At 40.8% G+C, this 576,716-nt stretch overlaps 1 protein-coding gene across 1 annotated transcript; it reads right to left on the reverse strand.

Annotated features, from left to right (window-relative positions):
• Window positions 1-13,513: 13,513 nt before the first annotated feature.
• Window positions 13,514-357,723, reverse strand: LOC124556242 (trithorax group protein osa-like). The gene is made up of 22 exons (XM_047130230.1): window positions 356,608-357,723; window positions 321,027-321,137; window positions 305,980-306,094; window positions 305,843-305,883; window positions 283,966-284,028; window positions 131,482-131,611; window positions 103,835-104,035; window positions 94,330-94,496; window positions 92,442-92,621; window positions 88,278-88,689; window positions 73,013-73,162; window positions 71,998-72,194; window positions 68,825-69,022; window positions 63,072-63,288; window positions 52,621-52,779; window positions 51,863-51,985; window positions 51,066-51,240; window positions 37,059-37,251; window positions 32,325-32,508; window positions 23,640-23,830; window positions 23,266-23,406; window positions 13,514-17,363 (listed from the first exon to the last, which is right to left on the reverse strand). The coding sequence occupies exons 1-22, from the start codon at window positions 357,526-357,528 to the stop codon at window positions 14,643-14,645; spliced, it is 6,990 nt and encodes a 2,329-aa protein (XP_046986186.1). The 5' UTR covers window positions 357,529-357,723; the 3' UTR covers window positions 13,514-14,642.
• Between the last annotated feature and the right edge of the window lie 218,993 nt (window positions 357,724-576,716).

A 576,716-nucleotide genomic window follows, 5' to 3' on the forward strand; every position in this document is an offset into this window, starting at 1 on the left:
ATGAAATCAATCTCCAAACATGTAATGAAAGCCAAATTGTCTTTTATGGTGCCTAAGACAAGAGTAGTGCATTATGTAATAAGACCTAAAACCAGGACACAATGCCTTTTCAGAATACTTACTTACTTCAGAAATAGATGTTGAGGTGCGGAAACCTGGGGAGAGAAGTGTTTCAATAATATTTGAAGCACCTCAACTTCCATCAGTGATCACATGGGAGCAGTAATAAAGCTTTTGATGTGAAGAAATTGATGTCTTATTTTGATAATTACCAATAGGAGAGTAAAGAGTTCTCTTCAAAAGTTGTATAAGGGAATGCTAATGATACTGAAGAAAAAATTCTGTATAATGAAGAATCTTTACATTAAAGACGACCGTGTTGCAGCATTCTTTTTTTAATTTGGAAACAAAGTAAATCTAGCTATTATATTAAAATATGTACTCTTTCTTTAGAAATCATTTGAACATATGACTATAAGTTTAGGATGTGAGAAACAGATTTCGTTACTGTGGAAACTTCTGTTCATGTGTTAACTTACCCCAAAAAAACACAAATTTACAAATCTATTGTTAACTTCTTATTCTGATATTGTCTACAAAATACAATGTACATAAGAGCTCACTGATTTTAAATGCCTAGAATGTATAGCTATGGTAGAGTTTTGAATTTTTTGGAATCAGTGACGTTAAGTAAAACAAAAAAATACCTCTCCTGTAAAATTTTGTAAATGGCACTTGTTGAATTTCATCAAAATAGTCCTCAAATATGGAAAGTCTGGCACAACTTACATACTTTAGGAGTAAGGGAGACCACCCACAAAATAGCAGAATTGTTGAGTCATTGACAGAAACATACAAAAGAGAAAGTAAACTTCCTAGCATTCGGTATAAATCCTTTGCCAACATACAGTACATAGACGCATGCACACACATCTGTGCCAGTTACTAGAAACACAGTTGCAGGATTGCTTTTCAGAAGGCAGGCTAGAGTTAGTGAGGGTTGTGTTGTGTGTGGTGGATAAGGGAGAGGCAGGAAGAGGGTTTTGGGTGGGTATCTAGTAGTATCAAGGGAGGTAACAGGATTGTTGACTAGGAATTTGGGATGGAGGAAAAGGGTGGCATGTGCATGGGCTAGGCATGTGATACATGGGTACCAGAATCAATGGAGTGTGGCACATGGTGATGGTTATGCTGAGACATGGATTGGGAAGGGAGAGCTGTCAGGTAGAGGGTATGGGGACAGTGGGCTAATGGAGATTGAGGCTGGTATGTTTACAGGAGGAAACCTGCCTAGCTCATGCATAAAAAGAATTTATACCATAAGCTAGCAAGGCCTGTTTCCCTTCTGTGTGTGCCTGTTGATGACTCCATGCTTCTGCTTTTCAGTGAGTGGTCTACCTTACTCCTTTAGTATTTAAATAAGTTAAAGTATGTATCTGTTGTACGAAATTTCTTGTAAAATGTAGCACTGAGTTGCCAATATGCACAAACAAAAGACAGCTGTTATCCTTTCCACACCAAAAAAATCCCTTCCACACAGCCTAGCCATCTAGGGGCAATGTATCTTCAGTGAAAGAACCCCAAAGCCCAGTATACTGAAGGCATGATGAAGGTTTTCACAGTCAATACACTCCAAACCTAGTCCACACACAGATTTCCCATGACATCCTTACACACACCCCCAAATCTCCCACCACCCCAAGAAACAGCTATAAAGGAGGGCCCTTCCTCTTCACGCAATATCACCCTGGACTGAAACAGCTGAACCATATCCTTCGCTAATGCTCTGACTACCTCTCATCCTGCCTTTAAATGAAGTGCATCGTACCCAAGATTCTTCCCATCCCCACTAAAGTGGTGTTCCATCCCCCACCCAACATCTCATCTGTCCTTCTGCCACTCTCAACCCCGACCAATGTGCAAGACCTGCCCATCCACCCACCCAGCACCTCCTACTCCAGTCTGTCACAGGCTTAAGCAACATAACAGAGGTCAGGTCACCTGTGAAATCAGTAATGTCATATACCAACTCTGATGCAAACACTGCACAGCTTTTTATGCTGCAGTGACAAAAAGTCATGGATTAGCGGTATGCACATATACAGATGGCAGTACTATCACGCTCACATAGTATAAAAGGGAGTGCATTGGTGGTGGTGGTTGTTGTGGTCTTCAGTCCAGAGACTGGTTTGATGCAGCTCTTCATGCAACTCTATCCTGTGCAGGCTTCTTCATCTCCCAATACCTACTGCAACCTACATCCTTCTGAATCTGTTTAGTGTATTCATCTCTTGGTCTCCCTCTACGATTTTTACACTCCACACTGCCCTCCAATGCTCCAATGCTAAATTGAAGATCCCTTGATGCCTCAGAATATGCCCTACCAACCGATCCCTTCTTCTAATCAAGTTGAGCCACAAATTTCTCTTCTCTCCAATTCTATTCAATACCTCCTCATTAGTTATGTGCACTGGTTGGGTTGTCATTTGTACCCAGATGATTTATGTGAAACAGTTACGGTATGATTATGGTCGCAGGATGGGAATTAACAGCCTCTGAACACAGAATGGTAATTGGAGCTAGACACATGGGATATCCCATTTTGGAAATCATTAGGGAATTTAATATTCCAAGATCCATGGCTGTCTGAAGAACTGACTATGGTATTATCCTTGGCTGGTGGCATCATTCTTGTTTAAAAATGATGTTGATTACTCTCGTCACAACGTTTGCATCCATATTTTGTGTAGCTCCCTCCTCTTTTCTCGTAATGTTATCATGGTGTTCATAAATTTAAATCACCTCTCTATTAAAACATACATCATAATGTGTTATCTTAGCTAAAATGTTGCTATCATTAAATTTTACTTCATGGCCTGCAATCTAAAAAGCATTCCCACTCCAATTGATTTAACACTTTGTCCAAAACGATAGTTTAGCTGAGTAGTAGTACTTCTTTGTGTACTTGGCCACAACTACACAGAATTTTATACACACCAGCATTCATTAGTGACAGACATCTTGGACTACTATTAAGCATTCTTTTATTTTTCCTGTTGGACTTGCAAATCATTTGAAGCCAGTTCTTGGCCAAATATTTACTTATTTGATTGAAAACTTCGTTAATAACAGACAGGAAAACTTTTCCAGTGGGCAGCCATTGTTCCTGATACATACTGGAATTAATTTTTATACTTTTTGGGTGTAGTGCTTGTATCACGTCCTTATTGGAATAACATTTTTTTTTTTTTTTTCAAAAAAAGTAACTGGACAGTTATTCTTGTAAATAAACCTGCTCACATATTTTACCAGCTCCATCCATCAATTTTTGTCTTGGATGAGGGTTACATTGCTTATGGAAGTATCAATCTGTGTTTTTACTTCCCTGTACAATTTATGGCCCTAAGTTACCATCTACCTATTTGATTCTTAATGCATCTAGACAATTAAGTTCCCATTGCTCACTTTCTCTACTGTAAATTGCATTTTTGGGTTGATGCTAATGAGATGTACCAGAAGACATCCAACTCCTCTTGCTTTGGGTGCACCCTATGAAGTTATCATTCATATAGTAGTACCACTTAGTTGATCTGTTCTGTATGATGTACATGGTAAAATATCTCCAAAAAGAAGTTGGCAACAAATGGACGAAGATGGGTGCCAATGGCAAACCCATCAATTTTATTATAAAGTTCAATGTTGTACTGCACGTAATTGTTGTAACACAATGTCTAAATAAAACTTATATATCCACCTGATAAATTCTTTGACCATGGCCCCTTAAACTAGAAGTTTTAACTGAGGCCATATCCTTTCAATTCTTTAATAATTTTCCAATACTATATTGTTTTCAACTTTTGACGCAACCTTCACATGAGTTACCTTCAAGGAATGTACATCCATATTTGAATTCAGTCACTCAATTCTTACCCATCAAAAATGAAGGATCATACACCAAATTTTGATGAATTTCAATTAGGAATATGTTCTCAAACAAAAATCTTTATGAAGACATCATATTTCACTTTACCCATATATGGACAAATTACATTAAACCTGAATTTTAAAATAAATAATAATAATAGTGTAGCAACATAATACAAATGAAATTTTATAGATTTCACTGTCTTCTATATGCCAAACCCATCATTACCAAATATTAACATCCTCTTATCTTCCTCCTTGTAGTTTCTTGTCAGTTTAAAGCATAGATATATTACAAGTGGGACAGGTAAAGCATTTGTCAATTGATTAGCCACAGCAGATGCATTCGCTTATGAAGACCTTACACAGTGGTTGCGCTCATAACTGTATTAACTGAAAGTTCCAGAAATTTCTTCAAAACATCTCATATGCATGGTGAAAACAGGTTCTAACTTTGCATCGTGAGGCATGGAGATAAAAGTGATGATGTGTTCGGAAAGTGAGCACACACAACATCAGTTTTAACATTTTTGCAACATCTTAACAGGAGGAGCAGTACCAAGTTGAATAAGGTTATTGGACTTGTTGAAGGAAACTGAATGACTGAGCAGGAATTTCAATGTACCTTCTCCTGCACAATCAGACTGTGTAGTCATCAGCATGTTGTCAATCAGTTGCACATCTACTCAATTCATAAGGACCACTCCTTCAAATCTGTAGATTATGGTAAGTACTGGCTGAGCAACAGCACTTCTGTAATGTGTAATTTTTTGTGAGACGCCATTCAATGATTATTTAAGAGATAGCTGTATCTTTAGGACTCTCCTTGAATGGCAGCGTTTTATCAGTTATTATACCTAAGTACTTAGCATATTTGCTGTAAACAGAACTCCTACTGTAGCACATCCCATTTACTATCTCACTGTTACTCAGCTAAACATCAGAAACCTCATTTTAATTATAGCAGCTGGGGGCTTTGGCTTTCACTGGCAATTTTAGCACTATCTGTCCACTTTTCAATTATATGACTTTTATAACAAATCTGCCACTCACATGTCCACACTCATTCATTATAATTTCTCATTTTGTCTGTCTTTTACAAGATTCAGTAATCTTGCACACAACACAATAATATATAGTTACCACTTGCTCAATGTGTTGTATTGTTCATGGACTTCTCAGCTTACACAACAGATTATGTGAACTCCCTCTGAAATCTTAGCTCTAAACAATTTGCTTGTTAGGTGTTTGCAAACTATGGGGAGACAGTCTGTTTACGGGCTGTTAACAATTTTTGCAGCACAGACCACTGTGAGATGTTCCGGAAGAGAGTCGAAGAGGTCCTGGAAGGTAATGACAGGGATGTTGAGCCATGCTGACTCCAGTGCCATGGCCAGCTGCACTAGGTTTCTAGGCTGAGGCTCCATGACACATACAGCCCAATTGACATGGTCCCACAGATTCTAGATTGGGTTTAGCCTCTCATGAGTTTGGTGGGCAGGGGAGTACAGTAAACCCATCCTGGTGTTCTCTGAACCACACACATACACTGTGAGCTGTCTGACATGTAGCATTATCCTGCTGGTAGATGACATCGTGCTGAGGAAGCAAACAATGTGCAGGGGTGGACATGGTCTCCATGGATAGATGCACACTTGCGTTGATCCACTTTGCCTTCCAGAATGACAAGATCACCAAGGAATGCCACAAAAACATTCCCCAGACCACAACGATCTGTCCTCTGGCCTGGACCCTTTGCTTTCAGGCATTTCACACTGTCCCTACCAACAGCCATCTATCCGATGGAGCATGAAATGTAATTCACCTGAACAGGCCACCTGTGACCACTCAGTGGATATCCGGTTGCAGTATTGCCATGCAAATTTCAGCCTTTGTTGCCAATTAACAGCAGTCGGCACGAGTGCACGAAGCAGGCGCATACTGTGGAAATCCGTACACAGCAACGCTTGCTCAATAGTCATTGCGCAGACTGTTGGTAGCCCCTTGGTTCATGTGAGTGGTCAGATGCTCAACAGTTGCACATCTAAACCCCTCTACACATCTCTGCAGCCACCATTCACCCCTGTCATCTAGGGCCTGTGGTGCATGCCTCGGTGCCAGATTCGAATAGTGCCATTTTGCCATGCACAGTATACTTCAACAATGGTTACACTCGAACAGTTTATAAACATAGCCATTTCTTCCACCCTTGCCCTGAACACCATGATGATCCTCTTTCGGATGGCAGATAAATCGCTCTGTTCCTGCATTACGACAACGACTGCACTGTTTTTCGCGTCCCTCCAAAATGCTTTATATACCCTCCACTGCTAGTGCTACCACATATTGTTTGTGAATGGTTACCGCACAATGATTTTGAACGTGGGTCGTGGTCACATTAATGTGACTAGAATATGTATAAATGATCTTAATATGTGGCTAAGCACTCTACATTTGTGAAGCAGTTTATACAGTAGTGAAATATAATTTTTTCTTAATCCTGACAGCATGTTGCTTCAAGATATTGATAATATCATCATAGTGTTGAGCAGATAAACAGTATTACCTTGCATGGGTTGCGTCATTCTGGACTTGCAACATTCTGGACTTAAATGCAGCCACAATAAATTCCAATGTGCAGTCAAAAGAAAAAAAATCAATGAACACAATGGCACTCTCTCTTGTCCTTCCTTTCTGTTATGATTTAATGCCCTGCTGACACTGTGGTCAGTAAGCACAATGGTGGCTGGATTCCGATCTGGACCCCCTCCCCACTCCAGTTACAACATTCAGATTATACAAATGATTTTCCTTTCAAGTATTAGTAATAGAGTAGTAGCAGTAGTAGTAGTACACATTGCAACTGATCACAGATTTCTAAAAACCATTTTCTAAGCTGGAGTTTGTGCTAAAAAGGTAGACTCGTCATCAACCAAAAGCTGGTTTGAAAGCCACAGTGCTTTACTAGGCACAGTCCTATTGCAGATAGCATGTCCTTGCTTTCCTCCAACTTTTGAAGTGACTTGTAGATTTACAGACAGAGGGGAGGGGGTGACGTACAGTTTGGTGTGCACTCCAAACAATGGTGCAGCTTGGCAATTTTTGATATTATTGCCAGAGGTGAAAGAAGCGAGAAGTGATAAGAAAAAATTCCTAGGACCTACTGACAATTAAATCCCAGACCTTTGGTTATATTGTCTGACCCTTAAATCAATGACACACCAGAGTTTTTAGTGTGGATGGAAAATTCCTTTTCACTTTACATGAGCAATTCTAAAATTATGCCATGAGATAAGGTCAGTCTAACAATAAACTGATCGTATCTTACCTTGGCAGTTTCACATTTACATTAATATTACTTCAGTTTATTCAAAACAACGAACCTTAATCTGCCACAGTTCTCCAACATAAACGGACAATGGTACCACCACCACCACCACCACCACCACCACCACCACCGATGACGACAACAACAACAACAACAATACATTCTTTGAGTTATCTCCTCATCACAATGTTGAGCAAACACACTTCTGCACACATAAGGTATTCATTTTTACTTTCTTTTGCAGCACACAAAGTCACCACATGTAAAGTTATTCAGATACTTACTTACTTGTGCTGTAGCTTTTAAGTGCCCACAAATTATTTCACACACTTTGATATCAAACTTTTTTCAGTTCACATATGTAAATTTCCAGTGACCACTGATATTACATAATTTACTAAAAACTTGTGTTGCCTGGGAAAGATGTCCATTCTGTGCAATGGAAAAATTGGGGTGGCGATTTACTACTGAATAAAAAGCAAAGACATTACTTGTTCTATTGTTTCCATTCAGTATTCTCAGTATGCACCAACCACCTGATTTTTAACATCTGTTCATCTGATATGAGGATACTGTACCTCTGCATTTATTACAGGTACTCAGCCAAAACAGTAGATTTCAACAGGAAAATACAAGTAGTAGCTATCATACACCCACAGAGAAATTGTAGATAGCTTGTAGGTTTATTGGTGGTGGTAATATCAACCATGTTCATGAAAACCATGCAATAGTGACTACTCGTGCATACTAGCAGTTGAGATATTTTAGCAGCTTTTTTAAGTCATTTCAGGTTGCTTGTGCAAATGATCGTAGATTGTGCATCATAATGAACACTTTAATTGAATTTATTTGTCAGCTGTAATAGGTGTTTCACAACTGGCAATCACATGAGTTTCATTATCTAATAAAATCTTTAACAAAGAGGGGCCTTAGCTTTCTTCATGCCTTCTGCAGTTGTCAAATAATGTCTTCTAAGCCCAGATTTGTATTGCTACAGGAGAATAACCAAAACATAGTTTATTTAGAAATTCGCTACATATTGGACTATGGGCCGAGATTAAACTATAAGTTTGAAACAAAGTTGGCAGAATGCAAGTTGGCAGAACACAAGTTGGAAGAACGCAAGTTGGCAGATGTTTTTTCCATAGATACATGACTATTTATTAATTTGTTCTACTGATGTGGAACGTTTAACAGTTTGGGTCAGTTTACAAAAGCTATTGAATGCAATGTTAAGTGCTTCGATGTTCTGTAAGTTTGAAAATTACAGTGCTTTCAACTGAAGAACTTATTTTTTCCACTGAACACGTTTTGACAAGGCAATAAATACACAGATTTAGTGCAGGAGGCATTCGCAGAACAGTTTCTGGAAAGAGCTGCACTTCACCATAATACAGTTTGTTGACTTATTGAGAAATTTCCAGAGAGAGGCTTGCAAGCTCATATAAAGCAATTAGGCAAACAGTGAAATTGTTCATGTATAAAATGGCAGCAATACAAAAACTGAAGGATGCATATCATGAAAAGCAAATCTGCTACTGAAGATAGTTTTCATCTTTTATTGAGAGGAATAACACCAAATTCTTGCTGTCACCTTCTGTGCTGAAGAGGCCTCATTTCACCTCTCGTCACATTATCATACAAAATCACATGATTATGATCAATGGAGAATCCTCGTGCTGTGCTTGAAACACAATTGCTCGATCAAAAAATTTGCAGTGTGGGTAGCAATACCCAGGCAGCTCATTTTTGGACCTTTATTTTTTTTAAAGAAACCATGAACAGTAAATGTTATTGTTTAATGATCCACAATTCCATTGGCCAGCTAAATGAAGACAAAATCAAGTACTCATTGTTTCAACAAGATGGCACTGTATACACAGTTAACAATTCTGTGCATCTTCTGGAAGAGTGTTTTGAGAAATGCATCACCTCAATAAACCAGCCCCCCCCCCCCCAACTTGTCTGTAGAAAGGGTTTTCCAATAGAATTAAGAGTGTGATCGCAAAGACTTGTATAGATATCTCTGATCATCATTTCCTGTATATATATGTAACTGCAAAGCTACTTTCTGAACACACTGTGTCTGAATTATGCCTGGTATCAACAAAAATACAGACTGTGTTTCTGGAGCTATTTGACATTACCACACTGGTCAGAAATACATCTGTCCTAAGCAGTAATAGATAAGATCACTGTTCTATGAAGAATCTGTATTGCCAAACAGAATTGAATTATTGTTTCAGAAAAAAAGAAGTTATTGTCACTACACCAGCCCATGTACCTTTCTTCCCTCCACACAACAGGGTCAAAATAGTTAAAGCCCAGCCATTGGCAGCCAGTAGCGTACTCTTCTAAACATCCACTGTCTAGTAGTATTAAAGAAAATTACTAGCATTGCGAATATCAAGTAAAAGAATTGCAAAGAAAACTTTTTACATAGCTTTTCATGTACAAAAAAGAGCGTAGCACATACATTCAGTTACTTATCGCAACAGACAGTAATGCTTCCTAATTGCCCCTCTGTCCCCCCCCCCCCCCTGCCCCGCCCCTTCTCACTCTCTCTCCATTTTTACAAGCTCAATTACTCAATAAATTGCAGGAAATTTTGATTTAAAAACCACTAAAGCCGTATATTTAAAAAATAATTTCAAATGCAAAGGTTACCTTTAAATGTGACAGTGTAGCTCGAGTTCTATCGGGATTATGCAGTCGGCAAGTCGTAACTTTTATCATCAATCAAAAAACTGTCAAAGTGATGTGGCATCTAATTAAAATATCACTGCCCATGTTATTCAAGGACTGGACCAAAATAACAATTAGTTGAGTTCCTTATAATGATATGTAAGATTAATCAGAAAACAAAAAATAATGCATAGAAGGGGATAGCGTGTTGACTTTGATAGAAATTGTGCCAGCATGAAATTAACGTAACTCTGCTAGGAGAGAAGACAATTACCTTCACTGACAAAATACTGGTTGAAATCTTATAAAACTGTGCAATAACATTGGCCAACTGGAAAAATGCATCAAATATCACGAATTTACCAGTTGGCAATGACAGGCTCAAAGAAAATAGAAATTATGCAGAATGGGGTGGAGGGTGGCAGGAAGCATTATCCTATACATAATCAATTGCCTTCAGTCAATTGTTACAACAATAAAACTGTTTTGTTGTATTTAGATTTAAATTCCGCCTTCATGTACTTCATTTTAAATTATACACTATGATATTACCTTCAACTGCTTTGGCTCTTACAGCATCTTCACGTGCCCTTTTATGTGGCTTCTTGTCTCCAGTATTAACAGAAGATTGTCTTTCTGGAGATATTTTAGACTATTACAATGGTAAGAAATATATCTGTTCCTACCAATAATACAATATTTTTTGTATCCACTCCATATAGCATTGTTGTTGTCGTCAACACCAGATGCAAGAAACTTCGTAAAAAGGCACATTTGATGCTGTAAGAGATCAAGCACAGGTCACAGTGCATGCTTTAAAATACGTGTGGGGGGGGGGGGGGGGGGGGGCACACTCACAAGAGTGCGCATTTCAGTTACAGCAGTTTGATTATTTCCTTCATGGCATAATATTACAACTGCTTTACATGAAGGGGTCTTCAAGTTGTCTTTCATTTATTGCAATCTTTTATTTGTGAAAGGAGAATGTTTTGTAGAAATAGGCCATATCCATCACTATATTGTTGAACTGGATATTGTTTATAGTGTAAAGGAGCTGAAAACTCTAAATGCAGAACACTGAAGGACGTATGTGGAGAAACAAATATCTGCTCTCCTCCAACAATAACTTTGCCCAACTGTGTTCTTTTAGCACATTGTAGAAGGTATTCCAGGTTTTTGTAGACAAGCTTCACTTCTCAATGCACCATGACTACTACTACATACACTATCTGATCAAAATATTTGAACATCCCTGTATAATGTGGAACTGGCAACTAGATATCTCTAGAGTCAGACCCGCTAATATAAGAGGAGATGAAGAATACTGTTAGTAAAGAAGCAGTAACAACAGAATGGAAACTCATTGACTTGGAACATGGACTAGTCACTGGATGTCATATGAGTAACAAATCCATTGAGGACATTTCAAACCTTCTATAACTGTCCATGTTGACTATTAGTGATAGTTCCGCAGTGCCACCAGTAGCCCAGCTAGCACAATGACTGTGCATAAGGAGTTAAAAAGAGTGTGGTACAATGATGAGCAGCTCCCTAGAAGCCCCATGTTTTTGTAGTCAGTACAAAGTGACACTGGAGGTGGTGCAGAGAGCCATGCCACAGGACAGTGGATGACTGTAAATGAGTGATTTGGAGTGATGAATCACACTATACCCTGTGGCAAACTGACGGAAGAGTTTAGGTTTGGCTAATGGCTGGAGAACATTACCTACGGTCATGTGTAGTGCCAACAGTGAATTACACAGGAGGTGGTGCTAAGGTAAGGGAGACTTATGCGTTTAGAGTGTGGTCCCTTATTGTAGTTAAGGAAATGCTAGGTGTGGAAGGATAATTTACAGCATTGTGTATTACCCACAACAGAGGAACAGTTCAGAGACAATTATCACTTGCACCAGCATGACAGTCTACAGTCATAAAGCAGCACCCGTGAGGCAATGGTCTGAGGACAATAACTCATCTGAAATGGACTGGCTTACCCAGGAGTCCTGACCTGGACCCACCAGTGAACCTTTAGGGTGAGTTAGAATGTCAAATTCACACAAGACCTCAGCATCCAACTCCACTACATCCTCTGGTTTTTACTCTTGAGGTAGAACATGCTGCCAGTCCTCTCCACAGACAGTCTGACACCTCACTGTAGGTGTTCCCAGTGGAGTTCAAGACATAAAGGTGAAGGGTGGACACATCCCATATTAATGTTCACTAACAGGTATCCAGATACTTTTGATCAGATGGTGTATATGCAAAAAACATAGAACTTAACCCTCTGTAACACACTAAATTTTTGCAACAGCAAACTTTCCACAGCCAAAGCATAAACATAGCAAAACAGAACTTTTATTTATCTGCAACAAATCGAGAAGAATGCCATGCACAGAACACTGTTGTGTTTATGTAAATTCAATTAAAATAAAACTATAAATGTCTTGCTCTCACATGAGATGCAACAGTTGTCAGCCAACAATTTGATACAGGAGCAGCGATGCAGAAACCATTTTAACAAAATAATAGCATAGCCTTTTAATACAAGGTGCCAGGGAATTACTACCGAGACAACAATTATGAGTATATCAGAAGCCATAAATATAAAATTTGTAGCAAATATTTTTGACAACAACCTTGTCAAGAACTTGAGTATCTCATATCAAACATGTTTCTTCCTTTTCTTCATTTTTTAAAAAAGTATACAAATGACAAAATACTTAATCATGTGGAGGAGATTATAAGGGTAGTAGGATGACAAAAAAAAAAAAAAAAAAATCACAGCAACTTAAAATGACAAGCATATAACTTTTCCACTGTTTACTCTCAACACATCACACGGAAGATGTCTCTATGAAGTTCTGCAATTGTATAGAGGAAGCCTTCCAGAAAAACGTCCAATATATACACATACATACAACTAATAAAATGAACACGAGACCACAGATACATTAACTAAAGAAAACATTAAATAAATAATGTACAAATTTTGTGCTAACAATTTTCATCTTAAAAGTGTGTCAAACCACCACTCATTCTGAAATATTCAACAGATGCAACACATGCATAAAGGAGACATGGGAGAAGCATCAGACAAAGGAAACAGTTAAGACAAGATGCACAGAAGGAAACAATACTCTCAAAAATGTAGAAAATACTTACTAAGGGTCATTTTAATACTTCAGTTTTTATTTTTTGAATCAATACAGCACATTCTGCTTCTGCTTTTAATACTGAGCAAACTGAAGTATTAGAAACCAAGTACAACTAATCAGAGAGAAGAAATTGTGGAGAGTAAGTACACTCAAGACAATCTAATTTTGTAGCCAGTGAGAAACAAACAGAATGAATAGAAAATACAATGAGACCACCACAAATGGATACTATGTATCTCAATTATTTGTAGAAAAGGGAGCTTACAAGTAAGCAAAAGAAATTTTGAAGCACACTTTAACATGTAGATAACAGTGTAAAAAAAATAAATTATAAATAATGTGATAGGTCCCTCAGTCTACTACATTTACCAGCCATCCACCTAACAGGCACACCAAGGAGGAATGATAACAATTGCCTTAGTACTCCTTATGTACATTTATTTCTGACTTGTTCAGACATATATAAAGCATTTGCACAGTAATACCAATATGAAAGTAAGGAAAGGGAAAGGTACTTAGCATGACCACAAGAGGTCTTAGTATGAGGGATGAAAATCAGCCATCAGTAGGATAAAATGGGCTATACATTTTTTATCCAATGGGTATCAATGAACAGATTTCAAGGGCGTGTTTAGAAAGAAAATGTTTATAACAATCTTTTCTCAATTATGTTACACCCCACGTCACTTCCACACATCAAAGTAAATAATTAGACACACTTACTTTCACCTGTTCCACAAGTAACACGGCAGTGGTGGCACCTTAACTTCCTGCACTCCAAGTCATGTTTCTTAGACTCAATTTTGTGTTGTATTCTAAAGAATCTAATTCAGTTTACTTAACTATATGCATGATTACTTAATGTGTATTCTGGTATTTAATATTATTCCACTGTCCCTCAACAGCATTTGTAGCAATGGCCCTACGCTAATAAGACAGTCGACACATAGCTCTAGATAACAGAACTTCCACATTCATTCACATCCAACCACATCTGATGATAAATACAAAATAAATTTCCGACTCGTAACAGATATTGGTGAATGCTGGAAGTGGCACCATCAGTCTCATCTGGTAATTCTCAGTTACTGCCCCACTCGTGTTACTGCTGTAGCAACCGTTTCGCTGCAAGACTACGTAACTGTTTGGTATTTACTGTATCTATATTTCATGTATAGTTATATGTATAAGTATACATATATATACATATACATATAGATTATATATATATATATTTGTATTTATTTATTTATATCTATTAAATCTAATCAAAGACAGTCTGACTGTTTGTACATAATATCAACATCAGCCGACTTCCTCCTGTAAACAAACATGTACTTCCACTTCACTCATAACTAACTGTACATTTAACTAACACCATTTCGGCAAGGCATAAAAGAAAGGAATAAAGGACTGACGAACCGGAAACTCAGTCCTCATTACATTCAGACTCAAAAGTCATCTCTCACAATATGTTCCAGCAAAAATCACAAGAGAAGGAAACATCCGTGCCAGTTTCACCACTTAGTTGTCTACAACTGCTGTGCATGCTACGAAGAGGGCCGTGAGCACTGGAAAAGAACACTGGAGATTACAGCTGCCACTTGCTGATCGAGGATCTGGCTCATGACGAGGGATAACAGACGCTGTTCTTGCTGCAGGAAGAGCGGCCGGTTTTCAGGATGTCGTGCCAGATGAAGTAATGTACCAGCCGCACGCCTCAGCATATCCAGACTGGTTCCCATAGCATCTGGATTGTCTCTAAGTGCACCGATACCGTGCTGATTGGCTACCCCTAATGCAGTAGCTTCCGCCTGCTCGATGAATGCTACTAGCAAGGACACACACGGGCTCTGCAGTGCAACAGTACGTGCCACACCACTGTCCGCAGCGGCCAGGTAGTGCAGCATATTCACTGCAAACTCTCGTAGCACTTGCTCTTCTGAACGGCACAGAAGTCGTGTCAGCACAGCACACAGACGTTCCAAACGGGAGTAGGGTGGCGTAGCTACAACCAGATCTACATTAGAGTCCGTTACGCACAATTTGCACAGAGCTTCCAGTGCGAGGCGCTGGGGTGACAACGAGCCTGAAGATCCTGGAAATGGGTCCTGACCATGAGCAGCTGGACAAACTGCCCAGTGAAGAAGTCCATCAATTACGGGCCGCGACACTTCCTCAGGATGTTGACCGAGGTCCATATGACCAGCAATATTAGCCGCTGTCACCAACACATTTTCGCGCACATGGTGCAAGAAGTCCCACCACCATTCCGCCTCACCTTGTAAACTGCTACAAGAATCTGCAAAGTCAGCATCTTCTTCACGGTCATAATTGCGCTGTTTCTGTGCACGAGGAGGATGTTCGTGGTGTAAGAGTAAAAGCTTCCCCAACAAACCAAGGAATGTAACATTTTTGGCAAACTCTGCTTCATTGCCCGGGACAAATGTCAGATTCCTCAAAATATTTGAAAGACAAACACAACGCCTTGCCTTTGCATCCTGTGTATCAGTAACAAGGTAAAGACTCGCTTCATCTCTCGCGTAACATTCGTCTTCATAATCTGACATACGTCTTCTTTTCAACGTTCCCGCAGGATCCCTTATTTGTATGCCGCCCCTGTTTTCTCCCTTTATCTCTGGTCTCACATCTGTTACTTTTGACTTTTCTTCAACTTCGTCACCATAGTCATCTTCCATTTTTATGTCTTTTCCTTCATGTTCAGAACCTTCGAGGAACACATCTTGTTCCATTTCTGTTTCCGTTTCTTCGTGTTCTTTTACAGTTTCGTCACAACTGTTGTTGCCATTACTACTTTCATTGCTTTCTAAACATTCACAATTGTTAAGGCTAGTTCCTTCAACAGCATTTCCAGCACTTTCATTACCTTCACTGTTTTCTTCACTGGCAATAATTTCACTTTCAACACCTTCTTTGATCTTATAATCGCAACTGGATTCATTCGGTGTTGTGCTGTTACAGTTATCACCTTTGCTTATGTTGAATATACTACTCTCATTGCTATTAGAACTATTGTCGTTGTTTGTATGTTCTGTTTTTATGTTACTGCTGCTAAAATTATTTGTGTCACTAGTTTCTGATACAGCATTATCACTCTTTGTTTCAATATCCTTTGGTACACTTGGAGAATGCGGCAACTCCCTTTCATTGTTACTACTGCTCTCACTTTCGACACAGTTTGCTTCCTTTTTCACTTCTACAGTTTCTTTAGGAGGCTCTAAGGGGTCTACGCAGTGTTCAGGCAGCAATGAATTTTCTTCCGTATTTTCCGTTTTTATCCGCGAAAACACATCACTCAAAATAGTTTTAGTCCGTTTCACTTCATCACTATCCTGCACATCTACGAAGGAGCTGTCTTTACTCAAATGTTCCTCATTAAGTATCACATTAGATGCACTGCTCGAACTATCAATAACACCGTTGTCATCACTACATTCCACTTTTAGCACTATAGGAGGAGTTACACTCAAGTTTTCAATGGGATACGATTCTTCTTCACTTACTTTTGTCCGACAATCTTCTTCCTCTTCGGCACCTACAGTTTTACTGTCATCGAGCAGTCTCGCAAATGGAACATTACCGAACTCTCCTTGGAAACATGACACAATGTACTTCGTCGAACTGATGTCTGAAGAGGTCAACTGCCACGGGTCTTGAACCACATCATCGTTTTCTGCCAAGTCACCTTCAATGTCCCAGCTCTTCCGATTATCCACAACAAAAATCTCATTATCTTTGTTCACAATTCGGACTACCTCACCCTTTCTAGTCACAAGAGTATAATTTGGTGTCGATTTCATTAATGTGATGTGATCTGCAGGATCAACTGGCACTCTAACTTGCCCTAGGTCCACTTCCGGTGTTTCCACCTTTGGTGCCTGGAACCACTTCTTCCCAGAATCTGGAAGAGGCGAGTCAAACATGTCAGCTAAACTGCGTCTGAAATGCTCCAACAGCACATCAAGGAGTCCTGGCATGTGGGCTAGTCCAAAATATGCAACTGTGGTATCATCAAACAAAAGGATGTTGAGAATATCCAGAGCCCAAGCACTCTCCGCCAGTAGGCCAGAGCGCAGACTCATCATAAGCCTCCATGCTTCTACAGGTGCTACATCCCCTCGTGTCATTCGCTTGCGTTTATACAAAACAGGCAATGTTGCTTCCACACTTTCTGGAGGGAAAACGATCTCTCGCTTTGGGGCACTCTGTTGTTGGTAGACCTGCGCATTATTCATCCCAGGCGGCTGCGCCTGAAATAAGACACCAGTAGAAAATAAATATAGGTACAAAACATGGTCAGCAAAACTGACAAATCTTAACACATGTAATTTTTTAAACTTCAATTTGGATTTTTTTTTTTTTTAATAAGTTTTACTTTATACTATGAAATGGGCTATGGGAGAAAATCAAATTCAAAAACTTTAAACATGTGCAAAATTTATACTCACCAGGATTATCGTGCTTTGTTGAAGAACAGACTTAATACTTAAAAAATTGCAAGCATTTGAGTAAGTGGCCCATGCATTGAGAATTAAAGAAATTGGTACATTAAGAGTAATGCAAGATCATCTACCCGTATGAAATACTCAGGAAGAGAGAAAATGCCTCTACAGAAACTAATAAACCCCCTATCTTGTTGTCATCTAAAGTGTACATAACTTACTGCACAATCATTAAGTAAGTTGAAAAGGGATGAGGCAAAAAAAATTAAACACTGTAAAAAATACTGTATTATAATAGCCTCCAAGTTACCTAGCAAAATTTATTAGTCATGCTTCTCTGTGGAATGAAGTGATTAGTGTTTTGGGAATGATTGGCAATTTGTTCCTTTGTTTTACCCAGTCATTACTAAATAACAGCTAGAGGCAAGCTGTTCTGCTGGTATGGTGGCACTGTGGCATCTCTGCACGAAGTACAAGTAACTTGCATATAGCAGTCCAGTTTCAACATTAAAAAGGAGATGGCAAGTATATGTAACGTCAGCCATTATGTACAAGTGGCAACCTACGGTACTTTAATACAGTGTAATGGGTTAGAACGATATGCCATAATGAGTCATAACAGTACAACATGCTGTATACTCCACCAAAAAAATATGAGAGCTGACTTAGGATGAAGTGAGCAAAATGAATATACGCAATATAACTTTTAAAAAGTGCATAAAAAGCATTCATGATTCAAAGTCTGCACAAGAAAGGGAAACAGACAAAGGAGAAGAATTATTCTGACTGTAATGCTGGGGAAGGGGCAGGGGAGGGGGGCTTGTTCCTTATAACTGTCTCAGTAAGTGGTGTGGTCATGTGGAGCTGCTACAAGGATAACAGAAAATGAAGAGACACACAACTTTTGAAATCTATATAACTACAGCATTAAGTTATTTCACAGACTATTTGCATAGTGGAGGGTAAGTTATGAACTTCTGAGTACTGATCTTACTAGTGGTTAGCCAGGTTCTTATTTTTATGGCATGTATCATATTTTGTGGGGATGTACAGTCTAGGCAGGTATCTGAAAATTCTGACAGTCTCCAATGGTTCTGCCTGATAAACAATAAAGCCTCTCCAATACTACTTGTATAATGAGTACCGAAACAGTTGGTGACTGCAATTGTTTCATAAAGTCATGTAGTTCACTGAATTTCCATTTTCTTTAATGTTACCAACACAATCATTCCACGTAACTACTTTTGGTGCCTGTTGATGGTATTCTCATTCAACATTCAGCAATCTATAGATGAACTCTTTTCATTCAGAGTCTGTAGTGAAGCTTCAACACCACAATGCCAGTAGGGATTCAATAACTCCACCAATGATTTTTTTAATATTCGCGACTCGAAAGAGTTATTCTTCCACAAGCCGAGTTCACTATTTCTCATTATCATTCTCCACCTATCAGACCACAAAATTTATTAGTTTAGTGTGGTACATAGTAAGGTTGGGGTAAAGTGATATGAAGTAGGAAGAAGTAAGTTGTGTAATGCAATATATTATCCAATAGGAAAATTCTGTTATTTTTGTAGGTAGCATACATGATGGGTGCAAATCTATTTTCACATTTAATATGAACATTGTAGATGGCTTTTAACAAAGATTGAGAAGCTGCAGAACATAAGCATTCAAAATGGAGCACAAGTGTACAAGATTTTTTAAAACGACAATTCTTAGCTGAAGATGATAATTTATGTCCTTTATTCTTTTAATTCATTCTTTTCTACAATGAGAACTAATAAATAAATTGGACTTTGCACTACTATTAACTGAACCAAACCACTGTCACTTCTGTTCCACATTAAAGATGGCTATAATAGGATCAGAGCCACATTTTTGTAAATTAATGTGCTCATATTTAAGAGAGAGAATGGAAAAGAATTAACTGTGTATACCTGAATAAAAACTGAACATGAACAAACTCAATGAATATCAAAAAATATCCTCAAAGGACTGGGTTTGGTGGCACCACTGAATAGTATGTGCATATACAGAGGGGTGGTTGTGTTATTGCTTTATTTGTCTCAGTGATCAGTGATCAGACGGCACTCTGAAGGCCTGTCTGTGCACCCTCTGTTTTGACTCTGCAGGCAGTAACTATGCCAAGTTTGCCATAATCATTTTAGGGTACAACCACGCCCTACTGATGAGTCAGCACTCCTGTTGAACAGATTCAGCCATTTGAGTGGTGTCACATTGGGGTCCTGGGGGAAGCTGCGCGGACGTATTAACGGATCGCTGCACATGTTGGACACAATATATCAGTGGCGTGTTGCTGCTTTCAACAAAGGTTTGTGGAACATTCCCATACCTGTATACCAGGCTCTGGACATCCTCACAGTACAGATGCACGACGAGATAGGTGCACTGTGCGAGCATTGGTGTCTGATCGATTACCATCCAGGGCCAAAATCTGTGCATATGTTGCACCTGTTGTGTCATCATGGAGCACTGGGAATCATCTGCTTGCAGCAGGGATAAGATCACGTGTGCCTCTGTCCAGACTATTACTGATACCACAACACTGTCCACAACACTGTCAAGCATCACTAGTGATGGATGTACACACCTGTATGGTGTAGACCTGGTGAGCTGCCTACTCCAGAGTGTATTTGCCCTGAACACACTGGTCACATCCCAGGTCTCATGGGGGGGGGGGGGGGGGGATGGGGGGTTGGGGGGGGGGGGGGGGGGAGCAGTCATGGTCATATTTGGTGTTTCTGCAGGTTAAAGTAACCAAAGCAAACAGTGCCCGTTGCCTTGCACAGGCTATTATCCCCACACTACTGCCATTTCTTCATAGAAAGGGATGTGCTTTTTCAATGGGATAATGCACGTCCTCATACAGCTGCTGCAACACAAGCTCTTTGTGGTGTACAGAAACTGCCCTGGCCAGCAAGATCAACTGATCTCTCGGCTACTGAACATGTACGGGACATGATGAAGTGGGAACTTACTTGTTCTCTGGGGGCCTGCAAGAACCACGATCAAATTACTATATAAGGCACAAGATGCTTGGGACAATCTATCACAGGATGCCATTTGACACCTTTATGATAGTTTGCATGTGAGAAAACACACCTGCATCACCACCAGAGGGGAATACACTGTGTATTGATGCGACTGGGCACTATTTACTGCGATGGGAGTTTCGTTTGATCTGAATGATGAACAACCTGTCACCTCAATGGTCAGTAAAACGACTGTCCTTGAGGCTGTTGCTTTTTTTCAGCAGTGTATATAGTCCCATAAAAAATACTCAATACCTACTGTCAACATGCATACTGATTTCTAACACAGCAAACTAAGTAGTGCCTTAATCAAGATGACCTTTTTTTTTCCAGTTTCAACATTTTGTTGCCAAGGAAACAGTATCTTTATTAAGTTTCTTAAAGCATTTATTAATGATTCTGTCAGCAGTTGCTGTATTTATATTAGGCAATTAGTTTCAAATGTTATAGGTTCTTTTTCATGCCTGGCCTACTGAGGCTGCACTGACAGTGCCTGAACAATAATAATAAACATCAAAGAAGCAACGCATGAGTCTGATTTTGACTTAGTAAAAGGCATGTGTGGATTGTAGCATTTTTTCTGGAAACATTTATACAGCTTATGTTGCCTCTTTGATGTTTATTATTAATATCAGGCACTGTCAGTGCAGCCTCAGTAGGCCAGACTTTAAAATGAACCTGTAAGGTTTGAAACTAGCCGCCTAACATAAATACCGCAACTGTTGACAGAATCATTAATAAACGCTTTAAGAAAATATGATTTGTTATTACTTTTCTTTAATTTTACTCATCTTAACCTGTTTCCTGATGGAACCAGAAAGTATGTGTGTGTGGAGTGGGAGATCAGGGCCTACTGTTTTAAATGAAATCTCAATAGTGATACAGATTCACAAACCTTATATGATCTATGAAATCTCTGTATCTGCAGTTTACCTCATGGTCCTAGCAGCAGCCGAGTTGCTCTCTTACCTATAGCCATGTACATCTGATGGCAATCCCATTCAGTCACTCTGTGCTTCAGTCAAAAGCCAATACAGAATACCAACTGTACAAGCTGCTTTAATGGGGCAAAAATGAAGCAACTACATTTGAGCATCCTGACACTGCACTATTTGTTCCTTTCTCAAATTTTAAATGCCTCATTTACAACCTACTAAATGGCTCACTTATTAACCATGCAGCTTACTCATGGTTGAACTTACGAAATCTTGGACTGCAGCTGAAGCACTATGCAGAATTATTCTCACGCTTACACATCATAAGAACTAAAACTCTATGGCACTATCACACTATATAACATTGACCTGCTGTCTGACTGCTACTTCATCTGAAAAATTGCATATTACCTCCTTGAGCTGCTGGTAAAATTCCTTATCAACCAGTTTCAGTTGTCTGGTCATCAGCAGGTTCATAAAAGTATTTATGGCATCATGTTAAGTGAAATTAAAAATCATTATCGTTAGACGATAAAACCACAAATTATTGACTGCTATCACAAGGTAATATAAGCTACATTGTAAGCTTATAAAAACTATGCTAAGTAGTGTATTTGTTCATGTTATAACTGTAATCCTCATTAATGCTGTGAACAGATTCATACCGCATACCAGATGTGCAGTACTAATCTGTTCAAAGTTTTAATGTTGGTTACGGTTATAACATGAATGAGCACACTACATAGCACAGTTTTTATAGACTGAGGATGTAATTTATATTATGGTGTAATAACAGTGAATATTCCACCGTTTTATCATCTGATGATGATTATTTTATATTTCACCTAATCTTAGGTTGTGAGTACTTTTATGAACCTGATGATGTGGGATGACAAACTAGCTGGGTAAATACAGAATTTTACCAGCACTTCAAGGTGGTAATATGACATTTTTCAAATACATTAGAGCTGTGGGTCACCATCTTCTGAAAATCCACTCAATCAGCACTGTGCAGTAGTATTACGAAGACTCACAGGCAGCACATGACCTTGTCAGCTGCTAGTGTCAAGTTTCTGAATTAGAGCTACCACTATGCCATAACAAAGCTCCCCATTAGTGTTCACGAGGCTGAGGGCACCGTACTAAATATCTGTAACAGGTTTATTTATTGGTCATAACACAGTACAAACATGAAAGCTTTATGTGTTTGCCAGATACGCCTACCATAGAGACACACGCCCTCGACAGTGTGTTAATATTTGTTAAATGCCGACTTCAAATGCGTGCTTCGGAATCAATTTATGACTATTTATTAATAGAACAGACAAAACGAGCCATATGTGATGTAAGACCAAATGCACATACTCTTTATTATGGGCACTTCATTTAATGAAATAAAAGTACATCGACTTCACAATGTGCTGCAAAATCATTTCACGACATGACCCGAGTTTAAAAAAATGGTTTGGAACAGTGTCTACAAAACACTGAATGTGTTTATTTTTCAATACGAAGCAAAGACTTCGACATACTGTAATGTACAAGCCTCTTAATTTTTTTTTATAACACAGGTTGTCCTCAAGTTGTTAGCACACGAAACAAAGGCTTCTCTAAATGTCTTTCAGTATCTCGACATGGTACAAAAAGCAACACCATAAGTAGACTCATGATGTGTATAGAAAATTCAGATTGAGTGAGAAAAAATTAGAAGCAGCGAACCTTTGAACCCGGTAGTTGCTGCATCGAATACGGCTTTCCTTCCGGTCGGAACGGAGCACGCGGGCTAACCATCGGTGGCCTTAGGAGTGAGTTTTGATTAATACCAGGAGTCTGCATACTTGGAACCCACTGCTGCTGTGCCTTAAGGAAAAAAGAAAGAAAGAAGTAAATAAGACTGAATAAAATACTTGTGTTACTAAAATTATTTATAGTAACATCTCTGACAGTTTCACTAACAGCTTCAATCTCAAAAAGAGTAAGAAATACACAGTTCACACAAAAATTATGGTCACGGATGTCTTCAACCATAAACAACCAACCCTATATGGTCAAAAGTGACAGAGAACATCGTAATTCAAACTGTAACACAATACCTGTTGTGGAGGCTGATACGGTGACTGTCCACTAGCTTGGTAGCGGTGCTGGTCCCACTGGCTGTTGGCTGGCTGACCAGGCACAGGACCACCAGCTCGTTGAGCATTTTGGTTCCACTGTGGAGGCCCTTGTGGAACAGGTCCTTGTGGAGGGTACTGTGCCCGATACTGAGTGTTACCACTACTCCAGCCTACAATACAACAAATTTTCTATTTTAATCACACCACATTTAAATCAATCTCATGAGATGCATTTATGTCTCATCAAATACTAGAACATCTCACTCTAATGTGAATCCCTCCAATAACTACATACAACCAAGAATATGAGAGTTTAACCTAAGAGGCTCTTTATTAATCCTGCTGCAATGTACACTCCTGGAAATTGAAATAAGAACACCGTGAATTCATTGTCCCAGGAAGGGGAAACTTTATTGACACATTCCTGGGGTCAGATACATCATATGATCACACTGACAGAACAACAGGCACATAGACACAAGCAACAGAGCATGCACAATGTCGGCACTAGTACAGTGTATATCCACCTTTCGCAGTAATGCAGGCTGCTATTCTCCCATGGAGACGATCGTAGAGATGCTGGATGTAGTCCTGTGGAACGGCTTGCCATGCCATTTCCATCTGGCGCCTCAGTTGGACCAGCGTTCGTGCTGGACGTGCAGACCGCGTGAGACGGCGCTTCATCCAGTCCCCAACATGCTCAATGGGGGACAGATCCGGAGATCTTGCTGGCCAGGGTAGTTGACTTACACATTCTAGAGCACGTTGGGTGACACGGGATACATGCGGACGTGCATTGTCCTGTTGGAACAGCAAGTTCCCTTGCCGGTCTAGGAATGGTAGAACGATGGGTTCGATGACGGTTTGGATGTACCGTGCACTATTCAGTGTCCCCTCGACGATCACCAGTGGTGTACGGCCAGTGTAGGAGATCGCTCCCCACACCATGATGCCGGGTGTTGGCCCTGTGTGCCTCGGTCGTATGCAGTCCTGATTGTGGCGCTCACCTGCACGGCGCCAAACACGCATACGACCATCATTGGCACCAAGGCAGAAGCGACTCTCATCGCTGAAGACGACACGTCTCCATCCGTCCCTCCATTCACGCCTGTCGCGACACCATTGGAGGCGGGCTGCACGATGTTGGGGCGTGAGCGGAAGACGGCCTAACGGTGTGCGGGACCGTAGCCCAGCTTCATGGAGACGGTTGCGAATGGTCCTCGCCGATACCCCAGGAGCAACAGTGTCCCTAATTTGCTGGGAAGTGGCGGTGCGGTCCCCTACGGCACTGCGTAGGATCCTACGGTCTTGGCGTGCATCCGCGCGTCGCTGCGGTCCGGTCCCAGGTCGACGGGCACGTGCACCTTCCGCTGACCACTGGCGACAACATCGATGTACTGTGGAGACCTCACGCCCCACGTGTTGAGCAATTCGGCGGTACGTCCACCCGGCCTCCCGCATGCCCACTATACGCCCTCGCTCAAAGTCCGTCAACTGCACATACGGTTCACGTCCACGCTGTCGCGGCATGCTACCAGTGTTAAAGACTGCGATGGAGCTCTGTATGCCACGGCAAACTGGCTGACACTGACGGCGGCGGTGCACAAATGCTGCGCAGCTAGCGCCATTCGATGGCCAACACCGCGGTTCCTGGTGTGTCCGCTGTGCCGTGCGTGTGATCATTGCTTGTACAGCCCTCTCGCAGTGTCCGGAGCAAGTATGGTGGGTCTGACACACCGGTGTCAATGTGTTCTTTTTTCCATTTCCAGGAGTGTATTTCGAATGGAACAACAAAGTGTCTGGACCTGAGGTACTTATAAAAACAGAATTGCATAACTTAGCTCTCTTAAATGTTCACTGTTAACTTTATTAATCTGACACTGATTACAGGTTTAAATCTTTAGAAAACCAACGCAAAGTTAAAAACTAAGTAAATAAAAGTCTCCAAGGCACTAATTTTTTTTTATACATTCTTGCACTTCCAGTTAACATATTACTGTCCAACAAATCAAATTTGACGAACCTACACAGATCAACATTTTTTCAGTTGCCAATTCATTCAGTCATCCCAAACACAAGAAAACATTTTTGTAACATTCCATAAAACACTAATTCTCATTTATAAGTACTGAAATGGAAAATTGTAAGTACATTTCATTGATACAATACATCTGAAAACACTTGCAAAACCACAATGAACCATGAGCTGTACGATTTATTTATATATTTTGTGTTCCGGAGAGCTGTGTTGTAGATATATCACAGGGTATTGAACATGTCAGTTTTACTGATGTGTTATGGTATTATAAAAGTAGTACTACTATTCACTTTTAATATCTAAAGCTCAGGTTCTAACACTAAAAAACAAATTTTGCAGTTAAATAAATATTACAGAAAATGTAAATATTACAGTACATATATAATATAAAAATAAATACATTTACAACAATAAATAGACAGGATCATAAACACTCTATGGTCTAAAATGACACACACAACAAGAACTGACTTAAATTTCTTTAAACAAGAGCTCGTCTTGCCATCTGCCAAACCTAATTTGTGAAGAAAGGGCACTAAAAACCTTACAGCCACTGAAGTGCATCTCCTTCCAAACTAATGCCAAGTTTGCATGCCAAAAGTGGATATCGCCTTTTCTTCTAGATCATGATTACGATATGCTCTAGTAAGTTTGAAAAGGGGCTTTTCCCCCCGAAATTACTCAGGCTGTAGATTTTGGGATATAAGGAGGCACCACAGACAAAACAGCACATGAAAAATCTGTGCTCAAGCTTAAGATGGGTTTGAACATTACAGTGCTTTAATAAATACAGAACTTTTAATGGTGGTAATGTCACCGACTTCCTACAATCTGTGAACTAACTCAACCAATCAGTTATTGGGCAGCTATAATTTAACCGGATACGTTAAATGTATTCACAGTTGTGAATATGGACAACCATCAGCAGTATAACGGAATGACAACAGAGAAAATTTGTGTCGAACCAGGACTCGAACCAGATTTCCAGCTTATCGTGAGCAGTTGCCTTACCATTACGCTATATAAGCACGACTCATGGCCAGACCCAAACTTCCACATGTTTCGAACCATGTGTCTACAACCTGCACTTGTACATTCATATGTATATTCTCATACTGGGGAGACATTTTAGGCAAAAGTCACTTTGCCCGGTGTCAGTAGATAAATATTATATTTCAGTACCTGTGTTATTCAGAATTACAATGCACTGTTCCTTTGGACATGCATACAATGATAAGGTGACTGCTTGTGGTAATCTGGAAATCCAGGTTCGAGTCCTGGTCTGGCACAAATTTTCACTGTCATCACTCCATTAAACAGCAATGGCTGTCCATATTTGCAGCTGCAAATACATTTAATGTATTTCATAACAGCTATAGTCACCACAGTGTCTTTTCCTTCAGGCATGCATGAACATTTACCCAGTCAGTCACCTAGTCACATGCACAGACACCAATTTGCCTCCTTGGTTAAGGTATCAATCAGAGTTGTTGGTACAGAGGAACATACACAGAAAACAGCAAGTAGCAGGAAGCGGAATAGGACATTAGACATAGCAAAGGGTGTTGGACAAGCATGTGTAATGACTAGGGACTGGAAAATGTAGCACCTATTTTTGGCAAAATTCGTGTGCAGTTTCTTAGTTTGTAAATGACTAGACACACAAAAATAAAAGGTTGACACACTACATGAGTGCAAATAGACAAATTATTAGTTCTTTGAAATCAACTGTTAAAAAGAGTGCTGATTGCGGGCTTTTGACTGGCATGTTTGTTTTTGAAAACACTTCAACAACTTTTTCTACCGAAATGGCTTTTGTTTTCTTCATTTGGCTGTATTTATACTTTCAAAAAAGATTGTTCTGTTGCAAAGCACCAGCATTTTCTCACCAGTTAACTGAATTCCTCTCAGATTAAGGTGTTTCTGGACATTATTTGTCTTTTCTTGCCCAATCTGAAGATTAAAAAATCTGCAGACTATTAATTTCGACCTTCCGTGGGCATTCATAGCCCTACAACCCATGCTTGACAACACTACAGATAGAACTGACAAGACACTTAGAGTAAAGTAAATCGATCATACATTAGCTTGGTTTTAACATTAGAAGAATAATTTCTGCACCGTCAAAAAACATTAAAGACTGTTTTCCAATCACTATAGCACAGAGGGCATTATAGGCTGTAGTCACAGACGGCAGCAAGTGTAAACAGACTAGAATTTTGACCGCCACAGGGGAAGGAGCAGTGTGGGGAAACAAACCCCGCCTCCATTTCATTGGGCAGCAGCCTACAGCAGAACTGACACACTGTCACAGGGATTGCCGATCTCTTCTGGTGTTGTAAGAGTCATAATTGAAATCTGTGATGGAGCAGGATTAGTCGCTTCACTTATTTCAAAATAAGAAAAGAAAACAATGAGTAACACACAACACAAAGCATTCGGGGTAGCTACCACACAATTGCTTGTTGAAGTTGCAGAGTATTGTTAATGATACAGGCCGGAACTCTAGCGGTACATTGCATTACGCGAGTGTGTGTTAAACAGACCACTCAATCATCCACAATTGGCATCACACCAGATCATTAAGTGTATTGATACATCCTTGCATTTGTACACTTTATTTTGCACATAGGTCCTTGTGCACATTATCTATCCAAATTGGGTTTCGTCATATGGTGTATAATGCCAGTGACTGCTTACATTTTCGATATTCTATGCAGAAAATACAGCCATTTCAAACTTTCGCTAACAAATAGCTCATCTGGATACAGTTCGCTATGAAATGGCATCTATTAAGTAATTTCGCATTTTGAGGCAGAATTCGCATTTATTTTGGATTTATCGGAAAATGTGAATTATTCCAGTCCCAAGTAATGACTCATTATTAAAGGTACCTATTTTCTGCAAAGTGCAAAATCACAAAATTTTACAAATTTTGTTCAAAATGAGTAACTGTTGATCTTTAAGAAAAATCACAAAATAAATGATGAAACTGTGTGGAATCATATCATTTGAAGTTAATGGAGTAAATTCAATTAAAGTTATGGCAATGAAATACAAATATTGATGACACTCGATTCTACACTACTTCGATATATTGAATTCAGTATTGCTAACTAAACTTCCTGCACAGGGAAGTAAAATAAAATTCATTTTATGTGATGCTGAAATATTAGCACTGATTATGTGTGTGTTTTAAACAATATGATAAATACAGTCTTTTCTGCTGTAGGAGATGGTATTTCTTGCTCCTACAGATGAGGTAGTGGTGAAATGTACCAAACATCAATTATACCTTGATCAAATCTCATTTCTTAGGGTCTATTTCATTATTTTGTTGTTTCTGGAATCCATATCCTGATTTGTATGTAATGGTTTGAAAAATATTGAGACAAACTGGTAGTTGTACTGAAAAATAGTTCATGAAGAACATGTCATAGGTAGAAATACAAAAGATGCCAGAAATTATATTCATTATGAAGTCAAACTTGTTAAGCATCATTTCTCTCCTAAGATGAGGGTATTGCTGAAGGACAGTCAGTAACGCTCAAATGCTACAACTCTATCTACATGAGTGCAACAGTAAAATGTAATTTCTAGGCATTAGTTTTGAAGACAACTGGTACACAATCTTTATATCAAAGGCAAACTAATGTACCATACTCTGGAAGATATATAAATGTTGTAATGTATTTGTTTCCCAAATGAACCTACATTAAACTCAACCTGAAGACACATTTGTTAGCATAACTAGTCTCGGTGAACTATTGTGGAAGGTTACTTAACCCTTTCATTGCTACATAGGTGCTCTTTGCATTCTGTGTTGAGGTGGCTTTTGTTATGCCTTTACTGCTCTCCAGATGTTGGTGCCTGTGCCGAGACACAGTGTTCTATGAAATTTTTTTTCAAAAACTATTAAGTGAGAAACACTTGTTTTTGTATATCTTACCTGATCCCCCTCATGCACACTAAAGCTATCAGTTGGTTTGTTGCTTGTTCCATAAAGTTTGTTAATTGCTCCACACACAAAATTCATGATAAATATTATGATGTGGAACGTGACAACAAACATATAATTTTTATCTACAACTAAATAAAAAATTGAAAATAATGGCTGCATGTTTGCCATTTACAGTTCTTCTTGATCTTCTTCTGCTTCTTTTAATGACTAATTATCTCTACTCAAGAATTGCTCTATGGTGTATAGGGAGTTATTAAGCGGAAAGCTCTTTAATCTACTTTTGGGAACACTTCTGCTATTTGTTAAACATTTTATTCCCGTACATAGACTTTTAAAGAGCTGTACAGTTGCATATTTAATCTCTTTCTGTGCCGAAGTTAGATTCATTAAAGGGTAATTTTTCCTTCTAGTGTTGTATTTGTGAAGATCAACGTAACTGTAAAATTTGGACTGATTACTGAATATAAGTTTCGTAAGTGAATAAATGTGCTGTGAGGCTGTGGTTAATATTTCCAGCTGCTTAAAGAGGTATCTGCAAGATTTACATGTGCACACTCCATACATAACTATTTAATTTATAATGGGCCACAAGCACTTTTTGCCTAGGCGAGAAGTTAGCCCAGAGTATTATCCCATATGACATCAATGAACAAGCAAAATATTTTAGCTTGCTGACTTCTACATTCACAAAGTTGGCAATTACTATTATGACAAAAGTAGCAAAACTGAAAAATCTTAGCAGGTCTACAGTATTGTTTTTCCAGTTTATGTTTTCATCACATTCACACCTAACACATTGCAATTTCCATCCCAGTTTATTATTTATTGTTGGTGTACTCAGTTGATAGAAGGGAGGATATTCTCAACAGTACAAGAGCGGGTTAAATGCATTTTTTGAAAGTTTACAGCAAGCCCATTTGTGCAAAACCATTCAGTAACTTTCACAGAAACATCATTTACCATTTTCTTTGTTGATGGTTCATTGCTTTCTTTGTTGATGGTTCATTGCTCAACTTCACAAAAATGCTTGTATTATCTGCAAACAGAATTAATTCTGCTTCCCAATGCAAATAAAATGGCACATCGTTAACATGAAGCAAGAGCAGCAATGGACCAATGCTACGTCGGAATTCATCAAGCAAGCAAGAAATGGTCAATAGTTATTTACTTGGAATGTTTTTTAGAGCTCTGAGAAGCTGGATGTCAAGACATTTTGGAAAGGTTTCCTCTTAAATTCCATGCTTAACAATACACGAGCCCTTCAACAAATAGTTAATGGTGGCACAGGGACACACGAACACAAAACATATATCTGTATGGTTCTAAGCATAAGTCAGAGATGATGGATGCTCAGCTTTCTGCAAGGTATCTCGCGCCCATCCTTTTTGCCCTTCTATACAGAACCAGAAAAAATTATCACCGAGTACTGTAATTACCCGTGTTACTCAATTCTATTTACTTTCTATGCAGTTCCATATAATGCGGCAATAAATAACTGGTGTAACTGTAATCTATAGTATTTCATATTTCCAAAATTGGAAAATTAATCCCTTGATATATTGACTTTTCTTCACAAACTGTTCCAAAAAGGTATTTTATTATTAATGAAAATAGCTTTTGAAGTAAGTGTGACTTACAAATTTTTGAAGATCACTGTTAATAAAATCCAGAATATACTTGTGCACTGGACTTTCACTGAAGTATCCTGAATCATAAAGTCATTTTGTAGTTTGTGTGTAGATATGGAATCAAATCATGTGTTTCACAGTGTGTCCCTTTGAATGGAAATATTGGTGGAGCTAGTCACAGTACAGTATACGTATTTATCTCGTACCACTGGTGAGTACTTGTCAGTCATCTGTTCAACTTTTATCACTTTCAGTCTCCAACGAAATAACATCACATACTACTTCACTTTCTGGGGTGCTAAATTCAATGTCAAACTTAGGATCACTGTACAGCCATCCATTTTAAAGTACCCAAAGCTACAAACAGTAAAGGTGATATCCACTGGCAAACACCTGAACCAGAACACAATATCTAGGCTACAAATACGGGACTGGATGCCCCCTAGTGGCCGAACACTTAACTACCTATGCTGAAACAGATGTAAGCAAGGCTTTACTTTTTCAGAGGTCTGTTCTTAAGTTGCTGGGATACTCTTGGGATTTTAAGTTTTTGTCAGAATAATAAAAACTAACTCTGGCTTTATGTTAAAGAGTTAAATTTTTGAAATCAAGTATTGCCTCTCTACAGTTTCTCATTTGTAAGTAATGAATTATTTTCATTACATACAACAAATAGAAGATGTTTGGGTTGAATCAATACAACTGACAAACTGTGGTTATCAAAAATTAAGTCTAATATACATGGCACAAAAAAATCCCGGAAACAAATAATTCCTGGCTGTTACACCACAAAGTAAAGGGAAAAACAAAGATGATGATGATAGGTCCACAATATCAAATTATGAAACTTTACTGTCACTTTAAAACATGAGGAATATCACATAAAATAGCTAAACAGAGGGAGAAAGTTCATATTGTCCTCATAAGCTGGGAAGAGACCCCTAACAGCACCTAGAACTATGTGACTTGGCTTCTTTTTCCTGTCCCCAATCTTTAAACTTTTAAGAACCCTCCAAATTACAGTGCTTACCACTTACCGTATATAGAAGGCCTTTGTTGACTATATGGTGGATAGGGAGACTGCTGTGGGTCTTTTGCAAAATCTGGATGCCTTCTAGGGGTCTGTGGAGCTGGAGGTGGCATTGATTTACTATGAGGACTTCCAGGATACATCTGACCACCTGGGCCAGTTGCAGTAGCTGCTTGTTGACCAGAATATACCTGTTGGCAGTATTTACTTTCAATTGTAACTATTTTTTGCAAACAAATATCAAATAACAACACAAACTGTAACAAAACTATCACTTCTGTTTCTTCATGAATAACATTTTTAAAAAAAAGTGTTTATACATTACTGTTCACAAGCTCCTTTCTGTTAACTGCACTAATTGTTCCTGGTAATGAACTGCAATTGTGCTGTACATTTTCACACTTTCCCCTTATTAGAAACAGTACATCAGAATCATAACATTTTTGTATCAGTGAGAATGTGATCTCATATCTACCTGAATAATAACTATGAGGAAGCTAAAAAGATATAAATGATCCCCAATTATACATAATGTACAGACAGTGTATAAATAAAATAAAAAAAATTAAAGTACACATTTGTTTATGACGACTTGAAATTTTCAAACTCTGTTCAGAATTAGGTAGGGGTGGGCTTTTAGCTTAAAACTGGTTGGCAGAAAAGTAACAAGTATGCTTTGTGTGCCCCAGAATGTGTTATAAATTCATATTGGGAAGAAATTCAAATTGGTGTTCAAGGAATCATAAAATTTATATGAAGTGTTGTTATCTGCAACAATTTCAAAGTAGGAATCACATGAATTCAAGTGATCAAATCTCAAGAACTTTGTTTTAGAATATTAAGACTGTTAATTTTTACATTTCAACTGAGGTTTTTGCACATAATGAAGCCTAACTAGATAATAATATTGTTGGTTTCAACTGAGAATACTGTATTACTAATCTCGAGGGTGGAAGTGTTGCAGGCATATTGTCCTCCTTAAGGCAGAGTACATTACACTGTTTATTCAAATAACGGAAAACCTAAAATGAGATGATAACAAATAAAGAGTTATGATAGATAGCTACTCACTACACAATGGTGGTGATGAGTGGAAGACAAGCACATTGAAAGAAGACTGCTACATACTATCAGTGAATGCCCAGAGGGGGCAGTGGCAGTCTGTGTGTGTCTGTGGGGGATGGGGAGGAGGAGAATTTGTTGCCTACATCTGACAAGGGAATAGTTTGAAAGCTGATATTACAAAGAGACTCAAAAAGTATGTTTCATAATATAATTGCAGTCTAAGTATATTTTCTTGAATGTTCCACTACACTTCAAAGTGACACAGATACACGACATTTTTCAACATCATCAATTCTCTGTAAATAATGATCAGAATGTTCTGTCTGTCTGTCAGTCAGTCCCTCGACAACAGATATCTGCTCCTCTGTCATGAAGCCATTTGAGCATTATTGTGTGAACATCCTCATCATCGGAAAATCTGTGACCGTTTCAAATCAGTTTGTCAATTGGTTGGACATTGTCATCTGTAGTAGATACCACTGGTCATCCTGCCCCATGAGCACCATTCACGCCCATGCGGCCTTGGTCACATTGTAAGCACCATTTTGCAATGGCTGGATGCAACACTGCATTTTGTCCATATACTACCAGAATTTCAAATTGCATTTGTGAGAAAATTAGACTTTTATCCATAAGATTTTTACAGACTCAAGTACTAAGACTTTGCAGCTTTGGAGTATGTTTACAGTTTCCGTGCCATTTCACTTCCACACTGTGATGCAGTTGTTATCCATACCACAGTAGAACAGGGTCTGCAGGACATCTAGAACATGTACTCTCTTTTGACAATGTGCCATTCTTGTTGCACAATAGTCTAAACATGGGACAACCAGTGTAACTTACTATTTCAAGTACCCTCGTATATAGTAGGCCTCTTTCAGTGTATGTCTCTGCACTTCAAAGCCTCCTCTATGTAGTGAATACTGACCTATCCCATTACATATTATTGTTACACTGTTTATTGACAGTTTTAAAAATGCAGACTGATGGTAACATCAGGTATGTATGTAAAAGATTTCACATGGTGTTTCCTACATCAAGTGCAAATAGAAATTTGTGTCCAAAGTGATTGTTTTTGTTTCGTATACTTCTATCATATCAAGTGACATATTCTGTGTAGTTTACTCATGAGGTAACATGCAAGTCAGATTTCATCCTAAGAAGAACATTCTTTACCATGAAGTCCTAATAACTGTAAATGTAAACATTTTTGCTTCTCTCATCTATAAAAGGAACAAAACTAATGAACTTATGCCACAGAAGAGTTCCATCAGAATATCAACAGAACTACGGCAACTTTTGATTACCCAGAAATAACTGTGTAGAAGGAGCAAAACTAAAACAAGTTGTGAAATTCGATTTTTTAAAAAACCTATGATCTCTAGAAGGTTGACGTGTTTTCATGATTTTTACTGTATATACCAACTACCCTTAATTATTATTATGTACCAATGACGAGTACATTAAACAGTAAATTATCAACTGCAAATACACATTTTTTATAATAAAATTTCAACTATGTTGAGACACACTGTGTGGAAAGTTATCTGTTCAATGACAAGTACACACACTATTCTTCTTCATTCTTACAGTAAGTTTGCCTGTAATGATAATGTAAATGTGTGACTTTCAAAGAGCTTACTACAGATAAATTATTCTAACCAACATAATTAGAACATTACCTTTCAATGGACAACAGGAATTTTCTGTTGACATGTTGTATTTAGTTCCATCTGCACATGGAGGGCAGAGAGGGGGGGGGGGGGGGTGCTAATACATTCCCAACTACTGTCTTATTTTCTCTCCAATTTTAAAATCTTCTGCCAACAGTCCATCCGACACTGCATTAGAAGCAACTTCAAGAAATGTAGATTTTTTATTATCTCCCCTCTGAGTTTTTAAAAATGTAGACCTCTCAGGCTGAGCACTAATTTAGCTTAAGTAGCTTCAATGTATCATTGACATTTATTTATAAGAGTCTTGAATAAGTAATGGGTGTGCTCAGAGTTTTGGAATGCCACAGGCAAAGTCAGCATTTTGGTAGACATCATCACTGCTCCTCTACAACCTTCTTTTGATTTGCTCTCTTTGTACCATTCAACTTTGTTCCGTAAAATGTTAAAGAAACCTGCCAGTATTACCATTACATCTGAAAGGGGCTGGAAAATATCAAATGAGTGAACTTCAAAGGGAAGCTAAAACTTCGAGAAAAGTGTATGCCATGTATCACTGATGTTTTGATAAGAAATGATTGAATATACACTGAGTAATGTAACACTACATCAACTCTATTGATAAAAGGCCATGCACAGTACTTTTATAACATAAATATATAGTAATGTGTCTATGTACATACCAGCTGTACTATATTGTAATGCACTGTGCAGTATCTGTAGCATACCATACAAACAGGTGTGAACAGTATTGCATGATGTGGTATTGGTACAATCAGGCCCAAAACATACAATATTTATAATGACAAGAAAAACAAATTACAGAAGACGCACACTTTCACACGTGCACCAAGTGATTACAGTCATGAAGATCCACCTTCCTCTTGGTTGAAATGTGAATTCACTTCATGATCTGTGCTTAGTCAGTGAAAACTTAATGAAGCACAATTAGATGCAATTTTAACATACAATACTGATTTGGCAATGAGGCACTCAAATACAAAATCAGTAGTTTGACACACAGGATATCAGTCTAAAGAATGTGACAAACGAGGGAGCAAATCAGATCACAGAATTAAAGAATTTAAAAGAAAGGCAGCTAATAAAAACTGAAACTGTTAGTGTTACAATGCTGTCCTATGAAACCAGCCGAGGCTGTTATAAAACTGTAGCTACACATATTTTATAATGGGTTATACTCGTGTCTAAATTAACCAATCTTGAAACACTTATTAAGAAAATGTGGATGGAAATCTCGGAAGTCTCAAAATTAAAAGTTTTGGGCACCACGTACATCTAGACAAACATTGCAGTAAACCTTTTAGAGATCTGAAAAATTGTGGGCTGTTGAACTTGCGGTAAGACTGTTTGGAAGTTAAAAATTTCCAGTAACTGCAATACAGGCTGTAATAACATTTACATGGCATAAATAGAACTACTCAAGAAAGAACATACAATCCCTTAATTGTCTATGTCCTCAATGAGAAAGTTACAAGGCACAGTAACACAAATGGTACAATTATGTATGGATGAAAAGGGAAACCATATAATTTAGATATCTCACTCAACATAGAACATAATTACACATATACTTAAGAAATGGTATGACACACTCATGCATTTACAATTTCTGTGGCATAGCATTTGGAGCTGTAAAACCTTATGTGATGTAACAAAATATTTAATATTGCATTGCTTCCTACAGTTATAATCACTGACTAACATGACACAGTGATTAGTGTACCACAGGTACATTCATCCACCCAAATATGGGTTACACATGGTTGCCGTAAAAAGCTTGCAGTAAATGGAGGGATGATTTACTTGAAAAGAAACATCCCACTCCATTTCCATATTTATCTTCTGTCATCTTCTTTACAGTTGTAGGTATTCAAAAATACATCGCATTGATCCAGAAAATGTAAATGAATATCAGCATTGTTATTTCTTTCACATTTTAATGAAGAAGTATGATTTACTTTTATACAAATGACTATAATTACCGGATCTTGACGGTAATAGTCTTGCTGTGGTGGATACCCTGTGGGTTGCTGTGCTGGTGGTCCCGTAGGTGGAGCAGGATAGCCAGTACGTGAAGGATAGCCAGGTGGCTGGCTGGGCCCCCCGTACCGGTTGTGTCCAAAGGGATCTTGACCACCAGCCGACTGCTGTGCCCCACTACCTTGTCCATAACTCCTGAAAATAATAAAAGACTAATTGCAACACATTATTTTCCTAATTACAATGCCACCAACTGTTACCTCAATATAGATTCTCACATTTGCTCAATTTTAGACTACTGCCAGCCTATTCTCTGATAGAACAAATGTTCTTGCTAAGCCAAAGACAATATGCAATAGACCCAAATGAAAATTTAATATTCTCTTGTTTTTACTTTCACGCAAAGGTAGGTGTGTGTGTTTTTTTTTTTCTTTTTTTTTTTCTTTTTGGAGCTTACGGGTGCTCAGTGTTGAGGCTATCAGTGCCCTTACATATTTTGAAAGAAACAAATATGATTAAAATGTCCAAAATTGTTGTCTCACAGTGTGAAGGAAACCTATAAAATGACACTCATTCACTCACTCCCATGCCACTCACATGGAACCACACAATCACCATGTCTCACAGGAATTAATACAATGGAGAAGGGTGAAAGGCACCATTCCTGGGATTAAAATAGAAGTAAAACCACAGAAGAGCTAAAGGAAAGGCACAGGGAAAAGTGACTGGTCGACCACTTACAAAAATATGAGTGACCCAGTCATCCTGTTAACAGATTAGGAACATCATCCTAAAATTTTTGGAAACACATTGGAGATATCACAAAATCTTAAAACTCTCAAACAAATTCCTTTCAATGTCACTTGAAACAAAGGGGACATCTGCTGCTGCCGCCCTCTGGTCTAAAAATAAAACATAATCTAGTAAAATGTGGTGCACAGTCATCTGTATGCTACAGGCAGCACACACTGGAGGATCCTCTCGGCAGAGCAAGAAGCCATGCATCAGAGGATTGGCCTATGTGAAGACAAGTAAGCAGGACTTCATCCCGTCTTTGTGGCCAAAGCTTATTACCAATCACTTCCACCCACCCAATCATCTTCCCATTGACATACTGTTGTGGATTGGCAAGACAGCCAACCCACTATGAGAGGAAGCCGAAAGGCACACGTTTTAGCTCACGCAGGCTGGCATGAGGTCTGGAACAGGTCAAGGAAATGAGACTAACAAAAAACGTACGTAGCTGCTGGAATACTTAACTTTAATCCATAAATGGTGAACATCACTCTTGACGGTACATGTCTTACAGCATCAATAGTAACTGGTAATGGCGCTTTGCTAGGTCGTAGCAAATGACGTAGCTGAAGGCTATGCTAACTATCGTCTCGGCAAATGAGAGCGTAATTTTTTAGTGAACCATTGCTAGCAAAGTCGGCTGTACAACTGGGCGAGTGCTAGGGAGTCTCTCTAGACCTGCCGTGTGGCGGCGCTCGGTCTGCAATCACTGATAGTCGCGACACGCGGGTCCGACGTATACTAACGGACCGCGGCCAATTTAAAGGCTACCACCTAGCAAATGTGGTGTCTGGCGGTGACACCACACACACACACCTCTACTTAAATAGCGAGGTGATGGCATGCAGGGGGACAGCACACTGAAATAACTTAAGATCGCTCCATGCCTCCTTGACTGCTACATCCGCCCATTCGGTCCCCTCAATACCCATGTGTCCTGGTACCCAGCAGGACACCTCCTTGCCCACCCAGCCATTGTAATTGATGGAGGATGTCCTGGATATTTTGGCCTACTTTATCTGCTGGATACGAGCATTGTAGAGAGTCCAGAGCATTCAGAGAATCCGAACAAACAAGGAACTTAGCAAACTAAGCACACCTCATCTGCTCCAGTGCCCACAAGATCGTGTACAGTTCCGCATCGAAGACAGTAGAGTCTCAAGGCAGTTAAACCTTGAGGACACTATCAGGGAAAACAACAGAGCAAACAATGGGGCCCCTGTTTCAACCCATCCAGAAAGACAGCTGTAGAGCTGTGGCGCTCAGTTAAAATGGCAGAAAATATAGTATTTAAACATATGCAGGAGTGCAATCTCTCCTGTACTGCACTAATTCTAAAATTACCCTGGGAATATGCAATGATGACAGTGGCAGGTAGTTAAAATCCTGGATTTGAGGACTTACGTTTCCCATATTAAGTGACTCCAGCACACACTGCACGCAGATTGCAAATGGCGCTGTTGCTCATAGACGATTAGAGAAAAGGTGTTCCAAAGGTGGACGAGCAACAGTATTGTATGAAAGTGAATTTGGAGTATGAGGCTGGTCCTGCAAGCACCTGTGGCCAGTCTAATCCCCTCAAGATGGATAGCATCAATGATATTCAGATAAGAAGGCCTCACTGAGCTGTACAATGTGCATCCACAGTCAAAGCGTGAACACACAAAAGCCCTATAAAACTAAACAGATGTGCCCTGTCTGCTCCCCAACACCTGTAGCTAATGCACTTTATGATATTGAGTGCTTTCTGGGTTCTGGGTTTCAGCTCTCTCAGGTGTGGTAACCATAACAGTTTGGAGTCAAAAATGAGGCCCAGAAACCTGACTGAGTCTTTCAAATGTAAAATGGTGTCTGCCATATGCAAGTCAGGTAAATTAAAAATACTATGATAATGACTAAAATGAAAACACATACACACTTTTCTGCAGAAACCTGAAAACCTCTCTGTGCAGACCACTCCTACAACTTAGAACTACTTAAACCTAACTAACCTAAGGACATCTCACACATCCATGCCCAACGCACGATTTGAACCTGGTTCCAGACTGAAGCACCTAGAACCATTTGGCCACAAGGGCCAGCTAGTTACATCTGACAGGGCACGACTGCAACACTGGAGGAGTAACAAATAAATAGCAAAATCATCCACAAATAAGGAGCACATACAGGACTCCTTACCATAGACATGATTCTGTTTAAAGTACAGCAAAGAGATTAACACTTGAAACACTGTCCTTAGGAACACCATTATCCTGCACAAAATGATCCAACAGCATGTCACCAACTTGGGATCTAAAAAAAGCACTTAAGACAGTAAAGACTGCATGGAGATCTGGAGATGGCTACAAACGCCTCATTGATGGAGCTGCATGTCAATACTTTCTCCAAGTAGTATCATACATCTTACTTATATCAAAGAAGATATCAAGTCAGTGATGTACTGTAAGTAAGCCTGTTGAATAGCCGTCTCCAGTACGGCAAGGTTGTCAACAGTGGACTGAAATCTGGAATTCACACCAAACGTGATTAAGGAATTACCTGGTCTCTAACAATCAGACCTGACAACAGTTAACCATTTGCTCCAGGGTCTTTCCTACACAGCTCATTAAGGCGACACTCTGATAACTACTGGTACATGTGTGGTCTTTTACTAGTTTGAGGAGAGGTAGCAGAATTGCTTCTCTCTAGGAGTTGGGAAAGTTTCCTGTCTGCCATATAAGATTGAAACATTCGAGAAGGATTTCCTTTGATGCTGCTGGCAAATGTTGAAGTATGCAGCACTAGATTTGGTTGTGACCGGGTGCAGTATCTTGAGTTTCAGGCAGTGATAATTCCAGGTCCCACATGGCAAGAGGCCAGTTGAAAGCCTCAAAATTGTGGAATCTGAAGTCCATATTGTCCCTCTCTGCAGTCACACAGTAACGGTAGATCACTGGATCCCAGCTGGAATTGGTAGTAGTTGCTGTAAAATGCTCTGCCATTGTCTGAGTGATGACACCAGGCATTGTTTGGAAAACACCCTCATTTCAGCACTCCTGCTATTGGTAAACAACTGTGCCCCAGAAAATCCTCCCGATGGCTGTCCATACCTCTGTAGAATATGTAGAACAGTTGATGGAGCCCGGGAACATTTGCCATGACCTTTCCTTGCTCTCCTTAATTACGTGTTGAGCCTTGGCTCCTGCAACTTGAAAGGCTGTGAGGTTGCTTGCTGTTGTGAGGCATTTAAACCATCGAAGAACAGCATGCCACACCCAGACTGCTGAACAACACTCATCAGTCTACCAACACACAGGCTGCCTCCTAAGATGACCTGAAGACTTTGGAACGGAAAGTCAGCAGGATCACTCGTCTGATGTGTGATCCACTCATTTCTGGACACTGTCATGGTGTTCAAACACAACCAGCTGACTGAACAGTGTACAGTTAGCCCTGCTGCCCATCCATTTCAGTGATTTCTGTTCAAGCAATCCATTTCCGGTGGGTGAATCCACGCTGAGAAGTGGTCACCGGAACAAAGGTCATCAGTTGCTTCCCACTGTGTTGAGACTGCAATGGCTGGAGAGCAGAAACAGAGGTCAGCACACCTTGAGACTGAGGGGTTTCTAACAGCAGTTTGTACCATCCATGTGATCCGGGTGGTAAAGCCCATGACACACAACATTCCACCATCATGCTGCACAGTGGTTGCTGCAGCATGCCCAGAACTTATGGTGACAGGCGACTGGTGACACTTACCAGTCCCCAGCTCAGGAACCTTAGGGTCACCAAGCCTGTGCCCAGGAAACGAATCCTGAGCCCCTGAGGGCCTTTCACAAAAGGCTGATGTCAGCCTCTAGATGGCCATTATTAAGGAAGCCAAGAGACTGACATAAAAAGGAGAAAAACCTTGACACTGTTTTGCGTTTTAATTATCATGTGATAAGATACAGATATCATCAGCTGTAAGAGTGTACAAGTCAAGTTGCAAAAATGGATATAAACTCCAAATTGCATCTGTACAGAAATGTATCAGCCATCCATGTGATAAAAATAAAGCTGCATAAACAAAGTGAAAATTGGTATGCCAGCAGTAACGTATAAATTACATCCAGCCATCCCCCACATATATACATACCATACACTTACATTCATTTACCAATAAATGGCTCATTTACATATTCAGTAACTAATATATACAGATAATAATTGGGTCTGCTGCTATGAGTCAGTCAGAAAGCAAGCACATAATCAGTATGCTACTATGTTGAAATATTACTTGCAGGTGAAACTTTACACATTCACTCTGTATGTTCTTCCTTTTATATTGTGCCAGCAGCTTCAATGTTTCTGTACAAATAAAGATGTAACACCAGTTGTCACTTGTATGGTAAACAGCAAGTTTCCGCAAAGCACTATCAAACAAAAACCAAAAAAGAGCTGAAATAATTCCAAGCAGAAGGAAACTCCTGTTGTATGTAAAACGGGACTAATAAAGGAGACACATTGAAGCTGCTAACCTGTCACACAGCGTTCACTTGAGTAGTTGTGCTACTTCCAGCAGATTCAACAGTTTGCTACACTATAACATTTACAAGAAAGGTGTTGACAGATCAGACCAGATGACAGCACATTAGCCATTCAAAAGAAAACAGCCGAAATGTTGGGAAAAATTATTCTTTCACCTTTTTATGATCAGTGCTGCTAGTACTTTTTATCCGGTATTAGGAAACCAGGAATCAATGTTGAAAGGAAAAAATACAAATTAGCAAATTTTCTTCTGGAACTAGCAGTCAGTTTTATCCCATAAGATCGTGAATCCAAACCTTGATTTTATAGAGTGTAACAAAGTAATCAGACAACAGAGGTGTAAATCCCCATGGAGAGACACTTTCTTGTGGTATGTTGTCTGAGTTGTGGAGCTCTCTAGATGCTAAACTGTTTCAAAATGTATCACACACAGACAAAATACATGTAATGTGTATGATGCGTTTCTTTTTTCAGATGACATAAACATGGTATTTTAATACAGATAATCCATGTTTTCATTTGATAAGATAGAATACAATAAATCTTTACATATATTTCAATAAACAAATGTCTAGATTTTTATGGAATAATTCAACGTATTTATTTTATTGTTCCAAAGAAGCAAGTTTTCAGAAATCCTCTAAAAATGATAGTGTGGATAGTCTGAGATAGACCTGAGAGACCAATCTTGAAAGTGTTAATAATGATCTATTTGTCACAATGTATTGTCCTTAACTATCTCCTTAAGTTGCAAGCAAGTGTCCAAGTGAACAGCTCAGAATTTGAATGTTAAAGTGCCCACAGCAAATGTTCCACTGTAAGGCTTCAAGTTCCAATAAAAAGAATTTTAAGGTCCAGAGCCATTAATTATTACATCATAAATATAACACCCACAAAATGATTTAATATGTTTGTTAACAGACACATGAGAGAGATGGCAGAAATTGCAAGAAGTTCTTTGAGCAAGGTCGAAGGTTGCAGGCATGATAATCTGTAACTAAAAGGTGACACAAACAACATAGTGAACACAGGGTTGATCAGCAACTGTAGCGTACACATAAACGTATCACATAAACAAGTACTCAAGTGCAGAACAAAACTAAATAACTATACACAGAATAACTGTCCCACTGAAATTATTTCTGCTATCTGAACTTGGTAAGTTACAGACTCAAAATACCCTAAAGCAAAGCAACTAATAATGAATTTTCTTATTTAAAGCCCTCAGGTCAATCAAATGAATACAGGCAAAAAAATTGAGTACTAAATCCATGACAATTGTTCACCACAAAACAAATGGAATATTATATAAAACAAGCCAGTTACTTTCAGAATGAATTTTCACTCTGCAACAGACTATGCACTGATCCTTAGAACTGTGTGCTGGATCTCTGCCTTTTGCGTCTGATGTATGAACAAATAAATCACAAGGTTTCCAAAAGTGTGGGCATGTCACATACAGCTGTATGCATAAGAAGCATGAATTTCCCAAATTTAGTCCATACACTCATAGCAATTTTCCCTGTATTTTGTTGATGGTCACAGAAAATGCAAGTCACAACACAAACTACAAACATTTCAGTTTGAATGGCATGTCCATTAGGGAATCATTGGGATGTGTGGCAACAGTGCATCTTCTCCTGTAAATTTTCCACTTCAAACTGAAGCTTTGATGATATTGTTCAACATCTTTTTCACTGCAACCCTGGTGCTGTTGCAAAGTAGTGGTGGATTTATGTTCCACAGAAGAATGATAGGCATGCCACTTTTCAATGTTGAAATGTGTCGTGGAATGCCTGGCAAATCGAGTTGAATAATTAAGAGCTTTTTCTTGATTCATTACGGTATCAATGGACTCATATGTTGTCACTCTACCTGGTGTTTCATTTTAGATGCAGGAATTGATGGCACTGACATCATTGGTATTGTCTGTTAATGTAGCACTTGCATGAGCAACTAGTGATTTTTGTGATTCTGTGTGATATTTGGTAGAACTTAGTGAATCAGTTCATCTGTAGCTGCTGTGATTTTATAGAAGTTTGTTGACAATGCATAAAGTTGTGCAAATTCATCGATTGCTATTTAAACATTCTAGTATCCAACAACTGTTTTGCAAATATCCAGCAGATGCTTCATGTCGTAATTGCACATGTTAATTGGTCTTCAGAAATCAATGTCTGTAAATGTTGTAATAAAACTGATGATTTGAGACATGAGTTAATGTTATCAATGGCTGTTTTACATGGGATAACTGGTGGATTTTCCAAAATTTAGTTCCTGGCAAGCATTGCACACTTGAAACACACACATACTTGACCAATTACTATTCCCAGTTTTTGGAAGGTTGTCGGGCCATGTACACTAATTGACAGTAATTGCAAGTAACAGCATGCTGCATTGTCTGGTGAATGGCGTACTGATGGCCTTAGACGTCAATCAAACCTAAATTGGGATGTCTTGAAACTGCTTTGCACTGTTTGTATTGTTTAAACTTGTTTTCTGATGCATTCTGTGAATAACATGTTGGCACTTCAGATTACTGTCTTACGCATGTAACATCCTCACACATTGAGAAAAACACAGTTAACATTGTTGGCAAACATGACAATGCTCTTGCACATGCATTTTCCATTGTGAAATACACACACTGTCAATTTTCAAGGTGCACTGTCAAATGAGTAACTATTCGACATTGTTCATGGATTGGAAATGATAAAATGCACCATACTATTTCATTCCTACTAATGTACCATTCCAGTTGATAGTGGTCAATTCCATTTATAGGTGCTGTTGCATTTACTGCTCCAAAAACTGCCATATCATTTCCTCCATTGAGATATTTGCAAATGTACTTTATCAGTTTCCCTGAATTGCAATACTCGACACTGATGAGTGCTTTGTATGTTTTTGAGAGTAATGGCGAGTACAGAAAAGCCCAACAATTACAGAGTTCAGCATCATTGTTTCATACTTTTTAAGTGATGGATTTGCAACCATCTTCAGTGGAGTGTCATGTTACAGTGAATATCCTTCACTGCCACTGGTAGTCAGTCTCAGCAAGTAATGCTCCTAGGTATCATCTCATTCATTTCCCATTAGATGTGCATGGAGAATGGTTGTTGAATAAGCCACATGGACCATAAATAACATTTTGGTGACAACTTCAAAGAAGTCCTGATCACTGGTGATACCTGCTGTTTCTGCAGAGATGACACTATCAACCTGACATTGAGAGATCTTTTCTGTCAACTAAGGCAAAATGTTTACATGTGACAATTATATTTTGCCATTAAATGGAAAACAACCAACAGCATTTCTCTTCAAAACCGTGATGCTTGGAAATGAAATCCACTGAAGATTTCAATTTTTGTTTAAAGCCTTGGAGAAATATAATGATGATCCAATGACAATTGACTAGTTAACAATAGTTCTTTTATTTTATCTTGTGTAGGATTTCACGTGCATGTGATTTAAAAAGATCTGTGTGGGCCTACGCACAAACATGCGTTATTGCATCTTGTGCGTACCCATGCATGTGCTGTGGACTACCTATAAATGTGGCCAGTAGTGTGACCATTTTGCTCAATTCACTGGGATTCACATTGCCATCTTTAAGAACTGAAGCATATAAATGAAAGTACCCTTCAGAATGCAACTTGGTTTCATGCAACTGATTGTAGAGTTGTCATTAGGTTTGGATTTTCCCATACATACAGACAATTTCAGCATTTTCACAAATTATCATCAAAATGGCACTGACTGTTTTCCTAGTTTGCTATAAACATATGTATTAATTCAGAAGCCTCAAAGAGTATATGCAGGGTGATTATGATTGAAGTACCAGTTTCAAAACTCAGTAAAAACCTAACCAAATTTGTACGGATTATTATTGAACAAGGGGAAAATGTTATGAATAAAAAATTATGACTAGATGGGACTGTAAGTGGCAGAATAAGCAAAATAAAAGACACAGGGTAACAGCTGTTCCTAATTTTGAACCTGAGATGCTCGGCATGCATGTCTCAAAGCAGTATTGCATGATACTGGTAAAGCTCTTCTACAAGAACAGTGATGTGTGCCAGTTGGGCTGAGTTAGGTTGTTTGGGGGAGGAGACCAGACAGCGAGGTCATCGGTCTCATTGGATTAGGGAAGGATGGGGAAGGAAGTCGGCCATGTCCTTTCAAAGGAAACATCCCGGCATTTGCCTGGAGCGATTTGGAGAAATCACAGAAAACCTAAATCTGGATGGCCAGATGCGGGATTTAACCATTGTCCTCCCAAATGAGAGTCCAGTGTGCTAGCCATTGTGCCATCTTGCTTGGTGTGTCAGCTGCTTTGGAGAAAGTTCCAGGTGCTGAAGGGTATAAAAATAGGCATTGGTCCAATTTTTGCCAAGTTTCTGGAGAAAATTATTATAAAATTCAAAAAGACAGGTTCTTCTGTAGAGAAGTGTGGCATAGGGAGAAAATCTTCAGGAGTTGCTTCATGCTGACTTACCAATAACAAAAACGTTTTCTCTAGTGTTCTTACTTGCATGAAAGTGGACAATGAATGGCCATAGAACATTCTGCACACAGACAAAACCCATTTCCAACTACAAGGACATGACAATACACAGAATTGCAGAATATGGTCGACGGGAAATCTGCTCACACATCAACCGTTACTGCTTCAATCTGCAACAGTAACTGCATGGTGCAGGTTGATGATATTATAAGACCATATTTTTTGAGGAGATGGGTCCTGCAGGGCCTGTTACCTGTGCCATCACAGTTAAACACTGAATGCAAGGTGGTGCTCCTCTGCATATTGCACAGTCAGTGATGCAGTTGCTGCAGAGGCACTTTGGAAATGCTAGAATTATCAGCTGTCATTTCCCTACAGCCTGGATGTTCAGATAATTTGATCTTTATCTACGTGACTTCTGTCTGTGGGGTAACCTGAAAGATAGTGTTTAGTGCTCTGATAACAAACACAGCTGATATGAATGCACACATTGAGCACCACATTCTGAACGTGAACCATGAGAGACTCCAATCTGTTGTGCAACATGCCATTTTTAGATTTCAACTTGTGGCAGGAAACGGTGGACAGCAAATTGAACACATCTTGCGCCAGTCTTATGACATGCTTTTTATGCCATTTCTTGGCCTTGTGAAAACTAAAACCAGATGTCACTGTTGCTTTTTATGCAGTTTCTGGTCTCTGGACAGTTAAAAACCAATTTTTCCCATCCGACGTAGTACAACCATGTCGCAGTGGATGGGCTTTGCTAGCTTAAAGTACCACAACTATTGAATGCCAAACTTCTGCCATCATTACATAGTATGGTTGGTTTCATATGCAACTAACATCATGGCTATCATATTGCGATTCATCTTTTGTTAGTAGCCAAAATCACTTACATTATGACGCTTAAGGTGCTGCCTAGTGGTAAAATTTTCATCCCCCCCCCCCCCCAAAAAAAAATAACGTTTCCCCCTTCTTCAATAATGTTCTATTGATATAAGATGTCATTCTGAGCAATGGTATTTTTTTTTTTTTTTTTTTTTTAATTTACAGCATTTCGAAAATGGAATTCAAATGGTAATTACCCTGTACTTTACAGTGGCTCCCTGTTCTGAGATACACCTATCAAGATTACTGCTCAGAGGCAAAAACAAAGGCAAGAGTTTAACATTAACTATGTGGGATTACAGTACACAATTATCCATTTGCAATGAGATGACATACCAACAAAGGACAGAAGTCCTCTAATTTCTGTATACATTACATGTCAACAGATAAAATAATATAACAGCAATTACCATGTTTTGATTAACTTTAGAACATATCTTAAAATTCAGTATCAGAGAAATCGTTCAGATCAGTGGTAACACTGTCTACAGAACTTTCTTCTGACTGTGCAAATTTTCAGTGTGGTGTAAGCCTTTCACTTGAACACATCTCCCACAGTTACAAGATCAATCACTTCCTGGAGCAAACTCTGCACATTTTAAATTCATTCCGCATGTGTAATTTCTGGATGTAACCTCTTCTTGCACTCACCTCCTCATGATAAAGATTGAATTTGTTGGAAAGGAGTATTAATTTTGCACATTTCTTCAGTTAGTTGTATCTCGCAAAGCACTTATTGACAATTTGTTCAAAGTCTCATCTATTTCAATCACACTTCAATAATAAATACAAATAACAATATACATTTATTGTCTAAGTGCAACTGAAATAACAAAGACTGCAAAAATGTCTGTTTCCTTTCATGGCGAACACTTGTAAACTACTACTGTCTTTCAAATCTTGCCAAATGTGACTGTCGTTACGTCAGGTCTTCAACACACACAAAATTTTTGATCCAACATTGGATTCTTCTTTGGATTGTAAACCTTATCAACACACTTTATGTATTTTAATCCCAAAAATTTTACAATTCTGTCTATCAAATGAAGGCCCCCTGTGAAATCATTTCATGCATTTAAGACATTAAGACATATGCCACTTGTGGCTTATAGGATATGGACAACAATCACACAATTCTAAAAAAGCGAGATCAAAAACGTTTTTTCTAGAAATTGTGCAAATTATGAACACAAGTCTTCTTTCCTTAATATACTTGAAACTTCTTGGCAGTTTAGAGTCATACACTAAACCAGGACTTGAACCGTCACCTTTTGTGGCCAAGTGTTCTAGCAACTGAACTACTTGAACATGAATCACGATCGGCCCTCAAAGCTTCACTTCTGGCAGTACCTGATAATATCCTTATTCTGAGACAAAGTTCCATATCAATCATACGTTTCCATTCAGTATACTTCTGCACATATTCTATATAGTATCTAAGGTGAAAAGGCACATGCTTTTGCTGTGGCAATCTGCTGTCTGGTCACGATTTCTTCTCCTCTGGGACTCTCTTTAAAATTGCATGAAATTCTTAAATACCTCGTATGTGATCCTTTCATTTTCCTCTGTGCGTACTGGAATTTAGTAGCATTAGCTAACAAACATGAGCAAGGAAGTACTCAAGAGGAATCTTCATTCTCCTTGCCAATTATTTAATCCAGTGACTACATAAGTGACTCAAAGTCACAACACAGTTTGAAAGCCATACTAACGGCAACTGCATGAATCAAGCATAGTATTACTAAATAATACATGTCAGTGATAGGTATCACCTGAGTAACTGTTGTTTTTTATGGTGCTGCCTGAATGACAGCCATGTCATAATTGACACTGTGTTAACTGTATGCATTTACTGCCATGGACTTAATTCTAATTGGCATTGGCAATTACAGAAGAAGAAAGTACAAGGGTTGGGGGAACTGACATTCTCCTGGCGACTGCCACAACTGTTGTATCCCAGAATATGTAGTCATAACGTATCTTGTGGAGAGGAATGGTCCTGGTCCTGGTGGTGGTGGTGGTGGTGGTGGTGGTGGTGGTGGTATTGGTATTGGTATTTTCAATCCACGTCTGCAATGTAACGCTTGTCACAACATTTTTATTTCTAGTGGGAGTCAATAGAAAATTCATGTTGCGGCACCATAAATAAAATACTTATTTTAACCTTTGTTACATGGTGCATGTCAGTCAGTCTGAACTCTCATGAAAAATTCATTCACGCCATCTGCACACTAGTTCTCTCCCTCCCCCCCCCTTCCCCCATACAGAAATAAAAGAACATCAAACAATACTGTAGAGCAGTAAACAGAGACAGCTCCTTTGATTGCTCTTCATATTACAGTTGTTACATTACAGTTTGGATGTTGTAAGCAAAAATTTGTAGTGGAGAAAAAACAATGCAACGATTACTTTACTTCACACAGACTGGGTATACAGACTTGAATACAAATTAGTGAAGAAAAACAAATACAAAATGCATGGAGTTAAAACATCATTACTCAATACAACAACAACAGCTCAACATACTAAAAAAATTTCAAAAAAGTGCAAAGAAATAAATCTATGGGAAGAAACAGTAGATGGTAAAATATAAGCAGCATCTTACAGCAACAATTCAAATTTTGATTATGTGAAATATTTTAACATCAACTTTACCTCAGCATAGACCAAACAGTGCAGACAATATTCCATTTGTTGGTAATTCTATGTAAGCCACTTACCACAGCTTAAATGTGTTGTGGTGGAGTTCACATTTTTCATTCCCCTGCGAAAATGGCAGAGGAACAGAGCACAAATAGTACACTTGTAATCCTCTGGTGAGAATGACAACACCACTGCACAGGAGCTTGCACAAGATTCATTCATTAATATTACACATTACCTGCAGTTTCTTTCTCCAAACATAAACATTTTCCAGGAAGAACCACTTTGGCTGTTCTCCAGAGTAATAAATAAACACAAACAAAAATATCTGACATTTCTCTCCTCCAAATATGAGGCAATTTTATTACCATTCTACCCCCCCCCCCCCCCCCCTCCCTCACTCACTATTGTTTCACGACTGCTGCCTCACTACACTGTCCTCTCATATACTTCGTTGTTTCCAACTAAGGGATGTTTACCTTTCAGAGATCTGTGGTCCTTCTCTTTTCTATTCTTCTGAAGCAAAAATTAGTCACAAATGCATGTCAGTGAACAATACAGAACAATACATATCCTGACAACACATTACAAGAAGTCAATATCAGATCACTCCATCATAAAATACATGCACATGGGTTTATATACTGAGGAACTCTAAGCCCACCTTTCAGCCTCAGAAGCGTAGGGAGGATACATAGGCCGAGCAGGTGGATATGAGCTGCTGGGAGAGTACTGCTGATTGAATTCCTGCCCCATATTCGTTGGTTGTCCACGACTATGGGGATACTGTTCCGGGTACTGAGAGTACCCGGACTGGCCTTGATAGCCTTGCTGAATTCCTGCAAAAATTAATATTAACCAGAGTACCATTCCAAAACTGTACTATATTTGCAGTAAATTGTAATCAGTGTAATTTGGATATTCTATATATTGCAAATTAAAAGAATTACTGAGATGAGCAACTTACTGAATATCAATAACAAACAATGCAACAATTACTTTACTTCACACAGACTGGGTATACAGACTTAAAGACAAATTAGTGAAGAAAAACAAATACAAAATGCATGGAGTTAAAACATCATTACTCAATACAACAACAACAGCTCAACATATTAAAAAATTTTCAAAAAAGTGCAAAGAAATAAATCTATGGGAAGAAACAGTACAAAAAGAGGTAAACCAGCAAGCAAGCAACAACACTGGACAGAATCACACAGAAACCATTCTACAGTTAGCCACCCATTCCCTCCCATGTTTTAGGAAACAACACAATTCCCTTTATGAATTTTTGCCACTCAAGCTAACATATATAGGCAAATCAACAAGGAAATTAGTTTTCTTAGAAGATTAAAGTGTCAGTTCATGCTGACGTGTGAAATGGAAAAAAAAGTAATAAACAGAAAGCAAAAGGAAAACTCACACTGAAGCATGCGAGCAAGAACATCTAGGGAGGGTTACCTTGGGGACGAGAGGGGCCTCCAGAAGGGCAGTAAGGATTGGGCCTCTGCCCAGTCGCCACGTCGTCAAAAGGGTTGGAAACGCTAATGTTATCCCCCGCACCTTGCGTCGGCACCCCCACACCTAGCACAATAAGCAACTGCTGTCACAAATTCCCCCAACAGGTAGCAGTCAAAATCAAGTTATGAGTTTTACAGATAAAAGCAGAGAAGGAAGATCAAACTTAAAAGTGTGTTTTCTCATGGCCTCCATAGCTACTAACAAAGCAAATTATAAACACAAAAATGCAAAGCAATCTCTTACATTATACTATATTTTACAAATTAAGCTCAAAATGAGGCACAGATGTAATACAAAATAAAGTATCAATAAATGCCTACCCATGAGGAGCACTTTACTTTCAGATTATGATAACCCTATCTTTCTCCCCCTTCAATGGCACCAAAGAGTGGTCACACACCTAAAATAACAAATATAAAAGCAACAATTCCTGCCAGAACTTGCTGGTCTACCTCAGCAGGGGAGAAATATTTATCCAGCAATCTGAAGCAGATATCTACATGTGACATAATATTTTGATACTGAGTTTATAAAAAATGAAGATTGTGCATTACGAATTTATCAGAATTTCAGATTTTTGCCTCTGGAAATTGTACAAAAGCAGTGCAAACTGGACTCCTCAGAAGATATGGGAAATAGTCTCTTAACTGTAATATCAAAATATTTTCTATCAAATCTTATGAAGGTTTAAGACTTACCCGGGTGGGGCGAAGGGGCATTTGTTTGGGAGGAAGGCCTTTGCATTGGTGGAGAACTGTAATCAGGTGTGCTTCCTGGTGGGTAACCGTAACTGTATCCATCCATGGATGCTCCACTTGAACCAGCTGCTGGAAATGAATCCTGTGAATTTGATGAGCCTGTAATTGAAAGAATCCTTTATCACACACAAATGCTTCAACAAGTGAAGTACAATAGTCGAAATCTGAATCAGTAATTGCTCCAAGTATTCACAAACTACAGAAGTGTCAAATTGCTTTTTATAACAATCTGCTTAATAGTCTCTCAAAAAGATTTCATATTAAAGTAAAGTATTACCTTTTCTCAGCAAGGAACAGAAAAAAAAACTGTGTGTAAATTATAGGAACATACATTCAGTCAGTATGTGAAAATGTCGAAGGTGTTATACAGGGAAGTACATTTTTCAGAAATTTCACACCAAATCATTAGCACAGCAAAATAACTAACAATGTTTTGTCTTGGAATTATCACTGATTCATGCACATGCACATAGAGACCTGTCAACAAGTCAAAGAGGACAATTAAATTAACCATCAACATGAACTTGCTGAAAAAAGGGGAGGTGTTGAGGAGCAGATGGGGAAAGGATTCAGCTGTGGCCTTGTTTAAGGAGCTTAGGGAAAGAAGACAATGGTAACTCAAACAGCGCTAAATCAAGAAGTTTGGATTGTAGACTTGAATATCAGCAGCCCCAACATAAAGTGGGTCCAATGTATGAATCTTATCACTCAGTGCTAACAAAGATTCACGATGATCAGCATTAGTATGTATACAAAGAGAGGGGAAAGGGGCTACATCACGGGTACTGCTGCATATTTAGCAGTCACAGTGGACACAACATTCTACAAGACATTCAGACCAGGACCTGCATATTAAGATGTTCATCAAATACTGGGACTGTCTGCACGTGCTGAGCTAATGAATAAAAATCAGTTTGTTATGTGGCAGGAATTTCTCCACTATACAAAAGCTGTTCTTTTCCATTCTGTTCGGAATTATAATTCTGGCGGGAACTTTATAACATATTTGGAGCAATGCTGTACAAGGGATTACTGAAAAGTATGCCTGCAATATTTTTTTTTACATTAAAACACTTCAATGATTTTTTAAATAAAATTAATGTTGTTACCATTCTACACTTTTATTCTTTGTGTCTACATATTTGCAACCCTCTGCCACTAGAGGGCTCCGAATTGTAGTGTACAGCATGGCAGTATGTAATGTAACTGTGTGCCACTAGAGGGCTCCGGATTGTAGTGTACAGCATGGCAGTATGTAATGTAACTATGTTGGTGTGGGAGAAACTGAATGCTGTAATCGATTTTTGAATTTGAAGAGTTCGTCCAACCTCTTCTTTAGCATGACAATGTCAAATCACACACGAGCACAGTGAAATCTGCTGTAATCCGATGCTTAGGGGGATCACTGTCGGTCGATCGTCCTCCACACAGTTCTGACTTGGTCCCATCTAATTTTAATCTTTTTCCAAAACTAGAAGAACACCACTGAGGCCTTCAATTTCATGCTGATGAATCATTGCAAGTAGAGGAATAATATCTCTACTATTAACTGTTATTCCATTCTAAAACAATGCGTGGAAAAAACCAACAACTATACCTTTCCATGCAAGCTCTGATTTCCCTTATTTTATTATGATGATCATTTCTCCCTATGTAGGTCAGTGTCAACAAAACATTTTCACATTCAGAGGAGAAAGTTGGTGATTGAAATTTCGTGAGAAGTTACTGTGACTGTGAAAAACACCTTTGTTTTAATGATGTCCACCCCAATCCTGTATCATGTCCATGACTCTCTCCCATATTTCTCGATACTGCAAAATTTGCTGCCCTTCTTTGAACTTTCTCAATGTGCTCCATTAATCGAACCATGTAACGATCTGACGCTGTGCAGCAGTACTCCAGAAGAGGATGGACAAATGCAGTGCAGGCAGTCTCTTTACTAGATCTGCTGCATCTTCTAAGTTTTCTGCCAATAAAACACAGCCTTTGGTTTGTCTTCCCCACAACATTTCCTATGTATTTTCTTCCAATTTAAGTTGTTCGTTATTGTAATTCTTAGGTATTTAGTTCAATTATGGCCTTTAGAGCTAACAGACTTATAGTGTAACCGAAGTTTCATGGATTCCTTTTAACACTTATATGGATGATCTCTCACTTTTTTCTTGTCAAGTGCTGCATACTTAAAAATGATTTAATTACATAATTGATAATGGCACTGGCAGGTGATGAAAATGATGTCATGAAGAGAATGTGGCACATCTTTATGTTACATTAGAATACTGGGGAAAAAATTAGTCACCCCCCAAAACAGTACAATGCTAATATTGCACAACGTTTCTAGCTTTCACAATCACTCCAGTTTTGCAAGGAAGAGAACCTGTAAGTTTCTTCAGGTGTGACATACCTAACTGAAGCCACTCAGTTATGGTTAAATCCTGTATAGCTACCAAAATGTGGGGAGGCTGACTGTCATTTCACCCATTATTCCAAACCTTCCCACACAGTTTCTATGGGATTACCATCAGATGATTTAGTACACCAACTGAAATGCAGTAAGGCCCCAAGTCTTCATCAAACCAAGCACATATGCGTGAAACCCAGTGAACACAGCTGTTATTGTGTTGAAAGAGGGGAGTGTCCACAGCATTCTCATCATGACTATGAGGAAAGGGTGACATTTAGTCACTCACAGTGTTAAAATCAACATCCCAGCTCATGTTCACAGTAACCCGAATGGGGGATTCCAAGTAATGGTACGAAAAAATACCACCAAAACATCACAGAACTACCTCTTGCCTCCACACACTGCCTCATCAGGGTGTCACTGCCCCCAATGCCTTGCACTGTATAAAAGATGTCAAATAGCAACTCGACAGACCACACTACTCACCTCCATCCTGCTGATGTCCAGTTTGTGTGTGTTGTCCGCCCCATTAGCTGAATGGTCAGTGCATTGGATTGCCACACACAGGGGCCCGGGTTCGATTCCCGACTGGGGCGGAAGATTTTCTCTCCTCAGCGACTGGGTGTTGTGCTGTCATCATCATTTCATCCCCATTCTCAATACGCAGGTCGCCCAATGTTGCGTCACACTCAATAAGACCTGCACTTGGCGGCCGAACTTCCCGACTGGGAACTCCTGGCCACCGACACCATACGATCATTTCCATTTTTTGTGTGTGTTTGGTCCACTGAAGAAGTGCAGCTTTATGTACCGCTCTGAGCAATGGCCTCTCATGAGTTACACAACTCCAAACGTTCTTTGCACACACTTCCCTTCATATAGTTTTCTTTGAAACTGATTGAGATGGACCACCAATCACTTACGGCACCAAGCCATGTTAAATTTGAAACCTATCATCATTGAAAAGGCACAACACTCACCTCTGGACCCTGTATGTTAAGAGCTTTTTATGACCACTGTTCCTACACTGTGTTACATCACTGTGAGTGATAAACCTGTCAATGAACCACTCTGCCAATGATTAAAACCAACTTTCCGTATGCTATCATTGAACGTTATGAATACTGACCTACTCTCAACTCTGCTAAATTACTGCACAATCAATCTCTCAATTTTCTTTAAAATCTTTATAGATTTACTATCACATCAGAAGTAACTAAAATAACAGAATAATGAAGGGAAGCATATGGTTTATCTTGTCATTTCACAGGTGTTTACAGAATGTGTTATTTGTAAAGAAAGAATGAGACAACCAATGCCTACATACGTCAAATGCATCAACTGATACTAACTTCCAAAATGTATCATCAATCGTTTACTGGTACACACATCAAAAAAAGTTTTGCATCACCCCGGTTCCCAGAACTCCTGAAGACAGATGGTGAATGGGGATATTGTATCATAGACACAGCCCCTTTGACTGTTCAGAGATGCCACTAAACACGCCCACAGATGTAAACAACCATGCATGGACACCACCTATTAGATGGAGGGTGTCCGGCAGCTGATCAATTCCAGTCATCCAACCAGGACGGAGGTACACAGCTCATGTTTTCTGTAGTTCAACCATGCCTAGACGGCCAATACCGTGATTCGATCACATCTGCATTGTTACTTTATGCCAGGAAGGGCTCTCAACAAGAGAAGTGTCCAGGAGTCAAAGAGTGAACCAAAGCGATGTTGTTCGAACATGGAGGAGATACAGAGAGACAGGAACTGATGATGACACGCCACGCACAGGCCGCACAAGGGCTACTACTGCAGTGGATGACCGCTGCCTACGGAATATGGCTCAGAGGAACCATGACAGTAATTCCACCATGATGCACAAAGCTTTTCATGCAGCCACAAGACGTCATGTTATGACTCAAACAGTGTGCAACTTCACTCCTGACGTCCATGGCGAGGCCCATCTTTGCAACCACAACACCATGCAGTGCGGTACAGATGGGCCCAACAACATGCCGAATGGACCTCTCAGGATTGGTATCACGTTCTCTTCACCCAGGAGTGTCGCATGTGCCTTCAATCAGACAATCATCGGCGACATGTTTGGAGGCAACCGGTCAGGCTGAACGCCTTAGACACACTGTCCAGCGAGTGCTGCAATGTGGAGGTTCCCTGACGTTTTGGGATGGCATTATGTGGGGCCAACGTACGTCGCTGGTGGTCATGGAAGGGGCCGTAACGACCGTACAATACATGAATGCCATCCTCCCACCAATAGTGCAACCATATCGGCAGCATATTGGCGAGGCATTTGTCTTCATGGACGACAATTCACGCCCCCTTGTCATCTTGTGAATGACTTCCTTCAGAATAACAACATCGCACGGCAACAGTTGCCAGAATTTTCTCCAGACATGAACCCTATCGAACATACCTGGGACAGATTGAAAAGGGCTGTTTCTGGACAACGTGACCCACCAACCGCTCTGAGGGATCTACGCTGAATCGCCATTGAGGAGTGGGACAATATGGACCAACAGTGCCTTGCTGAACTTGTGGACAGTATGCCATGATGAATATAGGTATGCATCATTGCAAGAGGATGTGCTACTGCATATTAGAGGTACCGGTGTATACAGCAATCTGGACCACCACCTCTGAAGGTCTCACTGTATGTTGGTACAACACGCAATGTGTGGTTTTCATGAGCAATAAAAAAAGGTGGAAATGATGTTTATGTTGATATCTATTCCAATTTTCTATACAGGTTCCAGAACCGAGGTGATGTAAAACTTTTTTTGATGTGTGTATTTTGAGAGTGGGGCAAAAAATAAAATATCCATTTCACTTTAAACACAAGAATAACAAAATTATGTTTGTGGGACAAAATATCTGTTTCTGTTTATTATAATCTCCCCCCCCCCCCCAACCACACACACACACACACACACACACACACACACACACACACACACACACACACAAAACACCTCTTTCTCAGCTCTCATACGACAATGACTGTGTAGATGTGTTAAACATAAAACTACATTCTCTGTGCCATTTAGTAGAGCACATGGAATGATAATTTAGTCTGTGTACACTATTTAGCTTGTCGATATGTCTCAAAGAGTCACTTCAAAAGTAAACTGTGTGCACTTTATCATCTTAGGGCAAGGCAGGATGTCTAAGTGGGAAGATGCCCACCTGCTAACATACATCACAGTAATGTCATTTGTACATCTGTCATGAGACAGGAGAGAGAGATATGCCTTGTAGTTGTCATTGACAGTTAACGGTACTAGCTAATGTGTCTAACATATACATTATGGCTCATATACAGGGTGAGTCACTAACTATTGCCACCTAAAATAACTCCAAAAGTATGATAGAAGCCGAAAAGTTTGTGGGACAAAAGTTGCATGGGAAAAACAGGGACCATAATATGACGTTGGTTTTTTGTTGCTATGTGGGGTCACTTCAGAGATATGAAGGTCAACTTTGTTTTTTCAAATGGAATGCTATAGTTTGGTACTTATTTTCTGACAGTGGCTATCAAGACGAATCCAATGATGTGTAATAGTAAAGGTCTTTGAAGGTCAACGAAGGTCACAAAGGTGGCATGAACGTCGATTTACAGAAGGTGTTGTAAGTGATGACCATTGGTATAAATGCAGTGCTGCAATCTTCTTATCACGGATTTAGTGGTATTCCTTAACACTTTCGCACTTATCGAAGCACATGCTCTGACAATTCTCTCTCGCATATCTTCAGTGTAGTTGGAATGTCTTTATAAACTATGTCTTTTACGAATCCCCACAAGAAAAAATCCAGAGGCGTCAAGTTTGGCGAACGAGGCTACCACGACACATTTCCTCCGTGTCCAATCCAATGATTTGGGAATTCTCTCTGCAACTCATTTCTAGCCATCAGCGAAAAATGTGTCGGACGCCCATAGTGTCGATACCACATTCTGTTCTTTGTTCCTAAAGGTATTTCTCCCAACAACAGACTTAATGTTCCTTGCACGAATGTGGTGTACTTCCTACCATTAAGATTTCCTTTGATGAAATAGGTGCCTGTAATTCTGGCCTCTAGAATCCCACACCATACATTCAGCAACCACGGTTTTTGGTGTGCAACTTGCTGCAGCCAACATGGGTTTTCAGTTGCCCAATAATGCATGTTATACAAATTAACATTTCCACGGTTCGTGAATGAGGCCTTGTCATTAAATAAAATCAAATTCATAAATGTGTCATCACTCTGAATCTGAAATTGAGCCCATTGGCAGAATTCAATGTCACGCATACAATCTGTACCGGTTAATTGTTGATGGATACTGATATGGTAAGGACGATATTTATGCAGAACACGAACAACACTACTCTGGCTCATGCCAGATTCCCTTGCGATTTGATGTGAACTAACACAAGGATCTCAAGCCACAGTGGCAAGAGTACCAATTTCCATTTCCTTGTTAGTAACTTTGCTTTGCCGGATATGTTTCCCATGCACTAAAGACCCAGTTGTTCTCAATTTATTATACACACATTTAAGTGTATGACATGTAGGGTGGGTATATGGAGGATATCTTTCGGTGTATAAGTATCTAACTCTCACTGAATTTCATTGGCATTCTCTGTAAATGAGAAGCATATCGATTTGTTCTTCGAAGGAATACATCATTAACATTCGCTTGATTTGACATTACTAGTCTTACAGTTTCTGTTAGTGTTTTATTGTGAAACCGTCGAATGGTGTTTACATGTCAATGGTACATTAGATGGATACGCATATTCGGTGAATATTTATTATTTGCACGATATACAAGAGAGAATTGTCAGAGCTTGTGTTTCAATCAGTGCCAAAGTGATAAGGAATACCACCAAATCCATGATGATAAGATTGCAGCACTGCACTGATACAAATGGTCATCACTTCAAACACATTCTGTAAATCGATGTTCATGCCACCTTTTTGACCTTTGTTGAACTTCAAAGGCCATAGTGTTACACATCATTGGATTTGTCTCGATAGCCACTATCAGAAAATAAGTACCAATCTATAGCGTCCCATTTAAAGAAACAAAGTTGACCTTCATATCTCTAAAGCACCCCACCTAGAAACAAAAAACTAATGTCATATCATGGCCCCCGTTGTCCCATGCAACATTTGTCCCACAAACTTTTCAGCTACTCTCATTCTTCCAGAGTTATTCCAGGTGGCAATAGTTAGTGACTCACCCTGTATATCCAAGGAGAAAGCAACAGAGCTGCGTAATGACTTTCCAAAGGCAACTGAGAGAACTGTGTCAAACCAGATGCCACATGACTGTCTCTGTATAGTCAGTTTCATCTCTAGACATATGTTATTGACAACAGTAGACCTTAAATCAACTCTGTACATTGACAGGTTTGGTAAGGGATCATCTAGAATGAAACTTCTACCAAAAGCATTTGGATCTCTTTGCCAGTAGATGCAGAATTTGTCTGACACCTGACAATTGTCATCACAGAAGATTGTAGAGACTACCAGGTACCAACACACATCTCGGGCATGCCAACCGATAGGTTCAGTGCGGAGGTGGCTCAGTCACGCTGTGGACTGGTACCATGTATAAATGTCAGGCACCTCTCACTGCTACTGAGGGTAATTTGAACATTGCGCAGTACTGAGGAAGGAATCTCCTACCTCATCAGAGAGAGGCTAATCTGAGCTGTAATGTGGCTACCACCTTACGGACAGCTTGTCAAGGGGGATCAAAGTATGTTATAATACACATAGTGGAGCAACTGCATACTGAATGTTATCCAGAAACAGATTTTAATTCACACTCGCTAAAATGAGCATTTACAAAGCTAAAATGTATGTTTATAAACAGATTGCCTTTATTTTGTTGTTATTTTATTTCACAATATTTACCATTTTTATTTTCATAATGTTAATTCTTTTACTCCCTGTTCCCCTCGAATCTACGAGTGAACACGATCACAGATATGTGGGTGATGTGAAACTTTTTTTTTTCTTTTTGAGCAATTTAGATGAACATGTGTGCTACATTTGATGTTCACTCAGAGGAAATTAAATTATTCTGTGAAGGATCAATTTAAAAATCCTTACACTGAATATGCACAAGTCCAGTTACAGTGATGTGACCACCACCTATATTCGATGTCAACATACAGTAACCACTCACAGACAGCACATGGCAGCAGAGGGTATATAAGGTGTGTCAGGGGGCACATGGGAAACGGTGCAGTCATTGTCCTAATTTGAAAATGGAGCAATTTATCTGACTCCCAAAAGAGCATGTTTATTGGTTTTCGGGCCAATGGCGGAAGCATTCTGAAATGGCTAAGTTTGTAAATTGTTCACACGTCACCGTGGTTAAAGTATACCATGCATAGCAAAATGGCGCTATTCAAAACCGGCACCAAGGCAACTGTGGTTCACCACGGGCCATAGATGACAGAGGTGAACAATGGTTGTAGAAAGTGTAGGATTGAATAGATCTGCAACTGCTGAGCAACTGACTGCTCTGATGAACCAAGGGATTACCAACAGTGTGTCAACAACCTTTTAGTATACATAGCTGTGCATGCGGCTTCACAGTAGGCTGTAATTTGCACACCAATGCTACTACTGGAAGTCTACTGAATGGTGACAGGTGGCCTTTTCTGATGAATCATGTTTTACGCTTCATCATGCAGATGGTAGTTGGCACGGATGGCGTGAAACATCTAAAAGTGAAGGGCCCAGGCCAGGAGGAGGGAGCGTTATTGTCTGGGGTACATTTTTGTGGCATTCCCTTGATGATCTTGTCATTCTGGATGGTACAATGGATCACCACAACTATGCAAATACCCTTGGGAACCATGTCCACCCCAATACACAGTTTGTTTTTTTTCCTCAGCACAGTCATCTACCAGCATGACAATGCAACATGTCATACAACTCTGAGTGTAGCTGCATGCTTTGAAGAGTGCCAGGATGCATTTACCACACTACCCTGGCCACCAAATTCACCAGTTAAATCCAATCGAGAATCCGTGGGACTATCTCAATCGGCCTGTCTGCGTAATGCGTCCACAGCCTAGAAACCCAGTGCAGCTGGCCAGGCACTGGAGTTGGCATGGCTCTTCATCCCTGTTGGTTCCTTTCAGAACCTCACTGACTCTCTCTCTGCCCACCCACACTGCAAAAGGTGGTTGTTCATGCTTCTCACAGGTGGTTGCATTGATGTGACTGGATCATACATTACCTCACGGAATTTAACTCCAGTAATATTAAACACGCTAATGGCTTCTCACTGACTAGTATCTTCAATTTTGTTATATGATTTGACGCGTATATTGTACAATGTGTACCATCAGTAAGTACTGACAGTACACAGCCTCAACAACATATAAATGTGTATTTTTAACTGTGCTTTTTAGCAATGCACAAGAGTTAAAATTTATTCCCTTGTATAATACTTATTTCATGCATCAACACATACCAATACTATTATCAACAACTAATAAAAATCTTTTTTACTTCACACCACCAGCACCAAAAGTGTGGATGATGCTACTGTCACTTGTTGCCATTATCTTACAATTGAAAAATGTCCATTGCCCACTTCACTGTGATAATATATCTATTACAGATTCACTTCCAAATATGCCATTTTGGCCCTTTTTCAACAACTCACTTTAACACAAAATATGTTATGAACAGGATATGAGTACATAAGTTATAAGATTCTGCAAGCTTTTCTGAAAGAGAGAAGAGTAGAACTTGCAATTCCTCTGTCCACTCTTTTGCATCAGATAGCATGTGATCACAATATTCTACATAGTTTAAGGGCCAAAAGCAATGTAGAGCCCATGTCAGTAATCACTTCAGAGCAGCTGTGTAGAGGCACAAATCAAATCAATTAAGTACATAAAATTAAAATTTTCTGTAAGGATTTCAACAGTACAATGTTATGGACTACCTGGAGATGGAACTGATGATGTCTTGGTCATCTTCTTCTTCGAAGTAGATTCCACTTGATTTATAATTGGTTGTGGGTCTATACCTCCACGGTCAAAGTGACATTCGAAGGCCAAAAGGTTTTTCGTGTAATGCTTCCGAAGTGTATATGCAGCACTTGAAGATGCTCCGATGCCTAAAAGCCCTGCAATGTCTTTCCAGGTTTTGTTTTTTGTGACCTGTGAATTTAAGTTTGTAATCAAACACACATGAGAAAACTGTGTTTGCTGAAACACAAATAGCTGTTATAAACTATACATACTATGAATTAAATTCACCTGTCATGTTTTTCTGTCTGAATGTGAAGGATAATCTCTGGAAATAGTGTACAGATACTGATACAGCTTTCACTAATAGATAGGTCGATTGATGAGGAAGGTTTGTGTAGATAATTCATTACCAGTGTGCCAGACAAGTTGTCTGACCATAGATACTTAGTGTTACCCATGCAAACCAGGGGTAGGTTGCTAGTGAAGAATCATCGTAAGTAATGAGCTTTCTTATGCTACAGGTTAACAATTAAAAATTTCCGTTTGAGGTAACTGTTATTTAAATATTTTTTATGCTACTGACAGATCTGAACTCAAAGATATTAACAAATAATAGAACACACTAGCAACTATCTATTTATGACATCAAATTTTACAGCTAATCTTAACTACATTACTGTTTAATGTACATTCATTTTTAATAAATTTCAAAGTTCAGCTTTAACATTTACTACATACACAATAATCTCAAACTGAAGATAATTCACCGCCTTCAGTGGTTTAGGTGAGAGCCTTATTCCTTTGTAATCTGTATTTCCAAAGTAATGGAAGTAATTTCCAAAGTAATTCATAAAATTCAGGAGGTGGTCAACATTAACTTTCACTTATTATTGGAACACACATGAAATAGAAAGATGTTGTGCACTGGTCGAATTTCACACAGTAAAAAACTAACTGCTACTGTTTATGGAAAACAGCTTGCACACAGACAACCCCCCCCCCCCCCCCCACACACACAAATGACCACAAAATCCTACTATCTCAATATCCGAGACAAAAAAAAGGAGCAAATACTGCTCAGCAATTAAGAAGCAACTGAAGAAGGGCTTAAAACGACAAACAGCCACTCCTCTTTATCTTCATTCTGAACTGTATTAATTCTTTACTAATGGTTATCCAGCACAGTATGTGAAGCTGAAGATTAACGAAATGTAACCAGTCTTCAAATTACTTACTCTGTTTAATGAACTACAAAAACAGAGAGAAAATGTAAAGCATTGTTTTGTTTTGTTTTGTTTTGTTTTGTTACGAGTTCATAAATTTCAATATCTGCGATGAACAAGATGGGGAATGTTTTGGTAGAACAAGTCAGATAGGTCAAAACTCATTTTTTATCTTATTGCTAACCACTACATACAAAACAGGATTTCTTTATTGCAGACATTAGACTGCAAATTATCATAAAACTGGTTACAATAAAAGTACAGGAAATGGATGTTTCAGATTAAGAGGAAAGAGAACAATTCATTACATAGTAAAGCTACATAGCTCCTTGTGATATCTTACCTCATTCTCACACTCGTACTGAAGAAGGGTGTAACTGATCAAGCACACGCCTAACCTAACACATCTAAACTTAGATTTACACCCTGCAAGCCACCTCTCATGGTATACGGAAAAATCTTATGAGGATCAGTCAACAAGTAGTGCCTCTTTTTTTTCCTTCAGTAATGCTTATTAATTTAAAAATTTGAATTTGGCACTATTCTACAAAGCTTCTTCTCTAATCTACTGCAGTGGTAACTTCCTGCATCAACAGATGCCAGTACTGCAGTTGCTTGCAACGTGGTCAAAGTCTATGTTCGTATTAAACAGCGTTCTGTGATAGAAGCCTGAAATGTAGAAGTAAAAATGCCCATTGGCATTCATGAAAGACAGAAAAATGTGTAAAGTGATGGAACAGTGGATACCAGCACTGTTTGTCGGCGTAACAACGCTGAAGACAGATCATTGGCTCATGAAAAGCAGAGCAGCAGGTGACTCCACTCAACATGCAGTGAGTCGATGACATTATTCATGGTGATCACCAGGTGACTGTGGATGATTTGTGTTACATTACCTCCCACAGTAATGGCATTGTGATGATGATGATTTTTTCAGCAAATGTGATACTCAAAGCTTTGTGCGACTCGAGTATCAAGAATATTAACACTCTGTCGGGCGTAATTGGCCCGACAGGCACAACTGAAATGTTTTTGTTCCCTCTCTCCCAAATAAGTCAGCGTGGGATTTGCCTGCCATTAGTACCTTCCTATCTTCAGGCAGTGTTTACAACACCCTCCACAAATTTTTGCGTGACCTTTGTAGAGAGCAGATGTGACGTTAGTGGCCTCTCATGCTCATTGGACTTTAATACATCTTTGCTTTTGGAGGTGTGTATTTTTGGTTCTTTTTAAGAGTTGTTATTTTGCTCACTTTATGGATGAGTAATGTGAATTTTGTGAATATCTTGTAAAAATATACAGTTCAGTAAGCTTGGCCTTTCAGGCACATTCTGACTGAGTACATAATTATCCTCAAGTTCTCTCTTTTAGACTCTAGATTCTTCAAAGATACAGCTCAGAATTATTACAAATTGTCTAACCCCTGTCATCTCGAAGAAATACAGGATTTGCTGATGTACAATGATGAGGAAGACTCCATACTGTCTGAGGATCTTGGTGATGAAAGTGACATTGATTCACAAGATGAGATGGAAGAATGTGAAGGTGATTCTTTAAAGCAGCGAGATGGAGAGGAGACTGCTCAAGATGAAGAAAGAAGAGACAACAAAACAAGGAACTTTTATTTGGGAAGAGATAAGAAGACCATGAGGGCCAAAAAGGCACCTGAGGAAAGACATCGTAACGGGATCTTACAACATCACCACTCACCTCCCTGGAGTCATAGGAAATGCTTAGAATGCTACAAGTGCAGTTGAGTGTTGGAATAATTTATTAGCCGATGATATCCTTGCCACCATTATCAAATATGCAAATCAATACACTGACACTATCAAGGATCATTTCACTAGTGAGAGAGACATCAGATCCACAGATGTAATTGACCTAAGAGCATTTATTGGTTCGTTGTACCCAGCAGGTGCATACGGAGGGAATGGTCAAAGTCTGGAGGAACTTTGGGAGACTGAAGGTGACAGAATGAAAAATTAAGTCTTGTGATGAATATCAAACAGTTTAACAGTCTGATATGTTGGCTTCGTTTTGACACCTGAATTACCAGAGCCCAACAGAAAGAACTTGAGCAGCTAGCTCCTATTCATGAAGTTTTCGAAGAGTTCATGAAAAATTGTCAGAAGAGCTATTGTCCTGAGGATAGCATCACAACAGACGAAATGCTTCCTGGTTTACATGGTTTATGTCTTTTTTTGGCAGTATATACCCTCAAAACCTAACAAATATGGAACAAAACATTTTGGTCTTCTTGATACTAAAATGATATACACAGTGAACATGGAGATCTAAATTGGACTACAGTCTGGAAGTGCTTTCTGTGTCAGCAACAAACCTACTGGAGTTGTCAAGAGAATGATTAAGCCCATATTTGGATCTAGTCAAAATATCACTGCTGATAACTGGTATTCAGATTCTCATCTTTTGACTATTTGAAGACAAAAAAGCTGTCGTATGTTGGAACTGTCTGAAAAAATGAAAGACAACTGCCACCAGATTTTCTTAACATAAAAGGGAACACACAATACAGCAGTATGTTTGGCTTTAATGATGGGAAGGTTTTCGTTTCCTACACACTGCGCCATAACAAAAAATTAGATTCTTGTACATTTGCTTCACAATGATGATGTCACTGGTCATGAATCTGGAGAGATGGGAAAAAAACCAGAGATAGTCACTTTCTAGAATTCAACAGACGGTGGCATTGATAGTGCATATCAAATGTGTGTTACTTATTGTATGAGCAGAAACACAAAGCGCTGGCCAGTGATCGTTTTTTATTCACAAAGTTGAACGTAGGTGGTCTCAACTCCCAGGTTATGTACCTTGAAAGTCAATTGGAGAAATTGCAGAGAAGAGTGTACCTAAAATCTCTGGCACATCAACTTGTGCTTGGAGAGCTACACAAAGGAAGTATGAAAAAGATTAGAATCCCCTCCAGCTTGCAAAGCTGACTCAAAAGATTTATTCAAAAAAAGACACAGAAATCACCTCCTCTCCCACATCCCAATATACGTAGACGCATCACCTGCACTACAGAAATGGGTCACAGAAGGATGTCAAACTATGAATGTAAAAACTGTCACAAATATAGTCTGCCAACTTTGCTTATCTGTGCACCGATGTATTTCCTCTGGTAATTGTGAGAGAAGTTGAAAGGCACCAGCATCAAAACAGTGACTTAAAATGGTAGTTTTTTTCATAAATTTATTGTTCGATAAAATTTATGTGCTGAAAACTGTTACTGTTCAGTGGTGGATTCAAAAGTTCGGTCATTTATATTCTGTTTCTTCTGAGTTTAATAAAATGTTTTTTCAGCATCCATTTTCATATGTTGTGTAACTACACTTTCCCATGAAAGCCACCTACCACATTTAGGTTACTAAAGTTGAAAATATGAAATAATAGCTGATTTCAAAATCTCTGCCTGTTATGCTCATTGTGCCTGAACACAGGAGTCTCAGAACTGCACCTGACGAATGGTTAACCAAGCAGAATAAAAGGCCAAGAAAAACAATTTCCTGCCAACTCTTGCAGCCCTTCTGTTTGGAGGGAGAGGAGTTTTGGGAAAATTTGTGATTGGAGACCAAACATGGGTTATTTTTCTGAAGCATACTCAAAGAGGTAGTCAATGGAATGGCATCAAAGGAACTCACTGAAGAAGAAAAAGTTCAAAACTTCGTGCCTGGCAGCTAACATTATAGCTACAGTACTCTGGAATGCAGGGGGGCAAGATTATTGTTGATTTTTTGGAGCAGAGATGCACAATTAATTCTGTCAACCATGTCAGAACCCTCAAATAGCTTAAAGCACATCTACAGTGAGTTTGCACAACATAAGCTATGGTGGATGCTGTTGTTCTGAATGACAATGCAAGGCCACACATCAGCCATTACATCACTAAAGAGATTGTGAAAACTGGGTAGGACGTTTTGCCTCATCCCTCATATAGCCCTGGCCTGGCACCATTAAGCTTCCACCTGTTCGGGCCACTAACAGCAGCTCTTTGTGGGATTCACTTTGAAGACGAGGAGGCCATGAAAACATCAGTGTGTCAACGGTTTCAGAAGCAGGACTGTGCATTTTACCAATCCAGATTACGTGCCCTTGTTAAAAAGATGGACCAAACCCGTGGAAATTGACAGATTATATTCAAAAGTCGTAGATTAATTGTCAATGTGTGCTTTCCAATCTATGTAGTTGCATTTGAAATCTTTGACACACACACACACACACACACACACACACACACACACACACACACACAAGAATCATTTCTTTTTGACTGACCCTCTTTTAAGCAACAGTTATTTCTCTTTCCTTATCAAACGCACAGAAAAAAACTTAACACTTGCACAATGGCTCTATTATTTATTGAAACACATTAAATTCCAATCACAAAATATTCTTAAAAAATATGTTAGTAGGAAAATCTATTTACAGTACATCTAGTTAGTATGTCTATGGAACTACCATGGAACTAAACACTGCACCTTGCATACCTCCATGAAGCCCCCTCTTTCCTTGACGTAAGCATACAACCGATAGAGATCGAGAGGATTCTTGGAGATGGTGGGACATGCTGAGATAGGTGTTCCACGCTCCTCCATGAACTGCAGCAGTTTGTCAAGCCACATGCGTCGCTCGTGGTTCTCATCCATCTCATACAGTTTGCACAGGCTGTCTGGTTTCTGTGTCACATAACATACTTATTAGTGGGTTCAACCAATACACATTAAAACTCAAAATTTACAAGTACATCAAAATAGTTACAGTATTCGAACAACAATAACCTTAGTTACAATTTGTTGACTGTCAAGTTCAAGTGTAGTTCATACTGCATCTACCCCACTTCCCTATGGGAATACTAAAAACTGCTTTGACATATCTATCTTACCATGTTACATCAAACTGACTGTGATTAAAACTCAACAATTTCAGTTATGTGAAAGAAAGAGTTGTGCCACACAAACAAAAGTTGGCATGCATGTTTGTACGTCTGAAAGGTGACGTCTATTCAAGTTTCACACCAGCTGCACAAGAGTGGCTCTAGTAGTGCCACTATGAGGATACAAATCAGGTTTGCTTTAAATACATACTGTAATGATCATGAGTGTTAGTTATCTTTGAGATTGGACCAGGGTGGGGAGTGGAGGCAGTTATGGGATGCCTTTAAAGTGTACAAACACCTCACTGAGTCTCAACAAGGTTGTTTAATAGGACAATGAGGAGCCGGATGTTCCTTCTGCGATATTGGAGAAAGACTGTGAAGGAATGTAGCCACTGTATGTGATTGCTGCTACATCATACTGCATATGCAGCAGCAATTGGAGCACATTTGGCACCACAGTGACACAATGAATTGTTACAAATTGGTTACTTCATGGACAGTTCAGAGCTAGACACACTGCCACTGGACCCAAACCACTACCATTTGCGACTTCAGTGCTGTCAAAGAGTGTGCTCATTGGAAGACAGGGATGGAGGTCTGTTGCGTTTTCTGATGAAAGCTGGTTCTGTCTCAGTGCCAGTGATGGCCATGTATTGGTTAGGAGTAGGCCAGTCGAGGGGGGGCAACCAACCAGTCTGCATGCTGCATGCACTGAACGTACACCTGAAGTTACAGTCTAGAATGTGATTTCTTACGACAACAGGAGCACTCTCATTGTTTTCCCATGCACCTTGACTGTGAATATGTATGTTAGTCTGGTGATCTGACCTGTTGTGCTGCCATTCATGAACAGCATTCCAGGGGGCATTTTCCAACAGGATAACACTGCACTGCTGTAATCCAACATGCCCTACAGAGTATTGACATGTTGCCTTGACCTGCTCAAACACCAGATCTGCCTCCAATTGAGCACATAGAGGACATCATTGGATGCCAACTCTAGCGACATCCGTAATCATCATTAACCATCCCTGTATGACCGACCAAGTGCAACAGGCAAGGAACTCCATCCCACAAAATGAAAAACGGCACCAGTACAACACAATGCATACATGTTTGCATGCTTACATTCAACATCCTGGAAGTTCCACCGTTTATTAACGTACCAGCATTTCACATTTGCAATGGCTTATCTCACACATTAACATGTGATCTTGAAACGTTAATCCTTAAATATGTTACCTAGACAAATGTATTCCTGAAATTTCATCACTCTACATTAATTATTTTTTGGTGTTCTGACTTTTTTCCATCAGTTTATATTTGTGCATTGAATACATAAAGAATGAAGAAAATCATTATCTCTGACTAACCATCATGGTTAATGGACAAAGTGTCTCACAAATTTCAGTATATAACATCTCACTACTATCTGATAGCCGTAATCTATGATATGAGCATGAAGTATTTTGTGTGGCAGGAAATCACCAATTTTATGTCATTCCACGCAGTCTTCTCGCTATTTTTGAAGCAAGGCAGAATATTTATTTATTTTAATCAAACGGAGAGAATGTCTTTATCCACAAGTTTTGTCTGTCTTGATATAGTGACCAATACAAACTAAAAATAGTTGTTTTCTTTAGGTTCACAGTATGAGAAGAATACTGATGAGGGCTTGCTTCCAAGTGGGGGAAGTACAAAACACAGCAGGAAGTACAAAACACAGCAGTGCAACCACCAGCCACATAAATAGTTTCCCTGAAGCCCCAGCGCTTCAGAGACTTTGCTTTTGGGATTATCCCAATACACCTTAAGGTTGATTGAGGAAAATGCAGCAACAAATTGAAAATCTTTTCTTGTTAGTTCATAAAGAAAAAAAAATAAGGGCAGATACAAGTGACAACACACAACTCAAATTTAACAAGAAAATTATAAGTGAAGTCTGTAAGTCTGTTCAACAGCAGATCTATACAGGCTAACAATGAAAACCAAAAGTATTTAAGAGCATCTTCATGGAGGACTCTGAGATTGTTAAGTAATTATGGCACTTGGCACTCACTGACGCTTCAGAACAGTCAGTAGAAGCTACTAAAAGATATGTAACAAAATTTTTCCTGTGTAGTCCCTATAGACTTGTAGATAACAAATGAAGATGGTTACAACATTTTAGTTAAAAATACATGATGTAAGAAAACAACCTTAGCTTGTATAATAAATACATCTAAATCTGTTTCCAAAATATTTTAAAATAATCAACAAACATAAGAGCATGTAGACAACAGTTGCATACCACCAACTCCCAAACCTGCAAGCAGTACTCACAGCTAATGCAAAAATGGGTAAGATATTATTCCTTATAGATTTCATGACAAACTTGTTACAAAAAAACATTCAAACTCACCATTTAAGCTAATGTTACTTAAATAATCAATAACACTGCAGGACACTGCAACCTGTTACAAGCATGTAAACATAGATTAAAGTTAGCATCTCTATAAAGGATGTTGAATCATGCAGATAACAACAGTTTCTGGATGAATTATTCATGCAACTATCAGTGGCTCAGTCAAGACATTGTATTTATTTGCTATTATTCAGAACTTTTTGTACAATGGCACAGTACTGCATAACCAAATGTATCAGATGACTAAAACAGTGATGAAATAAAAAAATCTTGAAAAAAATTCTTCTAAATCCATATAAGAAATGCGTGCCGCCTCCCCCCCACACACACACAAATAAAAATGACCACCATCATATATAAGCATTACTCACAGGGCTGGCAGGCGTTCTGGGCCAACTGGGACTATTGACATCACCATACTCTTCATGCATTGAATTGAGACTTGCTGCACCAGGTGATGCCACTGTGCTCTGTGGTGTTGGGGGATGACTATGATAGCCTCCAGAGTTTCCAACCACTGATCCGTCCTTACGAGATTTTGGTGTGCAGCTCGGATCCTCACCTGATGCTGGAAATAAATTGATTAGTTAAGGACAGCATTACAACTTTTTTCTCTACAAGAGTAAGATTTTTGCTATGTAAGGGTTTTTCTTTCTTTTTTTCCTCAGATGTTCACATGCATTTATATTCTGATAAGAAGTGTCAGAAATGCTTAGTATTGAAAAATACCTGTTGTCATTAAATATTTACTTACTATATCTTTAACAGTTTCTTCATATTTATAAAACAACCAATCTGATATAGTGAAAAGTGGTAGGAAATTAATTCACACCCTTGGAATTTGTATAGAAAATAAATTTTTGTGTTTTAATAAACAGACCTAGTTGTTATTTGTTTTTTACTCTTATGGGTCTTATTTTAACACTTTTCCTTTCTGGGAGCTGTGCAATAATGATAATATAGATAATAGTGTGTCAACAATGGTATTTTCTTGTTGGAAAGCTAACCACTCGCCTACAACGGATCAGTGCGTGGAGCACAAAAACACATAACAGAGAACAGCATTCACACTAGCTTTTGAGCATTACCTCTTTTTCTAGCAATAGTACACACATTCACACACACAACCACGTGGACATCCAAGCGCACACTCCCGTGGTCACGGTAAGAAGTGAATGGTTGCCTTTCCTTAACTGAACGTATAGTTCCATCCAGGAACTTCTATTATTGTATTTTATTGTTGGCTGTAAATTAGCTATGACAACAACAAATCAAAGGAGGAGGAGTCTGTATGATGCTTTTAATGGACATGATTAGCTCTTAAGAAAATACATTAATCTGAATGAGGAAGCATTTACACTAAAACTGAATACGACTGTGACAAACCTGCCGAAGCATTGGATAAAGTTGATTGCTGTGATCCTTCATCCAGAGGTGTACCATCAGGACCAGTCGTTACTACTGAAGTCACAGAGCCTGAGGCAGCAGCAGTAACATTTACCGTTGTTGTGCCTGTAACTTCAGATAATTGCAATGCTGAAACAAATTAAAATATCAATCATGATGAACAACAATAGAAATTAGTTTGGGGTGTATGAAAAACAATAAGAAACATGACAGAAGGTAAAAGGAGAAATGAAAGAAAAGAAGCAGGAATGTGAAGATTTTGAAATGCCATGACTTTGCAACTCAAAGGGAATGGTAAATGGGAGGAAAAGCAATTTAAAGCCACAGATCATAAAGTCTTTCCTATCTCTTCAAATGTGGAAGCAAACACGAAGAAAAAGATATGAATACAAATACTTAATGTAAGGAATAGTAACAAAAAGATATTATCTCAGATATCAATAGCTAATGGATAAAATGAGCAATAAATGTCTGTCTGGAAGGTTTACTGATGTGATACTGCCATTGCAAAGTGAATGTGTTCTAGTAATATAGAATAACAAATACATCTTCAGGTGACCCGATACAAGTAAAAAACCTCTACTAGTTTTCCTTTACATGTTAGTATTTTGCCTAACATACATTTTTGTTCTATCCAATATGTAATCCCCTTGCCTCCTCTCAAAAACTGTGAAGAGGAAATTGTTGATCGGTTATGTATACAGTTCAAAGCGATATAGTTTTCATCTTGGGATTCATAACATAACTAACGGCCTATACAGTCTCACGTCAACTGCCCCCAAACATGTTTGAGCTAATCCTTATCAAGCAAGTGAGACTTTTAGACCAAAATGGTACCACTCTGCTCTGGTACTCACGTTAAAAGGTCACAAAGTTTACCTAGATATCTAATGACACCATCCAATTTCAGTCATGCTGTGTGAATTGAGTGTGTCTTCCCTTCACTTTTCTCTGTGACGAGATCAGAAATGCTTCTTCATCTCAGAAACAAAGTACTGTGTGGGAGATTTCTTTGGCACTGTGTAATCAAGTCAACAAGCAAACTAAACAGTACTCTTCCCCCTCCTCATTCAGATTGTGTGCAGTGTCTTTAATTATGCAAATGAAAGCTGGATGTGATTCAGTCCTTTGAGATGATCTACGAGATACTTTCAGATGTTTTACTTGTCTTGGAAAATATCTCTCTACTGTGGAGACTTCTTATTTCTCAATTTAGGGTTACATAGCTGTTTTCATTTAAGCAGCAAATCAGTCTTGATGAATCAAGTAACTCACGTTATCATCAACCTCATGAGTAGATGACATACTTGCATTATTTTGCTCTAATTAATGACAAACACATTCAACGAACAGCTGTAGAAAATTTTCATATAACTTATTAGTATACCAGTTACTTGGATTCCTGTCAATAAACCTTTCACATCTAATGACAAATTGTGGATTTGGATCCTAAACAGGTCATTATTAATACACAAGACATTTATTGTTTTTGATTTTATCATCAATAATGGGAATTGACTTCAAAATTCATATGACTTCATTATATATATATATATAAAACTATAATACAAGAGACTTCTACAGAACTTTCGCAGATAAAATACGAGGATATATCCCTCAAAATTTATGTTTCAGAAAACCAGATGGTAAATTAGCCCTAACAAACCAGGAAAACTGTCAAGTATTGGCTCAATATTTTTCTAACCTACTAAATTGCCCAGAACCTAGTTTAAGGTTTCCCAAAGAAATCTGTGCCAACGCTCAACCAGATTCATTACCACCAACACAGGAAGAAATCAAATGTCACATTAAAAACTTAAAAAATAATAGAACATCTGGCGAAGATGGCATTGTTGCAGAGCTATTAAAAAACCTAGGACCAAAGACGTTGCAAGAGCTCACAAAAATAACAACAAAAATATGGGAAACAGAAAAATTACCAGAGGATTGGAAATGTGCCCTTATTCACCCGTTACATAAAAAAGGAGACAGAACAAATGTCAATAACTACAGGGGAATCTCACTTTTACAAGTCACCTACAAAATTCTCGCAACATGCCTGCTGAAAAGAACACAAGAGCAGCTGGAACGCCAAATTGGTGATTATCAAGCAGGCTTCCACCCCGGTCGCTCATGCATAGAACAAATATTTAATTTAAAGACAATATTAAAACACAAAGCAATTAGAAATGCCCCCATAATTTGTACATTTGTAGATTTTAAGAAAGCCTATGACTCAATTGACCGGCAATCTTTGTTTAACATTTTAGAGGAACTTGGACTTGACTCCAAAACACTAAGGCTTATCAAAGAATCACTGACAGACACTGTATCTAAAGTTAAATTCAGGGGAGAAATCTCTGAACCTTTTCTCATAAAAACAGGAGTACGTCAAGGTGATGGGCTATCTCCACTTCTGTTTAATATAGTCCTGGATAAAGTCATTAAGGAATGGGAAAAAGAATTAAAAAATCAATCCTACTGGAAACCAATCCATCTTGGTAGAACCAAAGACAACGTGGAGATATCTTGTTTAGCATTCGTGGACGACTTGGCCATACTTGCAGATGATGAAGAAATCACCACCAAACAAATAGAGATCCTTTAGGAATGCGCGGATAAAGTAGGTTTACAAATTTCGTTTCAAAAGACAGAATTTTTCTGTACGAAATTCCATATACACAGTTTGAACACAAAATATGGAAAAATAAATAGAGTAAAACATTTTAAATACCTAGGTGAAATTTTGGAGCCAACCGGAGGAGAGAAAGTTGCACAGAAGATCAGACAACAGAAAATGAAGAGAGCATATGGTATGACACATGAAATATACAATAAAAAATGCATCTCCTCGAACACAAAAATCAGACACTACTGCGCAGTAATTAAGCCAGCAGCACTATATGCTAGTGAAACGCTCACACTCCACACAAAATGTGATTTAGAAAAAATACTAAAAGAAGAACGCAAAATTATGAGAAAGATTTTAGGTCCAAAATTAACAGAAGAAGGATACCGGATACAATCAAGAAGAACCACAGAAACTATATCAAACCTGGCAGCAGACATAAGAAGGCAAAGATTAAAATTTTATGGACATGTCACTAGACTTCCCCCCACACGACTCACCAACAGAATTCTCACTTACATAGAAAAAGTCAAATCAACAACAGATGATGAAGAAATCGCCACCAAACAAATAGAGATCCCTAAGGAATGCGCGGATAAAGTAGGTTTACAAATTTCGTTTCAAAAGACAGAATTTTTCTGTACGAAATTCCATATACACAGTTTGAACACAAAATATGGAAAAATAAATAGAGTAAAACATTTTAAATACCTAGGTGAAATTTTGGAGCCAACCGGAGGAGAGAAAGTTGCACAGAAGATCAGACAACAGAAAATGAAGAGAGCATATGGTATGACACATGAAATATACAATAAAAAATGCATCTCCTCGAACACAAAAATCAGACACTACTGCGCAGTAATTAAGCCAGCAGCACTATATGCTAGTGAAACGCTCACACTCCACACAAAATGTGATTTAGAAAAAATACTAAAAGAAGAACGCAAAATTATGAGAAAGATTTTAGGTCCAAAATTAACAGAAGAAGGATACCGGATACAATCAAGAAGAACCACAGAAACTATATCAAACCTGGCAGCAGACATAAGAAGGCGAAGATTAAAATTTTATGGACATGTCACTAGACTTCCCCCCACACGACTCACCAACAGAATTCTCACTTACATAGAAAAAGTCAAATCAACAACACCATGGATTAGCCAAGTAAAATTAGATTTACAAAAAGCAAATATTGAACTTAAAGATGTCAAAGATAGAAAAACTTTTAGAAATAAGGTGGAAAAGTGGATTGTATTGTCGGAGAAGGAAGCACTAAAGAGACCAGGAACAAAATGGACAGAAGAAAGAAAAAGAAAACATGCAGAACGAATGAAAGAAGTATGGAAGAAACGACGTCAGAAAGCTTTGCGTGATCCTTCTGGGTCCATTCGTGATAAGTAAGTAAGTAAGTATAAAAAAAAGGCTATTGTAATTTGTTGCTTCATCATCTAGAGAAAACAGGATTAAGTAGTCAGTCTTAAGTTGAATGTAATTTTGAAATCAAAACGTTTAGAGATTGAGACTAGCTCAGTTAAACAAAGACATGAGACTGAATCAGCCATGGCTTTGTTGAAGGAACAATCTCAGTATTCATCTGGAAAGACTGGAAAATAGTACAATCAAATGGGGAACAAGCCGGAAGATATTAGAAAATAATGAAAAATATTTACATTGCAAATGAAAAATAGGGGTTTTTTGTAAAGGAGAAAAAAAAGTCCAAAAATGCGCACATCACGACAAATTAACAGCACAGACAACACAGCTGAAACTATATGGAATATAGTTAAATAATAGACAGGACAACCAGCCAGTGCAATTACACAGAAACATAGTTAAATTGAATAACTATACTGTGTCTAATTCACAATTTGCAAATACTTTAAAAATAATTTTCCAACTGAAGCAAAAAAATAAATAAATAACTAAATAAATAAATTGGGTCAAATATTCCAGCAGAAGAAGCGAAGGAATACAAAAATACAAAAAAATATTAAGAATACAACAGTTACAGTTTAAAATAGTTCATTTAATCACCTACGACTGTTTAACTTTCAGTATAATTAGTTTAAAATGCCACTGGAACATGCTTTGGCACAGAGGCATTTGTCGAGAATTTGGCGAATCTCACTCTATAAAACAACATTCTATAGCCACTTCAAAATGACAAGTTCAAACTTTTCTTGGATGGCAAAACAGACAACTTGAAACTGTATCTGCTCTGTTGTTCCATTATTACAGACGCAGAGTAACTAACGTTCTCTTTCTGGGAAACTTATTGTGTTGGAAATGTCATTCTACAACATTAAAGCAACTCTACATAGCACCAATATCAGTTCTAAAATGGACGGCGCTATAAAAGTTTTCAATACAGAAGTGCACATAGCATTGGTAGTAATACACAATAATGCATTACTAACAATGGAATTTATCCAGGATCACATTTTAAATAAAAATGTGTATTTAGCAATCACATTTTTTATTCCATCTCAACTGAGATAGCCTTGTCAAACATCAAAAGTCTTAAATAGTAACAGCTAGCATTTTTGTAATCTGTCCAGAGTATTTGAAAGTACAGAGCATGAAACTCTCTCAGGAAAATACGAACACTGTAGGCAGGTGAGAATATTTCGGTGACCAGAAAAGAAATCAGAACTAGAGCCCCACAGGGTATAAAGACCCTTTCTATTTCTCATATACAGGATTAATATTTCAATTAACACACATCAAGCAAAGTTGAATTTAAGTACGTTACCCTACAGTGGTGTGCGTATGAGGTGGATAGTGGGGTGACATGCAATAGGCAGGAGCAGTGTACTATGTGGTGTACCAACTAAAAAGTCATTCTGCCTTTTCAGTCTGTAGTGTGGCTTCTGGGTTGTTATATAGCATTTACCACCGGGTTTCTTGTTAGTTGAAGTATGATACAGGTATTCACTCACTGTAGTGTTCATTATGGGTAGCATAAATCAAATATGGCAATTTTTATGGTAGCAAGTGAGTGACAGTGATAGTTTTCTGAGCATATAAATGTTTCTATCAGGAGTCACAAGCAGATGCAGTTGCCCAATGTAGTACATACCACTGTGTAGTCTCTCTCTCTCTCTCTCTCTCACACACACACACACACACACACACACACACACACACACACACACAGACCTTCTTAATTCCACCCCACTATTTTAACATATGTGGTATCAAATCGTTGTGTGTTAATTTGCATAAGTTTAAACCACTGCACTATTTACTAGTGTAGCTCAATGGTTAAGTGCCAGACAGCAAACACAAAGGTCCATGTTCAATCCATAGCTAATCCTAGGATATTTTCTGTCACTTATTGCTTCTTTTGCCTCTGCAGTGTGTTTCTGCACCACAGCTCAGAGACCACATTAAACTGTCAGTCTCCTCTAAGATAGTTCAAAGACCAAATGAAAGCAAGAGAATACTAGATCCAAAAGGATCGTATTTAGTAAAGAACTGCACTTAAGTTTTACTTGCTATTTAGTGATCTATGAATGGTTATCATGTAGTCATAAATGCAAATAAATCACATGTTCATACCTTTGAACTGACTCATTCTACACCATTACAATAGAAATTACGCAAATATTTTATGCAGTTAACTAACAAACAGTGCCTTAACTGAAAAAAGTAAGGTGGGTTATATATCCTTTTGAGTTCTTGCATTTCTGCAACTCTATCCTAGTGTTCAAGGTGCCAAGTAACTGTCAGAAATTCCAACTTAAGCCATAATTTTGATTTTGGGTTATGACATGGCGTATTACGAAGCTTAAGTACATTATATCAGCTGAATATAAAAATATTCCAAGGACTGTGACATGGATAAGACACCACATTGCTAACAGAAAGTCATTACTGATATTAATTTGAAATAATTAATTATGGAATTTGACATTAGTGCTGCACTTCCCCTTTTAAATGCTGGGAAAAAATATAGAATGACAGCCCCTTTACTCACTCAGGCACTATGCCTATAAGCTCACTGAAACTGTCGATTAACTAACAATTATGATGAGCAGGACAGTTAAATAAGAACAGAAGTGTTGATTTTTAATGTGGCAACATTTAAAAAGCTAGAATTAAAAAATGTCTATATTAAAGTTAATATGACTTAACCGCACATCCATATAAAACAAAATATGACGCAAGCAAACTGGAGATCCCTAGAACAGCGAGAGATGCAGTGGTGGGATGAAAGTGCACAAGTACCGAGAAAAAAAAAAAGGAAAGAACAGAATGTATGTTTTTAAAAGACATCATAGGCACCATTGACCATAGAAATTATTTATTTTCACTACTGCAGTTTCAGCCATAAGGCCATTATCAAGTGAAATACTGAAAACTTGTGTTTCAGCACATGCCAAACTTTAAAAATCCTCAAACACTGCACATCATCATTATCGTATCTGAGCCTCTTAACCATGTTAACATTGTCATCACAAAGACCAGTAAACCACTGTTCTTCTACACTGCCTCAGTCCACATGCTGACAGTGTACAAGAACAGCAGTTTATTGGGGGTTTGTGTTAAAAATGTTAACATCATTAGAAGCCTCAGATACATTATCGACATGTACATGCTGAAGTTTGACACGAGCCGAAACACAATCCCACTTGATAATGGCCTTAAGGCTGAAATTGCAAAAGTGAAAATAAATAATTTCTACAGTAAATGGCAAATATGATGTCTTTAAAAAAGTTCTACAGTTGTGAACCCTAACCATGAGAAGTTAATCAGAATGTATTTTGCTCTGCTTGCATCCCATAAGCCAGGCCAGCAGTCTTCAACCACCTCCACCAGCTGCCCGTATAAACTGAGGAGGACCTCAGAATCCAAGTGACAGACTTCACTTGTGCCACTGTGTGCCACAACATGCCACTGTCTGATGCAGTCACACATTGTTACCCATAAAAATGGAGTCGTGGGCGAATGCACCCCTGAAAAGACACAGGTGGAATGGAGTGCTGTACTTCAATGTCTTTACTGGAGAATATACTGTGTTCAAAGATTTGGAGGTCAGTGCACTCATGCAACATCATGCCTTGACCCACCATAGCATCTGGACACCTAAAACAATCATGTTTGACAATGCTGGACGTACCCGCAATGAAGAAATGAGAAAATATAGTATCCTATGACTTTCAGATTAGTGAGTCACAGCTGGAACCTGCAAACTCATACAAACACTTGGGTGTAAAACTTAGTAGGGACATGAAGTGGAACGATCAAACAGGCTCAATCATGGGTAAAGCACATAGAAGACATTGGTTTATTGGCTGAGTACTAGGGAAAGGCTATCAATCAATAAAGGAGACTGCTTACGTATCGCTCATGCGACGCATCCTAGAAAATTGTTCAACTGTATGGGGCCCATAACAATGGTCACAGGTTTGTTTGACCAGTAGGAGAGAGTTACAGAGACTATGGAAGACCCGAAGTAACAAATTCTTGAAGATAGACTGAAACAACCTGAGAGAAATTCTACTAACAAAATTTCAAGAACTGGCTTTAAATTAAGACTAGAGGAATAACCCCCCCCCCCCCCCCCCCAAACATATCAGGATCATAAGGATAAGATTAGATTAATTACAGCATGCTCTGAGGCATTTACATAATCATTTTTTCCATACTCCATACATGAATGGAACAAGAAACACCCCTAATAACCAGTACAGTGGGATGTACCCTCTGCCATCATCACACAGTGGTTAACAGCGTATAGATGTAGATGTGGCACACAGTGGGAACACGTAACGTACTCAGGAACATTGTCGTAAAGGATTGTTATGGTGGTCTGGGTGTTATGGTGTGAAGATGTATAATGTTTGAATGGGCATACTAACCTCCAAATCTCTCAACACAGAACACTCACCAGTCAACATTGTGTCACTGTACTCCTTCCCTAGGTTTATCATGATGATAAGCAACCACACTGACCAGAACAGGCAGAGGAGCCTTTGAAACGAGATGATATTCCGTGAATGGACTAGCCTGTCTGCTCCTCTGACTTAAATCCCGTCTAACACATGAGGGACGTAATAGGAGCACATTGCACAGCATTCATTGCCGTACATGGATGATCACACACCCTATTAAAAACAATTTCCTGCCCTTTTTTAATGTCGTCTAGAGAACCATCTTGAGTTATGGTGACTTCAATGTACCTACTGTCTATGAATAACAGTGATAGTTCTGTTTGTCTCATTGCATCCGTTTTCATTGACCTATAATACAGAAGTTACTTTCATCCTGAAGTTTTACACACCAGTATATAATTGCTTAGGTGCAGTAGACATTACTTTGAATATACACAAGGTCAGACTGCTTGGTTACGCACTGTACTGGCACGGTGCAGAACTATTACAACAGAAAATGGAAATTCCCATGAAATTGCACATGAAGGAAGGGAAAAGACTGACAATCATATGTAGAAAGATGCAACTGTCATACGATAAACTGTGGTTTTCCCTTGTAAAAATATACTTGTCTACAATTCTTTAACAATACAATGATGTTACTTTCCTTCGTGGAAAATATGAGTTAATCACAGATTTTATTCATGTAGATAATGTAAGCACTTCATACTGCAAAATTACTATGAGTAACTAAAAGTTACAAGACAGGAAACACTGAGATTAGCTGCACCCAAAAGAAGCCAGAAGCTCTACTAGTATAAGAATTAGTTTTGTACATCAAAGCCACACACACACACACACACACACACACACACACACACACACACACACACACACACACACAATCTGAAAATAATCCATACAGTTCTCAATAAAGTGACTAAATTCGGGATTGGTTGCCTTAGAGAAAGAGAGAGAGAGAGAGAGAATGGGAATGAGAGGGGGAGGATACGGAGAGAGGGAGGGAAAGGAGAGAGGGAGAGAGGGAGGGAAAGGAGAGAGGGAGAGAGGGAGGGAAAGGAGAGAGGGAGGGAGGGAGGGAAAGGAGGGAGGGAGGGAAAGGAGGGAGGGAGGGAAAGGAGGGAGGGAGGGAAAGGAGAGGGGGGAGGGAAAGGAGAGGGGGGAGGGAAAGGAGAGAGGGAGGGAGGGAGGGAGGGAGGGAGCTAGCTTTCATCTACTTGGGAATGTTAATGGCTCAGAACTCACAGTGGTTTATGTTAAGAGCCATCCAGACAAAAATACGATTATGGAAAATCCTATGTGGAATAAAAAACAACTGAACGTAACCACATACAATGTGCTAGAAGTATTGGTGTGTGTGTGTGTGTGTGTGTGTGTGTGTGTGTGTGTGTGTGTGTGTGTGTGTGTGGAGGTGTGGGGGAGGTGAGCTATCGCAAGCTACCTAATATTTCCTACATGGACTGCTGAAGTATTTTACTGTATGATCTCCCAATTTCATTGTTCAGTGATGACATTCAGACATAATAGCAGTTCATATTAAATGGACTGAGTCTCTGTACTTGCTACCAACGACTGAATTCTAACAATCCCAGAAATAGCTTTAGTTTTGGGAAGAATTCAGACTGACCTCCCAACGGATGACATCTGGTATGGTACTTTCCAGAAATGTGCACACAGACTAAATTCATGTAGCACTATCATTAGCAGTGATAAAAAGTAAATGAAATGCAAATCTTATATTTATTACCTGATACCTGTACAGCCTGTATCAATATAAGTGACACTATTTTTTATTTTTTTGTATGTATATATACTCCAAGTCATCAAACACATCAAGTTACTGTTAATAAAGTAGCTATACCTACATGCAGTTTAGCCCTTTGGTGAGCAAACTCAAACTTCCATGAGTAAAAATACGTAAGTTTTTCTTTTTTACGAATATTTAAAGGAAGAAAAATAACGTTTCTCAATTGTGTGAGACAAAGGTAACAATATAAGGCATTCTGAGTTGTAATACACACTCGATACCTCACCGGGAAAGTGGTGCTTAGTGGCTACTAAAAAGAGTACAAGTAGAAACAATGTGTTATAAAAAAGGTCTTGGAAACTGAGGCGAAACAGGAGAACAGAAAAGATTATGATGATGATCAAGAATGCTAGCTGTGATATATTATGCTTCTTGCATGTTTTCTTTGCACTGCAGGAAATATTTTTGATCTTATTTTTTTATTCCTGACACATATTAACAAATTATGTGTTTTACTGATATCTGATCCTTGATGTTTCCATATTTTGCTTGATCAAAATGCCGTCTACATCCTTGGAATGTGTTTTAAGAAATGTCCATTGATCCACTTGGTTTTCCATCAGATAAAGACGAACACATTTTTTTTTTTAAGTGATTTTTGTCATTATTTTCAGGAAGTGGAATTTTAAAAATTATGTCTGAATTGATTCCAGTACAAAATTGTCATTTCTTGCACAATCCTGGAAGGGGTGAGCCCATCTTGTCTACTGTAGTGCTCCTCCTCTAGAAGCATTGAAGTGCAAAATAACTATTGATTTCTTAAGTATCTTGATATGTTTTCATTTCTATTGAATAAGAAAATTATAGCTTTGTTCTTTCTAGTGATAGCTGAGGCCATATTAAAAGTTTCTTTAAAACTATTGGGACATCAGACCTTTTTCATTTGCTTGAATTTCTGGAGGAATTTCCTTATTTCCCTTCATGTCTATATAAATCGAGCCTTTGATGTAGAGATTTTAAGTCACAGCTTAGCTACAGTTATGAATGTTAGCCTGACCTTTCTTTTTGTTTTCTTAGTCCATCAGACTTGTTACGACCAGACAAAACTACAATCATAACTGTGATTTCTTTGATTGCTCTGGGAGATAGCTCATTGGAATTACAACACATGAAAAATTAGTTCAGTTTTTACATAAATAATAAAAAGATTTACTTAACTTGATACAATTCTTTGCCACAGGAGTGGTTGATGATTTAAAACTGTCACTGACTATTAAAGCCTGCCATGATATATACAATGACAAACTCTTCTCTTGAAATACAATGTTCAACATTTACAAAGGTACATTTCTGTCTGTTACTTGAATAACTCTTTAGTACTACTCAATCAAGTTGGCTGCATCAGCCGAGGTCACAGACTGGGGCAGAGTACTTCCATGCTCAGCTCTATATTGACCTCCCTGTGAGGTGGCTGCTGTGCTGAGAGAAGGGGCGTGGCTTCTTCAGCCTCTCCCATTCGTCTTTTCAGACGTCACTAATGTCTGTGTGTCGATGCATGTTGACGACTGTGGCATGGCACTGCGATCTTTCAATGATACCACAAGACTAATCTTTGCATATGTCATCATGCTTGCCAGACTTCATGTTGGGGCTTCCCACAATAAAGTTCTAAGTTAAGTATAAAAATGCACAAAACTGGAGGGTCCTGTGACAGACATAACATCTGTGTGATAAATTCTTGCTGCAAGTCTGGAATAGGTGCAAGTTTGCCACTCCATTTTCTCTGCTCAATTTATCAACTGCAAGAGCTCACAGCAAAAAGCTGAAATGCTAATGCTTTTGGACTAAAGGAGATTATTCACGGCAAAGCAAAAGCATTGAGTTGTAGATAGGCATATACAAAAAGAAAGACAGCTTGCTTTCAGAGTAGGGTAAAATACGTGCACACACACACACACCTATGACACCGCAGGGTGCCAGCTGGACGAACAGTCATTTGTCCAGCCAACCCCACATAAGGGTATAGGAGAGTGAGTGTGTGTGTGTGTGTGTGTGTGTGTGTGTGTGTGTGTGTGTGTGGAAAGGGGGGGGGGCATCGATGACTCAGTGCTGCTGCTTTTTGGTGAATAGTCTCCTTTAATGCGAAAATATTTTATATAGCACTATAATTTTATATGCATTTGTTTGTAGTTTTGAAAAATTTGTCAATCATCTCATTTGTATCCATCTTTTTTAGAACCTAGCAAACTTTTTAAAATGGTATTGGCCTTTATTTTATAAGGTGGAAGCGGCTTATTTATCCTGATAATTTCTCTCTCTTTTCCCATGTAAAAACATGACTGGTTTGATAAGTATGGTAAAAAAAGCAAGAAAAAATGTTTGTTTCACAAACTCACCTTACTTCTCCACAGAGTCTCCTTTCAGGGATATACACTCAGTCCAGTGATCCTCTAGCTCTTTCATATCAATGGAAAAATAGGTTCTGTCAAACTCTTAACTCATTGACTCCAACTATCACTTCCTCCTTTGATGAAAAGTTCTTCCAACAAGTCAAAATTTCAAGTTAGGGAACAGGAAGAAGTCATTTGGAGGTAAGTCTGTGAGTAGGATGGATGAGGGACCAATTCCAAGCTCAATTCACACACTTTTGCCATTGTTATCACTGATGTGTGGGATGGTGCATTATTCTGGTGAAAAAGCACTTTTTTTTGCATGCAACTGTGGTCCTTTTTCAGCCAACACAAGTTTCAAACGTTCTTAACAATGAAATGTAATATGGTCCATTTATGGTTCTGCCTTTTCTTCGAAGTAATCTATGAGGATCACTCCTTTGGAATCCCAAAGAACAGTGCCCATCACATTATCAGGTGATAAAATGGTCTTTGCCTTCTTTGGTAAACTTTCACCAGCCTTTGTCCATTGTTTTGACTTTGGTGTATAATGATGGATCCAGGTTTCATCAACAGCCCAAATTGGTGCAAAAGTCTTGTAGATGGCAATTAAGAAACACCAGACATTGTGTCGAAATGTTGCGCCAGATGCGCTTTTGGTAGACTGTGAACAATCGCGGCACTCACTCCACGCACCCTTTCTTTAAAGCCAATTCTTGGTACAGTATATTATGCTCTCACCCAGTTCAGATGCCTACAGTCTCAGCAATTGCATAAATTTTTATTCGATGGTCTTGCATTATCTTATCATGGATTCTGTCAATGCTTTCCTTTGTGGTGACCTCAATCAGACAGCTGGAGGATGCTTTGTCTTCGGTGCATGTCCTACCACATTTAAATTCATTAATCCAAAAGTAAATGGTCTTATATGATGGTGCAGGGTCTGCGTAAACATCATCCAATTCTATTTTGATCTGTGCAGCAGTCCAAACCTTCAAATGAAAATCTTTAATAACAGCATGAACTCTGTTTTTTTCCATTTTTCAATCACAGTTGACACAATGACCAATTCAGCTGGCTATCAGCAGTGAACAGTATGCTGTACATTGTTGAAATTCTTTATACAATAATCAAGCTTACCAACTATGAAGGTGCAACAAAAATGTACCATTCTATCATGGAAATTAACCAGACTTATCAAAATACCCACACAGTATTCACGTCTCTAGAATGAATTTTCACTCCACAGTGGAGTGCGCGCTGATATGAAACTTCCTGGTAGACTAAAACTGTGTGCCAGACCAGAACATGAACTTGGGACCTTTGCCTTTCACTGGCAAATGCTCTACTGACTGAATTATCCAAACAAACAAAGCTCACGGCCCATACTTACAGCTTCTATTACACCAGTACCTCATTTCTTACCATTCAAACTTCCCAGAAGTTCTTTAGCATATTCTGTAGGACTAGTACTCATGAAAGAAAGGATATTGTGAAGATGGCTTAGCCGCAGTTTGTTTCCAGAATAAATTTTCACTGTCCTGGTCCAGAACACAGTTTTAATCTGCCAGGAAGTGTCGAATCAGCACATATTCCGCTACAGAGTGAAAATTCATTCTGGGAACAGACCCTCCCAGGCTCTGGCTAAGCCAAGTGTCTGCAGTATCGTCTCTTCCTGCAGCGATGGTCCCGCACGGTATGCAGAAGAACATATGTGAATTTTGGTAGGTAGGAGATGAGGTATTCATGGAAGTGAAGCACTGAGGATGGGTCTTGAGACATGTATGGACAGATCAGTCAGCAAAGCACTTGCCCACAAAAGGCAAAGGTCTCAGGTTCAAGCCCCAGTCCAATACACAGTTTCACTCTGCCCAGAAGTTCCCTTATTATTGCGCCTTCTGCCTCCCCCCCCCCCCCCCCACACACACACACACACACACACACACAAACACACAATGGCAGCACCTTGCATCACTCTGCTGGTTTCTCAGTCACTGTTATAGATTTCTAGTTTTCTTCAATAATTTTCTCTTGTCTTGGTTTCACTAGAATCTGTTATCTTTATCTTCATCTTCATCTTCTGACAATTCTCTCAATACTTCTTCATTGTTACCAAGGCACACAATTTCATTGGACCTGGCCCAAGACCACTTCATTCATATGCACTTTTATGGGACATAATGAAATAAAGGCATGAAAAGTATATTGTTGAAAACAGTATTCATGAATGTTTTGAAAAACATTAAAAGTAATGAAAAGTAACTACGATAACTTGGTTTCACTGGAATATGTATTACTTAAAAAATAATGCCTTGAAAAGAGAAAAAAATACGAGTATAACAAGCACTCTCACCATATGGCAAGCTGCAGCAACCATACTGCAAACACATCCGTCAGTAGCGAGAACTGCACAAATATTGTAATTAAAAATGACCAATACATACCTGGATGTGCACCCAGCATTAAAGTTATCTGCACAACATAATGGAAAACAAATTCTGAGGCCACCAGCCAAAGTCTTGCTTACCAAAGGGTTAGTGCGTACTACATTTGAATTTACAAAAATCAACTTGTCACTTACTTGATGCAGTGGAAACTGGGAGACCATTGTCATGGGTAGGTTCTGCAACATCGACAGGTGCTGGATGAGAATTTGCTGAAGGTGCAGGCGGAGGCATCGGGGCATCATGATGGCTATTAGGCAACGGCGATGGAGCACCTGCAGCAACAGATGGTGCTGGGGGTGGCGGAGGAGCAGGCCCTCCCGATACTGGTGGTGGAGCCATTCCCGGAGGAGGTCCCATGCTCGGAGGTGGTGGTCCCATCCCGGGATGGTGGGTGGGAGGACCCATACTAGTAACACCATGGTGGTGTGAGCCAGGACCACTACCGGGACCAGGTCCGAGACCTGCAGCAGAAGCTCCACCGTAGCCCTGGAGACCCGCTGGTGATGGTGGCATGCCAGGCACAGAAGAGCTGAATCCCATCTTGTGCTAGTAGGGGCAGAAGAATTTGTTCTCAGTTTCTAAATATCCTTCCCAAGCCTGAGATGGTACAACAATACCCCAAAAGTAAATTAATACATATTACAAATGGCGCAACACAAAAGATACAACTTGACCAGAAAAGGCACTCACTTGTGGAAAACCAGTAATTTTGGGACTACCTGAGATGCAGTATGCCCACCACACCTTTATTTTTCATTGTTTTGAATTCCTTTACCTAAAGCTGTCAGCATGCTGACGGATCTTTTGAATGTCAGTGTCGAGTGTGTCAAGTTCAATGTGCTACTGAATGCTCAGAAACTATGGGACCTGTGACAATGTGAGAGTGCACCTCAACACGGCAAACACGACCGCAGCACACTCCAGTGTCAGCTTTCAGCTGCATCTGGCTCATAAATCACACAGTTTAAGAAATGGATGGGCATAAAATTATCACATTAGCTCATTTAAAATGCGCATTTTCTCCCTTGTTCATATGCTGTTCGTGTTGTTCTGTCTCGTACACATAAATAAAAACTTCAATATCCATGAACATGTTAGAAGGCAAAAAGGAAAGTACCATGTCCAGTGATTAAAGACATTGGCTCATGAAAACTCCATCACAAATGGTGTGATACAAATTTGCAATAGTTCTCCACATAAGATATAAATTATTTCGCCATTCTCACATTTTAGTAGAACCTTAGTGTCATGCTTAACTTCATCACTGTTCTTATTTACAACATATGAAATACAAAACTTAAAACAAGGAAGTGCAAAATAGCTTACTGCAAGTAGTGCAAGCTATCTTGTAAATAAGCCAATCGAATAAACTCACTCATCAGAAAAAGTGCAGTTATTTTACATAACATCAAATATTATAGAATATATGTTTATTTAACTCATAATAAAGTGTCAGAACCTATCAAAAAATGCAAGGGTTAGTAAAAAAAATATTTTCGATCCAGTGAGACGCAAGCCAGCAACACATCACTAAATACCTTACAATTTTACGATGCTACTCATTCTGCTACACTGGACATGAACGATTCATGACTATACTTTGCATCCTAGACATCACGAATACTTTAACTGTACACAATTTAATAACTGATATTTAATTATAACTAACTGCTGTTTAATGTATCCTCAATGTGTCATTGCCTTGAAATGACATTCTCTCCGGATACTTCTACCTCATTGGTCTTCATTCAACCACATGTTCAGAATATCTGACATGCAGGAGACTGCTCCGCACATTCAGAAAGACTCCCCAATTTGCTATTCCCTGCTATGGTGTCAGAGACTCGGCTTACTCAATGCTCAACATTCGAATGCAGGGTCTGTGTGCTGATGACTGAACAGTGTGAAAGGCACTGTAAATATTTACATTTAGAGGCTAATTTTTATTTGTTCCAAGCATATGAATAAATACCTGTTTCTTCCTAAAACACAACACACTACCTCGGTGCTCTCATCACCAGGCACATACTTCGCTTGGGCAAATTATTGTAATATGGCTACTGAAACCAGGATTTAGCAATACAGTAAAAAAAAAAAAAAAAAACCACAGCAACACAATCAGTTCTGAGAGCATAAAACATGCTTTACTAGTTTCCATTATGAACTACACTGATGACCCAAAATATTATGGCCAGTGTCCAATGCAAGACTGTATGCTGCCTGTTGGCATTGCGTGATGCAGTATGGAAAGTGTATGAGCAGAGCGGAGACAAATGGGAAATAATTCTAGTGATGATGAAGGCTGAAAATGTGGAAAACCACCAACAAATTACTTTGGAAATGGCATTTTGCTATGGCCTGGAGCCTGGAAATGAGCATCCTGGAAATGGTGAAGCTAACCAGCCATTCACATGTGACAGTTGTGAGCATCTATGTAAAGTGGTCGAAGGAGGTGAAACCATGAGGAGATAACAAGATGTTGCGACATCCATCCCTCATCAAAGAGTGTGGAGGTCAGAGGCTTGCCCGCCCTGTAAAGCACAAGTTGTGATCTGTGGCAGATCTGATGACTGAGTATAATGTTTCTCCAGGCCCAAGTGTTTTAGGGCACACTGTTCTGTGCAAATTGTTGAACATGGGGTTTCAAACAAATGTCCCCTATATGCTCCCATGCTGACTCAATGGTATTATCAATTGCAATAGCAGTGTGTGTGGTATCACTGAGATTGGACTGTGAATTAGTGGAAATGTGTTGTCTGGTCAGATGAATGTAGTTCCTCATTAGACTAGATCAATGATTGCGTAAAAATACACTGCCATCCAGGTGAATGGCCACAAACGCAGGCCAGTGGGGGAAGTATTATGTTATGGGGGACAATCACATGGGCTTCCATGTGACCTTTGGTAGTAGCTGAAGACACCAAGAAAATTTTGGACTACATGAATATTATTGCGAACCACCTGCAACTGTATACACCTGATGCCTTCCCCACTTATGAACATCCAACAGGATAACTGTCCATGTTACAAGGCCATGATCGTGCTACTGTGATTGGAGGAGCAAGATAGTGATCTCACACCAATGTCTTGACCACCAAATTTGGCTGATCTGAAGCCAATGGAACACATGGGATGCTGTTAGGTGCCAGCTCCACACCCCCAGCTATGAGCTCATAATTTACAGGAGTTACGTTATCTGTGCATAGACATCTGGTATCACATATCTCCAGAAACCTACCAAGGATTTCTCAGACCCATGCTGCTGTATTGCATTCCACATATTGCACTGTTGGCATAATTGCTCCCATGTCCACACACAAAGTGAAAAAATTGTGAAACAGCAAAATGCTACTTAATATAATGTTAACTTATTAACAATCTGTGGCAACTAACAAGAAATAAGAAACTTTGTAAGTGAGTAAAAAAGAATGAATCCACTTTGTTTACAACTCAGGTGAGACAAATTCAGTCATATGGAGGCATTATAAGGAAGCACAACAATGACAAAAAATTACTTGAACACAGAATTTCCAAGCAAAATCCCAAACAGAAGATCACGAGATCAACAGAAGTAAACAAAGTCAGTAATGACGAAGAAGAGTTTTCAGCTGTGTTAACTCTGATAACTCATTTTAAACTACACCTTGTTTGGGTACAGTTTTCAAAGTTCACATGTCATTATTCATTACCTTTTCTTAACATGTTGAATACCTTTCCTAATTCTCTTTTAAATCTTGAAGGTTTGAAATTTGAATTATTGTAAAGCTATGCAGCCTTCCCATACAACTGGTTCTAATATAAATGAGAACCACATTTTAGAGTATCCTGGTCAACGCTTTTCAAGGATGCTTCATTGACTTAAAAACCATCATACCACGCAATTTTTGGCACGCTTGTCTGTATTTCACATTTTTCTTTCATACAATCCTTCACAATGTTTAAGAAACTACCAATACTAATGAACCACAGCAGTCTATTTCTTTTCAATTTTAACTTCAAATTCAACAAGACAGTGTCTACATGACATATTTTATGCTGTAATGTGTCTTACAATCAGGTCTGCACACACTGCTATGAGCAAAGAAAAAAGATGTAGTGTATCAGATACAAAAATTTTGCAAATTGTGTCAGGTCTTATGAAACACTTAAACACAACCATTCTACCTCAGCAATTCTAGGGAATAATATTAGGCAAATAAGCAGGTATGTTACAATGTGATTCACATATATCTTTTACAAAAAAATTATGAAGTACTGCACATCACGTTATTACTACTACTACTGCTACTACTACAAACCTGTGTTACCTGGAGATGTTGCTTGAGATAATGTGGAGGGGTATGTGGTCGTGGTCCAGAACCAGTATTGGCAGCTTGTGTAGGGACACCAGACTGTGGCCCACCACTTTTTGCAACCATCTGTGATCCTGGGCCACCCATCATATTTGGTGGCTGATTCAAACCTGGTCCACCCCATCCCTGCATAATTAAGTATTTTAATGAAAACCACATAAATCCACATCACAAAGAAACTTTTACATTCATGACAACAACAAATGTCTTACATTTGCAATAAATATATAAAAGGAAACAAAATTAGAGATTAGAAATAAGTTCTATACTTCAGCACTAACAGTCTATTATTTTCTGCAGACATGTCTTATGAACACACTATTACCCACCACCACAGGTGCCATGTGGACTGAATACATACACAGAGCAAACTTTCTCAAGGTGTTACTTAGTTCTGCAAATTAACTTTGCATCTGCTGTTATATTTCTGGATTTAGTCAGGGTTCTCCAAAAATCCAAGCCACAAACAAAACTTACAATGAAATGTTTATCAATCACTACACAAAACAACTCATTACTTTGAAAGCAGCCTATCTTCCTCTTGTCAGATTGCGAGCAACTGCACAATTAATTCATTTTGTTTATGCTGCAACTTCACAGCACATCATACCTACGCTGCATCGGCACAATAGCAGAGAATGTTTTTGCTACAAGTTTCAGCATCCTTATGTGTAGCTCTTTTAGTGTCACACTGAGCTGTAGTACATGAGCTCACTAATGCCAGGACTCCGAAGTCTGTAATAAGCACATTTCCAGGGTCTTCAAATTTTTCACTATGTACTATGATGTGAAGACTGTTAAAAATTATCTTTTGGTGCCTAAACATTTCAAACATTTCTTCAGAGACATCAACATACCATTATTTGGGATCAAACAAAATCTGAAGAGCTTACTTAGTAGCACTGGACTGTAACAAGTAGCACCTGTCGTAAACTGAAATAGTAAGACTGAAGTATTTTAACTGCCTAAGCCATTATCCATTTAAATAAAGTATATAAATGACAACAAAAAACCCAGAAACTGGCTTGCAATTCTTACATTTCAATAAAACAATCTATTTTGTTGTACACTACATCTGATGTATCTTTCTGAAATACAGAAAGATCTACAAGACCTCCAAAACCAATATCTTGAGTGCATGTAAGGATGAGTGATTTGATACATACAATCTGACAAAGGCTTTATCCTTAAAATGTAGATTGAAATACAATTTTGTGGTATGTAGAATAATACAGGTACTGACAAAAGTAAACCTATGAAGTTGGATTGTGAGTCATGCACAAATAGCTCAGTTAGAGCACTACCCGGGAAACGCAAGGTTCCAGGTTCATGCACCCTGCCTGGAAATTTGAAAACAACTACGAAGAGAGGCCAAGGGTATTTAAGATTCATGAACCCTTAATATCACATGGTGAGAAAAGTTTTGATCTGCAGGAACAATGCAGTCATTCTACTTTGAGAATGTTTCTCACTACAGCATCTTCAAATAAGATGGAGTTACACTGTTTGTTGGTTACTCAGTGTTACACATGCTCAATGGGAATAATGCTCTACAATTTACAGGGACACCGGCTTTGGGTCACGCACAAACCACATGGTTCAGTTCATTTACTGGCAGCCTTGCATTTTTATATTCATGGAGATATACATGAATAGAATACAGTTCTGTATCCACTCCTTCATCCCATACAAATAATAATGACTGCAATCAACAGTGAACTACCACCAAGGCCAGGATAACTAGCCCAATCTTTCACCATCAAACCAGTACCTTCACATCAGATATATTTCTTGCTCTCCCACTTCTCTGTACTTCTCCTGCATATAAACATACCTGGTATCCACCAAACTGCGGATGTGGTACATGATTTGGCACTGCACGACTGCTATACTGCCCAGGATTCATACTGTTGGCCTGTGGGTTTTGTTGACTGCCTGGACCATAGCTCTGAGTGTATTGCACACTGCCCATCTGTCCCGGTGGCCTCTGGTTGAAGCTACCTAAAAATCATAAAAGAACAATGCCCTTAAAGTTCAATAATTCCATATTATAGAGGTTATGGGAAAACAATTATTTCCCCATGAAATTCTGGAATGAACTCCACCCCACAAAAAATTTCTGAGCCAGATCAATGTTAGAAATGTACGAAAGCTGAAGTAAGGAAGATTCGAGTTTCAAATGTACAAAAACTGAATCACAGTTCACCTTCTAGGGTTAATGCCTCCACACACTGCCTAGCATAAACGTAAAAACCTTCCACACAAACTGAGTGCTTTCTTCCAACAGCAGTTTGCATGCTTTTTTTTGTTTTTTTTTATAGTATATCTTTCTGAGTTCATTCAGTAGCACATACTTCTACACTTTTAATCTTCACAGTTTCATTAGAATCACATCTCAACAATACTGAATTTCAATTTTCTGTTTTGCACAAAGTTTGCATGAAATTTCTCTGCAATATGCCACGTAGCAAATTTGTCATTGCTTCACATATACTAATTTCTTACCTTTCTTTACAGTTCTTAAGTGTGCATTATAATGGATTTAAAATATTACTACTGTATATGAACTTTGGAATTTTTCTCAAACATATAGTTTTTTTGGATGACAATCAAATTCATCATTACACTTTTTGTTCTAAGTCACAAGTTTCGTCAACACAGTTAACTGTAAAAAAAATTCCTCACACAGTTCCCAGGACAGTCATCAGCCTGACAACAGGTCAAACAACCGCAAACAGACTTTCTCAAATGTGGAACATAGCCATCATGGCACAGAGCAACAGCAAGTGGTTAGAATGCAGTATATAGTGCACAGATTCCGTTGCACAGTAAAATTTTGTTAAATGACTGGCTTCAGATGTCAAGCACTCCTCCTCAAACAGCCTACAACAAGAGAAAACCTAAGTTTACAGACATCTGAGTGTAAACTCTACAAGAAATATACTTATCTAATCAGACTGGTAGAATGCTTACAATTAACAATAAAGCTATTACTTTTTAATCACAAAGATTTTACAAAGAGTTTGTAGTTGAAATAAGTACCTAAAATCATAGAAGTCTTAACACAAAAATGTAGGGTTAACACTGCACTGAACCTTAGATTTTGCTTTGTTTTATCAAACTTGAAAATGGATGCCCAACTAAAATCTCTGTATAGTGCCTTGTGGAATATAAACTTACATAAAAACAATTTTATCACCTACAGGACAGTAGTACAAAGTATACCATCACAAACACTGTAATGCAGTTTCCGTATGACACTTCAAAACAGCTGATGATGTTCCATTTGCCTGATTTACAGATGTTGACAGTTTGTGGAACATTTTAGTATCATGGATGTAAGTTTACTCCAAAGAAAACTGATCAAAAGCATGACATACTTATGGTTACACAATCAAATGTTTTATGCCTAACATACATGTAAATCAACTTTAACCCTCAGAATTTTAGTAACATATTGTCGTTATTAGTAACGCCTGCACTAGTAACCCAAAAAGAGGATACGTTAATTCTTGTCTCCCTGCCTTGAAATTTCTCATGTTTTTCAGCTTTTGAAATTATTATACTGGGAACAAATACAACACTGCATTTTATTTTGTGGGATATCCATGAATTTTCTGGGATATCCATGAAATCTTCTCAGATCAATGATTTCTCCTTTGTTGTCATCAATATGCACTACATGTACTGTTGCATTTAGCACAGCACTTTCTTACTCACACCAAACAAATGATAGAGATCAAATGAAATGGCCAAATTTCATGCATTGTTTGGTGTTGCAGACTAACCAGATTACGTATATGCTATTCACTACAAACTGACAGCCAAAACTATGTATACATCTCAGTCTATTGGTCCATTCCACAGTCTGGCCCTACTGTTGTCCTCAGACTCTCAGGATGTCATGGAATTTTAACAACAGAAGGGTGTCCATATTGCTGAAGGTGCCATGAGTAATGCTTTGCAAACAATACATTGAGAAGTTCTGGAGTGTCTTGGGACATGCTCTGTGTGAAGTCAGTAACATCCACAAGATGCAATTTGTTAAACTTAAAATTAGGACCAGTATACTTGTACAGCACTAACAGTATTTCTCATGATAAGACAGAAATGCTCGCAAGTCAAAATAAAAATGTCAAGGTATGAGAAAGCTCACCATCAAGATTTACCTGCTGCAACTTACACATATCCCAGTTCTGCTCACGAATGGCATGCCTAGCTGTACAAGATTGAGCTATAATGACCAATTTTCTGCCAATGTTCAGTTCATGCAACTGTTATGTCACATTTTCAAAATATACAGGTCACCTTCACAATGCTAAAGTGATAACAGTTAACAGTGGTTCAAAGTCTTATGTTAGTAAAGTAAAACTGTCACCAACCCATATGTAGGTTTAAATACAGCAGTATTTTCCTATGCATCATCCAAATTGGAGGTAGTATATTTCTGCACTCTCCCCAACATTCTAAGTCAATTTACCTGACCAGTTATGGCACGACCTACAGTTTAACATGGGCTTAGAACCATCATACAAATTTCTCTCATTAACCAATCACCAGGTGAATGAAGTAGTGCTAGAGAAAAAAATCCTAGGACTCACTGAGCACTGATCCCTGGACCTTTGGATATGTAGTCCAACATTTTTCCACTATTGGTACAGGATATCCTGTTAATGATACAAAAAAAGCTCGGAATGTGCATTAAGATATATGAACAGTTAATTATCAATAAACAAAATGTGTATCAAATGCTACGAACAATTAAAAATAAGTGTTCAACATTAAGCACTGTAGTGAAACATACGGTGGAACAATGAAATGATCTGTAGCATGCGCAGTAACTAACCAATCTTCTTTATAGCAATAATCTTCACAATTTTTACTTTTGACTGGGTCTCAAATCAAACAAAATTAAGATTAATAAGGCATGGCATGATGTAAACAATATTGTACCATGGATATCTGCTCTCTGTTAATTAATGCTCTAACAATCTTTTTCTGTATCCAGCATAAACATGTCAACTTCACGGAAGTCGAACACAATGAAATGATTTACATTAAATACATTAACAAGAATTACATTTCAACATGCTGTAGTTAGTTCTTGTACAATACACAAAAACGCACATACCCATTAAAAGGCAGGCACAGTCAATAATTTTGCTGTTGTTAACAGCATACATAGTTCTGGTATTAACATAGTTGAGGACACTGGACTGAGGACCTGAAGATTGCTAACGTTTTCTTTTGCTGACTAACCTATTTCTGTTCAGAGAATGTTTTGTTTATGTAAAAACAAGAAGTGACAGATCACTCTACAGGGTGTTACAAAAAGGTACAGCCAAACTTTCAGGAAACATTCCTCACACACCAAGAAAGAAAATATGTTATGTGGACATGTGTCCAGAAACGCTTACTTTCCATGTTAGAACTCATTTTATTACTTTTCTTCAAATCACATTAATCACGGAATGGAAACACGCAGCAACAGAACGTACCAGCGTGACTTCAAACACTTTGTTACAGGAAATGTTCAAAATGTCCTCCATTAGCGAGGATACATGCATCCACCCTCCATCGTATGGAATCCCTAATGCGCTGATGCAGCCCTGGAGAATGTCGTATTGTATCACAGCCGTCCACAATACGAGCACGAAGAGTCTCTACATTTGGTACCGGGGTTGCGTAGACAAGAGCTTTCAAATGCCCCCATAAATGAAAGTCAAGAGGGTTGAGGTCAGGAGAGCGTGAAGGCCATGGAATTGGTCCGCCTCTACCAATCCATGGGTTACCGAATCTGTTGTTGAGAAGCACTGAAATGTGCAGGAGCTCCATCGGTCATGAACCACATGTTGTGTCGTACTTGTAAAGGCGCATGTTCTAGCAGCACAGGTAGAGAATCCTGTATGAAATCATGGCGGTGAATCGAGGAAGTACAGTACATACTGACGAAACTAAAATGAGCTCTAACATGGAAATTAAGCGTTTCCGGACACATGTCCACATAACATCTTTTCTTTATCTGTGTGTGAGGAATGTTTCCTGAAAATTTGGCCGTACCTTTTTGTAACACCCTGTATATTGGGTGGGGGAGTTTACAGATTGAATTGCACAGATAACTGTTGGAATCAATGTTACACTGCATCCAGAGGTTGAGGGACACTCCACAGAAGAAGTAAGATGAAAATATCATTCCAGAATCTATTATTTTAAACATAGTGTACACTTAATTGAGTCTTAAACTATCATTTGTTCATAATTTATGCTGAAGACTCGGCAGAGTCTCATTATAAAGAACATTTCCACGTATACAGATCCTCTGTACCCAGTTCTTAGACTGCATTTTTTCACATACACAATTCTGTACTAAGAATGTTAAGTGCTGATGATACACATTATTAGAGAGACTGTAAATAAAATTGCTCACTCCTTATGCACCTGAACTGATATCAGTATTTTGTGGTGCAACAAATCTGTGATCTGGGTGAAACACCAGGTACCTTGGTCCTGCTCAGAGATAAAGCTTGTTGCATCAGTTCAAGCTCCTCAAAAAGTCACATCACTTCAGTCCCATATACCCCCTTTCCCACAGTGTCATATTTGCAGAAATGCTCTCCCACAGAGCATACGACTTGCCACAATGAATCAGGTGGAAAACTTTTATAAGAAGTATATGCCTAGAACAGAGAGTAGCATTGATGTACAGAAAATCATATAGCTTTATCAATATGACAACACACAAATATAGTACTATTTCTGGAAGAATTTAGTGACTTCCTTCCTGGACACAGCGTTTGTGTGCGCTCAGATGTTTATAACACAGATTATAAAGCACAAATAAATAATTCTCAGATTACATTCACAGTGGAACTAAAGTCATTGTGCATTTAAAATTGTTCATAAATGAATTTGGACAGCAAGTAGAGGAGTAAAGCAAGCACAATTTCACCACTGATTTTGAACACTTTGTCAAAGAACCAAGAGAGTGAGTAAGTAAAGGAGACAGAACTGTAATCAACCAATCAAGATGCTTCCAAATGAAGTAATATTCACCAGCTTGGAAAGTTTTCAACAGGAAGCAACACAAGAACTAAAAGTAGGAATGGTTTTTAGAAATCTAACAATAAGCATATGAGAAAGGAATTAATAACTGACAGAAATTGAAAGTGTTACACCACAAATATCTAGACCAAACACTACCAGATTTATACTGCATCCCTAGGTAACCTCATCTTCAGTACATAGAACAAGCCTTTCCTACAAATGAGGAATGGTGTGAGTACCTGATGGCGTATTGGTTTTGTCCACATTACTGGAACTCTGCAGGCGAAGATCTTAACACAGCACACAGTGTTCACCACCTTTTAGACTTCTAGAAATGTCAGACGATAGATGTAGTGAGATTATACTGACAGATTGCATGCACACTTGGCTACAGTGCAATAACATCAAATTGAGTGGTGACAAGATGGACTCTGGACAATTGTGGTAAGAAGTGTATGCTTGGGTCCTTTCAGGACTACACAACAATCATAGGATTGTTCAACTGGCTTTGGTGAACACATAAATGTCAACAGCTGAAATCCAGAAATATTACAGGCAAAGTGTCACCTTGAACTGTCAGTAGCAGATAAATGGAAGCTCGGTAGAGATCTCGAGCTATCTACATCTACATGGTTACTCTGCAATTCACACTGAAGTGCCTGGCAGAGGGTTCATCGAAGCATTTTCATACTACCTCTCTACCATTCCACTCTCGAACGGCACGTGGGAAAAAGGAACACCAAAATCTTTCCATTCGAACACTGATTTCTTTTATTTTATTATGATGATCATTTCTCCCTGCGTAGATGGGTGTTAACAAACTATTTTCACACTCGGAAGCGAAAGTTGGTGATTGAAATTTCATAAATAGATCTCACCACAAAGAAAACGGGCTTTGTTTCAGTAACTGCCACCCCAACTTGCGGATCATATCAGTGACACTCTCACCGCTATTGCGCAACAACACTAAACAAGCTGCCCTTCTTTGCACTTTTTCGATGTCCTCCGTCAATCCTACCTGGTAAGGATTCCACACATTGCAGCAATATTCCAGCAGAAGATGGACACATGTAATGTAGGCTGTCTCTTTAGTGGGTTTGTCGCATCTTCTAAGCGTTCTGCCAACAAACCGCAGCCTTTGTTTCACCTTCCCCACAATATTATCTATGTGGTCTTTCCAATTTACGTTGCTCGTAATTGTAATTCCTAGGTATTTAGTTGAATTGACAGCCCTTATATTTGTGCGATTTATCGTATACCCGAAATTTATCAGATTTCTTTTAGTACCCATGTGGATGTGCCAATTGCCACTTTTCGCACCATACAGAAATTCTCTCTAGATCATTTTGTAATTGGAATTGATCGTCTGATGATTTTACTACATAGTAAATTAGAGCGTCATCTGCAAACAGTGTAAGGGGGCTGCTCAGATTATCACCTAGATCATTTACGTAAATCAGGAATAGCAGATGGCCCATGACACTTGTTCTACTCGATGATTTACCATCTATCACTACGAACTGTGACCTCTCTGAGAGGAAATCATGAATCCAGTCACACAACTGAGACGATACTCCACTCCATATGCATGCAATTTGATTAATAGTTGCTTGTGAGGAATGGTATCAAAAGCCTTCTGGAAATGTAGGAATATGGAATCGATCTGGGACCCCTTGTCGACAGCACTCGTTACTTCATGGGAATAAAGAGCTAGCTGTGTTGCGCAAAAACAATATTTTCTGAATCCATGTTGGTTATGTATCAATTTCCTTTCTTGAATATTGGTGTGACCTGTGCTACTTTCCAGTCTTTAAGAACAGACCTTTCGTCAAGTGAGCGGTTATACATGATTACTAAGAAAGGCGTTATTGTGTCTGCATACTCTGAAAGGAACCTGATTGGTATACCATCTGGACTAGAAGATGTGCCTTTCTTAAGTGATTTGAGTTGTTTCACAACACCTAAGATATCTACTTTACTGTCACTCATGCTAACAGCTGTTCTGGTTTCGAATTCTGGAATATTTACTTTGTCTTCTTTCATGAAGGAATTATGGAATACTGTATTTAGTAGCTCAGCTCTAGTGGCACCATCATTGGTAACATTTCTATTGCTATCGTGCAGTGACAGTATTGACTGTTTTTTGCCACTGGTGTACTTTACATATGACCAGAATCTCCTTGGGTTTTCTACTATATTTTAAGATGTATGTTTCATTGTGGAAACTATTAAAAGCATCTCGCACTGACATCCGCACTAAATTTCGAGCTTCCGTGAAACTTAGCAATTTTGCGTTCTTCTGAATTTGGCATGCTTTTTTTGTTGATTCCACAACAGTGTTCTGACGTGTTTTGTGTACCACGGTGGATCAGTCCCGTCTCTTATTAACTTATGCAGTATGAATCTATCTACTGCTGTCGATACTGTATCTCTGAATTTGAGCCATATCCAGTCTACAGTTACATAATTAGCTTGGAAGGAATGGAGACTCTCTTTAGGAAAGCATCAAGCGAATTTTTATTAGCTGTTTTAAATAGACATATTTTGTGTTTATTTTTAGTGGTTTGTCTGTAATGTGCCGTTTGTCTGTAATGTGCCGTTTGCTGCTGATAACCTACTACAGACTTGTCTAAGTCAATCAGACATCAAATGGCATTCTGTGATGTTCAGCTATCAGTCTTGCATCTGTTTGTTGGGGTCAAATTGACTGCGATGTGTCAACAGATGACTGGTGAAAGGCCATAGGAAGTAGCGATTCTCAAGGCACGTACCTCTCCGACTCCTGGAATCATGGGGTGGGAAGCTATAGTGTATGATAATACAACTGATCTGCTAATTGTTAGAGGGAGCCTGATTGGTCACCAAGATGTGGCAAGAATGGTAAACTCTTGTTGTTGTACTCTTTGTGACCTGGGTACCAAATGGCATGTTCCAGCAGGGTAATGTTAAGAACCTACACAGCACCTCACATCACAAACACCTGCATGATCCTCTGATACATCATCCATTAGAACCTGTCTGGAATTCACTTTCACACCAACTTCCAGTCAGCAGTCTCCACAAAACGACATAGCATGTCTTTTGTACGTGGCAAGAAATTCCTTATAATGATATTCCGAGACAGTTTTTTTCCATGCCGCAATGAACAGAAGAGAGTATTTGTTCCTGTGGGGGGTCACACCTCATATTGATGTAGATGCTCAGTTTTGAATGGAACGAAAGTTTTATCATTTAATAACTGTTATGTGATGACAAAGAGAAAAATAATTACATCCAGAAAATGTTTGAGACCAACAGCCATGTGACCAACTGCAAATAGATGAGTGCTTCAAAACTCTGTGTGTCAATCCATGTTAACCTGGATGGCCAAATCAAAAAAGTGTGTGTGTGTGTTTTGTGTACTCCACACACATCAATCAACAAATACAAGGAAGTGTCTTTCACAGTGCTAGGAAATGCTAAGGATGTTGAAAATAAAATACTGCACTATGTTAAAGAAATTGTAATGCAAGATACCAACTGACTTTTTATTACTATATGTTCAGTACACCCGCTCATCAGCCGCCTGACTATCATACCTATGAGCAGAAAAGTGTTTATGTTAATTTTTGGGATCATTAAAGTTGTAGACTATGTGGAGGGAGATAAGTCTAGAGAACACAACTCCACTGGTACAAAAAGAAGTGTCTATTTAATAGTTATTAAACCTTTTATAAAGATATGTCTATGTCCAGGCCTTTATCTGACATTGAAATATCTATGCATACTGGCCACACATAAGCACTGATTATTCATCAACTTCTGGGCTGAAAGTAGTGAAGTAATTTCCTATCATCGTCATCTTTTGCATCTGATTCTACAAAGTTCAGTCATTAATGCAAAAGCCAAAAGTAAAGAGCTCTTTCCTGTGGAAAAGGCATTTAATAAGTGTACAACGAGAAAAAGGAAGGGGGGGGGGGGGTGTCTACACCTTATGAATATTAGAAAATAATTCTTTCAATGGATCATTATTAACGACACTGATGTGAGAGTGTGCGTAAGTCTCCTGTAATACCATGGAAACTGAACTTTCTCTGTAAAACTTTAGGTAATGTGGTTTTATTTCTGTAATTGAAAAGCACACATCCCACATACATACTTCAGAATCTGTCCAATTTTGCATAACAAAACCACACCAACACACTATACAACTATTTCTAAAGCACATGTTTCTGAAAGAGTTAAGATACTGAACCTTCTTTTGCCTTTTGCTTTTACAACAATGCCTTCATGTCAAATGTAAAAAGAAAATATACCTTGAGGATACTGCTGACCCTGTGGCGCATAAGGACCCATTTGTTGGCCAGGAAGTTTATATCCATGCAGATGTGATGGAGGAGCCAATGGTTGCTGATAGTTCCCCTGAGCTGCCATCGGTGAATGACTCATACGAGTAGGTCCACTTCCATCAGACTGCCCGCTCGAAGGCCGAGGAGGCATCGGAATGTTTTGTTGGCCTGCAAAAAAGATATTGCAGATCATTAAAATACTAGATAACATCTGATAATATTTGAGATACAAATCCTGTACAAGGGTAATGGTAAATGTTACAGTAGGACATAACAGCAAAGGGAGAGAGAGAACTGGGCTTGGGGTGGAGAAAGAACCCCTAGAATGTTTAATCACAATAAAAGGGTATATTATTAAGGCACCTGTGGAAGCAACCAACTGCTTGGAAAGGTGGCCACTACCGTGTTAGCAGGTCAGGCACTACTGAGCAAGATAGTGAAGTGACAGTGCTTCATCACTCATCCTTCTGCATCTGGAGCACCATGCGATCCTGTCTCACACCCCCCATTGACCAGGGACTGTGAACAAAACCCATCTAGGGCAGTCTTACAATGCGAACAACAATAGGTCAGCAACACATCTGAAGCCATGCGCAGGCTTTGAGTGGTCTGAACAGAGTCGCAGCTCACAGCATACAAAGGAAAGTTGTCAATTAATTAATTAATTTTTTAATTTACTGCCCCTTCCCCCTCCAAGCATGTGGTTCCTGTACCAAATATTGTTATCACTGTCTGCCATGCATCAACAGAAAATTCAGTTCTGTTCTGTGCAAAGTGTAACGATAAAATGAAATATGAAATTAGTTTTGAGCACTACAAACCAAGGTCATCAGTGCCCCTTTCTTAATGGGATGAATGTACATGAAATTCAAAAATTAAAAGCATATGCTTTGTCAATGTTTTGTTTTTGAAACTGACAAAAATAAGTTTTGTAGTTAAATAGTATCTTTAAAATTACAATTATCGAGATGTACATGTCTGCCTCTAGAGTGATAATGAAACTTACCACAAATATCATTTATTATCAACCACACTTCGACAGTCTCATACAACCTGCCTTATATCCCAAAACAGTTTTACGAGCATGTGTCCTGGACCTGACACACAAAAATATCTACAAGAATCCCACTTTTTGCTGGCGTACCTAGCCAATGACTGTAAAGGTTTGCACAGAAAAACCAAACCAGAGTCTTTAAAAATGAGTGTCGTGAAAAGAGGATGCATGTTTCCAACTACAGTTACAGAAAGCAGACTCTACAAAGCTGATCGAATTTTCTCATTATGAGAATACTGAATGACGATCTGTTTTAATTGTTAAAAACCATTCAAAAGTCAAGATGGCATAAAATATTTTTATTCAAGACAACCCGTATCAATAGTCTTAGTTATTATCCACACGTCTTAAACATTTTTTTGTAGTAAATCATGTTCATTTCATGCTGACCTAATGCACAGGATGTAAGTGTGATTTTAAATATTTTAGTGATGACAGTCAGTTATAATGTGCTGAGTTTTATCCACTAGACAATTTAGAGGCTAGGTAACTGCACTGGTTAAAGCAGTGTTACACAAAGAATGAATGAGTGAGTGAGTTAGTAAGAGACTAGTTAGATAGTTTTTAAACTGGCCAGTACACCACCAGAGTTTAAGAAGAGTCCTCAGTGAATCGAGGAGGCCGATGGTAGTAAAATAGAGCGGGTGCCATATTTCATTTCTCACCTAGGGCAGCAAAACACCTAGCAGCAGGCTGGATAATATGACACAACGAGAAATGAAGGGGAATTAAAGGGAACAAAAATGAAAAGTGGAATAAAAAGTCCAATTAAGAACTATGAGCAAAGCAGGAAAAATATTCTACTACATTTTTATTTTCATTCTCTTTCTGGTTTTTTCACCTCTACCTTTCTGCTTTCCTCCTAGTTCGTAACTGCACTTTTAATCAGGCCTACATTTTTCCATATTTGTTCCCCTTACTTCATCTTTAGTTCTCACTCTGTCATATCATCTGTGGATTGAAGCTGGCACAATCCTTCTCAATGTACTACCATTTACCTCGTATTGTCTATTGTCTTTGACCCCCCCCCCCCCCCCCCCCACTTCCGGCATTTGCCTCATCCATGTTACAGGTAAGTCCATCTCAACCAGAAGTCTGAGTGACATGTCGTTTCTTCCAACTTTCCCCAAACCATATGTTTTTTCTCCATGAGAAAAAACTAACAGTACTAAGTTAGGTATCTTTTTTACGTGTCTCTAACAGCAGTAATAGAAATTTCACCTCTTTAAGGTAAGTACTATTCGTGTAAACTAAGTTTGACACTCCTCGCGGTTAGCTGATGGAAGGGACTGTAAATACATTTCCCCTTTACAGACGTTCCCATCAGCCACCGCACTGGGTGTACACTTAGTTTGTGCGAATAATGATGATCAATGGGCTATTCTGTCTCCTAATTTTATTGTTTACTGTAGAGAATTTTCGTCATTTGGCAGTCTCTTTGTGATCAGTACTTTTTCGAATAGGAGTTTTCTTTCTTCTTTGGCACATATTTCCCTGGCCGACTATGTTTTGTGTGTATTCGGCAATTTTCTTTTTTTCGTGTTTCATGGCGTCTTTTCATGTTCTGTGATCATATTCTCAATTTGATTTTTTATTTTTGCAATATATGCTCTTCGGCAATCTCTCTTTTTCTATGTTCATTGACCTTCCTTTCACTGTTTGACGATCTACTTAAACTGCACGGTCTTTTCTCTCTTTGCATATCATTCTTCCTTGTTCGTCGACCACAGTTTTCTTCCAATTGGCGATCCTACCCTGTCTCCTTGATGTCTTATTTACTGTTTACAGATCTTTAGTATATTTCCAATGGCTATTTCTTGTTGTAAAATTATTTTACTGTCAATCATTATCAGCACATTTTCCCAGTGGCCAATGTGCGTCTTTAACTCCTCACCTTGTTTTACACATATTTCTCTTTCCTAGAGCTATTTTCACCAGTTCCAACCATCCCCCTTTTTTTCCAATAATCGTTCTATACCTCAATACCTCCACTCCTTCCGCCAACAGCCAGCTACCAGTCTCACATACTTTTCCTCAAGTCCTTCCTTTGCTATTCCTCTGGAACTTGCAAGTTCCAATCTCTTGAAGCAACTCATCTTTCCATCATTCCCTCAATAAATTGTAAACTAATTAAACCTTGGCACATATTCGTTTTGCCCCTAACCCATAAAAATGGTCTGCACCACTCACCTTTCTCAACAACTGCTGTCTCTGTTTAACTCACCTCCCCCCCCCCCCCTTCAGAATAACTGTCCACAACCCACTACCACTTACTCCAGACTAACCACTAGTAAAACTTTTATCATCAAAGGTAGAGCAAAATGTGAAACACATTTGTTGTTTACCAACACAAGTTCACTGCACAGCTTTTTATACCGGATACACGTCTCTTGTCATATTGTGATTAACTGAAATTTCAATTACGATAAGTTTGTTTGCGTAGCCATCCTCCGCAGCAAGCACAGAAATACTTGTTTTGTAAACAGAACCACCTTTTCTTACTGCAACTTTATTTATTTTTCCAGATGCATTTCGTCTTTTTCTTATTCTAAGGCATTTCCAGCGGGATAGTTTGCTGGGATCTGTGTTTCCTCTCACCTGGTCTGGAGGTTGCACTACCACTTTATTTCCAAACCACATGTACAATTTTGTATTCCGAACTTTTTCACACTGTTCACCACATTTCTCCCTTTTTTTGTGGTGTACTATTATTCTTTAGCCGTTAGTTATAGCTATTTGTTTGAACACTGTGCTTTTAACAACATTTTAAAAGCACAGTGTTTGAACAAATAGCTATAACTAATGGCTAAAGAATAATAGTACACCACAAAAAAGGAGAAATGTGGTGAACAGTGGGAAAAACTTCAGAATACAAAATTGTACGTGTGGTTCGGAAATAAAGTGGTAGTGGGACCTCCAGAGCAGAGGAGAGGAAAAACAGATCCCAGCAAACTATGCCACTGAAGATGCCTTAGAATAAGAAAAAGGCAAAATGCATCTGGAGAAAAAATGAAGTTGCAGCAAGAAAAGGCGGTTTTATTTACAAAACAAATATTCCCATTATGATGCTCATTGCATTTCTGTCATCTCGCAAGTAGGTTATTTGAAAACAGTGCTGTGTAAATGTGAGGAACAGATTCCATTGTGAAGTGATAGAGAATAAAGCAGGAACATTCTGTGTGTTATGCCGTAACTTTTATACATTTCTTCACTGTGCTATGCCACAAATTCTCATTGATGTATATTTTTCTCATGTTGACATTGCGATGATGGTCCTTCAATAGGCAGATAACCTCTGAAGTTAAATCTGTGTTTTGAAATGTAAATTAGCTGGTAAAGGAAATGTTTGTCAAGACAATAGATGGGTTGTTTTGTTAATTTCATCACACACTCCCTCAGTTTGCCTATAAAGCCACTATGGCTACTACAAAGAAAAAAAGAAAAATTATCTCTTATCTGGTTCCAGGCCCTTACTGCTGATGCTGTACTTAAGGATTATAAGAACTTTTGTGCCATTAATGTTGAATGGGTTTTAGTAACATACTTTTGTGCCTTTCGTGTAAGTTGGTTGGTTGGTTTGGGGAAGGAGACCAGACAGCGTGGTCATCGGTCTCATCGGAATACGGAAGGATGGGGAAGGAAGTCGGCCGTGCCCTTTCAGAGGAACCATCCCGGCATTTGCCTGGAGTGATTTAGGGAAATCACGGAAAACCTAAATCAGGATGGCCGGACGCGGGATTGAACCGTCGTCCTTCCGAATGGCCTTTCGTGTAAATGGCTTTTATTTATACATATACACAAGAGTGTTTCACAATTCCTATTCCAGGTTTCTAAGCATTGTAGAGTAGGTTTAGTAGAGAGCTCAAGTTTTGATAAGGAACCCATCTCCATAAATGTACCATTTGGATATCAGATAAGTTTGAATTTTGGATCAGTTTTGAACCACATCACAGTACACACAAATTGAGAAGAGGGTGCCATTGTCAGTCTCGGTTGTAATTATGACATCACAAGTTACTTTTGTCCATCTACAACAAGACCTGCTAGAGAGTGGTATAGTCCCAACTACGAGGGTTGACTGTTTTGCTCAACGGATGCTCACCACGTTCTTTAATTTGAAAAGGACATCATTTGATACATAAAAGAGAACAAGACAACAAGTACTCAAAACACTGCCCAGGCCACGGCCTCCAGTAGAACATACTGCTAACAGTTCACAGTCTCTGTTGTGTGCGCGTGTCGTGATTCATGAGATTTGAAAATAGTCTCATCTCCAAAATTATTTTGCATCTGGAAGAGACATTTACAGACATGGGTTACTTACCAAACTTTATCTACTGTCCCTCTACAACGCCTAGAACTCAGAAATTGGTATTATGAAACACCTTAATGAACATATGATTACGGCTAAAAGGCAGATTATTACCGAGACCCACAGGTCAGTTATTCCCTATGTGAGGGAACATGCTTTGTGCATTTGTTCATGTATTTTTTGTTCGTTTGTATTAAAGCGGTCAAATGAAAATGCAGAAAGTTGCACAACCACAAACTTGACAACTAGGGAATACTAACAGATATAAGATACACTGCTTCCACTGACACACAGTGGACTCACGCTGGCAAACTTTGCTAGAGTTCCCTGTCGCACATGACCTTATTTTCATTTGATAGTGGTACCAGAACTTATACAATTCATCAGCCAGACTATATAACTGCATTGCATAGGCTGGTGCTAGCAAACAAAAAATAAAATAAAAACTACGAAATACAATCATATACTTATTTACTTGAGACTAATTACAAAAATGAACAGCAATTTGGAATTCTGATATTAGTTTAAACTTCTGTTTGCAACCCAACCATAGCCCTAGCCACTCCAAAAAGAAGAGGGCAGGTGGCTGGAGAACCATATGCCATATTGCCGTAAGGAATTGGGGAAATATACCCCACGCCTCTACAGTAATGTATTCTTAGGCTGTGATACTGTTCAAGAACACACCTCATCCATGTCACAATAGATTTAGATAAACAGTTTCCTATGAGTGTTTGTCACTATCTGGTTGCAGGGATCAGCGTTTATATGGCAAATCCAAAGTTCAACGGTTTGATTTCAGTTCAGTTTTAGATTTTCCCCCCAGCAATCTATGTGATATGTCTTTCTGAGAATGCTTTGTCTATGTGAAAAAAGTAAAGTCTACTGAGATCTATCTTCCCCAACTGCACATCACACTGCAAATGGATAGATGAACCACTCAGATTGGAAGGAGGCGAAGTTGTAACCCCTCTGGTAGGATCTTATGAAGTGAAGCAATGTTGTGGCCAACCAGCCTATAATCAATGGCAGTCTTACCTTGAATTTCAGAATGACACACATTGTTACAATTTTTGAACAGCAATATCTTTCTACAAACCACATTCCACAATGTTTCCCAGAATTATGTTGCAAACCAACATTGCTGATATGACCAGACAACCGAATCGTTCTGTGGTAGTAGTCTTCTTATGAATGGGAGCTTTTTTGTGCTATATTTTAATTAAATGTGTCTATATTGCACAAGATGAATGGCAACCAGAAATGGGGTGGCTCCATTGCTCTATACTGTACACAGAACCAAAAAAGATTTTAATCATGCAGCCTTATGACTTCAATCGTTCCACCTACTTTTCAGCACCAGTAGTAATAATAGCAGTCCTCAGCAGTTACTTTTAACACAATAGTATATAGAATGAAATTTTTACTCTACAGTGGAGTGTACACTCATGTGAAACTTCCTGGTATATTAAAACTGTGTCCTGGACCGAGACTCAAACTAGGGACCTTTGCCTATCGTGGACAAGTGCTCTGCCATCTGAGCTACCCAAGCATGAATCATGACCTGTCCTCACAGCTTTAATTCCACCAGTACACAGTTTTAATCTGCCAGGATATTTCACAACACTATACACTCAACATGATCCAACTGCAAGTGGTAAGCTTTGCCTGCCTGTAGTTGCCACAGCCACTTGTGAAGGAATGTTTGGCTCAACACAAAATCCAATCTACAGACTGGCTAAGATTTCAAATTCACAAAGTATTTTTGGTGGTGAAAGGTCACATTATGTTGCAGATAAATGAAAAGAATTATTACTATGTCAAGTTGTTTACTGATAATTCAAAGGAAGAAAGTGGAAAGGGATGTATGAAAAAGACACCATAGATGAAAAATACACATCTTTTCTTAAGTATGTTACTCCATGTTCAAGTATCTCAATGTAATAGAATGTCAAGTAAAAAAATATTGAACTGTTTCCTTTTTACACGTTCCTACTGCACGTTGAATCCAGCATCCTCCTAAGGCAAGAGAAAGTTGACATCACAGATCAGTGTACTGTACATCAGGAAGAATGTTCAAGGCAATAAGTATAATCTGTAACTGAGGATGCATTACAAATTACTCAAAAATCCTCGAGCCTGTCATCAAAAATGTATAAAGAACGCACTACACACAAAAAATCATCATATACTGTTAAACAGAAATGTAGAAGAAATAAATCAATAAAGATCACTGAAGGGAAATCTTTAGCCTCCAAATCTGATGTAATCTCCTCAAAACAGGCAGAAAGTGTAGTTACGGAAGACTAAAGCAATCACTTCACTCCACTCAATGGGCAGGAACCGTGTCCATGCTATACAAAGTTGGATACACATACGGACACAGCTTGCAATGCTTAAATACAGCAAATGGGATGCTCATCGAAATATTGTGCATACAATGGAATCGACATTCCTCTCCTCCCACATAGCTTTTCTCAATGTACAAGTATAGCACTCCAAAACTATATGCAAGTTTCATGTCTTGATTAAAATGGAAATCATTCACAGAACAGCTCTTCCCACTCATATGAATATTTTGTTTAAACCCATCTGAAGTGTTGACTGTCATGTGTGGTTGTTACCCTTGTGTGTCAATGCACAACATAATTCATATGCTTTCTATTCCATTTTACACAGTGAATCACATCACAGTGCTTTTACTTTTTGTTTGGGATCAATGTAACAAACAGTGATTCTCGATATTCCATGAAGAAAGTATTATGACAGTAGCAGCACAATAGACAGCGACAAAGAAAATGATCATGGAATGAGGTGTTTAGGTTATGTAAATGAGAAAAGCACTCTTAAATCCCGTGTTGCTGATCTTATGACACAAAGTTACACATTTTGAATACAAGTTGGAGGTCACCATGCATCACCATTTCCAAGTAGTCATGGACACAGATACAACAAAGAGTACAGAAGGTCTTCAATGTGATCTTTACGTAACTACCTTTCTAGAGTATGTATCATCAAAATGTGCTACATTCCATTAGTTTAAAGAGGAAAATTCCTTCATAAGTTTACTCACTATCAAATGACAAAAGCTCTTAGACTGGTGATGCCTGCTTTCACTAGTAGTTTGCAGCAGAAGCAGCATATTAAGCAATGTTCTCAGATAGAAGCTTTATTTTACAATTAGCGTAGTTTGCGTAGTCATCAAGTGCTGTAAGTTGGCATGGCAATAAGGTGTCTGCATGGGAAGCCACTGGTCATTTATTCACAACTACTGAAAGGCTTTTTTCTTTCCATGTTCCCATGACAAAAAAAAATCTAATGAATTTTTCATTGACAGCCACATAACAATGAACGCACGAACTTCTGGAGGTATTGTAGGAATAATAATATACAAATCATTGTCTCTCAAGCGGACACATTTAATTTTAGACTACTAACTTTCACAAAATTTTCATAAATAATGACATGATATAACAAGAAATACAAGCTACATATCTGGCTCACATTTTTTTTGGTGAAAATTAGGTGTATGCTGATGGACATTTACCATGAAATCTGATATCATGCCTATGTAACAAGTTTCCTACAATGCTTGCACTGAATAAACACAGAAATTGAGCTACAACTGCAGTGGCTCTTTGTGCCTTCCATTCACATCTCAAATAGTTATTTTCTCTGCTTTTAACAAACTGTTACCTTTAATGGAGCAATGAACAGGTAAAAATTATTTTATCAGAGGTCTGTCAGTAGATGTTCCATTAAAAATTTCACAAATTATCAATTAATAATGCCCCAGATGCTGAATCACAGTGTTGAGTATTGATGTAACACTGTGACTTTAAGGTTTTCGAGAATGTGTATACTAATCTAATCTAGACCTGCAATTCTTTGTGACATGTAAAATGTCCACCAGTCTGCATTTCTGTTGTTCATATTTAGAGCTGTTTGTGTGTAACGTTGTTACCAGGCCTGGTAAAGAACACAAGGAGCAGAAACAGCATCAGATGTTAACTGATATCTATGAAGGACACGGAGATATCACACCTGTGTGAGACATCATCCTCCTCAGCACCTGACACACTTTGAAAGGGGCCTCATTGCCCATCTCTATTTGGCTGGCTGATCAAATCGTGCAACATTCAGGTTTATGAGACATCCGTGTGCGACAGTGGCCCAAGGTTGGAATCTGTGTGAATGTGAAGGCAGGCACATTCATTGTCAAGGTTCTGTTCAATCACATCTGATCACCACGAGGAAGGATTGCTGTATTGTGCACTGAGCAGATTGTAACCTCTTCGATCTGTGCCTGCCATCAGAAAACAAATCATGAACCCCCTGCTACATTCTTTGGCACCTCACGACACTGGTCCGAGGCTAGCAGTAGACAGACTAGGGAATTACCACCCCATCTGTAGACTGCTGTTACCACCACAGCACAAATGGATGTGTTTGGAGTGGTGTGACTGGGAAGAATGGACTGCTAATGAACAACATAACATTTCGTTCTGTGATGAAGCAGTTCTGCACTATCCCATATGATTGTCAGCAAGTATAATAGCAACCTGGTCCCATTCTTACAATGTTTGGGAGAAGCACAGGAGCATTACTCCCAGCATTGTGGCACGGGGAATCATCAGGTGTGACTTGAGGTCACGAACTTCCTGTGTAATTTTGAAGTACTCTCATGGCATGCAATATCCTCAGATATGTACCCGATAGAAAGGCATGCAACCAGCTTTGATGTCAACCTTTCCCAGTGCCACTATCCTGGATAGGAAGAACCAATTAAAACAGTTCTGCACCATCTTGCCTCAAGGGAGGATGCAATGGCTTTACGACATGCTTCCCTCCTGAACCAATACACACTTAAAGACCAGAGGGCGTCCAACAATGAACTAATAAGTTGGCTAGTATTGGCAAGTTCTTGATAAATTTGACTCAATAATGCATTCACCACAATACCATCACATATCCTCTCAACCTATGAAGTTCCATTTCGTTTCCTCCTCTCCTGGGTGCTTCACTCCCCCCTCCCCAGCCCCCCCCCCCCCCCCACCACCCCACAGCTCTATGTAAAATGTTTCAAAAGGAAAATAAACTTCAGAAAAACTATAAAACTATTGGCACAATTCCCGGCCAATACCTACCTTCTGGAGGCAATATTTTCAGTACTGCCAAGAGACGTTCTTAACAGATTAAAATGCAGGAAACTCTTTTTACCTTTTGAACTATTAGACCCTCTCTTAAGGAAGAGGGAGTCTACTGGGTGTACTAAAAATTATGCCCTCCCAAAGAGGTAGGTACAGGTCAGCAGTTCTGTCATTCTGTCTCATAACAATATAAAATTATGAAGAAAAGGGAGGGAGAAAGGGAGGGAGGGAGGGGGAGAGAGGGATGGAATTGCTGGAACTTGTCACAAAACTGTGAAGTGTAACTTACATTGAATTGTGCCATAACTCTGCGTTTCAGTTACTGAGAAAAGGAAAGTGGGTCAGTTCCATACCAAATTATTTTGGAGCCTATAGTCAACTTGTGAGCTAATGGTATACAGTAAAGTTTAGAAAATAGCAACCTACTCAACTAACTGCACCAGTACTTCCATTGGTGGAATCTTAACAAAACTCGAGATTTGTTTAAGAAGAAATTACAGGTAAATATAGTGATGCAATTGGCTACGACTCTGGAAACAAATCAGTACATGTACCTTCAAACATAAAACTGAAAACCATATATGAGGTACATGACGTGTCAAACCAAGATTAACATATACGAGATGAAAAATGGGAAAAACTGTTACCAAAATGACAGCTGCTGTGTAACATAGTAGTTGCATTGAAAAATATTCAGAAAGTATCCATATCAAAAGATTTCCCACATTTAACAAAATGACAGCGAACACATAAATACAGAGCAAACACAACCAAATGAATCTCCATTAGCCACATGTTTGCGAAACATATTGGTTTTCTTTCCAAGAAGGAAAAGCTGAAACTCTGCAACAGACACATAGATGAAGTGGTCATTAAGTGGAAAATGATGATTAAACAAAAAGAACTAAGAAAATGACCATAGACTAAATGCAGTCCTACATGTAGATGACCAAACACTAATTGCAGAGACTGAAGATGACCTTCAGATGGTAATCTACAAATCGCAGCAATAACATCAGAATACAACCTAAAATTATCTGAAGATAAAACAAAAGTGATGACATACAACCACTAAGATCAAAAGTAGCCTTTAACAGAAAATCCTTTAGGTGAGCTGAACGTTTTAAATTTCCTAGGATGTGACATCACATATGAATACAATTAGGATGTGGACCAAAAATTAATAAATTCACTTTGATACGTAGAACAATTGTTGAAAATTAGCAGGATAAAGGCAAGAAATAAATACAGCTGAATTTTTACAAAAGCATAGCAATACCGATCCTTACTTTTGGAAGTGAGGTACAGGCGACAGCTAGACACCAAGAATGTGGGATACAGGCTCAAGAAATGAGGTTTCTAAGAAGAATGGAAGGATGTACAGGGCAAGATTATAAAATAAATGAGGAAAGATTTTGGAATATATAACCTAAATGAAAAAAAATAGGAGACAATGGAAGAACATATAGATTTTTTGGTTGGAGAAAGACTCCCAGTAAAAACTTTCAGTTATATGAGGGGCGTTCAATTCGTAGTGCAACAGCCCCCCCCCCCCCAATCCCTCCACCCCATAAAGCAAGCTGGTTTCATTCAGGATTTGAATATACATGGTATTATTCCCCACTTTTCTGGCTGCAAAATACTTTTTCAACATAATTTCCTTTCAATGTGGCAGGTTTACGCTATCTTACTGGGAAGGCCTGTATGCCCGCATGGTACTGCTCTACTGGTCAACGCCGGAGCCATCGTCTTGCTGCATTAATCCCCCCCCCCCCCAAATCACCCATGTACTACTTCCCATGGAGTAAATTCCAGACACATGGTCTTTCATTGCTCTTTAGTGTCTTCTGTTAGGCGGCAAGGACACAATTATGTGCAGACGGCCAGCATGTAGGAGATCGGACAAGTTTGAGCGACCTCATTGCAACAATGATAGACGCTTGACCCAATGACTCGCCATGCTTTTGTTCACAGCCACGTTTCCACAGACATTCTGCAAGTGCCGATCAGTATCTGCACTGCTCCAGTTTTCCAACAGAAGAAATTCAATGACAGCTCTCTACTTGGAACACACCTCTGTTACAAATGATATTTTTGAAAGCTACGTATAGCGCCGCAACATATCTGCCCCTTAGGGTCATTCCATATCAAATCACCCAATAAAAAATAAATTTTACACCCACCTCCTTAGATTTTCATGAAATTTGGGTCAAATGGTTCTAATACAATCCTGACAACACCTGCAATTTTTTTTGCTGTATCTCTTAGTTTTTTTTTAATAAATTTTTAATGTTTTTATGTTTTGCGTTTTCTGAACCTTCGGAAATGGTCAGTTTAATTTGTATTCAAAACTTTAAATTTGCTTATCTTAAAAACTATTTTAGATAACATCATGAATTTTTGCAGCAAGTTTATTTATTATGCATATTTGAAGATAAAAATGATGCTATTAAAATATATTAATATTTTCTATGAAAAAAAAAATATATATGTATTTTTTTTTTATTTTTTTTTTTTTTAACGGATGTTTTGTTTTATAAGAATTGCAATATCTCGAGTCTCAGACCTGATAGAATGCTCAAATTTGTTTTAATTTACTCTTAAACATATAGGCTACTTGATAAAACAAAAATAATGATGGCTTTTTAACATGTTTATTAATTATAGTAGATTACATTAGAATTATGTACAAAGATAGTTTACTTATGGCACTTATATATAACCCAACTGATTGCTTAAAACATTGAATTTTTTGAGTAATTTTGTCTTTTTAATAAACATTAATGCTGATTCAAACTGTTTTTCCACTTCATCCAAGAGCTTTCAGTTCTTTTGATACAGTCTTTTTTTGAAGTAATACATTCTCCCAGTGCCGCTTGATTGAGGTGAGTCTACTACACAGACTATGTGCTCCAAAGGCACTACGCAGGAATCTTCTCTTTCAGGCCAATAAAATGATGCAGCGGGTCCTGAAGGATGTAGAAATAGAATTTCTGCATCTTCTTCATCATTGAATATTGTTTTTACCAGTCCAAAACCAGTTACCATCATAATTTGCAGCCACATAGCAATTTATGGATGGTTCAATGCGAACCCAATCAGAAGAAGAATGGAAAGAAAAGACTAAGGAGGGTTTTACACTATCTGTAGTCCTTCTAATTTCAAGGTTGTTTGTTGGAAGTGGTTTGAAGTTATGAAAACTTCTAGTTCCAGGAATGGTCCGGGTTGCTGAAAAACGTTTTTCTAGTTTTAACCGTAGCAAATCAGTTTCTTTTTTGTCAATAAAGTGAAAATGAATGTTTTCAATATTTTTTTCACAAAACTTATACACATCGATTGCTGTCATTATTTGTTCTTTGTCTGAAAGCTGTAGACTGGCTTTCCTTAAAATTCTTTTAATAGTTCCTCCTAGGCCATCACAAATTGACTTCCCATGACTTGTTGCAAAAAACAGAGTGTTGGGCCTTCAAATTAAAGTCTCTCAAGCGTTCAGTCAAATTTTTAAAACTGTTTCTATTTTTGTACTGCCCAGCACAACCATCTGTAAAGTAGTGAACTGAGTCAATGTCAGTATGATGTAATGACAGCCACTTTGTAATTTCTTTTTGTACAAAGTTAACAAAACCAGTGTCATGTTCTTGGTCATCACTAATAAAACAGTGGTTGGAAACAAAAACATTGTTTTCCTCATTTCTTAGAAAAACTCCAACTGGGTGTAGAGTACAACCACCTCTATTCCAGTGGTAACTTTGGATCTCATTTTGTATAACAAAGGAATAATTTTCACTGAAATCCATCACAATAATTGCTGTTTTGGGTGGTGGATCTTCTTTCAATCTTTTAAAGGCTGCTGATTGGGATTTTGCTACAAACGAGTGTGGGGGTGAGCTTTTCCAATGACCTAACCAATAAAGAAATGTAGTCTTCAACACTGATAGACTGTTTGATCATTTCTGCCCTGTCTGTGTTAACCCACTGACTGATTACAATTTCTTCTTCTAAATCATAATCTTCACTTAGTTTTTCAGTTAAGCACTCTGATAGTGCAGTATTTGCAGGACAGCTGTTGCAATGATGTAGCATGCAGTTTTGGTTTTCTGTGTTGCACACAAGCATCTTAATTAGGCCTTTATAAGATTCTTCAATTTTCACAGCATCCAGTAATAGTTTAACATTCTGGTGAATACTACATACACATACAGTGTGTGTGCCTGCAGCACCAGCAAGGATACACCATTTAGGTCTCAAGAAACAAAATTTTGAAAATCCTACTTCTACCTCGGGATTCTCCCATTTGAAAGAATAATAGAGTTCTCCCAAGTTACACAAAATGAGTCTTTTTTGCATGTACACATTTTTTTGAACACTTACTTTGTCTTTTGTTCCAGGTAGCACTCTGGAACTTTCATCCTTTTCATAAAAATATGTTACAAGTCTTACTGTATTTTCAGAAATAGTTTTACGTTTTTGGACCAGGAGTTTCCAAAATACCCTTTTCAGATTTTAGCTTTCTAGCTTGTCGCACCATGTACTCACCTACATTAAATTCTTTCATCACTTTGTTTCGAGTCCAAGAATCTGGAGCCAAGGTCAGAATCTGGATTTTTCTAGACCTCCCAACAGATGAAATCTTCTCTTTCATAAGAGAAATCATTACATCAAAATCATTTGCTTTCTCAACCACACTTTTATCTTCTTCGTCATCATCAGAACTTGGTGCATCATATTTTAATGCTTTTGAAACCGCCTTTTTTGCAGTCTTTTCAATACTGCTAACCTTCCTTTTAAAATAAGACCCTTTACTTTGTTCTGACAAGCCATGAAGCTTTATCGGTGTTAAACCTAAATAATCAAGAGCAATGTTTGTTTGTACGAGGGATTCATTTCTGGATTCCAATGATTCTAATTCAACCATGACTTCATCATCTGTTTCACTTGCATTGACTTCAACTCTTAATTTTTCCACACAAAAGTTACGGCATGTTGAGCAAAGCTTTTGTCTAGGTTTTATGCTAATATTTTTTGTCAGTAATTGTTTAGAAATATCCAAGCCTACACTTCAACGATTTTTTCATGGGCTTTTTGTGTTTTTTTAGTGGGTCTACACATGTTGTTTGATACTTTTCAAAAACATTTGTAGCTGTGGTGTGAACATATATTCTTAAATACACACAGATTAATTCCAGATCGTAAGTGGATCAAATCTTTTTCTTCCTCACTCAATTCTGATACCGGTTGTAACTTTTTTGAAGGTGTGTAGGTTGTTTGGAAACAGTCAGATTTTTTAAATAACCCTACACTACAGGTTTGAATATCTGACATACTGATTTCACTTTTGGTCTGATTACTGTTCTGGTTACTTTTGCAGGATATTGGAAAAGAATCTCTGTAAACTAAGCAACAGTACTTACTGAGAGTTCGAATAAACTTAATAAAATACTATCCAAGCACTATTTAACATTGTAATAATTTTTTACTTCAAAACACAGGAGTAACAATACAAAATCCAAGTGTACATTGTTACTCCAAGAAGACAAAAACTTATTTTCGGTGTCTAAGTCACTTGGCATTTTTTATTTTTAAAATATAATTAATATTATTTTATTATTTTAAAAATTAGATAACTATTAAACAGGTTAAAAAGCCAACATAATTTTTCTTTTATCTAATAGCCTACACAATTAAGAGTATTTTAAAACAAATTTGAGCTTTCTATCAGGTCTGAGACTCTAGATATTGCAATTTTTGTAAAACTAAACATCCGTTAGCAAAAAAAAAAAAAAAAAAAAAAAAAACACCCTTATAAATTTTTTTTCATTTGGAAGAATTTAATATATCTTTATGGTAATTTTTTTTAACATTTAGATATAATACACAAACTTATTCCAAAATTTCATACTGATATCTTGAGTATTCTTTAATATACAAATTTTTTTAGTTGTGAGGACATGTTTAAGTTACAATTTCTGACTGCTGAAACAAAGCCAAATCTAAAAAATTTAATAAAAAAAAACTATAAGAGATAGAGCAAAAAAATTTTACAAGTGCTTTCAGGATGATAAAAGAAGTAATTGTACCAAGTTTCATCAAAATCTGATAAGGTTGGTGTCAAGGCCTGGGTGACTTGACATGGAATGACCCCTTAAGGAAACTATAGGGGTTGGAGCAGGAATATTCTGCAATGCCCCGCAACAAATTCTATCTTTTTTCAACCAAAACTGAGCGAGAAAAAAAGTGTATTGCATTACTTATCAAATATATCTCATAAATGCGCTGGAAGATGAAATACAGGGAGCCCATATAAGAGATAAGGCATTTTACCTAATACATGAAGTGATGAAGAAGAAGAAGAGTGAAAAATAACTAATTATAGGCCTATAGTGTCAGTGTGACATATCAACTGTCACCAAATCATGGTGCACAGTGTGCTCATTCGTAAAAAGTGGATCATATTGTACACTAATGTTCATGTAAACTGCAGCACCCAGAATGGACGACTGGAGTGAATTCAAATTCTGACAATAAGTACACCACACTACTAGCAATAAATAATTCCAAATGCATAAAAATGTCACTCACATAGATCCAGCAGTCTCATGTGCATTAGGGAGATTCAGTATTGTACCAAGCTCTTTCAACGAAGAAGCACTAATGGAAGGGGTAAAGTAAAAGCAAGAGCGTATATGCTTTACTGACATAAATATGCACAATGTCAGCATACGAATGAGTTCAAATGGAGCATAATACACAGTCATTGGTAACAGGTTTGTCACATGACATTTCAGCTTGTACAAGGTGTTCTACCACAACAGTTTTACATGTATCATCCTAGTGGACAGATGAGGGGTCCTTCCCCGTAATGAGTGGATGTCAGATAACATAATGTGACCCTAGCATGGGAAGATCATTACTGTATTTTACCTGACTAGAGAACGAGATTTCTTAGCAAATTCATCATTTGGAAAATACAGGGTCATCTTGCAGTCTCCCATAAATCTTTGGTTGCTGAGGTTAATGTTTTTACATTGTCTAATAGCTTAATATAGGGGTTGTCTTACATTCACAGATGAAGTTTTAGTAGTTTAGGTCACACACAGATTTAATTTAGTGATTTCAGAAAGGTGGTCTGGAGTACAGTAGTACTAGCACAACCAAATTTGGGGTGAGTAGTAGCAAGCAGGTAGCAAATTTCGCTGTGCTGCCAAACATGGGGATGCGTCCCGTGTACCTTGCTTTTTATGAACATCTAACATGTTTAAACTGCAGTTTGCCTTAATCTAAATGTAGTTAAAACTGAACCGACTTTACAAATGGACACACACTCAGCAATATTCATTTCTAAAGGAAACAAATTAATTCTAACACAAATACAGGGTTTAGCAATATTCATTTCTAAAGGAGACAAATTAATTCTAACACAAATACGGGTTGAGTCCATAATGATGTTACAGGCTTTCAGGAATGATGGAGAAGGGTAAACGCATCCATCTGAGGTAAGGGACCCTACGCCAGAAAGAGCCAAGTCCAAGGGTATCAGCCTTAGCCTTGTGCAGCGCACAAAGGACCCCAACTTCTGAACCCTGATCATGACAAACAGAATTCCCTCTGAATACCTCCCTGCATCCACAGATACTTTCCCCTACTGGTGTACTAGTAATGGTGCATGTAATTGGATATCAGAGAGACCAAAGACCCTATATTTACGGTACAGTAATAATGAATTACTTGCACAAGTTTCACAAGCAGCTACATTTACAACAGTTGTTCAAAATGGCATTCCTCAGCAGCAATGCAGCCAACATCACACAAAGTTATGTTTTACCCATTATACTATCCTCAGTGTCATTTGAACAGTGTTGTAGGCAATGAAAATCCTTGCCAGGAGATCCTCTTCTCTCTCAACACACATTCGTACACTAGACTTTTCACATGGTCACACAAGACGAAATTAAGTGTGATAAGATCAGATGAACATTCTGGCCACAAAACAGGACCACCTCTGCTTATCCAATTTTCAGGAAATGTCTGAGCCAGGTGTTCATGATCCCTTAAGTTCTAAGTGATGGGGAGCGCCATCTTTTTGCAACCACATCCATTAACAAGTGGGATACTTTCCAGAACCCTGGGTAGTAGTATGTCTCTGAAAACAGTGTGTACACTGGTGGATTGAACAACGGGGGAAGAAGAAATGGAGAGTATGTAATCAATTACTCTGCCTGCCCACATGCTGACTGATAATCTGTGTCAATGGCTCTTCAAAACTGTAGCATGGGGATTCACATTGGTCCAATCACGGCTACTGCGACTATCAAGCATTTCATCTGTGGTGAAACATGCTTCATCTGTGAAAAGTACATATGCAGGAAAGCGATAATCGACTGTAAGCCACTGCAAGAACGACTGGCTGAAAATGACATGAGGTTCGAATTCAGCAGGAGTCAAAGCATGCATTTTCTGTGGATGGTAGGTGAGGGAGATGAGCTCTCGTGTCACGTTCCATCACATTCTAGATGTGTACGATCGGGATCAGATCTGGTGAGTTGGGCAGCCAGCACATCAATTAGGACTCATCACTGCTTTCCTCGAACCACTCAATCACATTCCTGGCCTTGTGATATGGCGCATTATCTCACTGAAAAATGCCACTGCTGTTGGAAAACACGATCATCATGGAGGGGTGTACGTGGCCTGCAACCAGTGTACTTCTTGGCCATCATGGTGCCTTGCATGAGCTCCACCGGACCCATGGATGCCCAAGTGAACGTTCACCAGAGCGTTATGGAGTTGCCATCAGCTTGTCTCCGTCCCACCGTACAGATGTCACGGAGCTGTTCCCCTGGAAGGTGACAGGTTAACACTCTCCCATCAGAATAATGAAGAAGGTATCGGGATTCATCGGACCATGTAACACTCCCACTACACCGACGTCCAGTGCCAATGGTCACATGGCCATTTCAGTCATATAGTTGATGTCGTAGTGCTGACACTGGCATATGCCTGGGTCGTCAGCTCCATAGGCCCATCATTAGGAGCGACCGGTACACAGTGTGCCCACACACACTTTTACTCTGTCCAGAATGTTAAAGCCTGATGTTAATTCTGCCCAAGTTTGCTGCCTGTCCTGTTTTACCAGTCTGCCCAGCCTATGACATCCTACATCTCTAATGTGGGTGGACGGACACCCAACCCCACGATGTCTCGATGTGGTTTCACCATGTGTTGAAGACACTCACCACAGCACTTCTTGAACACCTGACAAGTTTTACAGTTTCCGAAATGCTCATGCTGAGCCTCTGGGCCATCACAGTCTGCCCTCAGTCAAACTCAGATAGATCATGCGCCTTCACCATTCTACATACAGACAGCATGCTCACCGATACTATATGCACCGTGTGTGTGTGTGTGTGTGTGTGTGTGTGTGTGTGTGTGACCAGCAGTCATTCATGACACTGCTACTGCCGGGATGGGTTTATACTGATAGTAGATCAGTGGTCATACTGTTCTGGCCAGTCAGTGTACATCCACTGTGCTCTAGTCAGCTCCTCCAAGATTTATGTTCACAGGAAACCATTGTAAAAAAAATATGGGTAGACTTCATAGGTACACAGAAACTAAAAAATGACTTCAAGTTTCAGGATATTTTAATGAAAGTCCAGTGCACGAGTATACTTGGGATTTTATTATTGGTGATCTTCAAAAAATTTTAACTCATTATTTTGAGTTTTAAAAGCTATCTTTATATGTCTACATGTAAAATCATTATGTTTTTCATTAATACAAAAATATTATTTTTTGGAGCATAACTTTAACGAGGGGGGGAAAAAAGAAAAGAAAAAAGAAAAAAAAGGGGAAAAAAGAATGGAGAGTGAGAGTGAGAGTGAGAGGGAGAGGGAGAGGGAGAAGGAGAAGGGGGGGTCAATATGTTACGAAGTTAAGGTTTCCCAGTTACATGAAAAATTATCTGAATAAAGCCACTGGAGATAAAGAGGACTTTTCCAAATGTAAACATCACAGAATTCAAAGTATGAGCTGGTGCGTGACGAATGTGAAGGGGCCGAGCAACACCAGCTCAGTGACTTCCCAGGGACTTTGACGAAAAACTATGTATGTATCAGTGCTATATACTCCATCTAAGGAAACACCACAACTGTTTTTCGTAGACAGTGTTACCTTTTTTAGGCACAGCTTATGGTACTTCACGCCAATAAAACAGTTTGCCAATTTAATTAGTCACAATACATTATAAATAAAAAAATTCTCAAGAAGGCTCTAAAAATGAAAGTTGTCTCATATTCAGGGTCATCATTATTGTTGGGCAAATGTGGTATATTATCCACAACACTGTAACAGATCATATAGCTAGAAACACGGACTCTATTTACCACTGGAGCACTGTAACGACAGTTCGACATTGTTTATTGCTGGTTGGAATAGTGACACATTCCCCATGTCAATTTCCACTGCCCGGAACCCATGAACATCTCTGATTGCAATGAGCATACAACACTAATAGTAGTTTGACAAGTCACAAAAAGTTATATTTTCCACTAAACCTCACTTCACTCCATTCTACAGTGATGGAGCATAGATGCTGGATGCGGTTGTGGTGACCACAATTTGGCACAAATACTACTGAGCAACATAATGGATGCATGCAAAATAAGCTAATTTTGCATACTGATGAATACAAACTGTGATCTCAACTCTTAATGTTCATTGACACAGGAGCAAATAGAAGCAAACGAGCATTCACAGACAATTGGCTGGTGTTCAGTTTTATTTGCTTGTAACTATTAATAAGTATTTACACTGGAGGGAACAGAAGGGAACATAAGATAATGAGTGTAGTGTGTTGACCCTACAGTGGTGTTTTTAAATACAAAACTAGTTGTTGTCACACTGCAAAACTGCAATATTTAGATAGGATTACCTTTCATAGCAAGCACACTGTTTTTGACAAATGAAGAAAAATGGTGTAGGAACAGGAGTGCAGACTGAATTGGTACACAAGTGTGAAACACATGAAGGTAGTGTACTTAGAACCGAATTAGATTTACAGCCGCACTTAGCATTTTTCCAAAATTTTGCACTTTGTCAGCTGACTCTTCCTGATGGCTTCTCATTACAGTTCATGAGAAAATTTAAAAGTAAAACACTAAATGCTGATGAACAGTAAAAGCTGAGGAAAGTCTACCATTTACGCGCTAGTTATTAAAAACTGGAGACATGTGAAAAACAAAAGTAGTTTGTACACAAAACAACAGTGAATGCTCTCTGTACTAATAGTGCCAAAGTGAAGAGGATGCAAACTTCCTTTGACAGTTTGCTGAAAGATCAACAAACCAGTGTAACATGACCAGTTGGTGTTAACTCACATTCACCTGCTATTTACACCAGTGACAACTCTCTTTTGCTGATGCCCATTTGCTTGTGTCCCATCTGGCGTAAACGATGTTTCACATATTGAACACAATCTCAATAGAGATTAGCACATAAGAAAGGCTTTTGGAGGCCAAGCCACTGCCTGTTCTTCAAGCAACACCAGGTGTCCTACTTCAACATTAAAGTAGACAGCTTCATGTGACATGTGTAAGCTTCCTTGGAAGAACAATAGGTATCTCTGGTTCCTTCACATCTGCTTGATATTTGGGAAATGGTTGCCAACTTATTTGCCAATATTCTCAAGCAGCACTTTGCATGCTTTGTGTCTCCTCATACAAAGTGCAGGAAGGAAGATTGGGGTTTAATGTGCTGCCAACATCGAGGTCACTAGAGATAGATAAGATGCTTTGAATGTTCTGAGAATGGGGAAGGAAATTGGCTATGCTCTTCCAAAGGAACTGTTCCAGCATTTTCCTAGAGTGATCTAGGGAAATCATGGAAAACCTAAATCCTTATAGCTGGATGTGGATTTGAACCAACATCCTCCCAAATGCAAGTCCAGTGTGCTAACCACTGCACCATCTTGTTCAGTCCATACAAACCATGTACTCAGAGTTTTCCCCACTACATAACTGGGCTTGTTTAGTTCCATGTTTTGATATTAAGTGGCTCCGACTGTAGCATGTGGAGGCTTCACACTAAACTGAATTGTCAGAGCCACAGAGCAGTATAGTTCGATAAATCTAATAATTTATGTGCTGTCATATATCTAATCATTGATATAACTTTGACTGCATGTTTATATTCTGCTCACATTTTAAATTTGCATAAACCCTGTGGCATAAAAACCGAAGTTCTCTAGTAGTCTTGTACTGTTGAAAATTTTAAAGGTTCATAATATAAACTGAAAGATGCTAAAAGTCTATCCCCTTTAAATAAATCATGGTATTGAGGGTTTGTTGGAATAGTGTTCACCGGCATAGCTCTGATCACCAACACTTAAAACATAAATAACAGCTTGCATCCTCTTCCATAGTTGGCATTAACATTGATAAATAATGGATGCCTATATCATCAACTCTATCTTGTAACGTTCCAATGGTAGTACCTGCCACATAAAAAAAAAAAAAAAAAAAAAAAAAAAAAAAAAAAAAAAAAAAAAAAAAAAAAAGAGAGGGAAAGAAAGGCAAATTATAATATCCATATGTAAATAAGGGTAATCAATGAAACACAGATTACAGAACAGAACTTTTCCTATGCCATACAAAATATTTTCTGAAACTAAGAATGAAAAAGAGAATTAATTTGTTGGCAATGGGTGTCGAACAGAAGACTGAGACATATCAGTTGTAAAATGCAGTGACCCATGGTACAAAAGATTTGTCGAGTGATCAAAGTAAGGCAGCTGAATACAGCTTTGTAAACCTTCTTTCAGAACTTGTGCACAAAGTCTTGAAATAGTAATCGTAATTCTCAGTTATATGTTCTGAAACTAAGGCTCCACGAAAGAAATTTTGAAGTCCAAAAGTTGGGGCACATTCTCGTGATGTTATGAAAGATGAATGAAAAATAATAGTGTCTTGTATTGGGTTGTTTTAAAACTTCAGGTCAATTTTGGCAATACAAACTATGTCAATTCCATTTTATAGGCTGCGTTAAAATAAAACTGGACATGCTCCCACCAGGTGAGATACTTTTGTTTGCATACTTATAAATACAGTAGAGTCAGAGAAAAGCAAAGTAATGTCAGATTACCAATTCAACACAAATGAAGGTGCATATATTACAAATCTTGTATGACGAAGAAGTGGAGATTGTATATGGTAACCGCAAACTGAGCTGATCATCATCATTCCACATTTTTGCCAGTGATTTGGATGTTACCCATGAAGTAGGAACTGCGTATCCAATAGTGTATGCCATCTTACAGCCTAAGCAGAAAATACATGCACCCATATCACATACAGGAGTTCCCTCCAACAAAATGAGGTTACTGTATCAATTCTTTGTTGTAAACAGTTGTGGTCCAGTAAAGGTAAATCACCAGAACATAAATGAACACACTTGGCATGTAAACCAAACATAATTTAACTCTGCGTGATAACATACATGCCTGTGACACACGCCAAACTTCTGGGTAAATTTTAAAATTGGAGCTGTACTCTGTTATACATAGCAGTGTTGGCAATGTAGGTTATGGGGTTTGATGTGAACACAAATGAGTCAACAGGTCACTTGAACCAGCCAACTTCACAACAGCAGAGAGACCACTTGTTTTATAGCAATGAATTGAAGCTAGTTTCTTTTGTTCCAATCTTAATAATACTGCCGGATGAGCAACATAGTCAAGGGACAGAAGGGGGGGAAGGGGAATACAGACAGGGCAACTACTACAGCCTTATGCCTCACCGTAGCTACAACAATAGGACATGCTACGCATGTGACAAAGAAGTGGTCAGCAATGTTTGTAGCTAGAACAAAATAATGACATTCAAATGGCAAACAGAACATACACCAAAAACTCAAAAATCATAGAACCATCTTCCCACTGGCACACAAAACATCACCTTGCCAATCTATGGTGCAGCAGAGGGAAAGTGACCTGGCCCTATTCTTTACGTCAAACAGTTTTTGTATTGCAGGCAAACAGTTCTAGTTTCCTGCAGGTGAAGTTGCACAACCCAACTGAGTTGATAACTACTGTATTTTTTTGAGTATAAGATGCACTTGGTTCCTTCAGACAATTGACTCAAAAACTCAGATGCATCTTATACTCAAAATTAATGCAAAAATGTTTAGTGTTTGATTTAAAATTCTCACCAGTCTTGAAAATGCCCACACATTCAATGCTGTGGCTAACCCCTCTCTATATGGCAACATTTTATTCAACTGGCAGTAGCAGTGCACCAATGCAACGAACATTGGTTGCGGGGATTCACAAGCTTGCTAACACTGTCTGCCTCCCGACCCAACCCCCTCCGCCCACCAACACAAACCCAGAAGACTGTCTAACCTATGATGCATCATTGCAGTCTACAATGCCAGTGAACTTGAACTGAAAGTGATGTGTGTTATCGGTAACAGTGCAAAGTTTGGTTAGTAAGTAGTTTTGTAATGGAAAAAAAATAAAAGGTATTCATACAATGTGGACTATAAATTTAAAGTATCAGCATATGTAGAAGAACATATGGCAGCAGAGCACCTCAGTGGCATTTCAACCCTCCACCAGCAGGAAAAAATCATTCACAATTGGCGGGCTAGTAAAGAAAAATTGAAAAAAAAAATTAGGAAGACTGTATGTGCAAATAGAGGACTGAACACAAATTGGCCAAAACCAGATGATGACATACTGAAACTGACTCAAGGACACTGTCAAAATGGCATTAATAAAAAAATGATTCAGAAACATGTTCTTAAGCTAGCGTTACACTGAAACTCAACAGACTTTATGGGTGGGGTTGGTTGGTGCTACACATTTATGAAGCATCATGGACTTAGCATTATTATTATTATTATTATTATTATTATTATTCAACATCAAAAGAAAACCAGTGTAGAACTAAGCCAAACAGCGAATATGGACGAAACGCTTCAGATATCAGATGTGCTGACTAACAGAACTGTTGCCATGAAAGGTGCTAAAACTGTTAAGTGGGTATGAAAAAATTCATTACAGTGTCATCCTTTCCTGTTGTGCTGACTGGACTAAACATAATCCAATGATCATTTTCAAGTGCAGAACAATGCTGGAACCTTCTGAAGTACCATCTACTTCATGTACATGACAAAAGCTGGATGGCCAAGTCTGGTATGAAATTATGGATTAACAGAGTTGGGGAGAGAAGGAAAGCTGCTTTATTGCAGAAGAGTTATCTTCTCGTGCTAGGTCATGTTAGTAGTCATTTCAAAAATTCTTTGAAACAGAAACTGAGACAGGGAAATACAGAGCTTGCTGTTATTCCAGGAGGACTTACTTCACAACTGCAACCTACTGACATCTCAATAAACAAACCATTTAAAGTATATATAAGAGAGGAATAGAACAAATGGATGATGGAGGAAATGCCACATGAATTCACACTGAAGGGTACTTTAGAGCAACCTACAATCAAACAAGTGTATCAGTGGATACAGCAGTCTTGGTCTAGAGTGAGAGAAGACATTATTGTTCAACCTTTCAAGAAGTTGCAACATAAGTAATGTTCTCAATGGCAGTGAAGGCAATCTTATATACGAAGAAGTCAACGAAGAAGAAGGTTTTGATGAAGATTTTTAGGGATTTTAAAGTCCAGTTCGTTTTTATAAACAAAGAATTTCTTTTAGTCCGCCTTTACAATGTAATAACACAAATGGTAAAAATGTTATTTTTTTAAAAAAACTTCTTAAAAATTAAAGTGCATCATATAGTCCACAGCATCCTATAGTCCGTAAAATATGGTAACAACTATTTCTCATCAACTATTTGTGTCCCATACCCTTCCAGGCTGTACCTGTCTACATGTGTTCGTCAGCAGTATGCAGAAAATAAACACATTTCCGCAACACCCTGTTTATTCATGAGCAGGTAACTTCAAACTTAACATGTTTCATCATTTTAACCAGTTCTTGCAGCAAAAGTACTGCACCAGGTGGAAAACTTTGACATAAATTCTCTGATTCTTCCATTCAGCAATGTGTTACATTACTGACATTTTCTTTCTTTTTTTCCTTTTTTTTCTTTGTGTGTGTGTGTGTGTGTGTGTGTGTGTGTGTGTGTGTGTGTGTGTAAAAAGTAGGGACTGAGCATAACAAATTGCAACAGAGGGTTCATATTTTTTTGAATGAAATTACACTTCTCCTCTATTACTGTCTGATTTGTTGTGGAAGACATCCTACTAGGTTCTGCAACCGGGAACCTCTGTCTGTCAGCTACTGTGAATTACAGAAGAGAGAATACAAATTTGTGACAGAAACATGCCTTATATCTGACAAAGAAAGCGGCGAAGAAGTAAATAATTACGATAACAATAATTCTTTCTTGGACTTAATATTAGCTCTTCCCTCACTAAGATATCATATTTGAACTTAGAGAAGGAACATTCCTCAAATTACTTGAAATGACTAAATAAATAACAGGGACCAGTTGTTCATTATTATGTGTTTAACAATTTCCTGTAATGTTGTCACAGAGTTTCCCTCTTTCCATTCTTTTTATTCCACTGTCATAAATAGCAATATGAATGTTACACTGCACAATAATTAATAACAGTAATCTGAACAATGAAGGAAAATATCTTTCAACAAACTACACATAACAGGACTGACATGTTCTACATCCTGGAGGACCTCCTCACTACGGATCAATTGGAATGAAAGTAAATCTAATCTAATCTAATCTAAAGGTGACAGCAGGTGTATAAATTCCCACATTGTACCCATTAACTTTGTTAAAATAACAACAAATATCATCTGAAATATGCCAAAGTTTGAGATGTAACCATTTATGAAGGGCAGTGATTACTGAAGGTATTGTGATTTTTTTCTGCATGTAAACTGTGACATAAATGTAAATTAACACTCTTTAAGGTCACTGTTTGCATTTTGTTTCAACAAATCATCCAGAACATTGCATGATCTAATGTGTAATCCTGAATATTTGTCATGGCCAGAATGGGGCTGCTACCTCTACAGCCCTCGTAAGTCTGTTTTTATGCAGATTTTATGCACTGGTACTAACCGACAGCTGGGGACATTGAGCGGGAGCCTGTGGAGCCAGTCGGCGATGGAGTGGGTCTCATACCCTGAGAATTGGGCGTGCCCGGTGCTGGACCGCTTGAGCTGTCATTGCTATTCTGCCCAGTCAGATCCTGAAAACAATAACAGAGATGTCAAGTATCCAGTGTTGAAATTCATTTCTAAAGTACGAGACTGACACTGCATCACTATGTACAAAAAAAATCTCATTTTATAGGTTGTCCATCCTTTTAAAATTAATTTAAAAATAAAACATCCATTTTTCCCATGCAACATTAATAATGCAAATAGAAACATACTCTTTACGCAAGTCTTTTGATGTGCATATGAATGGAAAAATGCCAGACTGTATTTAACAGCTACTAAGAATAGTATTTACAGCTACAAATATGAATGTGTGATGTGTCAAGTAATCCACCTTTTTGTACACAATACAATTAGTCACATAAAATATTTCACTTTCCCGGGGGCTATACAAGTAACAAATGAACAGTACATAGATACTGTATGTTAAAAATGTCTTCTTTTACTCATTTCTGGTAACAAATATTTTTAACATTAGAGATCTTTAGCCAACATCAGCCAACCACCATCAAGGTTTTCTCCATGTCCCCCTCATTTCACTTCAACAAATTTGGTGGTTGGCAACTTTCTTTTCTATATCACTATTCCACTGTAAAATCATTAACCTTTCCTCCTACTCTGCGATATAGGCCAATCTCTGATCCCAATCTCTACTTTTAAAAGGTAGCAAATTATGTAGTTTTATGTTGATCTACCATATTTCATTCTTTCATGGCATTCTGTTGATATAAGAAATCTGCAGTCTGGGCAAACTGTGCTGTTAATAACACGAATCATTTGTGTCCTTACTCATTAGGCTTCTCTTTTTAATGTTCCTGTGCTGTTCATGTTCGTATTCTATGTTGCAGTCATGATATAAATTGAGATAAATACTCTGAAACTTGCTTTAAAATGAATGAAATTAGTATTTGGTAGCTCAGATCTGATATATACTTAAACTGAAACTTATACTGTGTTGTAAACGTTTTCAAATTGAAGAATTACTGGATTTTTCCTTTTTCCAAATACTGCATGCACACATACGATCCTTAAGGCTGGTAACAATGCGCCATAACTAATAGTGCTATCTACTTGTTTATTGAACATAGCCTACGATTTGCAAAATCAGCCTGTGACCACTGGAAGACAGTGACTATGATTATACAAAAAGCCGTATGTGCAAAGTGTCAAGATCTGTAAAAGTGAGTGGTTACAATTTTGTGTGTGTGTGTGTGTGTGTGTGTGTGTGTGTGTGTGTGTGTGTGTGTATTTCAGTTGATGGTTATATTTTGATAAACTTTGTAGCAGTTCAGAACTTGAATTGGGCTAGGACTTAAGTCCTGAGCTATGTTGCTCACTGGCACCACATTTGTACTGAGCCATTTGATCATGTCTGGTAACCTGCCTCTAGATTTGTGCATAGTGCAATTTTGAGGGAGGAACTAAATTTCATAAATTAAGATTTCAGTGACTCTTAACTTGAAAGACACAGAAACAGCTTTTATTTGTGTTGTTGATATGCACCCAGTACCTGCATTATGAAAATAGTTTAAGTGTGTATCATTCTACTTACTTGAAGAAAGTATATTCAGAATTTGTCAGATGTGACACTGAGAAATTGTTACAAGGAATAAATAATGTATATCATCAATTAGAGAGTACTACACCCACACAAAAAATGCACTCACACTAAGAAAATCACAAAACTGTGACTCATAACCACAGTCATAGACAGAGAATTCTTTTCCACAGAAAATTCATTCACACTGGGAGATGGACAATGGCTGCCATAAAGTAAAAATAAGTAAGAAGCTGCTCAGCTGGGAGCATTAAATAAATATTTTTGCAAGTTACGTTGTGTAGCATTTGTAAGCGAGTAAGTTGGACCTTGGCCTTGAACTGCACCCTGGGTGGCTCAACAAAGTTGGTCACATGCCCCCCCCCCCCCCCCCCCAGTCATGGAAATGCCGTTAGTCTTTCTTATAAGGTCACTTTCAGAAGCACTTTTTTTATTTTAATGCATTTGGTTCTTATAGGTGATACATTGATCCTAATGATACCACCTATTTTCTTTGATATCTAATGTTGTAATGGTAGACATAAACCACTAACTGAAATACCATATGGTTTAATACGCACAATGATGAGAAGAAATATAGTTATCACATTCACTGGCACCATCAAAACCACATGCAAATTGTCACCTCCCAACCTAACTTACATCTCAAGCTACATTACAGGTCAATATAATATCTCAGCTAAGATCTCAAATTCACATTTATTAGCTTCACCATCACACAATGGAACTGTCACATTCTGAACTAACCTAGACCTAAGGCTGTGCAATACACACAACAACAACACTGGTATGTGATAGATCAAAACTGACATCCAGTACCACTAGTTACAACCAACCTTCAAGATTTTCCATAATACTATGATATGCATTTGGTAACATCTTCAATGCATTAACCAAATTTTCCAGAGTGAATCATTACAATCTTTTGTAATAAACTCATTTTACAATTACTAGGTGTGCAATTTTATAATATCTCTGGGAAACAAAATTTTTCATTATTTGTGATGATGCCTACTACAGTTGTCAGTAAGGCACTCTACCCTTTCCCATTTATACAGGAGGGCACTTTATTTTTTCTGTATATGTGGATAAAATTTTTTAAAAAAAACTAACGACTTTGTGGTACACCATGACATCAAATTTCTTGTGTTTGGTTTTGGTGCCATACTTCAACACATTTCTCATTGAGAACCGTTGCATTAATTATATCAAATATAGGGGGAAAAAAATTAAACTTGTTTTTAATTTGCACGAGTTCACCATCCATTGACTGTGCAAGCACAACATATGGTAATAAAAGTGTAAAAAATATTTTACTTCTTGTGCTCTCAGCAGTAAAACCACCTCCATTTATAAATCTTCATAAGAAACTACTTTTCATTTATTGTATTATTCTAGACTCCCTTCCTTAGCATGTACTCCAGACAGGGGTAAATATTTTGTAGTGGACCTGAGCCCTACAATTTTGTTGTTTGTTTACAATGCATGTTCATAATATGCATCACAATGCTTGTTGATTATCTGATACATGTTTTCCTAGTCCTAGACCTTGGTCTATGCTACAAGTCAGTCTGTCACCACAAACAGGATTTTAGGGGGGCTCCAATACCACAAACTAAGCCAGAGGGTATTGCCCACATGAGTGGAATGTTACACTTACAAAACAGCCTTAGAAGAAATACACAATTCAACTGAAACAAACTCATTGTTGTGGTCTGTTTTTCATCTTAAACAGAGGCTACTGAGAAAGTAACAAATTTTGTATTGGAGATTTGTGAATTGGAGACTAGAATAACAAAACCTTAGAGTGGTGTGCAAGTAAATGCTCAGTTTTTATCATCACATTGCAAGCTTAGTAAACTACAGAATTCCAACTTGATTATCATAACTGTTTCAGTTACAGTATCTTCTTCTTCTTCTTCTTCTTCTTCTTCTTATTATTATTATTATTATATTATTATTATTATTTTCCTTCGCGTTTTTCCCGTGGGCCTTTGGAGTCCACTACATGGATCGGTTGTCTCCATTTTGCTCTATCACGGGCTCCATCTGGGTGGATGTTCATGCATATAAGGTCTTTATCAACTGTATCAGCCGGAAGTTCTAAAATCTGCTGTGGTCTGCACTTTAAACTCTGACACATACATTGCATTCTGGTATCACTAAATGTGTTACAACATTGATGACCTTGTGAAGAATAGTATAGTGTAATCACACAAAATTAAAATTTAAGTTCTGTACATTGAGTTTCCATGCTATATTTGGAAGAAGTAAAATCCAATAATTCTTCAATTTTAAATACTGAAAGTACTGCTCAAGACCCCTCCCTCTCTTTGTAGTGGAATAACCACGTCTTGTGATGATATGACAAAAAGAGGGCTTTGAACGTGATGAGCAGAACAATTTTGGTAAACAAGCTATGCCTATTCCATTTATTTCTTGATTTTTAGGGAACTCTGATTACATAACAACACATTTGAGAAATATGCTATAATATGTAAGGGGTCCTTTGCATCAGTTTCAAAATCCAGATCAGTATGTTTGATGGTAGTGAAGCTTCTGGGCAGATTAAAGCTGTGTGCATGATTGGAACCCAAACCCAACTCACTACCAAAGTGCATTTCATGGACTCTTCTGCTATTACACACACACACACACACACACACACACACACACAGAGAGAGAGAGAGAGAGAGAGAGAGAGAGAGAGACAGAGGGTAAAAGATTGATCTGCAGCACAGTCTAAAGTTCTAGTTAATTGGTGGCGGGGGGGAGGGGGGGGGGCAAGGCCTCTCCCCCTCTTCAGCTCTCAGGGAAAAGGAAAAAAATATGGCGCAGTTAGGTGTTTTTCTTTCAAGAAAACGATTTAAGTCAGTATTATCCTTGCAAGTCGCCAATCGTCTTCCAAAATATTATCATAGCGCCAGGTCTAGCCGGCCCTCCGCCTCGCTCCTACAAACTACCGTATAGGCGCCCGTGGTGCATTATATATTTTACATCGACCGTAAAAAATGAAACCGTAACCTTTACCAGCTCCTGTATTCAATTCTGATATGAAGTCACAGTACATTTTTGTGAATCAGCTTCACTTTGTGATAAATTACTAATATTGAAGTGATATTGCACAAACTAATATTTTTTGCAAATAAAGACGCAAATTTAGCGAAAGAAGCTGACGAGATGAGTGACAACGAACTGGGTTCTAATTCGGAAAATTGTTAATTTTTCACGAACTATCATAAACGTGAACGCTCTGTTGAACAGTAAAAAATTAATTTTGGGTGCAATACGTGCCCTTTTTAGTATTCAAACTTTTCCGTCATTACAAGGGCAGAAAACTTTAGAGGAAAGTGTTTCAATGCAGCAAATAGTCAAACATTAAATAAGAGCGTTGGCTTTTCCTTACTCGTTCCCACAGTTGTGTTATCAGTTGATGGAACGCCGTTAGCAATTCCGACATTTTCCCTGCCTTTGCAATTCACCTGTCTACTGATGGCCTAAGTCGCCCGAAAGTACTAACGTCAGACGGCAGCAGTAATATGGGGCCCTCCGTAGTCCCCTCGTGTTCCCTAGCTGCGTCGAGATTGTAGTAGGACGGGTGTTCTTCCTGTTCTGGATTTGTGAAAGATGTGTCTGGGGAGGACACGGCAACCCAGACAGCATAAACTTATACGTGTTTAAAATACGCTAATTAGTCTATTGGCTGCTATTCAAATTTTCGAACTCTGAGCCAGGTGAGTAGCATACGTAACTGTCCAGGCTTGTGTGTAGCAGACAAAAGATACAGGCAAAACTGTCAATAAATGCAATGCAACATACTACAATGTACACGAGAACAACGGGTGCGAGAGCAGAGTAATAACTTACGTTTACAAAAACTGCCGATACAAATTTCGTGGTAGCACTGCCTACAGCTTTGTTTCGTCATTCGGATGTTTTTACAATTAGGGGATACGTGGAAGAGTTTCGAATGAAACAATCGTGTAGTGGGAATCTCTAAGCTGTCCAATCTCGATGAAACCCAGTAGAGCGCAGCACTGCACGTTTCTGTAAACCAGAGCGTCACGTTAGCATGAGGGTGTATGCTACACTGTATTGTGAACCGCGCTAGTCACTAACACTGATCGCACATTTCCCTCGCACTTCAGGGAACGGAATTCATTTCATTTTCTCCCCCACAATAAATCAAGGGCTCTTAGTTGGCATACTCGCATGTAATATCACAGTTGCTGCATTGCTATTTTCTTGTATATTTGAACGTTCTGTCAATTACTATGTTATTTGGGATAATTAACAAAACTGACTGACCATAGCACCACTCCAAGACAACACTTGACATGAAGAGCAGAAGCGAAGTGTTTATTAAAATCGCAGTCCCGCAAGAAATTTTTCGCTCGGCCATTACTTCAGTTTGTAGTTGTTGATCATATTTACACAGAATATGATCGACTGATGACCACAGATGTTAAGTCCCATAGGGTTCAGAGACATTTGAACAGAGCGTGATCGATTTTGCACACGACAGCAAACGAGCGAGTTTATCCCAACTGGTAACAAAACCCGTCACAAGCACTACTCTAACAACGGACGACGGCATCGTCACGCGTTACTTGACTGTGACCGTCCGTCGTGTCGTGTCGTGCAACCCTTTCTATAGCCACTGACTTGTTCCGTCCAGCAGCAGCAGTTTTTTTCACTTGTTTATATTACACATTCCTAAGTCTGGAAGGGCTTTATTAGCGCTGCCTTTTTGATATTCATCCCCTTCTAGCAGAACTTACTATTCATTGCAAGTTTTTTTAGATTCCCCAGTATGTTTCAGCTTCTTTTCTCGTTACCTTTCCTAAAACTCGAGGCATGAAGCAGCCGCACCTTCGTATTTCTGTTGCAGTGGTGACACGGAAGTTCTATTGCTATACTTTAAAGTGATACCACAGTCTTATCCAGATGACAATCTGAACCGTGACTCTAGAACGACGACTCGGTTATCTGCATCGACTTCGTCGTATACATTTTGCGTAAATGCTATATCTATGGTTATTTCTTCCAACAGCAGTCAGGCAGAGAGACAATAGTGTATTAACTTCTTTACAGACAGCAAAGGACATGGAAGAGCAGCTGAACGGAATGGACAGTGTCTTGAAAGGAGGATATAAGATGAACAGCAACAAAAGCAAAGCGAGGCTAATGGAATTTAGTCGAATTAAATCAAGTGATGCCGAGGGAATCAGATTAAGAAATGAGACACTTCAAGTAGTACATGAGTTTTGCTATTTGGGAAGCAAAATAAAAGATGATTGTCAAAGAAGGGAGGATATAAAATGTAGACTGGCTATGGCAAGGAAAGCGTTACTGAAAAGAGAAATTTGCTAACATCGAGTGTTGATTTAAGTGTCAGGAATTCCTTTCTGAAAGTATTTGTATGGAGTGTAGCCATGCACGGAAGTGAGACATGGACGATAAATAGTTTACACAAGAAAAGAATAGAAGCTTTCGAAATGTGGTGCTACAGAAGAATGGGTAGATCACGTAACTGACCAGGAGGTACTGAACAGAATTGGGGAGAAGAGGACTTTTGTGGCACAACTTGACTACAAGAAGGGATCGGTTGGTAGGACACGTACTGAGGCATCATGGAATCACCAATTTAGTACGGGAGGGAAGCGTGGAGGGTAGAAATCGTAGAGGGAGACGAAGAGATGAACACGCTAAGCCGATTCATAAGGATGTAGGTTGCAAATCGTTCAAATGGCTCTGAGCACTATGGGACTTAACATCTGAGGTCATCAGTCCCCTAGAACTTAGAACTAACCTAAGGACATCACACACATCCATGGCCGAGGCAGGATTTGAACCTACGGCCGTACCGGTCGCGCGGTTCCAGACTGAAGCGCCTAGAACCGCTCGGCCACACCAGTCGGCGATGTAGGTTGCAGTAGTTACTCGGAGATGAAGAGGCTTGCACAGAATAGAGTAGCATAGAGAGCTGCATCAAACCAGTCCCTGGACTGAAGACAACAACAACAACAACAACACGTACAGTAATGTCCCAAATGCGAGGTTAAGTTCCGGATTTAACTGGGATATACAATAAACCAGATGGAGTACTCTGCAGATTGTTTTCTGATACACTTACCCACCAATCTGGGATGGACTACTGGAGGGTCAGTAACGCTGATTGCCTCGACCTAACACTCAAATAGCAGCTTCATTTCTATCCATATGCACTTCAGTCCGGAACCGCGCTGCTGCTACGGTCGCAGGTTCAAATCCTGCCTCGGGCATGGATGTGTGTGATGTCCTTAGGTTAGTTAGGTTTAAGTAATTCTAAGTCTAGGGGACTGATGACCTCAGATGTTAAGTCCCATAATGCTTAGAGCCATTTGATTGTTCTATCCATATGCACCGACACGTGCTAATATATTGCGGTGTTCGACTAGTAGAATATCGTACCGAAACGAATATAATTAGCGTTTAACAGTTTTCACTTCACATCCAGGCACGTTTTTAACATCGACAGTCACACATCAAAGCCCCTAGATATCGGCGAAGTGGGTATGTGGCTCTGGGGTATTGTTACACAGTTACCCCCTCCATATTGAACAAGATAAATTTACCAGCGTCTTGTTCGTTGTGCGTGTGTAAATGAACTACAGTGTGTCTAATTCTTTGTGCTGTCAATGGTTTCATGTCTGACACTCCGGGCAACAATGTGAAAGCAGTCAATGGCTTCTCGTGTTGCAATTCCCGGCTAAAATACTCATCGCCCTGTTTTCAGCATTGCTTTGGTATCACTGTGTGGAAGGATGGTCCCTACGTGAAACGACACACTCCACTGCAAAGTCGGTCTTTCCTAATGCATTGGTAGGTTGCCCTGAAACCTCCAAGCTGTCTTGTCCATAGTACAGCAACTCAACGCGTGACTTGGAAACTGACCAAAACATAATGTCCGCTGTACTACTATGTGAAATGGCCATTTTAATACCCAGTTGCAAGTTTGAAAATGCCAGTAGAAGAAAGCCACAGACTGTGTTCTTACAAAACACCTCTGCTCAAGGCGCGAAAATTTCAGGCAGTATCTAGATAGAACGGAGGAATTTACGAATTTCGTGTTACAATGCAAACTGCTTAACTAATCTGAACATATATTGTACCCGTTGAGAGAACCTGTAATTATCTTATTATTTGAGTAATAAAGGTGATGATGCAGATGCATAGGAGTTCATCGATATCGATACATTAATCTTCTTTCGGTGTCATAACACTGGCTTAGTACTCCCCCCCCCCTCCCCCCCAACACATTTCGACTATCAAAATCAACGGCTCTTGTAAATCTACATCATTGCAACACCTACTTGTTGAGGTCAACAATCAGAAGACGGGTTTGAAAGCAGCTCTTCACGCTACGCTGTGTACCTCGTGTAAGTCTAGCTTCCCTCTCTCTGTTCAGTTTTTCCCCTCATTTGTCAGTTCCTGAGGATGTGAAATATGAAATTATTCCATTTGAGTCATATAAAGCTCATCTCCCACCCCCAATTCGATTCAGTAATTCATTAGTTACTCGATCAAGACATCTAACCGTCATCATTCTCTACTAACATAACTTTTTCAGAACCTTACATTCTATTTTTGTCTGTACTGTTTATCATCCACGTTTCATTTCCATGTATGGCTTACAGAGAAAAGATTTTGTAACAAATTCATGTTCAGTGTTAACAAATATTTCTTTTTCTTGCTATTTTTGATACTTTATATACCGTATTTCTGTTACCATTAGTAATTTTGCTGTCCAAATATCAAAACGCTTTTAAATGTTGAATTTCCTAATACAATTCCTTCATCATCTGATTTAATTCAACTACACTACATAACCTTTTTCACATTTACCGATGTTTATCTTTTAACACTCTTCAATAGCTAAACATTATGACCTTCCAAGTGCTTCGACATCTCCAAAAGAATGTCATTATTATCGGCTAACCTCATTTTTTTATTTCTTCTCCAGTTCGAAATTTCTCTGTTTTCTTTACTGCATACACGATAAACTGATTGGATAACACCCCGAATAGGCTACAACCCTGTCCCAACCTCTCCTCACTCACTGCGTCCTTTATATGCCCTTCGGCTTTTAATTGCAGTCTAGTTTCAGTACAAGTTGTAGACAGTCTTTCTCTCCCTGTATTTTGTCCCCGATAACTTCAGAATTTCACTGAGTGCATTCCAACCAACACTGTCGCACCATTTTCCTAAATCTATAGATGGTATAAATTATTCAACCCACTTCTAAATTGCAGGTGCACCATGTTTCGTGGGTTCCTACGCTTCTGCAGAACCCAAACCGATCTTCCCTCAAGTCGGCTTTACCATGCTTTTGTAGAGCACGTGTGTTAAGATTTTATAACTACGGCCTATTAAATTTATGGTTTGCTATTAACTCGCACCTGTCAGCATGTTTCTTTCCTGGGAATTATTACTGTCTTCTCGGTCTCTGAAGGGTCCCATACACCCTGCATAGCAGGTGAAACTGTTTGCCGGCCAGTGTGGCCGTGCGGTTCTAAGCGCGTCAGTTTGGAACTGCGTGACCGCTACGGTCGCAGGTTCGAATCCTGCCTCGGGCATGGATGTGTGTGATGTCCTTAGGTTAGTTAGGTTTAAGTAGTTCTACGTTCTAGGGGACTGATGACCTCAGTAGTTAAGTCCCATAGTGCTCAGAGCCATTTTTTTGAAACTGTTTTGGCGTGATTGATTCTATCTAGGATCTTAATCATTCTCAAGGAATGTGATCTACTTCAGGTACCTTGTTTCGAAAACAAAGGACGGTTAGGATTTAACGTCCTGTCCACGGCGAGGTCATTAGCGGCAGAGTGGATAGGAAGGGGAATTGGCCACGGTCTTTGGAAGAAATCATCCCGACATTTGCATTTCGTGAATTAGCAAAATCCCGACTTGCTTTAACTTACGTCTTTCAGTATTTTGTAAAATTTTTCTAACTAGATCGAATCACCCATCTCATCTTCACCTCTTCTGTTTCCATCATTTTGTGAGGTGACTAAAGTTATGGGATGCCTACTAATATCGTGTCGGACCTCCTTTTGCCCGTCGTAGTGCAGCAACTTGAAGTGACACGGACTCGACAAGTCATGGATGTCCCCTGCAGAAATACTGAACCATGGTGCCTCTGTAGCCGTCCATAATTGCGAAGGTGTTGCCTGAGCAGGATTTAGTGTACGAACTGACCTCTCGATTATGTACCGTAAATGTCTGATCGGATTCATGTCCGCTCATATGGGTGGCCAAATAATTCGCTCTAAGAGTCCTGAACGTTCTTCAAACAAATTGAGAACAGCTATGGCCCGGTGACATGGCGCATTTCATCCATACGAATTCCATCGCTGTTTGAAAACATGAAGTCCATGAATGGTTGCAAATGATCTCCAAATAGTCAAAAAAAAATAGTCCAATATAACCAGGACCCAGTGGGGTCTGCGCCACTCTCTAAACCCACCATCAGCTCTTACCAACTGAAATCCGGACTCGTGTGACCAGGCTACGGTTTTCCAGTCGCCGAGGATCCAACCGGTATGGTCACGAACCCAGAAGAGGCGTCGTACGCGATATCGCGCTGTTAGCAAAGGCACTCGCGTCGGGGGTCTGCAGCCATAGCCCATTAACGCCAAATTTCACCCCACTGCCCTAATGGATACGTTCGTCTTACGTCCCACGTGGATTTCTGCGGTTATTTCACGCAGTGTTGCTGGTTTGTTAGCATTGAAAACTAACCGCAAACGCCGCTGCTCTCGATCGTTAAGTGAAGGCCGTCGGCCACTGCGTTGTCCGTGGCGAGAGTTAATTCCTGAAATCTGGTATTCTCGGCACATTCTTGACACTGTGGATCTCAGAATACTGAGTTCCCTAATGATTTCCGAAATGGAATGTGCCATTCGTCCATCTCCAACTACCATTCCGCGTTCAAAGTCCGTTAATTCCCGTCGTGCGGCCATAATCACGTGGGAAATATTTTCACATGAAACACCCAAGTACAAATCACAGCTCCGACATTTCACTCCCTTTTATACCTTGTGTATGCGATACTGTCGCTATATGTATATATGCGTAACGCTATAGCATGACTTTTGTCACCTCAGCGTATATAATTCTTTCTACCTTCTCCTCTTTGTTTCATACCGGACTGATATCTCAGCTCTGCAAATCCGTACACCTACTTCCCTCTTCTCCAAAGGTATCATTAATTTTCTTATAAACAGGATCTGCTTTTCCAGCAGTCGCGCATGCTTCTACAGCTTTGCATTTCGTCTCTAGCCATGCCTGCTTTTCTGTCTTGTATCTGAATTTTTGGTTCTGTCTGCTTCATTTTTACACTTTATTTTCTATTTCTCATCAATAAAATTTAATATCTCCTGAGGTATCCATTAACGAACGCTGGGCCGTGTCTTTCTGCCTAGCTTTTTCTCTGCCTTTCACTACATCTCTCAAAGCCACCAAATCCTCTTATACTGTATTCCTTGCCCCTGATTCAGTTAATAGTTGCCTAATGCTTCCTCTTAAACACCTAATATATTCACCTCCAATCAGCATTTCCATGCTAACAAATTATGGCCAGAGCCCCAATCTACTCCTGGAAACGTTTTGATATATAAAAACTGGTTTTTAAGTTCAAATGGCTCTAAGCAGTGTGGGACTTAATATCTGAGGTCAACAGTCCCCTAGACTTAGAACTACTTAAACCTAACTAACCTACGGGACATTACACACACCCATGCCCGAGGCAGGATTCGAACCTGCGACTGTAGCAGCCGCGTGGTTCCGGACTGAAGCGCCTAGAACCGCTCGGCCACCACGGCCGGCGGTTTTTAAGTCCCTTTCTAACCATTAAAAGAGCTATTTGGGACCAACTGCTGTCTACAGGTCTTTTACATGTACACAGCCTTCTCCTGTGATGCTTAAATCAAGTTTCTGCAATAGTTAAATCGTAATCACTGCAAAATTCTACCAGGCGGCTTCCCCTTTCGTTCATGTTCCTCAGTCCATGCTCTTCTATTTATCCTTTCCTTCATGTTCGATCTACCTAATTCCAGTCTCCGTCATAAATTATCTCTCATGATGCACTGCTTTTTTTTTTATTTAGCACATTTTTTCCACACACTTTCTCGTCTGCGGAACTAGTAAGCATTGTAATTTTGTTACTGTTGGCGTGGTTTCGTGTCTTCTTGTTCGTTATTTGACCTAATCCCCCGTACTCACCTGACCAGAACTGTTGTTCTTGCCACGGCATTTTGCTAAATCACACAATTTCTAACTCCAATCTATCCATTTCTCTTTTCAATTTTTCTAGTCGACCTAAGCGAGAACTCAACACTCCGACCCGTAAAAGGCTAGACACTCTCTCTCTCTCTCTCTCTCTCTCTCTCTCTCTCTCTCGCCCCCCCCCCCCCCCACATTACAACATGCCCTAAATCACTAGAATCCCAAGTGCAGCAATACTGTCATTTAGAATGGTTGTTGGGGTTCGTTCCAGTGGTTTACTACGTACGTGCAGCGCGTATGAAGTGTCTAAGGACCGTATCGAAATCCTAATTCTCGTTCTTAGTAGTTTTTTCACCAAAGGACAGCAGCACAAGGGTTTTGCCGCTCGAATTAGTTAACTCAACTGCATTTAGCTTAAACAGAAACTTCGAGTAATCTGACCTGTTAGAAAATTAAGTAATTAGGCGACATCGAAAACTGTTTTGTTAAATATAGGGCTGGATGAGATTTTGTTGTTCATCCTTTTTCTTCTAGCAAGTCTCGTATTAATTTGGACTGATTTGGGACTCTATGCTTCATTATTCATGCATCCGCTTCCACGAATTACGGAAAGACATACGAAATCTTGTATGTTTATTATATTTCTGAGAGTATGTTTATTATATTTCTAAGAGGCTTTTCATAATTTAATACTGCCACATTATAGGGTTCATGGCCACAGGGGAAATACTTGCGTGTCATTTCTCAAACTTATCCACCTTTAATGAAGTGCTTACTATTTCGATTGACGGTGCGCGACAAATACTTGGTGTAAATTAAGGAGTAGTGGTGGTTCAAGATATATTCTCCAGAGCGCCGGCGCAGACTGCTTTATCTGTCGTAGACCACGTGTTCAAGCACGAGGTCACACCACACAGGACATTTCACTCGCCAGTTGTAGTTGACTACTAGCCGATGAGATCGGATACTGTTTTCATAAACACAAATGAAACATATGTCAGTTTCTATCACCATGGAACTGTTATTTGGGCGTTTTGTTTACAGACTTCTCTGATGTGAGTGGCTTAACACAAAAATAACTAGTTCAAACTGACAGTAGCACTGTCACAACACCGCAGCAGCAAACGGACAGCATTTTGCATCTGTTATATGCAACGTTATTAAAAATATCTGCATACTACTCCCCTTGTTTCTACTGAATTCTGACTCGTCGTAACTGAAACCATATTATTTCGAAGATTGTTTCTGTTACCAACATACAAATACGAAACATCCTTCGTCAAATATTTTTATTCGAACTGTGTTCCAGAGTTTGCTGTTACACATGCTCGATATTTTTATTATATGGACTCCATTTGAAAATAAGAAACCTGATTAAAACATCTCTGAGAAACTGTTACGATGTCAGCCATATGTCAAAGCAAATTCTGTTCCGCTTCAGAGGAGTTACGAGCTAAAATAAACCGCAGTACAGAATCTAGCAGGTGGTCATAATCACTAGTATAGCGCAAATACATGAAAGTATCACTGTGCACAATTCCGTGCGGTCAAAAACTTAGTCAGTTAACACACCTGCTTGTAATTTCGTTACTTTACAACGAAACATGCATATTACTGTAGCAACATTGTTTTGTGCATGAAAGGGCTTGAGAAAGCTACACAGATTAAATCATGACTTTGTTGAAATATAGCAGAGCAGTGTCTCCACTAACTTTAGCTACTGACTAATTTTAAGGAAAAGTCGAAAGTTCTACATACCAGTTACAGCAGTTACAAAAGTCATTATCCAAAATTAGTCTTGAGCCTATTTCATGCGCTAGCGCGCAGCCACGAACACTCACAGACACACACATACACATTTTTCTTGCTTTTTCATCACATTCGAAATTTCCGAGCGTAAATTAATCAGAGAACCAGTTCTCTCAGATCCTACTCGGAACAAATCACAATCCAGGCCATTTTTTTACGGTAACCAGTACGTCACTAACGTAACACAAAACACTGCCTACTGAATTGCAAATGACTCAGTCTCTTACAAAAGAATACTTTCCCGTGTTCTTTCGTACACATCTGCCACAATACACTTAATGGAGTAAAGAGAAAAGAGAGCTGCATACGAGTCTAAATGCCTCCTGCTGGCAGCGACCGCACACCTTCGAGGATGGCCATTACCTTAGCACGACCTAATAATTTCTTTTTTAATATATATTAAGTGCTATCCAGAGCAACGAATGTGGACTGGTGAGTGAATGATGTACGAAAACAATAATAAAATACAGGCCGAAGCCAACTTGAGGCAACTCGCGGAACACCAGTAATTTCAACGTTCGTCGCACGATGCCGCTAGTAGTCGCCAGTCTTGCTGGGCCACTTCCCCTCACTCCCTTCCTCCCTCCCCCCCTTAAGCCGAAGCACATGTAAAAACTGTTCGTCTTGATAGTCATTTCACAATCAGCTGATTGCGAGGGAAATTTTGAATTAGCTGGACACGTGGCATTCGTTCTACAGCGTGCTCAGCGCCTCTGCCGACGGGCGTCGCACGTCACAACGTTGCCGCTAAGGTCGCACTTCCAGTGACCTCTGGCAGCACACAGACACGCACTTACACAGCACAACACAGGGAAATACTGGTTCCGATACCCACCCTGTGTTCGATACGGCGAGTCTCCGAACAAGGCACAGAAAATGAGGTTCACTACGTCCAGAGCAGCGTCGAAACCGTCTGACAACGATATTCCCGCATACGGCCCCGCATTTTCCGCGGGTATATCGACCGGTCGAGGCTGCGGAACGGGCGTACGGAGCGAAAGCTGGGAAGGCCGGTTGGAACAGCGCCGTGTGGCCGGAGCTGTCCGGGAGGCTCGGTCGACGTGTGTGTGCCCAGGGCACTCACTATCACCACACTACGGGCCGACTGGCGAGCCCGTGCCGCCGCTCTGCCTCCAGCATAGTAGCTCTCCCCGCTCTACCCCCCCCCCCCCCCCCCCGCTTACGTCATTCGTCCGTCCCACGGAGCGGCAAGCCTCTCTCTGTGCCTGGCACTCGCCATTCTCAGCTCAGCTTTCGACGCAGTTTGACATAAGGATGGAGAGTAACTCGATTGAAAACCAGAGCCGCACGCGAGAAGCACGCCACCCAAACCCATGCAAAAGCCGGTGGCGCGCGGGCGCGTCAAAGGTCCGCCCGCTCCCAGCCGAGTTCGATCGCCCGCACTCTCTCTGCTCCAGCGCTCGCCATGCGTTCCTGCCCTCCGAGGCTGCACAGTTCCCCACAAACTAACATACCGGTCCTCTCAGACATACGAGCACACTGGCAAACGGCCTCACTTGGTTGGGCATTCGGACTCGGCTCGCGAAGACATGAAGCCGCACCTGTCACCGACCACGTGGAGGAAACAATCCTCTCTCCCTCGCGCACGCACACACACACACACACACACACACACACACACATCGACGCACGTACGTACAAACACATACACACATTCACACACACAATCTCCATCTCTCTCAGCCACGGTAAAAGAGGTAGCATGTGGTGGGGAGTGCGCGAGGGGAAGGGAGAGGGGGGATGAGGCTTTGAAGCTGTGGTGTCTCGCGTAAATAGTTCAGTCTTTGGCCGGCGGCCGCCTAGGGAGCGCCACGCCCCTGCCCCTAACCTTCGCTGTCAACACCGTGCAGTGGCTCAACTGCTTTCATGTTACACAGCTCTCTAAGGGGCACAGACATTATGGAGCACTGCTTCCTTCTCGGGTTTACGTAGCGAATGCGAAAACCTGTGACTACTTTGTGAATTAATAATTCGTTAATGTCTTTACTCCTAAACCGTGCGACGGGTAACGCCGTATTCCAACAACACTCAGTACGTATGGTAGTGTTCGTTTCCTGGATTATATAACAACAGATCTCGGTGAAGTCTAGTTTGTGAAAAGGTCTCAGTTTAGAGACCATACTCAAAATTGATTGCTAATTACTTCACTACAGGTGTCATAAGGCGATCGAACACGTCAATTACAAGCACCGCTGTTGGTCCTTGATGTTCGTAAGGTGAACCTTTAACGGAGAAACTCCCGCGGCTGCGTATTTGACGAATGATATATCGGCAAAAGCTTCAGTGAGTAATTTGACTTATGTATCGCTGTCATCACATTTAATGGCCCTTGACATCTGCACTATAGTCTGAAATGTATTTCCCTGAAATTGCGCTATGTCACCAGCTATCCGAACGTTATAACAAAGCAGTAAAATCTACTGATATTTCCGCCTTGGTTCATTGAGCTGAGAGTCAAAAATCATCGGCTCTCGCTGTACCGGCAAATAAGAGCTAGCGAATAACGTTCCCTATTATCCGATTCAGCCGATGGTTTTGCGTTGAAATACCTTCTTTATTAACTCCAGCAAAATTTTCATTTCACATCGTTCTCTTCGGGTGTGGGTGAGGGAAAGGGATTGGGGGGGGGGGGGGGGGAATCCTTTATGCTATCGAATAGTACGGCTTTGACAGAGAGCCATTAACACCTAGAGCTATAAACGTGCTATTGCACTGCGGTGATACACCTCTATTTACAACTATTGACGAAGAACAAAATGGGCACTCGTTACAACAGTAACGAAACAAAAGATCTTGCTCGAATTTTACATTCGTTATCTCTGTACGAACTTTAGGTGTCACCAATATGACCGGCGACATCGTTCTATAACAGGTTGGTAATAGAAAGCAACTAAGGGCCTTGCTGAAGGAACCATTCCGGAATATTTCAACGAAATAAAGGAGTATGCTACATATATCTAGACGGTTGGTAAAGCAGGCGTGCCTCACTAAATGGGAAGATTTAATAGTTAAGGATGTACAAGAGTATACAAGATATATCTTATATGAGGAAAAGTTGCGTTGATCATTGGGTTTACAGCTGCCAGTCACAAATGTGGTTATGGCAAATCACCGACACATTCGTATAATTGAGATCTTTAGAATAAAGAGACATCCACATGTAATAACTTCCAAGGTGAGTTAAATAAAATAAACAGGGAGAGGAAGGCACAGTTTAACGTCCCGTCGATGGCAATATTATTACAGACGAAGCAAAAGTGCAGGCGGAGAAAAAAAATCAGCCGTGGCTCTCTCAAAGAAACTAACTCAGAATGGGGTTTGGGTAATTTACGGAAAGCACGGGGATCTTATAAATCTGGGTGTCCGGCCGGAGATTTCAAATCCACTAGAGGCGGGAAGAGAATGTTCGTTGGTGCAACACAATAGCCGCACGTAAATGTGTCTATCATGGGTCTTGGATTCCTATCACAGAGCAAGATGCAACAAAGCCGACTATACAATCTGATGCAAAAATCAAATCTATGTGACAGAAAGCATCCTACGTCAATAACTCAAATATGTTAGATAACACTCGGAAAGAAACCCCGGTAAGCCAACCGCTTCGGCTGAGTACAAGTTCCATCAGCACCTAGATAGACTTCGTTCAAGTACGCCTTAAATGGCGTCATCAGATGGACAGAAGCACTACTTTTATTAATCTTTAAGCTAAACTTACGTAGTTATGTAATGCGCTTCAAAAGGTACTGCTCTGCGTTAGACGTACCTCTCACTCACCATCACTAAAATGTTACAAGACGTGATACGGATACACCGCGCAGACCGCTGACAATTTTAAATGACACTACACGGCAAGCAACCGCTTCTAATAAGAAAGTCAACTTAAGACTTCAGTACCGCATTGCGCCTTCAATCTTCGGCCTGTCGTTGCTTTCTAACCACACTCGTTGAACATGCCCTCACTGAAAACTCGGTTTGCAAGGTCCTCGAGCCGGTGTCTACAGCGGAGATACTAGCTTGGCGCTAAAACAATATGATGCGCTACGGGCAGTCCGTCGGAAGGGAATGGAGGAAAAATGAAGTAAAACTGTCATTATTGCAGTATGATACCGGATACTAGAAAAGATTATGCACCTCACTTTTCAATTACAATAAAACTGTTTAAACACTGAGTTAGTCATCAAGCTGACAATACTTTGCAACACCAACCAACTTTCGATGTTGTAGCCCTCTTAACCAGTGGGGACCAACAGAAAACCACAGCGGTACTTGATAATTTTCACATTCCTCATATTAATGCCAAAGGTGAAAATGGCGTGGTGAGTAGTTTTGACACCAACCAGTGATGGAACCCAGAACCACTGGATGAATAACTGTGATACTTAAGGAATGACTGCCAAGTCAAGTACGTAGCTTAAATAATCGCAATGAAAAAGTGTGTAAAATGAAAATGAACACAGAACAGTGCCATGCTGTTTGCTGAACAATTTCCTTACATGTTAGTCCTGGGTTATATGTATAAATCAAACTGAAAAGGCGTGTGGCCGAATAGAACATGTCGCATTCGTGAGAAGCGATTTACGAGGGCCACAGAACATGTTGCCCATTCCTACAGAGTACAAGGAACTGGTAGTTGAATGTCTCGGAGACGCTGAAACAGGTCGCAATGGGCACGGATGGTGAAGGATACTTGCCGTTAACTTCATTGACAGAAAACACACAACATTTTGATCAGAGTGACAGAATGTGGATTTGAACGCCACCTCCCGAATACGATTCCACTTTCTTCATCGTTGCCCCCTCCCTCGCTCGGTTTTTAATTTTCGTATGGGTCATTCGTTTACAAATGCACAGTTTTTGTTTAACGCTGTGATCGCTGTCGGTGTTTTTTTTTCTTCTTTTTTTTTTTTTTTTTACTCCTCCATAGACCGCATGCGTGTCTGGCGCGGTCCTATCGCTACCTAGTCGTCTCTCAAGAAATCACGAACGACCGATATTTTCGCACAGCGTATATTTGAGGATAGTTTTCCCCAATTGTAAAAAAGCGACGACTGCAAAACATTACTGGTACTAAGTAACATCTACACAGTAAAAGACTTTCTCGTGGATTGAGCAGTTCTGAGTGATGCACTCTAGAGCCTAAAGCTCCAGAACATCTCAATACAATAGTCCTCTCGGCCAATGTTGCATTAAAATGAGCTCTATGCGTGTAATGCTCTTGGTGGGTTGCTTTATCACCCCTTAGAAACCAGACATACGACACTGAATTGCATTGATGGTGAGTTGTTGTTCTGTCCGTATCAGCAAATTCGATAGTAGCCGTGGTTATGTTTACGTTTAGTCCATAGATGAAGTACAATTCTCGCTGGTCTAGAAATGTATGCAATTCGTTTCCAAGTACATTTACTGCACATACCAAAGGTTTAGAATAGTTTAGTTTGAAACAGAAGGGCGGCTATTCTTTAGTCATCTTGAACAAGAGTAAGGCTGAAGTGACACAATCCTTTTGGAGTTTCATTACCAGCTCCTAAACACAATAATTGCAGTACCAGTAGCAGTGTTGATCGCACACGCCAATAGATAGGCACTATTATCAATTGTTATGTCTTTCTCGTTTGTTTATTTTTATCTAACGAACGAGTTATTCGAAACTTTTATGCTACTGCCGTACGATCATGGATGGCAATGATCACTTTGAAAGTGCTTATTTATACGCCGAGAGTAGTAATTAATATGTCTCTACGAACAATCTGTTTGTCGAAATTGACGCAATTCTCAATTTAATGATTCGTCAAGACTGATGTTCACGTTCAGTTCGCAGTCTGTTTAACGTATATATATTAAAATGTGACCTACCGCGCATAGCTATGGATATAGCGAGGTCTGTGACTATCTTCAATTGAATGATGAATGGTTATTCTGCATGTCACTCTACATTAATGGCAAAGGCTCTCTACGCGGAACGAGATCACGCTCTCGTCCAAATGACGCGGAATAACTATTTATCACTCAACAGTCTATAACCTTCATTCATCTACTTATATTCTGGCGTTCGGTGCTAAATAATGCGCTTTTATGAGCGATGCTATTAATAGTATTGAACGGAGCGTTCCGCATTTTCGTTAAACTCGAAGAATAGTCTCACAACATTTATTCGTTACCCGATTCAAGTACGCGGCGCTACAATGAAACGAACGGCCCGGGAGAGACTTTTCCGTTTCCTGCGTTTCATCGAAGTAGACAACTACAGTCCTGAACGTTATCCTAGCTTCAATAATTCAATCATCTAATTCATACAGCTAAAAATGATATTTTACGAAAGATTTATTAAAACACTTTCGTATATCGTACAATTTAATTGTGTTAATACGTTCGATAATCTCGCAAATGGCAAGGAATCTTAGACAAATTACTTTCATTTTGAGAATGAGTTAAGGTTATGTCGAAACTGATAGGTTCGAAGGAACTATTGCATTCGGCAGCAATCTTTTACAGAAATCTTAAAAACCCGAATGCACAGGAGTCGCGCCGAGAACTAAGCGCATCACTTCCCGAATACGACTCTAGTAGTCAACCACTGCACCGTGTCCTCGATTTTCAATACCGTATGAAGCAGCCTCAATAACAGAGGCGGAGAGGAAACAAAAAGTAACCTATTTTGGCGTGTGCGGGCTGCGTCGTACGTGGAACGAGAATGGTTGCGCGGTGTAGCGCTAGGCTAGAGCGAGCGGCAGAGAGAGCTTTGTGGGGCCTGGCAGCTGTGGCGCGGCAACGGCGTAGCAGCGCTGTGCCGGCTGCCGGGCCCCGAGAAATCAATACCAGCAGCACAGCGCGCCGCGGCCACAGCCACAGCGCCCCGCGCCCGCGCCCGCCCGCCCGGCCGCCGAGCTGGCAACGCCGCACCGCTCCGCCGGCCGTACACGCCGCGCCCGCTAAAACTAGGCCTCGCCGCCTGCCTGCCTGCCTGCCTGCCTGCTGCTGCTGGCTGCTGCACTGCCTAACGATCCGCCGCCACACACGCCTCGTTTCTCCTATACTTTTCGGACTTTCCTCACAGCATTCCACCAATGCCTTCATCCGCCACAAGTGTGGACAATGTCGGTATAAAAAGTACAATAACGTTGAAAATCTAGCTCAGTGTGTTCACTCCAGAGACATCCCAGAGTACAAAAGATTGTCGTATGAGTGAGCTCTGTCAGAAAAAAAGGTATTTGGGTCTCCGAAAACTCTGATCGCTTACTCGATCGAGTAGAGACATCAGCTGTTATGTAGTAAATCGTTTTCGTGTTATACATTCTAAGAGGCAAATTGGTGAAATGCATAAACATAACTTTTAATTAGAGTATCTGTCTGTAAACGCAACAAGTAAGCGCATAAACCAACGTGCCGGGGCAAATGATAGATTTTGAAGACTGCGTCAGAAGCCCCTATTTCATTTTTTGTGCGCCTACTCGCTCTGAACCCCCCCTTGCGTGGGGCAGCGAACGCAAAAGGAATAGACAATTAAAAGCGTTGTGCCTCCCCTGGCCTGTAAAATAACAATTGGTAGATAATAGCACGAAAGCGAGACATAATTGTTACTTTGCGTTTTTTTTATTAGCTAATAGAATAGATTTCACTTCACGGCAATGTTAAACTGGGCTCTACAATAACAGTGTCATAACGAAACTTGTTCTTTGTATGGCGTATAGTTCGTAATACGACGTAAGTATTCACTGATTTAACCCAGAAAAGCAGTACTGATTCTGAAATGTGACATCAAAACACCGTGAAGGAAACTCATTTGTTTTAGATCTATATGTTGCGAAGAAAAAGCAATTCCATCTAAAAAATTTAAAAAAGTAGCTTGTATCTGGCGTCTATTAAAAATGATAGTGACGTTAACTGTTGGTCATGCATCGAGGTTACATGTGATGCTTCCGAGAATTCCCGTATTACGCAATTCATATTTTAAAAATAATTCTGTATGTCTGAAACTGTCCAGACCCATTTTCGAAGTTACCATTACACGTGCCTTCTCATGTATTTCCAAAAGCATTGTGGTTATGCGCCGAAGAAGCAGCATATGGAAACGAACCAACTCGTCGTTCCATCTCTGACAACTGTTGTGTGGTTGCAGGAAGCCCTCAAAATCTTGTTACAATGTGCCAGCGTACAACACGTTATCCAGTCATCCACATTTTCGTCTTGGACGTGAACATTAAGGGTGCCTCGAGTTTTCTTCGAAACCAGATTACAGTACACCCTGGTAAAGTAATGAACTGGCTATTCCTCATTCTTTTCCGTTGTCACCCTTCCCGCCAATTTTTCAATTTTTTATTTAAATCTACGTACGTGGCCTTTAATTCTACCCTCATCTACTATAACCTCCATCTTCCGTAGCTTGACCCGGGTATTACCGGAGGCTTCGATATTGCAATTTGCTGACGTAAAATGAACGTTAGTTAGTATTGACTCTTTTATAAATGAGCTATACTAGAGAGGCCCTTCAAGTTTTTTTTACAAAAACAGCGAAGGAAATATATGTTTCGTTCAAATTGGATTATTCCTTCTCAAAATATACGCCTTTAAAATTTATAAAATTTTACGTGCGAATCAATACACAAGACATTATTTATGCTCTGATGTTGGTACTTCAAAACCATCGTTTTGGAATGATTCAACGTCTTCTCGTGGCGATGAAAATCGCATGTTTTGTTTGACAAAATGGCTCTGAGCACTATGGGACTCAACTGCTGAGGTCATTAGTCCTCTAGAACTTAGAACTAGTTAAACCTAACTAACCTAAGGACATCACAAACATCCATGCCCGAGGCAGGATTCGAACCTGCGACCGTAGCGGTCTTGCGGTTCCAGACTGCAGCGCCTTTATTTGATTGACATACGGGAATAAAAAAAAAAAGTCGTTGCGCGAAGGCGAACACGGTCAAGGAGACATAAATTCCAAGTTTTTGGTCAAATAATCACTTGTTTCTGTGTGTTGCGTGACAGCTGGTATTGTCACGATGAAGGATATTTTTTATAAAATTGGTATGTATACATTACGCTCTTCTATGTGCAGAATTTAACTGAAAGTCTGTTACAACAAAAGGTGAATTACTTTCAGCTAAATAATTGTGTACAAATCACTTCACTTTATTTGTCCAATTTGTCTCGTGATGTATTAGGTATCTGGTATCCGTCTTCTAGGCAACGCAATTCTTCCTTCTGCTATGCTTCATCGGAGTGGCAGCTCTCGGCCTATGGTCATCTGTTGCCGGTCTTCTTCTCCTTCTTCTCCTCCTCCTCCCTGCCGTACTCGTAGAACCTACATATTGACGTGTCTGATTCTATGGACATTCCTAATTCCATGACCGCTGTGTGTATGAGTATTACACAACCTGAAGTCCGTTGTTGCCAAAAGAGTGGTATCGCAGCGGTAGCCTTCTTACCCTATACCATTCAGTTGATTTCTTGTCCTAATCTGTCGTGTCTGTCTTTTGGGGCGCCATAATGTTACATGGTTTATGTCTTCTTCTTCATGCCAAATGCAAAGAGGGTTGTTCCAGGCGATGTAAATGTATTTTAAAACGTCTACGATTGAATTTCATCCGTGCAATGGTTGTATAAAAACCCCTTTGTGTGCTTCGTATACCCAATGCGTTGTCGGGTTCACAGGGTGTACCGCTCTATAATGTTCCCCACTGTCGTTGATTCGTCTGCTCCATTCCTCATCCCACTTCATTCGCATCGACCTTTTGAGTCGTTGAATGAAGCTTGCGTGATGTACCTATGGATGACGTGCCGTTCCTGAAACTGTGCCTTGCTTAGCCAGTTGGTCGGCCTCTTGGTTGTCGCGGATGCCGCGGTTGTCTTTGACCCATATTAATTATACTATTTTTTGCTCATTTTATAGCCTACTGACTCGATGCACAATTTCATAAACCACTGGGCTGTTGTTGTTGTCGCTGTGTAAAATAGTTTTTCAAGATCAATATCTTTGCCTCAATGCAGTTTCCTGCGTACATAAGTGTTTCTAACATGGCTACTGGCTCTGCCACCATAATAGACATTTCTTTACGTAATTTATAACACCCCCTAGCTTGTGTCGTCCGATCTATGAATGCGCACCGGATTTGCATTTTTGGCACCATCTGTCTATGGTGTGTCGTAAGACCAGTTGTATCGCCATCGCATACTGGAAGGGTTATCGTAAGTATCTTTCAGATTGTTTGCTTTGGTTTGAGCGAGGGATACATGATAACAGTTGTCGTAACAAGGTAGAGTTGTAGTGCGCATCACTTTGTGCTGGAGTTTCAACGTATGTATTCCAGAACATACGTCGGCGCTTGTTTGTTGATCCAACAGCGTCCGGTAAAATGCTCTTTAGTCACCGTCCGGATAGTATGCATAACCAACGATATGGTAAACTGGCTATGTTTTAGTATGAACTTCGATGCAAGATAACGTCGTCGGAGGGGGACAGGCGTCCCATAACTTTGCGTTTGTTGGCGTCGATTTTATCGCTCCGACACAGACGCGGAGCGTTTTTACTGTATTTTGTCCAGTTTAAATAGAGTGGACTTAGTAGCAGATCTGTAGCTTAGTTTGAATACACGGACGGAGGTCCTACTAAGAGATAAACCAAGTGAGTTATTTTGCAGCCAAGACTGAAAATTCCACTTCAGTTGCCCAAATGTTTCAGTGCATTGACTTAATGCCTCCCCGTTTGCATAAATGCATTTCTAGATCATAGGACCATTCCCCACTAGATCCTATATATCTCTACTGTATATACTAAAAAGCAATGGGGGGAAAATGGTAGTGCTTCACAGACGAACCACATTGTTTTATCTCTCTGTTTATCTTCAAACAGGCAGTGTACTACCACTTGATTTTGGATTTCCCTGGTCGAATATTGTTGAACATTTCCTTACACCCCCCCGACATGGGCCTGCTTTTGAGCTTGGGTCAAGTTGTACGAAACTTTCCACGGCGGAATATTCTTGTAAAACCGACTGTATTGCAGTCTTCGGCGTGTGTAAGGATGTGTCTATCTCATGGCAATTCACATAACGACCTTCTTCAGTATTAATATTTGGAACAACAACCGACCGTCACGAAATTCATTGCTGACGGCAGCCTGACCACGGCGAAATGCTGAAAACCAATTCTAAACCAATAGGTAAAATAATCGATTCGGGGCAATGTTTTCTAGTTATACCTCTACGAAAATCGTAAAAAATAGCTAACGAAACTCTTCAGGTGTAATATCCAATTATTCACAACACAGTTTCATTAACGCTGAGCTACCACTTTTTAACAGTAACATACCAGAAAAATTCATCGTCATCTAGTGGTTGTCTGTAAAAAATTAAAAGCCGAATCTCGTACACATACTTTCACTTGAAATCATGTCGTTTAATGATGGAACATTTTATTTGTTTCTCTCACCTGTCCAAAGCGTTTGTCTGGGTTACGAGTAATATTTTAAATTACTTACACACATCAATAAACGATTTGCATCACCCCGGTTCCCAGAACTCCTGAAGATAGAGGTTGACTGTGGATACTGTATCACAGACACAGTCCCTTTGACTGTTCAGAGATGTCACTAAACCCGCGCAAAGATGTAAACAACCAAGCATGAGCAGTGCCTATTAGACGGAGTGGGTCCGACAGCCGATCAGTTCCAGTCATTCCACCAGGAAGGAGGTACACGGCTCGTGTTGCCTGTAGTTCAATCATGCCTAGACGGTCAATACTGCGGTTCGATCGCGTCCGCATTGTTACTTTATGCCAGGAAAGGCTCTCAACAAGATAAGTGTCCAGGTGTCTCGGAGTGAACCAAAGCGATATTGTCCAGACATGGAGGAGATACAGAGACAGAAACTGTCGATGACATGCCTCACTCAGGCCGTCCAAGGGCTACTACTGCAGTGGATGACCGCTACCTACGGATTATTGCTCGGAGGAACCCTGACAGCGACGCCACCATGTTGAATAATGCTTTTCGTGCAGCCACTGGACGTAGTGTTACGACTCAAACTGTGCACAATAGGCTGCATGATGCACAACTTCACTCCCGACGTCCATGGCCAGGTCCATCTTTGCAACGACAACACCATGCAGCGCTGTAGACATGGGCCAACAACATGCCGAATGGACCTCTCAGGATTGGCATCATGTTCTCTTCACCGATGAGTGTCGCACATGCCTTCAACCGGACAATCGTCGGAGACGCGTTTGGAGGCAACCTGGTCACGCTGAACGCCTTAGACACACTGTCCAGCGAGTGAGCAAGGTGGAGGTTCGTTGTTGTTTTGGGGTGGCATTATGTGGGGCCGACGTACGGCGCTGGTGGTCATGGAAGGCGCCGTAACGACTGTACGATACCTGAGTGCCATCCTCCGATCGATAGTGGAACCATATCGGCAGCATATTGGCGAGGCATTCGTCTTCGTGGACAATTCACGCCCCCATAGTGCACCTCTTGTGAATGACTTCATCTACATCTATCTACATGGATACTCTGCAAATCACATTTAAGTGATTCCTTCAGGATAACGGCATCGCGCAACTACAGTGGCCAGCATGTGCTCCAGGCATGAACCCCATCGATCATGCCTGGGATAGATTGAAAAGTGCTGTTTATGGACGACGTGACCCACCAACCACGCCGTTGAGGAGTGGGACAATCTGGACCAATAGTGCCTTGATGAACCCGTGGATAGTATGCCACGACGAATACCGGCATGCATCAATGCAAGAGGAAAACGGGATATTAGAGGTACCGGTGTGTACAGCAATCTGGACCACCACCTTTGAAGGTCTCACTGTATGGTGGTCCAACATGCAATGTGTGGTTTTCATGAGCAATGAAAAGGGCGGAAATGATGTTTATGTTGATCTCTAGTCCAATTTTCTGTACAGGTTCCGGAACAATCGGAACTGAGGTGATGCAAAACTTTTTTTGGTGACTCTATCTGGTTAAAAGTATCCATACTCTCCTATGTAATGCCAATCTGACCACTAGATATTACGAGAGGCGGACCCGCCCAAATAAAAGGCGTCGCGAGGATTATGTTGTCAGCAGAGAAGCAGTACCAGCAGAATGGGTGGGTCAGAAGAGCTGAGTGACTGGTCACTAGATGTCACACGAGTAGCAAATGCAACAGGGACATTTCAACCCTTCTAGGGCTGCCCAAGTCGACTATTGGCGATGCGGTTGTGAAGAGAAAACGCGAAGGAACGACCACGGCTAAAACAAAACTGACGGCCAGCACGCGTCCGGGATATCCACCCGACTTCTGACCAATAGTGTCAGCCAACAACCGCCAAGCGTACATCGAGAACCAGGGGCTCAAGGATGCAACAGCTTTGTCTACATAAGTAATGAATCTGGTAAGAAGGCTTTAGTCTTCGTGCAGCCGCGCGAGCAACAGCAATGGACCGCTCACACGAAAGATGCCACGATACTATAGGAGGAGAAGGCGTACCCGCCTTACAGTTTATAAAGCAATAGACAATGTTGCTATTAATACCGAGAACTATGTAGGTGCACAAGTCGTCCTGCATGGTCCATCAGTGTTCTGTGGTGGAGTTCTGAACTTTACTATTAGCAACAGCGATACTTTGCAGCAAGGTAAGAGATGGGTAACCGTAAGCTGAAGGCGGGTACGCCTTCTCCTCCTGTAGTATCGTGGCATATTCTGTGTGAGAGTTCCAATGCTGTTGCTCGCGCGGCTGCACGAAGACTAAAGCCTTCTTCCCAGATTCAGATTCATTACATACATAGACAAAGCTGTTGCATCCTTGAGCCGCTGGTTCTCGATGTACGCTTGGCAGTTGTTGGCTGACGCTACTGGTCAGAAATTTTCTAAGTCAGAAGTCGGGTGGATATCCCGGACGCGTGCTGTAGTCGTTCTAGTCGTTGTGGAGGGGAGGAATCACTCGCGAGTTCCAGAATGCTATCACAGTGACTTTGGGTAGGGAGTTCAAAAGGATAGAGTACAATGGTCGACCAAATCCTCATAAGCCATACATTTCTGTAGTCAATGCTAAGCGACGCTTGAGGTGGTGTAAAGAGCGACTCCAACGATCAGTGGTTGATTGGAAACGAGTGATTTGGAGTTACAAATCACACTATACACTGTGGTAATCCGATGGAATGATTTGGGTTTAGCGAATGTATACAGAACGTTACCTGCCATCACGCGTAGCGCCAACAATGAAGTACAGAAAGGGTGGTGATACTTTATGGGGGTTGTTTTCGTGGTTAGAGTGTGGGCCGCATTCTCGGCTTAAGAAAACACAAAATGCTGAAGGATATTAACACTTTTTATAGCACTGTGTACTGTGTACAGCAGAGGAACAGCTTAGCATGACAATGCAGCCTGTCATAAGGCAGCATCTGTGAGGCAATATTTGTGAACAATAACATTTCTGAAATGGACTGGCCTGCCCCGAGTCCCAACTTAAACCCACTGCAACACCTCTGGGATGAGTTAGAACGTCGACTTAACTCCAGACCTCAGTGTCCTATATCACTGACTTTTCTGAGTTCGGCTCGTGAGGAAAATGGGTTGCAGTTCCACCACAGATATTCAGATATCTCATTTAAAGTGTCTCCGGCGGAGTTCAAGCCGCCATGAAGGCGAAGAGTAGACACTCGCCATGTCAACTTAGGTGTGTATGTCCTCGGTGTGCCTAAGTAGCTTAAATCACTTAATAAAGGCAAATCTTCCCGTCCAGATAATACACCAATTAGGTTTATTTCACAGTATGCTGATACAACAGCTCTATAATTACAAGGTGTACAACTTTGGTTCCGCCGTTTTTTTCCCAACATTTGAGGCTTTAATGAAACAAATTGGTAACACATATATCATTCAAAGTATTTTCCATCGCTGGCCACTACTTTCTCCCATCTTTCGGGCAGTGTACGAATTCCACGCCGAAAAAATTGTTCATCTTTTGAAGCGATTCATGAGATCGGAAGTGTTGGTCAGCCAGGGCACGCATCATTGATCTAAACAGGTGATAGTTAGAGGGAGCAATGTCTGGAAAATACGGCGGTGGGGTAGGACTTCCCATTGTAACGTTTCCAAGTACGTTTTGACCTCTTTTTGCAACGTGGGGTTGAACGTTGTCGTGCTGCAAAATCACTTTATCGCGCCTCTCGCTGTATTGCGGCCGTTTGTCTTTTAATGCTCTACTCAAATGCATTAATTGCGTTCAATAACGAGCACCTGTGATTGTTTCACTTGGTTTTAAACCTCATAGTACACGACGCCGAGCTGATCCCACCAAATGCAGAGCATGATCTTGGAGCCGTGAATATTCGGCTTGCCCGTCGGCGTGGAAGCATGGCCGGGATATACCCACGTTTTTTGCGTTTAAGGTTATCGTAATGAACCCATTTTTCGTCCCTGGTCACAATGCTTTGCAGAAATCCCTTCCGTTTATACCTCTGAAGCAAATGTTCACAAACACACAAACGCCGTTCAAAGTCTCTAGGTTTCAGTTCATACGGGACCCAAGTTCCTTCATTCTGAATCATGCCCATAGCCTTGAGACGTTTTGAAATGGCTTGCTGTGTCACTCCCACTAATCGTGCCAATTCTTCTTGTGTTTGATGCGAATCTTCACTCAGCAATGTCTCCAATTCTGCATCTTCGAAAACATTCTCTCTTCCACCACTATGACGGTCTGCGACGTTAAAATCACTGTTCTTGAAGCGTTGAAACCACTCAGGACGCATTCTTTCACTAATAGCGTCCTTACCATACGTCTTGAGAGCATTCGATGAGACTCACTCTCTGTTTTCTTCATATTGAAACAAAGCAGTAACACCTCCCGCAAACGACGAGAATTAGACTCGTAAACTGACATTTTCAATCAAGAACAACTTTATGATAAAGACTCAAATCGACTAATATTTGAATGAGGTTATGTTGACCGAGGTCCAAGCTAACTGCCTGACGTCTGCGACCTGTTTCTTTCGACCGCTACTTACCGTTGTCGCCACCTATCGGCAAACGGCGGAAGCAAAGTTGTACACCTTGCAGCAATCATATACAACCGCTAGCTCGACGAAAGATCCGTACCAAAAGACTGGAAAGTTGCACGGGTCACACCAGTACTTAAGAAAGGAAATAGGAGTAATCCGATGAATTACAGACCCATGTCACACTGCTGTCGATGTGCAGTAGGATCCTGGAAAATATACTGTGTTCGAACATTGTGGAGTACCTCTAAGAATACGGTCTATTGACACACAGCACGGATTCAGAAAATACCGTCCTTGTGAAACACAACTAGTTCTTCATTTGCACTGTGTAATGACAGTTATCGAGAGAGGATCTCAAATTGACTCCATATCTCTAGATTTCCGGTAGGATTTTGACATGGTTCCTCACAGACCACTGATGATGCTTTATTTCAACAAAGCGTAACGCGTCTGATGAGAAAAATATGTATTTTCTTGTAGTTGTAACAACGGAACAAAAATACCGTCAGCAATTATAAAGCAACTATGGACAATATGGTCAACAAATGAAGCATCTAGAGAAACAGTTTGAAGGTGATTTGAAGAACCCTTTGCCAGGCACTTAAGTGTGAACTGCAGAGCAGTCAGTAATGTAGATTAATGTCCACTAATAAGCTTCCGGGTGCTTTTAATGAAATATGTAATTTATTCTAACAGCAGGTCAGTCTTCCTTACCGGGAAGTTAAAGTATTTATTTTAAATTCTACTATTATATTTTTAACTGATCCGCATCCTTCAAGGTACATTTTTGGATTACGTAATAGTGATGTCCGTAAAGAGAATCCCTAGACGCTTACTTTCCTTTTTACATCTCATAATTTAATTTTACTTCACAACGTCGAATTTTTCGTCCAACCACACTTTGTCCTCCTAGTATTTCTTATTTCGACTTCCACGTAGCCCTCTATTCTCAGTCCACTTTCGATTAAATGTGCTGACGTCGACTGCTCGTGCAACTAAGCGAGCTGTACTTCTGATTTTATTGATGCGACCTGGAAATGACACGAATATACGAGAGAGATGAATTTACTTAGCTTATTCACTAAAGAGATGCTCTCGGAATTCTGATAACATTTTCAGCTTTATGTGCACGGAATTGCTCCGATACTCTCTCCAATTACTCCAGTCTCCTAAACGCGCAGAAGAGCCGCACCTCGGGAAGAACCTGCGTATATTCTTACCGTTGCAACCCGCTGTGTAATTTACTTGATCCAAGGGTAGCAAATATAAAGAGTTTCATTTCTTCTTTTATCGCTAAGAACACGAACACTGGAACACGACAAAGTAACTTTTGGCGATAATCCGATTGCAAAGCTGAAAAGCAGTTTTTGCTGCTGAAGGCAGGAGTTTTCCTCAGAGGGAGCACAGAAGAAAAGATAAGGTGCCTCAATCTCATTGGGATTGTTACGGACCTACTTGAAGAAATAGCAGCGACATTATCGACCGGCAGAGAGGTATAAGCACGGCCAATGAAGGCATAGACATTACAGCCATTCGGAGACAGGGCTAAGTCTCAGAGTTTAGTTGTAGTTTGAAAAAGAAGTAAGTAAAGGGAGTTTACAGTTTACCTCCCCATCGGCGATCAGTACATTCAACTGGTCATTGGTGGCGAAGAAAGAAGGCCTCGTCCTTTTCTAAGAAACATTGCGGCATTCGTCTTAATCGAGTTAGGGGAACCATGCGAAACTTTAATCTGGGTGGCTGGAGTGGGTTATGAAATCTGTTCCTCTTGAATGCGGGTTCGTTCAGTGTGTTAACAACGGCGCCCCTTCACTCGGCGTTTGTATTCTGTCTGAATGATCCAGCGCCCCCGCCCTAACCCCCCCTTCCCCCCCAAAAAAAATCACCGCCTTTTTTCTGTATTATGGGCCAACTAGCAGTGGCTTGTACATGCTTCTTTGTGCTTCACTTAGCACAGTTTACGGACACGAATTAATAGTATGACGTCCAATTGCTGTTGGCCACCATTCCTCAGCTACGCACCTCAGTATGTGCTCTGTCTCTACAGACCTCACTTCAACGGGAAGATAACCCTATTCTTCCTTCCTTCCTTTCGTAAAAACAAGAAGAAATAACTCGCAACCGTCCAGACGCCGGACAGACAAATTCTGATATACTTTTTGGTTTGGGTACTGTCAATTCCTGGTATTTTTCTTTCTTGGCTCGTCGAGCCGAACTGTGATCACATTTTGGATGCCAGGGCGAGTCGCCTGCCCTTGTGCTACCACTCTCGTTCCAGCCCACTTACCATACTCCTCCGCAAATATCGTTACCAGAATTCTTTGGTTAGATTTTTCTCAGATATCCCGCTTCCTTTTTGCTGCATGTCAGTTTAGACTCGTTGACATTTCTTCAGTACTTCTGCGTGAACTGATAAAATCAATTGTAATTCCCGCTGTCCTCACATGAACCAATTCAGTTTCCTCTAATAGTTGTGTCCGAGATAAATTTTCCGCGTTTGTGTAATATTATAAAACACGTCATCTATATTCTTCACTTAATACTAAACTTAAGTGGATGCGAAATATTGCGTCCTGTGCGCATTCTAAGGTGAGGGGCTGTCCGATTTTTAAAATTCTTTTTATTTAGTACTGGTTAATAATTATATTCAGTCTCAGGAAGTCGATCTAGACCTGTGCTCATCTTTCTTACCATTACCACAGCGCACTTAAGGACTACCAGCGATCATTCTCTTGGTCAGAACATGGAGCGTCTCCAACTATTCCAGGAGGAAAAGTTGTACTTTAACATTTTTTCGAAAATAACGTACTTGCAGAATAAAGCATCAGCCCATTTAGACATGAAAAAGAAAGTCAATGAGGCATAGAGCCACCCACGTATTTCCTCAAGCGATGTACAGAAAGCGCGGGAAACCTTCAGAATAGCCTGCCGAGACTGTAGATGAGTTTCTGCTGGGGACAGCACACCAAGTTCTGGTTCAAGAAATGTTCAGTTCGGTAAGAAGTCTGCTTCCAGATCACAGGAACGTAGGCCTATACTCCTCAAGAACACTTAGTACTTTCATTACGACAGTGCCCCTACCAATCGACCAAAACAACCTACTGCCTGCATAGTTTCAGCAAGCTTCTAACACTAAGCTCCTTAATACCACAGACCACTTTATTTTTGTTTACAGGTTCCCTACAAGTATGCACAAGTATGCATATTTGTAGGGAACCTGTCAACAAAAACAAAATGAGAAGCGCATCATGGGGCTGGAAAATGTGACTGGATCCTATGAAGCAGAGCATTAAGTGCCCGAAACCGGTCAGGAAATTAAATTTCTTATATGCAACTGGTTGCTTATTATTTCATTATGTAGTACTACAGTTGCCGAGGATGGACAAAATACTAAAATCATAAAGTATTAGACCTGAAATTTTCTGTGACAGGCACAACGGCCACCAGAGTGCATTAGGGTTGTTCGTGTTTACTGTTGGTACCAGACGTGGTAGAATACTCTCTAAGAGAAAAAAACTACGTACCACGGAGGAATTGTCCAAATGGGGCGGAAATCGGTTGATGTGATGTACATGTACAGACAAACAAATGGTTACAATTTCAGAAAAATTGGATGTTTTAGTCAAGATAAAGAAAGAGCTTCACAGCTTGAGCAACTCAATAACGCCCTGGTCCACCTCTGGCCCTTACGCAAACAGTTATTTTGCTTGGCACTGATTGACAGAGCTGTTGAATGTCCTCCTGAGGAATAACGTGCCAAATTTTGTCCAACAGGCGCGTTAGATCTTCAAAACCCTGAGATGGTTAGAGAGTCCAACTCATAATGCTCCAAACGTTTTTAAGTGGAGAGAGATCCGGCGACGGTGCTGGCCAAGGTAGGTTATGGCAAGCACGAAGACAAGCAGTAGAAACTCTCGCCTTGTGTGGGCTGGCATTATCTTGCTAAAATGTAAGCCCAGGATGGCTTCCCATTAAGGCCAACATAACGAGGCGTAGAATATCGTTGACGTACCGCTGTGCTGTAAGGGTGCCGCGGATGACAACCAAAGGCGTCCTGCCATGAAAAGAAATGGCACCCCAGACAGTCACTCGTAACTGTCGGACCGTATGGCGGGCGACAGTCGGGTTAGTCCCGCACTGCTGTCCAGGGCGTCTCCACTTGCACCTTCGGCCTGGAATTTCACAGACTTTAGTACAATTGTCTTCTGCGATGAATCCCACTTCGAAATTAGCCCCGATGCCCAGCGAAGACGTGTCTGGAGACGCCCCGGACAGCGGTGGGATACCAACCTGCCTGTCGCCCGCCATACGGCCCGAGAACGGGGAATGGTGCTTTCGGGTACCATTTCACTTCACAGTAGGACCCTTTTGGTTGTCATCCACGGCACCTTTACAGCACAGCGGTAAGTCAACGATATTCTACGCCTCGTTATGTTGGCCTTAATGGGAAGCCATCCTGGGCTTACATTTCAGCAAGATAATGCCAGCCCATACAAGGCGAGAGTTTCCACTGCTTGTCGTCGTGCTTGCCAAATCCTACCCTGGACGGTAACGTCACGGGATCTCTCCCCAACTGAGAACGTTTAGAGCATTATGGACAGGGACCTCCAACCAGCTCGGGATTTAGACGATCTAACGCGCCAATTGGACAAAATTTGGAATGAAGTCCCTCACGAGGGCCTCCAACAACCGTATCAATCAATGCCAAGCCGATTAACTGCTTTCGTAAGGGCCAGAGGTGGACCAACGCGTTACTGACTTGCGCCGTTTGTGAAACTCTTTTTCTTCAATAAATAATCCAGTTTTTCTGAAACTGTGATCATTAATTTGTCTTCACATGTACATCACATCTACCGATTTCGTCCCATTCGGATAATTCCTTCGTTGTGCGTGGTTTTTCTTGTCTTAGGGTGTACATAAGGTGCGTGAACAGTGTCAGACGTTGACTGATCACTGTAAAGAACACGGAGATGCAGCATAATAATGTGAAAGAGCGTTATCAGCACCTAACTGAGATGTAAACGGGACTCACTGTGGGTCTCCATATGGCCAGGTGGTAGCACTGTGCGATGTACAGGTTTGTAGGGCATTCGAATGTGACAGTGGCGTGATGTTGGACTCCATGGGAACGTAATGACTGGTAAACTCGTCAAAGTTTTGGGCGACCACGTCTGCTTACCAAAGGGGAGGATCAGTGAGCTGTACATCAACCACATCGTAACACCTTCATATCTGCGCCCACAATCCGAGAAAAAGTAATGGACTCTGAGTCATCCTGCACCATTTGTCGGAGACTTGCAGAAGCCGTACTAAGGTATTACCGTCCCAGGCGTAGACTGCCGCCAACGCCACAACACAAACGGCTGCTTCTGGGGTGCTGCCAAAACCGGGAAGCATGGACTGATGATGAATGGCGTCGCAGTGTGTTAGTGATGAACCGAGGTTCTGCACAATCACGAATGACTATCGTCGGCGAGTATAGCGGCTACCTGAGAAGTCCCATCCTTCCAATATTTTGAGGAAATCGGTATTACCCCTGGTGTCATAGTGATACGGGCCATCGATCCAAACTTCAGGCCACGGCTGGTAGCAATTGAGGGAACTCTGGCTGCACGACGGTACTTCAGGGACATTCTACGTCCTCATGTGGCAGTACTATGTTGCCATTTTTCCACAGCATAATGTTCGTGCACACATGGCACGTTTCCCTACGAAGTGTCTGCGTGATGTTGAGGTACTCCCTTGGCCATCAAAATTCCCAGATCTGACTCCTACAGAACATTTGTGGGACCAATTTGGACGCCAACTCCCTTCCAGTGCTAGTATCTGGGATATTAAGAACCTGTTGCAACTGTCATGGGCCAGCTTGCCTCATTTGATGATACAACGGCTTTATTTCACCCTTCCCAACAGAACTGGTGCAAGCATCCAAGCCACTGGGGGGGGGGGGGGGGGGGGTGCAGTGTCATATTGATAAGTGTGATGATACTGCCAATTTCTTTATAAATTTGACTCGATTTTGTAATCACTGAAATAATATCAAATACCCTCTCAACCTATGAAGTTTGGTTTCATTTCCTCCTCCCCTTCTGGGTCACTTTTTTTGTCAGGCAGTGTAGTAAAGTCACAACGCCCCAAAATTTTAACGAAGTGAAGGAAGACTTGCAAAGGATCTAGACTTGCAGAAGAGCTAAACACATATAAATGTAATGCGTTGCACATAAATAAGCGAAGAAAGTAAATTATTGTTCTCTTATACATTTGGAAATCACTGAAATAGTAAAAACCGTGAAATATCTGTGAGTAACCGCCAGAGCGACCTATAGTGGAACGAACACACAAAACTATTTGCACGAAAAGTAGACGTCAGACACTTACGTTATGTCTACTGGAGAAAACAGAGAAGATCCAAATAAGATTGGCGTGTTTCGTCACGAGTAAAACTTAGCAAGGCCAGAGAGTCACCGATATGCTCACCAAACTCCACAAGCACACGCTACAACGGACGCGTTGTGCTTTGCAGAGGACGTAGGATCAGTGAGGAGTCAGGCAACATTATACTTCTCCATGTACACCTCGCGGTGACAGGAAAATCACTAAAATTAGAGCTCATAGGGAAGCTTCTTTCCGCGCACCATTGACGATGGGAACAGGAAAGGCAGCAAATCATCGTGATACCAGAAGTACCCTCCGTCTACCTTATTTAAAGCGTCCAAATTATTTTCTACTGTCAAAGAGCTCCTTCTGGTGTACTATCAACAATGTGCCCAGCTGTCAAAAGACACTAAGGGAAGTAAAAATTAGTTTCGTGAGACGTTTCCGGCGATAGGCAGACGCACTGAGTGCACCGGATATGATTCTGAGAAAGTGAAATAACGGCGAGAAAAGATTTCTGAAAAAGGAAATATGTTAACATCTAATACAAATTTGGGAAGTAGTTTCTTAAAGTATTTGTTTGGAGTGCGGCCTGATGTGGAAGTTACACGTGGATGATAAACAAAGCAAACAAGAAGAGAATAGCATTTGAAATGCGATGCTAAGGAAGAACGCTGAAGAGTAGACGGGTAGACAATGTAAATATTGTAGAAGTGCGAAGCTGAATCGGGGAGAAATTTCGGGCACAACTTGGTTAAAAGAAGGGATCGGTTGATATGAAACATCCTGAGGCATCAAGGAATAGTTCATTTGACAGTGGAGAGTAGTGTGATGAGCAAAAACCATAGAGGGAGATCAAGACTTGACTACATTAAACAGGTTCAAGTGGATGTAGGTTCCACTAGTGATGAAGAGACTTGCACAGAATAAATTAGCGTGGAAACTTCATCAGACCAGTCTTTGGACTGAAGACAACGACAACAACAACATGCTTCATTTGCTATCGAAACAAAGGATATTCCAGCAGAAGAAAGGATTCGTTCGAAGGACGAGTCTGCAAATCTTCGAACAACTGGACTGCCATGAGATTTTAGTGCACTACATCCCGCAAATAGACGCCCCCAACGGGCGAGACAGAGCGGAATTTACCATCCCTTCGACGTCGAGGACATAGTAGAAGGAACTATAGCACAATTGATTATGGTTGTAGAATGAAATTGACCCAAATCTCATTGTAGGAAGTAACTGCATCTACAGAATCCGCCAACCAACGTACGGAGCATGGCACAGGGTATCTTACACCTTTATTAGTCATTTCCTTTTCTGTTCCACTTGCAAACAGAGCGAGTGAAAAACGACTATCTATATGCCTCTGTGCGAGCACTAATTTCTCTTATCTTCGTCGCCCTTACGTGAAATGTGCGTTGACGGCGGTAGAATCGTTCTGCAGTCAACTTCAAATGCAATTTCTCTAAATTTCCTGTAGGGATTTCCTTTCGAGTTCACAAAGCATCTCCGTAATATTCGCGAATTGATCGAACCTACCGATAACAAATCTAGCAGCCGCCTCTGAATTGCTTCGATGTGTTCCTATAATCCGACCTGGTGGGGATCCGAAACATACGAGCAGTATTCAAGAATGGGTCGCACTAGTGTCCTATACACGGTCTCCTTTATGGATGAACTACACTTTCCTAAAATTCTCCTAATACACAGAAATCAATCACTCGCCTCCCTAGTGCAACTCTTACGTGTTCGTTCTATTTCATTTCGCTTTGCAACGTTATAGCTAGATATTTAACCGACGTGACTGTGTTAAGCATTATGCTACTAAGCTGTATTCGAACATTACGGGGCTGTTTTTCCCACTCATCTGTATTAACTCACTTTTTTCTACATTTATAACAAGCAGCCATCATCATACCAACTAGAAATTTTTCCTAAGTTATCTTGCAACATGATAGAGTCATTCAACAAAAATCTAGGAATATGGAATCTGACGGTTCGCAGGATGTCACGTGAGAAAAGCGCAACCTCTTTTTTGCACGAACGCCGCTTTCTAAGCCCGTGCTGATTTGTGGACCGAAGCTTTTCCGTCTCAAGGATATTGGTTTGTGATTTTGCTGGTCCGGTCTTTTACCCATCTTATGTACAGGCGTCACCTGCGTTTCTTTCCAGTCGCTTGGGACTTCGCGCTGAGCGACAGATTTGCAATAAATGCAAGCTAAGTAAGAGGCAAATGCCGTAGACTACACTCTGTAATACCGAATTGGGATTCCGTCCGGATCTGGCGACTTAATCTTTTTTAACTCTTTCAGTTGTTTCTCTACGCCACGGTTGAAATTACTACGTCCTCCATACGACAGTCTGTGTGACGGCCAAATTACGGTATCTTTGTACGCTCCTCTTGCGTTAATTGTTTCATAAACGCGAAATTTAAGACTTCAGCTTTCATTTTCTGTGTTCTATTATCACATCAGACTGGTCAAAGTGTGTCTGGTACAAGCCTTCGATCCGCTTAGTGATTTTTCGTAAGACCAAAATTTTCTCGAGTTCTCGGCAGCATCTTTTAATACGGCGTGGCGTTGCAAGTTTTATGCTTCGCGCATCGATCTTTTTACAAACGCACGAAATTCTACTAACTTTTGCGTGTCATCATTTGCGCGTTCTTTTATGAACACAGAGTGCAATAGTCCACTGCCTTAGAATTGTTTCGAATTTTCTTATTAAACCAAGGTGGGTCTTTTCCGTCCTTAATTCACCTACTTCTCCAGAGAGCAATTCACAATCCGTTGAAGATTCGTCCATAATACCTCTGCGTCCATCATACTGGAACTAAATGTTGTTCATTCATTGTCTAAGGGGTATGCTAAAAAATGCTTATCTGCTCCTTCAAGCAAAAACACTCTCCCAGCCTTCTTGATGGATTTGATAACTTCAGTAACCAACATCGCTATTATGACATCATGATCACTAATCGCGGTGTCTATAGTGGCACTGCGGATTATGTCCCGCAAGTTTGTAGCTAAAAGGTCTAAAAAAATTCCATTCGTCTGGAATGTCGAACAAGGTGCTCAAGACAGTTTTCGGAAACGTATTCAGAATTACTTCACAACGCTGCCTGCCCGTACGATCTGCAGTGAATCCATAGACGTCCCAGTCTACATTCGACAGGGATATGGCGTGATGTTTGTATTTCCGCGCTACTGAGCGCAACCATTCTTTGAATGACTCTGAAGCTGTCACGGCGAAATCGGGTGGCTGGTAAAAACATAAGATAAGTTTTCACCTTTTACACTGATCGGCCAGAACATTATGACCAACGACCTACTGTCGATACAAATCAGTCCAGGCGATAGCAGCGTCTCCTGGCGACGAATGACTACTAGTCAGACACACGCATCCGTGTGTAGAATGAAGAAGCCGCGGAATCTATCTGAGTTCGACCGAGGGCAGATTGTGATGGCCCGGAGGCTCGGCATGAGCATTTCGGAAACTTCACGACTTGTCAGGTGTTCAAGGAGTCCTGTGGCGAGTGTCTTCAACACGTGGTAAAACCGAGGTGAAACCACGTCCAGACATCACGGCAGATGGCGGACATCGTGGATTGAGCAGATGTAAAACTATACAGGCGGCGAGCAGTGGCAGAACTAACATCAGATTTTAATTTTGGCAGAGTACAAGTATGTCTGAACACACAGTGTACCGAACACTACTAACAATGGGCCTTCGCAGACGACGACCCATGCATGTGCCAATGTTAACTCCACGACGTCGGCAAAAACGACTGAAACGGGCAAGTGACCATCGGCAATAGATGCAGGCGCAGTGACAGAGAGTTGCATCATATGATGAATCCCGATACCTTCATCATGCTGATGAGAGGGTGCGAATACCTCGTCTTCCATGGGAACAGCTCTTTGACACCTGTACTGCAGGACGGAGACAAGCTGGCGGCGACTCCATTGTGCTCTGAGGAACGTTCACATGGGCATCCATGGGCCCAGTGGAGCTCATGCAAGGTACCATGACGGCCAAGGAGTACACTGGTTGCAGATTACGTACACCCCTTCATGACAATCAAGTTTCCCGACGCCAGTGGCATTTTCCAACAAGATAATGCGCCATGTCACAAGGCCAGGAGTGTGATAGAGCGGTCCGAGGAACACAGTGGAGAGTTTCAGTTGATGTGCTGGCCCCCAACTCACCAGATCTGAACCCCGTCGAACGCATTTGGAATGTGATGGAAGGTGGCGTCCAAGCTCATCCCCCCCCCCTTCCCTCCCTCCCCGGAATTTACATGAATTAGCTGACTTGTGTGTGCAGATTGGGTGGCAGCTCCGTCCAGCGACCTGTCAAGGCCTCACTGCTTCCATGCCACGACGCGTCGCCGCTGGTGTCCGTGCCAAAGGTGGACATTCCGGCTATTAGGTAGGTGGTCATAATGTTCTGGTTGGCCAGTGTATTTTACAATGTCTAGATAACTTTGGAGTTAGGCAGACTCAAATCCGGCCTAGACAGACACAACATTTTTATCGACTGCGGTGAATAATTGCCCTGCTATGGCGCCTAATCTGTCTTTTTCGATATAGGTGCCATGCTTGGCTAAATATTCCAGAGTTTTCTACTTCCGGTTTCAGCCAGTTGTATCCCTGTATTTGCTTCGAATGATACAAGGGATTGGAAGGCGGCAGTTTGAATTAAAAGACAAGTTTAATGCGTGAACATCTCCTTGGACAAAAATTCAGAGAATTGAGCCGGCAGTTCTTCATTACTCTTCTTTCCAGTTGATGAGCTCTTGTGACATCGAGTTGCTGCAATTTTTGTCGTCATGTCATTGAAAAATTAATTTACATTCCCCTATAGCTTTCATACAGATGTTCAGTGGCAGCTGGTCACTCATATTCCGAGTTCAATAATTTTCCAAGTGGAACTCGTATCGCGGACGTGTACACGCGGCGAAAGTAACAAACTGTGACAAAGAATACCACGACATATAGTCACGCCAGGAGGACTGGCACAGTCGAACTCTCACCACTTTACGTAAAAATGGTTCAAATGGCTCTAGACACTATGGTACTTAAACATCTGAGGTCATCAGTCCCCTAGACTTAAAACTACCTAAACCTAACTAACCTAAGAACATCACACACATCCATGCCAGAGGCAGGATTCGAGCCTGCGACCGTAGCAGCAGCGCGGTTCCGGACCGAAGCGCCTTCAACCGCTCGGTCACAGCGGCCGGCTTTACGTAAAAAGAGGCATTTTTTTCGTGAAAACATTATGAATAATGATAACCTCCTAGATGTTCTCATGCAACAAGCGGAAATTAAACATTTTTTTGTTCTTATATATAATTATAATCTAAAGAAACAGGCGAAAACAGCAGGCAGATAATTTGTATTCTATTTTTTCGTGCACAAAAACCATGTACAGAAACCAGACGGAGGTAATATAAAGAGTCGAAGGGTACGAAAGGGAAGCTGTGGTTGAGTAGGGAGGGAGTCAGTGTTGTAGCGTATCTCCCATGTTATTCAGTCTGCACTTTGAGCAATCAGTAAAGGAAACAGAAGAAATCTTTGAAGAAGGAATTCAAGTTCAGAGAGAAGAAATGTAATAAGAACTTTGAAGTTTGCTGATGACATGGTAATTCTGTCAGTGTCAGGAAAGGACTTTCAGGAGAAGTTGAACGGAAGGGATAGTGTCTTGGAAGGAAAACAGAAGATCGACATCAACAAAAGCAAAGCAAGGGTAATGAAATGTAGTCGAATTAAATCAGGTTATGCTAAGGGAATTGGAATAGGGAATGAGACACTCAAAGTAGTAGATTAGTCTTGTTCTTTGGGCAGTAAAATAAATGACGACAGACAAAGTAGAGAGGATATAAAATGTACACGGGCAATCGCAAGAAAGCATTTACGAAGAAGAAAAATTTGTCAACGTCTAACATACACTGTAGTGTTAGGAAGTATTTTCTGAAGGTAACTTATTAATATGGAGCGTACCCTTTTATGGAAATGAAACGTGGACGACAAGCAGCTTTTGGTTACAGAACAATGCTGAAGATTACATGGGTAGTTTGCGTAAGTAATGAGGAGCTGCTGAATGGAATTGGGGAGGAAAGAAATTTGTGGCACAACTTGAACACATGAAGATAGGGCACATCCTGAGTCATCAAGGAATCATAAATTTAGCACTGGAGGGAAGTGGGGGAGGGAGGAGTAAAAATTGTAGAGGGAGACCGAGAGATGAAACAGTGACCAGGATCAGATGAATGTAGATTCCAGTAGTTATTTCGAGATGATGAGGCTTTCACAGGACAGAGTAGCGTGGAGAGCTGCACCAAAACAGTCTTCGGCCCGAAAACAACAACAACAACAACGACGACGACGACGACGACGACGACGTTGTTTAGGCACTTGTTAACACTTTTCCATAGCGGAACGTTATTTATTTACTGAATAACCAGTATACACCGTCTGATAAGAAAACAAAAATAAAACAGACTGAAATTCATCGGAAAGGCACGAAATATATGCCACATTTGACTGGTATTGGTACAGTACCCGACTGAAGTTTTATACCTAAATAATCACAGTATTGACACAAAACAATGTTATATATAGGTATCCCGAGTTGTGGAAAAGGGCTAATTGTTGCATCGAAGGAGAAAGGCGCTGGAAGACGTCCCTTTGCTGGGCCTACCAGACTGTTTGAACGCGACACTGAAGACAGCGTGTTTCGTGCCAGGGCAGCGGCTGTGTCTGCTGCACAGTGTGGCCATCTTGAAGACGTGTGCCATTCATGCTGGATAAGTGAGTAGCAGCCGAAACCGCGGCGGGCGCCAACAACAGTTATTTGACGCGCTGCTCCGAAACCTATCCTGGTACGGTGCGCGCGTCGCAGGACGCAGCAGTCAGTGAAGTGTGCGTTAATGCGGGTCGCCCCCCCCCCCCCTCCCCGCCGCTATTGTCAGTGTTTAAGCAATCGCTGCGGCAGACACTTCCGTGCTTCAGGGTCGAGAGAGCCCTCAGTGAAGGAATACTTGCACGCAATGCATCGTGCAGCAGACGGCCGGCATCAGTGCGATAACGTTCGTCAGTGTTGCGCGATGAGTGTGTCGCATTCTGAAATTTACATACCGATTTTCTAGCCTTTAGGAAAAGTTGCCATTCTAACCATTCGAACGATATACCATATTCAAGACCTCAAATCGTTCTAAGGCGAGGCTCATATTGCAGCACTAATTTGCAACGTTATATTAAACGGAAGCAGCTTCACAGAAGGCGTAGATTGGTCAGTTATGTGGCTGCAGTCTTCTGGAAGTTTACTAGGTTGTGACAAACTAGTTACTTTTCTGACGATTTCATCGCGTTATGGCACTTCCCATGAAATAATACTTGGTTCTAAATTACCTCTTGAAGGTATGCTTCAGGAATTTTGCACACGTATGATACGAGGAGGTCAGTAATGAGGCGTTTTTAATTTGGTGCTTGAGATTTCGTGAAGTTCTGAAGATTTGTAGAACTCACAAAGCCTTTCTAAGACTTTTTAAGGACATATAATGCATGGGGCGCTGCCACACGGCTGTACTGCCCAATTCCCATCACAAAGAAAGAGAGCCAAATAAAATAATTTTGATAATGCCAACCACGAATTCGAGTTGCCTGCAGTGTTTCAAACTCATTGATATTAATCAGAGACTGGACGGAACTTAATTAACAAGTCATGAACTAAATCGGTCATTTTATGCAACTAGAATAATTTTCCACTGCCAACAAGTATCACCGACGGACTGGTTACATGGTACCATCAAACGGTGGGGAGGGGGTGGGGCAGAGTAATCATCACATTCTCCATTTGGTTAATGTAAAATTTTGTGTTCTGCCTTACGGCAGGTCTTGTCATCGGAAGCCTCGTCAGAGAGGTCTAGGGAAGTGATTCCAGTGGTGGTTTCCCGTTGCCTTCCACTGATTATGAAATGATAATGAGGACTACACAACATCCAGTCCCTGAGCGGATAAAATCTCCGACCCAGCCGGGAATCGAACCCGGGCCGCTTGGCGTGACAGACCGCCGCGCTGACCACTCAGCTATCGGGGTGGACTTGGTTAACGTAGAAAACGCTCAAAATGACGAATTTCCTTAACAGTTACTGGCCATTACATTTGAATGTAAGGTGAAGTTGCGTGGCGGTGCAAGCATACTAGTTTTCTCTGGTACGGAGAATTCGCGCCCGAACAGATGTCCCAATCTGAGAGGCAACGAGACCGAGCCGCCATCTGGGGCGACGCTGCATCAGCATTTCGTTCCCTCCCGCTGTCATGTTGGCTGCGGGGACCTACTTGTGAACTGCGGACGCACGCTGCGGTGCGGTTCCCATATCTACAAATACACTCTTGGAAAAGAATTAGTACATTCTTTATAGATTTCCAATTTATTCACGATTTATTTTTGCAACAGTCCATATGGAGTACATGAAATGATCACATTTGCAGACCAACAGAACAAGCGGTTCTGAGGTACCAAGGCACTGGCTCTGGCATCCAATCTACCGTGCATATGGTGAATACTGTCCTGCTCTACATGTTCACGTAGTTCTGTAAGAGTTGTTGGTTGACGAGTCGCACGAGTCACTTCTAGTCCCATCTTATCTCACATGTCCTCGATTGGAGACAAGTCTGGAGATTGTGCTGGCCAGGAATGTTGTTACGCATCTTACAAAACACGTTGAGCTTCGCGGGCAGTGTGTGAACGGGCAATATCCTGTTGGAACAATACATCACCTTCCTGTTTCAAGAACGGAAAGGAACTAGTCTAACAACATTCTGCACGTACCGGGCGTTGGTTCGCATTCCCTCCACAAACACCAAAGGTGAACGAGAGTTGAAGCTTATCACATCCCAGATCATAAGGCCTGAGGTGGAGTCAGTGTGCCTCGGACGAATGCACTCTACGACACGAGGTCTACGTCCTACACGCAAACGACAATCAAATGCGTGCAGGCAGAATCTGCTTTCATCGCCGAAGACCACGGTGCGCCAGTCCATCTTCTAAGTGATCCTATGACGGCCGGAGTCGATCAGTGCACGTCGATTTTATGGCGCGAGTGGCAGACGAGTTGGAGGTGTGGTTGCCCGTTGTCCCACTGCTAATAACCGGTTCGCAACAGTTCTTGTTGACACGTCTGAACTCACAAGCCCTATCATCCGTGGTGTGGTAGCTGTACGACCTGCAAGTGCTGCGTGGACGTCTAGAGCCTCATCCTCGGGTGTGAGACGGGTCATGTGACCACTGATACCAGCATCATCGCACTATTGACGCAGCACGTCCAACTTGTGTGGCAATTCTCCGAAAGGACCATTCCGCCACTCGGAAGGTCACAATTTGACCCCTTTCGAACTTGCTCAGATGGCTGTGGGAAGCAAGAGTGCGTCTCCCTGGCATGGTTGCCCGTTTGCTTCATACGTTTGCACCACAGTGAGCCTTTTAGCTGTGGGCATTCCTTATTAAAGGGTACACACATATGGCGCTCTGGTAGCTACGTCTCTATGCTATCTGTTGGCGGACGACGTTGAAACCATTACCTTTCTTCTGCGGCAGCGCCGAGAGCCATGCTCTAGCCATTCGGTTGCTGTTCTCGGACGCCTTCACTTCGCGGACAGTAGAGTTGCGGAAGGCATAGCTATTTTGTTACTGTAGTGTTGTCTCTCAGCACGTTGGTAACGGCCGTGTGTTAAGGCCTCCCGTGTAGATTCGAGTTCGCAACATTCACGTTAGTTGTTGCCGAGCAATTATACCAATTGTACAGCGTGCAACCAGTATCGCGACCTCACTAATCGTGACGGGTAACCTTTGTCGTTCGGCCCCTGCTCCTGTTTTCGTTATTCGGCTCTCATGGCTAGCATCTAATCAATGTCTCGTGCAACTATTTCTCAATTAAGAACTGGACGTAATACTGTTTAACTTCAATGTATTTTGATGTATTTTTTTCTTTTAATTCTCTATCCTACAGCAATGTGGCTTCGTGCAAAAGCACTCAGATTTGTGAGTGCGTGTTATAAAGCTTGTGACAGGGCTATGTCACACTCGTGTGTTTTACTGCAATATATATGCATATTTCAATCACAATTACTGCCTATCATGTACTGCGACTTTCCCACTGTCGCCGTGTCATTAAATGAAGCTATCAATTAGCCGACTAAACACCTTCGGAGAGAAGTTCCGACACCTTTATGGTCCAGGAACAGCAATCAGCAGGTGGGTGTAACTTCCTGTCTGTGCGGGAAAGACGGTAGACAGAAGAGCACTACACCGCATCAATTACCCAGTTCAAACAACAGATCAGCATTTACAACGCCACAAAGACACATGTGAATATGTTATTAAGTTGGGGGCAGAATCTACACACGAATTTGGGAAAAACTCTGAGAATATTGCCTTTCTTGGGTGCGAACAATCTCTACTCCTACCGTGGATGCGAAAGGTCTAAGATCGAAACAGAAACATCACCACGTCCAGCTCTAATCACTCAGCGCGTTCTATGTGCCCTAAACTTTCATGCTAACGGAATATTACAGTTTTACATATACCTGGCATAGACATAAGTAACAGATGGACTATTAGCATAGTTGGGAGGATGAAGGCAGAAACCACCCTTGAAAAGTAAAATGGCTTCAATGGGAGATATACGGTGAAGTTACAGCGATACATATCTACAAATGGTGGTAGTATCGCATACACAGGGAACAAAAGGGCAGTGCATTGGCGGCACTGTCATTTATACTCAGGTGATTAATGTGGAAAGGTTTCCGATTATGGCCGCACGAATGGAGTTAACAGACTTTGAATCCGGAAAGATAGTTGGAGCTAAGACGCATGGGACATAGCATTTCGGGAATCGCTACGGAATTCAATATTCCGAGACCAAGGTCAAGAGTGTGTCGAGAATACCAAATTTCAGGCGTTGCATCTCAGCACAGACAACGCAGTGACCGACGGCCTTCACTTAACGATCGAGAGCAGTGGCGTTTGCGTAGAGCTGTCAGTGCTAACAGACAAGCAACAATGCGCGACATAACCGTATAAATCAATGTGGGACGTATGGCGAACGTATCCATTAGGACAGTGGGGTGAAATAGGGCGTTAATGGGCTATGGCAGCTGACGACAGACGCGAGGGTCTTTGCTAACTGCTCCGCCTCTCTTGGGCTTGTAACCATAGCGGTTGTACCCTACACGACTGCAAAACCGTGGCATGGTTAGATGAGTCTCAGTTATAGTTGGTAAGAGCTGATGGTGGGGTTCGAGTGTGGCGTAGACCTCACAAGCCATGGACGCAGGTTGTCAACAAAGCACTGTGCAAGATTGTGGTGGCTCCATAATGGTGTGGGCTGTGTTTACATGGAGTGCACTGAATCGATGACTGACTGGAAATGGTTATATTCGGCTACTTGGAGACCATCTGCAGCCATTCATGCACTTCATGTTCCCAAACAGCGATGGAATTTTTATGGATGACAATGTGCCACGGCATCCATCCACAATTATTCACTACTGGTTTGAAGAACGTTCTGGACAATTTGAGCGGATGATTTGGCCACCCAGACCGTCCGACATGAATCCCATGAAACATTTGTCGGACAAAATTCAGAGGGCGGGTATAACGGCAGCATGGCTCAATATTTCTGCAGTGGATTTCCAAATACTTGCTGAGTCCATGCCACGTTGAGATGCTGCACTACACCTGGCAAAAGGAGGTCCGACACGATATTAGTTGGTATCTCATGACTTTTGTCATCTCAGTGTAAATCCCAAACACAAGCACAATGTCTTAACCACTGCGCTACTTTCTCGGTACTTTTTATACTATAATCATTCTATTCCATCAAATAAAGTGACTCATTTTACTTTGATCGCAAAATCACGAAAAACTGTACATTTGGAAACGAGTGACAGCCGTCAGCGATGCTTTAATGTTCAGAATTGTTGAATTGTTTATTTCATAAAATGGTCGCATGACTATAATACTTGTGAGTCACAACTAGAATCGGCCAACTCTGACAAATATGTCGGTGTAACATTTTGTAGGAATATGAGACGCAACGATCACATAGGCTCTATCGTAGGTAAAGCAGGTGACAGATTTTGGTTCATTGGTTGGATGCTAAGTAAATGCAATACGCCTACAATGTATATTGCTTACAAATGACATCCCGTCATAGCTTAATTCCTTACTTTGCTGGTCCCACAAACCGCAATCGGGTTTTGGCCTAGTCAAGTAGCGACACAGCGTTCTGGTTCTTGGGAACTTCTTCCCTTGCTCCGCGAATCCGAAGATCCTTGACCACTTGGTCCCTCTATCATATTTTGTGTCTGCCGAAAGGTCTTCGTTCTTCAGGTTTCTTTTCCGACACTTCCCTCAGTCTTGATCCGTTCTCTCTCCTATAGATGTGGCCATGTCAGTCTCCTTGCCTTGTCTTCGGCAACTACATCAGCTTCATTATATACATTCCTGCACTTTGTTCTTTGCCATTCTCCTCCCTCAAAAACTGGCCCAAATATCTTCTGCGGGATTTTATTTTCAAAATCCTTGATCTTTCTCTCTGTATACTTATCTGTTCTCCATGCTTCAGCTCCACATAGTAATACCTGTCTGATCATAGTCTCATAAATCCTTATCTTGCTTCCTCTTGAAAAGAGTTTGGATGCCAGTAATTTGTTGAGAGAATATGACGCTCTGGATGCTGCTTTGATTTCTTATTTCTCATCATTTCTGTAGTTTACTACACTTCCACCCCCCCCCCCCCCCCCCCAAAAACATTTAAATCTTCTGCTTCTAGAAACATGTGGCTATCAACCTTCACGGTTCCCGCCTTTTTGTCCAGTAATTTCTTTCTATCCTCATGAATTTTGTTTCTTCGTAATTTACCTCTAATCCATGGGAATAAAAATGAATGTACTTTCCTTTGCAGATGCTGTAGCACTAATCACTGAAATATCTAGATGACCCGAAAATACTGGCAAGGAAGCTATCCCAAAGTTTAACTGCAGAATTTAATGTGCCAGTTTTAAGTGAGGGACCTAGGAATATACGAAGTATCGATCCCACAGGGGTCACGAAGGCAAGATTACACTAATTACATCGCGCACACATTCGTTTAAGGTTTCATTCTTCCCGTGCTCCATACCAGAATGGAACGGGAAGAAATCCTAACAAGTGGTACAGTAGGAATTACCCTCTGCCATACGCTTCACCGTGGTTTACAGAAAACAGGTGTAGATTATTCTCACAAATTGAAAATGTGAACGCTCTATTATTAAAGAGTTCTTGCAAAGACTTAGACCGAAAACAGGCAATGTAAACGAAAACAGAATGTTACCGCCTTCAGCATACAGGTGATATCAAATCCGGGGAATAAACACGAGAAGATGTCGCTACAGCCCTGGGTTTGACAATGACACTCTGTAGCTCAGCGGTAGATTGCGCCCAACTGGGTGGTATTTGGGATAGAGGGTCTCCGGAAACTACAGGAAGGTCATCAGTCTAAAAGGGTGCAGAACAAACGCTTGAAGGTAGACCTAGCAACAATTGGTATTGTACAAGGGTGCAGAACAAACGCTTGAAGGTAGACCTAGCAACAATTGGTATTGTAACTGTAAATTGTTGCTGTTGTATTGGTAAAGAACCATATCTCCAAACGCTAGCACAAAGCATTGAAGCTCAAATCGTTATAGGTACAGAAGGCTGGCTAAAGCCGGAAGCAAGTTCAGCAGAAATTTTTAAAGCCGACGGTAGGCATAAATCGTCATCCGAAATTGTACTGAATGCTCTCTCAGAAAATTAGTTTGAACAGCTAATTCAGGAGTCCACTAGATGTGTAAACGGTTGCGAGAACATTCTTGATCACTTAGCAAATACGGTGCATCGTGACAGATACAAGGGTCAGTGACCAATAGATTGTTGTAGCGAGACTGAATACCGTAACACCCAAACCCACCAAAAATGAACGCAAAGTACATCTATTTAGAAAAGCAGATAAAAATTCACCTGACGCGTTCCTAAGAGACAGGTCTCCACTCCTTCCAATCTGACTATGAATCCGTGGACCAAATAGAGTACGAATTCAAGGACACAATATAGACGGCAATTTAGATACCTACCAAAGAAATTAATAAGAGATGATACTGATCCCCCACCCATGGTACACAAAACGGATCAGAACACTGTTGCAGAAGCAACGAAAAAAGCATGGCAAATTAAAAAGAACGCACAGTCCCCAAGATTTGCGAAGTTTTACGGTAGTCCGAAATTTAGTGCGAACTTCAATACGAGGTGCTTTTAGTAGTTTCCATAACGAAACTCGTGTCTCAAAATCTGGCAGAAAACCCTAGGAGAGTCTGGTCATATGTAAAGTACATCAGCGGCAAGATGCCATCAACACCTTCACTGCGCAATAACAATGGCAAAGTTACTGATGACAGTGTCACTAAAGCAGAGTTACTACACACGGTTTTCCAAAACTCCTTCACCAAAAATGACGAGGTAAATATTCCAGAATTCGAACCTAGAACAACTGTCAACATGAGTGAGTTACAATTAGATATCCTCGGTGTAGCTAAGCAGCTTAAATCATTCAATAAAGGCAAGGCCTCCGGTCCATACTGTATACTACTCAGGTTCCTCTCAGAGTATGCTGATATAGTATCTCCATACTTAGCTATCATATACAATCGCTCACTCGTCGAAAAATCCGTACCTAAAAACTGGGAAGTTGCTCAAGTGACACCCATACTCAAGAAATGAAATAGGAGTAATTCGCTGAATTACAGACCCGTACGACTGACATCGATTTCCAGTAGTTTTGGAACATATACTGTGTTCGAACATTGTGAATACCTCGAAGAAAACGATTTATTGACAAATAGTCAGCATGGATTCAAGAAATATCTGTCTTGTGGAACAACTACCTCATTATTCTCACGAAGTAATGAGTGCTATCGACAGGTGATCTCAAATTGATTCCATATTTTTATATTTCCAGATGGCCTTTGATACCGTTCCTCACAAGCGATTTCTAATTAAACTGCATGCATGCGGAGTACCGCCTCAGTTATGCGACTGGATTCGTGAGCTCCTGTCAGAAAGGTCACAGTTCCTAGTAATTTTCGGAAAGTCATCGAATAGAACGGAAGTAATATCTGGCTTTCCCCAAGGAAGTGTTATAGGCTACCTACTGTTCCTGATATAGGCAAACGATATAGGAGACAATTTGAGCAGCCCTCTTAGATGGTTTGCAGATGATGCTGTCATTTATCGTCGTCATATACACTCCTGGAAATGGAAAAAAGAACACATTGACACCGGTGTGTCAGACCCACCATACTTGCTCCGGACACTGCGAGAGGGCTGTACAAGCAATGATCACACGCACGGCACAGCGGACACACCAGGAACCACGGTGTTGGCCGTCGAATGGCGCTAGCTGCGCAGCATTTGTGCACCGCCGCCGTCAGTGTCTGCCAGTTTGCCGTGGCACTGGTAGCATGCCGCGACAGCGTGGACGTGAACCGTATGTGCAGTTGACGGACTTTGAGCGAGGGCGTATAGTGGGCATGCGGGAGGCCGGGTGGACGTACCGCCGAATTGCTCAACACGTGGGGCGTGAGGTCTCCACAGTACATCGATGTTGTCGCCAGTGGTCGGCGGAAGGTGCACGTGCCCGTCGACCTGGGACCGGACCGCAGCGACACATGGATGCACGCCAAGACCGTAGGATCCTACGCAGTGCCGTAGGGGACCGCACCGCCACTTCCCAGCACATTAGGGACACTGTTGCTCCTGGGGTATCGGCGAGGACCATTCGCAACCGTCTCCATGAAGCTGGGCTACGGTCCCGCACGCCGTTAGGCCGTCTTCCGCTCACGCCCCAACATCGTGCAGCCCGCCTCCAGTGGTGTCGCGACAGGCGTGAATGGAGGGACGAATGGAGACGTGTCGTCTTCAGCGATGAGAGTCGCTTCTGCCTTGGTGCCAATGATGGTCGTATGCGTGTTTGGCGCCGTGCAGGTGAGCGCCACAATCAGGACTGCATACGACCGAGGCACACAGGGCCAACACCCGGCACCATGGTGTGGGGAGCGATCTCCTACACTGGCCGTACACCACTGGTGATCGTCGAGGGGACACTGAATAGTGCACGGTACATCCAAACCGTCATCGAACCCATCGTTCTACCATTCCTAGACCGGCAAGGGAACTTGCTGTTCCAACAGGACAATGCACGTCCGCATGTATCCCGTGCCACCCAACGTGCTCTAGAAGGTGTAAGTCAACTACCCAGGTCAGCAAGATCTCCGGATCTGTCCCCCATTGAGCATGTTTGGGACTGGATGAAGCGTCGTCTCACGCGGTCTGCACGTCCAGCACGAACGCTGGTCCAACTGAGGCGCCAGGTGGAAATGGCATGGCAAGCCGTTCCACAGGACTACATCCAGCATCTCTACGATCGTCTCCATGGGAGAATAGCAGCCTGCATTGCTGCGAAAGGTGGATATACACTGTACTAGTGCCGACATTGTGCATGCTCTGTTGCCTGTGTCTATGTGCATGTGGTTCTGTCAGTGTGATCATGTGATGTATCTGACCCCAGGAATGTGTCAATAAAGTTTCCCCTTCCTGGGACAATGAATTCACGGTGTTCATATTTCAATTTCCAGGAGTGTACATCTTGTAACGTTATCAGATGATTAAAACAAACTGCAATATTATTTAGCAAGATATCTGTATTTAACAAAGAAATTCGTCAAACAGCCGAGCAAATTGACAAGCTATGTTATTTTCGCTAACAGCTTCGGAAATTCAACATGCCATCTTCAGGCCCCATATGCACCTCTCAAAAATTATCGATATTAGCGTATTGGGGCCATCTGTTTCTGGATGTCGTGAATTCTGAAGCGCTTGAGAGTTCACGACATCCAAAAAGAGATGGCGACAGTAGGCCAACATCGATAATTGTGAGAGGTGCATGTGCGGCCTGAAGATAGCATGTTGAATTGTCAAAACTGGTAGCGAAAATAAAATAAAATGACTTCTTAATCTGCACGGCTGTTTGGCGAATTTCTTTGTTAAATGTTTGATCAGCCGGTATAACACGTCCACAATGGATCAACGGAGCCAGATATCTGCATGGTGTGAAATGTGGTAACTGACTTTAAATAACGAAATATGAGAAGTCAACCACATCGCACTAAAAGGAATCCGCTAAATTTCGGTTGCCCGATAAATCACTTAAACCTATAGGCTGCAAATTCAACTAAATACTTGTGGATTACAATTACGGATAACTTAAAACTGGAACGATCACACAGATAATGCTGTGGGGTAAGCAAACGAAAGACTGCGATTTATTTTTGCAGAACACTTAAAAAGTGCAACGAGTCTACTAAAGAGATTGCTTACACCGCACTTGTGCATCTTATTCTGGATTACTGTCGTGCGGTAGGGGATTAGCATTAAATGGGACTGACGGAGGACATCTAAAAAGTTAGAAGAGGGGCAGTTCGTTTTGTATTATCGCGAAATAGCGGAGAGAGTGTCAAGGACACGATACGTCAATTGGGGTGGTAGTCATTAAAACAAAGACGTTCTTCACTGCGGGAGGATCTTCTCGTGAAATTTTAATCAGCAACTTCCTCCTCTTGATTTCGAAAATGTTCTGTTGGTGCTCACATACACTGGGAGAAACGATCATCATAATAAAATAAATCAGGGTTCGCAAAGAAAGATTTAAGTGCTCGTTTTTCCAGTGAGAATTTAAGTGCTCGTCTTTCCAGCACGCCTTTCGAGAGTGGAACGGTAGAGAAACAGCTTGAACGTGGTTTGATGTACCTTCTGCCAGGCACTTAATTGTGAACTGCAGAGTAATCATGTAGATATAGATGAAATCGCCATAGAAAATACGAGCTACACTGGAACGAGAGCGTTGATTCAGCTGCGACCAAGACTGGTGGTGAGTAGCAGAAAGCAGGGGGGTGCCCACTATTCCATCAACCAGCGTGGGCAGCTCAGACTGACCTAGATGCAGGCGTTACCAGGACGTCCAGCTCAATGCGCGGCTGATGACAAACGACAATGAAGCCGGAACACACTGGAAACCACAGGAGACATACACGCCAGCATATGAGAATAACCTTTGAGGAGTGCTGCCTGCAGTCGTACAGAGACGCGGTAAGGTAGGAATCACACTTTCCTCCTAAAAATATTCAGTTCAATTGACTATCATCGTGGAGTGAGAATTGCGTAATCCTGTAATGACTAGACCGACCACATATCACAGTCTTCAGACTCGCCTGGGTGCTGAACAGATGTTCTCAGATAACGGAAATCGTTCGTCGTCAGAGTCCGTGAGGAATTTCAGAACATCGAGTTTTGTTCGCAGGAATCGATCTCTCAGTCGCATGATGCGGAACTCTTAACATCCACTGCCCAGAATCTGACCGATGACAGCGCCCCACGAAACACGGAAAAGAGATGCCGTGGTGTGTTGAATAATAGAATATAACCTAGGAAGAGCTTGATCTGCAGGATGCATGGCAAAGCGCGCCTATCAGTCTGAGTATGGAATATGAGTACAGGAGGGCCTCGGCTTAGGTCACTTATCTGCCGTCTCAAAAAGAAGATAAAAAAACTGGGCAACCACGAGTAGGATGTGCGCGCTTAGGATTCCGTATAAACTTATTAAGTATATGGATAGGTCCTCTACGATGAGTGACTTTGCGCGTGTCAAACTATGTGACATAAATGACCGCATCTTTCGACTGCATTGACATAAAAGCCTTTTTTTCTCTCTCTTTTTTTTACACCGCAAATGACCGTAGACCTCAATAATTGACATAAATTTCAACTTGATACCTCCACCCATTACTGAAAAAAAAAGGATCTTAACAGATAGACAACAGAATGATTCTATAAAGGTTTCGTTTTTACCGTTTGAAATACGGAACGAGATGATTAATCATATACATGAATGTAATGGACAGGCCTCTCATGAGTATCGTTTTGCTCCAGAATGAAATGTTATGAGATATACTGGAAAGAAGGTTATAGTATAGTTTCATCGACGTCGACGTTATCAGGGACATGTTTAAAAAACCACTTTGGTATTTCTCGGTAGTGATTTAGGAATATCTACATCGGGGTGGCTGGACGAGGAGGAATGTTGCAGAAAGCTGACTTGACACTCGACCACGAAGACAGACCCCTCTGCAATTCTCAGCACAGACTGATTTGCCGCCGCCCACGAAACCCCTGGCGAACCTACGGGATGAAAGCAGCGACAGTGGAGCTGTACTAACCCTTCAGCAGAGTCTACTGCACGAATCTTCCGCCAGAAAACTTCGAAGTTAGTGGCTTCCGCCATACTTCTGACCACATAATGTGGGGTTGTTATTACACAATGCGTCAGACGTGCAGCGATTTCTCACGACCCGTCCCACTCCGAGCAGAGGACCATCCTCGGTCAAAATTACCAGTATTAGACCAAACTTTCCCTCCTTTGCTTTCGTTGTATTTTCTCTGGCGTGACAGAGAATACGCTACACGTGAAGCTATGCCGCACAAAGTAAAGGCGAATTTATCGCGAATCTCATGGGCCCTACAGTTATCGCTCTGATAAGACGTGTGCAAAGCTCTTCTGTAGGTGGCCGTCTCAGGCACAACGAAAGAGACACTCAGCCGTCAGGTTCTAGCAATTTTCCACAATCTTAGGCGAATGCCAGTCTAGTTCAAATACAAATCGCACTACAAAAGGTTCAAATGGTTCAAATGGCTCTCAGCACTATGGGACTTAACTTCTGAAGTCATCAGCCCCTAGAACTTAGAACTACTTAAACCTAACTAACCTAAGGACATCACACACACCCATGCCCGAGGCAGGATTCGAACCTGCGACCGCAGCGGTCGCACGGTTCCAGACTGTAGCGCCTAGAACCGCTCGGCCACTTCGGCCGGCCACTACAAAAGGATAATCATTTACATACATTAGACTATTTCTCCATTTCTACTTGGGCCGTATTACGGAAGAGGACCTTCTATACCTCCGCAAGTCCACCCCAATTTGTGTTTTTCATAGTTTTCCCAAATACTTCAGAGCGAATGGTGGGATTGTTCCTTCGGAAAGGCCTCCGCCGATTCCTGCCCGCGGTGGCCAACTCGTTTACAATGTCGGAGGCATGTTAAGCCAAGAAAAACAGAAAGATAAAATAGAAACAGCTTTATAACACCTCTCTTTAGCAAAAATGATTGACGTCAGACAAAGAACGATCCATTTTTGCACACAATCTTACAGCAAATTTCTTCGCAAAAGCAAATTGCTTCCCCCTACTTATACCTCCCGAGGAGAACACGAATGTAAAATTAGAGAGATTCGAGCGCGCACGGAGGCTTTCAGACAGTCGTTCTTCCCGCGAACCATACGCGACTGGAACAGAAAAGGGAGGTAATGAGAGTGGCACGTAAAGTGCCCTCCGCCACACACCGTTGGATGACTTACGGAGTATAAATGTAAATGTAGATGTAAGAGTGGCATTATTTCGTACGTTGGTGGTCGTTGATAATCCTAAGCAAAAAGCAACGACTTTTCCGATTATGGCCTACAAGAAGAAACTGTCACAATTAATTACATTTCTGCTAAATTGTTTCAGGATGTATAGTGTGGACACAGCAATATCGCATGATATTTTAGAGAATCTCTCTCTCTCTCTCTCTCTCTCTCTCTCTCTCTCTCTCTCTCTCTTACCACTGGAGCTTCCACAACTCGCGTTCTGGAAAACCTGGCTGTTGAAGGAAAGATGGCTGGAGGAAGTCAGTGATCACAATGTAATATTTGAAATTAATTATAAAACAGTCTAGATGGCATGCCACGTTTATTAAAAGGTGATCGGTTTCGATCATCACATGATCAGATCTTCAATCATACTGATGGACAATGGCTGTGCATGGAGCACGAACTGCTGAATGACGACAGTCAACTGCAGTTTATGGTCATTTAGCGGTTCCTGCTCCATGCACAGACATTGTCCGCCCATACGGTTGAAAGTCTGAAGATGATCATATGATGACCGAAGCGGGTCATTTTTTAATAAGCGTACCATGCGATCTAGACGGTTTTATAATAAATTTCAAAGAAGATTTGTGTTCAATGTCCCGCCGTTCGTATGCACTGACATATACGGATCGCCAGAAAAAGTGCACCTAGAGTTTCAGTTCCACATCCTCATTCAAAATATATGTTTTATTTTTCTTCTCTTCCCTTTCCAATGTCTTCGGGATTGTGCACGCCCGCGGTCCGCTCAAATATATGAAATCCCAGATGTGTGTTCGAAGCAGACGGAATTTGGCTTCATGTTGCAGCACTACTAAAAACATAAGGCGGCCAAGAGAAGATCACAGCCCCATGCGCATCTCCAGCTCAACATTTCCGTACTGCAATGTTCAGGCGAAAATGGTTTGCTGTTACTTCGCATTTCTTTTGGACCTCTGTGTTTTGTATGTAACACGAGAGTGTAGATCACTCAACTCAGAGAAGGTTTAGTGCTCTTCCTGCGTTGTTCCGAAACCTCCTACAGTCATTCTGATTAAGTTTTTCTTAGTTTCCCCTAATCGCTTGAGAAAATGCCAGAATGGTTCGTAATACAGTGCATAACTGCTTCCTTCTTTCCTCATTCACCAGTCACTCTATATGTCCCGCTATGAAAAGAGATGGCACCCCCAGATCATCACTCCCGATTGTCGGGATGCGTGGCAGGGACATACAGCTTGGTATCCCAATGCTGTCCGGGCGTCTAAAGACACGTCTTCGGTCTTAAATGTCACTGACGGTGGTAGAATTGTCTGGAGTGACATGTCCCGCTTCGAACTGTGCCCCCATGATCGACAAAGACGTGTCTGGAGACGCCCCGGAGATCGGTGTGATACCAACCTGACTGTCGTCCACCACAAAGCCCGACAACAGCAGTGCTGATATGGGATGCCATTCCTTTTCATAGCAGGACGTCTCTGTTTGTCATCATTACAGCACGGCCGTATGTCGACAACATTTTACGCCCAGTTCTTTGCCCTTCATGGCAAGCCATTCTGGGCTTACATTTCAGCAAGATAATGGGCGCCTGCACACGGTGAGAGTTTTCTAATGCTAGTCTTCGTGCTTGCCAAACCTTACCTTGGCCAGGAATTTCGCTGATCTGTGCCCAACTGAGAACGTTTGGAGCATTATGAACAGGGCCCTCCACCCAGCTCGGGATATTGACGACCTAACGCGACAGTTGGTCAGCATTTGGCTCAATATCCGTGAAGGAGGCCATTCAACAACCCTATCAAACCATATTCTTTGCCTGTGCAGAGGTGCTCCTAACAGAGGCACTGTAAAATGCAGAAGTCGCACACAATACTATGACACACATTCGCAGTAGTCGTGGATCTGTACTCCAAATTATCCAGTTTTTCTTAAACTGTAATTATTCTTTGTATGTACACGTACATCATATCCACCGTTTTCCGTCCCATTCGGATAATTCCTTCGTAGCGCGTGTTTCTTTGTTTGTTTGTTTGTTTGTTTTAAGTGTGTCGAGTGTCTTGTTAGTGGTTTACATCTATCACGGCTCTTAGCTAAGACGAAAAGGGTATTTCTCTATATGGGTATAAAAGATGGACGGGAGATTACAGTTGATTTATTTTCTGTCGTCGTTCAGTAAAGTTGGTTCCAAAAAATTCCTATCAACAGTTCCTTTCGACATGCCCTTCTCATTAACAAAAGCATTTTCGTGGGTATATGGTAAGTCCAGCTGACGGCATTTCAGTAGGTAGGCCAGGTCACTTTGAGGACGTCCGCTTCTACCGGGAGGATATCTCAGATCTACATGTGGGTCTAGCACCTCAGTATTCACACCCTTATCCAGTTCAGTGTCCTCCACTGTCATCGGGCCGTGCATCTCTCCAGCCGGTACTTGTCATGGGCTTCCACTATCATCTGAGCTGTTTAAAGGAAGCTTTTCTTTGATCGTGAGCAGATATATGATATGCACCGAAGTTAGTTTTGGGCAACATCTCGTCTCAAGCCACACTGACTTGTTTATTGTAGCATCCATCTTCTTTGCTTGTGCAGAGGTGCTCCTAACAGAGGCACTGTAAAATGCAGAAGTCGCACACAATGCTATAACACACATTCGCAGCAGTCGCGGATCTGTACTCCATGTCCTAGTCAGGTAATGATGACATTCTTGACCACACACTTCGTTTTGGTATCGATACAGTGCTGTCTGAATATCAACGGTGCAAGCCAGAGTCAACCCTAGATATCTGAACTATGCACACAGCGTCGGTCTGACTGACCAGAGCCCAGTTTATACTCACTCTGGGCTCTCTATACGGGATGTCCCAGGAGGAGTGATCAATATTTAGGAATGTGACAGGAATGATCATTCGAAGCAACAAAGTCTAGAAATGCTCATAGCTTTTAAGGTATGTATTTTAGTGTCCGTGATTACTAGACTTTTTTGCTTAGAATGATGGTTCCTGTCATATGCTTGAATACTGACCATTTCTCCTGCAACTCCCCGTACACTCCAGCCGTACTGAGTGCTGTCAGTTTCTATAAACACGTAATTTGAAAGAATGGCACCCCGATGTTCAACAAGTTCAGTAGGAAAGATGCGTACAGTTATTCTTCGTGCACTATCAGATATAACAACATCGCTAATATATCTTGTAACCGCCAAATTTACGTTTTGAGCAAACAAATGTGATTTTCCCAAACGGTAAACAACTACGTTTCTCGACTGACCGATAATGTCAGACATATCGCTCTTTATAATTCACTTAAATACTATTAATAATTTAGTTTTTGTCTTTGGACTAATATAACAATATCCTATCGCCTAATTAATCGAATATTTTCTTACGTATATTCCCAGGAATCTGACGCTTTCTCGAAGTAGTTGAGCTTCAGAATACCTGACCCACGGGTGCTGTCGGAAATACGTGTAACGCGTAACAAATGTAACTATCACACAGAAACATTTCATCATCGACAGAATAGCGATGTAAACATTTGCGACGACGTTTTGCTTCCCATGAAAATGTTAAGAGATCATTAAGGACTTCGGAAACGACAGCACATAGCGGCCCTGATATGAACTGCTGACCTTAAAAACTCCTATGCGAACTCTGGAACGCATAATGTGCTATAGAACGTGTATCCTCAGTAATCATTATACAACGACTGGCAAAATACAAACCACAGCTGAACTTATTATCAAAATTACATTATGATGGTAAGACAAGAACCAGCAAATGCCACTTGGCAGGTCGATAAAATACCCATAACTTAAAAAGAGAAAGTTATGAAATATTCATACATACTGAGAAATTTTAGTAACATTTGCGAGTACCGGCTGATGGGGAAGATCGACTGTTTTGTCGTATATTCTGGATTTCTGTTATTTTACTGACAGCCCTAATTGGTTCTGGCCGTTATTCGGTTCGTATTTATCTGACGAACGCTGATCCACATTTATGGGTATTTTATCGACCTGTCAAGTGGCATTTGCTGGTTCTTGTCTTACCATCATGATGTAATTTTGATAATAAGTTCAGCTGTGATTCGTATTTTACCAGTCGTTGTATAACGATTACTAAGGATACTCGTTCTACAGCACATTATGCGTTCCAGAGTTCGCATAGGAGTTTTTACGGTTAGCAGTTCTAATCAGCACATGTTGCACAGTTGCTAGAATAAGGGGTTGGAACTCGTGTCAAATTGTTTGTGTCTCCTTCGGCCGTCAATTTTTATCATGGGTTAGTCTTCCCGTATTCTACTTATTACGGCGTGAAAGGTTTGTGGTTTGCTATTATGGAGGTCAAGGTCCAGTTGGCATTTCTTCTTTTCCCTTGACTCCATACGCATTACATCGGTATATCAAAGCATGTGACGTTACAGTTTTCGTAATAAGTAACGTGTGTTTCAGAAAGGATTATACCACATTTTTTATTATTGTTACACCTTATCTGACGGTGTACTGGCCTACATATTCATGTATTGTGTATGATTAGAGATCTGAAGGTATCGGATTGGCTTAGGCACCCGTGCCAAACCCAGAGACAATGAAGTTGTAGCAGTTAGGTTGTAGATATTTAAATACGTTTTCGGGATCCTAAGTTTTATTTTTAGGAGGATTTTGTTATGGAGGAATATACTGTTTGAAGTGGGTATTTTAGTTTCGTTTCTTGCGGTTAAATGTTTGTGTTAGTCACACAAGGCTGTACTAGTGAAAGTAACATGTGAGGCCTGATGCATTTGGTTATTTAAGGGCACATAGTCATCAAGAGTTTTGACAGAAGGGCCTTTCCAGTTATTGGAGACAGGCTGTCACAAAACTGTACGGTTCATGGCTCTGAGCACCATGGGACTTAACATCTGAGGTCATCAGTCCCCTAGAACTTAGAACTACTTAAACCTAACTAACCTAAGAACATCACACACATCCATGCCCGAGGCAGGATTCGAACCTGCGACCGTAGCAGTCGCACGGTTCCGGACTGCAGCGCCTAGAACCGCGTGGCCACCGCGGTCGGCTTGTACGGTTCATGTACAGTTGCAATGGGTTATGGTTAGCCTGTACCAGGTTGGTTTCGCTTTTACCGTTATGTTGTTAAATCACTTACACACTTTTGGCATATTCTTAAAACATTAAACAACGTTTTTAGTTGGGTAAACTCAGATATCTGGGACCCTTTGTTAAATTTATACCCGGGTACATTGTATTGTTTTAATGATTTGGTTTTGAAGGAGAGAAAGTTGCTTTTTAGATGTCTATTGTTTTTACATACGACGACAGTCATGTGTTTTGTGACTGTGTTTCAGGTTTATACTGTGTTTATGTCTTATACGCTTATATATTTTTGGATTAGAGCAGAGAGAAAAAAAAATGGAGGTATTGACGTATGTGCTCTATTGGTACTTCGTAGAATATTACCTTAAGGTTACTTCTATTAATACGTCAGATTACCATAATTTTATGTGTTTGTTGTTTTTTAGTTTTTTTAGTTTTCAGGTATTGGCACTGGTTATTGTTCTTTGGTAAACAGGGCCTCAGGGTGGCGGTAATGTGCCACCGCAAGTAGACTTGTGATAGAATAAAGACGTTCTCAAGATATAGCTATGGTGTTTTTTTTTCCCCTCTGATATATACCATCAGCTGAAGTCCCTCGTCCATGCACTAAGATGGACATCCATACGCCGTCAACTATGTTTTCAGAACTGACTTTACAAAATCGTTTATGGTCTGCCTCACCAGTCACATCGGTGAATTTTAAGAACGCTATATACACGATCCAGTCACATTAATGCGAGTACCGTCTAACTCTGGTGCATCACGAGCTATTATTGATGACAGGAGTGAACGAGGGCTGCGGAGATGTGTAGGGGCGAATAGATATGAAATTGTTGAGCAACTGACCACCCTGATGAAACCACTGACTACCAACAGTCTCTCCTCCACGACCGTTCAGCGAACGTTGCTTCAAATGGGCCTCTGCAGGAAGCACCTCCGTCATGCACCCATGCTGATTGTCGTTCATCGGCGATAAAGGCTAAAATTTACAAGCCAATACCGTACATAGACGTCCACTGAGTGGGGACTGGTGACCTTTTCAGAAGAATCATGTATTGTTCTCCATCGGATAGATGGTCTTTGACGTGTACTGTCCTGGAAAAACCGCCGGAAGGAGGAAGCATTACAGTGTGAGGAATGTTTTCGTGGCATTTCCTCAGTGATCTCGTCATTCTGGAAGGCACAATTGATTAACAGAAGTTTGCATCTATCCTTGGGGACCGTGTCCTCCCAGCATGCAGTTTGTTTTTTCTCGGCACGATGTCATCTACTAGCAGGAAAATGCAACGTGTCACACAGCTTGCAGTGTACGCGCGTAGTTTGATCAACAGTAGGATGCGTTTACCGTGCGCGTTCGCCGTACTCCCCTGGCCACCACACTCCCCAGGTTTATGCCCAATCGGGAATCTGTGGGACCACCTCGATCGGGCTGTCTAGGCCATGGATTCTCAGCCGTGCAACTCAGCGCAGCTGCCCACAGAACATGAGTCAGCATGGCTCCACGTCCCTGTTGGTACCTTCCAGTACCTCATCTACATCTACATACATACTCCGCTAGCCACCAAGCGGTGTGTGGCGGAGGGCACAATTCGCGCGAAAGCCATATCCCCCCCTCCCCCACCCCGACCCCTCTGTTCGACTCGCCGATCGCGCGAGGGAAAAACGACTGTCTGAACGCCTCAGTACGAGCTCTAATTTCCCTTATCTTTGAATGGTGATTATTGCGCGATTTGAAAGTTGGTGGTAATAATATATGCTCTACATCCTAGGTGAAGATTGGATTTCGGAATTTAGTGAGGAGCCCGTTCCGTTTAGCGCGCCGTATATCTGAAAGTATGTCCCACGTCAAACTTTCTATGAGATCTGTAACGCTCTCGCGATGGCTAAATGTACCAGTCACGAGTCTTGCCGCTCTTCTTTGGACCTTCTCAATTACTTGAATCAGACCCAACTGGTAAGGTTCCCATACAGACGAATGGAGGTACTAGCGTATTCTAAGCAATTTCCTTTGCTGAAGGACTGCATCGCTTCAGGATTCTACTAATAAACCGCAATCTAGAGTTTGCCTTACCTGTTACTTGTATAATCTGATCATTCCATTTGAGATCATTTCGAATAGTCACACCCAGATACTTGACGGATGTTACCGCTTCCCAAGACTGGGCATTTATTTTGTACTCGTACATTAATGGGGATTTTCGCCTTGTTACACTTACTAATATTCAGAGATAACTGCCAGTCATTACACCACACATCAATTTTCTGCAAATCCTCATTGATTTGTTCACAACTTTCGTGTGATATTACTTTCCTGTAGACTACAGCATCATCAGCAAACAGTCTAATGCCGCTGTCAATACCATCAACCAGATCGTTTATGTAAATCGTAAAAAGCAGCGGATCTATTACGCTGCCCTGGGGCACACCTGAAGTTACGCTTGTTTCTATTGAAGTCACCCGTTCAGGACGACATACTGCTCCCTGTCTGTTAGAAAACTTTCTATGTAACCGCATATGTCATCGGACAGACCGTAAGCGCACACTTTTTGCACCAAGCGACAGAGTGGAACCGAGTCGAACGCCTTTCGAAAGTCGAGAAATATGGCATCAACCTGGGAGCCGGTATCTAGAGCCTGTTGTATATCATGCACAAAGAGGGCCAACTGTGTCTCGCATGACCGCCGTTTCCTAAAACCGTGCTGGTTTCTGCAGATGAGCTTCTCAGAGTCCAGAAAGGTCATTATGTCTGAACACAAAATATGTTCCATGATTCTACAACAAATCCATGTCAGTGAAATTGGCTAGTAATTTTGTGCATCCGATTTTCTACCCTTTTTATAGTTTGCTATGATCTGGGCCTTCTTCCAGTCCCGTGGATCTTTCCGCTGTTCCAATTATCTCCGACAGATGATGGATAAGAATGATGCTATATTTTTAGCATGGTCAACATATAATCTTACGGGGATACCGTCTGGGCCAGATGCCTTCCTGGCGTCTAAGGATCTGAACTGTTTTACAATCCCAGATACACTAAACACTATGTCAGCCATCCTTTCGTTTGTTCGATAATTGAAAGGGGAAATGGTGCTGCAGTCCTCTACCGTAAACGAGTTTTTGAAAGCTGGGTTAAGAATTTTGGCCTTCTGTTTATCATCACTTACATTACCCGTACTGTCAGCATGAGAAGGTATTGAATTATTTGTAGCGTTCACAGATTTAAGTACGACCAAATTTTTTTGGGGCTATTTTTAGAATCTGCAGATAAAATATTGCTTTCAAATTCATTAAAAGAATCTCTCATTGTCCTTCTGACAGCTGCTTTCATTTCGCATAATTTCTGTTTGTCAGCGGGGCAGTGACTACGTTTAAAACGACTGTGTAAAATTCTCTGCTTTCTCAACAACTTCCTAATATGTTTGTTGTACCAATGTGGATCCTTTCCCTCCCCTATATTTTGGCTAGGCACATACTTCTCTACCACATGGTGGACAATACATTTAAATTCCGACCAAAGATACTCAATATCTTTGTGTCCCGCGGTGAATGCTTGGAGCTGACTATGAAGATATTCATTAATGACACTTTTATTTGCTTTCCCAAACAAGAAAACTCTATGCTTTTTTTTGTTTTTTTGCAACTTCCGCTGACATAGAAGCCACAACGACATTATGATCGCTAATACCTTCTTCTAGATTAACTTCCTCAAAAAGATCACTGACACTCTTCCTGCATGTCCGCACTGGAAAAGTGTTTTTCAGGCCTTTGACAGGTGGTTACATTAATGTGACTGGGCTGTGTATCATTCGCAGCGGAATATTACAGTGTGTATGAAACAACCCTATATGGATACGAGTAGTTAATAACCAACATTTGCTTATACAATAAATTAACAAATTGGTAACATTTAGCTGTCGAACATGAGTTTCATTTTAAATACTATTCCGAAAAACTTCAAAGCCGCGTAATAAGTCAGCTACTGGTTTAAGCTCCTGCTGCTTATCTTCTTTAACATGTGGCAGTGATGGTAAAATTTTAGTGTTCGAGTTGAGTATGATGCTTGGTTTATGACACAACAGAGCCCCCTATTAATTATTTTCCGTATCTATGATGCTTATCAAGTGTCACAATGTTCTTTCCAAATCTAAATGGCCTGCAAAAATACGTCAGCAATGGACAACAGTGCAGTGTTTACTTCAAGTATCTCATCTTATTTTCCACACACAAACATAGTCGTCAAACTAGTGCCTAAAACATGACTGTCAACCCTAAAGTATGTACTCAAATGCTATTTCCAGGCATAAACAGTTATAAATGACACGATAAACAAACACACCTCATATTCTAATCAAGTGCTCACAGCTCTTAAGCTAAACATTTTAGAGTCTATGTTAACTTTACGTTTTTGCTTAAAATGATCATTCCTGTCATGGCCCTGAATATTGACCATTTCTCCTGGGACACCTTTTATGTTATAATATTGTTGCCTAATTAAGGTATGCATTACAGGGAGAGGTAATAGAATAGAATAAAACTTAATAAAGTGTCCATCTGTAGCGGGTGTCAGCTACTGGGTGAGTTACCAATTGTGGGGGGTGACACCTAATGAGTGTGTTAACTCCTAGGGCGCCAGCTATTACATCTTAAATAGGCTGGTGAAATGTTATAGTTGTGACAGTAGTGCTGCAACGATGATTAGTGGTCGATGATGATGTAACCTATAAACTATACTGAGGTGACAAACGTTATAGGATACATTTTAGTATCGTCTCGGAACTCTTTTTGCCCGGCGTCGTGCAGAATCTCGATGGGGCATGGTCTCAACAAGACGTCGGAAGTCCCCTACGGAAATATTGAGACATGTTGCCTCTAAAGCTATCCGTAATTGCGAAAGTGTTGCAGTGCAGGATTTTGTGCATGAACTGATCTTTTCATTATGTCCCATAAATGAGGCGTTGAGATCAGAAACGGGACTTGTCATCATTTTTGGGGTCTATGAGTTATTACTGTGGTTGGTATTTTCACACGATTCCGCATCTGTTGGTTCTAAAATGGGGCTTGTTCAGTGATTTTTCTCTGTCAAAATCACTGTTCAAATTACGTTTCGTGCAGAAATATGACTTGTCACAGAGACAAGTCCCTATATTGCAAGAAAGAACGCGAGGCGTGAGGGCAGCACTGTAGCGTTTTGCAGTAAACAGCTGTGATATTTCCAAATGGCTTCGGTGACGGAACCGTCAGACGAGTCCGAAGACGATTTACATGAATTTAGAAGGAAGAAAAGACACCCCGAATTGTGGAAGAGGAATGTGATTAAACAAAAGGAGGTCAAGGGTTTGGAGCATGCCAACTGGAAAGGAAACATTGTTCCTAGGAGGGAAACAGGTGCAGATTGCAAGTAAATAGTCATAAAATGTTCATTGCTTGAATTCTCTGTACATAATGTAATATTCTGCAGCAGAGGCAAGTTGTGTAGAAATATTGTACTAAAAAGTTAATATAAATTTCTTTCATGGACGCAAAGTTTAAATTTATGTTTTAGTTGTAATACAGGAAATCGGTAAAAATATGCTATTCGCCGAGGATATAGGTCAATAACACGCTAACATCTCTTTACAGATGCCGGCGTAAATGTTTGTTCTCATTTGCTAAGAAGGAACAATTGTTGACAGAATTCAACAATATGCCCAACAAAGATGGACAGGATGGGTACTGGAGTGCTCACATTCTTCCCTTCTTTCCAAAAGCAAGGAGACCACGCCCAAATTCCATTACCAATCGTCGAAGGACAGCAAATTATTATTATTATTATTATTATTATTATTATAAGGTAACTGACATGACAACTGTAATGTTTTATTAACCATTTCGTTCCCGAATTACGTACATCTTTGATCCACGTTTTGTAAAATCTTTAAGGCAAACAGTTAAGGCATATACACTCCCGGAAATTGAAATAAGAACACCGTGAATTCATTGTCCCAGGAAGGGGAAACTTTATTGACACATTCCTGGGGTCAGATACATCACATGATCACACTGACAGAACCACAGGCACATAGACACAGGCAACAGAGCATGCACAATGTCGGCACTAATACAGTGTATATCCACCTTTCGCAGCAATGCAGGCTGCTACTCTCCCATGGAGACGATCGTAGAGATGCTGGATGTAGTCCTGTGGAACGGCTTGCCATTCTATTTCCACCTGGCGCCTCAGTTGGAACAGCGTTCGTGGTGGACGTTCAGACCGCGTGAGACGACGCTTCATCCAGTCCCAAACATGCTCAATGGGGGACAGATCCGGAGATCTTGCTGGCCAGGGTAGTTGACTTACACCTTCTAGAGCACGTTGGGTGGCACGGGATACATGCGGACGTGCACTGTCCTGTTGGAACAGCAAGTTCCCTTGCCGGTCTAGGAATGGTAGAACGATGGGTTCGATGACGGTTTGCATGTACCGTGCACTATTCAGTGTCCCCTCGACGATCACCAGTGGTGTACGGCCAGTGTAGGAGATCGCTCACCACACCATGATGCCGGGTGTTGGCCCTGTGTGCCTCGGTCGTATGCAGTCCTGATTGTGGCGCTCACCTGCACGGCGCCAAACACGCATACGACCATCATTGGCACCAAGGCAGAAGCGACTCTCATCGCTGAAGACGACACGTCTCCATTCGTCCCTCCATTCACGCCTGTCGCGACACCACTGGAGGCGGGCTGCACGATGTTGGGGCGTGAGCGGAAGACGGCCTAACGGTGTGCGGGACCGTAGCCCAGCTTCATGGAGACGGTTGCGAATGGTCCTCGCCGATACCCCAGGAGCAACAGTGTCCCTAATGTGCTGGGAAGTGGCGGTGCGGTCCCCTACGGCACTGCGTAGGATCCTACGGTCTTGGCGTGCATCCGTGTGTCGCTGCGGTCCGGTCCCAGGTCGACGGGCACGTGCACCTTCCGCCGACCACTGGCGACAACATCGATGTACTGTGGAGACCTCACGCCCCACGTGTTGAGCAATTCGGCGGTACGTCCACCCGGCCTCCCGCATGCCCACTATACGCCCTCGCTCAAAGTCCGTCAACTGCACATACGGTTCACGTCCACGCTGTCGCGGCATGCTACCAGTGTTAAAGACTGCGATGGAGCTCCGTATGCCACGGCAAACTGGCTGACACTGACGGCGGCGGTGCACAAATGCTGCGCAGCTAGCGCCATTCGACGGCCAACACCGCAGTTCCTGGTGTGTCCGCTGTGCCGTGCGTGTGATCATTGCTTGTACAGCCCTCTCGCAGTGTCCGGAGCAAGTATGGTGGGTCTGACACACCGGTGTCAATGTGTTCTTTTTTCCATTTCCAGGAGTGTATTTAATAGGGTTACAGTATTACGATTATGTAGATTTTTGTTTTATGATACTAACTCACTTGCATCTGAAGGTTAAAGTTGGCTTCAAAGAAACTATGGTATGCAAGAAAGCTTACTTATTGCACTCCATGGCATATCAAAACACCGAGTGGAGAGACTGTGCCGCTTAAGTCAATATTTCAGAACAATGACTTGTTTAAATAAAAAAGGGGATGTGTAAGTCATTTTCTATTACCATTTTCTATTAGTTGCCTTCATCCTATGATTACAGATTGTTGGTATAACATTGCGTTCTTCCTCACGAGTCTGTGGAACTAATTATAAGGATTGAGAATAACGCTATTCAGAATTATACAGTTTTTTTTCAATATATCTCAGAGCATCTATTGAGTGACATATCCCCTTTTTTATCTCAACGCCTCAAATGTTCGATGGGATTCATGTCGGGTGATCTGGGTGGCCAAAACATTCACGCGAGCAGTCCAGAATGTTCTTCAAAGCAATCGCGAACAACTGTGGCCCAAAGACATGGCGCACTGTCATCCATTAAAATTCCATCGCTTTTTGGGAACACAAAGTCCATGAATGGCTGCAAATGGTCCCAAAGTAGCCGACTATCACCATTTCTTGTCCATCGTCGGTTCAGTTGGACCAGAGGATCCAGTCCATTCCATGTAAACACAGACCACAGTATTATGCAGCCACAGCCAGCTTGCACACTGTCTTGTTGGCAAGCTCCACACTCGAGCCGTACCGTCAGCTCTTACCGACTGAAATTAAGACTCATCTAACCATACCACGGTTTTCAAGTCCTCTAGGGTACAACCGATATCGCCAGGGGAGGCGCTGCACACGATGTCGTCCTGTTAGCAAAGGCCGTCGCGTCTCTCGTTTGCAGCCATAGTCCATTAGCGCCAAGTTTCGCCCCGCTGTCATAATGGATACGTTTGCCATACGTCCCCGCATTGATTGCTGCAGTTATTTCACGCAGAGTTGCTTGTCTTTCAGCACTGAAACTCTACGCAAACGCACTGCTCTCGATCGTTTAGCGAAGGCCGTCGGCCACTGCAATGTTCGTACTGAGAGGTAAGGCTTGAAATTTAGGATTCTCAGCACGCTCTCGACACTGTGGATCTCGGAATATTGAATTCCCTTACGATTTCCGAAATGAAATGTCCTACGCGTCTAGCTGCAACTACCGTTCCGCGTTCAAAGTCTGTTAATTCCCACTGAGCAGCCTTAATTAAATCGGAAACCTTTTCACATGAATCACCTGAATACATATGACAGCTCTGACAATGCACTGCTCTTTTACACCTTCTGTATGCATGCGATACTACTGCCACCTGTATATGTGCGTTTCGCTACCCTGTGGCTTTTGTCAACTCAGTGTACAACCCATAACACACAACCTATAAACCATATCTTGTAACCCAATACCCATAACCTGTAACCTGCAACTCATAACATGTACTATTAACTTGTAGCCTGTACCCAAATCCTGTATGTCACAACCCATAACCTTTAACCCATAACCTTGACCTGTAATCTATAGTCTGTAAATTGTCACCCATAACCTGTTACCTGTAATCCACTGATTGTAAACCACATGTTTTGCCCTATTTTCTGATTGCTGTGTAACTTCAAAAAGACTACCAATGGACAGTGAGTTATGGGTTACAGGTTTATGGGTTAAAGGTTACAGGTTAAGAGTTACTGATCACAGGTTACACATTATGGGTTACAAATTAAGGGTTAAGGTTATGGGTTACATATTATAGTTAATAGGTTATATCATCATCATTGAGCACTGAACATCAACATTGCTCACTGACCACCAATGACCAATGATCATCACCATCACCAAATACACACACTGCAGATATACTGTAACAATCTTCCTATTTAAGATCTAGTAACTGACACCCAGTAGCTAACATCCACAGTAAACCTCTCCCAATAGCTGACGCACTCAGTAGCTGTCACTTCCCCCAGTAGATGACACTCAAATGGGGTCCTGCTTTGAAAAGAAATGGCACCCCAGACCATCACTCCTAGTTGTTGGCCAATATAGTGAGCGACAGTCAGGTTAGTACCACACCACTATCTAAGACGTCTCCAGACTCGTCTTCGGCCTGGAATCTCATTGACTGGAGAACAATTGTCTTCAGTGATGGGTCCCACTTCGAAATGAGCCTTGATGAAAAGCGAAGATATGTCTGGAGACGCCCGGCACAGGGGTGGGATACCAACCTGATAACGACAAGTTACGGTCCGGGGTGTCATTTCTTTTCACAGCTTGCCTCCTTTGGTTGTCATCCGCTGCACCATTACGGCACATCGGTATGTCGACGATATTCTACGCCCCATTTTGTTGCCCTTCACGGAAAGCCAACCTAGTCTTGCATTTCAACGAGATAATGCTCGTCCACATACGGCTAGAGTTTCTACTGCTTGTTTTCATGCTTGCCAAACCCTGCCTTAGCCAGCAAGGTCGCCGGCTCTCTTCCCAATTGAGAATATTTGGAGCATTATGGGCAGGAGCCTCCAACCAGCTCGGGATTTTGACGATCTAACGCGCCAATCGAGCAGAATTTGGCACGATATCCCTCAGGAGGACATCCAACAACGCTATCAATCAATGCAAAGCCGAATAACTGCTTGCATAAGGGCCAGAGGTGGACCATAGCATTATTGATTTGCTCAATTTGTGAAGCTCTTTCTCTTGAATAAATCATCCAATTCTTCTGAAATTGTAATCATTTATTTGTCAGTATATTTTTTTTCTTAGAGTGTATACTACAGAGGAAAACTGTGTGAAAGCGAAGAATGGCAACATTTTGTGCTGTGATAGTGATAGGCCTTCTGATGAAATTGCTGCATGAATGCATTCAAAGATGTAGGTGAACTGTTTTTTGTAACGTTGTCATTGTCTGCTTTGCTCATTCTCCGAATGCTTTAGGCTTTAAGTTAGACCTGCAGTAGGGCTCTAGATGAATTTCATGTTGTCAATAAGTAAACTGTGTGTATTTTAATAAGCAATACAGATAATGTAGACGGGGAAACATTTAACTTGAGGGTGTGCTGTGACTCACATCAACAGCAGGCCCAATCCACATGCACTGCATGACACATTGCAAAATATCTATATACATGCAAAATATCTATATACATGAGCGCGCGCGCATGTGTGTGTGTGTGTGTGTGTGTGTGTGTGTGTGTGTGTGTGCGTGTGTGTGTGTGTTTCCACATCTGCTCCTAAGCCACGGGACCGATTTCACCCAAACTTCGTACACGTATTACGTACTGTCTGGAAAGAATCGCGGGGCGGGGGTTGTAAGAAGTCCCTCCCTACCAAAGAGGTGGGCGTGAAAAAGAGGTGCAGACCGCGACGCGCTTAATATCCAGACTTTGCAACAAACTTTACATATAGTTTGGAACTTCTACGAATCTTTTTTTCGTTGACAACCCTTATAAAAGGATGTAAGGAAAAACGTTTATTGCATACTAGGTTTTCGCTGTTTATGCAGAAACCTACCGCATCATGTATGACGTTTAAATTTACTACTTCTTTGTATTAATTCTATTTGCAACACATTTCGCGGACAGTACTCACTTATGTACCTACAAAATTATATCACTGCATGACACACAGTTCAGGAGATATGAGATCATAAACATTGTTCTGCCTGAAACCGAAACTGCAGGGCGAAATGCGCTAGCGATACAGGTGAAATATGTGTACAAATATGTATGAAATATATTTAATATTTGTGACGTGCATATGTGGGCAAAGCTGCATGTAAAAAACATTACTTCTAAACCTTTGTATCGATTTCAACCAAACTTAGTACACGCATTACTTATTATCTGGAAACAAATAATGTGGGGGTAAGAACCAAGAACCTCCTGTTGGCGTGGGGTTTACAACTTGGAGAGAGAAGAGGGAGGAATAGATGTGTACACACAGAGTGGGAAGGAAGGCATGGAGAGACACACGAGTGAGAAGGACATGGACAGAAAGAGAGGGAGGGGGAAATGGACAGAGAAGGAGAAGAGAACGAGCTAGAAGGACTGAGGAGGATGTAGATAGAGCAGAAGAAGACAGGCAGGGGGAAGAAGCAGATGGACAGAGAGGTTGGAGACGAACAGAGACAGTGGGAAGTAGCCAATGAACAGAAAGTAGCGGCAGGAGGAGATGGATTGGGAGTGGGTGATGGAGGAGGTGGACAGAGAGAGGGGCAAAAGCAGACGGACAGACAGGACGGCGGAGGAGATGGGTAAATAGTTCTCCACGCTTCCGCAAATATGAAATTTTAGTTTTAAGTCCAGTGCTGTTATCTGTTAACAGCACGCTGAAGCAGTAACGCGTTACTGCACCTTCTGTCGTGTTTGTCATCAGTTTAGATCAGTAGAGCTATGATGCACTTTACACGGCCTGTATTTAAAATGTCGGGTAAAAGAAAAGAAAGTGTGCGCCAGGTCAGGTAAGTTTTACAACAACAATTTCTTAGGCCTAATATCTAATGTCAATTGCTAGTTTATAATGTTATTTGTAACAATTTAGGCGTGGAAATCATGTTGTAGGCACCAGTTTTACGAGTCTGTGTGTATGTGGAAAATAACATTGAGATACTTGACGTAAAATTGCACTGTTTTGTGTCGCTGATGTATTTTAGCAGAGATTTTAGATTTTGAAACAACATCGTGATACTTGGTAAGCACCACAGATGTGTAAAATAATTCATTTGACGCTCTGTTGTATCTTAAATCAAACATGGTACTCAGCTCTAACACTAAACATTTTACAGCACAGCCAAGACGAAGACAAGAAAAAGGAGCTTAGAACAGTAGTTGAATAATTTCGCGTTTTTGAAGTTCTACGGAATTGTATATAAAGTAAAACTCATGTTCGACAATTACATTTCCAAATTTGTCAGTTATACTGCATAAACAAAGGATGGTTTTAAGATATATATGTAAAGTTGTTTTACAACCATTCCAATATTCCATAGCGAATGATACATAGCAGTCAACGAAATTTACCGATCTGACTGGTGAGCCACTCCATAATCGAGTTTTTGAAATCACTAATGAAAACATTTATTGTCTTTATCTTTATTCACGCAAGGATCATCTCACGGTGATACACGGTGATACAATGCCAATCAACAGGTCAAAATACAACACACAGCATACATAACATGTTTTAATGATGATGATGTTTGGTTTGTGGGGCGCTCAACTTTGAGGTCATCAGCGCTCATACGAAGTCCCAATTTTTACATAGTCTAATTTTTTTTACACAATCCAATCTAGCCACTGTCACGGATGATAATGATGAAATGGTGAGGACAACACAAACACCCAGTCCAGGGGCAGAGAAAATCCCCAACCCGGCCGGGAATCGAACCCGGGACCCCGTGATCCAGAGGCAGCAACGCCAACCACTAGACCACGAGCTGCAGACATAACATGCTGTACTGGTAGCATATGGGGATAACACAGGTTGACATTTTCGTCCTTTTACACAGTTCTGATACGTTAAGTGTGTGACATTTTTTTGATAAATAATTCAGGTCGTTCGGATACTTTTGAGCACATCCCAGATGGGGCTACAGTGTACCTGGCTTCTTTCATTATACAGTGAGAAATAGTAATCCCTCGCCAAGAAATAAAAATCTTGGTACACTTAGTTAAAGGAAGTAGAATCCGCCCTGATCCAGAAAAAGTACGATCCATAACAGATTTTCCAACTCCTCAGCTCATCTGTGATGTGATTCCACGGAATGTGCTGCTACTACAGGCGCTTCGTAAGGGATTGTACACTGAGGTGACAAAAGTAATGGGATATCCTCTAATATTGTTAGTACCTATTTTTGGCCGGCGTAGTGCAGCAACTCGATGTGACATGGAATCGACAAGTCACTGGAAGTCCCCTGTCGAAATATTGAGCTATGCTGCCTCTATAGCCGTCCATAATTGCGAAAGCGTTGCCCGTGCAAGATTTTGTGCACGAAGTGACCTCTCGATTACGATGCATAAATGTTCGATGTTATTCACGTAGGGCGAGCTGGGTGTTCAAATTACTCGTTTGAATTGTCCAGAATGTCCTCAAACCAGTCACGAACAAAGACACAAAGGAAATACAAACATTGGCTGCGAGTGGGCATTGATCTAAATCAATAGGAAAAGTTGAAAATTTGCGCCGGACCTGAATTCGAACCCAGACCTTCTGCTTACTAACCAGATGCGCTGACCACTGCGCCATCCGGACACAGCGGTCATTGCTACTGCACGGACTAGCCTAGCACGCCTCTCGACGGATCCAAATTCTCAACTTATCCACAGACTATTAACATAGTGCCCATTGCCCCTTATCCTCATTACTCGCGGCATTTCGACGATTCCTGTAAGGGTTCGAGCGTAGTTCCGTACTGAAGAGATCATTGGTTGTCTTCGCCTTAATTATATTCATCCAGCAGCCACTATGAAGACAAAAAGGAATTGGAGACATTGGCTGCACACGGGCACTACATTAGTAGTGTGTGGATAAGCTGAGAATTTCGTTCTGACGGAAGGCGTTCTTGGGCAGTCCATGCAGCTGTGTACGGATAGAGCTATGGTCAGCGCATCTGTCAAATAAGCAGGAAACCTGGGTACGAATCCCAGTCCGGCATATATTTTCAACTTTCCTTAATGATTTAGATCAATGTCCACTCGCAGCCAATGTCTGTAATTTTTTTTATGTCTTAATTCACAGTGGCTACTGGACATGGCCAAAAGAACAAACACCACACCTATACAACTGTGAACAGCAGTGGCCCGGTGACATGGCACACTGTCATCCATCTAAATTCCATCGCTGTTTGCGAACATGAAGTCCATGAATGGCTGCAAATGGTCTCGGTAGCCGAACATAACAATTTCCAGTCAATGATCGGTTCAGTTGGACCAGAGGATCCAGTCCATTGCATGTAAACACAGCACACACCATTCTGGAGCCACCACCAGCTTGCACAGTGCCTTGTTTAGAACTCGGGTTCATGGCTTCGTGGGGTCCGCGCCACAAACGAACCCTACCTTCAGATCCAACCACCTGAGGTCAGGGCTCCTCTGACCATGCCATGATTATCCAGTCATCTAGGGTTCAACCGATACAGTCCCGGGTGCTTTAGTTATAAAGCAAAATTGACAAAGTTCCGTCACTTTGGATATCTGACTGGGTTTTTCATTTTGAATACTACACTATGATTGCCTGGAAAGAAGGGAGGAGAGAGGGAAACAGAGGTGGGAGGACGGAAAGAGTATATGGCTTCTCACGAGATAAGACATGTGGGTCGGGGCTTGTGACGTCACTGCCCCGGCATGTGGTGGTGCCCATGCCATTGCAAGTAGGCTATCCAACAGACGGAGGTCGAAGTGGGTTGGAGGCTCCATAGGTATACTACTAATTTGCCTTAATTCATTTAGGGAAAGAACAGAAAACCTCATATCTGAATGACCGGATGGAGGTTCGCAGTCAGCCACTCCAAGTGCTCGTAAAGCGCTAAATAGTACATACGTTATGTTGCCCTATTTCACCGCCTTTCCACTTAGCGCAAAGCTATAAACAATAAAATTCAGTTCTATGTTAATACAAAAATACACTAATTATGTGTTAATGCAAAAACACACTATCTGATCAGAAGTATCCGGACACTCTCATGTAATGTGGAACTGACCACGAGAGGCGGACTCGTTAGTATAAAAGGAGTGTGTTGTCAGTGGGAAAGCCGTAACAGCAGAATGGGTCGGTCGGTAGAGCTGAGTGTCTTCCATTGAGGACTAGAAGTAACAAATTCATCAGAGACTTTTCAACCATTCTAAACCTGCCCAAGTCTACTGACTTTTGGTGATGCGATAGCGAAGCAGAAAAGCGAAGGAACAACCGTAGCTAAATCAAGACCAGTCAGAGCTCAGGCACTGACAGACAGGGACCGCCGAGCATTGCGGAGAGTGGTTGTAGAGATCGTATGAAATCATCCGAAGGAATCACTCGTGTGTCCCCAAGCTCTACCAGTAGTCCAGCTACCAGAATTTCTGTACACAGGGCCTTCAAAAGATTGGAGTACAATGATAGGGCCGCTCCTCATAAGCCACACTTTTCCATCTTAAGCGACTCTGTACAGAGGGACTGCACTGGACAGCGGATGATTGGAAACGAGCAATTTCGAGTACCCTCATGCTGCACTACCTGCTTCCCTGGTACTTTAAATGTGATGCTGGCAACAATGAGACCAAAATGCCTCGGAGGTGATGGAGTCCCACCTCTAACTGACAAACCAGGGACTCCTAAGATACGACTTGGCAAACAAATGGTAATGAGATGGGGAGCTATTAATATCAGTGGGGGCTACTTTGCGAAGAAGGTAGAGCTGGCAGAGACTGCAAGTGAGATGGGGCTGGACGTTTTAGCTGTTAGTGACATTCGGGTAAGGGGTGAGAAAGAAGAGGAAGTGGGAGAATACAAGGTCTACCTGTCAGGAGTCAAAGCAGGAATAGCACAATGGGGTGTAGGGCTTTACATCAGGAAAGAAATGGAACCCAGTGTAGTTGCAATAAGGTATGTAAACGAACGACTGATGTGGATAGATTTGACAGTGTCTAGCAAGAAAATTAGGATTGTGTCAGTATTCGCACTGTGAAGGGACAGATCAAGATAAGATGGATAGTTTTTATGAGGCACTCAGTGATGTAGTTGTGAAACTAAAAGACAAGGACAGCGTTCTGCTCATGGGTGATTTTAATGCCAGGATTGGAAATCGAACAGAAGGGTATGAAAAGGTTATGGGTAAATTTGGAGAGGATATGGAGGCCAACAGGAACGGGAAACAACTCTCGGATTTCTGTGCCAGTATGGGCTTAGTAATCACAAAATCCTTTTTTAAACATAAGAACATACACCGGTATACTTGGGAAGGCAGGGGAACCAGATCTGTCATTGACTATATAATAACAGATCAGGGATTCAGGAAGGCTGTGAGGGACACACGTGTATTCAGGGGATTCTTTGATGACACTGATCATTATTTAATCCGCAGTGAAAGTGGGATTGTGAGGCCGAAAGTGCAGGAGATCAGGTCCATATGTAGGAGGATAAGAGTAGAGAAACTTCAGGATAAGGAAATCAGGCACAAGTACATAACAGCGATCTCAGAAAGGTACCTATTAGTTGAATGTAGTCAATTACAGTAATTGGAAAAGGAATGGACAACGTACAGGGACACAGTACTAGAGGTGGCTAAAGAATGTCTTGGAACAGTACTGTGTAAAGGTAGGATGAAGCAAACAGTTTGGTGGAATGACACAGTCAAGGCAGCCTGTAAAAGGAAAAAGAAGGCGTATCAAAAATGGCTACATACTAGAACTCAGGTAGACAGAGAAAGTTATGTTGAAGAAAGAAACAAAGCCAAACAGATAACTGTAGCATCCAAGAAGAAATCTTGGGAAGACTTTGGAAACAGGTTGGAGACTTTGGGTCAAGCTGCTGGAAAACCATTCTGAAGTGTAATTAGCAGTCTTCGAAAGGAAGGTAAGAAGGAAATGACAAGTATTTTGGACTGCTGGCGAATCCTGTGGATTCCTTGGGCAGATGGAGGGAATATTTTGAAGAGTTGCTCAATGTAGGTGAAAATACGACTAGTAATGTTTCAGATTTCGAGGTACAATGGGATAGGAATGATGATGGAAATAGGATCACATTTGAGGAAGTGGAGAAAATGGTCAATAGATTGCAGTGCAATAAAGCAGCTGGGGTGGATGAAATTAAGTCGGAACTCATCAAATACAGTGGAATGTCAGGTCTTAAATGGCTACACAGGATAATTGAAATGGCCTGGGAGTCGGGACAGGTTCCATCAGACTGGACAAAAGCAGTAATCACACCAATCTTTAAACACGGAAACAGAAAAGATTGTAACAACTACAGAGGTATCTCTTTAATCAGCGTTGTGGGTAAAATCTTCTCAGGTATTGTTGAAAGGAAAGTGCGAGTATTAGTTGAGGACCAAAATGGTTCAAATGGCTCTGAGCACCATGGGACTTAACTTCTGCGGTCATCAGTCCCCTAGAACTTAGAACTACTTAAACCTAACTAACCTAGGGACATCACACACATCCATGCCCGAGGCAGGATTCGAACCTGCGACCGTAGCAGTCGCGCGGTTCCGGACTGCGCGCCTAGAACCGCGAGACCACAGCAGCCGGCAGTTGAGGACCAATTGGATGAAAATCAGTGTGGGTTTAAGCCTCTTAGAGGTTGTCAGGACCAGATCTTTAGCTTACGGCAAATAATGGAGAAGTGTTATGAGTGGAACAGGGAATTGTATCTATGCTTTATAGATCTAGAAAAGGCATATGACCGCGTTCCTGGGAGGAAGTTATTGTCTGTTCTACGAGATTATGGAATAGGAGGCAAACTTTTGCAAGCAGTTAAAGGTCTTTACATGGATAGTCAGGCAGCAGTTAGAGTTGACGGTAAATTGAGCTCATGGTTCAGAGCAGTTTCAGGGGTAAGACAAGGCTGCAACCTGTCTCCACTGTTGTTCATATTATTTATGGATCATATGTTGAAAACAATAGACTGGCTGGGTGGGATTAAGATATGTGAACACAAAATAAGCAGTCTTGCATATGCGGATGAGTTAGTTGTGATGGCAGATTCGATTGAAAGTTTGCAAAGTAATATTTCAGAGCTAGATCAGAAATGTAAGGACTATGGTATGAAGATTAGCATCTCCAAAACGAAAGTAATGTCAGTGGGAAAGAGATATAAACGGATTGAGTGCCAAATAGGAGGAACAAAGTTAGAACAGGTGGACGGTTTCAAGCACTTAGGATGCATATTCTCACAGGATGGCAACATAGTGAAAGAACTGGAAGCGAGGTGTAGCAAAGCTAATGCAGTGAGCGCTCAGCTACGATCTACTCTCTTCTGCAAGAAGGAAGTCAGTACCACGACTAAGTTATCTGTGCACCGTTCAATCTTTCGACCAACTTTGTTGTATGGGAGCGAAAGCTGGGTGGATTCAGGTTACCTTATCAACAAGGTTGAGGTTACGGATATGAAAGTAGCTAGGATGATTGCAGGTACTAGTAGATGGGAACAATGGCAGGAGGGTGTCGACAATGAGGAAATCAAAGAAAAACTGGGAATGAACTCTATAGATGTAACAGTCAGGGCGAACAGGCTTAGATGGTGTGGTCATGTTACACGCATGGGAGAAGCAAGGTTACCCAAGAGACTCATGGGTTCAGCAGTAGAGGGTAGGAGGAAGCGGGGCAGACCAAGGAAAAGGTACCTGGATTCGGTTAAGAATGATTTTGAAGTAATAGGCTTAACATCAGAAGAGGCACCAATGTTAGCACTGAATAGGGGATCATGGAGGAATTTTATAAGGGGGACTATGCTCCAGACTGAACGCTGAAAGGCATAATCAGTCTTAAATAATGATGATGATGATCATGCTGCACTTTGGCAGTCCGATGGAAGAGTTTGGGTTTGACGAATGCCTGGAGAATGCCACCTGCCATCATGTGTAATGCCAACAGGTGAAATACGTATGAGGTTGTTTTACGGCAATGGGATGCTCTTTGCGGTTAGGGTGTGGTGCACTTACTGCAGTTAAGAAAATGCTAAATACGGAATAATGCAAACACATTGTAGAGCATAATGTACTACGTACAGTAAAGGAACAGCTCGAATACAAGTATTCTTTGTACCAGCATGAGAATGCACCCTGTCATAAAGCAGCGTCCGTGAGGCAATGGTTTGTGGACAATAATATACGTGAAATGGACTGGCCTGGCCGTCGTCCCGACTTGAACCCAAAGGAACGCCTTAGGGACGAGTCCACTTCACTCCGGGCCACAGCGTTCAACATCACTACTTTCTCTGGTTTCGGCTCTTCGGGAAGAATGGGCTGCTATTCCTCCACAGACATTCAGACATCCTATCGAAATAGCCTCAACAGAGTTCACGCCGTCTTAGAGACTGAGGGTGGGCACACCCCATTTTACGGTTCAGGAATAGAAAAATTGGAAATTTGTGGTAAGTTCCTTTGGGACCAAACGTCTGAGGTCATCAGTCCTTAGGCTTACACACTACTTAATTTAGCTTACACTAACTTACGCTATGGACAAAACACACACCCATGCCCGAGGGAGGACTCGAACCTCAGACGAGGCGAGCAGGAATAGGTGTCTGAACACTGCTGATCGGATAACGTAGTAGTAGTTGTAGCCTTCAGTCCGCAGTCCGAAAGCTGGTTGGATTCAGTTCCCTACGTTACTCCTCTGCAACCCTGCTCCTCTGTGCATAGTTAGCGCGACCTACGTCCATTTCAACCTGCGTACTGCAGTCAAGCTTGGGCTTCCCGCTGCAATTTTTAACCCCCCCCCCCCCGCCCCCTCTCCCCCACACTTCCCGCCATTACCAAATTGGTGTCTCAGGACGTGTCCTATCTACGAGTTCCTTCCTTTAGTCAAGTTGTGCCACAAATTTTCTCTGTAATTCCATTCAATACCTCTTCATTATTTATCTGACCCACCCACCTAATGTTCACCGTTCTTCCGTAGCACCACATTTCGAAAGCTTTTATTCCCTTCTTGCCTGAACTACTGATCGCCCACGTTTCACTTCCATATCACGGTAAATAACCAAGAAAATACTCTCTAAGATTTAAATGCATATTCGAAGCGAACGTTTTCTTTTTCATAAACGCTCTTCTTGCTGTTGCCAGTCTACATATTTTATTAAAAAATGTTATAATAATGATGGGGTCACCAGAATCATCCAGTTTCAGTTCAGTCCTCCAGTGGTACAATGGGACTATCACATTGCTGTCGAGTGTCATCTTCGGCGATACTCTTCGATACTACGTCCACCTGTTGTTGCAAAGTGCGAAGAGATTTCGCTGGTAATGCGTACCTGACCAAGCGCCGTCCCTTATGCCACACTGGTTCAGTGGGTGACAGATCTGGTGTCGGCACTGGCTGCGAGATCTGACGAAACTTTTGGGGAGGGTGTCGTGTGTGTTGTAAGAGCACAGCTACTGGTCAGTATGCTGATGTTCATTTGTTCTGCGCTGTTCAATGTTCAGTTCCGTCGGCGACTGGACTGTACGACAAACCACGATTATCAATTACGCTCTCATGTCCAGTAACTGTCACTCGTTCTCAAACGACCATGGGTGACGTCGAACATTATCAGCTGTCGTCATTAAGCACAACTTTGCGCCATTTATTGCTGCACTCCACCACCGGAGGCGCACTACAAGGTGAGCGCTAGCTGCTGGTATTGGTATTTTCGGCAATGGCTGTTCGCCCGATGCGGCTCAGTCGTGACTCTGGTAGTCACTACTGTACGCACCTGGACGATGGGCAAGTTCATCTTCTGCAGACCATCAACACCACAACATAGACAAATGGCTGGCCTCAGATGATGGGCAGTTCTTCACGACGATCATCCAATCTCTCAGGCCCACAATACGACCTCTCATTATTCAATTTGTTTCACAACTTGTGATCGTTGACGCAATCCTTAAATGTCTGTACAATATACACTCCTCCGGAAAAGGTAAGGACGAAAGTAACTTTCGCATAACGTGTCACTACTAAGTAACATAGCTCGACGAGACTAGGACTATACACAGAAAGAACTGCTGCAGTACAATACAGCAGGTAACTGAAAAAATACGCAATGAGACGAACATAAATGACACTTTTGTTCAAAGACAATAAATACACCGAAGTCACCGTGTTTTGTGATGGTCACCTGGACGTTACAAAAGGCGGGGCATCGTTCTTAGCAGGGCGCTAAGGAATGTCGTCAAAATGTCTAGAACTTTGCATGTCCTGACATAAATAAATGATGCAGATAATAAGATTAAAGGTATATGCGATATAAAATTTATATGGGGTATAAGATTTTGATGAATGGGAAGATATGAGAAAGGGAGTCCCACAGGGTTCAATTTGGGTCCACTCCTATTCCTTTGGAATGAGAATGACTTTCCACTTGACATTCAATAAACAGAATTGGTACTTTTGAAGACATACTAGAGTTACAATAAATCCCATTCTAGAGAAAACAACAGAAGAGATGGTAAATGATATTTTTCAAAGAACTGGCTCCAAGCAAATTGAACCTCCTTAAATATCGAAAAAACACACTACATTCAGTTCTGTACAACAATGAGAGCCGTGCCATATAGCACATGAGCAGGAGTTAGTAAATAGGATAGAATGCTCCAAATTTCTGTGTGTATATATTGATGAAAAAATGAACTGGAAGAAGCATATTACTGAGCTTCTCAAACTATTAAGCTGAGCTACTATTGTTCTTCGTGTAACTGCTAATCTTGGGTACAGAAGTATCAACCTCCTGACATATTTTGCATACTTCCACTCAATAATGTCTAATGGAATAATTTTCTGGGATAAGTAATCACTTAAGAAAGAAAGTATTGACTGCACAAAAGCGAGCAGTAAGAGTAATACGTGGTGTTCCTCGATGAAACTAATGTAGGTACCTCTTCAGGCAGTTATAAATTTTAACTGTGCCGTCACAATACATATATTCACAACAGAAATTCGTCACAAATAATCCATCACAATTTGAGAAGACTAGTGATGTCCATATCTACAACACTTGGGGGAAAATGACCTTTATTACCCAAAATTAATGCTGTCACTGGCTCAGAAATGAGTTCAATATGCATCAACAAAAATTTTTGATCATTTGCCCGATAATATAAAATGTCTGAGAAGTAACAAAGCAAGCTTTAAATCTAAGTTAAAATCATATCTCCTGGACAACTTCTTCTATTCCATCGACGAATTTCTAATTTAAAGCCGCACAGTTAGAAGCGCCGTACCTCGGATTGCGCGGCCCCTCCCGCCGGAGGTTCGAGTCCTCCCTCGGGCAGGGGTGTGTGTGTTGTTCTTAGCATAAAGTTAGTTTACGTTAGTTTAAGTAGTGCGTAAGTCTGGGGACCGATGACCTCAGCAGTTTGGTCCCTTAGGAGCTCACACATATCTGAACATTTTTTTCCTAATTAAAAACTGGCAGCCAGTAAAAAAGAACTTGTCTATAAATGCATTTGCATGAACAAGACTAAAGAAATAATGTGCTCATTAATGTTAACAATAATCATATATAGATTCCTGCAAACTGATTCCACATCATTTCGAAAAAAGATTGGTACAAATTATCTGTAGATCATGTACGTAACTAACTGACCAAGTACGGCCGGCAGTGCACGATCTGCAACGTGCTCCCATGCTGGCCACATGGTTGTTAAGCACTTGTGGTTGGCTGACAATTAGCGGATGGCCCTCGGGGGCATGTGGGTGCGATGGAATACGTCTCACCAAGCATCCCACATATGCTCGATGGGATTGAAGTCGGAGGCACGGCCAGGCCAGTCCATTCACCAAAAACGCTCTCATTCCAAGAGCTCTTCCACGTGCGCTGTTCGACGGCTTCGCGCGTTGTCATCCATAAAGATAATGTTAGGGTTGAATGCACCACATGGGGAAGAAGTGTTGTGTGGCAATATCGTTAACCGGTGAGTGTACCGTGTTCAAAGATCTGGAGGTCAGTACGCCCACGCAACATTATGTTTCCTCACGCCGTCACACCTGGATCGCCAAAACGATCATGTTCGAAAATGTTCCTGGGTGCATTCCGTGTTCCCAGCTTTCGCCGTATGAGATAAACCACCACTGTTGAACACGATCGTTTTGATGGCCCAGGTGTTATGGTTGCATGGGTGTAATGATCTCCAAACCTTTAAACACCGTACACTCATTGGCCAACGTCATTGTGACATTGTATTCCCTCCGATGTGCGTCTTTTCTGGGGTGCATTGGACCCTGACTTCATTTTAATGAATGACAACGCGAGATTCTACCGAACAGCAGACCTGGGAGAGCTCTTGGAACAAGAGGATCTTCGGTGAATGGATTGGCCTGATCGTTCCCCTGACTTAAACCCCATAGGGCACGTGCGGTATTAGGTGGGGAGACGCACTGCAGCGCACCAGCGACCAGCTAGCAGTTGTCGACCGCACCAGAGGAATGCCCTCCCATAAGAACTCCTTACCGACCTTGTGGTCAGCATAGGAGCACGTTGCAGAACACGTACTGCCCTCCGTGCTAATCTCACACTCTATTAAGGAACATGTCCTGCATTTTGTAATGTGCAGAGAACCATCAACAATCGCGGTGAATTCAGTGTAATCACTGTCTTTGAATAAAAGCGTTTTACCTCTTCGTATCATTGCGTATTATCTTCAGTTGCCTTCTGACCTATGGCGAATGAGTACTTCTCTACGGTGACGTATCATGCGACAGTTGCTTCCGTTATGTTTTTTACACCAATGTATATGACTGAACATCTAACCCGAGGCACGTTGCAAGATCAGTTAAGGTTGCATATCTAAAGACTTCCAGGGCCAACATAAACTTCATTTTCAATATTTCATACAATTATTGAACCCACTAAAAAATTTAAAATGCTGTCATAATCTACTCATCGTAAGTTTAAGGTTTATCATAATAAGTTAAGTATTCCAGTTGGAAGCTGTGTATATATCTTGAGACAGTGTAATTAATTTCTTGCAAATTCCCTAGACTTGCAACAAACTTTACACGTAATTTCAAACCTTTACGAAACTTTTTCTCGCTGACACTCCCACGAAATGATAAAAGTTTATCAATTTCTACATTTTCCCTGTTTATGTTGTAAAACTGTATTATTAGGTATAACGTTCTAATTTTTTATTGTTTACTATTATCTTTATTCATAATACATTTTGCAAACAGTATCCACACCTGGAGAATGGTGTCACTGTACGACACATGGCCCGGGAGATTTGACATTTTATAAATAGGAGTTCGAGTCTTTAAAGAATCGGGGGTTAGCGTGTACTGTTTTTTACTAGTCAAGTAACATTCTCGTAACAACAGACAACTATTTCAACAAGTGAAAGACAGTCGTTACGCAACCAGCTTTCAATGTTCAGTATGTTTCGTACTTCTTCCTCAGCACAGCGTTTTGAATCATTGGCCTTACTGCCTTGTATTTGTGCCCTGACGTGTTCTGAGATGTTCCCATTTCAAATTCCACTACTTTTGATACGACGTAGTGGAGTTCTTTACTGGAAGTCGCAATGACTGGCGGAAGACTGACGCCCATGAGAGCAATTTTGTGCTGTACCTAATCAACTGCGCTGTACCTAATCAACTTAGGATGTTAGGTTTCGGTCGCATTTCCTTTTCACTATGAAATTGAGATAGGTTCAGTTCGGTACATGTAGCGCACTGGCTTGGAACACCCGATGCCCTTCGCTGACCATGTACGAACGAGAGAAGGCTCTAATCTCGCGCACAGCTACAAAAGTCACCCGAATGTGTTGTTTTGTGTTTAGTGCACTCTCCATTGGAATCTGGGAACACGACGTATGTGATCAATACGGCGGACACGGTCGATCCTTCAGTAAATGAGTGATAAGACCCACTTTTCATTTTATTTTACGATACAAACTTCGAAGAAGAAATCAGTGGTTATAGATTATTGAGTTTCACAGAGCCCAAGTCATGGAGCGCTGTCTCAATTGGAGTTGAGCACATCCGATATTGCTTCACCGAAACCGAAATGATTTAAGGAAACCACAAAACTCTAAACCGCGATTAATAAAAGGAGACTTGAATCTTTTTCCTCTGTAATATTAAACCTGTATCGTAAACAGAAACTCTAAAAACAGTGTTTCAGAACAATGGAAAAATGACACAATGTCCACAATGAATGAAAATATCTTGAATGAATGAAATGGACCGTCTGCTGGAAATGAACGCATACTAGACGCTCGAGGCTGCGACCCCAACAAAATTGAGTCTTTAAATTTGAGACAGTCAAGAAACAAAATATAAAAGTGATAATAAAAAATCGCGACCTTTGAATTTACCAAAATAAATATTTTTTATGTCTATCTGCATACGAAGACGTCCGATCAGAAAGCACAGACAGAAGCTACGAAGGCTTCTACCGACATCAACGAAAAGCCTCGACGAATTCTGTTACTACAGCCTTCAAACAAAACCTTTGCCAGTCATAATCTATCCATCAAAACAAAGCAGTGAAATTTTCAGTCTGAGGGCAGCGAAAGACTGCTTTTGTGTATTTAGTTTATTGGAATAAGAGCAAGATACCGATCAATACTAAATTCATCACAATCTATCAAAATTAGTGTTATTTGTTTAATTTCTGCCAGAAAGCTAAAGAAGTTGAAATTCATTCGATAACGTTTACATCGGAACGGACTGATATATTGTATTTACGAAGAAACAGAGAATGCAGTTAAGTACTGTTAAACATTTACAAGCTCTAGTGATGCCAAAACTATGTTCGCGGGTACTTTGCGACCTTTCCGACCTGCTGCGCAAATTTCTTCATTGTGGTGACCACGTAGGGCACAGCGTTAAACGCCAGTCCAAACAGAGGCATGTTCAGCCATTAATGAGTCTGTTTCCAAAATGGCTTTAGACGTGGAAGGTATATATGGGCTGTTACAGAAATTACGCCTTTTTTATTTCTTAATCATTTCTGGATCTCTCAGCCTATTACGAGTCAGTGCTGCAGTTAATTTCATAATGAAAAGCTATAGGAAAGCTTGAAGAACCAATATGGAACCATAACTCCTGCTGACCACTTAATTTTACAACACACCCTGAGTAGAGGTCACCCGCAACAGACAGGACCGTCAGCGCGTGTGTCCGCGTCAATACAGATGGGTGTCCGGGATTCAGGGATAATTCCCGGACATACGCACATCCATCTTCATTTGGTCGAAAATACAGGTATATACATGGGGATACCATGCTGCACGTAAAGGGCGTACTGCAGTACGAACAGGGAGAGAGAACAATGGAACTGCAGCGAGAGTGCGGGAGCTAAAAGAAGCAAATGCCAATACACACTTAAAGCAGAAAAAAGCTACGCGGAAGACTTGACAGATAAGATTGCTAGCGTCTCAGTGAAATTGAGGTCATTGCCGGCGTAACATTTTTCCTCGGTGTAATCAAGGAAGTGAACAGATGGTGAAATCTGTTAAAGCATCGCCTGTGAAAGGTCTGCAGAGAGTCTACTGACAAGGGAACCTCCCCATCGCACCCCCCTCAAATTTGGTTATAAGTTGGCACAGTGGATAGGCCTTGAAAACTGAACACAGATCAATCGAGAAAACAGGAAGAAGTTGTGTGGAACTATGAAAAAAATAAGCAAAATATACAAACGGAGTAGTACATGCGCAAGATAGCCAATATGAAGAACAGTCTGAGCTAAGGAGCGTCGTGGTCCCGTGGTTAGCGTGAGCAGCTGCGGAACGAGAGGTCCTTGGTTCAAGTCCTTGAAAATTTTAATTTTTTATTTTGAGACAATTATTGTCCGTCCGTCCGATGCGAGGTAACTGCGCCGTAGTATGGGGACGCTACACCTAAACAAACATCGAAACACACGACGTCAGCCGACTACAGCGCACGGAAGACAGAGTATTCCTGCTAACGAGGCTCCCTGGCTGGCAGTTCACTGTTCGCTACTTTGGACGAGAGTGTATTAAATACTTGAGATGTATTCCGTGGGCAATATGAATCCAGCAAATATAGCTTGCGACTTCAATAACAATCGCACGGTTTTGCGGTGCGGTCGCAAAACACAGGCGCTAAACTTATTACAGTGAACAGAGACGTCAATGAACGAACGGACAGATCATAACTTTGCGAAAAATAAAGAAAGTAAACTTTTCACTTTAGGGAAGACTTGAACCAAGGACCTCTCGTTCCAGAGCTGCTCACGCTAACCACAGGACCACAGCGCTCCTTAGCTCACATTGTCCTTGATGTTGCTTATCTTGCGCATGGACTACTCAGTTTGTATATTTTGCTTATTTTTTCGTAGTTCCACACAACTTCTTCCTCTTTTCTCGATTGATCTGTGTTCAGTTTACTCAAGGCCTATCCACTGTGCCAACTTATAACTAAATCTGAGGGGGGTGCGATGGGGAGATTCCCTTGTGAGATGGATAGTCCAGGAACTAAATACTAACGCCATTCCGAACTTCACCGTTTCCCCTGCTGCCACACTTCGCCAAAACTGAATTGTATATAATTAATTCTACAGTTTGTACCCAAGATGCACATGGTGAAGTTACAAAAATGTTATTATACGATGTTCTTACATAGTCTCTTTTCTTTCTTTGTGATTTTCGAGTATTAAAAACGTCATCGTTTTCTTTTTCTGTTATTTTACTCCCACAACTTTACATCGAGCGCTGAATGGGGTTAGAGAGATGATGAGTTCATTCTATGGGGATACAGAAATATTACACAATGGCTGTCCTTTGAAACATGCGGGAGAACGAGCATCTGCAATGTATTAACAATTTTTAATGGGGCTCCCACGTTCCAAGAAAGGTGAAGCACGTGTAGCATAGCTACAGCCCCCTGCCTCGCCGCTTGCACACTTCCTGCACAACAGGTTTTTGTTTGGCCAAGAAACGCAGCAATTTTGTTCAAGGTTAAGTTAAAGAGTTTTTCACAAGGTGAGCGCGACGCGCAAAGGAAGTGCTTGCTGGCCTTCCTTACAGCTTCGAAATGCTTCTGCAGACTGACTAACTGCACAAGTCACGCCATCTGCTCAGGTCTAATAGGACACTTATTCTTGCAACCTTCTTTCTTTCTCCTCTTCGCCCCCTCTCATCTAAACCCTTTTGCCACTTTTCAATTGCGAGGAACTTTTCAGTTTCCACCTCGCGCGCCATCTATCGGGCATATGAAAAGACGCTTAGTTCCCGCGCGACTCCAGAGCGCAGCACTTTCGAACATACCCGCACACTAGCGCCACGGGCATCTTTGCCACCATCCAGCTAACGGAATGACTTTCACGTTGTTGAATATGAATTAAACTTACAATTAATTTACGATTCACTATCATAACCTTTGTCTATGAAGTTGGTTTAAAACATTTTGCGTGCAAAAGATAATTTTCATTCTCTCTATATTTAAGAAGCCTCTTGAGTTTTCTAGGGCAGCCAGGCAAGAAACTGAGTACAGTCATGTTCAAACTCAAGCATCCGTTACCACAGAGAGCTTTAGCAGCTTGTCTCTCTGCCAGAAAACCATTTTTTCCCTCTTTTTCTTTCATCCTCATCCTTGAGTAAATTAACAATACGAATGCATGTCATACTAGAACCCACAGTTTCTGTTGCGGAAAAATGAGCACACTTGATTTTAACGAACACCGATAAGCATATAGAGATCTGCCGACGGTAATGGCTCGCGTACGCGGCTGTTTCAATGATTCGCTGGGTATGTCGAGTTCTTTAAGATACCAACACTGATGAATGAAGTAGCTTCCAAATTATACGGAACGTGAGGCGCCAAGGGTCTTGTAGCCAAAAAGAAAAAGTAACAAAACCTACACAGGTCGCAGTGCTTTGGTCAAGATATTGTTAAATTACTCCATCTGCGCTGCAGGGCTACTGATCTACGTCAATAACGAATCTCGCTATTAATGCTATCGACGTTAGATACAACTATCCCATGGCAGAACGCTTACGAAAACGATAGCATTCCACGCATGGCCCATAAGTCTACTCACTATCGTCTGATGAACGGGTACGAAGCTTAAGAGGAAACCGTTGTTTCCTAAGCACTTTCAAACTAGAGACAGGCGGTGGCCAAGCGAGGGGAATTCAGAATAGGGAGACAGCCTAACCAACCGAGGTGTAAGCCAGCCATGCACTTAGTGCCGCATTCGGACTGACCAGCGGGCTTGCCATCCAGTCGGCATGGCAACGTTCGCTACCGTGCTATTGATTTCCAGGCAACACGCTGGTGGGGGCACAGTGATGGGAGGGGCAGTTATAAATGACCCGTCCCCACCACCGCCGGTGACCCCCACCACCGCGCAGTGTGCCAGGGGAATTTATTACGGCGGGTGAAGACGGCTAGGCCCGGTAGCGCGCGCCTGCGCCGCTTGCTGTAGCTATGGTAACGCATCAGCCAACAAAGCGAGCCCCATTCAGAATCTGCCTATCTGCTTCGTTACAAGTCGAGCAAACTTTTTTCAACTAAACGTCCTATCCTCTATCTGCAACGTCGATAGACAGCTTAGACATGCGGAGAGATGCGGCTTCTCGTAAGATGCAAATCTCAATAACATTTTCATTACGTACTAGAAGTTAACAGGCGTGACTCACTGTTACTTACAAAAAAAGCGAGTAACAAACACCTATGCCACATGATATAAGAAAATTCAAAGTGTCTGCATCTACAAATAACCACTGTTTTCATGGATATTATAAAAAGAAATGACAAAAATTAGAAAAAAATATTATTGACAACGTAGAAGTGGTTTCGTGTTGTTGCCGAGCATAAACGATTCCAATAATATGGTACTACCTTTTTGTCGTGAATTTTAACGCGCCACGAGAAACAATTGTAAAGGAGTAGGAGGTTATTTGGCCGACTGGAATGAATGCACCAGTTGTTTCTTCCTTACTCAATAGAAGAAACAGTAAAAAGTAGTCGGACACTTAGGTAATTCGATTTTGTAATTCCTTATAATGCACCACTCTGATAACAAGAGTGTATAGTGCAAATTATACGAGGGTTGGAACTTTAATAGAGGCAACTATTTATTTACAGCTCGTACAAAATAGATACGTGTTTCAAAGCTTTACTGACCTTCAAAGTAGTCCCCAGCATTGTGTATAACCCGTTGCCAGCGATGTGGAACCCATAGGATCCTCTTAACAGTGCCAGTTGTGCTGACAGTTCGAGCGGCGCGGTGTATTGCACGACGAATTTGTAGTAGTTCTGAAGCGAATACCGTTAAGTGTTTCCTTCGGTTTAGAAATAGAGTTCAACTCACGAGGGCTTACGTCAGGGGAGTTCAGTAGGTGGTATAGCACTTTAGCAGCCCCATCAGTCAAACAAATCGGTAACAGCTTGCATTGTACGTGCTTGAGCACTGTCCTACAAAACGATGCTCAGGTGCTGCAGAAAGTGTCATCACTTCTGTCTCTATGCCTTTAACTTTCGGAACACAACCTACGAACAGCTTAGAGACAGAAATGACTACACTTCCTGCAGGACCTGACCATCATTTTGCAGGATAGTGCTCAAGCACGTACAGTGCAAGCTGTTTGACTGATGGGGCTGCTAAGTGCTGTACCAACTACTGCAGTCCCCTGACTTAAGCCCTTGGAAGTTCAACTCGATTTCTAAACCGAAGGAAACACTTCACGGCATTAGCTTCAGAACTACTACAAATTCGTCGGGCAGGAGACCGCGCCGCTCGAACTGTCAACACAACTGGCACTGCTAAGAGTATCCTACAACTTCCACATCGCTGGCAGACTGTTATACACAATGCTGGTGACTACTTTGAAGGTCAGTAAAACTTTGAAACACTATTTATTTTGTACGAGCTGTAAATAAATAGTTGCCACTATTAAAGTTTCAACCCTCGTATTTGCTCTAGCATTCCCCCCCCCCCCCCCCCCCCCGAGAAGTACAAAAATTAAAATGCGTTGGGTGATGCGTTCCTGGCAAGCAATTAGTATTCGGACATCTATTGGACTCAGTTACTCGTCTTATTTTTTTTTTTTATAAAAAAAAAAATTCTTTATTATCTAAATCATTATAATTATACAAATTTAACCCACTACCTTACTACATTAGTGGGTCCTTACAGTGATACATTTTTTATTACATTTTTGCAGCTTAGTGTACTTATTAGTGGGAGCTACAGTTAACATTAGTAACAATGGGCGTCTAATCTACTTGTATTGCTTAACCTAATTCCTATTACTAATCTAATTTATATATATTTACTGTAGCGTCACATGCGTGCCAGTGAAGATATAAACCTACTTTTACTGCCCTGCTCTTCGAGCTAACCCCGAAGAGCATGCCCCTGGCACTGGGCGGGCCTCGATGTTTATTCGCTGCAGTCCCTATCTTAATTTCCTATATCTAATTCCTACAAACTACTCTATCCTACGTCATGTCCGGTTGAGTGTGTCGCAATCGGTAGTTGTTCCCTACTCCCCCTAGTCCTGCACGTGGCGGTTCCCAACTTAGAGGTAGTCGGCCAGTCCACGCACAGGCGGTATGGGAATAGGGCTCTCAGACTCAGTTGGTGGTTATTGTCGCTCATTTTTTAATGTATTTCTCCTAAGTAATCGATTAATACTTTGCGTGATATCTCGTTTGCCAGGGTGTTCAGGGTCTGAAACGTTTCTTCTCGTCTAAGTAATTGGTATGTGTCTCGGTTGGGTAGTCTGTCTCGTAGTCCGTTGGCGATATCATTGAAGAGGGGACACTCATAGACCACGTGCTCAGGCGTGCCCTCCGGATCGCCACAGTCGCACGCTGGTGTCGCCCTTTTCCCAAATCGACATAAGTATGTCGGGTAGGGTCCATGGCCAGTGAGAAAGTGGATCAACCCTCGCGTGGGCTCAAAGTACTTCAGGCCAAGTCGTTCCCTCACATCGGGTAGGAACTGGAAGGTTCTTCGTCCAGTCTCTTCTGCCTCCCAAAACTCCTGCCAGAGCTCTTCCCCTTTTGTCCTTATCTCTCTTTTGTCCCTTAATCTGATACCCATGATATCGGCAATTTTCTCATTATTTCCCTTCTTGGCCCAATACCAAGCCGCCTGTTCTCTAATCTTTATATCCAGAGGGCAGAGCCCCATTATGATTAATAGGGCTCCCCCTGGAGATGTTCTATAGGCACCTACGGATCTTAATATCATGCTTCTCTGAACCCTTCTCACTGCCATGGCAGGCACCACCCTCGTGAGCCTGTGCGCCCAGACTCCCGAGCCGTAGCCCACTACTGAGGTTAAGATACTACTATGGTAAAGTCTGATTAGGTGTGGAGGAAGATGAAATCTTTTGTGGCCTATGGAGATTAAATTATTTAATATCTGAAGGGCTCTCTGGGTGACCGTTTCAATATGCTTCCCAAAACTCCACCTCTCATCAATGATAACTCCCAGGTAACGTGTCTCCCGTCGTCGGAGAACTGGTGAACCATCTATTCTGACAGTCGGGTTTCTGATAAGGTTTCCTTTTAGTAGTAAGTAGGTCGATTTACTAGGTGATATCGTCATTTTTGTCGATTGGCACCACTTCTGAAGTTTGTCTAGTGCTGTCTCTATTTTTGGTTCCATGTCTTCGCGGCTACGGCCGCCAACCAACAGGAGGAGGTCATCCGCGTAGGCTATCACCTGTAGCACCTCATTACTTTGTTGCAATTTATCTAGTAATGGCTCCATATGGATATCCCAAAAAAGGGGTCCTAAGACAGAGCCTTGGGGACATCCTTTGGTGATTACCTTTCCAACTCTTTCGCTAGACGATGATAACCAGACCTCCCGATCCTTACAATAGCTCCTCAGGCAACCATATAGCGGCCCTGGACACTCTTTCTCCCGCAAGCAGGAGAAGAGCGAAGGCCACCAAAGGTTGTCGAAGGCGCCACTGATATCCACCATGATGCCAACCACGTATTTATGCGGGGTCGAGCTGCAGACCTCGGCCGCCAGGGCAATAGCATCAGATGCTGATCGCCCCGGCCTAAACCCGAACTGCCTGTCACTCACCCCGCACAACACTCGGTGTGCCGTCAATCTGTCAGCCAGCAGTTTCTCCAATATTTTACCAAATATATCCAACAGGCAAATCGGCCTGTAAGATTTCACATTTGCAGGGTCCTTGTCTGTTCCTTTCTTTATAATGATTACGTTTGCTGTTTTCCATCTCTTCGGAAATTTCCTCTGTCGGAGACATTCGTTATAAAGATGCGTTAATGGCGCAGTTAATTGTGGCGCCAGAAACTGCCCTACCTCCGCCACAATGCCGTCCGGCCCAGGAGCTTTCCCTTTTTTCAATGATCTTATATGGGCTGCCACCTCCTCCTCTGAAAAAGGGTAGACAGCCGTCTCATTACCGTATTCCTCCTGGTCTTCGTTTCTGAGTTGTTTCTGCCCTTCTGTTTCCCCTTCCGCATTGTCGTCAGGCAACAGGGACTGGAGGAGGACCCCCGCAGTTTCCTGCCAGGACTCCGTCATCCTGTCCCCGTACCTGACTGTTGATAACTCCAGAGGAGAGCGGATTTTTTCCCTTACCAGCTTGTATGGGAGCCCCCATGGGTCCGTGACCAGCTGGTTAAGCACGAAATTCTCCCAACTTCGCATCCTAACTTCGCGTAGTTCCTTTTGGAACTTCTGCTTTTCCTCCCTGTATAATATCTGCCACCTTTGGCGTTCTTGCCAGACGACACTGCGCTGGTAGTGCCTTCTTAGCCTTCTGACAGATCGACGCAGTTCACCTAGTTCTGCAGTCCATGGTGATGGAGAGGCCGCCATGGCCCTCCTCCTTGTAGGTACGGCTGCCTTCACCGCTCTTGTCACTGCATTCACCAGTTCCTCTGTTCTTTGGTCAACGTCTATGTCTAGATACATGCCACCTTCCGGTAATGGAGGAATGTCACACTCCCTTGCTAGGCGCTCCCAGTCAGCTCTTCTATAATTTAGTTGCACCTCCCACCCCGTGGCCCAGCGGCACTCTCTTTCGCCCAAGGTAAAGGATATCAAGTTGTGGTCGCTTGTGGTGGTATTCTCTAGGACTCTCCAATTTTGAATAAAGTTAACCATATTTGGTGTTATAAGGGTCACATCAATATTTGTGCCCTGTCCTCCCCCTGCAGCGTAGGTAGGAGGATTTCCAGGCCTGTTAGCCACCACAAGTTGTGATGCCATTATAAGTTCCTCAACTTTTTCACCGTTGGCATCCCTTGTGCCACTGTACCACAGGGGGGATTTTGCATTAATGTCGGCTGTTACTACTACTTTTCTTCCCTGCAACGCCGTGGTGACTCTAGCCAGGTGGTCAATATAGAGTTCTATGTTATCCCCATATTGGAAATACATGTTTATGAGGATTATTGTTCCCATGGGGGTTTGAAGCTCCACGACGTTGCAGTGGCTAGTTGCGAATTGTGATAGTGTGGTAACTCTGAGGAGCTTATTTGTGATTATAATCACCGCCTTCGGGTTGTCTCCCGTGCTGACTATTTGCCAGCCTGCAGCGGCAAAAGCTATCTTTCCAGCCAGGGAGTATGGCTCCTGTAGACAGAGTACATCTAGTCTCCTCTCTTCCACCTCCCTCCGGAGCTCCTGCATGACGAGTCTGCTATTATGACTTAAGTTGTCCAATGGTAATTTTTGTCATTAAGGGTAGTATGTATGTATTCGGTCATGTGGCCAAGTCTTGTTCCAGTCGAAAGCAATTCGTCCGTGTGCTATTACTGATTGCTGGCAAATTTCGTTAAGGTCAAATTTCTCACCTCGTCTGTCGAAAACTTTCTTGAGCAGATCACGCAAGGCTCCGAAGTCGGTGGGGAGATTCACTGATTTTAGCTGGATTCTGTCAACAGCCTCCATAACCGAGAAGGTTACCTTTCTGCCGTCTTCATGTCCTACCCGGACCACATGTCGTAAGGCAGTGGTCAGGGTTGCCGGCTGCTCCAATCTGGATAATTGCATAGTATACTCCAAGTTGGGGTATACCCTCACCGGATCGACCGGTGGGACTCTGACAACTGGTGAGCTTGGTATAGTGGGGCTCGTGCTTGAGCTTGTCACTGTATTTTCTTGAACCGGTAGTTGTTTTATATGATTGATTTGATTGTCTTTTGACGTACTCGTCTTATTTGTACATAACAGTGAATCTCGTCGGGAAGGTGTCTTTTTTCGGAAAACGAAGAATAGCGGTCAAAGTTCCGCAGACTACGAGTTCTGCAGACGTCCAGTAGAAATTCGGGTATGACTCGGTTGAGAGAGCAAAATGGCTTTGGTTTATTCAGAGGCACCATCGCATTTGGCTTAACGACTTCGGCAAACCACAGAAAATTTAAATTTGGATGGCCTGATGGGATATGAACTCCGTTCCTCTCAAATACTAGTTACCGAACCTTTCAAAGTAAGCCCTTTAACACATCTAATATGGTAATTAATATAGGCTTATATTATCATCTTCAGTAGCCTTTATATTTGCATCATTTCATTTTAATGATTGCATGGAATTGGACTGAGGGTGTTTTTGGCTTTTTATCATTCTGCTGTACCAATTACTAGTCTAACATGTATTAAATATAGTTGGAAACTTACAAAACATAACATGGCACATAAACCTTTTGACAGTGACGATTATACAAACATGAATAAAAGTGTCAGCATCAATATACAAGAAGAGTCGGAAAAACAGAACAATGCACTGGTCAGCTAAGAAGAATGATATCTGTTTATGGAACAGGAGGATAGCCATTGTTTGATGTTATTTATTTGACCAATCTGTTATATCTTATCTGTTTGTAATTTAGGCTTTATTAAAGACAAGATCATTTTGTTCAGCCGCATCTTTGGAATATGTCACGAAATTTTAGTGTTTAATTAGGTTACTCTATGTACAACTGTTGTAATTTGTCTGTAATTTATTACTTAATGTGTCACATATTTTATCTTAGTTAAGTAATCTTAGTTCGCATTTACACTGAAATAATCCCACTTGTTTTATTCCTAATTCTGATTTAAACATTTTTCATCTCTGGAAATGAAGTTAAGTTAGTCTGTACATGCACTAGTTTTAAATCTTTGATCTAACATAATTTCACTACATCACGTACTTATCTTTGTGCCTGATGATGGCGTAACAGCCGAAAACCGATTCGTGTTACAAATAATAAATGCTGTAGAGTAATACACCAGTGTCGTGTGTGTTTCATTCATATTGTATAAAATATTCTACCAAGAACTGACGGAAGAGTCAATCAATGCCAGAATCTACTTCATATCAGTCACGCCAGTCCGTAAAAAATGCATTTACGCACTGTGCTCCAAAACTGCAGAGCTGGCGAGTACGCAATCTACGTAATTTGCCACGAAGCGCACACAAAAGGAAAAGATTATTAAAGAAAATTTGTAGGACCTCTTCACGAAATACAGAGAGAAATTCACAAGAAGAAAATAGGAAGTTACTGGGACTTAAATGGGCGTTTATAAACGTTGGGTTCATTTTTATCTGTCTAGGAGAGACTGCTTCTATCAAAGAAAAGCTGAGACTACCGAGACGGTTTCTTTTGCTATAGCTTCCATCGTGATACCTGTCAAAAGAGAAATGGTGCCCCGTTATTAAGCACTTCTTTGTCAATAGTTTATTAAATGCTCAAATGAGATCTCTCTTTGTGTTTCTGACTACACGACCTGTAAATCAATCAGAAACCTGGTATATATTTCAGCAAATATTTGGTAGTCACAAAGTCTCAGTTCTACGCGCTTTGCCATTCTCGCAATATAAGTCTCAGGAGATGATCGAGTGATTTCAGTTTATAAGCTGAATTAACTCCGCTTATAAGACGCCCGTTAAATGCTGAAAAGCCAAAGGAATGAAGAATATTTGTCGGATCTCCAGACGGCTCGCAACTAAGGATACCGTAGATACAGCAGGGTAGGCTATCACAGTTTAGATAACCACTATGATACCCGCCGCCTAAGTACAACAATGGCGGGAATATTAAAACTTTCGAAGAACGTACACTGGTGCCTTTTCCTTAAAATTCACTAATACATCGCAAAAACCTTACTTGGTATAGCAGATCTCCGTAGGATTTGCCAAATACTCTTACCCTCTTCGCAAGATAGCGGTAATCAGTTTGCGTCACAGAAAACATAGGCCTCAAACTTGCACCTAATGAGGCTGACATTGTTGTGACTTTCGAGGCCATTTGCTGAGGTATTACCCGCTGGCTTGTGACTCGGCATCTTCGGCCGATGTTTGTTTAACGCCAGGAAATTCAGTACACATACGTCATTCGAAGATTCCGACACAGAATCCAACAGACAATGCGTTAACGAAACCGACTTCGTCTTTTTTCGCGCCGTGACACTGATTTTTAACCACAACATTGATTTTTGTTTCGTTTCTGGCTTGACGTAACAGATTATATATATATATTGACATTGGTGCGAAATTATTTTCTGCGTTTGCCTTTAGTCAACACTCATTTTGTATAAAACTTTCTCATAGTTAATTCTTTTATTTTTAACGTGTCTAAGATGTTAGTTGTTCCAGATATCTTTAATAGTCGGTCGACCAATTTCACATTGTGCAGCTTATTAATGTTTTGCCAGTTTGGGATGCCCTTCAAGGGGAAAATCTTGAAGATATGTTTCAGCACGACAAAGTCTCAACCAACTGCTCATTTCTTCATTGCACAATATGGCGGTGCCTGTGTCTTACAAACGTTCAACAACTTCGCAAGATTTTCTATTTAAAAAAGTGCAATAGTGCAGTATCCAATTTTTTAAAGACAGCTGTTGAAACAGAGCCATTCCTTCCACAAATCAGCTGTTGAAACAGAGCCATTCCTTCCACATGCCATGTTGGTACTTGATTTCCTTTTCTACACAACTTGTACCATCATGGTATAGCTGCACCTGAGCCTTCTCTTCATCCTTCAAAGCTATTCGTCAAACATTCCCCCCTCCCTCCCCCCCCCCCCCAAAATAGTGTGACCTTGCTTTTGGGCGCGTTTATAATGAAACGCCTATGGATTTCTTCATTCTTAGAAAATTAGCTTGTTGTCGCCTTTTCACATGTGGAACGGCGACATGGGGTATGATCAGGGCTATAGAGAATCTACCAAAGTAAAATCAAGTCCACTGACTCTAAATGGGAAGATTTTTTGAACAATATTATGGAGCGCTGTCGCGCTGAGAAATGTGGATTCTCGAACTGAGATGTATCTTTTTAAGTGCCCCTGAGACTTGAGGCAAATTCTGTTATGCGGCCCCCTTCTCAAGAAAGTTGCATGCCGTATGTTTCAACCTCCTCCTTATGGCGAGGAAAACAGAAATGCGCCACTTTAGAAAATTTTAAAGATTTTTTGCACCACAAGATACCATGAGCTTTCTTCTCTGTGGAAGTACGAGAACGAGCTGAAAAATAACGCCTCCAAATTTTTATGTGAAAACTCTTTAAACTTTCTAAAATAAAACAAACGGTATTAAGACTTTTCATCTTTATTCTTCATGTCTACATATTTGCAGCCTTCTGTCGCTAGAGGGCTTCGAATTATACCGTGTAACATGGCGATATGTAACGTAATTATGTCGATGCGTGAGGAACAGCGTGCTGTAAACGAGTTTCATTCGAAGATTCGCACACAAGGAGTTCCCTCTCCTTTTCATCATGACAGTGTCAGATCACACACGAGCGCTGCGACATCTGCAACAATCCGACGCCTTGGGTGCACTGTCGTAGATCATCCTCCATACAGTCCCGACTTGGTCCATTCTGATTTTCATCTGTTTCCAAAACTTAAAAGAACATCTTCGAGGACTTCACTTTCATAATGATGAAGCGGCGCCACGCAAAGGTGAAGCTATGGCTCCGTCAACAAAGTCAAATCTTCTACATTATTGCACATTCCACCATTTCCTTCGTCTCATTTACACATCTGGTAGCGCCGTGGTTCACTTATATGTTTCTGATACTTCGTTATGGTAAGCACAAATGCCTCGTCAAAATTCGTATCCCGTGTCCGGTAAACTTACCAAGAAAATTAAGTTCCATATGATGTTAAACGAGCTGAAAAGAATTTTTGGACTATTTCGCCAAAATATTAAAGACAATTCGGAAAAGGCCTGCCGAAATTGTTGACAGAGTCTAACTGTATGGAAGGAATGTGCACAGCACGAAACAGATCTTTTTCCCCCCTTAACCGCATCTGGCGCCCCTCGGCACTGTCTGCTTATTTGGATACCATACCTCAAGAACAGTGCCCCTCCCAAATCCGCTATTGCAGGACTACAGCCGGGTAGGTTCCTGCATTAAGAGGCGGACGCACAGCTGCTGCCCCATGTCTACCCACATTTTATTAGATTTCATCATAAAGTATAGAAAGGCTAAGTCGGCCGACGGGACGTGAAAACGCACGTGGACGAGGAGCTCCTGACGTCATAGCGTGGAATTCCACGTTCCACTATACTGCGGAGCGTGGAATAAAGAATCTGGCGCCGTGGCGGGATAACGTGGCCAATGAGATGCGACATGGTTTTACGCAGCAAGCAGAATATAGGAACCGCCATAGTGTATGGCGTTAAACATCGTATTTGGTGGGTTTTCTTCCTCATAGAGTACGTCGTATGAATATAAGCTTTTTAAAAGTATCGGGAAATTGAGGGTCTCTCGAAAACGTGTCGTTTTTGCTACGATTTGTTGTAATAAAAAAATAGGATATTACATACCGGTTGATAAAGGTTTCCTGCGGTTGATGTTTTTAGTGTCATAACTTGTGTACGAAAATATACCGTTTCAGTCATAAGGAACAACGATGATCTATCAAAAGCGCGTCTTTTTGGTACAATGTACTTCTTAAATATCAAATATTGACATGTGGAGATATAGTCTTTAAATAGTGTATGCCTAAGTGCTGCGTTGAAGCAGTAGCGCTGTTGATAGCGACGTGAGTTCTCGAGCTGGAAGAAGAAAGGTACCAGGTTCGTGACCACCTAGTACCAAATTGCTTTCTCTCCTTTCGCATTTTGTTTCATACTTTTTTTCACTCTTTCTTTTCTAAACTTTTCTGGGTCTGTCCCATTGCTAATAGAAGTATCTCAAAAGTCAACGTTATTTATGATTAATAATGTATTTCCTGCAATTTTTGTTTCAAAAGCCAACGACTAAGCTGTTTTCCCCATTGGCTAGAAGTCTTAACGTAACTGCCTCCATTTCTGAACGTAGACACAAGTTACACACTGGAAGTTTTTGCCATTATTAAACTTTCTGTAAAATATAATACACTTATATCTTAGTTTATGGAATGGCTCATGTTTGTATATTGCCGGTAAATATCTTTTTCAATGATGGTGAGCAGCTTCGAAAAAATCTCCCGTTCCATTCGAATGAACTTGGAATCTATGTGATAAGTGCGTTATTTCAGCGTGATGGTAGTCAAAGCAACATCGAGAATATGGAAATATGCATGCACAAACTGACATTAGACGCTATACCTTAACTATATTCAATTTAGAAGTGAATCTGGGATGAAAATTCCATAGAGTTAACGAATAACTTCTATGTATCTGAGATTGTTGTACAGCATTGTGTAGTGTTCCTCCACCAGCAATTCGCTGTTCAAGCCATCGACGAGTCCAAGATTTTCTTCGCGATTTTCTCCGCTCTCCTTCGACAATCGCTAAACACAGTTAACACAGGTATTTGACGCGCGTCCATTTTCTTTAAGAAATTGTGTTTTCTGCGAGCCAAATAGAGCCGTTAACGGCCGCTAGAGAGCGCTGACACCGCAGATCACGTTAACTAGCTCGTCCCGTGTGCCAACGGCGCTCTCTCAGGAGGACGGATGTCCCGTCCGTGTCTTCATCTGCTGCCTCGTCCCGTGTGAGGACGGCTTTACGCTGCTGTACACTAGCATGCAGATTAGTATCGGTAGCAATACCCATCACATAAAATAACAGATGGTCACTTTGTTTAATTAACTTTTTAAATGTTTACGTACGGCTCAAACTAAACTGTCGACATAATCCACATTGACAGCTTCTCGACCATGATTTCATGGACTTCAAAATCTAGCCCACCTTTTAATTACAGTTTCATGTAATATTCTCTCTCATTGGTCGATTACACTGGTCAATCAGAAACGCACCCTGTGCAGGCCAGCACGAAACACTGAAGCTAGATCACTAGACAGTCTTGGACTAGTTTCTGGGAAGCCACCACGTATGTGAATATGTTTTCACGCGAAAGTGATTTAGTGAGTTAGAAGTGCGCGGTAAAACTTTTATATGCGAATTCGCGAAGTTCGAACGCTTATTAATGTCGTGTGGAAATAATTTTAAGAACTTGCAATGGTCCTCGATAACTGAAGATTAGAACTTATGTTCGACCATCGTCGTTAGACTCGCCCTAATAGTGTTTTTCCCTAATTTTTTGGCATTCTTTTATTTCGAGCCTTTCATTAAAGTAGCGCTGAGATTCTCGCGCTTACCATTCCACTATTTACAGTCGACTGTACAGATGTTTGGGAGAAGAAGGCCTACTGGGACATCGAGACAACTTGACTCGAAGTAACCTGTTACTGGTGAATCAGGGAACTTGGCTTCATGCAGAAGCAGGAAGCTGCAGACAACTCTAACACTGAGACTGTCACTTGTATGAATACCAATAAAAAATTTTCAGAGATTAAAGACATGTTCTGTGTTAACGACATATGTACCTTGGTTAGGAGTATTCTTATAACTGAGACACCGGAAGTTTTATAACTATGTTACAAAAAGTGACAAATCGTGCGGTTAATAGCTTACAGACGAATGACCCAACAAGTGAAAAGTATGATCGTCACATTTCAGATTCTCTAAGTGATTTCCGTAAAAAAAAACACCTCCCTTGGGGCCCCAGTGAGACGACACAAAAGTGCGATTTATGCCAAAACGTAAAACAACAAAGCCCGACTACCGTACAAAACCTTACTTCATTCCTATTTTCTGAAGAGAGTCCTGTCCGTATGATATCAAAGTATTAAGTCTGGCGAGAATTATCTTTCTTCAGAGTCCTGTCCTTGTATTCACCAAAAAAGAAAACCACCCCCTCCATCTGGCATCAACGGTTAGGCAGCAAATGGGCAAAACGGCAAAAAAAATTCTGCAAAAATTAATTTTCATTACCGCAAAAAATACTTTTTCAGTACTGCAAAAAGGAAGTTTTACACTGCACAGAGCTCGAAGGAAACAGATGTACACTCATCCTCATACTGTAAAGCAAGCATTAGAGCGGTTAAACAGTTCAAATATTTTGACAAATAGAGAGGAAAGGTTCTGCTTCGAAACCTGGAAAATAATATAGTATTTTTCACCAACAAAATCTGCAATTTCTCTGTAGTGCGTAGTGTATTAGCGAATGAGACATATTACGTGACACCAAAACACTTTAATCAGCTTTACACGTTACATCCATATATCATTTTGGGGTATGTCCAAGTTGCCTTTTGTTTAATGTTATCAAAATCTGTATCAGTGTACGAATTCGTAGTTTGTGCGTTTTGAAATTGCAGTTAATGAGGCGGCTAACAAAAGTGTTTTCAAGCCGAAATTTTTACAGAGGCGCAAACCGTGTTCAGAAAGGATAGATTAAATAAAGTAGGTGGTGGTGGTGTGTGTGTGTCTGTTGGTAGTAGTTCATCTTGTAGTTAAGTTGAAATAGTTGGTTCCTGCGAACTACTACGGGGAGAGGTTATACTCAACATCCGTGCCAAAATAATAATTGGCTCCTTCTACCGACCCCCCGACTCGGATGCTATAATAGCTGAACGGTTCAAAGGAAACTTGAATCTCATTACAAATAAGAACCCCACTCATACAGTTATAATTGATGGAAACTTCAATCAGCCCCCGATTTGTTGGCGAAAGCCGGCCGCGGTTGCCAAGAGGTTCTAGGCGCTTCAGTCTGGAACAGTGCTGCTGCTGCTGCTGCTGCTGCGGTCGCAGGTTGGAATCCTGCCTCGAGCATGGATGTGTGTAATGTCCTTAGGTTGGTTAGGTTTAAGAAGTTCTAAGTCTAGGGGGCTGATGACCTCAAATGTTAAGTCACGTAGTGCTTAGAGCCACTTGAAACCATTTGTTGGCGAAAATACATGTTCAAAGTTGGTGGAAGACAGAAAACATCTTCCGAAATTGTGCTAAATGCTTTCTCTGAGAATTACTTTGAACGATTAGTTCATGAGCCCACACGAATTGTAAATGGTTGCGAAAATACACTTGCCCTCTTAGCCACAAATAATCCGGATCTAATAGACAGTGAACACAACCATATCAACCAAAAAACCATATCAACCAAAAAACCATATCAACCAAAAAACCATATCAACCAAAAAACCATATCAACCAAAAAACCATATCAACCAAAATCATTAAAAATAAACGCAAAATATATCTATTTAAAACAGCTGATAAAAATTCGAGTGATGCCTTCCTAAGAGAGAGTCTCCATTCCTTCCAAGCTAATTACGTAGGTGTAGACCAGATATGGCTCAAATTTAAAGATGCAGTATCGACAGCAATAGATAGATTCATACCGCATAAGTTAATATGAGACGGGACTGATCCACCATGGTACACAAAACATGTCAGAACGCTGCTGCAGAAGCAACGAAAAAAGCATGCCAAATTCAGAAGAACGCAAAATCCCCAAGACTGGCTAAGTTTCACGCAAGCTCGACATTTAGTGCGGACGTCAATGCGAGATACTTTTAATATTTTTCACAATGAATTGTCTCAAAATATAGTAAAAAACCCAAAGAGATTCTGGTCGTATGTAAAGTACACCAGTAGCACAAAACAGTCAATACCTTCACTGCGCGATAGCGATGGAAATGTTGCCGATGATGGTGCCACTAAAGCGGAGTTACTACATACAGTTTTCCGTAATTCTTTAACGAAAGAAGACGAAGTAAATATTACAGAATTCGAAACCAAAACAGCTGTTAGCATGAGTGACAGGTGTTGCGAAACAACTCAAATCACTTAAGAAATTCAAGTCTTCCGGTCCAGATGGTATACCAATCAGGTTCCTTTCAGAGTATGCAGACACAATAGCGCTTCTTAGCAATCATATACAACCGCTCACTTGACGGAAGGTCTGTTCCAGAAGACCGGAAAGTAGCACAGGTCACACCAATATTCAAGAAAGGAAACAGGAGTAACCCATTGAAATACAGCCGGCCGGTGTGGCCGTGCGGTTAAAGGCGCTTCAGTCTGGAACCGCGTGACCGCTACAGACGCAGGTTCGAATCCTGCCTCGGGCATGGATGTGTGTGATGACCATAGGTTAGTTAGGTTTAAGTAGTTCTAAGTTCTAGGGGACTTATGACCACAGATGTTGAGTCCCATAGTGCTCAGAGCCATTTGAACCATTTGAAATACAGACCGATATCACTGACTTCAATTTGCAGTAGGATTTTGAAGCATATACTGTACTCGAATATTACGAATCACCTTGAAGAAAATGACTTACTGAAACATAACCAACACGGATTCAGAAAATATCGTTCTTGTGCAACACAGCTAGCTCTTTATTCCTAAAAAGTAATGAGTGCTGTCGACAAGGGATCCCAGAGCGATTCCATATTCCTACATTTCCAGAAGGCTTTTGATACCGTTCCTCACAAGCGACTATTAATCAAATTGCGTGCATATGGAGTATCGTCTCAGCTGTGTGAGTAGATTCGTGATTTCCTCTCAGAGAGGCCACAGTTCGTAGTGACAGACGGTAAATCATGGAGTAGAACAGATGTGATATCTGGCGTTCCGCAAAATAGTGTCATAGGCCCTCTGCTGTTCCTGATTTACATAAATGATCTAGGTGATAATCTGATCAGCCCCCTTAGATTGTTTGCTGATGACGCTGTAATTTACCGTCTTGTAAAATCATCAGACGATCAATTCCAATTACAAAATGATCTAGATAGAAGTTCTGTATGGTGCGAAAAGTGGCAATTGGCACTAAACAAAGAAAAGTGCAAGGTTATCCACATGTGTACTAAAAGAAATCTCATAAATTTATGGTATACGATAAATCGCACAAATATAAGGGCTGTCAATTCGACTAAATACCTAGGAACTACAATTACGAGCAACTTAAATTGGAAAGACCACATAGATAATATTGTGGGGAAGGCGAAACAAAGACTGCGCTTTGTTGGCAGAACACTTAGAAGATGCGACAAACACACTAATGAGACAGCCTACATTACACTTGTCCGTCCCCTGCTGGAATATTGCTGCGCGATATGGGATCCTTACCACGTAGGGGAGACGGAGGACATCGAAAGAGTGCAAAGAAGGGCAGCTCGTTTCGTGTTATCGCACAATAGGGGTGAGAGTGCCACTGATATGATACGCGATTTCGGATGGCAGTCACTGAAACAAAGGCGGTTTTCTTTGCGGCGAGATCAATTTATGAAAATTTCAATCACCAACTTTCTCTTCCGAATGCGAGAATATTTTGTTGACACCCACCTACGTAGGGAGAAATGATCATCATAATAAAATAAGAGATATCAGAACTCGAACGGAAAGATTTAGGTGTTCCTTTTTCCCACGTGCCTTTCGAGAGTGTAATGGTAGAGAAGTAGTATGAAAATAGTTCGATGAACCCTCAGCCAGGCACTCGAGTGTGAATTGCGGAGTAACCATGTAGATGTAGATGAAACGCTTCAGCTTTCACTCAGGTCCAAGTCGAACTTGGATTTCGTTCTGAGTATACCAATCCTCAATCAGAAGTCGTAATGTTTCTGAAATATATATATTTGGTTTAATATTTCTACGTCCAAGTACAGTAGGGGATGCGTTCGTAGACTTGCATAGTATTGCTCCCAATCACAATCAGTTAATGTTTTCTCTAGACCATGTACTTGAAAACTACGAGAGGCGTTCAATACGTAATGCAACACATTTTTTTAATGAAAGCATGTTGGTTTTAGTCATGATTCCAATCCACCATATTATTCCCCTCTCTTTCCGCTACAAAACCCTATTTTTAAACATAACCTCCGTTCACTGTGACGGCCTTACGCCACTATATTGGGAGGGCCTGTACCATTCTACTGGTCGACGTCGGAGCGAAAGTCATGCTGCATCAATAACCTCCCCATCATTCCCGTGGGGTGCATCGTTCATTGGGCCAAACATATGGAAGTCGGAAGGTGCGAGATACGAGCTGTAGGGTAGATGGGGAAGATCGGACAGGTTTGCGCGACTTTGTTCCGATGATGACAGACGCCTCCCCCAACGTCTCACCGTGCTTTTGTTCACATTTTAGACATTCCGCAAGCGCCTATGAATACCTGCGTTGCTCTGGTTTTCCGCCAACAGAAACTTAGTGACAGCTCTCTGCTTGGAACCCACCTCCCTTACTGACGCCGCCACCTATCGGAATTTCATAAAATTATGAGGACTGAAGCGGGAATATACCACAACGTCCCACAACAAATTCTGTATTTTTTTTCAACCGAAAATGACTGAGAAAAAAGTATTAAATTACTTACTGATTGTCCCTTGTACATAAGTAAAGCCGATTTATGGGCCAGAATATCTAGAGATGAAATCAGAACTACAAATCGATCGGAATAGTTTCATCGACATTTAAAAAAACAATTTTACAAACTCCATCCTTCTATCGACGAACTGACGGAAGTTTTAAAGCAAATTCAAAGTGAAACTTATCTATGCTTTAACACAGTGCACTATAAAAGAAAACAGACGTGACCGTGAAAATCACCATGTTGCAACTGAATTACGGCACAAGTATCAGCGCAGTGAATTATCATTACTGGAGTACGTAAAAAGAATTGCACATCGGTTCCAGCCCTTCTCACTCTAGGGTAAGTGTTTTTCATTGGTACAAACAGTGTGTTGCGCTGCTAGTTTTAAAGTTAAGCTGTTGTACACTTTTTATTTGCGGTATTTATTTATAATATTTTGCGGTAAAGATACGTGCAGTTTGATGGCAAAGAGAACAGGAAGTTCCGCGGTAAAAGTAGGCTGTTTTGCAGATCGTCCTTACGGGTAATGTTGTGTGTCGGCAGTAGAATCTTTTGCAGTCTGCCTCAAATGTGAGTTCACTAAATTTTCTCAATAGTACTCCTCGAAAGGAACGTCGGCTTCTCTCCAGTGATTCCCACTTGAGTTCCCGTTGGAGCCTACTGGTAACAAATCCCACAGCCTGCCTCTGAATGGCTTCGATGTATTCCTTTAATCCGAGCTGGTGCAGAGCCCAAACACTCGAACAGTACTCAACAATGGGTCGCCCTAGCGTCCTACATGCGGTCTCCTTTACAGGTGAACCACACTTTCCTAAAAATCTTTCAATAAACCGTTCTCTGGCTCTTAGCTTCAATTAAAAATGTGCTGTCAGTAATAAAGTAGCAGATAAAACGGTAAGAATGATGACTATTGTGCCACTGTCTACATTTTGTATTTTTTTCGAGAAAGAAAGGCAGGATGTAGATCATGTCCTTTTCAAACGAACCATCTTGGCATTTGCTACAAGCGATTTGGGAAAACCACTGAAAATCTAAATCTAGATGGCCGAACGTGGATCCGAATACCACCCTCCCTCACTGGGCCACATACCTCCATCATTTATTTCTTATGGAAGTTCTTTACTGACATGGTATACCGATAACTGCCTCCGTGCTAGCTGTTATTTGTGCTACAGACGCAGTTACTGGTGTAAGGCGCTAACTATAATCCAGAAAACGAGGCTCACAAGCTCTACTACGTAAAATTGTAGTAGTATTGGAATTTGCGCAGAAATCGACCTACCACTTCCAAAGGCTACAATATAGTTGTATGACTTCCGGATAAGAACAGTGTAAGTGAGAGATGTTCCTTAGCGAGCAGCTTGGATATACAGGGTGTACCCTTTACTTTGACCACTCTAAATAACTTTTTGGCCAGAAGCAAAATAAAAAAATCTACCAATCAAATGATGTTTAGCTAACACTGGGACATTAACCAGCACGACTGGCTTCCTTGTCACTTTGTTCGTTACAAATCTATGAACAGCAGTACGTCTTTTAAGAAAAAGCAGCGCCGGCCGGGGTGGCCGAGCGGTTCTAGGCGCTACAGTCTGGAACCGCGCGACCGCTACGGTCACAGGTTCGAATCCTGCCTCGGGCATGGATGTGTGTTATGTCCTTAGGTTAGTTAGGTTTAAGTAGTTCTAAGTTCTAGGGGACTGATGACCTTAGAAGTTAAGTCCCATAGTGCTCAGAGCCATTTGAACCATTTTTGAAAAAGCAGCACCCTATATTGTTTACCCGGTAATCCACTTCCTTTTCTCGCGGTCTGTTCAAAAACATATCACAGTGTACCATCCACGTCAACATGAAATTAACTTTAACTCTTTTGTACCAGCTAACAAAGCTGGTGCACGGGATTACGTAACTCGACCACTTGCAGGAGTTGACAGTAAACAAATGTAAACATGAGGAAAAATCACACCGGTCATTCAGTTAGAATACACACTAATAATTAAGTCCACTGCCTTCGGCTGAAGGCTTGCCTGCGTACGATGTCAATCAACAAAGAGAACGTAGAAATGCTTCTCATCTATAGTGAATGTCTGTGCATAATATATTATTTAAAAGTGCTTCAGTTCTGTGCTACAGGTGTCCGTACTGTAAGTAAGAGAACATTATTGCAATTACTGTTTAGGTGCAATTGGAAGCGAATGTGACGAAAGTCCAGACATGTGAATACCAGCAAGGCGTTATTATTTCCCTGGTGCTGATAGGAATTACCGCATCTCTAACGTGTGTAAACTGGACCATTTGCCTGACTCGTGACAGTTGAATCACTCGTCCGATTACTGTCTGTTTCAGAGTTGTCTGAAAATACTATTTTTCCACGCAGTAGTCTTTTATATGTTGGTGAGCGCTCAATAATAATTCAGCATCTACTTCTGTCGTTTTTCGAGTATCTCAGCATATCTTACCAACTGTCTGTGAACTGTGTTCCTCTCTCATGTGTCAAGCCGTTTTAGCAACCTTTGTTCGGCTGGGTTGCTGCTTTATCGGCACAACCGACACAGAATTGAGTTTTACAGTTGCCCAATGATAACCGACATGCTCCGCCGCAGTTCCTGCCTCACTTGTTTCGTTTGACACAGACTGGATCTCATTCGGCGAACCACACGCCCTTTGCCATAAAGAGACTTTAGCAACCCTCCAGGTACCATCGGCGCTGGTTGATTCCACGATAACGGGGAAATAACCACAAGCCTTCTACAGTTCCTGGCAGCTGTTTCTCGAGAGCTTAAGTTCAGGTTTAGATAGGCTTTCGTTATGATCAACCAAATGATTTCCCGAGGATATTTTTAAACTCTAACAATAACTATGGCGATGCTTGATGTGCATTGCATTCTTCTATTAATATTTCTCAGAGCCAGATCTACAAATTGGATCCTCGGCTAATGAAACTGGTGGGCCACGTGTTGATGTTTTAACACATGGACTACGACGCCGAAAGGTGTCTCTATACCGGCAGCTTCAGATCTGCTGGTAACTGGTATGCCCAGTCAACAGCGTCGCTTTATTCAAGTAACTGGATTTTGTAGCTTCGCAGTTTTGTTCCGAGATCGCGTTTTCCGGTTGTTAACAATATAACCAAAGGTTAAATATTCCATAATTGCCATTTAACATCAATTTATGTTCAACAGTTTTGTGTGAGTTATTGCTGATTCCTATCACGTAAGTGTGGACACAAAACTGGAGCAGGTATTTTACTACCGATCACTTCCTTCTTCAATTGCAAAATTCAAAACTGTACTTAATGAGTAAAAAAGGACAGCTGCAACGGATCCAATGAGGCAGTCTTATGTCAGTTAACAAAACATGCAGTTTATTTTAATAGACTTTCGTACCTCACACTGAGCCGCATTGACAATTTAAAACATTACACTTTACGTCAAATGTAACTGTCACTTCTGTTTTGGGCGCAGCGGCCAGCACGCTACGATTTATAATGCAGCGCGTGTTCGTCGATCCGCAACATAGTGATGCCTCGCAACAAACGTGCAGTTAAGTGTTAGTATTTGTGGCTCACAATGTCGCCTGGTTGTAGCCCATTTATCTAAAACCCAACGTATACACGAACTATACGATTTATTTTCAGTGGCAGTTGTAATGTGACATTCAGAAGACATGCGTAGTTGTAAACACTAGCGACAGATAGGCAGGCATATTTAGTTCCGCTGAGAAAATGATTTGGGAAACTGTACCGAGAATTGACTATAATAAATTGTGCAGTGGTCTGACATCACCTAACAGCTGCCAGGGTGCACATTCCAAAGTCATCTCTACGAAGAGCAAGGTTTGTAACGCCGCTGCGTGCAATTTTCAAGTTCTGGAACATTTATGAGGGTGACGAACAGAATAATCATGTTGGATTTTCGCAAAGTGATTCAAAATATGAACCAATACGATGCAAGATGGCTTACTAATTCATGCACTGACCCGAGCACTATGTTGAAATACAGATTTTCTGAAGATGATGGTTTTCTTATTAGTATTTTCGTATCAGTAAATTGCTGTTTCAAGACAGTGATGCATGATACGTAAATTAAGTCTTTTTGCTACCATATATTATAATAAAATGTTTGAGAATGGTACATGAATGGCTAAGAGAGCTACCATTTTTCTAAGTGCAAAGGTGTGAATGGGAATATAATTCTCTACAGGTGTTTTACTCAGTGTATGTTTGTATCTTCACCGATCATTTGAGATGAACCTGGAAGGTATGGAGACAAAGATGTTTGAAACACAAACAACGATAATGACACAACTTGCACTCACAAAATCATGGATACTTGCCAGCATATTAGTTTTAGAAAATTCTGAGCTATAATTTATAACTCTTGGCAAATGATAAACTTTGTTCGCATGATCAAATTTATTGTCAGCGATATTTTGCCTATTAGGAGATGGAGTATTTTGAAAGCTCTCTTTTCACAACGCTAAACGACTTTGAATATATTGCCACCTTACAACGTACTTTAGTATTTCCTCCGTCTATCTTCGACAGTCGCTAACAAATATAACTCAGCTGCTTCACGGGCCGTTTTCCAAAGTAAAACGTACGCAGTTGACGCACTAGGTGTTGCCGACGACTACCACTGTGACCACAAATTACGGCGCCGTGTACGTAGCGTGTGAGTGCTAACCACCACGTTATCCGATAGCGCTTGTTTGGGCAACAATAGACAGTTCGAATCCTGGCCGTGGAATAAATTTGCATCGCTAGTGTTTGGCCACAAGGCGAACAGTTCCAGATCGCCAGACTTGGTGCCAATGTCTTGGGTTAAATTCCTAACCTCTCTGCAGTCTCTCTTGGAGCAGGGGCGTGTGACACAGTTGATGGTGATCCGTCCGCCGGATGAGGGCAATAAACTCGGCGGCCCCCTCCGGTGCCCGGACGAGTAGGCTATGTGCTGCGACCGGGTTTCATCCTCGCCCTTCTCGCGACGACACGAACATCTCACTACACGCTACACGTACTCGCCACAGTCACTACACCTGACTGATACATTTGAAACACAACACACGTCGTGACGGGAAAGTGCCATAGTGCGTGGCAAATGAAAAGCTTCGCAATTAGGCAACTTAACTAGCCCTCGTCGATGACTTGTATGAAGGGAGCACCTGACGAGGCTTGTGCGTGTTTACAAGCTGGACGTTACTACACACTGTACACGCTTACAGCCCAAGTCTCTCGTGGTTTACTTAAAATCGTCTCATCTTTGCACTCAGAAGTTAACAAGACACGGAAGAAGAAAAGCAATATAATTGTGTTATAAGTTAACGTCCGCCACGCACCTGCGTTTATCTAGCGAATTTATGTAACAGAGGTGATGAGTTCCTGTTGAATGGAGAAGCGGCAGTGCGAAACTACATCAAACGTACGAATACGCGGCTGATTTCCTACTCTAGCCTTTTTTTAATCCGAGATTGTGCTCAGTTCCGAATGACTCCGTATTCGAAGACCTTTAAACTCTAATCTCCGTTATCCTTTCTTCCAGCAACTTTTGTTATCCTTCGAAGAAATAGAAAAGTAAGGCTCTCATCATTGCGGAGGTTGGGTTGAAAATGGCAGTGCTAAACTAAACATGGTCGTACTGGATGGCGTATACTCTTCCCTTCCTCCTATCAATGACTGTCTTACCGAGTCACCTCGAAAAAATAAAGGTATTTGGTTATTAATTCGTTTGCAAGCAGATGCACTCCTGTAAACATTCAACTATCCCAACCTTAGTATACAGCACGACTGTAGAGCAGACAAAACACAACGGCGAAGCCCACCGATAATGTGGAGTACGTGCACATTCATTTTCAGCTTTTGAAGAGGAATAAGGGCGCTGATTTGGTGGAAACGAACGGCAACTATGCAGCACCACCTGTCGCAGTGTTTAGGAGGCGCAAACGCTTAAAAGGCGCTCATACAAGTCTGAATGACGAAGAAGAAAGTGGCAGTCTGCCCCCTGTGAATAACCAGGAATTTTAAGGGAAATGGAGGCCCTGTTAATGAAAGACCGACCTATCACAATCGAGGCGGTATTGGAAACAGTAAAAATCAGTCATGCTCCTGTTGTCAAAATATTTCACATCTCGAACATGACAAAGGTCGCTGCTCGCTGGATTCCGCGACTGCTCACACACTGAAAAAATCCGCCATAGCAAGGCAGCAGCGGAAATGTTGCAACTGTGTCAGATCAATGAAGGTGATTTGTTCGGGTGCAGCAGTGCAGACATTTACCTGATCACCACAGACGATTGCACAATGATCCCGAGGCAGAGGAGCAACGCAAGCAATGGAAACATGTGGATTCACCACCACCTAAAAAGGCCAAGACCTAACAACATCGAGCATTGTGATACTTGGTGTTTTTCTGGACTACCACGTTATGGCCGTGTAACAGATTAGCTCGTAAGGGGGAAACCTTCACAGGAACAAACTTCCGAAATTTCCGACGAGGCTACGGGTCGCTATTGAGACAAAATATCACAGGAAGCTCTGCGTGGGGTGTTTGTGCTTACTCTGCAGTGGACACAAGCACACATGCCACTTCTTTATGCTATCAATTTTTGCCTCACCCGTCAGTATTCTCCCAGCGTGGCATCCGATGACTTCTTCTTCTCTCCTTAGTAGAAGGAACCATTGCGTGGCAGGCATTTTCAGGATGGCGAAAAAGTGATTTTCGAGTCAGAACTCTTCATTACCAATCCAACTGCGGACTTCTACAACCAAGATCTCATCCAGCGTTGAGTATAATGTGTCACACGGAACGGTGAATACGTAGAGCGGGTTACATCATCACCAAGTTTAATAGTAGTAGCTTGATTTTTTCGAGATAATAATTACGATTTTACAACGACCCCTGGTGCAGTCGATTTCTTGCTAAACTCTCTGCATGTTAATCACCCTCCGCAAGGCTCAGTGATGAATTCTGAGTACTGTTGTCCACGAAAAGCCAGTACGCTACCCTGCTTAAAACAGGCTATGTTCTCCATTTCAGTCCTTCATACTGCCCATACGCCAACACTGTTCTCACACAACAGATAATGAACAGGACTACTGCTGTAGGTGTGGATGAGAACGTTCTCTGCAATAGGTCGGTGTATCTTCGGGCGACCACCCTCCAGCCAATTCGTGTTGCTGTTTCGATGCCGAGAGAACTGCGAGCTGATAACTACAAGCGACCGAATCTAAACCAGTTTCGCCAAATTAGTTGGGAGCTTTTTGTACGACGTGTTCAAGAAACTGATGGGACAGATAGCAAAGGAGTTAGATTACACGTTTGCTAACGACCGCCGCCGTGAGGCATGAGTCTGTCCCTCATGTCAATTCGTCACCTACTCAACTCAACGAACGTGAGACTAACCTGTAACAGTAATTAAAACTTCCCTGCCGCCCCTAACATGCCCGTTCACTGATACTGATTCTGATTCTTTTCACTGAATGCGTGTTGTCGTTAAGTCAAAACGGGTCTTCAGGTTGTAATTGGATAATATAATCACTCAGAAAAAAAGGACGCACCACGAGGAATTATCAAAATGGGATGGAAATCGGTAGATGTAAAAATAAACAAATGAGTACAATTTGGGCGCTGACCACCTCAATGTTGAGCGCCCATAAACCCCAACACACACACACATGAGTACAATTTGAGAAAAACTGGATGATTTAATTAAGAGAAAGAGCTTCACAAATTGAGCAAGTTAGTAATGCGTTGATCCACCTCAGGCCCCAAATGCAGGCAGTTATTCGGATTGGCATTAACTGATAAAGTAGTTGAATGTTCTCCTGAGAGATATCGTACCAAATTCTGTCCAACTGGCGCGTTAAAAAGATAGTCAAAATCCCTAGATGGCTGGGCGATCCTGCCCATAAAGCTCCACCGAGCGGGGTAGCGCAGTGGTTAGCACAATAAACTCGCATTCGGGAGGATGACCCCGCCATACTAATCTAGGTTTTCTGTGATTTCCAAAATTCGCTTAAGCAAATGGCGGGGTGGTTCCTTCGAAACAGCACGGCCGCTTTCCATTTCCATCCTTCCCTAATCCGATCTTGCGCTCAGTCTCCAATGACTCGTTGTCGACGGGACGTTGCCGGCCGGAGTAGCCGTGCGGTTCTAGGCGCTGCAGTCTGGAACCGAGCGACCGCTACGGTCGCAGGTTCGAATCCTGCCTCGGGCATGGATGTGTGTGATGTTCTTAGGTTAGTTAGGTTTAATTAGTTCTAAGTTCTAGGCGACTGATGACCTCAGAAGTTGAGTCGCATAGTGCTCAGAGCCATTTGAACCATTTGACGGGACGTTAAACACTAATCTGCTCCTCCTCCGAACGCTCCAAACGTTCTCAACTGGGGAGCGATCCGGCGACCTTGCCGGCCACGGTAGAGTTTGGCAAGAACGAAGACAAGCAGTAGACACCCTCACTGTGTGCGGGCGGTCATTACCTTGCTGAAATCTAACTCAAGGAAGGCTTGCCATGAAGGGCAACAAACGGGGCGTAGAATATCGTCGACGTACCGCTGTGCTGTAAGGCTGCCGCGGATGACAAACAACGGGGTTATGCTATGAAAGGAAACGGCACCCTAGACCATTACTCCTGGTTGTCGAGCCATATGGCGGGTGACAGTCAGCTTGGTATCCCCACAGCTGCCCGGGGCGTCTTCGCTGATCATTCGGCCTCAGTTCGAAGCGGGACTCATCACTGAAGACAATTCTACTCCGGTCACTGAGATTCTAGGCCGAAGACGTGTCTGGACACGTCGCGGGCAGTGGTAGGCATACCAACCGGTCGTCCGGCTCACGGCCCGACAAGTAGTAGTGATGATCAGGGGTGCCATTTCTTTTCATAGCTGCACTCCTTCGGTTGCCATTCGCGCCTGCTTACAGCACAACGATACGTCGACGTTATTCTACGCCCCATTTTGTTTCCCTTCAGGGTAAGCCATCCTGAGTTTACATTTCAGCAAGATAATGCCCGCCTGCACACGACAAGAGTTTCTACTGCTTGTCTTCGTGTTTGCCAAATTCTACTTTAGCCAGTAAGGTCGCTGGATCTATCGCCAATTGAGAACGTTTGAAGCATTATGGGCAGGGTAGGCTAACCAGCTTGGGATTTTGACGCGCCAATTGGACAGAATTTGGCACGATATCCCTCAGAAGGTGATCCAGGAACTCTATCAATCAGTGCTACGCTGGATAACTAACTACATATGGGCCAAAGGTGGACCAACACGTTACTGATTTGCTCAGTTTGTGAAGCTCTTTATCTTGAACAAATCATCAATTTTTTCTGAAAGTGTAATCATTTGTTTGTCTCACCATATCCATCACATCTACCGATTTCCGTCCCATTCGGGTAATTACTTCGTGGTACGTCTTTTTTTGCCTTAGAGTTTATATTGTGTATAGTTTCCAAGTCCGTAAACCTGGAAGTCGGAGTAATTATTCGATACGAATTTCTACCTGGAGAGTGATTTTACGTGCATTAACTGCGGCAAGAGAGAGGAACTTGATAATCCGTTGGATCCTCGACGGTTTCCCGAGCAGTCAGGAGTACCTCTTTTTCGGTTGTCTTGGACTGGTGGAGTTGAATTTTCCCCAAACCAAAGTACAGCGTGGCTCTCAACGCACGGTGATTACTTTGCTAGAATTTCGGTGCTAGCTCTTGGCCCGGCCAATGTTTACAGTCAGGGAAATTTTTCTGATTAGTTTGTAAATTAAGTTAAAAGGGGTTCTGTCACGTGGCACCACCGAATACAAGATTGATTTTAGACGTAGAGGCTGAACCAATAAGAATGTCTGAGGCTAATAAACAATAAACAAGCCACAACACAAACGTTGAACAAATTTCGGGATTGTTCTGAGTTCAAACAAATCGAAGTGTCGGTCGTGGACTCCCTTGAGAGGGAAGAGCCAGGTCCTGCTGCATGTTTTTCTACGTCTGTACATTTCTGTGGTTGTAGCTGACAAAAGTACGGTGGTAAGCTCATGAGGGTGGTGTTACTCGGCGGTTGCTTTGTGTTATATCGGGGAGCTAAAAGTTAATGAACCGACGTTGGTGGTTTTGTTTAAAGCGGGAGTAAATAGAACTGACGACATAGAAACTGAACTGTTTGATCTCGGTGTGACCTTTTCGACCTTCATATCTTTGAACTGCTATCAAAAGCCCTTTTCTTTGCCGAAATTGCCGAGGACGTTGCAAGGATCCAATTGGAGGCAAAGTAGAGACTTCTAGCGCTGTATATTCCTAAACCAGGGGTGAGATCTTGGAAGTTAGCCAAGTGCAACCGGACTATTCCACGGCTGTAATTAGTAGCGTCAGTGTTACGACTCTAGCTCTGTTTAGCTGTTATCAAAACCTAACTGATTCATATGGTAGTGCAGACTGTTGACCCGGACTCGCCGAGAAGCAATTCCTTCGCTGGCAGTGATGCAAGTACATCGTGTAGCGGGATAGTAAGCGTCGCCAAGGCCGGGAGCTCGTGGGCAAAGAAGAAAACGGGGACCGTCAAAAGCTGTGTGTGAAGACTCAGCCAAACTGCACTTGGACCCTTCGAAAAACTACTCTGCTGTAAGGGGATCGTTCGTATTGGAAGAGTTAGTATACAGATATATTAAACGATCTTCCATAATTAGTAACTGCTTTCTTAGAATTTTGTCTCTACAAAACAGGCAAATCCATACTCAGTCACGCGCATTCCGATCACGCTTTGATTGGTTACGGGCACCGACATTGACAGGCCGTCCGAGAATGACGAGAGCGATGTTAATGGCCACAAAATTTAGCTCAAAGGTAATATCACTCGTGCTGCGAGAAACACATACATTGACAGTTTCTTATACCGACGTCTATTCGTGGTAAAATATATATTTATCGAACTGCAGTTTTCGAATTTCCAAGTTTAATTATGCAGGGTGTTAAAAAAGGTATTCCATATTTTGAGAGGTGGTAGTATGGACCAAAGAATGAAAGGTCCAGTAAACACAATCAGTCACTGATTAAGGCTCTGCGTCTTAACTGCCTCTCTTGGACTCTCATAGGCCGATTCACGAATGATGGCGGCTCGTGTAGGCGAGGCATGGACGTGGATCGCATTTTTGCCGGTTCCACACCTTTAAGGAAAGCGTGTATTTTACAAATTATGTCTTTCGCTTGCTTGCGTAGAATGTAACTTATCAGCACCATCAGCGATGACATCTCGAAACATATGAAATGAAATTTCATTACATAATTCACTACGATCACGTTTAATGCTCGCATTCGCTACGATATTCACAGCAGAGCGCTCAGAACACTACTCAACGCACACTGGCTGACGGAGGATGCGTGACGTAGGTGCACGGAACAAGCCTAAACTTGACCGCCGTCGTTCGTGTCTCCAACTAAAGCTCGCTATGGTGATTTTCCCTCTCGAGGTGCTCTTAGCCACTTTTCCCTAACTTGACAAGTTGACGTGCTGGCAGATATCCGAACATATGATGGGGAGGCTGTTAGTTTCTTTGTCCCTTCTTTAAACGCTGCGATTTTCCAACGCGTATCAAGTGGCGCTATGTCAGCTAATCTGTACAGTTTCACTAGTGATGCAGCCTGTGACACTACGTTACGTCTCGTTGAGAGCCCCGTGCATTGTTTTCGCTTGATGGTATGTAGTCCACAGTGGTCAAGCGTATTCCACCCAATAATAGCACACAGCGAAAACAGATCTATTAACTGTATCTGGCTTGGATCCTTACGCTGAATCAGTCAGCTCTCGTACAATGTATGTTCCAGCGAACACTTTTAACTTAATGTTTATCCAGTACTTCTTGCACATCAGGTGTGATTTTAAGTAACAGATATATCAGTGTGCTAGAGTCTTCCAGTTTCATTAATTTCCATGAGAACTTCAAAACTTGGGATGCAGTTCTATTGTTAAGTTGGCAAGCATGAATATGTGCTTTAGAGGGATTTGAGTGTCAGGTGGATCTTCCTGTAGTAGAATATCTACGTCTTCAACGATCTTCTTTTCAACGGTTTCAACGTTCTCTCTGCTTGGGCAGTGACGATATGAGCATCAGCACAGATGCTCAACATTATGGAGGATAAACACGCTTCCCTTGGACAGGTTCTTCTTCTGCTTTCGCCGTACGTTTATTTGCCCTTGGATCTCAACAAGGAAACTTCTGTTCTGCAGCAAGTTAAGTTCTAACGTTCCGTTGACGTCAAGGTCATTAGAGAAAGCGCACTTGCTCCATCTGACAAGGATGAGAGCATATAAGCCGTGACCTTGCTGAGGCAACAAGGGCATTTTTCCTCCAGAGATTTTGAGAAACCGCGGAAACACAGTGTGGTGGGATGGAAATCTGAATCCACGCCTTCTGAACCAGTTCGACACCTCGCGCCGTAATGCAGACTGATGGCTTCATGTTACAGGCTACCGACATATTTTCTCATCAACGATTCAGATATGCAACGTAAAATGCAAACGTTTCTCAACAGCGTAAGCGAAAAAAAGTGAGCGCCTGCATCACTCATCATTTTCTTTCGATTTCGTCACGGCGGCACGTGAATACGCCCTGGATAGTGTGAACAGCCATCTCATAAGTCCCCACTAGAGAGAAGCTCTCAGAATTTTGAAGTTTTTTTTATGTCGCTAATGTCCTTACCGCAGTGGTAACACCGGTTCCCGTCAGATAACCGAAGTTAAGCACCGTCGAGGTAGGCTAAAATTTGGACGGGTGACCGTCTGGGTCTGCCGACCGCTGTTGGCAAGCTGGGTGCCCTGAGCTGAACCCTTGTGAGGCCAACTGAAAAGCTGCTTGATTGAGAAGTAGCGGCTCCGGTCACGAAAGCTGACAACAGCCGGGAGAGCGGTGTGCTGACCACACGCTCCACCATATTCACATCCAGTGACGCCTATGGGCTGAGGATGACACGGTGGTCGGTCGGGACCGTTAGACCTTCAGAGGTCTGTTCGGCCGGAGTGTGTTTTTATTGGTAATTGGGTGATTTTCTTACACTGATCATGTATCATCTAAAACCATACCTTATTCTCGTAAAGCGCTTGTCGAACCATGCAGCTCGCCATTGACAAGTGTCAATGTGTAAACCATACAACGAAATATAATTCAGCGTGACCACAACGTCAGAGACCGGGCCATGTGGTACAACGGTTAAGGCAATAGACTCTCACTTAGGAGGAGCAGATTCAAATCCTTGTCCGCACACTATTTCCCTTTTATAATTAAGGATAATGGCGCGATGGTTCCTTCGAAAATTGCACGGGCGGCTTCTAGTCCACGCTTGTGCTCCGTATATAACGACGTCGACATCGGCGGACGGCTAAGTCCAATATTTTTTTATTTAATTTGTGGCTTCAAGACGAAATCAAATTCGTCACTTACCTTACCGGTCGTCTGCCTTACAGCGCGTTCAGCTCCATATCACTCCTAGATTTCACAGTAAGGTTTTTCATAAGCATAAAAAATGAATCAGTGCACTTATGGTGTAAGTATTTGAGGATTTAGCTTCTTTAAACATGTTACTTTACACAGTACTTCGTAATTTTGTGTACGTTCTTGCAGTCCACGCAAATTTATTATACACTGTAGTGCCAAAAAAACTGGTATAGGCATGCGTATTCAAATACAGAGATATGTAAACAGGCAGAACACGGCGCTGCGGTCGGCAATTCCTATGTAAGACAACAAGTGTCTAGCGCAGTTGTTAGATCGGTTACTGCTACTACAATGGCAGGTTCTCAAGATTTAAGTGAGTTATGAATGTGATGTTATAGTCGGCGCATGAGGGATGGGACTCAGCATCTCTGAGGTAGCGATGAAGTGGGGGTATTTTCCCGTACGACCAGTTCATGAGTATACCGTGAATATCAGGAGTCCGGTAAAACATCAATTCTCCGACATCACTGCGGCCGGAGTAAGATCCTTCAAGAACGGGACCAACGACGACAGAAGAGTATAGTTCAACGTGACAGAAATGCAACCCTTCCGCAAATTGCTGCAGATTTCAATGCTGGGCTGTCAACAAGTGTCAATGTGTAAACCATACAACGAAATATAATTCATATGGGCTTTAGGAGCTAAAGGTCCACTCTTGTACCCTCGATGACTGCACGACACAGGCCTGGGCCCGTCAACTCCGACATTGGACTGTTGATGACTGGAAACATGTTGCCTGGTCGGACGAGTCTCGTTTCAGATTGTATCGAACGGATGAACGTGTACGGGTATGGAGACAACCTCATGAATCCATGGACCCTGTATGTCAGCAGGGGACTGTTCAAGCTGGTGGAGCCATACAGGTTAGCCGCGCGGTCTTAGGCGCCTTGCGGATCCCCCCGTCGGAGGTTAGGGTCCTCCCTCGGGCATGGGTGTGTGTGTTGCCCTTAGCGTAAGTTAGTTTAAGTAGTGTGTAAGCCTAGGGACCAATGACATCAGCAGTTTGGTCCCACAGGAACTTACCACACATTTCCAATTTCAAGCTAGTGGAGGGTCTGTAATGGCGTGGGGCGCGTGCAATTGGAGTGATATGGGACCCCTTATACGTGTAGATACGACTCTGACAGGTGACACGTACACAAGCATCGTGTCTGATTACGTGCATCCATTCATGTCCATTGTGCATTCTGACGGACTTGGGCAATTCCAGCAGGACAATGCGACACCCCGTGCGCCCAGAATTGCAACAGTGTGGCTCGAGGAACACTCTTCTGAGTTTAAAGACTTCCGCTAGCCACTAAACTCCACAGCCATGGACATTATTCAGCATATCTGGGATGCCTTGCAACGTGCTGTTCAGAAGAAATCTCCACCCCCTCGTACCCTTACGAATTTATGGCCAGCCCTCCAGGATTCACGGTGTCTCTCCAGCACTACTTCAGACGTGAGTCGAGTCCATGTCATGTCGTGTTGCAGCACTTCTGCGTGCTCGCGGGGGCCCTCCACAATATTACGCAGGTGTACCAGTTTCTTTGGCTCTTCAGTATATATCTACATATATACAGCAGACCAAAAAAGTGAATCACCTAAAAACATGGTCGTATTGTTACCAGACGTGAGAAGATATATAAGAGGGCGTGAACAGTGTCATATGTTGAGTGATCACTGACGAGGACATGTAGACGTCCGTACTCGTTTGAGACAGCGTTATAAGTACCTGGCAGAGTTTGAAATGGCTTCACTGTGGGTCTACATTTAGTCAGCTGGTCGAATGGTGCAACATCCCGATTTGTAGGGCATTTGGATATATGACAGTGGCCCAATATTGGACTGCTCGGGAATGTGGTGGCAGGCATACTTCTCAAGGTTTCGGTAGACCACTTCCGACCACTACAAGGGAGGTTCGTAGTACTGTGCACCAAGCACAACGTAACCGCTGTACATCTGCAGCTACCATCCGAGAACAAGTAATGGACTTCCTTCAACCTTCTGTGTTTTCCCGCACCATTGGTTGGAGACATGCAACAGCCAGACTGGCAATTACCGCCCCATCCTTAGGCTGCCGTCAACACCACAACACAAACGGCTGTGCTTCGAGATACAGTCTATGCACATAGGACACGCTACTGTTGCACACAAGAGAGATGCAGAGAATAGGTCACTGTTATACGAGAACGAAGCTTTTCGTGACGACATTTTAGTGTAAAACATTCTCTGTTTTCCTACCACTGAAATCTGGGTAAAACCTCAAGCTTTCGACGGTCATCTTCATCGTCTTCAAGTCTGAGGTTTTACTAAGATCTGACGCGGTAAGAAAACAGAGAATGTTTTATATATTGTTACACTAAACTGGCTTGCGTCATTATCAAATCATGAGACAGTATATACTGAACTCAGTCCACAACTCATAGTTTGAGAATGGAACTGAATGGATCGAAGTTTACAAACATAGCTAATTATGTTAAAGCATATTTTCAGTTTCGCTGGGAATATTTCTTTGTCACACCGTACTGAAGACTCTTGGAGCACGAAGAAGCTCGCGGAAACTAAAATCAAAGTCGTGCTATCACGAAATATTTGCCGATGGAAAATTTCTGGGGCTTACTGAGAGTGACATCGCGATTATTCGTCTATATGCTTAAAGGGAAATATCTGATAGCTGTCGGAAACTCATAACTCATAGCGTGCCACGAACTGCAGGCATGCTATTTTACTGGTCCTTCAACCTTCACAAACCAACCAACCATGCTATTTTACCAAGTGTCTAACTCCTAGGCCAAAATGACCTACTTAATGTACATCAGTAGGAGTTTAGAAAACACAGATTATGCAAAACCCAACTCGCGCTGTTCACACACGATACGCTTAGTGCCGTAAATAAAAGGTGATTCGATGATTCCACCTTTTCGGGAATCTTTTGTTTAACTCATAGATGCCTAAAAAAAGTATATACCTATGTGACATATCTAAGTTTCCGACTGGATCGAAAATTTCCTGTCAGATTGGGCGCAGCACGTTATCCTGGATGGATAGCTATCTGCATCAGACGTATCCCAGAGAAATGTAGGGGAAGGTCGGGTAAAGTGACCAGGACAGTAAAAGAGGCCACTGCATATTCTTTGCCCCGAATATTGCTGTTGCCTACCGAGAAGTGGTCACACTAGCTCTAATATGCGTCAACGCCGTTGTCAGTGAGTTTGACACAGGAAGTTTGTTCCGTTATATTTTAATTTAAACTTTTCTCATTTTCAGACGTATGAAGTAATGTAAGTTAGTTACACTAATTTGGTTACCTCACTTATATTTAGAGTAATACTTTTTTACCATATCAATGTTTCAACAAAGTCTTTTGGACTACAAATGTAGTTCATCGTTGTTTGTTTCTGTTTCATACTTTCATCTGTGAACCACTAATGCTGGTATGGTGTCCGACCGGGAAAAGTGGCCACATTACTCGTCGGGAAAAGTGGCCAAGTTGTTTACTCTGGTAATGGTTAGTTACTTCCAAGTATCACTCCTAATACTTCTGGTCATATTTAGTTCCAACCCCTTTTATAAAAAAAGCTATCACCTGTCATTCTGTCTCCTGAATTAATTTACATTATTTTAAACCGTTTCCATTCTATTATATGTGGCCCAATACAAAAATCCCACTGGAAACGATCTGGCCAAAGCGTTTGGAATTGTTTGAGATACTAGGACAGCAAGATGATAAGAAAGTTATGTCAGAAAATGAGAATAGCAAACATGGGATCCTATTGCGATGGAACTGACCACTTTAACACCACTAGGCAGGGAAAAGTGGCCACTTCGTAAGTGTTCAGAAAAATGCATATAAATCCTGTATGTTATTTTCGTTTTCACTTTCAAATATTTAGTGTCATATCGATAATATATAAGTTCAAAAAGCGTGGGCGGTAAGCTTCTATCGATAACCATAGTTAGGTGAAAATTCAATTTCCCTTAGAGTGGCCACTTTACCCCACCTTCCCCTAATACCACCATTATTGGTCATTTTATACGTTACTGACATTGTGAATGGCATTAGCTGCAAACTCAGAAGTTACGAAGATAACTGTTGTAATATCGATTTAGATCTCAACGAAATATCAGCGTAGTTCAAACGCTGGCTTCTAGTTGTTATCGGAGAGAAATCCATAGCTGTGCACATGACGAAACATAAAAACATTTTATCGTGGTTCAAATGGCTCTGAGCACTATGGGACTCAACTGCTGAGGTCATTAGTCCCCTAGAACTTAGAACTAGTTAAACCTAACTAACCTAAGGACACCACAAACATCCATGCCCGAGGCAGGATTCGAACCTGCGACCGTAGCGGTCTTGCGGCTCCAGACTGCAGCGCCTTTAACCGCACGGCCACTTCGGCCGGCATTTTTTATCGTCTTAACTACAGCATTACTGAGTCACAGCTAGAGTGAGTGACGTCATACAAATATATCGGAATAAAAATGTGTAGACATATGAAATGGGACGACCGCAAAGGTTCATTATGTTCTAGCAAATGTCAGGTTTAGATTCGCTGGTATAACCTTGGAAGCTGCAGTTCGTCTACAAAATATATTGTGTACAAGACTCTTTTACGGCCCATATAACTAACAGAAGACATCTAGCGTATACAAATAATAGTGATTCAAACGGCCACAGGCTTGTTTTAGTGGTGACAGGGTGTAATAGAGATGTTCAAAATCATAACTAGCGGACGCCCTAAGAAGGACTCCTAACATCTCGCGGGAATCAAAATGGTTCAAATGGCTCTAAGCACTATGGGAATTAACATCTGAGGTCATCAGTCCCCTAGACTTAGAACTACTTAGACCTAACTAACCTAAGGACGTCACACACATCCATGACCGAGGCAGGATTCGAACCTGCGACCGTAGGAGCAGCGCGGTTCCGGAATGAAGTGCCTAGAACCGCTCGGTCACAACGGACGGCCTCGCGAGAATCTGCTGGCTTTCTAGGCAGTACTAGAAATATACTTCAGCCTCCGTAGAGATGGTGTGGAAAAAATTGAGACGAATGACAGCTCTCACAGAAGCTAATAAGCCGTCATTCTTCCCAAAACATGGAATATGTAGATCAATTTCCATGAATGGAAGGAGTTCGTGGGTTTCCGAAACATGATACTAATAAATGATAACAATTTTGGAAACTGGACCTACAGGAATGTTGATGCCCTATAAAAAAGAAAATATTCCAGCCAATCTCAAAAACACGATACCAGGCACTGTTTTCTTTGAAACTCTAGTCAAACCACTTAAAGATTAGTTTAGTTTCAAAAAGACGAAATGGAGCGCATTTCAAACAGATTTGGACGATAACGTCCAACATATCGTTTATAGCAGCAAGCTTTGTGCAGAGAGGATCCAATTCAAGTAAATCCCTGGCATGAACGAGAAGACTCAGAACCTATGATAATGTGAACCAGCCCCAATATATAAGGGGAGATCGAAAAGTTTTCGTTTGAGGGTGTTTCTGCAGCGTAAATGCAACGTAGCGCGACTCTGGTGCTGCTATATAGGCACTGACATGTAGGCTCGGGATTAGCGTAGCATTCGTGTATTTTCCGACGTGCGTGCGGCAGATGTGGAAAAGTGAATTACGGAGACGTTATTACCAATAGCGTCCGAACAGGACCAACGTACTGTTATTATTTTCCTGGCTGCCGAAGGAGAAACGCCGGTAGGCATCCATCGGAGAACGTAGAATGTTTATGAGGCACATGTCTTTCGAGAATCAGCGTTGTGGAATGGTGCATCAAGTCCCGTGCTGGTAGAATTCTTCACAAGACGCCTAGGTCTGAGAGGTCAGCCTCATAGTAAGTTTCAGGAACCTACTGTCTCCTTCACTGGGGAACGGCACTGCAGGGCTGGACAAACTACGACGTGCAATTAAGGCGAGACGTCCGGGAAACCGCGACATGGGGTGCTGTTGCTTCATGATAACCTACGTCCCTATATCGCAAATGTCGTAACGCAGAATCTACGCCAACCCAAATAGAAAACACTCTAGCACCGGCCCTATTGTCCTGATCTCTCCCATGCGATTATCACGCCATCGGCCCCTTTGAAAACGCTTTGAAGGGTCGACAATTCCAGTTGGACCGGGATGTGGAGTAGGACACAGTGTTTTACCGAACGGGTACATTCAACCTGGTGCGTCAGTATTATGATTGCCTCAATGTTCACGACTATTTTGTCACATTGACATCCAGATTATGGACTGTACGGCCTTCGAACGGAAACCTTTTGATCGCCCCTTATAAAATAGCAGCACGGAATGCAAAAAGTCGTGTGATTACCGTGTCCTGGAAGCAGAAACGGACACCATTTCTGAAGAACCTCGATATGCAACAAAATAACTAATGAGCCTGTTGCACCTTGAAAATTGTTAGTAGCGACCCAATTAAATGAAGGGCCATTTTTCTTTCCGAATTCAATCAGCCGAAGACAAAAGCCAAACGCAGTCTGAAATGTAATGCAGACGGGTGACCGAAAAAACTTCGTTAAGTTTCTCTACCGTGTAAATCTATATAAATTTCAAACAGATGATTCTGCATGAAATTTCAGTTACAAACTAAAAGAATAATTATTGGCGTTGCCACTGTTGATCTGCCTTAAGCAAGCAACTAAACAAAAACAAATGGCAACTGAGTTCGAATGGACGTCGTCAAAAGAACCTTCTCGCTTCCATTTTTTTTAATATGTGCAGAAACAACCCGCAGTTAATACAACAAGAGGCCGTTACTACTGCAGAAGGCGCCAGCTTCGAAGTAATACGACAAAAGCTACCGGTACCAAAAGCGGAGATATGAAGTTACTGTTATGGGAATTCTCTGGTTGACACTGAAAGGAAGAAAACTGCTCGCGTTCAACACAAGTAAATGCTGAGTGAGATGTTAGCTGCCCTGATCGAGATTATGTTTGTAGAATTTTGCAGTTATGATTGATATGCAACACTGTTTTAACTCTTAGCGTAAGGTCATCCCGAAAAACTTAGGGTTCACAGACCTCTGTTCTTAAGAGCGTTGGCACTCCGCTACCGAGGACGCTGTTTCTGTCTTAAAAGCTTCATTTCATACCAAGTTCCTACGGTGCGTCTACTTCCACTGCCTCGACATAGCAACTAAACTCTCTTTCCAGTGTCGCACAATTTTATGCATGCGTATTCCAAAACTTACTACAGAGGCGGAAACAAAAAGCGTCAGACCCAAGGGAACTATTTCCCCATACTATTCTTTTTTTCTGGGGATTTAACTTCTTTCGGACGCGAAGGAAACATGACACAGTCTAAAAAGACCCAAAGCAAAAGATACAGAAGATCTGCCCATCGAACACGTACTGTCACTGAAACTTCAGTTCTATTAAGTATGTTTCTATAGAGAACAATCACGCTCATAAGTCCACAATCCGTGGAAAACTACTTTCGAATAGAAGACGCACTGCCTAATCTACTCCACAGAGCAGTTCTGAGCAGCTGTACGATGTTCCCCAACACACGAGAGACGCCGATTCGCCAGACGTACATTCTCCGCGAGCGCCACCTAAGTGGCAGACGTCTTTTATCATGGTGGCTCGATGAAATAACAGAGCTTTTCAGTGCGGTTACCAACGCACGATCTCTCCCCTTAATCAACGGAACACGGACTGACGAATTCAAACTAAAAGGAAGGTTCCAGTATGTCGCACCTGTAGATAATATCTGCAAATCAGTAAGCACAAGCGCAAAAGTACATTACCCGATCAAAGGATGATCAAAGGTATCAGCACTCCCCTACGTAATGCAGAACTGACCACATGTCACGAAAGGCGGACCCGACAGTATAAAAGGAGGCAGGCGGCTTTTGTGTTGTAAGCAGCGAAGCAGTAACAGCAGAATAGCTTGGTCAGGAGAGCTCAGTCACTAGTCACTGGATGTCACCGGAGTAAAAAAGTCCATCATGGACATTTCAACACTTATAAACGTCAATTGTTTCGCTGCCAAACCTCCACATAAGCGTCTGGATGCTTTTGATCAGGTAGTGCTTTAAGACTAAGTAACCGTTTCATGCTATGCCATTAGGACGCGAGTTGTTTTCAGCCTGGTATGGGGGTGACCGGTCAGTTCGGCAAACCAGGCGGGAGGGAACAAACCTGCGACACTCCTACCTTTGAATGTTGGGAGGCTAAAATAGGCCTACTGGGCAATTCAAAAAGAATATAGCGATTACAAACGGCTATTACTGTTTAATCCATAGTGATACATCGACACCATTTCCGAATTATAGGGCCTGCAGCGTAAATCCATTGCTTTCTAGGACTAAAAATAAACAACACTAACAACAAGCACACCTTCTAAATTTATAGAAAACCGACCAGAAGTGACACCAAAATAAATTACAATTTCTGCCACACACTCTACGATGAACAGAATTTTACACCTACCATTCGAACCAGAAGCCATGCAAAATTAAATAAACACTACAAACATAGCATATAAAAGTGATTCCGATCCAGGCGTAGTACAACGATCATACGGCGAAAAAAGCAACCCATAAACCAAAAAATAACACTCGTATGAGAAATTCAATTAAAAAATGCATACATATCTGTCACTTTCATAATATCTCAAATAAACTAAATTCCACGTTAAAAAACATATCCATAAAACTAGCTTTCGAAACATCTAGCAACCCAAGCACAGAAATCCATTCAGCAAAAGCCAGAATACTCACATCTTGGAATATATACAATTAACTGTGTGAACTACAAAAAACATTACATAAGACAAACGGAACGTAACTTCTACATCAGATATAGAGATCACACAGAGACACTAACCCATCCACTTTCTTTCTACAGCTAAAAACCCACAATCATAAAACGGAAAACATCAAAACAGCAATCCAGATACTACACAAAATTCCAAAAGGAATCAGTATGAATATTTTAGAATAAATAGAAATTTGCCTACACACAAAAAACAATCGACAAGATATTCTAGACGACAACACAGACCTAAAACATAAACTCTCTTCAGAAAACTTTATTGGCGTTTTGAAATGCTAAACCAAATAAAAATATGCACCAAAGATTACACAAACGACAATTCAAACTACAATATTTTTGATAAAAACAAATGTAAGCATACAGCATCTCTGGATCGATCTATAAAGCTATCATCAAATCTTACGAAAAGCACGCAATTATTTACAGTAACAGACAGCAAGAAAACTACGACCACACACAAATCCAGTACATAAATACGTTATAACAACGTAAGTAAACCTGGATTAAGACATGTTTGTTTATAATGTCAGACACGAAGAAAATAGTGACCAGGCACAAATGCAGTACGTACATACGTTATGAACCACGTATCGTAAGTATAGCTGTTTACGTATTCTACGTAAACTAACATCTAATTGACGACATCTATATTGCAGATTATGATTGCAGATTGTACTAGAAAATGTCAATAACGCCGAAATAAGCTGATAGAACGAAAGAATAATTAACTCAAGACAGCTAACATGAATTAACCATTTATTAAAACATCGATAAGAATTATGGATAATATAAAACGAAGTTCAATTTTTTTACGTACTTACAAGCGTTCTATATAATTCCCCTTGATCACACGGACAACACGCACGTCATAATAAATATACGCCTTTTGCCGTTAAGAACTTGTGCAGTAACACACGCGAGCGTATTATAAATGCGAATTTCGAGTTCTGAAATTGTTTTCGGTAAAGCAGGCACATACATAAGGTCTTTCACCTAACGCGATACAAAGAAATCCATGGGTATCAGGTCCGGAAATGTATGTGGCCAAGAGCCGAAGACAGCGTCGCCATGTCCAGAACGATCGATCCAACGGTCTGGAAGATGTTGATTTAAAAATGTGCGGTTTCCGATGCACTGCCCTTGGGCAACGATCGAAACGGCGAACGTTCTCTGTGATTCTTATCGATGTGTCGCTATGCATTTAATAGTTATATCCGTTTATAATCGCTATATTCATTTTGAATCGCCCCGTATAAGTATTTGTGAACTTAATTTTGTAATGGGAAATTCGTAACTGTGACATGTGACACTCCACAAACTTGTTTCCGAATTTGTTCAGAAAGTCAAAAAACATTCTGAAAGGAAGAATACGGCTGTGTTACCCATAGCCCTCTGGTTCCAAACGCTGAAATAAGGTCAAAATGATGCTAAACAGCTTCATCGTGGGTCCCTGATCTGCGGTGATGTTTAAAACCTCAACGCAGTATCTTACGGACGTGGAGGCATAATACATCGAGGACAAATGCGACACATCCCTCTCATGTGGACGTTAAGATCGGGGCCAGGTTTGAAACTACAGGGAATGACAGGACTATGTAGTATCGACACAGAATGTCACCTTCTTCCTTCTCTCGCCGTCACCAACAACAAACGTAACGCTACACTAGATACTTTTTAATATGAATTAAACGCTTACAAATGAAGCAGTTGGAGAAGTTCTAACTCTCAATTTAGTAAGGATTAATCTCATGAAGTTATGTGTTGATTTCGAACACCGCATGCTACTAACAAGTAGTTAGGTATTTACTGCTAGAAAATACTGTCTACTATATAAATTGCTTGGTATTGTTGCATTTTTGATCTTGTTTTTGAATTTAGCCAAACAGATAACACACCGCAACGCAGAATACGGCCTTTTAGGTTAGCACTTTATTCCGCTGACCCCTTCAAATATGACACAATAGTGACAGCTAACGAAGCAAAAGAGCAACTGGGTCAGAATGAAGAAAATTCGTGCAAATGTTTGTTGCAAATCCCCCTCAACCACCGGTAGGACAGCACAACCGTTAAAATGAATGGGTGGATGAAAAAGGGGGCTGTCAAAACACAGACAACAAATAAAAAAAACTGGTACTCCAAAGTAGAACACACGCCGTGGAATATGGGAATTCCTGCGAATTTCCGCGATCGTGAACAGGGGCAGCGTAGGTTAATTAGTGGTGTGTTTGCATGGGCTATGAGAATTGCCTTCAATACACCAACGGTAAGCTAGGCAAGAACGTCATGAATCATTGTGTGAGCAAACAGATTTAGAGTGGAGACTGGAGTGTGCGAATGACTCACTGCAATATGCGACGGTGACGGTTGTAACGGAACTGTGTGTCCGCTGGAAGCGTCGGCGGCCACGCCAACTCCATTTCATTTCTACTCGTGTATACAGTTTCCAGTGTACCAAAGGAGGCTCTTCTTTTCACTCGCGTATAATTTCACATAAGTTCTTACATTTTCTAACCAACGTTGTAAGTATTTTTGTTTCATCTGACTTCTTTCTTTAAAGATTATTGAGTAAATGCAAATGGAACACGCTGTATACGATTGGTATGGTTGGAAATCAGCATCTTGCTGAAAATAGCTTTATATACATATACATCTATACTCTGCAAACCACTGTGAAGTGCATGGGAAATGGTTTTTCCCATTGTACAAATTACAGGATTTTTCTCCCGTTCCATTCACGTACGGAGCGCGGGAAAATGATTTCTTAAATGCCTCTGCGCATGCTATAATTAATTTGATCTTGTCCTCACGATCCCTATGGGAGCTAGGCTTTCTCACGATGGTCTACGTCTACCTTCAAATGTGTGCCCTTTCAGTTCTTTCGGCATCTCTTTGACACTCTCCTGAGGGTCAAACAAACCTGTGATCATTCGTGCTGACGTTCAATATTCCCAGTTAGTCCTAAGTGGTAGGTCAAGTACACACTTGAGCAATATTCTAGTATGAGTCGCACGAGTGACATGTAAACAATCTCCTTTGTAGACTGATTTCATTTCCCTCGAATTCTACTACTGAACCGGAGTTTCTACCTGCTTTACCCACGACTGACACCATGTGATCGTTCGAGGTGGTGGTGGTGGTGGTGGTTAGTGTTTAACGTCCCGTCGACAACGAGGTCATTAGAGACGGAGCGCAAGCTCGGGTTAGGGAAGGATTGGGAAGGAAATCGGCCGTGCCCTTTCAAAGGAACCATCCCGGCATTTGCCTGAAACGATTTAGGGAAATCACGGAAAACCTAAATCAGGATGGCTGGAGACGGGATTGAACCGTCGTCCTCCCGAATGCGAGTCCAGTGATCGTTCGATTTGTGTGTTACACCCAGGTATTTGTATGAGTTTACAGATTCCAATCGTGCCTCATTAGTATTATATTAATAGGATACTATGTTTTTTTTTCGTTTTGTGAAGTGCACAATTTTACATTCCTGAACATTTAATGCAACTCGCCAAACTTTGCACCACTTTGTAATTTTATCAAGGATTGACCGAATATTTGTACAGCTCCGTTCCGACTGTACTTCGCTGCACATACCTGCATCGTCAGCGAAAAGTCTGACGTTACTATAAAGACTTTTCTTTGTTTCTTCAAGGTCCGATCGGTTGCGAAATTAAAACCACAGCGAAAATTTGATGAAACTTTGCGCAGATACGTTGCGCAGTGTCTCTAGTATGCCCATCGATCACATCACGTTGAACTTTTCAGTTCTGAGCGCACAGTGAGCACTTAAAAGTGTGTAGAACAATAGAAGTTCCCACAGAGTGTGAAGTGCGGGCGGTCATCAAATTTCTTCAACCGAGGGGTTCCGCCTGATACTACGCAGCCCACATAACGTAACTGTCATGCGTGATAGGGAAGTGCGGCAATGGTGCAGGATACAGTAGTTGCAACACAAACGCTCCTGCAGGGTTTCCAGTGTGAAGTGTTTGATCACCTATCGTACAGCTTGGCATCCTCATATCTTAGCTCATATGAACCACTGGATATGAGAGACAACGAGCTGTCGACCAGCGTAAAGAACTGGATTAGATTATATTAGATTCAGTTTTAGTTTGATAGACCCAATAAATGAGATGATTCTCGTGGGTGTGAACATATCACCTGCTTTCTATGATGACTTGACGAGGTTATTGGTCGGACATAGAAAAAAACACCACCCGTATTAATATTATCCGCGAGGTCAGTAATATACAAAATGATCAGCAAGGGACGCAAAACACTTCCCTGTGGTAGTTACGCCTACATTTTTAATGACTCTTCATTTAAGATAATTTGCTGCGTCCTCACTATCAACAAAATCTTTGGTTCAGCCACAAATTTCGCTTAAGACGTCATGCGATCATATACGTGCGCTACTGAGTCAACTGCTTTTCGGAAACCGAGAACTATTGCATCTACCCGACTACCATGGCTTTCAGTATGACATTTGAGAAAAGTGCTACTTGGGTTTCACATTATCGATGTTTTAGAAATCCGTGCTGGCTGGCGTGGAGGAAGTCATTCTGTTCAGATACCTCATTATGTTTGGCTGAGACTATGTTCTAATACTCTACAACAAATTGATGTCAACGATATTGGACGGTAGTTTTGTGGATGACTTCTGATACTCTTGTTGTAAACGTGTGTGACGTGTACTTTCCTCCAACTACTGAGCACGATTATTTGTTCGAGAGTAAAAAAAAAAAAAAAAAAAAAAAAAAAAAAAAAAAAAAAAAAAAAAAAAAAAAAAAACCGGTCACATTCATGTGACTGAACTGTATGCAATGGATTATAGTTTAAAAGGGGATACGTCAGCCGCCGATTCGGTATAGAATCTACTACAAATTCCATTGGACCCTGGGGCTTCGTTCAATCTTAGCGATTTCAACTGTTTCCAATGTTTCCTTTCAGTGGCACGAGAACTAAATCCGGGCAATACTCCTTGGTTTTTCTTTGTAAAGGAACTTGAAAACAGAATGGAAATATCTGAATCGAACACATTAGGAATGCTTAATAGCAATTAATAGGAAATCTGAGCCACTGCACTGAACATCTACATCTACATTTACACTCCGCAAGCCATCTAACGGTGTGTGGCGGAGGGCACTTTACGTGCCACTGTCATTACCTCCCTTTTCTGTTCCAGTCGCGTATGGTTCGCGGGAAGAACGACTGTCTGAAAGCCTCCGTGCGCGCTCGAATCTCTCTAATTTTACATTCGTGATCTCCTCGGGAGGTATAAGTAGAGGGGAAGCAATATATTCAATACCTCATCCAGAAACGCACCCTCTCGAAACCTGGCGAGCAAGCTACACCGCGATGCAGAGCGCCTCTCTTGCAGAGTCTGCCACTTGAGTTTATTAAACATCTCCGTAACGCTATCACGGTTACCAAATAAGCCTGTGACGAAACGCGCCGCTCTTCTTTGGATCTTCTCTATCTCCTCCGTCAACCCGATCTGGTACGGATCCCACACTGATGAGCAATACTCAAGTATAGGTCGAACGAGTGTTTTGTAAGCCACCTCCTTTGTTGATGGACTACATTTTCTAAGGACTCTCCCAATGAATCTCAACCTGGTACCCGCCTTACCAACAATTAATTTTATGTGATCATTCCACTTCAAATCGTTCCGCACGCATACTCCCAGATATTTTACAGAAGTAACTGCTACCAGTGTTTGTTCAGCTATCATATAATCATACAATAAATGATCCTTCTTTCTATGTATTCGCAATACATTACATTTATCTATGTTAAGGGTCAGTTGCCACTCCCAGCACCAAGTGCCTATCCGCTGCAGATCTTCCTGCATTTCGCTACAATATTCTAATGCTCCAACTTCTCTGTATACTACAGCATCATCCGCGAAAAGCCGCATGGAACTTCCGACACTATCTACTAGGTCATTTATATATATATTGTGAAAAGCAATGGTCCCATAACACTCCCCTGTGGCACGCCAGAGGTTACCTTAACGTCTGTAGAAGTCTCTCCATTGATAACAACATGCTGTGTTCTGTTTGCTAAAAACTCTTCAATCCAGCCACACAGCTGGTCTGATATTCCGTAGGCTCTTACTTTCTTTATCAGGCGACAGTGCGGAACTGTATCGAATGCTTCCGGAAGTCAAGGAAAATAGCATCTACCTGGGAGCCTGTATCTAATATTTACTGGGTCTCATGAACAAATAAAGCGAGTTGGTTCTCACACGATCGCTGTTTCCGGAATCCATGTTGATTCCTACAGAGTAGATTCTGGGTTTCCAGAAACGACATGATACGCGAGCAAAAAACATGCTCTAAAATTCTACAACAGATCGACGTCAGAGATATAGGTCTATAGTTTGGCGCATCTGCTCGACGACCCTTCGTGAAGACTGGGACTACCTGTGCTCTTTTCCTATCATTTGGAACCCTCCGTTCCTCTAGAGACTTGAGGTACACGGCTGTTGGAAGGGGGGCAAGTTCTTTCGCGTACTCTGTGTAGAATCGAATTGGTATTCCTTCAGGTCCAGTGGACTTTCCTCTGTTGAGTGATTCCAGTTGCTTTTCTATTCCTTGGACACTTATTTCGATGTCAGCCATTTTTTCGTTTGTGCGAGGATTTAGAGAAGGAACTGCAGTGCGGTCTTCCTTTGGGAAACAGCTTTGGAAAAATGTGTTTAGTATTTCAGCTTTACGCGTGTCATCCTCTGTTTCAATGCCATCATCATCCCAGAGTGTCTGGATATGCTGTTTCGAGCCACCTACTGATTTAACATAAGACCAGAACTTCCTAGGATTTTCTGTCAAGTCGGTACATAGAATTTTACTTTCGAATTCACTGAACGCTTCACGCATAGCCCTCCTTACGCTAACTTTGACATCGTTTAACTGTTTGTCTGAGAGGCTTTGGCTGCGTTTAAACTTGGAGTGAAGCTCTCTTTGCTTTCGCAGTAGTTTCCTAACTTTGTTGTTGAACCACGGTGGGTTTTTCCCGTCCCTCACAGTTTTACTCTGCACGTACCTGTCTAAAACGCATTTTACGATTGCCTTGAACTTTTTCCATAAACACTAAACATTGTCAGTGTCCGAAACAGAAATTTTCGTTTTGATCTGTTAGGTAGTCTGAAATCTGCCTTCTATTACTCTTGCTAAACAGATAAACCTTCCTCCCTTTTTTTATATTCCTATTAACTTCCATATTCAGGGATGCTGCAACGGCCTTATGATCACTGATTCCCTGTTCTACACTTACAGAGTTGAAAAGTTCGGGTCTGTTTGTTATCAGTAGGTCCAAGATGTTATCTCCACGAGTCGGTTCTCTGTTTAATTGCTCGAGGTAATTTTCGGATAGTGCACTCAGTATAATGTCATTCGATGCTCTGTCCCTACCACCCGTCCTAAACATCTGAGTGTCCCAGTCTATATCTGGTAAATTGAAATCTCCACCTAAGACTATAACATGCTGAGAAAATTTATGTGAAATGTATTCCAAATTTTCTCTCAGTTGTTCTGCCACTAATGCTGCTGAGTCGGGAGGTCGGTAAAAGGAGCCAACTATTAACCTAGCTCGGTTGTTGAGTGTAACCTCCACCCACAATAATTCACAGGAACTATCCACTTCTACCTCACTACAGGATAAACTACTACTAACAGCGACAAACACGCCACCACCGGTTGCATGCAATCTATCCTTTCTAAACACCGTCTGTGCCTTTGTAAAAATTTCGGCAGAATTTATCTCTGGCTTCAGCCAGCTTTCTGTACCTATAACGATTTCAGCTTCGGTGCTTTCAATCAGCGCTTGAAGTTCCGGTACTTTACCAATGCAGCTTCGACAGTTTACAATTACAATACCGATTGCTGCTTGTTCCCCTCATGTCCAGACTTTGCCCCGCACCCTTTGAGGCTGTTGCCCTTTCTGTACTTGCCCGAGGCCATCTAACCAAAAAAACCGCCCAGTCCACGCCACACAACCCCTGCTACCCGTGTAGCCGCTTGCTGCGTGTAGTGGACTCCTGACCTATCCAGCGGAACCCGAAACCCCACCACCCTATGGCGCAAGTCGAGAAATCTGCAGCCCACACGGTCTCAGAACCGTCTCAGCCTCTGATTCAGACCCTCCACTCGGCTCTGTACCAAAGGTCCGCAGTCAGTCCTGTCGACGATGCTGCAGATGGTGAGCTCTGCTTTCATCCCGCTAGCGAGACTGGCAGTCTTCACCAAATCAGATAGCCGCCTGAAGCCAGAGAGGATTTCCTCCGATCCATAGCGACACACATCATTGGTGCCGACATGAGCGACCACCTGCAGATGGGTGCACCCTGTACCCTTCATGGCATCCGGAAGGACCCTTTCCACATCTGGAATGACTCCCCCCGGTATGCACACGGAGTGCACATTGGTTTTCTTCCCCTCTCTTGCTGCCATATCCCTAAGGGGCCCCATTACGCGCCTGACGTTGGAGCTCCCAACTACCAGTAAGCCCACCCTCTGCGACCGCCCGGATCTTGCAGAGGGGCAACCTCTGGAACAGGACATGCAGCCATGTCCGGCCGAAGATCAGTATCAGCCTGAGACAGAGCCTGAAACCGGTTCGTCAGACAAACTGGAGAGGCTTTCCGTTCAGCCCTCCGGAATGTCTTTCGCCCTCTGCCACACCTCGAGACGACCTCCCACTCTACCACATGTGAGGGATCAGCCTCAATGTGGGCAGTATCCCGGGCAGCCACAGTCGTAGTCCGATCGGGGGATGCGTGGGACGAGCTGGTCGTCCCCGACAAACCCCCATCCGGACCCTCACAGTGATGTCCATTGGCAACAGCCTCAAGCTGTGTGACCGAAGCCAACACTGCCTGAAGCTGGGAGCGAAGGGATGCCAACTCAGCCTGCATCCGAACACAGCAGTTGCAGTCCCTATCCATGCTAAAAACTGTTGTGCAAAGAACGTCTGAACTAATCTACAGAGAGCACAAACAATTCGACACAAAATTTAAACGGTTATTAAAATACAAGATTGCCTAATAGATGCAGTAATGCTGCTACTTGCGCACTGCTGACACTGCTCGGCGGCGGAAGGAGACTACGCGATTTTACACTATTCAGGTACTAAAACGCGATGCTACACTCTCAAATACTATAATACGCCCGAAATTTATGAATTAAACAATGCAAGTACCAAAAACACGCAAAGGAATTAAACTTTGTAACAAATAAGTGAGCTAAGAGTATACGACTTGCTGCTGCAGCTGCTTATCCAACGGCGGCGACTGAGCAGCTTCAATTGTTCATCTACAGCAGCGCGAATAATTTGTTCGTCATATAATCGACACATTATAATAAAAAAGTATTCAAGTTATTTCGAAACAATTTGCAAATAACTGGGCTCTGTATCTGTGTTTTCTTTTTTTCATGACCAAAAGGTGTCTTATGTGACATAGTCTCACTGCCGTAGATGGAAAATTGAAGCTGCTCAGTCGCCTGCATACGCAGCGCGATGGCTACTGGACCGTCACGAAAATGTTCTTTTGCAATAGTAACGGACAGAACCAGTACGAATATAATCCACTGATACGTTCGCTAGCCACAGGTGCTACATGGCGCGCTGCGGAAAAAGTTTGATATAGAGCTCCGCGAACCACAAAAGTTTGGAAACCACTGACGTTTCTTTCGATGGATCCTTAACGGAATGTTAACGTAACAGGTGGCACGCCTCTATTGTGTGTCAGAGGACCTACTTGAAGTTTGAATTCGCAATGCCACAGCTTGCACGTTTAACAATGGCTAGCAGAACTGTGTTGTTACTACGAAAGGATTTATAACTGCCCTCGCGAATATTAGAGAGATAGCAGGTGTCTGCAAATGCAGATATAATGCCGCTGTACCGAAAATAGATGTCAAACTCGTAACAAGCTAAAGATAAGTTTATAAAAGCAGCTCTCCACTGCAGCGTAACTGAACTTTTCATACGCTAACAGGCGGGGAGACGGTGGAGCTGTATCAATTTATTTCCTCTTTCTTCTGCGAGACTGCAAGTCGAGAGATGAATACCTCCTGCGGAACTACAGGCAGACGAAGAAGCAACAGTCTGTTTCTTGGTTCTGTTGTAAGAATGACCGGCATGCTATCGTAACGGTGCGGAATGCCGTCGAGTCTCTTGATCAGCGACCAAGTCTACTACGCTGCTTCGCACGAGCTGTATGGAATGCAGAACAGAAATCGGTCAGAGTTACAGTATTTTGAACTGCAAGAACCGTTATTAAAAGTTTTTAAGTAGAGAATGGCCACAGGAAAACTGTTTAAACAGTCCTCTACAAGAATTTCTGCAACCAGAGTCCAGAAATGCACGAAAACTGGTTGAGGAATACGTACTGCAGGAGTATTTAGTCGTACGTCCAGGGTTTACGCAGCTTGCTTTATGGCTAAGACGATCTCTTGGCTTTTAGTTAGACAAAATTCGTGTCACATATTACAAGTACGGAGCTCCATCACAATGTTACCTGAAACCACGATAATAAGCTTCAAGACCATGCAATGCTTTACTGGGATGGTCCTAGTGGTAGTGGTTTATTGTTGCCATCCTCGGACCAATAGACCCAATCATCCAGCCAGTTTCGGATAGGGGACGGGGGCTACATTAGTTCAACGTGAAATCCGAACGACGGTAATTGTGATAAGTTTACATTAGGGGAGGTATATGCAAAGCGCAACATTTTAGCGGCAACAAGTGGATTACGTGGCATGTATTGAGTGTGTCGCGAGCTCACGTTCTTCATAGATTGAGCATTCCAGAAACGACAAAGAGTGTTTGACAACGTGGGACCAAACCACAAGCCGTTGAAGTTATTCCATTTTATATGTTATGTTTGGTAAAGAATTACTGGTAGTTAAATGTGCTGGAAACTCCATGAAAGCAACCAAACATTTGCTCGTTACTGTCTAGATTTTGCAGTTTTCAGCTTGTAAATGATGATTATCATTAATCCTAATAAAAATAATAACTGTAAATAAAGCATTGTTACTAATAAACAGAATGGCCGCTCTACACACACATTCAATCTTCAAACAACTCTAGCAAAAAACAGTATAACAAAAAATCTTGTCGATGTAACATTCGCCGCTGTCATGAGTAATTGACTAGATGCGCAGGCGACTATTTTGGTCGTTAAAGAGAGACTTGAGGGTTATGTGGCAGTGATCATTCTGAGTTCTTCGCAATTATCCAAGTTCCAAGGAAAGATTATCAGGGCGCGGTAGCCTCATTGCCGATTGCTCAGGACATTCTAGGCTGCAATATGTTTGATACATCCTCGTGGGTAATTAAAATGATATCATGGAGTCAATACAAATGGGATACTTCAACTCACAACGTCTCATTTGCCGCAGCGACTTCCAAACAAAGGAGCAATTCGTTGCACACTGTCGGTTCTTAAAATAATGAAGATACACTATGTGATCAAACGTATCCGGAAACCACCAGAAGCCGGCCGGAGTTCAAAATGGTTCAAATGGCTCTGAACACTATGGGACTTTACATCTATGGTCATCAGTCCCCTAGAACTTAGAACTACTTAAACCTAACTAACCTGAGGACATCACACAACACCCAGCCATCACGAGGCAGAGAAAATCCCTGACCCCGCCGGGAATCGAACCCGGGCGTGGGAAGCGAGAACGCTACCGCACGACCACGAGCTGCGGGCCCCGGCCGGAGTGGCCAAGCGATTCTAGGCGCTACAGTCTGGAACTGCGCGACCGCTACGGTCGCAGGTTCGAATCCTGCCTTGGGCATGGATGTGTGTGACGTCCTTAGGTTAGCTAGGTTTAAGTAGTTCTAAGTTCTAGGGGACTGATGACCTCAGAAGTCCCATAGTGCACAGAGCCATTTGAACCCAATCCACTAGAAACATACGTTTTTCATATTAGGTGCATTGTGCTGCCACCTACTGCCAGGTACTCCATATCAGCGAACTCAGTAGCCATTCTACATCGTGAGAGAGCAGAATGGGGCGCTCCCCAGAACTCACGGACTTCGAACGTGGTCAGGTGACTGGGTGTCACTTGTGTCACACGTCTGTATATGAGATTTCCTCAGTCCTAAACATCCCTAGGTCCACTGTTTCCGATGTGATAGTGAAGTGGAAACGTGAAGGGTCACGTACATCACAAAAGCGTACAGGCCGACCTTGTCTGTTGACTGACAGAGACCGCCGACAGTTGAAGAGGGTCGTAATGTGTAATAGGTAGACATCTGTCCAGACCATCACACAGGAATTCCAAACTGCATCAGGATCCACAGCAAGTACTATGACAGTTAGGCGAGAGGTGAGAAAACTTGGATTTCCTAATCGAGCGGCTGCTCATAAGCCACACATCACGCGGGTAAATGCCAAACGACGCCTCGCTTGGTGTAATAAGCGTAAACATTGGACGATTGAACATTGGAGCCGGTCGCTGTGACTGAGCGGTTCTAGGCGCTTCAGTATGAACCCGCGCTCCTGCTACGGTCGCAGGTTCGAATACTGCCTCGGGCATGGATGTGTGTGATGTCCTTGGTTAGGTATAGGTAGTTCTAAGTCTAGGGGACTGATGACCTCAGATGTTAAGTCCCATGGTGCTTAGAGCCATTTGAACATTGGAAAAACGTTGTGTGGAGTGACGAATCACGGTACACAATGTGGCGATCCGATGCCTGGATTTGGGTATAGTGAATGCCCGGTGAATGTCATCTGTTAGCGTATGTAGTGCCAACAGTAAAATTCGGAGGCGGTGGTGTTATGGTGTGGTCGTTTTCTTCACGGAGGGGGCTTGCACCACTTGTTGGTTTGCGTGGCACGATCACAGCACATGCCTACATTGATGTTTTAAGCACCTTCTTGCTTCCCACTTTTGAAAAGCAATTCGGAGATGGCGACTGCATCTTTCAACACGGTCGAGCACCCGTTCATAATGCATGGCTTTTGGAGGAGTGGTTACACGACAATAACATCCCGTAGTGGACTCGCTTGCACAAAGTTATGACCTGAATCCTACAGAACACCTTTGGGGTGTTTTGGAACGCAGACTTCGTGCCAGGCCTCACCGACCGACATCGATACCTTTCCTCAGTGCAGCACTCTGTGAAGAATGGGCTGCCATTCCCCAAGAAACCTTCCAGCACCTGATTGAACTGATGCTTGCGAGAGTGGAAGCTGTCATCAAGGTTAAGGGTGGGCCAACACCATATTAAACTCTAGCATTACCGATGGAGGGCGCCCCGAACTTTTAAGTCATTTTGAGCCAGTTGTCCAGATACTTTTGACCACATAGTGTACATACAAAGGAAAGACAAATAAACTGGTACACCTGCCTAATATTGTGTAGAGCCCCTGCGAGCACGCAGAAGTGCCGCAACACACGTGACATGGACTCGACTAATGTCTGAAGTAGTGCTGGAGGGAATTGACACCGTGAATCCTGCAAGGCTGTCCATAAATCCGTAAGAGCACGAAGGGGTGGAAATCTCTTCTGAACAGTACGTTGCAAGGCATCGCAGATATGCTCAATATTGTTCATGTTTGGGGAGTTTGGTAGCCAGCGGAAGTCTTTAAACCCAGAAGTTCTGTAGCGATTCCGGACGTGTGGGGGTGTCACATTGTCCTGCTGGAATCGCCCAAGTCCGTCGGAATGCACAATGGACATGAATGGATGCAGGTGATCAGACAGAATGTTTACGTACGTGTCACCTGTCAGAGTCGTATCTAGACGTATCAAGTGTCCCATATCACTCCAACTGCACACGCCCCACACCATTACTGAGCCTGCACCAGCTGACATGTAGGAACCATGGATTCATGAGGTTGTCTCCATACCCGTGCTCGTCCATATGCCCGTTGAAACAAGACTCGTACGACCAGGCAACATGTTTCCAGTCGTCCAAAGTCCAATGTCGGTGTTGACGGGCACAGGCGAGGCGTAAAGCTTTGTGTCGTCCAGTCGTCAAGGGTACAAACGTTGGCCTTCGGCTCCGAAAGCCCAAATCGATGGTGTTTCGTAGAATGGCCCAGCATTGAAATCTGCAGCAATTTGCGGAAGGGTTGCACTTCTGTCACTCTGAACGATTCTCTTCAGTCATCGTTGATCCCGTTCTTGCAGAATCTTTTTCCGGCGGCAGCGATCTCGGAGATTTGATGTTTTACCGGATTCCTGATATTCACGGTACACTCGTGAAATGGTCGTAAGGGAAAATCCTCTCTTCGTCGCTACATCGCAGGTGCTGTGTACCATCGCTCGTGTGCCGACTATAACACCACATTCATAACTCACTTAAATCATGATAACCTGCCATTGTAGCAGTAGTAACCGATCTAACAACTGCGCCAGACAGTTGTGTTATATAGGCGTTGTACCCGTAGCGCCGTATTCTGCCTGTTTACATCTCTCTGCATTTGAGTACGTATGCCTGAACCAGTTTCTTTGGCGCTACAGTGTATATTCCGATAAACTGCATGTTTGTAAGGCGACAACACTGACATTCGTGCACTGCAATTGGCGTTCGTTTTGGTAGTGCAGGAAGTCTGCCAGTCATGTCACTTCATTCAGTCTGTGTACCACATCTTCAACTGTTCAATTAGTTAGACGCAGGTGAAGCAACATGAAACATACATAAGGAATTTCAATAATTATAGGATCGTAGTTACTTTGTTTAAATGTATCGAAGGGTGCTAACGTATTAAATGCGTACAGGGCAACAGTGAGTACCCTTGTGGCGGCATATAATAGCCGTGACACATTACTGGCGAAGACTAACAGTGGAATAAATTATTGTTGATCATGTTTCTGCAGGCTTTCATGAGCTCCGTAAATAGGACGCCAACAGCTGCTTGGCTATCTACATACCTGAGCTACCAAGAAGCGTTATTATGACAACAGTAAACAAGATGGATCAGTAATGAATGGAAGGATGTTATGTGGTCTGATTAGTCAGCGTTCCCCTCATATGAGTCAATGGACAGTTTTCAAGTACGGTTGATGCTCAAATAAGTTAATACATCAGACTGCCTACTTCACATAGTTTACTGTGGAAGCTAATCGGTGATCGTGTGAGCCGCAATTTGAGGATATTTCGTCTATATTAACCGTATTACGCAAGGAAATAATATTGTCGCGGATAGTGATGATGTACCTGGCGACGAAGTGGATATGGAACTGCAAATACTGTTCGGTAACTAACGCATCGCCTTCTGCGACAACAACGATGCGATGCAGCGATCCACAGTCTTTAGAGTTCAAACATCATTTGACGAACAAACCCATGAACTTCATTTCTCAGTTTGGTCCCATACCGATATGAATGTTGTCAAGCATGTGTGGACCATTTCAGAGAAAACTATCTGTTAATATTGCCCTTCGTAATTACCACTGACAACAAAACTATGACTACAAAAAATCCATTCCGCTACGAATAGCAGCCATACGAAGGATTATTTTCACAATCCGCAAGTCTGGTACTGGGAAAGTTGCACGTGGAATTCGCTAAGGCAAACGAGCAGAATAATTTCCTCTCCAAAGTTGTGGCCACATACCAGACATCAAGTGTGCTGCCGAAATTAAATTATAACCAGATACTGTTTGAGTATATTTTGTGAGTTATGCCTGTTTGCAAAGGCACAGAAACACGAGTAGCTTGCGCCGAGACTCCACCACATTTCTCTTCTGCGAGCGAGAAAATACGGCCTGCAGTTGCTGCAACTGAGTTGGAATAGTGCTTGGTTATAAGCAGTGAGATTCCCTCGAGTTGGCGCAGAGGTTAACAAACAGAAATAGAATTCTACGGGAAAGTGTTCTCATCTCCGTACGGTAACACAGATTTAGTATCATTACAGAAAAATTAAATCAGGGTTTTAGACCGGACAAATGAATCCTGCGTGTTGGTTTTAAGAACTCTAGTTTCGACTGGCCGCGTTTTATGATGTATTTATGAAAGAGATCAAATGAGAGGAAGACTCCAACAACGAGATTCCTTCATTATGATCGGAAATAAGGTCCTCGAGTCTGTCGAACGTCTGAATATCTTCGATGTAGTTTTTCAATAAATAAAAAAAAAAACATGTCTGAAGTTCATCGTCGTCTCCAGATTATTACTCCACAATCGTAACATCAGCTACCGACATAAATGTTATTTAAACCGTGTCACATTAGTCTCAAAGCTATGACCATTAAATGTCAGTTATGGTGGATCAAACACGGTGTGATGATCTCACGTGCAAAAAAGTATTCAGCCTTTCCAGTTGAAGACCGGTTTCTGGAGCAATGGAGGGCTCAATAAAAATTAAAATAGCATCTTACATTTTGGCACGCAGAAAAGAAACAAACAGCTTTTTAGCAAAACTGCGTAATAGATCATCATGGAGTAGCTTAATCTACGTTGGAACTTTAATAGTGGCAACTATTTATTTACAGCTCGTACAAAATAGATACGTGTTTCAAAGTTTTACTGACCTTCAAAGTAGTTACCAGCATTGTGTATAACCCGTTGCCAGCGATGTGGAAGTTGTAGGATACTCTCAGCAGCGCCAGTTGTGTTGACGGTTCGAGCGGTGCGGTCTATCGCCTGACGAATTTGTAGCACTTCTGAAGCGAATGCCATGAAGTGTTTCCTTTACTTTAGATATCGAGTTGAACTCACGAGGGCTGAAGTCAGGGGAGTGCAGTAGGTGGTATATAGCACTTAGCAGCCCCATCAGTCAAACAAATCAGTAACAGCTTGCACTGTACTAAGTGCTTGAACATTGTCCTGCAAAATGATGGTCAGGTAATGCAGAAAGTGCCATCACTTCTGTCTGTAAGCTGGTCGTAGGTTGTGTTCCAAAAATTAACAGCATAGAGACAGAAGTGATGGCACGTTCTGCAGGACATGACCATCATTTTGCAGGACAATGCTCAAGCACTTAGTACAGTGCAAGCTGTTACCGATTTGTTTGACTGATGGGGCTGCTAAGTGCTATACCACCTACTGCACTCCCCTGACTTAAGCCCTTGGAAGTTCAACTCGACTTCTAAAGTAAAGGAAACACTTCACGGCATTCGCTTCAGACCTGCTACAAATTCGTCGGGCAATAGACCGCGCCGCTCGAACTGTCAACACAACTGGCAATGCTAAGAGTATCCTGCCACTTCCACATCGGTGGCTACGGGTTATGCACAATGCTGGTGACTACTTTGAAGGTCAGTAAAGCTTTGAAACACGTATCTATTTTGTACGAGCTGTAAATAAATAGTTGCCTCTATTAAAGTTCCAACCCTCGCATAACGAGTCCCATACCTTTTTAAGGTCATATTTATGCAGATGTAATACAATCCTAAACTCTACCTTTGGATAACGAACTAATGGTCGGAAATAAATATTTCGTTTTCTTTATTGATACGAACACCTTTCATCCTCACAGAGCTGACCGCAAGCTTCGGTGCATGCATTACAACAAAAACTGTTTCTTTTACACATTGTAACTGCTGCTCCACCAGTACTCTCACACGATAGTCTTCGAAGTGTACAGTTCAGTGATAAGTTGACTAGTGCCTATTGGTGAATCTTAAACCACTGAATCCAACACTATATTCACAAATTCTGTTCTGGGAATAATTCTTTGTCGAGAACCTTAGCTTGCACGACCCCAATTTTTCAAAAATTTCAATCCAATAAAGGTGACACTTCTGGCGAAACCTCGCTGTGTATATTCATTCGGCTTTCCGGAGACTACATCCTGCCGCAACGTACCGTGAATACTCGACTGCAAGTATATATAATGAGTCATACTCGATCTTCGACAAATCACGAACTGCAAACAGTGATGAACATGCAGCAGTTGCTTGTGATGAAATATAGGCAGTTTACAAAAAAGTGGCTCATACGCAGTGCTCATTCAAAATCTCGTACAGCTAGAAACATTAATTTCCAGTAAATGGTTCTTTATCTTTACATCTTCGGTTTATGATTCTCTAGACTCTGTGTAATTTTGACACCAAAGGTTTCGGATACCCTGGATAATGGACCACTTAAATTTGAAATACAACGGGGACGACGCGATATCGACAAGCGTGGCCTCGGTTATTAGAAAAGATACAGTCCACAACAGCTAGGCTACGTCAGTAATGCATAACTATCAATCGACGCCAATGACACTAATTGCAAAAATTATAGCCTATGATGATGATTATGATTACGATCCTCGTTGACTGTAAATTTCACCTTTATCGCCTGGCTAAGATAGGAGTGAAACGTGACTTCGGAGTTCAGCTGGGTAATCACAAAATGAATCCAAATATAAAAATGCGTCTTTTATAATTATTTTATTTCTCATATATGTATCACATGGGAAGGAAATGTGACATGGCTATCAAGGATTCCTTGTTTATTTTCGGCTATTGTCAGAATATTAACAACTTTCTAGAATGTCTCCATTACGAAAAATTCTTGGGTACTTACATAGATCCTCGAAATCACTGATGCTGTTGAGAACAGAAAGGGACTTCACAGGTCGCAGGCAACTCAAGAAAGCTGCGAAAGCAATGGGCATATTGTATACTGGAAACAGGACATGTCTTGAAGAGGAAAAAAAAAAAAGAACTGGTTCTTAAATCCTTTAGTGAAAATGCAGTCCTGGATTCATGTATAGACACAGAGGCGTCAGATGTCATTTATAGGGAGACAGTGTTCCATAGACTTCCAACTGTCGTCGTAGTTGGTCAAGGGATGTTGTTAGTAATGTGTATTTAACCACACACTGTTACTGTGCCCACGCTCAGTTGGAAATATTTGAGGTTTGGTTCTATAACTGACACGCGGACCCGGACACCTTGGAGAGTGCAACGGGAGCGCGAGAAGAGTTTTGTAGGAACGGCAACAAATTCGACTGCACTGTTCAATGTTCCTTCAACACACGCCACAGACATAGTCATTATACGCCGCGTCTATCCACACAACTATGATCGAGCTTCTTCATTGCCTGAAGCACTCAGGTAGTCGCAGCTCTGCTGTTCGCAAACGAACGTCACCGACGTAGAAGCATAATGGCTCTAGTCACTAAACACTACTTTCCGTCATTCATTCCTCTATCCACGTCTTTTGCTAAACCAGCTGCAGGTTGATGAACTGTGAGGTGAGCCTACCCATGCTTGTAACTCAGGTGACTCTTATGGAACCAGTGCTACGAGGATGCCCTCCTTCCTTCGACTGTCGGTTCCAACAGTGACCCTTAGCTGACATTTCGCGTCCAACATCTTGCCGGGTCTTCGGGTCCGCTACAGACTTTCCTTCAGGTCCACAATATGACCTCACTGGTTTTCAGTTAATTCCACGAAATGTGTTCTTGTGAATGACTTGACACGTCTACAGTGTTTTCTGAAATGTAAGATCCTCACACGAGAACAGACCACATTTTCAGTAAATCCCATACTGTTGTGCGGACTCCGAATTTCCATATTTAGTACGCGGGTCCTTCATTCACTACTCCGTCAGTCCAAAAAGTTTCGAGATTTGATTAATAAAAAATAAAGAAACATTAAAGTAGGTGCTTTGGTGTTCTAAAAGTCTTTCGTCACTTGGGTACAACGCACAGAACGTTCATCCAACCATATGAAACTGTCAGAGAAATCCTCTTTGGGTTGATGTTCAACTCACGTGTCACATTCGCACTTCCTTCGGCCTTGGCGAAACTTCAGAGATCCAATCTGCACTTTATCGTTTTGTGGTACGTTCGTATTGATAACACAAAGTTTCGACACCCGTGACGATTTTTTCCAGAAATGAACTCTCCACGTTCACGTTTCACTTCACTCAAGTCGCGGCAGGCGTCCACGTGTCTCCGTTTTTGTTCAGACGTCAAGGAGGACGGGACAAACTTCGCACACTTTTCTTTTCCTCAAAACATTCTGGAAAATGACTTGAAGACTTGATTTATGGATTTTCGGTTCGTTATCCCATTGCAATTTCCGACACAACAACGCTGACACACTATGGCTACACGTCCATTACTTAACACTACCGGCTCACAACTGACTGGTCAAATGCACATCTGTTGTTTACAGTTTTCAGTTCAAGCTGATACCGTTGTTTCTGCACTGACATTGCTTATAGGCCAGGAATAAAATCAGTCTCGGGACGTTTTCGACGGACGGTGTACACTGTTCTCGGTCAATGCCACAAGCATACATGTTTCCACGTCGTGTCTTTGCAGCTATTCATTTTCTTGTTTATTTTCCACAAGTGTACTTTGCTCATCAATTTCTAGTCCCAGTCCAATGTATTCATCCTCAATGTAGAAGCGAAACTGTGATTGTTGCAAAGTTGTCGACGTTTGAAACACTTCGTTTAACAAAGTAGTAACTCCGTTGTTAAAATGTGCATGTACGTGTTGCGATGCAGATAACACACCAAAGAACACCTGGTTTTACGCTTTTCTGTCTTTCTTTGAGTCGTAGATGATATAATTTGTATGTTCTCTTTCAGAGTTACGTTCCATCCATACTAAAGATATGTTTACATGGAGAATCACCTTAAAAAGGTTTACACTCCACAAAGTGCATTGCTTTCGCGTGCAACTGCCGCTCCCTTGATCATATATCCTACAAAGAGATATCTCCATCATCATCATCATTTTCTTCTTCTTCTCCTCGAGAACCAATATCAACTGTCTGAACAATGATAAATTAATTGTGAAAAGATGTTAGCAGTTATTATTGCAGTTGTAGAGGTTTGGGCGTCGAACGTAGTAGCCGCTAACAAACTGTGATGCTTTCCATGTGACACAGGCGTCCGTCCCAAGCACCAGTCCCTACCAACAAGGGGCATCGCATCCACTTACCGCAGCATCCGGAGCGTGCGCGTTCGGCGTAGAGGGCGGCTGCGGCCGGTACGGACAGTTCGCCTGCAACAAATGACAGATCAGCAATCCCTGTTCCTTATAAATCAAATTTATTCTTATTATTTGCAGTTGCCAAACCTTTACTACAATTGTGGAACTGAAAATTCATTTACGTACGCAAAGCAACAATGGGAATGAGCGTGCGCGCGCGCGCGCGCGTGTGTGTGTGTGTGTGTGTGTGTGTGTGTGTGTGTGAGAGAGAGAGAGAGAGAGAGAGAGAGAGAGAGAGAGAACTGACAACTCCATTAAATACAACCACTCGGTGCATACACTTTTGAGTTGGCGGTCTAGGCACTGTAATTATCACCGAACAGTAGAATGTGGTAAAATGGCTCAAGTCTTAACAGCCGCAAATACTCAGTAGATTACTATCCTGGTATTTACTTTTCACGGGAAAAACAGCGGAAATCAATAGCGACGAGCAAGAGTTTTACAATGGTAAATTTTACTTGGGAGATTCCGCAGACTTGTTGCGAAAGCGTACTCATTTATTTACGCTGACTAAGCCCTTATTTCTGTCCTATCACTTAGAAAAATTTTGCGTGTGGTATTACGTAAGAAGCGACCACTGGCCGGGTCAACTTACAGGATCAATGTGCGATGAACATGCGCAAAGCGCCCCTCAAAACACACTGCGCCGAATCGCAATTTCAGACGGGCATGCCATCGGCGTTTCATAATTCGCTAACGTTCAGTACAAGTATCATCTGTGGACTCAGTGACACGAGTAGAATCTGTCTCTGTCTCTCTCGATCACACACACACACACACACACACACACACACACACACACATATATCACACACACACACAACGATTTGCAGAAGGGCCCATAGAGGACTGATGAATTGTGGAGGGACTGAGAGTTGATCTCAAACGCAAATAAATGTAACATATAGGGAATAAATAGGGAAAAAAATCCACTTCACCTACACTACTGATGACAAACTGTTTGAAACAGCAGCCATAATAAAATATCTAAGAGTATTCATCCGGAGCCACCTTAAGTGGAACGACCAAATAAAGCAAATGGCATGAAAAGCAGATGACAGACTAAGATTCATAAGAAGAGTCTTAAGGAAATGTAATACATACACTAAAAAGTGGCTTATAAAGCGCTTGTTCGACCGATTATTGACTACTGTTCATCAATCTGGGATCCTTACCAGGTAGGACTGATAGAAGAGATAGAGAAGATCCACGGAAGAGCGGCACGTTTCGTCACGGGAGCGTTTCGTCCGCGTGAGAACATTACAGATAAGCTGGTCCAGAGGGATCATATACACCGTCTTAAGCGGTTCATCAATGAATGGAACATGTCAAGCTAACGTAAACAGATGTACAATTGTACATTTTAATATACAGCGTGTCTTTTAACACTTAAGACGCACATGTGAGCGCTACATATATAAACATGGCTATGTGCACAAGGTGCTTTGTAACTCTGAACGTTTTATTTCTGACAAACCTTCGCATAATGTGCTATTTTTATCCACTAATATGTCAACTTGGCATGAGGTTCCAACCCAGAATGAACACATTTAGTAATAAAAATTTTTGAAGACCAGAAGATGACAGCACAGCCTGTCGAAATCGGTTGCCGAAAATAAATAAGTACATCTATGTCTATATACACATTCCGCAAGCCACAGCACGGTGAGTGGCGGATGGCACACTGTGCTACTACTAGTGGTGTCCTTTCCTGTTCCACTCGCAGACAGAGTGAGAGAAAAACGACTGTCTATGTGCCTCCGTATGAGCCCTAACTTCTCGTATTTTATCTTAGAGTCTCTACGCGAAATGTATGTTGCCGGCAGTAGGATCTTCCTGCAGTCAGCTTCAAATGCCGGTTCTCTAAATTTTCTCAGTAGTGTTCTCCGAAATGAAGGCCTTCCTCCCTCTAGGGATTCACACTTGAGTTCCCGAAGCATATCCGTAACACCTGCATGCTGATCGAACCTGCCGGTAACATATCTAGCAGCTCGCCTCTGAACTGTTCCATATCTTCTTTCAATCCGACCTGGTGTGGATCCCACACACTTGAGCAGAACTCACGAATAGATCGCATTAGCGTCCTATATGCGGTCTCCTTTACAGATGAACAACACTTTCCTAAAATTCTCCCAATAAACCGAAGTCGACCATTCGCCTTCCCTACTACAATCCTCACATGTTCTTTCCATTTCATGTCGCTTCGAAACGTCACGCCCAGATATTTAAACGACGTGATTGTGTCCCGCAGGACACTACTAATACTGTATCCCAACATTACGGGTTTGTTTTTTCTACTCATCCGCGTTAACTTAGATTTTTGTACATTTAGAGCCAGCTCCCATTCATCATACCAACTACATATTTTGTCTAGGGCATCTTGTATCATCCTACAGTCACTGATCTTCCGACATCTTCCTGTACACCACAGCATCATCAGCGAACAACAGCAGATTGCTGCGCACCTTGTCCGCCACATCAATTATATGTATAGAAAATAGCAACAATCCTGCCACACTTCCCTGAGGTGCCCCTGATGTTATCCCTGTCTCTGACGAACACTCGTCGTCGAGAACAACATACTTGGTTCTACTACTTAAGAAGTCTTGGAGCCAGTCAATATCTGGGAACCTATTCCGTATGATCGTACCATCGTTAACGGTCTGCAGTGGGGTACCATGTCTAATGGTTTTCGGGACTCTAGAAATATGGAATCTGAATGTTGCCCTTCATCCATAGTTCGCAGTGTATCACGTGGGAACAGAGCAAGTTGGGTTTCGCACGAGCGACACTTTCTAATGCCGTGCTGATTCGCTGATATGAGCTTTCCAGTCTCTAGGACTGTTTTATTCGAACTCGGAATATGCTCTAGGATTCTGCAGCAAATCCATGTTGAGGATATTGCCTTGTAATTTTGCGGTTCGGTTCTCTTACCCTTCTTATATCCAGGAGTCACCTGCGCTTTTTTCCAGTCGCTTGGCGCTTTGCGCTGGTGGAGAGATTCGTGGTAAGTGCAAGTAAAGTAAGGGGCCAATGACGTAGAGTACTCTTTATAAAACCGAATTGGGATTCCACCCGGACCTGGCGACGTATTTGCTTTCAATTCTTTCAGTTATTTCTGTACGGTAGGGATGCTTATTCCTATGTCATCCATATGTGCGATGGTCAAACGACGGTAAGTTTGTACAATTCTTCTGGGTGAACAATTTCTTAAACGTGGAATTTACAACTTCGACCTTCCTTTTGCCATATTCTACTGCCAAACCAGACTGATCAACGAGTGACTGGATGTAAGCCTTAGACCCGCATAGCGATTTTACATAGGGCCTCCTCATTATCGGCAGTAACTTTCTGAATTTGCTATTCGGTTTCTGGCACGGATCGAAGTTCATGACATGTGGCCGGAAATTATTCTGTGGAATACACAGCGCAGTGAATACACAGAACTGCCGAATTTGGGGAACTGTTAAACCGCGTGTTGTGCACGACTGGCCATTGCTTTCGTCGCATGACTGTGTGGTGTGGATTCATAAGCACCTTTATTCTCAGTCTGTTCTTCTTTGAAGAGAATACACCCAGAGGGACTGTCAGGTGTGTTGAGATCTGCGAGTTATCGAGACCTCCTTGTATAGCAGGTGTGCTTTTTGGAGAGTGCAACTGTGTGGAAACCAAGCCTGCAAGATCACCTGATATGTATCCATGTGACTTTTGGCTCTGGCATATTTAAAAGAACACGTTCGGTCTCTATCTGATCTGAAGGCCAGTATACAGGAACACGTTGTTCAGATCCCACCGGAGCTGCTGCGAGCAACTGCTGACCGCGTCGTTTTACGGATAGCCGGCCGCAGTGGTCTAGCGGTTCTAGGCGTTCAGTCCGGAGCCACGCGACTGCTACGGTCGCAGGTTCGAATCCTGCCTCGGGCATGGATGTGTGTGATGTCCTTAGGTTAGTTAGGTTTAAGTAGTTCTAAGTTCTAGGGGACTGATGACCATAGATGTTAAGTCCCATAGTGCTCAGAGCCATTTGAACCATTTTACGGATACAGGTATCTTCTCGACGACGCCAGTGCTCAAACTGAACAAACTGTATAAGTGGACATTTACAGTAAAAGCAAAATCATGCCTTTCTCGCCCGTTTGATCTCTCCTGCTCACGTTCTGGTCTTAATCCATGACATACGAAAACATTTATATTACTTCACAGAGCCAGATTTGCACCTGGTGACCGAAAGTGGAATTTTCTTTTCAACGTAAATCTATTCCGCATTGACACATCAGAATATCTATCCAGTTTCGCATAATTACAGTCCGCCCCGGACCTCCGTGTGAGTAGCTGCAGTTTAATTACAACCACCCGGAACGTTCTGTGGGTGTGTACATTTGTTGCGATATTTCATCTTACATCAGTGTACGAAAACGTTATTAACATTCTAAATCTTTATTCTTCATGTCTACATACTTGTAGCCCTCTGCCGCTAGGTAAGTGTAGCGTGTAACACGGCGGTGCGTAACGTAAACATGTCGGTGCGTGAGAAACAAGGTGCTGTAATCGACTTTAGAATTCGAGGAGTTAGCCCACACATAGAGCACCCCTCCTGCAGCATGATAATGCCAGACCACACACGAGCGCTGCAATAATCCGACGCCTTGGATTCACTGTCATCTATCATCCTCCTACAGTCCCGACTAGGCCCCATCCAATGTTCATCTGTTTTCAAAACTTAAAGAAAACCTTCGACTTCATTTTGACATTGATGAAGCGGTGCAAGCAAAGGTGAGGTGGTAGCTCTGTCAACAAAGTCAAAGATTCTACAGTGACCGTATCAACAAACTGATCTCTCGTTGGGAGAAATGTGTTGGTCGTCAGGGTAACTACGTAGAGAAATAAATACGTAGACACGAATAATTTTGTTATCGTTGTGGTGGTGGTATTCAGTCCAGACACTGGTTTGATGCAGCTCTCCATGCTACTCTATCCTGTGCAAGCTTCATCATCTCCCAGTACCTACTGCAACCTAAGTCCTTCTGAATCTGCTTTTCTCCTCATAACGACGTCCTCCTGAGTAGTCTCCGCCCGGAGATCCGAATGCGGCTATTTTACCTCCGGAATATTTTACCCAAGAGGACGCCATCATCATGTAACCATACAGTAAACCTGCATGCCCGCGGGAAAAATTACGGCTGTAGTTTTCCCTTGATTTCAGCCGTTCGCAGTACCAGCACATCAAGGCCGTTTTGGTGAGTGTTACAAGGCCAGATCAGTCAATCATCGAGTCTGTTGCCCCAGCAACTACTGAAAAGGCTGCTGCCCGTTTTCAGGAACCACACGTTGGTCTGGCCTCTCAACAGATACCCCTCCGTTGTGGTTGCACCTACGGTACGGTTATCTGTATCGCTGAGGCACGCAAGCCTCCCCACCAACGGCAAGGTCCAATGGTTCATGGCGGGGGGGGGGGACGAATAATATATATGTAGAATGTTAGTGACGTTTATTTTACTTAAAAAGCTTTAAGTGTTTTCACACACAAAATTCACAGGCATTACTTTCCAGCACACATTCGTATCTTTCTGCGGTCAGTGTCACATAATGATTGCTGTGTGTGTCCTCTGTGAGTCGTTTTTCTTGAGGGAAAAATATAATATAGCATATTCTGCAAAACGATATGTTATATTCCTTTCACTAAAGAACGATATCACTCTTCTCTTGAAATTTTCATCGAACATTTTTTATTATGAGGTTCCCTCGATCGATAGTCACTAGAAATTTCGAGCTGCTCACTGCTTTTTATCATGATTGTAAGTAACAGAAAATTTTAGTTCACCTACCGATAGACACTGCCTGACAAAAAAGTGAAGCATACAGAAGACATGGTCGGACTTCAATAAAAGTTCGAGGACATACACACCATCAAAGGGTGCGTAGATTAGAACTGCAATTCTCGTGACATGTAAAAAGGCCACCACAGTGCATTAGTGTCGTTCATGTTTAGTGTTTTCACTAGGCCTGTAGGGTATATAAGGGGGCGAGAATAACATTAGATACCGTGTGATAAGTGTCAAGGACACATGGAAGCCGCGTTCTCGACAGACAGCATTATCACCGCCTGATAGGATTTGAAACGGGCCTCACTGTGGGTCTCCATTCGTCCGGGTGGTCGAACTGCGCAATAACCAGATTTATGGGGCATTCGGATGTAACAGTGGCCTGGTGTCGGACCACGTGGTAATGTGAGACTAGGCATACTTGTCGCCAAGCTTCCGGTCGACCACTACAAGGGAGGATCGCCAAGCACATCGTAACCCCTTCACATCTTTGCCTGCCATCCGAGAACAACTAATGGACTCCCTGCAACGTTTTGTGTCATCTTGCACCATTGGTCGGAGACTAGCATGACCTGCTGATTAATGGCATCGCATTGTGTTCAGTGATAAATCGTAGTTCTGCGCTACCCGGATGTCCATCGTCTGCGTTTGTCGGCAACATAGGGAGAGCTTCCATTCTTCCAGTGTTTTGGACGGGCACAGCAGTGTCTTTCCTGACGTCATGGTGTGGGGGGCCACCGATTACGCGTTGAGGTCACGGTTGGTAGTGATTGAGGGAACTCTGACAGGACAACGATTCGTCACGGACATACTGTGTCCTAGTGTGTTACCTCTCATGCAACAGTATTGTGGTGCCATTTTTCAATAGGACAGTGCTCGTTCACACATACCACATGTGCCTATGAACTGCCTGCGTGATGTTGAGGTACTTCCGTGGCCAACACGACCTCCAGATCCGTCCCCGACAGAACTTGTGTGGGACCAGCTCAGAGGCTAACTCCGCACCAGAGCCAGTATTCAGAATATCGAAGACCATTTATAATAGTTGTGGGGCAGGCTGCCTCAGGAGAAGATACAACGGCTTGACACACTTCCCAACCGAATCTGTGCATGCATCCATACAAGGGAGCGATGGTGCAACGTCATATGATTAGTGGGCTCCTACTACCAAGAAACATTGTAATCACTGGAATAACATCCCATACCCTCTCAAGCTGTAGAGTATAATTTCGTTTCCTACATCTCTTCTGGATGTTTCTTGTTAGGCTGTGCATGTTTACCAATTCCGTATGCGGTTTGCGATTACTTTGGAAGTTAAACAACGCCGAACCTGATCGCTAGTATAGCTGTCACGGAATTACCCACATCGTAAATCAGTCTCCCCCTCCCCCAAAAATATAGTGGTCAAAATAAATGTTGCCTGTGTCAATACTGGGCATAATAGGAAACAAAACTGATTTTGTTGTGTCAAGTACAGTTATAAGAACACAAAAATAAAGATAAAACACATTTCCACTTGGCAAACATAAACAAAAATACTGTACGAACACTGCAAACACTACAGTTTCTTCTCACTCTCATCTTGCGTAACACATTGCTTAAGAATCAAATGGTCCTCCTCTTTGACTTCTGAAGGTGGTGAAGAATACTCCTTACCAAATTGCCCAGATAAGCCTGTGGGATATTATCCTATTCCTCCACAGTGGCCTCTACGATGCTCTGTAAGATCTCTGGTGGGACAGGACGATTGCAAACCGCTCGTTTTATCATGGTCCATGCATTCTCAGCGCAGCTGTGATCAGGAGATTATGGAGGCCATTCCATGTCACTGATTCTATGCTCCACTAGGAAGATGTTCAGAAGATTGTGACGATGAAGTGTGTAATATCGTTCATCAGCACGAATCCAACTCTAATATATTCACTAAATGAGCAGCCCAAAGTCAAAAGCCGCTAAATGCATTTTTTGTCTATTTTGAATTGAGCACATTACCATATGGATTTTTTCAGCGCCTACTCGACGGTATACGTTTCAGGGTGAACAGGGAGAAAATCCCGCTAGAAATCGTTGAAAATGGCTGTAGAAAATAGTGTTCGGTTGCACAGGCCGGTAACTGCACTTTGTCTTCGGGTACAAAGCCTGCTAAATGTGCAACTTTCGCAAGACCCGGCAAAAAATGGTTCAAATGGCTCTGAGCACTACGGGACTCAACATCTTAGGTCATAAGTCCCCTAGAACTTAGAACTACTTAAACCTAACTAACCTAAGGACATCACACACACCCATGCCCGAGGCAGGATTCGAACCTGCGACCGTAGCAGTCCCGCGGTTCCGGACTGCAGCGCCAGAGCCGCTAGACCACCGCGGCCGGCAAGACCCGGCAAGTCCAATAGGCATGGTGGTCGACGTGCCATGTCTGGATGCGAAGAACGCCAACTGACATCAAACTTACCAATCTAGACATTCAAAGCTACATTTCACCCTGTTATGATTAGAAGCGATATTTTTCTTATTCAGTGCTAAGTTGGCTGCGGTGTAGCGAATACGTACGCAACAATGAAGCTCTCTCTGCAGATGCATGTCGAAATATAAGCCAGTAAGCACACTTCAGCTGACCAGCGGAATAACTGAAATAGTAGGAATTCTTCAAGAAGTCGGACCCATCGTAGTAGTTCCAAATGACCAGGAGGCCGAGGACGACGGTCCCTCGCCGAAAAGGAAGAGGCGTCCCGATCAGTGGAAAAGAAATGTTTCCAAAACAGAAAGGTAAGAACATGAAAAGTATTATTAAAGCAATGTCATGCAAAGAAGACTGTGTTGACACTAATTGTTATGACATTTGCGGAAGTCTTAGTGAAAGTTGCTGGTAACTGGCATTTCCAGATTCAAAAAGCCAAAAAAGTCATGTTCACAAAAAGCAAAACCAGGAAGATTTGTCTAGTTTGCGGAGAGCCTTTCTACAATTTTGAAGCTTTAAATGGGAAAAGCATCCTGTAGAGGGGAAAAAAATTTCAGCAAAGGAAATGGCCCAACACCAATCACAGCTGGTGTAGAACTTTCAGTAACAAACTCGGTGCCGTCAAAAGGCTTTTGAAGCTCCACTTCGATGAAGACTGGAAGGCCAATGACAAACTGAAATTCTACACCGAGGGCTTAGACAGGTAGGAAGGCACTCTCAAAGTCACTCCTGCCGCTGCCAATCCTCAGAACGAGGAAGCAGCCGCAAGAGATTTTGAGTTGATGGACAGCGTTGAGGTCGATGCCACTTAAAAGCTATTTCCCGCCAATTTCATATACTAAAAGTTTTTGCTGTTGTTTTAAATGAGATGTAACTTTCCGCCATATTTATTATTTTCTAAAATTTTGTCAATATTTTACTAAGATGCAATTTGGAGCTTATTTAATTTTCTACAACATCTTGTGATGTGAAAAGCACGATGGAGTATTTTTTTTTTTAAACCTAACGTTGAACATTTATTTTTGTCTTCTTTTTGACGTTAAATAAGTCAGCTTTTCCTGGAAGAATAATGTCGACTTCGTATTTTTATATGCCAATTTTGTATATTTTTTTGACCTGTCTTTAATATAAAACGTATTCTGTTTATATTCGCAATAATTAAATTCCATCCTTTTGTTATTCCTAACATATCACCGAATGGCGGGTTTTGCAACCGAATGTTTGCTTCGTAATTGGATCCATACGTTTTGCAAAACCCTGTAACTGCGTAAAAAGGGTGTAAAAACCGCTAAGCCAATACTTCACTCAAGATTTTATTGTATAAAACATAATCGCAGATTTCAGACATTAATACAATGTAATTATTTTTTTACTTATCTTTCGAAAAGAAATGAAGTCTTTAATAGTTTGAATGAGATGAGTTTTTCGCGATTATCTCAGTTCATGCAGTTAGCGACTTTTGTATGTGGGCTACTCAAGTGGAGTCACGATTAATGCAAAGATGTCGTCGCGATACTTCACCCCCAGTCATCCTCCCATGTACTGACACAAGCCATACACGTCTCCATCCCATAACATGACTGAACAGCATTGATTAGGGTGACGGTCTACATGAAGGTTAGGTTGTAACAGTTGTCCTCGTTGCCTCCACATAAAAATGTCAGTATTTTCACCGTGGAGACTGATACATGTATCACACACACAAAAAAAACACTGTGTCCCACTGCTGTCTAGTCCACAAAGAATGGTTTCGTACTCATGCAACATTAGCCCCTATCCGAACCCAATTTAGGGGATGAGCCTTGACAGGTCATCTGGCACGTAATCCGTACTGATGGAGCCATTTGATATCGTTCGTGCTGAACCTGCACTCCTGCAGCTGTTTGAAACTGCCACGCACACGTACTGCACTTTGTTGAGGGTTTCTGCTTGCTGTTATACGCAGATATTGATCCCACACACCTGTTATTTTTCTTCCGTGTCCACTTCTGTGACAATCCCCAACTGATCCTGTCACTAGAAACACATTCCAGAATTAGAGACATTACTTTGACCCGCAGCGCCAGTCTTGTAATGTCCACCTGTCTCGTCCCCTGCTCCATTAGTGTGACTATACGGAGCCTCTGATCGTATGTTAACTGTTGTCCAAAGCATCCTGCAGCAACACAAGTCTCGTAATGACACACAGTAGAAGTACGGCAATGTTTACAGATGACACAGTTGCCACAAATTGCACATACTGCCCCTTCGTATTAGAAACGTGAGCTGTTTCCGCTAGAATTACATTACAAACAAATAAATGAGTTGAAATCATAACGTACTGCTGGATCACAGCGTTCAGTATTAAATTTTCAGCAATATGTAACATTTATTCTGACCCCTGTATTTTGCTTCCTACTAGTGATTTGTAGTTCCCTGTTCATCGAGTGCACCGATTATTCCGGTAGTGACTTGTTCTAGTCTCGAATGTGGTGCACGCTCTGTAGTACACCTAATGTAACAGCACCCACATATGAGAAAACACCCAAGGCATCCGGCAAAGTGCCTGAATTCAATTCTTCGTCATACTGAAAGAACTGTCCACATTACACAGAGAAGCAACTGTAATGAGGAAAGGTAAATGGTGTTTAGCGTTTAACACAGATACAAAAAAGAGGGAAGATTAATAACAACGAAATCACTACGAACGGAGCAGAAGCTCGGATTGGGTAAGGGAGGAAAATCGGCTACTTCTCTTGCAAAGGAACCTTCCCAGCATTCGCGTTGCAGGATTTGCAGGAACGATGGCAAAGCTAAATCTGGACGGCTGGATGGCGCACAGAATTCCGTTCCTCTCTAATCAGGATACAGGCGTAGGGCTATGTTTTACTTTTATAGCTGGTTTTTGAGGTAAATGATATCCGTCTTCGCGCTAAGATGTGCGCCAAGAGGAGAGAGAGTATATTTTATTGAGATAAGGGGTTCACATAGACGTTCCTAGTCTTCACCACATGTAACCGCCAGTGTTTTGAACGGTTCTTCATTTTGTCTATCGTTCATTTTGGTATCATTATGCTAAGTGCTCAAAAACAGGTTCTGCACCACCCCATGACTTGCACGGAACTTGTTTTTTATCGGCGACTTCTTTCTCAATACTCTGTCTACCGCAGGAAATCGTTACACAGGATGGTCAGAAACAGTTTGAAAAATTTGTAAGCGGGTTGCAGGGTAGGTTGTACTGAGTAACAACTGTTAAGAAAAAAATCGTTACGGTGCGCCGTTTCCGAGTTAATTAGCATTGAAGTTTAAAAAAATGGGGCCGTTGCGCGCGCAAATTCAAGGGTCCCTGAAAAAATGGTGTCGCCAAACTTTTTCTTCGTTTGGTTTCCTAAACCCGCATTGGATATGGGACGATAGTAAGGACTAAATTCGAGCCAGAGGCTGAGCAGTGTGGTGCGCTTTTCTGACTACCCTGTATACAATATAAAGTCACCTGTGTGTTGGAGGTAGAAATAAAGCTGCGTTCTCGGTGCAGTTCAGCAGAGCGCGTTGTGAACGAGACAACGTGCCTTGTCTACAGTGTCAGAGGGTTATGTTCCCTCTTAGGGAAATAGCGTTACGTGAGGGAAACCAACAAAATTTAAGTATTGTCTACCACATGGAAGAGGCCACCAAGGGAGCAGCTGCCGAGCGTCGCTCACATACGCACCAGTGACGCCTGCGTCCTGAATTCTGAGTCGATTCTCAGTTTTTAAAGGATACTGCCGGACGTGGTGAACGTAGCTAGCCTCGGCCTACGCTGCACAGTAGACACTTCTGAAGACGTCCTCTATGGGTCAGGCGTGTACTGCACACAAAAAACGGCCGCTTTTGTGGAAGAACTACGTGGGATGCACGTGGTTTCCTTTTGTAGATTAGACAATATTCCGAGACCAACAAATAGAAAAACCAGCATCAGATAAACCAGTTATTGAAGACCAAAGCCAGAGAGTGAGGGTCTTAAAACACTAGTTGTTAACTGCCGGAGGATTCAGAGTAAAGTCCCATAACCCACATCTCTTGTAGGAAGCAGTCGCTCCACCTAATACTACAGATTCAATGTGGGTTGAAATCGTAAGTAGAGATAAGAAAATTTCCAGCACTGCGCGCAACATACGTAACGATAGATTAGATTCTCCAGGAGAGGAGTTTATAGCGACAAGCAGAAGACTTAAAAATAGTGAGATACAAGAGGAATTTGACAGCGAACTACCCTGGTGTGCAATACTTAAAGACGAAAGTACCTTTAGTATGATGTGTCACTGCCAAGTGACTGGGTCCATACACAGAAAGACCGACGACCACGAAAGTCTTTCTTCAGGGCTCCAAGAATTTGGAAATCACATGGGGAGAGATCGGGACTGTATGGAGAATGTGTGGTGTGAGAGCCCGCCCACATGTTGCTAAGGTTATTTCGAGTACACAGCATAAGTTTCGCTGGGAAGCCCTTTCATATCCTCCATACAGACCCGATGTCTCCCCATGCGATTTACATATTTTTGAAGCGCTGAAGAAAGATATTCGTGTTCGTCGGTTTTGCTTCGGATGAAGAGGTGCACGGCTGGGTACAATCATGGTTCAGTAGGCAACCCCAAATATTTTTCCATGAAAGCACTGACCGTCTTGACTCACAGGAGGATAAATGTATCAACAGTTACGGCGACTACTTTTGCAATAACGAACAGTTTACTTACTTCTTTCCATCTGTCTGCCCCTTATAACACTGAAAACACTGACAACTGCCTCGAGTAACTAGCCCGGCAAACCACATGCGAAAAAAGTATTTTAGACCTCCTAATTAGAAACAGACCTAATCTCGTGGAGAGTGTTACCTACGAGGGGGATCAGCAAGTAATAGTCACCGAACACAAAAGATCACCTAGACAGCTAGGAGAATATTTTTGTTTCATAGAACTGACACTAGCAGTATACACTACCTGGAAAAAGAAGTTATACACTCAGAAGGTCAGAAGAAAACGAAATGAAACTTCAGTGGTTTACTAGGAATGCGGCGTTATTCCAATGATAACAAAATCGGGTCAAATTTACAAAGAACTTAGCAATATGAGCCCAATGACCAATATGGTGCTGTAGTCACTTTGTGCTGTATCCATGCACTGATTCGGTTGGGAAGTGTGTCATACAGGCTTTGTATCCCCTCACGAGGCAAGCTGGCCCGCAACTATTGTAACGGGTCTTCGATATCCTGAATATTGGCACTGGTACGGAATTGACGTCCGAGCTATTACCACGCAATTTCTATCGGGCACAGATCTGGAGATCTGAGTGGGCACGTAAGTACATCAACATCACGCAGACAGTTCATAACCACACGTACCATGTGTGAACGAGCATTGTCCTGTTGAAAAATGGCACCACGATACTGTTGCACTAGACGTAACACATGAGGACGCAGGATATCCGTGACGAACGCTGCCTCAATCGCTACCAGTTGTGGCCTCGTCATACCTGACTCCCTGCGCGACAAAGCCAGAAGTAACACCACTGTGCCTCTCCAAAATATCGTAGGAATGAGACCTCTGTCCAGATTGCAGGCATATTTGCCTACGCTCGTCCGAGGCATAGCAGAACCGCGATTCATCACTGAACACAGCACGACGCCATTCATCAGCTGTGCATGCTTCCTGGTCACGGCATAAGTCCAAACACAGCTTGTTTGTGCTGTGGTATTAACGGCAACCTACGCTAAGGGACGGTAATTCTCTAGTCCAGGTGCTGCTAGTCTCCCACCAATGGTGCGGGATTACAAAGAATTTTGCAGGGAGCCCACTACTTGTGAATGGGTTACGATGTGGTTGGTACATAATATGGCAATTTACCCTTGTGGTGGTTAGACGTGTTCGACCGGAACCTTGACGACAAATATGCCTACCCTCGCATTTCCATGTGGTCCAACACTGGGCCACTGTCACATCGAGATGATCCATAAATCTGGTTATAGTACAGTTCGATCGCCCGGCGAAATGGAGACACCAACGAGACACCTTTCAAATTGTGTCAGGTGGTGATCACCCTTACCCACACGGGCAAGCAGCATGTCTGTATTCTTCACAGCGGTCACTCAACATCTGACGCTGCTCACGCCCATTATATACACTACCAGGCCTGGTAACAACACTAAACACGAACACCACTAATGTATTCTGGTGACTGTTCGGCTGTCACAGATAATTTCAACTCTTATCATTTACTTACCCGCTAATCATGAATCGTGGTTTGGATAAATACGTGCCATGTACATCAATATAATATGGTCAAGACCCACTTTCATTTAATGGTTCCATTCGGAGAATGTTGTAAAAATAGAGACTACTACACTCCCGTTGCAAAAGACTGCAAGGAAACTGACAGAGTAAAGTTAACAGCAACTCGTACATGCAATGCAGGAAAGTTATAATAATTTTCAGTAAGATCCTAGCGATTCAGAAAATCCTAGGAACTTCTGGTCATACGCGACGTCAATAAATGAGTCCAAATCTTCCATTCAATCTCTCGTGAATCACTCTAGTGTTGAAACTATCTCTACGAGAAAGCAGAAATATAAAATTCCGCATTTAAAAACGTATTCACTCATGAGAATATTTCCATATAAATTATTGAACGCTGTACAGATACAAAAGTGAGATTACAATACTACCATCTCTCGTACTACAAAACAATTAACACATCAATAAGACACCAGGCCCTGGCGGAATTCCAGTCAGATTTGCATTGAATACGCTGCGGTATTAGCTCCTTTGTATTTTTTTTTAATCTTTTGCGCAGTGAATAGTCGTACATGACTGGAAGAGAGTGCAGGTGTGTCCTGTTTACAAAAGGATAAAAGCTCGGATGCCCATAATTATAGGCCAATATCGCCAACGTTCCTATGTTGCAGGAACCCACAGCATACGCTAAACTGAAATATTATGAGGTTCCTGGACGAAAACAAGCTTCTTTAAAGAATCCGCACCGATTCAGGGAAGAAACAAAATCGCTCGTGGGAAAAACAGGTTACTTCATTCATGCACGACGTCTTCGAATAAGAATTGCAGGTGAATAGGTCTATTCCGTCTTCCTAAATTACTAAAAGGCGTTCCACACTGTGTCACAACATCGCCTACTGATCTACTAACGGCGATACGGAGTAGCTTCTCGAATAAGTGACTGGCTGGTGGAATCTTTGAATAATAGAGCCCGTACGTTACAATGGGCACGAAATGGAAGAAGCAGGTTAAAGGTCGGCTGTAGGGAAGGCGAATGGTCAATTCGGTCAACTGAGAGAATTCTAGGAATATGTAACTCATCTATAAAGGAGACCGCGACATTCTAATTTACCATACGCTTAGTTTGTTAATGCCAATACGCATTGTACCATTTAAAAATTGTATTCATACACAAAAAATACACTTTGTAAGTATTATTACTATCTGTTCATTGGCTAACAATACGAGTCCCTGATTACTAGTCCATTCTGTGAAAACCGCACAGTAGTTGCATTTTCCATTTTCGCAATATTTGCAGTGCAAGTGTTATGCGATTCACCCTGTATACACCGGGTGCCTCTCCTTTGGGTCGTCAGGGGTATTTTCTGTGGGTTTTCGGCCGATATTTGCAATTTCACTTTTGGAACGTGTAGCTAGAGTCAGTCCAAAACATACTGCTCATACAGTTTCACATACGACGTCCAGCGTCGACGGAAAACGTCGGCTTTTCCCATTAAAAACAAAATGATTTTTAAGTCGTAATTATGTACTAAATGGTACCGCCATTAGTCCCTTCAGGTGCACCATAGTCCCCATATAATGCAAAAAGAGCCAACCGACTTGCTCCATTTGCCTAAGCTGGAGGCAGGGTATAATGTTCAAACTTTGACCCTGTACGGTAGGATGGTTACAGTAAGACGATCCTTCTGTTGGGTGCACGAATGGTCCCTAGCTCAAGGGCTGTGCAAAACATTTGACCCTACCTTTCTATGGCGAATAGAACCCGAGTTATGAGCACTGCAAAAATCGCATTTTTATGCTCGGCATTTTGGAACATATTAGACAGCGCATGCTATACGTATGCGTACCAATTACCCGTCCAAAATGAGTACAACGCAAAGCTGTTAAGCGCCGATATTGAGGAATCGAATCAAAATGCTTTCTATGTATCACATTCGTGTCTGTTATGGTACGGTGCGTCCGTAGCATCGTGGCGTGCGCTGTGTTCCAAAAACAACGTTAACGCTCAAACAGGCAAAATCGCGGGCAATGGATGTCATATTGGACAGTAATGTCTGACACGCAATACTTTTACACGAGATCCAATCCGGCTTCCCGTAAACTGATTTTGAAATATCGCTTCTGTCTGGTCACCGAAATATCAATTCTGGCAATAACGGAGTTCAGCTTTCACAATCTATTTTCGCTCTCATGTAAACGCTTACCGCATTAAAGTAATGAATTGGTTTACATGTTGCTACTTGCTGCTTCACACGTAGTTAATAGGAACGAACTGATTTCGTGTGAAGTGACGGAAAAGTCCACCTCGGCAGCTACGCGAAGGGGCCCGGGTTCGATTCCCGGTCGGGTCGGAAATTTTCCCGGCTCAGAGACTGGGTTCTGTGTTGTCCTTGCCTTCGTATCGTCATAACTGACATTGCTATGGAGATGACTGAATTGGCACGGCCCACAAGCCAATAAATTGACAAAAAGGTGACGGAAAATATATACTGGACCGACCAGAAAATTATTCATTGCCAGACTGCAGTAGCTAACGTCAGATTGGAGGCGCGCTTGCAACCACACTTGGAGAAGCTCTGCATGTACCCGCAACACAGCGAGCACATGGCGCTCGAGAAGGAAGTGCGATTGGCTTGCAGCTGGCCCGTACCACTAGATTCGCTGAAACGTCGAATACGCAACAAATTTTAAGCGAAGTATACAAAACAAACACATTTCACGTTTATTAGAGGGAAAAATGTACACGAATCATGGGGTATCTGATGAATTAGCTAAATCTAACTTCTTGGAAGGAACTCTATAAGGTATATTGCTGGCTAATTTTGTAAACTGGTATACCCACTCTCTCTTTTAGTGGCAAAACAGTCTTACACAACCAAAGGCCAGTTACACAACATTCGCTGATTCTGTGCACATAGCTAGGAATGTGTTCCTATTCATTTGGCAGTTTTCTACCCAGTTCAGGTATCCACATTACAGTACAAAATGTTCCACCAGTAATCACTTTAATCACTTGGCATTTTTTCCCCAGAAGGTACGTAATCTTACTCTGTACGCCGAAATAAGAGCCCTCAGTGCAAGTAATACAGTTTCCAGCTTTAACGCTAGCAATATCAACGCCTTTTCCATAACGCGCAATACATTTTCCATAAAACGCATTACCAAGGGGGGGGGGGGCATTTTATGCTCACCCGAAAAAACGAAAAAATTCGTTAATTGTTGTTGATTTATATTAATAACATACTTTCAGTGACGTATACTCCCAACCGGACGGGGCGGGGGGGAGGGGGGAGTACTTTGCCTAATCTAAAAAATTCTAATTTCATTAATTGTTGTTGGCTTTTACTCACAACATGCCTTTGGTAAGTAAGGTCCCGAACCTGAAAATACTGAATCTTACATTCACTGGGGAAAGCGACATCTACTAGTAAGACTTAAATTTTTCGGTTAAGTTTAACTAAAAATTTAAAACATTTATGGAATCTGGTAGAAGAATCCATTAAAAACATTAAATATTTTTCCAAAATTTTAAATGACTGGATTATAAGATTTTCAAAAGGTGGGCATAAAGTAACCGTGCCCCCTGGTATTGCGAGGGTTAAAGCAGGTGGTGTAAAAGGCTGCCATCAATACAGGGTGGTCCATTGATCGTGACCGGGCCAAATATCTCACGAAATAAGCGTCAAACGAAAAAACTACAAAGAATGAAACTTACCTACCTTGTAGGGGGAAACCAGTTGGCGCTATGGTTGGCCCGCTAGATGGCGCTGCCATAGGTCAAACGGATATCAACTGCGTTTTTTGAAATAGGAACCCCCATTTTTTATTAAATATTCGTATAGTACGTAAAGAAATATGAATGTTTTAGTTGGACCACTTTTTTCGCTTTGTGATAGATGGCGCTGTAATAGTAACACACATATGGCTCACAATTTATTTCGGTTGTTCCAATGTGATACATGTATCTTTGTGAACTTGCCATTTCTGAGAACGTATGCTGTTACAGCGTGATTGCCTGTAAATACCACATTAATGCAATAAATGCTCAAAATAATGTCCGTCAACCTCAATGCATTTGGCAATACGTGTAACGACATTCCTCTCAACAGCGAGTAGTTCGCCTTCCGTAATGTTCGCACATGCATTGACAATGCGCTGACGCATGTTGTCAGGTGTTGTCGGTGGATTACGATGGCAAATATCCTTCAACTTTCCCCACAGAAAGAAATCCGGGGACGTCAGATCCGGTGAACGTGCGGGCCATGGTAGGGTGCTTCGACGACCAATCCACCTGTCATGAAATATGCTATTCAATACCGCTTCAACCGCACGCGAGCTATGTGCCGGACATCCATCATGTTGAAGTACATCGCCATTCTGTCATGCAATGAAACATCTTTTAGTAACATCGGTAGAACATTACGTAGGAAATTATCATACATTGCACCATTTAGATTGCCATTCATAAAACAGTGGCCAATTATCCTTCCTCCCATAATGCCGCACCATACATTAACTCGCCAAAGTCGCTGATGTTCCACTTGTCGCAGCCATCGTGGATTTTCCGTTGCCCAATAGTGCATATTATGCCGGTTTACTTTACCGCTGTTGGTGAATGACGCTTCGTCGCTAAATAGAACGCGTGCAAAAAATCTGTCATCGTCCCGTAATTTCTCTTGTGCCCAGTGGCAGAACTGTACACGACGTCCAAAGTAGTCGCCATGCAATTCCTGGTGCACAGAAATATGTTACGGGTGCAATCGATGTTGATGTAGCATTCTCAACACCGACGTTTTTGAGATTCCCGATTCTCGCGCAGTTTGTCTGCTACTGATGTGCGGATTAGCCGCGACAGCAGCTGAAACACCTACTTGGGCATCATCATTTGTTGCAGGTTGTGGTTGACGTTTCACATGTGGGTGAACACTTCCTGTTTCCTTAAATAACGTAACTATCCTGCGAACGGTCCGGACACTTGGATGATGTCCTCCAGGATACCGAGCAGCATACATAGCACACGCCCGTTGGGCACTTTGATCACAATAGCCATACATCAACACGATATCAGCTTTTTCCGCAATTGGTAAACGGTCCATTTTAACACGGGTAATGTATCACGAAGCAAATACCGTCAGCACTGGCGGAATGTTACGTGATACCACGTACGTATACGTTTGTGGCTATTACAGCGCCATCTATCACAAAGCGAAAAAAGTGGTCCAACTAAAACATTCAAATTTCTGTATGTACTACACGAATATGTAATAAAAATGGGGTTTCCTATTTAAAAAACGCAGTTGATATACGTTTGACCTATGACAGCGCCATCTAGCGGGCCAACCATAGCGCCATCTGGTTTCCCCCTCAAGCTAGACAAGTTTCGTCTTTGTAGTTTTTTCGTTTGACGCTTATTTCGTGAGATATTTGATCCGGTCACTATCAATGGACCACCCTGTATACAGAAAAGTCATAGTCGCCGGCACAAGTGAGGCGTCGCCATAGAAACTTAAAAGTTGCGTTAGTGGCAGGGGCTCGAGAAGCCGCGCCTAGCCCTCTTGAACTCTCAGGACTCTTCTCTCGCCGTGAGGACTATGCATGGTGCATTACGACAGTCTCAGCCGATCGTCAATCTTCAGAGCTTTATGGTCGCGGTCCGTGAAACTTTTCCGTTCCTAACGTTTCGTCCGGAGTTGCGCTGGACACTTACAGACGTACTCCGATTTCCGCTGAGTGTTGGAGACTGTCAAGATCTCCAGTGTAGCTCTGGACGAAATGTTAGGAACGGAAAAGTTCCGTGGACCATGCCTATCCAACCTTGAAGACTCACCAACCTTGAAGACTCACCAACAGCTAAGACATCCAGTCGTGAAAGCCTTCAGTACACGAGCGTAAGTCAATAAATAAGTCGTAAATGCTAGAATTCCGCGTATCGTTTCAAATTCCGCGCCTATACGTATCTAGAAGATGGCAGCACATGTGGGGTGGAAGAAGTCCGATATGCAGTACTCCGCGGCCAATGATTAACGATTTGCAGCCAAACCGAGAAGGCGCGTGTGCTACGAGTGTGTACCCGACTAGAACGAGATTTTTTGTCAGCCGAGGGACTGTCGAGAGAGGGCGTCGAAAGAGAAATTCGTTCCGTACATGATTAGAACTGTATTTCATACAAATTTGCCTGCAATTGGATACAGGAATTCAGCAAAAGACAAAAAGTCACAAACAAGGAGCGTCCAGGCCGCCCTGCTTATCTAGTTTGTTTCCCCGCCTAGGGGTATTTCGCTACCAGCAGGACACATCGGTCTTGCGGGTTGCAGCAATTTAAGGAACCAAATAAGCTTGTTATATTTAGAGAGGGCACGCGTTTGATGGGAACGCTGCCACAAGAATTCTATACTACGGGTTTCGAACGTCTTGCCGAACGTTGGGACAAACGCGTAATTTTACAAGTGGAGTATGCTGAAAAGGAAAAGAAATTTTAGGCCTGTACACGCAGCTCAGACGTATCTATCCCAGTTTGCGACTTATTTACTGACTCATCAAAACACAGTGACGGAAAAAAATCGCGACGTCAAGGAGGACTTGGGCGACATAAACGAAAGTTGGTAGGTGTGTTTTTACACCTGAAATATGATCTCAGTTAAAATTTCGCGCCAGTGGCATGAGAATGGCGCTAACAGCGTCACTATGAGGCTGGAATTCAGGCTTGCTTTAAATATAAGCTGTAACGGTCGTGAGCGTTACATAACTTTGAGACTGGAAGTTGTGAGTCTGCATACCGCTGTTGTAACCCAACAAGCTCTACACAGGGTCGACGTGTTGCCTTGACCTGCTCCATCACCAGATGTGTCTCCTATCTAGCACATACGGGACATCATCGGGCCACAACTCACAACGTCATCCACAACCAGCATTTACCTTCCCTGTACTGACCGACCAAGAACAACAAGGATTGAACTCCATACCACAAACAGACATCCGGCACCTGTGTAATACAATGCATGCACGCGTGCATCCAACATGCTGGCGGTTCCACCAGTTATTAATCTACCAGCTTACATTAACCTGTGACCTTAGAATGTTAATAACTTAAATATGTTAGCTAGACAAATGTATTCATTCCCTACATTAATTATTTTTTTGGTGCTGCAATTTTTTTCTGTCAGTGTAGTTTCATACGTCTTAATTAGTCTTTCCTTCGAAAAATAAGGTCGTCGTCCACTTCCTTCTTAAGGGTTCACTGACGTCTTACTCAGTCTCCCTGTTAAGACTATTACGATCGCGATGACGAAATCGGCGTTTACCTGTCCCGGAGAGGGCGCCGTCTGCGGCTGCGGGGACCGCTGCTGCTGCGGGGGCGGCTGCGGGGGCGGCGGCTGCGGGGGCTGCGGCGGGCGCGCCTTGCGCCAGGCGGCCGTGGGCCCGGGGGCGGCGCCGGGGCCGGGGCCCGGCGGCTGCGGCGTGCGCGTCCGCCGCTCCTCCAGCACGCCCAGGTCGTCCGCGTAGTGCGCCACGTGCAGCTGGCCCAGCGAGTCGCGCACCTGCGACGAGTACATCTGCAACACACGGCGCCGCGCCTCACACACCTGCCCTCCACCTCGACACACACGTTAACAGTCAAACGAGTTGACAGCACAACCAGAATGCTCAGAGTTTGTCTTTCACTACTGCTCGCGCAAAACTCAGACCGGAGCACTACCACTTTCTCAGGACTGCATAGACTTTCAGGTATATATTCAGTTTTAACAAAACCTATAGTTACAACATTTAACAAAGAAGGTATTGATTCGACTTGCCTGTGCATACGGATGAGCAAATACACTGCCGGGGAATAACAAAATTCAACAGCCTGAAGGACAAGGCCACTTAATTGACAACTTAGGTGACCGGTAGTCCATTATGGTAGGAGTGTGATGATGACAAATTCGGACCAAACAGTCGGGCGAATACAGATTTAAGCTTCCTCCGCCCACACACACCCTCCTCCCCTCCACCCGCACCCGGGCGGCAACGTAGGCGACTGCTCGCGCATGCAAAAGATCATTAACGTGGCGAAAGGCACTACGCGACAGACTGTCCCAAGGATCTTGAGCCTTCAGTTAAAATTTGGTAATGCTGTTTGCTGTCCCTGGTTCCGCTGAAAAAGCTCACCACCTTCCTGTCGAAGAAACGGCAATAGCACGACGTAACAGCCGGTGATATGTAGCTAGCACTGGTCACTTTAACCTGCAGAACACCAAATGTGGCCGCGAGTTGCAACGTATGACCCCCCACACTATAAAGCCTGGGATGGGACCTATGCGTCGTGGGCGAAAGCACTCTGGAACGGGCAGCTGACCAAGTCTACAACATACACGTGTACGTCCATCGCTCGCATGCAGGCAGAACCTACTCTACTGAAGATAACAGATAACGTAATTCCACTCTTCAGACAATTCTTTCACGATACCTACCAGAGTGGTGTCGGTGGTAGCCTGGCCAGAGGCACACTTGATCGTAATCCTGCTGCAAGCAGACGATTCCTAATCATCCAAGATGACACGGCAGTTGCAACATACGCCAGAATTTTGTGCCCGAACGACTCGTCGGCACGGCTGTACCCTAGAATGAATGTTGCGAACACTGTTCACCTCCAAATCTCAGCACAGTTACTGCCTGCAGAATGAAAACAGAGGCTTCACAGCCACGTCTCCTGAGCGCCATCTGATCGCCGATAACCGTGGCGAATGAAACACTATCACTACAACCCATCAGTATCCAAGTATTATACCTTGGTGACACCGAGCACAGTCCTCTAAGGTATTGCATTTTTTCCCCGGCAGTGTACATTAGCGTTGCAGCTTCCATTACACTCCATCAGGATAACTTGAAATTCACAATTCTGAAGGGATCACCAAAGGAGATTCAATAGATTAAATCTGTTCTTTGCAGTCCTAGAGGAAGTTTTTGGATCCTTAAGCAGGGAAAAAGAGAGGGAGGAATGCGGGTAAATGTAACATAAACAATCGAACTTCTTTTTGCAAATCAGCGTTACACCGTTTGTTTCTAATTCAGATAAAATTCATCAATGAATCGAAGAACTGAGAATAGCAAGTTTGAAAGTATACCTGAAAATAAAAATTACAGTCAGACTACAATAACGTACACCCAACACAACGAAAAGAAAGCAGCAGAACAAAAGAACTATGAAACAGAAGAGCATAAAACTCCTGGGGTGTTTTAAAAACTAAGATTCCCGTATGTCCGAAAGGAAATTTTACGGTCAAGTGTATATTACCGAACAGATAGTAATTTTTAATGCGTAAACTATTCAAAAACTGTAGGGTGTTTAGCGAGCAATGGAAAGATGCATGTTGGGAAATTCAGGAGAGTTGGGAAACAAAGAGAGAGCAGAATGGTTCAAATGGCGCTAAGCACTATGGGACTTAACATCTGAAGTCATCAGTCCCCTAGACTTAGAACTACTTAAGCCTAACTAACCTAAGGACATCACACACATCCATGCCCGAGGCAGGATTCGAACCTGCGACCGCAGCAGTCGCGCGGTTCCAGACCGAAGCGCCTAGATAGGTGTATGAATGGCTACTCATTCTTCCTCCAGAGCCGAAACCAGATAAGGCAGTGATGTTGGACTCTGGGGTCTGTAGCGAAATCGACATTCTAACTTACCCCAAAGGTGTTCCACTGACAAGGGAATGGTCCGATCCGACAAGTCGAAACCTGCAGGAAGAATACACCGAAAAAAACACAATGCCAAAATTTTAGCTTCTGAGACACACTGCAAGTTTTTTTTTTTTTTTTTTTTTTTTTTTTTTTAAATTCCGTATATAAGCGAATAGGACTCACGCGCCGGTTCCGTACAAACTTAATTATTTATACAGATAGTTCATCCATCCCGGGAATCGAGAATATCGACTATTTTTGTCTGTTACCGACATCGATATAGGCTGTCCGACAGTGAGAAAAAGTGGTGTTAACAGGACAGATATTCGGATAACAAATGAAAATTTTTTTATAATTACAAATTAAGTGTATTCAGACTTTTTTCTTTTGGTTGCATTGTGAAAATTACTTCTTGCCAAATATTATGGCAAGTACGCTACGTTCTCGTGCCACGGCTACATCATTTTATTCGCCGATTCTCGCGCTAGGGGCTGCTATAAGCAGTTCTTCCTGCGGCAAAAATTAGTAATTTCCACAATCTTTAAAAAATACTTGCAGTGCGCCTTAGCAGCTAACTTTTTGAGAATGCATTTCTTTCGGTACATTCTGCATGTTTGAAAAATGTCGGGTAAGTTTCGACACGTCGGACTGGACCATACCCTTGTGAGTTCAGGTCGGGACTCAGGACAGGCCAGTCCATTTCAAGACTGTTATTGTCCACAAATTGTAGCCTCATAGATGCGTCATGATAGGGTGCAGTGTCACGCTGACACCAAATGCACTCAGCACACAAGCTTTAAAATGTGTTTATGTCCTTCTGCATTTATAGTTTTCTTAGGCGCAAGAAGGGAACCACACCATAACCACGAAAAATACACCCATCCCTTAACAGCACGTCCTCCATACATCATTGTTGGCACTACACATGATTGCAGGCAACGTCCTTCAGGCATTCTCCAAACACGAGCTCTACCATCGGATTGTCACAGGATACAGCGTGATACATCACCCCGAATTACTAGTTTCCAGGCATCCACAGTCCAATTGCGTCGCTCTTTGCACCATCCCATGCGTTGCTTAGCACTTACTACAGAAATGTGTGGTTTATGAGAAGGTGCTGGTCTATTGTACCTCATTCTTTTTAACTCCCTACGCACAGTCACACTGCTAGCTGGACTGTTGGTGGCACCTGGAAAATTACGAGTGATTCCTTCAGCTTATTTCGTGGGATTTTTTTTACAACCATCCTTCACATTACCCGACGGTCGCCGTCTGGCAATACATGAGTTCCACTTGGACTTGGTTTAGCTGTGTTTGTTTCTTCGCGTTAGTACTTCACAGTAACATCACCAACAGTAGACTTGTGTAGCTTCAGAGTGTTTGAAATGGTCTGATGGATTTCTTAAGCTGGTCACATCCAATGATTAGTCCACCTTCAAAGTCACTGAGCTCTCCCGACCGACCCGTTCTGTAGTTAAAGCCTCCCTACTGACAACACAATACAGTCCGTTTTCTTTTATAATGGAGGGTTCGCCTCTCGTGAGATCTACTGGTACTTTTGATCAGACGGTGTATTTGCTTCACGAATGAGTGTCGTTTCACCTCATATTGCAGGGGGAAGTTAATTGTCGGAAATATCAACCGTTGCAAATTATCATGTACACGTCACAATTCACTGGTCAAGGTTGACACTTTGTACTTCTGCTTTCGGACTAATTCGCGTATGGTACGAATTTACGACCTAATTTATAGTTAAACCGACTAATATCACGGGAAGAAAACATACTGCTTGTGCAATGCACAACTGCTGAAGCAGAAATGGGACTGTCCCGACTTTACAGAGACTGTGTGTGTGTGTGTGTGTGTGTGTGTGTGTGTGTGTGTGTGTGTGTGTCTCCACGCATATTCTGCAGTTATGTAATGAAATTGGGGAACTATGGCGTTTGGAGCAGAGTAGCAGGTTCTTTTCTCGAACTGCATACGCCCACAACTAAATCTACGAATTAACTGTACCAAGCGGCGAGCCAGTAGCAAGCCATCAAACTGCGTTAGCGCTGCAAACTTATCGTTTCTCGCTTCATCCAAAATTAGTGGCTGAATCGAAATCAAACACGTGGCTTCCATCAGATGCCAGGTGTACTGCAAACTAGCAGCAGTATTATCACTCTTGCGAAGTAAACACACTTCTTGAGGTCCTTTCAAATGATAGAGCGCAGCAATCAGTCGTCCTTTTCTTGCAGGTTTTATTCGGCAAATCTAGATTTCGGCCTGTGCATAGCCATTATCAATGCGCCATTTCATAGTATCAATGCATGTTCTAGTACGTCAGCCCCCTGTTGTTCGGGTTTCTGTCACACTTCGTTCAACACTACTTGAACGAACCGTGTTCGGGTGTTCCAAAACGAACCGAAACCAACACCAACAAAAGTGAAACGTCGCATCACTCTCCATCAGTGTCAGCTATCAACGACTTCTCTAATGACTTCGTCGTCCACGGGGTGTTGAAGCAAACTTTTCCTTTTTTCCACTGACTTTCGTGACACTGTACAGCAAATTGGGCAATTTGAGCCTCCCACAAACTATATCAAAGCTTCCACAATTCTCCTTCCTACCTTCTGCTTCTATTATATTGCCATTATCTTCCAAAAGCTTTATTTTGAATGTTCTATCTTCGAGGCACACTTCTATTGAGAATATGGCCCTATTTAACACATTATTGCTTGATAAGCAGTCTCTCCAACTGAAACTCGTCGTGCCCAGAACGCAGCAGGAAGATTGTGGGGGACCGCCGTTTAAGGTGTTGCAAAAACAATGAAAGACAAGCGGTCACTTTTGGGACGTACTTTTCAATCGAACCACTTTTGTTGCCGGCCAGTGTGGCCGTGCAGTTCTAGGCGCTTCAGTCTGGAACCGCGTGACCGCTACGGTCGCAGGTTCGAATCCTGCCTCGGGCATGGATGTTTGTGATGTCCTTAGGTTAGTTAGGTTTAAGTAGTTCTAAGTTCTAGGGGACTGATGACCATATATGTTACGTCCCATAGTGCTCAGAGCCATTTGAACCATTTTGAACCACTTTTGTTGGTGCCGGTTTCGGTTCATTTTGGAACACCCGAACAGTTTCATCCCCTGTATGCGGTTTCTGTATTTCCTAGGTCGAATTTGTGAGCATTTCTTTACACCAGCTGACGCGAGACTGTTTTTGAGTTTGGGTCAAATTGCACCGGAATTATACGGGAACAGATCTTTCTCACAGACAAATGTTCATGCAATTTTGTGCAGTCTTGGGTATATCTAAGGAGGGCTCTATCTCGCGGTATACCACATGTCAATTCTATTTAGTCATGTTGTGCTCACTATCTCTTTTAACAAACGATTTTGGTCGACGGTCTCGAAATTCATCGCTGAAGAAGCATTACAATGATGCAGTTCTGTAAATGAGTTGTCAACAATCTTCAGTAAAGGCGACTTGTTACCAAACCTAAGACGAAGGTATTCGAGGGATTGTTTTTAGGCCTTTACGATAAGCGTAAAGCTCATCCAACGAAAACCTTCGAGTGAAATGTTTACCGTTTCTTCAAACTCTCACGGCACACATAGTATTGGACTAATTTCTGAATTGTCATCTCAATAGCGCCACCTACTGACAGTCTGTAAAAACTTATAAAAAACAATCCTGTCCTGCGTACACCTTTGTCGGCGCTTGTGACGGAAATGGCAGCAAGAGTGCAATTGCAAGGTGTCTGCTTGCGAGAAGAAAGGGTTTCAGTTCCCAAGCTCCATTAACACTGTTCGACTCAGTTAAAGCAGGAAAATTTAGTAAGTTGAACGCTCGGCGCTAGACGCTGTCCCCCAACAGTCTCTTAAGTAGGCTTCTGTGAATTATTCAGGGAAGAGTGGCATGTAGAAGCGCGGAGTGGTCCGTGCACGGATAGCCAGCAGATGTCATGGGTGCGGGTTTGTGTCTCGGCGTTACTCAGTGTTTTAAACTGTCACAAATGTTCGTACAAATTACATTTGCCGTTGATACGGTACTCTAAACTCACTACTGAGGTGAGAACTGGGAAATTTTTATAGTCCAAATGCATCAGAATTAGCAACTCGAACATTACATATTAAATATTTCTTTTTTAAACACAACTGTCTCGCCTACGAATACAACAACCAGAAACTGTAGTAAAATCATTAAACGCAATTCTCCTATCCATCATGTTATTTTCGTTCTGATACGCCGAGGAAATTTGTACAGTGTTGAAAAACTGGACTCGCTTTTATGACCACAGCGGTTCAGGTTCCCGTCCGGAGATCTAAATTTAGGTTTTCCGCTATTTCCCTAGATCGTTTAACGCAAGTTCCAGGATGGTTCCTTTGAGAGGGACGCAGCCGATTTCCTTCCTCATTCCGAGCTTGTTCTTCGCCTCTAATGATCTCCTTGCCGAAGGGACGTTAAACCCATTCTTCCTCTCCGGCCTGAACCAGAGTGCCGTGCCTGTGAAAAAAGGATTTTTATTCGAGTTGAGGCAACACTGCAGTTAACCACTTAAGTAAATGCATGCATGTCTACGGGATGCTTCACAGGCGCCTAATGAACAAAATACGAGCGTACAGAGTGTGACTGTGTGACTGAATGGAAGAGTTTCTAGTAAACAGAACACAGCCTGTCATTCTCAACGGAGAGTAGTCTTCAGACGTAAAAGCAACGTCAGGGGTAACCCAAGAGGATGTTAGACAACCATTATTCTTCACAGTACATATAAATGATCTAGTAGCTAACGTAGGAAGTTCCACGAGGCTTTTCGTGGATGATGCTGCTGTTGTATACAGAGAAATCGCAACGCTAGAAAATTGTAGCGAAATACAGAATAGACGCTTGGTGCAGGTAGTGCCAATTGATCGTCAACATAAGAAAAAACGTAACGTAATACGTATAGTCAGAAAGACCCATTATTGGACGATTATAGGGTTGTAGAATAATCACTACAAGTAGTTACTTCCACAAAATATCTCTGAGTATGCACACGGAATGATACGACGTGGAACAACCACACAAAATTAATAGTGGGTAAGGCAGATACCACACAGATTCATTGGAAGAATCCTTATGAAATGTAACCCATCAACAAAGAAAGTACCTTACAAAACCCTCGTTCGGCCGATACTTTAATATTACTCGGCATTCTGCGATTCGTGCCAGTTAGGATTGATAGAGGAAATAGAGTAAATCCACAGGAGAGCAGTATATTACGTTACAGGTTCATTTAGTAAGCGCGCGACGCGCGGTCTGAAGTATCTTGTCACGGTCCGCGCGGCTCCCCCGTCGGAGGTTCGAGTCCACCCTCGAGCATGGGTGTGTGTATCATCCACTGCATAAGTTAGTTTAAGTTAGATTAACTAGTGTGTAAGCTTAGGGACCGATGACCAAAGCAGTTAAGTCCCATAAGATTTTACCACAAATCTACAATCTAGTAAGTGCGCAAGCGCCACGGAAATGCTCAGTCAACTCCAGTGCAGACGTTCTGCATCACGGTGTGGATTACTGCTAAGTTCCGAGGACGTACATGTCTGAAAGTGTAAATCAATATATTGCTTCCTCCTACGTATATCTCGCGAAAACATCATGAACATAAAATCTAAGAGATCCAAGCCCACACAGAGGTTTACATGCACTCGTTCTTCCCACGAACTAATCGCCACTGGGACAGGAAAAGGGGAAAGTCACAATGGTACACGAAGTATCCCCCGCCACACACCGTAAGGTAGGTTTCACAGTATAGACGCCGATGTAAATAATACACACTATCAAATATGTGGGGAAAGGTAGAGGCAACTTTGCTACGGAAACGACTGATTCGAAAGCTGTAAACGAAAATGGGAAAATTTCAAATTCACCATTGGTATGCTGATGAAAATAAAAATCCACGTAGACAGTTTTATAATTTATCTATCTTCAAAATGACCTACAGTCATAATAGCTCTTCAAAGTGGAGTTCCCTAGCTCCAGTGCAGGCTCGATCTCGTAGCACTAAGTTCTATCGTACCTGTTGAAATACCATCACGATTATTCGAACAATGTCAGAGGCCGCGAGAATCTTGCCATGAGATCCTCTTCAGTCTCGACAGGTGTCTCGTATACAACAGTTTTCATATGAAAGTACAAGAAAAAAACACGCGAGTTCGTATTAGGTGAACGAGCTGGCCACAAAACAGAAACACGCCTACCTATACTTCTATTAGAGAACATCTGACGAGAAAGACGTGCGAACTGAAATGAGGCTGTATCATATTGGACCAGCATAAGTACATTTGTGTTGGTTTCCTGTCCACACCACTCGTTATGTACGCTTTGGGTTTACAAAAACTAGCAATGTTAGCAACTATGTACATAGTAAATCAGTTAATAACTTCGTACAACCACCGATACGTAGGTTCTCTTATTCCACTGGCAGAAGTGTCGCCTACCAAGTTTGTCTTGGTACACTGTGACTTAACCGTTTTCCGATCATGGTTCCTTATCTGAAACGGATACATTTTGGCTCTTCCATCATGCCTGAAATTTTGTATTATCATCACAGAAACAGTCGGCGTAACAAAGTCGCGTCCGTATTACCGCCTTAGGAGATAGAACATGAGGTCTGCAACAAAAGCTTGCTCGTCAACACAGTCTACGGCAAACTAAGTTAAAAAAAACTCGGCAGTGCTTAGTCAGTGGCAGGCACGTCACATTCCTTCTCAATACCTTTTACCACAACTAAAATTATTATTTGTGATCTTAATCTTTAATTGTACATGTACGCCTCGAATACTGGAATCCCACAAAAGTTAACACCTATTACTCTGCAAAGGAAATTGACGCAATCGCCCAAGACAGAGGAGCTATATGACTTACGGCCATCTGCAAAAACACTTAAAAGAAAGAAAGTACACAAAACTTAGGCGAAAGGCACCCTTAATAGAATTAGCCTTTGCGAGAAATGTATATGTGCTTACATGCTCGTCAATAATTTCCTATCTCTATCCATTAAGAGTTCACAAACACACATCCCTTCTAATTCGCCTCTATGTTTAGCAATAAAGATACCATATGAGTTATTCCTACCTGTAAACGTTTACGAAAGTACATCTAAAAGTTTAATTGTTCGATGCTACATGTTCTGCAAAATTCTTCTATTTTAAGTTAGCATCGGAAGAATAAACAAGAGCTAAAAAATGAAGATAAACATACACACGACATTCTACAGTAACGCTGGCAGAAGCAATTGTAATTTTTGTAAAAGTGCAAGCGAAAATAGTTTTCCCAGAAGTAGTGTACATCTTCTATACGAATGACAACAACAAAAAAATCTTTGCCCGACTAACAACAAGCCCAAAATGCAAACGAGCACTAATAACACACAAGTGATAATTTCTCTCTCTCTCTCTCTCTCTCTCTCTCTGTCTCTGTCTCTCTCTCTCTCTCTCTCTCTCTCTCTCAGACACGCACTATCCGAGCGGCGAAATATTTCAGGAAGGTGATATTTTCGATGATGAATACAAACTGCTCGATGAAAATCAACGAACGTTAGAGAGTTTTGCGAGAGATTCGTAATCGGTGCATAATTCGTAAAATAAGTAAATTTATGAGCCTATAAGTTGGCGAAACAGTGTGATGAACAGTTACGGGTAAGCTTGGAGCTTTAAAGACAATCTCGTCTTCTATCACTCAATACGACTGGCGGAAGTTAGCAAATTAACTCGTGGGTATAAGCAGGCAGGCAGCGTGGGCGTGGCGCGTCGCGCCACACTTGTGTGCCCTTGCCTGCCAAACAGAAAGTCGGTCAAGAGCAGGCGAAACCCCACACAATGCAAAAAGCGCCCAAGAGCCGCGCAGCCAGGCGGACTTGGCCGCTTCTTGCACCGAGGTCGGGCGACGCGGAGACTTGGTATAGTCTATCTATATATAGAGATATAGTGCCTGTGTGTGTGTGATTGGGGCCCTTCCGGGAAGAGCTCGAGTTCAATGAACGCGTAAACAGTGTTGCCACATGTCACAGGGATACATAAATGTGTCAGTCACGTTCGAGGGAGTCACGTGCCAAATGTAAATGCAATGCTCCCGCAGATAAGCGAGACACTACGACCAATTCCCCGGCCGTTATCGCCCGACGGCTATAAAGCAATGTCTACTGAGCGTACTTAGGCAGTCACTCGCTGAAATGATTTAACGCGTGTGATTACAGAATCAAGTAGCTCGGTAAGTCGATTACGATTATTACCGCCGGCTGTAAACAAATCGCCCACGACGTAATGTAGGTAATCCGAAGAGTCTTCTCTTTTTATGTGATGTTTACTTTTCTGGCAAACAGTACATTCCCAAGGAAATTCTTATAAAAATTTTTAAGAAGCGCATGCAACAGGTAAAAGATAGCTTCGAAATCAGCCTCCCTGATGATACACAGAACCGACGAATTAAATACGCGAGACCGACATACGCAGTTGTTTGTATTCTAGCCAGAGAAGAAAGGATAGACAATCAAAGCTGTTTTTAAGTGGTTTTGTTGTTTATTATTATTATTATTATTATTCGAATATATATAAAAATGTTTGGGAATACACTTCTTTCTGGAAATACTAATGAACTGCAATGCTCGGTAATTTCTCGCACAACTAATTTGTGTTTTTTACGCGAGAACCGATGCTGCAACTATTTAATATCCTATGATGCGTCGAGGTTATTCCCGTTTTTGGTACACAAAAGAACTCTTCAATAGTTTACTGCACAAAATCATCTGTAATGTGACTTTTCTAATGGTCTAAACGAAAAAGCCGCGACAACTTAAGATTTTTGTTATGACGGAAGGTCAGTTGAAACTGAATGTTCTTGTGAAATATCGGGTCTGTAGAGCCTCTTGTATTAAATAAACCTACGACACGAAATCCCAGTTCCGCCTTGTCTTGGAAGAAAAGTGTCAGCTTTTAGTAGCGATAGGAAGAACTCCTGTAGATCACCATAATTGAGTATGCGCCTCAAAGTAACTTATCGATATTTCCTAATGTTACACAGTAAATACGTATACATTTGTCATCATGAATAAAGTTTGGTGTTTTCTTATATTTTAAATTTGTGTACCGCGACGACTGCTGATACGCTCCGAGATAGCGTCTCATTATTTTAAATGTGCTTATATGCAAAATGGTTCTAGAGCACGAAATTTTACGGCCCAGTTGTGAGGTAATGGTACCAAGGAAATGAATACCTTTCCAGAAAAGTCCCTGTCAATATACGAAACTGCCAATGCGCCGCTATCGTGGTCCTGGACGCGAGGATGAGTGGACTTAGGAAATTAAGAAACACATTACGATTCGAAAATACTCTCTTTCTCAACGTCCAAGTCTTGGCTGGTTTCGTTTAAATAAACTTTTATGAACCTATGTCATACAGCCTCTTACACGTACATCAAATGCCCTAAAAACGTACACACTCCCCTTTTGGTGTTGGATTATTATATAAGTCACTGCGCTTACCATTATGACTCCAATCAATGCTATTTGTTTCAGCAAAATGAAATGAAACAGCAACGGAATCAGGCTACAGGAAATAGTTTAAGAAGTTTTTCGACATATGTATGCAACATGTGACCTGGCGATAATGAGGTTACGGAAATTTAGTTGTTAAAAATTCGGAACGTTTCAGTGGTTAAAAGGAAGGTGGGTATTGCTTATTTACGAAATGCTGTTCCGAAGAATTTAATCTAAATACATCCAATGCCGAAACCCAGGAAATTATACAATTGTAGAAGTCGGCCGATTTTTACACTCACAGCTAGGTAAAGCTAAATCACTTACAACGCCATGGCACCGAATCGTCTGATGGTTTCCCATTAAATCAAGACATACGTTATTAAGGGCGTGAAACCAGAGCTTTGACGCCATACTCTACCCTGCTTCTAGTTTCTCACATTAAATTTCCTGCTCCATAAATTTGGGTTATGTAAGAAACAAATCAAAAGATCACAAACATTCTCCATCCTTTATTCTAGAGTTTTACCGATATTATTCGGCGAACATACTTTGCTTGGAATTTCGTTTCTTTTGCAGTCTTATATCTCGACCAAGTACAGCAAAATGATAGAAGAGGCTGCGACAGTAAACTTGGTGAATCTGGAAATTATACCTAAACGAGAACTGTAGATGCATGCTCGAATTCTGCCGGCAATTAGACACTTTTTCAAAGCAGAATTGAGCTCCTCGGGGGAACAAAATGGTAAGCTCCAAAAAGGGGAGTTTGGAGACAGAGAGTTGTGTCTCAAATGGCTTTTAATATCAATATTCTTCGATAAAGGCACAGAAACAACTAGAAACTATATAAAAATAAAACCATTACTGTATTGGATATACCATTATGTTATCCAAATCACATTGACACAGCTCGTTGCTTGAAAGTACTTAATCACTTATCAGTCTTAAAATATGTGTCCGTTGTCCAAACGCGTTGGTTTTAGTGACAAAAACAAAAAAAAAACAAAAAACAACATGATGAACGGGAGGGACGTAATCTCAGAGGGGCAAAAAAATCAGCAACTTTCTTCTTGTCAGTGATTCTGGGTCCGTCGTATTCTAATCGAAGGTTAAGAACTGGGTTTTGCCTCTCTCGTTTCCTGAAACTTACTTTGTTCCGGATGTCATGACAAAGAAGACGAGTAAAGATGATAGGTATTTGGGGGGGGGGGGGGGCAGCGACATTCCACCTGCATTCATTCCTTAGGTTGACAGCCAGATGACTTCTGACCATGAGAGTCACCAATTCCTAGAATTATTTGAACGTTTGCGTCACACTGCTTTCATATACTTCCTCATAACATTTAAGGAGACAGACAGTTAGGTCCTATTTCCTTTTTATCTACAGTTTTCCCAGAACGAGATGTGTATTCTTCGCCCGTATTACACCTCTTCTGCTTAAACTTCTCTTGTGGGTGGGATCTCAACTTTTTCCGAAGAGTCCTCTTTGTCTATTCTTCTGCCCCTTCATGACAGGTATTTATTATTATTATCACTATTATTATTATTATTATTATTACTTGCGCGAATGTAAATGAAGAAATATGCATACACACACCATCAAGCTTTCAACAACACATATCCAATAATAACCTCATATTTCATGCATTTCACGAACCTAATGGTATGTACATGCACTAACCATTATGTTCGTGAAACATACTAAGTACAACAGATTTGCAAATTTACATACCTCTGAATCATTGGGAATATACTCAGGATCCTAGTCTGAGATATCAGGATCACTAAGAACATCTTCGTTTTGTTGTACCTCGTCAAATGTGGCTATAATCTCGGAAAACGTACACGGGTAAAGCACCAGCCATTTTACCTGTCGCTTGCCATTATGTTCCCGCGACAGGTAGCCACTGGCGTTTATCATGAAGCACCGCCCTGACTCCTGTTGAGTGAAATTAGAATTTTTTCCTGCTGCTCATAGGTAGCGCTCATAGACAGCGCCGGTTACCCTGTAACTCAAAATACATGGTAGTAGCTCTTACCATTATATTTCTCCGAACCGCTCAATTTATTGAAATGCTTGCCAGCACATGGTCCTCCAAAATCTGTGTAGTACTACAAATTCCAAAAGAAATTGTATTTATTTCAAAATTTGCGGATGAAACGCCCAAAACTCAGTCACAAGTGGGAAAACTATTCTTCGTAACTTCGATTTGTGAAGTATAGCCATTTCTTCACTACGTTTTCTGGAAAGCGTCAGCACATTATCTCGTGTTTTCTTTTTTTCTATTCGGTTACGTTTTCACTACATAAACACTTGCTCATTCTGGAGAAGTGCTACAGATGATGTCCCAGGACGAATGGTCAATACTCACATGAACCCTCATTTGAATCAAACAATTTCATACGGACATATGCCCTGTTCCGAATGGTTTTCGAGATGGAACACACGTACTCTAAATTTGTTTTTGGGCTGGTTGCGCACTTACCCAAATCGCTGTATTGGTAGCGGTAGTACAAGTAACTGGCCGCCAATGTCGTCAGACCTTACACCATCAGATTTTTGTTTATGAGGTTGGATGAAGTCTGAGGTGTATAAACGAAAGGTGAATGTGCGAGATGAACTGCTTGGTCGCATCACGGACATTGCTGCCTTCATTAGGGAACGTGAAGAGGCACTCAGGCAAGCAACACATGTTCTCGCAAGAGTGCACAAATGCACTGAAGTTGACGGTGGGATACTCGAACATTTACTGTGAACTGTACACCAGCAGTTATGTGTCGTGTACGATAATGCTTACACGTTAATATATTAAAAATACGTCTTTTTCAATTGATACTTTGTAAACCACAAGTTAAATATTTACTAACTGTTGTACATGCGTAAACCTGACAATATACTGAATAACACAGAAAATAAATAACGATGTACTTTTTGTGTGTTCTGTCTCGAAAACCATTAGAATAAGGCATGTGTCCATAAGAAGTTTTTTTGCTTCAAATGAGTGTTCCTCTCTTATCCCTGAATATTAACTGTTCTTCTTGGGCACCATGCTTCTTGCAAACAGTATTTACGTTATATATGTTGGAGGAAATGGTAGACATCAGGATACTAAGTTTAAGCTCTTTTTTTTATCAAAAGCGAGTTTCCATTTTTTTTTAGGCCAAAATCGCCCTACATACGAAGCTCATGTGAGAGAGAAATTCCCCTTTGCCCACGAAGTCTCCCGATCGGTAGGAGAAGAGTAGCACTTGTGCATACTGGAACCATAGTACTTCATTTTGGACAATTAAGGTATTTGTGCGTGGTGAAAGTAAAATGATTTTGGCAAATACCTGTGCGTCTGCATAGGCTGCCGTTGGGGCGTCGCTATTGTATTTCGCGGCCGCGAAGGGGGGGCACGAGAGGCCCGCTGGAGCACTAAGGTAGGTGTCGGAGCCGCGCGTCTGCAACAAGCACCACGCCACAGGCGAATAAATCTCACTGCTGCTCATACATGGCTCCTCCTCACTTTTTGGGTATCCAAGCAAATATTTAATTATTATACACACCTTTCGGAAACTTTATGATTCAGTGACTAATACTATATATCAGGGGGATTTTAATACAAAGTCGATATACTAGCCTTCCAGTTATTAGATAAAGCTGTTTATCAGCTCATAAACTGAAATATATCGTGTAGTGACTTAAATGACTAATAACTACATTATTATATAGGTAGTTCTGGCAACGAAAATAATATGCTGAGGACAGTTTCACAGTTCGTAAAGAAATAGCAGGCGTGAATTATCGCACGGGATAATCACGCAAGCTGTATTGGAAGGTATAAGGTAAATATACGCATCTGCATCTCTATAGATAAAAAGCAGTTTGTTTTTTTAATCCTTCTTGAGACATTGAGTAAGTCATACTATATAAGTAGAAAATTAAATTCATTAAAAGGCATTTGTGTCACTGATGATGCAGGTGACAGTATTGGGATCTCGAGGAAGTACCACGTGCTTCACATACAGAAAAATGCACACGAGGGCAAGCAGCATATTGTGTTACATAGACAGTAGCACCTCACCAAACGGTAAGAGAAGGGTTACACATTAGCGAGAGCTGGCAGGATCCCGGCGTAGGGTGCAGAGCTCTGCTATTACTACTGCCTCATACGTCACAGCTGCACATGCATAGCCGACTAGCGTGCCGATCGCGAGACCCACGAACCTAATTGGCTCGGTTTTCATCTAAGACTGTGCCACTGGAGCACGTACGCCGTACACGCTGTCTGCGGTGCTCTAGCGTTCCGACTGTCAATGGGCAGCATCGCAGGTTCGAATAAAGTCTACGGAAAGACTGAAAAAAAATGTTAACACTATAGCGTCACACACCGATGTTAAACAGTCTCTGAAGCTAATGGTGCATATTTTGTTTACTGGCGGAGGTCCTCCAGCGTGAGGAGTGCACTTACAGTGCAGGATGACATATCCCGACCAAATCCTGATCTATCTACACGGATCCACATGGCTCCCCCACATCATTAACACGTTCCTCTCTCAGAGAGAGACAGTGTTCCGTCACTAGTGACAAGGATATTGAAACGAATGCACTTTGGTCCGATCAAGCGGAAGGCACCGGTTGATGTAGTCGCTAGTTCACTGGCGCATACCGTAAGAAAGGTCAATAAGCAAGAGGTGTGTGCGGGGAAGCATATGCTGTAAGAGGCGGCAGATGACGTCAGCTGCTTTGTGTCCTCCCAGCCGGCGACCCACTTCCAACAACGCGCCTCCGCCTCCGCCTGCCCTTCCCCATCCCCTCCCCCACCTTTCCCTGTTCCGCGGACACTGACACCTGGCCCTGGCTCGGAAACCACTGCCACGTTCCGTCAACAAACATGTATTCTTAGCTGGCTCTAAGCGAACAACCCAAGTAATGGTCCCCATTATTCTTATTTTTTTCCTCTTCTAAGTAGCTCAGGTACCTCGCTTCGCTAGTTTGGGCAGTAATCCTCGGTGATTCTTAGGATTTCGCTTTTATGGCTGTTAACGTGGTTCTGTTTGCACATTACATTACAGATCTGCAAACTGGTAAATAGGTGAGCCGGGTCGTAAGTTTGAAACAGACAGGAGCGTAACACCATTGGTAATGAGGTAGTAAAGCAGTGCCGTGTTTGAATCAACTTTCGAGATTATGGCCTATTAACTTCAAAACAAAACGAAAACCTCACAGTTAGAATACCAGCACTCCAAGCAGTTATTTGCGTCCATGGTTTCAAAAGTCTACATTCGAAACTGTTTACTAGATAACAAATCGGTATTCGTAGTGTTTATAACTTCGTAGCACTGAATTTAATGAGAACAAATAAATATCCAGGTCGAGAAATCGGAAAAAAAGAAATTTTATCGCGTAAATACAAGTATCACTAAGAAAATTTCGAGACTTTATGCGTTCTCCTCATTTTCCCACTTCGTAAGAAATATGTGGGTTGGCTGCCTCCCATATGATCTACTCACGAGTTTGCACAGTCAGGGATGTAACAGCTTCCTCTCGTGTGCTACAAACTTCAGTCACTCGGTGTCACCCACCCAGTTGAACTGTAAACTTTACCGACAGACAGCTTTCTATTATTACTATATCAACGCGAGTTTGAGTGCGAAGCATCGATTTAGGGATTCCTCACCCTTCGTACGCATACTAAGTCAGAAAAGAAAGGAATTATCGCCCGCCGGAGTGGCTGAGCACTTCTAGGCGCTAGTCTGGAACCGTGCGACCGCTACGGTCGCAGGTTCGAATCCTGCCTCGGGCATGGATGTGTGTGATGTCCTTAGGTTAGTTAGGTTTAAGTAGTTCTAAGTTCTAGAGGACTGATGGCCTCAGAAGTTAAGTCCCATAGTGCTCAGAGCCATTTGAACCATTTTGAAAGGAATTATCTCGAAGATGAAATGTGGTCCGTGTGTGCAGGAACAGTCGCCACGTGTTCCGTCAAAGGTGAATGACTGAAGGGGAAGTCCGCTACACCTGCCGGCACATTTCTTCTGCCCAATTTCTACGTGTCGGCTCCGATTTCGGTTTTTTCAGTCAAGTTTCTGTGTCTCGATTTTTCTACAGGCATCGGGAGTGCTCGATATTTTTAACATAGATTTCCAGCGAATTCATAAAGACACAGCAAAACGTATCTCCTGTATTGCCCTTTTATGTATCCAAACAAAACCTGATTTTTTCCCCTCTTTACTTAACAGTACATCTTTATAAGCAGCTTTACTCCTGCTGGGATCACAAAGAAAGTGGAAGGATACATTTTCTGCCACATGCGCTGCCTTTTTTTCCCCCTTCCCCCAGCGACGATGATGCGCAGTGATGTGCAAAGGCGCTCGGTATCTTATCGTTATGTCCGAAACGGGAAATTATGTCGGATTTGAAGAAGCTTACGGAAGAAATTGCCACTGCAGTTACGGGGCTGTCTCCACGTTGTGCAGAATATATTTGGAGCAGAGTGTAGAGCGTTTGTTTGGCCGTGTCCATAACTAGTGCCAATGTTACGTTCGTCGTTCTCTGCCTCTCCCACCCCTTCTCTCACGCCCATTGCTGACGGAGCCCTGAGTTTAAATCTACCCGATTCCAATTTGCGTTTCTTGTTTTGCTTTACATGAACTAATAGAAACTGTGCTTTTTGGTATTATAGCTACTGATGCTTTCCACTACTTATGTTATAGTTACTTCTAAGCATTGTAGCCCATATGTAATATAAGCATCTTTCTGTAACGTCTGTTTCGTTATGTGAACTTAATGCAAAATACGTTATTAAGTAGAATGTCTGGTTAGATGGAAGGGGGGCCTATGGCTGTAACACTGCCAGGAGAAATAAACTGATAGTCAAAATGATGCGTACAACTTTCCGATTGGGGAGAAAAATGCTCAGCTTTCCGACGGTGGAAGTGGTCTTGTACGAAGTCCAGATCTCACTTCGTAATATTGTAATGTTGCCTGACGAAAGTGCGCAATGGTACTAACAGCGAAACTAAGTAATGGCGACATATGGAAGAACGTAGGGCTTCACATATGGGAAATATTGTGTCCAAGTAGGCCGGGTGGACATGTTGGCGTTAATTATTGATGCAGCAGCGGCGCAGCGCCACATCGATTGGCCGGATGGCTGCGCGCCAGCGGCGGGCTAGGGCGTGGCCCACGCACAGCCTTGATTGATCTGTGCAACGTGCGCCCTTCTCCGCTTTTTGTCCACGCTTACCTCTTCTTTAGAGCACGTGTATTGCTCATTTTCACATTCTACCACGTGCAGATGACAGGCATTCTTAATTTCTGTCGTTCTTTAATGACTCAGAAATTGGAAGACGCGTTTTCTCGCTGTTCTGCAGTTTAACCTCGTATTCGCGTGAAATCGTACACAAACACACACGGAAAACAAACATGAGATACGGCAAGTAACACTCGTAATCCCAATTACATGCGCAGTGCAATTTTCAAATAAACTAAAAAAATACTACGCTGTCACAAAAGAACTCGCTTTGGACGCAATATAGAAGTACATACGCTTCGGGATGGGTTTCTTCTTATCAAATTGTACTACTGGTTACTGGATAATGTATTCGCGTCTGAATATCGCAAATAATTGCACGTTTCGGTTGCGTATTTCTCGTCCTTGAGAACCAGCTATTTATTAACAATGTGCTCAAAAAGACTAGATAGGATCCTCGGGTTACAACAAAAGACTGAAAAACTATTACAAGGTTAAATTACTCATCTCGAGTAGTAAAGGGCGATCTTTAATAATCACTTGGGAGAATGTGAACTTGTTAGCCACGATCGCTTGTAACAACCTTTGTTGTCGATTACCGGTTTCGGTAAGCACGCTTACCATCGTCAGATCTCGATAAAAGGTTATTACATGTATCCTGTATCTGCTGCGCAAGTACTCTTTCTAAATCATTACCAGGTATGTGAGGGACGAGATGAATGTGGCATCGGCAAGTCAAGGTTAAACTCACAATATACAGAATAATTCGCCAAATGCTCGTGTCCCGTACCACACACTAGTGTGCATGTACTTCACTGCAGCCAGGGCACCGCTGAACTGCAAGACATGTTTTCTCGTTATTCTGCTGTTTTACTTGTATTCGTGTGAAACCGTACAACAATAAGCACGGGAAACAGTCTAGCGGGGTCCTGGCTGCAATGACGTAAACTGTGATACGGGCACGCGCATCTGGTGAATTACTCTCTAAATTCTAATTTTAACCTTGACGTGCCGACGCGTCGTTGATCTCATCTCTCACATACCTGGTAATGGCTTAGAAAGAGTATTAACACAGCTGGTATGGGAAACATGTAACATTCTTTTATCGAGATCTGACGATGGTAACCGTGCTTACCGAAAAAGGTAATCGACTCGACAATAAAGGTTGTTTTTCAAGCTATCTTGGCCAAGTTCACCTTCTCGCAATATTGCATGGTTCTTAGAATTAATGAAACAGAGAAACAAAAAGTCATTCCGAGACCAGTTAAAAAACACTTTTAATATTCAACCGTGGAAATAACAAAAACTTTTTCGCCGTTTACAAATAATGTAATTTTACACACCCAAATGTTCAGGATCCCACTTCTGTGACATCTTCGAGGAAACCAAAGGACACGCAGACAAAGTCCCATTTTGAATGGGATCATCACTGTCTCTTCCACTAAATGCCATTTATCCACTGACATCGCACATTGCCAGATCAACATTAGAAACCCGTTCTGTCACATGAGACGAATGGAACGACGGACAAACATAAATCACTGTTTACACATTGAAGCTTCCCTTACAAAAACTTGCATTCAATGATCTCAAAAGAAGTGTTGGTGTGTGCCAAAGCATAGCTGGTTTTTCGTCGTCTATGTATGTGCAGCCGACCTCCTATGGAGTCGAATTACTAAAATAATGTTTGGTCGTAATTACTTAGTTACATCTTCCATAGGCGACTTGAACGGTACTTTTATCAAAACAAAGTAGAATGGGTCAGTTTACAGCATAATTATACATGCTTAGGAACAATAACACTGCATTTTCAACCCCAATAGAAATGTTGTGAAACTTTCATCAGATTTGTGTGTCTTCCGTTGTAAAGAATAGCATTATTACCTTAATTACCAGCTGCCACGTAATGAACAAAGCCTGCATCTGTTCTAAGATAGATCTGAACCCCAGAAAATGTCTCTCTTATCACACTGTGCGACTCCGCAAACATTGTTATCGATGCCGAAATGACAGATGTTTTCCTTTGCATTTCACAATAATTAAAAAGTGATATTAGTCGTGGTACTGAGTTATTATCAACAAATGGGCTTTGCAGTGTATTAAATACTGATGACAAAAGCCGAACACGATGGGAAATTTCACTAGAGATGTAAACAGACAGTTCAGTATGATCAGGCTACAATAAGCAATACAGCCCTTCAGTGATACGGGAAGGTTGGAGTATCCAGTAGCTTCGTTCCCGCACTGTCCGAGAAATTCCGAAATGTGTGGCAGTAAAATAAAGAAAAATTGGCACTCCATCATCACTGGCCCAACTAATGTTGCCTTGCCCTGGCTTTAGTCATTTAATTTTTACTTAGTAAAAGTGAGGGCAGAAGCTGAAGTAGTTCTTCCAGACGGACGAAAAAACTAATTAACCGTACGTTAACAAATCCCTGAAGTCAGAATGCCCGTTTTACGAGGGCGTGCTATAAAGTAATACCTACAAATCCTTCACGTGAAAACTCTTTGAAACTTTTAAAATAAAACAAATGTTATTAACAGTCTACATCTCTATTCTCAATGCGCATATCTGCAGCCCTCTGCCACGAGAAGGCTACGAATTGTAGCGTGTAACATGGTAATGTGTAACGTAACTATGTCGGTGCGTGAGAAACAGCGTCCTGTAATCGACTTTCTAATTCGAAGACTTCGTCCGTATGTGGAGCATCCTCTCCTTCAGCACGACAATGTCAGCACGCGAGCGCTGCGGCGTCTGCAACAATCCGACACCTTGGGTTCACTGTCATCGACCATCCTTCATACAGTCCCAACTAGACCCCCTCCGATTTTCATGTGTTCCAAAACTTAAAATACACCTTCGAGGACTTCGCCTTGATAGTGATGAAGCGATGTCAAGCAGAGGTGAGGTTGTGGTTCCGTCAACAAAGTTGAACATTTCTACAGTGACTGTATCAACAATCTGGTCTCTCACCGGGAGAAATGTGTTCGCCGCCAGGGTGACTATGTTGAGGAAAATATGTAGATGTGAATAATAAAGATGTAGAATATTGATAATTAATATTAATAACGTATGTTTTACTTAAAAAGCCTTAACAGTTTCCACATAAAAATTAGGAGGTATTACTTTTCAGCACGCCCTCGTACAACTGAATTGTAAAATATTTCATCTATTTTCCTAACGCTGATCACGCAAGGAGATATCATATAAAACCAACGCAAGAACAACAGTGTGTTAGGGGAGGAACAAAAATATTTGAGCCATTGGTCATATAGGTAATCTTCTGTAGAAAAATTCATATAAACATCAGTCGGCAGCGGATGTTAGCGTGTGTGCCATTTTCTTGACGCACATGCTAGACAGACAATTTCAATTTCGTAAACGAGTTACCGATAATCGCCAGTTAATGACACCAACCTTCTAGGAAATCCTGTTACTGCTGAGAGACGTTTTAAACGGCGCTTTCTGTAAAAATGTAACGCAATATAATAGACAATTGGTTGACTGGTCTGTTACCTTAGAGAATGTTGTCATACGGATCAAGTACGTAGACTTTAACTATCAGACAAGTAGCCTGGAGATGTTTGTTCTCAGCAGGAGCAAAATTTCCTGCGCGTCCCGGGAGGTGTGATACATAGCAAAGTCCAAAATCCGCTGCCGCAGCACTTCCAGTGGCTGCAAACATCAACGGAGTTCACTGGATGAAATTTTTGCGGCTTGAAATATGGGCTAAGCAGTCTAAAATACGAAAGTGGCAAATGAGACGAACTGACTGCTCAGTTATGAACATAATTACCCAAGATGACCACAAAAGTCGGTTTTCAGATCTCTGAATAGTCCATTTGAACGGCTGAGAGTATTTCGATTATGTTGGATCCCGGATGCCTCAGTAAGTCAAATACGTGCTCTGGTATGTGTTGGTGACTGTTTTTTTCCTAACACAAACAGCTTTAACCACGTATCTTCATAAAGTTAAAGTGATTGCTACTTCAACGTTTTTACCCTAAATTGTTCACTTTAGCAGCTCAACGAATATATTTATTTGGTCCAGAAACATCACGTATATAGCGGGTTTACTGCCATTATCGTGACAGTGGTCTCCCGCTGTAGTGAGTTTGTTAACCGCATACAAAATCGGCAGGCTTCCGCACAGATGACGCGGCAGAGTGAAACGCTTCTCTCCTGATAGCTTGACTTGTCCGAACTATTCTGCCGGAGTTCGTCACCCATCTGCTCAAAGCATGCCACAGTTTATCTTTGCAAATGTCTCACCGTTCTCGCTTTCGGTGTTGAACAATTGCGCCGACGTTTGCGATACCAAAGCCGCGGCAGTGATAAGTACAACGTATGCTTAAAGCACTTTTGAGGTCCAGGAGGCGACTGTCTAGAAATTGGAATAAGTTTTCCAAGAGACACAGGTTGACTGATTACAACAGAAGTGACAGAAGAAATTGTATGTTAGTGTTCATCCCTCATACAAGCAGTAAATGTGGAAAAAAAGGAACGACCCAAATACACTTACTCTACTTGTGAACTGATGTGTAACGAAAACTATATTACGGCATCATCAGCCATGGAGAGAAGCTTCCCTCCTTAGCACAATATCTCCCATTTGTTTTTTAAAAACAATTTTTTTCATGAATAGCAAGATGATGAAGTACAGAAGTGATCGTTATGTTTTAAGAATCGAACGTAGATGGAGGTTATAAACAGTAGTTTCCTCGGTGTGTCCCTGCTATAAGTCGTGTCGTGTTACAGTTTCAGACAGAAAGACCATACTCGTCGCAGACGCCTAGTTGCGCAGCGTAGCCACTGTCAGCCCTTAATCAATCTCGAGCTGTAACCAACGCTGCAAGTTGCTTTTGCGGGCGGATCAAATATACACATATTATGAACCGTATTACAACTTCTTCGCACGCTTTACGTGCTCTTTCAGTTCCAGCACATATTTTGCTTTGGGGGGATGTTTTTCTCCTGCTTATTTTCTCTGTTATTCGATATGGCAGAAATGTTCATTGAAGACAATGATCATCACCTAAATACGCATACTCCCAGTCTTCGCCTAAAACAAATGACAGCGGGAAGGTAGAGGCACTAGGCGCGCCTTAGTAGCTACAACACAATAGCAGACCTATGCAGTATGCCTATCATTGGTGGAGTTTTGAAGTCATTTGAGACGAATGCGGGTGTTCCCCTTCCTTATCCAATTAAATTAGTGCTCCATCTTTCAGGCCGCTGACAGGACATAGAATTTCATAAGCTTTCTTCCTTCCTATCGTTTAAATGCAGTTATTAAAAGCGTCTTCCATAAATGTTATAGAAAGATTACCTTATGCGACGATTCGCCACCTAATCCCCTCCACAGACTCAGACCAGTGCAGAAGCTGATGGATACTTGTATGCGCTATAATTACTTAATGATGATGACCATCAAATCCAGCATTCTTTTAGAGAAAACAGTGCTGAGCCTGATATGCTGATCTCTACGGTTATCCATAGAACTGTATACAGTTATTTCTTCACAAACATACCAAACTAAGTTTTAATTCATCATTAGGTATTCGTTCAAACATGTAAGTTTTACTTTTATTACTATTCTCACTACTTTCAATCATTTCGAGCTATCCATCGAATAATATTCTATTTCAAACGACGAAAATAAACAAATCATTCCCGATTTCACAATTTTATAACAAAATAATTTACCACACACGTGAACATTTAAAGACCTAGCAAGCAAAATGTGTGGGTGTGGTTTATCTGCATTGTAGTGTCAGATTATCGCACTATGTCATTGAGGTCTGGGTGAAACGACTGCTAAGGATGCTTCGTATACAATTCGAAGCATATCGATACCTTGTTACAGACGCGAGATATTGTGTTTTAACTTGGCCAATGCTGCGTTTTGATATTCGAAAAAAATGTGTTACTGAATCAGAAAGGTCTACAGAAGAAATTAAAAATTAGTCCACCACAAAATTTTAATCTGTTTTGTAGCTACGATGAATGTAACTTCCATACGCAGAATTATGCGTTTTGGGACTATGCTAGTGGAGTATGCTCACTTTAGTCAACGTCTGAAGTAGGATTCTGAGCATGGAATTAATATTTCATATTACCATTAGCTTTACACATTATTGTCATAGTGCGTTAGTTTGTTTTCTTTTTAGGGCTTACTGGTGAGGAAATTCTAACGTTATTAGATGAATCAAAAGTGGAAGACTTCAGCGGTTTTCCAACAGATGATTCGAAAAGCGCTAATTTCTTCATCCTTTGGTGAAGAACACGCAAGTGGACCTAATGAAGAACCACCAAACAAAATATATAATCCAGCAAACACACAATGCGACGAAACATGGGTATGTAATTTTATATAAATATGTTACTATCCTGTATTATATAATTTATCATCATTTTTCTTGCCTTTGAAGACTTGGCATGTCAGTGGAAATGGAAAAATTCTATATTATTGCACGACAAATGAGAATTAAAGTGAATATACTTTCACAGGAAAAAATAAAAAATACGGGACAAAGACCATGTGCATTAAATAACATCACCTTCCGGTGTGGCCGTGCGGTTCTGGCGCTTCAGTCTGGAACCGCGTGACCGCTGCTGTCGCAGGTTCGAATCCTGCCTCGGGCATGGATGTGTGTGATGTCCTTAGGTTAGTTAGGTTTAAGTAGTTCTAAGTTCTAGTGGACTGATGACCACAGATGTTGAGTCCCATAGTGCTCAGAGCCAGAGCCGTTGTGATTGGTAGCGGTTATTATTCTGCCACCTTATAAAAGGGCAGTCACGGAGTTCAACTGCATCCATTATGGATAAAATTCACTTGAAGGACCATACATTTAACAGGCTCACTCGAACGGAGACATGCCCCAACAGCCCTCTTAATGGCGAATCCCGAGTGCACAGACACAGAGAGACAAAAATTTCATGGGTAACTGGTGATAAATGCGTGTTCATAATTCAAAAACAACAGTTTATTTCTGTTGCTGTTTATATACACTGAAAACGGACAAATCTGCTTTGATAAAAAAAGTAGATATAGGAAGTGAAAACAGGCACGATAATGGTTGCCATACGGGTGAAACGTCTACGACCTAAAATTTGTAGCTATGCAATACTCCTCCATCTACGATGTCATGTATTCTTGAAGCAATTACGATTCACATGGCATACGTAAACAGCAGTCATTTTATGACTCATATTTACGAAATCCCACAGAAATTTCGTGACATATTAAAACCGTGTGCTGGACCAAGACTCGAATCCGGTATCTTGTCTTTGCAATACTTTTACCAACTGTGCTATCCGCCCTCACAGCTACACTTCTTGTTGTAGGTCTCTCCTATTTTTTAAAGTAAGAAACAAATGCTGGCAGCAGTGGGTATGTGAGTGCGGCTGAATAGAATGTCGGTACAAGCACTGCTCACGAGAGGCCAAGTTCTGGATTCGAGTTCCGGTCCACACACAGTTTTAACCTGCCAGGAAGTTTCATATGTAATAAAATTTTAGAGTGACTAATTTCAGGGACAAAGAATATTTGTAGCCCAAGAGCTAGTTATTCGCGCCGTATATAGTCTCAATTCATGAAACTCGTGTAAGGCTGACCGATCAGTACATCACCCCCCTTATGAGACACAGGAATGTGAATGACCAGATGAACTAGGTTAGGAGGAGCAGCAGCATCCATTCGGTGAATGATAGACAGAGGGAATCATGCTTAAATGACGACCACATTCGTTTTTATTGTTCCAGAAAGCATGCAAAATTCAGGAACGTACACTTCTAACAGGCTTCCACAACAATTGAAAGCAAACTGATAATACTCTCTGCAGGAATACTTTACATTCACTTTAATTTACTGTCGACATGTAATTCACTGAAATGAATGCAAAAGTAGTTCTGTAGTTCACATGAAATATTTTGATACTTCTTGGTGTGTCATTACAGTTACTAATTACTAAACTGCACTGATAAGTACAAAAGCTGTTCATGAAAAAAATTTAATATTTATCTACCTGGCCCACAAGTCTTGTTCTTTAGTTTCCCCAAATCATTTCGCATACAGTTTTGATTGTAACACTACGAAAATTCTTACTTTTTTTATTATAACTGTTGTTGTTCTCAGTATTATTTTCATTCTTACATTTCATAGTACTGTGTTTTACCATATTATACTACAAGTGTCACTGACATTGATGTCCAATTGAATAAAAAATAAATCAGTTTAAATAAACACGCTAAATCTGTCCTGGGAGCAATCTTCATTTTCAGCGGGACAGTAAAAGAGGGTGAGGGGAGGGGAGAGGGAGGAGAAACCCACCAAAATTCGTAGGCTGAGACCAAAATGCAGGATACAGGGCCTCACTTCAGTCCTTAAAACTTCTTACTGTTGTTGTTGTTGTCGTCTTCAGTCCTGAGACTGGTTTGAAGCAGCTCTCCATGCTACTCTATCCTGTACAAGCTTCTTCATCTCCCAGTACCGACTGCAACCTACATCCTTCTGAATCTGCTTAGTGTATTCATCTCTTGGTCTCCCTCTACGATTTTTACCCTCCACGCTGCCCTCCAATGCTAAATTTGTGATCCCTTGATGCCTCAAAACATGTCCTACCAACCGATCCCTTCTTCTAGTCAAGTTGTGCCACAAACTTCTCTTCTCCCCAATCCTATTCAATACCTCCTCATTAGTTACGTGATCTACCCACCTTATCTTCAGCATTCTTCTGTAGCACCACATTTCAAAAGCTTCTATTCTCTTCTTGTCCAAACTGGTTATCGTCCATGTTTCACTTCCATACATGGCTACACTCCATACAAATACTTTCAGAAACGACTTCCTGACACTTAAATCTATACTCGATGTTAACAAATTTCTCTTCTTCAGAAACGATTTCCTTGCCATTGCCAGTCTACATTTTATATCCTCTCTACTTCGACAATCATCAGTTATTTTACTCCCCAAATAGCAAAACTCCTTTACTATTTTACGTGTCTCATTTCCTAATCTAATCCCCTCAGCATCACCCGATTTAATTTGACTACATTCCATTATCCTCGTTTTGCTTTTGTTGATGTTCATCTTATATCCTCCTTTCAAGACACTGTCCATTCCGTTCAACTGCTCTTCCAAGTCCTTTGCTGTCTCTGACAGAATTACAATGTCATCGGAGAACCTCAAAGTTTTTACTTCTTCTCCATGAATTTTAATACCTACTCCGAATTTTTCTTTTGTTTCCTTTACTGCTTGCTCAATATACAGATTGAATAACATCGGGGAGAGGCTACAACCCTGTCTCACTCCTTTCCCAACAACTCCTTCCCTTTCATGCTCCTCGACTCTTATAACTGCCATCTGGTTTCTGTACGAATTGTAAATAGCCTTTCGCTCCCTGTATTTTACCCCTGCCACCTTCAGAATTTGAAAGAGAGTATTCCAGTTAACGTTGTCAAAAGCTTTCTCTAAGTCTACAAATGCTAGAAACGTAGGTTTTCCTTCTCTTAATCTTTCTTCTAATATAAGTCGTAAGGTTAGTATTGCCTCACGTGTTCCAACATTTCTACGGAATCCAAACTGATCTTCCCCGAGGGAAGGGAATGAAGATTAGCCTTAAACCTCCTCGCTAGGAAGAGGTCATTAAGAGTCTGAGTACAAGCTCGGAAGTGGTAAAGATAAGGGTAGAGAATTGGCAGTGGCTATTTCAAAGATATTCGGTGTACGCAATAAGTGATTTAGGGAAGCCACGAAACCTAAATCTGGTCTGACGGATGCAGATTTGTGACTGTTTCCTTATCAAAGGAACTCCTACGCATTCGACTTAAGTAATTTGGGGAAATCGTAGCCCTAAATCAGAAAGACCGGTTGGGGATTAGAATTCTACTTCTTCAGAACACGAGTCCAGTACTTTTGGTTATGTCCAGTCATCCTATTATACAAGTCAGCCGCTGGCAGTCGACATCGAGCAGTCCTTGGAGAGTCTTTGTGTCTTCTGTTGATTACCTTAGTCTCATTTTAATGAGAAATTTGGAAATTTTTTTGGAAATTTGTAGTAAGATGCTATGGGACCAAATTGTTGAGGTCGTCGGGCCATAAGCTTGCGCACTACTTGATCTAACTTAAACTACACAAACACACACAACCATGCCCGAGGGAGGGCTCGAACCTCCGACGGGGAGGGGGGGGGGGGGGGGGGGGGGTAGCCGCGCCAACAGTGACAAGGCGCCTCAGACAACGCGGCTTACTTTAATGAGCTATTCTAATAGGAATTGCACTGCTCATCGGACATGAAACGTAAAAAATTGCTTTGATGAGTATCTTGGGATCTACGGCCAGCTTGGTATTATTTTCTTGGGGAGTCACTGGACGCGATTAAGACGTCTATAGCGCTCATGTGGCTATGAGCACTATGGGACTTAACTTCTGAGGTCATCAGTCCCCTAGAACTTAGAACTACTTAAACCTAACTAACCTAAGGACATCACACACATCCATGCCCGAGGCAGGATTCGAACCTGCGACCGTAGAGGTCGCGCGGTTCCAGACTGAAGCGTCTAGAACCGCTCGGCCACCCCAGCCGGCAGCACTCATGTGTCGCCAGATAAAAACCGTAAGGAAGTTGCTGAAAGGGCTTCGTTTTCGAGGATTCCTTGTTTCCATGCTGAGAGGACAAGTCGCTGCTCTTGTTTGTCAAGCCGGAACAGGTTGTTGCACGAAATTTGCTACACTTTGTCCTGTCAGTTAATATTTTATTAGCACAGTAAGTTCCGGAAACTTGGGTTGCAGATGTATCGAGGTTGACATTCCTCATATCCTTTTCTTCCTTTTTTACTCTTTTTCAAAAAGCCATCGCGAAAAACTTCTCAATTTCGGATCACATATCTGCACTGAAGGACTAGTGACCACAAAGTCGAATTCTGAAATGACTAGTGGATCTAGCACTTAGTAGTGCATATTTATCTAACTGACACACCAGGCTTTGATAACTAAAAGAATCCCAAGTGGTAGCGGCTTCGTCAGATTATGGATGTACGGAACATCTATTGGAGACCAATTTCACTTCCGGTGGGTTCCAAAGCTACGTCAGAAAACGAATGATGGGCAGTAAAGATTGGATATTCAGTCAGTCAGGAAATCATTAGAGCCAAGACCAGAGGGTAGGGTTAGGGGACGGATGTTTGTCACTCAAAAGGGAATCTTAAAAAGCTTATCAAGAGGATACATAAACCTGTATGTGCGGAACGTTCACGCAGTCAACTCTGCTAGAACTTCCTATTCATATGTAAATAAAGTGATCACCCGGGAGTTACAATCTTTGCGTCATGTGCTAGGTTTTGGCTAACTATAGCACGCTTCTAGTGAACCGAATCAGTAAACAATCTCACTTTCTGAATGATTCAAGTACCCGAGTAACAGATTATGAAAATGGTTAGCCACGCCTCCCATTGAGATAAAGATCCGCTAGGAGTATGCGAATGCCTAGAACTGATGTCCATCAACTTTGAGCAAGTTTTCAAAACGTCTGCGTTAAAACATTACGAATTTTGCGCACACCATTTTATAGGAATTGATAAGATTGGGGTTAACAACCTAGAAGTAGGAGCGTGTGGAACTAGTTTCTTGCACAGTGTGCGGTATTGCTCATAATTCGTCAACAGTAGTGTGTAACTATGTCCAGCAACTCCTCGCCCGCATTCTAACGGTTTTGGGGTCAGGTGGGGGAATGGGTGGGCTAAAATCGTACCCAATCGTTGATTCACGAGATAAAACTAACGCAGATGATGTATTATTCCAAATGCAACATCGAAGCTAGCTGAAATGAAACGTCTTCATAAAAATAATATTGGAGCAATGTATACAGTGAGCTGCAAATGAGAGAGAGAGAGAGAGAGAGAGAGTGGTACATTTATAACAAGAGAATGTTGAGACGCATTATGCGTGCAGCTGGAAGTAAAATTACAGATATTTTAGTTTGTCCTGTGCCATTGAAGAAATAGCTGAGACAAAATTATTCTCATGTTATTTCTTTATTAGAGCCTATAGGACTTTTTCAGCATTGACACTTCAGACAGCTTAACGATATTTGTGTGATGAGCGAAGAAGCTTATGTTGACGCCCCGCTCTGTGGTTTGTAAGATTAAGATTCCTGCAAGGAATCTACTGAAGAATGCGATGCCCTTGTGCACTATCTGGTAACAGCTAAGAATTAATAACTTAGGCATCTACCTACCTACAGACGTCACAACTCAACGAAGGATTACTCGTTAAATGAGGAACCCAATCACTGACAATGGTGACTATGCAAAACAACTTGACAATAGCATGTCAGCCGTACAGCTTTAGCCGATTATTCTCTTCGTCTAACTTCCGGAAACTCGCTTCTTCGTATGTCTGTTTTGCTCGTATCTGCATGTCACCAGAATTGACGCGCCGCCTGAATGACGTTGACAGACTTCCGAATGAAGCGGTCACTACAAGTACGGCGGTTACGTAACGCGAGTATAACGCAAGCGGCGTCATCAAAACGTGCACTTCTCGTCACTCGGCTTATCGCTGCCGCGGAGATAATACGCAAACATGCTTACCCGCTGTCGCATATCTCAAAACAACATTTCGCGCAGTCTTTCTACGATAGAGCAGATATTGAGGACACTTGAAGCATAACGTCCCGCTGTCTGAAACAGTTAACAACACCAACCCAGTAGAAAGGCGACTCCTGTCCCATTACAGGGACCGCAGGACATTAATCACTGTGTTCCCTTACGAAATTACCCATCTTTTGCTTACAGTAAATCAGGGGCTGCATAACTATTAATGCACGGGTGTGAAGATTATATCCGTTATTTCTTTTTCCACGATAGAAGGAGCCGAGCCGAAAAGAGAGAAAGTAAAATACGCCCCGCCCCTTCACTATGACGAACATCAGTATGACCCCCCCCCCTCCCTCCCGCCCTCCCCACCATGTTGGAGTGAACTGAACAGTTCCATTTAAATAGTTCTCAGGTCGAAAACCTTGCATAGAAGACTAGAGCCGGAGTAGGTTCTTTCGTCCTGGAACTGCAAAAAGACAGTAGTGTGTTAAATGAAAAAAAAAAAAAAAAAGTCTGCGGAACAATCAGCGCCGTGGTGCCCACACGCAAGTGCTCATCAGCTGCAAGTTATTTCAGGAACCCAAGTACGCTGCCATGTACAAAGTTCCCGTCTCGTCGATATTTCAAGTTTCGGGGGATACAAGTGAACAAGGTGCGGGTGTTAGTGTTGTCTCGATGTCTTGACGACTCGGTTTCCCGATTTTCTGCGGAGCTGCTGGAATTATATTAAATGCGTTGACAGTGTTTCAAGAAAGGTGTAACAGGATAAAATACTCCTTAAATTTTATAATCACACTTTCTTCAAAAATAACTATGAGACGTTTTCAGTATGGTGAAGGTAATGGAAAGCGAGCATCAACTGGTTCGTGAGTCCCGGCAGTGTAGGTGAAACCCATCTGTACAGTCAACCTTCTTTGCAGGTGTACATACCCACTACTATAAATATATAATAATATCAAAATATTATTAATAACATACAGCTCTAATCCTAGTCGGTCTGCCTCCGTAGCTGAGTAATTAGCGCGGCTAACTACCATGTGGAGGATCCGGTTCGATTCCAGGTATTGCAAGGGATTTTGCCTAGGTGCGAGGACTGGAACGGGTGCACTCAGCCTCGTGATGCGGACTGAGGAGCTGCTTGACCGAGTAGTGGAGACTCCAAAGGTCAAGAAACTTAACAGCGATCGGGAGAGCGGTGAGCTGACCATACGCCCTCCATTCCAATGACGCCATTGGCAGAGGATGACACGGCGGTCAGTCGGGCCCGATTGGCCCGCCTAGGGGCAGAATTCAGATCTTTGCCGTAACTTACCGTAGTTGCCTCAAAGTCGTAGCAGATAAATACGTTGTAAATAACAACGACGCAGTAAACCATTTCAGTATACTACTGACTAAAAAAAGCCTCATTTCAGTTACTATCCAGTTATCAAATATGTTGATGCTGACTCGGACACGTTTAAGTGGATGTTTCATTGGAACATAGATGCATGTAATTAATAAGTAAAAAAAGGAGTCAATTTTGCTCTAACGCTACAATTTCATTATAATTTTATTTACAGAAATGACTAATTATGAAGTAGTGTATGAAGTACTCATCCATTAACAATGTCAACAGTGATGGCGTTTCATCACACAGTATTACACCTTCATTTTCTACTAAGGTCAGAATAAGGAACGTTGTGTGGGATGGGATTCGATCCACATGCTCTTAGTTACGATCCCAGTGATTTGTAGTACGAAGAAAAATGTAAAACAAAAACACAGTGTAAATCCAGTCAGCATTAACTTGTGCGTTTGCTCAGGGTAATAATACAGTAAACTAACTGTGGTCAATAAAGTTAATTCGTGCTATAATTTAAGAGCAAGTGGTTTCATCATATGCATTCGCAAATCATTGCTCCTATTCACGGGCAGAGACAGAGCATAGAAATACAACATCCATCAAAGTAGTGATCCGGAGAAATCTTGAGCTCCTCTCTAGGTTGTGCCGTTTGGTGAACCGGCATCCTAACAAAATGAAGCTGTCGTTAATAAGCTAGCTGATCCCTAACAAGTATTTAGCTTATCATCGCAATACGAGAGCTACTCCTACGACCAACAAATGGCAGTTTTAGCACACACAAACTTTAACGAAACAATATTATACCTCCAAGTAGACCGTCTGTCCCGAAATATTCGAAACGAATTTTACCCCTGGCATATAAGCGATGTCGGCGCAGTAACTACGGCGGCAGCTTTAACTAGAAACTGTAAACAACAGATGTGCATTCGACCAGTCTGCTGTGAGCTGCCAGTGTAAAGTAGTGAAGGTGCGGCCGTACTGTGTCAACATTGGTGTTACGAACTGCACTGGAGTCATCTGTACATCCAGTATTAAAAATATTCTCGAAAGCGTTTTGAAGAACAGAAAAGTAGGTGCAAATTTTGTCCCGCAAACCTTGAATCCCGAACAAAAAGGCGCGTGGTCGCCAGCCGAGACTTGATTGAAATGCAAAACGCGGACAATTCTTTCCTGGAATAATATCATCACGGGTGACGAGACTTGGTGTCATCAATACGAAACTACCACAAACCAACAAACTGCAAAAATTCACATGACGGGTCAACAATTAGACGACATAATCGACAATCATGCCAATGTGACGCGCGAGTTGAATAACTTCCCAAAAAGGAGTTTTTTGACACATTAACATCGTTACACGAATGTTCTGTGTGTTGTAACTACTCTCGAAACTTTTTGTGCTGACCGGCTACGAACGGTATGTCTCCTCACAATAACAACAACAATAATAATAATAATAATAATAATAATAATAATAATAACAATAATTGTCTGCAGCCCGTGGTCGTGCGGTAGCGTTCTCGCTTCCCGCGCCCGGGTTCGATTCCCGGCGGGGTCAGGGATTTTCTCTGCCTCGTGATGACTGGGTGTTGTGTGCTGTCCTTGGGTTAGTTATGTTTAAGTAGTTCTAAGTTCTAGGGGGCTGATGACCATAGATGTTAAGTGCCATAGTGCTCAGAGCCATTTGAACCATTTGAACAATAATTGATAATGCTGTACCCGGCAGGGAAATTAGGAAGGATGGCAGAAAGATCAAAGCTGGTTTAATTGAGTCACTTGTAGCGAAATCTTTTTCTGCTAAATTATTCACACATAACAGCCACATACAGTTCTACGAATATAGCTAAGTTTCAAGCTCAAAGACTACCCTAAAAGCAACTTCAGCGTTCGTTTCAATAGTGAGTGACATTTCAAGACCGAATTTTTCAGTAAGTTACCCGTAAAGTTTATTATAGGCATAAGGCTAAATTAAATCATTTAACAGTCCCTGCGGTGCCTTACAGATTAAAAATAATAATCTCATCGAGAAACAATGCTTTCATATACGTAGCAGGTCTTTATTGCGTAATGCATCAGACATAAACTGATTATATTCGCTTTCGGAAAAAATCTACCGAGAAATGAAATGGATGGGCTTTCAACTTCGCTGTGAATTTATTTCGAATTCAAGATGTATTTCGAATGCATGAAAAAAGAAAGAAAGAGTTCGGTGTGCGACTGACGAAAAGACAAAAGTATTTTTCACTAATCCAACTGCCTACCGGTTTACTATATTCGAATGTCACAAAAAGTAGCTGACACGAGAAAAGCGAGTATTCTACGTGAGAACACCGCCACAGTTCCTCGGTCGATACTAGCGGAGACATCTGGTGGTGCACACGGGTAGCTAGCTACTCACTCGAACGTTTCCTGTAAACTTTCCGCATTTAAGAGCGTTGTTGTAATCCGAAAATGAACTGAAAGCAAATTGTACAAAACAAAGTTTTCTCGTAGTCCTGCGAAATTTAATGGTACGGCTTGCACCGCTGTAGGAATGATTACGAGTGAACGGTGGGACTGCCGGCCTCCCCTTGCAAGCGAATGGACTTACCCGACGAATATTCACGATTCTGGCTGCGTTGGGACCAGAATAGCTAGCAGTTAGGTGACGCACCCGCCTCCTTACCCTGCTACATCGATTTTAGGATAAAAAAAATTATTGTGCATTTAATTTTATAATTCTGAGCTGTAACATTTACAAACACAAAGTACAATAAATTTGAGTGAAGTGTGTGGAGATTTCCATTCAGTTTTTGTCCATGTGCGCGCGTGAGTTCACCGAATGGAACAAGGGTGACTACTTTTTCTTAGCCCCCTACGCGAAGGAACAAACACATTAGCTTTATGGTCGCAAGAAAATGACTGTTTTCACTGTAAATCTTTTCTTCTGCACAGCCTCATATAATTTATCAATGGCATAGGAAACTGTTCCCCATTGACATCCTAACCAAAGAACAATGAAAAGCTATTTTTCCGCGTCATTCTTAAACAATCCCTCCAAATACAGGATTCCGAGAATAACGTCATGGATTTCCAGAACGATAAACGCGCGAGCTAGACCCAGGACGTAACTTGGACAGAGCGTGAGGGTCAGCCGTATTCGGCGAAATGACGGCGCGCGCGACGCTCTGCGCGCACACTGGGCCCGGGCAAAAAAAAGAAGCGCGCGCTACGTCCCCCAGCTAGCTGCAGCTGACTCGCGTTCTCTTACTCAACACGTACATAACTCGCCGCGCTCGCCACCAGCTTATGAGATCGCTTCAGACGGAAGCTATACACTGCGTCTACTCGAGACTTTCTGGCGCCTTTCCCAAATCGGCATGACTCCGAGCCAGGACTTCCGTAAATGTCGTAGTAGCTGTAGCGTGTGCGACACAAAGCGGACTAAGGCAAACCATTTGAAGTAGATAGAATTTTACAAGGAATCGCCATCGCCAAATGTTTGAGTTACTTGGGGAATGTGAAATGGGATTGTTGGGCCGGAAACGGGCTAGATCTCTGAAGCAACAGTCAACGGTTTTGCGATGACGCAGTATGTGCTATGGATTTCCTTTCCGTTGTTTACATGTGAAAAAAATGCACTTTAAAAAAATGTGCATATTGGCTATCACTTGAGACTTTCTCGCCCAAGTTCGGAAGCGGCAAGACTAAGAAGGTGTCGTCCTTACAATGAAGAGAAAAATTCTACCTCCTATCGCAAGGGATGTCACTGGAACAAAATGAAAACTATATTTTGATCCAGATTATATTGATATGGCAGCAACTAATCACATATATTGAGATGTATAACAAATAAAAATTCCATGGAATTGCTTCGTTCATTACTTTGGACAGAATTTTGTTATTTTTCGCAGCGTCAGAAGTGGAATGGCACCCACTGTATGCCTTATATGTCACTAATGGTATACGTAGTTGACGTTGTTTGTGCTTGCAAAACCACTCTAAATAAATATTCTAAGGGAAGCAGTATCAAAAGTCTAAGGAATTTAAATGGATTACCTCTCACCTACCTTTTCCCTGTTGTCACTGAATGAATTGTTACTATATAAAGAAGTCCAGTTTGCCTGACTACGTAATAACGAACGTTCTTACTGCAATAAAAGAGAAAGTATTATCTCGGAAAAAAAGGAAAATTGTAAGCCATGTAAGGTAAAGGGCATAACCCCCTAGGCTATGTCTTGTTCAAGCAGATAGCAACAGGTGGACGGCTGAAGTAATTCTGATTCGAAGAACGTAAATGTGTGTTGGTCTTACACTAGTTTCACCGCGGTATTCATTGGAGAAAGTTTTAGCATAACGGAGATTACGTCGGTATCCTTAAGGGGGGTAGGACGTCAAAAGGGCCGACTTGGAGCAGGAGAGACACCACAGAACATTTTAATTTCCACTGTCTATAGTTCTATAGATAAATTCATAAAACTGTCAGCATGGACAGGAAGGATCCAGGATTCACACTCGTAGCGGTGGAAGTTCATAAAAATAACAAAAAAAATTTTACATGCGGAATTTCATCACTTTTTCAGTTACTATTGGCTTCATTTGTTGCTATAGGTACACTTTTCTTCATAAGTAAGGGAAATTCTTTGATGAATTTTGCACAGCATACAAACCAAACTTACGGGTATATGAAACTCTAGTGTTTTCCAAATCTATTAAAAACTGTGGTCAAAATGGAGATAATTAACAATAAAATTTGGATTTTTTTCTAAACATGAAGTTTAAAACGTAACAGCTCATTAATTAATTCATAAATTAAGTAAATCCTATAGTTTCATACACCTGTACGTATGGCTTGTATGCTGTGCAAAATTCATCGACGAATCTCTTTACTTATGAAGAAATGCATCCAATAGTAAGTGAAAAAATTGTGAAATATCACATGTAAAAAGATTGATTTTGTTATGGTTTTGAACTTCCACTGTTATTAGTGTGAATCCTGAATTCTTCCTGGTCATGCTGACAAAGTTTTATGAATTTATTTGTAAAAGTTTAAACAGTGGAAATTAAAATGTAGTGTGGTGCCTCTCCTGCTCCAAGTCGGCCAGTTTGACGTCCTACCCCCTTAAAGGATCTGGGAACATGGGGCAGGGTGCGGAAGTCTGCCACAGAAGCCTGTAGTTGCAGTGGAACTACGTAATGGATAAATAAAAATAAAAACTGTCTAAAAAGCCACGAATACAGATTACAATCACTCCATCATTAAAGAGTTTACAGTCGACAATAAAAGCAAAAACACAATAAGTCCTCGTGCTGTACCTTGTAGCACAGTATATTCTGAGGTAACATTCCTGATATATCTCACGAGACTTCACTAACGCGGTAGTTTTTCCATCAGTACACGATGTTGGCGACGAATAAATGGTAACCTATTTCGTAGGACGGGACCAAAGATTTTTTTTTTTCAAAATTATGAAGCAAGGAAAAGTCTAAGTTAATGGTTTGGCTGTCCAACAGAGTATGAATGAGATTAAAGCTACTTACGTTAATTCATTGTAATATGCGGCTTGCATCTGTGTATTTAATATTATACTGTGGCGGTTGAGAACAGCACTTTTAAGTAACGTGTAAGGCACACCTGGCACAACTAACGAGCATTGTACATTTACAGCACTTCTTTTTAGGTTACGGCAATCGGTAACTGCTGTCCACTGAAACAAAATGCCTGAATCTATACCCATTTCATTCCGTTCCTCATAAAGGTTATGGACTAAACCTAACCCAAAATTTCAAAAACATCTATTATGGCCAAAATTTATCTATAAAACTATAAGGTAAACAAAAGATATATTTTGGAGCCCCACGTAACGCTTGTCGGCTTGAGGTGCATTTTTCACAATAATATCCTGTCGAAAATATACTCCAATGTACGTAACGAATATTCGCAAATATACGTGTGTGAAAGAAGTGCGCTTACTAAAGCGTTAAACCCCATGCGTTGTGACAAGAAATCGGGGAAACATCACCAGGTAAGAGGTTCCTGTTCCACCTGTGCTAGTGAAAGACGGCGTGCTAGTGAAAGACGGCGTTATTGCGACTAAACCAGCGATGACTGTTTCTAGAGAAAAGCTGCCAGCATGCATAACACGAGTAAACCAATGGCGGCTGAAATCAATTTCAGCATATTTCACCGCCTCGCATGTAAACCAGCTATCCACGCCAAACTGCTTACACGATATGATCCTCCTATTAGAGTTGGAATTCCTTTACCTTAGACGTACGAACGGGTCACCCGAGTTATCATCAGAGAAACTACAGCTTAACATGGGATCCGGGCCAGTGTTAGCGCGTATCATCATCTTCGTGCTCGTGCTCTCTCTCTCTCTCTCTCTCTCTCTACCAAACACAAATTAGTTTAGTTGGAAGAAAGAAAGGAAGGTTGGGGCTTAACGTCCCGTTGACGATGACGTTACGGATCTGGGAATCAAATCGGTCGTGTTCTTTTCAAACGAAGCGTCCCGGCATTACTTTAAACGTTTTATGGAAACTGCGGGAAACCCTAAATCTCTATGGTCCACGTGGAACTTTAGGGCTGGCATCCGAGTGCAAAATCAATCACCACTGCGCCACCAAGCTCGGTTCTTTCAGTCGTAGTGTGACGCCGCGCAGTCACACATCCTCATATTAACCGGCTTCAAATACTTCTTGAGTCAATCGCACGGAACTTCAGCAGCTCTGTTAGAAAGTACATAATATTATGGTATTCAACGGGCTGAATTTGGTGGAATTCTATGCTTGTGTATGCAGTGAAAAGAACATAGTTGCAAGCAGCCAGTTTTATAGACAATATTTATTTAGGCAATAACGGCCAAGCAGATTTGTGCCATTTATATACGACAGTTTTCATCCAATCAGTTTTTCCACCATTGGGGAAAAATTATGGAAAGTAGTTTCGTTGAGATTTGAAGATGAAACCCTCTGCACACACAGACTCGTGCTTCATTTACGGCATTTCACCATAGGATTAAACATTTACTCAAGATTCACAATGTTACCGTAAGAGATATTCGGAATTGATGTACATTCTCCCAAGACGCAGAAATGTGGGAGCGAGCCACAAGTAACAGCGCCACTACGCTGACGTTTCATGCGTAGCGTACGAAAATGGACCTGTCTCTCCGTAAGAGAGGAGCGAAAATGAGAGAGTGCTACAATAACAGCTGTGGCTGCCCCGAATCGAGCTGCGCGTTCGCGAAGCTATCGACGGAACGCACATACTGTTACGAGCGTCGATGCTAACGGTCACAGCGTCTGTGCACTAGGAGTAAACGCGCCACATTTTTTACAATGTAATCTTGTTTAGCGGCTTCTAAAACTGAAACAGAACAAAATCGTACAGTCATTTCCGCATAAAAGTCTGCAGCTCCTTCGAAAGGACGGTGCCTAGGGTTCAACGCCCCGTCGACGTCAGACGACACAAAGCACTGATTGTGAATAGAGAAGAGATGAAGGAAACCAGCCGTGGCTTTGCTTAAGGAAATATCCCAGCATTCGGACCAAGCGACAGGGAAACCGCAGGATAATTCAAGATGTCCGGGTGGGTATTTGAATCGCACTCTTTCCGGCTACAAGGTCAGCGCACTCTGTCATGACACCAACAAAAATGAATTCTACATACTCATTGATGCAGTCTCACAGTTGCAAACAAAACTGTCCCATTTTAGGTTTACTTCAGACCACAATCAAAGGTGGTATTTTTGTAGTAATGAACCCAGTCTGAACAAGAAGGACGCAGACCATTTGAGATTTCGTCGTCTCAACTACGGTCATTCGGTAACTGTAGATTTAGGCGAACCTGCAATCCGTTCTCATTAACATAGTGGTGCGCCGTGTCCACTGCAGTGGACAGCTGTTCTTTGACATTTTCAATCAGTTCTGAGGCTAAAAATGCATGCAGTCCACTGCAGAGGACACTGTGTGCATTTGACTGAAAACGCCAAAGACGACCATTAACCCTGTGGTGGTGCCTCATGTGGCATTCGCTGAATCGGCAAAATAACATTAAAAAAAGCGCAACTGCTGCGCGGCCTGGAGCTTGCCTTACTGTCCGCAACCCTTTCTTCCCGTTTCCTTCACCATTTCCCCAGATCATTTCCGCGCTCACCTGTCTTCCATCTTGTCCTATAAATTCTTGATCTTACGATGCTCCCTAGAATCTTCCACAACTCCCAGAAACTTCTGATGACTCTGCAATATTTATTCGTGCAACTTCACCGTGTGTCCACTCTAAATTACAGACTACCGACGCTACTACATCGTGGTTCTTTTGAGAGTGCTGAATGACTCCACTTTTACTGTTTGGATGGATCTTCACTCCACTAACTCGACAGCGACAGAAAATTGTGGGTGCTCACTAAGCAGCAAGAAGCTAAAATAAAGGTAATCTCCCTTTCGTTTCCACTGTACTTTGCAATAAAGCACAATGGACATACCACATTCATGCCTGTCTGGTGAAAGACACTAACATACCACAATCTCATGTCTTCTGAAAAAGAGGAGAGCTGTGCAAATTCTAATAATGTGTTTTTACTGTCACTTAACTGTTACCACAAATGATATGATACGATTCTTTTACTTAACAGTTGACATGGCAGTCTCTCGTCAGGAGCTAACCTGGAAAATATTATTAGTGACAGGCAACCACCTGAACTGACAAGCTTGCTCACAGTGAAATATGTTCAGGGGCAGTGCCCAAATACTTGCCACCAGCCACACAACTGTTACCCTGTAAATGCAGTCTGTGGGGTGATGAAATGAGCAATACCCCTCAACCCACGAGGCAGCACACAGTGTGCTATGGGAAACAGTCAAACTACCTAAACAATTAAATGTTATTTATGTGATATAGTAAATCCCAGGCTATCAAATATTGTTCACTTCTTCAAGGGATTATCTGAATATCTGATGTTATCGTAGACATAATCTGTTAAACACTCAGTCTCACTGCAAAATTACATGGATTTTATGGATTTAATCACATAATCATTCACATAAAGCTGCCACTTAATACAAAGGCGAACATACATTACCTGATATTGGCACTAACACCGTTTGAAGTAAATCCCGTGTAATTCAAATGTCTACCATTGCATGTTGATTCATTATTATTCTCATTTTCAGTGGAAAGTCTGCAGGCTGTTTATTACTGGTCGTAGCAGTGACAAACGCTTTGTTCTTTGTGTCTCTGAGTGACTCACTTAATTGTACATGCTCATGCAAAAATGACAGATGAATGCACCAGTAAAAAACTTTCATATGGGGTAGTTTGAGAACCCACCCTGAACTTACAGCTACAATAATTATGAAAGCATTACCAAACGCAATTTGTCATCCATCAAGTGTAGTCAGTGCAAGATGTTCAACATAGTCAAGTGGTCTGTATGCTGGACTATTAGCCTTTAAAACCACGAGGAAGCTAGTAACCAATTGAAACATTCCTGACAGAGAAATTGTGCTTATGACCTAAGTATTTTAATCTCATAAGAAATTGGCATATCTCTCTCTCTGTCTCGTGTGTGGGGAGGGAGGGGGCAGGAGGTGGAGGGGGGGGGGGGGGGGTGCACAACCATCTGTTGTGTTGTATGTTTTAGGATGAATTAAAGAGATCTAAATTATCGTTTGATGGTGGAAACACTACTTTACTGGCTAAATTTTCCATCAGACATATAGCAACTGGTTTATTGGGGTGAGAGCACACCATTCCTTCTGTATTGTGCTAATTTATACACCACAGTAATGAAACATTGGATTTTCAAAAAACAGCATCTTCATAGTGTGACATAGTCTAGTTACTATTCCTTTATTTTAATGTTAGGTTTTAATACCTCACTGTCACAGTAATAACTCGAGTCAAAGCAATGGTCTAGAGGGCACTGAATCACCTGTGTCCTTACTGATGGAACCACCCCAGCATTTGACTTGAGTGATAAACATATACCTGCATATGGATGTCTGAGCAGGGTACTTCAATGTGCTTCACTGAAATAACAGTCCACTATGCATAACACTTCTTGGTCTGACTTAGTGTGCACTATTTTTCACCACCCTAGAGTGACAACTTCTTAAAATTATGAAACCAATGTTTCCTCACTCCAACTTGGCATTACCCTTGAATATTAAGCTCTATAATTCTTCAAGAACATGAGCATCTCATGGTCTGCATGTATGTGAAGCTGCTTGGAGAAACTTGCATTAGGGTGAAGTGAAATGTGAGCAGGAAGGAAGAGGTGAAAGTATGACAGAACTTCATTGGAGTGGCAACAAGCAAAGTGACAGGAGAGGTATCAAGCATAAGCTGGCTGTTCTCTGTGAGATCTCTCTATTTACCTGAAACAGTTAAGACATATTCTGGGACAATAACAACAACATCATTAAATTTAGTCTTCTCATCATCCTTGAAACTGAGCCAGTACTAATGTCACTGTACAGAACATTGGTACTGAAACATGTCTGGGCAAATAAAAAAGAAATACATTGTGTTTTACATAAGGGAGAGCTTAAAAGAAACCCGAATTTTTGTTCTGTTATTCTTGCTGCTGACTGCAAATTAATATCAAAACAAAATACAATAGTAAGGTGGACAACTAGCATCAATAAAGGCTTAACAATGGGTTGAGAAACAAATTGAACAAAAACTACCTAACAGGATACCCAGATTACACACTTACCCCACACACACTCAGATGACATTGGTGTAGTCATGAAGTTTCATTGGTATTTTTCGTGAGAGGCACTACATTCAGAAGATCTGGATTATCAATCAACACCACCGTCAGCCAGTTTTCAGTCTAATGAGACATGAGAGCAGTTTCCTATGTGGTACAATTGCTACATGCACCATACTGCATAGTGGAGTTGCCATCCCACGTAGTATTGCACGGGTAGCTTTACCATTAGGAATTTTCAGGCACAGGAAATAATACTACTGTTATAATTTCTAAAACTAGTTGTGGGTTGCAACTCACCACAAACTAATGTACAGATACTGTACGGTATTCAATAAGATACAAAGGAGCGGCACAACATTCCCATGTGAAAGATCAAATGTGCTATCAATCCATAAGAACTAAACAAACTTTCAGAGTAACATATGTGACTACCACTGATAGACCATTCACTAGCTGTATTACTTAAATTGCTGAAATAACCCTTAAGAGTGATGAATTTATTACTTAGTATCTTGTTTAACATAAATTTTATTACATGGAGTTTATTCAATATAACTGGCAAAAAACAGCAGTGGAAGCATTCATGTTGTAACTCACATGAGTAGTGCATCAAAATGCTACATGTACAACAGGAAGTATGCTACCCTCATGACAAAGATGACTTGGCGTGGTAAAGAGAACCAGAGGATTAAAAAAAAAAAATATGTTTGTGGGTATACTATGCATAATAACCACACTCCAGGCAACTTATGAAAACTGGGACATAGCAGGGGTAAAGCCACATAAATCCCAGTTCATATTATCCCATACACGTTCACTTATTTTTCAAGGACAGTTGACCTTAAGCATGGGTAAAAATACTCTTGAAGCAATCTGAGACTCCGCAGGCGTAGTGAGATACTGCATTTTTGGTCAGTGAAGAACATATCTGTAGAATGCTCCCCAATTGATCACACGTAAACACCTCTGATACGAAGATTTTGTTTCCCTCAGGTGTGTATCTATCTAGCTCAAGGGTTAAATCAATTCATGAATTTTTCAATTCACATTTCCTCTACTATTATAGTGTGATGAAGTAACTTCCAATTGCTAACCAAAGAGCAAGTGTAGAATGATATTGCCGACAGCACGTGGTGTCTGCACTATATCGATGCAACTCACACTCAACAAAACATTATAATGTTTACCGATGGCATGGCAACAGGGCATACAACAGCTCTGCCATTGATGACACAGAAGGGGAAGCTGATTTCTCAGACTCTCTCCTCCTCATCTAATAGCTAAACATCAAGAGCTGAAGGCTATTTTAATCACATCAACATAAGCTCCAACACATTAGGGGGCAGATTCCATTGTACCTGCTGTGCCAAATTCTAATAGCAGTATTTCTATACTGACACTAATTTTTGTGACGTGGTTGGCAGAGTTACTCATGTGGGTGGGTAACTTCTGTAGCCCACAGCGAGAGTCTTTCCAGGTAGTGTTAATACACATGTGTTGTTGTTCTCCAAATCTAATTGGCTATGATTCACTGCTCTTCCATTGACTGTCACAGTCCTAGCTAACAGTCCCAGTAATGTAAATATCATTTACGATGGCAGCTGAACCTAGCAGTACCTTTTTTACTGTAACTGATGTACCCACGACAGACTTTTGGCACCACTACTCTTAAAAGTTGCACAGGGTTTAGGTGCCCCCTTAGAAAATGCAATGACAACACACCTGCCTTGTGTATTTTGTCTTTCATTCCTACTGACATCATCTACAATATAAAAGTCTAAAAATATGACATACACAACAGTACTGTATTTTAAATGACCAGAGCCATCTTTCTCTTTCCAACATTTGGAATTCACATGGCCATTGCTAAACCTAATCTCACCTTATTAAAAATTACTTGAACATGAATAATAATTCACAACATATGCTTAGTAAAAGTTTGTAAAGTGACAAGTAGTTGGTGTTTCATATTAGAGAAGTGTTACATTAACTAAAACAGGGTGGTTTTGTAAACACAAATAAAACCCTTTTCATACTACCATTGAACTGTTATGCTAATTTTCAGTTTAAACTTCTACAATTACAACCTTCTGCCACTGGATTTCAATGAAGTGATGGACAAATTAATGGTATTGGTATCAGGAGATGTTTTTGAGCTATATAGGTCAAGGGAAATTTTAGGTCCTAATTTATGGGATCGGGAGCTGCTGTTGAGCTATATAGGTCAAAGGAAGTGTTTGATCCCAATTCATGAGATCGGGAGCTGCTGTTGAGCTATATATTTTGTGGAACGTGTGTGTGTTTGTTTTTTGACGTATTTTCGTCCTCATAATGTGTACATAACGACTTTATATGCGCCATATTGGAATCGTGGTTTATCGTCGTTTCCGCCATATTTGTGACGTCATGGGTCAAAGCAGACGGGCGGGATCGGATGCTTCCGTATTTCCGAATTGCCTTATAACTCCCGAAATGAAATGCCCCATAAATCTAGCTGCAACTACTACTCTATGTCCAAAGTCTGTTAACTCCTGTTGTGCGACCACAATCACAGCAGAAACTTTTTCACATGAATCACCTGAGTACTAATGACAGCTCTGCCAAAGCACTGCCTTTTTATACCTCATGTGCACAATACTACCGCTATCTGTATATGTGCATATCACCGTCCCATGACTTGTCACCTCAGTGCGTAACTCACTTTTTCTTGTCTGCAATTAAAATTTGCGACATTGATGTGAAAAACATAGTGGTAGCACGCAATTGAACACAACAAAATAAAGATGACTACCTTTTCTGAATTTTCATTAACAATAATTGAAAAAAAAAAAATATTCCATCAGTTCAAAAATGGTATGTGAACACTTTTGTAGGGATAAGACACAATTCGTAGCCAACAAGCCACAATATGATGCGTGGAGGATGACAGTTTATATCATTTTTAGGGATGGGTTGAACCTGGCAATACCTGATGTTTGTTTAAACCGTGATGAAATGATGTTATGTGCGATGGCATACATAACAGAGTTACAACAGAACAGTGGCAATATTTATCTTGCTTGTTTATTATTTTTCTGATATGTTTGTTAGTTAGAGGTATAGTTTAAGTTGGAGGGTGGCAGTCTGGTAGTGAGTCATCTAAGCCAACACATATTAATACAAAACCTTAGCTGAACTGACTTAATGATTTGTACTGTAAGCCAAAGTCTAGGTTAAGCTGAAACATGACAGTTTGGTTGCGAATCAGACAAGCCGTCATAGGTAATGTCATGCGAATAGCTATAGTTCTTATAATGATGTACATTTTATGCATATTGTACTTCAATGAGTTACCAATGATGTCAGGATCAAAGCAAATGGTGTGGTATCGGACTATTCAATTTTTCTTCTTGTTATATGTCCTTCCATTTTAACTTATTCAGAGTTTTTGTGTAGTAAAATGTACTACCAGTCTACTTCACTTTGTTCTCGTAATTTTACTGTTGTGGCCATTGTGCTTGAATAATGTATCCTTAGATTGAAGTGTGATGGCACTTTCCGTTTTACATTTATACTTCGCAAACCAGCTTACACCATGTGGCGGAGGGATATTTTAAAACCAGCCCTCCATATAATGTTGAACCACTCCTGGAATTCACTGACTACCTCTGGAAAGCTCTCTTGCCAATAAAAGTCTCATAAAAATGAAAAGTTTACTTTTTAAAATTATTTATTTTATTTTTGCAGTTTCTGTAGTTGTATGAAAATAACATGGTTTCCGCGACTATGAGAAGTCTAGAAGACAGATTACACATGCTTCTTGGTCCCCTATCTTACATCATACAGAATCCATACATTCTCAGAATCTATCCAGTGATTTAGAATCTGGCTCTCCTTTCCCCACTACACATTTCAGTGGTTATCCCAGCTTCAGTTGTTTTGAATGGTCAAATAAGGTGGTATTTGAATGACATTGATTAATAATTTGTCACTGCAGTTGCACTCAATGTAGTCAAATTGCATTAGCTTATGTGGATGGTCACCTATCATTCACTGTGCGGAGAACTAATTTTGTGACAGATATCCTGAACATAACAACTGTTCACGTAATGGACCACTTCTTTATAAATAGCCTCAATTACAAATGGCACTCACACCTTCACAAATCTCTCAAACATGTTTAATGTTGCTTTCTGTAGTCTAAAAATTATAATTATAAAACAATTGGCAGTAAGTGACAAGAAGCTGTTTTAAGAACCTAAATGCAAGATCCCCATACAAGTATACCTACACTAACTTTGTGTTTGAGGAGGAGGAAATTATAGGAAAAGAATTGAAAGTACACTTATCTACAACTATTGCTGACATCTAACATGTAGGGCTCTGAATGACATATGTATGTCAATATTAAGCGACCTGTAACTATCTGTGAAATGAGTAATGTGTCAGTAAACATAACTTACAGCTGATGCTGAAAGCCTTAACGGCATTCTTATAAGTCAAAATAGTAAACACAAATTTTGTCACAACAAGAACATCTGATTGTAATTATATAACAAGGTGTTGTACAGATTTTCAAGTTAAATTTTTTTTTCATGTCTCACTGTCCTGATTTTCATGCAGTAAAATACACTATGTAACACCGAAGTGTGATTACATTCAGTATTTAAAACAAAAACGTAAAATAAGGAATAAAGATGTTTCCCCTTTCCAAATAAGTCATGATGGCTCAGTAAACAAACCTTAAGGAGAGGCGAGATAAGTGGTCCATTTAACGTATTCCACTTTTGGAATATTTGTGATGTCATTTTTTCAAGTTCCCAATAGCACTTGTACTTGAAAGTTATAACATCACAAATATTGATTTGCTGTAATTAAAAAAACTAACTGTCCAGCCTACTGGACCAACAGAACAGACAGTTATAAACACAAAGGATTAACTGAAGTGCATAATACCATTCCGCCAACTCATAGCCAGTCAGTCACCGTTCAGGCCACTCACACATCAGTCCTGCTAACATTTTACTCAGCTGTGATGAAATAAACAGAAATTACTTATTTTCTTATCATTATATTGATCAGGAAGGTCACGCAATTTAATGCAGTTGAAATTATTAACAGTAGTTGATCATTTGATGAAGGAACATTTTGTACCGAAAAGGACCACAAACAATTGAGGGAGGGGGAGGGAAGGCAGGGAGAGACCTTGTTGTTATGATTAGATGTGATATATTAATTTTCTTCAAAGACAATCGTTTCGGAAAAAACACGATTCATATCTGAGGCAACAAATGAAATTTATATTTATTATTAGACAGCTCTCTGTATGAACTTTCATTCTCTGTACATGTAGAGGAAGTGATAATTTAGTCCCTAGATGGCAATTTACTCAAAAAATTCATTGTTTTGTTATTAAATGTTAAATTTTGTTGAATAAATATCTACTGCATAGCGGCAATGTATACTTCCAGAAATTTAAGGATTATGTTTGTCATATCATTACTAAACTACATAGACTCATTTCAACAAAGAAATAAAACTGACAACAAGCTGTGTGAATGCACAATTCTCATTAGTATGTATGTCGTTGGTGTTTTGGTACTGTGCCAATGTGTGTAATCCATGTGTTACGACCTAATGTTATGGAAATGTTAAAAGTCCAGTGGATAAATATATTATTGTAAGAAATATTCATAATAATTTAAAATAATCTGGGAGCACTTTTTGTGATATGCATGAAAACACACAAAAAGTAGTCTGTATACAAATGAATTCATGACCTTTGTTTACATTAAATGCACACTTCATTTTTTTAATATCATATTATGGGAAAGCTGAATTTAATATCACCTACCCAGAGCAACTACAGAAATTTACTGTATATGCAATTACTCACATACAGAATAATTATATTAGGAAACATGTACAAGAAGCTGATGAAACTAGGATCAGTAACCAAATTCCCTATTGACAGCAAATGCGATTGTACAAGAACACCATGGTTACAGCAAACGGGGTTGTGTCAACTAAACAAATATCTGAACTTTTGTAGTGTATATCATAAACAAGAGGGAGAAAGATGGTAAAGGAAATAAATACACCCAAATGACATAATTACACAGTATACGAGCAATCTGCATATTTTTCACCTCCAATGTAAAGAAATTTGCCTCTGCATCCTGGAAGTGATGCAGCTAAGTCTGTATAAGCTACTCCGTTACATGAAGAAAACAAACAGTAGCAGCTGCCCATTGTGTGCAACACTGAATACACCCACCATGAACAATGAATGTTGTAAGTAACTAACTTCAAATCTAGATGGGCAAGTGTGTAAACACAACAACATTACATTACTGTTTCAAGATCACTGGTAACGAACCAATTGGTATTTTATTACTCAGCTTCAGAGAAACATGAATGGCACACTGGATGAATATACAGTTAAAGGCAGAAAATCAGCACAACTGATACCAGTATGTAATTTTTTATGTTAACATTTTTCATACTGACAGTTTCTGACCGTTGGGAAATAAATACCACTGAGCAAATTCTTCAAAATTTCACTCTTATAATTTGTATTAGGGAACTGAAGCTGACCTCTCTTCTCATCACTACTGTCTTCAAGAGTATGAACTCAAATAATGCTGACACCACACTGTAAACTGAATAACATTATTTATAACAGAACTCTCAATAGCTAACAGGAAGACGTGATATTTAAGTAAATAGATAAGTAACATCTTATGTGTTTTATGATTTCTGAAATCAAAACAAAACCTTCTAACAAAACAAACAAACCAATGTCAACAACATTGTTTTGAATCCATTAAAACAGTTTAACTTTCAGCAGAAAAGTTATTGTCAGCTTAAAAAGTCTAAATGTTTAGAATATTACTTTTACTATAAGATGGAACATAAATATTCACTTGGAAACAGTAAAAGTAGCGAAATTTTTTACACACTGCTGCATGCTTGGTGAAAGGGCAGATAAACAAAACAAATGATTTAAAAAATAAAAAAGTTGTTCAAACACCAGCAAAGAATTAAAAGAACTTACAGTTATCACTGGAGGTATGGGAGTTGCTGACTGCTGAGGGTGTGGGCTGTACGATGCTGCTGGCCGACTAGGAGACCATGAAGAGGCTGGTGTTGCTGGCTGATTATATGGCACGTTGACAGCTCCGTGTTCATTTGATTTTGACATTCGATAATCGCCAAAACTGTTCTGATACCGATGCACTGGGTTAGACGACTGCAGCAGCTGATTTAAAGTAGGTGTTGGTCCAGTAGGCTGAGATATGCCTTGTCCTGACTGGTACCTCTGTTGATGCTGCTGTTGTTGCTGGTAACTGCCACTGTGTCCAGTCATTATGGGTCCAACACTTGCAGGTCTTGACGGATGCATTAGTCCAGTCTGCATTAGCTTGGAACCTTGATAACTTTGCCTTATTTGAGTGTTAAACTGACTAAATGGGTTTTGTTGTAAACTACTAGTATCACTACTGTTTTGCACCGTATTACTTGCACCATGCTGATCAGGGTGGTAATTACCTCTTGCACTAAAACCTAAACCAAAACTCTGCAAATTCTGGCTGTTGTTGTCTGAACCTTTGCCATACGTCGGATCACTAATCACACACTGTTCTGCACTCGATGCGAAAGACTTACTGTCAGTATTAACTTTGTTATTATCTACAGACGATACGCCTGAATTTTGTTCACCATTACCAGAACTGTTGTGAATATGAGGTCCTGTACCTGACTCCTGTCGATATTGACTCATCTCAACGGTGAGACTGTTTTGACCGGATGCTTTTGTTTTCGTACTCACTAAGCTATCAGTTCCAGTTATTCCGCGTCCACCATTCTTCTCTGTACCATTTTGGAGCACACTGTTACTTAAATCTGGAGGTTGATCATTTTGCACTTGCTCACGTTTTACTTCATTTTGTTGGCTTCCAGCTTGCGTTGCAGCCATGTTAGGCAAAACCTTCCTTGCTGCCAACACCCCGCCACTGCAAACACATACAGCTACCGCTTACGTTATCCCGAAACTGGTTGAAAGCCAATCCAAACTGAACCAAAGTCGTTCCATTCCTACGTTAGGCAGTGTAGCTTCAAGAATTGTTTACGTTTCACTGCAAATAGCCGTATATAAATCAGAACGCGTATATCGTTCACCATTATTTCGCATATCCACTGCAATAGCGCGAAAGGAGGTTATGAGAAAAACGTGTATATATCCCTCCGCAACAATAACAACAAAAATTACAGGACGTTTTCGTTGCTGTGCAAGGATTAAAATATTATCATGTTCCTATTTGATAGTAAATGATTACTCTGAAACCTTCTGTGAGTCTTTTAATGTTATCGGTTCTACTATGATGGTAGTATATGTGGGGACTACTTTTTGAAATTACAACGAGCACACGCGAGCTTGAAGTCAGTTTGTTGTATACTTCGATTGGCAATAGCTTCCAGCAAAATAATTGTGTTTGTTTGAGCATCGTTAAAATGCTAAACTTACAACTGAAGTTCTCCTGCTTTAAAATGTTATCACAATCGAGAAATCAGTTCAGTTCCAAACGAATTTCCGTGTGAATTGCATGCAACATGAATATCAAAAAATGTTGACATATGATGTGTAGTGATTATATTCGATAGATAAAAAATTAATAACTATTCCAAAGTTATCGTTTCGGTGTAAGTAATACTAATAAGAAGAAAGATCAAGCCCTCATCTAATGTACGTATTTCATAAATTCTGAACTAATGTTATGTAAACATTTCTTTTCTTGGAGCTTGGTACTTTATCTGCAGTATCGTAATCCAGTGTAAATACCCGCAAAGAAAGTGGGGGTGGCAGAAAAACATGAGTAAGCCTATCTCAGCTCGAACATGTTAAGAGCCAATGTTAATTCTTCGCCTCGTAGTTGTATGTGCCAGATTAAATAACAATGTCGTTATTTACACAAAAGTTACAGCACGTAAAGCTTTGCTTCTGGTAGCTACCGAGTAGGTCGCAATGAGATTACTCGCAAATTACTGAACTAATAATGAGCATGAATGGTTTGAGATCTTTCTTGCTTCTAAAGAACATAAATTTTGTTTTTATGCCCAACAGGCTGTTCCATTCTACAATGGGAAATATTACAAGCGGCGATGCTGGAATCTTTTCAACTCGAGTTGTAAATACAAGAAAAAAGAAGAACCATATATATTCACATAAAAGATATGCATCGGATTGGGCCAATGTCAAGGGTATTGAGATTAACTTCATAACTAGCTCATCTAGCTACGCACAAAGGGGAACTGGTTGTTAACGCTAGACGCTAGCAGCGATATTTACGAGTAATTAAGGCAGAGATATAAAACGAAGTCGAATGGAAGAAAGAACTACAAGAATTTTGGTAGATTGTTGCACTTCCCTGTACGAAGTCTGCAATATCTAAGGAATAAGAAAATACTTCCAAACGAAATTAGGAATATATAATATATATTAAATTGCCACTCACTTGTTCTTGGTTCTGAAACACTATGATTTGTAACGTGGTACATAACTGCGACCTCCCACTATGTTGTAGAACGAATCAGTATTTACAATGTCGTAGGTCTGCAGCCTCTCAGTGAGAAATATGGCAACACTTTGATTATTTACATTATTGTCTTCAACTACTTTTTTTACATGCGTACAGAGATTTATGCATAACTATGTAAAATCTTGCGCCCTCTGAATCTCATCCATCTCAAAAACGAGAATTCTCCGACCTGCCCCTAAACAACCAAGAACTCTCCAATGCAAGCTCCGTTACGTTTCTTGGTACATGCCTTAAGGAAAATCTTAAATGGAATATTCATGTCAGTCATATCCCAAACAAGCTGTCAACTGTGTGCTATATTCTAAGGGCACTCAGCAAATCATTCACCAAATTTGTCCTTACACAAGTATATTATTCTTACTTTCACTCCATACCACAGTATGGTATCATATTCTGGGGGAACTCACCCTGCAGCAGAGATAGCTTTAAAATGCAAAAAAAAGGCAATGAGTGTAATATGCAATCTGAGATGTAATGAATCATGTAGAAACTTGACATTATGACACTGCCATCTGTTTACATTTATAGTTTTATATCATTTCTTAAAACCTGCCTGTCAAGCGAAGACAGCCGATTAATATTAAATGAACAGATTCACAGCTATGACAGAACACAGCAGTCTGACCTACACAGGATTCAGTCCAGAAAAACTTGTTTCCAAAAAAAGTGTCCTACATGTTGGGATACAAATGTATAGTAACTTACCAACTGAAATTTAAAAAAATGAAATACCGAGAGTTTTCACATACATATTTTTTTTTAAACTTTAGGAGCAACACTTTTACGCAGTATATGACTTTTTTAAAAAAAGTTAATAAATGTTAAGAAATTTCTTACTAACTGATCACTTAAGCCTGATTATAGTGCATGTTTCCTTCAAGTATGAACAAGTGAAAGTACAATATGATGCCTATTATCTTCTTGTAATGATGAACAAACGTTCATGAAACAATTAAAACTGTAACAATAAAATTGTACAACTTATTTATAAAAATTACTTGCTAAATATTATATGTGCAAATTGCGCAATATTATGATTATTTAGATCAATAAAATTCAATACAATACCAATTCCTGTATAGAGTAGATGGAGTTGCCAGGCAGATCTATTGTCAGTCTATGTTTGAAATTAATTTTACCATCAATTTAGATTCTGTACATCACGGCGTAACTGGGCAAAGATTTTGATGGCTGAATACCTCACTGTCTTGCTGTGACAGGCTAAGGCTGCATGACAGTGTAAATAATTTCTCGATCTAGAATTATATTCATAAATGTTACTATTGTTTTCCAACTGTGATTGTTACCAAAAGACTTTACAAGGGAATAAATGTACTTTGGAGCTGTTGTCAGTCAACCAACAGTTTACAGGGCTATCTACAGGAGGTTCTATCTCACAATATGATGCCATATGGCATTACTGAATCAAGATAGCAAAAGGAAGACAGTTTCTTGAAGATTTCATCCAAACAATCTAATACAATTCAGTGTTTAAGATTTGTTATATGAGACTTTCATTTCGGATTCTTATCAGTGCTCGCGAATTTTGAATATTCTGTTTCATTTATTGATTTATCCTCATGCATTATTTGTAATGCAAAAAAAGCCCAGGTTTTAACATCCTGTCACCATCGAGGACCATGGAGAAGGAGTACAAGTATGAATTGGGGAAGGAAATTGGGCATGCCCTTTCACAGGAATCAATTCAGCTTTGGGCTTAAGCTACTTGCAGAAACCACAAAAACCTTATTACAGATGGTTTTATGGGTATTTGAAATGCCTTCCTCCGTAATACGAGTCCAGTGCCTTAGCATTCTAATGTAGTAGTCAGCCCTTGTGCAGTGAAGAATTCCATGTATCTAAGTTTAGTGACAGTCCATTTTTCAAGGAATCTGCAACTGAGTTTCTAGAAAATGTTATTTACATTTTCAAGTGATAAAGTTTATCCATTATGCTTTATTCTAATACTTACATCATCAGCAAAGAGAAAATCTCTGCTTTGTAGATGTATTATGGTAGTGGTGATCCATATGCAATACTTGCAGTGACTTCTCACCTTTCCAAATACGCTGTTTTGTTGTCTAAACTCGTTGATTTTCATAATATAACACTCTGCATTCTTTGAAGCAGATACATAAAATCAAAACCAGCTACCTTACCAGTAACATCTCTGATTTCGTAATATTTGAGCTTCTATAGGAGAAAACTGCTTCATACTTTTGAAAATTTGTGCAAAACCAAGTTGGTAATATTTATGTCGTTTAAATTTTGTATAATTTGATTCATAAATTGAAAAATAGGATATTCTGCAGATACCGTTTTTAAATTCAAAACTGAGACTGACTATCTTATTTTGAGAGATATGTGTTATGGTTCTTGCCTATATATTTTTCTTGGGAATCTTCAAGAAGGAGGTAAATAGTGAGGCTGGTTAGTAACTGTTATTGTCTGTTTTACTACAATTTTTCTAAAGGTGCCTGACATTATTATATTTCAATCTGTCTGGAAATATACCCAGTGATAGTGATGCATTACATCTAAAACTGTATATGTTGTATATATGTGAAGAACAAGATTGTAGTAGTCTGCTTGTGATATTCCCATTTTTTGATCTATTATCCATTTGAATTCAACTTTATTATCTGAATTACTGATTTTAGACATTATATAGTGGTTTTTAAATTTTTTGTCACTTTCCTTAGGACACCGTGCAGTGTTCTTGAAATATGTTCAGTCGTGCTTCCAAGTCCTCCTAACTATTTCATATAAAATTATTTTCTTACACAAAACTATTTTTTAGTTTTGTAAGAGAATTTTTTTGTTTTTCTTAGGAAAACAACTGTTAGAAAGCGATAAAAATTCATGTACCAGTACTCTAAATTTTGAAATAATATGTGTCACATCACACACACACTCTCCCAGTCACCTTCCCATAAGGTGAAGCTGAAAATGTATATTGCCTATTCATTAATTATTCTTAGCTTTCTTCCGTGATAAACCTTAAAATTTTGTCATCTGTTCATTAATCATTCTTAATTGTTGTGCATGTGTATAGTTCATTGTATGGCTGCTGGCGAATCAAAATCAGAGACCATCCACTACTGGATAAACATTTATATCATTGATTAAGTATTTACCTAAAAATATGTTGTCTGTTAATGAACTGCTTTCCTGTGTACTTCTTGCGCGAAAATTAACATCAGAACTCAGATAATAAGTGTTACATAACATTCAAAAGTCGCTTCTTTGGTCCAAATGTTTCGGAAAATTAATATTAAAATCTTCATGGACTATCTTTTTTATTATTTTGTCTGTAAGATGGCATAATAAAGATGCATATTTTGGTAAGAATAATTGGAAACTTCCCAGAGGGGACTATATACTGCAGTGATTATAAATGTCTTTTCCAGTAGATGCAGATAATGCAAGCAGAGGTACTGTGACACAACAGAATGTGTTTATGTGTGAAAGAGAGGGTTTGGTGGTGATTGACCATTGAATGGCTCACGCACCATGTCATAGAGGCTGGCCATGGTATGGGCTGGGCTTTTGTGTATGTGTGTGTGTGTGTGTGTGTGTGTGTGTGTGTGTTGTGTGTGTGTTGGTTGCTGCACTGGAGTAGGATCTGTCTGCTAACATGTGTTGGCCCAATTTTCACACTGAACACTTTTCGTCAGACTCGGTATTCCATTTCTTTCAAAGTTGGAAATATACAGATGTGACATCAGGTAAGCCATTGAGTGCACAATCGTATCAAACTGTTGTTTGCGTTTACGATCATACAAAGCAAATGGTTAACTACACAATGAAGGATGAAACGTCATATGAAATAGGGAAGCACCACAGTTCTGCCAGTGTGCAGATATTATTTGTAATCAGAATGAGATTTTCACTCTGCAGCGGAGTGTGCACTGATATGAAACTTCCTGGCAGATTAAAACTGTGGCTAAGCCATGTGTCTGCAATAACCTTTCTTTCAGGACTGCTAGTTCTGCAAGGTTCGCGGGAAAGCTTCTGTAAAGTTTGAAAGGTAGGAGACGGGGTACTGGCAGAAGTAAAGCTGTGGGGACGGGGTGTGAGTCGTGCTTGGGTATCTCAGTTGGTAGAGTACTTGCCCGCAAAAGGCAAACATCCCGAGTTCGAGTCTCGGCCCATCACACAGTTTTAATCTGCCAGGAAGTTTCATTATTTGTAGTAATCATATATAAAAAGATACAGAATCGAGAAGTTTTCTTGTAAGTGCCAGTCATCAAAACTATAATAATTTCTTTACTAATTAATATACAGTGAAGATTGGAAAATCAGTTTGTAAATTCTGGCAAGGTGCTGGGACTGATGCATTTACACGATTTATAGTATAGTTAATTCACAAGTTAAACACTTTTAATTGGACTTTAACTGAAAATTGATATAAAATGTACTGCAAAATAAATACACACCCACAAAGACTGTATGTATCATGTTACTAGCTTTGACCGTGGCGTTACCCATGGTTAAACAGTTATTTATAAATAGATGTTAATGCCGAAACTCACTATTCACGCGTATGCACTATCAGAAAGGCCATCCCTTGTTATATCTTTAAAAGTACATTATAGGTGAAGCTTATTTACAAAATCATCTACATACAGGTATACGAGAGGAATTCAAAAAGTAAAGGCACATGTGTGAAAAGCTGTACTTATTCTGATGATAGAAAGCTGAAACGTGTGTTATTTTTCTACCTAACATCCCTGGACTTCAATGCAGTTTTCCCGACGTTTTACGAGTTTTTTTATTTCATCAGAAAATACGTTCATCGGTTGCATCCGTAACCAATTTTGCACTGCAGCAATGACGTCTTCATCACTTTCAAATCTTGTTCGCTGTAGTGCTTCCGTTAAGGGTCCAAACATTCAATCGCTTGGAGCCAGGTCTGGAGTGCATGGTGGATGTTCCAGCAACTCGAATCTCAACTCCTTTATTGCGTCGGTTGTCCGTTTGGCAGAATGTGGGCGAGCGTTATCTTGCTGCAGGATGACACCTCTTCACAGTTTTCCACGAGGTTTGGATCTGATTGCAGGTTTTAGTTTCGTACGCAACACATCACATCCAGCATACAATACGGACCTGGCTTAGAAAGCCTCGTTTATGCTGGGGCGACGTCTTGCAACATTATGGCATGCTACGGAAATGAGGTGTGCATCGTCTTGTCATTTAGTTCTAAATGTTTTGAAATGCTTACCTACTACATAACACTTTTTCAAAATTAATAAGCGAACATATTAATAGTAAGACTGTATTAAAAACTTTCAATGTTCGTCTCCACAAATTTAAATTATATGTAAAGTTTTACTCCAGTACATGGGAAATAAACATCCCAGGTTGGGATGGATAAACTAAAACCAGAGGAAGGGATGGTCTGATGCAGAGGGGGGGAATCCCCCCATCCCCAATGCAAATCGCACACTGTTATGTAACAGATACAGAAATTTCGTGAAGTGGATGGACCATGGCTGATAAGAGCGAGGGTCATAATGTTGTGGACAGAGTCCAGTATAACCTCACGGAACAGGTCCCATGCTGGTTGGAAAGTGTTATGTGTTAGCTAGTTGAAGCAACATCTAGATCAGGCTAAGTGATTATTCCAGGTGTGCGTCACCATCTGAAATTTTATAGTTTCCATTTTGGACTCTGTTTCTGAAGAATGAAGTTAGACATCCTGTGAGGGTCTCTGATGACCTTTACCACTTAGAATTTAGTGTTGTTTTTTGGTTTGACTCTAATTAGGTATGAGTTTGTCTGTGATTTATTCTCCTTTAATGATTAGCGGTGAACATAGTTTATGTTTCCTAGCAATTTTAGCGAGCTTATTTGCCATTATATTGGTTGCTCAAGTCGCTTTTACCCACTTATTGATATAGCTGGTTTCACCATTCTTTAAGCTTATGTGAACATTTTGAAGACAACGAAGTTTTATTAGTGAAAATTGAAACATTATAGTTACAGGTCGTCATTTCAGGAAATTTTCCGCTGGATAATGCATAGTGATTAAATGTCTTACTGGGCAATAGCATCAGTAGCAATTTTATTTCGTTATTTCAATTACTAAAGCTCACAGGATAGGGAAGCTCAATTGATCACCCCAGGGAAGAGAGAATGATAACCGTCATATTTAATTTAAAGCTCAACAATTTTTCTCCATAACCTCGCAATGATCATCCTTAAGAAAATCACAGTCATTGCTGAATGTGTGGACAAGAATAAATAACAACACAGAATTACCAATTCATTCAGAAAGTTCATTATCAGAACTCCAACGACTGCAGTCTAGAAAATGATCATGGCGCACTGCAGTCAGCTTGCAGGACAGTAACTTCAGCTTGCAGGAAGCTAGGAACCATTAATGACAGGAGCATCTTCCATAAAGCATCACCAACTAATCAAACCTCCCTGAGAGCGGCCAGCAGTTTTTCATCCACCCTGATGACACTGGTGCATACTGAATCAGATCAGAACTGACTAGGGTAAATGTGGAACATTGCTGCACCAATGGGGATGGAAGTCCTCCCCTGAATGTGACTGTGGTGAATAGCAACAAACAGTACATAAAATTTGAATTTTTTCTTCAGAGCACTGAAAGGAACAATGGAAGACCCCAAATTGTCTGCAGAAGCTTTTGATTAGATTTCCAACCTGGAAATAGAGCTATGAACCAATTACGAAATTCAGAGTGTGTATATCTGTATAGAAATGTACATATTTGTTGTACATAGTTATCTATATTTTCTGTCATCATACGATAAATGCAATAAATAAATTACCGGAAATGGAAAATGTTACACAAGCAACCAGCAGACGATATCAAAATGCCTGTGGGATGTGTCGATTAAAATGTTATATTTATGCTAGACTGTTTTCAGTACAGAAGAAAGACTTCCTGCAGACAAGGAATGGTATAAGTACATGATGACTGTTGGCTGTGTCTAACATTACTGGAACTTTTCAACTGGAGACTACTACACAACACGCCCAGAGAACCTGCACATGCAGCTTATCGACCTCTTTCAGACTTTGAGGAAGGTCGAATCATTCACATGAGATAATCATGCCAACAGATCGCACACAGCTGTGCATTGTCCAGTGAGTGCAGAACGAGTAGTAACGAGATGGACTCAGTACAACATTCTACATCTACAGCTACATCAACAAATGATGGGTGTGCTGTAGTTCTCATCCTCACAAACCCCCAGGAGTGACACATGGGAGGTTATAGTCTATTACTAGAGTCATCGTTTAAAGATGGATCTTGAAAATTTGTAAGTAGGCTTTCTCTAAATAGTTTAGGTCTGTCTCCAAGGGTCAGCTAGTTCAATTTCTTCAACATCTCTGTGATAGTCTCCCGTATATCAGACAAACATGTAACCATTTGTGGTGCCCTTTTCTGTTTACATTCAGTATCCTCTGGTAGTCCTATTTGGTACTGGTTCTACACACTAGGGCAGTATTATAGGATGGGTCAAATGAGTGATTTGTATGTAGTCTTCTTTGTAAGCCGCTTGCATTTCTCCTGTATTCAACCAGCAAACTGAAGTTTACCATCTGCTTTACCCAAAAATGAGCCTATTCGGTCACCCCATTTCATATTTGTACAAAGTGCTACATCCAGGTAACTGTATAAGTTAACTGATTCCAACCATGACTCATTGTTATTATGGTATAGGAAACTATATTTTTGCGTTTTGTAAAGTGCACAATTTTACATTTCTGAATGTTTAAAGCGCATTGCCAGTCTTCACAGCACTTTGAAATCTTATCAAAATCTGATTGAATATTCATGCAGGTTCTTTCAGATAGTACTTCATTATTGATAACTACACCAACTGCAAAAAGTCTTAGGTTACTATTCTATTAATGTTGTCCACAATGTGTTTAATAAACAGCATAGGTCTCAACACACTATCCTGGGGCACAATACTGTAGCAAGAAGAATAACATGGGTCATTCCAAAAAAACTACTTCATGAGGATATCACTGGACTGTTCGACTACCTCTGACTAACAGACAAATGACAACAGCTGAAATCCAGGCAGAGGCTGCAAGCAGTGTGTCAACACGAACCGTCAGAGCAGACTACTGCAAGCTGGGTTGGAACCTGGAGTTGCATCATGTTAATTTGGTCTCTGAGTGACATTCTGTGGTGTTCAGCAATGAGTCTTGGTTCTGTTTGTAGTGGTCAGTTCGACTCCCAAGTCTCGGTAAATGACCTGATGAAAGGTCATGGGAAGCAGCAGCACTTGGGGCACATAACTCTCCAGCTCCTGAATTCATGTTGTGGGGAACTATTGTAGATGACAACAGGACATATTTGTTGATTATTGGATGGAGACTGAATGCTCATCAGTATGTGCACCCTACTGTCATGCCCTTCATGACCAGGATACCAAAATCCATAGTCCAGCAATATAATCTACGACCAAACACTTTATTTTTATTTTACACCACAAATGCTTTGAGGAATGTGCTGTTCATTGGCCAGCCTGCGTAGTTCTCAGATATGTAATCCATAGAGCCTGTCTGGGACCCCATGAGAAGATGTTTACTTTCACACAACCTCCACCGGGCTGTGTCCATGAACTTACATGGCACTTCAGTCCACGGAGATTACTGGGTGGAGGTTTGTGAGAAAGTAAACATGCATGACAAGAAATTTCGCAATATAACATTCAGAATCTCTATGCTTCTATATTATGACCAATACAAGAGTATTCGTTCCTATGGAGGCCACACCTCATACTGATGCTGACGATGGATATCAGTTCGAAAGAGAATAAAACTTCAATTATTAAATACCCACTATGGGACACACATCTCCACAAAGTTTGCTAAATATCGGATTGGTGCCTTATGGTGTAACACTTTCCAGTTATGCCTATGTATGAACTATGCCGGTGGGATGAAGATATGAAACTTGCTCTTCTAGAATGGGAATCTCATCATAACCATTCCACCAGTTCACTCTGTGTCAATGCTGCGTCAGGGTAGCATATCATCTTCATGCTCTGGGTTTGAGCGTCTACTTCATTTTATTTCCATACCTATCCCCAACAACATACAGCACTGCATTGCAATCCCTCACAATGCCATCGACATCGTATGACACAACATCTGAAACACCACCAAAAAGACTCGAAGAGGCAATTTGAAACCAATATCGTTAAGTGCATACAGCTAGCAATATATTTGAAAAATAACGTTTTCAAAGCGATCAATTATTTAGATTTCTTGAAGTGCACTACCCTCTTGCTTAAAGAAGTCTCGAATTTCATTATCTCTGCACCTGAAACAGTAGTATGATAATGACCCCTAGAAGCACCACTGTAAGAATAAATGGCAGTCGTCTGAGTTGTCATCACCTGTTGATTATCCAAGGTTCCTTAAGAGGGGATGTAACGGAAATTGTAAACATATATTTAAGAAATCGTTAAGCCATATTTATTAATGTACAAAACGAAAGTTTTGCATCTGTCACAAAAGAGTTGCGTTTTAACGGAGAAATATAATAAGAATCAGGAAATGCAGTATTAATATTTTGACAGAAATTTGAATTTTTAATTTTTTTATTGTCTTTTTATAAAAAGCCACAAATCAAATTCTAATCATGCAATTACTCTGAAAATTTTATTATAGTGTCCTGAGATGGTTATAAGACCACTGAACTACAGTTATTAATTTGTGGGTCAAATTGTATCATTAACAGAGTTTTTAATTTTGTACATCCAAAATTAAGTTTTTTTTCTATACAAAATCATCTAAATATCAAAATGTAATTGCAGGATCTCATATTTTTAATTCCAAGGAGACAGCAACACGTTGCAAACAGTTCCTGAAAATTTCATTGCATTAGCATATATACATTTTGAGAAAAGGCTTCTAATAACGCAAAAAATGTAAAACAGAGAAAATGAGGTGCAAAGATTTTCTTCTCATACTTCTAAATCTAATAAGCTTACCTCAATTTTAAAATCATCCATACTGATACTCCTCATCCTCCAAATTTTTCTTCTCTCGTCTTTGAATATGCCTGGCCTGTATTTGCAGGTAAGACACTGGTCTGTTGGCTTTCTTGACCCAGCTCTCGTCGATGGTGTAAAGTGATTGTGTTGTAAACACACCAGAATCGATACCAACTCTCTTCAGCACCTCAATTCTGCCATTATTTCCGTTATTGTAACATGAAACTGCATCATAGACACCTATTTTGAGTAATTCAAGTCCACAGAATGTCCTTTATGATCATCTAATCCAAATTAAATTATTGAGGCTTTCAGTTGCATTTTGTGTCTTTCTGTGAAGACACTTCATCAATAAATCAAGGTTTGCAAGAAACCTGGGTGTGGGCTTAATTTCTTTCATAAAAGGTTCTGGTAATGAGTGTTTGTGTGAATACGTCTCATTTCAGTTGGTGAACTTACGTCAATCGTCTTTCAGACGCAGATTGTGCATTGATGTTTGATCGGTGGATAGATTGTGGAAAAAAAATACCCATACAGCACGCCTCATTACCTCTAAATTATATGTGTTTTTCCTAATAGCTCTCCTATAAAATAACTGAAGAGAATCAATTTCTTTCAGAATAAGCTTGCCTTTTCCTCCTAGTGGTTTTCCATCCTCAAGTACTTCACCTTTTTCCTGTCTCAGCAAGCGACAAAACATACCAACAAGTCCCTTTTGGATGTGGCCAACACATTCCACCTTTTCTATTGTTGTATTGCACAGATTTTTATCTGTTACAGCTTTGAAAGAAGAGGAGTCCCCATCACCAAGGTATTTAGTGTATCTAACACCATACTGGCCCTCAGAGGTGGAAAACATTCTCACAACTGCAGCCGCCTCCATGTCCCCACTTGAGCCACTATAATATTTAGAGCATGCTACTGCATGTTTTTCTTGCCACAGTTTCTCACTGTCTTCATCGTTGGACATTTTCCTTGTTGCACCCTGCTAGCAGTATTTAGACATAATTTCTACATCTAGAACTTTACCTGACTCAATACCAGTAACAGATGCAACTCCATACAGAGATGTGTGACCCCTTTTAATACATGTCCCATTTACAGAAAAACACAGGTCAGTAACATTGGTAGGAGATTCACTGTCATGAATATCTACCCCAGGATCTATTTCTTTTTTGTTTATTTCCACAAATTCGTCCACTGCTTTCTTCATATAAACTTTGTCAGTATCGCTTACAGCATCAGATATTTCTTTATTTATTTTTTCAAACCTTGTATAAGCTGGAGGCATGTTCAGAAAACCACACAATAAATTACCTCCTTCCCTGCCCTGTCAAAGACATCTCAGAGCATATGCTAACCTAAAATTGATTCTATAGGTACAAGTGCCAGTTTTTTTATTGGAGGAAAAGGAAAATTCAAATCCACACGAATTACAAATTAATTTAAAATTGCAAGCTATCCCCACTCTTCTTTATTCAACAACAGTCATGCATTCCGTATTTTTACAGCTATCACATGAACATGAAAACTTTATAGCCTGACAGAGAATCTCTAAATCAATAAGTCTGAACCCAGTAGAATCCATATCAACATTATTCACGCACATGCACAATTCTCCTGTCCAACGTTCTGATGCTGAAGCTGAGAGCTTATGTTCTTCATTTCGAGCAACTTACTCTTTTTTGTTGGTAAACCGATTTACATGAAAACTCCGTTTCCTAAACACAGTTTTTCCACCACCAATTATACATAAATCTTGACTTTCACTGAAAGGTTTGTGAATTCAACCTACCACCTACTAATATGTGTTAGTATTGTGAAAACGCAAAGAAACTGCATCCAAGAAAGTTTTTGGGCCAAGATATTGATGTCATCCAGAGATATAGATATCAACCAAAGATATCGAAAAAAATAGCCTTTACACTGACAAAAATTTCCGCTGCAGCAAGCAGTTTCCCTAATATCAGAAAAGGTGGGAATGGCTGCCAGTGCAGAGTGAATCAGTTAAACAATTTAAAGGCATTTCTAAAGCTGCTATCATGATAAAGTTCACACGCAACATAGTATCAACTATGTAGATCAAGAAAACAATATTTTTTAAAATTCGTTTTTTTGGATCAAAATCCATTACATCCCCCTTAAGGGCCACAACAAAATCCCTGGCATACTACACCCCTAATCTTGTCTGTGGACTACTGAATCCATCGTGTAAGAGCAACAGCTGTGCAGTGGCAGCAGAAATGATCATTGGAAGTAACACATAAAGAGTCTTGGTGGCGATTCACCAAATGTAAGAAGAGGAGTCTCACCGACACAAGTGTCTCATACGAGTGACAAGGTTTGCACGGCAGCTTGCCGAGAACCTGAACAACCAGCACCCATCAGTGAGTGTATCTTTCCAACTTGGACCCCAAGTTCCACTTTCGCTGTAAGTACGATTTGTCACTCTGCTTTGCACAGTTCCAGTTTGGCTATATTTGGTAGCTTTAATGCTGGCCAGTGGCTGAAAGTGCTCCTCTTCAGATGGTCTGACTCTTATATGGAGCAAATTTTCTGGGCTGTTTCTGAGTTGGTGTGCAGAGCTGACAATAGGTAAGAGCAGACTTAAAAAAAACTCCGTCCGAACAGGCCTTGGAAGGCCCCCCGTACCGACCGGCCGCCGTGTCATCCTTAGCCCACAGGCGTCACTGAATGCGGATATGGAGGGGCATGTGGTCAGCACACTGCTCTCCCACACGTATGTCAGTTTACGATACCAGAGCTGCTACTTCTCAGTCAAGCAGCTCCTCAGTTTGCCTCACAAGGGCTGTGTGCAGCCCACTTGCCAACAGCACTCAGCGGACTGGATGGTCACCCATCCAAGTGCTAGCCCAGCCCGACAGCCCTTAACTTTGGTGATCTGACAGGAACTGGTTTTACCACTGCGGCAAGGCCGTTGGCAAGAGCAGACTTTCCTAACGAAAAACTAATTTACCACCAGCTAACAAAGGACTCTTTTTCTCTGTTTGCTATTTAGCCTGTAGTCACAGTCTGGGATGGCCTAAGTCACTCTCAGTGTTTGGTATGAAGCTTTTCCCAGTGCAGCCTGGATGAACTAGGATAAAGAGGAATATCATTTTGATCTGAATAAGTTATGGTGCAATCTTAGTGAAGATCTGCAGCTGAACAATCTTCAATTTGGATAAAGTTTTCCTCTTCCAACAGCTGCTTTACTTATTCTTTCTTATAAAACAATCATTTTTAAGTATGTAGTTTAATTCTTAATCGTACTTTGAAGCATTAGTCGGCAGATCTGACATATAATTTTCGGCAGAAATTGGTATATTCTATGTGGTGCACTTGCAAATGAAGTTGTGTACCGTATCAGACAAAAAATGAAGCATCCAGAAGGAGAGGAGGAAACGAAATGAAACTTCATAGGTTGAGGAGGTATGTGACATTATTTCAATGGTTACAGTAGAGTCAAATTTACAAAGAACATACTGCTTGTTAGTTTGACATTGCATTTCCCTCTGTCCTGAGTGCATCCACTGATTCTTTTAGGTAGAGTGTCTTAAAGCCATTGTACACTTTCCTGAGGCAAACTGGTCCACAGCTGTTGTAACTGGTCCTTGAGATCCTGAATACTGGAACTGGGATGGAGTTGGTGTCTGAGCTGGTCCCACATATGCCCTATTGCTGACAGATCTGCTGACCTTGCTGGCAGCAAGAGTATCTCAACATCATACAGACTGTTCACAGAGACCTGTGTCATGCATGGATGACCATTGTCCTGTTGAAAGATAGCACCACAATACTGTTTCATTAGGGGTAACAAGTAGTACAGCAGTAGGAATTTGAGGACAAAGGCCCTACTGTTCTTCTTAAGCAAACAAACCAGCTAATTTATGACTCTGATGTAAACATTCGATTTGATTATGCTCTTAAGTTATGTTAATGCAATTATGATCCTAATGTAAATGAAATGGGTACATATGCACTTAGTTATATTTATGCAAGTACAATTTATGACCAGATGCTTTTAGCCTTCTCTTAAATATCATAATTTAATGCACTTAGTCATGTTTATGCAAGTGTAATTTATGACTAGATGCTTTTAACCTACTCTTAAATATCGTAATTTATGACCCAAAATAGCTTCCTCAGGATCCACTCAATCCTCTAGGCCAGCTGATGTGAGAGTTACTCCATTGGTTGGATTTGACCCCCACCACCTGTGCCATGACCACTCTTGGGATTATTGTAGTCATTATTGTCAGATAGTCTCATCACTCATGTTCTGTACATCAGCTGATCACTATAAAGAATTAGCATCAGAGATCAGCCACAGCCTCCAGCCAGAATAAAAAGATTGCTCTTTATTATTGTAATGCACTATGTGTGTTTTCAGTTATTATTATTTCTCCTGCAGTGCAACAGAGCCCCGATGATGCAGTAGGGCAGCAACTGTTTACACCTGCAAAGCAGCAGCAGCAGCACACTGACAGTATATCAGAGCAGGATACCCAAGAACTCTTCTTTCTGGACTTCTAGTTCCCACTATCATTATCATCCACACTATTTGTTGGGTGGTTACTGTGACATACCTTGCCCATTAAAGTGATGTAATTCTCTGTGATGCATATCTGAATGTAGGTGAGAGTAAACATATGGTCATAGGCATGCCTTCTAATGATGAATTGAGCATAGTGGTAATGTTTGAAAATTACAAATGTAGGGTCACTAAAGCTGTGCTTTCGTACTATGAATGGTACATATTACGTCAGAATTCTGCAAAGATAACTGCAATGTGCACACTCAATCAACTTCAGTGTTACTAGGCTGTCATACAAAATGTACTGGGAACTAATTAAGAACAATTAAAATACACAACTTTCAGAAACTTGATGTGTTCCAGCTCTGCCACTGTGTGTACTGTGAATGATCATGTTGGGTGGTGGGAGTATGTGTACGGATTTTTCAGAATAGTATGGTAAGTGCTTACAAAATTCTCCCATCAGAACACTTCAGAGGAAATTTTCACTACTAATTTCGATGTGTTGTGCCTCTGCTGCATCGGGAACTTCAATACCTTATGTTGCTGTGGAAATACATGCATATTTGTATTTATCTGTATACCCTACATTTTTAGTTAAAATGGAAAAAGAAAATAAATCTATGTTTATCTTTCTGAACTGTGTTTCATTTCAACTACAATATTGTATAGACCAACCGCAGTAGGTAAAGATGCACAATTGTTGCAGCTAAGTCAGTAAGAGAGTTGAGTCATAAACAGAGGCCCAAACAAAATAGAGTTGTCCCAGTAGTATCATACCCCAAACTGAATAAACTAATATAAGGGTGCATTTTTGTTTTAAGAAATAGAAAACAATGATGGAGAGAGGCACACTAGGGTAGCCCTCACTATTGCACAAAGCCACTGTGCCATGGTGACTAGTGGTTAAAGCATATGCCTAGTGTGCAGGAGACCCAGGTTTTAATGCTAGCTTTGGTACAAATTTTCATTTGTCTCTTCAGTCAGCATACACACATCATAAAAACATTATGATTCATTTCAGAAAAATATATTTTATTTGTTCCTTTCACAACCCTCACAGTACAGTTTAATAGGATGAAGTCCATCAACTTGATAGTCTCCATACAACTGAAATTGTTTATTACAGTAGTCATATATAGGAAATAATGCATCACTATGTAATACTGGAGGTAGCTTGTGAAATCTGTGTGAAATGTTATACAAAAAGGCATGAGCTGCTTATGATAGAAATAGCTATCAGATGTGTCCAGACTATACCTCGTTTTCATTAGTTTTTTTTATAAATTTCAAGTAGAAACTTGCATAGATTTTTGGATGTAATAAACATCAACACTTCTTCTCACTGAACTCATAGTCTTTCAGTTGCAACATCACGACATATTTGCGAATAATTTGTTGAAGAATATTTAAGATATCTTGGCTTAGTAGATTTCTTGAAAACACCAGTGTACTACAGTCATCATTTTCCTTATGCAGTGACTTAATGGATGAGTTCAAAGTACTGAACGATGCTTCATTGTTCAGAACTAGCAATATACATTCATTACCATCATGTAAATTAACAAACAATATTATCACTCTGCATTTAATGCACTTACCTTTGTGAGTTGTAAACTTAATCACTTTTTTCAAACAGTATTTACATGAGCAAAAGCAATGAACTGACGCTAGAGCTCAGTGAGCGCTTCTTTTATACCTGAAAGCAAACATGATACACATTGACTTTTTCATGTTTTAAATCTGCATACACTGCTGTGAATGTTATAGAGTAAGATCAGCTAAAAAGCATTCTCCCTGTTGCATAATAACTCTCAAAGGGTGACTGAAACATGTAGCCCAACATCTCTCTTCCTCCCCCACCATAATGCAGCCTACAAGTAGTGATGATGATGGTAGTAAAATGTGGTCAAAAATACATGTGTAACTAACATCCTTTTTTGTTTCATGCAGTTGAGGCAAAGCCATTGTGGCCACCTGACAAAATAGTGCTATTTAATTCAATGTAAAGTTTAAACAGTAGTTATAGAAAATGCGTCAGTATGGGAATGACATTAGATAATGAGTTCCTACCCAATGGTGCTTTGGAAAATCCCTGATATAGTTATCCAAAAAGTCATATTATCCCTAGATGAGCGGATCTGTCTGTGTGATACATTAGTGCAAATTGCTGCCATGTTTCACACAAGATTTCCAGCTCCCTCAGTGATCCTAGATGATCATAAAATTTCCACATGAGAATTCCCACGAATGGTTAAACTTCTTAATGGGAGAGAGCGCAGTCATCTGCAGGAGCAAACATTTAAAAGTTGAAGACATGTCAGTTATGCAATCCAACATGCCCTAGACGAGCAGCTAAGCTAGCAGAAATACGTGTACAGATTCTGTGAGAAAATATGGGTGAGTTAGATGGAGTTAGCATGGCAGTTTCTTCATCCACCAGAAGAAATCATCGCCTAACACAGTGATACATACTGTGCACCAGTATGTGGAAATATGTATGAAGTGGCTATGTGTGGTGTGGGGTCTGAACTATGTTATTGTTTACAGATATACACATATCCAAGTACATCTAAGAACTTACAAATAAAATAAAAGCGTGAGAGCCATATGTATGTGTTTTCTCTATAAAATTTCTTGCATGCTTATGTAAAATATAATCATCATCATGGCTGAGTGGATGAAACACCCTTGTCACAAGGACTTTGTAGTAAATAATAGGTCATGTAGTCCATCAGAAGATGAAGAAGAATGATGTACCAAGTCTTCCAATTGATATACAAGTGATATCCATCAGATTGTGACAATATAAATGTTATTTTGCCATTCTAATGCACCATTTGGGGTTCGGTTAGAACCATGTGTACCTATTTTCAAACACATTGTTTCAGCCAAAATACCAACTACTACAGGAAGTACCGTATGGAAATGATGGTGTATTATACACAATACTCAGCAAAAGCAGTGATACCCCGCTACCAGAAACCGTAAAGCCGAACACTGCATTTATATTTGGTTATGTTGCTGTAGAAAGCCTGGGTCAAATACAGATATATTTCAGTTTTGGTCATCATGAGGGCTGAAGTCTTCTATTCGAGTCAAACATACCCCAGGATTCCGAAGCAGTTGGTAAGGGCTAACACAGACTATATTATTAATTTCAAAGTGGACAATATGAATTTAAAACACATTTATCAAGCACCTGTAGGCACTGACATGACATTAAATGAATGTGTAACCATATGTAGGGATTGCTGGAATCACACACAGTGTGGGCTTCTTCTTATTGATTAAAGAAGGAAATTGAATGACTGGTGGTAAAGATGAAACTTCCAGGAATTTCTTTTTAAAAGATACTGTATGAGTATGTAACAGTATCCATATATTTTGTACTATGGACAGATCCATCTCCATTCATGCTCTCGTTCCAATATAATAATGAACAGGCGAAACTTCCATTTATAACATTGATACAAAAATTGAACCACTCAGCAGAACTTGCAATACAAAACTAACAGAATTGGTTAGTACTACCAAGCGAACAGCTATAGAAAGTGAAATGTATGAATGTCATTTGGAACAACTTAATGACAGAATTCATTAACCTGAACTATATGTCTAAGCATCCGCCCCTGGTAGCTGAATGGTCAGCAGGGCGGAATGTCATACCTAAAGGCCCGGGTTCGATTCCCGGCTGGGTCGGAGATGTTCTCCACTGAGGGACTGGGTGTTGTGTTGTCCTTATCATAGTCATTTCATCCCCATCGACACGCAAGTCGCCGAAGTGGCATCAACTCGAAAGACTTGCACCAGGAGAACCTTCTGCCCGACAGGAGGCCCTAGTCACATGACATTTACATTTCCACATGTCTGTGAACGGCTGAAAGCAAGGAGGAACTACAGCCGTAATTTTTCACGAGGGCATGCAGCTTTACTGTATGGTTAAATGATGATGGCGTCCTGTTGGGTAAAATATTCCGGAGGTAAAATAGTCCCCCATTCGGATCTCCAGGCAGGGACTACTCAAGAGGACGTTGTTATCAGGAGAAAGAAAACTGGCATTCTACAGATCGGAGCGTGGAATGTCAGATCCCTTAATCGGGCAGGTAGGTTAGAAAATTTAAAAAGGGAAATGGATAGATTAAAGTTAGATATAATGGGAATTAGTGAAGTTCGGTGGCAGGAGGAACAAGACTTCTGGTCAGGTGATTACAGGGTTATAAATACAAAATCAAACAGGGGTAATGCAGGAGTAGGTTTAATAATGAATAAAAAAAATAGGAGTGCGGGTAAGCTACTATAAACAGCATAGTGAACGTATTATAGTGGCCAAGACAGACACGAAGCCCATGCCTACTACAGTAGTACAAGTTTATATGCCAACTAGCTCTGCAGATGACGAAGAAATTGAAGAAATGTATGATGAGATAAAAGAAATTATTCAGGTATTGAAGGGAGACGAAAATTTAAGAGTCACGGGTGACTGGAATTCGACAGTAGGAAAAGGAAGAGAAGGAAACATAGTAGGTGAATATGGATTGGGGCAAAGAAATGAAAGAGGAAGCCGTCTGGTAGAATTTTGCACAGAGCATAACTTAATCTTAGCTAACACTTGGTTCAAGAATCATAAAAGAAGGTTGTATACATGGAAGAATCCTGGAGACAGTAAAAGGTATCAGATGGATTATATAATGGTAAGATAGAGATTTAGGAACCCGGTTTTAAATTGTAAGACATTTCCAGTGGCAGAAGTGGACTCTGACCACAATCTATTGGTTATGAACTGTAGATTAAAACTGAAGAAACTGCAAAAAGGTGGGAATTTAAGGAGATGGGACCTGGATAAACTGACTAAACCAGAGGTTGTACAGAGTTTCAGGGACAGCATAAGGCAACAATTGACTGGAATGGGGGAAAGAAATACAGTAGAAGACGAATGGGTAGCACTGAGGGATGAAGTAGTGAAGGCAGCAGAGGATCAAGTAGCTAAAAAGACGAGGGCTAGTAGAAATCCTTGGGTAACAGAAGAAATATTGAATTTAATTGATGAAAGGAGAAAATATAAAATTGCAGTAAATGAAGCAGGCAAAAAGGAATACAAACCTCTCAAAAATGAGATCGACAGGAAGTGCAAAATGGCTAAACAGGCATGGCTAGAGGACAAATGTAAGGATGTAGAGGCTTATCTCACTAGGGGTAAGATAGATACAGCCTACAGGAAAATCAAAGAGACCTTTGGAGAAAAGAGAGCCACTTGTATGAATATCAAGAGCTCAGATGGAAACCCAGTTCCAAGCAAAGAGGGGGAAGCAGAAAGGTGGAAGGAGTATATAGAGGGTCTATACAAGTGCGATGTACTTGAGGACAATATTATGGAAATGGAAGAGGATGTAGATGAAGATGAAATGGGAGATACGATACTGCGTGAAGAGTTTGACAGAGCACTGAAAGACCTGATCCGAAACAAGGCCCCGGGAGTAGACAACATTCCATTAGAACTACTGACGGCATTGGGAGAGCCAGTCCTGACAAAACTCTACCATGTGATGAGCAATATGTACGAGACAGGCGAAATACCCTCAGACTTCAAGAAGAATATAATAATTCCAATCCCAAAGAAAGCAGGTGTTGACAGATGTGAAAATTACCGAACTGTCAATTTAATAAGCCACAGCTGCAAAATACTAACGCGAATTATTTACAGACGAATGGAAAAACTAGTAGAAGCCGACCCCAGGGAAGATCAGTTTGGATTCTGTGGAAATGTTGGAACACGTCAGGCAATACTGACCTTACGACTTATCCTGGAAGAAAGATTAAGGAATGGCGAACCTACGTTTCTAGCATATGTAGACTTAGAGAAAGCTTTTGACAATGTTGACTGGAATACTCTCTTTCAAATTCTAAAGGTGGCAGGGGTAAAATACAGGGAGCGAAAGGCTATTTACAATTTTACAGAAACCAGATGGCAGTTATAAGAGTCGAGGGACATGAAAGGGAAGCAGTGCTTGGGAAGGGAGTAAGACAGGGTTGTAGCCTCTCCCTGATGTTATTCAATCTGTACATTGAGCAAGCACTAAAGGAAACAAAAGAAAAATTGGGAGTAGGTATTAAAATCCATGGTGAAGAAATAAAAACTTTGAGGTTCACCGATGACATTGTAATTCTGTCAGAGAAAGCAGAGGACATGGAAGAGCAGTTGAATGGAATGGACAGTGTCTAGAAAGGAGGATATAAGATGAACATCAACAAAAGTAAAACGAGGATAATGGAATGTAGTCGAATTAAGCCGGGTGATGCTGAGGGAATTAGATTAGGAAATGAGACACTTAAAGTAGTTAAGGAGTTTTGCTATTTGGGGAGCAAAATAACTGATGATGGTCGAAGTAGAGAGGATATAAAATGTAGACTGGCAATGGCAAGGAAAGCGTTTCTGAAGAAGAGAAATTTGTTAACATCGAGTATAGATTTCAGTGTCAGGAAGTCATTTCTGAAAGTATTTGTATGGAGTGTAGCCATGTATGGAAGTGAAACATGGACAATAAATAGTTTGGACAAGAAGAGAATAGAAGCTTTCGAAATGTGGTGCTACAGAAGAATGTTGAAGATTAGGTGGGTAGATCACGTAACTAATGAGGAGGTATTGAATAGGATTGGGGAGAAGAGAAGGTTGTGGCACAACTTGACTAGAAGAAGGGATCGGTTGGTAGGACATGTTTTGAGGCATCAAGGGATCACCAATTTAGCATTGGAAGGCAGCGTGGAGGGTAAAAATCGTAGAGGGAGGCCAAAAGATGAAAACACTAAGTAGAATCAGAAGGATGTAGGTTGCAGTAGGTACTGGGAGATGAAGGAGCTTGCACAGGATAGATTAGCATGGAGAGCTGCATCAAACCAGTCTCTGGACTGAAGACCACAACAGCAACAATGTCAAAGTGAAACTTGAAGCTGTCAACGAAAGTCCCCATGCAAGATCCGTGGGATTGGACAGATTTATCATGGGAATAGCTATGAAAGTTGAGTTCTAAGAATCGCTGATGGAGAACATGAATGAAAGAATTCATAGGCATAGAGCAGAGATAGGACAGCCAAGAAAGGAACAGTCGAACGCTATTAATATTCTGAGAGTATACACGCTGTACACTATGTTAAAACCTGCTTAGTATGCAACAGGATGTCACAAAAATGCAAAATTATCGAAAAAGGAACACTATTTGGCGGAAAGTAAGTTTGGTAAAATTATGACAGCTATATTGAGATCACTCACTGTCAGAAACGTTGGAGACTGTTACTGAGAACCTTAAACAGCTCCTGTACACACCTAACAAGACAGATGGAGGCAGAAGAGGCGAAGAAGAAGAATATGCCACTACCAGTTTCATTAATCATCACAGTGATACAAAGATAGACAGGACATACTGAATCAACCATATATGCTGGGTAAACACCATATAAGTAAGGGGTAGGGAATTTAAAAAAAAAACACCTGGTTTCGTGGATCTAATATTCTTAAAAGCTTCAGAACTCAACTAGTATATTCTAAAAGAGATAAAAATTTATGCTGGGATATTACATGTGGCTAACATACATAGGAAAGCCAAAATCTCAGATGGAGGAATAAAACGCCCAAACAGTAGTAAATATCAAAATATTATTAAAGCTTTGTTAGCTTGTATACATAACATTGGAAAAGGTATCAACATTTAGCACAAAAAATGATCAATTGCTCTTTGCTGTGTACATATTTTGATGCCTCCAACCAAAGAATAGAACAGTTGTGACTGCTCACAGCAACAGGTGCCAACAGGAATACGATTCACGTGAACGAAATCATATTAACTAGTTCAGAGCTTTAAGAAAGACACGTTACTGAATAATTATGGAGACAGTAGTTTGAGAACTCCAAGACGAGCACACAGACACATTATAATTGGAGGTTTGAATGATTTATGTCAGGCAGATCTCGTAGATACAAGACAATATTGATGAGCAAATAAATGTTTCGAATACATTTTAATGGCCATTTGTACCTACTCAAAATTTTCTTGGGCCCTATCTGTGAAAATAAAGACTAGGAAGGATGTAACATGGCTGTCTGAACAATTGTTGCAGATGAGCCAATGTCCCGTAAACCACCAATCCCAGCATGGTGGCGAGTTTTATAATATTCATCTCAAGATGATGTAGAATACACCGCTACTCAACTTTCTCCCGGTTGGATGTAGGTATTGTGGAATGTTTGAACAAGATGATAGAAACATGTACACGGATGTATATTAATCTTCACAAGTCATACAAATGGATGGATATTCTTCCACAAATAATTGGACGATATAAGTGGATCATATACAAAACAATAAAAATGAATGATCCACACAAGCAAAAATTTAATGTGGGCGCTTCAGAACATATCTCAAAATACAAACTGCAATTGAGAAATCTTACACATGGCTCAAGCACTGGGTAGATACCAAGAACACGGTATCTAATAATACTTAACAAGGTGTGTCAACCCTCCCCCCCCCCCCAACTATGCAGTATCATAACATGTATTGTAGGATGCATGTCATACATGGTAACAGAAGTATTTATGACTGTAATACTCTCTTTCAAATTCTGAAGGTGGCAGGGGTAAAATACAGGGAGCGAAAAGCTATTTACAATTTGTACAGAAACCAGATGGCAGTTATAAGAGTCGAGGGACATCAAAGGGAAGCAGTGGTTGGGAAGGGAGTGAGACAGGGTTGTAGCCTCTCCCCGATGTTGTTCAATCTGTATATTGAGCAAGCAGTAAAGGAAACAAAAGATAAATTCGGAATAGGTATTAAAATCCATGGAGAAGAAACAAAAACTTTGAGGTTCGCTGATGACATTGTAATTCTCTCAGAGACAGCAAAGGACTTGGACTAGCAGTTGAATGGAATGGATAGTGTCTTGAAAGGAGGATATAAGATGAACATCAACAAAAGCAAAACGAGGATAATGGAATGTAGTCTAATTAAGTTGGGTGATGCTGAGGGAATTAGATTAGGAAATGAGACACTTAAAGTAGTAAAGGAGTTTTGCTATTTGGGGAGCAAAATAACTGATGATGGTCGAAGTAGAGAGGATATAAAATGTAGACTGGCAATGGCAAGGAAAGCGTTTCTGAAGAAGAGAAATTTTTTAACATCGAGTATTGATTTAAGTGTCAGGAAGTCGTTTCTGAGAGTATTTGTATGGAGAGTAGCCATGTATGGAAGTGAAACATGGACGATAAATAGTTTGGACAACGAGAGAATAGAAGCTTTCGAAACGTGGTGCTGTAGAAGAATGCTGAAGGTTACATGGGTGGATCACATAACTAATGAGGAAGTATTGAATAGGATTGGGGAGAAGAGAAGGTTGTGGCACAACTTGACCAGAAGAAGGGATCGGTTGGTAGGACATGTTGTGAGGCATCAAGGGATCACCAATTTAGTATTGGAGGGCAGCGTGGATGGTAAAAATCGTAGAGGGAGACCAAGAGATGAATACACTAAACAGATACAGAAGGATGTAGGTTGCAGTAGGTACTGGGAGATGAAGGAGCTTGCACAGGATAGATTAGCATGGAGAGCTGCATCAAACCAGTCTCAGGACTGAAGACCACAACAACAACAACTGGTAGAATGTCCGCCGTGATAGCTGAGTGGTCAGTGTGACGGATTGCCGTCCAACAGGCCCGGGTTCGATTCCCGGCTGGGTGGGGGATTTTCTCCTCTCAGGGACTGGGTCTTCTGTTGTCTTCATCATCATTTCATCCCCATCCGGCACGCAGGTCGCCCAATGTGGGGTCGAATGTAATAAGACCTGCACTGAGACTGCCGGACGTGCCCTGTAAGGGGCCTCCCGGCCAATGACGCTAAACGCTCATGTCCACTGGTAGAATTACACATTCCCTCATGTAACTATTGTAGGCTGTGAACAAAGCTGGAAAAGTGGCGCGCATACGGCAATAAGGTTGTTATCAGCTGGCCTAGGTTTGCAAGGAGTTTGCTATCACATATGATGCAAATGAATGTTTGGCAGAACGTGACGTTGCAGGTAGGAAGTTAACTGATGAAGCCAAGTATATACGTGGAGGAAGGGATTTTGGAATAGGGCAGTATATTGTGGCATTTGCAGATCATAAAGCAATGTGCACTAAACTTAAACTGGGTACTGGAATAAATTTCCAAGAAGCTATGAGTGCCACTTGTGGACTATTTAAGAAGCAGAATAAAGCCCAAGTATGTTTTAAAAAATGGCATCCAATCATAATTGCTGGAAGCTAAAAGTGTTCTGAAGCAGACTGCAGTAAGAACAAGAAGAAGACAGGTACCTAAGACATCAGATTCAATTATTCACTTCCCAATTCCTGCACTTGCGAGACATTCAACTATTGGATCCTTATCTGTAGGAGTATCAGCCACAGCCCAAACAGTGAAAAATGCACAAACTGTTCAAGAACACACTGACAAGTTGCAAAAACTCAATATGATGATGAAGCTTGTCGTTCTGGAGAGAGCACTATATGTAAAATCTCCCAGGAAAGGGCTTGGACTGTTTATAAAGTAAAAAGGCTCCCAGTTATAATACCTGAGAGACAACTTACAAACACAGATCTGTTTCAAGGAGTGTTATGCACAATGCAATGCCTAGGAGAGTGTGGAAATTTAAAGAATGTGGGACTGTAAATCTAGATGTTGCAGGAACGTCTGGAAATCACTGGGTTGCATATGTAAAGAAAAGGAAGGCATATAGCGTTGGCAGGGACCTCAACAATTTTATGTCCTGGACCCACTGTTAGGACAAATCTGTAGATTGTGTGAATCAGTTTATCATTAAGATACAAATCTGTTGCAATATTACACTTGACACAAATTGTGCTATCCATTAGTATATTCACAGGCTGTGCCAGCTAGTAAAATTTATCAAAATACTTCTTCAAAACTTGACCCTTTGAGAAAGCTGGTGGTGTTCCTGTTGAACTTTCTCAGCTAAAGTCTATTGTTTCTTTTTAAACGGATTTAAATCATCAATATCGTATGAACCATGGGGTATTTCCACAATGTTATCACTTCCTAGATGTAGTTTATTCTTCATCTCAGTGACAGTAGGAATGCTGTTCCATATTTTCCAACCACCCAATGTTATACTCTATTCCCTTTTGCTTAGATCAATTGGCAGGAAGTAATTCACGAATATAACTGACAATCGCGCTTCGTAAGAGTGTACGACGTCACGTCTACACCTCAAGTGATCCATTGACGTAATTTCTGCTTGTTTTTATGCAGTCAGCAGGAGGAACATGGGATAGAAGTGTCTATAGAGATTTTTATCGAATTCTTGACAATACCGAAAATTATTGGTTGCTGGTAAAGTGACAGCACAATTTTTCTGGATGGCAATAGTCTCGAACTGTAGAAAACTCCAACAATGCATCAAGTTGGGAATGAAACTGATTAGAGTCAGCCACACTATTTCCTTTAAGCTGTCATGCTGGTTGAAAGTGTTTTTTGATATGATTAATCGACATTTGATTTTGAACGAGATTTTTTAAAACTAATGATTAATGCACGTTTCGTCATAACAATGCAGAATGTTACAAGCCACCACGAAATTCACTTAGCTACGCGGAGGAAGGGATTACATCGCCAGACGAAATTTTAAGTGGACCACAGTTTTTAGTCAAGAATTCGTCGCTCTAGAAATAGCTAAGACTTAGGTAGAGCTCTCAATATCTGTTTATGTCTGTATGTGTATGTTAGACCTATCCAAATTCCACATACACCAGTTTCATTACATGTTTGCGTAAACTCGTTTTGCAGAGTCAGAGGTACTTAATATGGATACAGACAGCTTTATCTATTCGGTGAAGGTTTGCAATTCATATGAAGAAATAAAGTGCCACCCCAACTCTGTGGCGTAGTGCCAGACATCACTCCTATAGGAATCGAACGATTTCAAGTAGCTTCGTACAGGCAGTGATGAGTCACGGCAACTTCGTGACAAATGTGCACTTACGACACAGCATGTGCTAACAGCTATAGCTTCAGCCGAGAGATGTCGCTAACATACTGGCTACACGCAGCAGGCGGCTACACGGGTAGCAGGGCTTGTGTGGCGTGGACTGGGCGGTCTTTTAGGTTAGATGGCCTGGGGCAAGTACAGAAAGGGCAACAGCCTCAAAGGGTGCGGGGCAAAGTCAGAACATGCGGGGACCAAGCAGCAATCGGTATTGTAATTGTAAACTGTCGAAGCTGCATTGGTAAAGTACCGGAACTTTAAGCGCTGATAGAAAGCACCGAAGGTGAAATCGTTATAGGTACGGAAAGCTGGCTGAAGCCAGAGATACATTCTGCCGAAATTTTTACAAAAGCACAGACGGTATTTAGGAAGGATAGATTGCATGCAACCAGTGGTGGCGTGTTTGTCGCTGTTAGTAGTAGTTTATCCTGTAGTGAAGTAGAAGTGGATAGTTTCTGTGAATTAATATGGGAGGAAGTTACACTCAACAACCGAGCTAGGTTGATAATTGGCTCCTTTTACCGACCTCCCGACTCAGCAGCATTGGTGGCAGAACAACTGAGAGAAAATCTGGAATACATTTCACATACATTTTCTCAGCGTGTTATAGTCTTAGGTGGAGATTTCAATTTACCAGATATAGACTGGGACACTCAGATGTTTAGGACGGGTGGTAGGGACAGAGCATCGAGTGACATTATACTGAGTGCACTATCCGAAAATTACCTCGAGCAATTAAACAGAGAACCGACTCGTGGATATAACATCTTGGACCTACTGATAACAAACAGACCCGAACTTTACAACTCTGTAAGCGCAGAACAGGGAATCAACGATCATAAGGCCGTTGCAGCATCCCTGAATATGGAAGTAAATAGGAATATAAAAAAAGGGAGGAAGGTTTATCTGTTTAGCAAGAGTAATAGAAGGCAGATTTCAGACTACCTAACAGATCAAAACGAAAATTTCTGTTCCGACACTGACAATGTTTAGTGTTTATGGAAAAAGTTCAAGGCAATCGTAAAATGCGTTTTAGACAGGTACGTGCCGAGTAAAACTGTGAGGGACGGGGAAAACCCACCGTGGTTAAACAACAAAGTTAGGAAACTACTGCGAAAGCAAAGAGAGCTTCACTCCAAGTTTAAACGCAGCCAAAACCTCTCAGACAAACAGAAGCTAAACGATGTCAAAGTTAGCGTAAGGAGGGCTATGCGTGAAGCGTTCATTGAATTCGAAAGTAAAATTCTATGTACCGACTTGACAGAAAATCCTAGGAAGTTCTGGTCTTACGTTAAATCAGTAAGTGGCTCGAAACAGCATATCCAGACACTACGGGATGATGATGGCGTTGAAACAGAGGATGACACGCGCAAAGCTGAAATACTAAACACCTTTTTCCAAAGCTGTTTCACAGAGGAAGACCGCACTGCAGTTCCTTCTCTAAATCCTCGCACAAACGAAAAAATGGCTGACATCGAAATAAGTGTCCAAGGAATAGAAAAGCAACTGGAATCACTCAATAGAGGAAAGTCCACTGGACCTGAAGGAATACCAATTCGATTCTACACAGAGTACGCGAAAGAACTTGCCCCCCTTCTAACAGCCGTGTACCTCAAGTCTCTAGAGGAACGGAAGGTTCCAAATGATTGGAAAAGAGCACAGGTAGTCCCAGTCTTCACGAAGGGTCGTCGAGCAGATGCGCCAAACTATAGAACTATATCTCTGACGTCGATCTGTTGTAGAATTTTAGAACATGTTTTTTGCTCGCGTATCATGTCGTTTCTGGAAACCCAGAATCTACTCTGTAGGAATCAACATGGATTCCGGAAACAGCGATCGTGTGAGACCCAACTTGCTTTATTTGTTCATGAGACTAGAAAATATTAGATACAGGCTCCCAGGTAGATGCTATTTTCCTTGACTTCCGGAAGGCGTTCGATACAGTTCCGCACTGTTGCCTGATAAAGAAAGTAAGAGCCTACGGAATATCAGTCCAGCTGTGTGGCTGGATTGAACAGTTTTTAGCAAACAGAACACAGCATGTTGTTCTCAATGGAGAGACATCTACAGACGTTAAAGTAACCTCTGGTGTGGCACAGGGGAGTGTTATGGGACCATTGCTTTTCAGAATATATATAAATGACCTAGTAGATAGATAGTGTCGGAAGTTCCATGTGGCTTTTCGCGGATGATGCTGTAGTATACAGAGAAGTTGCAACATTAGAAAATTGTAGCGAAATGCAGGAAGATCTGCAGCGGATAGGCACTTGGTGCAGGGAGTGGCAACTGACCCTTAACATAGACAAATGTAATGTATTGCGAATACATAGAAAGAAGGATCCTTTATTGTACGATTATATGATAGCTGAACAAACACTGGTAGCAGTTACTTCTGTAAAATATCTGGGAGTATGCGTACGAAACGATTTAAAGTTGGAATGATCGTATAAAATTAATTGTTGGTGAGGCAGGTACCAGGTTGAGATTCATTGGGAGAGTCCTTAGAAAATGTAGTCGATCAACAAAGGAGGTGGCTTACAAAACACTCGTTCGACCTATACTTGAGTATTGCTCATCAGTGTGGGATCCGTACCAGATCGGGTTGACGGAGGAGATAGAGAAGATCTAAAGAAGAGCGGCACGTTTCGTCACAGGGTTATTTGGTAAGCGTGATAGCGTTATGGAGATGTTTAGCAAACTCAAGTGGCAGACTCTGCAAGAGAGGCGCTGTGCATCGCGGTGTAGCTTGCTGTCCAGGTTTCGAGAGGGTGAGTTTCTGGATGAGGTATCGAATATATTGCTTCCCCCTATTTATACCTCCGAAGGAGATCATTAATGTAAAATTAGAGAGATTCGAGCGCGCACGGAGGCTTTCCGGCAGTCGTTCTTCCCGCGAACCATACGCGACTGTACCAGGAAAGGAGGTAGTGACATTGACACGTAAAGTTCCGTCCGTCACACACCGTTGGGTGGCTTGCGGAGTATAAATATAGATGCAGATGTAGATGCAGAAATCCTAAGCAGTGAAAACAATGTACTGTCGTAAATAAATTTTGTCTTCTGCTAATATCATGTCTTATGTTAATTATTGTTGACTCTCTGCGATTGATTATTAGAGTGAATGAAGGTATACGTGAGAAGTAATGTGATATGTGAAAACTTGCACGTCTACTAACTTTGAGTAAATCGTGTTATGAGAACTGTAACTATAGTGCTTGAGTGAGTCGTATAGTCAGAGGAAATTTGTTATCTATAACTGGCCAATTTATGATACTATTGAAATGCGAAACACACTGCGGTAATTCAGTTAGGTAAAAAGGAGATTATTTTTCTATTTATTGGTTATCTAAACTTGTTCATTTAATGAATTTATTTGAAAAGATATTATATTTGTGATTGGTCCAATGTAAAAAAAAGAAATTTAAAAAAACTGTGGGGATACTGTGGCTTAATATTGAGAGGTGATTGGCTATAATGTACAGGGTGATTATAATTAAAGTTAAACTTTCAAAACGTTGTAGAAATAACACCACTGGTTAGAATGACGTCAAATTGCAACGGAATAGTATAGGAGAAGGGGGAAAACGTATGGCAGAATGAATAAAATAGTGTGAAAGTTGATAAATAGATGGCGCTGTATGTGTCAGAATACGTAGATGAAAACACCTGGCATGCGCCGGCCACTGTGGCCGAGCGGTTCTAGGCGCTTCAGTCGGGAACCGCGCGACTGCTACGGTCGCAGGTTCGAATCCCGCCTCGGGCATGGAAGTGTTTGATGTCCTTAGGTTAGTTAGGTTCAAGTAGTTCTAAGTTCTAGGGGACTGATGACCTCAGCAGTTAAGTCCCATAGTGCTCAGAGCCATTTGAACCTGTCATGCACACAACCCATTGAAGTTGGTGTAAACACACCGGATACGCGCCTTGTCCTCCTTTCTTGTCTGTGACGTTCGCCATGACTGTCTGAATGGAGGATCGCACACTGCTTGTAAAGCTACATTACAAGAGTGATGACTGTGTACATGCCACTCTGCAGAAGTTCCGGACGCTAAAGGGTTTGAAAAAAGGTGTCTGCCGTGGGTCTCGAGAAAATGATTCGGAAATTCGAAAAGACTGGTTCTTTTGGTGCGCAACCTCATAGAGGGAGGAAACGCATTGATTCGATGTCAGTGGAAGCAGTGTCCACAGCAATGCAGGAGGAGACGAGTGGTGGTGTGCAAACGTTTAGTGCACGGAGAACTGCCCCAACATTGGACATACCCAGGAGGACAGTGCGTAAAATCCTACTAAGCATCCTTCTTTGCTATCCACCCAAAATTTTCCATGTGCACGAGTTGCTTCCTGTTGACCTGCCAGCAAGAGAGACCTCCGCGTTAGAATTTCTTGCTTGCATGGAAGTGGACAGTGATTGGCCATCGAAGATTTTGTGGACAGATAAACCCCACTTCCATCTGACAGGATATGTCAACACACAGAATTGTTGAATATGGGCAATGGAAAATCCACTCGCAAATCAACCAGTACTAATTCATCCTGAGAGGGTCATCGTGTGGTGCGTGTATACGGCATCATTTGTGATAGGGCCATATTTTTTCGAAGAGACAGGTGCTTCCGGTTTTGTTATCTGTACCGTCACTGGTAAGCGTTATGAGTGTCTTTTGCGCAACCACGTCATTCCAGCTCTCCAACAGCGTAGATGTGTAGATGGGATCATTTTTATGCAAGATGGCGCACCTCTTCACGTTGCAAATCCAGTTATGGAGCTGCTGAAGCGCCATTTCGGAAATGCTGGAATTACGAGGGCAGTTCAATAAGTAATGCAACACATTTTTTTTCTGAAACAGGGGTTGTTTTATTCAGCATTGAAATACACCAGGTTATTCCCCAATCTTTTAGCTACACAACACTATTTTTCAACATAATCTCCATTCAATGCTACGGCTTTACGCCACCTTGAAATGAGGGCCTGTATGCCTGCGGGGTACCATTCCACTGGTCGATGTCGGAGCCAACGTCGTACTGCATCAATAACTTCTTCATCATCTGCGTAGTGCCTCCCACGGATTGCGTCCTTCATTGGGCCAAACATATGGAAATCCGACGGTGCGAGATAGGGGCTGTAGGGTGCATGAGGAAGAACAGTCCACTGAAGTTTTGTGAGCTCCTCTCGGGTGCAAAGACTTGTGTGAGGTCTTGCGTTGTCATGAAGAAGGAGAAGTTCGTTCAGATTTTTGTGCCTATGAACACGCTGAAGTCGTTTCTTCAATTTCTGAAGAGTAGCACAATACACTTCAGAGTTGATCGTTTGACCATGAGGAAGGACATCGAACAGAATAACCCCTTCAGCGTCCCAGAAGACTGTAACCATGACTTTTCCAGCTGAGGGTATGGCTTTAAACTTTTTCTTGGTAGGGGAGTGGGTGTGACGCCACTCCATTGATTGCCGTTTTGTTTCAGGTTCGAAGTGATGAACCCATGTTTCATCGCCTGTAACAATCTTTGACAAGAAATTGTCACCCTCAGCCACATGACGAGCAAGCAATTCCGCACAGATGGTTCTCCTTTTCTCTTTATGGTGTTCGGTTAGACAACGAGGGACCCAGCGGGAACGAACCTTTGAATATCCCAACTGGTGAACAATTGTGACAGCACTACCAACAGAGATGTCAAGTTGAGCACTGAGTTGTTTGATGGTGATCCGTCGATCATCTCAAACGAGTGTGTTCGCACGCTCCGCCATTGCAGGAGTCACAGCTGTGCACGGCCGGCCCGCACGCGGGAGATCAGACAGTCTTGCTTGACCTTGCGGCGATGATGACACACGCTTTGCCCAACAACTCACCACTGCCAGATCACCGTAGACATTCTGCAAGCGCCTATGAATATCTGAGATGCCCTGGTTTTCCGCCAAAAGAAACTCGATCACTGCCCGTTGTTTGCAACGCACATCCGTTACAGACGCCATTTTAACAGCTCCGTACAGCGCTGCCACCTGTCGGAAGTCAATGAAACTATACGAGACGAAGCGGGAATGTTTGAAAATATTCCACAAGAAATTTCCGGTTTTTTTAACCAAAATTGGCCGAGAAAAAAAATGTGTTGCATTACTTATTGAACTGCCCTCGTATCAGCCGCCATTTCCCTACAGCCTGGCCGTCCCGATCACCTGATCTTAATCCGTGTGACTTCCGGTTGTGGGTCTATCTGGAAGACGTTGTGTTCAGTGTTCCGACTGAAAACTTCTGGCTGCTTGGCGCAGAACAATTTGTACATGGGAACAAGCATGTGACAGCAAGAGGTATACGAGAAAACATCGACATGGACTCGAAGGGAACAAGAGAAACAATCACTTTTTTCTGTCGAGGCAGCGTTCTACAGCATGTCTATTGAGTGTTACTTCAATAGACATGCAGTGATACGTGCACAATATAACTTTCCAGAGATGTATCGTGCCCACTGTCCACATCCGATCACGGTTCAGAAATTATACTGTGCCCACATCAGTCCTATATAAAATGATCGTCAGTAATGGAGAGTGTTACCTCAATATACATGCACCGGAACACACGCAAGTTGACTACTGTGTTTGACGCTTTTCGGGACGACAGAGAACCATCTGCCTCTAAACTCACTTGCATCAGCGTTAAAGGACGCCTAGAGTGGGTGGATTGGTCAGTTCAGATGGAGTTGTAACGAGGTGCGATTTAATGGTAGACTGGTGAGGCATTCTAGAGAGAGAGGGGAGGAAGTTGCTGCAGGTCATTTGACCATTTTTTTCCTGATGTTCCATCAAGATGCATCAGATGTGTGACATAGCCTGCATTCGACTCGTGTAGGCCTACAACCGCTTGTTCCGTGTGGATCTTAGAGCAGTGTCTACTTGCCATCGTTAACAGTAAACCTCTCGGTCATCAGAGGACTTCCATGTCACATGTTATGAAACGTGACACGTTCCTCTAAACGAACGAAAATTTATGCGATGTACTCCCTTCCCCTGTCGCATCTTAAGTGTAAAATCGATATTTGAGTTTCATAACTAAGTTAGCGATAGCTGTTTGTGAGACACTGCAATCCCCTGTGTTTACATCTGCTTGACAGATGTGCTGTTTACAAAGTTAGTGGCGATATAACTTGTAATTTCACATGTCGGACGCCGCTGCTACGCGTTTATCTGTTTGCTTGTAAGAGATATTTTATATAGGACTGATGTGGGCATAGTATAATTTCTGAGTGGTGATTGGATGTGGACAATGGACACTATACATCTCGGGAAAGCTATATTGTGCATGTATCACACAGAGCCACTGTTTTAAGAAAGTAGTTTTCTCGTTTTATGGTTCGATACCATAGTTTATCGTAGAGAAACCTGCAAGAAGGATGTATGTCATGCGCTGGAAATATATTTCTTACATTGGAATATTAACAGCGCTGCATTCCACATGATTGATAGGTCAGAAACTCAAGCGATCTAACATTATAGCCTGTTTTTAGTGCGGAACGTTGTAGCATTAGGAGTGCTTGTGTTTATATTTTCTCTTACCAATACCTTCCAGGTACTGATCCTAGACTCTAGAAAAATATTTTAGAGTTGACAGCATAGTTGATTTATGTAAAATGCTTCGAACTCCATCCGTCTGAAGCTCCATCATGCATAAAAATCACCCGTTTCTTGTTCTTCTTAACAGTCTGCTATTACATCACAGCACCTTCGAATCTGTTACTATACACCGAAAAGGGGTGCTAACCTCCTCGACATGGGTGCATCTGGAGAAATCTTGTGAACTTGGATGGACAAGGACTTGGCTAGCTGCATTCATTCACGAGATGTGGAATGTAGTGTACTTCTGGACAGTTGCAGATTAAATCAGTAATGATGCTGAAGTGTGGGTTCGTCAACGACAGTGTGAGGGGTCTTTCGGTCTCTAATTTTACCCTGAGACTATGAGAATGCCCTGTGACCCCCATCAGCATTGAGATAGATCGAAAATTAAGTACTATGCTCGAGGGGTTAGAAATATGTAGAGCGCTTTCTTGTATACTTTGATGATGTATGCGTTTGACATTTAACAATGAATGGACGTACTGCACAGTCATCTATCTACATACGCAATGATACTCGCAAAGTAGAGAGGGGGGCGGTTTAGCTATGATACTGAAACTGGGAAACATGCTGTCGCAGCATTGTTCAGTGTTGAAATTACTGTAAAATTTGCTAAAATTGTTTGCACTATCAACTGTGATGCTTATTATTAGAGTACATTGATGGTGTCTTTCCCACCCCATCAATCCACTGGTACACTGTTGGTTACCACATAATGAATGAGTGATATCGCTTGTTTGAGTTGGAGAAAGAGTTTTGGTGGAGGGACAACATTTTCTGGGGATGGATAGCACCAAAACAGAGATCGCGTACATGACTGAAATGTGAGAAATCAGTCGAAACGGAAAGCAGAGCCATCAGCTATTCCGTCATTGTGACAGAGGAGTTTAAATGTAGAAGTCGTCAATCACTTTCAGAGAGCAGTTTCGAAACTCTCCACAACGCCGCCAAACTCTTCCAGTTTCCTTATGTTGTAACTGTCTTTTATTTAAAATCGTCCAGTGTGTGTGGCGTGTTGTGGTAGCCGGAGTAACAACATGATTCACACCGTATGACATCTAGAGGCAATGGATCATAATGTGCTAATGTCAGTTTTGAAACTGACACAGACCTTGAAGTATGGCAGTGTACAAAGCTTGTTACTACAGAAAAAAGCAATGTTTCAAACAACGACACAGGGTCACAGGGATTGTCTCTTGTGACTCACAGTATGGTCTGTGGGGTATGGTCATCCTCCTACAGTATGGGTGATGAAATTTTAAACTGATCTGTGAAGTGGATCAATACCTGCATATCTGATAGGATCATCACATGTGCTTGATGCCGGCATGCATGCGGTATTTGTTTTCGATATACGGGAGGAAAGAGATGCAGTAAAAATCTTATCGAGTTCTATATCGGATGAAGCTAGTGGAGCTTTTATAGTTCGTAATTTTTCTCTGGTGGATTGAATAGAATAACAATGATAGAATGTTGGGGTGATAGACGTGAATGGGCCCTGAGGGACGTGGATCTATTGTACCTGCTTATAGTTTGGAGAAGCACCTCAATGCAGTAGGAAAGTCCACGTCCTTCGCCCAGTTCCCATACTGTCTTTTATACTACCTCCTGTTGCAGGAGCAGGCTTCATTTCCGTCGAATGGTCAAAACACAATTCTGTCGCAGTAACTCAGCTTAGCCCTACCTTATATTGGGACGATCACAAGCGCAAAGCTGCAGGGATGGTAGCACAGAGTCTGAGTAGGCAGCTGCAGGACGTATAGGGGCTACCTAAAATGAGGTGGGAATTTTACTGTGGCAGAGAGGTTCGAGAAAGGTGACTCCTTTCGAGATATGAGAGTGTCAGAAATATGATTCACTAGTGGCTGTAATCATTAAAAGACTTCTCCATAGGATCCAACGCACGTATGTGCATGAATGGGGAGACTTGATTCCAAATCCCAGACGGCATTTCTAGCAGATAGTGTAGCACTAGAGATCTGAAAAGCTAGTGTACATTTCTTACGACCTCAATCATCATAATACCTACTGTTTGTGATCCTTCTCAATTAATCATTGCCTATAGCCCAGTGGATACACTACTGACCCTCTGAAATTGCATCGAGACAGAATTTGTACAAATATTGGAGAAATATCTAGCGACAATGGTGTGAGGAGGTTGCAAATATCGGTTTCATACCACGTTCCTTAGCCGAATCACTTTCAAAATTCGGTCATTTTATTTCGAGGGTGCATTGTCGGCGACGCGTAATCGCACTGCTGGTGTGATAATATACACTCCGGCGATCATCGTCTATATTCAGTGTCACAGTATTTGTCTGTAAAACCATGTCTTTCATAGGTAAAGCCATACGTGGATTTATAAGGCTGGCATAGCTTTTAACATGGATACTTGGGTGCACCTGTAGAACCAAGACCGGTTGTCATGGTAATATGGTTGTGTTTCTTTTTTTTAATATATAGCGGTTTGTAAGACGATTACGCATCTCTTTCTAAGACACAGTGGTAGTATTCGCAAGAAAAACTTATGAGACATGTCCACCCATTATTGATTTTAGGTCAGTATTACTTTGTATCACCTGCAATCGGTTATTGACGAAGTATTATACTTAGTAGTAGGGGGTGCATGATAGGTTCGCCTTGAGCGCAGGCTTATAAAGTGTGTGTTTGTGTTCCAACATGTGCAAAGGATATGACTATGTCCGGTTGTAAGGAAGGTATGTATTTGACGTGGAGTACTATGATAGCAAAGGGTAGAGCATTTCAAGTCATAAGAATGGTACCGATATTTCTATCTTCAGAGCCACAGCCGTCAGTAGCGCGTATTTCTGATACTTCGCTCATTGTCAAATGTTGTTCAACTGAGACCACAGTCGTGACATTTAGTTGTAAGTACAGGGATAAAATATATATTTGACTGATTACGTAGCATGATTCTGTCTATGTGTGGACTGTGGTCGGCATGATTCACGTGCCCATTAATGGCAGGAGCCGTCCAAATAGAAAGGCCTTTTGGAATGCAGGAATGTAACTGAGTGAACTGTGTCATTCTCTAGACGGCTGAATAGGGAACTGATACTTAGTATGTATTGGGCAGCTTTTGTGATTGCGTGGAAATTTGAGAAGATTCAATATGGACGTGTGTTTGCACTGGACCGTTATTCCCCCCCCCCCCCCCCATCCTAAATTGTTTGGTTGGCTGGTTCTGTACATTTCGCCCCTTTATTTAGTTGAGGGAACATCGATTGTGGTGTGTGCATCTTGCAGGTGAAACACACATTTGCTGGTTCTCTAGACATGAGAAATACGTTAGTTGACTTTGTAAATTATAGGAATGATTTGGAATCTGTTACATCACCGACATCAATATTCGTGAGTGGAAATATCATTTTCCTCTGTTTGTTTCAGTTCTCACGTAAAAGCCTTCACAGAGGGGATAAGTTTCTAGTTACTCAGTGGTCTAGAGCACGCTCCACCTCGGTAAAGTTTGTGGTTTGTAGGTAAATAATTTCCAGTCTATATCGTCGGAAGTATGTTGCGCGAGCAATTGGTAGGATACTGCTGTGTGCTCGATATCGAGAAGTATGGCGAAAATGGTATAATATTATCGCAAACCATGCGAAAATACATGTGTTCTCGTAATCCCAGAGTCTGTAGATGGGTGTACAAAAGCAAGCAAGCAGGTCTGGATCAGAAACTGTAACACGTTTGTGCCAAGGGGAAATGAGACCGAATTTGTAGAACAGTTCTGATAGTGACACCCATCGGAAGTGGATGACCACTGACCTCACAGGGAAATATCTAGTGCTGCGAGGGCTATATACGGTGCTGTCTGTCTTCAGGGTATATGTACGAATGATGTAGGAGGGCTGATTTTGCATGGTGCAGGATACGAACTGTACGTTTACTACATCGACACAGTACATGGTGATATATTGGTGGATTGGAGATCAATTTCACACTCTAATATTCAAGCTCCTGACTTCGGGGGAGAGTAGTGTAATTGTGTAAGAGACTTTCCATATTTCACGATACGTAGAGCACTTTGCAAGGTTTAGTTGTTGGTGCAATATGGCGATCAGTGTAACATAGTTTTTTGCCATTGAATGTCTCATCTTCAGAAAGAAGAAAAGACGGACGGTGCTTCCACACCGGCGGCATCAGTAATTTGGCGGGTAAATTCGATAAGAGCCAATCATAATCCCCCATTCCATCACAAGACATCCTTTGTGCTGCGATATAGGAATCTCTACATAGTGGTGAGAACGTTTGTGTATGTTGAAAGCAGGAAGGGTAATATGTGATGGACGGGGTGCCACGTTAGTATCGTGATCGATAACCACGAGGGTATGAGAGGATAGATAGGAACAATGTGCTCTGTGCTATTCTGAGAACCGTTGGAACATCTCTCTCAGTGCTGGGCCCACGACGTAGTTATGCATCATTGTGCCAGCAATGGTAAACACACATGTGTGCGGTCCAGAGGATGACCTGGCGGTTATTTAGATAGACATGTGATGTCAGTATAACACTCAAAGAACTTTCACATGATGTCGGCAGCGGAGTGAGAGCGATGGCTCCTAACAAAAGACATAAAAATAAGAGACATTCAATCCAAAATTAAGGTCATAACAACCATAGAACCATTTAAATTAAATAGTTCTCATTCAACAAAAACTCTATAATCAATTATTAAACAATAAATACCTAAAATAAAAATTATAGTTCTAGAAAAAAATAAAGAAAAAAACTCAAAGAACAAATAGAAAATAAATTCATGGCCTAAGATGAAAAATTCATATCATTGATTCCACAAAACAACATTTTTAATTAAAATACTTAAGCAACCTAAACAAAAAAATATTTGCCCTTTAAACAAAGAATATTTAAAGGCAATCAATGTAAAAGTAAAAGATGATATTCACGAAAATAACCAAGAGAACAAGTATAAACACCAGAATAATAATTACCATGCTGAGAATAAGAATACATACATAAAGTATAAACAGCTCTAAAAAAAGACAAAAAAATTAAAGCAAAAAATCTAAAAGAAGATCAAGACATAATCCTATTTAATAATCTAAGTTCACCTACCAAATTTAATGAAGGAGGAGCAGCTATATTTGATGATCTCAAAAGGAATCACCATAAAGCGATTCTTGGTATTAAATTAATTATACCCTTGTTAATTAATAATCTTCGTCTACCTAAACATTCACAAATAATATTAGATAAACAAAATAACCCAGAAGAACATAAACCATGACCAACCATTAAAGAAAGAGAACCTATACAACCCCACCAATTCATAGTTATCAATCCTCCAATAACCATTCTTATATGAGCAACAGAAGAATATGCAATTAAAGACTTTAAATCAACCTGACGAAAACAAATAAATCTAACATTAACACCACCAGATAATCCTAAAGATAAACAAAAATAATTAAACTTTACACCCAGATAAGAAATAACCTTTATAACACGAAAAATACCATAACCACCTAACTTTAATAAAACACCAGCAAGAATCATTCTACCTGAAATAGGGGCCTCAACATGAGCCTTAGGAAGCCATAAATGAACCAAAAATATTGGCATCTTAACTAAAAAAGCAAAAATTATAAATACATAAAATATAAAATAATAAGAACCAAAATCAACCAATAAAGGAAAATATAAAGTATTAGAAAAATCATAAACCTTGAATAAAACCAATAATAAAGGTAATCCAGCAACCAAAGTATAAAAAATTAAATAAACACCAGCCTGTAAACGTTCTGGTTGATAACCTCAACCCAAAATCAAAAGTAAGGTAGGAACTAATCTAGCCTCCAAAAAAATATAAAAAGAAAGAAGACTCAATCTAACAAAAGAACAATAAAGCATAATCATTAAAATTAAAACCATAAAGACAAAAAAATTTGAATGATAAGAACTTAAATAAACTGAACCTCTAGCAGTAATTATTAAATAAAAAATTCAAAAACTAAGCAAAATCAAACTAAAAGAAAAATAATCAATACCAAAATAATATCTAATTATATTCAAGTCTGCGTAAGAATAAACACAAATTATAAAAACGAAACTAGACAGAAACATTAAAGAATGAACCAACCATCAACAATTATTAACCAAACAAAGAGGGATCAAAAAAATAGCTATAAATAAATACTTTAACATAAAGATAAACCAAAAGAATTAAAAAAATCGTTACCATGAGAGCGAATTATTGAAACTAAAATAGAAAGACCTAAAGCACCTTCACAAACAGAAAAAAACCAAAGAAATAACAGGAAAAAAATAATCATAATCAAACTCAATAAGAAAAACAATAATTAATATAAATAAAGAAAGAACAATATAGTCTAATCTCAAAAGAACCATTAATAAATGCTTACGTTTAGAAGAAAAAACATAAACACCAGCATAATAAACCAATAAAGAAATAAAGACAGAGAATATAAACATCAGTTTTAATAGTTTAAAAAAACACCGGTCTTGTAAACCGGAAATAAGTCCAGCTCCCACTTTTAAAACTGAACAGGTGGAAAAGCTTCCATCATCGGTCCCCAAAATTGAATTAATATTATTTGAAATAAACCAAACTTAACCTTACACAACGAATTTAAAACACTACTAGGACCAAAATCATTTAATGGAACAACATTCATCTTTATCTCAATTTTTATTATAATACTATTTAATAATTTTATAGGATTATTCCCTTACATCTTTACTAGAACAAGACATTTAGCATTAACATTTGCAATCGCTCTACCTATATGATTAAGATTCATGTTATCTGGATGAATTAATCACACATTTACACACCTTGTTCTACAAGGAACACCTCCTGCATTAATATCATTTATAGTTTTAATTGAAACAATTAGAAATGTAATTCGACCAGGTACACTAGCAGTACAACTAGCAGCAAATATAATTGCAGGACACTTACTATTAACATTACTAGGAAATACAGGACCATCTATAGCAATAAACTTAATTTCACTATTAATTATTGGACAAATACTTCTATTAATTCTAGAATCAGCAGTAGCAATAATTCAAGCTTACGTTTTCTCAATTTTAAGAACTTTATATTCTAGAGAAGTATACTAAACCTATGTTAACAACTCCCTCAAACCACCCATTCCACTTAGTAGATTATAGACCTTGACCATTAACAGGAGCAATTGGAGCAATAGTTCTAGTATCAGGATTAGCAAAATGATTTCACCTATTTAACATTAACTTATTTATAATTGGATTTGGAATTACCCTACTAACTATAATCCAATGATGACGAGATGTAGTACGAGAAGGGACATATCAAGGGTTACATACAGGATTTGTATCAATTGGATTACAATGAGGAATAATTTTATTTATTGCATCAGAAGTATTATTCTTTGTTTCATTTTTCTGAGCATTTTTAGAAGAAGACTAGCACCAACTATTGAACTAGGAACACTATGACCTCCAATAGGAATCCAACCTTTTAATCCTATACAAATTCCATTACTTAATACAGCTATTCTTTTGGCATCAGGAGTAACTGTAACATGAGCACACCATAGTTTAATAGAATCTAATCATGCTCAAGCATTACAAGGACTATTCTTCACAGTATTACTAGGACTATATTTCACTATACTTCAAGCATATGAATATTGAGGAGCACATTTCACCATTACAGACGCAGTTTATGGCTCAACATTCTTTGTTGCAACAGGATTCCACGGTCTACACGTAATTATTGGAACAATTTTCTTATCAACATGTCTACTTCGCCATTCAATAAACCAATTCTCACCAAGACACCACTTTGGGTTTGAAGCAGCATCATGATACTGAAACTTTGTAGACATAGTATGATTATTCCTATACATTTCTATTTATTGATGAGGTAGATAATTGTTTTTCTAGTATAAATAGTACATTTGACTTCCAATCAGAAAGCTTGATATAAATCAAGAAAAACAGTCCTAATTCTATCTACAAGAATTTTTATTAGATTTATTATCCCAATAATTGTTATAATCCTTGCAACAACATTATCAAAGAAATTAATTAATGACCGAGAAAAAAGATCACCATTTGAGTGTGGGTTTGACCCAAAAAGATCAGCACGAATACCAGTCTCACTGCGATTCTTCTTAATCACAGTAATTTTTTTAATTTATGATGTAGAAATCGCATTAATCCTTCCAATTGTAATTATTTTCAAAACCTCAGACATTATAATCTGAACAGTATAACAATATTTTTTATCCTAGTATTATTAGGTGGACTATACCATGAATGAAATCAAGGAGCATTACAATGAGCAGAATAAAGGGTTGTAGTTAACTATAACATTTGGGTTGCATTCAAAAAGTATTGATATAATCAATCAACCTGAAATAGAACAAGAAGCGAAATATTGCAGTCAGTTTCGACCTGGAAGATTGGTAAATAAAATACCCTTATTCTTATTAATTGAAGCCAAAAAGAGGCGTATTACTGTTAATAATATAATTGAACTATAAAGTTCCAATTAAGGAAATGTAAAGCCAATATGAAAGCTGCTAACTTTTTATATTAGCGGTTAAACTCTGTTAACATTTCTAAAATTTATATAGTTTAAATAAAACATTACATTTTCACTGTAAAAATAATATATCTATATTTATAAATACCTAAAAGTAAAAATACTTCCTTAACATCTTCAGTGTTACGCTCTAATTATAAGCTATTTAGGTAAACGAAAAATAATATCACCAAAATAAATATTCAAAATATAAAAGTTAATAGATAAATCTTAAAATTAGAATCATATCAACCCTGAATATAACCAATTAAATAAATAAATAGTCTATATAAACCTTGACCACCAAATGATTCACTTCAACCATAATCAAATGATTTAGATGAATAATAACCTAATTTTAAAGGAATATATCTAATAAACTTAGTTGAAAGAAAAGGTATAAGCCATATAGAACCAGCAAATCTGACAAAAGAAATTATACTTAAAGAAAATAAATTTTGAGAAAAATCAAAATTAGAAATAAGATAACCAAAATAAGAACCTAAAACAACTACAGTAATAGTTAAAAACTTTAAATAATAAGTTAAAGCAATCACATGAGGAATAGGAAAAATTAACCAAGACAAATGACTACCACCAAAAACAGCAACAAACAATAAACCAATTATACCAAACGAAATATAATAACACTTATCATCAAAAGAAAATCTAGAATAAAAATTATTATCACCAGATATTGAATAATAAAACAAACGAAAAGAATAAGAAGCACTTAAACCAGTAGAAAAGAAATAGAGAAAAAAATAAAACAATTAATCCATCTTAAACAAACCATTTCAAGAATTAAATCCTTTGAATAAAAACCTGCTAAAAAAGGCATACCACTCAAAGACAAACTAGAAACATTAAAACAAACTGAAGTTAAAGGCATAAAATTAACAATTGAACCTATAAACGAATATCCTGAGAATCCTTTAAATTATGAATTATCGAACCTGCACACATAAACAATAACGCCTCAAATAAAGCATGAGATAATAAACGAAAAAATGCAAGTTTTGGATAACCTATAGCCAAAATTCTTATTATTAAACCAAGTTGTCTTAAAGTAGAAAGAGCAATAATCTTCTTCAAATCAAATTCAAAATTCACCCCCAACCCAGCCATAAATATAGTTATACAACCAATTAAAAGTAAAAATCAACCACAATTATAAGTATCTAATATTGGCCTGAAACGAATTAATAAATAAACTCCAGCTCATGGCAACGTTGACCCGCTCTTCAAATAGGTATTTGCTCCTGTCCAGTCGCGCCAGTAATGGTGCCTAGGTGAACACGTATTTGAGATGAATTTCTCAGGTACCAAGTATGAAAGGTATGCCGCCACGTCATGCTTGCGGGACCCAAACGAGCACCTGTGTGTCACTTCGTGGGGGCTGCCATTGCATCCTGACTTCTGGGAGCGTGTGTGGTAGCGTCCTGTGCGGTCCAGTGGACAGAGGGCAGCAGGCAGTCCATGCGTGCATTGTTTGCATGTCTGTTGCATTATTTTGTTAGCAGGTCTGTAGGTTGTGTTATGCGTTATTTGGACAGTTTATGAGTTGATTTCTTGTCTGCAGAGCATTATACATGCATTATTTAGGAGGAGCTTCCATGTCTGTGTGCTGCATACTGAAATTATTTCGGTAATTTACGAGTGGTTTGTTTGTCTGCAATGCGTTATTTAGGAGTACTTTACAGATCTGTAGGCTGTGTGGCGTGACCCCAAGCATATCAGAGCATGTGTTTTGTATCAGTGTGATAAATATACTATCTAAAATCCTTTCCTGAATAAATTGTTCCAAAATAAATAAAGTACACACCTTCCTCTCTCCAACAGCCCAGCACAGGCTGAGTCGTTTTCCCCTCCAGCCAACCATCTAAGATGACTTCATGGGAGGGATGACAGCACCCTCTGGTGGCAGTACTGTGTACTAGGTCAGTTGGACTCCAGAGCTTATGGTGGACACACTGTTTCTGCCATTTCCCCCCACCCCAGACCGCCATCTTGGATTACATCATGGAATGGATGACAGTGCCCTCTGGTGGCAGTACTGTGTACTAGGTCAGTTGGACTCAGGAACTCGTGGCCAACACACTGGATGGTGGTACTGCCTCTAATTGTTTAAATAAAGACTGCTTGCAAAATAAAGATTTACGTCCAGCACAGGCCTTTTCTCACTGGTCCCTAGGAAAAGGTTGCGGTCGGATGAATTAGGTTAGGGAGGTTGCCCAAGTGACCTATTTTCCCACCATTCTATTAGCATAAATGAGGTGTGTTGAATTGTCCTGGTGGAATTTAAACTTCCTGCCAATTTCTTGGGGAGGGAGGAGGGGGGAGGGGGGAGGGGTGGAGGTTAGGTTAGTGGAGGTAGCCCAATTGACCTATCTTCCCGCCAAAATTCAAACTTCATGCCAAAATCGACGTCACGGGCGCCATCTCGGATGACGTCATCGCCGCCATCTTGTATAATGGAACTTGAGGTGACGTAGCCCTTGTCCTCGTACTAACGTCAAACGTGCACTGTAAGCATTGTATGATTCTTTCTTATTTGTAGTCGACCACTATTAAATTATGATGTTTACAGTCCCATCTGTTGCTACATTTTCTAACTATTTATTTTCCTACTGCCTTACGTTTTCTCCCTTCTCCGATAATATTTTGTTGCAATTTAACATCATTTTTGACCAGTGGTGTTATTTCTACAGTGGTTTGAAAGTTTAACTGTAATCACCCTGTATCTCAGACCATCAAAAGGGAGGGAATTCGCTCCGAGTTTTTGGGATAGAAAATTGATTTCTGGAGTCCAGAAGACTTTAGGAGCTCTGCTATCATCATGAGTGGACGGGTTTACTTGGAGCTCTGAAAAGATGTTTTAATTTTGCTTAATTATGGATTTATCAAGTTTATGGAATGCCATAAAGTTTTAAGGGGCGAAAGATAAAACGACTGTGCAAATTCTGGATGTTCTCAGTGAACTGTGACTTAATGAATAATTTAAATTTCCAGGGAGTGTTATACGAGACCGTGACCGAAGACTGATACTTCACAGTGACCATCTTGTATAATATAGAGTAAGCGTTCCAGTTTTATGGTAACAGGTTAGGTGCATACTATAAGTTGACTATTAATAGTGAACGTGTGTGCGTTCGTGTGTGCGTTCGTGTGTGCGTTCGTGTGTGTGTGCGTGTGCGTGTGTGTGTGTGTGTGTGTGTGTGTGTGTGTGTGTGTGTGTGTGTGTGTGTGTGGAGAAGTGTGTGTGTGTGTGTGTGTGTGTGTGTGTGTGTGTGTGCGCGCGCGCGCGCGCGAATGCTGAAACTGTAAGCCTGTGTTAGATTCAGACTTGGTAGAACATTTTGTATTAAAGAAGTGGCAATATATCACGACTGTTAAGTAACTCATTTAATAGTTAGTAAAACCTGAAACCAGAAAACCATATTACGCAGCCTGATGATACACTTAGTGCAGGTAGTTCCACTGCAGTTTCTCTCGCTGAGCAACATTAACAGATTTCTTCAAGAAAGGAGTGTCTGCTGCAGAAGGACAAGCTCAGCGAAACGTGAGCGAAACATTGAATCCAATAACTGTGCCCCCCCTGCCCCCCCCCCCCACACACACAGCACAATCCATCAGGAACAGTTCCGATTCACTTCCCATCTATGGGCCGAATTCCAAGTTCTTAGGATCACAGAGCATATCAGCTAGTCAGACAGGGTTTTAATCCACCATGTCGACGTCAGCGGTTGCCCTGGACCTGCAAAACGCGTAGGACAAGATTTGGCAGGACAATCTCAATGCTAATACAGACAACCACCACAGATATCCATATCAAGATCGTGGATGATTTCCTCCATAATAGAACCTTCTGGGTTATACATGGTGCACAGGCCAAGAAATATAAAACCTCTAGGAGGTCCAAACCGTGATCGAAAGTGATTTTGAAAGAAAACAGTGTAGTGCAATGATCGAAAGACGATATGATAAAGTGTACTAAAAAGTGAAAAAGAAGACCAACGTAAAGGGAAGTAGATCTGTACAATGAGAAGTGGGTGCAAACATCGTCTACATGGCGGAAGACATAGTGCAGAAGCGGGTAGGGAAACGGCAGAAATTGCAGTCAACGGCTGCCAGAGCAGAGCAACGCTGTAGACATAAGCAACAGATGGTTGTCCGGAAACTGATATAACACAAAGCAGAGTTCGGACGTGCAAAAAAGACACATTGTGGTTCCGACAGACAACTGGAGATGATTTTATTTTGTATTAAAAGACTTGCTATGACTGAGGAGAGTAACAGTTCTGTAATCGTAAAGGAAGGGTATGAGGTTCAGTTTAGCGTGACTGTAAGTCAAACAAGCAGTGTTGAGGAAAAGTAAGTAGGAGAATTTGAAAACAATGGTTTTCAAGTTGTTAATGTACAACATTTTATCTCTAACTGTGGGGGTAGAAATGGATAAGAAGTGTTCAACGAATGTAACTATATGTGACAGTTCCAATTCCTTCAGTAATCGGTTGGACGATTTCAGTGACACTAATTTGATTGATATGAGCCAGAATAAAGGAAATAAGCAAGAAACAATGGAATCAGATGCCGTATTTGTCCTACTGCCTATAAATGAAAGTGAACAGTTAGTTGTAGAGGGAGAAAATAAACAAGAAAACTCACAAAAATGTTTGCAGAATCAGTATTTAAAATAAATAAAAATTATGGGAATGTAAAGCAAGATATTAATAAGAATATTGATCATAAGTTAAAATACGTTTTTGGTGAACTTAGCAAATGGTCTGGTGGCATTAATAGTTGGGCTGGTGCGATTAAGAAATTTGTAGTTTATCTGTATTATTTCAGTGTAAAAAGTACCTCTGAAAGTATACATATGTATGCCTGCCTGGTTAGCCATGCTGTCTAAAGCACGGCTTTCCGGATTGGGAAGGAGCACCTGGTCCCCGGCACGAATCCACCGAGAGGACTTGTGTTGAGGTCCAGTGAGATGGCCAGTCTGTGGATAGTTTTAGGCAGTTTTCCATCTGCCTCAGAAAATGTGGGCTGGTTTCCCTTCTTCCGCTTCAGCTACACTATGTCGACGATTGACGTGCAAACAAGTTCTCCACGTACGCGTACTCCACCATTACTCTACCATGCAAACATAGGGGTCACACTCATCTGGTGTGAGACGTTCCCTGGGGCGGGGGGGGGGGGGGGCACTGGGGGACCGAACCGCACAATAATGCTGAAATGCTGAAAAAGTGGTTTGGTGTGGGGCGGTGGAGGGGTGAAGTGGACTGTGGTAGTCGTCGTGGAGTTGTGGACTACCGCAGCTGTGGTGGAGATGCAGCCTCTCTGTCGTTTCTAGGCCCCCAATTAACATAAAATACAATACAAGATTCTAGTTATTATTATTACAATATCTCTAACCACATTATTTGAAAATAGTTATCAAACAAATAACGTCTCTGAATATATTATACAGAAACTGTAACCAAGGAAAATATTTTATATACATTAGTGAATAAACCAGAAATTAATTTGTTACCAGATATCCCTTTTTGCTTGAAACCCAATCACAGTTGCAGTTCCACAGCATATGAATGCATTTACCATTCTACTTGAAATAAAACACAGTTTATAAAGATAAACATTCAATTATTTTCTTTCTTCAATTTCATCCAATATTGTAGAGTATACAAATAATTACAAAAACTTATGAATTTCTTTAGCAATAGCAGGTAGTGATGATGTTAATGCACCATACATACAACATACAGAAGCATAACACAAACTGATATTAGTTGCATAAACGTACTCTGATGCCAAAGCTTATACACATCAAGTTTCTAGTCATTAATTCCTCCAAGTTGGTGCACTGTGTGGTATTTTCGTTATTGTACAGTATATTTGAGTTGTTCTTGAGTAATCCCCAACATATATTGCATGATAGCCCAGTAACACTGGAGATGTTTGAACACTGAAAGTGCAGTTGTCTCTGGATAATTCTGAAATAATTTGTATCATCTATAGTATGAAAGCACTGCTTTCATGTCAATTAACTTGGGGCTTTCAAATGTTAGCACTTCGTTGAACTCATCATTGGAGGACATACCCACAACCACAAGTTTACTTCCACTCACTTTTAGATGGTACATTGCAGAGATTAACGCTTTAATAGGTGAGATATGTGACAGTAACTGTTCAACAAATGGTGCCAGTCATGGTGATAGTGGTAAATCAAAATCCAGGAAGTAGAGTTCTTGCATATCCTGATCTGATATATTGTCTGTGTGCCACTGCTGCTATTGTGACAGTTGGGGGAAGGCTGATCTGATAAATCAGGTAGTCTGTCAGTGCACTGCTACAGTAGTGGATACTCGAAGTCCAGGACTAGTTGCTGCACATCGTGATTCTAAAAATTAGGAAGGCCAATAATTTGCTGCTGCTTTTGTGGTGTAGGTATTTGCTGCTCCACTGCATCATCAGGTGTTTGTTGCACTAAGGGAGAAGTAATAATAAATTAAAACACATGTAGCGAATTATAATAATAGTGACCAGTGAGAAAGATGGATGCATTAATAATATTTACATTCAAATGTGACAGTCTTGTTTTTCTTTTTATTCTGGTTGTGGGCAGTCGCTGATCTCTGCTGCTGACACTTCATGGTGATAGACCATCATACAGACCATGAATGTGTCCATCTCATGATGATGGCTGCCTCATCTCCTTGAGAGACGGAGGGGACAGGTAGTGTGGCTCAAATACTGCCAATGGGTTAAGTTTCTCTTCACCAATTTGGACTATAGGAGTGAAGGGGTATTGAAGGAATCTATTCTGAGTGATAAATCATGGTGATGAAGATTAGGATTAAAGCATATCGTCATAAATTAGATTTGCTTAAATATAACTAAGAACATATGTATCCAGTGTGTTTAGATTAGGGTCATAAATTACACTTGTACAAACATAACTTATGAGCCCAAGTAAGCGGTTTCTTTTAGCTTATGTAAACAATGGAGTGACTTACTTGAGTGCAGTTTGCTTGTGTGAGGAGGCTAGGCTAAGTGGACTGTCCACAACAAGACACCAGGAGTAACATTACTATGCCTCTCCAAACCACTGGAAGAATGTGACATCTTTTCAGTTTGCTGTCATGTCCGTCGATGACGATCATCTAAGGTAGTGCAAAACAGCTATTCATCACTGAACACAATGAGGTGCTAATTATAAGCAGTCCATGCTTCACAGTCACAGCATCACTACAAATGCAGCTGTTTGTGTTTTGGTGTTAATGGCAGCCTACACGTGGGATGGTAACTCTCTAGTCTGGGTGCTCATAGTTTCTTACATATGGTGCAGGTTGACATAGAACGTTGCAGGGAGTCCATTACATGTTCTTGGGTGGCAGGTGCAGATGTGGAGGGTGTACAATATGCTCGGTGCACAGTTCAGTGATCCTCCCTTCTGGCCACGATGGATCAGAACCTTGAGGACGAGTGTACCTGACCTCACTTTCCCATGCATTCCAACACTGGGCAATTTTCACATCAGAATGCCCTACAAATCTCGACATTGCACGGTTCAACCAGCTGGCCAAATTAAGGCCCACAATGAGGCCCCTTTCTAGCTCTGTCAAGTACTGTTAATGCTGACTCAGACAGAGCACATAGCATCTCCATGTCTATGACAGTGATCATTCAACGTCTGACACTGTTCATCACCCTTGTATACAGAGTACTGCATGGTAACAACACTAAACATGAGTACGCTAATGCACTTTGGTGACCTCTCCACCTGTCATAGAGAATTGCAACTGTAATCATTTACATACTTCCCTATGGTGTGTATGTGAACAGAGTCTACTGAAATCTGGGCATATCTTTCGGGTACCTCCCTTTTTTTGTCAAACAGTGAAATTCTAAACCTTTCATGTTACAAGTAAGAATAAATAAAATAACTTTTGGGAAGAAAAAAATTTCACCATGTTGAACTTCTTACTGCGTTCATGGTACGTGGAAGGAGTTAGAATTGTGGTTTTCCCTAATGTGAGTCCAGTGTTCTAAACACCGTGTTACTTTACTTGCTGTATGCTTTGGTTTTTAAACCTATTTAATAGAAAGTCTACATTGCACACTTTCCTGAGCCACAGTTCAGTCAGTGTCCAGGATATGTAACTGTGCAGCACTTAAGCGCTTACCAGAAACCAACAGTTATGGTGAAACTCATCTTAATGAAAGTACATACTAAACTATACCCACAAGGCATTGAGAGAAGAACTAGAACGTTACAAAAACCTACACAATTCTATTAGTGCGTCAGTCTGGTCAATGTATTGGACGAGAACGATACCTAGATAGATGGACATGCATTTCATTTTAGAGAGCTATAGTGAGGGGATCCTCAAGTGCGTCAAATATTTCATAAAAACCAAAATACATTGAAGAGCCAAAGAAACTGTTCTACTTGCCTAATATTGTGTAGAGGCCCCGTGAGCACGCAGAAATGCCGCAACACGACTAGGTATGGACTCTACTAATGTCTGAAGTAGTGTTGGAGGGAACTGACATCTTGAATCCTGCAGGACTGTTCATAAATCCGTAAGAATACGAAGGGATGAAGATCTCTTCTGAACAGCACTTTGCAAGACATCCCAGATATGATCAATAATTTTCAAGTCTGGGGAGATTGGTGGCCAGTGGAAGTGTTTAAACTCAGAAGAGCGTTCCTGGAGCCACTCTGTAGCAATTCTGGATGTGTCGGGTGTCGCACTGTCCTGCTGGAATTGCCCAAGTCCGTCGGAATGCACAATTGACATGAATGGATGGAGGTGATCAGACAGGATGCTTACGTACATGCACCTGTCAGAGTCGTATCCAGACATGTCAAGGATCCCATATCATTCCAACAGCACTCGCCCCACAGCATTTCAGTGCCTCCACCAACTTGAACAGTCCCCTGTTCACATGCTGGGTCCATGGATTCATGAGGTTGTCTCCATACCTGTACACATCTACCCACTGGATACAATTTGAAACGAGACTCGTCCGACCAGTGAACACGTTTCCAGTTATCAACAGTCCAATTTCGGTATTGATGGGCCCAGTTGAGGCGTAAAGCTTTGTGTCGTGCAGCCATCAAGGGTACAGATATACTAAATAATTAAATGTTTAAATAAACGAGTTATAATGCTTGGGAATAATTAAAACTTAGTGGTACATTATTTTAATGGAAAATATCATTCTCATATTTCAGTAATTTAAAATCGTTTTTTATTTCAGCATTAATAAAGAGAAGCTGATATATACATACTTTTCTAGAAATTAAAGAACTGAATAAGTGAATATCTTTTGTAAAGCTCCACGGTATGTTGATTTAAAAATTGTACAAATTTACCGAGTGTGACACTTGATTTTATGGGAACAGGAACTTATTATTCACTTGATATAATTAAAAATTATGTTTAAATATCTTAAAAAATAGATGTACATATTAAAATCATTCTTTGTAAAGGACGTTAACAAAAGCTTTTATGGAATTGTTATGTATGTTTCAATATGTTATTTATGTCTTTGATGAAATGATTTTGATATATTTATAAAACAGATATTACATTTTTATACACATGCAGTTATATTGATGTGAGAATAGATCTCCTTGAAGCTATCCGTTTAGGAAGGTATTTGGCATGTGTAATGCAAAAACACCATAAATTACAATTTTTTTTGAAAATTTTACATTTAGCTGGCCATTGATGTTATGATATTACAAGGGCATACTGAAAAGTAATATTTCTGAATTTTTTATGTGAAAACTCTGTAAGCTTTTTAAATAAACATAGTGTTATTAACATTACAGTCTTTATTCTTCATGTCTATATATTTTCAGCCCTCTATCACTAGAGGACTTTGAAACTGTAGTGTGTAGCATGGCGATGTGTAATGTAACTATGTTGGTGCATGAGAAATAGCTTGCTACAATCAAGTTTCGAATTCGAAGAATTCATCTACACATGGCACTCCGTCTCCTTCAGCATGATGATGCCAGACCACACATGAGCGCTATGATATTTGCAACAATTTGACTCCTTGGATTCACTGTCATCAATCGTCCTCCATACAGTCCTGACTTAACCCTATTCTACTTTCATATGTTTCCAAAAATTAAACAACATCTCTGAGGACTTCACTTTGATAGTGATGAATTGGTGCAAACACAGTTGAGGTCAACGAAGTAAAACATTCTACAGTGATGCTTTAAACAAACTGGTCTCTTGTTGGGCGAAATGTGTTCATTGCAGGGTGACTATGTTGAGAAATAAATATGTAAATGTGAAGAAGAAAGATGTAGATTGTTAACAAAGTTTTTGTTATCTAAAAAGCTTTAACAGGTTTAACATAAGAATTTGGAGGCATTTCTTTTCAGCATACCATCTAATTGGATGGTGGGCAAAAATCAAATGATTATTACTGCATTATGTCGTCATGAAAGGACTCTTAAATTGTCTGTGCATGGTGTTCGCCTACCTTTGCCTTTTACAAGGTCCTGAAAACTATTTCTGTGGTCAGCCAGAAAGCAGTGGGGCACATACTGACCATAATTTTCAGTCTTCAAGTCTATAATTCTTTGCGCTCACTGAAAGAAAATGTTCCTAGTTACCACATGCTCAGTGGGATCAGAAACTACGACCACAAATAAAAGTTTCGATTTTTAACTGATTGATATATTCTGTAAAAACTCACATGTACAAAATATAAGCCTTAGTATTGTAACTAATATCCTTGACGGAAACAGCACTATTAACAGTTCAGAGGCGGCCTCTGTGAGAAATTCCAAGTAAATTGGTCTATCGCCCTGACTTCTAACCACCAAAAGTTAATTGTTGGCCTTAAAAGTGGAAAATAATCTTGCCACTTGCCACACGGTATTATCAATATTATGGTGGCACACAAACTGTTTCTTCCATGAAATCTAAGTGATATAGGACGATGTACAGTCCTCACGACTTCACTTCCTACTTTTACCAAAAACGCATTCACGTCTGCTCAGCTTTGACATCAACAGAGATCTCAGACATGTATTAATAACAACTATGTTATTTAACAAATTAGAATCTTCTTAACTTTTATATAAATGAAGATCACTTTAGTTACTGAAAAGGCTTTAGCTCGACTGCATTTAAACTGCCCTGGCTAGAATTCTTAGAATGGAAGTGACAGCAGAGCGTGAGCTCTGAATAGCCTTTTTAGGATTCCTTGTAACCATTGTTATGTATAATAAAGTCTTGAAATTCGGTACAGCTGTATTGTTTCATGAGTGTAAGTGAATGGTGTAATTAGAACTTTCCATTACAAATGCAAATGGTACTCAATCTACCAAGAATTAGGACATTTATGTCCAAAATTTGGTTTTTAGTAAATAACTTGAAAAGTAATAGAGGTAGCTTATTACTGTCACATATTTACTGTTTTTACATGCAACTGAGGTTACTAGCAGCTTCAATATTTCCTAAAAATGCTGATTTTAACCGGAATTATTGGTCTGACCTAGCTCAGACATGTAACCTTTAATTGTGACACGCATTTGCATATTATGACTATTTTTTAGCTACCTAGTTTCAGTCGCATTTATGTTTTTCCTAAGACCGTCTATTTTGCCTAACATATTCATTTGATCAATCTGAGAATTTACAGCATCAACATAAATATACTTAGGCATACACGCATTGGAAAAGTTATTTTAATTTTTAATTTCACTCTGAAATTACGGTGCAGTCCTTTGCACGTTAAGCACAGGCGCATTATGATGACGCGGCGCTGGTAGTCTTGAAACGAGGTAAGCCCTGGCACACTCGCTTGCTTACTATAATACAGCACTTCTTTCGCCTTACCACGTAGTTACTTCTTAAGTAAGATTTCTAACACTCTTGTACTATTTGTGAACTCAAATAACTGAATGTTTTACTAATATATATGGATTATTAATTGTAGCCCAATGTAGAGTGGAATACTCTCATTTAATTTACCTGTTAATTACTGTTCTGCTCCTATGGGATTTATATTGCTTTAAATTCAGATTTGTAATAGTGAGCCAAATAAGCCAGGGACACACTGTCTTTTTCTATGGTGTGCTGTTTAGCTGACCTTGATAAGCACAGTTGTTGAGATTACAACATAATAGAGTGGGCACGGCTTGTAGTAAGTTCTTTGGCTCAGTTGCTGTTTCGGGCAGCTCAGTCAAAATATTAATTATTGTGTGACAAAGTCTCATTAACAAGGTTAAGAAAGTACTGTAGTAAGGAGTGCACAGGTATAAGTCCTTTCAGTAAACTATATTGCAATATTCACTGGCCACTGACAGATCACAGAATATACCAATGGAATGGATGCAAAAATTTTCCAGACATTAAATGTGGAGATGTAATTGTGCCACTGGTACTTCAAGTTCAAGCTATCATTGTCTGTATTAACAGAGACGTGAGGAATCTGTATAATATTGTTTGTTGCCACTGTTATGACTGCTCATCTGCTCCAATGCAAGAACTACCTATTACTTTCGTATTTAGAACTATATATGGAATAACAGTTATATTAGTGAAGACGTTTGAACTTAAGTATTTTAAAACAATCTAGCTTATTAATTCTTGGTATTCTTTGTCTCGATATTACCTACGAAAAGTTCTTATCCTATTCCCTTTCCTTTTTAAAAAGAATTGATTTATTGATGGTCTACGATTTCAGTATATGTAGTTATCTGTAAAGACAATGTTAAAAAGTTGTTTACTTACACCTACATTTCCAAACATACCCCGCAACCCAACATACGGTGTGTGACGGAGGATATGTTGTACAACAACTAATCATTTTCCTTCCTCTTCCACCCACAGACAGAACGAGGGAAAAGCGACTGTTTATATGCCTCCTTACGAGCCGTAATTTCTCTTAGCTTATGTTCGTGGTCCTTACATGAAATGTACGTTGGCGGCAGTAGGATCGATCTACAGTCAGCTTGAAATACCAGCTCTCTAAACTTTATCAACGGCGTTCCTCGAAACGATCGTCGCCTTCCCTCCAGGAATTCCTATTTCAGTTCCTGAAGTATCTCTGTAATACTTGTGTGTACAACGAACCTACCTGTAACAAATCTAGTTTCCCACTTGTGAACTGTTTCTATCTATCCCTTTAATCTGATATGGTGGGAATCCCAAACACTCGAGCAATACTCAAGACTGGATCGCACTAGTGTTCTGTATGCAATCTCCTTTACAGATGAACACTTGCCGTCGAGGACAACGTTCTGGATCTTATTACTTACGAAGTCTTCGCACTACTAATACGTACATCTGGGAAACTATTCCGTATGTTCGTCGTTTCGCTAATGGCTGCAGTGGTGCAACATGTCGATCGTTTTTCGGAAATCTATATGGAATGTACCTGTTGCCCATCGTGCATAATTTGCAGGATATCATGTGAGAAGAGGGCAAGCTGAGTTTCTCACCAGCGATGCTTTCTAAAATCATGCTGAGTTGTCACAGGAGTTTTAAGTCTCAAGAAATTTTACTATGTTCGAACTGAGAATATGTTCAAGAATTCTGCAGTAAACAAAAGTTTACTGCTCTGTAATAGTATTAGGATAAAGCAGACATGGCCTCACATTCCATTGTTGCCAGATGTATCCAAGATGGCGGCGATGACGTCATCCAAGATGGCGGCTTGTAGACTTGGCAACAGCGCATGATGTCATCCAAGATGGCACTTGAGACGTCATTCAAGATGGCGGCTTTTGGCGGAAAGTTTGAGTTTTGGCAGGAAGAAGATCAATTGGGCTACCTCCACTAACCTACCCCCTTCCCTAGAAAAAAGTCGGGAAGTTCAAATTCCAACAGAATAATCCATCACACCGCAGTTATCTCTACTAACCTAAGAAAATCGTGGGAAGATAGGTCACTTGGGCTACTCCCACTAACCTAAGTCATCCAACCAGCACTTCTTCCTATGAACTGGCACCAAGTTTTTATTTTGGTGGTAAAGAAAGGTCAGTTGGGGTATCTCTACTAAGCTAAGAAAATGACGTGAAAGAAAGAACACCTGGACTAACTTCAGTCACCTGACAGCCACCTCCTCATAGGAACGGGCGCCAAGTTTGAATTTTGGCAGTAAAGGAAGGTCACTTAGGGTTTCACTACCAACCTAAGAAAATTGGAGCAAACAAAGCTCACCTCCACTGACATAAGTCACTCAGCCACCAACTCTTACTAGGGATCGGTAGGAAAAGGACTCAGCCTGCCCTAGGCTGATGGGGAGAGAAGGCAGTGTACGTTATTTAGTTTGGAACAATTTATTTAAGGGTGGAGTATATTTATCACAGTGATACAGAACCTTCTGACATGCCCCACAGCATACAGCAGCATACAGACCTGCAAACTACGCCTACATATCTCATGTATTATGCTCTACACATGTGCTTGCTGCCGGCCAAAGTGGCCGTGCGGTTAAAGGCGCTGCAGTCTGGAACAGCAATACCGCTACGGTCGCAGGTTCGAATCCTGCCTCGGGCATGGATGTTTGTGATGTCCTTAGGTTAGTTAGGTTTAAGTAGTTCTAAGTTCTAGGGGACTAATGACCTCAGCAGTTGAGTCCCATAGTGCTCAGAGCCATTTGAACCATGTGCTTGCTAATTGTAAACTGTCAAAAATAACGCAGTGCACAGCCTACACACATGCAAGCCACTCATAAAAAGTGCAAAATATTTACGTCCAGAGAGCCAAGCACTCGTAAATTGTCAAAATAATAATCAATCTAAAAGACTTTTCGAACATGTTTGCTAATCGTCAACTGTCGAAATCATGCACCAGTCTTTATTTAAACAATTAGAGGCAGCAACACCATCTAGGGTGTTCGCCACGTGGACTGCACTCCAACTGAGCTAGTACACAGTGCCATCATGAGAGGGCACTGTCGTCCAAGATCGCGGCCATAGTGTCAGGTGATGACACAAGTACAGTTATCCAAGATGGCGTCAAACAGTGTGTTCACCACAATGTCTGAACCTAGTACTCAACACCACCACCAGAGAGTGCTGTTATCCGTTTTGTGACGTAACCCAAGATGGTGGGTGTAAATGGTGGGAAAACGACTCTGCCTGTGCTGAACATGAGTTTTTGTTTTGCAGGCAGTCTCTTCACAACGAGATCTAGACTTCAACTGACCTAGTACACAATACTTCCACGAGAGGGCACTGTCATCCCTCCTGTGACATAATCCAAGATGGTGGGGGGAAATGGCAGGAAAACGACTCTGGAATTGAGTCTTTATTTTGCATCTTTCCGCCATGAGACCTACAGTCCAACTGACCTAGTACACAGTACTGCCACCAGATGGTGCTATCATCCCTCTTGTGACGTAACCCAAGATAGTGATTTGTAGGTGGAAAATGGTGCGAAAATGACTCATTCTGCATTGGGCTGCTGGGGAGAGTAAGGAAGGAGTGCACTCTATTTATTTTGGAACACTTTATTTAGGGATGGAGTATATTTATCACAATGACACAAAACACTAGCCCTGATGTGCTTCGGGTTACAATACACAGTCTGTAGACATGGAAACAACTCCTATTTTAATGAAATAGTTTCAGTACAGACATGCAAACTGTACGTAAATAATGCAGTACACAGATGTGCACATACGAAATCAACTCGTAAACTGTCCAAATAATGCATAGCACATCCTACAGGCCCGCCAGCAAAATAATGCAATCAACGAGTACCACCCCCATTCACTGGACCGCACAGGCGGATAGCGGCAGCCCCGTTGAAGTGATCAGCTGTCAAACAGCTCACAGCTGCCCTCAAGGATGAGGCTGCGACATCCCTCTCATACCTGACAAATTCCTATCGAAATACGTGTTCACCTAGTCACCGGTTCAGACGGTCCTGGGCCGCCACCGCAGCGAGCTGTCGCTGGATGCACGATAAAGTTGCCTAAATTTTCGAGTAAACAGTCTCCGTTATACCAACATCACAGAACTCCAAGGCGCGCTCACGCCTGTCTCATATGCGAGACACCTGTGGGCAGCACTTGTCTTTACCACTGATGACAGAATAGCACAGGCTGCTTTCCCCTAACGGAACATAGGAGCTGCGTCCAGTTGTCCATACCCGGCCCAGCGTCACTGACATCTCGCCGGGAAATGTTCGCGTGACGACTCGCCGCCTGAAAGGTTCTCAATGTCATTCTTACGTCACATGGCTCTGTAAAAAATAACAGCCAACTTGACCTCTCAGAAATTATATAGTGTCCCAGAAATAGTTAACTCACGCTTTCTTGATGTCTCAGCTTCTATGAACGGAAATTCTTGCCCTAACAGAACCTGTTTACGAAAATAACGCCGAATACAGTCTTCCTCTCGGACCTAATGTGGTACCCAGTCCATCATGTGTTTCCCTTCCTGCTTTCAACACACACGAACGTTCCCTCCGCTATGTAGAAGCTCCTGTATCCCAGCACAAAGGATGTGAATGAATCGAGCATTATGATTGCCTCTTATCGAATTTATCTGCCGAATTATTGATGCCACCGGTTTCGAAGCACCGTCCGCCTTTTTTTCCTTCTGCAGACGAGACTTTCAGCGGTTATTTTACACTGATTACCATATTGCAACGACAACTAAACCTCACAAAGTGCCATACATATCGTCAAGTACGGAAACACTCTTACTCATTTACATTGCTCTCTCACCGTGGACAGGAGCTTGAATATTGAGCTACGACGGCTACACAATAGAATGAACTCCAAGTGGTGTATTGCAATGGAAGAGTGTCCCATACACTAACGTACATAAACGTGTACTAACATGCACTCGTTTCCTCTCGGCACAAATGCTGTTTCTGTTCCAAACCTGCTTTCTTGCTTGCTCGCTTTTCTACGCACATCTGCAGATTCGGGGATTACAAGAACTCACGTATTTTTGCATGGTTCACCATAATATTATACAATTTTCGCAGTACTTCTCGTTATCATGCACTAGTTAGCATCCTACCGATCGCTAGGGCAACATAATTCCCAAGATACAGCCTGGAAATTGTATCTCTACAAACCCCACACTTTAGGGAGCTGCAGCATGCTGTAAACCACTGAGTAACTAGAAACAAATAGGGGAAACTGATATTTCCGCTCTCGAATACGGATGTCGGTGATGTAACATTCCAAATCATTCCTATAATTTACGAGCCAAGTAAGGTCTTTCTGATGTCTAGAGACCAGGCAAAGGTGTATTCCACATGCTAGATGCATACATCACAATCGTTTTTCTCTCAGCTAAATAAAGGCGCGAAATGTGCAGAAGCAGTCAACCGAACAATTTACATGGGAGGGAATACCGATCCAGCGCAAACGCACCTCCATACACAATCTTTTCAATTTCCACTTGATCACGAAAGCCGCCCAACACATACTAAGTATTAGTTTGCTATTCGGTCATCTAGAGAACGGCCCCTGCATTTGGACGGCTGCTGCCGTTAACGGGAAACGTGAATCATTCCCACCACAGGCCATGCATATACACGGAATCATTCTAGAAAACCGGTCACATATATGTTTTATGATTATACTGACAATTAAACGTTTCGATCACGGTCTCAACTGAATGGCATTCGACAGTGAGCGAAGTATCGGAAACACACCCTGCTGTCGGCAGTGGCTCTGGAAATAGAAATATCACTGCCTTTCTTATGACTTGACATACACTTCCCTTTGCCATCACAGTACTGTAAGTCAAATCCATACCCTCCTTACGACTGGACATAGTCATTTCACTTCCGCAAACACATACTTGTTGCTCAAATGGGAACATATGATGCGTCCCCTACTACTAAGAATAATACTTCGTCCATAGCTGATGGCCTACGATACGAAATAATACTGACCGAAATTCAACGATGGGTGGACACGTCTTTTAAGTTTTTCTTGTAAGTGCTACCACTGTGTCTTAGAAAGAGAGACGTAATCGACCAGATGTTAAAAAAATCCGATCCCAACAACTACTGCATGTTACTGTTACAATCGATCCTGATTCTACAGGTGCACACAGGTATCCATGTTAAAAGCTATACCCGCTTTACGAATCGAGGTACGACATTACCTCTGAATGAGATGGTTTTTTTCCAGTCAAATACCATGACGGTGATTGTAGGGATGTGTATTATCAGATCAACACGTAGCCCACGATGCAACCTCGTTATAAAATTACCGCATTTTGAAAGTGATTCGGCTAAGAACGTGGTACGTAAGCAGTATTTGCGACTCCACACACCGCCCCAGCTAGATAATTCTATAGTATTTGTGGCGCATTTTGTCTCGAGAGAAAATCAGAGTTTCTGCGATATATCCACTGAGTTATAGGCGATGACTGATTGAGAAGGAACACAAACAGTAGAAGTAGATCATGTGCCAATTGAGGTCGTAAGAAAATGTACGCTAGCTTCTCAGATCTCTAGTGTTACGCTATGAGCTAGAAATTACGTCCTTGATTTCGAATCAAGTCTCTCCATTCAAGCACATACCTGCGTTGGATCCTATTGACAATTCTTTTAATGATTGCAACCACTACTCAGTCATTTTTCTGGCACTCTCATATCTCGAAACGAGTCACCTTCCTCTAACCTGTCTGCTACAGTAAAATTCCAATGTGGTTTTAGTTACCCCCTACGCATCTTGCAGCTGCACCCATTTCTACAGCTTCACGCATGTGATTGTTCCATTTTAAGTCAGAACTGAGCAGGAGTCGGAGAATGACATACCCACCACCTTCTGCATCCCGTGTAGAAACAGAACGACATGAGTTACTGAAACAGGACCATGTTTTGACCATTCGATAGAAATGCGTGCAATGTGGTGCATCGCCAAACTACATAGAAGTACTACAGATCCGCGTCCATTCAAATCTATCACCCCAACATGCTAGCATTGTTATTCTCTACCCTCCCCCCCCCCCCCCCCAACAGAGAAAAAGTACGAACTATAAAAGCTCATCCAATTTAGAAGTTACCTAGGCACCGATGCTAGCGCAATGACGCATAGCTGTGGTGTGGTCCAGCGCAAAATAAGAGATTTCACAATGCTCCCCAGAATAGCGCAGTGTGCAGTCATCCAAGCATTCCTAACTGTATACCCAGTCCCTCACCGAATTTACACTTCAAACTGATGCTGCTAGTGCTGCTGCCTGTGTGGCACGATCCTATTAAATATACAGGCACCGCAGAGGCCACTTTAACATTTGATCACCTATTCTCTAGGCGAATGATCGTATCCCACAGAATAAACTAAATCGCATGAGATGCTCCATCTGGTCCTGTTTAGTTGTTTCAAGCACTGTTTTATTTTGTACAATGCCTAACACTTCCCTTTTTTCTGAAACGACTTAGAAACCTGTGCCAGGTTCTAAACTGACATTAAGAAGTTCTGATCCATGGCCCTTCGCAGGAAACTAGACGTTGCATGATGTAAATCATATTCTTACTGCAGATAGCATAACACGCCACACATCGGATGATTTTAAATAAAAGACAGTTACAACATAAGCAAACTGGAAGAGTTTTGCAGCGTTGGCATAGGTTTCCAAACTACAGTCCAAAGGTGATTCACGAGCTCTACATTTAGACTCGTCTCTTACACTGACAGAATATCTGATGGCTCTGCGTTCCCTTCGACTGATTCCTAGTGTTGCACTCATGTACGCGATCAGTGTTTCAGTGCTATCCACCCCAGAAGGTGCTGTCCATCCACCAAAACTTTTTCCCCAACTCAAACAAGCGATGTTGTTGTTGTTGTGGTCTTCAGTCCTGAGACTGGTTTGATGCAGCTCTCCATGCTACTCTATCCAGTGCAAGCCTCTTCATCTCCCAGTACCTACTGCAACCTACATCCTTCTGAATCTGCTTAGTGTATTCATCTCTTGGTCTCCCTCTACGATTTTTGCCCTCCACGCTGCCCTCCAATACTAAATTGGTGATCCCTTGATGCCCCAGAACATGTCCTACCAACCGATCCCTTCTTCTGGTCAAGTTGTGCCACAGACATCTCTTCTCCCCAATCCTATTCAATACTTCCTCATTAGTTATGTGATCTACCCATCTAATCTTCAGCATTCTTCTGTAGCACCACATTTCAAAAGCTTCTATTCTCTTCTTGTCTAAACTATTTATCGTCCATGTTTCACTTCCATACATGGCTACACTCCATACAAATACTTTCAGAAATGACTTCCTGGCACTTAAATCAATACTCGATGTTAACAAATTTCTCTTCTTCAGAAACGCTTTCCTTGCCATTGCCAGTCTACATTTTATATCCTCTCTACTTCGACCATCATCAGTTGTTTTGCTCCCCAAATAGCAAAACTCCTTTACTACTTTAAGTGTCTCATTTCCTAATCTAATTCCCTCAGGATCACCCGACTTAATTTGACTACATTCCATTATCCTCGTTTTGCTTTTGTTGATGTTCATCTTATATCCTCCTTTCAAGACACTGTCCATTCCATTTAACTGCTCTTCCAAGTCCTTTGCTGTCTCTGACAGAATTACAATGTCATCGGCGAACCTCAAAGTTTTTTTTTCTTCTCCATGGATTTTAATACCTACTCCGAATTTTTCTTTTGTTTCCTTTACTGCTTGCTCAATATACAGATTAAATAACATCGGGGAGAGGCTACAACCCTGTCTTACCCCCTTCCCAACCACTGCTTCCCTTTCATGTCCCTCGACTCTTATAACTGCCATCTGGTTTCTGTACAAATTGTAAATAGCCTTTCGCTTCCTGTATTTTACCCCTGCCGCCTTTAGAGTTTGAAAGAGAGTATTCCAGTCAACATTGTCAAAAGTTTTCTCTAAGTCTACAAATGCTAGAAACGTAGGTTTGCCTTTCCTTAATCTTTCTTCTAAGATAAGTCGTAAGGTCAGTATTGCCTCACGTGTTCCAGTGTTTCTACGGAATCCAAACTGATCTTCCCCGAGGTCGGCTTCTACAAGTTTTTCCATTCGTCTGTAAAGAATTCGTGTTAGTATTTTGCAGCTGTGGCTTATTAAACTGATTGTTCGGTAATTTTCACATCTGTCAACACCTGCTTTCTTTGGGATTGGAATTATTATATTCTTCTTGAAGTCTGAGGGTATTTCGCCTGTCTCATACATCTTGCTCACCAGATGGTAGAGTTTTGTCAGGACTGGCTCTCCCAAGGCCGTCAGTAGATCCAATGGAATGTTGTCTACTCCCGGGGCCTTGTTTCGACTCGTGTCTTTCAGAGCTCTGTCAAACTCTTCACGCAGTATCGTATCTCCCATTTCATCTTCATCTACATCCTCTTCCATTTCCATAATATTGTCCTCAAGTACATCGCCCTTGTATAGACCCTCTATATACTTCTTCTACCTTTCTGCTTTCCCTTCTTTGCTTAGATCTGGGTTTCCATCTGAGCTCTTGATATTCATACAAGTCGTTCTCTTATCTCCAAAGGTCTCTTTAATTTTCCTGTAGGCAGTATCTATCTTACCACTAGTGGGATAAGCCTCTACATCCTTACATTTGTCCTCTAGCCATCCCTGCTTAGCCATTTTGCACTTCCTGTCGATCTCATTTTTGAGACGTTTGTATTCCTTATTGCCTGCTTCATTTACTGCATTTTTATATTTTCTCCTTTCATCAATTAAATTCAATATTTCTTCTGTTACCCAAGGATTTCTACTAGTCCTCGTCTTTTTACCTACTTGATCCTCTGCTGCCTTCACTACTTCATCCCTCAAAGCTACCCATTCTTCTTCTACTGTTTTTCTTTCCCCCATTCCTGTCAATTGTTGCCTTATGCTCTCCCTGAAACTCTGTACAACCTCTGGTTCTTTCAGTTTATCCAGGTCCCATCTCCTTAAATTCCCACCTTTTTGCAGTTTCTTCAGTTTTAATCTACAGATAGATTGTGGTCAGAGTCCACAAGCGATATCACTCAATTATTATGTGGTAGCCAACAGTGTGTCAGTGCATGGATGGGATGTAAAAGATACCACTGATGTACTCTAATAATGAGCATCACAGTAGACAACACGAACAATTTTAGCAATTTTACAGTAACTTCAACACCGCCCAATGATGTGACAACATGTTTCCCAAATTTGAGTATCATAGCTAAACCACCCTCTCTCCACGTTGCGAGTATCATTGTGAACATGGATAGATTACTGTGCAGTACATCCATTTAGTTTTAATTCTCGAACACACAAATTATCAAAGTATACCAGACAGCGCTCCACATATTTCTATCACCTCAAGGATAGTGTTTAATTTACGATCTATATCTCTGCGTACGGGAGCCACAGAGCATTCACGCTGTCTTAGGGCAAAATTAGAGATTGAAAGACCCTCCTCACACTGCCATTGACCAACCCGCCCTGCAGCACCGCTAGCGAATTAATCTGCAACAGACCAGAAGAAGACCGCTACACTCCACGTCTCGTGAATGGAGCTTTCCGAGTCCTCGCCCATCTAGAGAAGCACCCATGTCGAGGAGCTTAGCACTCCTTATCGATGTATAGTAACAGATTTCAAAGTGCCGTGATGTAATAGCGGACAGTTAAGAAGAACAATAAACTAATGATTTTTGTACGGGATGGAGCTCCAGACAGATGGAGTTCGACGCATTTTTACGTAAATCAACCAAGCTATCAACTCTAAAGTATTGTCGTAGAGTCTATCATCAGTACCTGGAACGCATTGGTAAGAGAGAACATAAATGCATGCACTCCTAAAGCTACAACGTTCTGCACTTAAAACGGGCTATAATGTTAGATCGCATGCGTTTCCATTGTGAAAAATATATTTTCAGCGCATGACATACATCCTTCTTCCTGGTTTCTCTACAATAAACTATGTTATTGAACCTTAAAACGAAAAAAACTACTTTCGTAAAACTCTGCGTGATACGAGCACAATATAGCTTTCCAGAGACGTATAGTGTCCACTGTTCACATCCGATCGTGGTTCAGAAATTATACGATTCGTGCGTAAGGCCTATATAAAATGATCGTTACTAGCGGGGGATACATCCTACATGGAAACAGATAAACGCATAGCAGCAGCGTCCGACATGTGAAAATTACAAGTCATTCCGTCACTAACTCTGTAAACAGCACATCTGTCGGGCAAATGTGTACACGGGGGTTGCAGCACCTCACACGCTCCTATCGCTAACTTAGTTATGACACTGAAGTCTCGATTTTACACCCAAGATGTGATAGGGGGGATCGCATAAATCAAAGTTCTTTTAGAGGAATGTGTCAAGTTTCATCACACATGAGATGGAAGTCTTCTGACGACCGACAGGTTTACTGTTAACGATCGCAAGTAGACAGTGCTTTAAACCACATACAGAACACGTGGCTGTAGGCGAGTAGAACGCAGGTTATGTCACGTGACTGATGCATCCAGACAGAACACTGGAAAAAAATTGAACTGCAACAATTTCTCCTTCTCTAGAATGCATCAGTCAACCATTAAATTGTACCTCGTTACATTATATCTCAATTGATCACCCTGTCCACTCTCTTGTATCCTTTAACGCAGATGCAAGTAAGTAAGTGAATGATTCTCTGTCCTCCTGGAAAGCATCAAATACAGTAGTTAACTCGCGTGTATCACTGGTACCTCAATAGACATACAGTATAATACTGCCTCGATGGAAAAAAATTGACTGCCTCCCTGATTCCCTTCGTTTCGATGTCGACATTTTCCCAGATTCCTCTTGTTGCTGTATACTTGTTCCCATGTACAAATTGTTCGGCGCGAACCAGAAGATACGCAAGCATTTCCTTAATTTCGGTGTATATTCGGTCAATTTATACCTATTCCCACCGAATAAATAAATATACTTACATTGTTAAATTTGTGTTCCTGTTTTTTTTTTTATTTGTCTAGACAAAATGGCACATGCATTAACGTATATAAACGTGTACTAGCGTGCACTAATGTGTTCAAACGTGTACTAACATGCACTAACGTGTGCTAATGTGACTAACGTGCACTAAGGAACCAGAAGATACACAAGTACTTCCTCAATTTCCCCACATTTCGGAGTATATTCGGTCAATTTATATCTATTCCCTCATCATTTTACGCAATTATATCGATTTTATGTCAGATCTATCCATGCGATCATGACATAACATCTCGTTCTATGTTCAAAAATTGCTTGTAAATGTGGCACAGCTGCCAACACCTAGCCCAAATGCACTGATCGGGAGGCGTAATATAAGCACTGTACTCGACTGTATCTAGTCACCTCCACATTCGGAGATCTCTTGCTCGGTTTCCTGTACGTCTGTGTGTATGCACGTTAGTACACGTTAGTGCACGTTAGTACACGTTTATGTACATTAATGTATGGTACACTCTTCCCTTGAAATATACCACTTGGAGTTCATTCTATCATGTAGCCATTGTAACTCAGTATTCTAGCTCCTGTCCTCAGTGGGAGAGCAATGTAAATGAGTAAGAGTCTTTCTGTATTTGACGATATGTATGACACTTTGCGAGGCTTAGTTATCATTGCAATATGGTGATCAGTATAAAATAACCGCTGAAAGTCTCGTCTGCAGAAGGAAAAAACAGGCTGACGGTGCTTCGATACCGACGGCACCAGTAATTCGACAGATAAATTCGATAAGAGGCAATCATAATGCTCGATTCATTCACATCCTTTGTGCTGGGATATAGGAGCCTCTGCATAGCGCAGGGAACGTTTGTTTGTGTTGAAAGCAGGAAGGGTAACACGTGATGGACTGGATACCACGTTTGGTCCGCGAGGAACGCTGAATTCGGTGTTATTTTCGTAAACAGGTTCTGTTAGGGCAAGAATTTCCGTTCATAGAAGCTGAGACATCAAGAAAGCGTGAGTTAACTATTTCTGGGGCACTATACAATTCCCGAAAGGTCAAATTGGCTGTTATTTTTTACAAAGCCATGTGATGTAAGAATAACACTGAGAACCTTTTAGATGGCGAGTCGTCACGCGAACATTTAGCGGCGAAGTGTCAGTGATGCTGGGGCGGGTATGCACGACTCGACGCAGCTCGTATGATCCGTTAGGGGGAAAGCAGCCTGTGCTATTCTGTCATCAGTGGTAAAGACAAGTGCTGCCCAGAGGTGTCTCGCATATGAGACAGGCGTGAGCGCGCCTTGGAGTTCTGTGACGTTGGTATAACGGAGACTGTTTACTCGAAAATAGAGGCAACTTTCAACATCATCCAGTGACTGCTCGCTGCGGTGGCGGCCCAGGAACGTCTGCACTGGTAACGTATTTCGATAGGAATTTGTCAGGTGTCAAGTATGAAAGGGATGTCGCAGCCTCATCCTTGAGGGCAGCTGTGAGCTGTTTGACAGCTGACGGCCGCGTCACTTCATGGGGGCTGCCGCTAACCTCCTGTACGGTCCAGTGAACGGGGGTGGTGAGCATTGATAGCATTATTTTGCGAGTGGGCCTGTAGGCTGTGCTATGCATTATTTGGACAGTTAACGAATTGATTTCGTATCTGCACATCTCTGTACTGCATTATTTAGGAACAGTTTGCATGTCTGTACTGAAATTATTTAAGTAAATTAGGAGTTGTCTGCATGTCTGTAGACTGTATTATGGCCCCAAGCACATCAGGGCTAGTGTTTTATGTCAGTGTGATAAATATACTCCATCCCTAAATAAAGTGTTCCAAAATAAACAACGTACATTCATTCCTCTCTCCATCAGTCTAGTGCAGGCTGAGTCCTTTTTCCACCGACCCCTAGGAAGAGGTGCCAGCTGGGTGACTTAGATTAGTAGAGGTGAGTTTCGTTTGGTGCATGTTTCTTAGGTTGGTAGTGAAACCCCAAGTGATCTTTCTCTACTGCCAAAATTCAAACTTGGCTCCAGTTCCTATGAGGAGGTGGCGGTCGGGTGACTGAGGTTAGTCCAAGTGTCCTTTCTTTCACGCCATTTTCTTAGCTTAGTAGAGATACCCCAATTGACCTTTCTTTAACACCAAAATTAAAACTTGGCGCCAGTTCATAGGAAGAAGCGGTGGTTAGATGAAATAGGTTAGTAGGGGTTGCCAAAGTGACCTATCTTCCCGCGGGTTTCTTAGGTTAGTAGAGATAACTGCGGTGTGATGCATTATCCTATTGGAATTTGAACTTCCCGCCATGTTTCTGGGGAGAGGGGTTAGGTTAGTGGAGGTAGCCCAAAATTCAAACTTTCCACCAAAATCCGCCATCTTGAATGACGTCACAGCCGTCATCTTGGATGATGTCTTGCGCTGTTGCCAAGTCTACACGCCGCCATCTTGGATGATGTCATCACAGTCATCTTGGATACATCTGGCAACAGTGGAAAGTGGGGCCATGTCTGCTTTATTCCAATACTTTTAATTGTATGGGTGAGTTCTTTATCTGTCTTATATGAAGGACTCATCTTCCCTTTTTTTGAGGCGCTTGGGACATTATGCTGGACGACACATTCACGATAAATGCAAGCTAAGTAAGGGGCAAATACCCTAGAGCAGTCTTTGTAAAATCGACTGGAATTCCCTCCACACACGATGACTTGCCTGTTTTCAACTCTTTGAAGTGCTTCTGTATGCCTTTTTTTTTTTTTTTTTTTTTTTTTTCTTTTTTTTGTTCGTGCGATGGCTGGGGTTCTAGCTCCTTAGGAGCTTGGTCCCCCGTGTGTGCAGGATAGGTTTTTCTTAATTGGGGGCTCCATTTATTTATTAGCAAGAACAAATAATGGGGTCTCCTTTTTCAGCGCTTTGGGACTCACTGTGGACACTTTCGCCCTTTTGTGGTCCTCATTTAATGGTGGTTCATGGGCTTGAGTATTGTTTCTTGTGTTCTACTTGTTTGTGTTCTTTCTTCACTCTCATTGGTTCCTCTGTAGGTGCTTACTATTGTTGGTTCCTAATGATTGATAGAGGTACCTTGACTTTGTGCCAGGCGGTTGGTTCCACCGTGGCGATGTCTTCAAGCCTGTTGTTCGTGGGTCTGAGTCTCTCTATCTTTGTCACCAGTTTCCTGGTGGCTTCTTCGATTTGTTCAGCTATTCGTGGCATCTCGAGCTCCCTGTGGATTGCCTCTGTGCTGGTCCATGGAGGTGCATGTAGGGTGAGTTTTAGGCACCTGTTCTGGAGTGTCTGCAGTTTCTTGATGTTCGTCTTGCACGTGATGCCCCATGCGGAGCACCCGTACAGGATGGCCGGCTGTATTATTGCCTTGTAAATCCGCAACTTAGTCCGGGTTGTCATTTCTTTGCTTGTCAGAAGTGGGTAGATAGCGTGGATTGCCCTTGTAATTTTCATCTTCTTCTCCTTGATGTGGTCTGTGAATAACATTTTCTTGTCAAGTGTGACTCCTAGATATTTTACTTTGTTTGTCCAGTTGATTCTATGTCCGTTGAGTTGTATTCTGTCTTGTATGTCCGGTCTGCGTCTTGTGAACAGGATGGCTTTGGTCTTTTCTGCGTTAATTTTTATTTTATTTAGCTTTGCCCACTTTTCAGCTAGGTTAGTTTGTTCTTGTAGTCGTCTCATTGTGGTGTCTAGTCTTCTGTGGCTTGTCAGTATTGCCGTGTCATCGGCGAATTGGGCCAGTACTGTATCCTCTGTTTTTGGAATGTCATTCACGTACACTGTGAAGAGGGTGGGAGACAGTACCGATCCCTGAGGAATCCCTTCCTCCAAGGTCTTGGTTTCAGATCTTTGCCCGTTTATTTTTACAAAAAATCGTCTGTTTGTCATGAAGCTGTTGATCATGCGTAAGTAGCACCTGGGTATGTCGGTATCTTCTTTTAGCTTCACCAGCAGATTGTTCCTCCACACCTTGTCGTATGCTTTTTCGACGTCCAGCATTAGTGCTGCTGTGTACTTTGCCAGGTTCATTGCTTTTGTGATCTCCTCTGTGATTCTTAGCAGCTGGAGCTCCGCTGATAACGTTTGTTGGTAAGCGAACTGTTCTCTCCTGATGACGTTCCCATCCAGGAGGGGTTGTCTTATTCGCGGGAGCAGCACACGTTCTAGAAGCTTCGACATGGTGCAGAGTAGGCTAATCGGGCGGTGGTTCTCAGGCTTCTTTAGATCTTTCTCTGCCTTGGGGATCGGTACTATCTTGCTGATTTTCCACGCATCTGGAAAGTAGTTTAGCATCATGCACGCATTTATGATGCGTGTTAGTAGCACCAGCGGTTTTCGTGGGATTTGTTTCAGCTGTTCGTTTGTGATGTTGTCTGGTCCAGGTGCTGAGCGTGTTCCTAGTCTTGCTATTATTCTCCGGACCTCTGTTGGTGTCGTCAGTTCTGGCCTATCATCTGCTGGTATGTTTTTGATTGCGTCAGCCTCCTGGTTGATGTGTCTGGCGAATTCTATCTCTTCTAGTGTTGGGTTACCCTCCTCTTCTATCTTGTTCTGCTCCTCATAGGTCTGGGCGAAGAGCTCTGCTTGTCGTAGTGCGTCAAATACTACGGTGTTTCCGTCCATTAGTGCTGACTTTCTTGGTTTAGGGTTCTTTAGGCTTTTGATCAGCTTCCAGTCCTCTCTTCCTCTGAGTGTTAGCTCACTCATGCGGTCCTCCCACTTTTCTGCCTTCCATTCTAGCACTCTTTTGTGTATTTCACGCGTGAGTCTATTCACCTCTCTTCTGTCTTCTGGGTTTCTGTCTCGAATCCATCGCTTCCTCGCTCTGTTTTTGAGGTACTTGAGGTCTTGGATCAACGGTGGGAGCTCGCTGTTCTTTCCTTCCACGAATGTCATTTTGGTTGTGGCCTTTCTTTGCGCGTTTTTGATCTGGTCCGCGAGGGTACCAATCACCTCGTCAATTTGCTGTTCATTGTTGAGTGGGGCAGTGGGGTTAACGTTGTTATTCAGCCAGCGGCTGAATTGGTTCCAGTCTGTTGTTATTTTTTGACTTTGTGGTGGGGGTTCTATTGTCTCGCCTAATTGAGTGATTACTGGAAGATGGTCTGATGTTAGGCTGTTTCTAACCTGCATTTCCATATCTGGATCCATGTTCTTGACCATGAATATATCCAGGACGTCTGGTTGGTGTCTGCTGTTGAAGGGTACATAGGTCGCTTCTAGGGGGGCTGTGACGACGGCTTGGAGCCTTTCTTCCAGGTTGTGTAGTGCTTCTCCTCTAGCGTTGCTCCTGTGTGCATTCCACGCTTCGTGCTTCGCATTTAGGTCGCCTGCCAGTAGTATGCGGTCGTGGTTATCGAAGATCTGTGTTAGATCATTTTCTTCCAGGTTCGCTCTTGGGCTGAGGTATGCTGCTACTAGTAGCAGTTTGCCATTGGACGTCTCTATGTTCACCAGTGTTGCCTCCAGAGCTGTCATTGGAGGGGTTGGCTCTGGGTGATGTATTATGTTTTGTCTGAGGTATATGGCAGTTCCTCCACCCATCCTGTTTACTCTATCTGTGCGGTGACATATCATGTTCCTCAGTTTGCAGCTTTGGGATGGACGTAAGTGGGTCTCTGTGACTATTAGCACATCTATTTTGTTTTGCTCAATGAATTCGTTGAGGAGGTCCTTTTTGTTTTTGATACCACATGCGTTGAAGTTGCAGATGCGCAGTAGTTTTTGTCCTCTCCTGTTAATTTCCATTAAAGATTTCGAAAATTTTCATCGCTCCTCCAGCGATAGCCATCAATTTTGACATGGCGTCAGGTGCTGAGTTTACTTCTTGTAGTGTTGATCGTGCTGTGTTCAGTACTTGTCTCCAGTTGAAGGATGCCCAGATGGATTTTACTTCGTCAATGAAGCCCTTGACTCCTTCCATCATCCCTTGGTTTCCTGTTGTTTGTTCTGCTCCTTGTGTGTTAATGTTGCCCCATGCTCTTCTTCTCCCTCTTTGTTGTGCCTCTGCTGGTGTTGGCATCGCTGTCGGTCTTATCTGTTGTTGTTGTTGTCTTGTTTGTCTTTGCAGGTGTTGTTGGTTTTCTCTTCCGTACGCTTCTGCTGCTTCCTGATAAGCCCTGCAGCCTCTGTGGGACGCTGCATGCCCGTCTTCTCCACAGTTGATGCAGTGTGGGATGGCATTTGTTGGTAGCTGGCAATCTTTTGCTCTGTGATCACCTCCACATCTTGCGCATCTGGTGGGCATGCCACAGTATCCCGCTGTGTGAAAAAATCCTTGGCACTTCTTACACTGTGGCGGTCCATCTCTGTTTTTGTAAGTCTCAATTGTTACTTTTGTGTCAAGTAGGTATCTCAAGTTGTAGATGTTTTGGTTTTCAGGTTTTTTGTCTAGTGATATGCAGAACACGTCCATGGGTTTAAGCTCCCTTGTTTCAGGAATCCTTTTCTTGTACTGGTGTACATTATTCGGGTGGAAGTTGTTGTATCTTAAGTCAGCGTTGAGTTCGTCTTCTGTGACTGTGTCAAGCAGACCTTTGATGACTACTTTCAGCTGTCTGTCTTCTTGAAGCTGGTGGGTGTAATTTCCGATTTGGTGGCGTCTGAAGAAGGCCAGTGCTGTTCTTTGGTCTCTGACCGACTCAAAGTGGTACTTTATTGACTTTCCTTTGTGTATCACCCTAATGGGTCCTTCCATTTCTTTTTTCAGTGCTGCGTTTAATGTCAGGTAGTGGCCTGCATACTGTATGGTTATGGGAGGTACCCTGGGCTTTTTCGGCGTTATTCTCTGCGATGTTGTCGGGTTTTGGCTCTGTTGAGGCGTCTCTTGTGGTGTACCGTTCCCTGTTTGCAGGTTTTGGATGCCACGGACACCTATTGCTACGTGCTCCGTATAGGAGTCTGTGTGATAGTCAAACAATGGTATGTTTGCGCGATCCTCCTGCATGAATGAGTTCTTAAAAGCGAAAATTAAAACTTAATTTTCCGTTTGCTGTCTTCTATTGCTACACCAGACTAATCGATGAATGACTGCATACAAGCCTTCAGCTCATTTAGTAATTTTATGTATCACCAGAATTTCTTCGGATTTTTGGCAAGGTCTTTTACTAAGGTATGGCGATGGTATTTGCCGTATGCTGTGTATTTGTGAAATCTTATGGGACTTAACTGCTAAGGTCATCAGTCCCTAAGCTTACACACTACTTAACCTAAATTATCCTAAGGACCAAGACACACAGCCATGTCCGAGGGAGGATTCGAACCTCCGCCGGGACCAGCCGCACAGTTCATGATTGCAGCGCCTAAGACCGCTCGGCTAATCCCGCGCGGCTGTAGTATGCTGCGCACTTCTTACAGACGCACAGATCTCTACTTCTTGTACCTGTTGTCATTTGCGCTTTCTCTTTTGAAGCGAGAGTGAAACGGTCTTTGCTTCTTCAGCATTTTCCGACTTTAGTGATTGAACCACGGTTTCTCTACTTTCATCATACTGAGATCCATTCATTGTCTAAGTGGGATTCTAGCAACTTCTTATCTGCTCTTTCTCGTAAAAATGTTTTCCTAATCTTCATGATTGCTTTATTGACTTTAGTAACCATCGTGATCACTAATTCCTGTAGATTATATCAATCCTGCGTCAGTCCTGTTTTTAGCTACAAGGTCTAAAATATTTTCATTTGGTGTGGGCAATGGAACAAGCTGCTCAAGACAGTTTCGGTAGGCGTGTTCAAAAGTGCTATGCGATACTGCCCTCCCATACCCCTCCAATGAATCTGTTGATGTCCCAATCTATGCTTGGTATGGTAAAGTCACCTCTAAACAATATTGCATGATCTGGTTATTTCTACGCTACTAATGAGCGTAGGCTTTATTTGAATGATTCTAAAACTGTGACAGCGAAATCGGGTAGGCAGTAAAATTCCAACAACTAATCTGATGTCAAGACCTATTATATGCGTCTAGATAACTTCATAGTCACACTCAAAATCGAGCTCATTATAGACAGTATTTTTGTCGACTGCAACGAACACTCCCGCTCCAATGACGTGTCTTTGTGATAAACATTCCATGCATCGTTAAACATTACAGAGGCTCCTACTTCGGAATTCAGCTAGCTCTCTTTCACGGGAATAATCAGAGTACCACAAATTTACTGGAAGGCAGTACATTTGTGAACTTTGCTACGACTACTTTGAGAATTTACCGATAACATTTTGACAGTCGAAGTGCCTTTACTCTGAACCTGGCCGGCTTTCCGTATCTGAACATGAACTGGCGAGTGTTCATCAGAGTACCTCAAACTACTGCCTAGCCTAGAAAACCCCCATTTGCACTTCATAAGTACTCTTCTACACTAGTAGCTGTTTCCTTTGCGTAGTACACTCCTGATCTATGAAGAGAAGTCCTACAACTCTCCACCCAATAACGCAGGTCCAGAAATCTGCAGCCAAGCCTGTCATAGGGTCGAAGTTACCTTTGGTTGATACGCTCCACTCGGCTTCAAACCAAAGGACCCCTTACAACACTGGGAACAATGCTGCATATTGTGAGTTACGTTTGCACCCTGCACATGAGGCCAGCAGCCATCATCCCTTCTGCCAGCCGCCTGTATGAACTGAGGGTGACCTCAGAACCCACGGAACATGCATCATTGATGCTGACATGAGCCACAACTTGCAGACAACTGCACCTGGCATCCTCAATAGCCACAGGCAAGGCCTCCACCACATCTTGGATGAGACTCCACAGCAGACATATGGAGAGCATAATGGCTTTCTTTCCAGCTGTGAATTCAGTTCCCCAAAGAGGCTCCATAATTTGCTTAACACTGGAGCTCCCAATAACTAGAGTATCCTTTCTCCGTGTGCCTGCTTGGACTCTGCTGAAGGCGAGGTCACCCATCCACTCACAGGGTGAATGGGCGGTGCCATACGGCTAGCCTCCACGTTGGACCTCCACCTCAAGCAATGCGAACGCTTTATGTTCTACCATTCATCCTGCTGTGAGGGCAGATTGGTCACATTGTGTACACTAGGAGGTGCCTCAGCAGCAAAGTCCATGGGTGAAACAAGCGACGCCTCAGTCTCATGTGACTTTTCAGATGCTCTAACCACTATTACACCCCAAAGTAGGAACCTGACGACGACTGTCTGTAGCCAAAAGCGCCTTCAGCTGTTCATGAACTGTGGCCAGCTCCTCCTCTATCCACATACAGTATGTACACATCCTGTTCATCGCAGCACTACTAAGAATACACAGAAAAAGCTGAATACGTAACTTGCTGCTCAGTGGGGCTGAAAGGAACGGTTGGTGGTTCTTCAAAACAAAAATGTGAGTAACCACTTACAGACTACCTGAATTTAAGCTTTAAAGTTGTAAAACGCAAATTTAAGCATCAAATTACTAAGAAAAAACAAAAAAATAGCTAAATATGTGACTTGCTGCTCTGCAGGTGTGTAGCAGGGGACAGTTGGAACCAAGTGAACATTTAAATTACCTACCAAAAATGTGATGTTAACAGTGAGGTGACAAAAGTCACGGAATAGCAATATGCACATGTACAGATGGCGGTAGTATCACGTACACAAGGAATAAAAAGGCAGTGCATTGGCGGAGCTGTCATTTGTACTCAGGTGATTCATATGAAAAGATTTCCGATGTTATTATGACCGCACGACGGGAATTAACAGATTCTGAATGTGAAATGGTAGTAGGAGCTAGACGCAGTGGCCGACTGCCTTCACTTAACGACCGAGAGCAGTGGCATTTATATACAGTTGTCACTGCTAATAGACAAGGAACACAGCGTGAAATAACTACAGAAATCAATGTGGGATGTACGACGAACTTATCCATTAGGACAGCTTGGCGAAATTTGGCGTTAATGGGCTATGGCAGCAGACGACCGTCCAGAGTGCCTTTGCTAACAGCACGACATCGCCTGCAGCGCCTCTCCTGGGCTCGTGACCACATCGGTTGGACTCTAGACGACTGGAAAACGGTAGCCTGGTCAGATGTATGCCGATTTCGGTTGTTAAGAGTTGATGGTAGGGTTCGAGTATGGCGCAGACCCGCGAAACCATGGTCCCAAGTTGTCAACAATGCATTGTGCAAGCTGGTGGTGGCTGAGCAATGGTGTGGGCTGTGTTTTCATGGAATGTACTGTGTCCCCTGATCCAACTGAACCGATCATTGACTGGAACTGGTTATGGTCGACTACTTCGAGACCATTTGCAGCCATTCGTAGACTTCTTGTTCCAAGACAACAATGGAACTTTTATGACTGACAGTGCGCCATATCAGAACATTCTAGACAATTCGAGGAAGGATTTGGCCACCCAGATTTCCCAACGTTAATCGCATCGAATATTTATGGGACATAATTAAGAGGTCAGTTCGTGCACAAAATCCTGCTCCGCCAACAATTGCGCAATTATAGACGGTTATAGAGGCAGAACGGCTAGATATTTGTATAGGGGGATATCCAACGACTTGTTGAGTACATGCCATGTCGAGGTGCTGCACTATGCAGAGTTATTAAACATGGTTTTCAGAAACTAATTCACCAAAGAAGACGAAGTAAATATTCCTGAATTCCAATCAAGGACAACTGTCTCACCATGCATATCTACTATAGACACTTTACGACCAACCATGCATCACTAGGCGTATGGGATGCGTCGTACTGATCTCTCCACTTCCCCTCTACATATTCCATCATACTGCCTAAAGTGTTCCACTGATACCACAAATACTGCATGTTAGCATCAACACCTTGAACATTTTCTATTTCTGTAAGTAATTCAATGTCTTTGTCATGCACTAGGCCTACATTTACAGATTTAGAACCACCAGCAGTCATATTGTATGTGTTAGTGAGTAACAGCACTCTTCTAGGAGCTGGCTGCTGTGGGTGTGCTATGGCACAGCCCAACTACACTTGGTCTGCAAGACTTCCTGTGGACTGCCGCTGCTGTGGCACTTTATGAATTGGGTTCGTGCTCCTGTCCAGCAACAAACGATAATCTGTAACAATAATATAAAAAACTAAGTATAATGAAGCCCACACACTTAATAATAACAATATTTAGATATGGATTGACCAGATACTTACGGTACTGATAGTCTTCTACTTCCCAGCTGACCACTGCTGCGGGACAGCAACTTATGGTGAACACACAATCAACTGATTATGAAACAGATGGGGAGCTGATCTTGCATTCAATTGACGATTGAATGAGGGTGTGGTGTCTGGATTCTTGGCGTGGTCGTGGTACACATTGCCAGATACAACTGATGGATTGAACTTGGAGATAAGGAAGTGTTGAAGCTGATGTCAGCAAAATACGAAAGCACAGTTGTGTTAGGTGCAATATGAGACCGCAGATAAGAAAGTGCTGATGCTGATCTCATTTTGTGCTGCAAAGAATAGAGGGTCTTTGTGGAAGAACGTTGGATATTTCCAAAATGTGCTAATACTGACAATTTCAAAATAAAATTTAGTATAAGTACGAGTATGTGTCCAGTTTTCTATCAGTGTAGAGTTGTTTCTATTGTAATGTTATATTAACAACATCTAACAATGATTTGCATCTCACTTGAAAACACCAATAACACTCATCAACAAAATTTTCATTTCAATTGTAGGAACAATACCCACTGTCTCCTTAAGATAATTCGCCCCTGAATACAGATCTCGTTTCATAATTTCTGTAATAGCCTCAGTGCTAGTGTAATAATAGTCTTTTTGCAAATGCTTATGGCAATCTATGTATTACATGTATCATGTGACAAAATTACAGCGCTGTTGTTACATGACTTACAAATGCAAACATTCAAAACTATCTGTCAGTCCACAAAGGAATCACAGAACTGAGAAACATTCGAATGAAGAAAAGTAAAGAATCATACCTAAATATATTTCCTTCCTGACATTCTGCAATACTTTGCCTCAAGAATGTCTCAATCAGTCAATCACTTTGTAAGTACCAGCATTAGTTGAACAACATTGCTGTACTCCATTTCCTCTGATAATGATTTTCCATTTGATAAATGCCTTCGTGAAAGCATTCCGCACGTTCGTCACTAACTGCACCAACATTATGTAGGAAGAAGTGGTGGGTTGGATTGGTGGAGCACATCACTAGCTACACATATTGGAACAGGCAGAGATGCAAGGGCAGCTGACATTATTACACATACAACAGTCTACTTACTCACCATCATTCATCATGACAAAACTACTGGTATTTGAGTGCAGCGATGGCTTACAGCTAGTAGTAAATAAGCTTACTGGACAAAATATTGATTACCCCCTTAAAAGAGCACACTGGTGCTTTGGATGGTGTACAACTGATAGTGAACTGGTGTGTATATGCCAGTTGGTTGAGACATGACAAAATGGCAGAAATGCGCTATCTTGCTGGGATGTGTTCGTGACAAAACTCTGAATGAAATTGCGTGATTTGTTGGTGAGTCAATTTAGACAGTCCAACGTGTCTACCAGGAATGTGTACCAACTGCAGCCATGTAACATGGTGTAGGAACAGTCTCTATAAAAAGATACTTACAAACATGGAAAAGATTCATGTGTCACGCCTTGTCAACGATAATCGGTTTCAAATCCGTCTCAACCAGTTTCTGCAATGCAGAACTGTATGCAATAGAAATTTGGACTTGGGTACCTCACAAAAGGTCAACCCGTAGAGTGACACATAAAGCAGCACGTCTTCAACGGTCCATACAACACAGAAACTGGACAGTAGCTGACTGGAGGTGTGTAGTGTGGTCCAATGAGTCACGATTTTGCCACTTTTGAAGTGAAGTAAGGCGTTGAGTGCACTGACTATCTGATGAGGCATTTTTCTGCATTATGTGGAGGGTACAGTTCAGGCTAGATGCTTTGCTAGTGCTTTTGGACTAAGACTTCGTTCCATTCATTTTGGTTATGATGAAGATATATCAGGATCTTTAATTTAGCATTCTCAGTGACTAAGTGTTACCGCTTTCTACGCCTCCATGATGAGTATGCCACCGACATTAATATTCCGCAATATGGTAATAACCATTTTCACAAGCCTGCACACATATGTTTTTACTAAATCACCCGATTTAATCCCATAACAATATAGGAGAATATGTGGAACAAGTGGTGAAACGTAGCAATGAACAGTCCGGCAAATTTCGTAGTTCAACAGGTCTCAAGAAACTTGTGGACTCCCTTATTCAGCATATTGAGGCAACTGTCAAGGACGGAGGCGGTGTTACACAGTACTAACGCGGTATCTGATGGGGTTGACTGTTCGTTTTGTCCAGTGTGTTTACTTCAGAAGTCACATGCACAGTCAGTATCTAGCTGAAAATTTCACATAAACGTGGGCCTAGAGTTAATTAAAATTGAGACATAAGTAGTATGGTTATGGGGGAAACGGGCTCACTTTGTTTACATTTGTGACAGTTATTGCACAGGGCGTGACGTCCGAGGACACATTCCCCATCTACGACTTCATCAAGATATGGCAAACCATGCTCCTTTTTCTGAGAGACCATAATCATGACATCACATGCAAATGACCTTTCACATGACATAAAATTGTTGGGAAACTTGAAAACAGGCGAAATAGGCAATGACAATGACAGCACAGAACTTTCCTGTCCCTTCCAAATGAAAACACCAAATCAGCATGTAGCTACCATTTAAAAAAGTCCGAACGATCTGTTTTTTACTACTATGTACAAACATATCTGAACAACTTGTACCATTAATCAAAATAGGTATGCTTCACTTAAAGCGTAAATTGGCGTTATGTTCGAAAGTATCAGAACAATTTGAGTTCTGTGTGATGTTGTAAAATATCCAAAAAACCTGCATAAAGACAAATACGTAGTGGGGTTGGGTTGGGTTGTTTGGGGAAGGAGACCAGACATCGAGGTCATCGGTCTCATCGGATTAGGGAAGGATGGGGAAGGAAGTCGGCTGTGCCCTTTCAAAGGAACCATCCCAGCATTTACCTGAAGCGATTTAGGGAAATCTCGGAAAACCTAAATCAGGATGGCCAGACGCGGGATTGAACCGTCGTCCTCTCGGATGCGAGTCCAGTGTGCAAGCCACTGCGCCACCACGCTCGGTTCAAATACCTAGTGCACACACATTTCATAAAGCATTCCACATCTGTATTTCATCTCCCTCTCTCTGTTTTATGTTTCACTAAAACCATGTTTGCATCAGATACTGTACAGTTTCATCAGTAAATTTCATCTTTTTGTGCGCATCTTATCATCATAAATACGTATTTCCACATCTGTATTACTTGTCAGAAATATGTAAGCACCTAAATTTCAACTCCCTGTGTTTTATACTCCGCTAAAAAAATCGTTTTATACAGAATATGGGCAGGAATTTCCTTATCTGCGGTCTCATATTACACCTAACACAACTGTGCTTGTCATATTTTGCTGACATCAGCATCAACACTTCCTTAACTTCAAGTTCCATATGGCAGTTTTATCTGGCAATGTGTATCATGACCACACTGGGAATCCAGACACCACGTCCCCATTCAATGGCTAATTGAGTGCAGTATCAGCTACCCATCTTTTGAACGTATGTTTTATAATAAGTTGATTAGTTCCTATCCCACAACACTCATCAGCTGGAAAGAAGAAGAAGTCTATCAGTACTGTAAGTATCTGGTCAATCCACATCTAAATATTGTTATTATTAAGTGTGGGTGCTTCATTATACTTAGTTTTTTTTATATTTTTGTTACAGATTGTCATTTGATGCTGGACAAGAGCACGAACCCATTTCCTAAAGTGCCACACCAGTGGCAGTACATAGGAAGTCTTGCAGACCCGGTGTCGTTCGGCTGTGCCATAGCACAGCTACAGCAGCCAACTCCTAGAAGAGTGCTGTTACTCGCTAACACATACAATATGACTGCTGGTGGTTCTAAACCTATAAATGTAGGCCTAGTGCATGACAAAGACATTGAATTAGTTACAGAAGTAGAAAATGTTCAAGGTGTTGATGCTAACATGCAGTATTTGTGGTATCAGTGGAACACTTTAGGCAGTATGATGGAATATGTAGAGAGGAAGAGGAGAGGCGAGTACGAAGCATCGCATGCACCTCCTGATGCATGATTGGTTGTAAAGTGTCTATAGCAGATATGCATGGTGAGACAATGCTGGAATTAACCTCATGGGAAGTGAATGTATACAGGACAAGTCAGGATAAAAGATATATACTGAGGGATGCTAGTATTCGTGATTGAGAGCAAAAGACTTCATATGGTCATATGTCCTATTCTGGGTTGTTTCGCAGATAGAACAAATTTAATATAAATTGTTATTCATTTTCTTTAGTACTCAGGCAATGTCATTGTTTACAATGTACCACAGTAGTGTAGAGGAAGCTGTGACTAACAATTTGATATGGGACACTTATGGTCTATCGAGTGGGGAAACTACATCAAATCGGTCTATAAAAATACCTAAGCTACCACTCATGCACATTGTGTGAGAGTTTCAATATTCACACACTTACTTTGCTCAAACTATTAGTCATAGAAAAAATGAATAGGACATTCTTTGTAGGAAATTTAATTAAGTTTTATATTGTACTGCAAAATTGTTTTGCTGGAGGGTGCAGATTCAAAAAAAAAAATATTCAAAAGTGATACTAATTGTGTATTCGGAACAGGGTATATGTCCATATGAACTTTTTTGTAGAGAATCACGAAAACTATCACCCCTCAAAGCATGTACCTTTCCTCCTGACTCACACTGGATGTAAAATATTCATGTGTTATTAAACTGAAGGACCAGTTTTACCCACTTCAGTTGCAACAGATGGATTGTGCCATTGGCATCTGTATGCGAGAGGGTCTTACTATAAATCTGTTGAGTATTTGCACAACAGTAAAAATAAAGAGCACGTGGGGAAACATATAAAAATCGTTATTCTCCATGTACCAAAATGTGTAAGTTATGGTCCTGTATCCATAAAGTGAGTGGAGGCTGAATTTACTTAAGGATTGCTCATGTCTGCAGTTTCAACTGTATGCTTCATTACGATTCAGGCTTTCTACTAGTTATTGGTGCACTTAATGTCAATTGTCTTATGTTTACTGCTGGTGCCAACTCAAGCAGTCTAACAGCTGTAGCATTATAGTAGTGCGATGAACTCATGTTATGTGTGTCAGATGACAAATAAATATTGTAACTAGTGTGTTTGAACATGAATAAGTCTATGATATGCTTTCACATAACCTTGTTACTTTCCTGAGTAATTTATACCATAGCTACGGATTATCTCCGTGCATGTGTGCCTAAAGTAGCATCGTTGTGTAGTAGTAAGATAACATTCTGTCTCTTATATCTCTCTACAATGTGGGGCAACCTTCAACTTCCTGCTTTCTCCACATCTCACACTCCACTGAGGTCAAAGCTTAACTTAGCACCTACTACTTCCATCGACTTCTATCGCTATCCACAGAGTGTAACTATGATGTCTGAGATCACTAAAACTTAAAATAAAAGAAACATAACTTAAACTGCCCGCATCTCGTGGTCGTGCGGTAGCGTTCTCGCTTCCCACGCCTGGGTTCCCGGGTTCGATTCCCGGCGGAGTCAGGGATTTTCTCTGCCTCGTGATGGCTGGGTGTTGTGTGCTGTCCTTAGGTTAGTTAGGTTTAAGTAGTTCTAAGTTCTAGGGGACTTATGACCACAGCAGTTGAGTCCCATAGTGCTCAGAGCCATTTTTTTTAACTTAAACTACATAATGGTTACCAAAAACGTGAATCGTTTTAATGCTTTAGTCTTAAGAGTGTCTCAGAGTTTAAGTTGTAATGATGTAACAATAGTATACCCACAAGTATCAGCAATGGGAGTGATGATATTACACTTGACCCCCCCCCCCCCCCCCACAATCCCAACCCCCCAAGGATCTGGAACACTGAACATATATTGAATGGATAACCTGGTCTGTGATATATTTTTCGTGTCACCTATTGAATTTAGTGCTTATAACATGACATATGACTCATTTGCATAAAAATCGATATATTAAAGTGTTGTCCCCCCTCCCCCCTTTGGAAAAATTTATGTGAAAACCCACGAGCATACCTAATACATAAGCTGGACATATTTCCAATTGCATAACATCTGGTGGTTGTTTCCTAGGGTCGCTGACCAATAACAAAATGTGTGTTTGTTTACTTGAGGGTTAAATGACGAACATAGTCTGTGGAACTTTTAAAATGTTTCGTCACACTGATAGCAAGAATAGAGTTGCAGTACCTAATGCGACTGAGATTGTATTGTTTGTCCAGATGACCTGAAGTGATATTTCAAGTCGTTTATTCAAATTTTTGAAGAGTGTTGTCTTATTAAATATTTGTGTTTATTTAATAATGTTAACCTTAAATGTCAACTGTACTTTTGCCTCACCCATTCAGTATTAAGGTTAGTGGGTTATCACATGGATAAATCAGAAATAGTCTGTTTCTTGTGGCATTTTAAATGCATTAAAAATTAGAGCAATTCCTCAAACGACTGACCCATTGGGAACAAAGTACTTTCTAGAAAGCAGCAAAAATTTGTAACATGGTAAAGAAAGCTGATAGTTCTTGAATACGCTGAAATCACATAAATCGATTAGAGAGAACCTATTTATCCGCCATAAGCCAATAGCAGTATGTTAGGAGGACAAATTTCCCGAGGTGCTGACAACAGTTGCTCATGTGGCGAGGTGACCATTTGCTGCAATGGAAATGATGCAAGGAAGTATTGAGGTTTCGTGAAAGTGTGTTACAGCTACGTTCACGTTCACATCTGGTACTTATTTGCAGGTATGAATATGAAATCAAATCAAATTAATGATAGAGCTCAAGGTCAAGCCAATTACTGTCAGCTTGTGTAGACTGGCAAACGTGATGGAAACTTACGAATACTAAGCAATACTGAAGGAAGGATGGGAACTGTTGCCTCAAGAAAATTTGAACAAGTTATGTGATATGGTCACGTTATTCGTATACAGTGTCCCTTGCAAGTTAACTTGATGCAAACATTTAGGTATGATGTCGGTCAATTGCTTGAATCGCCACTACATGAGTGAGGAAGAATAGAAAATGGTACTACGTTACATGTCCACTAAATCCACTTAGATATGGAAGCTTTTAGATTTTAAATAAAAAAAACAGCGAATTATGTCTGAACAGTAGTATAGCAATCACACTTTTTCGTATAACACCAAGAAACTTCAGACTAGAAGTGTCAAGTCTCAGAAACATAACCTCCACATCCCAATGACTCTTCAGTTTACCTGGCGGAACTAATCAATCAACGACAATTTACGTGGTGGAGCTAATCAACCAATGACAATAATAATCTGGTAATTGCCATATGAATGTCGCCATAGTTAATAGTTATCTTGCTGTAGTGAATGAAAAATTACGGTGATGCGCTTTTCTCGAATTTTCTAGAGAATTGCCGAAGTCAGTATGTGGAATTTTTAAACATTTAATTCTGTGGAACTTCCTTTTTTCAAGTTACTTATTAGAAAATACATTGTCTAGAAAATCACCTCACGTAGACTATTTCCATTTTTGTACTTTAACAGAAAGTATTTATTATTATTATAGACTGCAATGACACAACATTTCAACACCAAACATTTCAAAATGTTGTAGACTCCTTTTTACGAATTATCATCGAGCTAACAGCTCAAAAAGGACCTTTACAAGCATAAATTAAATCACTTCTTCAAAGTAAAGTAGGAAAACTATCACCTTATGAAAACCTTAAAGAAAGTGTTAAAGATATTGTTAAAAATACAGAAAGATAGTTCTAGTTTTATTTCTTGTTCTCAGTCTGAAGTACTCCATTCGGAAGATAGGTGCAATTCTGTTAGCGTTTCTCCATTCCCAACTCTATGTATATATTATTGCCAGAAGTAACTTGAGCGATGTTGACTGATTTGAAATGTTAAACTATAATGGGTAACTATGCTGAGAAAGAAAGCATTTGAAGTGCAGTTTATAGGCGCTAAATACTTGCGATCTATGGAGCGATTTACATAAACATCAATAAGCATTAGAGGTAGTTAAACTCTTTCATCATTGGGAACTAGTTCTCTGGTGATCGTTCGTACTTGGGAACCATTCATTTTCAGTCTTTCACTGTTGCTTCTTTATCTAATTGTATTCTACAATTATTTCAGCCAAATTTGAGGAAAAATATTAAATTCGTGCAAGTATTACTTCTGCTTGATAAATGCATTGAGTAACTTATGTTGATAGTTTGTTTACTTAAATTTTCTTAACTGAATGTGTTCTCAGAATGCAACACATAAGTCAGATGATGTGACAGGTCAATAGACGCCTAACCGCAAGCCAAGCAGAGAGAGACCAGGATAAAGTGAATGGAAGTACTAAGTCTGGAATCTGCCCCCCCCCCCCCAAATTCACTTTAGAGGGAAGTTCGTAGTTGTAGCAAGTACAATATTTTGGTTTTCGGTTTGTTTACAGAATATTTTATATGCAGGGTGACAATTATAGAACTATATGAAATAAAATCTTCATAACTTCAGAACGGTTTGCGTTTGGACGTTCAACCTGCACGATTGGCTGCAGGGAATGATGGGAATTAGTATGTGCAAGCGCACACGCCTTGTTGTTGTCGGCCATTTGCACGTGAAAATATCACACTACAGCATGCCTGAGCCTACAGCACTTGTGAAGGCCTACTATGCGAGCAATAACAGCCTAGCTGCGGCTCAAAGGTAGTTTTCGACCGAGTTCAGGCTGAAGACAACCGGTCCAAGTGTGCTAACGACCAAGAATTTGATTCGCAAGTTTAAGAGAACAGGCAGTGCTCGTGATGACAATGTGGGCAATGTCGGTCGTCCAAACAGAGTGAAAACGCTTGAAAACATCGAGAAAACACGCGCTGTGTTTCAAACCAGCCCCAAGAATCGATCAGACTAGCTGTACAGCAGGTGGGACTCATCTGGGAGACACTATGACAAATTGTTGTTGAAGACCTGTGGCTCTTCCGATACAAAATTCAAAACCATCAGACTTTAAGCCCGAGGGCCATGGAACAGAAATTGTGTTTCGCCAGCACTGTTGTTCGCAGAATTGACGAACAGGGCTTTGATGTGAATATGGTTTTGTTAAGCGACGAAGCCCACATTCATTTGGATGGATTCGTCAATAAACAAAATTGGCCTATTTGGGGTAGTGAGAATCCGCATTTTGCGACCGAGAAGTCTCTTCACCCTCAAAGGGTGACTGTGTGGTGTACAATGTCCAGTCACAGAATAATCGATGCCATATTCTTTGAGACGATTATACTGATAATTTTTTAATTAACTGCAATTGTATCTTCTAGAAGAGTCATCTGATGAAACATCTTTCTGTGCACCAAAGGGATCCATCATGCAAAGTGGATGGCGAAAACCATTTATGTATTGAAAAAGTTTATGTACCTTGACGAAGTTAATTTCGACCAGAACTACAGACTGAAGTTTGTTGTGTTTGTATTTTGATACTACTGTGTATATCCTAGCATGACTGTGTGCCCCTTCAGAACCCAAAGCTCCATGTTTGGATTTCAGAAATCTTTCAAAACTTAATATGTATGCATCAGCTTGTCGGCAGTGATATACCACATGTGGTTTTACTAAAATATCATTTTTGTTTTCCGCTCCTTGTTTTGTCACCTTCATCTTCGGAATAAAAAATTAATACAGACACTAAAGTCAATCGTGAAGTAGAACAAACAGGCGACGACACATACAGTTTCAGGAAGATGCATAGAGACCCAAGTAGGAATCGATCAAATCCCAAAAATTATGACTAACAGGACTGAACACCTGATTGCCCTTAAAATAAAAGTGTAACTAAACAGGTTGATCTCAATGACTAGTTCCTTAAGACAGATTCTTCATAGTGGCAAGTGAATGAAGTTGTCAACGCTCCACACCTAGTTTCTAATCTAAACGTAAGTTATCCGAGTGAGACAGGCGCCAAGTTCATGTAACACTGTAATAAATAATTTATAAAAAACGAAGAACAGAAGTATAGATATTTTAGGTTGTGCCTGAGTATCACCGTAAGATTCCAGGGAAAAAAAGAATCACTTCATGAAGAAATAAGTTTCTTTAAAAGAAAATGTGTGATTTTCTCGTCTTATTCGTCTCACACTCTTATTAAATAGTAGATTTATAACTTATAGTGTTAAAATCAATGCAGTAATACAGTATTAACATCTTAACTGAGTTGAGGGAACAAAGATAGTCACTGGAAAAGTACATCTGGAGAATAGTTTTTGAGATAAAAATTACGATTTAATACCATTCAACGAGTTTTCAAATGGAGAGGCACCTCTCGTGTTTTCCTACAGAGTCGAAATTACGAACAACTGAGGTATTTGTGCAAAGAAACCAAACAACACATAAACAACCAACCGTGAAAACTAAAAGCCTCCTTAAGTGTTATGTTTCATTTTCGGAAGAAATGCGAAAAATAGCAAGTTATACACTCAAATCAAAAAAATTTGGAAATTTATTTAAAAAAGTAGACGTTAAATCAAGCAGATGAAATCAGAAGATCTACGAATGAAAAACAAAACTTGCCTTTTGATAATTGTGTGCTCTACAGTTGATCAAAATGACGAAGAGAGAAGAAGATCTCTTTGTTTGCTGCATGAGAAAACGTATATGTTACATGCAAATAACTTTTATGTGAGTTATATAATTATAAGAAAAAAGATGAAATTGGAAGAGGTAAAAGTGACTATGCAGAAAAGAACGAGACGGAGGCGGCAACGAGACTAGCTGCCACTGTAACTTGAACGAGGACTCGCTGTGACCATTCCTGGAACGATAACCAGCCATGATTGTTATTGGAATGAGGAGTAAACGTTTCGGGAACGAGGACAGCCCGTGGCCGTTCCAGCAAAGAGAACCAGCCGCTAGTAAAGTGAATAGTGAACGACTATTCCTTAGAAGTCGTTCCTCGCTCCTTCTGCACACATTAGTGAACCATACCTTTGGATCCATTTGTTCACCAATGACCCACTTCTAATAAGAAGAGCAATTTTTCTGTTACAGTGCTTTCATTCCAATTCCTATGTATCAAAATTTTCAGTAGATGCAACTTGTATTCCAGTTCTTGACAGTTCAGCTGTTAATATGTTGGGATACTAATATGCATGACCATTTTGTACTTTAACAGAACTGGAATCCGCCCCCACCCCCCATCTGAAGAAAAAATTATCCACATCCCTGATAAAGAATGATTCTACTTACATAATGGCAACTGATCAACTGTGGAATATTTACAGCATCACACGCACATTCTCTGCATGACTTGTAGAGATACATTATACTAAAACAGGAGGACAATGATATTCATTTACAATATTTACAGCATGTGGGGACTAGCAGCAGCAAGTGGAGAATTGCACACACACACACACACACACACACACACACACACACACACACACAACTATGGGGCTAAGGCTACTACTTGTGCTGCACCATGTGAGGAGATTCATCACCACTTAGGAGACACCCCTTATAGTCTTCAAATATGAGAGCCAGTGAGGCCATACGATGCACTCTATTAGCCTGTCTATGGGTGGCACTTGCATCTATACAGTATGCATACATCTCCGATCTGGGCCTTATGAACTCCACAATCTTCAATCCATTTGCCTCATATTTCACCAAGCCAATAACCTTCTTCTTCTGAGGTGTTGTGCCATAAGGTATCCAGAAATGTCGAATTCCTTGGTATTGTATCTGATTACTTTTTGATATGGAGCACAGCCTTGCACCAAGTAGATGAAACTGTCTGTATCAGTATACATGAACTTGACATCAGCGAAGTTTGGTTTTGGACACTTATAGTGGAATCAGTACATACGGAGCTTGAAAAGGTCCAGAACACACATACAGATATAGACAGTGTACGTGGATTCCACTGACATTACCCATCTCCACAACGACTAGTCCTTCATTGAAGATCGTGGCCCACTTAAAATTTGGCCTGGTGACACAATTTCTCGAGCCATAACGCTCATCCCAACCCCAAACTAAATGAATTTTGTGACAGTTTCTAACATCCTCCATCGTTTTTCGAAAAACAGAATTATTCATCAATTTGTGAAAATCGTTTTCAAAATAACATGTTGCAAGAGCTCTCTGCTCAGTATTAACATCAATATACTCCTTCAACAAGGGATGCTGGTCGAAGGAGATGTCATTGGTGGTTCTACGAAGTCGCATTCCTAACCTGAGACACTGCTGGAAGTTTCTGTAGTGTAGAATTTACCTTCACTCATTTCCCAGCATTGTCATGGGGATGGAACAATTTTGTAGGCCTAGGCCCTCCCGACTCATTGGCAATTTGCTGTGCTCGTCTCAAAAATCAGTGGGATATTCCAGGTCTACGTCCAGCACATATCCCCTGTCAGCATTAGCAGTCACAACATGTATCTTAACCTTCACCCCAAAGATTCCATCTTTTGACAGCCATTAGAACCCTCCAATAGTAGAGTTTGTTACATGACATTCTCATAGAGATTTTTTATATCCAAGCAAACGTTCCAACTCAAATTGTCAGATGGTCTGTACTCCTCCTCACTCAGTCCTGGATTATTCGCCTTTTTGCACTGGGAAAGTCCCCTGTGATTCGCACATTCGAAAAAAAACCACATACACTATGCGATCAAAAGTATCCAGATACCTGGCTGAAAATGACAAGTTCGTGGCTCCCTCCATCGGTAATGCTGGAATTCAATATGGTGTTGGCCCACCCTCAGCCTTGATCACAGCGTCGCACTCTCCAGTCAGGTGCTGAAAGGTTTCTTGGGGAATGGTAACTTATTCTTCACAGAGTGTTGCACTGAGGAGAGGTATCGATGTCGGTCAGTGAAGTCTGGCACGAAGTCGGCGTTCAAAAACATCCCAAAGGTGTTCTATGGGATTCAGTTCAGGATTCAATGCAGGCCAGTGCATTAAAGGGATGTTACTGTCGTGTAACCACTCCGCCACAAATCGTGTATTATGAACATGTGTTGAAATATGCAGTCCCCATCCACGAATTGCTCTTCAACAGAGGGAAGCAAGAAGGTGCTTAAAACATCAATGTTGGCCTGTGCTGTGACAGTGCCACGCAAAACAACAAGGGGTGCAAGCCCCTCCATGAAAACCACGACCGCACAATAACACTACCGCCTTCGAATTTTACTATTGGCTCTACACACGCTGGCTGATGACGTTCAGCAGGCATTCGCCATACACACACCCTGCAATCGGGTCGCCACATTGTGTACCGTGATTCCTCACTCGAGACAACGTTTGCCCACTGTTCAATCGTCCAAGGTTTACGCTCCTTACACCAAGCGAGGCGTCGCTTGGCATTTACCCGCGTGATGTGTGTCTAATGAGCAACCGCTCGACCATGAAATCCAAGTTTTCTCACCCCCCCCCCCCCCCGACTAACTGTCATAGTACATGCAGTGGATCCTGATGCAATTTGGAATTCCTGTGTTATGGTCTGTATAGATGTCTGCCTATGACACATTACGACCCCCTTCAACTATCGGCGGTCTCTGTCAGTCAAAAGACGAGGTCGGCCTGTACGCTTTTGTGCTGTACGTGTCACTTCACGTTTCCCCTTTACTATCACATCGGAAACAGTTGACCCAGGGATGTTTAGGAGTGTGAAAATATCGCGTACAAACTTATGACACAAGTGACACCCAATCACATGACCAAGTTCAAAGTCCGTGAGTTCTGTGGAGTGCCCCATTCTGCTCTCTCACGATGTCTAATGACTACTGAGGTCGCTGATATGGAAAACCTGGCAGTAAATGCTGCACAATGCACCTAATATGAAAAAGGTATATTTTTGGGGTGCCGGATACTTTTGATCACATAGTGTATCAACATTAGTCAACAATTTGATGTTGATATCTGTCTTTTTTAACATTGCGTCTTACGAAAGTCCCGATGCGGTGTAATAGAAGGCGGGATCCAGAGTATATGTGCCCAGGCATACACTCTGAAGTGTCTCAAAAACTTCTGCCAGCAGCTGCACATCTGTTTCCATGTATAGTTTAGTATATCCCTCTAAATCAGAGGTCTCCATCAAACCATTTACTCCGTGCCTTGCACTGCACATCGACTATGGCAGTGCCTGTGAGATTCTTGGTGAATCTGGTTATACCCAGCAGTGAGGTTTCGTGGAGTCTCTCCATCAAATCCAAGTCCTCATATGGGAAGATCCCTATTCCTTTACAAGCCAAAACTTTGCACTGTAAGCAAATAGGGCTTGACTGATATGCATATTTTCCTGACACATTGTCTCATCAGGTTTCTGAAAAATCATAGCGAATCCAGGGAGCAGAGTGATGTTCTTGACGTGATTCATTTGAAGATTGAAATGTACTTTTTTCATTTTTTATTTATTGATTTACATGTCAAGTTCCAAGGTCATGCAACGTGTCAGTACGTGAAATTACAACATAAAAGTAATAACAGATAAAAATAAAATGTTTATGAACCCGAAAAAGTCCATCCAAAAGTTTAAGTAAAGGCAATCAGCAACACAACAAGAATCAACTTAATTTTTCAAAGAACACCTCGACGGAATAGAAGGAGTGACCCATGAGGTAGCTCTGCAGTTTAGATTTGAAAGCGCGTGGATTACTGCTAAGATTTTCGTATTCGAGCGGTAGTTTATCGAAAATGGATACAGCAGTATACTGCACAACTTTCTGCACAGGAGTTAAGGAAGCCTGATCCAAATGCAGGCTTGATTTCTGCCGAGTATTCACTGAGTGAAAGCTGCTTATTCTTGGGAATAAGTTAATATTGCTAACAAGAAATGACACTAAGGAATATGTATATTGAGATGCCAGTGTCAAAATACCAAGACTCGTGAACAGGGGTCGTGAAGAGGTTCGTGAACTTACACCACTTATTGCCCAAACCACTCGTTTCTGAGCCAAAAATATCCTTTTAGAATGGGAAGAGTTACCCCAAAATATAATACCATACGACATAAGCGAATGAAAATAAGGAAAGTAGACTAACTTTCGTGTCGAATAATCAGTCACTTCAGATATCGTTCGAATAGTAAAAATGGCAGCATTATGTCTTTGAAAAAAATCCTGAACGTGGGCTTTCCACGACAGTTTACTATCTATCTGAACACCTAGAAATTTGTACTGTTCAGTTTCACTAATCATATGCCCATGCTGTGAAATTAAGAGGTCAGGTTTTGTTGAATTGTGTGTTAGAAACTGTAAAAATTGAGACTTATGGTGATTTAGAGTTAGTTTATTTTCTACAAGCCATGAACTTAAGCCATGAATTGCACTACTTGAAACTGGGCCAATGTTGCACACAACATCCTTTACTACCAAGCTATTGTCCTCAGCAAACAGAAATATTTTAGAGTTACCCATAATACAGAGGGAGTATCATTTATATAAATAAGGAACAGGAGTGGCCCAAAACTGATCCTTGGGGCACCCCCCTCCCCCGCCCACCCCCACTTGACTGTACCCCACTCACACCACACATCACTTTCACTTTCACTCTCTGATGTCATACAGAATAATATTTAGAGGTAACTCAACATTTAGACAAAAAGTATTCACTGCTCAACAGAAAGTGGTTAGAATAATGTGTGGGGTTCATTGTCACACATCTTGTAGGCATCTTTTTAAATGATTGGGAATTCTTACAACATGGACCAGTTTAAAAACAACAGTGACATTCATGATTATAATACCAGAAAAAAGAAGGACTTACACTATCCTTTGCTCAACCTATCTTTGGCGCAGAAAGGGGTAAAATATGCTGCTATAATAATTTCCGACAAATTACTAGATGAAATTAGGTGTCTGACAGACAGCAGTAAAAGCTTCAAAAATAAACTGAAATCATATCTCCTTGACAACTCCTTCTGTAGATGAATTCTTGAATAGGAATAAATAAATCCATAAATATAGTATATGCATTTTGTGCGATATATATATTAAAAAATTTTGTTTCATATGTGCATTTCTTGTGCACTTGACATGGTCCACATCACAACAGCAACTGTAGCGTGCTACTGATCAATGGAACACGCAACGAACTAACTAACTTACAGCCATTTTCAACATTGTGAATAATGACCTTTTGCTGTCTGTTGCTAAAGTAAGAGGTGAACCAATTGTGAGCTACTCCTTGTAGTCCGTAATGGTCTAATTTCTGGAGCAATATTTTGTGATCAACACAATCAAATGCGTTAATTAAATCACAAAATATGCCTAGCGCTCGAAACCTTTTGTTTAACCCATCCAGTACCTCACAGAGAAAAGAGAGTATAGCATTTTCAGTTGTTAAACGACTTCTAAATCCGAACTGTACATTTGATAGCAAATTTTTTGATATGAAATGATCAATTATCCATACATACACAGCCTTTTCAATAACTTTAGGGAACACTGATGGCATAGAAATAGGTCTAAAATTGTCTACATTATCCTTTTCTCCCTTTTTATAATGCAGCTTTACTACTGAGTGCTTTAATTGTTCAGGAAACTGACCATTCCTAAAGGAAAAATTACAAATATGGCTAAATACAGGGCTAACATGTGCAGCACAGTACTTTAATATTATATCAGTGATTTAATTATTGACTCAATCTCCCCCTTGTCTGTCTCACAGAGGATTATTTCAATCTCAGAAAGGCATCTGCCAAGAAAGTTATATGATTCCCTGTGGAAACTTAATTTTCATTTAATTCACCAGCAAAGCTCAGAAAACGATTGTTAAATAGTGTACATATATTTGATTTATCAGTAACAGAAATATTTTTTCTATGAACTGACTTCGTATCATTGATCTTGTGCTGCTGACCAGACACTTCCTTCACAAATGACCATATGATTTTAATTTTATCCTGTGAATTAGTTATTCTATTTGCATACCACATACACTTTACCTTCCTAATAACATTTTTAAGCACCTTGCAATATTGTTTGTAAAGGGCTACTGTAGCTTAATTGAGACTACTTCTAACATTTTGATATAATTCCTGCTTTGTTCTACATGATATCCTTATCCCACTAGTCAGCCCCTTGGGCTGCCTTTTAATGCTTGTGCCCTGTTTAGAACATTTTAATGGAAAGCTACTCTCAAAGAGCATGAGAAATGTATTAAGAAAAGCATTATATTTATCATCTATGTTATCAGCACTACAAACATCCTACCACTCTTGTTCCTTGGCAAGGTTTAGAAAGCCCTCTATTGCTGCTGGGTTAACTTTTCTACATTGTTTGTAATTATATGTGACATTTGTTTGAGTACAAAATCTTTTTGGTGTTAAAGTTTGTACATCATGGTCTGAAAGGCCACTCACCCTTTCACTGAAAGAATTCCCATCTAGTAATGAAGAATGAATAAACATATTGTCTATGGCTGTGCTACTGTTATTACTATATCTTCGTCGTTTACCAGCCATGGTTGGACAGACTGCGTCACAAATACAATTTTTATCAACTAACATTTATACAATATCATATACAAAATTTATATTACAAATAAAAGAAAATATTTATGCAATGCACAAAACCACATAGAGCATAGAGAAAATGAAATATAACTAAACAGGAAACTAAAACTTCATAGCAGCAAATGAAAATACCATAAAGCAAAATGTTTACAAAACCATGTAGATCACACACATAAAGTTTCGTTTTGGCAAAATATGTACTTTAAGTAAATCACAAAATTAAATGTGCAATTAACTGAGAACATAAAAAGAAGATTAAATTTAGGCAAAATTATATATAAAACATAACAATATTTATTATTTTGTCCATTCACTAGAACCATTGTTGAAAAACTCTTCCAAGTAATATAGTGGGTGTTGTTTCAAGTCCTGAGCAATTTTTTTCCAAAATATTTCAGGTGGCAGGGATTTCACTTCTGAGCCGGCCGAAGTGGCCATTCGGTTAAAGGCGCTGCAGTCTGGAACCGCAATACCGCTACGGTCGCAGGTTCGAATCCTGCCTCGGGCATGGATGTTTGTGATGTCCTTAGGTTAGTTAGCTTTAACTAGTTCTAAGTTCTAGGGGACTAATGACCTCAGCAGTTGAGTCCCATAGTGCTCAGGGCCATTTGAAGCCATTTCACTTCTGGAGGCAGCTGATTGTACATTTTTAGGGCGACTGTTGCAAAGCTGTCTTGTGTACTTGATAGGCGACACCTTGGCACTTCAATGTTCCTTTTACAGCGAGTGTCTTGATTATGTATTTCTTGTCTTATGCTAAAATTCCTTTGATTTTCTTTTATATAAATGAGGCAGAAAAACGCATACTGGCTAAAAACAGTCATTATGCCTAGCCTGGTGAAAATAGGCTTACAGTGGTCCAGTCTTTTGCTAGAAGATATGATCCTGATTGTTTTTTTTTTTTTTTTTTTTTTTTTTTTTTTTTTTTTTTTAAATAGCAACACATCTTTGCAGTCTGAGGGGTGTCCCCACAACAACAGTCCATAGCTAATGTGGCTGTGGAAGAGTGCATGGTAGACTATTGTGAGAAACTGGTCAGTTATTACCCTCTTCAGCTTCCTCAGGAGGTATATCACACAAGAAAGTTTGGTGCATACATATGCAGTGTGATCATTCATGGAGAGTTTGCTATCAATCTTGAAGCCCAGTAGTCTGACGGTCTCCATGTTTCCTTGGTCTTCAATGTTGGTTAGACTGCATATTAAATGTTGGGTTCTTTCTTCATTGATCTTCAGTTTGTTTATGATGAACCATTCTTTTATTTCTTCAAACATCAAATTTGATGCACAAAGAACTTCTGTGGCTGTATTTCCTTTGGCAATAAGGGTAGTGTCATCTGCAAACTGCAACATTTGACTATTACAGCTCATATCATTGACATATATGAGGAATAGGAGAGGTCCTAAGACTGATCCTTGGGGCATTCCATGTTCCAGTTATTGTTCAAGAGAAGTTGCTCCGTGCACTGATACTACCTGCTTTCCGTTTTCCAAATAAGATTGGAGTGTTGATAGAACAACACCTCCAACACCATAGCATCTTAACTTGGCTATTAGTGTTGTGTGTGAGAGGCAGTCAAAGGCTTTGCTGAGGTCACAGAGTGTCAGTGCCACACACTCTCTCTCTTCCCCTGCACCCTAGTTGGAAGAAACACAGTCTGCATTAGATCATATGAATTTAGGAGATCTACCAGCATCCTTTTCCTTGCACCATCATATACAAAATTTATATTAAAGTCACCACATATGAGTAATTTCTGGTACGTCCTACAAAGTGAATCAAGAAACCTCTCTAGCTTGAACAATAATGCTTTGAAGTCAGAGTTAGAGGACCTATAAACAACAACAATTAGAAGTTTAGTTTCACTAAATTCAACTGCCCCTGCACAACATTCAAATATCTGTTCAGTGCAGTGGCGTGATACATCTATGGACTCAAATAGAATACCGTTTTTTACGTACATAGCCATTCTCCCTATCCACAAGGAACTCCTTGTAAACAGCCAGCTAATCCGTATCCTGGTAAAGGAAGCCTCTCAATTGTCAAATTATTTAAGTGGTGCTCTGATATACTAATAATTTGAGAGTCAACATCTATAAGCAGTTCACTAACTTTATCTCTGATACCTCTTATATTTTGATGAAATATGCTAATTCGTTCTCTACTTGGAAATATGACATTCTCTGAAGGTGAGCCCTTAGTTAGGGGGCTTCCTTTAAGAAGGTATACCTATCAGCTGACTTCAATCTAGAAAAGGTGCAGCTCTAACACCAACTACCACAGGAATTTTTCCTTGAGTGATCCCACTACCACCCACTACAGTGTCACCTATAAGCTTTGCCAGCTTCTCCTTCCCATACCTGTTGAGGTGCAGGCTATGCCTAGTGAAACCTGATCTACTGATATACCCAAATGGCACCACTGAAATGTGACCCACGCCCTCTGCCATCAGCGCCCTCTCCAAACCCATATTAATGCTCCTAACAGCTGCACCAAGATGAGTCCAATCATGACGCTGAAACTGTTGCATGAAATGCACATTAGTGTCACCAGTTTGAGTAGCTATCTTTACCAGGTCACCACCTACATCATATTCCCCATCCCTATCAAGACTGTTCCCTGCTCCACCCACTATCACTACCTGATCCTCCTTCGTAAAATTTTTGCGTAACTCCCATATGCTGTCAGTCACCTGAGCCAATCCTGCGCTAGGCTTCACAATGCTGGTGACCTGGTATCCACTCCCCAACACTTCGTGCAACTGCTGGCCCACACCTCTACAGTGTGAACTACCTAGCAGCAGAACCATCTTCTTTCTGTTTGACTTTACAACTGACCTAAACCTCCTAACTGCTGAGGACTGCATGATCCCTACATCTACGGCTACAAGAGGCTCCTCTCCGCTCAACTCTGACAGTTGGTCAAATCTATTGCATATACGCAAAGTATAACTGTCTGAATACCTCCTCCTCCTAGCTGCCTTTTTGCCAACTGCCAATTCCCATTCCCCACCACCCTACACCCTCCTCAACCTATCTACTTCCTCCTTTGCTCGTTGTAACTGCACCTGAAGGGCACAGGTATTACGCTCCTGCTCCTCTATCACCTTATTTCTACTACAGATTCTGCATTCCCACGAGAGGATCCTGCTAGAATGCCCCCTGGCACATTGTCGGGCGTGACACTGTCCTTATTATTCTCCAACCCCAAATCACCCAAGTGCTTCACAAGAAAGTGAACATTATACACTATGTGATCAAAAGTATCCGGACACCCCCAAAAACATACGTTTTTCATATTAGGTGCATTGTGCTGCCACCTACTGCCAGGTACTCCGTATCAAAAATGGTTCAAATGGCTCTGAGCACTATGGGACTCAACTGCTGAGGTCATTAGTCCCCTAGAACTTAGAACTAGTTAAACCTAACTAACCTAAGGACATCACAAATATCCATGCCCGAGGCAGGATTCGAACCTGCGACCGTAGCGGTCTTGCGGTTCCAGACTGCAGCGCCTTTAACCGCACAGCCACTTCGGCCGGCTACTCCGTATCAGTGGCCTAAGTATTCATTAGTCATCGTGAGAGAGCGGAACGGGGCGCTCCGTGGAACTCATGGACTTCGAATGTGGTCAGGTGATTGAGTGTCACTTGTGTCATACATCTGTACGCGAGATTTCCACACTCCTAAACATTCCTAGGCTAAGGCTAAGGGTGGGCAAACACCATACTGAATTCCAGCATTACCGATGGAGGGCGCCACGAACCTGTTAAGTTCAAATGGCTCTGAGCACTATGGGACTTAACTGTTTCCCATGTTATAGTAAAGTGGAAACGTGAAGGGACATGTACAGCACAAAATCGTACAGGCTGACCTCGTCTGTTGAAGGGTGTCGTAATGTGTAATAGGCAGACGTCTTCGTGCAAGGCCTCACCAACCGATATCGATACCTCTCCTCAGTGGAGCACTTCGTGAAGAATGGGCTGCTATTCTCCAAGAAATCTTCCAACACTTGACTCAATGTATGCCTGCGAGAGTGGAAGCTGTCATTAAGGCTAAGGGTGGGCAAACACCATACTGAATTCCAGCATTACCGATGAAGGGCGCCACGAACCTATAAGTTCAAATGGCTCTGAGCACTATGGGACTTAACATCTGAGGTCATCAGTCCCCTAGAACTTAGAATGAAGAGCCTAGAACCGCTCGGCCACACAGGCCGGCGTACTTGTCAGTCTTTTTCAGCCAGGTGTCTGGATACTTTTGATCACACAGTGTACTTTCTCAAATTATACAAGAAGACTAGTATGTGAAATGACAACTTGTATATCAAGTTGTATACATTGGGAACTGCACTGCGGAATTTCCCTGTTTGATGACAGCGGTCTCTATGTGTAGTTTCTGCTTTTCTATCCAAAACACAGCCCACAAACATGACATTTAACTACCTGCCTGTATAAGGCATCATTCTCCTACGAGTAGGTCACTGGAATGTTTTTGCTAGCAAACCCATCAATATCCTGTGCAAGTGTTTCAAGCTCAGGATTATCCCCGACATGTAAATTATTAAAAAACGGTATTAATCGCATTTATTATTATTATACCGCCAACCGGTTTCAACCTGACATAGGGGTCATCTTCTGGGCGTTTGATTACACCATTGGTCGACTGCTGGTGGTGTCAGCAGTCGACCAATGGTGTAAACGCCCAGAAGATGTCCCCTACATAATTGATTAATCATACTAATCGCTGCTTCATCTCCACAACCATGTTGTCCAAAGTCCCCGACAAATGATTCAAATTTGTTGCAACTGAAATCATATGAACAAACAACTCGATACGCTGGATGGGGGGGGGGGGGGGGGGGGGGGGAGACAAAGTGTCTGTTCAGTGTGTTAACGTGAATTCAGAGCATATCTGCCAACATCTTATTAAAATGTTCTTTAAAGCCATTCATCTTTGGATGGTAGGCAGTTATCATGTGGACTCTGACATCAGTCTTATCTCAAATAATTTTATGAAGTTTGCACTGAAGTCTGCAACATGTTTCATACAATGTTTCCACAATGTTTCCAACAACTATTAGTTGTGTGATATTTGCTAGATGTTGTTTGTTTCGAAAACGGAAACAGCATCTGTGACAGTGTCGTTAAAGATGAAATGAAACGAGGTTTCTGGCCAGCTATCACATTCCCCGCCGTATGGCGTTAGTGTCTCTGATTTAGTTTTGATGCTCTGTGGTTCGTTTGCGTTTGTGGTTCCACCGATTATTTTTATTGTTACTGAAACGGAGTGGACGAGGCAAGTAGTGTTGGAATCAATATCGATGTATGAGGGAAAGGAATGGTTATGGAATGTAAAAAGTTCCAATTATAAGAATGCTAAGAGGAAACAGCACTCACTGTAAAAAAAACTGTTGCTGCATTGACATAAGCAGCAATTCGATAGAGAAAAAGATTAGATAGCTGGTTGTACAATACTGACATGAGAAGAAGATTCAGGTCAGTAAGAAGTCAAGTAGTGTCCCTGAAACAGTTTACAAGCGGACGTGGTTTTGGTAGGAAACTATGCGACGATATACAATAACAGGAAGAAGAAAGGTGCACACTGGACAAAGAGCTACAAGTTTTTATTTGTATTATATACTGTATTTTGAATCGCTAGTATCTGAAATAATTTCAGGTTTCGGAAGGTTTTGTCGAAGAACAGGAAGCAGTAGAAGTTAAAGGATATGGTTCTTCAAGTACACCACCACCACCACCTCCTCCTCCTCCCCCTCCAAAACTGCAGAAGAATGTGTGCAGAAGACCAGGAAGCTTATTCACAGTTTGTGGCTCACTAGCGAATGTGTTGAAGAAGAAAGAAGGGGAAGAAAGCAAAGTGATAGACAAGTGTGGTGTGTATGTAATATACACTTAAGTGACAAAAGACATGGGATACCCCCTAATATCGTGTTGGACCTCTTTTTTCCCAGTGTAGTACAACATCTCGACGTGGCATTGACTCAACAAGTAGTTGGAAACCCCTTTAGAAATATTGAGCCATGCTCTCTCTGTAGCTGTCTATAACTGCTAACGTACTGCCATGCAGGATTTTGTGCATGAACTGACTTCTTGATTACGTCTCACGTCGAGCTATCTGGGTGACCAAATCATTCGCTCGAATTGTCCAGAATGTTCTTCAAACCTCTCAAGGCTGCCAGCCGTTGTGACCGAGCGGTTCTAGGCGCTTCAGTCCGGAACCGCGCTGCTGTTATGGTCGCAGGTTCAAATCCTGCCTTGGGCATGGATGTGTGTGATGTCCTTATGTTAGCTGGGTTTAAGTAGTTCTACGTCTAGGGGACTGATGACCTCAGATGTTAAGTCCCATACTGCTTAGAGCCGAGCCTCTCAAGAACAATATTAGTCTGCTGACATGGCTCATTGTGATCCATAAAAATTCCATTGTTGCTTGGGAACATGAAGTCCATGAATGGCTGCAAATGGTCTCCAAGTAGCCGAACATTACCATTTCCAGTCAATGAGCGGTTCAATTGGAACAGAGAAACCAGCCAATTCCACATGAACACAGTCCACAGTATCACACAGCCACCACCAGGTTGCACAGTGCCTTGTTGATAACTTGGGTCCATGGCTTCATGGGGTCTATGACATACTCGAACCCTGCCATCAGCTGTTACCAGCTGAAATCGGGACTGATCTGACCAAGCCACGGTTTTCCAGTCGTCTAGGGTCCAACCGATATGACCACAAGTCAAGGAGTGGTGCTGCAGGCGATGTCATGCTGTTAGTGAAAGCACTCTTGTTCGTCATCTGCTGCCATAGCCCATTAACGGCAGATTTCGCTGCACTGACTTAATGGATACATTCGTCATACTTCCCCCATTGATGTCTGTGGTTATTTCACACTGTGTTGCTTGTCTGACAACTGTACGGAAACGCAGTTACTCGCAGTCGTTAAGTGGAGGCCATTGGCCACTGCGTTGTACATGGTGAGAGGTAATGCCTAAAATTTGGTATTCTCGACACACTCTTGACACTGCAGATCTCGGACCATTGAATTTCCTAAGAAATTCCCAAATGGAATTTCCCATGCTTCTAGCTCCAACTCCTGTTCTGCTTTCAAAGTCTGGTAAGTCCCATCGTTTGACCATAATCACGTCGGACACCTTTTCACATGAATCACCTGTATACAAATGAGAGCTCCACCAATGCCACTGCCCTTTTATACCTTGGGTAGTCGATATTATCGCCATATGTATATGTGCATATCGATGTGCCTTGACTTTGTCACCTCAGAGTATGTTGCTGCAAATTATGGAGACTATCACCACTCAAAAAGACAATTAAAGAGAAGAAAATTAACCAAGTGTCTTTTAAAGCGGAACTCAAGGAGCACAGAAGTACAGAGGCTTCATTGAATGTGGATTTGGCAGGGGCAACGAAAAATTGCGATTGTCTTATCATATTCACAGCAAGTAATCGTGACGCAATAAATAAAGTTGTTTTGACTGATGTAGTTGACAACATTCGATAAAGTATGTACGTCAATGGTATATTTCTTAATTAAGTTACCATTCTATTTACATAACCCTTTACGCTCTCACTGGTGCTCCTCATACTTCATGTACTATTTGAGATATGGCTTGCTTCAAAATGCAAACTAAAAGTTTTAGGCTCTAAAATGAATCCCAGTTGTAGAAAAAAAGAAGAATAACAGAATGCTCCTTAGGTTATTTATGCCACTTTTTCCACAGTTACAACTATGACGTTCTCTTCGACTCCATAAATTTTACGACGCCACATATTACTATAGTTTCCTCTTCGCTAGACACAACGTAGCAAATGATACGGATACTCTACGAGGAATGAAGATGTAGACGATTTGAATATGCCACGAGAAATGTTTTCTGCCAGAGTGAACAGAGACCTTAAACAAGAAACAATATTGCAAACAAGTTGCGAACAGAGCTGGAAACATGTTCGCAATAAAAATATGTTGCAAACTTCACAATAAACGCTGGGACTGTGCCCAGTTCTTGGAAAAAAGCACAGGTCACACATACTCTCAGCTCAAACAGAATGAGATATCTTTAACAGAATGACCTCCTCAATGCCAACCAGCCTGTATTTCGAAAACATCGATCACGTGAAACATAACTCGCACTTTTCTCACATGACATACTGAATGCTTTGGATCAAGGCAGTCAGGTAGATGCTGCATTTCTTGATTTCCAAAAAACATTTGACTCAGCACCACACCTACGTTTATCGTCAAAAGTGCAGTAATATGGGTTATCAAGTGAAATTTGTGACTGGACTGAGAACTTTTTGGTAGGGAGGACGCAACATGTTATCTCGGTTGGAGAGTCGTTGTCAGATGTAAAGTAACTTTGATTGTGCCTGAGCGAAATGTGTTGGGACCCTTGCTGTTCATGTTGTACAGGGTGTCCGAAAAGTCTTTCCCTGATTACATAAATTGATAACTCAGGCTAGAAGTAAGATACAAATATGAAACTGGTGTCTAATTGTTTACAAACTATCAAAGTGTTTTTCACACATCAGTAAACTTCCACATGAGCACCCTTGGTAGCACGTAGCACATCTAGGCGATATTCAATTTCCGTCCACACATTAGCCAACATCACTGCAGGGATCGATTCAATGACTGTGGTTATCCATTGCCACAGGCTTTCAAGATCTGGTACACCTGTTCGGCAGTCCTCGTCCTTGACATAACCCCATAAAAGGAAGTCTAATGGGGTAATGTCAGGAGAGCGTGGTGGCCAAACCGTTGACCCATCACGACCAATCCATCGCCCAGGAAAGGTCATATCGAGATGGGCACGGACGTCCAAACCCCAATGAGGCGGTGCACTGTCTTGCTGAAACAAGACATCGGGCTGATACTGAAGCAAATGAGGATCAGCATACAATTGCAACGTGTCCAGATACACTGCAGATGTAATGGTAGCCTCAGCGAAGAAGAATGGCCCGATAATTCGATCGTGCAATAGCGCGCACCAAACATTCACCTTTGGACTGCCTCTGGTGCACTCCATGACCTCGCCAGGGGGTTGTGAACCCCAAATGCGCACGTTATGGCGATTCACTACTCCACTGACAAAAAAGGTCGCTTCGTCGGAAAAGGCAATTTGTCTGAGATAACCAACATCGTCCTCAATACGTAATAGCATTTCGACCGCGAAGTCATATCGACGTGTACTGTCATTGGAGAACAAGGCCTGAACGATTTGCAGCTTGTATGCACGAAACTCTGATAGTTCGTAAACAATAAGACACCAGTTTCATGTTTGTATCTTACTTCTAGCCTGAGTTATCAATTTATGTAATCAGGGAAAGACTTTTCGGACAGCCTGTATATTAATGACCTTGCAGACAATATTAATAGTAACATAGGCCTTTTGCAGATTATGCAGTTATCTGTAATGAAGTATTATCTGAAAGAAACTGCATAAATATTCAATCAGATCTTGATAAGATTTCTAAACGGTGCAGAGATTGGCAACTTGCTTTAAATGTTTAGAAATGCAAAATTTCGCACTTCAAAAACCGAAAAAACTTAATATCCTATGCCGATAATATCGATGGGCCACTTCTGAAATCTGCCAACTCATACAAATACCTGGATGTGACACTTTGTAGGGATTTGAAATCGAATGATCACAAAGCTTCAGTCGTGGGTAAATCTGGTGGTAGACTTCTGTTTATTTGTAGAATACCTGGGAAGTTCAACCAATCTACAAACGAGATCACCTACAAATAACTTGTGCGACTGGTTCTAGAATATTGCTCAAGTGTGTGGAGCCCGTGCCAGATAGGACTGATAGGGGATATTGCACACACACACACACACATATATATATATATATATATATATATATATATATATATATATATATATATATATATAGAGAGAGAGAGAGAGAGAGAGAGAGAGAAGGGCAGCACGAATTGTCACAGGTTCGTTTAAAAGGAGAGTGTCACAGAGTTAAGGAGGGAACTGAACTGGAAGACTCTTGAAGATAGACGTTAAACTATCCCAGAAAGTATACTAACAAAGTTTACTCCAGGAATGTACTAAAAACCTCTATGTATAGCTCACATGCGGATCGTGAGGATTAGATTAGAATAATTACTGTACACATAGGGGCATTAAAATAATCGTTCTTCAGGTGCTCGATCCTTGAATGGAACAGGAAGAAATCCTAGTAACTGGTACAATGGAACATACCCTCTGCCATGCACCTCGCGGCGGTTTACTGAGTATGGTTTTAGATGTAGGTGCAGATGTAGATGCAGATGTATAAGGTCAATTTAAGTCTGGTGAAAAGCACGATTTGGTACCAGATGTGCTAGAGGTAACTGAGGCATGCTTCGTTCACTGGCATTCCCTATGGCAGCTTGCATAATGTCTGACAGATGGGTTGTTTCTGATTCCACCAATGATCTTCACAAATGACTTCGTGTCAGAGTGTCGTGAAAATACTTCTGTATAGTTGGTCATAAACGAGTGGGAGTGAGGAACAACTGTTTCTATACCATCAGTTTTATACAGTTGTCCATCTATTAACGGAATTTTCCTTCTGACACTTTCACCTTTGTTTACGACCACTATGGTCTTCAGAAATGCATCTCGTTTCCTTTGTTCGGTTCCAATGTCTATTAGTGCATTGATGATAGGGATGCCGCAAGTACTATAATGTTTCTTCAATAAATCCGCGAAACACAGTCGGCATCTTCGTGTTTGCGTTTATTTTCGTAACTACTGTGAAGTCATATTCCCGAAACTTATATAGCCCACCTTGTCAGTCAATCAGATGGGTCCTTCGTGCTTTTTAACGAGAGTGAAGAATGGATGTCAGTCACAATAGTAAATGGTCTGCCTAAAAATGGTTTCAGAACTTACTGATTCACGAAACTCTTCCAGTGCGTTCATGTATTATCACTAGAAGTATACCCAGGGCTTAATTTCGGCCGGAACGCGCCGGAACGACATTACGATACGTCCCACAGAATTTTTTTTATCTCAATGGAACAAGTTGGCACCGGAGATTAGAATCGACTTGTGCCGTTATGTATCTAGCAGAACTAGAGAGAAAAGTGACCGCGCTACGGGGACAGCCAATAACACCTGTTGTTTACATTACATCTAGCGATTTTATTGTTGTGATTATAAGAAATTGTTTTAAAACCCTGAATTGCAGAATAGCACTTTGTGAAAACTTATTTTTATTTCTCGTTGTAAGTTTTATCACTAGTTTTCAAATACCGAATCTCGTGATTTTTTGTGGCTGAAGAGGTGCATTCTGGCACCAAAAACTTTAGAAATTGAAGTCTGGCTATACCTATTCCATAACCACTCGCAAAAGTGTCTAGTTTTGTGTTGGAATTCTTGTCGAAAAGTGACAGAAATAATGTAAATTTGTGACATTACCTCCCACTACGTACAATGCAGTGGCCGATGGACTCGACTCAACGACTGAGAGCCGCTGCCTTTCTGTAGAGTTGTCAGCGATAACAGACAAGCAACACAGCGTGAAAATAACCACAGACATCAATGGGGGACATATGACGAACGTATCCTTTAGGAAAGTGCAGCGAAATCTGGCGTTAATGGGCTATTGCAGCACTGACCCTTAACATAGACAAATGTAATGTATTGCGAATACATAGATAGAAGGATCATTTATTGTATGATTATATGATAGCAGAACAATCACTGGTAGCAGTTACTTCTGTAAAATATCTGGGAGTATGCGTACGGAACGATTTGAAGTGGAATGATCATATAAAATTAATTGTAGGTAAGGCGGGCGCCAGGTTGAGATTCATTGGGAGAGTCCTTAGAAAATGTAGTCCATCAGCTAAGGAGGTGGCTCACAAAAAACTCGTTCAACCTTTACTTGAGTATTGCTCATCAGTGTGGGATTCGTACCAGGTCGGGCTGCCAGAGGAGATAGAGAAGATCCAAAGAAGAGCGGCGCGTTTCATCTCAGGGTTATTTGGTAAGCGTGATAGCGTTACGGAGATGTTTAACAAACTCAAGTGGCAGACTCTGCAAGAGAGGCGCTCTGCATCACGGTGTAGCTTGCTCGCCAGGTTTCGAGAGGGAGCGTTTCTGGATGAGGTATCGAATATATTGCTTCCCCTCTACTTATACCTCCCGAGGAGATCACGAATGTAAAATTAGAGAGATTCGAGCGCACATGGAGGCTTTCCGGCAGTCGTTCTTCCCGCGAACCGTACGCGACTGGAACAGGAAAGGGAGGTAATGACAGTGGCCCGTAAAGTGCCCTCCGCCACACACCGTTGTGTGGCTTGCAGAGTATACATGTAGATGTAGATGTAGATTGCCTTTTCTAACAGCATGACAGTGTCTGCAGCACCTCTCCTGGATTCTTGATCATGTCGGTTGGACCCTAGACAATAGGAAAACTGTGGCCTGGTCAGATGAGTCCCGATTTCAGTTGGTAAGAGCTGATGCCAGGTTTCAAGTGTGTCACAGACCCCATGAAGTCATGGACCCAAGTTGTCAACAAGGCACTGTGCAAGCTGGTGGTGGCTCCATAATGGTGTGGGCTGTGTTTACATGGAATCGGCTAAGTCCTCTGGCTAACCTATTATTGGCTGGAAATGGCTATGTTCGGCTGGTTGGAGACCATTTGCAGCCATTCATGGATTTCATGTTCCCAAACAATGATGAAATTTTTATGGATGGCAATGCACCATGTCAGTGGACCACAGCTGTTCACGATTGGTTTGAAGAACATTCTAGACAATTTGAGCAAATGATTTGGCCACCCAGATGGCCCAACATGAATCCCATTGAGCGTTTGTGGGACATAAGTGGGAGGTCAGTTCACGCACAAAATCCTGCAGCAACACTTCATCAATTATGGATGGTTACAGAGGCAGCAAGGCTCAGTATTTCTGAAGGGGACTTCTAACAACTTGTTAGGTCTGTGCCACAATCACATCACTGATGTTATGGATCGTAACTTCTTTAGATAAGGGCGGACTCTACTTCTGTTAACTAAATGCACCAAGACTGGGTGAGGGAAATACTACATCTCGGATTCAGATAAAGGCCTTTGTTATGGACTCACTTCAGTGTAGTTAAACCCTCATATTTCTTCTCTCACTACTAACCATATTTGCAATATGAGGTCCAAGTGGTCTTCCGTAACTGCTTTCAAAGTGACATTCAGAAGTGTGCTGTAAGTCTTCTTATATACTCATTTCTGGCTCATTAACTTGATCTGTTGGCATGACCTGATGAAGACATCTGTTGTGGTGACATCCTTCAAAATGGGTGCTTGATAGACATCCTAAACTATACTTTTCATTAGATGGTGAAACTTTGTCAGCTTTTGTCATATTAAGGTTCACTGCATGACACAGCAACAAAACAAATTATGTACTGTATTTGAGTGTGTCATCTTCCTCTGGTGTTAGACTCTATTCTTCAGTTGTTCTTCAGCTACATGGGCTTGCTGCTGATCATCATCAAGTGTTTTCTTAATTTCTGCCTTTAAATTTGCACCAGTTTTTCTACATTATCAAACCACTGTTGGGCTTAAAGACTGCTGGATGCCTGTGAAATCTGATGTATCGATGCTGTTGTATCCATGCCAATGCAGGCTGTAGGATTAATGTGATATTTGTACTTTGGTTCCTACCCATGAAGGTGTCCATTTTGAGTAGCCTTACTGGAGCTGCAGGATAGAATCCAACATCGTGTACCCCTTATGATTTCAGGGTTGTCAATAGGAACTATAATCTCACACTGAAACCAAGTTTATTTGGTACACATGAAAGATCACATGGGGTTGAATGTCAGTCTGAGCAGAGGCTGCTGCAGTTTATACATAATATAACGTTCTAGCAAATTCCATAATTCCACAAATAAGGAAGTCCCCGTGCCTTCTAGAAATCACAAATGTTAAGTTTAAATAATTGCAGCAGGCAGGAATCATACAAGTGATCCATACATCATCACCCACCTTGGTGGAAGACACAAAACACATAGCAATATTTCTAGGTGTCTGCCTATTGAATATTACTCAGAATCAGGGAAATGGCGAACACATATTTTTAGAACTTACCATTTCTCATCAATGGCATCGTTAAAAGCAGAATACTGAATCAGTTCTGATACTATATGAGATATTAATAATGCTTTAAATAGATTCATTTAAAACATAGCTGAGTGAATGCCATTTATACAATCAGCTACTTTCACTTCACCAATGAACGATGTTTTCCATAAAAGAGAATTACTAGAATGCATTATATTGCAGAACTTCATGGAAAATAAAAATTATAGTCTTTGTAATTTCCGTATGATATACAACTTTAGGGCATGAAGAAGGTACAGGAATGGTAATACAAGAAGACATTCTAAATTTATATTGTTTGTCATCTTTCCAAGGGTTCAACAGTGTGCATCACAACACACTGCTAGAAAAAGCACTATAAAACACAGAATGATTGGATGACATTAAAATGAATCTAAAAAACAAACTGAAAGTGGTGGTGAACTTAGAGTGGGACACAATAGCCCTACATTATAAATGTGACCCAGGGATTTTGTTTTGTTTTCTGCTTTTTCTCATATATGTGGCAGTCATAACTCTAGAATAGTGTGGCTTTGATATAAAACGTAATAATTTAAATTTGTCCTCTAATAAAGCATTCACTTCATAGCATTTTTTTCTCTGCAGGTAAACAAACTGTTATGGTGGTTAATATGGAATGGTATGTAATCATCCATCTAATGGGTAGTCAGTGACATCGTCATGAGTGTCATGTCAGGTCTCTGTGTATCCCAGTCCATTTATCAGCAGAATAGCTCTTGTAAAAAAGAAATTTCATTGTCACAAGGTGGTCAACAGTCAGTGAAATCAATCATTTTAAATTCTTAGATTTGACAGTAGATGGAAAGATTTCTTGGTAGCATTATGTTCAAGATCTTATGGAGAAACTGAATGCTGCAGTCTTCACTTTAACACTAGAAGGACTGGGGATTTCGATCTATCTAGAAGGACCAAGCCATCATTTTGATGGGTACAGTTTCATTTGCCGTTTTTAAAAAAGTAAACTTGCTCTTGTCGGGTAGTTGCAACATCACTGTCTGAAGAGTCACTGATTTCATTGGTGGGAGGGATATATTCCTCATCATCAATAGCGCTTGCAGTGTTATCTTCTCATAATCCATCAGCTTCACAAACATCATGCAGATCCTCTCCTTCAGATTTACCATCTGACATTGACATCAAATATTTTAAAATTTCTTCATCAGACAAACTGCATCTTTGAACTGCCATTATGAAACAACTGAAATGTGGACAACACAAACTGTGCCACTTGAGCAACAAAGCTTCATTGCTCAACGACAGTGGGTCTGCAGAAGACAATAATCAAATTAGGGTGGCACACAAAAATAGCTTTGGACATGTTTGAAAGCTATTGTTCCCATTTTGGTACCTATCAAAATAACGGATTTCGGTCCTTGTAGTAGGAGTTGTTTGCGACACTTTTCAGAATGGTCGTACTGCGTAAATTTTTTGCAGGTGTCTACCTAACAAATGTTTATGAAAAGCCATAGAAAATGGGACCATTAGAAGAATAGATTTAGGAGAAATAAGTCTACAGAAGTGGAATACCCATTAAAATGACTGGTGCAGTCCTTCTAGTGTTAAGAGTAACCTCTGCTGTCTATGACACTGAAATTCAAAGGTTTGTTTGCTTTTCTTTCTTTTGCTCTGTTACGCCACTTACTGTCAGAGTTTGGGGTGATTCTGTGCACTCATCAAGCATATTCTTACCCCACAATCAATCTGTTGTGGAAGGTTACAGTGGATAACAGCTGGCAGAAAAATATTATGGGGGGGGGGAAAAAAAAAAAAAAAAAAAAAAAAAAAAAAAAAAAAAAAATAAAATAAAATTGTACCCACCTATCAGTAAAAAAAAAAAGAAAAGAAACTGCAAAATTCTAATATGTGTAACCAAGAAGGCCAAAGAAATGCATTATGCAGAAAAAATTTGCAGGTCAAACAATGAAGGAAAAACCATATGGAACGTCTTAAAAAAATGAGACAAATAGGAACAAAAAATCTGAACAAGCAGGGTCTCCACCATTCTCTGCTAACAGTTTAGACAACAATAATCAAAAAGTTGCAGCCTCAGATTTTAATAACTTTTTCCTCACTGTAGCTGAAAGATCTGGAAACCATAATAAATAATCTCCCACGGAAGCCATAGAGCTACTAAATCATATGCAAATCACACCAAATATAGCACTTCATTTCAAAAGCACAACTCCCAAAGAAACTGAAAAAAATCATAAAATTTCTTAAAAGCTCTGGATCTTCTGGATATGATGGAATATCAAATAGGATTTTAAATTCATGTGCAGACTTAATCAGTCACATATTATGCTATTATTGTGTCCAGTCAATGAAAACTGGGACATTTCCAGACAGTCTGAAACATGCAATAGTGATGCCCACCCACAAAAGTGGGGCAAGGAATATACTGTCTAATTATCAGCCCATATCTTTACTGACAGTGTTCTCAAAGGTGTTTGAGAGAATAGAGCATGATAGGATTTATGGCCATATGACAAAAAATGGCTTACTGACACCTACACAGTTTGGCTTTTGTAAGGGCTCTCCACAAAGAGAGCTATATTTAGACTAACATATGAAACTATAGGTGAATCAATCAGAAGGTATCCAATGGGGATCTTTTCTGAACTCGCTGAAGCTTTTGACTGTGTAGATCATAAGAAATGTTTGACATGGCTAAAGTCTTATCTACACAACAGGAAGCAAAGAGTTATCTTAATGGAGGCAGATATAACAGTATACTCAGACTGAGGAAATGTAAAATATGGAGCCCACAGAACTCGATCTTTGTGCCACTAATTTTCCTGATATACATTAATGATCTACCAGTTCCAATTAATGACAGAGCAAAAACAGTAATGTTTACAATTCATGCGAGTATTCTGATCAAGTTTCCCAACTCCACAATGCAGGATACAGCCCTGACAGTTACTAACCAAGTACACAAATGGTTCACAGCAAATAGCTTAAGAATAAATTTTTCAATAATCAACATTATACAGTTTCAGACAGTAAATAGAGAACTCCAAGTTCCTGAAATGAAGATCAAAAACCAAAGAATTTATGAAACCACACATACAAAATTCCTAGGCATCCAGATAGCCAGCCAGCTGAGATAGAAAGAGCAAATTGCTGTACTGGCCAAGAAACTGAGCACAGCGTGTTTTGGCCTGAGATCTATTTCTGACCTTATTGACAGAGAAATATTGCTTTTGTCATATTTTGCGTATTTCCGTTCTGTACTCTCCTATCTTATTACCTTCTGGAGAAATGCTAGAAGAGTTGAAAAAATTTTCAAATGAGCAGCGAGGTTAATATGTAGGGTCTCTAACAGAACATCATGCAGAGGTCTCTTTAAGACTCTCAGGGTATTTACTGTTACAAATCAACATATATACTTACTGATGATATTGTAGCAGCAACAAGGAATTATTCCAGAAAAACTGACATTTGCAAGTATAACACAAGAAAGGGGAAAATTTCCACCAAGGCTCTGCAACTCTCACAGAAATCCATAGGGGAGTAACTAAATCAGGAATAAAAGTGTACAATAGCTTCCCAGCAATATAAAAAAGGAAATTAATATCATGCAGGTATTCAAAGGGAAACTAAAAACACCCTTCAGAGAACAAACTTTTTATAAAATGAATGGATTCCTAGAGTAATAAGGTATCCTTCTGAGTAAAAATAAAGGAAAGTACTTAGATAAAAAACAGTCTTAAAAGAAAATCTTTGTTTATGTCATGAAGACAAACTTGGGTATTCTTAACATAAATTATAATGATAAAATGTATTAGTTATATCATAGGTTAAAATGTGTACTGCCATTTATTCTACACTATTAAGTATTCACTTGAACTTACTTATGTGATAAAGATAAAAATTTGGTATTTTATTTAAATTGTAATGACAAAATGTAAATTTTATCTGTGGCACTGGGATAAAAATGTGTACTTCCATTCATTCTGCTGTTTTAACCATTCCCATGAAAATACTGGTTGTAATATTGTCCACAATCAATTGTTCATAGAAAATAATTATCTGTACGATATATAAAATGCACACATTATTTTGTGTTATTTCACTGTGTACTGATATGAAACTTCATGGCAGATTAAAACTGTGTGTTGGATGGGTCGTGAGTTGTGCTTGGGTAGATCAGATGGTAGAACACTTCTCCGAGAAAGGCAAAGGTCCCGAGTTCGAGTCTCAGTCGGGCACACAGTTTTAACCTGCTACGAAGTTTCGTGTCTTGTTCTTTCTCATCTTTCCTGTGTTCTACATGTCACTCTCTTACTTACAAGCCACACTGTATCAACCATCTCATCCACACACAACACATTTTTACGAGACTGAAACAATTGTTGCTGCAGCATCTCTTGTCCCATGTTACACCCACCAATATCCCTAATCCCAGACCTTCAAGTTGATCACTCTCCCTGCATCACTTTTACTTATGTTTGCATGTTAATTTCCATATCTTCCTGTGCCACATCAACTTGCAGTTCATCCTACCAACCCCCCTACCCCTGTCCCACCCTTTACCTCTCTTATTCCAGCTTGCACATACTAATCTCACCTGATCTAGACACACCTGTTACCCACTTCATCATATATATCCATCCATAGACCTGTAACCCACATTAAAATCTTTTTATTTATTTTTATCTTTGATCTCATTGCGTTTTCACGTCAATTTCAGTTCGTTTTCGCCTTTCCCAATCTGTCTATTCCCTCAGGTTTCATTTTGTTTCCCCATACTATATCTGTTTCCTCCTTCCTGTGATTTTTCCCACATATTTTGGTGTATTTTTACGAAATTTTTCACACTTGTTTCTACGTTATTTACGTATTTTTATGCTTTTTTTTATGCTCCTCCATGGATCCTTGCTCCTTCCATCTGCGCCAGCATAGAAAAATTTCCATATCCCTAGCCAGAGTGCAGTTCCACATACTATTCCTGCATTGTTGCGTAGCTCTTGAACCCCTCCTTCCACAATGACCTCCATCTATTTAGATTCCGCCAGCAACATAGTTGTGTGAAATCACGTCAATAATGCCCAAACCTCCTTGCAGTACCTCCTCTCCACCCATAAAATTCTCCAGCTGTACAATCCCAAATTCCTGGATTCCATCATATATGTTGGAACTCTTGCCCTCGAGGAACTAGAACAACGTGCACAACACCATCTCAAAAAACTCTCCAACCTGTTCACTTCCTACTCCTGCCTTGGACTACCACTATCCACTGCCTTTACAACAGTCTCCAAACCTTCCCCACATCTCCTCATAGCTGACAAACCCTGCCTTGCAGACCTATATTTACCCTACCCTCAAAAATTTCCTCCCACCACCATACAGACTCAAAACACAGCCATGAACATTTCCTCCAAAATCCTTAGCCCCATAGTCCTTTGGAAAGGCCTTACCTTTAGCCCTACTTCCAAATTCAATGAGTAATGTGTGTGTGAGTTGCATTAAGCGAGTGTGTGCGTATGCATGCTGCCTAATTCAGAAGAAGGCCTTGTGGTCAAAAGCTTACTTGCTTAGTAGTCTTTTTGTTGTGCCTGTCTGCAACTCAACATCTCCACTATGTATTAAATGTATTTACAATTGTGATTATGGACAACCATCATATGTAGAATGGTATGACAATAACGAAAATTTGTGCCGGGCTGGGACTTCAATTGGACTTCCTGCTTATTGCAGGAACTGAATACATTTGTGAATACATTTAATGTATTTCATAATGGCTGTAGTTGCCACAATGCCTGTTCCATTGGATGTGCATGCATGTTCAAAGGAACTTTGCATGATATTGCAATATTGTATGTATCTGCTGACCCTGGGCAAGTGACGTTCAAGTAAAATGTCTCACCTGTTAGGGAATACACATATTGTTTGTATGAGTAAAGGCTTTCAAAACATGGTTGACTGCATATGGATGTGTAGGTAGGGCTCTGAGTTATGCATGTATAGCAAAATGGTAGGGTGGCCATTCACAATAAGTGAAAAATCTGGGTTCAAGTTCCAGTCTGGCATAAATTTTCATAGTCGTAATTTCATTCTACAGCTGATGGTTGTCTATATTTGCAATTGAAAATACATTTAATGTGTTTCATAACAGCTGCAGTCACCACAGTGCTTTCATATCCAAAGGAATTTTGCATCCTATTCGGAACACAGGCACTGTAATATTGTATCCTTTTCATAATATCATCACTATTTCATCCTGGATTTTCCATCATTTGAAAGAACTTCAGTCCTAATTTGGTTCTAGAATACCACACAAATTCACTACTGCTTATAACAGTTCACATATTCAGAAAGTATACTGCCCTAAAATCTTGGGTGTCCTTATATGAACAGGATTAATGTGTAACAAAATGTTCTCTTTAAAAGTCTGTACTCAATGACTCAATGACATAATGAAAAGTGTAATTGAAATTATTAGTTATAGCAGTTTATGAAAGCCTCCTGCTTTTTTATAACTTTCATCAAGTAATATGTCATGGAACCATCTTCTGAGACAACTTACACGTGATAGTATAAACCGGCATTGCTCAGAAAATTTGTAATCAGTATACTATTTGAAGTCCCTTCAGTGACCTTCTATTGTAAATTTTACACTTACAAATATATGTATGCAACCATGCATTTCACATTTAATAGCCATGTCAAGTACAAAACTTTCCGTAGTTATAGCTCATGAAGAAAGTATGTGTGTCATAGTAAACAAAATAATGTATCTCTAGTGCTAATAGACACAAAATACATTAACACTAAAATACTAATTCCAAATGACATTATATGCTTATGACACAATTATTTAACAATAACCAAAAGAAATATTTAAATTAGAAAATTTCATGGGTTCTGCACAGTTTCTTATTGTATTACGAAGATGTGGTCGATTCAGTGGGTAATATTTATTTTATCACACTCATCACTATCTATCATTCTGTATATCATGCCAGTTTTAATTTTAACTAAAAAAATCTTTTTTCATTCATTTAGTTAACATCTTTATACACTTATGGACTGAGGGAAGTATACCATAAATTAAATTAAAATATAAAACTCTCTGACACACTCTTTGTAATTTCATGCAGAATATAGATATCAATGGTGAAATATATTCTCAGTATGAAAATAGGAGAAACATGAATTTACGAACCATTTACATCCAAAGAAACACCCATTTACCAGGTACTGAAATGACAACTGCTATGGCCGATCCATAGAAATGGGAAATGGAAGAAGATGACAAACTGAGTGTTTCTGGTACTTGAAGTTCCTTTGGCAGAAACACTCTTTACTATCAGAACATTTCACCATAAAACGACATCTGATATTGCCAGACTACCTTCTCAAATCTCATGGTGTAATGAAACTGAGCCAAGATCAAGTATTGTATTTACTTACAGTAGTAGGCAAAGGTCATTTCCCTGGGAATTGCAGGTGTAGTTTCTGATTTTCTGCTTGCAACCTAAGTTCACTGCAAGTGGGTATTGGTAAAACCAATCTTCTGATGGTTGGTTTCAAATAATCAACATTTGTTGAAAGATGAATATCAAGTTTTTGCTTCTGTAGACATGTACAATAATGGAGTCATAGGAAATGTTTGATTGGTTAAGCTGTGGCTGCAACAGACACCTATAAATGCTAAAAACTACAGGTGGAGTGTTGCTCTTGTTGTGGTCTTCAGTCCAGAGACTGGTTTGATGCAGCTCTCCATGCTACTCTATCCTGTGCAACCTTCTTCATCTCCCAGTAACTTTTGAATCTGCTTAGTGTATGCATCTCTTGGTCTCCCTCTATGATTTTTACCCTCCCCACTGCCCTCCAGTACTAAATTGGTGATCCCTTGATGCCTCAGAACATGTCCTACCAACCGATCCCTTCTTCTAGTCAAGGTGTGCCACAAATTTCCCTTCTCCCTAATTCTATTCAATACCTCCTCATTAGTTATGTGATCTACCCATCTAATCTTCAGCATTCTTCTGTAGCACCACATTTCAAAAGCTTCTATTCTCTTCTTGTCCAAACTATTTACCATCCATATTTCACTTCCATACATGGCCACACTCCATACAAATACTTTCAGAAACGACTCCCAGACACTTAAATCTATACTCGATGTTAACAAATTTCTCTTCTTCAGAAACGCTTTCCTTGCCTTTGCCAGTCTACATTTTATATCCTCTCTACTTCGACCATCATCAGTTATTTTGCTCCCCAAATAGCAAAACTCATTTACTACTTTAAGCGTCTCATTTCCTAATCTAATACCCTCAGCATCACACGATTTAATCCGACTACATTCTATTATCCTCGTTTTGCTTTTGTTAATGTTCATCTTATATCCTCCTTTCAAGACACTGTCCATTCCGTTCAGCTGCTCTTCCAGGTCCTTTGCTGTCTCTGACAGAATTACAATGTCATCGGCGAACCTCAAAGTTTATTTCTTCTCCATGGATTTTAAGTCCTACTCCTAATTTTTCTTTTGTTTCCTTTACTGCCTGCTCAGTATACAGATTGAATAACATCTGGGATACTCTTCAACCCTGTCTCACTCGCTTCCCAACCACTGCTTCCCTTTCCTGTCCCTCAACTCTTATAACTGCCATCTGGTTTCTCTAAAAATTGTAAATAGCCTTTCGCTCCCTGAATTTGACCCCTGCCACCTTCAGAATTTGAAAGAGAGTATTCCAGTCAACATTATCAAAAGCTTTCTCTAAGTCTACAAATTCTAGAAATGTAGGTTTGTCTTTCCTTAATCTATTTTCTAAGATAAGTCGTAGGGTCAGTATTGCCTCACGTGTTCCAACATTTCTACGAAATCCAAACTGATCTTCCCTGAGATCTTCTTATACCAGTTTTTCCGTTTATCTGTAAAGAATTGGTGTTAGTATTTTGCTGCCGTGGTTGATTAAACTGATAGTTCGGAAGTTTTCACATCTGTCAACACCTGCTTTCTTTGGGATTGGAATTATTATATTCTTCTTGACGTCTGTGGGTATTTCACCTGTCTCATACATTTGCTCACCAGACAGTAGAGTTTTGATAGGACCGGCTCTCCCAAGGCTATCAGTAGTTCTAATGGAATGTTGTCTACTCCTGGGGCCTTGTTTCAGCTTAGGTCTTTCAGTGCTCTGTCAAACTCTTCACGCAGTATCATATCTCCCATTTCATCTTCATGTACATCCTCTTCCATTGCCATAATATTGTCCTCAAGTAAATCACCCTTGTACAGACCTTCTATATACTCCTTCCACCTTTCTGCTTTCTCTTCTTTGCTTAGAACTGGGTTTCCATCTGAGCTCTTGATATTCATACAAGTGGTTCTCTTTTCTCCAAAAGTCTCTTTAATTTACCTGTAGGCAGTATCTATCTTACCCCTAGTGAGATATGCCTCTATAACCTTACATTTGTCCTCTAGCCATCCCTGCTTAGCCATTTTGCGCTTCCTGTCGATCTCATTTTTGAGATGTTTGTATTCCTTTTTGCCTGCTTCATTTACTGCATTACCTCCTTTCATCAATTAAATTCAATATATCTTCTGGTACCTAAGTATTTCTATTAGCCCTCGTCTTTTCACCTACTTGATTCTCTGCTGTCTTCACTATTTCATCTCTCGGAGCTACACATTCTTCTTCTACTGTATTTCTTTCCTCCATTCTTGTCAATCGTTCCCTAATGCTCTCCCTGAAACTCTCTACAACTTCTGATTTTGTCAGTTTATCCAGGTCCCATCTCCTAAAATTCCCACCTCTTTGCAGTTTCTTCAGTTTTAATATACAGTTCATAACAAATAGATTGGGGTCAGAGTCCACATCTGCCCCTGGAAATGTCCTATAATTTAAAACCTGGTTCCTAAACCTCTGTCTTACCATTATATAATCTATATGATACCTTTTACTGTCTCCAGGATTCTTCCATGTATACAACCTTCTTTTATGATTCTTGAACCAAGTGTTAGCTATGATTAAGTTATGCTCTGTGCAAAATTCTACCAGGCTCCTTCCTCTTTCATTTCTTACCCCCATTACATATTCACCTACTACGTTTCCTTCTCTCCCTTTTCCTACTACCGAATTCCAGTCACCCGTGACTATTAAATTTTCATCTCCCTTCACTATCTGAATAATTTCTTGTATCTCATCATACATTTCATCAATCTCTTTGTCATCTGCGTAGCTAGTTGGCATATAAACTTGTACTACTGTGGTAGGCATGGACTTCGTGTCTATCTTGGCCACAATAATGCGTTCACTGTGCTATTTTTTTATTCATTATTATACCTACTCCTGCATTACCCCTATTTGATTTTGTATTTATAACTCTGTATTTACCTGACCAGAATTCTTGTTCCTCCAGCCACCAAACTTCACTAATTCCCACTATGTCTAACTTTAACCTATCCATTTCCCTTTTTAAATTTTCTAACCTATCTGCCCAATTAAGTGATCTGACATTCAACACTGATTCCTAGAATGCCAGTGTTCTTTCTCCTGATAATGATGTCCTCCTGAGTAGCCCCCGCCTGAAGATCCGAATGGGAGACTGTTTTATTTCCAGAATATTTTACCCAAGAGGATGTCATCATCATTTAACCATATGGTAAAGCTGCATGTCCTCGGGAAGAATTACGGCTGTAGTTTCCCCTTGCTTTCAGCTGTTCAGAGTACCAGCACAGAAAGGCCGTTTTGGTTAGTGTTACAAGGCCAGATCAGTAAATCATGCAGACTGTTGCCCCTGCAACTACTGAAAAGGCTGCTGCCCCTCTTCAGGATCCACGTGTTTGCCTGGCCTCTCAATAGATACCCCTCCGTTGTGGTTGCACCTACGGTATGACTATCTGTATCGCTGAGGCACGCAAGCCTCCCCACCAATGGCAAGGTCCATGGTTCATGGAGGAGGGGGGGGGTGGAATGTTTATATGTGGTAAATTGACTCATGGCAGTGCGTGTCATTCCAGAGGCTGGGCTGACATGGTGCATGGAGCACTGCCCAAATGGATGTGCTACTGATACTGAGGTTGCCTTGTCATTGCTAGATATACTGCCTAAAGCAATCCTTCCCTTTAAATTTGACATTTAGTGGTGGCAGTGGCTCAATTTGTAATTGCTTCTGGAAGGAGGGGCATTGTGGTGAGCAGCTGATGCATCTGGGGTGGGGAAGGGGGGTGGAATGTGGTGGTCACTGGTCTGAAACACAGGTTGTATGGGCCAGCAATGATGGCAGTAGTGAAGCTGGCTGCACAGTTGAGGCTTCGATGGCAGTGATAGTGATAAGGTGTGGAGCTGCGATACAGTGCATGCCCACTGACAACCTGTCTGTTTCAGCAGATGCCACAGGTCAGCCGCAGGCAAACCAGACCAAAGTAGTGGAATCTATCTCCGTTGTGCACTGCCTTGTGGCAACCCAGGGTTTTTTCTGAAGAGAAGCATGTGATGGAAAGAGCTGCCTGACCATCACTTCCCGCTCTGACACAGAACGATTGACCTGCTTGCCTGAGACAGTTAGTGTTATATACTGAGTGTCTTTTGTGCTGTGTGAACATTAAGACTGGACGTGCCATGAGGTGTAGTGATGGTGTCCTGGACATTTACGGTTACAGAGAAGACGCCACTGGAGAGTCTCTATCGCACTATTTGGCCGAACAGTGTTTGTGGGCATCTGTGAAAAACCTTGCTGAGTGCTATTGGCAGAACGTTAGAATTTTGTTCGTATGGACCAATTTTAGGTTAATGTTTTTTATGCCATCCCTGGCCATTTCACAGGATTGGTAGGCTACTTTGACATTATGTAGTTTTCAGCAATGATTGCATAACAGCGGATTGTGTGCTTCGTGTTGCCTGATTGCCATAATTTACCTCATGTGTACCCACAAGATTTCTTTTCTCACATTTTCTGGGTTATGGAACAGCTGTGCATAATTTTTGACATTTAAGATTCATTTCCTGCCACTTGCTGAAACCTTCAGTTCTGCAAGTCCTACTATGTGCTATAGCAATTATTCCCATTGTGTCCATCTTTATCACAATGTAATTTACTGTGTTGATGTCCCACGTTAATTTTCGTGTAATTGTGTCCTGTTCCAATAAAGGAACTGAAAAATCAAAATTCCTTTCTGTGCCATTTCATTTTATTTTTCACTAACACCCTTATGTACTAGAGTACCATAGGGCTATGTGTGCAAGCTTCAGGAAAAAGGAATTTCCCACACTGGCGGCTCTCAACTGAAATGCTTCCGCCACAAAACTCCCACTCACTGCACTGGATCACGTGTATTGCACAGCCACGTCGCGTACCCATCGTCACCTCACTGACTGCCTCCGCTAGTGAAGAGAGCAGTGCACTTCGGTACAGGCTAATCTCGCTACACCACGCCCAGCAGGTCCGGCCCCTACTGGCTGCCAAACTCTTGGACCCCCCCCCCACCCCCCCCCCCCTCTCACCGGCAAGCACAGATGGATGGATTCCAGGCATCCCTAAGCCACTTTGTGCAGTTTGCAGACACCACCACTGCACAGACGCACGCACCTCCTGCGACTCCTCCACCTACCCACCCCACCACGCACTTCCTGCCATTTAATGCATGTTACCCACACCTGTGGTTCACTTCTGCAGGAGGAATATTTGCAAGCTCTTCCATCATGAATGATACAACACAGTTTGCACTTGCTGTTGTGCAGCTGGAACTGTCGGTTGCCACAAAGGCACATGACACCAATGCAGTCCTGCTGCAGTCTGGCGAATTCAGTGCCCTATATACCCATCTCACAGAGTGACTCGCTATCACAGAATTGCAGTGCGTGGGAGCGCTAGTCTCATCGGAGTTGTGCACTGACATGCTGCCCTCACAGTTATTCCAGCACCTTCACGTGCTGCCCGAGCCAGCAGTGCTTCCTGACGTGCTGCTAACAGCGACTTTGTGTGCACATTGGCCCACCACAATATGCGCAGCATTAACTGTGCACTAGTTGAGATTTTACGCGCAGTGACCACCACTGCCAGTGACAACAGGGTTTTCAAAGCTTCGACTCACACACTGTCAGCCTGACCGTGCAGCATCACAATATCCAGGTGCGTCCTGCACTACTCCACAGTCCCGCAGCCCCTGGACCCACCACAGACACAGCACAGCTAACAGCCCAGAAGACTGTGAGATGGGTAAGCTCCACTACTGCCTTGAAGTGCCCACACCCGGCCCATGCCGTGCATTGCCCACCTCCTCCCAGCAGTGCTTATGACCACCAGAGTGCATGCTTATGCAGGTCAGGTACACATCCCCCCCCCCTCAGCCCCCCCCCCCCACCTCCCTCAGTTCATGACAGATGTAGCATGTGTGTGGCCAGCAAATATTGCAGGTACTATGAGCACTTTGGCAGAGATGCTGCAAACTGCCGTGAACTGTATGTGTGGGTCCCAAATGTTGACAGGAACTGACAGTATGTGTGCCCGGCTGCTCCGTGATTTCATAGCATCTACTTGTACGTGATCATGGTAACCTCTGCTGTTCACCGCCCTACCTCCTCATCACAGGTTCTTACCTTTCCATCTATCCTCACAAGTTATTACTCTCAACTATGCATTGTCCACCTTCCCCCTGCTCATCACTGCAGCAAATGGCTCAACCATCAGAACCTACTGCTTCCACAGCCAATCCATTGACCTAGGCCTCGGTAGAGATTTCCCGTGGACATTTACCGTGGCTGACATTACAGACCCCATCCTTTACGCCAATTTTATTTCTCATTATGGCCTCTTCCTAGACCCGGCAAAATGCCATATTATCGATGCCACCTACCATCATTCTGCCCTCTATCAATCCCGCCCTAGCACCTCTTGCTCCACCAAACAGCTCTCCTACTCTGACACTTTTGCTGACCTCCTTACCACATTCCCTGTCACGTCCAGTTCTCCCGTGAGGTTCCCAATGACACCTGCCCCTACAGTGCCAAGGTACTGGGCTGCTGGTTTTCTGCTATTCTCAGCCCCTTCCACCCAACAATCGGAGAGCTGACAGGCTGAAATTGAGGCAGCAATAGCTGTGGGTTTGTTCCACCCCTCCAAGAGCCAATAGACCTCTGCCCTACACCTTGCACCAAAGAAAGACGGTATATGCTGTCTGTGTGGGGACTTCTGGACACTTAACTTCAGAATGATGCCCTATTGTCACCCCATTCTGCTTTTGTGCAGCAATAGCAAAGACTTGTATAGCACAACCATTTTCAGTAAAATGGACTGCACAAAAGCATTCACACAGATTCGTATTGTCCCAGAGGACATAGAGAAGATGTCAATCATTATACTTTTTGGTCTCTTTGAGAGTGCCTTCATGGCATTTGTCCAGATGTGGCAACGTTTCCTTGACAGTGTTCTACATGGCATCCTGGGGTGTTTCACCTACTCTGACTGTATCGTAAATTGTTCACACGATCTCATGGAGCACTACCATTGCCTCCAGGGGGTGTTCCCTTGCCCCCAGGAGGCTGGTCTCATTTCAGTCTGGGGAAGTGCAATTTTACTGTTCCAGAGATCGAATTCCTGGGACACAGGACATCATCTGCAGGCTCTTGTCCCCTCAACAAGAAGGGCTTGGCTGTGTCTGGGTTCCCAAGTACTACTACATACAAGAAACTCTGCAGGTTCCTCAAGATGATGCATTTTTTTCAGGTGCTACCTAAAGGGCACCCTGAGCGTGTAAATGCCAATCACAGACACACTCCAGAGAGACCACAGAAAAGGCAACAGGTCTGTTCCCTGGATGGCAGAAATGTCAAGCAGTTTTGTACATACAAAGCATGATCTCTGCGCCCTCCTAGCACATCCCCAACTGACTGCTCCACTAGTAATTGTGAGTGATGTCGACCAGTCTGCTGTAGGTGCAATCCTGCAACAACATGATGAAGGGACTTGGTAGCCCATGGTATTTTCTCAGTGAAGATTATCCGAGCCCAGTTATGTTGTGCCATGTATGACTGTGAGCTCCTCAGTGTGTATGAGGCAGTAAGGTATTTCTGTCCCTCAGTGGAGGGGCGCCATTTCACGATTTTTGCTGACCACCACCCCTTGATTATGGGTTTCTGCCACAAAGATGGCATGCAGATCTCATCCTGCCAATTCCTACCAGCTGCTGCTTTCATGGGGCACAAAGACATTCTCCTAGCCACTCCACAGCCCTGTCACCAAGATCTCAATCGATCACCTGTAGCTGGCGTACATGTTCGAACTTGTGGGCCCCTGTGTGCTGTGGTCTTTGAGATCAACGTGGCACCAAGCAACGGTGAGTGCACTTCACCCAGCGCAGCCTATCTGAGTGGTGACCCATGGGATCCCAGGGTGGAGGCTGCCTTGCCATTCACCCTGCCAACCAACCTCTCAGAGCTGCCAATCATGTCAGCCAGCAACCCCGACCCACCACTGGACCTTTCTCCAATCACTGTGCCCGAGTCATCTAGTGAAAATGCCACACCTCTGTCACCAAGAGCCTGTTCACCACTGCTGCAGCACCAGCATGTACCCGCACGGTGATGTGTGACCCAGCCTGCCAGCAAAGGGCACTTGCAGTGGATGCTCATGGCACTAACACAGGATGGTGCACAGTATACCATCCATGTGGGGCACCCGGTGTGTCACCCCCCATGTGTCACTTGCCCATGTCCCGGCACACTACCGCCTCTCTTGCCAAACCCTGCCAACTCACCTCACCACACACCATCTCGCTGGTGAGCTGAGATGTAGTGCCGCCCCCACCCTGGCTGGTTGAGCAGTATCGCATCACCCAAATGCCATGCTCGCCATGGGCCAACATGAGGCATACACCAGTCCTGCTGACTCCACAACCTCATGCTGTAGCCCACTGTGGGGACTGTGACATGTGTCATTACCGTAGCCAGTGCTGCCACCACCACTGCTATTGCTGACACCCCCACTCACCATCTCCTTCTTGCTATCCTGAACCCTCTCTACTACGCTGGAAAAGTTATCTCTGTGGCTAGAACTGAAAGCGCTGAAATCTTGTTGCTCACCAAAGATAACAGTCATAGCAACAATGAACATACAATTTCAATATCAATTATTGTTCACAACACCTATCCTAATATCATAAATGCTTTTTAACACAACTTTAATTAGTATATGATATAACAAAATGAGGTCTATTCTTCAGTTCCATTACAATAGCCCCCCAAGAATTTTGGAAGTATGAACATGCGAACAAAATTCTGACACCAGAACAATGGAACTGTCAAGAATATTATTTTAAATAAATTAAAATTTTTAATAGGACTGTTTTCTTTGAATGATTCCATTTTTATCAGCATGTCTAAGTCCCCAGAGAGTAACAAATTTTCACAATCCTGCTCAGATTCAGCACCACTTTCCTCTTTTATAATGGTCATTTTCATAAAATTTCACAAACAAAATAATAAAAGGAAGAAAATGCATTTCACAAACGTACTTATCTTTTCAGTGGGTCTTTACTCGTGTGGTCAGGCCACTTTACCATTTCATTTCATCTCCCTTGACTTTCATGTATTGCACTTCTTTGCACCATGTGGTTATTAGACCCAAGAAAATCATATTTTTTCTTAGGCTCCTGCAAAACAGATTTCATCAATCCGTGTACATAAAAGTTATCTCCATAAGGACACCATTACAGTGTGGCTAATGGCTGTATAGTACTTAGTAGAGCTGGCCATGATGTCTCCTTTGTTGATGCTGCTGAGTCTGTGTTGTCCCTGTGGCTTCTCATTGTCTAGGCGATGATTCCTCCACTGCTCTGGGTGCAAGAAAAGGTACAGGTTTTTTACTATCACTGGACTAACCAAATCATGACACAGGATTCCTCTGTTTGTTTAAAAAAAAAACACACGTATTTATTGCCAGAGCTTTAATATGACTACCCTCAACCACGGCCAGAACTCAAGTGGCCGAAATCCCATTGCTCACCAAAGATTGCAGTCATAGTGACAAAGAACATACAATATCAGTATCAATTATTATTTGCAACACCTATACTAATATCATATTAAGCAAATGCTTTTTAACACAACTTTAATTAGTATATAATATAACCAAAAAAGGTCTATTTTTCAGTTCCATTACATTGCAGAGGGGGAACTGTGGTGACATACTACAGTGCATGTGGACTTGCCCTCCATCTGCTTCAGCAGATGACGACAGCAGATGATGCATATCAGTCACAAACAAAGAGGAGCAAAGCAGTGGAATCTCTCTCTGCCATGCACTGCCTTGCAGCAGCACCAGGTTTCTTTCTGGAGAGAAGCATGCAACGGAAAGAGCTCCCTGACTACCACTTCCCATCCCAATGCTGAATGACTGAAATGCTCACCTGAATGGGTTAGTGTTATATAGTGAGTGTCTTTTGTGCTGCATGGACATGAAGAGAGGACTTGCCACAAGGTGCAGTAATGGTATTCTGGACATGTATGGTTGCAGACAAGATGATGTGGGTGAACTTGTATTGCACACTTTGGCTGAACAACGTTTACGGGCATCTGTAAAAAACCTTGCTGAGTGCTAATAACAGAGAGTTGGAATTTTGTTCATATAGACCAATTTTAGATTGACGTTTTTCATGTTGTCCCCAGCCATTTCACAGAATTGGTAGGCTTCTTTCACATCATGGAATTTTCAGTAACATTTGTCTCACAGCAGATAGTGTGCCACATGTCACCCGAATACCATAGTCTACCATGTGCATATCTTCAAGTTTTGTTTTCTCATGTTTACTAGGTAAGGAACAGCTATGTATAATTTTAAACGTTTACAATTCATTACTTTCTACTTACTGAAACCTTCAGTTCTGTGAGCCTACTATATGCTATAGGAATTATTCCCACTGTAGATGCTTAGAAAGATAATCAGGGCTTTCTTAATCAACCTGTGAATGACTGCTATTTACATGAGTGCCCTGAATGTTTCCTCCACACATTCAGATTACATATTTGTTCGAGTGAAGAATGGAAGGATGGTAGGTGTTTGATGCTATTCTGGGCAAATGGAATGGAAAGTTTTGGGCCACGAATTGTGGGTTGTTGTCAGACATTAAAGGATACATGAAACCTTCAGTAGAAATTATTTTTAACAGCATGGCTATTGTCTCCTCAGACATGGTGCCCTACATGAGTGTAACAAATGGGAAATTGGAGAAAGCATCTACTACTAGCTGCCACGTGCATTTAAAAACTGGCTAACAATATCAACATGTAAGTGCTGAAAGGGCTTTGTAGCAGGTGGATAGTGTGTGGATACCTGGGAGGACACATTTTTGGTGATGAATGCACTTTTAAGAGGCGTGGATGAGTTTCTCAATTTTAGCATCCATGTGGAATCAATAGGTGTGATGAGCTGGTGCAGCGATGTCATTCACACAGTACTTCTGTGACTGTTGATAAGTTTTCAGTATATGTGAACAGAACAACCATAGTACAACTACTAGATGTTTGCATCCTTCAGAACTTATTTTTGAGATGCATTCAGACATGACAAGGCGTTACTGAAGAGAAGAAAATGAACAGAAAACTGGAAAGTTGATGCAGCCACCAGCATTGGACATAGTGAACAATGCCAACCAAAAAGAAAAGTTGTAGGTTGTCAAAGTGACAAATTGTAACAAGAAATGTTAGCAGATATTGTGCTAATTTATTGTCAAGTAGCAGTTGAGAGAATGTTTCAGCATTTGTGTATTTTCTATGTCTGCATAGGATATGTCAATTATATTCACTTAAAAATAGGGACCACTGCTGCAATATCTGCTTCATTCTTTCAGAAAATCTACCATTTGGTCTAAAAAGCATTGTTAAGGACTTACAGTATACAGTGAGCACAAATTTTACACCTCACACATAAACATGAACTTGTCAGTGCAAAGATAATGGTGTGTTTCTCTCTCAGTCTGGGGGTGTATTGGATAGTGTGTGGCTACCTGGGAGGACACATTTCTGGTTATGAGTGCACTTTGCAGAGGCATGTCTTCCTTGGGGAATATGCAGCTAGGCAAAGAGTAAACCTGGGGTCCAACTTTAGCCACAGAAATGTGTATTTAATGCATTAATGATTATACAAATTTAGCTACCTTAGGCAGTTGATTCCAGAATATTGCCATGTCAGCTATGTTTGGAAGGAAACACACGTAACAGATGATATTCTCAAAAATTGTTATAGATCATTTAGTGATGCATAGAGTGACTACTTGTCAGTAGCTTTTACATCCTGCTGTATAGATAAAATTACATTCTTGATGAGAATGATATCCAGATACTGGATGATAAGTTGAAAAAAAGAAACTTTTTCAAAAATTCCAATTTAAATTGTGTCCTGTAAAATAGCAAATGGGGCTCACTGGTTCTGTATATGTTCTTGGCATGTAACCCATAATGATGTCATTTTCAATATAAGTGACACAGAAAGAAACAGGCTGAGTTATTTTTCCAAAAAACACAGAGATGTTACTGATGACAGAAAGTTATATGTTCTTGTATCTGTATAGGCCAAAAGACATTTTACTGCCAATCAGTGCTGATGTGAGTCATCAATGAAAGGAAATGGAAGACACACATTAGACAGATCAATGTGAGACAAAACATTCACTCTCTTTTAGATTTTTGAAAATAAATGTTTATGTTGTAAAAACAGATATGAATTCACTATTGATTGCTGCTACTTTGATGTTTGCATAGAGGGTGAGCTTTTCATTATTAATGTGAATAATTACAAGCAGCATAGCCCCAGCACTGACAGCTATGTGTCTGATGACCTTCAACTCATCGAGGTTTTCATTAAAACATGAGGAATGGTTCTTGTGAAATCAGGTGATTCATTATGGAGCAATGTTTTGATAAATTTATCACTTGTCATCTTCTTCAGTACCAGTACTTGTTGAAAAATCACTCTAAAATGAACAGATTATCTGGTTAATTTCCTGAGAAGATTTAATCAGTACAATTTGATGACACTCACTTCATCTTGAGGAAAGTGTGAAATCAGGTGAGTATGAAAGAATAAAGACTACATTTAGAAAATATGTGCATAATAACAGTTTATTGACTGAAGGAATAAAAAATAAGACCTTACTGACTTGGCAGACATTGTCACTGGCTGTTATTACCAGGAACAGACCAATGATACATTTTCATATAATAGTATCCATGCACAACAGAATAAAAGCACTATTCATTCAATAATATTCATGGATAAAGAAACGATTAGGACTGTTGTTGAAACTAAATTTCTTCACATAGAAAATCTCAAATGGAACTTCCATACCATATTCATAAATTCTTAATGGGCAAAAATTACTTGTACAGTAAGAATTATCAGCAACAATACAAGTTCTGATACATGAAGTCCTGCATATTCTGATCACATACATTCCTTACTATGGTATAGCATCATAATGCATGCAGTGTGGCATAGTTGTCAGTAATAATAATAATAATAATAATAATTTTATTGTCGTTCAGCTGATTACAGCAATAGACAGTCAAGAGCATATATTTCTACATAAACTACTATATCGAAGTGAATTGGTTTACATAAAATAGGTACACGTTAGAATACAGTATTTTCATCTTCAAAGAATTCATCAGTGGAGTAAAACGGATTGTTCACTAGTAGCTTGTATAATTTAGCCTTAAAGATATTTACAGGCAGTTCTTTAAAGTCAGCACTTAGTCTATTAAACATCCTTAGTCCAAGAACTAGGTAAGAGTTATGCGATTTTGATAATCTATGATATGGTATGTCTACAGATGTTCTGTTTCTAGTATTATGGCTATGAATATCACTTCTCAACACAAAATTAGACACATTGTTTCTAATGTACATTAAAACATTGTAGATGAATATGTTTAATACTGTAAGACACTGCAATTTAATAAACAGAGGTTTACAATGTTCTGTTTTATCAGAATCCGTTATTATTCTTATTACTTTCTTCTGTAATAGTAAAATGTCATTTACATGACAGCTACTACCCCACAGTAAAATTCCATAAGAGATGATGCTTTGGAAGAAGGCAAAATATGCTGATCTCACATAGTCATTGGGAACATGTCTTTTTAAATTTCTAATTAGATAAATCACTCTTGAAAGCCTAGCCAATATATTTTTAATGTGTGGTTCCCATGTCAATTTATTGTCAATAGTAATACCTAAAAATTTAACAGTTTCTAATTCCTGGTAGTTAGGAATCTCTCTGAAGCTAAAGTAAAGTGTCTGGGTTTTGTTTTCATTTAGCAAGAAGCCATTAGCTTTGAGCTTTGAACCATAATGAGGACTGGGCAAGGGTATTTTTGGTCAGTGTTTTCAGTGTACCTAGATCAGAGCTTTTATGTAGAAAAGTTGTGTCACCAGCATACAATATTGTATGAGATTTTATGAATAAGGGCAGGTCATTAATCATTAGTATAAACAGTAAAGGTCCAAACACTGACCCTTGAGGCACTCCGTACCTAACATTAACCAAATTTGATTTCTCCCTACCAATGCACACAACTTGTTGACAGTTCTCTAGAAAAGACCTGAACATATTTATACTGTTGTCATCAAAACCATAGTAAACTAGCTTATTCAGCACAGTGTCATGCTCTACACAGTCAAAGGCTCTGCTCAGGTCACAAAATGTAGCCTGGGCATAGTCCCTAGCCTCGAACACATCTAGGACTAATTTTACGAGGGAGTCTATTGCATCTGTTGTAGATTTACCTTTCCTAAATCCAAACTGTTTATCACTAATTATATTTAGTTTACCCAAGTAAGCACTAACTTGCTCATACATAATCGTTTCTAAAATTTTTGAAAAAAGTGGGGTCATGGATATAGGTCTGTAGCTAGCGGGACAGTTCTTTTCCCCTTTTTTGTATATGGGCACAACTCTAGAAATTTTTAGTATATCGGGGAACTTACTTTCAACTAGGCATTTGTTAACACAAAAGGTTAAAGGATAAATCACACAATCAATAACATCTTTCAACAAATTACATGACATATCATAGTAATCAACACTAACTGAAGGTTTGAAATTTTTCACTATTTTTAGGATATTATTTGGGCTCACTTCTGTGAAAGTGAAGGTGCTTGGGGGAAGCTTTTCAAAGCAGCTGTCCATAATACTAAGTGCATTTTCAGGTGGTTTGATTATTGAACTACTAATTTCTTCAATGAACTGAATGCAATATTTATTAAATTCTTCTGGAGTAATGGCAATTTCCTCTTTGTGTTTAGTGTGTGCAATGGAGGTTATTACACTCCAGGCCTTCTTGCATTTATTATTAGATTTTTCAATGTTTACTATGTTATGCAGTTTCTTTGCTTCATTTATTGCCTTCCTGTACTTGCATTTAGCTTTAGCATACAGGTCTTTATACAGTTCTGATTTACTGGTTTTGTACAGACTAGAATACAGCATAACAGTATTTTTCAGTTGCCCTAACTGTGGAGTATACCATTCCTTCGTTTTCCTTTTCTTGTAATTACTACTAATATTCACTGTACATTTTTTCAGAGGGATGCTATTTTCAAATACATTTAAAAAGATGGAGAAAAACTTTGTGAATACAATATCAGCTGAACAGTGTTGAAGCCTAATAAAACATATGTCCCAACTGAAATAAGTGAGAGCATGTCTAAACCTATCCATCCTCTCTCTGCTCACTGGTCTAGTAATCACAGTTTTAGATTCTGGTTTGGTGCAGTCTGAAGTTACATTATTAAGACTAAGATATACTGCATCATGGTCTGAGAAAGGGAAACTAATTACATCAGTGGACATACAAGTTCTCTTAATATTTGTAAATATATTGTCTAGACAGGATGAGCCTCTGGTAGGTTTGCAGTTAACGTAGCACATGTTAAATTGTCGAAGCACATTTTTGAGCTCTGTCACAGTTTTTCTGTCCTGCAGGACATCAAAACTTGAATTGATATCCCCTCCAATGATAAAATTGTATTTTTTCCATTTCGGTATACATATGTACATTAAGAGTTCCTCAAGTTTCTCCAGAAAGATATGGGGGTCACCAGTAGGTGGCCTGTACACTACTACTACCATTAGCTTAAGGCTCTCAATTACTAGACCTGACATTTCAAAATGCATTTCATCACAAAGGGTATTGAGATCTATCCTGCCACAGTTTGGTGCAAGAGGTGTTTTTGCATATATTGCTACCCCACCACATAAGTGCTGTTTTCTGCAATAGCAACTAAGTAGTGTGTAATCATCTGATACTTCGTACCCAAGCTCATCCTCTTTACACCAACATTCACTTAAACATAGAATATCTATCACGTTTTCATTTGAAAATTCGTTGACAATTAAGTTTTTATCTGCCGTGCCCTGAATATTGAGGTAGCATATTTTAAACTCTACTTTAGGCATTTCTTTTTTTGCGTATTGTTGCTACCTGGCATGCTGTGGATCACTTGTTCAACCCTGACCACAAGCAATTATTTGTTGTTTGGCATTTTCATTTATGGAAAGGTCTCAAAATGTTTAATGTTTGTAATATTTGTATGTGACCTGTTTGTATGTGTCCTGTATGTTATGGAATATTCAGTAGATGTATATGTGACATCACTCAATGTTCAGGAGTTCATTTCAGTTCTGGCTGTACATTGGTGTTTTTAATAATACATGCTTTCAGTGTAAAGTGCTATATTCCATTGGTGACCCTGATTTTGGATGTGGACTTGATTCTGGTTATGGTGTAATACGATTTGCTGGGGACATCAGGTACTTCCAAACCATCTGCATCACTGTGACTCCAATTAAGCAATGTAAAATCCATCACCCACATTGACAGGAACCAGAATACAAGCAGTACATCATTCCATTGGCCTGTACATTAAGGAAATCAATGGATTCCAAAAATAACAAGTCAGCTGCACTGAAGCTGCCACATTGCCACATTAGTGGTCCGGAAGAAGAAGTGAAAGTACCAGCAGGCATGTGGTTTGTGAAGTTACAAATAGATAAGGAAGTAGTGAGGAAGCTTAGAAGGGTTTTTAATGTCATCCTAGGGAATGATTTCTTATATCAGTAACACGACGTGATATATTAGAGGATGCAAACCATTCTATTCACTGAGATTACTCTCTGTTTTGGCAGCAGCTGTACCTCACAGTCATGAAATGAGAATGAGCAATTCCCAGATGTGGTTGCTATGGCAGTTGTGGAAGATGCCACGATCTCACTTTTCTCGTACACCTGGTAGTAAGAGAAAAGTTACGGCAGTGTATGGTAGCCAGAACTGTCAGACCAAGTACACAAGAGGTACTAGACTTGCAAGTCAACTCCAGACATCAGGAGGTAACTGCAAATGTTGAAGAAGAGCTGTATTGATCATTAGCATCAGTTTCTGTCACCAGTTGAATGTGTCAGGAAGAATGGGCTCAGCCAACTTGGTCTTATATCACAGCAATCAAATGACTACCCATCACCCGACTAATGAAGGTACAACAACCTCCTACACCAAATACAAAACCCACAGAAGAGCAGACATTTGGAAGACAGAGAATAACATGCTGGTATTTTTTTTCCACGGTGTAGGCACAGGACACAGTGTATGAAACGAAAGAAGAGGAGATGTCAACTGTTACAGCAGTTACATTGCTGCCAGTCAACTGCAGATGATTATAGTCAACTTCTTGGATGAAGCCCATTTTTTACCCTGGTAAAGTTACTCCCTAATGTGCCATAGTTATTTCCATCACTGTGCAAAGGTATCAGCCACTTGTCTAGCTACCAAGTTCAGGAGAACTAAGTGAGGCAAAAGTCTATGGGGTAGAAGCCACTACATGTGAAAATCCTAGATGGACAATAGTAACCAAGATGTCAGGAAAACTCACTATTGACCAAATTGTCTGAGTGATGGTCAAATCATGGGCTTCCTCTTCTGAAATACTGAATGCCAAACATCACCAGTTAAAAAATACTATATTCCATTATATGGAAGCAATGGCATTGAAGGATGTAAACAGAAAATACATCCAGCCGACAGGTATCCCAGATATTATCATAAAGATTGTAAGTGGTAAAAGGGAACTTTGGATCACTAACCGTCATGAGCAGCCACAACCCACGCATAAAGGTATGTGTGTAAGGACAGTCAAACCAGTCCAGGAAGGGCAACTTAGTGTCACTGACAAAGAGTCATGCTCGGCCACCGCTAAAGACAATGTGGGGGAGGAAGCTACTATCAAACTGCCAATAGGATCTCACCTGACCAAGAAACAATGGGAAGTGGTAGCCATTCTGCACCAATTTTTGGATGATTTCATATCTGGAGTAGAGGAAAGACAGACAGCACTGGTGGTCACCCACCAATTACCCATTGCTTGTGTAGGGTATCACCAACTGAGCAAAAGATAATCCAGGAGGAGCTGGAGAAGATGCTGCAAGATGACATATTTAACCATTCAGAGAGTCCTTGGTTCTCTCCTGTGGTCCGGGTGAACAAGAAGGATGGCATATGGCATTTCTATGTTGACTGCTAATGACTGAACAAAATCACGTAGAAAGATGTCCACCCATTGCTGCACATTGATTACACCCTAGACTACTTGAAAGGAGCAAAGTATGTCTCAACTATAGGTATATAGACAGGCTGCTAGCAAATTGTGCTGTTTGGACTATGTAACACTGCATCCACCTTCAAGCATATGATGGACAACATGCTTTGACAACTTAAATGGATGACATGTCTTTGCTATTTGGGTGACACTAATTTTTCTGAAGACATTTGAAGAACATCTGAGGCACCTGACAATCATGTTAAACTGTGTTCAGACTGCAGACATTTGCCTGAATCCAGAGTTAGTCTATCACCCAACAAATAAAAATCTTGGGGCCCTGAGGGAATGGTGATGGAGTGTGTCCCAATCCAGAGACAATAAAAGGAGTCAATAATTTTCCAACTCATCACCACATTATTAATGTGAGAAGTTTTCTGAGATTAGCTCATACTATTAGTGATTCATTAAGGAGTTCTGTCCAAGACACAAGTCTTGCAAGAACTAATGCAAGGAGACATCAAATTTTCCTCAATCAAGATTCAAGAAAAATCTTTCCTTCTCATTAAGGAAGCTCTAACATTTTATCCAGTTTTAACATTATATGATGAAACTGCTGAGAGAGAACTTCACACTGACACTAGCTGTTATAGGGTAGACAGCTTCTGATTCCAGAGTACTTTCCAAGTCTGAGACAAACTTCTGTACAACCTAGAAAGAGTGCCTTGCAGTCATTTGAGCTGGCAACAAGTTGTGACTATTTATTTGGCAGAACATTCACCTTTGTGACAAACCACCAATCCCTATGCTGGCTGCAGTTCTGCCAATAGATTTCGGGGGCCCATAGACCAAGTTTTGCGAGGGTCTCCAACCTTCTCAGCCCATACGAGTTAATTATCACAAATGCTGATTCTTCAGCATGCTCTGAAATGTGTTTTATTCATCTCATAGAATAGAATTGAATAGAATAGAATATTTTTATTAGCCTTTCAGTATTTTTCATACAATTGGCTTCGTCAAAGTTTACAGAGGGTTTTAGTTTCAAGACGATATTCAAATTGTTATAGAAAGGGGAGAAAAGGAACTATAGACCTTTTCTTCAGCATTATGTAAAACAATGTTTTATACAGTAATTAAATACACACATAAGAAAAGAATCACAGTAAATAACTACCTTATATAATATCATAACTTAGGTAAAACATATATTTTGATGATTAGTTTCTAAGAATTCTTCAGATGTATAGAATTCATTGTTTTTTAGCCAGGTTTGCAATGTATTCTTATATTTATTTAGTGGTACTGTACGAGCTGAGCATGGTAACTTATTGAAAAATTTTATGCTTAAGTACTTATAGTTACAATGAACTACAGCAGGTCTTGTGGAAGGCAAGTCCAGCAGGTGACTGTTTCTTGTTCTGTGTGCATGCACATCACATCTCATGTTCAATTTTTTTCAGATTTTCTCTGGCATATATTAGACAGTTATATATGTACATGCTTGGCACTGTCATTACGCCAAGGGATTTAAAATAGTTTCTGCAGGACTCTCCGGGTGCTAACCCCTTCATGCACCTGATTGCTTTCTTCTGCCATCTGAAAATACATTCAGCCCCTGGGGAGTTACCCCAAAGCAATATTCCATATTGCAGTTGGGAATGAAAAAAAGCATAGTATGAGTGGAGTAGCAACTGCTTGCTCACACTGTTTCTTAATTTATACAATAAGAAAAGTACTCATGCTAGTTTACTACATAGATAATTGGTGTGTCCTTCCCATGAGAGCTTTTTGTCTATGATTAGTCCAAGAAATTTCACTGTTTTGTTTGCATTTTTAGTTACTTTGAGATTAAATATTATTTCTTCTGTTTTTTGTTTGATTTATGCACAGTTGGTTAGCCTGACACCAGCAATTAGCCATTTGCATCATTTCTCTATTTTTGTCCAGTACACTCTGTAAGTTCTCTCCTGTACTTACTAATGTCATATTGTCAGCATATAGTATGTTCTTACACGGTATGTAATTCGAGAAGTCATTAACATAGACAATGAACAGAAAAGGTCCAAGAACAGAGCCTTGGGGTATTCCTCTTTCGATAGGGAGTATTTCTGACCTTTGCCTATCTGCATATACAAGTTGTAACCTATTGCTTTGATAAGATCTGAATAGTCGGAGTGTGTCATCTTCAATGCCATAGTATTTTAACTTTTTGATGAGTATGTCATGTGACACCGAGTCAAAAGCTTTACTTAGGTCAATAAGTGTTCCAGACATTGATACCCTTTTTTCATACCCTTCATAAACATTGCTTACCAAAGCTTCTACTGTTTTTACAGCTGATAGGTGTGACCCGAAGCCAAACCGTTCTTCATTTAAAATTTTGTTGGTTTCAAAATACCTGTATATCTGCTTATGCACACAAATTTCTACCAACTTGGATATGATTGGTACTATTGAAATGGGTCTGTAGTTATTTGGGAGGTTTCTTACACCTTTTTTATACACAGGCAATGTAACTGTGAGCTTAAGACAGTCAGGGAATATTCCTTCATCAAGTACTCTGTTTGATAGTGAGAGAAGTGGCATTTCAATTTCTTTTGCTATACACTTAATGATGAGATTACTGAGTCCATAATAATCTTCTGTTTTGGAATTACTTAATTTGCTTATTGACTTATGAATATCATTTAATGTGATTCAGGTCCAAGTGAACTTCTCACTTCTTGTCTACTTTGCACAAGTGAGCAATGCTTCTGCATCAGAGGCAGAATTGATGGGTGGGGTGGTGACGCTTTTTACAAAATATTCATTGAGAATATTGCAGTCAATAGGGATACTCCTTTCTTTATTGGTATTATTAATTTCCCTTTTAATGACAGTCCAGGAAGCTTTACATTTATTTTTAGAATTTAAAATATATTCATCATTTGCACAGCACTTAGCATTTTTTATTTCTAATCTGTAAAGGTTTCTCATTTTAGTATAATTTTCCTTGTCCCTATCACTGTTATTAGATTTGTCTTTCATAATCATCAGTAGCATTCTGAGTTTGTTAAGTTGTGGGGTGTACCACTTGTTAGTATTTTGTTGCTTATGAGTAAATATGACTCTGGTACCTTTTGGTTACCAAGGGGCATGTCATTTCAATTATATGCTTGATCTCTGTCAGGAAAATGGAAAAACATTTATTAATCATTTTCTTGTTATCCTTTACATGAGTCCAATCCATTTCTTTTAACTGGTTTATCATTTTGTTTACATTGGATTCACCTCGAATTCTATATGTCACTTCTCTCTCTGTAGAACTGAAAGCTGACTTTTCTATTTGAAGCCATAGCCCTGTATGATCTGATATACCTAATTCTATTACATCACATTGTATGGAGTCTCTTTGTACATTGCTAATTATGTTATCAAGGAATGCGTTCAGTCTAGTGGGTTTTTCATTGAGACAATAATAGTTTAATGACTTCATAGTGTTAATCATATGAATTACATTTTTTCTCTTTGCCCTTATATCTATGTTAATATCACCTACAATTAAAATTCTATGCTGTTTATATTTTGACAGATTCGATAGATTGAGACAATTACAGTTTTCTGTTTGTGCATTACCACACTGCCAATTCTATTGTAGCTTCAAGGCATATTCTACTAAGGTCTATAACTGAGTAATGCGATTCAAGGTCACTTTTGACATATATTGAGACCCCACCATGTGTAATACTTTTTCTGCAGTAGCTTGCAACTAACGAATATCCAAGAGGAACTCACAAGTCTATTTCAGTGTCTTTCATCCAGTGTTCATTGATGCATAGAATACTGCAGTTGATTTTATCGAGCCAGTGTTGTAATTCATTGATTTTACACCTAAGAGATTGTACATTTATATGAAGGAGGAGGAAACTGTCAATGCTACATAATGGTATTCTACTTTCACAGAACCTTCCGTATTCATTTATTTTCGCTACATGATCTAGGGTTGCACAATTATCTGAATCATAATGTACAGAATTCCAGAACATAAGTCTGGTGTACAGGAGACATGTCAGGGTTACAATATACTTATTTAAAATGTGTCAAACTTTCAATATGACATTTTGAAGAATTTGTTGTGGTTGGCAGGAGAGCCAACACCGTGTTACTAGAGGAGGCCGAAATGCACGCGTTTCAGCTCACGCAGGCTGGCGTGAGATCTGGAACAGAACAAGGAAATTAGAACTTAGAGAAACGGATGTAATTGGTGAAATAATTAACTTTAATCCATTAATGATGAACGTCGGTCTTGACGGTACATGATTCACAATATCAATAGTAACTGATAATGGTGCCTTGCTAGGTCATAGCAAATGACGTAGCTGAAGGCTATGCTAAACTATCGTCTCGGCAAATGAGAACGTAAGTAGGCAGTGAACCATCGCTAGCAAAGTCGGCTGTACAACTGTGGCGAGTGCTAGGAAGTCTCTCTAGATCTGCCGTGTGGCGGCGCTCGGTCTGCAATCACTGATAGTGGCGACACGCGGGTCCGACGTATACTAACGGAGCGCGGCTGATTTAAAGGCTACCAACTAGCAAGTGTGGTGTCTGGCGGTGACACTACATTCCTCCCCCGCAAATCGGCGCACGGTTGTGGCATAAGGCTTCCGCCCGCTGTGGGGAGGACCCCATGTTGACGTATGCGACGAGGTGGGGAGCCTAACAACAGGCGAGGCTGTGCCACCCGCACCCTGTCATTCGGACCGCGGGGAGCTAGGAAACGCCTGAAAACCTGCTCCAGGGTGCACGCCAACATGCGGTGTATGCGCCCGCAGAGAGACAGGAGGGGCCGAAGGGTCGACCTCCATCGGGCCGGGGCACCCGACGGGCGAAGACGACATATGGTCCGGAGCGGGCAAGAGTTCCATGTCGGAGGACAACTGGTCATGGGAAGCGATCGGCGGCGCGTGACCCAGGGAGGCGCCCGGCGGCGGCGGCGGCGGCGGCGCGTCGCCATGGGGCAAAATGGAAGGCAGCGTCGGTAACACCTTGGGCTGAGGCGAGCCAGTAGATGGGTCCCCAGGGCGCTGACCAGACGGCACCGTCGCTGAAAGCAGACGGCGAGCGGCAGATGCCGTGCGACGACAGAGGCGCAGCTGGTTGAGATGCCGGCGCACCTCACCAGAGGTCCCCCAGAACCAGATACATAGCGCGTCCGAGGCAGCGAAGAATGCGCCCTTCGAGCCAACGCCATGAACCTCTGTAGTGGCGGTAGTAGACAACGTCGCCTGGGGTAAAAACAGGTGTCTGCCACTGCACAGGAACCTGATTCGGCGGATGTAGCAAAGACATCAAGGTGCGATGAGGGCGACCGTGAAGCAACTCAGCCGTTGAGCGACCATCTCGGGGTTGAGAGCGATACGAGGACAAAAAGAGCAATAACCCGTCCTCCCGAGAATGCGACTCTTTCAACTTCAACATCTGTGACTTGAAAGTCCTGGCCAATCGTTCAGCGGCACGGTTTGACTGTGGCGAAAACGGCGCGGACGTCAGATGTTGAATACCATTGGCCTTGCAGAATGGCTGAAATTCTGCGTACATGAATTGCGGGCCATTGTCGGAAACAATAATCTGTGGAAGACCTTCAATGCAAAAGATAGCAGATAACGCTTGGATGACGTCGTGGAAGACATCCGGACAACAAAAGGAAAATTACTGAATGAATCTACCACAACCAACCATCGAGCATTTCAGAATGGACCAGCAAAATCGATGTGTAAGCGGTGCCAAGGGGAAGTGGCTTTTGGCCATGCAAAGGATTTCCGTGGTGGTGCTGATTGTTGTTCAGCACAGACCATGCAAGAAGAGCACATATTCGTAATCGCAGCATAGATTCCGAACCAAGTACAGTGCTGACGAGCAAGTTGTTTCGTTCTCACTATACCCCAATGTCCTTGGTGGAGAAGCTGTAAGATAGAGGACTGTAACGAACGTGGGACGACGACCCTGGACTGATCATTATCAGAACGCAACAGCCAAACATCACGCCGAACAAAAATTCTCTCCTTGTGAGCAAAAAATCGGCGAACCAACGGGTCCCCGATCCATGACTTTGACAAGGGCCATTGCGTAGCAACAAATCGCAGAACGGTAGCAAGGACAGGGTCGGCAGTTGTGGCTGTAGCTACACGACGAAAATCAATCGGAAACGATTCGACCACGTCATCGGTTTCCGCATCAATGAACATGCAAGCAAGTTTGGAGGAATCGAATTCTCTATCCTCAGCAACAGGCAAACGGGACAACTCATCGGCGTTTCGGTGCTTAGTAGTGGACCGATACAAGATATATAGCGGTACTGCGAGAGGAAAATAGACCAGCGAATTAATTTCTGCGATGTACATGGAGGTACAGGCTTGTTCGGATGAAAAAGCGATGTCAAAGGTTTGTGGTCTGTGATGATGTTAAAGTGACGACCATACAAGAAATCATGAAACTTTGTAACACCAAATACGAGAGCTAATGTTTCTTTCTCGATCTGTGAATAATTTCTTTCCGCAGACGAGAGCAATTTGGATGCAAAGGCAATAGGGCGATCGTGCGATCCATCTTTGTGCGCAAGCACAGCACCGATCCCGAAATCCGATGCATCCACCATCACCAAAAGGGGCTTCTGGGGATCGAATGGCGTAAGGCAATTATTGGAAAGCAACGCCGATTTCAACTGGCGATGAAGCGGAGCTGAAATGGAAGAGGCACATAGCACATATCTGTTATAGTAATTTATTTTTCCCAGCACACTCTGTAGCTGCTTCAAATTCTGCGGCGAAGGCAAGTCTTGTATGGCACGAAGGTGCGTGGGACTGGGATGTATGCCTTGGGCATTGAGTACATGTTCCAGGTATGGCAAATCACGATCAAAAAACACACATTTGTCCTTCCTCAAGCGAAGACCATTTTGTCGAAAGACCTGAAATAATGTTCTGAGATTGGCTAAATGTTCTTCTTCCGTCTTTCCGGAGATCACAATATCGTCCAGATAGTTTGCTGCAGTAGGGACCGACGCACAAACAGTTTGTAGATATTGCTGAAACAATGCAGGGGCGGATGCGCACCCGAATGGCAGTCGTTTGAATCGATACAAACCAAGATGCGTGTTAACCACCAAAACGCGCTGGGATTCTTCGTCCACCGGTATTTGCAAGTACGCATCTGCTAGGTCCAACTTCGAAAAATATTTACCCGGGCACAGTTTGTCAAAAAGATCTTCCGGGCGGGGTAAAGGAAAAGTTGCAATCGCTAGTTGTGGATTCACTGTTGCCTTGAAGTCCACACAAAGTCTTAATTTTCCCGAAGGTTTTGGCAAAATTACTAAGGGTGATGCCCAGAGAGAAGCCTGCACACATTCAATTACACCTTGTGATTCCAAATCGTATAATGTTTTTGCGACCTCATCACACAATGCGTGGGGAACATTGCGCGCTCTGAAAAATTTCGGTTGCGCATTTACTTTCAGTTCCAAATGTGCTTTATAGTTCTTAGTGCAACCAAGGCCCGGTGCAAAAATGTATGCAAATTCTTCACATAGACGAGAAACACTCTCGGAAGGCACAGTCTGGTTCACTGATAGGACCTGATTTACTATAGACAAGTTAAACAACTGAAATAAATCGAAACCAAACAAGTTCACTGCAGAAGAAGAACGAAGGACGTAAAATGACACAAGTTTTGTTTGTCCTTTGTATGTTGGAAGAAGGCTGCACTGTCCTAACACAAGGATATCCTGACCTGAATAACTAGTTAACTTAACATTTGCGGCATGCAACAGAGGTGTGCCCAGCTGTTTGTACATGTCTTGATTGATCAGTGAAACTGCAGCTCCGGTATCGAGCTGGAATGGTATCACTTTGCCGTTAATGTCCAAGTCTACAAAAAGTTTAATGTCCTGCTGATGACAAGAGCAACCGTCTCATGCAACGTGAACTGACACTAGTACAAAATCACTTGCGACTTGACGGGAGTTCCGGCGATGTTGACGCACACTATTTGTGGGACAAACACAGTCACTGTTAGGGAGAAAGGTACTGGGCGGAGTGGAATGAACTACATGAATTTCCATGGGCGAAGTTTGAAATACCTGAGTATCCTTGGTTCGATTCCGATTCCAGCGTGAAGCAAAGGACCTGGAATGGTTTTGAGCTTCCGATCTGAGCTTTTTCTAGCAAACACTCTGAACATGTCCTTTTTTATTACAATAAAACCAAATAGCTTGGCGTGATGGGCAATTCTCATGCGAATGTCTAGTAACGCACTGGGGGCAGGATTTGAGTACTGCATTTGCTTGCCGGCGCGGTACACGTGGCTGAGAACCTGGCGGCAGCGGCACGGCCAGGTGTGAGGACTGTTTACTGTTCCGTGCAGCTCGCCCGGTGGGCCGGTTAACCTGACACACGGGTGGCGAAGTTTCAAATGATTCCTGGGCAAAGTCAAGTGTGTCCTGCCAATCCAATATGTCCATCACTTGTTGAAAGGAGGGATTGACTAGTTTCAAAATCTGTTCCCTTATACGAACATCAGAAACGTTCTGTGCAATTGCATCACATACCATAGTGTCTGAATAAGGGAGTCCACATCGACAGTCAAAAGCACAATCCCTAGTAAGGCCTTGCAAGGTTGCACCCCACTTCCGATTAGTCTGACCTGCCGTATGTTTTGTACGAAAAAAGGTATACCGTTTGGCAACTACATTGACTGATTCTTTGAAATATGCATCTAATGCAGACAAAATGTCGTTGTAGGACAGAGTTGCTACGTCAAGTCGGGGAAAAAATTTGACTATCACATGGTACTTTTGTACGCCGACCAAAGACAACAAAAATGGCTGCCGCTCGTTACCCTGAATTCTGTAGGCGGCGAGATGGAATCCAAATTGGCGTGACCACTCCGTCCAGCTTTCCAGTGCAGCATCAAAAGGACGAAAAGTTGGTGCAACTGCGTGTTGTGGCTGCGTTAGCGGTGGAGCGGCTGCTGCCACATCGTTTTGCATCGCACGTTGACCCTGGACGAGCTGTCCAAGGGCATCCAGTAAGGCCTGCGTCTGCTGATTCTGTAAGTGATAAAATTCGGACAGTACATCTGGAGATTGTGGCGAAGCCATTACACAAGAAATCAGGGCAGTTTAGAGAAGAACGCGGTTTTGCCTCGTCGCCAATCTTGTGGTTGGCAGGAGAGCCAACATTGTGTTACTAGAGGAGGCCGAGATGCACGCGTTTTAGCTCACGCAGGCTGGCGTGAGGTCTGGAACAAGACAAGGTAATTAGAATTTAGAGAAACGGACGTAGCTGGTGGAATGCTTAACTTTAATCCATTAATGATGAATGTCGGTCTTGACGGTACATGATTCACAATATCAATGGTAACTGATAATGGCGCCTTGCTAGGTCGTAGCAAATGACGTAGCTGAAGGCTATGCTAAACTATCGTCTCGGCAAATGGGAACATAAGTAGGTAGTGAACCATCGCTAGCAAAGTCGGCTGTACAACTGGGGCGAGTGCTAGGACGTCTCTCTAGACCTGCCGTGTGGCGGCGCTCGGTCTGCAATCACTGATAGTGGCGACACGCGGGTCCGACGTATACTAACGGATCGCTGCCGATTTAAAGGCTACCACCTAGCAAGTGTGGTGTCTGGCGGTGACACCACAGAATTTATACAAGGTTCCGTCTAATACTATTTCAGAATTTGCATCCACTATATCTAGCATAATTTTTATTCCATTTTAAGGATCTAGCTCAATGTATCACTTCATCCTTCGTGAAATATTCCACTGAGTAGTAGCATTTTCAATTAGAAAATCACATAACTTGCTTTTTAGAATATTTAGCGTCATATTCATATGTCAGACCCTTTTATTTTGTTGTGAATTCTCATGGCTGTATGTTGAGGAGCCTCGGCATACAATTTTAAGTGATGTGAAGTGAACATAAAGTTTTCTTTATGTCTTATGTTGTATGAGTGTACAATGATTTTGTTTTACACGTGAGCAGCAGCTAAATTCTGCCTGCTGAGTACACTCTCAATAATTTATTTATTAACTGCATGTGCCATGTTTGAATAGGTACAAATATTAGTGCACATAATAGTAATAATAACAATAATAATAATAATAAAAGCTACAAAAGAAACAAACCTAACATTTAGTGAGAAACCTTTGCAGAATACTTTGTTACCTTTATTTACAAGGTCTGGTTGAAAGTGTCAGCATCAGGTGAACAATTTTTGACTGTAGTTTGAATATTGAATCTTCTTTTCGTACAGCTGATGTATTTATCCACTATGTAACTAAAGTTCATTTTAGAAGCAAGTTCATGCTCTATTGATTCCAGTGATAGATGACTAAGTTTCTCTTGGCTAAAGTTGATCTTAAATGATTTTTGATTAATGCTAATTTACTAAATTCTCTCCCACCTGTAGCAACAGTCACTGGAGGGGCAGTGAAAATACTGATTACAATGAAAAGTCTAGAAAACACAGATTGTAATTACAACTTAAAATTTTCATTTAGCAGAAGAAATGGAAGCCCTTTGTTTTCTGTTGTCTTTGTCAAATCCAGAAAAGTAGCTGCTTCAGTGACTTAAAAATGTTTATTCCTTTGACAAGATTATAACTCAGATCATCAGGATAAGTTCAAATTAATTTTTTAATTATATCACTGTCATACAAAGTTATATTTATTCCGAAAATGGATTAAAAAGTTGCAAAAATATTTCTCATTTCTTCATAGCAAGAATCCATTTGAGAAACAATATTGTCTGTGATTACACCAAAGGCATCTTTTTGAAGCTGTTATTGTTCTTCAGTTTCACCCAAGAGTGTCAGGTGCTCCACTACTACCCCAATTAGATTCATCAAAGCAAACCTTTCTTTTCCTGCCCCTCTTTTTTGAAGAAACTACCTCAATCCCAATTTCAGTAGCCATTTAGTTAGCCCTGCCTAAGAATCCAGGCCAGAGAGCTCTTACATCCTTATCTATAGTAACCATAAAAGCTTTAATATTTTTTTCATTTCAGTATCAAGGGAAATATCTTTTGACTGCAGAACCAAACTTCTTATATTTATAAGTTCCAAAACATCCCTCCAAACATTCAAGAGAATTAGTGTTTCAAACTTGGAGAAATAGTTGATCAGCCTGTTTGCATCTGCTACCACATCACGAGGCAAAGTGCATTGAGTTTCTGCATATTTTAAAGCTTTATTACTTCTGTTGTATTTTATAATATAGACTTCACTGCCTCACTCAATTCTTCTGTTTCATTGTCTTTCAGACAGACCATGAAGAGATTGACCACCACTGTATTTTAATAAAGCTTCCAATCTCTGTGCACTTGCACTAAAAAAAATTGTGCAGCTAGTTCAGACAGCTGAATACTGAATCTACTACTTCATTAATTCATGGAGGATGTAATCCTACTAACAAGGAGAGGTTCCCCAGTGATCAGATCAACTTTTTGAAATCATCTACACAGTGATGTAGGTTAAGATCTCATATATACAGTATGTTTCTGTTGTGGGATAACGATTAATGTTCTAAATGTTTTTACGACATTAATCATCCAAAAAACGTGAGTCTTGTACTAAAAAATGCTTTTTTGACACAATTATACTGTCAGTATAAATAGATTATTTTGCCTTCTGTTTTTGAACTGATACATCAGCAGTTTCAAATGTTTAAATTTGTGATAGATAAATAAAAATAGTCACATTTAAACAGGGTGTTACAAAAAGGTATGGCCAAACTTTCAGGAAACATTCCTTACACACAAAGAAAGAAAATATGTTATGTGGACATGTGTCCAGAAACACTTACTTTCCATGTTAGAGCTAATTTTATTACTTCTCTTCAAATCACATTAATCATGGATTGGAAACACACAGCAACAGCACATACCAGCGTGACTTCAAACACTTTGCTACAGGAAATGTTCAAAATGTCCTCTGTTAGCGAGGATACATGCATCCAGCCTACATCGCATGGAATCCCTGATGCGCTGATGCAGCCCTGGAGAATGGCGTATTGTATCACAGCCATCCACAATACGAGCACAAAGAGTCTCTACATTTGGTACCGGGGTTGCGTAGAAAAGAGCTTTCAAATGCCCCCATAAATGAAAGTCAAGAGGAATTGGTCCACCTCTACCAATCCATCGGTCACCGAATCTGTTGTTGAGAAGCGTACGAACACTTCGACTGAAATGTGCAGGAGCTCCATCGTGCATGAACCACATGTTTTATCGTACTTGTAAAGGCACATGTTTTAGCAGCACAGGTAGAGCATCCCGTATGAAATCATGATAACGTGCTCCATTGAGTGTACGTGGAAGAACATGGGGCCCAATCAAGACATCACCAACAATTCCTGCCCAGATGTTCACAGAAAATCTGTGTTGATGATGTGATTGCACAATTGTGTGTGGATTTTCGTCAGCCCACACATGTTGATTGTGAAAATTTACAATTTGATCACATTGGAATGAAGCCTCATCCGTAAAGAGAACATTTGCACTGAAATGAGGATTGACACATTGTTGGATGAACCATTCGCAGAAGTGTACCCGTGGAGGCCAATAAGCTGCTGATAGTGCCTGTACACGCTGTATGTGGTACAGAAACAACTGGTTCTCCCTTATCACTCTCCATACCATTGTAAGTAGGCTGTTTAGGTTTTTATATTGGTAGCACCACGTAGTGCTTTGTATGAAAATCACTGGCTGTGCTGTGTGCAGTCTAAGTAGGCTGTTTAGGTTTTTATATTGGTAACCCCACGTAGCGCTCTGTATGAAAATCACTGGCTGTGCTGTGTGCAGTCTGTGGCTGGTTTGCATTGTTGTTGGCTATTGTAGTGTTGGGCAGCTGGATGTTAACAGCGCATAGCGTTGCACAGTTGGAGGTGAGCCGCCAGCAGTGGTGGATGTGGGAAAGTGAGATGGCAGAATTTTGAGAGCGGATAATCTGGACGTGTGTCCATCAGAAACAGTACATTTGTAAGAATGGATGTCATGAACTGCTATATATATTATGACTATTAAGGTAAATACATTGTTTGTTCTCTATTAAAATCTTTCATTTGCAAACTATGCCTATCAGTAGTTAGTGCCTTCCGTAGTTTGAATCTTTTATTTAGCTGGCAGTAGTGGCACTCGCTGTATTGCAGTAGTTCGAGTAACGAAGATTTTTGTGAGGTAAGTGATTTGTGAAAGGTATAGGTTAATGTTAGTCAGGGCCATTCTTTTGTAGGGATTATTGAAAGTCAGATTGCGTTGTGCTAAAAAATATTGTGTGTCAGTTTAAGCACAGTCTTGTATAATTTTTCTAAGGGGACGTTTCATACAGTGACGTGGTCAGTGTTACCGTGTACAGCAGCAACTTCTCTGACGCTGACATTAGGGTTATCGTCAACTGCACGAAGAATTACATCGTCCATTGCAGGTGTCCTCGTCGTTCTAGGTCTTCCCCAGTCGCGAGTCATAGACTGGAATGTTCTGTGCTCCCTAAGACGCCGATCAATTGCTTCGAACGTCTTCCTGTCGGGACACCTTCGTTCTGGAAATCTGTCTCGATACAAACGTACCGCGCCACGACTATTGCCCCGTGCTAATCCATACATCAAATGGGCATCTGCCAACTCCGCATTTGTAAACATTGCACTGACTGCAAAACCACGTTCATGATGAAGACTAACCTGTTGATGCTACGTACTGATGTGCTTGATACTAGTACTGTAGAGCAATGAGTCGCATGTCAACACAAGCACCGAAGTCAACATTACCTTCCTTCAATTGGGCCAACTGGCGGTGAATCGAGGAAGTACAGTACATACTGACGAAACTAAAATGAGCTCTAACATGGAAATTAAGCGTTTCCAGACACATGTCCACATAACATCTTCCTGTATGCACAAAGATCTCACATGGAAAAAGCATGAAAGCAAGAAAAAATGAGAGCAATTTTTTAAAAAAAAAATCAATATGCTGATTAAAATGTTGTGGAAAAAGAACAGAAATATAAAAAAAATAACCCAATCAACTGAATAAAAAGAAAGATTAAAGTAATTTTGTTAAAGATTCAAAAATGAAAAATTTCAAACCACCCATAACCTCTTGCACAGGAGGTCTGTTCCCCAACCATTATGCTGCATAACCAATTTGCTGACAGTCCTTTTTTTTTTTTTTTAAGAAAAAAAAAAGCTAATGAGCTTAATGTGAAATTTCAAACTATTTTCATTGGTTACTTGCAAATGAGTGCCCACCAGGGTGAATGGTAGCAGAGTTTGATACCTGGGACCTTAACCGACATCACCATATAGATGATTTCAAAAAGTCAATTCCACCACTGGGAACCTCTCCTTGTAATTTCAGAGTACGAGCTGTACAAGGAGAAAATGTTGCCTGCAGGTAAATGTCTCTAATTTTTGCTTCACAACTTTTATTTGCCCAGCCATATTTGATTCATTAGCAAAGCACTGATAATAACAATGCTGTAAATCAATTCCACACTTGTTAAATACATCTATGATAGCATTGTTAATTGCATCACATGTCCTTTCCACTAATAAAACATTCCAGAAACCTCTCATGTGCACAAGAGAATACTGCATGGAGGATAGATTTCTTTTGAAGAAAATTTTTATTCATCATTTGAAGTTATGAAGTTTTTCTTGTGAGTTGTGACTGGACCTCAGCTGGCTGGCACTGAGTACTAACTAGATGCCAACACCAATGCATGCTCAGTCAGCTAACTTCATTCTCCAGGTTGGCAATGCTGAATAGGTGACACTTTGGCTTAGCTTTATTGATGAGGTAACACTTTCAGAACAGCATCAGTGGAAACATCCCACCAATCAAGGGGTCACATGAGGGCCAGACCAGGATTGGGGAGCATGGTGAAGCAAAGCAGCACTTGATGTGAGCAGATGTATTTTTGCTAGTGCCTAGGAAACCATATCCACTCAATCTTTTGGTGGCCTCACCAGATACTGGTGTGTCCATCTGTCCTTAGCAATAAAGATGAATAATCGGCTAGTTTTACAGCATAATCATGTTGTTGTCATCCCAACCATCATCTCAACTGGATGCCTACTGAATCCTGACAGCCTTCCCATGGCCAACCTGTACAAATGGTGACAGAATTTGGGACAGTTCACCCTATTTGACCTGGTATCCAGGCTGTTCATCCTTTGTGTATGATTGCTACACTGAAAAACCTTGGACAAGAGCTGTGGTCAGCATGTCTTTTTATCCCATAGTTACACCTAGTTGTTGTAGTCAGTATGGCTAGTTAGGCTTGACTTTGTCATGATGCATTTTCCTTCTTTTTTGGCATTAGATGCACCTATGTGCACCACACTGCATGAATACATGCTTGGGTTGCAACACCACCAGCACTAAGATGCATTTGGCCACACTTGGACCTTCTCTGTTGCACCAGCAGATTCTTTAGAGCCAGCCAGTCACTGCCAGTATGCTGCTCAGGCTGAATATCATGTTGCTGACCAATGGAGCACAGCCTGTGCTGTTTACCATCAGTGCCAGTATCGTGAAAATCCGGGTGGTGTCACTGGGAGCCAATGTCACATCATGTAGCAGCTGTTTCCGTGAGGGCCCTAAATGTCCCACCTGCCGTTAATGTGCCACCTTTGCTGCCAATGCCACTGCCACATCACACCATCATTGCAGTCACCATCATAGATTCCCTGTGTTGAAATTAATGTCAGTGCCACCAGCACTGCACACTTGTCCTTTGTTGTTGCTTCACTGCAAGCATCATTTGAACATCATTGTGGATAGGAACAAGTTTTACTTTCTTTTTGAATATTGTAAAACCAATTCTGTAAAATCAATTCTAATTGGTCATGTAAGTAACTGTATTTCCCCAGTGTGCAAGCAAGTCTGACTTATATACTCGACAGCAAGAAAGACAATAACCTGTTGCCAGAAGTGGTAGTGTGGGCCCTATTGGAGCTTTAAGTGAAGAGATTAGTAGGTTCACTCTTAAAAAATTCCATGTGGGGCACTGAGGTCTTGAGTGACTATGCAAAAAACTAGCCAGGGTACTGCAGAAGCCCCTAAGGAATCTCTAGTTATTTCTGTGACCTCCCTTCCTAATATTGTGAGCAGTTTTCCTGCTGTAACGTTTATCTTCACTTTCTCAGAGAAGACAGATGAAAATGTAACTACATTTTTGCAGAGTGTCCATGATGTAGGACATGCTTGTTCCTGGCTGGATGGGTTTTTATTAAATGTAGCAAGGTTAAAGCTGGCAGGGGATGCCTGTATGTATGTTGAATCTGTTGACACCGTGAAAGATGCAGAAAAGTTTGGAGTTCTGACACAAGGGTTAGCTGAGCAATATTAATATAAGAGAGGAGTTAGCTACTGCAGGGATCATTTGTCTACATTATGACAGAAGTGATGAATCCTTTCCATTAAAAGGACATAGATGAGGTGGCAAACATAATATTACAAGGAAAAATTGATGGGAGGACTGTCAAGGCTTTATCTGATACTGGTGAACAAATTAGTGTTTCATTTGTTTCTCATGGCATCAAATGGGCACTGAAGCTGCCGCATTGCTGCATTAGTAGTCCAGAAGAAGAAGTGAACGTACCAGCAGGAATGTGCTTTGTGAAGTTACAAGTAGATGGTAATACTTACAATTCTGATAAGGAAGTAGTGAGGAAGCATAGAAGGGTTTTTAATGAATCCTAGGGAATGATTTCTTACGTCAGTACCATGACATGAGAGATTAGAGGATGCAAACTATTTGATTCATTGAGGTTACTCTCTGTTTTGGCAGTGGCTGCACCTCACAGTCATAAGGAACTTGTGAAAAAAGGCCAATTTTGCACAGAACCATGAACTTGGGCATTAAAAATTATTACTTCTGTTCCAATCAGTGGATCTCTGAATAGGAATTAAAACCTGAAAACTGTGAGATCTGCCTTTTTGGTTGATCCCATCAGTAAAAACGATATTCTTAATAGGTTACAAGTTCATGTAAACAGCTGTATAAGCAGAGTGGAAGTAATAGGAAAGAAATTTTGTGTTCCAGTGTGCACTGACAATTTTGGGCAGAGAGAAATAGAGCTACCATGTGGAACAATACTTGCAAGTGGCCAGGAAGTAGGGGGAAAAGGATTACAGTTTGAGAATCAGTTTAGATATGAGAAGAAGCAGCTGCTGGTGAGAAAAGTGTGGACAACTGTGCTGCTCCTTAGGGATCAGTTGTATAAGAAGTTGGCACACTTAACTGAGTCATTGCAAAAACCACTGTATCATGTTCCAGAGGAGTTTGCTTGGTTGTTCAAGGAATGGCAATATTAAGGAATGGCAATATTTGCCAGCAACTGACCTCATACACCACAAAATATTGAATGGAGATGCTAGGCCAATAGTAGGAGAGCCATACCAAATTTATTGTGGAGGAAATTATCCAACAACAGTTAGATGCAGGGATAACACAAACTGCTGCTAGTCTGTGATCTTCACAAGTCATGGTCGTGACAAAGGTGTCAATCAATAGAGACTTATCACCTATGTGTCAATGTGAGAGCTACAAATAAGGTGACCAGACCTGACACTTACCCTCTACCCCCGTATCAATGAAGCACTGGATAGATTGGGGAACTGTAGGTATTTTACCACCCATGATATATGTTCTGGCTACCACCAAATTCTGATTGCTCCCCAAAGCTGGCCAAAAATCACTCTTGTTGCATTGTTAGGATTGTATAAGTTTTTACACATGCCTTTTGGCCCTTGAAACATGGCTGCCACCTTCCAATGATTTCCTGCCTTGTGGCTACAAGGATTGAAGCGTACTATATGTTTAGTTTACTTAGATGACATTATTGTATTCTCCGGAATATTGAGGAACATTTAGAGAGGTTGAGCAATGTATCGTCCAGGTTACAGGGCACACATTTGAATTTGAAGATAGAGAAATGTCATTTAGCAGACTCACAGATCTGGTATGTGGGGCACATTATTAGTTCATCTAGGATGAAGTGAGACCATCATTTAACAGATGCAGTTGAGAGTTTCCCAGTACCCACTAATGTTAAGGAATTGAAGTTTCCTCAGACTCACAAATTATTACTGCAGATTCATGAAGGATTATGCTGTGGTAACTAAGCCACTGAACAAGTTATTGAAAAAGGGTGGAGCTTTTGAATGGTGAGAAAAGTGTGAGTTAGCTATGAGGCAGATAAAAGATATACTGACAAATTCTCCACTATTAATATATCCAAATTTTAGGAATCCTTTTACCCTGTCAACTGAGGCCTCAGGCTTTGCTGTTGAAGCTGTTCTCAGGAAGGAGTATAATGGTGAGGATAGGCCTAATGGCTGTGTTACCCATGAGTTAAATTACAGATAAATTACAGTATAACAGAGAAAGAGTTATTGTCTTTTGTGTTTAAGCTAAACTATTTCAAATATTATTTGTATGGGAGAAAATTCACTGTGTTCATTTATGACATTGCCTTTTTATGGTTGTTAAATCTGAAGCGCCCCAGTAGTTGCCTAACCCTTTGGCCCTTAAAATTATCTGAGTATGACTGTGAAGTGTGTCATGATTCTGGTAAATGACACCAAAATACAGACACATTAAGTCAGAAAATCAGAGTAATGCAGACTGATTATGTGTTAATACGAGGGTTGCTCAGTAAGTAATTCCCCACATTTTTTTCCTCACAATATATTTATTATTAAGAGTCAGAATTTAGTGACAATATACATCAACATGTCTTGTCCATGTCCTATTTTTCTATGTACTCTCCATCACGTTCTATGGCTGTATGCCAATGTTGTGGAATGGCATATATTCCCTGCTGGTAAAAGCTCTTGTTCTATAAGCGTAACCGTGTTTTCACTGCATGACTGACACTCTCATCATCTTCAAAGTGTGTTCCCCATAGAGAATCTGTAAGTGGCCCAAAGAGATGGAAGTTGGCATGAATAATGGCATCTGCACATCTGGAGCAGTGGCTGTGACATTACATTCCAAGCATGGCCGATCATGGAACTTTGTTTCTGCATTTCATGAGGCTGTAACTTTCTTTACCCTTTGCCCAACTGTACCCCTATGAACTCCAGCATCACCATAGACTGCACAAAAATGTTTATGGATGGTCACTACAGTTTCTTTTTCTGACTCAAAAATTCAATAACAGCATGCTGCTTGTAACATGAGTCGTATGTAGATGCCATTTTGATGCTGTACTATGGTTCTGTCATCTGTCAGAATGGTTCAAAAATTTACAAGCACACAGAACAAACACCAAATGTGGAGCACAAACAAGGATGTTTGTCTATGTATATTAATGGCTTTTAAAAAAATATTTAGGGCATTACTTACTGAACGACCATTGTAGAAGATTTATGAGAAGCACAGGAGAGAGGTGTAGAATGTCACCAGTGTGCTTCCATTCCAGATTTTGTTACAGAGGATAGCATTTTGTACTGAAAGACTCCCAGCAGAAACAGGGTTGTAATTCCTAAAGAACTACAAAAATGTATAATAACTCAGTACCATGACAGCATACAAACGAATCATAGTGGACGAAGAGCCACAAATGCTGCACTAGCTGCACAGTTTTGGTGGAAATGGAGACAGTGATCTTGTGGAATATGTATGGAACTTCTTGCCTCATGAATAGAGGGCATAACTGCCAAGGACATGGATTGATTTGCAAACTCTTCCAGAGGCTTCAAAACCATTTCACATCATTGCATTGGATATTGTATTACTCTTTCCACAAAGTACACAAGAGAATAAATACATTCTATCAATCACTGATCATTTTTTCAGGTATTTAATCCAGGTGCCACTTGCTGATGTGACAGCACAAATGGTAGCATGTGCCTTTGTCAGTCATTTAGTCTTGCCTTTCAGGAGTCCTGATTCTACCCTGTCTGACCAGGGGATTACTTTCATGACCACATTGTTCATACAGGTGTGCAAGGTTTGCAAATTAAAAAATGAGGAACAACATCTTTCTATTCCAAATCAAACCATAGTTCAAATGCTGTCATATTATGTAAATAGAACACATAGTGACTGAGCTAGGTTAATACCTTATGTGGTGTATTTGTATAATAGTCATATCACAAATCTCTTGGGTAAACACCCATTCAAAATTGATATGCTGCAGCCGCCGCCCCTGCCGCCGCTGCTGCTGCCATCTGGTGTAGAACTTACAGAAGTCACAGAGTTGGTGTATCACCTTAAAATCATTTGGAAAAAAAGTGCAAAAAAATAATGTCAGGGCTACTGCCATAAAAGTTCAGTGGAGTAATAAAGGAGCTGTACTTCCTCCTTAACAACTGGGTGATCTGGTTTTGCTTCATAACCTAGCAATTTAGAAAGGGAGAAACAAGAAATTCTCACATCTGTATGTAGGGCCTTACCCAATCATATGCCTAACATTTCCTGTTAATGTGGAAATTCAACTGTCTTACTGTGCTGTAGATGTTCATTTTGACAGACTATAGCCATATCTTTGACAAGATAAAGGATAAAGGATAAAGATCCTGTTGTAAGGAAAGTAAAGAAAAAGACAGCTAAGCCACCTTCTGCATATCCAAATTATGCTCTGAGATCCAGACACCCACATGTGCTAAGGTTGAGGGATTGAAGGTATCCATTATTTCCACATAAAATTTTGCTGCCTATTGTTCTGTGTGTAATATGGTTCTAGTTGATATTGCTAGTGTTCTGGCATCAATGCAAGGTAATTTGAGTTCGAGATGTAATCCGTTTCATTTTTCCTATTTTTTATGATTTTTCTGTGGTTTTACTTATTTCTTTCTGCTCTTATATCATAAAGAAATTGTTGTAGTAGCAGTTTTACAGCGAGAATACTACTTGGTTGCTAAAATCAGTTATCTGATTTTCTCTTCAGAAGGAACAATTTTGTAGGATAAAGAGCTTTAAGAGCTGTTCTGTAAGTATGTTGTACCATGCTGTACTATAAGTCATATTGTACCATAACAGTTAGCAAAGTGGCAACAGAAGAAACTCGCCCCTTGGTTTTGATGTTTAAAGTGTGATAGTCAAGTAAATAGCTATTCAATAACTGGTTCTGTAGAATTAAGTTGTTTTTAAGTTGTCATATGACAAGTATTAGTATGTGGGGTATAGAAAATGTGAGTGTCCTGCTGATATAATAAAAATATAGTGTGCTGGTTTTACAAAGTCATAGAAGTTCAGCTACACTTGTAAAGATGAGAAACACAGAAGTGATGCAAGGTTCACTGACCAGATGTACACTGCAATTTTTAAGAAATTTTACACTCTACTGTTTGAATTTCCCATAATGTTAAGATTTCACTAGCATATCACATCTACAAACTGTCATTACTCAATATACAGAGATAAAGGGAAGTATGGATGTGAAACAATATTTGGTGCACTGTTGTGTTTTAACTTCTACAAATAATACAACGTTTAGGTGCACACTTGAAGATGTTGATGTAATAAACTACATTTAAATTATCTGTTGCTAATGGATTAGCTTTTATAGAACCAAGTATGAGATCTGAATTCTAACAGTCTAATACTGTTTTGATGAAATTTTGATGCTAGGGCCTATTATCTCCATTTCTCTGTACAACAGGCAAGTAAAGTCACTTATATGGTCATATGAAAGCCAAGTTTACAACCACAGGTGAATATATTAGCTATGTGCCCTGAGGTTAATATTATGGACTAATTTATTCAGTGGATAATAAAGAAAGGTTAAAAATATGGGGGGAGGGGGGGGGGGGGAGAGGAAATCAGGCACATCATACATTTGTTACATTTTTGCGATATTCATGAAATACAACTGTTGGCACATAACCTGGGTTTTTTGTTAGTACAGGTAAGAATAATTCATGAAAGAGTAGTGTTTGGGATTTGTGACAGTCTTCTAAAGACATAAGACAACTTACACCATGTAACTTTAGGTGCAAAGATGTATTTCTGTTTAGCAGCAGTCCTAGTTGCTAGGCAATATTTGTTTTACAGTGTTTTGTATAACTTATTTGATAATGGGGCAATGAAACTGGTTACAGACTTTGCCGTATCATTTACAGGGATTTTACATTGATCTCTGGTGAAACAGTAATACAAAATTAATAAGGACTCATGGGAAACTTGTGCACTGAGAGAGAATGATAAATAAGAATAATTATGGTGAACTAAAATTTGGACAGCCATAATGCCAGTTGTCAATGTACTACTACACAGGGACAACCCAATGGCCATATTGTTGAGGCATGACTCCCACCCGCTCGACCAATCCCCAAGCACTATGTATGATTGCATGTGGTAGATGCTGCCTACAGTTCCAAGCACATGTACTGCCAAGACTGGAATGAATTTTTGCCTAATATTGCTGAGCAGATCACCTTTCATTGTATTTGATATTAATCTACTACTCAACCTGTGATTATGTAGAATGATATTTACTGGGAACTGCTGAGCTCTCTCTGTAATTGTTTCAGTTTGTGAAACCTTAGTACACAACTAGTGCACTAAATAATTGCACTTTACCACATTGTTGCCTATTCATTGACAGATTATCCTACCAATAATGAATCAACCTTAATGATTACTTTTTAAAAACCCTAGGTGTACTCCACATCAACAACATTTTCTTGCTATCTTAACTATCTTACTTTTCTCCCATCGGATTTTCTGATATGGAACATGACAGTCACTTTTACTGTTAACTTGTATGGTATAATCCTCATTTATGGTAAACTGTTTATGTTATCAATATCAAAAACCAATGTTTTCTTCTTGGCTTGGTACCTCCACTGGTCTCTCTAATGCGGAAGATAGAGAAACTAGGATGAGTATTTTGCAGTAAAACATAGTTAAACCTATCTTGTTGATAGTTCACTCTGTACTAACAACATAAATGTGCGGGTAAAGTATTTGACAGCCTTTTCAACCATTCTTCTGTTAGTATGATAGTGGGTAAAGTATTTGACAGCCTTTTCAACCATTCTTCTGTTAGTATGATAGTGTTATCAATCATATCAAGTGAAAGAGAATTTACAAAGGCCAATAAATAGCTGACTTTTTCTATTGAGCTTTGCTTAGTCCCACAAACCTTGTAAACTGTACATGTTAGACAGAGGTGCATGTGAGCAACAAAGCTAGCCACTTTGGCATGTACTTTATGTACAGCCTGTTTACATTTGTGGGGGAGCCAATCTAATCCCAGGATCCCAATCAAAAATGCCAATATCAGTTCACCAATAAATCTCCAAATCATAGTTTCTTGTTACACCCAAATTCTGTCAATGTCACCATTGGTTGTATTTCATAACTAAGCTATTGGTTTCTCTGGTTCAATTCTACTTTTCTTCACAATTTGGTTTGTGGAAAATTTTGTGGTTCATTTATATTCCTAAACTAAGCAGAAGGGTGATACCTATCTGTTGTGTTCTTGAGTTCCAACATTGTATTCCTGGTTAATTTTGAAATCCTCATCCTGTGAGAATGAATTGTACTTTGCAGTGAGACTATGGTTGAGATAGTGTAAAATCTATCTCAGACAGCTCACAGATTCAGTTTCAGGTGCTTTATTAACCATTGACCACATGTAGCAGAATAATCTATACATTGATAAAAAATAGCAATCACCATATTATAATTACTGTTTACATTGTATGTACAAATAATTTGTCCTATATTAACCTGTTGTACAAAATTGTAATCCTGATCCTAAAACTCAATTTCTACACTACTAGTATCCAAGAATTCTCTTAAACTGTAGAATGGATTGTTTATTAAGCATTTTTACAACTTACTTTTAAAATTATTGAGAGGTGTATTTATCACAGCATCATTGCCAGCTTTCAACTGAGAAGCGCTAATGGCAGCAGGTGAAAACAGTAGCCACCTACACAGCTGAGGCATTGCCATAGTGAGGTTTACAGAACTGCGTTATGTTATTGTTTGAGGTAGACAAGTGAAGCTCCCACACCCAGTCCACTGCATCTGTCAGGGATCAACTTGCACCAACTCAGTTATAGTCTGAGCACATGCCACACCTGGGTGCAGCCAGACTGTTGTTCACGTTGCGCAACACCCACATTATACCCTGCCACAGTACACCACTGTGTATCATATTGCATATAATACCACTGTTGGAATACTGTTTACCATACTTATAAAATTATCATGTTAATACAACTACCACATGACCTTAAGTAAATACGTTACCCTACTACTTTGATAGTGCTGTACTGTTTACTATATGTACATTATCTGCTTCCCTCATGTTCTGCCAGTTGAAGACCATATTCTTTTCTCATTTTTAATGGTAGTAAGAAGAAATCACAACAATATATCCCTCAGCAATGCATCAGCTCCTGTTCCAGTTCCATATTTATTTCCACCTGCCTTGCAGGAGACTCATAGCAGCTCCACATCTGAAGGATTGGTATGTTTTCTTAGGACACCGGTATGACAGATCTAAAAGCTCACACATGTGTACTCTATGAGTGAAACAAGACAGACCACCACAGCCCTATTAAGAAGGGTCACCAGTTGTGCCATGCACACTTGACAAAGCCCACATATGGTTCTCAAAATGCATTGGCAAATGATCCAAAGCCTTATGTTTAATTTGACCTCAGTACCTGTAGTTGTCACTGTGTGAATTTCTGTTTTAACTTTAAATCTTTGACAGTAATACAGCATTATTATTACTCATTCAACAAGTATCTGCTAATGACAGCGTGGGTCATTTATAAGAAGACAACTAAAGGAAACAGTATCATTTATAAATGTTTTGTCACTATTGGTGATTATTATATCAAAGATAACATTTCTCCTGCCATAACATTTTGGAAACTACAGGCATCCATTACCACTGTCCATTTAAGGCATACCAAATATGATGAATGCTACTGCTGGATTAAACTTGGATTTGCATTGCTTTGTCTTGTGAGACTCCCCCTCCTGGGAACATTTCTCCATTGATATTGACAATCTTATCCTCCTGCACATTTAAAGGAAAACCCCATGAAAATAAAATGAACTCTGATCTAACACATACATATAGAGTCGTTATGGGATCACTTATCTGCAGACAAGTTTGGATATTCAATATGTAAGACATGTTACTAACTCTACATGTCCCTTAAATGCTGCACAGTGCAGGCTCATTAGAATAATAACAATCAGACCATAACAGAGTTTGAAGTCATGTAACATTTATTCATGCTGTTCATGGATTTGCAAGTGCTTGGGAGTCCTATGAGTGAACTTCATTTTGCCCAAGTCAGCGAAAAGTTGCTTGCATCTCAGCTAAGAAACACCGCCAGATGTAGACTGCTACAGTATGTGTGCCCATGCATAATGAATTTCCAGTCTGATTACCCATTTACCACATGTATCCATGTGTACAAAACAACTTGTGACAGGACCTCCTTAATGACCACCTTTCCACACTTACAGAAACAAATTAAGTACTCAAGGACAACCTACTTACCTAGATGCCTCCTTGAATATGGTAATCACTACTAAAATATATTTTAAGTAGTAGAACAGAGGCAATACACATAAATGAATCTATGATGTCATTTGCTTTTGCACCCAGTTCTTAGAAAGGTGTTATGTGGGGAATCATTATCACTTCAGGTTAGTCAGTCATCAGTGATCACCATCACACAGTGAGATGATGAACATCTCACTGGATTATACTGCAATGCTGTCTCACTTCCATTTTCTCTCAGTGATCAAGCTCACATCAAGTCATCATTATTTAAGGTATTACTGAGATATCAGTAACCCACCCTCTTTAAACAACATGCAGAGAACACTTGTGTCAGATTAAGGAAAGAATATATTAAGGGTAAATCTACATCTACATATATACTCTGCTAGTCACCAAGCGGTGTGTGGCAGAGGGTACAATTCGCACCAAAGTCATATATGCTCTACATCCTCGGTGAAGATCGGATTTCGGAATTTAGTGAGCAGCCCCTTCTGTTTAGCGCACCGTCTATCTGCAAGTGTGTCCCACTTATAACATTCTATGAGATATGTAAGGCTCTCATGAAGGCTAAATGTATCAGTCACGAATCTTGCCAATTGTCTTTGGACTTTCTCAATCTCTTGAATCAGACCCAACTGGTAAGGGTCCCATACAGACGAACAGTACTCTAAGACTGGATGAACTAACGTATTGTATGCTGTTTCCTTTGTTGAAGGACTGCATCACTTCATGATTCTACCAATAAACTGCAATCTAGAGTTTGCCTTACCCGTTACTTGTGTAATCTGATCATTCCATTTGAGATCATTTCGAGTAGTCAAGCCAGATACTTGACGGATGTTACCACTTCCAAAGACCGGGCATTTATTTTGTTCTCATACATTAATGGGGATTTTCATCTTGTTATACACAGTAGGCTACACTTACTAATATTGAGAGATAACTGCCAGTCATTGCAACACACATTAATTTTCTGCAATTCCTCATTGAAGTGTTCACAACTTCCGTGTGGTGCTGCAGTCCTCCACCGTAAACGAGTTTTTGAAAGGTAGGTTTAGAATTTGGACCTTCTGTTTATCATCACCAGTTACATTACCCATACTGTCAGCGAGAAAAGGTATTGAATTATTTGTAGCATCCATAGATTTTATGTACGACCAAAATGTTTTGGGGTATTTTTATTATTATGACCATGCGATGGAGAGTCTACTGCTCAAGTCACTTTGCAATGCAAGTTTTTATTCTGTGCATTAGCTGCATTTATCTTACTACTGTGATCTTATTTTGTGCTGAGTTTGCTATGATATTTTGCATAGTCTGTGTACTAGTGTGTAACATCATGACAGTCATCCCTTGAAGTTAGCTGCAAATAGGTCATTTAACTTGTGTGGTGTCCAGACAGTTGTTCACCATATTTTCATGTGTTTTATTTGTAACATTGTGGGATCATGTTTAGAAGTACTTATGTACATGGAAAAGATGATGTCAGTGAACAGACTACCAGCAATTTTCACCCTTTTGTAGCCAATTCAGCTATGATATCAAACAGTCCATCTGGGTTAATTTCTTATTGTGGACATCACACCAGCATGTGCTACCATTTTAATAGGCCTTTACCCATTACTTGGACATGTTCCAGAGACCATGCATTGTGTTTACTCTAGAGAATTACATCAATGTTGTTTTTTGACTATGGTTACCCTTTTACTGTGTGAACTTCCATTCCAATGTCTCTAGGCACAGTTATGTGCACAAACATTCATTATGTCCCCATCGATACCTAGCAGAGGTCACCTGTGTCATAAATATTTGTGCAGTGCAGTGCAGTGCAGAGTGCAACACTTGGAACAACCAGTTCTTAAGAAGACTTATTTTGCATCCTTTCTAGAACAAACTCCAGATGGGCTCATTAAACCTATCATCCAGCAGAGTGGATTCATGATGACTGGACTTCTTCCATAGAATCCAGAGGCTGTAGACTACTCAAAAATTCCATCAGTGACTCATAATGTTACACCCTCCACTTACTGACCTGCCACATCTGAAGAATTAAACTTCATACATTGGGAAATATAAACTTTCTAGCTTTAAGTCTCCTAATTAGAGCTATATTTTGAACACACAATACAAAAAGGTCAGGTAAAAGGAGATAAAAAAAAATTTAAAATATTAATTCCAAAACAGTATCAATTGTGACATGTAAAGTTCCACTTAACACTGTTTTTGTTTAGTGTCAACAACTAAATATTTTGTTTATCAACTATTGAAAATGTTGAATTTGACTAGTATCAACTGCCAATGACGGCACTTGTAATTTTATTTACATTTTTATTTACTATTTAATGTCCCATAATATGTGAAATATAATATATTTCACAGGCCAAAATACTAAAGAATCTTAAGGTTCATTATGTTTGTACCCAACATTGACTTGTATTCCTAAACATCAAATAAATGTAATTTCCTGTCTTAAGGCATCAGCTACTGGTTTCTTTACCTTACTGATCAATAAGATGCCAAAATATTATCTTCACAAAATTATTTAATTGGATAGATAAAAAATCTACTCACCAAGCGGTGGCAGAACACATTCATAAAAGACGGTTGTAATTGGCAAACTTTTGGAGCCAGTGGCTCCTTCTTCAAGTAGAAGGGTTGAAGGGGGAGGAATAGAGGTGAAGAAAAAGGACTGGAGAGGTCTAGGAAAAGGGTTAGATTTTGGGAAAGTCACCCAGGACCACGGGTCATACTGCTTCTGTCTCGTCCCATATGGTAAGTCTCGCTGCACCCGTGGTACTGAGTGACTTTCCCAAAACCTACCCCTTTTCCTAAACCTCTCCAGTCCTTTTCCTTTAGCACCACTTCCTTCCCCTTCAACTCTTCCATGAGAAGGAGCCACTGGCTCTGAAAGCGTGCCAATTACAACCGTGTTTTATGAGTATGTTCTGTTGCTGCTTGGTGAGTAGATTTTTTATCTATCCAATTAAATAATTTTGTCAAAATATTTTATTGTAATACCAATATTTCTTTTGCTGTTTCCATGTGGTATCATAATAAGAGGAAGTTCTGGATCAGCTCTGTCAATGATACACATTGTTTCTGTATAGTCAAATATCAACTGAGGCTTAGTTATTTTGTCACCCATTTTTGTTTCTATTATACATGATAATGGGTGGTGTATAGTGCTCAGAGCGCAAATTGTTTTTTGTCTTGCCATTTTAGGACCATAACTTTCCCCTTTGGAAAGATCTGATTTCTCCCTTTTTAAATTTTATGGCTGCAAATACAGTTTGTTGATCCTTTCTATTTGCTCTAAGACTTTTTCTTACTGATTAGTCATAAATTCACAATATTACTGTAAACTGTTAGCAATAGTTTGTTGCTTACAAGTGTGTTGTGCCTGGTGTGTATTCTATGATGTGATCAAACAAATCCATTTCTATCAGATAAAAGACTTGAGAACATGTAAAATATGACTCCTGGCATTCTAGAGAAACAGAAAAAGTTTGATGGGGAACTGGCAGCTTCAGATATACAAATAGCCCTTAAATTATGTCTGATGTGATAATCATGAGGTCTGTGAAAATGTCCAGAAAGTGGTGGACAAACACATCCTCATCACCCGCAGCTGGAGGGTTGAACTAGATACTCTTTTTAAACTTTATGAGTTCTAGTTAAGTATAAACTCTGTAAGTCTATGTGGATATCTTGCTTAAGTGTGGAATTTTTAAATTTCTCTGATATATCACAAATTCTGCTGATCTGCCATTTGGGTCTGAGAACCAATCAGGCCCCACGTATCGTGTTACAACTGCTGCTGCTCTGGTCAATCTGCTGTATACTCCTCATTAGGTTCTGATAACAGCCAATGTTAACCTTAAATTACTGAAAGAAGAAGAAGTAGATTTGCAACAAGTTTCAGAATGCCTGTTGGCTTGTGAATCCTTACTTGAACAATCTGGACAGAGAAGAATCCTTTGTATGCTATGGGACTTAAGACAAGTAATTACCAATGCCTAAGAGCACTTTTGAAACATTTTTCATGCTGTATCACCCAGTCATGTTAAATGGCCTTGGTTCAATTCCCATGGAACAGTGCTGAATACAATATTCAGTACTCCTGATCATTTGGGTGCTGATCGCTGGAATAGGGCTATCCATCAGGCTGTTCATCCTCGAAAATCATGACATTCTTGTTTGTCAACATGTACGACTTATTCATGTTGATTATAAGTGCGCTAGACAATCACTCCAAAATTTCAGTTATTTTCTTAGATTTAACAAAGGTTTTTGATTTTATGGAGCATTCCATTCTCTCAACCCTCAAGTTGGCATGCCATTTTTCATAACATGAGAGAGCACGTGGTGCACTTTGTACGCATTTCTTTATGTTGCCAAGGTAAACATGTGTGGACAAAATTACAGTTTAATCTTAGTTTAATTAAGCAATGATAAAATAAACTGACATTATATGAGCTAAATCACTGTTTAATTAAACAGGAATAAAATAAACCTTTCATTGTGTCACTCTGCTGCCACAGACAAGTGTTATCCTGCAGTAATGATCCACTCGAAGCATTAAACACTTAACATTGCAGTTGTCTCAGATCCCTTTCAACTACTTATTTTATTACTAATTACCTCATAGATAACTGCCTCACTGTGGGATTGTGCTGCTAGCTTGGAATCTGTGTCATTTTCTGGCACCAACCATAGTTTTTTTTTCACCTAGCTTGCTGTTTGTTTTATATTACTGCAGGTCACTTGGATGTATGAAGATGACGCAATTATGAAGGGATAGGTATGGGCTTGTGATTGTAAAAAAACAATGGGATGGTACAAAATAATGTTATTTGTGAGTGGTACATTCAAAGATTACAAAAACTTGAGTGTTATGGTATGTTATGGGTGCCAAATGAGTGGCTGAAGTCCTACTTAAGTACTCAGAAGTCCAGCACAGACACACTAAAACTATACAGAACTACCTTCCAGTTCCATCTTCACTACCACATGGTGTAATACAGGGCTCTGTCTTAGGACAATTTCTTTTTCTGGTATACATTAATAATTTGCCCTCATGAATTAATTATCTTCCCTCGTGTGTGAAGAATGCAGAAGCAGTACTATTTGCAAATGATACTAATCTGCTTGCTGAAGCAGAAAGATCTTGCCACAGCTGTAGGTGTCATCACAGATGAAGTTTCACAATGGTTCTATAGGAACAGGCTGTCCTTAAACCCACAAAAAAGGTTATTCTACACTTTCAGTCCTAGAAAAATAAATATACTGGAAAGTCAGTAAGTCATATCAATGGCCATGAAATTCAGAATGTCGCTGTGACAAAGTTTCTAGGTCCTCGCCTGCAAGAAAATCCAAAATGCAACTCTCACATAACATCCTTAAACTGCCAACTCTCTAAAGTAACATCTGCAATCACAGTGCTACCCAGCAACCCAACTGTCAAAACTGTAAAAAACTGTAATTTTCTCAGATTCACTCACTGTTAAGATATGGTGTTATCTTTTGGGGAGATTCTCCTCCTACTGTAATGACATGCAGGAAGCAAAAGGGAATAATCCAATTCTCATCCAGTCGTAACAACAATGAGGAAGTAAAAGAGAATAATCTGAATAACTGAAAAGAAACAAACAATAGAAGTTCCTGTAAGCTTCTTTTAGAGATTTAAATATTCTTACTCTTCCCTGCATTTATATATGAAACTGTGCTCATTGTAAAAAAAAATATGATCAAGAAAGAGAATATCTTCATCCAAAACACTGCTGTACCTGAGCACCATACTAGGTTAAAAAAAATATCCCTGTAAATTATTCCATCACAAGCCTGTCTCAAAAGAGTGCTTATCACTCTGGTATCAAAACCTACAATAGGCTGCCAGAAATTATTAAGAATACCAAACATATAAATGCACTCAAAAAAGCTGCTAAAATCTTTTTATTAAAGAATTGTTTTTACAATTTGTCAGATTACATGAGTAACAAAGTAGTATTGTTGCCTAGTACTACTGTACTGTAAAATATGTCCAACATCTGTAGCACTTTTTATGTATATAAGATTTGCTGGACCAATGAATAAACAATATAAATAACTTTCTAGCTACCATAAGGCAGATCTGCAGGGTAATTAGTTAGTACAGCAGTATGAAGAGGTTAGCAGTTCAATTCAACCTGACGTATTAACCATCCATGAGGAGCTATCCAACTTATCAGTTACTTTGGAAATGACAAAAACATTGCAAATTCAGTTGTATTACACCCAAGCAACACAGTTATATGTCAGCATCCTGAAATCCATTACTCAGCTAGGTCTGCAACAAAAAAAGCTCTAATCTATTGGCCACAGAATCTTACTTACATATCTTAACAAATATACTTTTTTAACTTGTTGGACCTTATGCTAATGACATCTGGGAATTGACTCTACCTTACTACTACTCTGCTGACAGAGTACACTTTTCTCAATTTTCTAGCAGCATAAATGCACAGATCTTTTTATCTGTTATTTTTTACATGCTAGTTTGAATTTTCCCATAGCACGGACAGGCACATGGAAACATATTGCTTGGCAGACAAATGAAATCTTGATTGTCAGCAAACTTTGTGAAACTCACTCTGTTATGCAATACACTGAGCTTCAGTTTTGTATTCACATAAATTACATGTGCTCCACTTTATGATTACATACTAGAATCACTGTTAGTGAAATAACCCTTTTTCCTATGGAAACTTGCTCTTGCATGATTGTAGCAGTGCACTATCCTCTGTTCATGTCTGCCTGTAATAGCTGTAACAGGGCCATCTGTGGTATCAATCCCCTAATATGATCACACTTTCATGGCTCAGACCTACTGAGTCACTTTAACTGGCAGTGATGCTTACATAATAGTTCAAATTGTGACTTGATTGCACCCTCTGTTAGACTCTCAGCTTATTTAACATAGTTGCAAAATGTAAGTATTATGTATTTTTCTGCAGCATTTACCTGAATTACCTTTTGTACTGCCACAATCTGACAGCTCACCTGTGCTGCCTAAATGTTCAAATGACCATCTCCTCCAGTCAACCAATAAGCTTGTATCCTATGAATATGATCAGATTATTATTGTGCATTGCTATATGAAAGAAAATATTAAAAGTATGATCATATCTAGCATTGTATCTGTTCCTCCAACTCTGGCTGTCTTAGGACTGGCCCCCTAGATTAAATATAAGGGATGTTCAAAAAGAAACAAGCCAGAGTCTGGAATTGGCAAACTGGTGACAGGAGGGTAATATCATGGCATGTGTAATGAGGTGTGATTCTAACCAGAGCGTGGAAGTTCACAGCCCATCGGTAAAGGGCATGCATGCACATCACGTGACTATACAGAGCTAGCAGCAGCATGCATTAATCATCCAACACTGCCAGTCGCATTGTATGCTGATGTTCTTCTTTGACCAAGATGTCCCCCTTCTGATTCACTTCCTGCAGCTTGGGACAACAGTGAATGCCCAGCATTGCTCACAAACCTTGACCACCCTTCGCCAAGCGATCAAATCAAAACGACCCGGCAATCTCACCCTTGGGGTCATTCTGCTCCATGACAATGCAAAGCCTCATACAGCCAACACAGTCGCAGCACTCCTGCAGAAATTCAAATTGGAGGTTTTTGGCCACCTTCCATACAGTCCAGACCTCTCTCCTTGTGATTATGCCATTTTTGGTCCCTTTAAAAAGGCTCTGAGGGGCAAGCAATTCAGCTCGGATGACAACGTCCAGCTGTACATGTGGAACTGGTTAACATTGCAGCCCTGGGAATCTTATGAGACAGTCATTCACCACGTTGTGTCACAGTGAGAAAAGTGTCTCAACAGTCAGGGTCAATACTTCTAACATACAAGTACTGGTTTCTGTAATTATGCCTCCGACTCATTTCTTTTTGATCGTCCCTTATATATTGCCCAGTCACATTATTGTGACCACCTGCTGAGAGCCTGAATAACCAGCTTTTATGGTGCAGACTGCTGTGAGACATGGAGAAAGAGAAGCCATGCAAACTCCAGTGCTGTGGCCATGTGCTAGGTTTCTTGGTTGAAGATCCATGATCTCTACAGCATAATCAAGGTGATCCCACATATTCAAAATTGGGTTTAAATCCAGGGGTTTTGGTGACCAGGGGAGCACAGTAAACCCATGCTGGTGCTCTATGAATGAGACACGTACACTGTGGGCTGTGTGACACATTGCATTGTTCTGGTGGTAGGTGCCATCATGTCAGGGAAAAATATGTATGGATTGACATGGTCCCCAAGGATAGATGGATTCTTGTGTTGATCCATTACAGCTTCCAGAATGATGAGATTGCCCAGGGAATGCCATGAAAATATTCCCCAGACCACAGCTCTCCCCTCTCTGGCTTGTACCCTTGTGATGGTTGTTGCAGGGTGTTTGCTTTCAGACATTTCATGCTGTACGCACCAATGGAAATGGAGCATGAAACGTCATTAATCTGAAAAGGCCACCTGTTGCCACTCAGTGGATGTCCAGTTGCACTACTGGGGTGCAAGTTCCAGCCTTTATCACCAAGCAACAGCAGTAAGCATGGATAAATGAACTAGGTGCCTGTTGCAGAGGCCCATACCCTGCAACGTTCACTCAGCAGGCACTGAGGAGACACAATTGGTTCATCTAGTAGTCAGTTGTTCAACAGTTACAAGTCTATTCAGCTGCACACACCCTGCAGCCATCTTCCACACCTGTCATCTATGGCCTGTTGTGCATCATAGTTCCCTTGGTGCTAGTTTTAGAGAGTGCTATTTTCACATGCACAGTATACTTTAAGAACAGGAGCACATGAACAGTTCACAAACTTAGCCATTTAGCCTGAAAGACAATGACTGTGCCGTTTTATAATCAAATGAATCACTTTATTTCTGCATTATTACAACAACAATAACAACTGCACTGTTTTCCCACATGTCCCAAAAAGATTTATGTTTTTGCAGTTCCCATAGTGTAGTGGTTATGATACTAGATTGTTGCATGGAGGGTCATGAGTTCAAAACTCACCTGACCTGAAACATTTTAATTTCTATATTTGGTTTGAGTACATTCTAGAAGTATCCCCAAATGGCAAAAATCATTGTACTGGAATGTTCTGTAGCTGAATATACACCCTATGTGTTCTGGCTGGAGGCAGTTCCCTCCGCACTCTTGTATGCGCAAGTGCTGAATAAACCTTCGTTAAGTGAAGTTAGGGTTTGTCATTCATCTACTTACACCTTCCTCTATGTGACAATATACCTACCTTTGCTAGTGCTGCCACCTGCCATCTGTGAGTTGTTATTGCCCATTGACATCAAACATAGTGGTGGCCACACTGATGTTACAGGGCCATGTATAAACGTAACATCATTCTAGTGGGGGCACCAGAGCCGCTGTTTATGTGGTGAGAAACCCGAGTTTGAGCCACATTCAACAGATCGCAGTCTATCAGTAACAGAAGAAGATGAGGACGTCATGAAGACAGCAACTGTGCACCACCACATGAGACATCCTTCTGGGTTCTCTGGCGATGATGGCCAAGATCCAAACAAGTGGCTGAAGATATATGAGCATATAGCCAAATTTAACAAATGCGATGACAGTGTGTGTTTGGCTAAGATATTTTTCTACTTGGAGGGCACTGCCAAGCAATGGCATGAGAACAACAAGGAGAAGTTCACAAACTGGGAAGTATTCCAGGTGGAACTGTGAAAGTATTTCGGCGACTCACAACGATGGAAGTGCAAGGCTGAAGATAAATTAAAGTGCAGGAAACAGCGTCCAGGAGAAATGACAGCATCCTACATTCAAAAAGTCTTGGAGCTGTGTAAAATAGTGGATCCTAGAATGAAGGAGGAAGATAAGGTTGCACATCTCATGAAGGCTGTTGCTGAGGACATGTATCAAGCCCTACTCCCGAAGGAGGTTTCAACAGCAGACAACTTCATAAAAGGGTGCCAGTATATTGAGATAACGCATCAAAACAGAATTACACACAAGAAGTTTGAACATATTCCAAATGTCGGAACGATGTCTGTAATGCAGGAAGAAACTGATTTCACAAGTGTTCTTTGTCAGATAGTGAGAGAGGAAGTTCAGAAGGCACTTGGATTGCACAGTGAGCAAAAAGCCGAGACGCTCAAAAGGTTATAAGGGTTAAGTGGAACAGACATTGAACCCAATCTCTCACAAAAAAGTCGAGACCCAAGTGAAGTTACATTCCTACAGTGCAGCATGAGGAACCTGTTTGGGCACCAAGGAAGACTGATGTCTGGAGGACCCAGTGTAACCAACCAGTACGTTTCCATTGCAGACAACTGGGACATGTGGTGTGCTATTGTAGAGGAAGGGGACGGTTATTTGATGACGCCCACGCCAGAAGACAGCAGACCGATCTTAGCTGACGCCAACTCCGGGATGACGAAGATGAACAAGAAGATGTGGGTGCACGACGACGTAGGTCACCATCGCCGAAAACTAGCTGCTGGAGAGGACGCTCCCCAACACACCGATCAAGGTCTCCATCACAGCTTAGAAGCTCCAGCCAGTCACCTAGCCACCGCAATCTGGAAAACTAATGGGAGCGACCTACCTCAGAAGTGAGGCTGCCGAAGAGAAAAATCCTCTGCTGTCGATCACAACAAAACATCGATATCCTTATGGATGGCAGACCAGCCCAAGCTCTTGTGGACTCTGGAGCATGATATTCAGTCATTTCGGAGAAGTACCATCGCCAGTTGCTGAGAACCACATTCGTCAACAACAAAACGTCTCTGCTGAAGCTGGCTAGTGGGAAATATGTAAAACCTACAGGAAGATGTGTCATTTGTGTGGGTATAAGTGGCTATAAACAGCTCTTAGAATTCATCATCTTACAAGAGTGTAGTCATGACATCATTCTCGGATGGGACTTTTTGAAAGCTTCTCAAGCAATTATAGATTGTGGTCACTCGAAGATTATGCTAGATGAGATGAGATACTGTGAACAGGAAGATGCACATTCGAGTGTGTGGAGACTATGTGTGTTGGATGAAGTGATCATTCCTGCAGTCAGCGTTAGAAAGGTAACTGTCGTGTGTCATGCCATGCATCAACCCATGGATATTGTAGTGGAATGTAAGAGAAGCATACCACTGAAGAATAACTTTGTCATCCCAGCTTCTTTCATCTCATTTAAGAACAGATTCGGTGAATTGTGGATAGTTAACTGTCGCCGAGAACTGCAGATCCTCCCAAGACACATGTGCTTAGCAAACACTGAGCCATCAATTGCAGAACAGATGAGTGTCATAGAAACCTCCCATTCTGAGTCCGTGGACGAAATTAGCGCTACAACTACGAGGCAAGATATAGCTCGACTATCACCATATCTTACTAAGGAACAACAGAAGTGTTCTCTGAATACTTCAATCCACAGGTGAAGAGCAAGTTAAACAAATCAATGGTGAAGCACTGGATTAGCACTGGAGACCATCAACCAATAAGCCAGAGAGCATACCATGTGTCAGCAATGGAACGTTGAATAATTCACGACGAGATAGAGAAAATGATGAAGAATGACATCATTCAGCTTTCGCAGAGAACATGGTCATCACCAGTGGTTCTTGTCAGGAAGAGGGATGGCAGATGGCGCTTTTGTGTTGATTACAGGAAGTTAATAAGACAACTAAAAAGGACATTTACCCTCTTCTACGAATCGACAAAACAGTAGATTGTCTGAAGGGGGCTAAGTTCTTCTCAACCATGGACATATACTCAGGATACTGGCAAATCGAAGTAGATGAGGCTGATCATGAGAAAACTGCATTCATCACCCCTGAAGGCCTGTATGAGTTTAAGGTAACACCGTTTGGTTTGTGTAATGCACCAGCAACTTTTGAACGAATGATGGATAATCTTCTAAGGCACCTGAAGTGGACGATGTGTCTTTGTTATTTAGATGACATTATAGTGTTCTCAGAGACATTTGATGAACACATAAAAAGACTGAGGGCTATTCTTATGTGTCTCCAACAAGCCCGACTGAAACTTAATCCAAGAAAGTGTCTCTTTGGAGCAAAAGAAATCAAAATACTTGAGCATCTTATGTCAAATGGAGGTGTGCGGCCAGACCCAGAAGAGGTGAGACCTATAACGGAATTTCCTATTCCTAAAAGTATTATAAATGTGAGAAGCTTCCTCGGATTGTGTTCTTACTACTGTCGTTTTATCAAAGACTTTTGCCTCAAAGCCAGGCCGCTCCAAGAGTTGTTAAAAGCTGATGCTAAATTTATCTGATGTGATGCTCAACAAGATTCTTTCGTTGTGCTGTGAAAAACTCTGATGACTGAGCCTGTACTTGGTCCATATGATGAGAGAGCGTCTACGGAACTATACACAGATGCCAGTGGGTATGGCGGAACTACACACAGATGCCAGTGGGTATGGGATCGGTGCTGTTCTGGTGCAGATTTCAGATGGAAAAGAGAAGGTTATAGCCTATGCTTCTAGGACACTTGCAAATGCTGAGAGAAACTACTCAACTACAGAAAGAGAATGTCTTGCAATGAACTGGGCCATGTGCAAATTTCGACAGTATCTCTATAGAAGGCCATTTACAGTTGTTACAGACGATCATTCACTTTGTTGGTTAACAGGTCTTAAGGATCCAACAGGATGACTCGCTAGGAGGGCACTATGTCTTCAGGAGTATGACATTACCATAGTGTACAAAAGTGGAAGAAAGCACCAAGATTCTGACTGTCTCTCATGCAACCCTGTGCAAGACCATCAAGACCTTGATGAAGGTAGTGACTGTCTTACTGCACTCCAGGATCTCTCTGCTGAGCAGAAGAAGGACGCCAAGATATCTCAAATTATACTTGCCTTAAATCAGTCAGAGGATGTGAAAGGACAATTTTAGGTAGTTAATGGATTACTTTGCAAGAAAAACTTTGATCCGTTTGGAAAGAAGTGGCTACCAGTGATTCCTAAACACATGCGCTTAGATGTTCTACAGAACTTCCATGACAGACCTGAGGCTGGACATTTAGGATTCATTATGACATATGATAGGATCCACAAGAGATTTTTCTGGCCAGATTTATTTAGGAGTGTCCGTTACTATGTGTCACTCTGTCAAGAGTGCCAGAGGAGAAAGCAGTTCCTCAGAAAGCGCCTGGCCGACTCATACCAATTCTACCAGCCGAAAGGCCTTTCCAGTGTGTTGGGATTGACCTCCTTGGACGATTTCCAATGTCTGCCTGTGGCAATAGATGGATTATTGTTTGCACTGATTATCTGATGCACTATGCCATTAAAAAATCCGTGAAAACAGCCGAAACATCCGAGGCAGCCAAATTTATCGTGGAAGACATTGTATTAAAATGCTGTACCCCAAGGTCGTTAATTACGGATCAAGGGAAGTTTTTCAATTTAATCTTGTGACAGAGAGAAACCGTCGGTGTAACATTACTCATCACATGACAACTGCCTACCATCCACAAACTAACCGGCTTACTGAATGCCTAAATAAGACCTTGGCCGACATGCTATCAATGTTCATCGATGTTGAACAGAGCAACTGGGATGAGGTGCTACCTTTCGTGACATTTGCCTACAACACCGCCAAACAAAACACCACAGGATTTACGCCATTTATTTCTGGTGCATGGGCGTGAGGCGACGATGACGATGGACACTGTGTTTCCGTTACATCCTGATGACGTGGATGATGACTACATCAGCCAGGTGTTAACCAGAGCTGAGGAAGCTCGGCAGTTAGTTCTACTCCGCGCTCTGTAGGCTCAAGAAAACGATCACCAAAGGTATGACACGAGCCACCGCCCTGTTGTCTACCAGCCTGGTGACCTCGTCTGGATCTTCAGTCCTGTTCAAAAGGTTGGTCTCTCTGAGAAGCTCCCCAGGCGCTACTTTGGACTTTATAAGGTTGTAAGACAGTTTCTCATGTTACTTATGAAGTTGAAGATTTCAACCCCGACACAAGACAAGGAAAGATCAGAGATACGGTCCACGTCCTTCGAATGAAGCCCTATAAGGATCCTGCAAACCAGGGAAAATTTGAAGCTCCAGCAACAGGCAACAAGCGGAAAGATACTGAAGAATGTAGCGGCAAGGAAATTTCTGAGAAGATCACCACCAGGGCAAACATTAGTCATCGGGAGTCAGAGTATGCAGGACCGATGACTCGTTCTTGGACTAGGAGGACGTAGCACCGAGAAGAAGCTGAGTAGTGCAGTCGCTGTAGTGTAGTGGTTACGATACTAGATTGTTGCAGGGGGGTTCATGAGTTCAAAACTCACCTGAACTGAAACATTTTGATTTCTATATTTGATTCGAGAACATTCTAGAAGCATCCACAATTGGCAAGAATCATTGTACTGGAATATTCTGTAACTGTATATATACTGTATGTGTTCTGACTGGAGGCAGTTCACTCCGCGCTCTTGTATGTGCCAGTGCTGAATAAACCTTCATTAAGTGAAGTTAGGGTTCGCCATTCATCTACTTACACCTTCCTCTACGTGACCTTTGCTAGTGCTGCCACCTGCCATCTGTGAGTTGCTATTGCCCATTGACAGCACACATAGTGGTGGCCACACTGATGTGACAGGACCATGTATAAAAAGCGTGACAGTGAGCAATTAAGATCATCAAAACCTATTGTCCTAGAACAGCAGCCAAAGAGTGAATACCCCAGTTAAACATCTAATGTCGGAAAATACTATTTTCAAGGCGTGGCCCTACACTAATTTTAATTTTCAAGGTGTTTAGTATGTTGATATTGGTTCCCTTGTGTACTTGGGTATTATAATTAAGGGTATTGCTTTGCTTTTACTGTAACCTGAACCCAGTATGTTAATGGTCAAAGGAATGGTTTCAGTAATAAGGTAATGTATTGTCAATTGTCATTGTAATATGTAACTGAAATGAGGCACTATATTGGCATCAATTATGGTAGTATTCAGAGGTGACCATGTTAAAGGTTGTTCCATCTGTAGATGGGATTATTGTATTTTTAGAACTGCCTGGGCAGACAGTCAACCAGTCTACTTTTCTATAAGAGGATAGAAGTTTTTCCATCAAACTTTCATGTTTCATTAAACCTATTAGTCTTTATTGTTAGAGATAAAGCAAAGCTGGTTGCTAAAGTGCATAATGGTCTCTAGATCTGTGTCAAACTGGTCCCTACCCTCGTCTTCTGGAATCTGTCTCAAGAACCCAAGGTGATGCACCCCCTCAATGGAATGTTACAGCCCTGCCTCTAGTAGCACACAAGGCTTGGCAGTATGTGCCACTGCCTACTTGGCAGCCCCTCTGCTGTCATTGTTGGTGCCTGTACTCCATTACTGTACTCGGCATTGTCACCATGCAGCCACACCACTGCACAACCACCCTGCCTCATCAGCTTTTTGGCTATTATTGTAAAGCTTATTATAGAGCTGAAGCCACATCAGACAACAATACTGTATGCCTTGTATGGCATCTAATATATTGTATGATGAACAATTTTTGTTTGCTAGAACCAGCTTAAGTCTGACTCACCCTCCCTTACTGAATAGGTCCCTGATAAATGCCTCCAGTCCAAGGGAGCATCCCTCTTAAAAAGATAGTCATGTTACATTCTTGTTTGGAGCAGATTATATGCCCTGTGGAAGGCAGAAGGGTATACAAGGTGTGCCAACAGACTGCATGGGAGATAGATATTTTTAAAGAAAATTTTTATTCATCATTGAAGTAGTTAAGTTTTCTTGTGAGCTGTGGCTGGATCTGGGCTGGCTGGCACTGGATATCAATGAGATGCCAACACCAACCCATGGCCTGTTCACATGCCGATTAGCCAACTCCACTCACATGACCAGCAATGCTGATGAGATGGTACTTTAAGATTAGCATTGGTGGAAGCAGTCTGCCAATCAAGAGGTTGGGCTGGGCAATACAGTGGAGCAAAGAACTCTGCCTCTCTTGCCAGCCAGCTCTCAATCTGAGCAGATGTGCCTTTCCTACCCTCTTAAGTGCCATCTCCACTCAGTCTGTTTGTGGTCTCTCTAGACACTGATGTATCAACTAGTCTTTAGTACTGAAACTGGAGAATTAGCCAGTTTTACAGCATAATTCTGTTGTCATCATACCAAACATCATCTCAACCAGATGCCTACTTTATCCTGAATGTCTTCTCACAGCCAAACTGTACACATGAATTTCTCATTTATTTTTCTCTTTGTTCAGAAAGTACCTTAAAACAGGAATATTTTCTTTGGTCTTAGACCCATCAGGAGTAACATCACAAATAAATGAGAAAACCAGATTTCAATCAATCGTGATAGATTATTAGAATGATGGTAACATTGACAATACAGCACATATTTAACAACATTTTATGACATAATAAGTGCCATACTCATTGGATCTTAGGGGACTCTTGCAATTAAAAGGCTGTGTTTTGATGACAACATGTACTCATGTCAAATAGTCTTATATTCTGACATAATGTAACTTTTGCAGTGTTACTTGAAAATGGCTCTAAGGCCAAAATTGCAATCGTAATAATAAATATTTCATACAGTCAACAACAACTATGATGTCTTTTAAGAAATATTATGTGACAGTTTGTAATGGGTCTAGATCAACATAAAATTATGAAGCTCTGCATTCTGTAGTGTTTTATTGATTAGGGCAATGAAATTTCTGATATGGCAAGGAATTGTAAAAGAGGTCCTGTAGAGGGGGAATGGCATAAAAATAACATGACTGCTCCTACATTAGATGAAACAGCATGAAGCATCTGTTGCTTAGGTGCAGCAAATTCTTGTGACATTTCTATTTCCAAAGTAACACTTTTGCACCATTTGAAGAAAAGTGATGATATAATATTTGGATACTCTTACATATCTGTACAGTTGCTGTTATTGTTTTGTGTGTGTGTGTGTGTGTGTGTGTGTGTGTGTGTGTGTGTGTGCGTGTGTGCGTGTGTGTGTGTGTGTGTGTGTGTGTGTGTGTGTGTGCGCGCGTGTGTGCGTGTGTGTGTGTGTGTGCGTGTGTGTGTGTGTGTGTGTGTGTGTGAGAGAGAGAGAGAGAGAGTGAGTGAGTCTTACTTATGTAGGCTGCCTAAGCCCTCATAACATAAAATATGTATATGGGAATTAAGGCAACATTCATTGCCAGGTTAGTGGGTTTTAACAAGCAAATTGTGGGTAACTTATTCTTAATTTTAAAGGTAGTGCAGAACAAAATATAAATTTCCTGTATCTGCCATTAACAATGCAGATGAATCTGGATTCTCTGCTGTGCCTAATAAGCTACAAAAGGTCATTTCACCCACAGGAATTAAGAGAGTTTCCAAAATTGTATATGCAGAGAGAGGGAGAAATATTACTATCATTTGTTGCATTAGTATTACTGGATACTACTTGTCCCATTTTTTTTCATTTTTTGCATGAAAATGAATGTAACCTGAACTTGTGGGGAGTGCACCACCAGGAACTGTTGGGCATTGTAGTGATAATGAGTGGAGCAATATTTGCTTTGTTTTTGAAACATTTGAATGTTCATGCAAGATGTGCCAGTTAACCCCTATCCTGTAGCTTGTTGACAATCATAAAACACTGTTAACACTGGAGGCTACCAACTTCTGCAGTGAAAATCATATCACCTTGGCTGGCTTTCCACCTCACACTACCCATCGCCTTCAGCCATTGGATGTTTTATTTTTTTGGTGCATCAGAGACATGTCACAATCAAGCTTGTGATAATTTCATGATCACTTCCCAAGGGCAAGCCATAACTGACAAAAATGTTGCTGAATTATTGAACACTACTTACTTGAAAGAAGCTATAGTTGGTAATGCAGGTAGCAGGTTCAAAAAATGTGGGATCAGACATTATGATCCCATTGTGTTTAACAACAATGATTTTGCTGTAGTTAAAACCACAGACTGCATTCTTGTTTTAGACAATGCTGAAACTGAAAATGCTCCTGCTCAGGCTGCAGCACCTGAAGGTCAGTTAACAGAAACTCCTAATGAATCTCCTGGTGATCATTAGGCTCCTCCTATGGTCTTCAGTCCAGAGACTGGTTTGATGCAGCTCTCCATACTACTCTATCCTGTGCAAGCTTCTTCATTTCTGAATAACTACTGCAACCTAAATCCTTTTGAATCTGCTCAGTGTATTCATCTCTTGGTCTCCCTCTACAATATTTAGCCCCCACGCTTCCCTCCAAAACTAAATTGGTGATCCCGGGATGCTTCAGAACATGTCCTGACAACTGATCCCTTTGTCTAGTCAAGTTGCACCACAGATTCCTCTTCTCACCAATTCTGTTCAGCACCTCCTCATTAGTTATGTGATCTACCCATCTAATCTTCAGCATTCTTCTGTAGCACCACATTTCGAAAGCTTATATTCTCGTCTTGTCCAAACCATTTATCGTCCATGTTTCACTTCCATACATGGCTACACTCCACACAAATACTTCCAGAAAAGAATTCCTGACACTTAAATCTACACTCAATGTTAACAAATTTCTCTTCTTCAGAAATGCTTTCCTTGCCATAGCCAGTCTGAAATTCATATCCTCCTTACTTTGACAATAACCTGTTATTTTGCTTCTCAAATAGCAAAACTCATTTCTACTTGAAGTGTCTCATTTCCTACTCTGATTCTCTCAGCATCACCTGATTTAATTTGACTACATTCCATTATCCCCATTTTGCTTTTGTTGATGTTCATCTTATATCCTCCTTTCAAGACGCCGTCCATTCTGTTCAGCTGCTCTTCCTGGTCCTTTGCTGTCTCTGATAGTATTACAATGTCATTGGCAAACCTCGAAGTTTTTATTTCTTCTCCATGGATTTTAACTCCTACTCCAAATTTTTCTTTTGTTTCCTTTATTGCTTGTTCAGTGTACAGATTGAATAACATCAGGGACAGGCTACAACCCTGCCTCAGAGGAGACAGAGTAAACTGAAAACCCAGGACCATCAATAAATGGGAATTCAGTTGAGCCAAAACAGTGCCAAAGTATTTTTGATTTTAAACCATTGCCTGCAGAAATATCACCTGTGATAAAATAGAAAGAAAAACACTTGACATGAAGTACGGGTGTCTCAATAAGCTCACTAATGAAACAGCTGTTGCTGATAAAGAGTAGCATAAAGTGAGAAAAGAACATTTAAAGCTACAAAGAAAAGATGTTGTAACAAAAAAGGCTAAGCTGTTTGGAGTCCTGACACTCATGGTGTCAGCTAATGTTTCCAAAGATAGTACAGTGCAGTGTCTTGCATGTGATGAGATCTACATTGACCCTCCATCTCAAAACTGGATAAAGTGTTGCAAATGCCATATATAGTGGCTCAAACTTTGAAGGAGGAAAATTTGTGTGTGATTTTTGTTAGTAAAAACTTTGATTTTGAGACATTAATTTTCAACATTATAATCTTTTCATTACATACTCTTAAATAATAAATAACTACCAATGTTTAATTAATTGATTTTAAACCTTCTGAGAATAATAATGTATTCAATTTGTATCAGGAATGTCAACTTGCCCCATTTGGAATTAATTTTTGGATGCAATTTTCTAGCAGATGGCTTTTTTCCAAATATAGTAGATTACTTAGTGTCTGTTTGTGGAAAGAGCGAGACAGATCATCTGTGAAGGCCAAAAAACAAGAATGAGTTTTCCTTTAAGAAAATATGCCAGTAGTTATTCCTCAATTCTTTTTTACCAGGAACTGATTATCTTCACCACCACAAAACTGAGTAATAGAGCAAAAAGTCAGTCACTTAGTAAAGCTCTTATTTTGATATCACAGCATTCAGATGTTTTATACAGTGATTTAACTGCTAAAATGGTGTTGTGTCATGTGTCATGGCAGTCACTGAGTGATGGGCATCCCTTTGGCTTGTGACTTGTTTACCAATATTGAATATGTTCAAAGGAATGCAGTTGTTCACTACATATATAATATATAAAAAAATGTGTTGTTCTTTTCGCCTTTGATGTGCTCAGCTAGCTGTATTAAAATGATAAAATCGAGAGTTGGCAGATGCAAACATGTCAGCACCAACACAGACAGTGCGGACACAGAGTTACAGGTGGCAGGTGAGGACTCACTGGTCAGTATCAAGGAGCTCATCTGGTACCAGGTATGCATCACAATACAAAGACAAAACACACTTGATCTCACAGTGCAGGCAATCAGAGACGTTGCAATGGCAACAGCCATTGACAGATTTTGAAAATGGCCAGATATAATAATACTGAAATATTATCTTTATGGAACCTGGCACATAACAAGGTGCGATAACTTCACTTGATAAAATTCTTCTCCTTAAATATATAATTTTTTTCTTCCTAAATTTTCCCATTGTACACATAATATACAACCATATGTACACAAAATTGCCAAAGTCTTATTCATATAGTATTACACTAAATTTTATTTACAATGTGCTAATGGCAACAGTGTCTCTAGATCATAGAGAAAGTTTTTTGAGTTAATATTCATAATTTATTGTAACTGCACATCATAAGCACATCAAAATTCAGTGCTGCAAAAAATTGTTTGCTTTATGATTGATATAGCTTATTTGAGAGCTCTTTCAAGCACAAATTTTTCTTTTTTTGAAAACTTAATATTTCAAAATTTATTTGTATTAGAAATTTTAATATTCCAGAGTGTTCCAACCTTAAAATGTAATTTTCTCCAAAATTCATTATTACAATTTAGTATCCCTGCTTTTCTGCTTCTGAGAATGTTTACATTTACTAAAATGACAAGTTAGTTTATTAATTGTTCTGGTTAGAAAATAGCACTCTATTAAAAATTTTTTGGTAAGCTTCAGGAATCCCCAGGCATGTGAGAACTTCCTTCTCAGGAAGTAGCACCTGTTATTTTGTCAGTTTCTGGTTTTACACCTAATGGGCAGTCAAGATAAATTCACTGCTTAAACTGTTTTTATATCTTTTATTTTGTTATTATCTAAAATGCAGTGGTCTAGTATTTTACCACTGTGTAATTTCTGTAATAGATTTGTGTGTAAACAATGATCTCACAAAGAGCCAGAGTCAGTTGTGGACAAGTTCTTGATCAGCACAGTTACTATATCAGTCAGCTAGCGTTTGGTAGTAGTCATGTGAAGTAACATGTTAGTCTTTCCCACTTGTGAACTTGGTGCAAACTCTGCTTAGTGGTGTGGCTTCCCAATTTGTGTAATAATACTGATGGTCATACATATACATATAACAAAGTCGATCTTTGACATTGAACTTAGTGTCAATATATATGAAGAGAATGAAAATTAATTTTGGCAGTGTTGTGTATATTATTTAACAACTGTTCAACATATTCAATAGTCACAAGAGGATGATTAAAGTATAAATTTCATGTAACAGTTGAAAGAAGGGGGAGAGGGGGAGTGTTGGTCATGCTTCAAAGTTTCTGACTGTATATGGGAAAAGGACTGTCAGTTTAGAAAATAAGCTGTTTGCAGATACTTATAAAGCAGTACCAGAGAATTGCAATTGTTCGAGATCCTTGAAAATGATTGATAGCATACCAGTGATCTGTAAATCACAACTGCATGTGAGAAGCTTGGCCTACAGGTAAATGTGATGGATATCAGCAGAAGCCATTGAGTTAGATGAGGCTACCAGGTGCCATGGAACCTAGTCCATAGTAACTAAAACTGCCAAAGAGTGGAAGTATTTTGTCAGAAAAGGAAGCGTGCTGAAACTGGTATTACTGTCAGGGAAGAATTCATGTGTTACATTATCTCACAGTTTGATTTGTAAAATGTATAGACTTAAGGTGGTTAAAACAACAAATGGAAAGAAAGACATTATGAACAAATCCAGTTTGAAAGACATTAAATGAAACCCTGTATGCCTTAGAGTCACACATTAAATTTTTTGTTTATTTTGTATTTATAAGTGTTATCTAGTAGTATGCCAATGGCCGTGCCGCAATGGTAACACTGGTTCCCGTCAGATCACCGAAGTTAAGCACTGTCGGACTGGGCTAGCACTTGGATGGGTGACCATCCAGTCTATCCAGCGCTCCTGACAAGCGAGGTGCACTCAGCGCTTGTGAGGCAAACTGAGGAGCTACTTGACTGAGAAGTAGTGGCTCCGATCATGAAAACTGACAATGGCTGGGAGAGTGGTGTGCTGACCACCTGCCCCTCCATATCCGCATCAAGCTTTTATAAGATGATGTGACTTACCAAATGAAAGTGCTGGCAGGTCGACAGACACACAAACAAACACAAACACACACACAAAATTCAAGCTTTCGCAACAAACTGTTGCCTCATCAGGAAAGAGGGAAGGAGAGGGAAAGACGAAAGGATGTGGGTTTTAAGGGAGAGGGTAAGGAGTCATTCCAATCCTGGGAGCGGAAAGGCTTACCTTAGGGGGAAAAAAGGAAGGGTAAACACTCGCGCACACACACATACACATATCCATCCACACATACACAGACACAAGCAGACATATATATATATATATATATATATATATATATATATATATATATATATATATATATATATATATATATATATATATAAAGAAACATTCCACATGGGGAAAATATATTAAAAACAAAGATTCTGTGACTTACCAAACAGGAAAGCGCTGGTAGATAGACACAATAAAAAAACAAACAAACACACACACAAAATTTCAAGCTTTTGCAACCCACGGTTGCTTCATCATGAAAGAGGGAAGAAGAGGGAAAGACGAAAGGATATGGGTTTTAAGCGAGAGGGTAAGGAGTCATTCCAATCCCGGGAGCGGAAAGACTTACCTTAGGGGGAAAAAAGGACATGCCGCCGCTCATACCTCACCTGTCATTCAACAACATCTTTGCCTCTGCAATTCCGCCTCGACTGATATCTCTGCCCAAACTCTTTGCCTTTACATATGTCTGCTTGTGTCTGTATATGTGTGGATAGATATGTGTGTGTGCGCGAGTGTATACCTGTCCTTTTTTCCCCTAAGATAAGTCTTTCCACTCCCAGGATTGGAATGACTCCTTACCCTCTCCCTTAAAACCCATATCCTTTCGTCTTTCCCTCTCCTTCCCTCTTTTCTTATGAAGCAACCGTGGGTTGCGAAAGCTTGAAATTTTGTGTGTGTGTTTGTGTGTTTTTTTATTGAGTCTATCTACCAGCGCTTTCCCATTTGGTAAGTCACAGAATCTTTGTTTTTCAAAAAGGTACAGCCAAACTTTCAGGAAACATTCCTCACACACAAATAAAGAAAAGATGTTATGTGGACATGTGTCCGGAAATGCTTAATTTCCATGTTAGAGCTCATCTTAGTTTCGTCAGTATGGAGAGTGCTATGGGAGAACCAGTTGTTTCCGTACCATGTACAGTGTGTGCAAGCACTATCAGCAGCTGATTGGCCTCCACGGGTACACTTCTGCGAATGGTTCATCCAACAATGTGTCAATCCTCATTTCAGTGCAAATGTTCTCTTTACGGATGAGGCTTCATTCCAACATGATCAAATTGTAAATTTTCACAATCGACATGTGTGGGCTGATGAGAATCTGCATGCAATTGTGCAAGCACGTCATCAACACAGATTTTCTGTGAACATTTGGGCAGGCATTGTTGGTGATGTCTTGATTGGGCCCCATGTTCTTCCAGCTACGCTCAATGGAACTTGTGATCATGATTTCATACGGGATACTCTACCTGTGCTGCTAGAACATGTGCCTTTACAAGTACAACAAAACATGTGGTTCATGCACGACGGAGCTCCTGCACATTTCAGTTGAAGTGTTCATACACTTCTCAACAACAGATTCGGTGACTGATGGGTTGGTATAGGCGGACCAATTCCATGGCCTCCATGCTCTCCTGACCTCAACCCTCTTGACTTTCATTTATGGGGGCATTTGAAAGCTCTTGCCTACGTAACCCTGGTACCAAATGTAGAGACTCTTCATGCTTGTATTGTGGACGGCTGTGGTGCAATACACCATTTCCAGGGCTGCATTAGTGCATCAGGGATTCCATGCGACGGTGGGTGGATGCATGTATCCTTGCTAACAGAGGACATTTTGAACAGTTCCTGTAACAAAGTGTTTGAAGTCACACTGGAACATTCTGTTGCTGTGTGTTTCCATTCCATGATTAATGTGATTTGAAGAGAAGTAATAAAATGAGCTCTAACATGGAAAGAAAGCGTTTCCGGACACATGTCCACATAACATATTTTCTTTCTTTGTGTGTGAGGAATGTTTCCTGAAAGTTTGGCCATACCTTTTTCTAACACCCTGTATGTAGATATCAGAATAGTTGATATATTGATACATTTCCTGACAAAAAAGAGAAGCATCCAGAAGTGTAGGAGCAAACAAAATGAAATTGCATTATTTAAGAGGGTATGTGATGTCATTTTTGTAATTGCAAAATTGATTCACATCTACAAAGACCTTGACAATATGAGCCCATTTAGCAAGCATCCACTAATATGGTTAAGAAAAGTGTGATAAAGCTATGTTATCCTCTCTTGAGGTACCTGACCCACAACAGTTGTAAATGGTCCTTCAGATCCTAGATACGGGCAATGGGATGGCATTGAAACCTGAGCTGGTCCCTCATGTGTTCTATTGGGGACAAATCTGGGGATCTTGCTGGCCACAAGAGTACCTCAACATCACACAGACAGTTCACAGAGACAAATTTCATGTGTGCATGAGCATTATCCTTTTGAAAAATGGCAAAATTATACTGTTGGACGAGGATACAGGATGTCCATGGAGTACCATTGTTGCAACACAGTTACCTCAATTACTATCAACCCTGACCTGAAGTCATACCCGATGGCTCCCCACACTGTAATGCCAGGAGTAACACTGCTGTGCCTCTCCAAGATGGCATAAGAATGGGACCTCTCCCCATGTTGCCACCCTACTTGCCAACTACGGTTATCCAGGATAGTGCAGAACTGCAATTCATTGCTGAACACAGTATAACACCATTAATCAGCAGTCCATGCTTCCCAGTCATGGCACCACTCCAAAAGCAGACACTTCCCTATGTAGCAAAAACTAGAAGTCAGAAACATGTTAGCCACTTAGGAATAAAGCTTTTAAATGCACTTCCATATCAAATTAAAGAATTGAAAGGCAAAAATAATTTCAAGTGTGAAATAAAAAAATAATTGATGGAAAAATACTACTACAGTGTAAATGAATACCTATCTCAGACTGTGAATTGAAACCTGTACTTATTTTTAAAAAATTCAAACTAATTTAATTATGTTTTCAACTTTGTAATTATGGTACTTAGGAAAAATCTGTTAAATATCTGTAATATGTTTTGTGTATAAGTAAGGCTGCCATACGTGACGGATTTCGTGGACAGTCCGCGATTTTATGCTCGAAGACGGGTGTCCTGGACGAAGAAGAAAATGTCCGCAAAAAAAGTGGCTAGTAAGTAAAAAAAAAAATAAAATAAATAAATAAATAAATTTACGCAGTTTTTGTCACTGACCACCGATCAAGTGTTTCTTAACTCCTGCAGACTGCTAATTGAGCAGATAGTGAAACTGAAATGTTTTCTTACACAGGAAGATAACCAGAATTTGGAGATGATGCCTCATAAAAAGTGGGTTAAATTTTGAGGATTGTGTTTCTAAAGAGCAGTATTTAGAACTGCTTGCTATTGTGCAGTACTATTTCTCCATTCCAGGGCATAATGCCAATGTGGAGAGAGTGTTTTCCGTAGTGAATGCACAGTGGACAGAAGAAAGGAACAGGCTAGCTTGAACATCAGTCAATGCAATGCTCCAAATCCAATATAACATGAAAAACACAAATTGCACAGATTTTCATAGACTGATTCAGAATGGGAGCGAGATTCTTTCTTCTGTCCAGGGCTCAGAGAAATATGACTGGTTTAAAGCATAAAGTGAAAGATATATATCAATTATAGCAGCATGATTGTGTTCATGTTAATAAATTGTGTTCAGTGCTTTAATTAAAAAGTTATTTACTGTCGATTGCAATTAATTTTTATCATCATTGACCACTCCTTTATAGACACCATTAATGCTTGGATTAATTTTCCTTGTTAATTACAACTTCTTTGCTGACAGAATTACTGTTTGAATTATGGTAATTATGAAGATGTGACTGACTTGCAGAAAGGTGTGATTCCAAATTTCAGCCGGCCGGTGTGGCCGAGCGGTTCTAGACGCTTCAGTCTGGAACTGCGCGACCGCTACAGTCGCAGGTTCGAATCCTGCCTCGGGTATGGATGTGTATGATGTCCTTTGGTTAGTTAGGTTTAAGTAGTTCTAAGTTCTAGGGGACTGATGACCTCAGCTGTTAAGTCCCATAGTGCTCAGAGCCATTTGAACCATTTTTTCCAGATTTCAACCACATCTTCATAATTACCACTGTAAAGTAATGATGAAGATTCAACTGAAATGCAAACCAATGGTCACTGGCATAACATATCGGTCCGTTTTTTAACCACATCTTTATAATCACTGAATTTTATCCTTGATTTTCATCCTGGGATTATGGCAATCCTATGTATAAGGCGTAGTTCACGATCTATAATTGTTTATCATGAGCATGTACTTTTGTTTTTGGGTACTAAGTTCTTGTACATTACTTATGTACTATGTGTATGTAATTTGTTTGCTGTTTGTATATGTTTTTATTTATTTATTTTTTATTAGTTATTATTTATTATTTATTATGTGTATGTGTTGTTATGTGATCTATTGGATGCTAAATAAATAAATAAATAAACACAAACAACACCAATGCACTCTGGTGGCCATTCTACCTGTCGCATCAATCTCATTTACATAAGTGCCTTTGGTTTGTACCTGTATGAGGTTATGCTGACATCCGACTGTGTCTTCTAATTGCTTCACTTTTTTGTCAGGCTGTGTAAGCTGCAAATGTACAGTACATGCTGAACTGTATGTTGCTACCATTAATTATGGGACAAATTTTAGTGGCACTCATTACATACACAAACTATCCAACAGCAATTTATAGCATGAACCACCTGATATGCCAACATCATTAGTCACTTTTGTGGTTGTGATTCGGAGAACATTCATCGCCAGTCAAAATGCAGCTGATTATGTTGTAGTGTTAATGGCAGCATACCCAAAGGATGGTAATTCTCTAGTCCAGCTGCTGCCAGTCTCTGAACGATGGTTTGGGGTGACAGAAAACGTTGCAGTGAGTCCATTACTTGTCAGATGTGATGGGGCGTCAATGTGCTTGGTGCACAGTATGGTGATCCTACCTGGTAGTGGTCAACTGTGATCATCCACAAACTTGACAAGGAGTATTCCTGCACTTACATTCCCACGCAGTTAAAAATTGGGCCACTATCACATCCAAATGCCTCACAGATCTAGACATTGCATGATTTGACCAGCTGGCCAAATGGAGACCAAAAATGAGACTCCTTTCAAACTCTCATTCTACCTGTCACAAGGAATTGAAATTCTAGTCATTTACATAAATGGTGGTATGTATTCGTATGAAGCTACACAATCATCTGACTATGTCACCTGGATGCTTCATTTTTTTTTGGCAGGGAGTGTGTATCAACTCCGGTTTACTGGTCACAATCCTGGGATTTCATTATGCAAGTGATGGGGGAAGGGGAGAGGGAGGAGTAACAACCTCACTAAAAAAAACATGTCTCAGGTGCTAGAACCCTGTGAGGGACAATTTGTTGGGTAACAGTGAAGACCTCAACAGGAATGAAGGTGGACAGAATACTCAGTATGGAATAACTAGCAAAATCCACTTTGCATCTGACTTGGATCAAGTGAAAGTGAGATGTCTTTACAATAAAAGACACAGAGGAGCAATCCTTTTGGTACATATTTCTGATGCCTGAAGGCGCTGCACTTCAGACTGCTAGAGGTTTATGCTACTGCCCATAAGCTTAGAAGAGATGACACAAAATCAATAACCAAGACAGTTCACTGCTGGAGCTCACTGGCACTCTTCTTCTGGCTGCAAGTTGTTTACGTTAGCTGGGCAGATGTAAGAAATTGCAGACATGGCCCAAGTGACACAGTGCAGCTTTCGGTTGCAGGCATTCCCTGTCATCAGCTGGAGTGTGTATGCTGGACACAGCAACTACCTCAACTAAACAAGCCATCATGAATATTAAAATATGCATCTGCTGCAAACTCATTCTCTCATTGACATGTTTATCCAGTTTCTTCTCTTTCTTAATGTAAAGCTCCAGTTTTTTTAAAAAATATTTAACTGTTTACTTTTTCAACTTTGTGTGAAATTTGTAATTGTTCATCACTGCTACCAATAATGTGCTATCCTTTTGCTGACATAGGTTTGCTTCTTAAATCTCAAGTCAAAGAATCTACCTGTCTGGCCAATATAGTTTTTTCTGCAGTCATGCCATGATATTTTATTGATCCCAGATTTCCCACATTCATTGTTCTTATATGGTAAGTTATGATGAAATCATGTTTTTATATTATTTGATGTCCTGAATGCAATTTTAACTTCATTTCTCCAGTATATGTCTTCAACTTTATCTGACATTTTGCCTATGTATCTCATGGTGATGTACCTGACCTTATTTAATGCTATCTGTATGCACTGTTGATTTCTCTTCTTTGTATTATTCTTAATTTTGTTATATATGGTATTCAGAATGTGTTGGTCATAATTTGCAAAGGCATATTATGCCCATTTTTTCTTCACTTCTGCTTGGCATAATGGAAGCCATATTGTTCTACGTGCCAATGGACTTCTGCAGTGGTCATGCTAGTTCCCTCCAGATCAATTAAGTTAAGCACTGTTGGTCTAATCTAGCACGTGGATGGGTGATTGTATATGTCTGCTGAGTGGTATTGGCAAGCAGGGTGCACTTAGCCCTGGTGAGGTCAATTAAGGGGCTACTTGACTGAGGAGTAATGGCTGCAGCCACAAAAACTGATAATGCCCAGGAGAGCAGTGTGGTAACCAGATGCACCTCCATATCTGCATTCAGTGACATCTATCACCTGAGGATGACATGATGACCAATTGGTACCATTGGACCTTCAAGGTCTGTTCATAAGGAGAGGAAGGGGATTATACTATGTACCATACAGCAAAAGCATGCATGTTTCTGACATAGAGGATGATTGAAATGGGCATTGGTAATCATGTCGCACACACTGACTTCCTATATATTTGAAATACAAGTCTACTGTTTTTGTTATAAATTATTAAATCTAAAAAAAATTGTCTTTCTGTCTACTTCATGCTCCTTTATGAATTTCACTTTAGGATACATATTGCTCAATTTTTGGCCAAGTTCTCTATTTCCATTTTGTTCTTTTTATAAAAAGTAACTGAGTCATCAACATTTCTGTTGTAGTATACTGTAGGATACTGTTGGTTACAGTGTCAGGACTTGACTTGAAAAAGTCTTTTCTATGTGGGTAATGAAGATATTTGTTGTGGTTCCCCCTAAGCAGTTTCCCCACAGCATGTCCATCACTTTGCATGTAACATTTGTTGTTAAATATAAAACAGTTATGTGGCAGTACAAACTGTAGCATTTCTATCATTCCTCCTACTTCAGATTGGACTAAGCTTTCTCAGTAGGGACATCTGTATATCGGTATACATTATAAGGGAAAGAACTTTATTCATAAAATAGTAAAGGAACAGGAACTCAGTGCAAGTAGGGAGAAAACAAACTGCCCAATTAAAAGTGTGGGACCAATTTCATCAGCAGCAGAAATAGCAGCATCACCAGTATCATTAAAATTGACAGTGCCATCAGTACCAGAACCAGCAACTGAAATATTAGCACATGCAGCAAGGCAGCAGCTAGTACCACACACAACTGAAAGGAAACTCAGTGTTCTTTATGGTGAGTCACATGCAAAGATGTGAATTATGTGAAATACGTGTTCTTGAAATCTGAATAAAAAATGTAAAATACCTATTCTTAATATGCAAATGAAATACTTTTTTTCAAAAAGCATTTCCTATTTTATGAAATACCTAAAATACAGGTGTTTGTATTTGTAAAATGCAATATGCTTCTCTTGATTTTTTTTATTTCATACTTTATAGCTTTCATTTATTTAATGATCCATTTGTTTCAACAAAAGTAGTTACTCAATAGATACAGATGCCACAATAAGCACCAAAGTTATACCTGGAAAGTGAATACGACCATGACCCTAATTATTATAAAATGCAGTGAGACTTGAATATACATTGTACGTTCACCATTATCGTCTCTTTTAAGGCAAAACATACTGAAATCATCTTAAAACACCAATGGAATTGAATGAAGGAGGGAGCCAGGTTACAAACATTACATTTAACAGTTTCAAGAGCTACACTATGTGATCAAAAGTATCTGTACACCCCCAAAAACATACATTTTTCATTTTAGGTGCATCATGCTGCCAGCTACTGTCAGGTACTCTATATCAATGACCTCAGTAGTCACTAGACATCATGAGAGAGCAGAATGGGGCACTACATGGAACTCATGGACTTTGAACATGGCCACGTGATTGGGTGTCATTTGTGTCATACATCTGTACATGAGACTTCCTCACTCCTAAACATTCCTAGGTCCACTTTTTCTGATGTGATAGTGAAGTGGAAATGAGAAGGGACACGTGCAGCACAAAAGTGTACAGGCCAGCCTCGTGTGTTGACTGACAGAGACCGCCGACCATTGAAGAGGATCATAACGTGCAATAGGCAGACATCTATCCAGAGCATCACACAGGATCAGCTGCAAGTACTATGACAGTTAGGTGGGAGGTGAGAAAACTTGGATCTCATGATCAAGTGGCTGTTCATAAGCCACACATCATGCCAGTAAATTCCAAATGACACCTTCCTTGGTATAAGGAGCGTAACCATTGGACAAGTGAACAGTGCAAAAATGTGTGGAGTGATGAATCACGATACACAATGTGGCAATCCGATGCCAGAGTGTGGGTATGGTGAATTCCCAGTGAACATCATCTGCCAGCAGGTGTAACGCCAATAGTAAAATTTGGAAGCGGTGGTGTTATGATGTGGTCATGTTTTTCATGGAGGGGGCTTGCACCCCTTGTTGTTTTGCATGGCACTATCACACCACAGGCCTACACTGATGTTTTAAGAACCTTCTTGTTTCCCTTTGTTGAAGAGCAACTTGGGGTTGCTGACAGCAGCTTTCAACACGATTGAGCACCTGTTCATAATGCACGACCTGTGGCAGAGTGGTTACATGAAAATAACAACCCTATAATGGACTGGCCTGCACAGAGTCCTGACCTGAATCCTATAGAACACCTTTGGGATATTTTGGAATGCTGACTTTGTGCCAGGCCTCACCGACTGACATTGATACCTCTCCTCAGTGCAGCACTCTGTGAAGAATGGGCTGCCATTCTCCAAGAAACCTTCCAGCACCTGATTGAACATATGCCTGCAAGAGTGGAAGCTGTCATCAAGGCTAAGGGTGGGTCAATACCATACTTAATTCCAGCATTACAGATGGAGGGTGCCATGAACTTGTAAGTTATTTTCAGTCACTTGACTGGATACTTTTGATCACATAGTGTATGTATAAGGCCAGATCTCAAAGTAATTCATACCAAAATTATTATGATGCATCAATTTCAAAATTTCCAGCACTTTTGAATCTGTGTATAAGATATTCTAAAGCTTATGAAACCTATTTAGAACCAACTGGGATATCTCCCACTTATCCATGTACAACACAACAGTATTCATGCTATAATGCTTTTCAAAATCTACTCACAATCAAGGCAACTTTGGCGCCACCTCAAGTTACTCGTGAGTGAACACATGATGCCAGACGTTACTCTGTGGGGAGTATGGTCTGCCAAGTTACCTACTGCCCTACAGATACACCTACTGCCGCACTCTTTTTGAGTCTATCGGTTCTTGTCTACGCATCACAGATCAGCTGTATGCACTCCTGCCCCAGAAACACCCAGCTCATGCGCCACCACTGTGTGACACTACACCTCATGTTTACCGGCCGTCTGCAGGCAGGGGGAAGGGCCCATTTCGCTCCCATGTCTTCTATGCCGCCAGGCAGTACTTGTTCACCCACACTCCGTATGTCCCGGTTTACATCCCAGAACAGATCTACGAGGACAAGTCTCCCCTGCTATCATAATCACCGCCACCGCAACATCCGGCTCATCTGTACCGTTGGTACCACAAGATTTTTGGGGCTGAGGCCAAGAAGTGCAGGTTACATGGCCAACACCCAAATGCCGACCACAGGAACTAGGTTTTGCCGAGTCCTGCGGGGAACTTCACAGGTGTCCCCTAACATTACACTCCATCCACTCGTCCCCTCGGCTGAGCGGTCATTTATAAGTGACAGACATTTCATCGCAGTTTGTCTACCTAATTGACACTGGCGCTGATGTGTCTATCACACCTCAATCGTTGGCGCCTACCGACTTTTCACCAATGAAGTCTCTCCTACGTGCTGTCAATGCATCAACATTATAAACTGTTGGTTCTGTGAAAGTGATGGTGCATCTATCCCCTTCTCTGCATTTCCTGTAGACCTTCTACATCGCCAACATTGATGAACAGATTCTCGGTATGGATTTTTTCTCCCATTACAAGCTCTCACCAGTGTTGAGTGTTACACCACCAGTCTAACTCTCAGATACCGTGCTCCGGACCCATACTCCTCATTCCGTTTCCACTGCAATATGGGATTTAGTTCATGAGTGTTCCGCCCTCATGAGCAAGATTGTGACCTGCGTCACTAACCTACGTTCAGAATAGGACTCAGTGGTGCACCTCCGCTGGGAGAATGAGGAGCTGAAACAACGCATTGCTCACACTTACAACAATCTCGCTGCAGTCCGCACCTCACTGTTGAAACTGAAATCCACAGTTCCTTCACTGGATCGAACTTCATCGCCAAGCATTAGTTCGAACACTCATCAGATTAGTTCAAAAACATTCATTGTGTGTGTGACGATTCACGTTCAGTGACCTCCGCACTGCCCAAGTGCCCACTGCATGCAGTGCCTCGTGTTTCAAACAGTGTCTCTAATAACAGTCGCTTGCACAGCACGACCACGCCCACTATGCAGGCAGCCACCCTGCTTGCTGATAAACATTCCCCATCTCCCACGCGCCAGCCAAGCAACTCGGCGGCCATCACCGTCCCTTGCTCGATGCCAGCGCCTCTCTTGCTTGCCCTGGTTACCCAAGGCAAAGTTAACAACAGACAGTCGCTGTGTGCCCCACTCCACTCTGTGCTGTGCATGCAGCTGACCTCTACAAATGAGTGCATGCTGTGCTCGCGTAATCAGCATGTGACTTTGGTGCTGCCTTTTCCCACTCGCGCTAACGGTTACGCCTCATCGCGCTCCACTTGTCTCAAAACTCCACGTCAGAACGTTACTCAGCCTCGTGTGCAGTTCTCAGTCTCTTCCATCATTGACGGAATGACACATGATATAATTACCACTGCCGGCCCTCCTATTAGACACAAGGTTAGACGACTCAACTCCATTAAGTTGCGTGCTGCCTGGCAGCAAATTAACGTACTTCTGGAGGCAGGCGTTCTACAGCCATCGGACAGCAATTGGTTTTCACCAATTCACCACGTCACCAAACACGACGGTTCTTTTCGAATGTGTGGCTCCAGTCTGGGCCTTTTACTTTTTACTCTTTTCATTAATAATCTACCTCTGTGTACACATTTTTGTAAATTCTACATCTTTGCTGATGACACTATGCTACTTATTGACAATTCAATAGACAAACTTGAGGTGTCAGCTAATAAGCTTTTAGGGGTATTACCAACTGATTTAACATAAATAGTCTTCCTGTTAATTGCAGTAAAATAAAATATACAGTTTCACACAACCTCTAAAGATGAAGAAATAGGGAAAAAAGTAAGTGACCAGCAGATAGTTAGCGGGGATAGTTCACAATACCTGTGTTTACGTATTGATAGCAATATGTGGTGAAACCACATCCTGGATCTGATTAAAATAAATGTGTAACATGATGGCATGTTTTAATGTTTTGGATGGCATAGACAAGGAAGAATTTTTATATATTAAGCATGTAAATTGTCACTGTATTGGCATACTGCATCTGTGCAAAAGACTGAATTCTGCAACTTATGCTTTACACATTGTTTGTTCTTATAGAAATATTGAAACTATTAAATTAGAGTTATTATGGCTATTTTCATGCCGTTATGGCATGTAGAATCATATTCTGGACAAGTCAGCCACTAGTTAGGAAAGTGCTATTTGCACAGAAAAGGTCCATAAGAATCATGATTAGAGTCCACCCTAAAGCCACATCCAGAAATATTTTTTTATACTTTAAAAAAGCTCCTGTATCACAATAAATAGTACCCATGTGCCTGTAATTCTCACAAAAAAATGGTCCACACTGACATATTCAAATCTAACCTGAAATTTTTCATACATAAAGAACACACCAGAGGAAATGCACAATCAAAATTTTAGCTGATAAGGTGCACTGCAAGTATTTTTTTAATGCTAAAGTTAATCATTTTTGCTGCAGAAAGAACTGCTTATAACAGCAGTGTGTAGAGCTCTTCCTTCCTGGCACTCAAATCAGTGAATAAGCAGACACATCCATAACAAGAGAACATAGTGCCATGTATTGCTAAGTCTAAAGCACACAAACATGACTTTTAAGCACTTAACCATACCATAAATGTCTAAAATCATTAATTTTTTGAATAACTTGCAGTTCATATCATAAGATAAACTGTTGCAGATGTAACTGTTACATTAGTGAATAGCAGAGAAAAGAAAATCAAGGCAGTGTATGATGTTACATTACAGGTGGCACCCGTCAATCATGACTTAAGTATGTTGAGATACAATATTTCACAACAATTTCTGTAGCACCACTCTTATGATAATTTTTTAATAATGTGTATTTTACTAATAATGAAACAGTGTCCTGATCATTTCAAGTAGTCATCAAAAAAATGTGGAGTGTTTATTGGATGATATTTTCCTTACACTAGGCACTCCTGATAAATGACTAGTTTTACTGAGACAGAATTGGGATGGAGTAAAACATGATCATGGCTATAGTTCTGCATATTGCACTGCATACCAAGCATACTTGATGAAATTTGCCCCTGGTAGTGCAAACTGACATAACAAAAATGACTGAAGTTCAACTACACTATTCCACTGATAAACCTGAAATGACAAAGAGAAATCAGAAATTATATTGTTCAACAATCTTCTGAAAAATGCCTTATCAAGAGGCTGAGTGAACCCATTGTCCTCCTAAAAACAGGTGTGATATTAAGTCCAGACCAAGAGTCCAAGAAAAGCAGTAAATTATTCGTTGTAACTGGTAACAAGACATTTCAGATGTAATACTAAAAATTATTCTCTTCCATTTTTTCAGGTTTTACTACAGTGATGACAAGATTTTTTCAAACCAAACAGTCCTTTTTAAATTTTAGTCCTAATTAGCCTTGAGATTCTTGAAGGTAGGTATAAATCTGTGGAAACAGCAATCCACTGATACTTCTTACTGGAAATGTTGTATATGAACATGATATATCATTCATTGACTGCGCAAGCAACTTTGTCTTTCTTTCAGTTGAAATGATAAAGTGCATTTGGTACACAGTTCTTAAACAAAACCAAACTGATTGGTTTTATACATGTGCACTTTAGGTGATAACAAGAAGCTTCGTTTTTACATCAGCTATGAATTTTTCTATAGCATTACCTTTTAATCACATGTTCTCTACATGTTTACTTGAACTAAACTTTATAATTTTCGAACTTCCTTTTCCATATAATTTCCTGGATGAGTCTAACTAGGTCACAGAAACACGGAAATCTGTTATCTTACTTTCAGTTCAATGGGCTCAGTGATGTAGATCTCCCTCAGTACAGGTAATGGCTCACTGACTCTTACAAGCAGTTCTGAATCTTTTGAATAGTTTTTCCCTTTCAATTTTGTGAGTTTCATTCTAGAATATATTTTGTACTTTATGTAAATCTTTCTTCCATTTGTACAATTCATGTTGAAATTTTTGAAATGGCAATGGCTTTGCACACTGCTCAACTCCAAGCATTTTCTCCCTCTCTCACTTAACCATACATTTACAGCCTTTAATTTGACACTGAAAGCTGTTACTGTACATGTTTTCTTCAGGCTAGTAGGTACTGTGTTTTTGTTCTGGTCTTTAATTAGCACAACAATCATCATTTGAAACATAGTTCCATGGAACTGTCAGATATTTCCTGTTTCTTCTAATGTTTTCAAATTTTGAATGAAATCTTGATGGCATTGGAATGAATGTCCAAGAAATTAACTGATAACTAATGATTCTGACTGCATATCACTTTCTTCATATTTCCTCTTTCCAAGGATGAAAACAGTAATTGGATTCCACGTTATTATTAAACTCTTGAACCTGTGCAAAGACAAATGTTATTAGCTAGCACATTCAAAGAAAACAGAAAGAAAATTAATTTCATTTCATCTTCATGATTAACACTTATGGCTGACTGCACCAACATTGGTTAAAAGTAAACTACAGTCGCTGGTATTTAACTCTGATCAATGTAAAATTCGATTGCACTAGCCTTGATTAAAGTTAGTCAAGGGTGTTAATCATGGTTAAAGTTAACTGAGGTCAGAGGGTTGATTATCTTGATTTAATTATGATTAAAATAAATGTGTAACATGATGGCATGTTTTAATGTTTTGTATGGTATAGACAAGGAAGAATTTTTATATATTAAGCATGTAAATTGTCACTGTATTGACATACTTATAGAAAGGGGAAATTTGAGGAGTGGTTTCATCTTTCAAAAGAAAAAATAGGGTGGTTATTAGGCTATATCTCTGACTGGTTAGAATTTCCCACTTACTGAAATAACCCTGTCCCACCCATGACCAGACTTTTAATGACATTAAGGGGATATTCAACTGGTGCATTTAGTATAGTAGTTGCTGTCAGTGCTAATATACATAGTACAACATGTTACAGAATTATTAATAAAGTATCATTGCAGCAGTGTCTCCTCAATACATAATGTTTCCATCTCACTCTGAATTACACTCTGTGATGGTTTGTTTCAGCATACTGACTCAATTTCCAGGAGTCATAGGAGCAGTGTATTTATTGTACACACATACGGATTCACTCTCCTGGGGAATATCATACAGAGCTTTTTGGCAATAGAAAGTCCTATTATTCATTAACTGCCGAATCAGCAGTGACCATAATTTATTAATATGGCAAACTGCGGCTTGGTGGCCTGGTTCTGTGCAGTTTGAAACTACGAAAATAACAACAGGTCACTTACTAGGAGATAGTGGCTATGCAAGCAAATCATACCTATTGATGCCATTTTCAAATCAGCAAAGTGAAGCAGAATGCTGATACAACATGTCTCACATAGCAACAAGGAACACTGTGCAGAGACAATATGGTTTGTGGAACACAAGGTTCCATATTTTATATGTGGGAATGAGGTGTAATCCACAAAAAGAAATGGCAGTTATAGTGAGTACAGCTGTCTTGCATAATATTAGAGTATGACCAAGGAAGAGCCAAGAGAAGGTCCAGAAATTGTTTGATTGCTGAGGCTGTTACATAGTGAGAGAGAACCTAACATTGAAGATAATGAGCCAATGCCTCCTGGTCAACAAACGTATCATGATGACACCTTGCCAGGGTGAGCAGTTCATTGCGCTACAATTGATGAACATTTTCGCTGAGGTAATTATTACATAATAAACATAACAACATTATTAATTTTATATTAAATTATTGTTGTGTACAAATAACAAAATGCTAAACAGTCACTGAATGCAAATATAAAATTTTCAGAATCAATAAATTTATTTATTTTTTATGGCATAGGATTTATAGTACCATTAAATTATTAACTTAAAAATGAAAATGATATGAAAGTGACAAAATATGAAAAATTAAATATTTGTACTTTCCCTCTTCCAGCGTTTTACTTTGTCTCTGAGTGCCAATGGCCAGCCAGAGTGGCCGTGTGGTTCTGGGCGCTACAGTCTGGAGCCGAGCGACCGCTACGGTTGCAGGTTTGAATCCTGCTTCGGGCATGGATGTGTGTGATGTCCTTAGGTTAGTTAGATTTTATTAGTTCTAAGTTCTAGGTGACTGATGACCTCAGCAGTTAAGTAGCATAGTGCTCAGAGCCATTTGAACCATCTTTGAGTGCCAATGTTTTTAAATTTTTTATCCTCATTTCTTTAGGGTGCTCGACTCTCATCATTTGCAGCTGTTGCTTGAGTATTTTGACCCTCTTCTGCAACATATTGTCCAGTGAAGATGAAAAAGTTCCCTTGGGTTTTGTGGACATTCTTCACTGATTCCATCTAGATGGAGTCTGAATTCACTAATGATGAAGCTTGGGGGAGGGGTTCTGCAGGAGTATCCACAATAAACTCAAGTGGAATTACATTTTCTGATCCTTGAGGATTAATTAGAGTACCATGAATGGGAATACTGCTGGTATCCTCTACTGCTGCTTTTTCAACCACATCTACATTCAAATCCATTTTGACTTTCGATTGCGAGTCTGAATTGAGTAAGTTTTCAAGGGGCTTCTGTGATGATCCAAATATCTCCAGCAGTTTTTCTTCATGTGGATTTGTTTTTTTAATGTCCCCCCCCCCCTCCCCCTCCTGCCTTATATACTTGTACTTTCTCATTGGCTAAATCCTTCCTGAGTCTTCTTTTCATGTCATCATAGCAAATTGTCAGTATCTCAGAAATTCTTTGCGTTACACACGAAATGAATACATTTTGTAGTCACTGGTATCACTTTCGGGAGAAAGTTCACTAATGATGTTGGCAGAAATTGTGTGGTGTGCTAACGTTGACAGTGACCATTGAATGCTGAGAACTAATGTCAATATTCTTTGTAAAGCACATCTAAAGTGAGGGAATAGTCTTTTGTACTGCCCATAAAATAAATAATTAATGTTGTTAACTGCCAACATGAGCACAACTGCCACTGACACTGTAACTACACTTTAACCTGTCTTTGTACTTTATTTATGTTGACTTGTTATTGCAATGGAAATCTAAGCACCATGAGAAATAGTGTTTTCATTTACATTACTAACAGAAATTTATTAATTTATGAATCAAATAAAATTTAATATTACCTGGAGTGGAGTTAAACTGTGTTGCTGTATTTGCCCAGGCATCCAATTTTTCCCTGACAGTGAAACCATCAGTTTTTTTACGCTCTAATGTTGCTGAATGGGAGCCAACAAACTCCAGAAGGATGTCCAGATCAAACTTTGAAAAATTCTGTGTCCTTTTTTTGGTCTCTATGCCACAGTCACAATACCTGCTTTATGTAAACAATCTGGAAGGCACACATAAGTAACACACACCAAGGAGGTTACAATATTGTAACCTACTTGCTACAGACAGACAGTGATTATGATTATCTTTACATTTGTAATGGGTGTTTTCCTTTGTAACACATGGTGGTAGCCATGGTCAAACTTCCAGTAGCTAAACACGTTGTGTTAACTGGCATTTAATGTTCATGCAGCACAGAGACAGCTTAATCATGATTAAGCTTTAATCATGATTATGGGACCCTGAGTTATCTTGCTTTTTAATCAATGTTGGTACCGTTAGGGATACTGCAAATGCTACTGCTAATTATGAGTGAATAGTAACTCTAAACAATTATGCCAGAGAAACTACCAATGCAAACTGAAATCCACTTTACAAATTATGATTGCATTGTCCCATGTTATCTGATTACTGATCTGCCATCAATCACGGCTACATACCCATTCACCATGTTGTGTATGCACTCTCTGCCACAGCTATGGAAGAGATGTACATTCTTCCATGCATCTGGAGATCTACAGATTTGGCAATTTTATACAGTTTTAAAAATACTTGCAGTAAGTCTTACCAGCTAAAATTTTGTTATTATGTTTCTTTTGACATATTCATTGCATATAAATTTTTTTAGGACAGGCTTTGAAACATCAAACTGGACAGTTACCCTGTCAGGTACATTCTGAGATCTTAACTTGTGAGCCTATCTATTTACTATTGTAAATGTATTTATTTTTCTGTAATAGATTTTCTGTAATATTTATTTCCTCTAATATTAATTTTTTGGTGATATTTATTTAACTAAAAATTTATCTCTCTATAATAGAACCTGAGCTGTAGATACTTTAATAAGAAACTGATTAGTACTATTCACATAATACCACAACATATTTGTAGAACTGGCATGTTTCATATCCTGTGATATATTCATAGTATGGGTCACCAGAACAGGAAATAAATAAGTTAAACAAAATAAATAAAATAGGTTCTCGATATCCACTGAAACAAAATAAACACCCTCTAGTATCTCAAGATCTTTAATTTCCTTGGTGAAGGTCACACTGTTTTTAATATTATAAGATCCTTCATAAATGAAATTTGCTTTGAATATTTTGTTGAGCTACCCTCTAATTTTATATGTAAGACAGTCTATTTGATTAACTATTGGCTTGTGCAATTTCTCTTCTTTATGTAATTTCATTAGTGCTCTCAAGATATGTGTACGTGCATTTGTAACATTTAGGTACTGTTTACCTTTATCTAAAAGCAGAAAATTCAGATAATTTATTTTCTTGTTTAGTTCATTCTGAAATTTATTTGTTGGGTCCTTTTTAATGTTGGGTCCTTTTTAACTCATACAGTGCTGTTCTTCCTATAGAATTCATCAGGTTTTTAACGTAATCTGAATCAGTACAGGAGTATTCCCCTTTTCTACGTTAATAACAATAACTTTCTGATCTAGTAACTTTGTATTTAGTTTTTGAATAACTTTGTCTTCAGTGACTTCTTTTTGTGAAAGATTCTGTAGACATTTTAGGAACTTCCTGCTTTTGCTGTAACAAATTGTTCACATCTATTAAATTTTCCTACTTCACAGGCTATTTTGATCTCAGTTTTTGTATTTTGAACTTGTAATTCTGTCCTGCTTTTTCTTTATATTGTACTGTAAACTTTTGTTTAAAAGCTATTCTTCAACTTTTTAATGACTGTTTTAAACACCCATCGTTGTTAAATTCTCAAAACACATTAAAAAAATTTGGTTGTATCCCTGGGTGCATTACCTGTTCCCACGTCTTGCCATATTAGGATATTCCCAGCACTATTTATGGTAAAAGTGTAATGGTGAGGGGAGGCATAATGCTGGCTGTATGGTTAGAAGCGCCATGCCACAAATTGCACAGTTCCTCCCAACAGAGGTTCGAGTCCTCCCTCAGGCATGGGTGTGTGTGATGTCCTTAGGGTAAGTTAAATTAAATAATGTGTAAGTCTAGGGACCAATGACTTCAGCAGTTTGGTCCCTTAGGAATTCACACACCTTTGAATGTTTTGCACAATGCTGCATGGGTGTACTGACCTCAAAATCTTTGAACACAGTACACTCACTGGTCAACATCATTGTTACACTGTACTCCTTCCCCATGTGCATCTTTACAGGGGTGCCTTAGGCCATGACTTTATTTTTATGGTTGCCAATGTGCAACTGCATCAAACAGTACACATGGAAGCGCATTTGGAATGAAAGGATTTTCAGAAAATGAACTTGCCTGTCCATTCCCCTGACATAAATCCCATCATGCAGGATGTGTTGGGGAGACGTACTGCAGCACATCCACATGTGCCTAATGACAATGCAGCAGTCATCAACCGTACTGGTGATGGAATGGAATGCCCCACCACAAGAACTCCCTACCAACCTTGTGGTCAGTATGGTAGTGCACAGCATGCCTTGCCATCCATGATAATGACACGCACTATTAAGAACCATGTCCTGCCTTTTGTAATGCCCAGAGAACCACCATGAATGGCAGTGACTTCAGTGTAATTACTGTCTTTCAACAAAACTGTCATTTCTGTTTATCTCACTGCATATTTCTTTCATTTATCTTCTGTACTATGCCATAGCAGTTCTTTCATTGTACGGTCCACATTTCATTGGTGTATATTATGTGGCAGTGACACATCACGTGCAAATTACTTTTGTCCTTTTAGTCTATAGTTTTTATTTTCCACAATACTTTTATCTATTTATCACCTCACATTTTATTGCAAATTAGATCTCAGTTGATTAATTCATTAAAAGTTAATTTATATTTGTATGTGGTTTATTTCTGCCGGAAGCACATTGTAATTTCAGCATCAGTTCTTTCCGAATCCTATGATCAGTTTTATTTAAGCCCTTCCCTCTACCACTCAGAAATCACTGTTTAAGACAGATGGAAGCATACATTTTTCTTGTTAGTAACAACTTAATCCAGAACTGCATCTATTATTATGCTTTGTTGACAACAGCTTCTGTTCATTTTACTGTAACTTTGGTCACTTCTCATCATTGTATTGCATTGTGAATACATTCATTGTTACCGTTCTGAGCTGCAGGTAGCAGCACAAGTCTCCATCTGGAAAGCCATGTTGAGAAATACTTTTGAGCTGCTTCTTGCTTATACCAACATACAATAATGTTGAATTTTGAGATCTGCTCTACTAACTGAACTCCATGGTAATACTATTGTCAGAGATGTGGCCCAAAGCTAGCGTTTCCGTAGACTCTGTATATCGCTCAGTTTATGATTTTCTAAGGATTGATACCACAACTCACTGTGGGGTGGTGTGTTCCCCTTATGTTAACACTGATTTAGAACTGAAGATAGTAAGTACGATGAATGAAAATGAAAAAGGTTCTCGTTTACTGGAATAAATGTGCTGAATCAGAAATTTCTAATTTGAGTACTTTATAAATAACCAAAAGCTGGTGAGTCATCCTTCCAATAACCTTTTCCTCAGTACTGCTACAATACAAGAATTTTATCATTGTTGTTGTTGCTGTTGGTGTGGTCTTCAATCTGAAGACTGGTTTGATGCAACTATCCATGCTACTCCATCCTGTGTGAGGCTCTTCATTTCTGAATAACCACAACAACCTACATCTTTTGAATCTGCTTATCTGCTTATTGTATTCATCTCTTGGTCTTCCTCTATGATTTTTACCTCCCCCCCCCCCCCCCCCCACACACACACTTATCTCAAATACTAAATTGGTGATCCCTTTATATTTCAGAATATGTCCTATCAGCTACTGTCTTTTCTGGTTAAGGTCTGCCACAAATTTCTTGTCTCCTCAATTCTATTCAGTATTCAGTACTTCCTCATTAGTTGCATGATCAACCTATCTAATCTTCACATTCCTCTGTAGCACCACATTTCAAAAGCTTTTATTCTTTTTTTTTCTAAACTATTTATCATCCATGTGGCTACACTCCAGACAAATACCTGCAGAAAAAACTTCCTAACACTTAAACCTATATTTTATCTCAACAGATTTCTCTTCTTCAGAACCACTTTTCTTGCCTTTTCCAATCTACCCCATTTTATATCATCTCTACTTTGGCCATTGTGAGTTATTTTGCTGCCTAAATAGCAAAACTCATCTACTACTTTAATTTTCTTGTTTTCTAACCTGATTCTCTTAACATCACCTTGCTCAATGTATAGACAGAATAACATTGGGGATAAGCTACAATGCTGCCTCACTCCCTTCTCAACCACTGCTTCCCCTTTCATGCACCATGAGTCTTTTAACTGCCATCTGGTTACTGTGCAAGTTTTATAGACTTTCACTCTCTGTATTTTACACCTGTTACCTTCAGAATTTCAAACAGAGTATTCCAGTCAATATTGCCAAAAGCAATCTCTAAGTCTACAAATGCTAAAAACATAAGTTTGCCTTTCCTTAACCTATCTTCTAACGTCAATATTGCATCTTGTGTTCCTAAATTGCTCCAGAATCCAAATTAATCTTTCCCAAAGTCTGCTTCCTCCAGTTTTTCCATTCTTCTGTAAAGAATTCATGTTAGTATGTTGCAGCTATAAATTATTAGGGGACTGATGACCTCAGATGTTAAGTCCCGTAGTGCTCAGAGCCAGCCATAAATTATTAAACCGATAGTTCAGTAATTTTCATGGTGACTTTCACATCTGTCAGCAATTGCTTCCTTTGGAATTGAAATCACAACATTATTTTTGAAGCCTGATGGTATTTCACCTGCCTCATAGATCTTGCACACCTGATGGAAGACTTTTGTCATGGGTGGCTCTCCCAAGGCTGTCAGTAGTTCTGACAGAATCTCGTCTATGCTTGGAGCCTTATTTTGAATTAGGCCTTTCTACATCTACATTGATACTCCGCAAGCCACCCAACGGCTCCTCTCTCTCACACACTCCACAGCGCTCTCTCTCGCACACTCAAGGTCACGCGCTCTACTGTGCTGCCATCTATTGAGCACCCAGAGAGTCACCCAGAGAGCATCCCAGGGTGCCCCAGAGAGCTACAACACCAAGAAGAATCGCTTCTCGGCTTTTGGCAAGATCAATGTGTAGTATTGTGGCCCTTAAAAGGGCCTTTTTTTGAGAACTGCTTCAATGGTTATATAGAGTACAGTCACCCACAATGCGACAATCTTCCAAAGAGGAAGAACCATGAGCCTTAACCCATAAATGAATATTTGAATCAGAATTTATCTTAAGACGTCTACGACAAGTCAAAGATAAACTCCCATGTGGCATAAAATAAGAACCTTCACCAGAGATAATAATCTCAGATACAGGTATAGTACGGTAAGCCAAAATTTCATGAGTTTCAAAAGACTCCAATCCAGCTCTCCCTGCATTGTTACATGCAACAAAAGCAACAGTAATCCAACCATTACCAAGACTGGAAGAAGTGGTACTCTTCATAAGAGAAAAATTAAATCTCGCGCCACAAAACAAGGAGCCATCTATTGAGCACCCAGAGAGTCACCCAGAGAGCATCCCAGGGTGCCCCAGAGAGCTACAACACCAAGAAGAATCGCTTCTCGGCTTTTGGCAAGATCAATGTGTAGTATTGTGGCCCTTAATCCATCCATTACCTAAAGATGAAGAAGTAGAACTTTTCATTAAAGAAAAATTAAACCTCGCGCCACAAAACAAGGTAGGCCCATTTAAAAGAAGAAATTGAGCAGTTTTACCTACTCCCCTAACAACATTCTTCCCCTTACCTGTAGATGCAGCAGCACCAAGAGTGCCGTCCACATTTACAAGTGTTTTGTATACGAGCAATCGTCGGCGACGATTTCTTCTTTTAAATGGGCCTACCTTGTTTTGTGGCGCGAGATTTAATTTTTCTCTTATGAAGAGTACCACTTCTTCCAGTCTTGGTAATGGTTGGATTACTGTTGCTTTTGTTGCATGTAACAATGCAGGGAGAGCTGGATTGGAGTCTTTTGAAACTCGTGAAATTTTGGCTTACCGTACTATACCTGTATCTGAGATTATTATCTCTGGTGAAGGTTCTTATTTTATGCCACATGGGAGTTTATCTTTGACTTGTCGTAGACGTCTTAAGATAAATTCTGATTCAAATATTCATTTATGGGTTAAGGCTCATGGTTCTTCCTCTTTGGAAGATTGTCGCATTGTGGGTGACTGTACTCTATATAACCATTGAAGCAGTTCTCAAAAAAAGGCCCTTTTAAGGGCCACAATACTACACATTGATCTTGCCAAAAGCCGAGAAGCGATTCTTCTTGGTGTTGTCAAATTCTTATCATATTTCCCATCTCATCCCCATCCTCTTCCACTTTTATAATATTGCCTGTAACTTTATCTCCCTTGTATAGACTGTCTATGTACTTCTTCCATCTTTCAGCTTTCACTTCTTTTCTTAGGACTCATTTTCCATGTGAGCTCTTGATGCTCATACAGCTGCTTATCTTTCCTCCAATGGCATCTTTGATTTTCCTGTAGGTGGTATCTATTTGTCCCCAAGTGAAATGCAGTTCTAAATCCTCACATTTGTCCTCTAGTGTTTCCTACTTAGCCATTTTGCACTTCCTGTCAGTTTCATTTTTTAGGCATTTTTACTCCCTTTCTCCTGCTTCATTTCATCAATTAAATTTAATATCTCTTGTGTTATCCTAGTATTTCTTCTACACCTTTCTCTTTACCTATTTGATCCTCTGCTGTCTTCACTATTTTCTCTCTTAAAGCTACTCATTTATCTTCTACTGTATTCCTTTCCCCTGTTTTAGTTAGGCATTGCCTAATGCTCCTTCTGAAACTCTCAACAACCTCTGGTTCCTTCAACCCATCCAGGTACCATATCTTTAATTTCCTACCCTTCTGCAATTTCTTTAGTTTTAATCTACAGTTCATAGCCAATAAATTGTGGCCAGAGTCCACAAATCTTGTTCTGAAATCTCTGTCTTATGATTATGTATTCTGTCTGAAACTTTCCAGTGTCTCCAGGGCTCTTTCACATAGACAACCTTCTTTTATGATTCTTAAACTAAGTGTTAGCGATGATAAAACTATGCTCTGCGAAAAAATTCTACCAGGCAGCTTCCTCTTACATTCCTTCTCCTCAATCCATATTCACCTACAATTTTTCCTTCTTTCCCATTTCCTTTTATTGAATTCCAGTCTATCATCACAATTAAATTTTTGTTTTTCCTTAACTATCTGAATAATTTATTTTATCTGATCATACTTTTCTTCAATCTTTTCATCATTTGCAGGGCTAGTTGGCATATAAACTTGTACTAATGTGGTGGATGTTGGTTTTGTTTCTATCTTTGGTATAATAACGTTTTCACTGTGATGTTCATAGTAGCTTACCCACATTTCTGTTTTATTATTCATTATTAAACCTACTCTTGCTTGCCCCTATTTGATTTTGTATTTATAAGCCTGTATTCACCTAAGCAGAAGTCGTGTTCCTTATGGCACCGAAATTCACTAATTCACACTATATTTAATTTTAACCTATCCATTTTCCTCTTTAAATTTTCTAGCCTACCTGTGAGATTAAAGGATCTAACATTCCACACTCCAGTCCATAGAACACCAGTTATGTTTCTCCTGTTGATGACCTTCTACAAGCACAGTGTGGAAAGTAATTTTGAGTATCTCTCCCCAGGCAGCAGGTAATCAACAGGTGAGCATAGGTACAGTTAAAAATAATTCTGAAATGTAATAGTTCATACAGACACCTTCAGCTCCTCTCTCACTAGTTGTACATATTACAATGAGTGGAAATCAAGCTTAATTCAACCAACACTCAAGACTGATAACCACAAATCACCATATGATTATAGGCCAGTCAGTGTATAACCCACAGTAGCCAAAATCTTGAACTACAATGTTGATAAACAACTGACAGACTACCTTAAAACTTGATAAATATTAATCAGCCTAACGAAGACACCAAAGTACAGCAACTGCATTAACAAAAGTGACTGTAAGCATCAAAATCCCATAGACAATTTAAGTAACCATTCTAACAATGTATGCTATGACATGCTTTCTCAGTGAATTGCACTGATGAGCTAGTCTCAAAAATCAGCTGAGTAATATTCTCCTTTCAGAGCTGTGATTTCAGCAAAGCTTTTAATACTGCTGATTTTGATCTGTTCCTTATCGAAATCAAATAGCTGAATTTCTCAAACAGTGCAATTCTGTGATATGACAGCAATCTTGAAAAAACATTATCAATACATCATCTATGGACTGAAGACATCATAATAGAAACATGAGCACTCAGTAATCCCCAATGGTTCAGTCATTAGTCTGTGTTACACATTTGTAGCTACCATTGATATTCTAATTAATCCAGCTGCACATTGATTCTGCTACATCAGCTATGTTTACAAACATGAGGTCACAAAGCACAGGCCCTTGGAGTCACACAAATACTTTTGGATATGATATGCACTGAAATGTGATCTTATCCATCTTTATATCATTACTGCAGCACATTACAAATTTTTAATTTTTTTTTTTCAGTTTTCATAAAAAATATACATGGGTGGTTTCACTATGAAACCACTGTGATGCAAGGGGTTGTTCAACATCTTTGAAAAATTCACTAATTGTTAATTTTCAATATTTTATTGCACTAATGTTACATTTTCTTTCATACATATTTTTTATAAACTGATGTCTCCAAAAAAATTTATTTGTTTAATGCTAAATTTCAAAGTACATTACATACAATACTTGTTTTCTACTTTTTATGATATTCCAAAAAACAGTTTTTTTATCTGTTGGGCACAATCCGACAATACATACTTTGCATGACCATCTGGTCCTATGAGGCTCCTTTTTTGAACTACAATTTGCACCATGTTTTGATTTACTATAAAAAGGAATATGCAGTTCATTGGATTGTCATTTATCCACAGAGACTTTCATTCTAAATGTCTTCTTAGATGATGATGGCTGGGAAACTGCTTATCTTTTCCTGTCTGGAGACATGCTGCCTTGCACAAACAGTCCCTCAACCACTAGTATCTTAAAATATTTTAATTTCAGTGGTGTTCCTCCAATTTTTATTTTATATACGATGTCCAAGAAATGAAAAAAATATTATGTGCCACCACTTCTTGCTTTTCCTGTCTAATTCATAAGCTGATTTGAGAATGTCTGCTTTGTCAACATAACCCATTTAAGTATTGTAATCATGTATGACTTTCAGAACTGTTTTTTTTCTTCAGTTCACTGTGGCTTCTTGGATTGGGTTATGGAAGTCTGGGAGAAAAAGAACAGGTATTTTGTCCATCCATTTAGTGCAGGTTACTCTCTCCCAGTTCCTCCACTCTGATTCCCAATGTGTAAAACATTTATAATATTTAATATCTTTTGGCAACTATTTCCTGACACTTTTAATTGTGCCGTAGCCACACATTTTATCTAATAGAAGGTTTTTGAACAATGATACCATACTGATGTAAAATAGTTGTCGACTAATTATAAAATCTGGTGCCAAAAATAAAAAAAATTGTTTTATTGTCAAAATATGGGCTATGTGACTAACCCTCATCAGTAAAAACTGGGCCATCTAGTAATCAGTGTGGAATTGGTTTAAAACATTGCCATCATAATGCACCAGATGCTATGTGTCACCTGTTCTGATACAAAATCCAGGCTGTGTGCCCATGCTGTCATTTTTAGTTTGAGGTTCGGTTGTGTTCAGATTGCAGTGGTTAGTCCTGTCTGTTGTGTTTGCTATTGTGATTTGTGTAGTGGATGAAACAAGAAAACACCAGAAAAGGGGTGAAGGTAGTGTTTCCCAAATAAATAAGAAGCTAGGAGCTGAGGGGAAACCATATGAGAACAATAAGAAAGTTACTGTACCTAAAAAATAACCTCCACCTTATGAGTAAGTGTATATGATAACTTTAATGCCTTAAGACAAAGGCTTTTTTGAAGAACTTCACTTGATTATGATTTTTTCTGTGGCGTATAAGCTAACATATGTTTAGATTATGCAGACCATGTTAGGTTATGTTTGACTTGGTTCCTAGACTGTAGTAGACCTAATAACTGTGCAGAGTAGCAAACAAACAGGTTATTTGTGGCAGTCACAAATTATTTAATGCCTCTAATTGCCATGTTTGTTTGTTGTAGGTTTCATGCCAGTGCCGCTATCAATGTAGAGACACTGCATTGGAACACAAATTAAACATATTCAGTTAGTTCTATGAGCTAGGTGATAATGTTAAGTAAAACTCTTATTTGATGGGAAAGAAGTGTATGCAATGTTAGAAGAACGCATCATGGTTCTTACAAAGAACCCGAGGAGAGTCACGCGACAGGCTGGTGTTTTTTATACAGTTCCTGATGACAAAGGCATTTTCAAGTTTGCAAAAAATCCTTTCAGGAAATACACAAAGTTAGCAGGCAAAGAGTGGAAACCTTGGTAAAAGCAAAAGAGAGTGGTGATGTTACCTACATTGAATGTAAGGGAAATAAAAACAGAGAAAGGAAATATACAACAGCTGATGTAAAATGCATTGTTGAACACATCAAAAGTTTCCCCAAGGATGAAAGCCATTACACAAGGGCTAAAAGCTCCTTTCTATTTTTAAGCCAAGATTTAAATTACAGCAGAATGTATGCGAAGCTTTTGTTTTGCTTTATTCAAACACAACCATTAGATTTTTGTACTACAAAAAAGTATTGAAAGAAAGTTTCCCAAACTGAGATTTCACCACCCAAGGAAAGATACCTGTAACACACGTGATCTGCTTAAAAGTAAAATGTTGAATGACTCAACCAATAGAGCTGTAATTGTACTTCACTACAATTTCATCATAAATGCACTGAAAAAGCTAGAGATGAGATGAAGCATGATGATGTATATTCTACCACTCCTACAAGTGATACATGCACAGTATCCATAGATTTATAACAGGTTTCCATTGTCACACTGCCAAATTTATTATTTATGCGAACTTTCTTGTTACGATTTGGGATTGCATATGGCAGATAATAACACAAGTTTTATGTTTCTTTGGTATGAGACCATGAGTGGCAGGGGAGGCAACAAAATAGAGAGCAGTGTGTTAAGGTGGATTAAAAGTAAAATTACCCAGAAAGAAAGTTGATAGCCTGGTCTGATAAGAGCTGTGACCAAAACAAAAATGAAATGGTATTGTCTCTATGGATATACTTGGTCTGTAATGATTTCTTTGACAAAGTCACCACAAGTATGTCGTCTCTGGACACTCATACTTAAACTGTGACCGAGACTTTGCTCTAATTGAATAAAGAAAAAGGGTAGAAAAATGTGAAGTTCCTTTGGATCTTGTGAGAGTTTTGTGCAACGCCAATAGCAAAACTCCTTTTCTAACGATGATGAAAGATGATGATTTTTATGACTTCTCCAAAGTAGCTAAAGAGTTAGTAATTTCCAAGGTCATTTGGCTCAAAGTTTCCAAAACCATCCCAGGAAAAGTGTTTACAGAAAAACGATTTAATGAAGTTGAAACATGGACGCAAATGAATGTATTCAAAAAAGGTGTGGAGATGGCAACCATAAAAGGCTTCAAACTTCCACAGCTTGAACTGACAGCCAGATTGAAAAGTGAGAAGAAGGAGGACTTAAAAAAGATGATACCTTATCTCAAAGAAGAAAACAAACTGTTTTACCAAAAACTGACTGAGTAAACACAGCAACTGTTTATAGACTGTAACATTGTAATATTTTGTTTATAAAATAGTGGTAAATTAATACAAAATGTAAATTTTTAAACTTTATAAAAGGCATTTATTTTGGAAAAAAACCTGTAAGAACACAGTAACATGCTTTATTTTGTCTTTGTTCTTTAACTAGTTTGTTTGCTAATACAGCACTTCTGTAGGCTTAACTGACTTTTCGTAATAATATAGTTATTATAGAAAAACTGTAAACAACAGCTTCCAGATTTTTATAATAGTTAAATTATTATTATTATTATTCCCGCACCCCCTTACTTACAGATATAAGTGGTAGACTTAGACCCAGTTTTTATGTTAGAGATGTTGGCACATAGCACTGTTCTTGTTTTGTTCCATCAATAATATTTTTGTTGTTGTTAAATGTTTTACAGTAACTTTATTCTAAAAATGTTTGTAGATTAACTGTCTTCATTTGTTTAGGCTATAAAAAATAAGGATATCAAAAAGGAATGCTTTCTCGAAGTTTTTTGTGATTTCCTCAAAACAGCATTTGTAGAACTTACCATGGATTTTATGATTAGTCAACAGTTGTCTACATATATTTCATAGACCTGACCTAACAGTGACCTTGTCAAATCAGTAACTGCTCTCCCACCTAGGTTCTCTTCTACCTGGGTTCCTTTTTCCCTGTCTAGGTTTGAAACTCACAAATATACCCACTCTTTGTAACATCTTTTTATGGGTTTCCTTGCCATATACATTTCCATAAATGATCGCCCTTTGAACTTAGTCATTGACTCTTCAGTGCTTTGTTTCTTAGATGGCTTGTAACAATTTTTGTAGGTTGTGGAGAGAGAATTTAGTAATGGCCATAGTTTATATAATTTGTCATAATCTGATGACCTCTTCTGTGGTTGTTTTTTGTTGTCATTTACATGTAAATTAGAAAGGAGCCACACAAATCTATTCAAAGGCATTCTTTGGCAAATATATTCATCCCGAAATGCTGGGAAAGATGACCAGTAATCCGTAAAACTAGGTTGTGCTTTTACACCCATAAGCAAATTAATACCTAATAACACTTTCATCTCATCTACATCTGTAGGTTGGGGATTGATGCGACCACCCCTTTGCGTAGAATACAAATTTGTCTCGTACACTATTTCCTCCAACGTCTGATTCATAAAAAGTTCAAGGAAAAATTCAACTGGGGATGCAATATTACTGAAATTGGATGAAGGCCCAGTTTCCTCCACAAAATTTACATGATCATAATCACTGAACTCACATGCCCACTTCAGTTCTGTAAAGTGTTGGGAGGAAGGAAGAAGTTCACTGACAACAGATGGAACATCAGAAACTTCTTCCTCAGCTGCTAAGGAAGGTAGGAGTATGGGAACTTCCTGTCCAAGGGCCTGATTAGTACCCTCCAGATTACCATCTTCATTCTCTTCAGATTCTGACAAATCACTTGGAATATCCTCAAAGGTAGGTTGTAGACAGTAGCCTCATCTAATTCTGCCAAGATGTATCTTTTATCCATCTAAATACAGGTAAAAGTTAAATAACTTGCTGTATATAGGAATAGAAGCATTGTATGGTAAAGGTATCATATCAGCATAGTGGTTTCACAGAGAAACCATCAAATTTGTGCTTCTCATTGTTTCAAATAATGTGCTATATTCAAGCTTTAGACATATTTTCAATCTAGAACATATGCCGTAGCGTGTATAAAAATTTTACTTACATTGAATAAAGTATAGCATCTTAATAATACAAAACAACATGTTTGAATCACAATATGTCACACCTGCACAGAAATCACATGCCGAATGCTGGTTCCCGCTAACAGCGTTGCTCTCAAGATTCGTTCATTGGACCAAGTAACGAACTTGAGTACTTACTGCCAGAGGAAAATTCCGTGAATTCTATTCAATTGAGTAAGTTACAGTCACAATGAAGAGGACCTCAGATGTTCCAGAAGAGGCCTTCAGAGAGGTATTAAAAACATGTTGTTTGTCTCTGATTGGCTTCAGTTCTTGTGGAAGCCTATGGATAATGTTTGCTACAGATTAATCAACATTTTCCTGAACAACAAATAAAGACATGCTACTGATATATAGATTGTTTATCTGTCCAGTGTTCAACGAATGAATGCAACAGTCCCTTTTAAACAACTGCATATTGTGAGACAATAAAGCCGATGGGAAAGTACATGAACCACAACTTCAGTGTACAGATCTCGAATTATTAAGTAGTGTCCTATATGTGTCATGAGTTAACAACATACCTGTACAACAATGATAGTACATATTTTGACTTAAAATGTAATTTGAATATGGATTGTGTTACTTTGGATATTATCCCTTATGTCATTAAAAATTAATGTACACAACATAAATCAGCTTATGTGTATCACTGGTGCTGGTGTGGAAATTATTCTGAATATATGTCTTCCATGAGAATGTGCCATGTTACAGGGTTTCTCACAATTTCTATTACAGGCTTCATTTTGACAAATGTTCAGAAATGTATCAGTTGGATGTGAAATAAGTTTGAAGATTGGGTCGCTAACAACAAACAGAGGAGATTATGTTTGAGAATCCGAATCTATTGTGTTTTATTGGAACAGAAGTTTAGTTGGCTATTTGTGAACTATGGAGTGAGACTGTTGAACATGTTATTTGTCTTATTATTCTGTGCCATGACAGAAAAGAAAGAAGATTTGGGTTTTTAAGTCCTGTTGACAATGATATCATTAGAAATAGAGTATAAGTGCAGACAGGAAGAAAATATGGAAAAAAGTTGCCCATGCCCTTATCAAATAAATAATTTTGTCATTGAATGTATTTGCAGTTGCAAATATGAACCACCTTCAGCTACATAATGGAATAACAACAATGAAAATTAGTGCCAGGCCTGGACTTGAACCTGGATTTCCTGATATACACGAGCATTCACCTTAACTGCTTTGGCTGTCCAAGCACAACACAGGACCAGATCCAAAATTCCATATATCATTGCTCATGTGTCATCCCAGTGATGTTATTCCTGTACAGGGGAAACATTTCATTTGCAAGTCACAGGCTGAGTATCAGCCAATAATTACGAAATTGCAGTGCCTGTGTTGTGAAAAAGTATTATCCAGTGTTCCTTCACACATGATTGCATGGCACAGGCACAGCCAATACTGGTCCTGTGACTTAAAAATAAAATGTGTCCCCCGTGCAAGAATGCCATTAATGAGATGTGTGACACATGGACAATGGCATATTGAAGTCTGAGTCAGGCCATGAGTCATACTCAGATAGCTGAAGTGGTTAAGGTAACCACTCAACTGTCACAGGAAATCTGGGTTTGAGTCCCAGTTTTACACAAATTTTCATTGTCATCATTCCATTACACAGCTGGAGGTGGTTCATATTCACAACTGTGAATACATTTAATTTCTTTCATAGCAGCTGCAGTCATCACAGTGCCTCTTCTTCACAATACAGGCACAGCGATTTCACATTTTGGCATTTGTCAGAGTCTTAAACACTATGCCTCCTTACTCAGTATTGTACAAGTGGCCACTGCCTGAAGGAAATCAGGAATAGTTTTTTATTACAAAAATTTGGTTTGGGAGCTTTTCTTTTCTCTGGTTAACAGTTAGTACTTGCTTGAAAATCACTTCCATGGTTCACACCCAGTAACTAGCCAAGTTTGCTGGCCTAGCAAAGTCCCCACAGCTGGAGATTGCCAACAACCAGATACCTAGCAAACACTGTCTGCAGCTCTCGACCAATATGGGAGTGTAGGAGAGTGATCCTGTTAATCCTCAGTAGATGGAAACAGAGTGCTGGAGCCAGAACGGACTCACTCCTAACCTGCCAGTGTGACTTCCTCTGCACTCTCCATTCCTGCTATGCAATTCAGATATAATGGCCCCCTTCAAACAGTTGGTCTTCCTCAGATGCTTCTTCTGTATTCCTAATTATGAAATATACCAGGCCATTTATCTAACAGATTTTTTTGTTGTTGTTAAAAGTTAATTTCACTGGATGTCTGCTCCTCAGTCTGACGCATCCCATCCTGTACATCTGGTGTCAATAATTGAGATCTGACCCACATCACGGTCCAGAAGCAACCACTATTTTTGCACCAGGATGCCACAATACGCAACTTGTAATGGTTGGGGATGGAGTAGTCATATGAGCATCTTGGCTGTGAGGTGTGAGTCTGCTTTTTATGCTGGGCACATTTTGTCATCCACTAATAACAACAGGGTTGGGAGCTGTGAGGTGTTCTACAGTCACCACACTGCAGCAGCTGTAACTATGTACTACCATCAAGACACTGACCGCCTGCTCTGCCAGGCTGAATAGCACCAAGCAGAGTCCACTTGCACTGTCAAATGTTGAACTTATCCTGCTGCACAACATGCCTGCCTGATATGTGTGGGCTCTGTATTGCTATTGATGAACATACCACCATCACAGTCTCACAGATTTTTCTCATGCTGAGAAAAGTCTGTGAACACACCGTCCACATGAATGCAGTGTGCCCACCAGTGCCTACTACAGAGAGTGAGTGTGCAAGTTGTATACAGTTGGCATGACTCACCTGGCACTGCCACCACCCAGAGGTGACACCCATTGTTGCTGCCCCATCTGTTGCTTCATGGCTGGACCAGTTGGTCTCATTGCCATGCTACCTGCTCAATGACTGAGTTGTTCACAATGTGGGTCACGCTGTGTGTTGTGAGTCATACTGAAGCTTCTGTGCCACCATCCAACAGTGCAGCTGACTGGTATGCCCTCACTGATACCTGCTTTACCTGATGGTCATGGCTTTGATGCTGGGGCATCTTCTCTTCATCATCATTGTATTCAGCTGTCCTCACAGCCCATGCTGCTCCCACGTGTGGGCCATGTGCTTGCAGCCCCCAGCCACCCACACCTATCACTACCCTCCACGTGCAGAACATGCCACTGCTGGTCATGGATTATGATGACACATCCCACCACATCTCATAACAGATACTATAAGTATTCCTGCACCATGTACTGTAGCCTTTGATTGGAGGAATGTCATGGCCAATAGCCAAACAAAATATTTTCTCTGGAGCCATTGTGCGCCTGGTTGGAACAATTTGTTGCCTTGTGTTGTAATCTACTATTAGCCATATAGGTCCGTCTTCTAAGTAAAATCAAGCCAATCATACACACAAAAATGGAGAGCTGAGCAGCAAAAATTGACGAGAAGATCATTTCAAGGCTGTTCAAAGATGGATTGACACACTGACAAGTAAAAATCTTGTCTTACAGGAGAAGTTAATTCAGGTGCATGCACAATCATCACAATTATCTGCATTAGAGAAATACATAGGTTGGAACGTAAATAGTGGCAACACTGCTGTGGAGACACTATGCAATGGAATCTCCTATTGTTGCTGATAGCACACATTATTGACATACCTACCTTACCTCCGAGCAAATGGACTCACCCGCCCATTGTCACCAGCGTGTGCACAATCAAGGAAAACACAGTACCTTGTGGCCAAGTGGTCTAACGTAATGGTGTCGCTATGTTTTTGAAACAGCAACAATGGAGTTGGATCAGGATTGAATGTGCCAGAAGTTGTACAGCATGACAGTGTCATCAAGGTCTTCAAGAGGCATGCGGGGAATCGGCATTATGTACAGAACAGTGGCACATTGGGTAAAAGCCTTCAATGAAGGTCAACAAACTGTGGCACACATGCATCAGGTAGGTCATTCTAGCATCTCTGCAGAAGACGTGCATGCTGTTGCCACTTTAGTTGACAGTGATCGATACCATACGATTCGTAAGCTCGCCCATGAAACCAGATTAGCACATATGACTGTGCTTCGTATCCTGAAGGAATGCCTGGGCATATGAAAAATTGCATCACGATGGGTTCCACATGACTTGAAAGAAATGCAGAAATGGATGCATTACG

This window comes from Schistocerca americana, chromosome X, assembly GCF_021461395.2.
Source record: "Schistocerca americana isolate TAMUIC-IGC-003095 chromosome X, iqSchAmer2.1, whole genome shotgun sequence".
Classification (NCBI taxonomy): Eukaryota; Metazoa; Arthropoda; class Insecta; order Orthoptera; family Acrididae; genus Schistocerca; species Schistocerca americana.

Bases quoted from the DNA above. Each gene is read 5' to 3' on its own strand.
- LOC124556242 (XM_047130230.1), bottom strand. From the start codon at position 357,528: ATGGCTGCAACGCAAGCTGGAAGCCAACAAAATGAAGTAAAACGTGAG. The intron at 321,138-356,607 runs GTAAGTTCTTTT...TGCTTGTTGCAG, and splicing joins CCATACCTCCAGTGATAACT to ACGCGCGGCTCCGACACCTA. The intron at 131,612-283,965 runs GTAAGTGGATGC...TATTGTTTTCAG, and splicing joins CGCACGCTCCGGATGCTGCG to GATCTGACTGGGCAGAATAG.